The 576,716-nt window shown below is 47.8% G+C and overlaps 4 protein-coding genes, 2 long non-coding RNA genes and 1 pseudogene across 12 annotated transcripts; 2 read left to right on the top strand and 5 right to left on the bottom strand.

The window, feature by feature from the left end:
* Nucleotides 1-20,813: 20,813 nt before the first annotated feature.
* LOC306654236 lies at nt 20,814-38,338 on the bottom strand. Its single transcript, XR_013761914.1, has 3 exons — nt 38,056-38,338; nt 23,513-23,624; nt 20,814-21,394 (listed from the first exon to the last, which is right to left on the bottom strand). It is a non-coding gene; the product is annotated as an uncharacterized lncRNA (long non-coding RNA).
* A 16,096-nt stretch (nt 38,339-54,434) lies between these two features.
* On the bottom strand, nt 54,435-67,751 carry LOC306655586. Its single transcript, XR_013762298.1, has 4 exons — nt 67,481-67,751; nt 55,494-55,789; nt 55,291-55,419; nt 54,435-54,904 (listed from the first exon to the last, which is right to left on the bottom strand). It is a non-coding gene; the product is annotated as an uncharacterized lncRNA (long non-coding RNA).
* Nucleotides 67,752-194,631: 126,880 nt separating this feature from the next.
* FAM217B (family with sequence similarity 217 member B) lies at nt 194,632-201,041 on the bottom strand (the record flags this gene model as incomplete). The annotated part of the gene is made up of 4 exons (XM_079129732.1): nt 194,632-197,592; nt 198,987-199,072; nt 199,196-199,307; nt 200,806-201,041. Coding segments are annotated over 4 exons (1,554 nt in total), but the record flags the coding sequence as incomplete, so codon positions are not given.
* A 256-nt stretch (nt 201,042-201,297) lies between these two features.
* Nucleotides 201,298-204,752, top strand: PPP1R3D (protein phosphatase 1 regulatory subunit 3D). Its single transcript, XM_079128831.1, has one exon. The coding sequence runs from the start codon at nt 201,442-201,444 to the stop codon at nt 202,336-202,338; it is 897 nt and encodes a 298-aa protein (XP_078984957.1). The 5' UTR covers nt 201,298-201,441; the 3' UTR covers nt 202,339-204,752.
* Nucleotides 204,753-207,079: 2,327 nt separating this feature from the next.
* SYCP2 (synaptonemal complex protein 2) lies at nt 207,080-291,806 on the top strand. 4 transcript variants are annotated; one of them, XM_079129454.1, is made up of 43 exons: nt 207,080-207,284; nt 219,247-219,309; nt 220,457-220,600; nt 221,489-221,621; nt 222,507-222,607; nt 222,892-222,916; nt 227,601-227,686; nt 228,276-228,361; nt 228,616-228,650; nt 229,484-229,626; nt 229,709-229,761; nt 230,947-230,992; nt 231,581-231,676; nt 235,473-235,533; nt 242,237-242,385; nt 243,197-243,271; nt 243,721-243,867; nt 246,026-246,125; nt 246,894-247,051; nt 248,823-248,892; nt 249,368-249,425; nt 249,893-250,026; nt 250,353-250,783; nt 268,653-268,780; nt 269,744-269,780; nt 272,307-272,377; nt 272,476-272,533; nt 272,985-273,040; nt 273,453-273,510; nt 273,926-274,094; nt 276,206-276,243; nt 276,707-276,874; nt 278,060-278,258; nt 279,524-279,729; nt 284,198-284,288; nt 284,539-284,691; nt 285,204-285,331; nt 286,503-286,597; nt 286,709-286,808; nt 287,380-287,438; nt 287,580-287,658; nt 287,769-287,825; nt 288,950-291,806. In XM_079129454.1, the coding sequence occupies exons 2-43, from the start codon at nt 219,286-219,288 to the stop codon at nt 289,025-289,027; spliced, it is 4,383 nt and encodes a 1,460-aa protein (XP_078985580.1). In that variant the 5' UTR covers nt 207,080-207,284; nt 219,247-219,285; the 3' UTR covers nt 289,028-291,806. The 4 variants fall into 4 exon arrangements, 1 of the variants encoding a protein (XP_078985580.1); XR_013762214.1 differs by lacking the exons at nt 207,080-207,284; nt 219,247-219,309; nt 220,457-220,600; ... (25 more) ...; nt 287,769-287,825; nt 288,950-291,806 and having other exon boundaries at nt 221,937-222,607; nt 249,893-249,968; XR_013762215.1 differs by lacking the exons at nt 207,080-207,284; nt 219,247-219,309; nt 220,457-220,600; ... (26 more) ...; nt 287,769-287,825; nt 288,950-291,806 and having other exon boundaries at nt 221,937-222,607; nt 248,823-248,867.
* A 4,788-nt stretch (nt 291,807-296,594) lies between these two features.
* On the bottom strand, nt 296,595-499,325 carry PHACTR3 (phosphatase and actin regulator 3). 3 transcript variants are annotated; one of them, XM_079129648.1, is made up of 13 exons: nt 498,984-499,325; nt 379,238-379,399; nt 375,752-375,829; nt 370,142-370,324; nt 361,903-362,115; nt 357,166-357,340; nt 356,219-356,466; nt 328,011-328,164; nt 305,795-305,850; nt 302,390-302,451; nt 301,029-301,169; nt 299,444-299,520; nt 296,595-297,412 (listed from the first exon to the last, which is right to left on the bottom strand). In XM_079129648.1, the coding sequence occupies exons 1-13, from the start codon at nt 499,087-499,089 to the stop codon at nt 297,397-297,399; spliced, it is 1,671 nt and encodes a 556-aa protein (XP_078985774.1). In that variant the 5' UTR covers nt 499,090-499,325; the 3' UTR covers nt 296,595-297,396. The 3 variants fall into 3 exon arrangements, with proteins under 3 accessions (XP_078985774.1, XP_078985773.1, XP_078985775.1); XM_079129647.1 differs by lacking the exon at nt 498,984-499,325 and adding an exon at nt 480,351-480,823; XM_079129649.1 differs by lacking the exon at nt 498,984-499,325 and adding an exon at nt 428,125-428,236.
* Nucleotides 499,326-534,491: 35,166 nt separating this feature from the next.
* LOC306654426 (soluble lamin-associated protein of 75 kDa-like) lies at nt 534,492-540,011 on the bottom strand (annotated as a pseudogene). Its single transcript has one exon. The product of its transcript is annotated as a soluble lamin-associated protein of 75 kDa-like (transcript).
* Between the last annotated feature and the right edge of the window lie 36,705 nt (nt 540,012-576,716).

The following is a 576,716-nucleotide window of genomic DNA, read 5'->3' as shown; positions in this document are numbered from 1 at the left end:
GGACAGTAAAGCCTGGCACACAGTAGGTGCTCAATGAATGCATGTGAGATTGATTTGATTCCTGAAGCAGCTGGGGTTTCCCCACATGCTCCTTAATATCATGGCTGCAAGGACAGAGTTCCATTTGTCATCTGAGTCGAAACCGCATGTGGTTACTGGCCCAGCCCCCCAGAGCCCAGGCAGGTGGAAAGCTCTCAGCCCCTGCATCTCAGAATCCCCTCGCCCACTCACCGGGAGGGAAGCACAATGAGGTGGTACCACGGGCCCTCGAGGGCACAGTGTGGGCCGTTGCATCCTGGTGTGAGTGCCAAGGACACCTTGTCTCCTGCTGGACCCTGGGGACTGTGGGCTCCCCACTGCTCCATCCCTGTGCTTAGCACATGTGTACCTGACCCTGGTCAAGGAAAGCTGGTCAGCGCTGCTTGCCAAGTGGGTGAGGGACAGATGGCCAGCTTCCCCAGTCACTTGGCAGGTGCACTTCACCGGGTCCCTGTCCAAAGTGGGTGCAGCGGCTCCACCAATGACCCGGCACCCCATCTCTGCCTCTGTGAAGTGGGGACAATGAGGGTGGCTTCTCCACAGAGTGCTTGCACGTCCTCACTGGGCCCAGCCACAGACAGCGCTCAGCAAAGGGGTGAAACTGCAGGAGCTCTGCACACTCAGCCACCACCGTGGGGTGCTCCCCTGCACAGGACCACGCTGGAGCCGGGCGGGGCTCTAAGTTCCTCCGCCCGTGAACCTTCACCTGCTTGCCAGCCATGTCTTCTGGGCCCAGTCCCCTCCCGTTCTCCCCAGCACACACCTCAGTGGAGCTGTGGGGCCAGGACGAGGCGAGGCCCAGTTCTGTCATCCAAGACACCGAGTGCAGGTCTGTGGAGAAGAGAACCCACCACACAGCCAGCCCATAGGGGGTGCCGTGCCACCCTGTGCGTGCCGAGGTCAAGCTCATCTCAGACGCCACTGACAGTTGATTCCTTTTCCTCAATGAGTCCCGCTGGCACTGGGTTTTAATTTCTTTCCCCTTACACTTTCATGAAAGTCAAGCCAGGTAGAAGAATCCATTTATATAGTTAAATAAGAACTCCATTTAATTGTGCCAGCCTGTGCTGATTTTAGAGGCAGATATGAAGGATGTAGATTTCCAAAACTCAACATTCATTTTTGAATATTGATTATGTGCCAGGTCCTGGGAACGTGTAATTTCTGAAGCTCTCTCTGCTCTCAGGGACTCCCAGTAAACTTCAGGGAAGTCTGGAGGTTGGGGTTCAGTTGGTTACTTTGCCAAGGGATAGATATGCAGAGGGTTATGGCAGCAGCTGGGGACATGGTATTTGATGGGCCTCAAAGGCAGAGGGAGAGGGAGACTTTAAGGCTTAAAGAGTTGGCAAGGTGACCCAAGATGGAAGTAACATTTGTGAAACTCAGGCTCCCAAAAGACACAGTGCACCCAGTGACCATGAGTGGCCAGTGGGAGATACCACATACCCACGCTGGCACACCATGTCTGTGATCTGGGCAGGCATTACTAATCAATCACAACCCTCCGCCTCTGGGAACTCTGACCCTTGTCCAGACAATGGGAATCGGTGCCTTGTCTTGTCATGGTCTTCTGGCTCAAGTGAGGTGGGGTTCAGGGGCAGGGTGGTGCCATGAGAACAGAAGTGGGCTGCACCCCAGATGACATGGCCTCAGGGCCAGGCAAAGGCCTTCGCTGGTGGAGGAGCTGCCCTTCTCCAGGAACCCCTCTCCAGGCAACTGCCACCACAAGAGCCAGAACAGGACCTGAGAACAGAAGACCCACTTGGAGTTGGGACAGGGGACATCACTGCTGCTTTCTAGCTGGGCTGTTCAGCTTCCATCACTGCTCTGGAAAGTCTCTCTGGTGTCACTGGAGAGAACGGGTGAGGTGGGGGCATGGGGAGCAGAGTGGGGGGCTGGAGGGCGGGTGGGCAGAGTTCCTACTGCCAGAAGACCAGGTGAGAGCAGGATGCCGCAGGCGAGGAGCCCAGGAGACACAGGTCAGAGGGAACGGCTTGGGGAGGGTGCAGGTGGGGGCTAAGTGGCAGGAGAGCCAACAGAGAAAGGGGACGCAGGGAGGGAGGGTGCACCCCTGTCTCCTGGCCATGATCCCAGGATGTGGGCCAGGGCTCGGGCAGGGCCAGGCTGGGGCCGGGTCCAGACCCCCTGGCTCCTCCCTCAAGCATGTTGCTGGGGCTCATGGCATGCAGACGGCAGAGGTGCCCGGTGGGTGGAGCTCGGGCTCTGAAGCCAGGGCAGCTGGGTCCAGCCCCAGGCTGGCTGCGTCACCTCAGAGCTGTCCAGGGCCCCCGGGGTTGCGCACAGGACAGGAGAACGTGACCCGGCGTGGAGCGTGCACGCACCTTACCCCTCCAAGGTTCTTGCCTCACTTCAGGCATCCTCCACCTTCTTGCTATCTGAGCACCCCCTTTCCTCCCCACCTTACTGGATCACCCCTCCAAGCTGCAGCTGGCCAGCCTGAGAGTGAACACTGCCAGGTAGTGCAGTCAGTTTCAACCTCTTTGTTCCCAGAATGCCGCTCTGCTTGACCTCTGACCTCAAGGCTCTGCTCCTTGACCCTGCCAGAGTCCTCTGGCAGGACGGCCCCTCTGCCCAGCCCAGGCTCGTGGCCATCAGTCCTAGACAGACACATGAGGTCAAGCCTCCCTGGGTGGACGCAGGGTCTGAGTTGAGACCCTGCGTGCAGGTGCAGACGCCCGCTCAGCATCCCTCGGCCCCCACCAGGGCTCTGCACACAGCTCCCCCAGCCCTACCCTGAAATGCTGTCAAGTTCCCTGTGATTTCCACTGGAGACACTGGATATCCGCCATCACGATTTTACGATTCCCAGAGAGCTTGCTTTGCTTATGTGTGCGTTAATGCTACAGTAACAACACAGCAGCTCCATTCCAGCAGAATGAGCAACTCACACAAAGAAACCTGTTAACTTTAATAACGCCGATAAAGCAGCTCTGCCACTGCGCCCACAGTGCCGTCTCCGTCTGGAGCTGCGATCAGACTCCTGGTCGAGAAAGGCTCGCAATCGCCCATTTGGGGACATCTGGAAAAACGGAGGCCTGCTCGGGAGGGAGAGCACCCTCCAACCGGGTTTTATTCCTCCTTGAAGGGGATTCATCGAGGTCACCACATTCCTGAACCTTTGTGCCGGGAAGACCGTGCAGGTGGGTGCCTTCCACTTCTAAGAAGATGCATGAAGCAAAAGTCCCTAACTGCCAGGGACAGGGTCAGTGCCTGCTCTCATCCGGGCAGGATGAGCAGGGCACAGGGACACTGGGCATTGGCAACAGGGCCCAGCACTCTTCCCACTGGAGGAGGACGGCCCCTGGCACAAGTGGCCCATTGAGCATTCTGCTGCTGGTCTTTGTTCCACACTTGCCACTTACAGGTAATGTCACCTCTGAACTGTTCCTGCTCCTGTAGATGAAGTCCAGGAAGCCTGGTGGTCAGCAGTCACCACCTCCTTCCTGCCCCTCATTTCCACCCACTTGGGTGGAAAGTCTCTCCATCTCCTTACCAACCTGGGTCTATCTCCAGTCACACTGGGGACACCACCCTGGCCGGTCTTAAGGACGAGGCTGTCCTGCCCCAGGACTTGCCATTGCTTCCTGATAGATGGAGCCTCAGAAGAGAAGCCTCATGCCTAGAGGGCAGATGCCCCTGCTGCCCTCAGTTCCACAGGGCTGTCACATAGTCCCCGTTTGTTCCCTTTGGACAGAGAGGGCGTTTACTTGTTTATTTTGAAGGAGGAAGAGAATGAGAAAAAAAAAAAAAACACGAAGCTAAAACCTAAATTAGTTCTTCTCCCCTGAAATACACTGACTGGATGCACTGTTGGAAGTTCTCAAAGACTTATTTTCAAAGGGTGAAGTTCTAAAGATTTCAAAAAAGATGGTCAAATATAATCTTTTCTTTTTTCTTTCTGAAGAATAGTGGATCACAAAGTTATCTGAGTTTTACAGCCAGAAAGGTGAGGAAGCTTAGATTTGGGCCCTGGCTTGGCATAAACATAAAAAACACTGCAGCCCACTTATGTGAGCTGCTTAATTTCTTTTTGTCTCATAATTACGGCCCTTCCCTGGACCTGAGTGACAGGAGAGCGAGGCAACAGCGCCACCTGTAGGAGAAATGTGGCAGCCCAGGAAAGATGCCGGCAGCCCTGCCTTACCCAATCCCAGACAGGGCTGGGAGGACCCAATGCCAACACCCCCCAACACACCTCCTTAGAAGAGCTCAATGCAGAACTCAGCCATCCAAAGAATAAGTGGCTATGATTATTTTGTCAGAAGAGTTAGCAAGATCTATCAGGTTTCTAATTGACCATTCCCTTTTATCTAGCAATTATTCCAATTCTAGGCATTTAACCTGTATAAATATCACTCGTGTGCAGAGATAAAAGTCCAAGTGATGTTCACTGCAGTGTTCATTTAATGATGGAATATAAAAGCAATCTGAACACTTATTAATAGGGACTGGTTAAATAAATTAGGGCCCTCAGTGGCATCAAAGCCTGTGCAAACTTTAGTGAGAGGGAAGGCGCTCTGCACGTAAAGAAAGCAGCGTGGTTTCCATTGTGAAACTCAAGTTGCAAAAGCAGCTTTGCCAGCGTCATGCAGAACGTGTTGACTTTGCAAAGGCATGTCCTCATACAAAGTGTGATGCGTACACTGAAATTGTGTGTGTGTGTGTGTGTGTGTGCGCGCACCACCTCGGGAAGACTGCTTCAAACAGGGCAGCTCCCACCAAGGACTGCCATGGGAGGGGTAGTGAGGAATCCCCCTCCACTCTGCACGCTCTGTGTTACTTCAACTGTGTTACAAACTCGTTTTCGTTTTGCATTATGTCACGTGTGCTCTGGAGACGCAGTCAAGGAACCCTTGGAGCATCTCTGGAAGGCTAACCGTTGGAGTCTTCATATCTCAAATGTCTTCCTTGGGGCTGGCCCTTGACAGGGCCTGCATCGTCTCCCCCTTTCTAACGTGGGCAATCAGAAGTCTGACGCCGTCTGAATCCTGCTCCTCGGCAAGCAACTGTGTTTGCCTTTCTGGGAATTTGTGGGTATTCTGGGCACCCTTGGTCTTCTGGAATGCTGACACCTCGTGTCCCAGGGGTTCTCTCCTCCTTCCTGTTCCACAGGGATCCTTTCAGTATCACGGTCCACGTCTCCTGCTCTTCCTTCTCTACCTTTCTTCTCTCCTCCCAGAATTCTTTACGGAGATACCAATCCTGCACTCACCCTCCGTGCTGCGGACCTCCCTCTCACCTCTCACGCGTTTCTGCTGAGCTCTAGAGAGTTCCTGGAGCCCCAGCTCTGACCAGTCTGCTCTTCGGCCCATGCATTCCACTCAGTACTTCCAGAATCCCATTCCCCACCTCTCAGCTCTCTGGCAGTGTGTTCGCAGCCGGGTGCCTATGTCCCCTGCACCTGCTGTGTGCAGGGTTGCGGGCCACTCCTTATCCTTGCCAGCCAACCCCACTCTGCCAGCTTTCAGTTCCTCTGCTCCCTTAGGGGTTGGTGAGCTGCGGCTGATTTGCCCCCAGTGCTGAGACTGCCAAGCTCTCTCTGTGCTTCTAGCTTCTGGTCCCCTTCCTAGGCCACATACGGATGTCATGACCTGCAGTGGGGAGGGGCAGGTCTGCTGCCCACCAGAGCCCTTGTACCCCCAAAGCCTGCAGTTTGACCTCAGGCAAGTGCTATTCCCAGACAACACTCCTAATTTCCACCCTGAATCAATCCCCCTGGGAAAGCTCTGGGTGCCCTGCTTGGCTCTCCTGGTCTCTGTCTTCACCATTTCTTGCTCTACTGCCTGCTGTCAGCTCCAGCTCTGTTCCTCGGAAAGGCCGATTCCATTTGTTTTCTGTCTTCAAGTTGTCCTGGTTCTCTGCTGTAGCTCTAGCCTTTTTTGATTTGGGGGTTTTCCATTTTGTTTGGGATGGGATTTGAAAAGAAAAATGAATGATGTTACTATAGGTGTACATGTTCCCCAATTTACAAAGGCCAGAAAGTGTACAGAGTCATCACTAACCAATTTCAAAGCTGGGGCCAAGGGCACAAACAGCTCAGGCCACAGCCGAACTGAGCCTCGTGGCCTTGTTGGTTCTGGAGAGTTAAGTTAGTGTAAGTGAATACAGACTTTGAACGTCTGGTCTTGACAGCTGACATCAAAACTCTTCATTCATTCATCATTCAGCTCTTCATTCGTCAAAAGAAACATGTACTCAAAATGGACCAGTTAATACATGTTCTCTTTCTTATTCTATCTTCCTCTCTTTGGTCAGTACGTGTTACTGAGGAATACCTGGTTCCTTGTTTATAAAACCTGTGAAATCAGCAAAGCACCTAAAAGCCTCATGCTTCCTGCATTAAAGTCTCAGTGCTCCCTGTGTTAAGGTGCTCCCCGTGTTAAAGCTGAGTCCGGCTTGCGCCCCATCCTCTGAGCTCTGCATGGGGAATCTTTAGGCTTCTTACTTAATTCCCCTTCACATTCAATGCTCCTCGAATGGTGTAAGAGAAGCTCATGGAAAGAAAGCAAGAGCTTAATTTTACAGAATGCTTGTCCTGGGCCGCAGTCGGAAAGGTGCATCCTGACCCAGCCCCCCTCTGGAGCACCCCCATATAGAGCAGATGTCCAGGCCTGATGAGGGGGTAAAGTCGTCGGTGATGTTTGCTCTTTATCTGGCCATTCGTGCATAATCACACCAGGCGTGAGCAGTGATCCGATGGCAGTTGTAAATGTGAGGTCCACAGAGCCTTCCCTGCAGACCCTGCGGGAGTGTGGCTTCCCCAGGCCCCCACCCCTGTGCCCTTTGGCAGGACTGCAAGTCAGCGCTCTGCTTCACCCTCAGCCTCTCCTGCCCTCTCACCAGCAGGCAGCCCCAGCTTCACAACCTCACCTCATCCTTAGGCTGAACCTCCATGTCCTCAGGGGGCCATCAGGGACCTGTGGCCCAACAGTCTCTTCACAGTTGTCCCCCATCTTCCTGGCTCACTGGCTGCAGCCACACTGATCACCTGCTGCCCTTGGACACCAAAGAGACCTGCTCTGAGCAAGGCTAACGTGCCCTTCAGGAATGGCTTCCTGCCAGCTCCTGCACTTGCTCCTCCCTCCCTGGAGGGTCTGCTCACCGTGCCCTGCAGGAGCCGCCACCCTTCACCCCATTTCCTTCCCTCCTGGGTCCTTCTCACGGTGTGACCTCACCATTGCATTTGCTTTTCTTTACCTCCCACACCTGAGGACCAGCTGTGGTCTGTTCCCTACTCCCTACTCCTGCCTGGAGCCCTGTCTGGCAGCTGGGAAGACTCAGAGAATACTAACAACTGAACAAACACTTCGGGGTTTTTAATGAAAAAAGTAAATAGGGGCGTCCCCCTCATAGCTGTATAGGCAAATGCAATTTCCACATGATTTATTTGGCATGAAAATATGGCAAAAGCATTCTTACAAGAGTTAAACAAACAATCAAACAAAAAAACCCATTTGAAACAGCCATTCCACTCTGGGGCAAGTAACAGACGGAACTGAATCAGGGACTCGTATCTGTGCACCGATGTGCACATCAGCATTAGTCACACATTTCAGGGCACCCACACCTGCACAGGTGAGCAAAACACGATATATGCATGCACTAGAAGATTATTTAACTGAAAGGGAACAAAATTCAGATACGTGCTATGATGTGGATGATGGAGAAGACATGCTCAGTGAACCACGTGGGACACCAAAGACCAGCATGGTAGGAACCCTCCCAGACCAAGGACGTAGAACAGGTAAAGGCAGAGATGCTTGAAACCAGGAGCAGGGTCCCAGTGCACAGGTGTCACTTCTTAATGGATACAGAACTTCTTTGGGGATGATAAAAATATACCAAAGAAAATGGTACAGCAATTACTATATTTGCCCTGATTTTATGAAATTAGATTAATTCATCTTATATTTCTTATTATTGAATCAGCACTAGTAAGAGTCTTTTGGCATCTGTTTAACTTAACATTCTAACGGAATTCCTGATTTAACATTCTTTATTGGTTTTAGAAAAATGAGTTCTGATAATTATGTGCATAAGCCAGAGATGCTTGATTTATTATGCAAGGAAGAGAAACACGTCAGATGCTGGATCCTTATTTTCCCAATGTTATTTGTGAATATTACTCAAAGTTTTATCCATATATTACTTCTGTTCCCTCAAGATAAAAAAATTCACTTCTACAAATGTTTGTCAAAATTGGGAGCACTTTAACAAATAGCACTCAAATATAGCACCTCTAACGTGTCATTAAACATTCTCCTTTGAATATAATTTAGACCTTTTCAGTTACATCAGGAAACTCACTAATACATTTCCATAAATTACAATAAATAATGTCCTGCTCGACTATGGGGGTTCCACTCGCGTGTGAGTAGCTCGAGCTCAGTGCTCTCTACCTCCCTGGGTGTCCCCAGTTCTTCATTCCAGGGAAACTCACCAGACAGCAGCCAGTTCCATAGGGTGTTACAGAGTCCCCACTCTTCCAGTGTCACTGCGTGGAGAGGGGTGGAGGGAGAGCTGAGGCTCCATGGCCTGCAGAGTTCTCGTCACCGTCACCAAAGCCCTGCAGAGCTGTTACAGTGGCAAGCCCACCTGGGGCGCTCAGCAGAAAGTGTTCCAGTGGAGGCCCCAGCTCCTTGCAAAGCCTGTCGCCCATCCTTGGTGGGGGAGAAGGATTTAGAGGGGACGAGGGCCAACACTTGCTAAACTGTTGAGCATTTTTTCAAATTAATTATGGCAAAGGATATCAACTTTGCACCAATGTCAATGATATGAAATGACCGTTTAAAATAGAAACCTAAGATAATTTTAGGTTTGAAATGTTTAAGGAAAGAAAGAGCTGACCTGTATGTAGGACTAGCCGCCTCAGTCTGGAGCACTATAGGTGACTTGGGGCAGCACTAACCTAGCCAGTGTCCCCCGCGGGCCACAGGACCAGACTTTCTGGGGAAGAGCAGACAGGGTACTTCCCAGTGGCTGCTGGAGCCTAGTGGAACCCAGGAGGCCAGCTCTGTTGTCGGGAAGGGCAGAGCCCAGAACCCTGCTGGCTTATGCCCGAGAGGTGGGGCAGGAGTAGCCAGCAAATAGCGGGGTCCTGTCTTCCCTAGTCTAGTCCTCTGGGAAGGCTGGGACCACACCTAGCTGCCCATCTCCCAAGCTCTAGGCCTCAGCTACATCACTGGTCCTCACCATGCCTCAGTTTACATCCGCAGAATGGGTTTCGAGACATAGCTACCCCTCGTGCACGTTTGTGAGTATTAAATGAGGTAAGCCAGAGGAGACATTGAGCCCCGTGCTGCGGCCAGCGCTCCCGCTCCCTAGACGTTAGCCACTGGAGAAGAAACCGGCGCTCAGAACAGGAGCCCCCACCACCCCGGACCAGCCACGAGAGCAGTCAGATGAATCCCAACTGAAGGGCCCTCCAAAAAGGTGCAGCCAGTCCTCAAGGAAAGCCAGGCAGCTGTGCAGAGCCTAGCGAGACCAGGACTGACTGCTAACTGCAGGCGGTCACCTGGGGGTGTGGTGTCCTGGGTGGCATGCTGAATGGTAGCGGACACTAAGGAGGAACCAAGGAAACAGAATGGAGTTCTGACTTCAGTTAGCGGCACTGAATCGATACGGATTCATCAGTCATAACAAATACGTCACTGATGTGGGATGCCAATCATAGAGGGAGCTGAATAATGTCTGGGCAGGTTTCTGTAAACCTAAACTATTCCAAAATTGGAAGTTTATACCCACAAATGGGAGGGGTTAAGTCTCTCCCAGGGACACACCTGCTGTGAAGCAGGTCCACTTCACGGCAACCAGGAGCCCATATGGAGTCCCTTCTGGGCCACGCTAGGACCATGGAAAGCCAGGAGAGGAGCAGCCCAAGGATGTCACATGCCCTGCTGGCTGGGACACCGAACTGCATTCAGGTAGGGGGCAGTGATGGGGAAGGTATGGGCAGGGGGCAGCCACCACAGGTATGAGCAGAGCTGGGGGGACGGACCCTGCCTGTCCACAGATCATGGGAGGGAAGCATCTCGGGCGTCCAGGGCAAGCCCTGTCCTCTGGCAGCAGGTGCTGGCTTTGGAGAGACTCCAGGGCGAGTGAAGCTTGTCATCACGAGGTCGGTCGCCCCTGAACCACTGTGAGCATCCGCAGGCGGCGTCCATGAGCACTGCCCACCCCACTGGCCATGGGAAGCCACCCCAGCACAGGAGCCCTCCTCTGCCTATTGGACCCACAGCAAAGCAGGGAGGCAGGCTGGGTCGGGCTGGGGTTTCCAGGGTTGAAATGTGGCAGATCTTGAGGGAGCTTGACTCTGGGCACTGGTCTCTCCAAAGAGCTCAAGTGTCACAGCATTTGATTTTCAGACCAGAAAAGCAGAAGGCGGTCAGCCTTTCTTCCTGTTCCAGGAGTCTGCAGGCTAAACCGTGGACCGTGGCTCACCATCCAGCCGTCCTCTTGGCCCTTTCCCAGTCAATGTGTGTAACAAAGTTCTATCGCACAACCACCTCGGGAGGGCTCCCTCTGGAGGGACAGCAGGAGGAATGGCCCTGGGACCTGCCCCAGCCGCCTGCTGGTTTTCGCTTCTCAGCCTCCATGTGCGACGTCTCTTCAGACCGGGGTCAGTGTCCTTCTGGAGGTGCCCTGTTGTGCGTAGAGTGCGGTCCATTCCTACTCTCCAGTCACGTGTTCTGATGGTGCTGACCCGCTCACCACTCCCAGGAACAGGTCCCACATGCCAGCGGCAACCCTGGGAGTGAGTACTGAGGGATGGGTGACCCAGGTACCTGGAGCAGCCTGCAGGGCGGCGCCAGATGGCCACCCCTCCTGCCCGGCCGGGAGCTGCTGCCTCCCTCTGCGGTAGCTTGGAGAGTCTCTTAGACTACGAAGCCATCACAGTGAGTGGGAGACGGGACAGGGAGATGTCCACGTGTCATCTGGAGTCCTGCTTGCAGACGGTTAATTCCCCTTTTTCTTTTTTAATCCACTTTGAGCTAGATTTTGTTTCTTTTCAAACCGTAAGTCCTGATATGTGTGCCATCCATTGGACTGTCAGGCCTAAGCAGGACAGGCACAGTGACCTTGGCCATGCCAGGCTACACCATCTGCTTGAAGCCAAACGCTCTCATTGATCACGTGGTTCTCCGGGACCACCAGATGCACAGGGGACTTATTTTCTTTCTGCAAAGAGGAGTTCTCTCAACTTTTCCAGCCTTAAGAAAGTAGCAGCCTCAAGTAGAAAAATCTGTGCCAGAACAACTTCCACCGTGGTCACCAGCACCCAGTGCTCTCCCTGGGTGTGAACCCAACTGGTAACTGAAAAGCTACAATAAGAGCATCTCCAAAAACTGGATTCCCTGGAGCAAAGGGTACCTTGTCCATTATGCTTGAAAAACACTGGGTTTCACTGTGTCAAGGAAATTTCCACGAGATCCGAAAGTACTCATGCCTACAACACTCAGGGAGTCAAACATGTTTCTCTCTTCTGATCCATAAAAATTCTTCAAAATAGAGAATTATGCAGGGTTGTTTTCCCAGGAAACAATGTACTAACCATTCTTTTTGCATGAGGGCCATTTTTATACCTTACAGCTCTAAGTCCCGACAGCGGCAGCTCGAGTCTCCCACTGACACTGGCTGACCTGCCCAATGGGGAGGCGTGAGGCAGGCAGGGGTCACCCACCTCCTCCTCTTGGGGAACTTTTGTGCTAAGTTTGGGCATTTCGTGGTGAACAAAAGCATACTGTTTTGGTGATTTCAAAGGCTTGCCAACATTAAAAGCAGCTGCTCCTACGAAAACACCAGGCGGCTGTCTTTGGTGGCTCGTAGCGTGCACGCTGACAGGGCTCGGTGCTCGGGGCTCACCTCCACAGGCAGTGTCAGGGGACAGGCGCCTCTGGCTGGCAGCTCTGTACAAACACCCTTTCCTCAGGACCAAAGGAGCCATTTGGAAACTTCTCGTTTGAAGTCCTTCCTTTTGAACTATCTTTGAACATGTTTCATCTCCTTTTACCTTTCTTTTCGATGAACTGGTACCATCTCAAACTTTCAGAGACACCTTAATTTTTAGTTTAAATTCTTGGGGGAATTTCTAGGGCATCTTCTGCATAAAGGGACTTCGTCGGATGCAGCCAGTTGTTATGGATTTTGCTTGGTTTGAAAACAAATGGCGGCCTAGAAATGGGTGATTCTGGATTCTTTTGTTGTTTGCTTGAAAGACAACCAAGTCCAATCTGCGCAGGTCAGGAGGAAGGCTTGTACTGGTTCAGCAGCGTTTGTGGGAAGAGGAGGCTGAGGAGACTGAGGCCCTGCAGCAGATCGGTTGGTGGAGGCGCCAGGGCCGTTCTTCCCTTCCAGGCCACCTGAAGCACCTGCCTCTCCTGTCTCCCCGCATGGCAGCTGTGGCAGCCGCCGATCCTGTGCTGCTTTAGGGGAGTCCGCTGGGCCCATCCCCCGATTTCTCTCTCCCTCTTCTTTGCACTCTGCTCACCTTCACCCTGTCCTGGGCTGACTGCAAGTCCAGGAGCCCTGTGTTGCTCGGTGGAGGGGACGTGCTGGAAATCAGGCTGGGACATCTCAGTGAGCATTCTCTCTCCACAGAAGCTTTGTTAACAAATGACACAAAACAGAAAAGAATCGACCCAATTCACATCAGAGGCACTGAGCAGAAGGGCCAGCCTGGACCCTCCTACCTGGACCTGTTGCCTTGGGTCTTGCCCCTGCCCAGCCTGGCTCCCCACCTGCAGATCAAGTGCCTGATCCTGTAGAGCCCCTCTGCCGGACCGTGTGGAGTCCCAGGTCACCCTCATTGACCTAGCCACACTCCAGATCAATGACCCCTTCTGCCGCAAGCCCAGGCAACAAGAAGTCCTCCCAGACACCTCAGGCATCTCGCTGCCTCCTCCAAGAGGAGACAGTGTCTACTCGCGGGGAGCTCCTCACAGCTGACCTTCCCTGCTGAGAGGAAGAGGCTGTCCAGTGCGAATCCTGTCTGTTCCTGGGCACTGTGACCTGAGGCAAGGCCCTCAACTCTCTGGGCCCATGTTTCCTCATCTGTAAAACTCAGCTAATGCAATAGCTCTGTCTCGAAGGCTTGTTTTGGGGACTAGCAATTTAATCATCTAAAGCCCATAGGACACTCATTGGTCAGTAAGTGTTACCTGTTTCACTCCTTCCCCTGGTATTGTTATTTTTACTGTTAAAAAAATTAACATTTCAACAAATTAAGACCAAACTGCCTTGTATTAACAATTCAGGAGTCAGACAGCCTCCCTTCCAGAGATTTAGGGAGGAGTTCCCAAGAGCGGGGCGGAGGCCGGAAGCAGGGAGAGGCTGATGGCAGCAGGGGCAGAGACAGAGACACTGGCCGTTACCATTACTTTCCTGTGGGGCTAGGCATGGCCTGGGTGGGCCTCTGCTCGCTGGTGGCTGTCAGTCTCCTGGTCTCGGGGAAACGGGCCCATGGAATCGCAGGGCACCTCGCACGAGTGGCTCCATTCTCCCCAGTCTGGTCGGAGGGTCTGGGACAGGAGCGGATGGCCTCCCACACATTTATTTAACATCAGCATTAGTCCTGCTGGGCCTTCAGCCTCTCCGACGCCTGAGCCAGGCTGTGAGGCTGAAGACAGAAGGCCCATCTTTTCCCAGCTACAGGCTCACTCTGGCCCTGCCTCCAGGGCTAATGCTGGAAACCCAAATGACAACCTTTAAGTGACAATAACTCAGCCCTGTCAAGAACCCAGATTCTGAAAGCCGAAGCACTGAGTTCAAACCCTGCTCACTGCTGTGGGTTGGAATGTGCGACAGACAGGGGCTCCGACCTGGCAGAGGCCACGTATGCAGAGAGCTTCACGGGGAGCCTGGCAGCAAGTGAGTGCTCAACAAATGGCAGCCACATGTCCCGTAGTTACCGTGGTTACTTGAAAGCCTGTCCCTGTGCAACCAGGCCCTTCTGTCATACCGACATAAGAAGCCAAATTGCACTCAGAGAAGGTTTGGTTTGATTTTAGACTGAGGAGGAAGTCACACCCAGTGAACAGCCCTGGAGTCCTGCGTTCTCTCCAGACAGACCAATGTGGGGACTCGGATAATCACAAACAGCTCGAGGAGCGTGGCACAAGCTCAAGCGAGGCAGGAGGGACTTGGGGAATCAGGACCGAATGGTCATGGTCACCAGGTTTGGAGGCTTCGGCCTCTGTGACGGGCTTGCCACTCTGTCCAGAATGAGCCGGTGGCTGAAGCTCCAGGGAGGTTCTGAACGGAGCTCCCAGCTTCCCTGACATAGCGGGCCTTTGAGTGTCCCCACCGTGGACACGTCAGGAGGATCAGCCCAGCAAAGCCCGACTCCTGGGTGGGCTCAGCTCAGCAGCTTAGCTCTGTCTTCTGGAGAACAACTCCTAGCTGGTCTTCTCCTTAAGACAGAGGCGCAGAGGGGAGCGAGTGCCAGTCAACCTTCCAACACCTCTCACACCTGGACTCGGGGGGCGCCGGCTCAGCTCTCAGTCCTCAGGCAATGTGCAGGTGAGCCTCGTTAAGAAATCGCACCATGTGTCTCCATGGACAGATGGCATCAGCTCCCGTCACAGAGCACCCGCTGCGCTTGGTCTCTGTGCTGGGTGCTTCCCTAGGCTGCTTGCTCACGCCCAGGAGCAAGCCTGAGTAGAAGCCCACTCACCAATCCCAGGGACAGACTTCTGTTGCAGGCAAAGGGAAGATGGGCTTCAGGGGTATGTTGAGCCCAACAAGTTAATCCAAAAGTTCACGCAGTGCGTAAGTCCCCCTTACCACGGGAATACCTGTGAGGAGCACCAGCCCAGGGAGGACTGGGTACTGTGTGCAAAGCCTCATGGAAGAGTGGTGTCTGTGGAGGCACAGGACGGGAAGGAGCATGATCCAACCATCGCAAACTCAGGGACCTCAACAAGGCCTGTCTGCCAGGATTCCTTCTCACGTCTCTGTAAGAGCTTCCTTCCCCAGGTATCCAGCAGGACACTGCCAGAAGACGATGTCTTCTGAGAAGGGAGAAGGGAAGAGGTCAGGTCATGCTCTTCCTAGGTTTTATGGCTCAGTTTGAGGAGCTATAGTTTCTATTTTGGGGGGGAAAGAGGACAGGGAAAGATAATGTGCCCTCTGCTTCTGAGACCCTTCTGTCTTCCTCAGCTCAAAACCACTTAACCCCCAAGGAACCTGCCATGGGGCGTCATGTTCTGACCCCACACATACGCATGGTAAGCCTTAGTCGGGACTGCTGGAACAAAGCACCCTGACTGGCAGGCTGAAACCAGAAGCGGGCATCTCAGCTCCCTGGAGGCCCACTCTGAGCTCAAGGTGCCAGCCCTGCCATGCTCTAGGGAGGGATCTTCCGCTGCAGACGACCACTTGCGTGCAGGAAGGGAGAGGGAGCACCCTGGAGGCCCCGTCACAAGGGCACGGATCCCATTCGTGAGGCACCACCCTCGTGACCTCCTCGCCCCACTGCCTGACGAGCTCGGGACAGATCCTCCAAGCATAACAGGTGTGTTTAACTGCTGCCATGTGAACACCAGGTGAGCACGTCCACGTGGGCACCCTCATCTTTGTATGGTGCTATGGTTTTGGAAGACGCTGCCGTTGGGAAAGGTGAGTGCAGGGTGCCTGAGATTTCTGTGCTATTCTCACGGCACTGTGTGGTAGGGAGCATCAGTGCACAGTAGTACCTGCCAGCCACACAGCACGGTCTGGAGCCCACACCACTGCCTAGCACCTCTGTGACCCTGGCCTGATGCCAAGTTTCAGGACCCAGACTCTCAGGCTCACCGTGAAGGTAACAGGAATGCCAGTTCCAGAGGGCAGGCTTCCTGTCATTTTCTGATTTTCTTAAGCCATCCAGAATCAGTTTCTGTTGCTCACAAGAACAGCAAAGCATTTTTTTCACTGATATATGAGCTATTAACTTATGATATGAAGCCAAGTGACCAAGATGAGATTTTGTCATCTGGCTGATGATAAAAAGGACTAATCTGCAGCAAGACAAATATTTTACTGAAAACACAGAGAAACTGAAAACAGTACATATACAAAAACCCAAATTCTATGGAAATGTTTGGCTTATCACAAGTAGACAGAACCATCAAGCAAAAAGGGAGAGAGCAGGATACCAGGGCAAGGGGAGGCCTATTTAAGTGAGGCGGATGCACCATGCTGCTCTCCACCTGAGGCTGTGTGGGTCTGCAGGCAGCACGAGGAAGAGGCCGAGGCCCGAGCAGGGAGCCAGGCAGGAGGGAAGGAGGAGCAGAACAGGGGAGCACTGCAGCACCAGGGTGAAGGTGACGTCAAGGACATCAAGGCTACCAGAACATGCGAGACCTCAGAAAGAAGGCCGCAGAGACAAAGCCCGCCTTGTGCTCTGATTTTGCCCTTGAGATGTTTTCCAATCTGGGTGCAGGGAGTAGAGAAAGGCTGAGAGGACAGCCACGCACCATTGTAGACATCAGAGAAGCTGAACACGACCTTCAGCAGCCTCATGGTGCTAAGAAGGTAGATCCTAGGGCTGTGCCAGGGAAAAGCGTGGACAGGAGGAAAAGAACCTTCTCACACGGTAGATCCCCAGACTCCAGAGAGCAAGACAAATGCCCGTTGGCTTAAGGGTCTCCCCCTAATATAACTACCTGATACAAGTTAAAATAAAATAAAATTCCTGTTTTCAGGAACAGAGTATCACATGGAGATTCTATACCACCAGTCAATCAAAAAATCCAAAATTAGCATGCATACCATGAAGTAAGACACAGGGACAAAGCAGATGATGGGAGCAGACCCACAGATGATGCCTGTATTACAGTCATTAAAGTGTGCATTTAAAAATAGCTGTGACTAACATATGCAGAGAAACAAATAACCAAATGAAGACTTTCAGTAGAGAATTAGAATCTGTAAAATTGAAACTGGACAATCTAGGATTAAACAAATGCAATGACTGAAATTACATACTTGGGATGTGGGTCTACGGGAGATTAGACCAACCTGTGAAGAAGATTAGCAGACTGAGGGTAGAGCAGAAAATAACTAGCCTGATGCACAAGTGGAAAAAAGTTTTAGGATGCCTGATTATAAGATGGAGCAGACGTAACTAGATTCCCAAAAGTATAAAGTGAAGAATGGGAAAAGAAGTCCCATGTGAGGGGTTAATGGCCAAGAATATTGCAAAGTTGAGAAAAAATATTAAAAAAACTATGTATTCAAAAAATAGCATAAACTCTGAGAAGGTTAAATAAAAAGAAAACCATGTCTAGGGGCCTCTTTTTAATTCGTTATTTTTTCTAATTAGTTGTACATGTCAGTAGAATGCATTTATGCACTTTGATATATCATACCTAAATGGGATACAATTTCTCTTATTTTGATTGTACATGTTGTAGAATCACATCAGTCATGCGGTCATGTATGTGCATAAAGTCATAGTGTCTGTTTCATTCTATTGTCCTTCCTAGCCCCATATCCCCTCCCCTCCCATCATTCCCCTCTACCTAATTGAAAGTAACTCTATTCTTCCCTAGCCTGCCCCACCCTTATTGTGAAGTAGCATCTGCATATCAGAGAAAATATTCAACCTTTGGTTTTTTGGAATTGGCTTATTTTGCTTAGCATGATATTCTCTAACTCCATCCATTTACTAGCATTTACTGCCAAGAACCTAGAAGAAAGAAAAAATTTAAAAGCAAGTAAAAAAAAAAAATCTTATCACAAAAAAGTAACAAGATTAGCAAGAAGAATAATTAACAGGAAAGCTGCCCTAGGCTCTTAAGATATGGAGAAAGACTGCCAGGGTCCTAAGAGGAGTTGCCTTCAAAGAAGAATGATAGCTGACATCCCAGCAAAAAGGATGGAGGCCTAAGGAAAAGGAACAGCCCTTGAAGCAGCCAAGGAAACAGATATCCAACCGAGAACCCTGTGCTGGGTGAAAGTTTTAATGCAAAAGCAAGGACTAGATAAAGATATTTCCAGACAGACAAAACCCAGCAACCTAACTAAGAAAGGAAAGAGAACTTGTCAAAGGTGACAGGAGTGATCCGTCAAGAAACCAGAGCTTCAGGAAGACTCGAGGGAAAAGGTAAGTGGAGAGCAGATAAGTCTCCAGAACAACCGAGAGGACAGAAGAAGTGCTCATGGAATCTGAAATACATGTAGAATAACACACGGCAGTAAGACACAGGAGAAGACGGGTCCCTGGAGTCAGCGTGTCTGAGGAGTGGCAGAGTATGCCACACTAGACAGACGTGCTGCCATGACTCGGGCCACAGGCTGATATCTAGTTCCATTATTAAGTTAATAGAAGAACGCCGAGCAAGCTGAAAAGGAGAGAAGATTAAATAACCACGGACGCAAAATCTTTATCGCAATATTATCACACGTGTAGAGTGATACATAAAAAGGATTATAAAAAAGAATACACCATGGCCAAGCTGAATTTACTCTAGAAATTTAAATCATATTTAACATTTGCAAAAACTTGATGTTATTCATCCTGCCATGACCTCAGGTCCACCATCCAGAGTGAGGCCACACTTCACCAGGTTAAGGACAGTCTCCAACACCTGCCCTCAGCGCCAACTCCAGCTGCATGTTCTAGACCCCAGGGCCACCCTCACTTCTGACCAGCAAATTCAAGGGTTTCCACAACTCCCTTGGGTTCACGAATTTACTAAACTACTCATGGTAGAATTCAGGAAAGTACTATAGTTATAGTCACAGTTTTATCATAAGGAAAGGATGCGGGCTGGGGATATAGCTCAGTTGGTAGAGTGCTCACCTCACATGCACAAGGCCCTGGGTTCAATCCCCAGTACTACAAAAAAAAAAAAAAAAGAAAGAAAGAAAGAAAGATAAAAAGAAAAAGAAATAAGGAAAGGATGCAATTGGAAGCAACCACAGGAGGCCCTGGAGTGGGCCTGGGAGGGGCAATCCAGGGAGCTCTGGGTCATCTTCTCCCATGGAGTCCTGTAGGGTGTGACCCTCCACCCAGCTGCAGCAGCTGAAGATGCTCCAGAGACTGCCAACCAGGAAGCTCACCCAGGCCTTTGGGGTCCAGGGTTTTAACTGGGGCTGGTCACATGGCCCTGCCTGGCTGACCTCACTCTCCAGCCCCTCCTGGAGGGTCAGGCTGAGAACTTTATTCTCTGATTCCTCCATGGGTCAGAACTGGTATGGCTGGTCCCCAAGCCCTCACTGTAAGTCACACTGTTAGACTTCCAAAACCCCCAGCAAATGAGAACACTCCTACGGGGCAGAGGATCCAGGGCCCCTAGAGAGCAGCCCTGGCAGCCGTGGGGAAGGGCTGGGCCTATGATTGAGTAAAGTTGATTCTCTACTACACAACCCTATTAGCAAAATGAAAGAAAAGAATGATAGATCATCCTGATGTATGCTTGCTACAGTTCAACCATCCACGTTTTTAAAAAAGAAATCTTCACAAACTGGAAGAGAAAGAAATTTCCTTAATCTGATAGAGTACCAACAAAAACATCACATACGTCACAAGGAGTTGTGAAATGCTGAATGTTTTCTCCCAAGACTGAGGACAACAGACTCATGGTCATTACCCAAAATTGTAACTGAAGGTCCTAAACAAGGTAATAGCAAATGAATAAGTAATATAACAATCGAAAAGGAAAAAGTAAAACCTTAATAGCTATTACTGATATTTAGGAACTCCAGAAGCAGTCACAGAGTAATAGACTCCTGAAAGAATTCAACATCACTGCTACACATGTCACTCTACAGAAGGAATCTCGGCATACATGCCAGTGACAGGTAACTAGAAACCGAAATGGGAAGAATTGATGGTGTTTACAATACCAAGAGAAATATCAACTATCTAGGATAAATCTAGCAAAAGACATCCGTGACTTTTATAGAGAAAAATGCAAAAGAGCAAAGACTATTTTAAAGACCTAGGGAAATGGAAGGGCCTATCATGTCTGTGGATTAAAAGATTTGTTTTAAGAAAGATATCAATCTTCCCCAAATCGATGTATAGATTCTATGCAATCCCATCAAAATCCCAGCAGGGCTTTTATGGAAACTGATAAGATGGTTCAAAACTTTACATAGAAAAACAAGCAAAAGAGGGGGCATGGCAGCTTGGAAAGATGGCAGAGCCCGGCCCAGGGCTGGAGGCAGACTCGCCAGACCAGGAGGCTCCACCTCATGCCCGGCCCCCTACTGCTGGTGTCTGGGGTGGGAAGGCTTCTTAAAGGGGCCATTCTGTCTGATGCAAGTGGTTCACAGCGTCCCTGGTCCAGCCAGGAGAGGCCAGCAGCAGCTCCCCACACTCATAGCACACACACAAAAACACAGTGAGATGTCATAGCACACACACAAAAACACAGTCCACTCCACACAAAAACACAGTGAGATGTCCCCTGGTGGGGCAGAATTCACTTCTGTTTGAGGACCACTAGAAGAGACAAACAGGTTAGTAAATGGAGACCGAGACACAGACCACACCCACAGCTCCTTGATCAATGACAGTGCCCAGTAAAGCTGACTGTGAGCACCCCAAGTTCTAGTGTAGAAGATGTTCCCAGGGCCCCTGTGTCACCCAACAAACAGCCCAGGGTGCCAGCTCCCCAGCTGCTATGCACTGGCTGCCGAAGGTTCACGCCTTTTCCAGAGCTTTATGCTGTTGGTAGGAGTCACATGTAGAAATTCCCCACGGTGTCATGCTCTGTGCTTGGGAAGGACCCCTGGCCACCCTGCAGTGCCACAGACCCTCAGGAGCACCCACAGCACCAAGCTTCTGGGTCCCCACCAGATATGCACTGTGACCCCACTTCCTCAGCCTCCCCTCCTCCAGTACCTCCGTGCAGATCCCTCCTGAAAGCAGCCGTCCTACAAGTCACTTGCAGGACAAGACTCAGCTCAGCCTCTGCTTTTGGGGACATGACCTAGGATGCTTAGCAATTCCACCCCTTAGCAGAGTCCACTCCACACAAATGTTTATGTGTGTCCACCAGGGACACAGTAGGTGGTCAGCAGCACTGTGCCAAGTGCCCACCAGCAGCAGGACAGATGCATCAGGATTTCTTCTTCAGTGGAATTGCACCCATGTAATGAAAAGGAACACCACGCAACTGCAGCCAACAGGGGTGTGGCCTCCCATCAACAGAGGGAAAGACCACCCACAAAAGACGCACAGGGAACAATTCCGTTGTTGCAGAGTTCAAGAACCAGCATGAATCCTCACCACAGACCTTCTGTAGGGAACCGCTCTTAGGGAACCTCACGGAGGGGTGAGGTGGCAGCTCTGTGGTAAGACCCTTGCTGGGCATGCACAAGGCCTTGGGTTCCAGCCCCAGCACTGCAGAAAGAAAAAGGGAGAGAGGCCAGCACTTGGAGTTGGACCTGCCTGGCAACCTCCTGAGTATGGGCGGTTGAAGATCCACAGTCATGTGCACCCGTGTATGTACGTGATATTGAAATAAAAGTATGTTCTTACAAACAGCTCATCTTCTTATATATTTAGTAGTAAATCATACAAATGTACTTCCTGCAGCAAGTTCCTGAGAATTCTTTATTGGATTTCTTGCTAGTGCTTTATATCCCTCAGGTCTTTTTTGCTGAAAAGGGTAAATGGGTGTCAGGGATGTTTTCCCACCTAAGTTGGCTGCCAGCCAGTCTGGGCAGGACTACAGCCAGGTCATTCTCCAAGCCCCAGATTTCCTGGTCCACTCTCCCTGAGGCCCTTGCCTGTCCATCATTCACTCAATAATTATTGAGCAGCTCTTCTGAGCCAGCCAAGGTATAGGCCATGGGGGTGAGACCCAAAAGAAGGTAAGATGGCCCCTGTTGTTGTGCCCACAGCCCAGGACAGAGCTGCCCTGGGAGCTCCCACCGTGCCTTCACCCGGGCCGTGGAGCACTGTGGGAACAGCTCAGGCACAACGCTTGTGATAAGATTATCTTTTGAGATAGTAACTGGTGATAGGAGGGAAAGCGGAAGCTGCTGGAAGAGTGTTCTCCATTCTCCAAAGGAGCTGGTGGCCCCGTGGGTATGGACCCGAGCCCGGGAGACTGAGCCCAGAGTGCCCTGAATCCCTCAAAGCTCCATGCAGGGACCTCCAAACTGTGTGGGACTGCAGTTCCTCCACCTCCCGTCATTTCACCTCAGAGTCTGACTTTTGAAGCCTGAAGAAATGAAGCTTTTCTCATTTCCCCATGTTTGTGGATAAGTCCTCTTCCACCCAGAGCAATACCACTAGTCACAGCCAGAGAGCCGCAGAGGGCAGCCAGAAGCCAGCAAGGTCGAGGTAGAGGCAGAGTCCCAGAGACACTAGAGGGTATCTGGGCATAAATGTAGGACCACCATGTGACCCACAGACAACGGCTGTCACAGGTGCCCAGTCCTTTTGGCTTAGAAAGATCGACAGTGTCATAGGCCTGCCCTGACATTCCCATGCACTAAGCCCGCTCTGACACAGGCCATCACAGCGCTGGCCTGTACCCTTGGCCACACCCAGAGGCTTGTCCCCAGCTACAGGCTTCTCCGGGGCGGGACTCAGCCAGACCCTGCACCCCTGCAGACTCCTCCCAAGACAACCAGCGGAGCCATACCCTCTGAATGACCCCACGCTGCCGGCCCTGATGAGCTCATCACAGAAAACTCCGATTGCATTGTGACCAGGGCCTCCGAGGTGCAGCCCCACCAGACCACGGTTGTCCCCACAGCCCGGGAGCATCTCCTGCCCAGCTTGTGTGAAAGGACGTTCTTACCAGGGTGCAAGATGCCACCGAGTCCCGCCTCCCTCTTAGTGAGATAAAGTCAATAGATAAAACAAAAGCGTAGCCTGCCCAGGCTATTATTTAGGAAGATCTAAATAAATCTTCTGCCCTAACTCCCTTGTAGTTGAAAAGTTAAAATGTACGTTCATTAGAACGAGGTTCTCAGCCTGCGTCCCCCACTGTGGGCAGTCGGGTCGAGCCACGCTCCGGGTCCCGACTCTCATTATTCCGACCGCAGGCCCTGCGTGCCTCTCAGGGCAGGCAGCCCTCTGTGTTCATGCAATTCAAATCAGCATTCAGATGTCTGCATTCCAGTGACAACTGTCCCCTTCCTACCGTTATGTGCCACTGATCAAAGGCCGCAGCGTGGGGCTAAGAGGTGGGAAGACAGGCCTCAGAAGTGGCTTGGGTAAGGATTCGCCACAGCAGCAGACTTCAAACTGCAGCGAGATGTTTGCCAACAGGTACGGGTGAACTCAGCCCGGCTCCCAGCCCCAGGAAGGAAGGGTCATCACCACACAGAGACCTTCCCCGGGGAGCCACCGGCAGGAAAGGAGCTGCCTCAGCCTACTCTGGCCTGGGCTCCTGCCTCTGTGTTCCACCGTGTCTGCATGAGCCGGTGCTGCCGGGCGAGGCCGGTGCAGCAACACCTAAGAGCACAGCACAAACTGCTTCCAAAGACGGCGCGAAAATCTCACCAGCGGTGCAGGACTTGGTGTCGTGGATAACTGTGGTCTCGGAAAACCGTCTTCTGAGGAGGCTCCCAGGAGTGAAGAACGGTCAGGAGAAGGAGGCCCAGGCCAGCACACCCTTCAAAGGAAACATCAGATATTTGAACAAAAACCACTCTCAACAGAGTGGCCCTGGCGACCTTATTTATAACAGGTAATTAAACAACTGGAATGTCCCTCCAGGGGAGTGTGGCTAAGCAACGGTGCCACACTCAGCACAAAAGGGAAGCCAGCACAGTGACGGAGAACAGCAGGGACACAGGGACCTCGTGCTGAGTGAAAAGCCAGACCCAAGAGAACATGGGGGTCTGATGGGGTTACACGTAGTTCAGGGCAGAGGGACCCTGCGACGGGCATGGGCAGCACCATGGCCTCGGGGAACAGGGAATCATTCCCTACCCAACCCAGGTCCAGAAACTCGTGGGGTGGAAGAACCGGCACCCAGGAGAGGAGCGTGGGCAGGAGAGGCACCATTCAGGGCCACAGGAGGCAAGGTGGAGTCGCCCCAGACCAGCCTCAGCTCCAGGGTGGAGGGTCACAGACGTGGGGGAGGAGTAATGACGGGCCGGACAGGCCTGTGAGGAAGGGGCGTTCGTGCCCATCTGGGAGGAGCTGGAGGCCTCCGGGACCTGGGTGCCACCTCCCGTCTCTCCTTTCATGGTCTAGTCCTGGTCCTGGCAGCTGGTCGGGTCTGTGACCTTGAAGGGGAAGGCGAGGCTCTGCGAGTCTAGGTCAAGTTGACCTTGCGCCTACGTAGTTCCAAGAAGCGTCTCTCGAACATCCAGCAGGCCGGTATGCAGATCTGAGCAGAATTGACCCAACGGTTAGGGCAGCGAAGGGGACAGACTCCATGGGAGGACAGAGGCCAAGACGTCCGTCCTGCTCCAGCCACCGCAGGACGTCCGCAGGCCCAAGGCAGAGTCAGTGTCCTCAGCAAATCAGCCTTCAGGTCCCTGAGGAGTAACCGAGGCCACCACTGTCACCATGACCCACAGGCCAGAGGTGCCATCGGCAGCAAAGCCGGGCAACACCAGGAATGCACGGCCCAGCCCCGCGACCTCCAGAACTGGTACTTCCTAAGACTCCAGAGTGAGGCGGAGCTGGAAGGCTCACAGGCACACGGGCCGGCACTCGGGGCTGAGTGACTGCGTCCAGATGTCAGGGTCCAGGAGCCCAGGGCGGAGACCTGCGCACCGGTGCTCCAGGGAAAGGGCTTCGAGCTGCGTTTCCACTTACGTGGGGCCCCTGGAGTGGTCGTCAGGGACAGGAAGTAGAACAGAGCTGCTGGGCTGGGGAGGAGAGGAGGGAGTTGGAGGCCAGATGGAAAGCCCGAGGACGGACAGCGGGCACCGGGCGTGCCCAGGGTCACTACTGACTGCTGACACAATGCAGGGGGTGACTTCTACGCTGGTGTGTTCCCCCACAGTTAAAAAAGAAAGAAAGAAAGAAATTGGGAAAAAAAGTCAAAACTTGGTTTTTCCTTCTCTATTTTAAGGTCAGACCCCAGTTGTGATTCTAGTTAAAATATCAAATACATACGTGAATGACCTCGATCATTCACACTTCATTATTTTAAGATCAAGTTTTGATCGAGTTTGAGTTTTACTGTAGTTGTTTTGTTTACCATTTAATAAAAATCAGACACTCACTATAAGTACATTCCCTGATGAGGCCCTTGGCAAGGTGGTAAGTACCCTAGGGTCACAAGCTGGAGCAGAAGTTCAAAGCTTCACCAAGATTTAATTCAAAATTCTTTTTCTTAAGATGTATTTTAGCTTTTCCAAAAGGCCTGGATAGAGCCGTGGGGGGCTCGGCGGAGGACACTTGCCTAGCATGTACGAGGCCCTGGGTTCCAGCTCAGTACTGCAGAAGACATTTTTTAAAACCCTGTACAGTAGAGAACACCAGGCCAAATTCCAGCGCGGGTTCGACTGTTTGTGCAGAACTTAGGGTAAGCTCTTGCGCACCTTTTGTGTGCGAGTTCATCTTCCTGAACGTCTTCGATGAGTGCAGAGGGCTGTGGTTCAGCACCATGCGTTTGAAATGCCGAGGGCGCTTGCTCTCTGCTCACACCACGTTCCACGGCTAGCACGCTGCACACACATGTCTTCCTCTCCCGAGCACAGACTGGCAAGACGGGGAGGCCCGATGTGGAAGCGGGGCCCAGCATCATGTGACAACAGTGCTCTCAGGACTGGGTGCTGCTGGAATGGCCCTCTGGGCACATTATGCCTCATGATCTCATTATCTCAAGTCAGATCATCTTCATACCTCACACCAGCTCCTCAGAACACTCCTGCGAGGTAGAGGGTGTTACTGTCGCACTTTACACAGGGACAAACTGAGATGGGTGGGTGAGGCAGCTGGCCACATAGGGAGACGAGGACTGAACAGCAGAAGCGAAGTCCAGAGAGGTCTTCACCACACACTAAAGTACTTTGAATGATGCACAACCTTGAGGCCAAACCACAGCAGAGGCGCTTTAGCACTTGCAATTTTGAGGAGCTTCTTATCTGACCTTTAGGGAAATGTCACCCGATACACTGGCATGGCTGGCTCCTGCTGCCCAGCACACACAGGCCGTGGCACAGCTCGCTGTGTACTGCTGTACTGCAGCCACCTTGGCATCCTTGGTCACTTCCAGTAAGTGACCTGCTGCTTCTGTCTGCATGGGGTCCTGCAATCTGCACACCCATCCTGCCCACTGGTGAGTCACATGGAGAGTAATCCCTGCTGCCTCTTCATCTCTGATTGATGGGCGCACAGCAAGGCAGAAAGCAGTGGGACATCACCTTCAGCCTGTACCCCTGCGCCCTTGTGCAATGGCATGCTCTCCGTACTCGAAACCAAAACAAAACACAAGTAAACATGTGCCCATGGGTAGGACAGCACAGGGCCAGTGCAGCTGCCCTGCCAGCCAGCCTCACCCATCGCCCTTCAGCTCCCACAGTCCTGGCTTGCATTTGTGCTCATCCCTCTCCAGTCTCAGTCCCAGGACAAGTGCAGGCCGGGCCCCTGCTCCTGGGATGCAGTGTGTGACGAGCCATCCCGTCATCTCAGTCCCAGAACAGGATCCAGTTCCGCAGCTCCAAGTGACTCTCAGGACCTGGGCATGGCCTGCGTTCTTGGCTGTATGTGAGCCTGCCAAGGCATGCAAGCTGTAGCCGCCTTGCCACCGGAGGCAAGGGCAGGGCTGAGAACAGGCAGGTAGCACCGGCCGAACTGAGCAGGCCCTCGCACTAGCAAAAGAACGCAGCGTTTGCTGCTGGTCGCCGCCCAGAGGTCCTTCAGGATGCCACTCTGCACCCGGGACCTCTTCATGGCTTCCTGTTCTCCAGGCACTGAGGAGGACATGCTGGTGGGTGGGGCCCTGCCAGGTTAATTGGTGCCTGATAGGTGAGTAGTTCACCTGTCACCCCTGTGCCAGCCAGAGGGAAAGTGGCAGGGAAACGGAGAGTGGGAGCCAGTCCCAGGGAGGCCTGCATCCAAATCCTACCCAACCCTGCATCCTGGAAGCCAAGGAAGGCCCCTGCACACTTTTGCACACATGCTCACACACATTTGCACATATATGCACATGCAAAAGCACACACTTAGACAATTACATGCACAGTCACACATTCACATGCCCAGATGCACACTTGCACACATTCACCTGTGCACAAGCACACACCTGCATGCACATACATACATACAGGCACTCGGAAATGTACTCACAGGTATGCAAACTCACAAACTTGCACACTCATACACATACACAGACTGAAAGACATGCACCAAGCACATATACACATTCAGACACACTAACACAAATGCACACACTAATGCACACACATTCACTATTTCTCATACATTCACACATGCATACTTGTGTGCATATACAACCAACACACACAAACATATCCACACTCCCACACATGCACACACACTTAAACACACTTAGGCACACACACACAAATTCATTACACACACACTCACACAAAGCACTTTCAGTCATGCACATACATGCATACACTCAACACACACCCCCACAAATATCTCCAACCTCACACACTCCCACATGCACTCATGCACATGTACTCTCATGAACATCACACTTTCACACTCACAGGCACACATTCATAAGCACACATGTGCGCTTGCATATCCACACATAAAGACACACCTACACATGTATATGCACTCACACACATATAAACACACACATTCACAGGGACATGCATGGTGCACACAAGCTCGTGGACATTGAAACACATGTACACATTCATGAATTTACATGCAAACATACTCATGCATGTGTGCACACTCATGAACAATTACTCATGTGCATATGGGCACACATTCCTACACATGCACACACTCATACACAAACCAATGCCCACACAGATTCTCACACACATTCACACACACTATCACACACTCAAAGGCACTCACATGCACAAAAACACATTTGCATACACACAAAGACAAACACGAATGCAAACACATTCATACACATGGACACAAGTGCACAGTTTCACATATGCACACATCCAAATGGACACACATGTACAAACACTTTTATGCACAGGCATGCACATTTACAAATTTACAACCATATACACCGCTTACACTCCCACATGCACACACTATTCATAACACACAAATTCCCACTCATGAAAATGTTCACCTTCTCATTCACACGCACTCACACTCACACATTTACATGCACACTTACATATATTACTCACATGTGCATTGACAAATCACACACACACATACACACATTCACACTCACACATACATACACATGCACAAAATGCACATGTATATGCAAAAACATGCACACACTCATGCACATGCAAAAACATGCTCATGTTCACACATGAACACATGCACACACATGAACATACACACATCTCATGCAGACTCATGCACACACACAAATGCACATGCACAATTATACATATTACACACATCCTATATACTCACAATACTCATACTCATACACATGCACACTCAAGCCCATACATGCTCACAACCCCACACATGCAAACCCCCACCCTCACACATGCACATTCCCTCATGTTCATATGTTCACACATCACTTGCACACACACACACATGCACTTTCATATGCACATGCACTCATGCTCATGCAGTAACTTGCATACACACGTGCACACACTTCTACACCCTAACAGGTACATATTCTCAAGCATACACTCACACACACCCATACACACAAACACACCCACACTTACTCACAGACATGCACTCATGCACACACACATACTCACACATATACTCACACATACATAGGCACACACATATAGGTACATGGACACACATGCATGTGTACTTGCACACAGTAACACATTCATACACACACACCCCTGGACACATTCACATGCATGAACATACACACATACTCCCATGCATATGGACAAATATGCACTCACACATGCGCACACTCACATGCATATGCAAACCCTCACATGTGCACACACTCACCGCCACGCCACATGCACTCATACTCACGCACACACTCAACAAGGAGGCAAACAACCAGGCAGCAGGTGCCTCCTGGTGGAAGTCCACCTCCTATGAATTCCCCATGCCACGGCGTTCTGACCTGAGTCCCATGCACATCTCTGGGTTTCCAGCTACGCAGAGGAAAGACAAACCTAAAACTCCCCAGGGACTCAAGCACCAAAACCCAGAGTCACAAATCTACAGGACAAATAGATGTGTAAATTATGGGAGGTGAGGGCAACATGAAGAGTAAACGCTGACTAATTGCAATGTACGAACCGTATGTGGATTTCGATTTGAAAAAAAAAACGTAAAAGGAAAAATTATTTTAACAATTGAGAAAATTTAAATGTGGATTGGGTATTGAGTGAAATTAAGAAATCAATAGTTTTTTAAGGGCTGCTCACGGTACTGTGGTTCACTTAAAGACATGTGTCTTTATCTTATAGAGACACTTGTAAATGTTAAATTATTGGTGGGGCGCAGGAATACCAAAAACACTGCATTGCAAGGGTAATCCTGGCCCAGACAAGAGCTGCCCAACCCACTCCTCGCCTGCCATGTCTGACACTGGACACTCAGAACATAGCTGGTTCCAACAGGGAGGGCCAGGACTAAAACAGGTGCTCTGCTGGATGTCAAAAATTCAACCCCCAAAGGGCAAAATGGCTGTTAATCATTTAAATATTGATAACACATTGAAGGGACAGTGTTTGGATGTGCTGGGTTAATAAAGTATATCATCAAAATTTCATCTTTTTTTCATCCTAATGAGACTATTGGAAAGATTTAAATTCACATATAGTCTCCATTATCTATTTCATCGTGACACTCCAGGTAAATAATGAGGACAGCAAATACCCAGAGTGGTCCTGTCCCCATGAGCTCAACTGGGACCATCTGCACAAAGCAACGCCCTAAACCATCACAGAACAACGGGCGCAAGCCAGGACATGCGCTTCCAGCTGATAAGACGGCATGTCCCGCATGAGTCCGACAGACACAAGCTCGCTCCTGAGGCCTGTGCAGCTGTTAGGGGTGAGCTAAGGAGGCGCCTCCCGGCCTGAGCGTTATGATGAGCGGGTCATGGTGTTGGGGAACCAGTGCTGCGGGGAATGCAGCTGCTCTCAGTTTGGGGTTCCAGAAAAAATCTGCAAGAGGAGCAAGAAATATGGGGCGGGTCAGAGGAGCCAGGGAGGGCGGCCGAAGATTCAGGAAAACGGCAGGACCTACTCGAACCTGGTTTTCCCTCTCTTACTCCAGAGCAGGTCGCTCCGCCTCCCCACCGTTCTTGTCTCTGGTTTAAAGCAAGAGACAAACCTCATGAGTCGGTGAGGGTCGATCTCCGACAGGCTAAAGGAACTTACTTTTTAATAAGGCAAGGACGCTGTCCCCAGGAGGCCAAGGACTGAGCCCTCGGCCGGCACTCCCCACTTGGCCCCCAGAGGTGGGGGAATCAGTTCTCGGTGCAGGGACTTTTCTCTCTGTGTCCCTGAGGGCTGGTGCTGACCTAGTCTGTGTCCCTGAGGGCAGGACATCCCAGCCAACACCAGCTGTGTAGGAGTAAAAGAGTAACGAGGACGAAGCAGGGCCTGGGAGCCGTGCGCTGAGGATCCTCCGCGTGACTGCACCGTGAGCAGCTCCAGAGCGAAGGCCTGCTGTGGCCGCTGAAAGCCTCTGGGAAAGGCTGGGCTTCCCTCTGGGTTCCTAGCCATCTGCCCAGCCAGGCCTGGGCTGGACCCCAGAGAAGCCGGAGCTCACTGCAGAGCTGGCCGCCTGCAGGGGCCCTGCTCCCTCCTCTCTGCCCACCAGCTTACCTGCTGATCACCTGCTGAGAGCTAACCGCCAACTTCCTGGCCTTGTGGGGGCCAAGCGCTAAGCCCCCAGGGCTGTGTACCAGGCAGGTGTTTCTCGGATCTTCACCGTCTGTCAGGGAGGTGTTCTCTGTCACCCTCTCTCTCACTTGAGGAATGGAGGCCAGAAGTGAGGTACCCTCTTATGAAATGGGAGAGTGGGTCACAAAATAGCCACGTCCCCGGATTCCAGCCTGCTCAGAGCCCAGGGAGCCTCTGCCCAACGCAGGCCAGGCGCTCGTTACCCGAGAACTAACAAAGCCTTAACAAAGCCAGGTGCTGCTGTTGAGGGGAGCAGACTGGTGGAGAAGCAGCGAGCAGCACTTGGAGAGAACTTTATTTTTCGCTGGTAGGCCCAGAGGAAAACAGAAACTCCAAATTCTGAGCCCCATCCACAGCTTCTCACAATATTTATAGGTTATTTGACGTCATCTTAGGCCCATCCTATCATTGCGGCTTCTTCCTCTTTTTAAAAACATTCCTAATCTAGGGGCTGAGAGCCCCCGTGCAGGATCTCTAACACAGGGCTGCTCACAGAACAGACGAGCAGAAACGGGTCTGTTCCGTCTAAGAGGGAGGAGTCAGACTCCTAGGGCAGTCACCGACCATCCCGAAGGTGGGCCTCGGTTAAGGAGGCTTCCCGGGAAAGGCTGAGAGGGCAGCGGGACTGACCTCCCCCGGGCATCAGCCTCTTCCCATAACTGATTTATTTCATCTCACGACCAGGTCTGGTTTTGCCATTACACTCCCACCTGCCAGAAACATGCAAAGGCATGAAACCAAATAAAAAAATTATTTCAAGAAATTCAGCATCTGCAAAGAATCATTTCAAAAGACGAAGGATCAGACTCTCATTTAGTTGTTTTCTGAATTCAAAAAACTCTGTGGACTGGGGTTAGCCATATTAGGTTTTGTGTTTTATTTGCTTGTTTTCTCCTAGCTTGCAGGCAGGAGGACCTGTAATCTAAGTTGGTGATTCTTCCCTTCTTCTATTCCTGCTGGTTAGGGTTTTGATTCAGGGTCCACTGTTCTGCAAAGCCCTCTGTAAGCTCGGGGGCACGGTTAGCAGCCAAATAAAATCAGGCAGAAAGCAAGCTTTATTAGAATTTGGCCCTCAGGTGAAATTCCCAGCCCCCAGAGTCAGCATAGGGAGCCTGAGAAAATTGCACATGGCGCTGGTTGTCCAGGGTCTTTATAGGCCGGAATGGGCAGGGGTTCTGCTGAGTGACAGGTGGAGTTAAGGGAGTTAAGAGTCAGCAGGTGGAGTTAAGGGTCAGTGGAATTAAGGGTGAGTGGAGTTTTCTTGTCCGTTTGATTGATCACCTTTTGGCTTGCTGCCCTTCGTCTCAGTTGCTCCGCTCCTTCTCCTACAGTCACCCAAATTCCGACCTAACACCCTCCATCTGCATCTGTACACTGTAAACATGCAAATCCCCAGCAAATGGGAGAGACAACACCCAGGCAAACAGTGACTTCACATGAAGGTACCTGGCTGATTCCTACCTCTACGCGGGGCAGTTGCTGCAGAGCAGATGTGATACTGGGGCAGCACAATCTTAAGTGAATTTTACTTAGCCTATACATTATTTTGAATCAAATCAGTGTATTTTGTATTACTTTTGATTGTTTGCAGGGCTGAGGAGCAAATCCAAGGCCCTGCAAAACCTAGGCAAGCATTCTACCACAGAACTACATCCCAGACCTGAATCAGTGTTTTTAAAAGTGGAAAACTTTATATAAAATCCTGGATATCTTTTTTCTGTTGAAGAAATGGAAACTCCAATACTAAACACCAGGTACACCTGCTTAACTCGCAGCAAATGCTGTAAACTAGCAGCACTTGTTCTCTTTAAAGTGTGTTCAGCTGGGTATGGTGGTGCACACCTGTAATCCCAGAGGCTTAGAGGCTGAGGCAAGAGGATCCCAAGTTCAAAACCAGCCTCAGCAATTTAGCAAGGCCCTAAGCCACTTAGCAAGATCTTGTCTCTAAATAAAACAAAAAGGGTTGGGGATGTGGCTCAGTGTTAAGTGCCCCTGGTTCATTCCTGTTCCCCACAATCCCCACCACTTCCTAGTGTGTCCCTGTTATTGCGATGCTGGTGCCAGTTTTCATCAAACACCTCACCTAAACAAATGTTTTCCTATGGTTTGAGAGTATTTTGGTACCTACATTTTTATCCAAAGATAGAAAACAGAACTCGAGCAAGGAGGGCCTCTAATCATCTTCATACCAGAGCCTGCCCTCCTTAAGTGCAGAGACTACCTGATACCTGTGGATAGGACTCTGATTCACAGTGCAGACAAACTGGATTGCAAGCTAGACCAGCAGGAGCGCTCACAGTTCAAGTGTTTCCACGGAGCACAAAGCACCTGACTGAATGCCCTGCATGTCCCTCTTAAATCAGCTGCTAATAGCCAGAGAGCAAACTTCTGAAGCTCACTGCCTTGAAGCAACAAGTAGATACTTGGAGATTTGTCCTGGGGGTCAGAGCTGTGCTGAAGTCAGGTGGTCGCTCCCCTGCTGGTCTCACCTGGGCTCACATGCGGTGTGCAGCAGTGGTTGCCTGGTGGTCAGTGCCTAGCTCACATGTCTGGAGGCTGACCCAGGCTGAGGTGTGCAGGGAACTGGGCTCTGTGCATCCATCACCCAGACCCCACCCTGGCCATCTTGTGAGGGTGGACAAGTAGTCCCTGCTTCAGTCTGCTAAGATTGAATGGCTTAATAACAGACCAGGTGGCTTAAGAAATAGAAATGTGTTTTCTCACATTTCTGGATGCTGGCCGTCAAGGTCCAGCTGCCAGCAGCCTAGGTTCTGGTGTGGCCTCTCTTCTGGGCTTGAGATGGCACATGCCCTCCCGTGGCCCTTGGTACGTGTGCAGAGAACTGTCTCTGGTGATTCTGACTCATTCTATAAAGACACCATCCAGATTGGATTATGGGCCAGACTGGGTTAAGGGTGACCATAATCACCACCCCGAAGGCCCTGTCTCTAACCACGGTGACATTACGGGTTAGGTTTCAGCCAGCAAATTTGGTTGGCATGCTCCTCACAACCTGGCATTTATAAAGAAGGTTATTTATTTGTGTTTGCATGTATTTGGGTTTGTTTTGCCTTGTTTGTTTGTTTTGGTGCTGGGGTGAACTCAGGGCCTCACACATTTAATTTGGCCCAGGTCTCCTAACCCTTCAGATAAGCTCCTTCCCTGTGCCTGCTGTACAGGCTAGCTGTGTACACAGTTGGTGTCTATTCATGGTGAAGGCCAACAGTGAGCTTCAGCAGTGACGCTGTGTGTAGGAAGCAGGAGGCTGCAGGCCATGGAGCCTGAGCCAGCTTCCCAGGGCTGGACCCGCCTGGCAACTCTCACCCCGGCGGAACACGCGTTTCTTTACAACAGCAGGCCAAACTCCAGGTGAATGCCATAGAGACACACAGAGACGTGAAGACACCTCCATCTCTAATGAAGAGCAATGCCAAGGCAATCAGTTAACTCACAACAAGCAACACACACACAACTGAAGACAAAATTAACTTCCCCTCAGAGATTAACCCCGATGCTCCTGAGCACTGAGGAGCTTTGGGACAAAATCCTAAAACTGACTTCTATTTTGCTCCATTTGTACTGTCAGTAGGCCCAGGAGCAGACCGCCATTTAGTTCAGCACACAAGGTTCCTGACCTATCATTACTGAAGCCCTCTCCCTCACCTCCTGCCGTTCAACTGTTTCCGCCCTCCTCCCCGTCTTCTCCGAGTTAGTCTGATTAGTGACCTATACAAGCAGATCCTAACCTACAAGACGCCGAGAGTCGCTCACATATTTCTCTTGGTACCCAAGGCACAACAGATGGTCCTGCACATGTCTGTGCTCGCATACTGGACAGAAGTTGGATGAGAACTGAGACTGGCCACATTACAACATGCGCTGCTCGACCCGGTCTGCAGATTTCACCTGGATGCACTCATGTCCATGGCCGCCCCCATGGATGCTCAGGTCTCCATGAAGCTCTCCTGCAGTGTGAACTTGACAAAGCCAAAACAGGATAGAGGGACCTGCTCTGTTTCCCTAAGGTGGACACCTAGAGGGGGTCCATTCTGTCGTTCCTAGAATTTCAGAGAATAGTAGGACAGTCCTTTCCACTGGACTCCTAGCAAGTCAACCATTAGCCAGAGCGTGTGCATTTGATGAGTCCACCTTTGCCTCCTTGCAGAAAAGAAGGGCAAGATCCAGAGCTGGAGGTTGAGTCCCCATCTCACAGCTCCCTGGCACCCCTGAAGGACAGGCAGCACACTCCCGTCCTAGTCCGCCTTGCTGCTGTCCCCTGACCTGGAGTCATCGGGCCACGTGGAGTGATCTGCATGTCAGAAGTTATCTGAGTCTCCAAGGACCTCTGCTGCTATAGGTGGACATGGTCTGAGTGTGTCCCCAAGGGTTCATGTGTCAGAAGCTGGCCCCAGTGTGGCAATGCTGGGAGGCCAAGAGACCTTTAGGAGGCGCAGCCCAGTACAAGGCTATGGGGTCAGTGGGGTGCTGCCCTCAGAAGGTGTTCACGCAGTTCCCACAGGACCCTGGTTAGTTCTTACAAAAAGGTTAGTCCTTTGAAAGAGTAGCCTGGCCCCGCCCCACGCTCGGGCTTCCTGTCTCAGCACGTGATGTCCCTGGTGCACACACACTCAAGCCACTGCCATGCCGTCGCCCACAAGGTCCTCACCAGAGCTTAGTTGAAGCTGGGGTCATGTCCTGGAGGCCCCAGAGGTATCGGCCAGACACACCTCTCATCTCTATGAAATACCCAGCCCCTGGAGTTTCATCGTTGTGACAGAAAACACCCGTATACCTGCCCAGCATCCATTTCCCCTTTTCCAAATAGCAGAGTCTGGGTGCCGAAAGGAGGGTGCACGAACCTGTAGCCCAACTCCAGCGGTGGACCGGGGACACAGGCTTGGCCGATGGGCAGCATTTCTGACCAAGTAATGTGTTTAGGGTTGCCAATGGGGCTGAAGCCGGGCTGGGGAGAGCCTTTCTCCTCTTTCCAATGAGGTCTAGATGGGTAGAGCATGGTCAGAAGCTGCTGGTGACCTTCTTTATCCCCAGGGGGAAAGATCGTGCCCCGGGATGGAGCTGGCAAGGAAGAGGGGAGGAGGGTATGGACCCCGGGACACCACTGTGCACCTGGCCAACCTGCCTTGTGGCTACTCTCTGGCTTTTCCTTGACACAATACGATATGTTACTATTTTAAAGGAATGTGACCTCTTTATGTGAGCTGGATTTTGGTGACTGGTAATTAAAAGACTTTTAATGAAACTAACATTGGTAGGGCAGTACCTTTTTGGAGACGAGATGAATTAAACTTTTGTTAACAAGCTAATTAGAGCAGGATTACAGGTTGGGGTCTTTCAGTGCCATCATTTCCGACAGACCCAATCCTGTGAATGTCTTGCAGTTACAGAACCCGAGGGCACCTGCCTGTACCATGGTTCTGAAACCACCCCTTCTAAAACCAGCCCGATGCCGATCCTGTATTCCACATCGAGGGGCCGGCGGGGATTTGTGTCTGCATTAACCAAAGTGGTACTGAATCTTTCATCTAAAGTGCTCTGTTTCCTGCAATGACAGATGAAGTGCTAAGAACATTATAGTACAATTAGTGGTTGACCCGAGAAAAAAGAATTATTCTTTGCTGTCTTCATCAAATTGATTCCAATACTTAATACTATTTCCAGCGATTCTGAGACTCTTTGTCCCTGCTGCTTCTCTGCGGGGTTAAGGGTGATTGTTGGTTTCCTGCTCTAAACTTCGCCTTCCTACAGCAGAAGCACCTCTGTGTTTTCCTGGTGTATCAAGCTGTCTGTATCTAGCTAATGTACCGTCTTGTTGCTGGCATCTCCCAGGTTGGCTATGAGTGGCTTTGGATCAACTGCATTTAATTCAATGTAATTCAATTGTTCTGAAATGATGAAGTTGGAGGGAATAAAGAAAAGAGAAACACAGAATTAATCTCGGCTACCTTATATACCCAAGGGAATTACAAAATGAGAAAGCAGTGCGTGGAGTCTTGGCAAAGATCAATAAAGTAGCAGAAGAACATTCTGAGCATTGAGAATAATAAAGAAAATAAAAAGCAAAGGCTCATTTTGAGTCTTCAAAATGAAAGGTCCTCAAGGAACTCAAAAAAAGTCAGTGAACGTACGGCAGAGGCCTACATGGGTCACACATTCCAGTGAGCTCTTCGCTTCTGGAAAGAATTAGCACACCTCTCTAAGACGTGAGGATTTTTAAAAAGCAGCCACAGTGCCATCATCACACATCAAAATTGGCGATGATTTCCTAACATCACCAAGTCTCCAGAGAGTGTTAATACCGGGCTCGTTCACGGCCGATCCCGACATAGCCACACCCGCAGTCCCGACCAGGGCTCCTGACCATCCGCAGTGTGGGAGGCTCGGTCACCAGCCTGTGGCTGCTCTGGAAGGTGACAGAGCCCCTGCGAGGTGGGCCTGTGGTAGGAAAGTAGGTCATGGGGGCACCAGCGCCACCTCCGTTCTGCCTCCTGGTCTCCTCGAGGCCGACAGGCCTCCCCTGCCTGCCCTTCTGCTGTGATGCACAGCGCTGCCGCAGCCCCAAGCAGCAGGGCCCAGAGGCCGTGGACAGAAACCTCTGGAACTGTGGGCCCACTAAGCCTGTCCCCCTCCTGGACTGGCCGTCTTGGTGCTTCGCGCGGTGGTGGAGCTGTTCCAAAGTCGGCAGACCCCGGGTGTCACTTACTGTGCTTCTCCACCTGTTTCGGGTCCCGTGACTTAGCACGAGGACTGTGGTGCCAGGCACGTCTGTCCAGAGGCGTGCATCTGCGTGCTCCTCGTCCTGTGCCACCAGCAGTCTCCGAGGACAGCGTTACTGCCTAAGAGGGTGCACGCTGGCCACGCTGTAACCCCAGCGCCCGTGCCAGTACCCAGCTGGATCTCCTCCCCAGAGAAGCCCTCCGGCCCACAGCGGCTCCGCTCGGGTGCTGAGCGAAGGCCGGGAGGTCCCGCGTCCTCCCTTCCCTTGTTGGCCTTCGGGTGTGTCCCCACCCCCCTTCAAGGGCAGGCAGTGGCGAGATCCCTGGGCCGCCTCCTGCTCGACTGGGGAGGTTTCAGTCCACCTACTGTTGCTGCGTTGGTCCATGTTCGAGCCTCGGTACTAAGGTGGCTGGTGGGTGAGATCCAGGGTGGCCTGCTGCGGTCATTCCACTCTCCACGCACAGATGTCACGCAGCTCGTGGGCTCCGCACACTGTCCTTGCCAGTCTCCCTGATGCTCCACATCTGCCACCTCCTGCCAGTGGGTGTGTCCTCAGACCTGACTCAGGAGCCTCTTTGCTGCTCAGTTGGTGACATGATCCTGGATCTTCTAGGACGTTTCCTGCTCTGGACCTGGAGCCAGCCACCCTTCCCTGGACCCCTGGTTTGTTTTAATGGGACATGGTGTTTGGTAACCACACTACAGACACCAAGAGTTTCCATGGCGCTAGGTAAATCCTGGCTTCTGTGGCTGCTCAGTGCACAGAGGTGGAGAGGGAGCGCCTGCAGGGAGCCCACGCTGACATTTGCAATTCACACGTAGGGCCGGGGGTTTTTACTTGTCTCTTTTCTGTAGGCTGAATATGCTATTTATCGATGACTTTAACATGAGTCCTTACTTGATTTATCCTATAATTAAGTAGCTACCAAACAACAATACCAGTATTATTATTGACAATATAATTACTGAAAAGAAAATTTCTCTTTGTCTATCAGGTTCCACTGAGACGTGCAGCCTAATTACTGCTTTTCACATGTGGGTTAAACCAACAATTCTGTGCATGGATTGGTTTCATTTTGACTTTGGTTTTGAGGAAGGGTCAAAACAAAAGCAAAATCTCACTAAACTACAGATTAGAACTTCTTTAACAATTTAATCTATGTGCGCCCACAGAATTGACTAACAGAAAAACGGATTCCTAGTTGCTTCTATGGCTTGGTTGCGGCTATTCCCCAAAGATGTGGGTGCTGGAAACTCCATCTCAGTGTGGTGATGAGGCAGTGGGACCTTTAAGAGGCGGGGCGTGGTGGAGGTGATTAGGTCCTGGGGCTCCACCCTCAGAAGGCTGGAGTGGGTTGGCCCAGAGATAGCAGGGGCCCTGGAAGAGTCAACCGGCCCCTCCTCTTGCTTCCTGTTCCACCTGTGATCTCTCCCATGAGGTCTCACTAGACAAGCAAAGACCCTTGTCAGTGGCCAGCCAGATGGGGCTGTCTAATCTTGAACTTCTAGCCTCCAAAACCATGAGCTGAATAGACCCTTTTTATATAAAGTACCCCTCATCCCTCAAGTATCTTGTTACAGCAACACAAAATAGACTAAGTTACACAGGCTTCGTATCTACTTTATTTGCCCTAGTATGTATCATAAACCTCTTCCTCTGTCCTTGAAATATTTCTAAATCATCATTGTAGCACCTTCATTGTATTTTCTCATTCGAATAAATCACAACCCTTTCTGTTAATCCTCTGTTGTAGACCATATAAGTAGGTTTCAATTTCTTAAAATTTTAAACAACACTGTAATGAATATCCTTGGGACCAAATATGTTCACACATTTCCAAATTGCTGCTTTCAGGTAAATTCTCATGAATGTATTTGCTGAGCCAAAAATAAAATTAAAATAATCACCTTCAGACTTTTGTCTTGTGCAGCTAAATTGTTCTCCTGAAGTATTTGAGTTCCCACATCCCTAAACTCTCACACCAGGCATTAAAATTCACGTTAATTTGTCTAATTTGAAAAGTAAATATAGCATTTCGTGTTGATCATGTAGACATGTCTGTAAGTGGTCACTATAGGTCTTCGTTCATTCACTCTTGCACCAACAGGACTGTAACTCAGGGTTTGCCATTTGCCACAGGCTGCGGTACAACCTTGCACTGACAGGGACAATTCCTCCCCTCAGGGCTCAGGGTCTGGAGAACAGGGAAGACACTGAGTGAGGGAGGGAGGAAGGGGAAGTCAGAGCACCCTGAAGCTGTGTCCTAGGAAGGCCCGACTGGGTGGGGTGGGAGAGCGCGAGGCTCCCTGGGTGACCCATGGGGGAGGGGCTGGGAGGGAGAGGGAGGGGCACGTCCCAGGCGCTGAGGTGCGACTTGGCATGAAACAGCCCTTCCCTGAGAGAGACTGCAGAACTCCGGGCCCAGCCCCGCGTGCTGTCCTGTGCAGGGCGCGGTTCACGAGACCTTCCAGGTCCCCATCACCCTGCCACCTTGAGCCTGCTCATCATTCCAGAACATCCTCCTGGCCAGTCACGTGATGGCATGATGTACAGCCGCGTCACGTCCTGAGCAGATTACAAAGAAGAATATTCGTAATTATACAGCCTTGCTGTTACTTAAATATTTACCAACATTAAACACCAAAGGGCTGTGCAAATGATCCAGGGATTCATATTGTTCTGAGCTAATATTCTTTGTACAATATTATGCAAATCGCATGAACTTTATTTTGTTGTTGTTGCTGCGAGCAGCGTGTCCCAAGGCAGCCATTCACTAAGTTGAAGCAGATAAAGTTTTAATAATAAATAGTGATGATGAATAAGTCACAAAGTTTGTGCAAAGCTAATGTGCTCGCTCACCCGAGGGTGGCTTATTAGATAAACAAGCAACATTTTCCTCCCTGCTTTTGCTCAAGTGGCGTCGTTTTCCTGGAAATGTTTGTGCAATAAATTATTTCAGCCCATTAGGTGTTAACGAACAAATCATATTCACTTGCAATCTGTCGTGAATTGCTGAGAATTGAGATTTAAACACTGAAATTATACATTAATTTTACTTTACAACAACAAAGCTGGTTAAGAGAAATTAAACTTGGCTGAAATGGGAACAAAACTGTTTTGATGCTGAATATTTTAAGCCTGCAAAGGAGGCTGCAAATGGTCTCATTAATATTCAGAATGCTTGGGCGTTGGTGACAGGGAGAAAATGCAAAGAATCGCGCCCAGACTTGGGAACAGCCATGAGCGCTGGCGCGTCCGTGCAGCGGTGTGCTTGTCCACATGACGCCGGGCTTGGCTCCCCGTGGTCAGGGCACCACACACCCACGTGTGGGTCTGGAACAGGCCGACCTCCCTCTCGGCATCTGCAGGGTGGAGCTGATCCCGAGCAGTGAGGTGGCACCTGTCTGTGCTCCTAACACCCTGTTCCATTTAGAAGGGTGACCAGAGAGCACCTTGGAAAATCCACCGGACAGCACACAGCTGGGAACCACCTACGTGTGCTCAGAGGCAAAGGACAGGAGGAGAGTGCCGTCTGTCCATCTTCGCAGTTCAGCTATCTACAGCTATGAAATGGGAGGAGAAAGCCCATACGCTCCAAAATTGATTTCCAAAATACGAATTTTTTAATCTACCATGAATTTTATTGAAGGAAATCATATTTACAGAAATGCGTGCAAACCTTATGTGATGATGGATCTTCACGAAGTGGACAGAGTTGGGAGCCAGCAGCCACATCCTCTAGAACATTACGTGCCCACCAGGGCACTCCTGTCCTACCCTGTGACATCATTGCACAGCGCTGGAGCGCCCACTCCTGCTGGCCGGGACTTGCTGGGTCACCTCGACGTCCGTGAGGCCCGCCACATCACTCCCTGCAGCTTGCCCTCCTGGTTCCACGGATGGCTGGTACCCTGTTGCGTGAACACAGTCTACGCGCTCTCCTATTGGTGGATATTGGGGTCCTCTTCAGTTCTTAACGATCACAGACTGTGCTGCGCTAAACAGGCGACCATCTCTGAACAGAAGGAAATGGTTTTTAAAGCAATTAACTTGCAGAACGCTCACTGGTAGGAAAAGGGGCAGCAGCACCCGCCCACACACGCCATGTTCACCCGCCGTCTCTGCAGAGACCTTTTCTGAGGGATGTAAAACAGTGACCGCGCCTGCCCCTGGAGAGCGCTGAAGGGACAGAGGCAGGTCTACCTTTGTCTATCCTTGTTTGCATTTTGGTCCATTCTAACTTTTCCAAGGCTGTAGATGAAGTTTTCCATGGAAAGCTAGACAATCATCGGGGTGGAAATGCAGGGAACTGAAGTGGCTGGGTTCTGGCTGAGCCTGTGGCCATTATTGTGACACTGCAGCTTTGCTTCCTGGGACCACGTCCCACTTGCTTCCCGGGGTGAGCGAGAAGCCTCTGACCACCCGTGCGCCCCGTGCATCAGGACCCACTCAGGCTTCCCGGCTGACCGGGGACATGGGTGCCATTCAGCCAACTAGAATCCAGGGGGCGGTGGGCTGCCCGGCAAAGCCTGGACGTGCTGGGGACAGGAAGTGGGGAGCCAGAGGCTGTGAGGCCCAGCCTTTGGGGCAATGCCAGGATAAGCCTCAGGGGCTCCTGCCCCTCCTCAGCCCTGAGCACAGGCCAGGCCCTTGGTGACCCCAGGAAACGTCCACAGTTTCTGTGTGGGATGCTTCAGGCCAGGGCTCGCGGGCATCCTCTGTAAAGGGTCAGCCAGTAAATACTTCAGGGTTAAAGCCATTTGGCATCAGTCCAACTTCCCAACTGTCTCATTCTACCATAAAGGAGCCCGAGACAATACAAGAAGGAACCTCCCTGGCTGTGTTCCCATAAAACTTAATTTAGGACACCAAAATCCAAATTCCATAGGATGTTCACATGTAGAGTTATTTTTTATATTTCTTTTCCAGTCATTTAAATATGCAGTACATGTTCTTAGTTTGGGGGCTGTTCAGTGGCATGTAGGGGACTGGATTTGGAACATCCACTGCAGTTTGCCAGATTTTATTTTAAATAGCTATAAAAATAGGTTAAGACAGAGCCACTGGACAGGAATTTACCAATTTATTTATTTTTTATTATTATTTTTTGATTTATTGTACACAAATAGGGTAAAACTTTCATTTCTCTAGTTGTACACGAAGTAGAGTCACACCGTTTGTGTGATCATACATGTACACAGGGTAATGATGTTTGTCTCATTCTGTTATCTTTCCTTCCCCCACCCCTCCCCACCCCTCATTTCCCTCTACACAATCCATCCTTCCTCCATTCTTCCCTTACCCCCTCCCCCTCGTTATATATCATCATCCACTTATCAGAGAAATAGGGATTTACCAATTTAAAGTTAAAATTCTTTTAGTTGCAAAACAAAAAACAAACAAAACCAGTTCAATAAAGACAGAGAATTTGAGGGAATTTATAAACACATGGTCAAGAAACCAAAGGGGCCAGGAGTTAGACGTGGAGGCTTAGAGGTTTGGCTAGCATCAAGTCACGCTCTCTCCTCCCTTCCTCCTCCTCCTCCTCCTCCTCCTCGGCTTCGCCTTCCCTCCCCTCCCCTCCTCCCTGTCCTTAGAGCCACTCTCTCGGCCTCTTCTGGACTGCATGATCTTTAGTGCTTCTCATCCTATTCTTCAGTCTGGACAAAGACTCTGCACCGGTGGAAGAATCCTTTCTGAATTAATTAAAAGCTCTGCTCAGACACCACCAGCTCTGCAGGCCTCCTCTCTGGTCAGAGAAGTCCCACCCTGCTTCTCTCTTGTGCTTACTCAACAGCCATCTGCAGAGCATCTGGCCCCATGTCAGGTGCCAGGTGAGTGGACACAGTGGTACCATCGGGAACTTCAGTGGCTGATGGGAGACGACCAAGTAAATAGGATGTGACAGGAGCTGGCTTTCTGAATACCTTTCTGGAGAACTGCAGTCTTCTCATTTCCTTGTCCATCTCCCCTGTGACGGAGACCTACCATCCTAGGACTTCAGATGCCTTGCGTCATGGGTGAACTCAGTTCTTCATTCTAATGGGTACTGAGACTCTGCAGTGTGCTGTAGAGACATTAACCAGCGCACCAGAGACGGAGAAATGAAGCCAGAAACGCCGTCTCGCTCAGTCGAGTGCCTGGTCCAACGAGCAGTACCTGCTCACGTGCAGCACCTGGGAACACCCAACTCCTCTACCTGAGAATGGGAATTATTCTGAATTCAGCTGCCCACAGCCAACACCCAGCTCCACACTGTGCACTACCCTCCCAAACCTCAGGGCTGCCACCTTCCAAACCACAGGCAGGCATCAGGGAAGAGCCTGTCTCGTGAGGTTGTGACAAAGTTACATTGAGATAAGTCACATAAAATGCTTAGCAGATCTCCTGGGGAAAACCACTAAAGTTAAATAAACATTATTTAATACAAACCTAACCCAGACCCTGAAATATAGTGGATATTCAATAAATGCTCTTTGGATGGATTTAATTTGGATGGATTTAATTTGCCTGTTGGCGCCTCTTAGGAAAACGTCTGATTTTTTTTGTTTTAATTCCAGTACTGGAGGATGGAACCCAGGGTCTTATGCATGCAAGGCCAACACTCTACCACTGAGTCATCCCCGGCCAGGAAAAAAGTCTCATTCACACGGCTCCCTCAGCTACTCCCACCTAATGTCACACGCCTCTAATGCACACACTGCCTTCGGGGGTCCAGCTTCCCAGCTGACACCCCCACAGAGGCCCTGGCCTCTCTTCCCTAGACCCTCGCCTGCACTGGTTCCCCTGTGCTGTAGGGAGGGCAGTGCACTAAAACTGGCCTCGGAATACTCAGGTGGAGGGCAGGGCAGCAGACACAAGCTCCTAACATTGTGCAAAGTTTTAAGGCAGGGCGGACGCCAGAGCATGTCAACAGTCCTGCTCGGCAGGACCTGCCACACAGCTCCCCTCACAGACCCACCCCACTCCGGGTTACCCTGGCCTCACGTCCTCAGGCTCCCCGAGCCGCCTCTGCATCTGGTTGCAGCTCAGCCAGCTGACACAGAAGAGGGTACGGCGGCAGAGAACAGATCAGCACAACCACAAGTGCAGCAGGAACCTGCTGTCTTGTGATGTGAGAGGTCGATACCGTCTGAACAAAGAGAACCAGACACGCTTGGCACAGAACCTGGCTTTGTAAAGACCCGTGGAGGAGGCAGAAACAAAAGAGACCTAAAAAACCTAGATTCCACAAGGACAGGAGCCCCTTCCAAGCCCTGGCTGACGGCCACCGCAATGGAGCCAACGCAGCCCCGGCACCTGGGTCCTAACAAGGAGGTGGCCCCCACCCTCCAGGGAGGACAGTACCTACTCACTGTTTATCTTCTTTCACATACAGTGACTGGAACAGGAAACTGTTTTACCATTTTAATCCTGGAATAGGATTAGAAATTATGAGATGTACAAAGGAAGAAAATGAGCCCCATTTTCAAAAGAAGAGACAATTTCCAGAAGCAAATCCACAGATGACCTCATGGCTGAATTAGCAGCGGCTCTCACAGAGCCATGACAGAGCCATTAGAGGGCTCACCAGAAATGCACAACATGTGAACACGGGGAAATTCTCCCAGAAAACTGGAAACCTCAGCTGGCAACTGGAAATGCAACAACTGAATTGTACAACCTGGAAGTTAATGTTTTATTCAATATTTTATTCTTCACCAAAGGCAAGATAGCCTTTAAAGAAAACAGGAAGGACCGATGAACTTGAGGGGGGGACATCATGAATCATCCAACCTGAGGCGCCGGCATTGCTAAGCTGGAGGAAGACGTCTAAGGACCGTGAATGGACGCCTGGCTTGTATCATCAGTAGCTGGTGTCCCCAAAAGACGGAGGCTAGGACAGTGAGGAAGTTTTTTGCCCTCTCAGTGGAATCACTAGATGATGGTGAGAGACATCACCCTAGACAGCTGAGAACCTCAGCAAACCCCGAGCCAGAGAGACAAAGAAAATCACAATAGGAACAGCATAACCAGACTGCTGAAATCAAAGGCAGAAGGAAGCCTGACAAATATCCCCCGGGGAAAGCAGACACTGCACCCGCACAGCACCAGGAGGAGGCAGCCACCATAGCCAGGCTCCAGGGGCCTCGGAGGAAACAAAACCACAGTTGGAGCACATCTCAGAACTGGGGACTGGAAAGCCCTTTTCCGAGGGACAACAGCAGGAGAACTCACAGTGAGCAGACAGGTGCTATCACACACACAAAGGCTAAAAGGCACTTTTTTAGAATTATGGGGAAAGGCACCACACTATTGACTGTGCGAAGCACAAACAATAACGTGTTTCAGGGCCCATACCATACACAGCGGTAAGATATGTGACCACGAAAGAACAGTGTCGTGGGGAATAAGCAGAATCATACGATTGGGAGGTATTTACATTGTTCATGAAGAGGTAAAGGGGTCGGAGCCGTCCCTGATGATTCAAGGATAAATGCTGCACTACCTAAAGCAGCCACCAAAATGACTTTTATAAGATAAAGCTTGAAAAGAGGAGGTAAAATGGAATACCTCAAACACACTTACTTAACCCAAAAGAAGACAGTGAAGGGGGAAGCAAAGAATAAATGGGACAAATAAGAAAAAAATCGCAGAATGGTGTACTTAATCTAGCAGTACTGACACCGCACCGCAGATAGTAAGCCGCCCAGGCAGACGGCAGAGCGGAGGGCTTGCACCAAGATGCAGCTCCAGCCGCTCACCAGAAACGTGCCGCAGGTGGACCAGCAGGTTGGGAGTAGAAGGACGGAGGCAGATACGCCAAGAAAAGCAGCACAAAACAACACACGTGCCAGGAGAAGGTCCTCCAGGACAAGCAGCACGGGACAGACAGCAGGAACCCGCAGTCCCTGGGGCATATTCACAAAGCACGCGCAGTCCTAAACATTAGGCAAAGAAGAGAGCGACAAATCCAGCGAAATCAGGCAGACGAGAGGAAGACAAGTCTGGTTTGCAGTTGTTGACAACTTTCCCTCAGTAATTACTAGAACAACTAAAAAGTAAATCTAGAAGGATATGAGACATTTGCTCAACACCATCAGTCAACTTGAGGATTGAAATACACATTGAACAGTCACCAACGCAGAGTGGTGCTGGGCCATAAAAACACATCTCCATAAATTCACAGCGTCAGAATGAACCGGGTACGTCCTCAGACCGGAACGGCATAAACGAAGAAAATAATAAGACTGCTAGAAAACCCTAAAGTGGCTGAAAATTAAGCAAAATGCCTCTAAGTAATGCAAAAGTCAAAGAATAAATCACAGGGGAAAATGGAAAATAGATCAACTGAAGAATAATAAAAAGGAAAAGAGTACCAAAATTGTAAGACTCTGCTAACGTGGCATTTAGAGGTAATTTATATCTTTAAATATATGTATACATAGTATATTTTTAAAGGAAGGTTTAAAATTAAGGAACCAAAGTTTCAACTTAAATTAGCTAGAAAAAAGAGCAAATATAACCAAAGGAAGTAAAATAAAGAAGTGATTTTAAATGTGTGGTGATTAGAGAAACAGAAAACAGTAACGAGAGAAAACAAAAAGACAAAGCTTGGTTCTTTGAAAAGATTAATAAAATTTATAAACTAGCAAGACTGACAAGAAAAGCAGGAGATTTAAATCATTACGTGGAAGATCACAGAGGGGCTATCACTAGCCATCCTGAAGAACAGCCAGGAGTGGCACCGGCCACCGCTTGGGGACAGGGAGGAGCCCTCTGTTGATCCCAGAGGGAAAGAAAGACCCAGAGGGTGGTGGCCGCAGTCCTCAGGTGGAACCGCCTGTGCATGGTAAGAAAACCAAGCTGACGGCGAGCGCATCTTCAGAGGAGGCAGAGTGAGTCCTGGAGAAGGTGCCAGACGCTGTGGCTATGGGGCAGGGGAGTAGCTGCTGAAGCCGAAGGGATTTTCTGAGGAGCTCCAGACTTGGGAACCAAGAAGAACTGGATGGCCCTGAGCTAATTTCTGAGTTTATGATGAACTCTAAGATGAAGGAGGATGAAAATCACAAACACTGGAGAAGTCAGAAAGCAGTAAGAGGAAACCCAATTTCTCCAATTTCTCCAGTGGTGCTGACAACATCAAACCCCCAAAAGAGAGAGCAGAGCAGTGACATAGCCTGGGGCCTTGAGAGGACTGGAACCAGAACAGATCAAGGGGCGACAGAGCCTTGGGGCGATTTAATGTTCCTGAGAAGATGTGAAGACATGACGGAGCATGCCTGCAAAAGAGGCTGTGAATGTCCACAACTGTGGCGGCACGTTCTGCAGAGGCTGAGGTGGCACGCACATCTCGAGGACATGAAGCAAAGGGAAAACCACCAAGCGCCAAAGGAGCACGGTCTTTCGCTATTGCTCTCTGCACATAATACGTGACCTCCTTCTGCGCAGCTCTCCTGTCCTCAACACACGCATTAGGAATGTGCTTATCAGCCAAACACCTCAGACACTCAGGAGGCTACTGCAGAAGAACGGCAAGTTCAAAGGCAGCTCCAGCAACTTAGTGAGGCCCTAAGCGACTTAGTGAGACCCTAACCAACTTAGTGAGACCCTGTCTCAAAATAAAAAGATCTGGGGATGTGGCTCAGTGGTTAAACAGTCCTGGGTTCAATCCTCAGTATCAAAAAATTAGAATATCTAGATGCCCAATATCTATTAAAAATTGAACTCATAGTCAAAAGTCTTCCTACAAAGTTCAGTACAAGTCCTGCAGGCCTCACATGAATGATATCCAATATGTAAGGAGGAAATAACACCAAATCCATATTCTTAACAGATAAAACAGAATAAGAAACACTTCCCATTTGTTTTAGGAAGCCAGCATAACCCCAGCACAACTCATGACAAGCCAAACCAAACTACAGACCAATACTCTCCATGATATTAGCAAATCAAGTATGGCATTGTGCAAGGCAATCACAACTGACGTGCGCCCGTCCAGGAATGCTAGCGGCTTCAACATTTAAAAATGAACCTGAGTAACTCAGTACACTGACACAATTAAGGGGAATAATAATATGGCCTTCTCAATAAATGTAGAAAGAGCATCTGATAAAATTCAAGATCCATAAATATTTTTTTCAAACTTTCAGCCAAATGGGAATAATGGAGAAATTTCAGAATCTGACAGAGGGCATCTATGAAGGCCCGCATTCATGCCTCAGCCCGTGGAGGAGGATCCTCCTCACAAGAGGAACACAGGTCCACTGCTCCCACCGGTCCCATTCAAGGCGGTACTAGAAATGGTTAGGGGGGTTCAGGGCGACGGATGTGGGGAGAGCGTCAAGCGGCCTGCGCATGCGCAGAGAAACATGTGGCCTGCGCATGCCCGAAGGAGCAACCAATCAGGCGCTGACAAACGACCCCAGCCAATCCCAGGAGGACAGAGTCCTCAAGCTTCCCCTCCCCCATTCCCGGTTAGAAAAACTCTGCCCCATGGGCGCCACGTGCGACCCCTCGGCCCAGCACCCTGGTGAACCGAGAAGCTCCCCCAGAACCCTTCCGCCATAAAGTTTCATTTTGATTCACATCTGACACCTGTCTGTTCTCCGGTTACCATTGTCTGATAAGCTTATCCAGTCTGATCTTACAGAAATCTTGGCTATTGCAATAAGATGACATAAAGGAAAAAACCTGCAAAGTCAGGGAAATACTGTTTACCTGCCCCGCTAACATACAACATGATCATGTGCACTACAGAAATTCTGTGGAATCTACCCAAAAAAGCTAATAGACCCGAGAAGTGAATTTAGAAGGTTACAGCATATAAGATCAAAGCATAAAATGGAATTGCACTTCCATATGTAAGCAATGAAAATGGGAAAACAAAATTGAAAAGTAATAGATTTATAATTGCATCAAAGATATCAAATACCTAGAATGATCTAACAAAAGATCTGAAGGCCTCATCACTAAAAACTGTAACACCTTGTATTATAATTATATGAATTAATTTTAAAAACTAAATAACTGCTAAGGACTGGATAACTAATATTGATAAGATCTATGTTGATCCATAGATTAAGTATGATCCCAGTAAAAATCCTATCAAGCTTTTAAAATAAGTTTCTACATTTTCCCTTACTTTGGACTAGCTTTCCCCATATTAGAGAAAACACTCAACCTTTGATTTTGAGCCTGGCCAATTTCACTTAGCAAGACAGTCTCCAGTTTCATCCAAATGCCATAATTTCTTTCTCCTTTATAGCTGAGTAAAATGTGGAATCTAGTCAAAAACAAGGTGCGGGGGAGGGAGAGAGAGAGAAGGAGTGTTGGGGAAAGAGCATCAGAACAGAAGAAAAAAGACAACGAAGCCCAGGAAGGGGATTGCGGGCAGGAGGAGGGACGAATAGGGAAGATCAGGGAAAGGAATCTGACCTCTCTCTCCTATGTGCACAAACCACAAGGATGTCACCATCACTACTTCCACAGACACTAATTTTCAAAAGAAACTATAAATAAATAGCAGACAGATCAGTAGAGTAGACAGACGCTAATGGGGGAGGGGGAAGGGCAAGGGAGGGTTAGGGTTGAATTAGAGCAAATTATATTCCATACTTTTATAATTATGTCAAAATTAATCCTAATGTTATACATACCTAAAAAGAACCTATGAAAATAAAGTGCAATGAATTCCTATAATTTATATAGACATGCAAAGGACCTGTAATAGCTCAAACAATCTTTAAAAGTAATTTAAGAAAACAAATTGGAGGGCTTACAGCCACTGATACAAGACTTACATAAATTTATAGCAATCAAGAAGGGTGATTCCGGCATAGGAGTAGAAAGCACATTCATGGAAAAGAACAGAGGGTTCAGAACAAGACCCTACATTGATGATTTTTAGAAAGACATCAAGTCAATTCAATCAGGAAAGGAAAGTGTTTCGAGAAACAATGCTGAAACATTTGGACATCTGTCAGAGGCAGGGTTCTAAGGGCTGTCCAAATCCTACCTTGCTCCATAACAAAGTAATAAAAGTGATAATAAAAGTTATTACCCTAAAGATTCTAGGAAAAGATATCAAGATTTTTTAAGATAAAATAAAATGTGCAAAGAGCAAAAAATAATAATAAAAGTTAAATGGGTTTAAAAGTTCCTGTTTTAGAAGTCAATACCCAACAACAGAAAAGAAGAAAATATTCATATACATTTTTCTAACAAAAAATTTGTATCCAAAATGTTTAAATAACTATAATAAAAGGAGAAACACCCCAACTGAAATAGAGGTGAAAAGATGTAAACAGGCATTCACAAAAGGAAATAGAAAATGTCTATTCAGCACATGAAAATGTATCTGTGAGAAATAGAGTATCTGGAGATGCATTTTCAGAATATACTGTTTAGCCTTACATGTAAAATCACCAAGAATGCAAGAAAATCAGTCAAAGAGGACATAGAATAAAGAACCACAGCCCCTTGACAAAAGGAAGGTGAGGTACAGGAGCATTCTGACCAGCAAAGATAGGCTCCAAACATGCCAAGAGGCTCTCACGTCCAGAAAGGTCTTCCAGGCACCAGAGAACCAAGGGAGGTGGGGACAGCTAAAGGCACATTTCTTTACATAACACAATAGGACACAGTAAGACCTAAGTGACCTTTGGAAAGACTGTGTTCCCCATAGTACTCAGCCAAGGAGAAACCCAGGGAGGGACCTTGTGCACTAAGGAATAAAATGCTGACTGAAACTGCTCTGGGGGTGCCTGCTCCCCCAGACATCTCATCCTGCAAGACCATCATTAAAGCCTCAGTTTGGTTTCGTCTTTTCTTTTTTTCTTTGCCTTTTCTTTCTTTTTTATTTATTTTTTTAGCTGACCTCGTGTCTCCAAGCCGCTGGTTCTTAGGGTTTGGGCAGGTGAGCATGTTTCTCATAGCATCTAACACTGTTAATCACTGGGGAGACCAAACTAAAGCAAGACATGATTCCATACTCATGTCAACATGATTGATTGCACCCACATTGACAGGGACAGAGAGCATCCGGAATGTTCATGCCTGACTGCAGAGTACAGAAGAATACTGAGAACTTTGGGGCAGTTCTGTTTGGACTTAGTATACGACTACTCTCTAGCCCAGCAATTCTACCTGTCCAGTATTTATAGAAGAAAATTTAAACATATGGCCCCAAAAAGACTAGTACAACAATGTTCAGAGCAACCTTATTTATAACAGCTCATAAATAGAAACAACCCAATTATCCATCCACAGGTTAGCCAGTGACTGAACAAATGAAACTAACTTGCCACTTGGCAATAAAGGAGCATGAGCCACTGCTGATACACAACATGGCGAATCACAAACGCCTGCACACACCGAGTGTGAGGCCGTTCAAGTACGAAAATGCCTTTGAGGCTGAGAGGCCTGAGCGGAAAGAGGGCTGATGACGGGCAGGGCAAGAATGTTCCACATGGTGCTTTGGGTGTGCATCACAAGAGTGTGTGTACCTAACAAAATTCAGTGAACTAAATCTTAATACCTATGCATATCATTGCTTAGTAATCCTTATTATAAAAATCATTTTAAAAAATAATGCCCATTCTGTAGATACTGAACGAGTCAAATTGAAGAGAGGGGTGCGGAACTGATGGGAGATGAGCCTAGTCCAAGCTACTGCACACTGCAAGCCCGCTACGAAATCCCACTTTACCCCTTCTAACCCTTTGGGATGAGCACACCTCTCTAATGGAAGCAAAGAAAAAGAAGTCCTTGCTAGCAAAACCACCCTTCAAACTGAGACCTGCTTCTCCTAGTTCCTTCCTGCACCGGAGTCCATGAGCACAGGCCACCCAGTGGTCCATTTTGCCGCATTGCAACTACTTCTCTCTGTTCATCTCACGTGTGATCGCTAGAATGTGCCCATTCTGAAATCTCCTCCTCACATCTCTTTCTTTTTCAAGTGTCTTGCCTACAGTTGACAATCTATCATTCTCTTCCTGCTAATTGTACATCCCCTTTCCCCACCTCCATGTCTGAGCACAGGAGAGGAGCAGAGGCATCCAGGATTGTTCCAGCAGAGGCGATGGTCGACATGCCCAGGGAACTAAAATGGCAAGAGTGAGGTGCTGGTGGAGGGCGGGCTGAACCAGCCAGCCGGGCCCTTCTAATTACAGAAACTATACTTTCATGACCAGGTCTTGATAAATGTTAATACAGCCTACTAAATCAAACATATGGATTAACTCCACTTAATTTAATTAGCCAGATTTAATTTTACCCTGTATGCATTTTGTTGGACCAAAGGATAGAATTTCATGCATATCTATTCTGTGCAAGAAATCCTGAAAGGCTCTTTGATCGTTTGCTAATTTTCCTGCTATAACAATTAGCTGTTGCCTGGCTGCCTGGCTTTCAGGCACAACCTGGTGCTGATTTTAATTACTTAACCTCAGACCAAGGCAAAGTGAAATTCCCACTGAGCCCTAGTCCAGTTTCAGGGCGTTTAATGTAAACCTGCCGCTCGCAGAGTTGGCCTTCGCTCACTGAATAAAGCATCACAGGTCGTGAGGCATTTACGTGAGTTCCCGCCTCTTTTTTCAATTCTCCACTTGTGACCTTTCACAAGTACCCTTACTAATTGGTCCAGCAGCCGCGGCTCTCTCTCTGTCACAGTCGTCACGGTTAGCTGCTCCACGGGTACTCCTGGGGCAGCCGCGCCATTCGCCAGGCTGGGTTCAGCCACCATGGAATCAGTCCCCAGCACAGACGCCACCGGGGCTGGGCTCCACCTTCTCCAGACACCTCTGCGGCTGGCTTGTGCTTTCTGTCTCCACCATAGGTCCATTCTCTATCTCCACTTAAAGGGTCTCTGCTTTCATCTGCTCAGGCAATTTAGACTAATGTGGATGTGAGAAGCAGGAGCCAGACTTCCTTCCCCTTTTTCTTCTCCAGCCAGCCCTCATGGCGACGCTGAAGCTCTTGACTGGAGCTCAATACTAATCTGCCTTAATGGATGTCTCTAGTTGGCTTCACTTTTAAATTCAAGTTCTAGTTTAAAAAACAAAAAGGGAGTTCAGATAGCCTGATGCAAGGAAGCTGCACTGTCAATCAGCCCCATCGCCATGCCAGATAGGTTGACGCTTTGTCCCTCCATGTCTGTTACCCAGGAACCACCACCAGATTCACTTCTGGGGAAAATTTTGACTGGCAGGGAATGGGCTCTCCAGAGGGTTTTCAGAGATATACTGCTTTTGGAAAACTTGCAAAGTTGCCTGAAGAAAAAGAAATCAAACTCTCTTCATTTTTTAAGCCAAAAGAACAGGATGTGCAAGTTCTTGACAAGTGTTTGCCCCTACCTGGAAATCCAGATGCTTGCTATGGATGCTGTGAGGTCACTTTGGTGTCCAGGATCAGTGGTCAGAATCCTCACCCCTGCAGGCACCTAGGCTTTGTAAGACTGACTCTGGAAAGGCAGATTAGGGGACACAGGTGTGCTTGCAGTATTCACCAAGACGGTGGTATAGCTGTCTGTGGGTGTGTGTGCACCTACCGAATAACAAACACTCAGGGGTGATGTGATTGGGCACACTATCCTGTCAAGCCAGATAGCATTTCCCAACAATAGAGAAGAAAGTATTCACAGCACCTGGCCACAGACTGGAACCACAACGTCACGAGGTGTGCACACACACACCCAGTTTCTGATGGAGCAAGCCCAAGGACCCTGGCTCTGCTAAAGGCAGCTCATTCACGCTGCCCTGAGACCCCGAAGTGTGGGGTGGTCCAAGCTTCCCTGTGTCATTGGGTCTGGTCCCTCATTCTGTGAATACTCGAGTGCCCATGAAATAGCTAGAGCTGGGTGAAGACGTGGCTACAGCCACAGTTCCCATGCCATGTCAGCACGGAGTGACACCCGGGGCTGCCGGGGAGGCTCTGCTCCAGTCTGCTGCTCAGACCGCCAGTCCTGCAGGACCCTCTCCACTCTGCCCACTGTGGGTGTGGGTCCCGCCTCCCCGAGCCCAGCACATGTGCCCTGCCTCTCCGCGGCCCATCCTTACCTTTGACATTCCCGCTTCACGTGGTTGGTTCACCTGGCTGCATAGCTGCTCTTCTCTCTCACTCTTTGTATCTTTCCTGTTCTTTCCACCATTTGTCTGTGGTTCTTCTCCCCGGAAAGGAAACATCTCCGTGAGTGCCCAGGGCGTGCCTCCCTTTGCACAGGGTCTCCAGATGGTTCTAGAAGGATCATATGAGTAAAAGTGTCCTGGAAATCAGCCAGCAAATACAGCAAGTGTTACTATCAAAATCATCTCACTGGATTGACATCCTCGTGTTGTTTTCTGACTAAGTATTGCTCATCTATTTTTGCCCTGCAGTGCTGTCCAGGAGAAGGGAAGGGGCAGCAGGAGATGTAGGAGCCATTGTCTTGGCCATGCCCACCTTTTGGACAGTCACTGAGCACAAGTCCCTGACCAGGATGGTCACACTAAGAGGAAGACAGGGTGCTGTGACGGAGGACATGGTGGGGATGCCCCCAATCGGGGGCTTACTGGTCAGCTCAGGCTGCTGTAACAAAGCAGTATGGATGACGTGGATGAGTGTCTTCAACAGCACAAATTTACCTTCTCACAGTGCTGGAGGCTGGAGGTCCAAGATGTGGGTGCCAGCATGGCGGGTTCTGGTGAGGGCTCTCTGCCTGGCTCAGACGGTTCCTTCTCACGGATCCTCACGTGGTCTTTGCTCTGAGTGTGCTTAAGAGAGAGAGATCTCACCGAGGGCCACCAATCCTACCAGCTTTGGATCCCACCTTTTTGACCTCACTTACCTCTTGGCCTCCTAGAAAACTTGTCTCCCAACATGGTGTCACTGGGGGCTAGGGCTTCGGCAGATGAACTGGGGAAACGGTCCTCATTCCACAGCAGGTGGCCAAGAGAAGACTCTAGAAGCAGTTGACATTTACCTTGAGGTCTGAAGGATGAGAGGCCCATGGTTTTCAACCCCAGGGAAAGTCCGGCCAGGAAGAGGAGCAGTGGGTCAACAGCTGAGAGATGACTGCGCGACGGGCACTGAGCTTCTCTTCTGGACCAGCGTGATGTCCAAACACACAGGTCACTCAAATGGCTGAACAGAGGAGAAAATGCAGTAATATTTTAAATCATTCCTTCCTACCTAAGTACAACAATCAGACGCATTGAAGGTGAATCTGTGTGCTTTCCATGGCTGTGTGTGGACCAGGCCCGAGTCACCGGCTGGTGTAAACAAGACATTCCGGTGGGGGACGCAGGGCTGGGGCAAGTTCAAGACCGTCCCAAGGTGATGCGCTTCCTATGGCTTATCACAGGAAGCTTATTCGGTTTGTTTCATTAGACAAGACAACTAGTCAAAACAGCTTCTCCCTGGCTGGGGAGCCACAGAGTCCCGCAGGAATCTGCGAGTGTCCCCAGTGGCCAATTATGCTTCAGAAACTGCTGCCATCCCTTGGGAATTCCCTTAAGTTCCCACACCTAGTGTTGCCTTCTCTCTCCTCCTAGAGCCTCGGGTGTGACGTGACTCAGGGGAGAGGAGGGGACCTGTCCCAAGCCCTACCGAATAGTCTCCCTCCGCCGGGGAGCGGCAGGCTCAGGGAAGCCAGGGCCCCTGTGTTCCCAGGATCTGGCAGTGCCGCACACAGCACAGAGCCCCAGTGGTGCCGTGCGCAATCTCACAGGTAGACAGAGCCTCCGCCTTTAATTGTTTCTTTCCTCTCAACGGAAGGAAGCGTGAACACACGTTCACAGGTTGATACAGGCTTCCAGGCACTGTTTTTAACAACCTGCATATAATTTGTGGCTTGCAAACTTTAGCAAGGCCAGGGCTACTCACAAGGCTGTGGCGTGGATCCTGGGGTGTAGCTGCCAGGAGCGGAAGGTGCAGTGGGACTAAATCCTTATTACTATCTTGAAAATATCTCTTGACCCCAATGTACAAAGACGATTCTCAAATGTGTTTGTGTTGAAGTGCTTTAAGACAGCATGCTGTGTAAGTTCTTACTGTACATTTGTCAGAGGATGGAACCTAAGGGCTAGAAATAAGCCATTTACATGATCTGAAAATATCAGGGGTGGTTTGCTGACTGTGCTTCCTCCCCACTTCCTCTGATCTTTGCCCCTTCCCTCTACTCCACCCACCACCTCGTGCAAGGTTATGTGGAAATGCGTGCAACATTTTCTGGAAGACAACCATGAGTCTCTTGTTCAACTGGAAAACGCTAACAATGGAGCATATAAATCATCCTGTGAAAGACTTCGTAGGTGACACGCTCAGAGACAGTCTGAAAGTGAACATTTGCTCTTTCTTTACTTACAAGGAAGAGTTCAAGTCTCCCATTTTTACACACAAGGAGTTTGGAAGTCATCGTTCCAAGCCTCCCAGGAAGGAACGACTGGAAAATCTGAAAATCAGCATGACTTTTCTGGAATCTCTTGAACAGGGGGGCTTATTGGGCAACCTGGAGCCTGTGGGAGGTGCAGGCAGATCCCACCAGAGAGGAGTCACCTGTGCCAAGAGCCATGTCACCACCCTGAGCTAGGGACAGGCCAGTTTCCTAAAAGGCAGGAACAGCAGCACACCTGAGTCTCCTGTCTTAACACCAGAAGGAAAGTCCCCTCCCCGTAAGGAGACGACCCATCGGCTCTGGTCATTTCTGTGCTCTCCAGCTTTCTCTGCCTGTGAGGCAGCCTCCTCTGCTGGGCTCTCAAGAGGCCTCCTTCATAGACTGAGGCTTTGCTCCAGTCCCGAATCCCAAGCAAAAGCCAATTAATCTTTAAAGTCACAGTGATTTTGTCTTTTGACCATGGGGTGAACAACCACCTAAAATCTGGCTAAGTACAGAGGGGCCACAGAGCTTGATGACCCTGAAGCAGGAGCAGCTGGACAGCTAAGCTCCTAGGGCACTTGGGTGGTGCTGACAGGTAACTACATATGCACGATGAGGAGTCTGGGCTCTAGCTCGGGGACACCATGAGCTTGGACACTATCTCCAGGAACCCCCATGCACTCCAGGGGACTCCAAAAGATCCCCTCCAGGTTCATGAATCAGGCCTGGTCCCTTCTCCAGGGAAAGACCATTCTAGGCCTCATTCCTGCTGGAGAAGGGCATGCTCTCAAGGCCACGGCCTTCCTGCCTCACCCAAGCATGGGCACATGTTGAAGGCCATAGCCAGACCCAGTCCACTGAAAAACCAGGACCTCCCCTGAAGATCTGGACACTTGCTGCCCACTTTCTAATCCAACATGCCCAGTGGTCGCCACAGAGCACCCAGCAAGGGCCCCACAACTGGACTCTGAGGAGGACCTGGGAAGTTCAAAGTCAAGCAGAGAGGAAGGAGCAAGGGACTACTAGAGGAATTTGAAGCCTCTGGCTCCTGTAGCCACAGCAAATGCTGAGCACAGCCCCACTCTGAGCCTAATTGACAACCCTCACACTCAAGGCTACCTGGCACAGTTCCTGCTACTCTGAATCACCAGGCGGGGGATCTAGAGCAAGCCCGGCTCACATAGTGAGTGGCTGCAGGAGCTCAGAGGTAGCAGGAGCAGAGTGATGCAAAAGAATCCAGAGGAGAGGGCTGAAGACCCAGGAATGGCCACAACAGTCTGCTGAGTCAGGGCAGGCGGAGGGAGGAGCTGGTGAGCCCGACCACATGGCAGCATAGACTCCAGGAACCAAGAAGCAAGCAGAGAGGGAGGAAGGCCAGATAGAACTTCCAGGAGCTGTGGGACCCTCTGGGGATGTTTGACCTGTAAGCCACTGGCAGGACGAGGGAGAACAGAGAAGCGTTCAAATGGCTGAGAACTTTCTGAAATTAATGACGCTGAGCCCAAGACCCAGCCAGCAGATCAACACAGAAGCAAGCCCCAAAGCTTGGGACCTCAACCACAAAGAGAATCCTGGAAGGAGAGAGGCGGGAGAAGCCTTTCGCTACACAGGAGCTAAGATGAGAATCTCAGCAGGAGAGTGGAGAGAGACATTAAGGGTTGAAAGAAAAAAAAAAAAAAAAAAAAAAAAAACCTTTCTTTTTATATGCAGAAAAATTGTCCCTCAAATTAAAGCAGAAATTAAGACTTTCTCAGGCATGGCAGGGTGTCCCCAAGGTGGAAGAGCAGAACTCAGACCCACCCAGGGATGGGAAGGCCCCAAGAAGAATCGGTGAAGGCAGGACATGGCCTTTCGCTTTTCCTCCTTACAGTCTCTCAAGGCAACTGTCTAAACCCACAGCAGTACAACCGGGGCCACAGCACAGGCAGACGCAGGGCTGGGGAGCAGCCTCACGGGCACCCGAGGAGCCCAGACGTCCGTTGGGAGGCCTCGCAGTCCCTGAGGACAGCTCGTGAAAGCTGAAGTGATCCTGGATCCGTCGGCAGTCAGGAGGGGACCCCAGACGTGTGCTTTAAGGGGAGCACCTGGCACGGGGACATGTCCTGTGCAGGACGGCCATCGTCATTTCAGCCTGGAGCTGTGGCTTTCAGCCCAGACCAGCAGCATCACTGCCACCTAGAACGTGTCAGAAACGCAAGTCCCCACCTCACCCCAACCTGCCGAGCAGGACCCCCGAGGCAGCCAGCAGTCCGAGTTTCAGCCTGTCTTTTGGGCAGTTCAGTTCCTGCTGAAGTGTGAGCAGTGTGGTTTAGAGGACAGAGAAGTCCTGGGGCACCAGGCCTGAGGGGACCCCGGCTGGCCTCTCTCCTTCCCTCCATCAAGCCCTGATGGTACCAGGCAGTGGAGGCAGCCCTGTTCTGAACCTCCAGATCACTTACCCTCACCCTCAGATACAGCCCATATCGACACACAGTAGGTCTTGAAAGACTCAACACACATGCAGAGCACTGTCCAGGCACCCTCGAGGGTCACAGCTCTCCATGACTTTTACTTCGGGATGCTGTTTAGCCTGCACTGTGCCCCTTGCTGTGAGCCTGAGGAGGTGTCCGCAGCAGGCCCAGGACTGACTCCCACACAGGGCTCCGGGACCCTGCAGCCTGTTTCAAGTGGCGGGGATGGAACAGCAAAGTGATTCCCCTGAAGTGGGACTCAGGTGGGAGAAAACGAGAGCGAGCTCTTGACCCTTCTGAGTGCTGAGGGCTCATCTTGGACTGAATCGATTCCTAATCCAGTTCAGTGGTGTTTCGCACGGGGCTCTGTGGAGCCTCGGCCATACGCACAGGGCTGTGCTGGACTAGGCAGGAGACTGAAGGGTGAGGCCCTGGCGCACAGAGCTGGGAGTCCAGTGAGGGCCCACAAAGGTGCAGGCCACCTTGGGATGACCCAGGTGGGCACCCACACACCAGCACGGAGGCCACTCATGGCATCAGGGGTGTGCGGGGAGGAGGTCTGCTCCGTGGGGGAGCAGGGTGGCTTCCTGAAGGCTTGGGAGCAGAGCAGCTGCTGCTGGGGTCTCTTAGGGACGGCGGCACCTGCCCTCGCCAGGGGGATGCAATGTCCCACTGACTGACAACCCCGAGAAGAACAGCAGTTAAAACTCACTATGAGTCCCTCTTGCCTATTAAACTAGCATTAAAATGTATTTAGTGGGAATTCCTAGTGCTGGCAACAAGATTGGCGTTCTCATGTACTTCCAGAAGCATCTGGCAAACTAGCAAAAGGGAGTAATAAGCTCTGGGAAGGCAGAGCAGACACAAGTGAAGAGCAATTGCAGACGTGTCTCTGGGCCCAGCAGCCAGACGAGTGGAACTCTGTCCTCGTAGCACCATGAAGTCTGCGGCCGGGGGGGAGTGGGGGAGGCATTGACAGTGAAAGCCACACAGGCGTCAGAGAGCAGCTCCGTAAGTTGACACCACGGCTCAGTGGTTAGTGGCCTTTAACATGAAGAACATCACTCACCTACACTCTAAAGTCTTAAGATATGTTAAATGAAAAACCAGGACTCAGAATCTTCCCAAGCATGATTGCAAATAGTTACCAAGGCCAAGTCTTAGCAAGGGATCCTGGGAGGGATTACCAGGCAGCAGTAGCGCCAGCGCCATGTGTGATGCTGCGACTGTGTTCCTATGTATTTTTCCTGCTTCTCGAGGGTTCTAGAATTTTATTAAGTGTTGAGTGGTAAGAGCTAGGAGACAGAGAAGGACAAAAGGACATGATTCCCTTGGGTTGAAGGAGGACAAAAAAGTCACAGGGCTTTTTTCATTGTTACCATGTGACCTTGATTCTCCTTCTTTCTCCCCTTTTGCTGGAAATTGATCTCAGAGGAACATGAAGTCAGGATCTGCCTGACCAGAGGCTAGAAACCAGCACGGGTACCAGACGGTGCTCAGGGACAGCTGGAAGTAGAGTCCAGGGGCTGCAACCCTGGGGCCCACCGTGGGCGAGGAAACGGAGCCCTGAGGCCACCTGGGAAGAAAGCTGCACGGGAGGCCGGGTCCTGGTGAGCACCGGATGCCGGTGGGAAGAGTCTGCCTGCCTGGGGCTTTTGCAGCCGGTTCTGCACCAGCCTCACCTGCACTGGAAGGGCCTCCCCCGGTATCTCCATTTCCATTTCCAACAGAGAAACTCTATTTTCTGTACACATGGGTTTTGCATCCTCATACAAAGCTAAAAGATATTTGAAAACCTCTGCTTAATTTCGTAACTAGACATATTATTATTTCTCACTTATTTAATAACTACTTTAATAATTATTTTAACAACTACAATAATAAAAGATCATAGCTTTGAGTTAGATGAGGGTTTTTCTGCTATCACTATGTCATTTAATGCTAAGTATTCCTCACCAGCCACCCCATTAGCTTCTGAGCACCATGATAGCTGGGATGCTCAGCCTTGGTCCTGGTCCAGAACACCCAGCGCTTAGTAGGTTCAACACATGTATGTATTTATAATTTAATATACTGGTGCTAGGAATTGATCCCAGGGCCTCATGCATGCTAGGCAGGTGCTCTCGCCCTGAGCCACATCCCCAACCCAGAGAAGAATTCTTTTAAAGAGTGGATTTTGCCACTGTGGCCATATGCCCACATTTCCTGCTCAGGGGTTTATGAGAATGAACTTGTGGAAAACTGAATCAAAAAACTGAAGACTGGAGTCTCAGTGACAGCAATCCCATTCTTCATTTAGCTCCTTGTGTTTCCCAGCCCGACCCAGACTGGAGACCCCTGTTTGCTCTGCCCCACTGCGTCTGGACTCGGCCTGCTGCTGCTGCTCTGGGGGACAGGGCTCCCCCTCTGGAGGACAGCATCTTTCCTGCCACCTCAGAACCTCTCACCTGGAGGGCTGAACACTGACAGTCCGGGCCTAACCTTTGCCTGGGGCCCCAGAAAGGCCCTGCCCATGGCGGTGCCGCCCTCCCTGGTCTCCCATGCTGTGGTCTCCTGTCGCTGCCCGGGCATCAGGGACCTGCAGGTGTGTGGGCAGTCCAAGCTGGAAGGAGCACGATCGATCGAAGGCAGAGGAGCTCTTTGCCCGTGGAGAGAGCAGCTTTCAATTATTCAAGGGAGCACAGGAGGTGGCCTCATTCTCTGACACGCCACCTAATTGGTGGGTTCATAGGACGTGCACTGAGGATGGAGCCGCCCTAGTCTCACTGGCAATATCGCAGCATCCTAATCTGGTTAATGTGATTGTCTGTGTTTGATTTTTAGGACTGCTATAAACATGAAGATGGGGTTAGGTATGGGGCATGGAAACCTGGGGCACACGTGTCCACACACCAAGGGCACGATTGCCAGAAGAGTGCAGGGCAACGTGGTAATGAGAACAAAGTCGGGCATCTGGCACTTGCCTGTGAGTGTGTCCTGGCCTGGTGGCTCAGGTGACGGCTGCAGGGCTCCGGGGTCCTCAAGGACAGAACCACATAGCTCCCAGCAAGACTCACTGGAGGGGCTCCCTGGAGTTGGCCAACTTGCTGTGCAGCTGATCAAGGACGAGGGATGTCAGACAGCCCTGGACCTAGACACGTGGGTCTCAGACTGTCTGCTGTCCTCCCTTGGTTTTACTCCTGGGCGTTCCCGAAGCAGCAGGGAGTCCTTGCAGCACCAATGGCCAGCCTCAGCACAGCGGAGGTGTCTGCCCCAGGTCCCTCCCCAAGCACCCAGGGTCCTCAACACCCTCCAGTAAACAGCAGGCCTCAGCCGTGAGGCCTGCAGCCTCCTGCAGACTCGCACAGGACAGCATCACTGCCACTGTGCTTCTCGTCACTTCAAGAGCCTGTCCCACATGCCACCCCTGGACACAAACAGGTTTCCCAGGGAGATGCGCACTCGTGTGCTAGAGCAGAGGTGCCCCTAAAGTGGTTCAGTGGGACTCAGCAGCAACCCCAGAACCTCTGGCCCTCGGGCTGGGAAAGCAGAGCCGCCTACCGAATGCTCACCGACCAGGCCACACGCCAGGTGCCTGGTCACCAGGAGGCACAGCACTCCAGCCAGAGCAGACACGCAAATCACGTCTACATTCAAGGCTTTTCAAGGGGCTGAGTTTAGTCATGGCTCCCAGAGAAAGAGGAAAGGGAAAAGGGAGAGAGAAAGAGACCTTGACTGTCTCAACGGGGAGTCCGAGGAGCCTGCAACCTGCCCTCTGCCAGCCAGAGACCCAGGAGAGCTGCGGTGTGGTTTGGCCTGCATTCCGAGGTCTGAGACCCTGAGAGCCAACAGCACAAATGCCATTCTGACAAGATAAGATGATACCCCAGCTCAAGCAAGGGGCTGCTGGTAAATGGGAAGATTCCCCCTTTCTCTGCATCACGCTCTGCTCAGGCCCTCCTGGATTGGTTGGAGAAGTCCATCTGCTCAGCGAGTCCGGCAATTCAAATGCTGGCCTCATTGGAAAACCCCCTCGCAGACACCCCCAGAACCCATGTTTAATCTGGGCCCTGAAGACAGTAGGAGGACAGTAAAAACCTGTCCCCACAGAGGGGTCAACTAACAGAGCGCCCTGGGAGTTCAGCGTGAGGGCGGGACCTGACTCGCATCTGGCTCCAGGGCTAGCAGGAATGTGACTCGGATCCCACGTTTCTGGGTACAAGACTTGGGATGGGGCTGGAGCAATCTCATCGCTCAGCCATCTACAGTCCCCTGTTCTGGCCACAGCAGCAGCAGAGGTCAGGAGCCTCTTGTGCGTGAAGCCTGAAGCGAAGGCTCCTGAGGAAATCTGGAGCCAGGGCACCTTCACTCCAGGCGGGAGGTGAGGGTGGGGAGCAGGGAAGACGCGGGCCGGTGTTCCGCTGGGAGCCAGAGGGCTGCGGCTCAGCTGGGAAGTGGGAGGACTCATGCAGGGCCTGCTGTGGGGTGAAGGCGGCTTCCGCGGAGGCCGGGACTCGGGTGACCTCATTAGCACACTGGGGCTTCCCCGCGGATAAACTCCACCTAGCCCGAAAGAAGGCACTCTACTGCTGGCAGTTGTTCTTGCATATTAAATATTGAACAAGATTTCCTCTCGGGCAATCACTTGTGGCCATTATCTTTCTCTGTCCGGTGAAAACCTCTGGTTTTTGGTTAAGGTTGCAAAACTCCTTCAGCAAATGGGCCCTGGAGACTGTGGTTCAAGTTCCGTTAAGGGCATGAGCGCTCACCAGTGATCAAACTCCAAGTCGGATCCCCATGTCCCTACCGCGTCCTCTGCAGTCTTGAGCCCCCTGCCTGGATGACTCCATGAGACCAGGAGGAGAGAAAAGGCAAAGCCCAGAGCTGAGGTGTGGTGCCCACCATACATCTGGATGAACCCTGCAGCCTCCTCCCAGACAGGGCGCAGAGGCCCAGCCGCAGGCAGGAGGCCCGACCTGCCCTTCCTTCCTCCCACTTCCACTGCTCACCTGACCCAGGTAGAGCTGTTTCCTACCTGAACAAGGGGCCTCCTCTGAGCCCCTGTCTGGCGAACACCCACAAAGAGGCTCACGCCCACCCACCTTGCCCATCACTAGCTTGCCCTCAGTTGTCCTGAAGGGTTAGGGAGCTGGGAGCCACCAGTGACTGTGGGCTATGTCTCCACTTCCACCCTGGGGAACCCACTTTTAGGTTTTGTTTGGGGTTTTGCTATTTTTCACAGAGTTCCCATTCAAGGGAGATCTCTGAGGCGAGAACCTAAAACCTACTGAGGTCGTCCACATACTCCACACGCCACACTTCCGTCCCACCCAGCTTGCCGCCTGGGTCCAGCTGGCCACCCTCTGCCCCTCAACACAGCTTTGCCTTCTACTGCTGGGCCTCACGCTGCCCAGCTCACGTGACCAAGAGCACCTGGCAAAGGATGCAGCAGACTGGGTCACTTCCAGTATTGAGTCCCTCTGTGCCTGCCCAGCTGGCCCAGTTCCCATGTCCGTGGTGCGCCAGGTGGACAGCATGCACCCTGACGTGACCATTGTCCCCGTCTAAACACAAGAGAAACACCACATAAATCCAAACCCAGGGCATCTGCTCAGGGTTCTTTGAAACTGTGAAGGTCATTGGAAACAGAGAGTCTGGGACAATGACACACCCAGGGGAGCCTGAGGAGGCAGGACAATGAACACCACGGGCCCTGGCTGCCATCCTGAGGCAAAAAAAAAAAAAAACCAAAAACTAGATATTAGAGAAATAAGAATGGCCTGGGATTTGATTGACAGCATGCGCCTCTATTAATTTCTTAACTGGCAAGCACACCACAGAAATCTAAGACACGTTCAGTGGGGGAAGCTAGGCAAGAGGTCACTGTATCTGTGACTTTCTGTAATTCTAAAACTTCTCTAAAAATAAAAGTTTTCTGAAACCCTCCAAAGCTTCCTGTAATACCCAGACTAAATCTACCTCTGCCCGAGCTCTCAAAGTCCCACCCACACTACCCAGCCAACACCCTTCCCCGCCACGGCCATGCTGGCCTCTCCCACTGCCTGGCCAAGGAGCCTTTGGGTCTTTCAGTCACTCTTTGCTTCCTGCTATAACAGCCCCTCCAGGGACCTCCCATGCCTGGGGTTGACTCCTCCCGCCAGCTTGGTCTGAATATTTTCCCTCCAAAGAGCCCTTTCCGGCTGAGGCCCTTGGCCTGAAGATTCCAGGTGCTTCCCTCTGCTGGTCACCTCTCACTCTCCTGTCCACAGCTGCTGGTCAAGCACAAAGGCCCCCCTCCAGCAAGAGCAGACGGTCAAAGATCTTTCCCGAGTTAATGACTCGGAGGACGTTACTCGCTGGACAATGTTTTGGAGTTCCAGGCACCAAACCAGGAATGGGAGAGGGGTGAACGAGGTGGGAACGCTCCCACCCCCCAAGAGCTCCAGGCAATGCCTTCTTGGCCAAGCTCCACGTCCACCTCTGAGGACCGAAGCCCAGCCTGTCCTGGGGGGAGTCCCCCACCACCACCGGCTCCGTCTACGTGTTGGCGGAGCAGCTCATTCTGCACTCAGAAGTAGGCTACCTTCCCCAGTCACATTTAAAATAAATGTTGCTGTTTTTATTCAGATTTGTCCATGCAGTGAAAATTGGAAAATATAGAAGATAACAAAATAAAATTTTCCTGTAACAATAACTCAGGAGATTCTATTATTTTTATGCATATTAGTAATCATGGAAAATAATTACCAATACCACAAGGATGCCTCTTTTAAAATACACAGTTGCCTGAGTACTCCTACACACAAGTAAGCTAGTCAGGTCTGGGTCTTTTTGCTTTCTGATAATAGCTGTTCCTGTCCTCCGAGTACCCACACAGAGCCCGACGGCTCACAGTGAGCAGGTTCATCCTGCCTGCCGCCTGCCACCGGCCACACGGCCTCATTGGTATGGAAGCACCTCGCCTTAGCTCCTGCAGAACCAGGGCTCCCTTCCAGCAGACTTACTCTTCTCAGCTGTTCCATGCACCACAATCTGGCCATCTTTTATCTGTTTCAAATATTTTGCTTATTTCCATTTTTCACTGCCATCAACAATACAGTTAATAACCTCGCATGCACATCTTTGCACACCTGTCTGATATTCTCCTGGGAAGAATTCATTGAAGTTGGGATGCTAGACGAAGGGATTTTTTGGTCATTGTTTTCATTTATTTTCTTTGATTCATATTGTTCCGTTACATCTCAAGAACGCTATATAAATTTGTATTCCCTCTAGGCACCCTATTATTTTCACATATAACTTTTCATTAAAAAAAATCCAAGACAGAAATGTAACTAATCAGGTTATGCATAAAGGCAGGAGGATATGAAATTATTATAGTCATCAGTAGCCATCATATATACAAATTAAGGATGTACCTTTTCTTCTTTCATATGTATTTTTACTAATTGTATAAAAATTATTTAAGTTTAACAACAAATATAAAACTCAGGGAAGACCAAAGATCTTGTGTGGCCAGTGACACTGGAGGCCCCTGTCCAGCTGGACCTGACCAAGAGGGGCGAGAGGCTCCCTCACCGCTCATTCGCTCACCCACCAGGCCAGCGCCCACCCCCTGGCTCACTCTGCTGCCGAATCTCTTCCCAGCAGAGGAGGGGGGTCACCAAGGCCACTCTGGGTCACCCTTCCCACCCCACCAGCCTTTCTGAAAGGAATTCCTTTCTAAAAGAATTTTTTGCTCTTGTTGTTTTGGAATCATCCTGAATTCCTAGGAAACCAGGAGGAGCAAGGCGGAAAGGCCCCATGAGCATCATACGTATTTCCTCCAGCTGTAAAGTCCCTCAAAACCAGAGGCACCAACATGACCAGGGCAGTGACCTTGACACGTCCACCCGCTTGTGATGCCCGCCCCCCACACCCTGTTTCTCTGTGGTGGCCAAACCCATCTCTCACCCACCCTGACCTGCACACGAGGCAACACTGCAAAGTTATTTTTTATGTGAAGAATGCCACAAAAAAAGGAATCACACCCATGAAAATGTGTGACTGCGGCATTTGTTCTTCTGCTACTGATACCTGTGAGAGTCCCCCAATTCACATGCACTTGTTCGTTTCAGCCTCCAAGCGGTATCCACGGTAGGGCGTCACAGCCTGTGGAAAGCCCATCACCGAAGGACACACGGCTGTTCCCAGTTAGGGGTGATCGTGGCTAAAGCTGCTGTAAACATTCACACACGGGTTTTTGTTTGAACATGAGTCTTCATTTCTCCGGGATAAACACCCAGCAGCACAGTCACTGGATTGTCTGCCGTGTGCCTGTTGGCTTCAGGACAGACTGCCAGCAACTTTCCTGAGAGCCGGACCACCTGGCAGGGCGCTCAGCTCTGCACCTGGACAGCATTGTCCTTGTCCCCTCCCTGCGTTCCAGCCTTTCTGATAGGTGTGCACGGCAGCTTCGATCCACATTCCATTGTGTGCCGATTCACTCTCCTTATTTCCTCTTCAGCAAAAACTGTGCCTTTGCCTATTTTCTGACTAAACCATTTGGAGGTTCTACTGTTGAGTTTCGAGGGTTCTTTAAGTTTGTCTACTGGACTCGATGTCTGTCCCTCACTGTCCCTCAGGCCGTAGCTGGCTTTCACCCTCCTCCAGGGGCTTTGACAGAACAAAAGTGTTTTATTGGGGTGTAGTCCAGCGTGCCTGTTTTTTTTTTTGTTTGTTTTGTTTTGTTTTTACTTGTATGGATTGAGATTTTGGTTCAAAGTCTAAGAACTTTTAACCTAGCCCTAGATTCCAAAGATATCGTACTAATATTTTTCTAGAAGTTTCATAGATTTAGTTCTTGATCCATTTTGAGGTTTTTTTCCTCTTACATTATAATTTTATTTTTATTTATTTATTTCTATGTGGTGCTGAGGATGGAACCTAGTGCCTCCTGTGCTAGGCAAGCGCTCACCACTGAGCCACAGCCCCAGCCCCTTGAGGTTTTTTGAAAGCTTATTTAATTCACTATATTTTTTTCATGCAGAAAGCCACCTTGGGGCATGGGGCAGAGGGCTGTGGTTCTTGGGAACAACACCCTGAGTGGCCTTGGGAAAGCTGCCCAGTGTGGCCTGCAGCCCCCAGCTGAGGCCGTCAGTCATCGCCACCGCCATCCACAGCAGCTTGTTGGGCACAGGGGGCCAAGATGGTGCCAGAGCCTCTGGGGCCACAGCAGTGTGTCACCTGGCCAGGGGTGGTGTGAGGCCTCTTGATCCTGTCCACAGAGGCCACCAGAGAGCTCCGCCAGCACTGCAGCCTCCTGTGAGAGGACTGTGACTGCTTCAAGGGCCAGGGAGAAGGGCCAGGGAGAAGGGCCAGGGAGAAGCCTGTCTGACAGCCAGAGACTCCGGGCTCCCCCAGGACTCCACGTGGAAAAGGACCCAGATTCCAGGTGGCAGGGCCCTGGGTGCGAGGGCCGCCAGGCGTGTAGTCTGCGTGGGGCCAAGGGCCTGGGGGCTGCTAGACGGGATGGGGCCTGTGGTGGAGAAGACATATCCACACACCATGGCAGCAATGACAGCAGTGCCTGGCACGCCTGGTCCCTGCCTTGGGCTCTCACCCACTGGCTGGCCTACCATCCCGCTCTGCCACCCCCACTCTCCCCTGAGGGACACACCTAAGAATCTGGCTCAGACCCAAGTCCAGCCAAGGGCGATTTTTCTGGACAAAGGGGCTGCCGGGCACTAGAGATAGACCTGTGGGGGCAGGGGAACCAGGTGTCTTTTGGAGTGAAAGTGGGCACTTTCCGCGTCTGTGGAGGAAGCTTGATGGCGGAGCTACGTCACTGTTTGGAAATTAAATGTGGACAGGTGGCTGGTGTGGACGCAAGCAGCCCTGAGGCGGGGCTCGGCCACTGTTGCCTGTCAGCGTCCAGCTCCACTCTGACATCCCCTTGGAGAGTTTGTGAAAGGAGCAGACTTGGATATCTAACGAATAAATGATAAAGCCCTTAGTGGACGGCGAAAAAATAAAAAAGACATGAGTGTCACGAGAACGCTGCACCAGGGAGATAAGACGCCATCTGGACCAGAACTGGAAACAAGCCAAGGAGAAGGGTATAAACTCCCCTCTCAGACGGCTCCTCGGCTCAGCCCAGACCTCCTGACAAATCCACGTCAGCCAGGTTCGGAGCCCCACGGATCATCCACCCATCAAGACTGCCCAGACTCCGCTGCTCTGAGGCTTCACGACCAGCGGAGCCTGCCCGTCCTCGATTCCCAGACCATCGGCCGGAGGGAGTTCAGAGGCCTGCCGTCGTCTTCTCTGCGACTAAGATAACGTTGCATTCGGGGTCGTCGGAACCGACAAGGCAGAGAGGACTTTGGACTATTTGATTGAGGTGTGTTTATTTGCCATTTGATTTGATTGATGTGTGATATTAGAAAGATTAAGGTCTGTGTTATCCCGAGTGTATCAAACAAAGCCAACTTGTTTGGAACCGAATTCTAGTCACTCGCCTCTCTGCCGCTCGCGACAGTTTGCCAGACGTTCTCGGGGCTGCAGGCCCAGGAGCCGCGTTTTCCAGAATCCCTTGCTAGCAGGGGGCTGGTTCGGATTCCACCCACCAGCCATGCTCACAGGAGCAGGCAGAGGATGAGCGTCATCCACCACTCCTTCTCCAGTGTCAAGACCAGGCCCTTCTGGAAGTGTCCTGGCCCCACAGTCCACTGCCCGCCTCCTGCTTCAGACTGCAGCCCCCTGACTGGGCAGCAGCTGTGTTGCCCCTGTGGGGCAGCAGGTTCTGGCAGCTTCCTTCAGGTTCCTGAGGTCCAGCGACACCCCACCCGGGCTCCCCGTCTCCATCCGGCTGTCAACGCTGAGCCCCCGATTCCCTGCTGCCGCAGTGCTGGGCCTGGCTTCCATACTCCCTGCTGTGCAAGCTGAGCTGGTGGGGCCATCGCAGGCTCTGCTCTCCAGTCTGGCTCCCTCATGGGCACAGGCCTGCGTCTGGCCTGTCATCAGAACAGGTCCAGGTACTCTGATGCGTGCCTCGCTCGGCGCTCGCCGGTCCCGCCAGTTTCCTCACCCTCCCTGGTGGATGGAGCAGGCAGCACCACCGAGCACAGGGCTGGCCGACCACCTCCCGCACACTCCCCCGCCTCACACCTTTCCCAGCAACCTTCAACGTGGCACAAACAGAATCTGCCTGTTTGTGAAGCCAACAAACAGCCTCTCCTGAGCCAGGATGGCTTCCTCCTCCCGTTTACCCCCTCTCCTCCCCCTTTTTGCTGGAGGAGGCACGAGAAGCAGAAAATTCTTACACTGCTGCGACGCCGTTCGTGTTTTTAATTTGACAAGAAAACTTGTGCAATTGCATGGAACATTTATCTTATTTCTGCAAAATTTTGCTTTCCTCTATGAATAACAAACAGGCTCTGAAGAGAGCCCACCCCCACCCTGCCTCCGCTCCTCCAGCCCCTGTTGCAATTGCATACTGCTGGCCTCGGCCGTCTGCCTCTGCTGTGACCGTCTCTCACCCCTGACTGGCCCACTGGCCAGCATGCGGCAAGCACAGTTTAAGTTAGAACCCTGGCGTTGTTCTCTGGCTGGAGCCCTGTGTCAGGAACACAAACGAGTGGACAGACATGCTCAGAATGCAGGGCTCGTGGGGACCCTGTGCTTCAGGATGCAGGGCAAGGTCACATTTGGGGGTGGGGAAAGGGCATCCTGCAGAACAGGATGCGGGCAAGAATGCCACAGGCCTTGGCACCGCGCTCGCCTGCCGTCTCCTGCCCACGCCTCGCCAGGGACTAACTTGACTCTATTCTCCGCTCCCTCTGCCCATCTAAATGCATCTCTTCCTCAAGAGCTCACTCACATCCACCTCTCTAAGAAGCGATTTTGCAAATATTCCTGCTCACGCTGTCTGTCCCTGCCACACAGCATCTTGTGACGCACACCTTCATTGTAGTAAGTCGGGTCTCTAGCTGATCGCACAATGAGGACATCACATAGCAGCCGGACCCAGGCCTGCCTGAGGTTGGGCGCCATGCAACTGCACCCGTAAGTGATCTCTGCGGTCCCCACAGTCACGTGAATGTGATGTGACTGCTGTTCCCACCCGGCAGAGGAAGAAACCAAGGGTCCCGCTGACGAAGCACTCTGAAACCAGAGGGCTTTTTAAGGACCAGAAACAGGATTTGAAGTTGTTCATTCAGAGCTGACTCTCTGAAGTGAGCTGGAAAATGTGCTAACTGATGTCAGGTGCCGGGTACTCACAGATGAACCCCAATTCTATGCACTGAATTTTAGAAAATTCAAATAAGTGAAATTCAGTGTTCCAGTCAGTAAGTGGAGCAAAGCATTTACATTATCCTGGGTTCAATCCACATCTGTGTGAAATGTGCAGCTAATGAAAAGCAGCCAATTGGACTCATAAGAGGTTGAACAATGCCCAGATTTCGTTTCTACATTCCCCTATCTCCTGACTCTGGAAATTGCAATTTAGACCTTTACACACCATAAATATTAAACATGAGTTCTTAAGTTCCATGTGAAAGACTTCTCAAATTTTCACCATTATTCTTCCAAATAACCAATGAGCAAGAACATTAAGTGGAGGAAATTTTATCTGGGCCCATTGAGACCGTGACCCACTTTATGTGCCCAGGCAGCATCGTAAGGGGAAACGTTTTGCTACCCATTCTTCCTTATGGATGCTTATCTAAGACAGAAAAAGGAGATAAAACCCTTCCAATGGTAAAACAAGCATGCTATGAATTATGACTTCAACAAAATATAACTTATACTCTCTGTGGTTAAACAGAAATGAAAATAAAAGAGGCAGCTGCTCATGACTTCTGAAAACTCAGCATCAGACGAGCCAAAGGTGGTGATGGCGAGCAGACAGGGACAGGGAGCCGTTACCGCTACTCGGTTCTTACCCACTTGCTGCACAGTTCACCTGCAGCAAGCCTCCACCTTGGCCTGCCCCTCCCAGCTGGGAGCAGGAGATGCACTCCATGACCTGTGGCCAGCGGCCCTGCACTCAAGTCCAGCAAGGCCCTTCCTTCAAGAGAAAGTAGCCTCAAACTAGAAGACCCGGGCTGGCAGGAGACATGTCACAGCAAGCTTGGAGGACCTCCAGAAGGTGGGTGCCCATCTCAGAGGCAAAGGCAACTGTACTGCAGGGAGCACATTGTCTCTGAAGTTACCATAAGAGCATCGTTTAAGGACTATTGGTTAAAAAACAAGGCCAGGGAGATGGCAGGTACATGCCAGCTCTGCCATTACTAGTCGTGGGCCTGGGACAGCTTCCGCAGGTGAGTCCTGGTTAACGTGTGAGCAGACAGAAGCAGCAGCAGCTCAGCGTGAGCTGCAGAGCACCAGGACACGTCAGCGCTGGCACAGTTTCTCAGTGTCCGACTCAGCCAGCAAACAGTGCAGCGCGTCTCACCCTGGGGGACCTTTATGAGGAAGCCGGTGTTGAGCTAGCTTTCCTTTGCTAGAAGGCGGATTGCTTCCTACAGGGATCCCTACAGAGGGCCACACACACAGCTCGACTGGCTAGAGCCCATCCGTGTGGAGTGTCTCCTGGGTACCTGGCAGGGTGCTGTGCTCAGCATGGCAGCCCAGCAGGCAGACATGGCACTGGTCATGGAGCGAATCCCTGGGTCAAGTCCTCGCTTCATCTTGGAGTGACTCTGAGGTTGCCCTGAGGAAGCTACGTCAGGCCACAGGGCCCTCAGCCTCAGCCCTGAAGATGATGGCGGACCTTCTTCAGAAGGAGGCCACAGTGCCTGACGAGATGTCAAAAGTGGCCTTGAAAGAGCACAGTCCAGGAGGGCAGCACCACGCTGGGGCCTGCGTGTGCTCGACAACTGACCAGCCAGCACCAGGGGAGGAGACGCAAAAGTGACGGTCTCAACCAAGAAGGAATGAACCTGGAAGGAAGGCAGGACACAGTCCAGGGGCAAATGGGTGGCAGGACAGTGGACAAGTTGTCAAATCAATGGGACGCAGACAGCAAAGGCAAAGGGACATAGGGTGGAGCAGCTGGCCTGTCGACCACGTGCAACTGCCACGGCTCGGGCCCACAGCAGTCATGTGTGAATACACTCCCACATGCAAGGCAAGCACACACATCATGCACACATGCACACACTCTCACATGTCCACACACACTCACACATGCACTCCCACACACAGGTGTGCATGCACACAGACACACAATCCTGCACCACCCATGCACACACACTTGAATGGCCTGGCAAAGATGGACAGATGTACACAATCACATACACTCACTCGCAGCTGTGTAAGCATGCACAGACACATGCACACATACAAGTGTGCACACACAGCTGTACATGTGCAAACACAGCTCATGCTAGCACTCACAGATGTATGCTCACTCATACGAGCACACCCAGTCTCTCTCTCTCTCTCTCTCTCACACACACACACACACACACACACAAGAGCTCGGTCGCATCTTCTGAGACCAGCCTGCTTTCCCTGTGTCACAAAGTAGGTGATAGAAACCAGGAAATGGCTCCACTCCAAACATCAAATACGAGAAGCCAGTTGCCCCAGGTAAGTTCCAAGCCCCACCCTCTCCTGGGGCCTTCCTCCTTCTCATCCTGCCTCCTGGAATCTCCCTGGCCAGCCAGGTGCCCTCCTGGTTCCAAGGCTCACTCTCTGTGACTGTCCAGCCTGCAGATTGCCCTCCCCGGGAGCCCAGGCTGCAGCTGGCCTCGTGGTCTCCTTCCTTCTGAGTGACAAAGGAAGACATGGACTAGTGTTTGTCCTTGCTGATGACAGTTGGAGTCCCTGGTATGCTTGTCTGTGTCCCAGGTTCCTTTGACACTTGTTGGGTGAGTGAATAGAGTCCCAAAAGCCTCTGCCAGAAGCCCGCGGAGCCCTTTCCTGCCCGCTGCGGCCTGGGCGTGGAGCGCCCCTGGGGTCCCAGCGCCCTCCTGGCTGCTCATCTGTCAAGTAGGTCCACAGGTGAAAACCTCTTTTGGAAAGAAAGCCACCTCGCCCTTGGATGAGCTCCTGGCTCCCCGCTCCAAGCAGCATCTCTAGGGGTACCTGCTCCACCTGCGTGCAGATCGCAGCTATGAATTATCCATGCGCTCGAGACCCGCTTGACAGGGCACGTGGGAGCGCGCAGACAGGTTGCAGGTGCGGGACCAGGGGTGCTGATTACCTCTCACTGTCACTTAGCAGTGCTGTCACATTGCCTGGGGTGGAGGGGCCCTTTTCTGACTTCCTTAGGAAGAGAGGGGTGCAGGCGAACCAAAAAACCAGGATTCTGCAAAGCGCACATGGCAACGAGCCGAGGAAGGAGTCGCTTCATCTCAGGGGAAATGGCTTTTGCCAAAATCATCTTGGAACAAAGTACCGGTGAGGCCCCTGGCCCAGGTGGAAGGCAGGGAGGAGGGAGGTTGCGGGTGGGGGTTCCAGGAGGACCCACAGACTCCAAGGACCAGTCTTCTCAGCCAAGGAGCCTCGGTTTGCTGGGCTGCAAAGGAGGTGGCAAGACTGTGGTGAGGCCCAGATGACAGGAGCAAGCATGGACCTGGGGACACGCCTCACACCGAGGACCGGCCTCAAGGGTTTCTGCGAGACTGAGGGTGCTCTCTGCTGCACCCGCATCTCTGCTCTTGTCTTTTCAGTATGCAACAACTCTCAGGATGACCCAGGTCCCTGCCAGCCCTTGTGCCCTTTCTGTAATTGGCCAATGCTCTTCCCACCCCTGAGGTCCTTGCTCTTTAGCACGCCCCCTGCCTGGCTCGACCTCCAGTCTGGGCTCAGCTGCAGTCGCACTGGAAGCCCCTGAGCTCCTGCAGTCCTCTGTGCACAAAGCCAGACCCCAGGGTTGCTCCCAGGTAGGCATTTGCTTCAGGCTGGATTCGCACCCCAGCGCTCCTCCATGGTCACTGGGCAGAGGAGCTGGCCCACTGGACAACCTGAAGAAATGCCTCCAGCACTTTTTCCGAACTGCTCAAAGCATACTCTCAAAATCCAAACTCTCTCCAATTACAACGGCCAGGGTTAATCTCCAGTTCTCTTTGGGGGATGATTTGACCTTCATTACCATTCCAAATCTCTACTCACCTTCCTTCCTGTTCTGCAATTCAACAGGAAGAAAGGGATGGAAGATTCCAGGCTTTGCTTTCAAAAGTGGTGCTAGATTTTATCTTGCCTTCTGTGACAGGGAGGGGAAGGGAGTTTTTGTCTTTTTCTATTTTTTCCAAAGTACTATACTATGTCAGGATTTTAGCAGCAGGATACCAAGAACAGTGTTCTGGAAATGACATTCGAGCTCTAAGAAAATATTTTAGAGATGTTATAAAAGGAAAGAGGCAGGTTGAGACTCTCTCCCTCTCTCTCTCTCTCTCTCTCTCTCTCTCTCTCTCTCTCTCGGCATACAGGAAATTTATGGAATATTCTCTTCTCATAACAGCTCTCAAGGAAGAGAACCTGTTTCTGCCCATTAGCCTTGACATTGACATCCCGGGGGGTGGAAGGTTCACCTTCCTTCCTGCAGGCGCAGCTGCTGAGCCTCGCTAAGCCATCCTGGTGCGCAGCCTGGTGGCTGTAGTCAACCACACACCACAGAGAACAGACTACAAGTGGCCTCATCAACGATCAGCACATGAGGTACACATATGCTAATCAGCTCAACATAGACGTTCTGCAATGGATGCATATTTCAGAATATTTTGTGCATGATAAAATAGATATGACTTTCATTTTTCAATTAAATAAATACATTTAAAATTTTACAACAGAATAGCCCTGAGACATCCTCTGAGGCCATCAGGCCATCTCCATCTGGACCTGGAGAAGTCAAGTCCTATGGGGTTTAAGTCACATACTTACTTGGGGCCTCTGGTTCTCTACAGAGCTGTTGGTGAGTGATGTGATCTTTCAGGCTTGGACTTGGCCCTGGCCTCCTCCAAATCCCACACTGCAGGAATACAGGGTTACGTATCCGGGGAACTGCTCCCCGTGAGCTGAGTCGTGAAAAGCTTGCATGTGTGACACAGAGCCATCCTCCCCCAAGGACTCATCTACAACCAAAAGATGATCCCTTGCCCCAAAACCTCATTTTTCCACTCTGAGTGTATTGAAGATAAGCTATTTTCACAGGAGCACTGGAACAAAATGAAAAACAAATGTAACAAAACTACTGACATTTCCCAGGAGAGGCCTAGTTTGAGTCTTTCCATTCTAATGTGATTTTAAGGATCCTTATCAAAATTAGTGCACATACTCTCTTTAAATACACGTGCATTATATAGAGTCTCCTTAAGGAGGATGGGCCTCCTCTGTCTTGTTGCTGGTGGCTGATCTCATTTGCCATCCTGGCTCCTCTTCCTCCCTTCTGCATCCCCGTCCTGCTTGCAAGGAGCATCCTCCAGGAAATGTCACACACAAACACTTGCCAGGGCCCTGGACAATGTGTCTCCTTTGATTCGTTCCTTGTTTCCTTTACAAAGCACAGTGTGGCTTTGCAACTCACCTCCCGCCCATCAGAGATGCTGTTTACCTGAAGGCCTTCTATTGAATTTTGCAGGGATCAAAAGTAATTACTTTGCAAAGTTCATTTCCGACTTCCAGTGTCTTCTTTGCCACCAAATAAATATTTCATAAGCATGAAACTCAGAGGTTCTGTTTCCTTTGCTTTGCAAGCTTTTTTCTTTTAATTAGCCAATGTGCCTATATTATTTGTTTTTTTTTTTTTTTTCTCTAGATTTCTTCATATCATCTTGTGGAATAAGAAAAATAAATATGAGGCATTTTCCCGCAGAATATTAAAGATATCATTGCATTGAGAACAATTGGGGGCTGGGCATTTGCCTAGATCATACATACCGCCAATTTATTCACTTTTCATCTAAAACCCACACCTTGAGAGCCTGCCTGTGAAAGGCATTGGGAATCAATGTTTGTTCACGGTGTTTCTGGGAACCTGGGTTATTAGTTAACTCAGAAACTTGTGAGATCTAAGACCAAGTTTTTGGAGAGCATCATTAGAAAGACTCTCAAACTCCCTAAGATGGTAGCATATGCCACTTGCCTGCCTGCCTGATGACAGGGATATTTCAGTGGCAGCGGAAGCTTCTGCAGAATCCCGACTTCAGATAAACAGGCTGGGGCAGCTGATTTGGAACTGACAGCAGTTTTTATCTGGCTGGCAGAGGACGGTGCTTTGAGTAAGACAATCCGAGATGGGATTGGCCTGGCTGCAAGGGGCAGGAAGCTCAGGGTGGATGAGTCCTGCATAGTGCACTCAGCGGCCAGCTCCCCACCACCCCCCTTCCCTGCCTATGCCCGCTGTGCCCGGGATAATGTCCCTCAACTGAAGACCTCTGCCTCCCTGAGGACCACACTTGTGACTCCAGCGCTGCCCTTGGAGGGTTCTGCCTGGCTCCTTTCCTCCTGTGACACCTGGTTCTCCAGCGTTCCTGTCCACTCCATGGACCAGTCACCCCAGCAGACTTCCGGAAAATTCCTTTGTTGTTTAAAACAGACAGAGCTGTTTTCCATTGCTTGCTGCCAAAGAACCCCAAATGATGCAGGGCATGGCAAGGGCACTGGGTGAAGCCAAGAGCTCCACTTGCCAGCTGGCTGCCAACCATCGCTCAGTTCCCCAGCTTGTTTTAAAGGTCCATTTCCAGGCCTCCTCTGCAACAGCCACTGTGGAGAGCTCTGGACAGGACCCTCATGGTGTCCTGGCAGGTATGAATGACTGTGCCCCTCTTCCTTTAAGATGAGCAGCTGACAGTCAGTCATTTCCATCAGGGGACGGTGACCCGTGCTTCGATTTCAGATTTTAACCACTCTGCCAGGGGCTCTTCAGCACCCCAGAGGAAAGAGATCTGTCTTTCCCTCCAAAGAGTGCCTGTCGCTATTTTAATTAACTGCCCTTCCTCCTTTGAATTCTTAGCAGAGTCTTTGTTAGTTTGTTTTGTTTTGCTTTTTTCCTCCACAAAACTCTTACTTGGGACGTCGAATCTTAAGGCAGATGGGAGTGAGGGCAGGGGACAGAGCCCAGCCTCTCCCTACATCTGCAAGAGTCTCCACGCCCCTCAACACCAGCGCTCCCGCACAGTGCCAAGCCAGCGCTCTGGGCAGTTTGTCTTCTCCACTAATTCCAGTAGGACCGCTCTCCCCAACCACAACCTGCTCCCCATCAGGGCTCAGGGGAGCTGGGTATCCCACACCCTTGCGGTCACTCACGGTTTCTCTCCTGGGTTGGCTCAAACACCCCATTTCAAGCTCCTAGCTGACCCACGTTCCCTAACTAAAAGCTCTTCATCTCCCTCCTGTTTAGGAAACGGCAGACTCAGTATAAACGGGCCATCCTCTGGTGCCTCTTAAATCCTGGGAGGAAGAACGCCAGGGGAGGGTTTAGCACATCTCCTTAGGCGCTCGGAGCTCAGACTTCACAGGAGATTAATGCGTCTGCCAGGAGCTGAGATGAGAAGGGCTATAAATACAGGGGCCTCCTGCCCGGCGTGGAGGATCCTCGGCCAAAACCACAACACTTTACAGCCTGGTCCCCACACAAGGGGAAGCATGAAAATGACTGTGCTCAGAGGGGTATTTTATGCATGAACTGGCTTCATTCCTGGAACCCTTAAGCTTTTGGAGGGAGGAGTCTTGGGATACTCCGCACTCCGTGCATGTCACACCTGGAGGCTCTCTTGGAGCACCCGGTCATGCTGTTCGGGTCATAAATCCTGAGGAGCTCTGGAAGGTCACTTCCAAATGCACCAGACTCTTGCCGCACCCCAAAGCGCATGCTGCCTATGTGACAATGAGGCTTCCAGGTTGCATCTCCTCAAGAGAAACGACGCATCAGCTCCCAGGGCTCCTTGCCTCCTTTCCAAGAACCCGGCTGCACGCACTGCTCTCGTGCCTCCTAAACAGACCACGTGTCCCCACGGACAAGGCTGGGAGCTGGCCAGCCACGCCCTCCCAGCTCAGCCAGGCCCTTCACCAGAGCAGACCTCCACCCGCAGGCCTGGGCAACCCCGTGCAGAGGAGAAGGGACAACCACCCAGGCTCCTGCGCCCGGCAGCAAGCAGGCTTGCCTCACAAGGCTTCAGTTCCCTCCGGTGGCTCGGTCTGGGGACTGGGGACACCTTGAAGAGGATCATTCCCCACCGTGTACCTGGCCCCACCCCTCATGGCAGTAGCACTCATCCCAAGTGTGAAAACAAAGGTGTTCCTGGCCACTGCCAGCGTGGCCAGATGAGAACTCTGGGCTGCACGTTTATTTAGGAGCCCTGTGTGGCCGTGATGGGAGCGACTTCAGCTGGGCACGGAGGTCATCTTCCAGGGACCAAAGAGTCCACCAGAAGGCCGGCTCCCGCGGAGCTTCCTCCAGCTCGCGCCAGCAGCCCGCAGGCACCTCCACGCCTCCCCTCCTCGTATTGGGAAGTGCTGAATGTTTCTGAATTCCAGGAAGCAAACTGGAGGCGAAGATGACACCTCAGGGGCAGGCGCAGCGCGGGGCCTGCTCGCTCCATCTCTTTCCCCTCACCGAGCACACCGTCAGCTTCTGGCCAGAAATAAAAGCTTCATGTGGGGCCGTGTCATGGATTCTCATGGCCATAACGTTCGGAGCCTTTTACTGGGACATAAACTGTAAGCTAAAATGTCACCAGATTTTATTAGACAATCTAAACTTAATTGCAAATAAGTTGATGTACTCATAAAAGATGATGAAAGACTGCCATCTAAGCAGCCCTACGGGGACGGGCCAGGAGCACAGGAAGCAGCCAAGTGCCAATTTGTCCTCCACACCAAAAAGTATCACTAGGTTTCTGAAGTACAAAGAGGGAAGAGTTACGTCGGCAGGAAGCAACATTATTACTTAATAATAATAACACAGGAAGCCAAAGGTTAAGAGAGGTCGGGGAAAACCATGTTCCGAGACCATTTTCTCTGGAATAAAACCTTCATGAAGAGCACTAAGTCTTTTTTATGACCAGGGAGAGCATCGTTGGGAAATTAATGATGGGTCTGAATGATAAATCTGCCTTCCTATAGAAGAGTTGGTTTCCTGAAAACATGTTCTTATGCTTCCAAGGCTGTAAACGCCAATGAAAGGAGGATATGCCCCAAAGGGTCAGTGTGCCCCACCAGGCACCTGTCCCATTGCCTAATTTCATCCGAAGTATTTCAAGAAAAATACAGATCGACAAAATTCTATTTTTTGTGTAAGAATTGTCATTTACTTTTTAAAAAGGATATAGCACATTCAATACTGATCCTGTGGATTGGGTCAGAATCATATATTTTTGCCATATGATTTCAGAAGATTCACATAAAATAACACATGTGCATAAGAATCTTTGTGAATTTCAAAATGCTCATCAATATTGGGGCAGTTTTCTTCATTATTAACTGATTAATTTTTACAAAGCAGTTGTTTGAGCTTCCTAAAGCTTCCATAACAAATTACTACAAACTGGGTGGGCAGGAATTATCACCTTACAGCTCTGGAGGTTGGAAGTTCAAAATGAAGGTGTTGGCAGGACCATGTTCCCTAGAAAGGTCTAGGAAAGACCTCTCCTGCCTCTGCAGCTCCTGGTGGCTCTAGAGATCTGAAGCATATCTTGGTGTGCAGCTGCATGTACCCATCTCTGCCTGGGTGATCACAATGCCCTTTTTGTATCAGACTCAGTGTCCAAACTCCCCCTTCTTATAAGGACACTAGTCATTGGAGTGAGACCAACACTTATTTGGAGCAACCTCACCTTGACTAATTGTCTGCAAAGACTCTATTTCCAAATAAAGTCACATTCTGAGATTCCGGGTAGACATGAGTTTGAGGCACCACTCAACCCCTTGGCAGGTAAGGAGATGATAGTACACATTGCCACAAAGCACTGGTTTCAGGGAATCCCAGAGCTTTATGCCCTGAGAAAGATGCCACCAAGCACAAAGGCTTCTCACCCTTTTGAGAAAGATCAGCAGGTTGGAGAGAGGCATTTCCTCAACATAAAGGTGGCTTTCTCCTTTCTGTTTTTAGGACGGAGATTTGGAAATGCATGTACTCATCAATCACGTGGATCATTTTTTCTTAGGGCCACCTCAAAACAACTCCCAAACACAGCCATCCCTTCGGACCCACTATCAGAATGACCCATAACCTGTGCTTTGAGGTCAGGCAGACCTGAGCACAGCTAAACAACCTGAAGCCTCAGATCTTGGTAAATGCTTGATTATGCTATGTAAAGTTTTTATTGGCCAAGCCTCTGGCCAGTGCCTGTCTTCCTGCCTCACTTCTGCTGAGACTTCCTTCCTGTTACTGTGGTTCAGTCTGGACCACCCTCTACCACAGCCTCATTGTTTGGGTGAATAGCCATGTGTCCCTGCTGACCCTTCTCTTGGCCCACTCTCTCCTAGTGCCTGGCACCTCTCTCTTTCTCCCATCCTGCATCTGGGTTCTGCTTCTTGACTCCTGGAAAGCTCCTCTTCCCCTCTCCTGCATGGTGCTGGTGCTTCTGAGGGGACTGTCCCTAACTGCTTTCCATACCATTGCAGACTCTCCAGGCTGACCACACTCCCTGCCCCTGGTAACCATGATTCACATGCATGATGCCAAAATGTGGCCTTGGCTTCCAGGCACTACTCTGGAGGGCATACCCAGCCCTCTGTGCAGCCAGGACCCTTGCATGTGCTGCCTTTATAAACTGCCCCAGCACAATATGTCCCCTGCTTTTCTGCAAACTCCCAATCACTTCATCCCAACCTCAAAGATGACAGCGCTGTGAGGGTGGCATTGTTCTCATCCTAGCACAGTGCTCCCTGCACCCCAGGCAGGCTCAAACTGCTGCTGCTTATTGTCCATTTATTCATTCATTTACTTAGCCCAAAATAGTATTTAGAGAGCATCTACCAAGTGTCAGACACTGTGAATTCATAGTGGGCAAAATAAGTGCCTACTCCCTCCCTGGTTCCCCTGGGGTTGTATTTATAGAGGACAGACAATAAAGGATGAATACATGTCATCTGATGACAGGTACTGTGAAGCAAGCAAGCCAAGCTGAGGGCATGAGTGTGGCAGGGGTCCTATTTAGACACGGTGGTGGGAGGTGAGCTGGCATCTAGCATTGGTGGGGGGCGGGGCAGTGCCTGGTTATCTCTGGCTGGGGAATTCCAGGTGGAGGAAGTGCAGATGGAGTTGGGCCAGCCAGGGGGAAGGCAGGAACAGCATATGGAGTCAACCAGGTCAGCCAGGGAAAGATAGGCCAAAGCCTGCAGGGCCACCATCCTGGGGTCCAGTTATTGAAGACCAGGCATGAAATCCACTTGTTAGCATGAAGCTTTGGCATCTCTAATAGGCAGGTTTCATGGGTAGGAGCAAGAGGAAGGTTGGGGGCATCCAGGGCAAACCTGCAGCCCTCAGGGTCTCTAAAACCAGAGCAATTCCAGTTGTGAAGCCATCCAAGACTCACCCGACTCCTCAGAGTTAGCCCAGCATGTTCGACCTGAGAGGGTCTGTGGCCCAGGGCACATGCTGTACATCCACAGATAGAAAGTTCAAGAAGCAGAGCAGAAAAGGGCAAAGCTCCTTTCCACCTGGGCTTTTTTTGTGCAATAAATCACTACTTCAAAAGGTATGTTTTCAGACAGGCAAAGAATTTTGTCCTATGAGCATCAGTGACATAAATTAGTGGCTCTTTCAGGTTTATTTACTTAGCAAGTAAATTGGGTTAGATCATCGCTAAATTTTGCCATTTGGCACATATGATATTTATGTACTTAATAGCTTCATTAAGGAGGTCCTAGGAGTACATTACTGAGCAAGCCTATAGATCATCAGGCAATAAATTTAGAGAACTCTCCTTAGCATTCATCTAATTTGGCCATAGTTTTAATTAAGTGTTTCAGTTAATGATTCCCATTTATGTTTAATAAAATTTATTGTGTAAAAATAAGTTATCAAATCCCAATTTATGTGAGTTCTTCAAACTGACGTAGCTGCCCGGAGCAGAGCACAGCATGTGTTAATGCATGGCAATTTGCATTTAGAGGCTTCCCTGGGTTCTGAAAATCCTTGGTCAGAGGCATTTGAGAAGGAGTCCTGCCCTGTGTGATTACCTTAAAAATCATTTGCACTAGAAAGGGAGAAAAGATGTGGTCACTTTCCTCTTGATTGCTTTATAGAATGAAATAGTCTAGGCAGCTGCAAATTGGGGCTATTTTCAGAACTGGTTACAAACATTCAGATATGCCCTGAACGTCACCATTTAGTCAGGGTTCTGTAGAGGAACAGAACCAAAATAGTTTATATATCTGTAATTATAAAAGGGGACATATCAGAAGCAGGATAGTCCCCCAAAGGCTGTCTGCAGGCTGGAGAGCCAGAGGAACTCCTAACTGCTCCACCCAAAAGCTAGAACCTCAGAACAAGAAGGACCAGTAACACAGAACCAGCCTGAGACTGAAGTTATGGGACTCCCTGGAGAGTCTCTGTCCAAGGCCACAATGGAAGAGTAAAGGGACTCGATCCTGAGGTCACAGGTGACAGAGCAGAGATGGCACCCACTCAAGAGGAATCCAGCTTGCATCCGCTGCAGCTTCCTCCCTCTCCGGCCTCTTGTTCCATCCGCCCCAGCCTATCAGTGCCACCCACGTTCAGGAGGGTCTCCCCTCAGTTTGCAGCCCACATGCCATCACCTCTGGAAACACCCTCACACAGCCCTGAGTCTCAATCCTAGGAGTTTCCTAGGTGTCTTGCATTCTGATCAGTTTGACAATTGAGATTAACCATCACAAGTCCACCCCACGTCAACTTGACACCCAGCCATATCACGTAATCTCCAAATAAGCACTGTAGCAAGGTCATAATTCTACCTAGCAGGATATAACTATTCCATGCACAACCAAAAATGCATTAATTCCTTCTGCAGAATAGGAGACAAATTTTAAGTGGTGCTTACTCTTCTACCATCCTAAAACTTAAATATTGTTATGTAGATTTAACACTTACATACTGATATCATCCATTGATATTATGTACATAATAAGGAATAACAGGAGAGAAAACAAAGGTATATACATGCATATTTTTGTCAGCTTTTGTGTCACTGTGTCCAAAAGATCCAATGAGAACAACTTAAAGGAAGAAAAGTTTATTTTGGCTCACAGTTTCAGAGGTTTAGCTCATGGTCAGGCAGATCCATAGCTCTAGACCCACGGGAAGGAAGAACATCATGGTAGAATGATGTGGCAGAGGAAAGCAGTTACTGACATGGTCATAGGAAGGAGAGAGAGAGAGAGAAAGAGAGACAGGGAGCGTGCTCTACTCACCTGGGACAAAATATAAATCCTAAAGGTACTCCCAGTGACCTACATCCTCCAGGCACACCCTACCTGCCTGGAGTTATCACCTGATTAATCCATCTGGGGATTAATCCACTGATTAGGTTGCAGCTCTTGTAACCTAATCATTTCACCTCTGAAAATTCTTGCATTGTCTCAAACATGAACTTTTGTGGGACACCACGTAGCTAAACCTTAACAGTGCAAAAATATGTTAACAAAATGGAAAAAAAAAATACTCATGCTGGTTATAATCCTCATTTCTGTGATGGGTTACATGGTCAGAGCTGGTATCGTAACTACTTCCTTCCACTACCTTATTCTACCTCTGCCTTCAGCAAGCTCCTCAGTGGATCTTGATTCTTCACCCAGAGGGGTGACCCACACTGTTAGTCAGTTTTTTGTATCTGTGAATAAGATACATAATAAGACAATTTGGGAGGAAACAATTCATTTGGGTTCATGGTTTCAGAGACTCAGTTCATGATTGGCTGACTCCAAGATAGAAACTTCATGGCACGGCAAAGAAAATTTGTTCCACCTCATGGCAGTCAGAAAGCAGAGAGAGAGAGAGAGAGAGAGAGAGAAGCCAGGAACAAAATATAATCCCCAAGGGCACATCCCACCAGCGACCTACCTCCTCTAGACGGCCCTGCCTGCCTACACTTACTGCCCAGCAATCCATTCAAATTATTAATCCATGAAATGAATTAATCTGCTGAGCAGGTCACAGCTTCTCATAAATAGCTTAATCAAGTTCACCTCTGATCATCCCTGCATTGTCGTATGGGCTTTTTGGGGACATCTCATTTCAAAACCATAGCCTGCATTCCTGAAGGGTGGGACATTTATCGTTCTGCTAGGATTGGATGGGAGTATTTCCCACTGATCTTAATAATAGGATACGGTAATACTAAGAGATACCCCTAGGGATCTCCCGCACTCCAGGCAGTCTCTGTCTTGTCTTCATTGTGGATCTTGTCCACTTTTGTCTTGGTAATCTGCATCAACCACCCCCACCTTCACCATACCTCTCTTCTTAGCCTGCTGACTCAAAAGCACAAAGAGCCCAAAGCAGCCAGGGGGAAGTCTTAACGTCTAGTGCAATGGAATCATTGTTGTGCTGCCTGGTAGAAGTATTCCCCTCTCTGGAAATAAAACTTCAAGGCACCATAGCATTCTGGTGGTATCATGGATATTACTGGCAGCTTTAAGACATATTTATAGTGAGAATTGGAAGGAAAAGTTGAAGAAAAAGATGTTAAAAACTTGAAGTTTGATCAGAAAAGCAAGTGTAAAATTGAGGCCGATAAAAGTGTAGTTGCTACAGAGATTAGCACCATTAAAGAAAAATCAAGTGGTTTGCATCCATGGTTTGGAGACCATCTCCAGAATCAGCAAGTCCCCACCCAAGGTGGGATCCAGAGTGAAAAAGTGAAAACTCATTTGAAAGACTGCTTTGAAAAGAGAGCCTATGAGCTCCCTGCTCCCGCAGGGCTGCCCAGGAAGCTGTCTCCCAGAATTGGCTTCACTATGCTCAGCCATGCAGGCACTGAGACACCACTAAAGCCATCATCCAAGGAGGCCTGGCTACTGCTCCACCTGGCAGCTAACTTTGACATTGTCTGATTTTGCAGGCATAAAATAATGCTGAAGTTTCCATTTTCAAATGAAAACCCTAGTGGGCAGGCAGTGTGTCCCAGGACCTGAATCCCTGCAAACATTGCCTAAAAGGGCAATACGTGTAGTTATGAAGGTGAAGCCAAAACTGCAATGGAGACCCAAAAAGTTAGGGATGCCAAGAATGTGGAATGTCTGTCATGGAAAGCTACAGGCAAAGAGCAGAGCCAGCATAAGCAAAAGGCTGTGTAGTGTGCAACTAGCCCATAGGGGCAGGGCTCACAAGTGGTCACAGCATGCCCTGGATTCCAGACACCGAGCTGCAGGATTTAACATTTATCCTGCTGGGTTCTGGTCTTTCTTTGGTTGAATCCTTCCTAGGCCCTCCTGCCTCCTTTATGGAACAGGAATGTTTACCCTGTGCCTATTCTACCATTGTATGTTGAAAGTGTGTAACTTGATCTTTGATTTTTACAGGGACTCACAACTTAAAGGAGACTCTGGACGTGGACTTTTGAGTAATCCTGAAACTTTGGAGACTTTGGGGACTCTTAAGGATGGACTAAATATATCTTGCATTATGAGATGACCACAAGCCTTTAGGAATCAGGGATGGAATGTCCTGGTTCAGACCTGGGTTGTCCTAAAAGCTCATGCGTTGAGGGCTTGGTCTTCAATGCAGCAGTGTTCAGAAGTGATTGGATCATGAAGGCTCTGACCTCACCAGTAGATTAATCTGTTGACAGCTGAATGGACCACTGTAGGAGGTGGAAACTATGTGGTGAGGTGTGATTGGAATAAATAGGTCACTCGGGGTGTGCCCTTGGGGACTACGTCTTGCCTCTGCCCCCCACCCAACACACACCTTTCCACCTTCCATGAGCTGAGCAGCTTTCTCCTGTCATGTATGCCTGCCATGATGTTCTGCCTCAGGTCCAAAGCAATGGAGCTGAGACCTCTGAAACCATGAACCAAAATAAGTCAGTCTTTCCTTCTTGAAGTTCTTCTTGTTATGCATCTTGGTCACAGTAATGAGAAGCTGACCAACACAGTCACTGAACCTGCCTCGGATTGTCTGGTACGGTCTTCTCCCTCTGCAATCATACAATCCCTCCATCTCTTAGTGGCACCTGCTTTTCAAGTCCATGGGTCCATTAAAGGCAATCTGTCATTGCTCTCTAAGTGGGCAGACCCCATGGACCTATGGTGCCTGTCTACATAACCACACTCATGATTGCACTTTTCAGCTCTCAGGCATCCTAGGGTATTCACAGATCATAGGTCCAACTCAGCCCCACACCCTCACCCTGCCATCCCATCCCTGAGATTGCTGACCATAGTCACGGTCATACCCCTTCCCAGGTGCCCACACCCAGTGACCAATCGATATGGAGGTGCAAACACCCAGCCTGTGGACCCTGTGGCCCAACTCAGGACTCAAGAGCGATGCCTTTTCCAGAGACACCCAAACTTTGTGGAGGATAAGATCCAAGACAGCTCCTCAGGGCCCAGGCTCTTTTTGCCCAATCTCTGGACTTCCAGGTCCCCAGAGGTGTGGCCCCGAGAGCAGCCCCAGTGAACCATCTCAGAGTCCAGGTCGTGGCCACTCAGCAGCCTCCAACACTTCCAAGAACCCATACTAGAGATTTATCATTCAAGGACAAGCCCAAGGAAGTTGACAGCAACATATTTTTCTGTGGGATTATAAAAACCAAAAGTCTGCCTAGAGGCCTATCAAGGCCACATCAAAGGTGGACCATTTCTATCACACACCCTCCTGCACTTACGAAGACTGGGGCAAGTCTGCACCTAATTCCATGAATAGCCAAACCAGGACAAGGAAATAAGTCAAGAGAGCTACATTGTGATGACGTTCATGTCAAACATCACAATTGTGTACGTTTCCTGTGGGTGTCCACCTGTCTATCTGAATGTATCTATATCTAAACACCAATTCTAAAAGGAGATGCAGACAGTGGTGCCTCTGTGAGGGTCAAGGCCAGGAGCAGGCCAGAAAATGGCAGGTGGAAGAGACTCCAGCCAAGGGCTCCAGATCCACCCAAAGACTTCCACCTCCTTCCTAGAGGAGGGTGAGTTTGTGTATTGATGACTGATTTACATATCCATCACTTTTGGAACATGGGCCATATGATGCGATCTCCTCTGAAATGTGTGACGGACAGGAAGAAGCACATCAGACATACGTAAATGCTGTTTAAATGTCTGCTCCGCTTCTCGGTTAGTTAGGAGGGAAACGATTGGCTTACTTGACTCCAAGAACATGCCTGATCCACAACACCAAGCTACTACCAACTTACAGAATTTCCCAAGACCCTCTACCTTGGACCCTTCTGACTGGAAATGTTAATGCTGTTGGGTGCTATGAGGTGAATCGAGCTTGGACATCAGCGCAGTCTTCTCATTCCTGTGACTGGATTTTCTGGTCCAATGGTCACCTTCTTCTGCCAGTACACCTGAGGCAACTGTTGGTCACAGACATCAACATGTCCATAAACTTGATGCAAGGTGGAGATGACCCTTCATACCATAGTGAGGCAGACATCAGAAATCAGAGAGCTGCAGAGCTGGAGACCACCCAGGCCAGCCCGGGCATTTCACACACAGGGATGGACCTGGGAGGCCGAGGGACCACAGTGCCCAAGGAGCAATCTGAATGAGTCAGTTAGCAACCGACCCCGGTAGTCGGACGTGAAGATTTGCTGGCCCGGCCTCTCCTCCTCTTCCTCCTAAAACAGCCCCCGCTTCCATCCAGAGACTGGGACGTTTGTGAGCGGATGCAAAAGGAAAATGGGTTTCGGCAGACATTCAGAATCTGCACCCTGATGAAGGCAGAGCCTCACAGGGACTCCTGATTGCCTTGCCTTGGCCACACTGATTGGTTCAGGGGTGAGCATGTGAGCCACAGATGTCCCATCTCAGTGATTCTGGAAAGGTCTGTTCTACCCCTGTGGACCTTCAACCCACACAGTCCCAATTGCTGCCGGGCAGCCCTCCTGTGACAAGAGGAGAGAAACTGCCTGAAAGTCAGGCAAACCACAGCAGATGGTCTCTCTGAAGCCAGAGAGATGATTCTGGTGACATCTCCTAAGTCCTTAGAAAAAAATTCTCCCAGACTGTGGGTCCCCAAACATTTTTGTTAGTTAAACTGGTTGGAGTTAGATTTTTTCTATCCAAAAGCATGCTCCTGCGGAAATTCTCCCAGATCATTAAAAGAGTGCATTTTTGCATGGCCTGTACACCTGGAAGATTCTGCCATGTTGATTCATCTTAAACTGCTCATGTCATCTGCCACATGACTTCCTTTAGGAAGGAATCAATCCTATAGGAAACCCTAGCGTAATTATGCAGGGACTTTTACCCAAGGGTCGTCGCAGCATAGTTCATAACAGTCAAAATTGGAAACACTATGTGTCTATCAATGGAAGACTTACAAATGAATGACGGTCTTTCACTGCAGAGAACACCAGAGAACGTCTACAAAGAATGCGGTCGATGTGCACTTTCTCAGGAAGTGGTCCACGATTTGTTTGCTAAGTGAAAAAAGCAGTTGCACAAAAATGTTCTAGTGTGGCTTCATTTTTTTTTTTTTTTTTTTTTTTTTTTTTTGTAAAATAAGTCAACAACAAGAGACTAGCACATATCTATAGAGGAAAACGTTGCTGGGAGATCTGCAGGATTAAATGGAAAAGCTTTCACTTTTGCAGAATACATGAAAATTCAAACACTGCAGAAATTTAATAGGGATGTATCGCTTTTACACTGAAAAGAAGGCACTTTAGATTCCAAAGTGCGTAATTTGTCTGGAGGTATTTGAGCATAAGTAACTCCGTGACACTAACTCTACATAAAACACTCCGACGCCCCCGTCAGCTGTCCCCACCAGTGGCTCTACCGCGGGGGGGCTGCTTCCAGATGTGGAGAACGCGGCTGGTCCTCCCGCCATGCCACTGTCCGTGGGCCAGAGGGGCCCTGCTGGGCTGCTGCGTCACTCTTGTCCATTCTCGTCACAGGCTCATCGCGACACGTTTTGAACATCCCTTTCCATGTTGATGGGCAGAGGCTCCTGCCTACTGAGCCTCAAGCCGTCGCTTCTCACTGAGAAAGTATTTACCGAGCAGCTACAAATTCCAGACACGGGCACGGGCGGCGGTGCTGGCACCACAGGTTGGTGGGGATCCTGCCCTCCGGGAGCCCGTGAGGCAGACAGAACCCAGGAGAGGAGCAGAGGGGTGGGCTTCTCGTGTACAAGTCCCTGCGGACCAGAGAGGCTTCTGGAAGGTGCAGTTGAGGTGGGAGGGAGTCGCCGAGGATACACATGTGCCTGGAAGAGGGTTTGGGGTAGCGAAAGGAAACAGGGTCGGGAAGCATCGTGAGGGAGGAGCCCCAGCAGAGGGCTACGAGCTGGGTTAACACTGTCATCCTCCTGGAATCTGGGCCAGTCCTGATCCACGCCCATTGCGCACCGTCTCACACACTCCTGTGGACACGCACTCACACATGGGCACCCCGCTCTCCCTATCCTGTGCCACCTGGACCTCTTTCTCATGCTATAACTTACAGGCCACTTCCCCACAAGGCCCCCGACCCTTGCCTGGTGGTGGCTGCCTTCCTCCACTCTCCAGATGCACTCCTTTTCCTGGCCAGGTTCTTAGCCTCTGACCCCTATTTCCCCACAAGAACAGAATAGAAATGTCACTGGCTGGTCCATGGGATTCCGTGGCACTGAGGAATTGGTGCCTGGCCCCCTATCAGCTCCCGTAGGGTTAACAGGTCTGAGTTTCTCCTTCAGTACCTCGCATTCGCCATTACAGATGTCCTCGAGTTATAGCGGGGTCACATCTCAATAAACCATTGCAACCTGAACTATCATGAGCAAAAAAACTGCATTTAAACACATCTAACCTAGAGGACATCCTAGCATAGTCCTCCAAAACCATGCTCACCTAATGCAAAACCTCTCTTTTAATGAACTGTTGAATATCTCCTGTGATTTGTTGAGCACTACTGAAGGTAAAAGTCAGAGTAGCTGTCTGGACACAGCTTGGCACCACCATAAAGCCCCAAGTGGAGCCAAGGAAAGTCGAACCATCCTCTAGCTGTCTCTCAGGGACTCTGCCCTGACCAATATGTCAGCCACCAGCCACAGGCACCTTTGACCTCTTGAATGTGACTCATTTGAAGAAAAGTGTGCTTTACCTATACAGTGCACATGGGGTTGCCAAAATTTAAAAATAGAAAAAGCATATAAAATAACTCATTATTGTTTTCATATTGATCACATTTTGAAATATTAATATTTTGGATATGTGGGGTTATACAAAATACGTTAGTAAAACTAATCTTTCCTGTTACATTTTTTTTTTTAATAGCTACTGGAAAACGTTAGGATACACATGTAACTGACTTTTGGACAGGGAGGGTTAGACCAGAGACTATGAAGAACCAGAGAACACACTCTCTCGTTGCAACTACTCAGCTCTGCCACTGCAGCAAAGTGAATACTGTGGCTGGGGGTCAATAAAACTTTATTCACACTATCAGATGGTGGACCAAATTTGTCTGACGCTGGGAATCACTAGACAGAGGGCCCTTTGTGGGCATCGAGCTCTCAGCCTGGCTCCCAGTTGCTCTCTGCACCTAACACAGGACTGGCTTAGAGAAAGTGCTCTAGAGGTATTTTGTGAATGAGTGAAACCTGGCTGCCCAGGGGCAAGAGAACTGTGATCCACAGGGCCAGCAAGCATTTTCCCCTACCCTGCCCATACTCAGCCCTCACTCCAGCTTCCAGCTGACAGAGGAGGTGGGGTGAGTTGTGGTAGGGGTCTACTGTGGGGTGGATCCTGTCTCCACGAGCTCCCCAGGGAAATCCTTCCTCTTCTCAGCAGGCCCTTAATACCCAAGTGGCAGTATAGGATCATCATCCCATCGCCCAGAAATCCAGAGGGACCTCTGGCTCTTCCCACCTGGCCACCGGCCCCACTCACACAGCATGTCCTACAGTCATGGCCTTGGCCGAGGCCAGGTCTGCAGCCCAGTAATCCTTCTAGTCTCCAGTCTGAGCATCCTTCTCTGGACACCCAGCCTCCCTACCTCCATCAGTCAACAGCTTTAAGAGGGCAGGGCAAGATAGCTCTGAGTAAGGACAGGAGCCACCTCTGAATCCTCCACCAGGAGAGCCCAAGACCACAGTCACAGTGGATGGCCTGGGCACTACTGGTCAGGGTGGGCTGGCCCTTCACAGGCCAAATCCCAATGTGCAAAGAAGGAGAAGACAGTGGACCCTCTTCTCAGGGAGGCAGGGCAAGGCGGGACTCAGCCCAGCCAAGCTGCAGAGCAGAGTCTGCACCTGTCTCTCCTGTCCTCCCAGGCCGAGCTGTGACTGTACCTCTAGGGCTGCCATCCCTCCTAAAGGGAAGGACAGCAGCAGCATAGCAGAAGGCGGAACGTGGGCCTTACAGAGGACCCTCATCTCCCTCTTGGGACCAGTGGCAAAATTCAGAGGCAGTAGAGTGAGAGGTGGTGAACTGGAGGGGAGGGACTCCAAGGATCAGGCAGGGCTTCAGTCCTCAGAGGTAGGCCCTGGTCACCATGGCAACAAGTGACCAACCCAAAGGGGTTGGACAGATCCTGGAAAGATGATGTGTGTGTGCCACGCGTGTGTCTGTACACACCCAGAGAACTCACGTGTCTTGGGTCCTCAGGTGTGCTTCCCCCCCACCAGCGTCTTCACCATCTCATGCCCCTCCACAGCCCTCCCGGACCCTGCCCAAGCTCTCGGGTAGCCTCTTCCTTTGCTCTCCGCAGTGTGGCTGGAGCTGCCACTTGCCAGACTACACATGGCTCCCTGTTGGGCTCCATTCACACAGAACAGGGCCACACACTGCCAGCCCATCCCAGAAACAGCGTAGGACAATTATTTGGCTGAAAAGTCCCTGTGCAGGGGCGCAGGGCATCTGCACTGTCCAGGTTCCATTCCGTTCCCCGGACAGGATTGTATCTAACTCTGAATCCCTCTGCTCCCATCCCAGCCACCAGTGTTCCACAAACTGCTCATTCCTGGAGTTTACTTTCCAACGAGCTTCATTTGGATTACAAGACACAACAGGGCCCTTTGATCTCGACGAGGCACGTACCACTTCATTCCACGGTTTGTGAAACAATTTTAGACTAATTATTTCTGACAACCTGCAAACGTTTGTAAACTTCTTCATGAAGGCAAGACACAGGGTGCCTCCCCTGACAAACAGAAGGGGCTTCCTTTGTGCATGTGGCATGGCTTTCCCAAGAGAATTCCAAACCCTTGATCTTTCAAGGCTGATTTCCACAAAGATTCGGAATTAATCCAATTGTCCCCCAGCCTCTTTGGGTTGTTGGCCCTGCTCCCTGGGGATCACCTCTCACCATGGGGCCTGCCAGTCACCGTCAGGGCTGGCTTCCTCCTCGAGGGGCCACAGGCTGTTCCAATGTGTCTGCCCCCAAACTGTACAACCAGTGATTAGCAAGCCATTAAAAAAACCCTGCGTTCTTCATCAATTCAGCATTAAGGAAAATCACCCCAAGTCACGGCTACTTACAACGTGTCTGAGCAGTGCCAGGCTTAAAGGCCCAGCCCCCAGAAGCCACAGAGTCAGAGCCACAGAATGCCAGTGGGGTCCCGGGCTCACGTCACAGAAGAAAGGCTCAGGGTTCCTCTGAGGCCCACTCACGTTTTAATACCCTTTTGATTATTTACCATCGTTAATTCAAGTACATGCACAGAGGCAGGTCGGAAGGCGAAAGTGAGCCGGCCCCTAATCCCAGCTAAGCCCCGGTCAACCGACCATATCCTTTCTTTATTAAAAAAGAAAGAATGAACAAGGCACTTCGACTCTAGTTGAAAACAAAGCGCTGACATGAGAAGAGAAGGTTCCCTCCCTGAGACCAGCCAGGAGAGGGTCACTCTGCTTCCCACACAGGCTCGCAGGTGCGAATGAGCCTCAGAGTTTCAACACAGATCCATTCTGCAATTTCTGGATGAAGACTTGCTTTTCACCTTTCTGACCATAACAGCAAACGCTGAACACTCACCATTAGGAACTGGTCCTGAAAGCTGTCGCCCTGGCAGGCACCGTGCTAAGCTAGTTCCTCTCCAGAAAAGAAACAGACACACCTGTTTTAACATGCAACCAGCCGAGGTGGAGACAATGGCCTGTTCCTGTGGAGCGTCCCAGAGTGGACTGATTTAGAAGGCAAAGTGGCCCACCCCACTGGCTCCTGCAGCCACTTACGGGATTCTCATGGAATCCAAGAGAACAAAACAGCCAGGCTCCCGCCGGACAACAGGACATAGAAGTCCCCTGGGAGCTTGGTCAGCTCCGCCTGGGTTCCTGGGGCCCTTCCTGCCAGGCCAGCACCCAAATCCCCACTTCCACACACCAGGCAATCTGGGGCTCACGAGGGCACCTGGGTGTCTCTCAGTCAGCCTGTTCCCACGTCCCAGCTTGGTCACATCCCTGCACATCCCAGGGCATGGCACCTGCATGGTCTCTGACAATACCTCCTCTGAAAAGCAGTAATTAACACAAAAATGTTAAGGGGGCAGGGCTACACCCCCCCCCCCCCAGGGAGAGCAATCTGACAATGCCCAACAAATTTGCAAGTTAATATGGTCTTCGACCCAGCAATGCACTCTACAGATATACTCAGATGTGTGTGGACAGATGTGAGGACAGGCCAGTCCCCATTGCTCTGTTTAGAAGATCAGAGATCAGAAGCAGCTTAAGTGTTCATCCGTAGGGAAGGGTTGAGTGAACCACAGCTCATTCATAAAATGGCAGGAAAAAAGAACAAGAAAACCTACAAATAGGGAAAGATCACCAGACAAAAGATATGGTGCATGACCTACAATATGTATGATGATCCTACAATATGTATAGTCGGAAAAATGAGAGATTATACTCAATTTATGTGTGATCTATCAAAATGCACTGAATGGTGGTGTTAACGCAGCACCGTCTCCTGTAGAAACTGCCACCCGAGCCCAGCCTCTCTCTCCCTGTTGGAAAGGAGGGCGAGAAAGCTGCCCCAGTCACCAGCACCTCTGGAGGTCCCTCACGTCATCGTCAGAGGCCGAGGGAGAGCGTAGCGTGACTGCCAGGTTGTGCAGCACTGAACTGCTTAGGAACTGAAGCTGCTGACCCAGACCACTCACTCCTCCTCTCTCCGCAGAGGTCAAGCTGCCCAGGGAGCTGCGGCACTGGTGTGGGCCTTGTGGCTGCACCTCACTCATGAACACTGTAGCAGTTGGACACGGCTCTTGAGCCAGGTAACAAGCAGCACAGAACGCACAGCAATCTATTAAGTGCATCACGGCCCACTCTTCCCGCTGCCCCTCTCCAAGGTGAACTGCAGACGTGCCAACAACTTGGCTGTGATGGCGTCTCAGTGGTGACAGGTAAATAATTTTTGTCTTATTTTTTAGCTGAAGTCAACAGTGCATGTAATCAGATACATCAATCTGATTTCCACAGACAGCTGCCTCTTGGCTGCCAGGGCCACAAGTCCTGGGGCCCAGGAGGAACAGAGGCCTGGGACTGGCAGGAAGCTGAGCCCCAGGGCTCTCTGGGGAGGAGATCAGGCCTTAGCCCTGGGGATTTCAGAGCGACCTGCAGAAAGGCCTGCACGGAGAGCTATGTGTTAACACCCTGCTGAGTGACCCCCGACAGGTGGCAGCATGGACGTCTGATTAGTGGCTCTCCCTGGCTCTGTGTCGTTTGCCTCAGTGGCTCCTGACAAGAGCCTGGTGGCGCTCAGGAGCTGCACACCTACAAACAGAAGAGTCAGCTGAGGTCGAACAGCCGGGCTGCCGGGCCAGGGCACTTGAGTGAGAGCAGCGGTCCAGGGGTGAATTCTCCCTGGATGTCTGATCTGTTAACTGATCCAGCAGCCTCAGAAAGCGAGACAGACCCAGGCACTTTGATTCTTCATGACCCACGAGGGTTCTGGCTTTGTCCTGTTTGCATCTTTAACCTGCAGGCTGGTCTCTGTGTGGGACAAGTTCCAGGCCCCACATGAATACAGCAGAGCACCTGGAGAGACGGGCATTTGCTTCCCAGCTGCCTACCCTAACCTGGTGTCACTCTGACAGGACTGTTCCACCCCGAACATCACTGTGGCCAGAGGCTCATTCAAGCTCCGGCTGGCACCATGCAGGCTGTGACTGCAGGCCTGCTCCCGCCATGCCATCTGGGAGGCGGTGAACCAGCGAGGGCGCAGCCCTGGAGCTGAGAACTGCACCGCTACGTTTAGATTACACTGTACCCGTCACCTCTATTAGCAGCAGCTCACACAAAGGCAGGCTTCACGCCAGCGTTGTATTGAGGCCTTTGCATGGTCTCTCTTACCACCCCGTCCCACGGACCAGAGCAGTGCCTAGTCCTGACCCTGCAGCCTGCATGCATCTGTGCTGGTCTTCGGGTCCAGGCCAGCTTCTTGCCAGTGTCTCTGACCTGAGCTATGATTACAGCAATCCAGGGCCCAGGAGGCCTTTCGCATAGATGAATGGGCACGCGGGGACAAACTGAGCTGCTCAGACAAAAAACTCAACTAAGTAGGTTTCAGAAATAAAATGAGAGGAAGAGGGACTTATGGCCTCATGCAAATGAAAACCAGTATCAGCCTCCCTGGGTGGCTTGGATCTCAGGACCCTTCTGTTCAGAGGGAACCCAGGTCCTGCTCCTTGCCAGCTTCACAGACCCAGCAAGCAGGGAGTGACCCAAAAGTTAACTTTTTCCTGATGGGACTGCATGGATGACCAGGTCAACCCTGACCTGACCACCAAGACCAGGAGTGTGGGACATGTGGCCTTGTGCACACCGTGCATAGGCTCCCAGATGGCAGTTCATCTGGGAGATGGCAGTTCATCTTCCAGGAAGAGGGCAATGGGTTTGAGGAGGAAGGAAATAACAGATAATAACAGATAGCCACACGGAAGCTGGTGTCTGCCTGGGGACAGTGGCCTGTCTTCAACAGCACTGTGACTCCACCTTCCCTGTCCACCCCACCTGCCCTGGCCAGCTTCCATCCTCCCCTCCCATCTCAGCAGACAGTCTGGAGCCTGCAGGAGGGTCAGATCTCAGAAACTGTAGAAAAGTGGCCGTTTTCCCTCCTGACTGCACAGCACTCTTGCTGGCCCTCACCCACAGACCATCCCCACCCACCCACCCTGCTCATTCTCATGCCTGGGAACTCCCACATGAATCAGGGCACACCCAAATGCCACCGCACCATACTACTTATTCAAATGATCTCACTTTTCAAATGTATATTTAAAAGTGCAACATGCCATAAATAGAAAGCAATAGTGAACAGGAGGAACGCAGTAAAATCAATGAGTGTAATTAAATCCTGCCCGGATACTGTGGCCTGTGGAGGGCCCTGTCTCTGGTCTCCAGCACCACAGAGAGAGAGAAGCACCCTGGACCTTCAGCCCTCCTCCTGGAAGGGACAGGAATGCACCGCAGAGAGTCCTTTCTCGTCCAGGAGAAAAGCTACGTGCTGCACTCTGAATCAAACCAATCAATAGCTGTCTCACACTTTATGTAACACACAAATCTTGGAGCCCTTAACACACACTTTAATGAATCCCTCCCCTCAAATCCAGGCAGGTCGGCAGAGCAGCCCAGTGAACTAAAGCAAAAGGTGGCAGGTCCCCTCTTGGGAGTTGGGGCTAGTACACCATCACAATCCAGCACAATGTGGATGAGCACGGGAGGCACGGAGGACGGGCTGCCCCTCTGTCAGAAGGAAGGGAGAGCAAGAGCCTGAGGCACAGGTTTCCAAGGAAAGGGAGAAAAGCTGCTGCACATCCATGCAATGGGGTCACGGCAGCCATCCCAAAGAGCAGCGCAGGGTCACTTCCACAGACACAAGCGCTACTGGCAGAGTGAGAGGGCAAAGCAGCCCGCTGGCCATCGGCGTCATGCCGAGTGATGCTGTGCCCAGTTTCAGATGCATTCACGAGCTTTATGTACAGTCACGTCCACCATACACTCGGTCAGCGGTGGAAGATTTATATTTCACTGGTCACATAAAATTATAATGGAACTGAAAAATTCCTATCACCTGTTGACATTGTAGCCATGGGAACAGTGTCCGTGCCTGTGGCCATGCTGAGGTTGACGCACCTCCATGCTGCAGGTCCTACCAAAGTCCAGCAGGTACAGTAGTGCCCAGTACACAGTGCTTCCTGAGATGAATGCCACGGGTCTACACATTCACCATGCTATACTTCGACTCTCATTCCAGAGCGCTCCTGCTTATGAAAAGCTTATAAAGAAGCGTCTGCTATGCGTGTTCGGCAGGCAGAAGCCCCTGCAGCTCCTGCTTGCTGGGTATCTAGACTGCATTTTTTTTCCTCTTGGGCTTGATTTAATTCCTGTGCTGCTTGGTTCCACATAGTCCTAAAAGCATTGAGCTATTGTAATGTACACACACACACAGGTACGAGCATGCCACCTGTGTGCAGGGACCTTGGCCATGGAGTCTGTGATATGTGTACCTTGATGATGTTGGCTGAGGACACCTTTGCACATCTCACAGAACACAGCCCTGCTGTTAGGTGACACACATCTGTCTGTGTCAGATGGCACAGAGATTTATTGGCACTTACCACATGCCTTAGTATATTTCACCCTCAAAACTTCCTTGAGGAATGACTGTCACTGGCCCCACTTGACATCAGTATGAACTGGGACGTGAAGTTAGGGAGGTTGGCAGAATTACAGCCACCTGGCCCAGAGGGAGGGTGGCTGGGAGAGAGGGCTCTCCTTTCCCTGTACTCTGTATGCTTCTGTCACTTGATATTCACCTTCCATTGAGCACATGTGGGTTTGTGCCAAGAACCACATCAGGTTCCACTTCCAGGTATGGAGAAGAAAGTGCGTCCACCCTGTCTATCCTCCTGAGTACATGAAGAAAACCTGGACAACATTGCATGGAGCAGCTACTCCAGGACTCTAAAGTCTCCGTACACGGCAGCCAGCAAATACAGAAGACCCCAAGTTGAAATGCCCCTGAGCTGCAGGTGGGTTCAGCATCTCTTCCCCCAGAATCTCCCAAACTGGGATCAACACAGCCTGAGTCCTGCAAGTGGACATCAGGACTCAGACCCAGACCCTGGGGAGGCTGAGGAGTGGGGAGGGACTCCTGAAGCTCAGGCACTGCAGAAATCCTCTTCTTACCAAGCAGTAGCCAGTGGCAGCAATAGGGCTGCGGGCCACACTTCCGAAGCAGGGCACACTTCCCATCCAGATGGTGGAGGAGGCTGGTGTGAGTCCCTGTTGCTCTTTGTCCTCTCTTCCTCCTGCCACTTGGACACAGGGTGGGCACAGTCACAGAAGCCCAGGTCAGAGTGGACCAACATCCAGGGAGAAGATTGAAAACAAGATCTCTGTGGAGAGAAGAGAACCCGCAGCCCCCAGAGCAGGGGCATGCGAGTAGCCGGGCAGCAGCGAGTCCTGGCTTTACCCAGAAGCTGCCCAGGGGAGGACCAGGTGGTCATGCTGGCACCGGGGCTTTTGAGAACTGACCAATGTACCACTGGCTGTGGAGTGTCACCTTCGGGACTATTGTGAGTAGCACACGGAGATGCGAATGGAGGGTTTGAACTGGGTGGGAAGTCGCAGCTTCAGCCTCCCCAGATCGGTTCCTGCTTCCACTCAACATTCTCCATAAGCTGTAAACAAGACACGAGGTCCACAGCGTGTCCAGGACACCGTCCGAAAGACTCAGCACGCAAAACATCGCCTGTGAACAGGGCGTGGACGGACGCCAATGTCAAAATAGCACAGATGTCAGGACCTTACGGCAAGGGCTATAAAGCAGTTCCTTCAAAAATGCTCTAAAAAATCACAATCATGCTTAAAACAACTGGGAAAGGAAAATGTTTTAGAAATAGAACACGTATAGAAAGCATGTAGAACACATATAGGAATTTTAGAGCTGAAAAATAAGATAACAAGAAAAAAATCACTACGTGGGCTCAAAATCCAAATAGAGATGGCACCAGAAAAAGTCAGTGAACTTGAACATAGATAAACAGAAATCGTCTAATCTGGACAACAAAGAATAGAAACAAGTTTTTCAAATGACCAGTGCCTCTGACGTTGTGGGACAGCAGCAAGTTCTGACACTCATGTCACTGAAGTCCCAGCAAGAAGAGAGACAGCTCAGGGCTATAGAATCAAGCAATGAAACAATGACTGAAAACGTCCAAATCTGATAAAATATCTAACCTACACATTTAAGAAGCTTAGCAAATTCTAAATGGGAAAACTCCCCTTAAAAAAATATCCATGCCCAGACACATTGAAATCAAGTTAATGAACACAAAAATTGTTAGAAGAATCTTGAACAGACGAGAAAAAATAATCTATCTTATTTCACCAGCTGGGGAACAATGTTCTGCATGACAGCAGATCTCTCATCAGAAGCCGTGGAGGCCAGAGGGAAGGGGCTTGGGACTTTGAAGAGGCTGAAAGAATGGTCACCCCAGAATCCCATAGCCAGAGTCGAGGAGTGAAGGGAAAATAAAGGTTTCTCCGGTGAAGGGAAGCTACCAGAATGCACATGCGTTGCCTTCAGATCTACACTTCAGGAAATGCACGAGGAAGTCCCCAAACAGGAAATGTGAAGGATCTCGAATGAAGGGAAAGCAGTTCCCCGAGCAAGTGCAGTAGACTCCGCTCTTCCTGAGATTTTAAAAATGCTTCATGTTGGAAAGTAACAACCACTCCTTCCACGGGGTCTTGGAGTATGGAGGTGCAGCGAGACGGGGAACGTGAAGGGGAGGGAGACGAGCCTGTGACATTTTCTGAATTCTAAACACATCACTTGCTTGACGATGGCTCAGAAAAATTATTTATGAACACAATCTGTGGCAAGAACCCTGTGTGTTGCCCCAGGCCCCATGCTGGGCCCAGGGGGGCTTTGATGGACAGAACTGGCTGGTCTGTGGTGGCTCTGTGAGTTATCTGTGAGTGGACACCCAGCCCTAGCTGGGAACACAGCAAAGCACCTCCTGGAGCTTGGGGAAGAGTTTTGCTTCCCCTAACAGCAAAATGGGAGAGCCCTGAAGGTCATGGACAATGCACAAGGCTTATTCTTTCAATATTCTTTCAATCGTTTACTTGTTTCTTTTGCAAATTGCATTTTATTTTGCAGATTATTGGTTAGAAAGCTTCCCCATCTCACACAGAGATGGATCCATGAGCAGAATACACAGATACAACAGAGACACAGAGAGGCAGAAAATCACATCTGGGCACCATTTAGTACCCTTATAAGCCAGTGTCACTGGTGAGCCGGGTCTGATCCGCTGGAGCTGGGGGACCAAAGGGTTCCACTCACAGCCAGTGCCTCCCCCTCCCCCTTGGGATTTCTCCTCGCTGAGCTGGCAGCAGCAATAAATGATCTGATTTGCGATCTGTCCCTTTGCTCTTGGGACTATAAACACAACCATGGTATATGATACAAAGAGCTGGGCTGTTCGCAGCCTCCCAAGCAAGCCGCTACCCAAAGCTGTAATTTCACTTTATCTCTCTCCCATTAAAAGGCAATTGAAAGTGAACCTAGGAGAATGAAAGCTGCCTCAACTTCAGGAAGCTTTGAGCAGTGCTTGCCAAAGGCAGGGCGGCTGGCGGACCAAAGGCACCCGGGGCTCCAGGAATGAACCAAAGGCAATGACTTGCAGAACAGCAACTTCTTAATAAAAGTAACAACGGTAGCAATCATTGTAATAACGGCCACTGCTGTTTATAGAGCATTTGTGAGTACCGGGCTGTGTTAAGGCCACAGGCACATGGCTTTGTGGCTCTCATGAGACTGATTTGCACTAAAAGATCCTTAGTGAGGTCCAGAGAGGTGTCAGCTCAACAGCCAGGAAGGCAGGAGTTGGTTCTATCAGGTTTCAAAGCCTGGCTCAAAACCGCCCTGGGCCCACACTCCAGAGTGGCCAGAGCTCCACCTTTGGATTCACATTTCAAACCCTAGCAAGCATTTGGCAGCCAGTCAGCAGCAGGACCAACAGTCACCCCCAGCCTGTGTCCTTTCTGCCATGTCATGCTGGCCCAGGCTCCAGGGTCTCCTGCTCAAGTCCTGTCAAGGCAGCACCCAAGCAGTCTTCCCCAGGGTGACCCCCAAACAGGTGATGCCCACACTGGGATAGCAGAGGCCAAGGAGCAGCCTGCTGCGGACACACGAGGTTTGGGGCATTTGAACTTTGGATTGGGCAGGGAGCATTGGTATCTGATTGAGCCGTGGCAAATTTCAGCAGAATTGTCTGTATATGCAGACTCTGATAAACTCATGCTGTCATCAGAAGCAGAGAAAATATTTTTTAAAGCCAGTGAAAATGTCCCCAAATAGCTGGACAATTGAGAGCAGAGACTCTTTGCCGGGGTTTACACACCAAGGCCCCAGCTTGCCTCTCTGGAACCTCACGTCGTTATTCCTGAGTGAGACTCAATTTTCTAAACTGTGAATTGAGGATAAGGATAGTATTGATGCACCTTGACTGTCATGAGGATAAATAAAAATTGTACACAAAATGTTGCAAATAATAAGTGGAAATTACTAATTATCTGGTAAATAGTAGGGACACACAGCATGTTCTACTAATGTGAGCCCAGCCTCTCACCGAGAGGGGCATTTCCTTTTTATTTTAGGCTTGGTTTTTGTTCAAACTGTGCTGCTGGTCAAGTCTGATTACTCTTTTTGCAACTTTTGCTCTTTCTGCAAATCCCAGGCTCTGGCACACACACCCTGATGGTCACATCCCTAAGGAAAGCAACCCTGATGAATCTGCTCATAGCAAGACGTGTACAGGTAAGACGGTTAGGTCCTGAACCATTTCAGCCTAAGGTAGGGCCTGAGCAGAGCCAAGAGGGAAACCAGTGAGCACCCTCCCGTCTGAGCTGTTGGAACCTCAGCGGCCTTCCACACTATAAGCCAGGGACACTGTACTGGATGAAAAGTCCTCTCTCCTCCTACAGGGGCAGGCGTTAAGGTCCTGCAGATGGGAGTGCATCAGTGACCCAAGGTCACTCAACACATTAGTGAAGCGGTGGACACAGGATAAACGTCCCCTGACGCCATCTCAGGCCCTCCTACCTCCTCCTGTCACTCAGGCCATGCCCACTTGGCACCAGGGAGAGAGCTGTCAAGACTCTGGCAAGTGACAAAGCACAACTCAAACTGACTTCCATTTGAAAGGGGAAGTCATGGGCTTGCAGTTCAGCAAATCTAGGGGGAGACAGTCCTGAGGACTGGCTGGTTCAGGTGGTGGTGCTGGGGGCCACTCAGCAGCAGCTCCTTGTCCTCCTGTCACAACACCTAGGTGGACAAGAAGGAATCAGCTTCCTGTGATTCAAGAAGACTCAGAATCCACTCTCACTCTCTTGATTGACTTTGTAAAGTCATGTGCCCAACCCTGATCCAACCCAATTGCTAAGAAGAGGGTGTGGCTCTTGGACGGACAGGCCCGGGTCACACTCACCACATGGACAGTCAACCAGTCGGGGTCTCTGGCCTCTGGACTGCTCAGCTGGAGGCAGGGGGCGTGGCCAAACAGCGACCTGGCCATGCCCTTGGCTTCTCTGCTGTTCTCCCGCCTCTTGTGTAATACAGACACGAGGGCAAAAGAACTGGAGGGGGCACTTCCCGAACTCGGGGAGTCAGGGCCGAGCACCATGTCAGGGTGCGCTGGCTGGAGTCGGGAACAAGAGGGAGGCAGCCGTCCTGTGGGAGCTGGGGCCATGGAGGAAACGGCCGTGCTAGGGAGGCCCCTCAAGCTCAAGCAAAGGTGAGAAAGGGCCCCAGGCTTCTGCCCTTCTTCCTTTTCCTCCCACCGCCTCTCCTCGTCCTATCCCAGTGGCCACACCAGCTGCAAAGTAGGCTGGGAGGTGTAGTTCCTGTACCCAGTGTGAGCGGGGAAGGAGGAAGACAGGACGGAGAGCCAGCCAGCCAGCCTTGGAGAGTGTCCAGTCTCCAGAGTAAGCCGGCCCCACCCAGTGACCAGAGACCAGAAGTGCTGAGTGTGGCGGCTGCACATCACAGAGACTGGCCGACAGTGTGTCCCAGAGCACGTGCAAAGCTTGTGCCCAAGATGCGGTCAAAGGGAGCAGAGCTTTGGACCCTCTCAACCACCAGCACCAGCGACACTGGCAGTACTTCTCTAGAATACAGAGCTTTCCGGGAAAGGCATTTCTCAAGCACCTCTTGGACAGGCTTCACGAGGCTTCACGGCATCCCCAAAGCACACAAGCTTGCCCCATCTCTGGTGACCCTGTGCTTGTCCCCTTTAGGATTCCACGCCTCCTGATCTTCTTGCTGGGATAATTGAAGGAATGTCATCAAAGAAGTTTTCAAGTGCAGTAACACGTCTCGTGAGTGGGGAGGCCCTCCCCACTCTGCCCCAGCGTGGGGAGGCCCGCAGTGCAAAGGAACCCACCTGCCAGGCGTCCTGGGGGCCTCCTGCTAGCCACAGTCATGCAGGAGCCCTCAAGCCCCCCGGCAAAGCAGGCATGACAAGGCGGTGAGAAGATATGCTGGCCATGCGAGGACGGTGCGATGCTCTCCTCGTTAGAAAATGAGGTGGAGTCCTGGGTCCACCATGGCCACGTCGGCATCTCAGGAGAGTAACCGAGAATCAGCAGCACAATTCTCATCTAGGACAGAATTGCCCCTCAGGCAGCCGGCCTTCCCTGTTTGCCCTGCTAATTCCCATGTACCCTCCTCCCCAGGGCCTCACCCACTGCCCTTCAGCGCCTTGCAAGCCCCCTACCTCCCATCCTCAGGGTCAGCATAAGAGGCTCCTCCTCAGAGAGACCTCCCTGGCCTGCAGGTGGGCCGAAGGCAGGTGCTGACTGTGCTGCTCAGCAAGCTGCCACCCTCAGTCTCATGGACAGGTGGCACCTCCAAGGTTGGAACTGTTTCTTTCACTTCTCCTGAAGAACTAAGCAAGGAGCACTGAGGACTGAGGCTTGTGCGTGACGGTGCCCACAATCCCACAGGGTCCAGGAGGAGTCAGTGCCCCCGTCCACCTGCCAGCCCAGCTTGGGCTGCCAGAGCAGGATGGGGTGGTAGTCCCCCAGCCTCCCTGAGCTGCCTCTCACCACAGGGCTCCCAGCCTTGCGCCCAGGTTTAGCCAGGCATGTTTAGGCAGCCAGATTGGACCTCTGCCAGCGGCCTTCACATGGCCACAACTGGTCACCATGACAGGCTGCCTTTCTGGGAAGCTGCCATGAGGGTGGGGAGACAGACAAACAGAAGCAAGGTGGGGGCTTTGGAAGATGAGCGATTAAAGGGAGGCAGCTGCTCCATCAGAAGCCTCTAGAAGGGCCCCAGCCAGGCCAGCCCTCTGGCTCTGGAGGGCACAGCAAGAGGGGCGAGTGTCTCCCTCCCAAGGAGACCGTATGTTTCCTGACAGATAAAAGGCCAGGATCCTGTGGGTTTATAAAGAACCACCACAGAACAAGAAGAATGTGCCTAATGCCACTGAGCTGTGCCCTGGAAATGGGCTAAGGTGACAAACTCAATGCTACGTATATCTCACCACAATCTAAAAACACCTGGAGGCCAAAAATGTGAACATCTATCCAATCTTAATTGAGGTGGGCAAAAGTGTGCAAAAATATTACAGGTGATTTTTATTTTCATTACACAAAATGTGCTTTCTAAATTTTCCATAAAATGTGCCTTTTTTAGTATTAGAAAAGTTATAAACAGCACTGGCTTTGTAGACAGGTTTCAGAATTCTTTATAACTTCATTAACAGCGGAATTCTGCACAGTAACCATAAACCTGTATCACAAAACGAGACTCTGAGATGTAGATCGTGGCTGCTAAGAGCCCGCATGCTGGTGGGGGCCGCCTGCAGCCGCCAGCCGACTCCCGTCCCCCCTCGTGCCACAGAGATGCCAGGCGCCTGCTCCGTGCTCTCCAAGGCCCAGGCTACCCGTGGCCTGGCCCTCACGGGGCTTCCTTCCTGGGACAGAGCTGGGCGTCAGTGTCCTGTGGACAAGTGGGGCCACCGGCCACGAGTGCACAGGGGAAGGTGCAGGGCATGACATCAGGAATGGTGCCAGGCACGTCCTCGGGTGAGTCAAACTGGGAGCTGTGGAAGTGAGGGCAGCCCTGACCACTGGGTGAGACGCTCCGAGCAGGGGCGCACGTGTGCCCAGGACCTGAGGCAGGACCCAGAGCAGGCTGAGGGGCTGCAGGAAGAGCTGCTGGAGGCGGGTGAGAGGCGGGGCTGAGGCTGACCAGGCAGGAAGCCTGCGGAGCTTCAGGGCAGGGGAGTGTGGCTTTTAAAGCATGGTCCCACCTGGTGCAGGACGAATGGAATGGTGGGCAGCACCGGGCAGCACCAGGTGGGGCTCAGCCTCAGCACATGATTCCTGACTGGCCCCAAAACCCATAGCTGGTGGGCAGTGAACTGGTTTCCAGCTCTCTGCTGCCCCCCTGATGCCCCACTTCTTCCCAGGGCCCAGTCACTCTGGCACCCGTGTATCTACCTAGGACAGATGGAGAGAAGCCCCCCAGGACATCCCAGGATCTGTGGCGGCAGTCTGCTCTTCCTGGGCCCTGAGCCCTGCAGGCCCAAGCACACTCAAGTGGGAGAACAGGGATCCCAGCCTCGGCCACGCAGCCACCCCCGCTGTGTTTCCCTGCTCTAAGTCTTGCTCAGTCCCAGGAGCCAGGGTGCAGGTTGAGGGTTGCCACCAGGAAATGGCCTAGGAGAACAGAGCTGGCAGTCCACAGAGGGGACCTGGGCCCTGTGGCTGGTTCAAGTCTCAACTCCACCCAGAGAACTTGGACATTACAGGAGACAGCGTTGACCATGGCTCTTCCTCTATACAGGAACACCTGCTGCATGGGGACTATGCCAGATGGTTAGCACAGGCTCCCGTGGGTGTCCAGCACAGGTGCTGCCTTAGAACTGGAGCCGATGTCACAAGAGGGCAGCTGCTCCACCAGAGACCTTCAAGGCCAGGTGCGCCCTGGTCTGTTTATCCTCATCCCAGAAGCTCCTGGAATCAATCAAGGAGTGTTACCAGGGCACCTGCTGGGACCTAGTAGAAGCTGGACCCTCAGTTACGGAAGCACCATGGACAGCAGTCGGCCATGGCTGCTCAGGACGAATCCCTTCTTAAGGCTCAGAACAAGCTGATTTTTCTTTGGTCAGAGGGTATTGTGAAATGCATTATTACTACCCCAGGGTCCAATGGCATATCTAAGTTGCATGTTCTAATTAAATTTTCTGCTCTGCCCACTGCTATCAATTGCTATTAATTATCAAACACAGCTCCCCTGTGAAGACAGTCCCATCTGGTCCCCTTCCTTCCCTGCCTCAGCACCCCGCCCACCACACACACTGTTCTCTGTCTTCTTGCTTGGACGGCAGTAACCTCCACTGTCCCTGGAGAGGGGTGGCCATGGAGGAAAAGCACCAGGCAGAGGCTTTTCTTTGGACAGATGTAGGACCGCCCGGGAGGAAGGGAGGGTGTAAAGGAGCGGCGTCTTAATAGCTCAGCAGACACAGTCGAGGGCGGGACGACCCTGCAGAAGCCAGTGTGCTGTCCTGCGAACAGGACGGCCTCTTGCAGCCCCACCTGCCACTCTGCCTTCAGCCTGCTCTGCTCTGGAAAGGCTGTGACTGCTGGTCAGGTGAGCTAAAGGCTGTTGGCAAGATCCCAAGACACAAACATCCAGGTGCAGCATGTCCCCAAGCCCTGAGGCCAGACTTTAAAAGTGGAGCCTAGCCAGGTGCCGTGGTTAGGGTCAGGAAGCTGAGGCAGCAGGGAAGGGACAGACCAGCATCTGGACGACAGGATGGTGGAGAGCTTCGGGCACTATCTTCCACAACTCCTTCCACCAGCCCACCTTGTGTGCTCAGCAGCCAGAGATGCTCGTGAGGCCCAGACAGGGCTTCTGAGGCCAGGAAGGAAGATGCACCGTGACTTCTGTTTGTTTACATAACATTTAATCTGCAAATAATGTCCTCGCCTGCCCACTTGGTGAGAACCTGTGTCCCTGAGGTCCTTCTCCAAGCAGGCACACGTAGGCAGTGGGTACCAGTGACAGAACAGACAGGGTTCACAGGGGCAGCAGGCACCCAGGGGCCATTGCGGGGCCATACAGGGTCCATGAGGGAGAGCACCAGAGCACAGAGAGCATGAGCAGGTGTGTCATCAGTGGTCTGCAGTCAAGGCTGGGACATTGGTGCAGTGACAGAATGCAGCCTGGGGTGCTTGCACTGAAGCCTGGCTCTTCTGCCTATTTTGAGACTTGGCCAAGCTCATTCACCACTTGGTGCCTCGGTTTCCCCATCTGTAAACCATGGACAATAGGTTCCCTGTGTCATAGGGACATCGAGAGGCTCCTGTGGGTTAATACAGGTAAAGCACTCAGGTAGGTACATAGTGTAAGGACTCTGGAAATGCTGCCTTTGCTGTTACCTAGGGAAGGTATCTTCATGTTATCTTCATGTTATCGTGAAGAACTGAGGGTTGAGACCTGGCAGGTTGGAGGTGGCCAGACGGGGGAGCTGCTGTCCTGGGCAGGGGGGCAACGCGCGTGGAAGTTGGGCGTGGGGAGGTGTGGCCTGCTGGAGGAGTGGAAGGAAGATGGCAGAGACGTGGCTGGGAGGAGGAGCAGGGGACACGGGGTTGAAGAGGCTGGGTAGGATCAGGCCACAGAGGGCCTCGGGTCACGTGAGGACCTGGAACTTGGTCTGCAGAGCCTCGGAGGCTCTTAGGGCAGGGCTTACCAGATCTGTGCAGGAAGTGAGGTGGGGAGAACAGCCAGGAGACTGGTGTCCTGGGTGCAGGAAATGCTGCTGTGGCCCTTGAGGTGATAGATGGGAGGCGGGCAGATTCAAGAGACAGGAGGCAGAGGAGAGGCCAGGAGTGATGCGAGATGCCCTACTACCTGAGAGCGGGGCAGAGGTGGCACCATTCCTTGGGCTTTGCTTAAGAAAACACCCTTCCAGGGGACACTGTCTGTGCTGTTCTCATCATGACACCCAGAGGGAGGAAGTTAGGGGGTGGTCAGGCACGGGCTTTGATCTGGGAGCTGCAGCACGAGGCACCCTGTGGACCCACACAGAGCATCTCCTCTGTCCTGTGCATCTGGAACTGGCGGCCCTGCATGGGCACCTGCTGAGCACCAAGCCCTGCAAAGGGCTCTAGACTTTGGAGGCAGGTAAACATTGCCCCGGCCCCAAGGAGTCATGATCTCGCTGACCCTGCAACCACCCACCATCTGTCTTTATGGTGCAGAATATCTCACCAAAACCCCTGGTTCAAGTCCCATGAGTCTGCCTGCAGAGAGCAGGAGACCTCATTCACTCCCTTGCTGCGACCCACAGATCCCATTCAAGTAGCCGCAGCCTGGAGCGCTGTCTCCCTCCCTCCCTACAGGAGTAAAAGAGGTTGATCATTAAAAAGTAGGAGTGCTCCCCTCCGCACACTGGCTCCCAGACTTCATTTCACCATAGTGAATGACATCAATAGTGTCAGACAGGACAATCGAGTTTGCATAATGCGACAGTTTCCAAGGGTCAAACGCCCCTCCCAGCATGAGTACAGGGGACACAGACCACAGATTACAGGGAAAATCCCTTCGACTGTAGAGTACAGAGTCCCTCATCCAAGTCCCGCAGTGGTGTTCAGGACTTACCTTGGTCTGACAAGCTGGCTTCTGATCCCAGCTTAACCTCTTATTGGCAGGGCAGGGGGAGGGGACCGAGGACAGCTCAGTTTCTCCTGTTTCAAAGTGAAGATAACCCCAGGGTATCCTAGTTGCCAGGTGTCCTGTACCCACCCTTCTCTAAGGGCAGCAGGTAAGGCACACCCGAAGGACACAGACTTGTAAAAGTTCATGCCGAAGTTTTTCAGAGGGCTTGGGAGAAACTTCAATGAAGCACTCTGAACTTACCAGGCACTGCCCAGCTGGAGAAACAGCTGTTCCTAGGAGATGTTCAAAGATGCCTTTGCTGTGGCCTGGCACCTATCCACGCCCCACGTGGTTCAGTCTACCCTGGAACAGAAGCACCTTCCAACTGTGGGAAATCACTGGAAATAAGCAGCTCTCTTCTTGCTTCTCTCCACAACGTGGACAGGAATCCCATTACTAACCCACAGCATCATCTCTCCAAATTCTTTGTTCTCCGCAGTTACCCTGCCTCTGATGTCTCTCCAGAGCCCCACAGGAGCCTCCTGGTTCTCAAGGAAGGCCGGTCCTCTGCTCCTCCCCACACTCCCGACCCGGAGGGGTTTGCCCAGCCCACGCATCTCCATGTTCCTCCTGGGTCGACGGCCTCCAGACTCTCCACAGCTAAGGGGAACTTGGACCTTGTCCAAGACTTCCAGAACCCCTTCCTCCTCCCTCCCGTGGGTCTTGGCTCCTCCACTCTGCCCCTGAGTCTTGGCGAGGAATAACGTGGGCCAGTGGGAATAAGGCCACCCCTTGCTGGAGGACCCAGTGAGAAGGAGTCGGGAAGGCTCAGCCGTCACACTGCATGGCTCACAGGCCCTGCTGCTTCCATTTCCACTGAGATTTGCATTGACAAAGAGGTGTCCTTTCCACCCCAGGGCGCTGCCCGCCAGCCCACAGCCCATCCTCTTCCGCCCACGCCGTTCCTATCTTTCATTTCAATTTTTCCCAGAGGAGGAAAATTGGACTCAGGTCAGTGAAGGGATGGAGCAAAAGCCACACAGCTAGTATAGGACAGAACTGACCCTGGGCAGTCTGACCTCTGACCCCAAGTTCACAAATGCCAGTTCCCTGGCCCACAGCTAGCCAGGGGTCGGGCGTGGCACCATAGCAAGCTGATGCTACACAATTACCGGTGTTATGGGTGAACAGAAGGAGACCGTTACCTGCCCAAGGTCTCACGACCAAAACCCAGCAACTCTGGCCCTGGTCTGATTGACTGTGAGTGCCCTGTGAGTAGCCATGGGACATCTGCCCTGTCCAGGCTACTCCCACCATGTAGGATCAAAAGTACTAACAATGGCCTCACTTCTCTCTTCTCTGCTTCAGGCATGAAGCCCACTCTTGAAATATTAATCAAGACCACAAAGTGTGTCCACGGGCTTCTCCGTTCCTTCTTTACCTGCATGTCCAGAGGACAGTGGCCTCCCACCTCTCTGGGCAGCACCCTGGGAACCTGCATCACCCAGAACCCCTCAGTCACCACCACAGGTGTCTGTCAGAGGAAGCTGTGGGCACCCATGATACCAGGTGAAGTTCAAGGCCAGGAGCATTCCCAGAAGTCTTGGTTTTAATTTATCCTAATGGTCTCAGGTGTGTTTTCTAGTTCTTTGGGGACTTATTGTTCACTGGGGAAGAAAACCTAGCAAGGTTGATTTCCCCCAACTGCACGGTTCAGCACAATTTAATGAGCTTGGCCTTTGGGGCAGACAGACCTGGGTTCCCATCCTTGCTCTTTCCTCTGCACCTGCAAGGACGCTGGCAGCTGCTTCGCCATTGAGACTGAGCGCAGTCCCTCTGCAGAGTGGAGACAAGCAGGAAGCCAAGTGGGGACCGAAGTGAGCCTGGGGCTCCTCGTCACAGGAGGCAGTGCACCCCACACTGCAGGGAGGGACGGGGAGCTGAGTAGCTCTCAGTCGCATGGTGTCCTTTATGTGCCACCACCCATGGGCTCAGAGCTCCCGTCCGGAACTCAGCACAAAGCCCAGACGCGGGCATCTCAGGGCTGCGCGCGCCCCTTCGCCCCTCCCTGCTCTCCAGTCCCCATTGTGCTAAAATTGCTCTGAAGTGTTAAGAAAGTCTTTTTCATTTCTTTCCAATCAAAAGGGGAGAAATCTAACATCTTAAGGCTGGGTGCTTCCTTGGAAGGTCACCTGGTGCACGCCCTTGACTATAGACAGGGCCTCTTTTAACTGAGCCAGAAAAATAGGAGCTTTTTCTACACATTTGTTTGAGAAGGACATTCCTTTCTCTTTTGTGGTTTAGGAGGAAGCTAATTTTATCACATCAGAGGAGATATTAAAAGGTCTGAGCAATCCGCAGTCAAATGTGCCAATTATGCCTTTGTGCCGCTTGCAGGTGACTGTATAATGAGGGCTGCTTCCAGAGGCGCCATCTGAGCCCAGTCCTCACACTCCTCTGGGGTCAGCCTTTCTTGTTCTTGATTTTGTATATTGGGTGTGGATATCTCCTGAGCATACAGGGACCACAAGGCATGCCCAGAAAATTGGGACAGATTAGTTAAATCCATCTAAACCTGATAATTCTGGAAAAGAGTCAGACTGTTTTAGCTTCCCGATCCAAAGCTCCTCACCTGTGCAGCCTCCTGAACAGGTGACTGCCAGCGACTGCAGCCAGCAGGCCAGGCTTTCAAATGGTTATCTTATTATCTGAATACCTCAAGAAAGGTAAACCAAAGAAGGGAGGGTGATGATGTGGAAGCTTCTAGCCAATAGAAGAGACAGTTGTCTGCTGAGGCCCTTCCTGCTTTAAAGGGAGCCAGGGCCTCCGTCCTCCCAGGAGAGGGAGGAGACGTCGTGGGACAGGGATGATAGAGGAGGAGTGTCTGCCACTGGAGCCTCCTGCCCCCGCAATCCACTCTCAGAAAGGAGTGCGCAGTAGGGGCAGCTCAGAGGCACAGGCGGCTCTGCTGCTAAGATGCCCACCGCTGAGGCAGAACCTGGGCAGGGCCCACAGGGCTCGTGCCCCAGGCTGTGGCTGAGCAGAGTCAAAGGCCCCACCTCCACCCAAGTCCTTCTGGCAGCCCTCCTGAGCCCCCCAGCCTTCAGCCACACTGACAGGCAGACCCTCCTCTGACCCGCTTTCCCTGAAGGAGTCCCTCCCAGGGAAGGTTTTGACCCCAGGTAGCATCCCAGAGTGGCCTTGTCTAGAGACATTTTTGCTTGGGAGAGGGCAATGCTGGCATCCAAAGGGAAGAGGCCAGGATGCTGCTCAACACCCACAGTGAGAAGGAAGCCCTGTTATGGCCAGGAACTGAAGGTCCCCCAGAGGCCACCTGGTGAAGGCGTGGTCCTCAGCTCATGGTCCCGTTGGAAGGTGGCAGAAACTGGGAGGTGAGACCTAGTTGGAAGAAGCAGGCCTTAAAGGATATATTTTGTCCCATGCTCCCCTCCTTGTCGCTCCTTCCCAGCCACCATGAGGTGACGGCTCTGTTCCTCCACATGCTCGCACCATGATGCTCTGCCTCGCCACAGACCCAGAGACAATGCAGTCGAGTAACCATGGACTGAAACCTCTGACACCCTGAGCCAAAGTAAACCTTCCTCCTTATAAGTTGATTATCTCAGGTATTTTGTCACAGTGACAGAAAACTGCCTTACACAGTGTTAGAAGTACTGAGATGCCACAGAAATCAAGCACAAGCTTGAAAGTGGGTGGGCAAGGCATTTACTCCTGCTGGAAGGGCATGCTACCAGACCTGGCTAGCAAGCTTGCCTGGGCTGGCAGTTAGGGCTTTATCCCTAACATACCACTGCCCTTCACTCCGACTGGAGGAGTTTGGGTTATGATCTATGCTTTTAACTAATTTTAAACTGGGGACAGGAAGGGAAGGGAAGGGCTATAAATAAAATGGCTACAATTAGATCCAATTAAGGCTAAATACTATATTTTGAAAATGGACCACCAAGCGTTCCATTTCTCACAACGGCCTCCACAGATAACAGTGTTGTCCAGCAGGTCTTCAGGGCCAAGGAACCACCTCAGCGCCTTGGGGATGTTCCTGCCCCAAGGGCTGACAAGGCCCAGTTCTGAAGCCTTGTCTAAGGAGTGACGGTACCCCAGCCACTGCAAGCCACCCGATGTCAGAGGGCAGTGATGGGCAGGCAGCTGGGACACCTCGGCCAGCTGGGAAGGACATCAGAAAGCCAAGCCCTGCTCTACCATGCAGGACCCAGGACCCCACTTGCAGCAAAGACGAGGCCACGTGTAGGCAAGCGGTGGCTGTGCTCGGACACAGCATCCCCTGGACCCAGGGCTGAGGTGACTGCCTCATCGGCTCCAGCATCCATTCACCCGAGATGTTGTGGAATCACCGCTTGCTGGGGAGCAGGGCCCAGCGGGGTGACGGCGCAGCCCAGGAGGGCTCCCAGAAGGAGCACCGATTCAAGCCAGTCCCACCCCCCGAAGGCGCAGGCAGACCTGTCAGCCCTGGTTCCTGCCCAGGGCCGGGAAGGGGATGGTAGCAGCTGGAACAAGGTTTCTCCAGGCTCAGCTGCCAGCTGTCCCTCCCTGCAGCAGGGCCTGCTCTGCTCCAAACACCATCTCAAGGCCCAAGAGTCACACAGCATTGCGTCAGGGAAGGAGAAGGGCCTCTGAGCACCCACTTCCTTATCGCTCGTCACTCCAAGACCCGAATTCCACCCAGCCAGCCGCTCACACAGGCACATGAGAGAGGCAGCCGAGAACACCGTGCCTGTGTGGGGCTGTGACCAAGGGTCTAGAATCTGCGCATTTACCTTAAAAGTTCACAAGCTTTGCTAGGCCGCTCTGTAAGCAATCCCCTCGCCCTGGTGGTTATAAAGCTGTGATCACCAGCCCTGTGAGGACGCCGGCGCTCCCATGCACCTTGCCAGCTTCGCGTGCAGTGACTAAGCCTCCAACTCTCCACCCTGCGGCACTGGGCTGCACCCCCAGCTGGACAGGTGCTGCCGTAGGGTTAAACCACGTAGCAGCAGGGAACACACAACATGGAACATGCTCCGTCAAGAGAAGCAAAGTCGCACCTCTCGGTTCCTGACTGACAGTAACTTTAGATCATGTGGAAGGAAAGGAGAGGGAGGGGGGTATGAAAAATGGTGAAATGAGACAGACATCATCACCTGATGTACACGTATGATTACACCAGCGGTGTGAATCGACATCGTGCACAATCACAGAAACGAAATGATGTACCCCATTTGTATACAATGAGTCAAAATGCAGTCTGTAAAAAATTCAAAATAAATAAATAAATTTTACAAAAGAGTAACATTATTTGACCACTTACACACAATGAATATCTTACATGCCTTTAAAGTATCTGCCACTCCTAAGACTAGAGTATTATTAGCATGCCCATTTTATAGCTGAGGAAACTGAGGCTCAGGGAAGCTAACTGGCTTAGCTGGGGTCACACTGAGAAGCCACCAACTGAACCCAGATGACCTCAGGTCCGGAACCCACTGCAGTGTAAGATCTCAGGGCTCAGGAACTCCTTGCTCACTCCTCCCTTCAACAAGTAGCCAGAGACTGCCATCCATGTGCCACGGGGGGCTAGGTGCTGGAAATTGGAGATGAACAGACGCCATCTGCTCTTGCAGGGCATGGACTCTGTGGGGCTGAAGAGACCATCCACTATAAACGTCACAGGAACACTGTTTTAGGCAAAAACAAATGTGAGAGAGCAAAAGGCCCATCAGTAATATCTCTAGATGGCCGTGCCAACACGCGTGTGGTTTGCTTCTTACCCCTGCACTCCTGCTGGACTGGGGCCCCTACAGGGCGTAGACTGGCATCACCTACATACAGCGCATAGCGGGCACTGTGTGAGAGGTGGCATGTAAAGGCCAAACCCGTCTTCTGACTTCAGGTAAAGGTTCTCAATTCCACACATTAATAGATTAACAGAACCAGGATTGGAAGGAAGACTGTCCTGCACCAGGCATGTCCAGCGGCACCCCTGGTGTCTGCTCACTGGTCACTGGAAACACAGCCTCCCTCCCCCACGCCCAGGTGCCACAACCAGAGTGTCCTTAGACATTGCAAACATCCCAGGGATGCAAAAGCACTCTGTCAAGAACCACTTACTGAAGGAGTCCTGGAATAGACTGTGCCCTCCCCTGAGCCCAGGACAGGCCGGCCCACCTGTGTTGGCATGGAAACCTCCAGACACCATAGAGGCAGGGTCCAGAGGAAAAGATACAGATGAAGGCACAGCACCTCAGCCCTTGGGCAGCCGAGAGGAGGTGTGAGGGCCTGAGTGGGCCACAGGTGCCTGGGCGAGGAGGAGCCAGGCCTGTGGCTGGGATTCAGGCAGGGCGGCGTGGCTGCAGGCTGACGTGCCCTGGGATCAGCACTGCAGCCTGAAGCAGCAGCCGGTGACACTGGCAGGGCTCCAACCCCCATAGCATGCTGCTCCCACCGGGCAGGGGACAGCTGGGTTCAACCCAAGGCCTGGGTCCACATCAAGATGGGGTTCAGAGGCGGTCAGGAGGGGATAAGACCTGAGCCCAGGTGTCCTCCATGGTGACGGAGCCATCCAGCATGTATAGAACACCTGCTGTGTGCCAGGCAAGTGCTGCCCATGTCAGAGCACCCAGAGAGCAGGCGCTGGTACCCAGCCCCACCTCCAGGTCTTAGAGGACAGGCAGAGCTGGTGGGAACACAGGAGGCTGTGGAAGACCCCCCGGAGTCCCTAACTGAGAAACAGACAATGTTGCTAAAGGCTGCAGAGGAGGAGACCAGGCCACAGGGAGGCGGGGTCAAGGTAACACAAACCCACGCTGCCCTAGACCTAGACGGCATCACGCCTTCCTGAACTTGAAGAAGTGCTCTCAGCCTGATGAGCAAACTCCAGGACCTTTGAGCCCCACCCTCTCCCCCTCCCTCCGCAGCAGAAATCTTGATTCTCAAAGGCCATGAATGTCCTTCCCCTTTGCGTGCTGATGGTCTGTGTGCTTACGTTATGGGGACTCTGGCTCATAACGACATGCAGAGGATGGCTTCCTGTTATTTTACCTTGTGTCAGGATGAAGGGTTCCTGTTCACTTGCTTCTCAGCCCACCATAATAAGTTCCTGAGAATCTTCCAGGTGGATATGGTCAAGGCTAATTCAATCATTCCAACAGCCACTGAGTAGTCCATTGCATAAGTCACCTGGTCCCACCGCCCACTGGGAGCACTTAGGCCACCCCTAAGTTGCTGACCAACATGAGCAACACCTCCTGGCTCATTCCTGAGAGAGCTCCTCTGGGGTCCAGCTCTGGAAGTGGGGCCATGGAATTGTAGAGTAGAGATGTTTGAACCTAAGTAGATGCTATCACATGACTTAAAGTGACTGAAGCCATTCATAGTCCCACCCAAGGGTGGGCATGACTCCCTGCCTGCCAGAGCCTCGTTTTCAGGAAGCTTCACGGAACTGATTGCCCCGATACACTAAACAATTCTAATACGTTGAGAAAGAAAAAATGCCACTGTTGGTAGGGGACAGTATAACCTGGGTGACAAGCTCAACAGAGATCTCTACCAAAAGCTAATTAGATAAGGCACTTGCAAAAGCTTGAATAAGATGCCAGCAAATTCCCTGGACTGAAAGCTCGTGGCTTAAAAATACCTCCTCAATATTAATAGGACAAGACAGGGAGAGAGACATATAATCAGTTCTTTTTTAATGACCATAAAGACATCAAATAAAATTTAACATCCATTTCTGGTCCTTGGAAATGGTGACTATCTCCTTTTAGGATTTTTGAAAATACATATTTCAATCCCAAAATTACCATCATAATTAATTGTCAAAACACAGGGAGCATTCCATTACAAACACAATTTAAGAGTGTTCTTTATCACAACTGCAAAATGTTATTCTGAAAGTGCTGAGCACAGCGGTTAGGAATATAAAAGCAGTCACAAATACAGGAGAGAGAAAACAGTTGTAATTTGTTGATCATATGACTGCACTCCTGAAAACCCCAAATAACAGAAAAATATTAAAACAATAAATACAGAGATGTGATCAGTTACAAATAACACACAAGAAACAATGGCTTTCTCATACATAAGTTATAACAAGTTAAAAAATACGTAATTTGGTAAACATTTGATAGAAAGCCCTAAAACCCCTAGAAATAAATTTAACAGTAGTGTGCAGGACACATACGAAGCCTGAGATAAGTCTGAAATGAAGATACTGTTAAAGGTCTCAGCAGGGCTGGGCAAGTAGCTCAGGGGTAGAGCACTTGCTGAGCATGCACCAAGTCTCTGGGTTTGATCCCAGCACTGCAAGAAAAAATTTCAATAAAAGAAAATGCATGCCTTTTTATTGGATAAAGATGACTCAATTCAACGAAAATATAATTTTTCCTTACCTAGTCTATAAATTTCTATGATCCTAAATTGGGATAAATTCTAACTTGAAAAAAAAAGATTCTAAAATTTATCTGGAAGAATAAACATCTTATCAAAGCTAGGGAAACTCTTCAAAAGAATATATCGAGGAACTTGTCTTGCCAGATATTAAAAATGTATTAGTCAGTGACAATGCTATAAAGCAGTGTAGTTTGGCAAAGAAATCAAAAGAGTTCAGAGAAAAGAGACTGAGTTATAGGAACTGTCCCCAGGGTACAGGATTTTTCATGTGTGATCTAGTGGTCATTTCTACCAACTGAGAACATGGAAATGGAACAACTGAACAGCCATTTACAAAGTATTAAACTGTATGCAAGTCCATTCCCCACTGCAAAGTGAATTTCTGAAAGAAGAGTGTTTATATGAAAAGGAAAAAAATTCTAGAAGAAATTATAAGAGGACATTTACATAATCATGAGATAGTGTTGTTTTACTGTTCTGAACGTATGAGCACCCAAAAACACACAATAAGACATACAAATTTAAAAACATAAAATTTATGACTTTCAAATGGTTTAAACACCATTAATAAAGTCAAATGATAACAACCCATAATTCTATCTCTATATCTCCAATATACAAAGAGCTCTTTACAAATCAATAATTCAATAGAAAATTGGCGAAGGATCTAAACAGGCATTTCGCAAAAGGAAAAACACAAAAGTCTAATGAGCATGTCCAAGCCCATTATCAAGCAAATAAATAAAAATGAAATACATTTTCACCTATCAGATGGGCTAAGAAATAAAGCATAGTTGCCACCAGGCTAGCAAGCACTCACGGAAGCATGTGTTTCCTTGCGTCCCTTCCAGAAGGCAGTCTGCATTACTGTGCGAAAGTGTGAAGTGCCCAGACATTTGCACCCACAATCCTATTTCCGGTTTATCCTGCAGGCCTGTTTCAGAAGTGAGAAAATTGCACACACGTGAAAACCCCATTTCCACCACTCCGTTTCCACCAATGGATGAATGGTTAAGAAAAGTGGGGGTTGGGCTCACACAAACGCTGTGCAGCCATTGAACATGACAACAGAACGTGTTTATTAGCCAGTAACAGTGCCTTTGTCATTTTGGTTGGTGAAAAGGTGAGTGCAGCACACCATGTGGTACAAAGTATGCAGAGTCCCACGGGCACGTCTTTATCTGCGTGTGTTAAAGGTTTCCGTTGGCCTATCCTGAAACAGCAGAGCCCCACACGCTGCCTGGCTCCCGGGGTCTCTCTTGTCTCGGGGCCTCTCCTGCCCTTCCTGGTCATAGCCGGCTTCTGAAAGCATGTCTGTCTTCTCACTGACACGTGTGCCACCACCCTTATGAGAAGTGAGTTCTGCAGCAGCCAGGCTGGCCTGGTCCACCCCTGAACTTCCAGAGTCCTCCATCGACCGGGCCCAGAGTGTGTGCTTGCTGCACGTCTCAGATGACTGTGCAGTCTGGGGAGGCCAACCTTTCCTGAGCACACTCTGGGCAGATGCAAACCTATGCTGTGGCACGAGATGCTACATGCAAAGGCAGTTTGGGAAACATGGGATGGGATCAAACACAGGTGCTGTTTGCTGCAGAACCTCTCAGAGCCTTTAGTATGCAGACACACACGTGACTCTCCAAGTTTCCTGTTCTCTCGGCTCCAGAAGACCCTTCATCCTGGAGCATGGCTGGTGTGCTGGTCTCATGGAACTGTGTGGGATGGAGCATGGACAGAGCCATACTGGGGATGAGATGTGGAAAGCCCTAGTGTGTTACTACTTGTTTGTCCTTTGAAAAGCTTACAGTGAGCACTACGCTGGGTCATTTTCATGATAAAAGAATAAGCATTAAAAATGCTCTTGTTGTCTGAATCTCAAAATCAACTTGACATCCCAAGATCACTAGTTCACTTGAGTTGTTGTGGAAGAAGAAAGACCAGCTTGAACCAAAGAGGAACATGTGACATGGTAGATCCAGCGCTCCTGTGTCCCTTGCCCCTCTCCATCTTCTTGCTGAGGGCTTCGGGGGTTCCTTCCCCTCTCTGAATCAGTCTGTTGAAAGACTTACCACACTGAGTTGTGATAAGATGTAATAGGCCCCCTGGAGATACGAGCTGCTTCGGGGTCCACACAGGTGGACCTGCATTTAGCTGTAACACCTAATCACGTCGGAGTGCAGCACTCCACTCTGTCCAGGTCATCACCTCCATACCTTGCCCCTCCAGGTCCTGCAAATGCTCAGAAGTCCCAGTGGACCCGTGTTTAACCGTGAGCACACTCGGCCCCACCTCCTGTGTATGGTTGAACCGTGTCCTCTGCCCACCCAGAAGGGCTGCAGTGACACGGAGTAGCCATCAGAACCACAGCCCAGGACAACTTTTGTGGGGACACACTGAGCAGTGAGTTGCTACAGCCGGGCACTCTGTTTACAGAGTGGTCGTGACATAATGTCTAGATTCTTTCAACAACATCGGGGAGAAGCAAAGATGAGGTTTGGCCGCCTGGTGTGTTTTAAGGGATGTAGCTTTTATTCTGCATGATTAGGAAATAATTAGCGATATAAAGTTGATGCCTTCACTCAGAGTTGATTACGTTACTCTCGCCCAGCAAGAGATGAGGAAAATGGTGGACCTCACTCACGAAGTCCCAGGGTCCACCTCAAATTTTCATGTTCAATGGAAACACAAGAACTTTCTGTCCTTCCATTGAATGAGCAACATTTGAGCTGACTACTACATGATACCCCAGATTCCTTGGGAAATGTGAAATGGAAATGATCAAACACTAGAAAAGGTACCCAGTGACCTGAATATTTAATGACCTGCACTAAGATACAGTGATGGTCCTCCAGGCAACACATCTGGGCAGGATGAAGGTAGCAGAGTCTGAACTTGTAGAAACCCTGGGCTCGAAGGGCTCAAGCTGTGACTGGATTAATCCCTGATTGGATCTCAACTCCAATTTTCCAAAACCTGTGTTCTCCTCCTCTACAGAGTGGGGAGGGGATAGCACTGGTTCCTTGTGCCCTTCTTCTGGAGGTCCACCAGACAGTGCCCAGAGAGGGCTTCCACCAAGTTGGGCATAGTGTCACCCTGTCTTGTCACTTTATGTTAGAGGATGGCACACAGCATTTCTGTCTAACAGACAACAGTTTCAAAGGCTGTTTGGAACTGGAGGGACAGTTCCAAAGGCTCAGCAAGCATGGTCACTTCACTGGGGAGAAAAGCAGGATTGGGGAGGGACCCCCGTGCCATCTGGGGAAGGCCGGCTCACGTGTCGGCTCTGGGTGGGAGTGCTGGGCACGTCCTGATTTGCCCTAGCATTACTCACTGGATATGGGTGCACATTGTTCTCTATGTGTGAATGGTCCAGGTTTTAAAGGAGTGTGAGTGTATAAAAAGGCAAAGCAAAAGCAGAGCTGAGGTGAGCTAGCCAAGGCCACAGAAAACTGGACATGATATTGGACTTGTGGCCGGTGCTGGTCAGCTTTTTGCCACTGCAACAAAAATACCTGACAACAACTTGGAGCAGGAAAGATTTATTTTGGCTCATGGTTTCAGAGGTCTCAGTTCATGGTCAATCAACTCCATTGCTCTGGGCCTGTGGCAAGGCAGAACGTCATGGCAGAAGGACGTGAAGGAGGGAAGCTGCTCAATTCATGGCAACCAGGAAGCAAAGTGAGAAGGAGAGAGAGAGAGAGAAAGGGGCCAGGAGCAGATATAGTTCCCAGGGCCACACTCCCACTGGCCTTCTTCCTCTAGCCTTATGCCCACCTGCCTGTTGTACCAGTCAGTAGTCCATTCAGCTATTAATGGATTGATCCAGCAAATGGACTAATCTGCTGTTGAGTCAGAGCCCTCATGATCCAGTCATCACCTAGAAGCCCCACTTCTGACCCTTGCTGCCCTGGAGACCATACTTTCAACATGTGAACTTTTTGGGGGGACAGTCCCAGATACAAATCATAACAGAGCCCATTTCTCCCTGCACCCCCATCATGCCCGTGGCTCCTGCTTCTGGTAGCAGCCACAGTCAAAGTCCCCTCTGTGTTTGGGATGCTGTGTCCCCACACAGGTCACAAGTGTACACCGTGCACACATGCCCACACACACACATGCATGCAGGCATACACGAGCGTGTAGTGGGAGGAAATGGAGGTTTGTCCTGAGTCCCTGCTGTGCCCATGCAGATAGGGTCTGGTGGGAGCGCAGTCTATTCCCCGGGGCTACTCTACCTGCTCCAGCTCCTCTCACCCTGGACCCTTCTCTCCCCATCCCTCCCCTTGGTGACCATCAGTATCCCCCGCTCCTCACCCCTCCACTACTCCTCAGCCAGCCGGGCCATGCGACTAGCTGGGCAAGAGGCCACGTGTACTCATAGACTGGTCGGAGCCCCTTGCTCCCTGGTCCCTCGAATCATGTTCTGGGCACATATGAAGATGCTCCAGTGAAATCCACTATTCCACATAGTGACTATGCACTAATGAAAAGAAAGAAAATTAAACGAACCCGGTAGGTCACATACTGCAAGGTGTGGGGTGCAGCTATAAGGCGCAGGATGTCAGCTGGTGTGGGGAGCAGAGGGAGGCTCGGGATTGAGAATTACCACTTTCTGAGAGAGTTGAGCCCCTGAGGTCGGAGGAAGATCTGCTGCTACAACCCATATTACTCCAACCAAAATAAGCACCTACTGTGCATCAGATGCTGGTCCATGAAACATTCATCAGCCTGATGGGACAGAAAAAGTAAGCAACTACATACTGCAGAGCATGCTTGTTCTACACAGTGCCTCTGCGGGATGATGTCTCAGACAAGAATGGGGACGACAGGCCCCTCTGAAGAGGCCACACCTAACCCCAAAACTGTGGCACCAGGTCTGGCTTAGCTGTCCCAGGCCATGTTTCCATAGCAACTCCAGGCCCACTCTCATTTCCTTAGGCTTCAATCAGGCAACCAAAGGGGAGAGGAAAGAATTTTGGTTTCCCCAGAGAGAGGACCATGACCGCAAGGCATTAGATGGCTCCTACTCCAGACTGCTCTTTCCCAGCCCTGCGCCAAGAGCCAGTGTCGCAAAGTGGCTGAGAGCCGGGACTCAGCTCCTCTGAAGCCCAGCCCTGGTCCCTCCACAGCAGAAGGCTTGGGGCTGCCCTGAGGAGTCTTCCTGCCCCCGACTCACAGCAGGCCCCTTCCTCCGGGCCTCCGCTAATCCCTCCAGCTTTGCTCGGGCCTGAGACACTGCCGCTTCCACAGGCCCATGGCTTTCCAAGTGATGGATTACACCAGAAAACCCACAGAAGGAAGGGCGTTCTCTGTAAGACTGAAGGACTCTGAGGATGCTTCCCACCCCACACCCAAGCCAGCCACCTTTAAATTAATTTCCAACTGAAAGCAATCATTCAGACCTGACCAGGAGATGGCTGGTCAGGCCGTGTACCCAGGTGCCTGGGTCAGCAAATCCCAAAGCATCTACTCAGCACTTGCAGATTCTCCCACCAAAGCCCAGCTCTCCCTTCCCAGCCCCTGGGGCCAGAGACAAGGGTGGCTGTCCCAGTGCTGGCTGGTGGCAGGCCCGCTCCTGGCTCTGCCCGTGGACACCTCGTTAAGTAAATTAAATAAACCAATTTGGATTCATGTGTGGTCTGCAGGTTTTCCTCATTGGCCTGACCTCCCTGTGTAGCTCCAAAATAAGATTTCTATTACAGAAGATGACTTAAGAGTTTAAAATTTTTATCCTGCCCTGGGTGCCATGGCTTTAATTAACAGCATCAGCAAGTAGCTCCCCTGGCAGATGGAAGCCACCCAGGCCTATGGGGGCCTAATGAGGAGGCAGCGAGGGGATTCTGCTGCCTTGATCCCGCCAGCTCTGAAGTCACATCTCAAAAGAGAACCACAGAATGAGTTTCAAGCCCAGCGTCTGTTGGCAGAACACAGGGGAACAGAAGCTGCCAGGCTCTAGAGCAGTCCACCCACATGGCAAGATGGACAGGCAGTTCTGCAGCGCCCACTGCACAGAATGGGCAGCAGAGAAGTGCAGCGGCAACAGGTGCCCAGACAGGCCTGGCGGCAGGTTGGCGTGGAAGATCCATCCGGCCTCCCAGGCAGCACTTGAGTGCCATCCTTGAGAAGAGCCATCAGCTATGGCTCTAATTAATTACAAGCTCTGCCCACCCGGGACCTGGCACCACACAAGAGCCAGAGCGCTGCTCTGCGGAGCCCAGTGGTGTGGCCAGCTGCGACACAGCTGCAGAGGGGTCTCCCACAGCTACCCTGAGGTGAAGGCTGCTGCCTGGCCACTAACCAGGGAGCCCAGAGAAAGGATCCTACCAGGGGTTCACTGAGCAGCGTTCTTTACCCCTGTATTACTGCTCTTGTTAATGGCAAGAGGTGGTAGGGATTGGTCTCGTTAACCTCTGCTCCTTCCCTGCTCTGCCCAATTGCATGACAATGTCCCCTCCACCAGCAGCTTAGGACCAGTAGGACACAGATACTCCTCAATGCTTAAGATTTCTCCATTCCTGGATATGCGCCCAATGGGATTCAGGTCAGGAGTGTCCCCTGCCCCTTGCCAGCCAAGGGCAACCACAGGTGCCCATGAAGAGAGACAGGCAGAGAGGACAGGGGTGCTGCAAACGCCCCTGGTGAGTGGGTTAGGAGGAGAGCCACCGTGGCCCTGGCGCCATCTTCTCCTGCGTGCCGGGTGGTTTCTGCTGGCACCTGCAGGCAGATCCCACAGAGTGGTGCTTTAATTCACATGGATGGGGTGAAGTCTGACAAGGCACCAAGACACTCAGATCATGGAAGTGTGGGTGGCGAAGCCATCGTCCCTCTGTCCCATCACTCAAAAGTTGATTGACGGCAGCTGTGTGTGACAGGGACCAGTACCTGCCCAGCAGCACCTCCCGGCTTTCTCTTCCCTCCACACCAAGGAAAATGCTGGCTTTGCCCTTTCCATGCCCACCTGATACCAAGACGTGGAGCAGGAAACCAGACTAGGTCCTGAGGACGCGTTCAGCCAGAGCCTCCGAGGACGAGAAGAAAAGTGGAAAAGATGCGAGGTGACAAAGAGGAGAGGTTGTGGGACGAGTCTCAAGGTGTGCAGGGAAGGTGACTGGACTTTCCTGAAGGTCGTTCAGGAACTCCAGACAGCGTCGAGTGACTCTGAGGCTGGCGCTCGCCTCCTTCGTGGGACACTGACGTAAGAGGCCAGGGCCTCAGGTGTGCTGCAAAGTTCATTTACGTTGGCACAGACGTACTTTTGGGGCAGCAGCATTCACTTTTTAAAGGTCCCACGTGTGCCGCCAGAAAGCCTAGTGTTCCACAAAGCGCCACAAACAAGGCAGCCGAGCAGCAGGGCAGGTGGGTCCCCATGTCCCTCACCCACCACGCCCACACCCGTGCTCCCAGCCGTCCACCTTTGCAGTCACTTGCTTCTTGGAGGGGCTCCAGGGTCTCGAACAGGACGGGTCTCAGGTGCATCTTCTCCCCATGGCTAAGGAGTACGGCCAGAGTGGGGCGTCACACGGAACCCCCTGTGCTGGTTCTGCCCCAGCTCACCTCTCAGCCCCCAGGGATCTCCGCTCCTTCCCTGCCACACAGGATTGCTGTGAAGACATCAGGAGACACCTGTGGCCAGCTGCAGGGCCTCCTGCACACAGGAGGAGACGGAACTCTCACCTGGAACAGCCCTCGAGCAGGCGGGACAGGAGAGGAGCAGCGGCCAGCCCCTCACTTCTAGCCCGTGGCCGTGCCCGTCCCTCAGCCCGCCCCTGAGAACAGCCTCCAGCCTGTGCGGTGGCCCTGCTGTCTCACCCTCACCCGCTGCCTTCCTGTCCTTCTTGGCCCCACTCACCCACAGCACTTCTGGGGCACTGCCCTTGTTAGCCATTGTGCCCAGATCCTGGTCTCAGTGCCCACTTTGGGACACCCGTGTGGAGAAAGCAGAACACACCTGGTAACACCAAGCCCTCGGCTAGGTGGGGTTAACATGGAAGATGCATGTGTGTGTGCGTGCATGCCTCAGGTGCATGCGTGTGCCTACCTGCGTGGAGAGCTATAGGTGTGAGTCTGTGTTGCTTCTTCCTACTGTACACCAAGATCCACAGATTGCTTTGCAGATGCAGAAAGTCATTTCTCACAGTTCTGAAGGTGGAGTCCATGGTCAAGTCATGGCAGCCTCGGTGTGTGGCGCCTGTCACTGTGTCCTCCTGCCTCACATGGCCGGAGGCAGGGGAGCAAGGGCCTGCAGGTCTCCTCCAACCTTCCCACAAAGGGCCAGTGCATCCATGATCATAACTCATCACCTCCCCAGGCCCACCCGAGGACACTGCATGGGGGCCAAGTTGCCATGCATGGATTCTGGAAGGACACATGCAGACCGTAGCAGTGGCATGTGAGTGCTTATATGTGTGTTATGTCTGCTGACAGGTGTCTGTACCCACACACAGGCCTGTGCCACTTCTGGGTGTCTCTGTAACATGCATGTCAAGTATGTGTGTGTGTGGTGTGCATATACGTGTCCATGTGTGTTGTATAGAGGTACGTGCACCTGTGTGATATGTTTATTCAGGTAAAAGTTTGCACAAATGTGTTTATCTTTGTGTACACATGCATGTGTGTGTTGTGTACACAGTTACATGTGTATACATGCATGTATTTGCATAAGTACACATACATCTACATGAGCATGTGTCTGTTGTGCATATCTATATTTATAGATGTATGTGTGTGTATGTAGATGTGTGTACCTCAGTGTATGTATATGCATATAACTGTGTATATAGCTATTATGCACATATGTGAGTGTGGGAATATGTGTGTATACATACATGTTTATATGTGTGTGCAGGCATGCACATATGTATGAATGCCTATATTCATATGCTTGCTGATCTTCATGTGCATGCATGTGTGAATGTGTATATCTGAATGTGTATGTGTACATATGTTGGTTGGTTTTCCTGTGAGTGTATATTTACATGTGTGTGTCCACAACGGGGCTGAGTTCCACCCAAGCTGGAAACAATCTCGATCACTGTCTGCTGCCTTGCCTCTGGGTCCCCTTCTGCCCTCCACTGGGCCGCCCCGCCTCTCCCTGCATGCAGCTCCCCTTCTGCACAGCTGCCTACTTCCAACCCGGGCCACTTCCCTCCCCACTTCTGCTCACTTCAGGAGGATGGCAATGCCGTTAGGAGAGGCGTCAGATCAGAGTCCTCCAACAGCCGCTCTGAGGCAGGAACAAGGGCCTCTGGAAGGAGACGAAATCCCCGCTCACTTAACAGCCTAATAAGGATTTGAACCTGAGTCTGCGAGGAATTGTCAGTTTAACTGTTCTCTCGGATGTGAGGAACATTCTTGGCTTTCAAGCATGCCCCGGGAGGAGCCGTGACAAGCAGGGCCAGCGGGTGGAGCTTCTGCTCAGGCTCTGTCTGCCCCAGCCTCCCCACGAGGGCCCCCAGCCAGGTGTGCATGGGAGCCGCACTTGCAGGGGAAGCGATGTGGGGAGATCCTGCCCTGAGGACGTTTCCAGCTGCTCTGGGCAACCGGATCCACCTGGGAGGGGACAGCGGAAGTAGAAGGTCTGCAGGGTTCAGAAGCCAAGTCCTCAGCAGGAACGGCTTATCTGGCCATCACAGAGATTTTACTTTCTTCCTGAGAGAAATCCCTATCCCTGACCCTGCCGACAGGTGACCAGGTCCCAGGCGTCTGCACCCCCGCAGCCCCTCTTGGGCATCCTTCAGCCATATAAGCCTTCTGTCTAGGTTCCAAGCATGAGCAGCTCTCCCTCCTCCCACCGTGCGCCTGACTATCCCTCTGCCCAGCCCTGGCACCCAGGCCTTGCCTTGCCTGACCACTCCATGCAGTGGTCAGAGCTGCCGGGTGAGTGGCTTTCTTGCCCATGGCACTGCTCCACTGGATCTTGCTTACATCTACCCGCTGTTCTCTTTCCCGCCAGAACATGGGCTCCCAGGCGATGACCTGGACCCTGAGTGTGCTGCTCATGCTGTGTCCCCGGGCCTGGGAGAGGACCAGGCACAGATGCTCACTGACCGCTCGATGAGTGAGCACACAGCCAGCTGTGCCCGCCAGTTGCCTTGTGGGCTCATTGTCAAGAACCCCCTATTTAACGACAGGGACGTGCTGGTCACATTTCCTCCCCGCGCCTTGGCACGCCAGTCAGAAAGTTTCTCTGCAGTCAGGCACCCAGAGAGGGACCACCAGCTCTCCCCTAAGGCCTTGGCAAACATGGGCATCCATACCCACAAGAGCAAACATGGGCTGGGGCCCTGGTGCCAACCACGCCACCTCTGAGCTCATTGAGAATCCTTTTTGGACAGAAGGACTTTCTTCCACAGAGATCTCCAGAGAACAGGCGGAAGCCGAGGATCTCAAAGGCAGCTGCCAGGCTGGGCTGGGCTGGGCTGGGCAAGGCCCAGGCCTCGTTCCTGGCTTGCTGCTGCCATCTGCTGGCCACTGGTTAAAACACACCAAAGGAGGGCTATTACCTCCTGTCAGGAGGTGCTTGTCCCTTGCAAGAGAAACTTCAAGAACACGACTTCTCTGTGACAGGATCTGCCTGGCCAACCCGGCCCTGAACTCAGGCAGCAGGAGCATGCCCTGGACCCGGGGTGGGGGTCATCCATCACCCAGCCCGCGTCTCAAGGTTCTCCCCACACTATGACTATATTAGCTCAGATACCACTCAACATCAGACGTGAGTCGGGAACTGCCCTCTCTACTCACAGATGGGAACATTCATGCAGAGGAGTTCAGTAAGCCGTCCAGAGTCACAGCTACAGAGCTGTGCCGGCGATACTTGAACCCAAGCCATAGGGCACACATGACCTATGCAGATGGCCCAGGCGGCCCCTCCCTCCTCTCCTGAGGCCCCACTGGGCAGGGGATGTGGGAAGAGCAGGGTGGAGGAGGAGGACCTGCAGCTAATGGCTCAGAAGTCTGGAGAAGCCACTCGCCCTTCGGAGCCTCCATCTTCCAGCCTGGGATGTGGAGCATCAGAATGCCTGGCCTCGAGTTTTCACCCAGGGTTCCCTGAAGATAGGGAGGGGGAGCCATGGTTAGCGCACCCGCCTTCGGGCAGACAGACCCAAGGCAGCATAGACAGCCCACCCCTGCTGAGCGCCGCCTCCAGGCCTCGGCCTGCTGCTCAAGCATGCCATGAGGACAACATACAGACAGGGCCAGAGCCTCAGCCCCGTGTGGCTCAGAGCAAGTGCTTACTGCAAGTCCTCTGTTGCTGGAGTCACATCAGGGCTCCAAGAAGCCCTGCTGGAAAGAAACTCGCTTCCTTCCTCAGCGCTTCCCAGCTGGCTGCCACAGAGCTGCCCGCGCCCTGTGGTCCTCTCATCCCACAGGACCCACTGCCCTCTCCAGTCAGGCTCCCTGCAGACAGAAGCCTCAGGCCTGGGGCCTCCAGCATGGGCTCCAGGCCCACCGGCCAGAGCGGAGGGACACCTCCCAGCTCCCGGCCCCCTTTCACATTTGGATGCTGCAGGGCTCACTTGTCAGCACTAAGCCCAGAGGCAATTAGGAGTCTGAGGCCGAGAAGGCTGTTTTCAATAATTCCATCATTATTCTCAATTTTCAGCACCACCACACACAAAAACCCCATTTCCAATTTCTTTAAGGTGGTGAGTGGCTTTTACGCTGGGCTGCGTTTGCCACCAGCCACGCTGCTCTGCAGCAGGCGTCAGCCCTGGCCTGGGCCCAGGGACACCTTGCTTGACTGCTCCTCCAGACAGAGACCCCCTCAAGCCTGGACGTCACAGGACAGGCACGTGGTCACCACAACTCGTGGTCCTGCTGGGTGTGGTTCCGCAATGATTTCCCAAGACTCGGGGTGCAGCAACCCAGCCCCGCTGACGGTCAGGCAGGACGTGAACCGGAAGCCACGGTTTCCTGGGTCGACTTGGTGCAGGCAGTGAAGAAAGCCTGCAAGCAGCCCCTCTGGCAGCAAGAGGAGGCGAGGAGAGGGAGGCGAGTGGTGTGGAGGTGGCGCCCGCTGGCAGGGAGCCCAGCGGAGGGGGCCAAGGCCAGGGGCAGGAGGAGCCATCCACACTCAGGGCAGGAAGGCCCCTGAAAGGGGGCAAAGGCGGCTGTAGGGACTGGAGGCCCTGGCCCTTGGTGGCAATGACAAGAACAGTAATACCAGGCAGGATCTATGTCGCAGTTACTGCCCGCCCTCCCTCATTCCACACCTGACAGACTCACGCCCCTATGAGTCAGCACTTGACAGACTCACGCCCCACCAGGACACAGAGAGGCCAAGTAACTTGCCCAAAGTCACGCAGTAAAGAAATAACACTGAGGATACCGTCGGGAACAAGGCACACAGGCAGTGTCCAGGCAAGTCTGCTGTGAACACAGACACTGAGCAGCAAGTCCTGGCTGCCCCTGGCCAGTGCCTTGGAACAGAAGGGCGCTGCTCAGAAGGGGAGCGGGAGCCCTCGTGCCGCCCAGCGGGAGGCTGTCTGCGGGGCTGAGCACAGGCACCATCATGCCCAGGAGGAGCCGGACAAGCCCCCTCACAGGATGCTGACGCTGGCACGGGCAGCACCTGCCTCGGAAGATGCTGGAAGCCACACAGGGACCCAAACACACACAGGCCATTTGGAGCAGCCCTGCGGCTGCCGTGTGCACACGCGCCTGCGTGTCTGTGTCTCATGCCTGATAACTTATTGAGTGGAAGGGTCTCTAAACTCCCTTCCAGGACCAAGATCTCGGAACTTGGTTCCTGTAGTACAGTGACTAGCACGTGAAGACTCCTCAGGGAACGCTCTTCCAGGAGTACTGGGGAGACGAAGAGAGGGTCAGACGTTTGGGCGGCAAACCGAACACCCAGGAGACGGTGCACCACCACCCGGAGCCCAGAGAGAAATCGGGGGGCAGACGAGAGAAGCAGGGGAGTCTCAGACTCCCTGGCGCACGTGTTGATGGGCAGCTGGGGACTCTGAAGAGAGAGCGGACCGCTCCCGCAGGCTGAGGCAAAGCTGGAGACTAAGCACCTTTCCTGATGCCTCAGCACACAGCTGTGGAGGCTGCAGAACAGCGTGGAGAGTGAGGAGAGATGGCAGCACTGAGCAGCAAGCACCAAGAACCTTTCACCATGTCTCCTCCCATCGCCTCTGTGCTCACACGGATACTGCTTTACACAAAACTAGGAACTCGTAAAACAAGTTCTCACACTCCTTCCAGATTTTATTGGTAGTAGTTATCATAATAATCCAAGATCCTAACCCTTCATGACAGCATAGTATTCCATTTCCTAGAGGTGCCATAAGGAATCCCAGCAGCTTCCAGGGTCTAGTGTAAATAACCTGGGTTGGTGCTCATTGCAGGGGTGGAGCAGACATTTTGCAGGGACAGCATGTGCCCACATCAGCACCACAGGATGCTGATGTCGAGACACCATGCTTTCAACTGTGTCACGGGCACTGTGGCTCCCTGGTCGCCTGGTTCTGGCAGGCCTGCCTCCCTTTCTGCACACCAGTTGGGTACTTGCCGGAGTGGTTTCTCATTCTCCAGCTTCCCTGAGTGGAGGTCTTCCTTCTGCCCTAGCTCCCCAGGGCTGCCCCGTCCCCGCAGGAGCGGCTATGTGGTTCTTCACCCACTCCGCCTCCCGGTCCCAGGCTCCAGGAGCAAGGTCTCTGTCTTCTCCATGGAAGTTCTCACTTGAATGAGGGAATGAACGAATGAAGTGAATGAATGAATGAACGAGTGAACGAAAGCGTGTGCAATCTAGCGAGGAAGAGAGAGCTGAACTGGCTTCCTGTGCCAGCCCTGGGGGCGCCTGCCCCGCAGCCTCCATCCCAGGCCCCCTTACGTGTCACTCATCCTGTTCCTCAGAAGCAGCCTGTGCTCCACATTTGCCTGCATGTGGGATCATGGCACTTACTCCATTAAGAAGAGGAGTGGAAGGAGGCAGTGCCTGTTTGGCATGCAGACGAGAGCGGAGCAAGACATGTGCCAGGCATCCTGGCCTTGCGTTCCATCCTGAAGAAAGAACGAGTAGCCCTGAGCCCACCTCCCCTCTCTGTGATCTTATCCCTCATGCACAGGTGATATTTGAGTTGATCCCTCAGGTCAGGTACATCAAGCGGTAGTGAGTTTACAGGCCACGACCCCGTGGCTACCAGACGCCCATGTGTGTGTAAATGCAGCAACATGCTTAGAGCCAACCTTGCTGAGTGCTGCAAGCTGGAGAGAGGAACTGTCACTGTCCTGGTACAAGATGCAGAAGCTGAGACGCAGAGAGGTAATGCAGCTTCTCAAGTTTGCACAGCCAGAAGTGTTTGCAGAGCCTGGCGTTGCGTTGCCACCAACCCTCCTGGTTGTCTCCTGGGCCTGTGGTGGAGAGAAGACTCGGACCTGGCCCACCATTCCCTCTTGAGACAGGACTTCTCGCTACTTATATAGGGTGGCAGAAGGCCCACCTGGCATCAAGCTGGCATGTAGCAGCAACTTCTGCAGCACTGGGGCTAACTTTAGCCTCCCTGTATGTTGACAACAACTGAGATCCTGTTGGAGTCCAAACAAAGAGGCCATCCTGCCCCAGGGTGGGCACAGGACTGGGCCAGCCATGGGCCCCTTTACTTAGGGTTTCCAAGTGGGAGAAAAAGCTGGAGCCTCTTCATTCAGCCTCTGAGCCTCCCCAACACAGGAGCAGCTGGACTCGAGTTCTGCCCGATGTGCCTCTCCGACCTCCACTCGCAATCTGTCCCCTCGGCCAAGCCCTTCCAGGACCTCAGCTGGGCAGAGGTGGCTGCTGCTTGCCACACGAGGCCCTGCCGTGCAGATGCTCCACGCTGGGTGTGAACAGGGAAAGCAATGAGGGTGAGAGCCAACGCGCATGTGTCTGGACCCCCGCCTTGGCCTCTGCCAGATGAGCCTGGGGGAGCCTGGGAGGCTCGCGTGCCTGGGTCCTCGTGGAACCCCCAGTGCTGAGGCGTGGGCACGACACAGTGACGGATGGGAAGGGGGCACCTGGCACCTGGCACAAAGCAGGAAAGTTCTCCCCAGCTGTCCTGCCCCCGCAGGCCAAGCTGCTTGAGGCTCTGTCTCCTCGGCTCTGAGATGGACACGACAGTGCCAGCTGGAGAGGCTGGACACGGAGCGACTGAGGTCACTGAGCACCCTGATGCGTGCGGCACACCCCTCCAGAGCACGGCAGTGACTTCAGGTGTGCCCAGAGGAACAGTGAGAAACTTCCTTCTTTCTTCTAACCGCTGATCTCTGCCTCTGGTGACGAGAAGTCCCGGGTCAGGGGTATGTCCCCAACACTTGCCTTGTAGTAACAAGGAGGCGTGGAGTCCTCACAGGCTGTCAACCAGCATGGAGTGATCCTCGTCAGTCGTCGGAGCTTCCCCCATCCTAGAGTGTAGTGCTGGTGTTCCATTTAGAAGAGAGTTGGAGGCTTTCTTTTTAAACACATTTATTTTAAGGAAAAATTGAATTATTGAAGTGATAATATTGGCATTGCACAAACAGGGCAGATATCTTGAAGGTGGTGCGTGCAGGGTGGGCTGGGGCACTGGAGGTGATGGATGCGATGCCTCCGGGCCAAGGCAGGTGTGCCGTCGATCAGAGCTGCCGTCTGACTGTCACTAGCCCCAGTGAGCAGGCTGGGGTGAGCAGAGGGGCGGGCCTGCAGAACCACCTTCACGAGCGGAAGCTGTGCCGAAGCGACAGGTGATCACTCAGGGCCCCGAGCCGCGGGCCTAGGGATGAATCACCAGCTTCCCAAAGCTCCCCACACCCCGTGGAGGGGCACCATCAAACCTCAACATGGGCCTGCCCTCTAGCCACTCAAAAGACCCCTCGCAGCTCACACAGAAGCTCCTTGGGTGTGAGAGTTCAGGAAACAAGTGGGCTAGTTCATCCTGTTTCCGAAGGACACATCAGGCCCTGCCAATAGCCACCAAGAGAAGGCACCCCCGAAAGAAGGCGGCCCATTGCTCTGGACACCCCAGGAGACAAATGACGTCCTTTGCCTGTGACTGCTCAGTTGGCTTCTGGGGTGCCAGACCCAGATGTGGCCAGCAGGCCAAGTTCATTTCTGTCCTGCCTCCAGGTGGCATCTCTCATCTAAGAGGCTCAGCTCTGTCCAGGGAAGCAAAGCACCCTTGACCACATCAGCCACCAGAAGAAACTAGAGATGACATCAAAGCACACCTGGACACCTGGATGGGAGGAAAGACGGCCTGGATCTCGCGACATCTTGTTTGCATGGAAATGAATGAGGCAGAAGCTGGTGATAGGACTTGTGGGACTGGGGATCGTGGCCCCTCTACTCTAAAATGTCAATGTCACTGCCCGTCATTCTCCTGACAGCTGAGTGCCTACGGTTCTGGAAAGGAGCTACTCATCATTACTTTTAAGTATCCAGGATTCAAATCTCAGTCATCTGAGGGCCACACTGAAGTGACAAATGGATGGAAAGACAAGGACACAATTGGGATCCAGGATGGCTGCTGGAAGAGACGGGGATAACAGGAGACAGAGAAGCACGCAGGGAAGGTGAAAGAAGGAAGTGGAGGGGAGACTGTCAAGAAGAGGAAAATAGCGTATTGGGACTTTTTCTTTGGAAGTGACAAATATCTGAAGAAACTGAATTTAACAGAAATAGAGGGCACTGAGGTATGCAACTGAGAAATTCAAAAACACATGTGGACTTCAGGCAAAGCTCAAGGTAGGTGTCTAAACAGCATTACCAGCACCTGACTCCCTCCATCCCTCCTGGCTGCTGTCCCCTGCATCCCATGCAGGCCAAGGGGCCAGGCGGCCAACAACTCCAGGTTCCTCTCCTCACAGCCCCGGACCCCATGCAGGAGAGAACCTGTGTCTACACCAACTCCTCAAAAGATATGGGCTCTCTCAGGCCACGCGCTCACCCATGGGCCAATCGCCAGTCCTGGAACAACGGGCACTCTGCTTGGTCAGCTTGGGCCAGTCCTCTGAGACTGGAGAGAAGAGGAGGGAGTTCCCAAAATGGATGGTGTTAGGCAGGGAGGAAAGACAGGGAAGAGGAGGAAACTAAAATTTCCTGGACACCTACTCTCTGTCAAGCGTGATAAATGCTTTGGAAACTTTTTTCCAATTTAATCCTCATCATAACCCTGCCAGATGTATTTTTATCCCCATTTTGCTGATAAGAAAATTGAAGCACTGTCAAACTCTGCCATCTTCGGTTTTGCAGACATATTGGGCGGGACAGGTGTGGATGGATTCATGGAGCCTCCACCCCAGCACACTCACCAGGAGTGGCCTGTCAGGAGCCCACACAGGCTGCTGGCCAGAGAGACCACCACTCCACCTGGGCTGGTGAGCCAGCCACATCCCCAACTTGAATGCAGCACATGGGACCTTTGTTCCCAAGTAATGATGGGTCTCCTCTTTCACACCCATGCAGAAATACTCTGTGAGTCCCGACCCTAGGCCAGACACCAAAACAGGGCTGGGGACACTCCAGAATAATAGAGTCCCAGCACACAGGGAAAGGCAGCCATGCACTCCAGAAATCAGAAACACATCTTTGTAAAAATATGCAGAAAGGCCTAGAATGTGAGGAACTTTCCAGAAACTTAGCTAATCCAGGAGCCAAAACTTCTGGATAGAAATCCCTACCTCTTTAAGGATAAATTGGAGGGGTGGTCCTTTGATATACGCAGCTTTATCCTTCCAGAGTAGCATGTGTCTTTACTGCAGTGCACCCTCCTCCTGGCTACTGAGCAGTGTCTGCTATGCAGGATGGAGCCCTCCTTGACAGTTGGACGTCATCGTACTCAACAAGGGGCATGTCAGGAGCAAGCTGCCTCACGGTGGACCTGGCTGCCCAGCAGCAGGTTCTGGGAGTGCTGGTGGAGATGCTGTGTTGGTACTGTGTGGATGAGTTCCTCCAGGAGCATGAAGAGGGGGATTCTGCAGCGACTCTCAACAGCAGCAATTCTGCCCCCAGGGGACATTGGCAATATCTGGAGACACATGTGGTTGTCACAACTGGGGATTCAGGGGTTGCTACTGGCCCCCAGTTGGTAGAGATCCAAGATACTGCTGACCACTCAAAACCCACACAGTGGCCCCTAAAACAAAGACTTATCCAGCAACAAATGCCTACACTGGATTGTGTGAGAAAGCCGAGCAGATAGAGCAGGTTCCAAGCCTCAGAGTCCTCAGACACCACTGAGTGTGGTGTGGAACAGGACTTGTTTAAATGAATTTAAGCTATTTGTTGCCATTATCACCAGCATAACTGCCATCATCAACATTATTTTCATTATTTTAAAAAATCTGCTTGCAGTGACTCTTCCAACCTTGGATCCTGCTTCCCAAAGCCTGCATCCTGCCTGTCCCGTTCTAGCACTCTGACCCGCCAGCACAAGTGCTGGGTCACACCTGCTTCCTAGGATGTCCTGACTCTCTCCCTGACTCCTAAGATGATCTTCAGTGTGTCGCCCTGACCTCAGAGCTCAGGATGTTCACCTGTAATGGACACTCCAGCTGCCCTGCTGTCCAGGGTGACGAGGACCCAGTTGAATGTACATCAGACTTTCTGCTGGGAATTGCTTTGAATTGCAAGGTGAAAACCCAGTTTGTCCATTCAGGAAACTAGATACTCATATTCTTCCATGGCCATTAGTCTCAGTGCTGGGCACACCACAGTGGTGACCCTGGCCACCTTTAGCTACATCCCTTCTCTACAATCCTCCAGCCCTGGGACCCACCTGCCTGCAGCATCCAGGCAAAATAACCACAGCCCCCACCCCACACACTCCCCTGGGGCACTTGGTTGGTCCTTTTCAGGAGTCCTAAGTGGAGGAGGAGGGCTAATAACTTTCCAGTGGTCCCAGGCCTGTCCCAGGCTTTCTCCATGAAGTCTAGGTCTTGTCCCTGTTTGTCTGTCATCCATACACAACTCCACCTTGATCCATGCAGGAATGTGACCTGTCCTCTTTCCCCAGTGCACCACCTGGTAGGGTTCACACTAGGTCAGGGGGCATAGGGTTGCATGGTGGCCCAGAGCAGGAGGGAGGGAAGAATAAGTGAAGGTGACAGCAGAGTGGAGGCAATTGGCCACCCGATGACAGCCCCTCAGGGACCGTTGTACCAGAACCTGCACACCACGGGGTTCTGCCCTCCGAGCTCCCTCCTTCTCTGTGCCCTGTGCCTGTCTTGGGGCCTGCCCAACAGAACTGTGGCCCCTAGGGCCCTCACCCAGAGGACTGGCAAGTGGACACTGCTAGTGGGGACACCTCATCATTCCGCACCTGAGCATGGCAGACCGGCACCCACCTGGAGGTGCAGAGCGTGGTGGCTTTCTTTGCCAAGACGTCCCAACCCAGGCAGCACCCCGCCCTCGGCCTCTTGTGTTTTCTTGGCAGAATGGTCATTTCCTAAGTGTTCTTTTCACGTCCTGATTCAGGCTGCACGGGCTGTGTCTGGTTTCTAAAGCAGGAAATTCTCTGGTCCCAGTCCTCTAATTCTGAGCTGGGTCCCCAGGGCTGTCCACTTCCACCAAGCAGGCAGCTCAGTGACCCAACCATCCTATTTTCTGGGAGGCTGCCTGAGAAGTTGCTAATCCGTCTGGTGTTGGTCACAAATCCGTCATCTACTGGAGCTTCCTTCTTGGCAGATATTCAAACTGTGCTGAGTTTTAAAACCACTTTCTCTCTGGTGTCTAATATCTTGTGGGTTTGGTACAGCCCTTTTGAAACCAAGGAGACAATTTGTTTTCTTTCCCTTTTGCTGTCCAAATGTGATTCGGAAGTCTGCTCCCAAAGCAGAGCTAAAACTGACGTGTGCCTCATGCCCTGATCCAGGGCCATCAGGCTGGGTGTTATGGATCCTCGTCTTAAGCAGCACGTTACAGCCACAGACAAAAGCGGGTCATCACTGCAGGAGGAGGAAGCTCACAGACAGTTGTTCTTGGGTTGGACAGTCAGTATGTCCCTGCTCTTGACACAGAGCATGCCGATTTCCCCAGAGTGGACATCATGCTGCCACCCCAGCAGAATCCAGCTTCTGGGGTGCCGTCAGCATTCACTCAGCAGAACTAAGTCAGACAGACGCTTGCTTCCTGCAGGCTCTGCTGCTGTGTGGATAAGCAGTTCATGGAGGACTTATACCCATTTGGTCACAGAACAAGATGGCTTTGCTTATTTTCTAAATGTGCTACTCAGGGTGGTACCTTAAACCCCTTCACCAATGGGTCAGGTTTCTGAGTTTTCAGTTACTTGCAGAAACTCCAGTTTACTTTGGTTCAGAAGACTCAGTTCCGCTGCTTCTCAGATTTCACTTTCTTCTGTCAATCAAAGCTCAGCCCCTTTCCAGGACTGCTGGTGGGTGCCAGGGCCTCCGCTCTCCAAGCTACCTTACCTGGAGCCACTTGCTCTGCCCTCTGGGAAAGACCAGAAGAAACCCATGTGCCTGGGGCAGGGTCTCAGCCCCCTCAATGGGGATGGAACTGGGGCTTCCCCCTCTTTCAGCACATCGCAACCATGGAGCAAGGAGGGCTTCTTAAAACCTCGATTACTGGACCCCACTCCCAGAATTCCTGGTCCAATGGGTCCAGGGTGGGGCCTAACGACCAGCATTTCTAACGACTTCCCAGTGTGGCTGGCTGCCTATGGGTCCAGGGGCCATAGACAAGAAGTGACATCAGCAGTTCTAAGCCAGCTGGGTCACGCTTCGACTTTTGAATACATTTGAATACATAATCACCAGGGCATTCTTAATGGTGAAGATTCTGGATCACAGTCAAGAGAAATAGAATGAGAGTCACATGTATAAATAATAAATTATCTGATAGCTACATTTTTAAAAAGTAAACAGTTTAATCAGTTTTTTAAATAGACTTTATTCAAATACATGCAAACTTTTATCATTTGAACCTGCCATCAATATACGGATGGTTGGTGAGTTCTCCCCTTCCTCTGTCTCTGCCAGGCCTTCAAAAGCAGGTGTGTCTTGCTCTAGCTGAAGGTCTCACTGCAGGTCCCTCAAGCCATCTGGTCAGGTGTATGAATGGCTTTGTGTGAAGGTCACCAGCTCCTTTCTCAGGCCACCTGTGTTGTTGAATTTGTAGGTAACATGAGACAAATGCAGGTTCTTGTTCTTGTTCTGTTGACATTGATCTCCATGATGAAGCAGCGACAAGACAGACTGGAAGCATCACCAGTCTGGAAGCAACGCCTTCAGCACAACTCACCTGACTTGGGTCAGCACAGCCTTGCCAGTGACCCCAGGTGACCCAGCTGCTGGGAGGGAGACACTTGGCCGTTCTGGACAGGAGCAAGTTTCAGATGACGCTCTGATGACATTGTGCTCCACCACCAGCACCACGCGAGGCCTCCTCCACCCTCCCTTCAAATCCCAGCACCGGAGCCACCAGGCTGGGAGGCTCTGGATCATGTCCTTGCTGTTTACCTCTCTTCACCAGCACCTGGAGCCACCCAATGCACATTGTGTAGACGCTCAGTGGAAATAAGCTGAATAAACGAATCAATGAGCGATTCTCACAAGAGTTCACCTTAGCTGGCCTCTTGTGGTCCTGATGATCTTCCAGGGTTCCTGATAGGCCTCCCTCTGTCTGATAAGCTCTGGAGATGCTCATCACCTTTATCCTCAACACAGTTGGGGATGAGCACAGAGTGTCTCAAACGTCAGCAGTATTTGAGTCACCTGTAAAGCATGTCAAAATGCAGGGTCTCAGGTTCCCAGCCCATCACCCTGAAGGACTTTCCGGAGGCAGGACCCTGGCCTTTGCACTTTTCCAGGGTCCGGGGAGACTCTGGCACAGGGTAGTATGGGTCCAGCTCCTGCTACAGCCCTCCTCAGCCCTCGTCAGAAGGGTACTTGATCATTCCGTGTGGAGTTTGATACTCATTGGAGGAGGTTTTACCCCCCAAGGACTTGCAGCACAGGGAGAGGGCTTGTCTGCGGTGTTCGTCACAAGGTCCACATGATGGGGCTTGTGAGGCACCGTGGCGATTAGAGGAGAGGCCTGGCCAGGTCCCAGCTGGCACCTGCAGGCTGACGGGGAGGGACATGCCAGAGTCATGAGTGTGGGAGACAGGCTGGGGCAGGTCTGGATCTGCCCTCCAAACCAGGGCAAGGGGAAGCCTTCAATCCGCACCTCCGGTTAGCCTCTTGTGCAACAACGGGTGTGAATTGCCCACATACCGAGAGAGAGAGAGAGAGAGAGAGAGAGAGAGAGAGAGAGAGAGAGAGAGAGAGAGAGAGGTGAGGAACCCTGGGAAGCAGATAGTATCTGGTTTTCAGAATCCAAATGAATGTCACTCATCCGAAGACAGTTTGCAATAAAATAGTCTTTACAGTTATTGAGAGTTTGCCCTGACCCTGCCAACCCCCATGCTTGAATTAGAATCTTTCCATCTGGAATTATTAGTTAAGGGCAGTTTATCAAAGAAAAGATGGATGGTGTAAGCAGATTTTGCTGTTGGTATTCAGAAAAATGCATTATCCCCTGCCATTCAGCAAAAGTTCCTCAATCACGGTTGATTGAAGGTTACCAACCTTGAATTATTAGTTAATGGCATCTCTGCAAAAGCATGATTTATTGAGCAAGTAAACTTTGAAAATGAACATAGATCCAAAATTGCTGGCTATTTCATCCAAAGCTGAAATGTGCATTATTTTGACTGTCGTCTTACAGCAGAAATAAAATCCAAAGCAGAGGTTAGTACTTGCCTTGATCTCCGATCTCCCTGGACAGTCAAGATGTTAGGAAGACAGGCGCCTGAGACATGGAATGTCCTGGGTCCCAGTTGAGGACATCCACGGCCAGCTCCCTGAGGCCACCTTCAGATGGGAAGCATACCCCAGGGCCCACACCTCCTGCCATCGCCTCTGTCCGTTCACTTGGGAGCCAATGACATTGGCTCCAAGGGAGAGGAATGAGTTCATTTTGTCACCTGTCTCATGGGAAACACATCCTCCCCTCTTCCCCCAACAGGGTCCTGGTTCAGCCTCAAACCTCTGAAGGGCAAGGTCAGGACAAGCAGGAACGCTGCACCTTCCTCAGCCCTGGGGGCCCTGGGGGCCCAGGTTCCTCCTGCGGTCAGTCCCACTGCCTGGGACACTACCTCTCCAGGCCCCGTGCACACCCATCCTCAGCACAGGCATCCCCTGTGGGCCTCTCCAGACACGTCCAACAACTGGGGACACGCTTTCCTGCCACAACAGCCTCTTCTGCAGCACTGGACATGGTCAGGGTCAACTGTGTGCTATCAGCTCATTTCCCTCCCCCTCTCAGGAGCCTCCTGGGTTTTGTCCCCTTGGTGTCCCTGGTGCCCAGCTGGGGTTGTAGTGAGTCACTAAGAACCACTGGAGGTCAGAACCACCTGTGACGGCAAGAGGGAGGCAGGCAGAGAGCATCTATCAAGTTCACTGCCCTGAGAGGGGGCCGCCTGGGTGTGCAGCCAGGGCCGCCAGTCTGTTCTGCCCAACACGCTTGCAGTGTAGACAGGAGTCTTCTCCAGCTCCTCCCTCCCGGTCCCCATATCAATGTCCTCTTGAAGCCACAAAGGGAAAGCCTGGCACGTTTGTCTGCATGATTCTTTCTAAATATCCTCATGTTTAAAAGTATGAAAAAGATATCAGAAAACAAACAGCAAACTGGAAGGAATGTTTGAAACACTTACAAATAGCAGAGCTACTGTCCTCACACACAAAGAGCTCTCATGAATACAAAGGGGACTCACCAGCCCACCCGAGAAATGGACCAAGACCAAAGACAGGCACCTCACAGGGAAGTAAATGGCTCATAAACATATCTTCTTGTGCTCCAACTCCACTTAAAATGAAAGACACGGTATTTAACACTACAATTTCAAATTACTTTACTAAGACTGATAGAGATTAAGAGTTGGCATACCTTTTTGCTGGAGGGCAATTTGTCAGAGGGCATTCACAGTCTGAATGTGCCTTCTCGCTCCTCTGGGAATTTGAGTGCTGGGTTGTATTCTACCAGGTTGTCCGTGCATGTGTACCAAAAATGTAAGTAAGAATGCTTCTAACGGGAACCTTCATCGTAGCGACAGCTGGAAACCACCTGAATGCTCTCAGAAAGGCTCAGGTCAGCTACCAGGTAACCAAACAGAGGAAAAGAATGGAGCCACAGGTCCTGCAGGTCCAGGCTCCAGGGTCCAGTCTCTGGGGTCTGAGTTCCAGGGCCCAGTCTCTGGAGTCCAGTCTCTGGGGTCTGAGTTCCAGGGCCCAGTCTCTGGGGTCAGTCTCTAGAGTTCAGTCTCTAGGGTTCAGTCTCTGAGGCTAAGTCTCTGGGTTACCTCTGGGAAGGAGGGCAAAGAGTTAGCATCTGGGAAAGAAAGTACACATAGTTTCGGGCCTGCTCTTGGTTGCTGGCACACTTCCCCACCACGGTGTCACTGAGTCTTCACCACGGGGACTTCACCACGGGGTCCCCACCACAAGGTCTTTGCCTCCGTGCTTGAGCCCCACCAACTTTCCATCCATCTTCCAGCCCCATCACACTGACTCTTGGCAGCCATGGCTCAGGACTAGTGCTTAGAAACCTAGTTCACATTAAGTGTGATGTTCCCACAAGGAGGTTCCATGTCAAGGACAACGGCAGCATTTCAGACACCAGTGTCAGGCCAGAGAGACTCCTGTCCTGCCTGAGCCTGGTCCTCAGGCAGAGATACAGAAAGCAGGGCATTACCCAGATCCAGGAGCTCAGGGATTTCAGATGAAGGGGCCTGGAAACCCTACAGAGGCACAGCTGACCCCAGTGTCGCCAAGCTGTCTTACCTGCCTAATGTCCAGCTGCAAGCTGACCCAAAGCAGAATCACCACTAAGGTGGTGAAACCAAGAGAGGGTCTCAGCATCATGTCCAGCAGGCCAGGCTCTGCCAGGCAGAGTTGCTTAAGATGGCATTTCATTTGATCCCAAAGAAGTCCTGGCAGAAACTCCAGTCTGGAAGCATCCAGCACTGGCTGACCTTTCCAGCCGGGCAGGCCACTGCCTGGTGCCCACGGTACTACCCGCTGTCCCCAGGCTGCCTCCAGGGAGCAGTAATCTAAGTGTAATCTCTAGGCCCTTGGCCAAGGTATTTTTAGCATTTCTTGGTGGGGCCACAGCTTGGAGGCTGTGAGCAGAGACGTCAAGGCCAGGGCCAGGAACATTCCTGATAGCTAGGTCCCAGCTCTGGAGTTGGCCTGTTTCCATGACTAATTTAGAAGTTTTTTGGCTACTTTTATGACCCTTTGCCTGGTGACCCTTCCCCCAGCACAGTGCTCCTCCTCAGCAGCCCTAGGTCAGAGCCAGGCCCTGGTACTTGTGTCCTGCTCTCTTCCCAGCTAGTGGCAGCAGGGAGGCCGCAGGCCTGCTTGGATCAGCGGCTCTGTAGACACTTGGGCCTCGTGCTCATCTGGAAGAGCAGAGTTGCTGAGCCTGAGCAGAGGCCTGGGCCTGGGCCTCCTGAAGCAGCTCCCCGGGCCTTCTGCTTCGCTGCCTTAAACCCCTCCTTGGCCTGCCGCTGCTGTTTACGAGTCTCCTTGCAACTGTCATACCCCCCGCCCCGAGTGGCACCTTAAGAATACTGTATATGCTAGTTATTTTTAGCTGTCACTTATTTTTTAAAAAATATAATATGTGATCGTTTTTTAATGGAGCCAGTTCCAGACCCCGACTCCCAAGTGAACAAGACATCTAAGTTGTGTGTCTCCTGTGTACTTGGTGCACTCAGATCAAACTCTGCGGGACACCAGGGTTGGGTTGGGGCCCATTCCCAGTTCCACACCTAGATCAGAATCATGAGTTTAACTTCCGACTGACAGCACAATAGTAGAAACCATATCTTTTGGTGATGGAGAGGCCGTACGCATTCCACACCCTCCTTGCCCTCTCCGTCCTCCAGCCTCCTGTGCAAATAGACTGTGGCCATGTGACTTCCCCACCTTTGCCTGTGCAACAGGGAATGTCGAGGCCCAAATTGTGCACTTACTAGAATTTACCTGCAGGAGAAATAAACCTTTGTTAGGTTACGGGGCTCTGTGGACCTACCCTTTATGGCTGCTAGCATCAATTTCCCGGACTAATATGCAGATTAATTTCAGGTTGATTTCTCACTCTATCTTCTCTCCTCCACCGCAAAGCTCAGGCCTTCAGGCATCAGTTTAATAATGATTGAATGCTGCAATTATTTTTCTTATGCTTCCCAGCCCATTTGGCTTTTGAGGCCCAGCTCAGTGTTGTTCTGGATTGAAGCTGACTCAGAAAGAAGCTTCAAAGACATCTCGTGGGTGCCGCCAAAACTGACAAAGGCTGACAGCTGTCTGTTGGGCTCTCAATTTACACACGACAGATGAAGGTGATGTGCTTCCAGAGCAGGAGGGCAAAACTTTAAAATACAAAGCCAGAAAGTAAGAAAACAGAGGCAACAGTTATCACCCTGCTGTGCCCAGAGGGCCCTAGACCCAGGGCAGAACGAGGGACCCTGTCCTGGCTGCCCTTTCTGCTCTCTCAGCCAGTCTCTAAGAACCTTCCACGTCTCATACAGCTCTCAGCAAAATGCAATGAGGAGCATCAACTGTTGCGGAAATTGCAAACAGAATTTATGAATATTACACTCCTTTCATCTGAAGAACCTGAGGACGTTTTTACAAATAATTCATTCAATGTATTTCATTCTCCAGTGTTACATTTGAAATGCCTGAATTCATAATTGAATCTTTTTAAAGAAGAGAAATCTACTATATGTGAACATGTAGAGACTCAAACCTTCTGCCTGATCATGAAGGACTTCCCTGAGAGGCGTTTGGCCCAAGCCTGGCGGCTCGGCTGCCTGGCCTGCACAACCCTCAGCTTCAGCATGCGCCGTAAACACCTCTGCGGCCTCTGCCCAGGAACAACGGGCAGAGCAGGTGGAGGTGCCGGAGAAGAGGGTTCTCTGGAAGAACTGGGCTCAGGTTGAAACTCTATTCAAGGAATTTTCTCTCAGGGCTGATTTCTAAAAACCTGAATCAGGCACAAAAGTGAACTTATTTGTGCAAGCGATCATCTCGGGGCGTTGTGGTCGGAGCAGCGTCAGCAGGACTCACTTCCCCGTCTGGCTCAGCTCGACTCCGTGGTGCCCACACCAGCTCCCTGCACCAGCTCACACCGCCCCTCTCCACCCAGACCCCACACAAAACCTTGAAGAGAACTCCTGGCCTGAGCCCCGGGGGCCCAGTCTGGGCAGCATGCACATCTCTGAAGTAACCATGGCGGCTGCAGGGATGAACTGTGCTAATCAGACAACTCAGGACCAGCTCCGGAACCCATAGGGGCTGAAGACAAAGAGATGGAGAAGAGCTCACATCAACTTCCAGGTGTTTTCCCAGAGGAAGGTGTGGAGATGGCGGGAAAACAAGATCTCAAAGGCCAACGGACAGAACTTCCTGTGCTGTTTCCAGGATCACCCAATGTCCCTGAGTCCTGGGGCACTGAGGGCTCGGACAGGAAGCCTATTAATCAGAGAGAACCTCGACTTTACCAATAGTGTTGAGGCCCACATGAGAGAGTCACTCAGCAAGGGCTGGCAGGGCTGGCTTCACGGACTGTGCACACTTCCAAACTGATCAAGGTGGGTGACTTAAACATGAGCAGGTTTGGTGTATAATACGCCTCAGTAGAGCTGGGGCAGATCAAAGAAAGGCAATCTCAAAAAGTCACTCCCTGTGCAATCCTATTTGTTTAAGTCCCATGCAGGTCAACTGGAGGCCACCAGGGGCTAGGAGAGGAGCCAGTGCCAGAAAGGGGTGGCCTGGGGCTCCTTGGGGTGCAGGCTCTGCCCGGGTCTGGTTCAGCACCTGTCTGGGCGGGAGAGGACACAAGCTCCTCAGTGTGAACAGCTCAGGGCACAGCGCACACCAGCGCATGAGGGTGACCAGGGAATATGAAGAAGACAGGTGGGCGGGCAACAGCAACGCCTGGGTGGCGCAGCGTCTGGGAGCTGCAGGGCAAGTGAATCAGGAAAGGGCAGAGCGCCTCCCCGCTCTCCGTACCCACTTGGGGGACAGCAGAATGTTGACCTGAGTCAGATTCCGTTCTCCAGTCTCGCTCACCACATAAACAGTGTGAGGGCCATGCGTGGCCAGGCGCAGCTGCGGTGGGGTGCTCGTGTTGGCCAGCCCTGTCCATATCTTGCTAGGGGCACAGGTTACACCAGTAAATGCATTTATCAAAAATCCCAGGATGGTAAAGTGAAGACTTCTGTGTTTCGTTTGTAAATTTTACCTTTAAAACCATCCAACTCAGTGTGACCTGTACAGAAGTGTTCGAGAGTGAAATATACTGATGTCTGCAACTGACTGAAGAACCTCACAGTGTAAGACTGCAGAACAGAACAGGGAAGGAGGGGGGCGGGAGGTGTACCCCGTGTGTTAAGGCAGTAGCACCAGCAGGACGCGCCAGGCCTCCGTGGGGGTCACATGTGCCTTCATTACATAATTCTTTAACTTTTTATTGTTTGAAAATTTTTGGATAAAACTATAAAGGAGAAAAGCAGTGGCTGAGCAAACGTGACCTGTGGCCCTGCACTTGCCCAGTTCCCTTGTCACGCAGGCCGCACCCTCGCTCCCACCTGGACCTCCTCTGGCCAAGGGAGCAGAACCAGGATCTGATGGCCAAGTTTGCCCTGCTGCTGTGTCCCGGGCCACACCCCATCCCGAGGACTGAGTCACCACTGACCCATACACACATACTCACGGGCACACACTTGGCAACCCAGGCCTCCCCCAGCCTGCCTGTGGAAACCTTGTCCCGTGTCCCCAGTCCCCACGTCACTCGTGGGAGCAGTGAGCAGTAAGCAGAGCCCGTGCCACTCCAGGCACCATGCTGGCAACCTCCAGGCACAGGACACACAGGCATGCTGCACTCGGGTCCCTCGCTCTGACCCTGGAAGCCCCAAGTCAAGGTGTCTCTGAGCTGTGCCCCTCTCCAGAGGCTCTGGGAAGATCCCCTGCACACCCTCAGTCAGGCTGTGGCTGAATTCAGTTATTCCTGCTTTCGAGACTTGGATTCTGGTTTCCTTGATAGCTGTCAACTGGAGGTCACTCTCAGATTCAGACCCTTGCACCCCCGTGGGCTGGGCGAAGCCCCTTCTCCCCTCACCTCTGCTTCCTCCCCCACAGCGCTCTTTGACTCCAGCCAGGGAGCTCCTCAGCTCTTCAGAGCTCCTGGGGCTGTTTTGCAGTTGAGCAGCAGCAGGATTCTGCAGACCAGGCTCAGGCTCAGGACTTCTCAGAGCCTCGGGAACGTGGCCTACCTGGCAGGCTGCTCCGCTAAGAGCATGTGCAACGCCGAAGACCCTGGCCTTGCCCTCACAGCCTCTGTGCTCTGCCCACATGCCTCTCTCTAGCCTAACAGCACCCACCTCGAGCCATCAGAAGCCACAGGTGTCACTGGGAAGGCACATCCTGAAGGTAACTTTAGAGACAAGGTTTCAAAAGGCAGGACTGGGCACTGGCCTTGCCTCCTGCTAGGTACACTGGTTTGCAGGAGACACTTCCAGGACTACCATGGTTTGTGAGACGCAGTAGTCACAGTTTTCAACCCTTTCAGGCTCCAAATTACCAAGCTGTCAGTCAACCTAGACGGCAGAGCGCAAGCTGGGCGAGTCTCCACCAGCTCAGCTGTGTACCTGTCCTTCCTGGCCATCCACGGGCCAGCAGCAGCCAAAGCCCGCCCTCCACCCTGGCACGGTTCTCAAGGCAGTGAGGGGCAGAGGCCAATGCCCTACCACGCTACAAATTCTCCCACCACGTCCTGCTGCTATCCTTGCTCAGTCCTGGGCTGCTTTTCAAAACACAACGGGGGACCTTTTTATCAAATGCTTTGTTTCTGTGCAGCGGAGGGTTGCCAGCTCTCTTATTCAGGATATTTGAGTCCCGCCACCTGGACACATCCATTAAGCCAATGCCACATACTCAGATTCTGCTACCTGAAGCTCACTTCTCTTGGTTCTGTATTTTGTATCAATTAAGATTAGATTTAGCCATAGTGACAAGAAAAATCGAAATAGCAATGGCTTAAACAGGATGCCTTAAATCTCCTCTGCTTGGAGTCTCTTGGAAGGTGGTGCAGGGATGAGATAGGCCTCAGGGTTTCAAGGATCACTACCTCTTCCATCCTGTTGCCATCTGAGCTAATGTGTGGCTTCAATGGCAATCTCCAGAATGGTTGCCCCAGTTCCAGCCATCACAGGCTCACTCCCTGCAGTAGAAGAGGGGAGCAGATAGGCTCCTCTCCAGCCTTCACAGACTCTTCCTGGAGGCTGCCGTCCATTGGCTAGAATGTGCTCACACAGCTGCATCTCCCTGCAGTGGGGGATGGGAAGTATCATCCCTGCACTAGATGGCACAGGCAGGGACAATTCAGGGTTTCTCTTGAGGAAGAAGAGGGAACTTGGGCAATCAGCAGTCCCCACAGCTTCCCCCACATCAATCTCAACCCTAGGGCCCTTGTCTGGGGAGCAGTCAAGGCCCTTGTGTGATAGCTCCACATTCCTGATCCTCCTCCTCCTTCTTGGCAGATTTGTTTGCCCTCTGACATACACATTGCAGAGGAGGCAGCAACTGACAAGGTCACACTGTCACACACAATTTCTCTGATGAGGGACACTGTCCCAGAACCTGCCTCTCCCGGGGCTATCTTGGTCCCCCAAAAGTGGGGTGAGTAGGCATAGAGGTTGGCTGCCTGGCCCTGTGCAGAACACGCAAGGAGCCTCCCGGATCAGCCCCTGTGCAGAACACGCAAGGAGCCTCCCGGATCAGCACAATTCACACCTGAGCTGGCTTCTCGTTCACAGATTGCAAAGTGAGCACAGCAAGCACCTCAGAGGGAGGCAGCACCAGCCACCAGGGTGTCACTGCACATGGAAAACCAAACCATGAAATGCAAGACCAAGACTTCACTTCTGAGGCTGCAGCTAGCTTTGGACTGCTAAGTAATTGGGAAGCTAACGTTCCTAATAAAAGCAAATTTTCCCTGAAAATAGTTACGATTTCTGTGTTATTGCTTTCTCCACTACCATTAGCAAGAGTTGGTTTGATTCACCAGGATATGCGAATTCCACTGGAGGCGCACACTGTCACCAAACCCTCCCCTGGCTGACACTGCTAACATGTCGATGGATTTGAGAAGAAACTTGTGGGGACAGCCAGCCAGAACATCCAGAAATGTCTCCTGCAGATGTCAGCTGGGGAAGGTGAGGATATATAATTTTGGTCACACCTAAGTGGGGAAGGCTCTGGTATCTGCCAGGGTTGCTTTGCAAAGTTGCTAAGAAGGCTGTCTTCTCCACTCGATGCTAGAAGCCCAAGGCCTGAGGCCTAGGAAAATGATCAAAATCTGAAAAAATAAATAAATTTTAAAAAGCTACTGGCTTCAAAATACAACAACCCAGCAAAATCAAAATTAATAAGTGCCTAATTAAATATCAACAAAATGTAACATTTCAGTCTCTTTGTTAGTTGTTGGATTTGGCATTTATGAATATTGCATGAGTATTTTATTACTTTTGAAAACAACTTGCTGAAAACCTTCTTATACCGTGAGAATCCACAAATCTGTACAACCACTGCCAGGGCTCCACAGCCAGCAGGAAATTAAACGAGCTGCCCACAGCCAAAAGCAACTTATTTGAAAGCTTTCAAACTCAGCGTGGTAGTATAGTTGTTTTTCACCCAGGGTGTGGATACCACTCAACATGTTCACTACAGTGTGGAGTTTCCAGGAAGATGGCCTCAGGGAAGACCCAAGCACACTTCACTATAAAGGGCCAGGAAGTAAACTCTGTATATTGGGCCTCGGGGGCCAAATAGTCTCGGCTACAACTGCTAAACTCTGCAGCTTGAGCCCAAGGCAGCCGTAGAGGAAACTTAAGCAAATGAATGTGGCTGTGTGCCAATAAAACTTTATTTACAAGAACAGATGGTGGGCTAGACTTGTCCAGGCGCTAGTTTCTGACCGTTGGCTTAGATCCTGGAAGGTCGAATAACCACTTACTAACCATTGCCAACAATTAAGGCTCAAAAGTATATTTTTCTAAAAAACTGCTGTTATCCCAAATTACCCAGAAAATATCCTAGACTCTCCTCTGAGCCGCCCCCAATGGCACAACTGTTGGAGACACTCCTGCATCAGGCTCAGCTGCACTGATGCCTTGGAGATGGCTTCCCTTCCTTTTCAATCATCCAGTGCACCAGAGAGCGAAGACAGCGCTGTGCACACTGTTAGGATCTCTTCCAAGTAAACATTTGCACAGCTTCCTCACAAAGAAGGGGAAAGTTTTACTCTGATCTAATAGAATATGGTTAATAGCGTATGTACTCTTACCGTCTAATACAGTACTTCACTCATTCAGCAGCAAATATGTTTCTCTTAATTTTTCCTAAGGCATGGGATAGGAACTTCAGAAAAGATGCCCAATAGGTATACGAACTTTTTTAGAGGTTGGCTACTGACTTTTAGATATCCAAAATAATAGAGTGTCCTAGTAGCATTTTAAACTTTGCTTAGTCAGTCTCTTATCTATCACTCAGAAAAGAAAGCTTAAAAGGAGGGTGTCCTCCTATATAAATGTTTAAAAATGTTTAAAGGAAGCCCTCCCCTCCCCCCAGCTAGCACCAACAGTAAGTGGACAGGTAAGAACCAACAGCAGACTCTGCTTTTGCTTGCATTTTATCAGAACCTCCTCATTCAAAGCTTCCTACATTCTTTCGTTCACATGAAACATGCAAGGTAAACTGTATCAGCACTTCAGTTTTTCAAAGCATGTACTGCTCATAAAGTTTTATGCATAATTATTTCTTTCAAGATAACATTTTATCTAGTTAATCAAAGTGAAAAGGGAATGATGTTTATCTTCTCAAAATCACTAAAAATACTGATTACAAATGTTCTGGGAAACATTTCCCAATTTACACTTTTTCCCCCACTTAAGTTGGAGCAGGATCATAATTATAGAAATGTAAATAATCTTTTAAAACCCTATTTTCATCTCTCCCCAGTGTTACCTGCTGCTGCCAAACAGCTCTGGAATCCTTGTGCGGTATTTCCATTTACCCTCGGAGCTGGGTTGTCAGTGGAAGCAAAGGATAATACAACTAAAGTCAAGTTTCTTTAGAAAATATGACTAATCAAACTTATATAAAGCATAACGCACTGTTCTGCTCTGGTTCAAGATGGCTGGTCTGAGAACACGGAGGCATTTAATCCAGATCCATAGTTCACCCTCATCCTGGTCCTAGGCGGTGACGGAAAAGGAGGAGCAGGGGAGGAAGCCAGAGAGGTCTCTGCTCCATGAATCTGCAGTTCTCCCAATCACCCCTCCTGATAGGAAGGAGCACCTGGCCCGGAGTCATTGCTACAAATAGAGAAGCTGAGACCCCAGCGTCCAGCAGTCCAGGGACAGCTGCAGCCCTGAGGCGAGAGCTGGGAGGCTGAGGCTTCCTGCCACTCAGGTGGCCCTCCTGGCTGCAGATGATGGCCAGTGGCCAGTGTCCCCCTCCAGCGCATCCACACCACAGAGCTTCTGGGGAAAGCCACAAAGGGAGGAGGTGAGAGCCCCCAGCCAGTGGAGTCAGTTTCCCTGGGGCCAAGCAGAGGACACGTCCTGCAATGTCTACAGCAGTCAGACCAGGTCCAGGCCAGCAGGGCTTTCTAGCCAGCTGGGGGAAAGACACCACCTTGGCTGATTGCTGGGAGGGAATGTGACAGTGATGGCCTGGACAGCTGAGGGGCCCCAAGGACTCTGTGTGAGTCCCCTTCTGAGGGCACCACTCAGCTCCTGAGTGCTCAGCACGCCCTGGCAGACAGCTGTCTCAAGCTTCATCTGGCCCACAGAAGGAGCCCTTCCCAGGCCCTCCATTGAGCAGAACAGCTCCCTAGCCCTGTGTCCACTGGTGCAGGGGGTTTGGAGCCCCAGGGAAGGTGGAAAGGCTGTCCCCTTCAGTCTGTCCCTGCAAGGCTCTCTAGCACAGGATACGGTGGCAGGAAGGGGAAAAAGCTCCTGCCAGTTAACAAGCAGGCATACAAGGCTGGCCTAGGAGTTGGGAGTCCCGTCACGTCCCTTCTGTGAAGCCAAATAGATAATTAATGGCAGACCTGGTGAGTGCGGAGCCCAACAGAACCTGCAGTGGGGTTTGTGCCTTGTGGATTCCACTTCAAAGCCCCCGAGGCTGGCGGCAGAGCAGCAGGTCTCCGCACCCTGAGTCAGCAGTTTGGAGCCCCATAAGATCAATAATTCATCATAAACCACCAACTAAGTTGGAAGGCTCAGGAGGGAAGGAGCTGGGCCTTCCCTTTTTTTCTCCTCTTCTCACACCACCAAACTCAGAGCTCCAGCTTGCTCTGAATAACTCTGCCCGCCTCCTGGCAGAGGGCGGAGGTGCTCCTCTCTGAGGCCCGTCCCTGTGGTCTACTTGGCACGGGCCACTCATATATGTGTGTGAAGATGCGAAAGCCAGCGGTCATGATCGCCACATGCAACATGTGTGCGGTGACGTGATCCGTCTGTAGAGCTGTTGCCGCCTTCCCTTGAAGGTGGGAAGCGGGCTCGGTGGGTGGAGAGGCTCCCCTGACCTTGCCCATGGTCAGGAGGGCGGGTTTGGAGTTACCCCCAGTGCCCCAGCCCTGGCTCTGCCCCTCATAGCTCCAGCTCCGGAGCAACTACTCGGATCCTTGGTTCTGGGATCCATCTCCCCCTCGGGCTGATGTGAAGAGCAGTCCTCCCCTTTGTTCATTCTTCAGTGACCACATCGCACCAGGAAGGACACAGGCCTGCCCTCCGGGAGTTAGTCTGCTCAGAAAGAGGCACAGAGGATTCACAGCTCTTCACATCCTCCCTCCAGGAATCGGGCCTGGCTTAGGTGTGTGGGCTTCTCCCAGAGGATCCTGGCTCAGGTGGTTTGTTTTACGTCCCGGTAACCACCAGGCATCTTTCCCTCTGCAGGACTCAGAGGCAGAAGCTGGGGAGGCCCATCCTACAGCAGCCTCGAGGCACACAGCTGTAGCTCTCACCGGGAGCCTGTGACAGGAACCTGAGAAGCTGATCTGGGGAACCCTGGCAATGGCTGCACAGCCTGACGTGCTCCGGACTCCCTCCCTGGGGACATGGTGCCTGCAGTCCTGCCTCTCCTCCGCTGTCAGCAGAAGAGGGGATCCCTGGTACATCAGCAGGTTTTACAAAACAGAGTTCCAGGACCTCAAGTCAGAGGCGCAGTGAGCCCCAGGCCCACTAAAGCAGGGTCTGCATGGCTTATGCACTTTAAGGAGCTCCCAGCTGCCCAGACCCTGGAGTTTGACAGCTTGTGTTTGAACCTGAATCTACCATTGTCATGGCTATGACCTGGGACACATCACCAAATCCCTCATTCCTGGGGTCCTTGTGAGCTCTGGGAGCTTGTATCTTCCAAGTGCTCAGAAGAGTCTGGAATGAAGTATTATGTGTATTTGCAGGTAGTCTGGCCACAGACCATCTCCACTGAGGCATCGCCTCTGTGCTTACTGAGCCACAGTCTGGGTTCCAGCTTCTCTAGACACAGGCAGCTTCTTGGAGCATCCCTGCCCAAGTGGAGCATGCAGGGCTCGGTGGCACAAGCAGGTCGACACACCCCTCCCCTTCAATGTAATCCAGTCGTGGTTTCCCAACTCCCAAGGCACTTCCTGACCCGACCCTGGGATACGTGGCAGCTGTGTGGAGGAGCCTCCAGGACACATCTAACATCACAGCCTTGCCCAGAAGCCCCCTCGGCAGGACCAAGCCACATCGTTCAAATTTCACAGAAAAAGACCAATCTTTCTCTTTAAGTTGGGTTCTGCAGAGCATCCCTGAAAGGAGGGTTCCCATAAAAGTGGCTGCCAAGGACAGAAATACGTCCCCCCTAAATTCAGCTATCAAAGCCCAACACCATGGTGATGGCGTTTGGTGATGGGGTGACTGGGTTTGGATGAGGGCAGGAGGTGCCCTCATGCTGGGGCCCTAATAAGACAACATGGAACTTGATCTCTCCCTCCTCATCACACAAGCACACAGCAGGAAGGTGGCCATCGGCGGGGCAGGAAGAGAACACTCACCAGACCAACCATGCTAGCACGCTGATCTCGGACCTCCAGTCTCAGAGCGTGAGGCAGCAAACATCTGCAGGTTTGGCCATGGCATCCTCAGCCAGCTAATACAGGGACTTAGGAGGAGCGGGGCAGGGGAGCGGAACAGACGCTGGGTGCCCAGGACCAGGGGCCATCTGCCTGACGCCATGCCTCCACCATCCTTCCTCCCTACAGTACCAGGGGCAGGTAGGCACTGTGGGACCCTCGGAAGCCTGTGAGGAAGGAGAATTCTAACAGCCGAGGACCTCCGTCGTGCCCCCAGAGTCAGTGTCCCTAACAACACCAAGGACCCTTTGACCCTTCTGCAGGATCAAAGGTGCTGGCAGAGATGGTGGAGGAGGGGCCAACTCTACACAGCCGCTTCTCTAAGGAGCAGACTCAGGTCAAGGGCGACGTGTGCACACTCCTCCTTTGTGCAGTGGGAGGCAGGAGCCCCTGCAAGTTCCATCACTGGTCCTTCAATGCCTGCTGAGTCACACTCCCAGGATGGAGGAAGTTAGAGCACACCCAGCCACGTTAAGGGCTTTTCTACAAATTCAACTTAGAAAAGTTTGATTCCTCGGAGATCCTCATCTGTGCTTGTGCTCCCGCCACGGCCATGTTCTTCCCTGCTCTTTTAACTCCGCTCCCTCCTAACCTGGCTCATGTCAACCCCAGGTGATGCTCTGGGGTGGGCACACGACTGGTCACTCATGTTTAAGGATCTGGCGGCTGGGCACTATCCCAGGAACCAGGACACAGAGGCAAGGAGTAGACTTGGGGTCTACTGTGCCATGTTCTCTTCCACTCTTCCCTTCCAGTTCCCAATGCTCAGGGCTTTCCACGGCTACGAGACATGGCACCAAGGCAAGGCGTGAGCCTTGGCAGGATCAGCACGCTGCATGTGCTTGTTTTTCACTCCTCTTAGCTCAAAGACCGTAGCACAACCCTTTGGTTAAGAAGGACGAGGTTTGTTCTTTCCATACAAATCACCAGAGGAGGCAAACACATAACTAGAAACTCCTGCAGCCACGGTGCCTTGAGCTGATTCTGAGGGCGGAATCACCGCAGAAGTCCAAGGACAAGTTCTAGAGAACATGGAGCATGAGAATCATAGACTCTGTCTTGGGTCCACACACACCCAGATGGCTCCTTTGTTCCATGGCTACCCAGGATGCAGGGCTGGCTACAAAACATATGAACTCTAGTGCAAAAGGAAACATGGAGCCCTTGTTAAAAAATTAGGATGTCAAGATGGTGAGAATGGAGAGCAGAGAATGGAGCCAAGTGTGGGCCCTCCTGAGCATAGGGCCCCATGCCACACAGGTTCTGTGCAGGGAAGTTGGCCCTGCCAGGACTGCAGGGGTACAGCTGTCCACACAAGAACCCCTCATTGGTGGATTTGTGGCACCATCTTTGTGCAAAGAACAGTAAGCTCCCTTGAGCTTACTGGTCTGGCTTGAGCAAAGATGAAATTATGGAGATCACAAATTCTGATTTAGAAGCTCTTCTACCACGGCTCTTGAATATCTTTCAGCTGTATGTCAGAAAAGTAAGCTTTTGTCAAAATACTAGCTAGTTAAACTGTCACTGGGCAAATGCCCTCTCAAACCCAGAGAATAATGCTTGCTAATCAGGGCTCGTTCCCACCCAGACAGCCACCCAGGCAGCCACGCACACCCCAGGACTTCCATGCTGCTGTGAAGCCAGACAGGCAAACCCTGTTTCAGACACAGAGGACGCCGTGGAACTGCAAACCCCCAGACTCAGTGCCACCCCATTGTTACATATGGCCCCGGTAGAATTCCTGCCTGCCAGTGTGCTCTCAGTCTGGCCACTTCTGACCTCCACTGGAACAGGCCCATGTGGATCAAGAGAGTGACTCCCCATCTCCATGATAGATGCGGCCCCTCCACAGAGTCATGACTAGGCCTCCTTAACTAAAGTCCCCTTTCTCTTAAAAGGACTAAGAATTCCCTCAGGTGCCTCTGTGCTGGGAGAAGCCCATGTGAGAGTTATTCCTTCCAGCTTCTCCTTATTCTCTAGACAAAGAATCAGCTTTCCCTTACTGCATAATCAGCTCTTGGTTTTGTTATGGGTCCACAATTTTGACCAGTTTGGGTCAAAAATTGGTAGCATAACTAGTGAGGTTCAAATGAGACCAGCACTCGAGTCTCACATTGACGGTGCTATGCCGAGCCCATTTCTGGCATTGATTGGATGGATTAGTGACACAAGATGTTATCCCAGGGAGTTGGGCAGGGTCCACAGGAGCTCTCCCTGCTCTTTCTAACTTCTTGTGAGTCTAAAATTATTTGCAAAGCAAAGCAGTAGTTCTAGAGTGTGCATGTAGATTAAATAAAGACAGAGGGAAGCCCAGTTCCATGTGGCAAGAGGTATGGGTTCACAGGGCTGGAAATGGTCAGAGCCAAAGCCATGTGCTCTTAACCTTACAGGTGATTCTGGCCCTTTCAGATGGATACAAGAAAACATCTATTTGTAGGTATTCCAAAAAAATGTCATATTTGATCAAGACTATCAAACATCAACTCTTATACAACAGCCCCATCAAGTATAATAGATGGAAAGATGGTGGAATATATACCAAGCCTGTAGAGAAAGTCTCAATTCTCAAATTTTCATTGAGTGTCTGTTCCTTCTACAGTATCACAGAATCTTCTGGAAGGGAACCTCTTATCAGTCTCTAGCTCAGCGGAGTCGAAGGAGCAGATGGCACCTGGCCGACACCCTTGCTGTCACTGATTCCCCCCTTGAGAAACCAGCTGGCCTGGGGGCCTGCACTCCTCTGCCTGCTCACACCCAGGGGAGGGAGGGAGGAGCAGTGAGACAGGAAAGGCTAACGCGCAAAGGGGCCGTGTGGGCTATCGGGGCAGACAGACAGGGAACCCAGGGACACACCATAGGCCTCGCTCTCTCACCTGTAACACAGGATCGTGAGACGGCTCTTCCCTCCCCGTGGGGTTCTGCTGAAATCCAGCAGGACTGTGCATGCACAGTGCATACCCCAGGAGTGCCCAGCAGTCGGAGCTACTAGCATCTCCTCAGGACAGTGCCTCTGACCTCTAGAACTTTACAGACCAGTTAAGGAGGAAGGAGAGGGAAGGCCAGCCCCTGCCCACAGGACATCTAGGTACATGTGGGGGAAGAGGAGAGAATTGAGTGAGCAGATGCACACTGGGCCTGGCCCCAGCCCCTAAACTAAGGCAGCCTGGGTCGATTTTCTGTTCCACAAGAGGGGACAGCTACCACTCAGACAAAGGAAGAGCTAGACAGTTGGAAACCGTGGTTGGTGGGTGTTTAATAAGTGTAACTGGTCTTTTAAGAAACCTCACATGCATATCCAGAATAATGTTTGACCATCTATCCAGACCCTCTGTGACCCAGTCAGATAAAAAACAAAACATCACAAATGACCACTATAGAGTATCCATATAGGGAACACGTTCCATCTCCACCTCCATCTCCTCTTATTTTACCTTGCCAGGGAAAAGCCCCCCATCGTCTGCAGAGTGGGGTCCAGTTTCCCTCCCTTTCGGCTTCCTGTTTATAAATCTATTTGCTTTTTAATTGTACAGAAAATGGTTTTAAACAACACTGAGTTGCCTGGTGAGAGATATTCCCTTTTTAACGTGCCTTCCATATCTGAGGTCCGGGAGAAGTGTTCCTCTGAGCTAGTGGGGCTTCACCACCCTGCCCCCTTCCACAGGAGGCCTGGGCCTTTGGCAGGCAGCCTTATCTACCCACAACTACTGTGTTCTCTTTCTCGTAAGACTCTTTTCACGCTTGCCAGCTCTTTACACCAGCAAAACTGGTTTTTCACTTACAATCAAAATATTAATTTTCCTGTTTAAAATAAGGTGCTTAATGTGGGTGCAAGTCCATTAGACAAAGCACAAGTGGCAAGTGCACACAGCAAGTCATGAGGCACAGCAGGACCGGGACTGGGTCATCAGGCACAAGAAGGGCCCCTCACGGCCAGGTGAAGTGTGTGAGGCTGAGGGAACCAGGAGGCTGCAGGTGGGGGTGATTTGCAGAGGACCCCACTGGGTGGCAGTAGGAGGAGCTTCCAGGGTATCCCTGACACGACACGTCTTCTCTTTTTAAACCCAAGAAGTAAATCAGCAGCAGGACCCACACCTTAACACCCAGCCTGGTGCTGCCCACAGCGCGGCTGACTGACAGAGCTGACATCTGAGCCTCCACAGCGGACCATGTTCATGAAACACGGGAAAAATCATGAGAGGGGCTGAACTTACAGATGGCAGCAATAAAATCAGAAAGCTAGGAATGGCATTGCCCCAAACATGTTCTACCGATGCCATCCCACAGAAGAGTGTAGGCTGTGACAAACAAAAAGAGTGTAGGCTCATCCCACAAACCCGGCGGCTCCTCTGGGAGGAAGTTATTTGTCTGTCTTTTGTAATTGCTGGTTGGAGGGTGAGTCACCCTCAGCCCAGAGTTTCATGGAAAGTGACAGAAGACTCTTTCTTGCTTCGGAACCCCCAGATCTCAAGGCTCATGGCTATGGCTGCGGTCCCCACTGCTGCACAGGACTGTCTTATTACTCTTGCCTCTTTCAACAAATATGGTAGCTAAGGATGCTCGTGTGGATGGGTCCCCAGTGTCCCCACATCTGGGGAAGGCACCTGTACAATCCCTCAGGTCGGCTCTGTCAGGAGTGGTCCCTACAGCTCAGCACCCAAGGGGACAGCATGGGTGGAAGCCACGATGGCACCCTGGATGGCGTCGTCCCCAGAGCTCAGAACGCCCCCGGTGAGGGAAGCGTGTTGGCTGGCATGCCCACTGTGTACACCTCCAGACAGCTGCAAGGACATGATGAGCAATTCACACTAACGATGCCACCACCCATGGCCGGGCTGGCCTACAGTGCCCTCTCCTATGCTGAGGACCTTGCGTGTGTAATTTGATTAAATTGTCCAATAAACTCAAGAAAGAAGCGAGGGAACAAACGTTATTCGCCTCACTTGATATTGAAATCCAGGATCAGCCAGATCATGTCATTGATGAGTCGCAGATTTGGACCTAAACCCAGGTTTGTTGCATCCCAGTTTTGAAGGCCCTAAAGAATGGAGATTGGCCAAGCCGTGGGTGGGAAACCAGGGGAGGATGCTCTGCCCCAGAGGAGAACGAAGCCCCTTGTCCTGGGGGAGGCTCTCTTGTCCCCTGACATAGCTGGCCCTCAGCCAGCGCCATCTTCTTACCATGCCTCCCACCATACCTGGGCTCACTCCACAGTACCAAGGCCCCTTTCTACTTCTCTGCTTCAGTAGCTGCTTCCTTTTCCCCCAGAGACAACCACAAAGCCACCAACAAGAGAGGACCCAGGATGTCCACAGCATTTGCACCTTGGCTGCAATGTGAGCCAGTGCTTGGGGCAGCCTGAGCTCTGACCCAGGAAGGAGGCTAAGGCACAGTTGTCTTCCACGTGAGCCTTGGAGCCAGTGGCACTGTTTGAGGCGAGGTCTTCTGTGATTCAAAGATGAGTCCACCAGGATTGTTCCCTCTCGATGCCACCCAGACACTCAGCAGCTAGTGGCTGCCCTCATATCTGGAGTGCCAAGAACCCTCTCAGGACTCAGCCTCCTAGAGAGTGGGACCACACCTCCTGCTTCCCCAGCCCCACCCCAGAAGGGGTCACAGAGGCCTGTTTGGGCACACAGTCACGGACCCCCGCAGCATGGCTGAGGCTGCCCCTTGAGTCCTGGGAGTCTTGGTCAGCCACCCACTTCTGCCCCCAGCAAACACCTCTTAGAATATCTATCTTTTTGAGCTCAACAAAGTTCATTAGAATGTGTTCCCCCTAAAACATCTCACTGGATTCAGGAAAAGTAAGAGGTGAAGGCCGCAGTGGCACCCCCTTTGGCTTTCCCTCTGCTTCTGTTAGGTCAGCCACTCGCAGTTCCATGTGACAACAGACAGGAGAACTCACGCTGCCTTCACCTCACCGCCTGTCTGATCCAGCCCAGGCCACTGCAGGGACAGCCGAGTCAAGGCAGACCCATTCCAGAAACAGCAGTCGCTGGCCAGAGGCTCTGTACGGGTCAGGCTGTGTCAGGTGCTTTTGTAGACACTGTCCTCTTTGATCCATGACCTACCTGGGAGGTGGACTTCCTCACCCCAGTGCAGAGATGACAAGGGTGGAATCCAGCGGCTCCTCAGTTGGGTGAGGTGACAGGTGTGGAGCCAGACCCATCCTGCAGGACCCAGGGCTCCCTTTTGGCCTCTCTGTAGAGGAGGGAGAGTGACTAGGTTCAACTCCTACATCCCCGCCATGGCCAAGAGGCCAGTTCAGATTCATTTACCAGCAAGCGTGGTGCTTTCTACTCAGAGGACCGCTACCAGCCACATTTGGGTCCCCCTAAGGCGCTTCCCATCCCAGCACTTTGGACACTGGCCAGACTCTTCTTTGCAGTTTTCTGTGCCTTGTGTGGTGGGATGTCCAGCAGCAGCCCCACTGGACACACTGGACCTATAGCACCTGTGACAATCAAAACTGGTACCCCTGAGGGGTCAAAGTTGCCCACATTTGAGAACCACTGAAGAAAACATCAACCCCTGTGCAGGAGACAACTTTTGCAGGATTTTCCCCTCTATTTTCTATTCAAACACAAGGAAGAGTGAAGGCATGAGAGGGGACACCAATGTGAAAACATGCTGTATGTCCACATGGTATTGACATGGCTGCCACAGAACAGCGCATGTCCACGGCCTGGGCCAAAGTGGCTTTGCTCCTGCTGTACAGGGATAACCTGGTCCCACGGTTATAGCAGAGGACCACCTTGGACGCCGTGCTCTGCGGGTTCCATCGCTGGACTGCAGCCTGCTGAGTAGAAGCTGCTTTTGCCAGCCAACCAGCAGTGTGTGACCTTTGACCTGAGTGGACTCAGAGGTCATCTCAAAGGCATCCCTGCAATCCCATCACCACTTCCCACCCCTACAGACTCCACCTGGCCTACAGCCTGGGGAGAGAAGCCAGGTTCCCAGGATGTCCCCAGATAGAGCCACAAACAGAGAACAGGTCCCCCACCAGGAGCCCAGGTCCTGCCTGCTATTGCTCCAGGCCTGGGAGACACTGGACAGGGACAGGTCCTCACAGGAGGGTCTGCTTCTGGGAAGCCTCTGGCTTTCTCCATAGAGAGTGGCTCCATGCTGTGGCCAGGCAGGTGACGTCCTGACGTCAGCTCTATCCGGGGGCCTACAGAGGGAAGGGGGCTCTGCAGGTGCTGCCATCTTGAATCCTTTGTCAATGAGGTGGAATGTGGAATCACTAAACAAGCTACACTGTCAGTCATGCCAAGTGTCAAGGGGGTGACTATAGAGGGGAGCAGGAGGGTCCCTGTGGGGATGGAAACACCCTGCTCCTGGCTGCATGCCCTCAGGTATCCTGGCTGAGTACTGGAGCTTTGCAAGGTGTTCCACTGGGCGACTCTGGGCTGAGGGTACAAGGGATCCACTATATTGTTTCCTAACACTGTGTGAATCTACGATTACCTAAAAATAGTCTTTCCTAATTAAAAATAAATGCCAATCATGAAGCCATTTACAGCAGATTCATGGGACCCTGTAACACCGACCTGCTTCCTTCTCCTCTGAATCCTGAGGAGTGTTCGTTTAATTCTTCACACCAGCCTTCCTCCAGTTAATTACTTGAGTGGGCCAGGACTGGAGCCTCGGTTTAGTTCACAGACCTTTTTTTAAATACAATGCTTGAAGATATTTGAAAACTGTTTCTTATTCAACTTTATGTTTTGATGAATTTAAAAATTCAGCCTTGGGAGATGGTTGAGAAATGTGCTAAAACATGTTCATAAAACCACCTATTCAGGTTTATGACAAGTGTGTCCCATACAGTCACATTTGCCTGAGCTTATTTGCCATTCCAAGTACGGGAAGCTGTGCTAAATATTTATCACACATCGTTGGCTGTGACAAAGAGCTGCAGTGTTATCTTACGAAAAGATGAAAAATATGGGTTTGATTGTCGCTTCCTCGCTGGTTAACTGTCTCCCCTGAATGAATATTGTTCCCCTTTCAGTGATATTGGTCCCAGGTTTGCCATATTGAAAATTATTATCAGAAATAATCACTGGCCTGGATGCAAAGTGATAACAAGACTTATTTCATAATTTTCTCAGTTGGACTGAAAAACTCTCCCTCAGGAAGAAAGAACGCGCATCACCCCCCCACCCCAGTTTTGGGTAAACATACCCTTATCAATGGCATGGACAAGGACGGTATAAAGCATCATTTTTGTGAGCTACTCTTGGCTAACTTGCTTCCTGGTGGTCAACACTCCAGAGTTTTCATCCAGTGACCCTGCTGGCTGGATCAAGAACCAGTTTAAATCTTGTAGAAAGAAACACACACACACAATTTCTAAAACTAAAATGCTGCATCAAAAGACAAATTGGAATATGTCCTAGGAACACAATTTCTATCACACGTCTGTTGGGAATTCCAAAAGCAATGAATCCACAAGTACGATCATGAATTCACTGCGGGCTGGCATGTGGGCATGTAAGGGTGCAGTGGGCGGGGCCCACGTTCACTGCAGCGCCAAGCTGCCCCTCCCTGGGCTGAGCCTTCCTGGAACAGAACCAGGCCTCCATTGCTGTGGGTGTCCATGTCTCCAGCCTCCCCTGGGACAGAGCCACAGGACTCTTCTGCCCTGGAGAGTTCACTTATAGACACTTTCCGCTTTTAGAATTTCGGATTGGAGGTCTGGGGTGAGGACTGAAAATTGTATTTCTGGTAAGTTCCCAGGTGATGCCGATACTGCTGGTCCAGCCGCTTCCTTTGGGAGCCACTGTTGCAGAGCCATATCTTTCCACAGCTGCTTTCCTGTCCCCCGAGGGTGACCAGCTCACCGGAGGAGCTCAGCAGATGTTTGCGTGCACAGAGCCCTGAGGATTCCCACATGGGTGACACAGTCCTCAAAGGGCCTCTCATACCCCACACCTGTGTGAACCTGGTGCGGTTGTGAAAAGGAAAAGCTAGTCTCCAGGATTTCTGAGAGTCTCCGGTCAACAGATGGCATCCAGTGGAACCATGGCAGGTGGTGCCCAGCACACATGCCTGTTGAGGGACCCGCAGCAGGAACTTCCTGTACTGTACACAGGAGGAACTGGACAAGGGCAGATTCTCCTGGTGCTTTCTCTTTCTCCGCCAGGAAAATGTTTTCCAAAAGGTCAACAAGTATCCCTCTGATATTCAACGGGTCACAGTGTTTAAGGGATTGAATCTGCTCCGTGCACTACCTCACCTCTTAGGGAAAGTTCCAGGAGTTCCTGTGGCTTTGCGATATTTAAGAACCAGGCACAGGAACTCAGTTGAGCTGCAGGTAATCCAAGCCCAAAGCAGCCCTCTTGGTAAGTTTGGGCATGAAAGGCAATGACAGCTACTGCAGATGGAGCAGAACAAGACCAAACGAAACCTCTTCAGCCTCTCCTCCACCTTCTCACCAAAGACACGCACCTGGCTCCTTGGAAAGTTATTGTTGAGGGGAAAGTGAGTGGTCTGTGTGTTCAACACAACTTCCCATCGACTGAGATCTTCTGAAGAGCCAGCCACACTCAGGAAACAGGAAAGCAGCTGTGGGAAGATACCATAGTGGTTCCCAAAAGGAGGCAGCTGGACCAGCAACATCAGCATCACCTGGGAACTTGCAAGAAATGCAAACTGCAGTCCACACCTCAGGCCTCTGAATCTGAAATACCAGGAGTGGGGCCCGGCAATCTGCTTTCAACCAGCCCTCCAGAAGCTCTGACACACACTGCTTGACACCCACTGCTGGAGAACTGTGTCCCCTCGGCCTGGACCCGCTTGGGTGCTCCGGTCAGTGACTCTCCATTAGCTGCTCATCAGGAGGAGGTCATGCACTGAGGCCAAAGGGAGAGGCCAAGCGTTGATAAATCCTGACAGACATGGTTTCCCTGTGTTCCTCCAGCGCATGGTCATTTTTCCAGTAATTCATTTTCATTATGAATTATGTATAAAGGCATAGCTTCAAAATGAATTTGAATTTTTTTTTTTTAAATCTGCCCTTCCCAACAGGTTCTTGAGAAATGATATTCTAAGAAGCAATCTCAAGATCCAGTGTGAGCAGGCACCAAGCAGGTGATAGAAGTGAGAGAACTGGGTGACAGGGCCAGGGGCCACCAGCGGAAGCTGACCTTGAGAAGGGGCAGGAGGCACACGTTCACTTTGCCCAGAGGGCTGTGGCCCCATGGAATACAAGCCAGGTGCTAAACCTTCCCACTTTTTCCAAGAGCATCCAGAACATTCAACATTTTGCACATAACCTGTTGATTTTTAAAGGCTGGCCATTTTTCTTTTAAAAATAAACCACTAAGGAACCCAAGGATCCACCAATAGAAGGATGGATCAACAAAAGTATGTTCAATACCCACAATGTATGTAAATCAGTCTCGTAAAGGAAAGAGACCCTGCACATGCTGAACACAGATGAACTGTGAAGACACCAAGCCAAGTGGAGAAAGCCAGTGAGAGGCGGTAGAGGTGCGGTAGAATTCACTAGCAGGCGGTCCCTAGAGTCGTTGATTCACAGAGAAGGAAAGAAGGGTGGCGTCCAGGAGTCTGGGGAAGGGAGACATGGGGAGAGAGTTTTTAATGGGAGCAGAGTTTCACCTTGGGAAGCTGGATGAAGCTCTGGAGGTAGAGGCTGGTAACAGTTGCGCAGTCATGACCGTGTGAACATGCTTAATGCTATTGCTGTGCACATTTGACAGGGTTACAATGGCGTCTCTTAGGTACATCTTACCAAAATCAACAACGAACTACTGCTGTTGTCCAGGAGCGAGAGGGATACGAGTTTACAACCTCTGGTAAAGAGAGACATAGAAATTTGGGACTAACATATTTTCATAAGAAAACAACCACGGCACTGGGAAGGGGAATGAGCAGGTGGACTCTCAGGGGAGGCCCTGGAAGCTGTGGAATCTGCCAATGGGCACTGCCAGGTGGCTTCTCGAGTTCTCATGCAGAGGCCAAGTCAACCCCAGGAAGACATCGAAGGAGCCAGTGTGCCCGAGGACTCCTCGTGGGTGTGTGGTAGCTCACTGGCCTGGCCACCCTGCCTGTTCCCCAAGCTCTGGGAATGAAGGCAGGTCACTTGCCCGCACCACCTGCATCCTGACACTGGGGCCGGCCGCCGCCCTCCTCCCTGTGCAGCACGGCCTCCTGGCAGAAGGGCTGCTCTTGGCTGTCCACAGCAAGGGCCAGGCTGTGAGCTGCAGCACCAGAGGATTTCATTAGCACCTGCTGCTCGTCTGGCTGAGGAAGCGAGCATCAGGTCGTCATCACCATCAGGGACCGAGAACTTGTGGCTTTTGCACTTCATTTATTATTTACATTGTCTTTGATAATGATCAAAAGACAGTCTTCAGCTCATTTTCAAATCACTTATGGAGTTCTTTCTTTTTCTCCACTCCCCTCCTCTCCTGGTTGAAAAGAGCCGCCATCCATCATGGGGTAATGAAAAATGCAACAAAAACCATAACCTAATGAAACATTAATGTGACGGCCATGCTGCAAAAAATCAAGGGGACTTAGGGAAATGTAGATATTAATGATCATAGTTACTCAGGGTACAAAGTGGCCAGTGACTTAAAAGGACTGAAAGGCTAGGCATAGTTGGAAATTCAATGGCAGGCATCAGGTGCTGAGGGTGACTGAGTACCTTGTGGTCTGTGGCCCATCAGCATCACCTGGGAGCTCATTCAATGGATAGGTGATGTCTTAGGTCCACTCAGACCTACTGACTCAGATGGGCCTTTCCCCTTAGGGACACAGCACTGAGGCCCTGGACACTGGAGACTCACTGAAGACATGAAGACTAGAGGCACTGGAGGCAGACTGCACCAGTGAGAACCCCAATCTGCCCCTCTCAAGCTTTGTGACTGTGCATAGGATGTGACCTCTCTGGGCTTTGCTTATACTTGTACTGGAAGAGGCAATCATCACTCCACGTCATGGAGGCAAAGAAACAATTGAAAAAAAAAGGAAGGAGGAGGAGACCAAGAACGTGCAGGTCCTCGGCACTCCTGGACATTTCTCTTGCTGATGAACTTGATCTTAAGGCATTTGAAACAACCAGTTCAGGAGAAGGAGCATCAACAAAGAGCAATTGGTGCCTCCTACCCCTGACTTGTCTGTAACTAATTTCCAAAGTCCTCTGCAACTCAGCTCAGGGCATTATTTTGCTAAGAATTTCATAGTAATGCGCATGCTAGGTATGCACTTTAAAAGTCCTAGCTGTTCTGGAAAGGACACTTGTTGTTGAGATCAAAGCGAACTTCTGCTAGTACATGTGGATTTTTGTGATAGTGTTGTATTCAGTACTTCTGGCGACAATATCTGGAGACTGTGCGCAGTAGGAGACTTTTCCTGCCTCTCTCTTGAGAACACAGCTTTTTACCAAGCCAAGGAAAGATTTGTAACAAGGTTCAGCTATAATATTATTTTACAGTTGTTGCTGTTTTTTTTTTTTTTTTTTTTTTTTGCATATTTTCTGGTGAACTAGTTTCATTAGAAAACACTTCACTTTGGTTTATATCATTTTAATTTTTTCAAATGATCCCTTAAAAATAATTGTATCATTGATGCACCAATAGCTACTATGTACCCAATTTACTTAAGTGGAGGCAAAAAATTTGGTGAGGGGAGCTTAGACAATGAATAAAACAATTACTTAATTAACTACATGGAACACTAAGAAAAAGATGAAAGAACAAAGGGCTAGCGGTCCCCAGGGAGAGGGTGGAAGGCTATGTGGCTGTCAAGAAAGGCCTGGCTGAGAGAGATCTGGAGAAAGAAAACATGCTGGATGTTTACATTTAAAAAACACTAAAGGGAAGTAAAATTTAAAAGTGGACACAGATCCCTAGCGTCCCCCACTTGGCCTGTTAGCAACCTGGCGTGCCTGAGTGGTGTGATATTTCCAGGCTAGTCTTACGGAGGTTCTCAAGGCCCAGGAATCCTACGGCTTGGGGAACGTTCTTAGCAGAGTTTGTGGCAACAAGGTATCAAAGATGTAAGTTTATGTGGCACTTATTAAGTGATTCTCCATCACTGGCTTGTTTCTCGATTCCAGCTCAAGTTACTTGGGAGAATTGCATGAGTCTCCGAGCCTGAGACTTGGGGACCCAGGCAGCAGAGCCTTATGTTGCCCTGGGTGAATCAGGGCATGTGACCGCAGCCTTCCAGCACATGGACGTCACTGTGGCCCAGGATAATCCCTGGCTCTGCTCAGCAGCGTGAGCCGAGGAGCAGGCTGTGGGGAGGGGAGAAAAGCGAAGCCCTTCAAACTCAGGAAAGGAGACATTATAAAAGAAGTTTTCAGTCCTGGCAATTCCAACAGCAAAGCCACCAGAGAAGCCAACGCAGACCCTGAGTCTGGGGCTTAATGTCAAGCAACTTATTTCAATTTTTCTAAAATAAAAAATAAAACCCTACCCAATCTGAGCATCCTGAGAGTTATTTCTCCACTAATCTGATCAATCTGGAAGCCACTTCATTTCAGTAATGGTGTTTGAAGAACAAGGAAATGAAATTGGAGTGTTTGTCTGATCCGAATCAACTGTTAACATCTGAAAGAGAAGTGGACCTAGAAAGACGTTTTGATCTTTGCTATTAGTTAAGGGTAGCCTACAAATCCACATGAGAGTAGACTCCCTGCTAGATGGCCTCGGGGAACACTCCAGAGTGAATAAAATACTAACTAAAAACCTGGCTAGACAAAAAGATGAATATTTAAATAGCCATAAAGTTAAAAGAGCTTTCTAATCATGGTCGAAAATGCAGACTTAAAGGACAAAACTGACAGTTTAGATTACGTTTTTAAATGCATAGCAAAAAAAACTATAGACAAGATTAAAAAGGAAATGATAAATCAGAAAAACATTTTGAAATATACATAGCTGGCACATGTTCTGAACACAGAATGAGGAATTCATATCAAGAAGAAAAAGGAGAAACACTGATAGAAAAATGGAAAAGGAAAGGAACGAGCAAAGGATCGAAAAATAGTGTTCACAAGGTGCCCTGATGCTCCAGCACCCCGGAGGGACAGTACACGGAGCCCTCCTGCCTGTCACCAGAAAAGGACTAAATCGGGGCCCTCACATCCTGTGTGTCATCTGACCCAGAACTTATACAAAGTGAATTTACACGAAGTGAATAATGCTTGACTGGGACCCAGATTTAGCTCAAATATGTTCGTTGAAACATATTTTATAAAAATAACAAAACGTGGCAACAAAACGTAGATGTTCAACAATAGATTGATCGAATATCTTAAAGCACATCTATCAATTGGCACTGCATAAGATTCTATAGGAGAATACTGTTTGGTTAGAAAGAGTAAAATGTCTTTTTAAAAAATGAAATTCAAAAATATACACACACACAAAAAATATACACATATGAAAACACACACCCAACGTTTTGCTTTGGATCTGGAGTGTCCGCCAACGGCTCATGTGCTGAATACTTGGTCCCCCAGGCAGCAAAGCCAAGAGGTAGAGCTTTAGGAAGGATCGGAACAGGAGGGCCAATTCACATTGGATTAATCCACTGGTGGATATTAATCCATTAATCCATGGATTAATCTATTGATAGCTGAACAGGCTAATTTTAGGTGGTGGAAACTGTAGGCTATGGGGCACGGATGAGGATTCAGGTCCCTGGGGGCATGCCCTTGGGGACTATGTCTTATCCCTGTCTTTCTCTCTCTCTCTCTCTCTCTCTCTCTCTCTCTCTCTCTCTCTCTCTCTCTCTCTCTCTCTCTCTCTCTCTCTCTCTCTCTCTCTCTCTCTCTCTCTCTCTCTCTCTCTCTCTCTCTCTCTCCTTCCTGGCTACTAAGAACTACTGAGCAGCTTTCCTCCATCATGATGTTCTGCCTCACCTCAGGCCCAAAGCAGTGGAGCAGGTAACCATAGATGGAATTCTCTGAATCTGTAAGCAAAAATAAATATTTCTTCCGCTAAGTTGTTCTTATTAGTATTTGGGTCACAGAAACAAAAAGCAGACTAACACTGTATCTGAAAATATTTAAGTGTTAATATGTACATAGAAATATTTTGTACTATCATAAACATAAAAATGTAAGTGTATATGAATATGCATTTGTAGTTTTATATAAAAATCACAAATACACATATAAAACACAATATATATGTATATACTCATATATACCCATATGTAAAATGGAAAGAAAAGCACTGACAGAAGGCAAACTAAAACATTATGCTACTCATCTCTAATGGATAGCATTAAAGATGCTTCCTGGTTTCACCTTCTCATTGATCGGAATTTTCCAAAATTTTTGAAGACTATTTTGCAAAATAAATCATGCTTTTCTGTTATTAAAACAGGTCCACCTTCTAGTAAGAGTAGTTTGGCTTTAAATTGTCACAGAATCTGTTTCTCAGAAACTTTGGATGCCATGTTTTGCTCTTCTTCAGACGAGGACTCACAAAGACATTCAGGACCTCGCTGAACTCCCGCTGCACGTGGCTTTGCTTTGGATCCACAGCTCTTCCAACTTCCACAATGTCCATATCATTCCATTGCCAGTGGGAAATGAGGCTTAGACCCAGGGCCTGCGACCCTTGAGATGTAAACAGTGAAAAGTCTCCCAGGACCTCAGAATCAAGTTCCCCACCAAAATCAAAGCAGGAAACCCTCCCAAGCCTCAGAAGAAGCCCTGTCCTGCAGCTGGCCACACACACCTGCAGTGTGGTTCCTTCTCACTGATGTTAAACTCCGTCTCAGGAGACTGGAGTGCATTATCATTCACATCACTGATCCTGATGTTGAAAATGAAGGATTCATCACAATTTTCCCCGTTGAGCAATCCACAACATCAAAATAAACCCAGGAAGCAAAAAACTGTATAAATGTTGCAGACCCATGTACTTGATGATACTAATCAGAAGCTGTTAACATAATTACAAGTCTTCCACACTCTCCTGCAGCGGACTAAAAGCTCCTGAGGATATAAATCCCCTGGATCTCATGGACTGTAACCCCAGGGACTGAGCATCAAACTGGCACAGACACTGTGCTAAATAAACATGTGTAGGACAAATCTGTGCACTGACTTGAAGAAAAATTTCTTTAGTTCTTATTAGGTTGAAATCACAGTTTCTCCACCTGGGTAAACACAGGCAAGTTGCTTATAAGCTTCAGTTCCTAGAGCGGTCTGCACGGTCATGAGAAATGAAGATGCCACTCAACACTTCTGGGAAGTGTCAATGATGGACACTAAAAGTTTCAGGAAAGAGGACACTGAGAGGAGCTAGCACCACCATCCACATGAGAAGGGTCCATACATGGTCACTGACTTCCTGCTGGAGTAAATAAGAGCACTCCTCAATCCTGCCCGTGAGGAGCCTGCCTTCCCAAGCTCTCAATCAGAAATGAAAACTTTAATCTTAGGAAATCTTAAATAAAGCAAGTCGAATCCAAACAAACAGAAAGAAGGACATAAAAAAGGTAAGAACAGATGTCAATGAGATGGAAACAGCCAAACAATGAAGTCATCAACATAGCAACTGGTTCCTTCAAGTGGTCATTGAAGTGGACACCCTCTAGGAAAGGTGTCCCCATGGGGGCAGATGGGGAGGGAGCTGGCAGGCAAACGGGGAGAGAGGGAAGGGAGAGGAAGAGCAAGGATGGGCAGAAATCATCAGGAACGAAGCAGGCACCTCACCATAGGTCATACACACACTAGAGATTTAGTAAGAAACAGCATGAGCAAGGGTATATCAATCTATTTACCAACTTCCGTGAAATGAACCAAATTACCAAAACTTTCTCAAAAATAAATAAAGAACCTGCAGAATCCTCCATCTATGAAGGAAATGAAATTTGCAGTTCAAAATCTTCCAAGAATCGAAACTTCCAGGCTCAGATGGTTTCAGTGGCAAATTGTAGCAAAATCTGGAGGAAGAAGTAATACCAGCTCAACACAGTCCCTCCCAGAAAACATCAAGGGAAAGAAAACTTCCCAACTTATTTATGAGACTATTGTTATCCAAATAATAGGCTAGACAGTTTTGGAAGAAGAAAATTACAGAATGCTCATAACTCTTGGCTCAAAAACCCTCAACAAAAATATTAGCCAACAGTATGTAGCAATATGTAAAAAAGGCAGTACACCATGACAGAATGGGGTTTATCCTGAAAATGTCAGGCTGACTCAATATTTGAAACTAAGTACTAGTAATGTCACAAGATATAGAGTTGGCACAAAGAAGTCAATTATAGTCTATAAACCAGGCATGGATAATTGGAAGTCCGAATTTAAAAAAAAAGTATCATTTATAAATCTAAAATATGTATAGGATCTATTTGCTGAAAACTACAAAAAAATAATGAAAAATATCAAAGAAACCGAGTTTAATTAAAAGATAAACTGTGTTTTTGAGACTTGATATTGCCAAGGTGAAAATCCTTCCCAAATTGACCTATAAATTTGATGCAAATCCAAACAGAAGACCAGCAAAGCTTTCTTAGAAATATCAACAAGCGGGCTGGGGAGATAGCTCAGTCGTAGAGTGCTTGCCTTGCATGCACAGGGCCCTGGGTTCAATCCCCAGCGCCGCAAAAAAAAAAAAAAAAAAAAAAAAAAAAAAAAAAAAATCAACAAGCTTACCCCAAAATTTGTAGGGAAAAGCAAGGCAATTTAAATAGCTGAAACAATTTTGGAGAAGAAAAAGAGGATTCATACTATGTATATAGATGTAATGACTATTTCATAAACCTCAGTCTCATTTAAAATATTGTAAGAAGTCTTTATAAATCTTATACCTAAAAAGCATCAAGAACTCTCATTCATTGCTGGCAGGAATACAAAATGGAACAGCCACTTTGGAAGTCTGCATTTTCTTACCAAACTAAACATCATCCCAGACAATCCAGCAACCACCTTCTCAGGAGTTGAAAATGGGTGTGTACATGGAACCCGGACTTGAGCTGTGTTCACGGCTGTCAGAATGTGAGCAATCTAGCTGCGCTTTGGAGGTGCATGGGTGCACCACGGGCTGAGGACATTCGGTGGAGTGCTGCAGGTGACCAAGAGACCTGAGGGCCCTCTATGCATGCTGTCAAGAGGAAGAAGCTGGCAGAAAAGGGCGCACGCTGGGACTCCACCTCAATGACACTGGAAATGCAAAGTGGTGAAACTTGTGAAGATGGGTGGTTGCCAAGGCGAGGAAAGGGAGATGAGCAGAGGGCGTTAGCCTGGCCCATATGCTGTATGATGCTGTGACAGGTGACATGGTACTCACGTCCAAACCCATGGAATGCACCACACCCAGAGTGAACCTAAGATCGACTTGGGTTCCACTGATAATAACGGAGAGCATGGGCTCATCAGTAACAACAAACATGCCACGCCCTGCAAGATGTTAGTACTAGCGGGAACGCAGGGTGGCCATGGGGACTCCGCACTCTTCTATTTTCTGTAAATCTGAAACTGTTGCAAAAAATGTCCATTAATAAGTTATACCTTTACTTATAAGTTGAAGAGGGCGGAGAACGTGTGTGTGTCATTTCTTTGTTTATAAGGCCTCCTCTGACCTGGTGCTGCAGCTCTCCTTCCTCAGGATCAGTAGTGACCCTGTTGAAGGCTGAAGGCTGTGGGGAAAGAGCCTGCAGTGCGCAGCAGCAGTGTGGGGTCGTGGCAAAGGGAATGGGACACACAGGAGCCACCACCGGAGGGGCCATCAGGCAGATGACGCTCTTCGTGGACGTCAGATTCTCTAGGTCCTCTGGTTGCAGGTGCAGAATCCAGCCTGTGGACCTGGGGAGACTTGGTTTACTACAGGAAAAGTGTGTCTGCAGAACAGGGCCCTTAGGTAGAGGGACTCCTCCCATCCTGACAGAACCCCGGCAGGGGGCTCTTGGTCCTCCCTCTGCACCAGAGAGGCAGAGCGGCACTCGGGCTTCGCCCATGTGCCAGCCCAGGCAGGCAGAGCCTGCTCCATGATCCTGCTTCCACTTCTCCCAGGGGCTTCCCAGAGCCCCAAGCAAGCAGCCGCCACGGCGCCAGGCCCGAGTCTACCCCAGGCTGCTCTCCTCCTGCCGGCGAGGCTGAAGGCTACTGCAGGGCTCCTGTTACCGAGCTAGTTGGCTTCAGGGAGTCTCACATACATTTTTAAATTTTTGTGCAAGCAAATTGGCTCTCTCCCACACCACTGCTCCCTGCTCCTCCATAATTCATGGCTGTGCTGGCAGCTCTTTGCTTCTTAATCACCCTGACTTCTGGCTCCAAAACTGGGCCAACTAAAATCCTCCCACTTAAAACAAGAACCACATGTTTGTTTTATGTTTATTATTTCATTTTCCATTTATTATCCTAAACGCTACATCTGAGTACCTTTAGTTCTGTAAGATGCCTGAAAAGCAGGAGTGCTGTTTGTTCTTTGGCAAGACACTAGAAATGTCTGGGAGATTCTAGTCACAATGGAGGCAGGAAATATGGATATCCTCCACACTTGGAAAGGGTTCTTGGTCTTTGGTGAGAGCCTTAAGATTTATACCATTGGATAAACAAACCTCGGGACACCGACATGATGGATCGCCATATGGCCATTTGAAATTGCGAGCCTTACACACAGACAAGCACGTGGAACCAGCTCCTATGGCAAATGCACAATGCAACCCCTGAACGTACAAGGTCGAAGTAGGTAAAGGTGACCGTGTGGCAGTAAACACCATAAATAATTACTTGGAAGAAAAGGATGGATTTGAAACTGTGAAATTGAGCACATTTAAGAAATCGGTGAGATTCACGTACACACATGCCACCAGGCATTTCCTCTTTCCCACTGTCAATCCTACAGCAATTCTCAGTGGTGTTACCATTTTCCTACAGGTTTATGGAACGGATAAGAAGTTAGGCCCCCGCCCCCACCACCAGATCCAAGTGTTTGAATGCCTCGGCTAGTTCCAAAGAACCTCTCGAGCTCGCAGATGTCTTTTTGCAGCTACTTTGGGCTGACTTGAGTTTGCATGTCCTGTCTGCATGGTCTGCCAAAACCAGTGATAAGCATTCTCCCAGAGAAACAGATGGCTAAGCCAGGATGCTCTGTTCCTGCAGTGCTCATGTGACACTTTGCTCGTGGCACTTTTCAGGGCTGGTAATCCTCGTCAGAGTGTTCTTGGGGAAACAGAGCACCCATGCGGCCTAGGCAGGAGGGCCCAGTCAGGGCCTTGAAATCTCAACTTGACAGACCCCAGGGCAGAGAAATGCATTCTGAAACAGTGCCTGGGACCTGTTGGTGATGCACCCAGCTTGCCCGTCCAAACCCATCTTAGAAAATGCCGCAAGGCAGCTCAATTCACCACAACCAACCGAGGCACCCTTTAATAGATGAATGAATAAAAAAGAAAAGTGGTATATATACACAATGGAGTATTAATCAACCATAAAGAAGAATGGAATTATGGATGGAACTGGAGGCTATCATGCTAAGTGAAATAAGCCAATCCTGAAAACCAAAGGCTGAATGTTCCCTTTGGTATGAGGATGCTGACTCACAATAGTCAGGGGAAGTGGAGGCTCCCTGGACTGAATGGGGGGGGGGGGGGGAGTTGGGGGAGGAAGGGGGACGAGAAAGGGAAACAGTAGAATGAACTGGACATAATCCTATGCTCATATATGAATGCATGACCAGTGTAACTCCACATCATGTACAACCACAGACTGGGACAGTATACTCCATGTATGCATGATATGTCAAAATACACTCTATTTTCATGTATATCTAAAAAGAAAAAAAAAATTTAAGTGGGGAGTGGGGAGAAAATGCTGCTAGGGACTGGGCTTCAGTACTACTGACTTCTAAGCACCAAGTCCCATGCTAGACCTCTTGAATGCTGCCTGCAACGCAGCATTAAAAATGCTAAAGCAAACAAGCAGGACAAGTCGGTCATAGCCAGCACTAAACATCTGTCCCCTGCTCACAGCTCAGGCCTGTGGTCCCACACTCCCTCCTCCCTGTGTGGAAGCCTGCGGACCCTCCGGGGCTCCCCTGTTACCTGGGAGCTTCTTGGAAGCACAGAACCCCGGGCCCCACCCCAGTCTACCGATATGGAATCTGCATTGTTCCCAAGATGTCTGGGTAATCAATCTTTGGTCACGAAACCCTGAGAAGCACTGTCCTGGGCCCCTTGTGGCTACTATACAGTCCCTCTTTTGTAACAACACTGCAAGTTCTGCAGAGAGGGGAGGCAAGAGTAGATGTGGACAGAGAAGAAGATACTTTGTGGACAGAGAAGGTACTTTGTATTTCAGTTTCACCACAAATTCTGCCTGTTGAAAAATGGCAGATCCAGAGCCTATCAGTGTGTTAAAGGCATATATTTTATTGCATATACAAATACAGGGGAAGCTATAAACTACTTTTTCGATATTTAGCGACATTCTCCCACCCTGAGACAGTGGGTGCACCGCCATGCAGGCCTTAGAACAAGCTCAGCTCCCGCAGCTCCATTCCACAGGAGCCAGGACAGGGCAGAACAGAACCCACCACCTGAGAACCTAAGTGGGCAGTGGGGGCGGGACGTACCATCAGGTGGCTTCGGCACCTTTCTTTAGAAATTTCTTCCTGGAACTTGAGCTGACTGGGAGATCGTGGTGTCAGACGCTTTGTGAGGAACACCTGAACTCACCACAAGACCCTGTCTACAGGAGCAGGAGTCTCACTCGTCTGGAAAGGGGCCTATTCATGGCTTGACTCCATATTTCAAATGTCAATTATTCATCAGAAACTAGTTGCTCTATTTCATAGCATTCTGTGCCTCTCTTCCCCTGGGCATTCCGACACCCTGGCCATTAGAATCAAGGTCTGTAGCAGCTCATGTAGCTCACAGAAATCACTGCAGAGCCAAGTCCAGCTCTCTGAGGGAAGACTCCTCATTAACCTGTGTCCCTTGCAAACTTCCAAGCTTGTCACAGTGGACAAAGAACCAACCTCCCAGAACCTGACACATAGTCAGCTTAAATAATGTTTGCCAATTCAACAGTCCTGCAAGAGCTTTCCATAACAAATCCAAGCCGAGAATATATCACATTTTAGATACTATGAAAATGGTGTCATTTCTCAATCAGTGGGGCAGTGAACCTAGATTTTTCTACACCCATGATCTTCTATGGCAAACAAAACCGTCTCTGGATATTCATTCACACCAGATCCACTGATCAAATATATTAATGACATGTTAGTAGACATATTGTTGAACAACTGGAAGGAGAAAGTGATGGAAAGAAAATGAGAATAAGCCACTGTGATCCTCAAACATCAAGGCTTAGAATCAAAGGCATTTTTAAGGAATCATGACCAGCAATTGCACATCTGAGGATTCACACTCAAGAACTAAACAGCTGTGCGAAGATGCAGGAACAAAGACACTGGCTGCAGTTGGGTCTGCAGTAGCGAGATGCTGAAATAGCATAAATATCCATTAATATGGAACAAATCACAATGATACTCCATCCACTAGCACAGGAACCTCTGTGGCCCACAACGATGCGTGTACGCTGCCAGGAAAGACAGCAGCAGGTCACATCATCAGACAGCAAGGCAATTGCAGAACAAGACACATAGCGAGAGCTCAGTTCCTTAGCACAAATCCACATTCCTGGATCCATAGAGAAATATCTGGAAGAAACAGATTTGTTAATTTGATTTGTTAATACCAATTATCCCTTGAAGGAAAAAGAAGCTCATGTTTAGAAAGAGCCAGAAGGAGCAAGCTCACCACATGCCTTACTTGCTCCCCCACTTCCCACCCTCACCCCCTGCCTCAGAGCTGTAAACATTTCCCTGTTGCTACTGTCATGGAACCTCTGTGCAGATGGCTCACACTGAGGTCACCTGACATGGCAAGGTGCAGTGGGACCACAAACCCAGTCTGTCCTCCTGTATCTTTTACCACTGAGCCTGGAAGCTTCCTGTGACTTCTATGTTTGCATACAGTAGGCATACACTACTTTCCATAGGTATTTCAAAAATACAACATACTTTCGTAACATGTCACAGCTATCAGAGAACCTAATCAGTACTTAATTCAAAGGTCTGTTGGTACCGTGAAGGTAGTAGAAATGAACACCGCCGGCCAGGTGTAAGAATTCTGGCTTCCCAACATCCTCAACCTCAGCGTGAGGGAAGCAATAGGGAGTGGTGCAGACTGTGGCACTCTGGGTGATACAAACCCCATCTAAGTGTCTTCATGTGGGGATGTGGGCTTCATGTGGCCAGACCTTGTAATTCTGAGAAAGTCTGTAGAAGCGCAGAATTTTTAATATAATCTCCCTATTTTTAAACAGTGAAAAAAATTTAAAAGACTGCATGGGGCTAATAAAACCACTCTGCAGACTGGAATTAATCGGCCTGCCCTGTGGGTGAGCCTCATCACACTCATTCGGAGAAGTGACCCGCCGTCAGTTTCTCGCTCAGGGAGAGAAGGCCTGGGTTCTGAGCACAGGGGGCCTGAGTTTCTCTGCCCCACTTCACTACCTGGCCCACCAGCCTAGAGCCTCCAAGACAATCCTCCCACCTGAAGGGGTGTGCTCATCAGAGAAGGGGGCTCTCTTAAAGAGGAGATCTGACCTCCCCAAAGTAGGAAATGGCCCCAGGTCTTCCTGCTCCAGTTCCTGGTGGGTAACGGCCCGTCTTCTCTCAGATGGCACTAGAAGCTGGTGATGTCCTCCCTGAGAAGAACAATGACAATGAGGACAGTGGCCAGTTAGCTGACTGAGCTTATGGCACCCTGGCTTCAGTGCAGGCCTGGGCCAACCCCAGGTGCATCTCTCATCCCCATAGCAACCACTGGACTTGCAAGTAGCAGGCATCTGTCCTTTAACTGTAGTCACTTCTATTCCAAGCTGGAGGTGCTGGCCACCCAGCAGTGGTGTAAAGTTCCCGGATACCCTCAGGGGCTCCTCTGACGCAACACTAAAGGTCCTACCTGTAATGGGGCTGCTCACCGTCTATAGTGCGCACGTACCACTCTTTCTGTTCATCTCAGTTTTCCGGAAGCCACGGCAGAGAAGGTCGGCATCGAGCTGGCCTGTGCCTGGTGCCTCTCTCTGTGAACCTCCCCTTTGACAGAGAGAGTCAGAGACTGAGAGACTTCAATGCAGATCCTGGGCTGAGATTTCTCTTAGGCCTGACACTACAGAAGTACTGAACACCATGGTTTAGTTATCATTATCTATATTTTTAACAGCTACTATCTACTTATTGTAAGTGAAGTTGGTTTCTAGCCACATTAATTTTTATCCACAAAAAGAAAGTTTTGTTTTTTTTTTAAATGACTTAATTACAAAGGAAATTGATCAAAAGAACATCACCAAGTGAACAGTCCTGCAGTGGCGGGAGGATGTGGCAAGACTCACAGCGGTGGCAGGTACGTGACTGTGTTTTCATGTCATGAGAAGAAAGTGGCGTGCAGACGCCTGCGGGCCAGACGGTGTGCTGCATTCCTGAGGCTCGCAGTTTGCTCATATTCTAATTAGACATAAAAGCCTCTGCTATGCCTGTCTCACAGTACCCGGAGACTCTAAGAGGCCACATCTACTTACTATTTTATTTTCTGCAAACCAAACATTGACAGGGCACTAAAGAACTCAAAACTGCAATCCAGTCTCTAAATAAAGTATAGATTCCAGCTTTATTTATTAAGCAACAGACTTCCAAGCCCTACCTTTGACAGGGAAGATGACCTTTTTCATGTTGGAAGCTGTTAATGAGGTTGACCTTAAAAATACAAAGTGACATTAATTAGTGGGGAATATACTTATCAGAGTCCCATAGAAACTGCCTGAAGCCACATTTAGAATTAGAAACAAACAAATAAAAACTTCTGCATTTAGTTTTGATAACAATGATTTCTTATTTGCTGTATCCAAATTCATAATTATCACTTCTTTAAGTACAAGAAAAGTTATCAAAAGATATCTACTGTGTTATGACCAATGATAGGGACATTTAAAACCCTAGGAAACTACTATTCTGTTAATTAACAAACTAAGAAGTCAACCTGGCCATTCAGGACGAGCACAAATGTATTGATATGTAAATGTAAAACAACACCGAATGTCAGTTGCAATGGGACTTAACTGGGCTAGGCATTATTTGTAATGATCAATAAAATAATAGAACTTGGCACTTCACATTTACAAAATGATTTACATTGAGAGTTACATACTTAAAATCCATATCCCAACACCTTCCTCCCTTCCCGACAAAAAAACACATCTAGTAAGACTGAGGAAATCGCCGACGGGAAATCCTGCCAAGTCTGCCAAAACCAGCAGACAGAAGAGCATGTGAGAGAGACGGGGGAGACAGACAGGGCACCCAGGATAAATAGGGCGAGACAAATGGATGGGAAGTAAACAGCTGGTGAATGATTACAAAGGGTACTTTTGGAATTCTGTATATTTTCCTTGAAATTTACATGTTTTCATATTAAAATTTAAAGTTACTACTTAGGTTGAATAACTAAAATTAACTATTAAATTTAGCACTAAGATTCTGACAAAAGAAAAAGAAAAAGCTGTTTTTATAAAATGAAAAATTTTCAATAAACTTTTTATAATTTACAGCTCCTGATTTTTTTGATAACCTAATGCTTTAAGCAGAAAGAAACAGAACAGCACGGGGACACTTGTCACCCAGTGCTGCCGAACCTTAGAATTTTACCACGAGTGCTTCGCTGTCAATCAACTTCTACAGATGAAATGTAGGCTGCATGTGCACGGCCCTCACCCACCCCGGGAAGCCGCATCCTAGATCGCATGGAGCATTCCAACACACAGGCTCAAACCTTGTATATGTGTGTGTGTGTTGCTGTGTTTGAACCCCTTCCACAGAGTGGAGCTATGTGCTCGAGACTTCTCTCCAATTCAGAGAGGCAGGTCCTTTAAGAGGAAGTGAGGTCAGCAGGGCTCTGCCTCACTATGGGATTATGATCAACACAGGGAGTGGGTTCCTCACTGAGTCAAAAGTGAGTTTGGCCCCTCTTGACCCAAACGCTGTCTTGACCTTCCTCCTTCCACCTCAGATGACACAGAGGAAAGGCCCTTGCTAGCTGCCAGGTCCTTTCCCAGGCCCCGGAACTATGAGAAATAAATCTGTTTTCTATTATAAGATCCCCAGTCTCAGGTATTCTGTCACAGCAGCACAGAATGGACAGATTCTGTGGCATTCACACATAATAGCAGGTAGTTTTTTATGGCTTGGGATTTTAAATAGTGGTTTGCAATAAGCATTACTCCATAACTTATATTTTTACTGAAGTCTTTTTTTTTTTTTTTTTTGGTTTTAAGTTTTGGGTGTGTGCGTTGACACCTCTAGCTACAGTACATTCATTTTCCACACTGATTTTGCTATGCGAATAGGGAACAATGTGTTTATTTACCCAGTCCCTTAGTGATGACCATTTAGGTTGGCTCCGGTGTTCCATTAGTACCCCAAACACAAAGCTATGGTAATGAACACCACGTGCATATTGACAGATTCTGTGGAGCACTGTTTTTCAAAGTGTGGTGGACTTGGGGATCCGCACACCCCATTAGAGTCTACAGGCCAAAGTGCTTTCACAGTAGCACCCAGGCATTATTTGCCGCTCTTCCCGCATCACATTTATGTGGATGGAGCAGAGCGATGGCACGTCTGGTTGCTCAGGCCAGCACGAGCAAAGGCAGTGGCACCAAATCATGGCCACCACTAGCAGGAAAAGCAGAATAGAAGAAAGGAAACGAGATGCACGTAACGGGTGCATTGACTTACCCCTCGGAAGTCCAACAACTGATACGCGCTGGAAATCATCCATCTGACTGACCCGCAGCCCCGTCCACAGCTGAGCGCTCGGAGACGAGCTAGGAAGCACGCAGAGCTCGGCCGCTGCGCACCCGAGCAGAAGGTTTATCTCAAAGAAAACGCGGGTGTGATTGTCTGAGGTGCCAGATGAACCCACCACTTTACTTGAAAGAACTGACGGACCGAGACGGTTCATGTGCGGAAATCCGATGTGCAGTACCTCCATAATGAACCGTGAGCCTGCCGCTGCCGGAAAAACGGTGGGCAGCTCGAAGCCCAGGGATGAAATTAAAGCTTTCAACAAAAATCACGATTTTACAAAACTTGTGTCTGCCATTAAGAGTGACAGTTTCCCAAGAATTTGATTTTTGGAGGGTATCAGTGGAGATATTGATGGATTTTTTTTTGGTAGATGAAACATGTCAAAATTTGGACTATCCGCCTGTATTTAATTCTATGTCACTGTGATGAAATGCCTGAAGTAAGCTACTTATAAGGAAAACAAGGCTTATTTGGCTCACAGTTTTGGAGGTTCAAGGCCGTGGTGCTGGCGGGGGGCTCATGCCTGGTGAGGACCTTTTCTCAGCTGTGTCACATCATGGCAGGTGGCAATGCAGGACGTGTGTGAGAGGAAACCTTTACATGGCCACATAGGAAGAGGGGGAGAGCTGGCTAGGGCCAGATTGAGGCTTTCCCAACACCTGAGGGCCCAGGTAAACTCTCTCCATCCCTTCCCAGGACCTCCCACCGGACCCGCCTCTTAAAGGTGCCACAGCTCCATCACCACATTGAGCACTAAGCTCCTAACACACTTCGGGAGACAAACCACATCCAAATAGAAGCACTGCACAACCCAGTGAGCTAATGGCTTCCTAATGATCGACCAGCATGTTCCAAAATCACGCTCAGTTGAGGGTCTCCCAAAGCACGAGAGAAAAGATTCTGATCAGTAAGGAAAGTTCCTTAAAATGGGTTCAGATTCTACACTGCGGGTAACGGCGAAGACACTGCCAAGTGTCAGGCTTTGGTGTCTCATCAAGGAAGAACAGCCACAATTATTTGCTCAAGGCTTATTTAAATATTTCCCCCTTTCCAAATGCATATCTGTGTGAGGCCAGAAGTTGCCAATGGACTTCGACCCACAGTACTCACACTGGACAGATGCAGACGACAGCCTAGCCGGCCCCTCGGGCCAGACAGAAGATTTGCAAAGGTAGAAAGCGGCACAACTCTTCTTGCTCCATGGCATAATCCTGTTTCTAAAACAGGCGTAGAGAAGTCCACTTAGGAGGACCCAAGTGAGGTTCCGTGGCTCCTCTGGGCCTCAGTTTCTGCTTCTGTAAGTGGGGAGCTGTTGCAAATATCCTTCCAGCATTCAGGCTCAGCCGGTTCATTTTAGTACGACAGCCCAGAAATGGCCCAGCCCAGCGTCAGATCAGAGTCAACTGGGTGTTTGAAAAGGGGATTTGAAGTGGCGACTGTCGGCACCTGGCCTCAGAGATGCCTGCAATCTCGCTTCTCCTGAGGGTGCATGCCTCAGAAACTGACGTGAGATATCTGGTCTGAGCCAAGCAGGGGGACTGGAAGTCATTACATTTGCTGAAATGGTTTTGTAAGTGCTCTTGTATGTTTCCCATCCCTGCCAATTTAGGCAGTCTGTCCAAAGAGGATGTCACTCAAAAGGATTTGCATAATGCTTTCTACAATGCGAGGGGGGGCCTTTATAGAGGCAATTCCTGCAGTTGCAGCAGCCACTGCTGTTTGATCAGAGAGGGGCAGGCAGGCAGCTAATGCCCAGGCCGCCGACACAGCCCTTCAGAGGAGGGCCTGGTATTAGGGCTGCCACCGTGTTATCCAGCTGGCCTGCCCAGGCAGCAGTGGCTCCTTGGGGGAGGAAATTACCTGAGTAAATGAAACCTTTGTGTCTCCAGAGAACCAAAAAGTCCATATAGAAATCATTCTCCCTAGAAATGCCCCCAAATATTTAATTTTGAATGTAAACATTCAAAGAAAATTTTGACTTTCTAGAAATTGACATTTGCATTTCCTGCAAGAGATTCCAATAGAGGTCATTTCATTCTCCACCCTGTACCTAGCTGGGGGTGTCTAGACGGGGTGGTTCAGGAGAACCCCAGAGGACTGGAGTGACCACTCCGCATGGCAGCCACCAGCCACATGGGGCTCACTGAGTGCCTGGAACATGGCTAGTGCTAGTATGGAACTGAATTTTTAATTTCATTTACTTTTAATTAATTTAAAGTTAAATTGCCACGTCATTAGTGGCTACCACTTTATCTATCACAATGAAGACCGTGTGTACGTGTGGTGCAACGTGTGCATTTATGGATTCAGATGACCTAGGTTTGAGTCCTCTTCTCTCCCTTACTAGCTGTGTGTCATCAGGTAGATAACTTAACCTCTCTGAATCTGAATTTCCTCCTCCATGTACATCCAGGCATAAATGTATGTACGTAGGTACACTTAATCCTCACAATAGTTTCAATCACAATGGTCCTGTTATTATCCCTTTTCAGCATATAATACTTACATTAAGTGCTCAAGACAATTTCAGCAAGCTAGAAGAAAGGATTTTAAATGTCTTCACCATAAAGAAATGATGAATGTTTGAGGTCAAGACACTCTTGTGATTATTACAGTGTGTACATGAACACAAACACCACACAGTCCCCTGTGAATACACGCACTTTTGCTACTTTTCCTGTACCAGTCTCTATGCAACATTAATTTCATTAATGTTAATTTCATTGCTTCCATTTGCATCTCTCACAGGCACCTCAAATCTAACCTGTCCACGATGATCCCATAGCTCACCTTCTCCCACACCTGCCCCTTCCTCAGGGCCCCTAACTCGAAAGCCTGTCTGCTCGTTCCAGAAGTCATCCCTGATGTTCCTGGCTCTCCCCGCGTCCATGTCCCATCCACTTCCCTTCCTGAGTCCTCTCTGCTGCTAGCTCTTCTCTGCATCCACCTCTACTGTGCGAGTTACCACCAGCCTCCCCTCCTGTCCCTCCTCATCCTGCTGGGGGCTGAACTGTGATCCAAAAACGTAGGTAGGCCCTCAGTCCCAGGCCCTGGAATGTGACCTTATTTGTAAAGAGGATATTGCAGGCCTCACCAAGTTCAGATGAGGTCACTCTGGATTGGGGTGACCCTAACCCAGTGACCAGCATGTCCATGGGAAGATAACAGAGGCGACACAAGTCAGGAGGCCATGCCCTGACAGGCTGGGCCAGGAATGCACCCATTCTCTAAGGAGGTGGGTCCTGCTGCACCCCGATTCCAGACTTCTGGCATCTAAGAGCTGTGAGTCAGTCTCTCCTACTTCAAGACCCCTGGCTTGCAGGACCTTTTCGGAATCACTGGGACACTGACACTCTCCCACCTCACCTGTACAAGACACCTGTGCCATCACTTTGCAGCATGAAGCCCTATGGGGCCCCTGCTCTTAGGACAGAGTCCAGCCTGCTCTGTTCCCTGCTGGCCACCACCAGATTCACCTCTGACCACCCTCTGTCCACCTTCTACAGCTCTCCAATTTGAATGATCCTGAATGATTTAATAGGTCAGAGAATAAATGCGAGCGATTTTCTAAAAGATAACACAATTTAGAATGTCCCAGATTAAAACCATAGCAACAAAAACAACAGAATTTCTTCATCGTCCAGTTTCATTCTCTTCAAACCTCCCTCCTCTCTGGGCTTTGAGCCCTGCCCAGCCCAAGCTGAGGATTTGTGGGGTCTGGGCCCTGGAAAGGGTGGATAGGGGTGGAGCCTGCAGATCAGCCTCCTGACATTTGGGTGCATGCCAGGCGACCCAGCCGGGGAGTGGGGTCAGGAGAAGCTACTGCAGACTCACAGCTCTCCTGCAGGACAGGTGCCAGTTTTCAAATGTGGAGATCAGAGGAGGGGAAGTAGGTGTCTGTCGTGGATATCAAAGATGATGGAGATAAATCAGTTAGGACAGAAAGGTATAAAAAAAAAATAGGTTACCTACGGCCAATATGGCAAATAATAGAGCACCTACTGGGTGCATAGCACTTTGCCTAAAGGTCCAGCATTCTGATTGCCAACAACTTCTGATACCTATGAAACACGTCCTCTCATCTGTCATGATCCTCTGGGGTCTGTATAAAGCAGCTTCTGCCAGACACTGAAGTACAGTCACAGTACAATCCCAGCTGTCCACCAACCAACACTCAATTGAGGTGAGTCACCTTGCTCAGGCACGTGCCAACACATCAGGAGAAGAGTATGCAGCTCTACTTCCTGGGGACCGGCTGAGGGCAGGAGCAGGAGGGCGAGCAGGAGGAGAGGATTTGAGCTCAATGTATTCAAATCCGTGCTGACACAGGCTGATAAGACAGCGTTCTGTGAAGCATTAGAGATAAACTTAATGCACTGTCTGATTAAAACACTCCCAACTCCTCTTTGGCAAAATGCGGCCAAGAACACTCTCCAAACTCCAAGCCACTGGCCTGGAGAAATAGAGTTCCATGAGAGGGTAGGTAACCAAGGCAGGACTCCCCTCTGTTCTGAGCACCGCTGTATCCAGGACCCCTCTGAGTGTCTGGCCTGGGCAGGTGTCCAGTGTGTAGCTGTAGCCTGGGCACAGCATGAAACCAGCCCCCACTGCCACTGTGATTAGAAAATCAGAAAGACCCAGGCACACACTGGTGAGCCATTGCCATGCCGTGCCCTTGGGACATGCCCACCAGGTCAGACAAGTATGCTGATTAGCTCTGCTTCCAGGCAAAGACACAGAGATTTAAAAGGGGGGATTAAAAATCCTGACAGGTGATTCAATTGCATCTGAACTTCTGGAGGCTGCACCGGGGCATCGAGGTGTGCCAAAGCTTCCCAGGTGAGTCAGATGTGCAGCCAAGGTGAGGGCCAGTGTCCCAATCCTTACGTGGATGAACCTGGGCTTGTTCACTAAGCAACCCAATCCAGAGTCCACGGTCTTTACCACCGATCACAGTGCTAACTCTCCACTCGGCCGACATTAACAGGGAGAAGTGATTTTCTCTTCCTACTGTAGGAAGCAAAGTAAGCATGAGCAAAATGAGCACCGTCCACTGCTGGGGCAGACAGAAGAAGCACATTTTTCTCATCTTGCTTCCCCTGTTTTGATTCCCGTTCAAGCAGCGGCCACTGGTGGTGGTAGAGGGTAGATTTAGCCGCTCAGCACCCTTGGTTTGCTCACATTGTCTTTTGTATAAACACAGATTTTTTCAATCTTACAAGAAGTGTGGACAGTGTTGTTAAGAAACTTGTGCAAATTGATGTCATCTTCATTAAATACCAGCTTTAAGACAAGCCGCTGAGTGACCTTCACTCCTCCCCCAGACAGGTTGGGATCCTGCCCTACCACCACATAAATTCTGGAATGCCCCTCAACACACATGCTCCTCACCCCAAAGGTGTCCAGCCCGCGGCTCCAGTGCACACCTGCCTTCTCTCCAGACTCAGCCACATCACACTTGCTTCCAACCGCTTCCTTTAGCCAGAAAGGAGCAAAGCCAGCTTGTGTGCTTTCAGATTCTTCACCTGAGTTCTGGGCACCTGTCCCAGCCCACCTGCAGCAGCAGCAGTGAGATCACAGGGGCTCTTGCCTGTGTGGGGAGGCCCAAATTGTGCCCAGAGCACACAAGCTGTTATGGGTTGGAGGTGAGGTGTCCCCCGAAAGCTCACATGCGAGACAACACAGGAAGGTTCGGAGGAGAAATGATTGGGTCGTTAAGAGTCTTAGCCCAAAATGAATTAAGACCTGATGGGGTTAATTGAAGTGGTAGGGTGTGGCTGGAGGAGGTGGGAATTGGGGTGTGGCCATTGTGTATATATTGTATCTGGAGGGTGGAGGCTCTTTCTCTCTGCCTCCTGATCACCATGTTGTCAGCTGCTTCCTCTGCCACACCCTTTTGCCATGATGTTCAGCCTCACCTTAAGCCCCAAGGAATGGAGCCTGCCTTCCATGGACTGAGACCTCTGAAACCATGAGCCCTCCAATAAACCTTTCTTCCTCTATAATCGTGCTGGTCAGATCATTTAGTCACAGCAGAGAAAAGGCTGACTAAAACACAGGCGGTGGCCAGTCCTCCAGGACTGTGGCTTAGCTCGGCTGGGCACCTCCTCCTCAGCCAGGGACATCTCCTCCAGTGGCGCTCTGGACGCCTGGGCCCAGACATTGTCACTTCAGCTTGTCCCTCCTCCTCCTCAGCCCTTTTTCCTTTGCCAGAGTGACCAGCTGGTGTGTGAGCCCTAACCTGGTCTGGGGCCCCCAGAGTTCCTGGGGAGCGGGTGTTGAGAAACACCAGAAGTGCCACTCCGGGGTCTAAGAGCTCAGCCAGAGGAAGCTGAAGGCCAGAGCCACTGGGAAGGTGCGACTGTCCAATCCTTCACTTCCTGGCTGGTTCTGAGTCTCCATATAGATGCCTAGTAATCTGTCTCTAGCAGACCATTTACTATAATCATCAAACACTGGAAACTAACTCCAGGAAATTAGTTAAAGAGGGTGGGGGTGAGTGGGGAAGAAAGAAATGAAAACATTTTTACTTTTCAAAGGACTTTTTAAAAAAAATTTTCCTTCCAAACATGTCTGAGCTTTGGGGTTTAGATTATTTTAACCAAAACCTCTCTTGAGCTTAGATTAGTCTGCCTTTTTGAGCTGGGAATTAATTGATCTTGGAATTAAAGTAGGAGGGAGGAGAGATGGGAAAGAGCCACCCTCTCAATAGGGAATATGTGGCAACCAGGAGGCTTTGTGTTGTGTTTTGGTTTGTGGGGGTTTTTATACCAGGGATGGAACCCAGTAGCCACATCCCCAGCCCTTGTTTTATTTTGAGACAGGTTCTCTCCAAGTTGCTGAGGTACTCACTGAGTTGCTGAGGCTGTCCTTGAACTCGTGATCCTGCCTCAGCCTCCCTGCCACTGGGATTACACACATGCGCCACCGTGCCTGACAACTCTGCAAAAAGGGCCAAATTTGAGTTCTATTCTACCAACACTCAAGGTTGGATGGGCAAGTTTTGATTCAAATCTGAGACACATGGACACTGACCACCTTCACACCTCACTTGTCATCACATCTTGTTTAAGAAGGGACCTGATTTCAGATGGAATAGAGGTGGATTCCTTGGCTGTACACTGAGCTCTGTGATCGGCTGAGTGCTGCAATTGAATAGCTTATTACTTTAGCCCAGATTGACGGCTTATTATTGAAAAGTCATAAATGTGATATGAAGGCCTCTCGACATTTCCTGTGCGTAAAGAGAAGCAGGAGGATAATGATGGAGTGAACAGCTTTGTGCTTGTTTCCAGAGCAGACAGTTCTGCCATGGCAGCCAGGTGAGAACTTAAGTGAGTCCCTAATTCAGAATTCATGAGTCAGGTGAGCAAGGTCTCTGAATGCTTCCTGGGAGAAGAGTAGGTGGAGCGGCCTATGGCAGAATAATGCTGGGGATTAAGGTGTGGGGCACGAGAGGCAACCCCTCAGGGCACATGGTCTGTCTGAGGAGCGACAGGGGTCACTAGGGAGGGGTTTTGCTTTTACATGTGTTGCAATTTGAAAGCAATTGGCATTTTAACATGTTAATAGCAACTAAAATTTCGACCTTAAGTATTTTTAAAAATACACCAATTGCCCTTTAGGCAACTCTTTCCCCTTGGGCTGGGGGTTCTCCAACTTGGCTGGCGACCTCAGGCTGACCTGCAGTGTGTCTTAGGTGAGTGCACTAGGAGGTGTCTGTGCCAAGCACCTGGGATTTCGGGAACACTAGGCCAGTGCACCTGTGTCCTCGGGAGCACAGTACACCTCACAGCCACATGGTGGCAGCTTCCTGCAAGCTGGCAGAGGAGTGTGTGTGGAGATGACAAGGCCCCAGCCACAGAGTCCCCTAGCCCCACGGTCCTCCCCTGGGTGCTCCAGGTGTCTCCCGCTCCCGTGCTCGGCATTCTCTTATCAGCAAATGCATCAGTATGCTGCCAAGACCCGGCGAACTTTGCCCGGAGTTTCCATGTCAGCAACGGCTCTGCAATTGTCAGGCTCACTGACAACGACCTTTTCAGGGTCCTTGCTCAAGAGGGCTTGAACGTGGGCATCCGCCGTGTTTTCAGGAAAAATGGTGTCGCAGGAAGGTTCCTACTAGGACTTTAGCTGAGAATAAAGAAGCATTGGATCCACTGCTTTCTAAAAGAGCCACCAATAACTGGGACCAGACTGTCAGGTCTCCAAATGCAAGGCAGTGGTGATCCTGCCATACCCGCCTGCATCGCACCCCAGCCTCCCCTCTCCACACTCCCTCCTGCTGATGTTAGGCATGGGGGAAGGGGTGGTGCTGTCCTCTGCAGCCTCATTCACAGAAAGAGCTGGCTGCCTGGCCCCTGGAGGCGGGGGGGGGGGGGGGGGGGGGGGTGGGCTTCTTTCCTCAGGAGGCCAGATGGGAGCAGCAGGAAAATCACAGGTGAAGAATACGGGCAGCAGCACCCGGCCCAGCACCAACTTCTACTGAGGCAGTGTCCTGGCTGGTCAGTTCCCAGGGCCAGCTGGGAGGAAAGGAACAGAAGTGGCCTGTGGGATGGAGAGGACAGGGAGGCACCTGACATCATGGCCATTTGGCGTGTTTTGGATGAATCAAGTAAACACTGAAGAGCTGCTCCCAAGTCTTGCTTCCTGACTCCCCTGTGTTCCTGCCAGTTGGGGTGGTGGAGGACATGGTCCCATACAGAGCAGCTGGCATTTGGGTGCCTTCTGCACGTGGGCAAGCGGCACCACCAGCTGGGGATGGCAGAGGAGCACAGCCCCGAGCCTGGACACCCCATTCTGTCCAGCCATGCAGGCCCAGAGTGCAGCAGAGGTTGGGAGCAGAGGACCCCAGGGGGAACCTTAGCCCTGCCCTGCTCCCTTGGCACTGGTGGGAGGTGAAGCCTCCCTGGACAGGGGCGCAGATTTGGTTTCCATCAAGGTTGACCTTGACATTTTAAACTAAGAAGCTGGAAGGAAAATTCCCTAGAGGGAACTGAGGGATTGAGAGCAAGGCAGATCCCGAGTGGAAACGGTCCTGTTCAGATCTCACGAGTTAAGACTTCTCCATTATCTACCCAGGGTACGTTTATTTTACAGTCCGTAATTCTGAATTCAAGGTGCTGTTACTTCATAGTCACAGAAAAGATTAACTCTTCGGAACAGTCTGGAGAAGAGTCTCTTCTTTCAACTGGAAGAGCTCTGCTTCCAGAAGTGGCAAAGTGGCCCTGCAAGTCCCAGCTGTCACATGCATACGACAGCTGCCGGCATGCGTACTGCAGCTACCTGGGTGGGGGTGCTGCAGAGTGATGGAGGGCAGGCAGACTGCCTGGAGGAGGCTACAGCAGGACGGATGGGTGCACAGAGCCTCTGGGTGTTCACTGTGCCCCTTTTAACTTGTCTGTATGTTTGAAAATTTTTACATCACAGCCAGGCCTGCCAGGTACAGCAAGTCCAAGTCTTTCTCACGTCTCGTGGGAACCTTCCATAGGGATGACACTGGTAATGAAGCTACCCAGCTCTCCTCAGTCACTTACCGACATAAGTTTTATGCCTCTTTAGGGAAGAAGGCCAAGCACAGGGAGAGACAGGGAGAGGTTCAAGAGGGAGTGTAGCTGATCTCCTCATAGCAAGTATCTGCTGATGTGAAGATGCATTTCTTTTAAAAATCAGAACATGTTCAATTAAGCTTGGCATGCTATAAATCAATGCTATAAATAAAAAGCATTCTATTCCAGTATTTAGAAAATTGGAAACACCCCCCAAAAGCCCAGCCTTCATCTTCTTTCCCTTGCTGTGTCAAGGCAGGCATCTCTGGAGGAGAGCGGAGAATAGCCTGGGGACAGGCAGGCAGGCCTTCTACACCGGGCTAAAATGGTGGAGCCCACGAAAGGGACAGAGGCAGAGTGATGTCTTGGGTCTGGAGTTTGAGAGAGAAAGAGAGTGGGTGTGAGCAACAGGCGGCAGGTGTCCTGAGCACGCTCAACTCCAGAGCAAGCACTTGCAGGGCTGGTTAACAAGGTCAGAGTTTCTCACACTGGTGCTCAATGGTTCAGCTAAACAGCTACCAAGTGCCTGGAGGCTCAAAAATCAGCGAGGATCAACCAACGATTTCCTCGATTTCCTCGCAGCCCCAGTGTGTGAGGCAGTGGGCGGGTGGGGTGCCACCTTAAAGCACTGGAGAGCAAGCAGGCAGTTCAACCTTGCAGAGGTCTGTGACTCCCTCTTCAACATGCCTAGGGGCTCCTTAAAATGCAGAGGGGCTTAGGGCTGGGGACATGCCTCAGTGGCAGAGCACTTGCCTAGCATGCAAGGGCCTAGGATCAATCCTCAACCCTGGGGTGGGGGACACTGAAAATCCAGATGGACTGGGTTCTGGGAGGGCTCACAGATATGAAACTGTGCCTTAGCTCAGTGCAACTTAATGTGCATCATGAGTTGTCTCCCAAGGGGTGGAAAGAGGTGGTAACTTTCCCTACTTATCCTAAGGGGCAGAGCCAACATTCCTGGAAAAGACAGGTTAACAAGAGAAAAGTATAACTAATTTGTTCAATCGATGTTCTGGAGATTTCAGAAATGAAGACCCCAAGGCCCAGGGAGGGAAACCTGACTATTTTGGTGCTGAGGCACCATGCAGCACAGCCAGCCCGTGGACTAGGATGGACAGCAGGAACTACCTGAGGGGACGCAGGGCACCCAGCAGGCTCTGTCCCTTCCTGTTCCTTCCCTCCTCCCGGGTGTGGGGCAAGGACCCACTCTGAATGAGGATCTTATGACCACATGCCAGCTCTTGCACAGAAAGGTAGGGGAACATTCCCAGGTTTTATGATTGGGTTGGGGGAGGGGGGAAGCAGGGGAAAGACAGGCAGGAAAGGGTCAGAGAGCTCTCGCTTCTGAGCCCCTTTCCTCCAGCTCCGGGAGTTCAGCACACCGAGACGCCACACCACTAACAAATCTTCCAAGCTAGAACAATTGTAATTATATTCATCACAATCCCATGTTTAAATTCCTTATGTATTTTACAGCGTTATTACAGTTAATTCCTTAAATATTAAATTGCTGAGCACAGGGATAAATCAGGTTTTATGAAACGGGGCTCTCTATGAATATTTTTATGAATTAGTGATTCTTGTTACTTCACTGAGCATTATTTTACCCTAGATATGGTGTCTTTTCTGATCTGGGAATGCCCAGTGAATGCGAGAGTCCTGCACAGCGCTTAACTCCAGACGGTAAGCCAGTTGTTGTTTCTGATGGCAAAGTAGAGCTAAACAAAGCACCTGCTCTGAGCCTGCACTCCTTCCTTCTCTTTCCCATTTCTTTCTGTTTCCAGTACAAACCTCCTTAGTTGACCAGAAGGCGCTAACAGGCCAACTCCGTGGTGATCCAAAAAGGTTTAGTCTCCACCTCGTGGATGACGGTAAAATAGCAACAGCCCAAACCTCGGTGTGTACTGAGGAATGACTTAAAGCTTCCGGCACTACCGCCTCCACTGCAGACTCAGAAGAAAGCACCTCATCACCAGGAGTGAGGTTAGAAAGGAGCAGAGGACCTCCGGGAGGTCTGCAGCAGGCGCCGCCAGGCCACCAGGCGAGCACCTGGAAAGACCCGGGTCACTCGCCGACACGTGGGTTAAGGTGGGACCTCGTCCCCGTATGTGCCAGTTTGATCTCACGCTCACGGGATCTGCGCCCTTCTTGCCCACACTCCTCGATGTCCTGGGTTCTCAGGGTACCAAGGTCTCGCCACTTACCGCAGAGCTTCTCTGAGGGACCCAGCAGGGGTAACCTGTGCTCCCACCAGGACATGGATCGGCTTGAGCAGAAGTGCAGCCAGAGCACTTCTTAGAAATAACCAAAGAGAAAATAAAGGTAAACTTAGAAACAACAGTATAAAGAGCTATACAAAACCACGCCAAAAAATCCAGCTATTTTTCTGCTGTTTAATTGATCTCAAGGAAGGAAGAAAATGAGTTCACAAAAACGTTCAGGAATTTGGTTCTATACAAAATGAAACATACCATCGTTAAAATAGCCAATAAACATGCTGAAGATTTTCCAGGTCATTTAAAACAGTGTCCTGAACATGTACATAAATAAATAATAAATACTGCCTCTGTAATCTTCAAATGCAGTACCACCAAGAGCTTCATATGTTTATGTAACCACTTGAGTAAATGAGCAAAAAAGTGAGGAAACAGCATCATATATGTCGAGCAGCAATTCTGGTCTCTGGAATGTAATCTAGATGACTGAAGAACTGCCACCCACCTTCTCCTCTTAGCAGCTGTTCAGACCAATGGGCACATCTCCCCCACATTCTATCACAGGCCACCAATTCGACCCCCTTCAAGTTATTTACAAACCTTTAGCCCTTTTACGTGTTTAAAGACTTGGAAAATAGTCCGACTTTAAACAATCACAGCAAATACTGATGGGTTTTTATAGTCCATTTTTATACTTCTCTACAAATTTGTCCACAGAGGGGAAGCCTGAAATAGTTTTTCATATACTCTTTTGGATTGTTTTGACCTCGGATCATTTTAATAGGTCTAAATGCAAGGTCAGAAATGAGAGGCACTTCTTGAAAATGCAAGGACTCCTGTCACCAGACGCGGGATTTGATGAACCGCACGAGTTCACAGCTCAGCTTTCCAACACTATCTGCACTGAAGTACCCCGATTCTCTTCTGCAGCTGTCAGTGCACTGAGATGTGCTGGCTATACGTATCACAGCATCAAATTAAGATTGTGCTTATGCAAATCCTGTAGCAGACCTAACTTTAAAAAAAAGCTTAATACTCTTCATTAGGAGCTCTGATCCCATCCAATAATACTGGTTAAAATAACCAACCTGAGGCAAAAAAAGTAAACAAGGAAAGTCAGTTTTTCAGGCTTTCAAAACTGTCTGAATACATGACGATTCCCTAGAGGAAGCAACTGACTCTAGTTAACACAGCTGGGAGGGGAGGCACTGCCTCAGATCAGTGAACATGGTCCTCAGCTCAGACACGTGGGAGGTGAGAACACCCAGGAGAACGCACCTCAGGCAAGGCAGGGCTCAGCACGAACCCTCAGCGCGTATAGGAAATGTGCATGTGCACGATATTATATTACATATATTAACTGGTCCTGAAACTTTATAAAGGGCTGCATAAAAATCTTGCAGAGAGGTGCCAACCACACATAATGGGCTAATCTGTGCTCCCGAGGAACAGGGCAGGCCAGGGCACATGGGATGCCACTCAGGAACCACAGAAAGGAGGATTAAGAGCAGTGCTGCTTTTCAAATGCAGTGCATCTACTGAGGGCTATGGAAGCAAAGCCTACTACATGGACATTTCTGTTGGCATAAACAGGCATGAGACCTTAGCACAGGGCATGCTTTTTCCAGTGGGGTGGTGCATGAGGTGAAGAATCTGCAAAAACCTGCACCTAAAGTCCTACTGTAAAATCTCTCATCTGTGGTTTACTATGATTAAGATCAGTTTTAAAAAGAAACATTATTTAGCCTCTGCACACTCTTTTAACTATAAATGTCCTTGTGCTGTCTGCAGTAAGAGTTTATATGCCATTATGTGTTCAAATACAACATGCAAATTTTTCATTTGCCCCAAAGGTGAAAAAATAAAAACAGATATAAAAACAAAACAAAAAACCCCACAAAACACAGCAATTGTTTGAAGGGATAAAATCAACCAGTCATTAGAACACACACACACTACCAAGAAGCTGTCAGCCAAAGGTCTTGAAGATACAACAGTCAACAGAAAGTTCACAGCACAAGAACAAGATGTCACTTAACTGCAGGAAGGAAGACACTTGTAGAAGAGCCAGGAGACCAAGTCCAGATGTGGACAGTAAAAACATATCCAGCAACTTCATCCACACTCCCCTCCCCGCCCCCACACGCAGACGAGATTATAAAACCCTGCTCATGCAAGCTGAAACAGATCCTTATTTTTGACTAAGGACAACAGGATCTAGGTCCCATGAATTTTCAGCCTGTTGCAGGCCCTTCCTCCCGGCTTCTAAGAGGGGCTGTTTCTGTGGACTCCTTAAGGGAAATCTTCCACACCAGAAACTCTTGGGTGCCACGCAGTATGTTTGTGCCCCACCAAACAATAAAAATCATGCTTTGACCTGCTGGCATTCCAACTGGAAAATCTGCAAATTATTTTTATTCTGTTTAGAGAATTCAGAAATGGATTTCACCACTGCTTCTAAATTCAATGTTCCCTTTAAAAAAAAAAAAAGTCCCATGTCATAAGTATTGAAGTTCCAGATGCCGTTATCTGTAGTGAGTGAGCAATTTAGTGACAAATGACCGCTCAAAATAGAAACTTGTGTACTCCCTGGCCCAGGAGGAACAAGGCTTCTCCGGGAATAAAATGAATACAAATTCTCCTTGAAGAGCTTACACAAATGCAGGAGAGGCAGTGGATCCAGAGCACCTTGTTTCAAGTGCTAGGATTTCACGTCATTTAAAACAGTCTGCCTGTTTGACACACTTACATGCAAGAGGAAATGGGGAGCTAACCGGTCCGTACTACCCAGGCTGTCTACCACTCTAGAAGCTTCCTTGACTCTTCCGGAGAACTGCCATGTTCCTGAATATGGCACATACTTTGGTTAATTTTTACCTAAAGGGTTCTCAAATGTCTAAGACTGTCAAGCAAAGAAAAGCTTATGTCATAGCAAGACACAGATTGCTGAAAATAACACTACTGGTGTGGGGTGGGTGGACTCAAGAGCCTATCAACCACTCAAATGTCAGTCATAAAATGCCTTCAAATTCACAGTATTGTAATTTTGGAAGAGCTCCAATATTTAGGTCTACATGTCTTGGCAGACTATCATTTCAGACACTATTTCAATTTATGTGTGTTTTGTTTTACTCCATTTGCCTTGAGTTTCTTCTCACTGGGTACAGTGGCATGACCACAGTTATTTGCATTTCCCTTTTTCTTAAGATGTGCATGTGCTTGTGCTCTGGAGCTCTTATAGGAGTCTGCCGAGTCCAGAATCACGGCTGGCTGCCTGGGAATCCGGACGTTACCGCTGGTTTCTATCTTGGGGCTGCTGCCACTGTAAGACAAATCCCAGCGCTGCAGCTTGCTACCCTTACTTGATTTCTTTTTCTTTTCTTCAGTCCTCGTCTCAGGGGTTTGCTTCCGAGAACATACACTAGTGCTACTCGGTACATCAGGGGACCTGGGGGAAGTCTCAAACGCATAATAGGAGGGATGAACTTCTCCATGGGGCCAACCTTTCTTTTGTGAAGGGCCTGACTTTGCAGCCCCTTCCATGTAAGGTGGTGGCCTGGACAGGGCAGAAGCAATTAGCTTACTTCTCCCTGGGCTCTTCAGTGCCCCTGAGGCCCCAGGGGCAGTGGGAGGCCTTGCCTTGGCTGCCTTCCCCTTTTCACACTGCACGGTCTGGATCTGTAGCCACTCCAGTTGAATGAGCCTGTCAATGTACTTGCCGAGAAGTCCCCCAGCCCGGGGCACCTCCATGGTTCTGCACTCTGCATTCAGAAGCAGGGCCATATCCCGCAGGTCCCAGGAGCTGAAAGGGGGCGGAAGGAAGTCAGGATAGCGGTACTCAGGCTTGGTGCGACCCTGCCCCGGGGGAAGGTCAAAGTCAATGGGGTCAATTTCTTCAGCTCGAAGCTTGAGATCTGGAGGGGACAGGGGAGAAGGAGGAATGGGGATTCTTTCCGAATCTGACAGGTCACTCCCACTGTCCTCCTCCACGTCTTCCTTAATAATTCTCATGGACTGAAAGTGAAGAAACAGCGTATTCTCCGAGGCCTCGGGGTGCCTAGAGCCTAGGGCCATGGCCTGGGGCTGGCCTCCGGGGGAGACCCCCAAGAGGCTGCTTCTCCTCTGGGAGGAAGCGTGGGCTCCGTGGGATTTACTCTGTCGCTTTCCTGAAGAATTCCTTGAATGTTGGGCTTTGCTCCAAGATGGGCCAGCATTCGTATTGCTGTGAAAAATAAAACTTCAAGTCTTACCACATAGAGCCAAAAAAGGGCTAACTGAGCTAGGGTTAGAGAAACCAAAGGAATCCTCTAGTTGTACTTTCCAGCTATTACTAGGCCTTAGAAAACCTAAAGCCCCCGGATCCTTGCAGAAGCAGTAGCTTTACAGAAAATTCTCTGCATAGTGCTCAACCGGAAATGCTAGGGACTACATGTGTCCAAGTCAGTATGGATCCTGCTTGACACCAAATGCCAGCATTTAAGAAAAACATTCACAATTTTCAAAGTGCTTGTTTCATAATTTTAGACCAACTGTGTGTACTTTAAACAACATCAGCCTGGAAAACTTTGTCATAGAACTTTACGTCTATTCTGTTAATGGCCAATAGAGTTTAAAGACTTTCAGAAATAAAACCCACAGCTTTCTTTTGTAGATATATTTTAGGTTCAATGTAAATATAATGTAAAATGCACATTTTACACTGTTCAATCGCTGACTGGTGGTGATTCTGAGTCAACTAAACTCTGAATAAGGAAAAAAAAAAAAAAGCATATAAAACCTATTCTTTAAACTAAAAGCTCATTCATCTGTTGCCATGTAGGAAACACACTCAGGAAAAAATGTATTTAAAAGGATAGAAATAAAATCATACAGTGCCATGATAATTCAATATGAATAAAAAATAGAATTAGTGTTGTCTTGTGAATGGCAGGCAAAGACAAAGAATATTGTGTATATTACTAGTGCAGCAGTGGATTCTTCCTGGGGTAATATACTCTGAGGCAGACTCTCACATCATAGCTGAAAATACCAGCATTTCAATTTATTCACCAAAAACAGAGCATTTCACCAAGGTAAGTACTTTTCTGTAGCAGAAAACAGAGATGGGTGGTAAGCATGCTTTCTGGAAAATTCAAGAGGTTCATTTGCCAGGGATTTCAACCACACTCAGCAACTATATGAGAATGTGTCACCCGTAATTAACAAGTATGGAGTATGTTACATCACTGCCAACAGCAAGACGTGCTCAACAAATGTGAACGACTGGAGAAACCAATGAAGGAGTGGCCGTCATGCAGAATCCACAGCTAACACAGGGAAAATCTTTGTTTATACTAGCTGTCAGAATGCACCAGAGATGACAGCTGTTAACGGTGCTCTTCAATATAGAGGAAACCCATGGAGAAAAGGGACGGTGGCATTTGCTGACACTGGCAGAACATGACCTCCGCAAGCCAAAAACAAGTAACTCTTTAGCTGCTTGGTCTACTCTCTTGAGCTGCACGAAAAGTATGAATGTGTATTTCTTATTCAGAACTATGTTTTTCCAATGACACATATTCAATCTGAGGCAACACGCCTTTTGCAAGATAAAGCAATTATATGGAAACTATTTACCTGCTTTTCTGATCATATTCATTCACCCTATTCCTTTTCTTGAGAAATTCACATGGTCGACCATCATCTAGGGCTTGATGAACTGTCTAAAAAAGCAGACATTCAGTAATAAATACTGTGAACACAGATGTGCACACATACATGAAAACACAACAAGGGGGAAAACAGGAAAAATCTAAGTAAGATTTTCACTTAAAAGTTTACATCACCTTGTCTGTGCTGCTCAAAATATTCTTGCTCAATCTGTTGGAAGATGATGACAGCTGGGGAGGTGACTTCTTTATTCCTCTTATGTTTGGAAAGAATTCACCACCAATGGAACTAGAAGCAACAGCATACTGACAGTCGGTATTGATTGCAAAGGGTCCTATTACTAGTATTGGGCCATTTTTTCACTTGTTTATTTTTTAATATTTGCACAGCATTGAAACATTGAGGCTGTGACCATATAGTGGTTATACACTCTGAACTGTGACAGATGAGAGAGAGGGGTACACTCTCATATGTTTACAGTTTAGTTTTCTTTCCCCACCCCCACAGTGGACATTAGAAACAAGACCACACTATTATCAATGCCATGATTGGATTCTTTTTCTGCTTCTCTCCCTGCAATGACATGTGCACACACAAACGAAATCTTCTTGGAAATAATGTGTTGCTGAGGAAATCTGTGATGATAATTAAGGTCAAGTCTTACTCCAAAGCTCCCCCATCTACTCATTCACTCGTTCAACAAATAATTTCAGGAGTGCCTAGAAATGGCCCACAAACCCCTCTTCCCATAGCGCCTAAACTCTAGTGAAGCAACTCTCTTTTGCTTTCCCTACCCATCAATTCACTAAAAGATCATCCATTTATTAATACATGTTACATATGATATGATGTCATCCCTTCTGAAACTTTGGTCACTCAAACTAGACTGTGATTATTTCTCTTATTTTGAGAGACCTGTGCAGGTGTGCTCATTGGAACCTGAACACATCTTTCCCATAATAACCCGCCTCTGTGGAATGGAAAACCGCGGGGGGGGGGGGGGGGGTGTTTTGACAGTTGTTGGGAACATTTCAGAAACTTCCTGTACTTTTTAAAATTATTTTTCATTTTTAAAAATATTCCCGTACTTCTTTATCATAACCGTGTGGGCCTTTTTAGTTGGTTCACATAGGATGGTGACAGAAATCACATAGGGGTTCTCGCAGTTAACTGACCATACTATAATCAGGACGCTCGACTCTGAGGCATAGAAAATGTTCTTTGCTTGGACCAAAATGCTCTCTAGAAAGTGCACGTGCATCTTGTCCCTTTCACCCCCCTAGACTAGATTCACACCAAGGGCTGCCTAGTTTGCTGCCAGAAGTTCCTGGGAGAAAGGAACACCCGCAGGGTCCTAAGCATGCAGAAAACAAATTCCCATCTCCCCGGTGGTTCCGGGAAACGAAGCCAAAAGTCAGAGATTCAGGCTTCAAGAATGCTCCCCAGGCATGGGAGCAGCTGCACAATTCATCACACGGCATTAACTCCTGTCCTGGGTCTTCCTCTGGCGGTGCGCCGGACAGGCAGAAGCAGCCCCCATCCCCGCCCCAGGGAACCGGCTGGCCATTGGGCGGGCAAAGGATTGTGGGGACGTGTGGGCATGACGCTTCTCTACGCAGCGAGGCTCCCCGGGTCTGGCCGAGGGTACAGGCTGCAAGGCACACGTCCAAAGAGCTGGCTGGGGAGACACTAAATCAGTCCCGGACCGGCTCCCGGCCAGACTGGGTTCTGCCCTCCCTGGCCCCACCCCCACGAACCGCGAAATCCGAGGACCCGCCGCATGCACCTTCCTGGTCCGGGGTCTGAGCAGGCACCGCTGTGATCGATCGGCGCGCAGCCCAGGCAACGCAGACAGAAATCGATCAGACCCGCGCCGCGGCCGCCGAGGGCACGCGACGAGGCCGCAGCCCGCTGGCTCCGGCGCCGCGCGGGGACCGACTGCGGCGCGCTGCGGCAGGGCGCGGGCGGCGCTGCGGCCCGGGGCTCGGGAGGCGCTGCTGGCCCGGCCCGCCCGCGGCGGCGTCACGAGGGGCGGGGCGGAGGCGCGCCGGGAAGTTGCGCCCGCGGAGTTGCAGCCTCGTAAGTAACCGCAGGCCGGTGGGAGGGGCGGCTCGCCGCGCGCCCTCCTGAGCTCCCCGAGTCGGAGGAGCTGCGCCCTCGCTCTCGGAGTGGCCCCAAGGGCTCCGCTCGAGGGACGCTCGGCGCCCTGGAAACTAGCTTTTTCCCCCTCTTTGCGACAAGCGGAGACCCTAAAGCGAGGACTCGAGGGGAGGGCGTGGCGGGCCCAGGGTCCCCTGCTGGTCGTAGACCCGGCGGGCCCTCGGTGGCTTCGGTCCACTGCTGGAGACACCGAGGAAGCCGGCAAGGGGTGGTAAGGTTGCCCCTCGATTCTGACTCTCACCGCCCGACCGACGGCTGCGCCATGTCCAGAGGCCCAGGATCCACGGTCCTGCCGCCGTCCCCGGGGTTCCGGAAGCCGGCTCCCCGGAGCCTCAGCTGCCTCTCCGACCTGGACGGAGGCGCGGCCCGAGAGCCGCGGCCCTGTAGGCCCCCGGGGAGCCCAGGCCGGGCACCAGTGGCGCCCGCGCCATCGGGCTGCGACCCCCAGCTGCGGCCCATCATCCTGAGGCGAGCGCGGTCGCTGCCTAGCTCCCCAGAGCGCCGACCCAAGGCCGCTGGCGCGCCGGGCGCTGCGTGTAGGCCGGGCTGCAGCCGGCAGCTCCGCGTGCGCTTCGCAGACGCACTGGGCCTGGAGCTGGCTCAGGTCAAGGTGTTTAACGCGGGAGATGACCCGTCGGTGCCGCTGCACGTGCTGTCACGCCTAGCCATCAACTCAGATCTGTGCTGCAGCAGCCAGGACCTGGAGTTCACCCTGCGGTGCCTGGTGCCGGATTTCCCACCGCCTGTCGAGGCCGCGGACTTCGGCGAGCGTCTGCAGCGCCAGCTCGTGTGCCTGGAAAGGGTCACCTGCTCGGACCTGGGCATCAGCGGTACGGTGCGCGTGCGCAACGTGGCCTTCGAGAAGCAGGTGGCAGTGCGCTACACCTTCTCCAGCTGGCGCACTGCGCATGAAGCGGTGGCGCGGTGGCGTGGGCCTGCGGGCTCAGAAGGCACCGAGGACGTCTTCGCCTTCGGTTTTCCGGTGCCACCCTTCCTGCTAGAGCTCGGATCACGTGTGCACTTCGCCCTTCGCTACCGAGTGGCTGGTGCCGAGTACTGGGACAACAACAATAGCCATGACTACAGCCTCACGTGTCGCAACCACTCTCTGCACATGCCTCGTGGGGAGTGCGAAGAGAGTTGGATCCACTTCATCTGAGCTGCAGTCCGAGTGCCTGGAGCTCCGAGGTGCTGACCTGTAGGTCTTTCCTGACAGGGTGCTCACTTCTGGGTGGGTTCACCTACCCTGTCACTCCCCCAAGTTCTGAACTCGTTTTCTTTGCAAGATCCCCTGACAGTGGCCCTTCCTGTCTTCTACATGAAATTTCTGTGTCACCTTGTCTAATAAGTAGCCTCACGTAGCCAGAAAGCCAAGTTGGTTGTGGAGTGTATTGGGGGGCAGGTGCATGGGAATGTTTGCCTCTCTGGAGAGGACCCAGGCCCTGTTTTGGAGAAAGACCCACCTCCTGCTACGAAGGCCTTTTGCATGTGTCCCGAATGTATCTCTGTAAACTAGCTGTTATTTATTATTGTAATGTTGGAACCTTAGGCCCATAGCGGATACCTTCTCAGGAATATTCTGAGTATAAGCTTAAAGTCCTGTTGTGTGTTTTTGACCATTGTAAACAAAATGTGCAGTGTGACCTGCATTATGGTCCCTCAAGGCATTCCTGCCCTGGGACAAGAAAAACCTGAGACCTCATTTGCTTGCCAATGCCTGTAGCCTTCTAGCAGTGGAAACTATTAATAGGCACAGAGACCTCTGCCTCGCCAGCCATCCCGCAGCCTTTCTGGGGCTCCGGCTGTCTCCCCTACATCAGCAGCTGAGAAGAGAACACTTAGGATGTTTCAGCTGGCAACAGCCCTTTCTCTGCAGTCACTCCTCATGTCCCGATTTCTCTTGTACTTGTTTGGTCACTGTGTCTCTGCACATTATTGGGCCATCCTGTTTGGGTGTGAAACTACCTAAACATTTTAAGAAATCTTGCCTTAAGTTATTTCAATTTTCAGGTGACTATAGAATTTCAAGCAGTGTGCCCTTTGTAATTAACCTTTCAGACAATTAAGGTGACTTTTTAATTTCCTCTTAAGGATCAGAAAATTCCAGGATTTGTTTTTTGTAAGTCCAAGTGGACTTAGCAAGTGGAACTAGGTGTTTTCAGCATTAGCTAAAGCCCTGGAGGAAAAATAATTCACAATTTTTTTTTATTCTAAATTGTTTTAAATTGTACTTATAGGTCAGGTTTTTTCAGCTATCTGCAACTTTATTCTTTGTGCCTTCAGATAGGAGAAATTTTTACATTTTCTGGGCTTGTTTCCCAGTTTTTAAATGTTAAATGCTTAAAAACACACACACACACCACTAACCAGGCAGTTAAGACCACTGCTCCAGTGTTACTTAATATTCCCATTAAGAGGCTGATGAGTTCTTTCGGTGCTGAGTGGTGGTCTCTCTGACAGCAGGTGCTAGAACTGATGCGTGAAAAACCAGCTGAGATGTCAGGACCTCCAAGATGGGACATTTGTTTATGATACAGCTGAAGCCAATGTGGTTGATTTTTATGATGGCTGTCACCAGGAGTTAAGTTTTCCAATGCCTGTTAACATTTGTATAATCAGTACTGAAAAGATGCATTTTGCCTTTTAACCAGTTTGCTTTTGATAACTGCAACCTCTGTTTTTAAAGTTCCAAGAATATAAATGACTTTATTTAACTTTCGATCCAAGAACACCAAATCTTGATTTAAAATATTGTGATTAAATTGCACAGCCTTTGCCTGTTAGGGCTGTGAACTACATTGGCATGCAAGAGAGAGAGAGAGAAACCTGGTTGCAGTCCTGCTGCTTAACAAACTGTCCAATTAGGTCAGCAAGTGTTTGAGGGCCTTGGCTGCTCTGCCTGTGACCCCAGCCCAGAGTGCAAGACAGTTGTCCCTACTATTCAGGTACAGGTTAGAGCTGCCAAATGTGTTGTTTAAAGGCATGAAGAGCATCTTTCATCTATGTGAAAGTCACTTGCCAGGAAGGTTCTGGTTGTAGAATAAAGACTAATGGCATATCATCAAAATTAAAAGAACCTCAAGGTGCCTTTTTAAAAAGCAATGTTTTGAAACTTAAAAGCTTAAATAGACTTACCTGGTGGACAGAGAAGTTTTAAGACAGCTCATGAGTTTTCAGACCTAAGACAAAGCTCTATTGCTTAGATGTTAAAAGCTTGTAGTGGATTGTGCAATTGCTGGGTTGTCTCCCCAAGCATATTTTATTGTAATTCATTGAAAATGATTTTACTGAAGCATAAGCATTAAAGTATATGTGCAAAAGTGTCTGTGTGCTCTATTTAAGTGTATTTGTTCTCCTTGTCTACAGAAAACAAAGCTTTAGAAACTTCATTGTTTAAATCATTTCACACATAAGTTTTATCCTTCTTAAGGCACTGATAAATGTAGGGCCTTAGTTTAAAAAAAGAATTGTGTGCTGCACCTCACCTTCAGGAGCAGAGTTGTGTATGTTTTTGAGAAACTGAAAAATCTTATATGCCAGATTAACATTACTTACGAAGAAAGCTCTAGGGAACATGGGGTGTACTAATTATTCTACTTCACTCCTGTGCATGGAATAGTTTGTGACCCTCTGTCAAATACAAAGCCTTGCACACGAGGGAAGGAAACATTGTGTCCTTTCTTAGCTGCTTGGGCAATGTGCTAGGTGCTTTATTTTATTTCAGTTAATTCTGCAAAATATGCTACCTGGTTGATAATATATATATATATATATCCATTCTCTTAGCTGATGTGACCGAAGCTCAAAGAGGTTTAAGTAATCTGCCTAACATCCCGCAGCTGGTAGGTAGCCCACTTCAACCTTCAAACCCACATCAAACTTCACGTTCTTTCTGCCATTGTGATATGGCATCCAGAATGTTTCCAATAAGTGCTTGTTAAATTTTGTTAAAATGGGGGAGGTAGCTCAGTAGTTGGTCATTTTCCTAGCATATACAGGCCCTGGGTTCAACCTTCTGTACTGCAGAAAAAGAAATATATTGAAAATTTATGATGTGGATAGGAGGTGTCACCTAAAAGCTCCTGTGTTAATGCCAGAGGTGAAACAATTGGATCATGAGAAATGTAACCTCATTAGTGGATTAATCCATTTGCTGGATTAATGACTCAAAAGAAGTGGTAACTGTAGGCAGGTGGGGATGGCTGGAAGAGGTGGGTCACTGAGGGCTGCCCTTGGGATTGCAGCTCCTCCCCTGTTTCCTCCCCCTGTGCTTCCTGGCCCACAGGTGGGCAGCTGCCCCTTCCCAGGCCTTGCCTTCCTGCCATGGTGTTCTGCCTCACTCAGGCCCACAGTGATGGAGGTTGCCAACCATCAAGTGAACCCTTGAAAAGGTGAGCCCAAAATAAACTTTTCTAAGTTGGGCTTGGGTACTTTGATCACAGCAAGGAAAAGCTTAACACAGAAGCCAATTTTTGATGATGATTTGATTGTTTTCCTTCAAACACCATAATCTAAAACCTCTAAATAACAGTAATATTTTTCTTCCACATTGTACTTTATTGATATTTACTAAAAGGGGAAGATGCAAAATCACTACTTTTTATTTTTAGTGTATTTGTAAAATTCCTGTGCATTCACAACTCTCATGAAGGATGTTAAATCTATTAGAGGAAAATTAGATGTGAAGATTATTATGGAAATCTGTCAGATCAGGAGGTTGAAGCACTGAGCTTATGTTATATATTATATATTATTAATGCTAAATTGTGTAAAGAATTCAAAAGCATTAAGAACTTTGCATATATAAAAATCCACAAATCCCTCTAGATTGCCTATGTATTTTGTAAACAAGTTACAGATGAAGATCTCAATTAAGTTCGACAAGGCATTTATAAGGGTTTCAGGAAGTTTATAATTCCACCTAAATAAAATACTTAGAAAGCTTGGTGGGCATAGTGGTTTATGCCTGTAATCCCAGCCATTGGGGAGGCTGAGGCAGGAGGATCACAACTTCGAGGCCCTAAGCAGCTTGAACCCTTTCTCAAAATCCAAGAACAAAACAAAACAAAACAAAAAACAAAACTGAAAGGGCTTTTGCATGTAGCTCAGTGCTAAAGCATGCCCCTGGGTTCAATCCCCAATATTAAAAACAGGACGCTAAAAAATATTTCAAATTCTTTTATAGTTTATATTTTCCTATGTAACTCCATCTGCTTGGGTCCTCAGTTTTTATTTCCTTGTGTTTACTTTTCCAAGTGCTTTTCACTGTATATTTAAGTCATAATTTTACGAAGAGGGGGAGGATATTTGTGTGTGTGCGGGAAGAGTTGCTGGCTACGGACATCCTGCGGGCTGAGCGGGTGCACTCTGAGCTACACCTCCAGCCCCATAAGCCGACATTTAAAAACAAGTGTTGCCTTTTAGATGGAATAGCAATAAGCTACTAAAATACAATGCTAAGTTTTGGCCTGGCGCACTGCATTTTGGCCGGGCCACGGCATTTACACTTGGAAGGTCGCCCAGCAGGGACGCTGGCTAACGGAGCTGTGGCTGCAGCACTGGCTGCAGCACTGATGGTAGAAGGGAAAGCTGGGAGCGTGCACGCAGGTCCCGGGGGCGGGAGGGGTTGGAAGCGGGGAGTCCATACCCATGCCTGGCCACGCAGCAGCCAGCCCTACTGGGCGCCGGCCGGGCGCTCCCAGGGAGGCTAGAGCGGTCAAGAGCCCCACAGACGCGAGGGCGCGCCGGGAGGCGCCCGCGGTCCGCACCGCGCAGGGCTTGGGCTGCGGCTGCGCTGCGCCCCCTGCCGGTCCCTCGCGGCCGGCGCGCCCGCGGGGCGGGGCGGACGGAGCCTCGCGGCTGCGCTCCTGAAGGCCGGGCTGGGCGACCCCAGCGTCGAGGGTGGAGGGGCGGGGCGCGGCCGGCCGGCGCCGATTGGCTACGCCGCCGACCAGCCAAGGCTCCAATTGGACGGCGATTCCCGCCTTCCGTCAACCGCCTGAGGAGCTGCGGCGGTTTTAGAGAGGAGACTACGCGACGCCCATCAGAAGCGGTGGCGGCAGCAGGGCAGGACGCGGAGTCCTGCTCGGCCGGCAGAGTGAGCAGGTGCTGGGGTGCGTCTCCCTGACGCCGGGGCAGGCGGGCGGGCGGGCAGGCTCATGGGTTGAGGCCAGCCACTGTGGTAACGGCCGCGGGTGGGCGTCTAGGCGAGGCGGGGCCGGGCAGCGGGGCCACAGGGCGGTCGGCGCCGCGAGTCCACCTCCAGGGCGGGCACGCGTGTGTCCTGCAGTAGCCGCGGTTGAGACTGCGGTCGCGGTGGGGAAGGTGTGCGCCCCGGGCGTCGCCGCCGCCCTCTGGCGGTGGCCCCACTGTGGGGCCGCGTGCCTTCTGCGCATGCGCCGCTGTGGGCTCCCGGCCTGCAGGTGCAGCCTTGTGCACACGGCCCTCTTTTTGGAAGACCCCACTGTGCCGCGTTTATCCGGGCTGTTCCTGGTGCCAGTCCTTCTCGTTGTTTCTCAGGGTAGAAAAACAAGTGCATTGATTTTGTTTCCTTCTAGGGTTAGCATTCCCTGTTTCTTGCAGATGTTCCACTTGTTTGATAGACTAGCTGGGAAAACTCTTGTGCCTGGATTGCAGCCTTTACTCATTGATTCTTGCAGGGGCATGTGAAACTGGATTATTTATTCGGTTTTTCTTAAAAATATCTGCCAATATAGACACAAGTTATTTTCCCTTTTTCTACAATTGACTGCTTTGTGAAAAATTAGCTGGAAACTAAGACCACCTTATTCATGTGCCTCTTGGCCATAATTCTTAAGTGCTGCCAGAAAGATCTATGTAAATATAAATAGCCCATTCATTTCACTATGTCATAAACAATGCTTTTTTACTTATTTTGTGTTGTTGACAGTAATGCTCTCCATTAAAACAATATGTAAATGTATTCAGAACATAAATTTGAGTTGTTTTAAAGGTTGACCTTAAATGGAAATAACACTGAAATTGTATATTTTTGAATAATTGGATCTTCCTTTTTTTTGTAACAATAAACTTACCGTTCTAGTTGTTGGCTAGCTAACTGCTGTCAACAAAAATGCACTAGGAAAGAGTTTAAAATTAAAAGGGAGGCTTAAAAAAAAGAGTTTGTAAACCAGGAAGAGGCAACCATGGATATGAGTATGTCCTCCAAAGGGAAAAAGAGAGAGGCTGGTTTATATAGGGGAACCACCCAAGTTCCCACTTGTGCTTATACAAATGAGGGATGCCAGCATGCTCAATCCTGGTGAGCATTCCTAGGATTTCTATTCTGATTGGTTGACGTTTATATATGAGTGTAGGTCATAGTTCGTTGGTCAGGTTCCAGATGCAAATGAAACTTTGGAGTTGGGGAGGTTTTTATCTGGGCAGTTGGATTGGGATCAGACCCTGGGCTTCAAAGTTTAGCTTGTAATGCTTCCAGAAAGAGAGTAGAATCAGCAAATGGCTATAAGGTTTATACTGAATTTTAGGTCCAGTTAGCCACTTGGGACCTTTGGAGATTCAGCTTTTCTTAAAGTTCACACTACCATTGTAAAAAGTCCATATTATGTTAATGAAGTTTGCTTCTAGGTCTGCAAATCTGGCATTAAATATGAATTGTATAGCACTACAAAATGTTCCTTAGTTACCATGTGCAACTGTTATTTGCTGATATTTCTGGAGCCACAAATTAGAATGCAAGTGAGAGAAATAAGAAAATGGACATTTGGCACCATTAGCAAATAATTCATTATGCAAGAATCAACTATATTCTTACTCTGCCCGAGGAAGGATTTGACAATGTCTTTTTCCTTACCTAAGCTCTTGAGTTGCTCAAATGCTACCTTTGTTCTGAAGCAGAGACTAAAATGTCGTCATCATTACAACCTGCAGCCTTTCTTGTATCAGCTGTGGGTTCCCACTCCCTCCTGTACTCCTATCATTTATGGTTACTATAGAAGTAACATCTTTTCATTTTTTGATTAGTTGAGTTTCTCTTTTTCTGAGTGTCTTGTTCTTATTTAATCTTTTCTACTTTCCTATTGGATTATTGCTCTTTCTTCTTGGTTTGTCAATTCTTTGTAATTATTTTGATGTTAATCCTTAAACTATCATTCCATTGCAACTTTTTTCATGATATGCTGCCTCTCTTATAAAAATTTGTACAAAACGTTCAAATCTATGCTTTGTGATTTTGATATCTTCAATTCTTCCCTATTGCAAAGTAATCAAACTATTCTCTTGAGTTTTATCTCAGTAGTTTTTAAACATTTAGGTTTTACATTTTAATAGTTAATTCATCTAGAGTTTATTTTTGTGAATAGAGGAGGTACAGTTCTATTTTTTCCACACGGTGAGTCAGTTTTCTCAATACCATGTTGTATCTAATTTCCTTTTTTTCTTTGTCATGTGCAAAACTGGCTTGCTTATATGTGATCTTCCAATATGTAATTATGTATGCATTTGAATCCTCTTTTGTTTTATTATTAATTTTTCTGTTTCACATACATAATACTTCACTGTTTATAGGGACTATGACTTTGTAATGTGTTTTACTCAAATAAGGTGATTCTCATATTTTTCTGAGTCATTAGAACAGCATTATTTCTCCATTTAAATATTTTAAGAACCAAGTTGTGAAAATACCCTTTTATTGTTTTTGTTGGAATTACTTTGAAATTTGAAATTCAGATATTCATTTTAGGGAAGAATTAATAGATCTATAATATTAAGTTCTCACACTAATGAATAGAAATAATTCCATGTATTTATATCCTTTATTGAGGTCCTTAATATATTAACATCTTACATATCTTGCTTCTTGTTAACGTGTTCATTTTAGTTTTATATTGTCTTGCTATTGCTGATATTTGGATATTTATGCTGAGCCTTATTGAAATTCTCAAATAGCAGCATTCTTTTTTTTTTTTCTGAGGGTTTCAATGAAGGGGAAAAAAATTTTAACTTTAAAAGTGGCAGAAACTTAACTTCCATTAGACCTTTTTGGCTAGTTTGGAAATTTTGAGTTTAGGTTGTAGGCATAATGCATTTGCTAATACTAAGCTCCTGAATTAAGAAATTTACTAACTGAAACGCAGCAGTTTAGTTGAGATAGATCTTCCCTGCCCTGTATTCCCCACCTTACACCCCAGAAGATAAAGGAGGCTCACTCTAGAGAAAAGGGAGGACAAAGCAAGGTGCTGAGTTTCTCACAAGTTCAAAATTTCCTGAAAGAACAAAACTGAATTCAATATGTAACTGAAGAGTTCCCATGTAAATGAAGTGTGGGCCAAGTGGAGTCTGGTTTGTTATCCTTCCCAAATTTACCAACCAAATAAATAATCACAGCCCCTCAGAGGTGGTATGAGAATGAGGCCAATCTTTTCTCACAGGAACTAGGTTTAGGGGAAAGGTGTTCCCCTCTAACATTCCCCAACTTTTTGTTTACTTAACTATTTCAGAGATTTGTCTAGACAGTTTTGTTCCCTTCTTGATAAGGCCATTTCCCCCTTTTGGGAATCATGTTTGAACTGTTGGCCCTGATGCAGTTATTTCAGGGGGAAGGATGTATTTTCATTATTGAGTATTTAGTATTGTCAAAGATTGATTCAAAGGACTCTCAGTAGTATGGGGTTGAGGGAAGAGAGCAGCCAGAAATGATGATCTTAGACTCTCCAGAAGACCAACTTATCTCCGTCAGTTATCAAGAATCTGACTTATTTAACTGAATTGGAGAAATTTGGCATCACATTTAAGGAAAGCTTCTATGCATATGTTACTCTCTGGTGGCAATACCATCATGTGTGTAGTGGAGAAGGGCTTACCCTAGTTATCAGATTTTATATAAGGTGTTTTTCTAATCTAGTATATTCAAAATCTCAACTTTTATTTATGCTTTGAATCCCATATTTCTGGCACTGTAGTATGAAATTAAGTGTGGGCCTTAGTGACTATTACGGATTGAATTGTTTCCCCCCAGTAAAATATAAGTAAAATAAAAGTCCTAATTTCCAATATTTAATTTCCTTATTTGGAAATAGGGTCTTTGCATTTAACTAAGTTAAGATAAAGTCATTAGAGTGGGCCGTAATCCAGTATGACTGGTGTCCTTAGAAAAAGGGGAAATTTGGACACAAAAAGGCATAGAAGAGGAAAAAGGGAGGGCACTGTGACAAAAGGAGTCAGAGGGTGGCGCTTTGCTGCTACAGCTAAGACAAGTTGGCTACCAGAAGCCGGAAGAGGTATGGAGGTCCTTCCCTGAGTACCATCACAGGGAATATGGTCCTATGCCCACCTTGACTTTTTTTTTTCAGACGTCTAGTCTCCATTACTGAGATAATAAATTCCTGGTGTTCTAAGTCATTCAGTTATTTGTGTTTTGTTAAGATAGCTCTTGGAAATTAATATAGTAACATAGGGTCTACAGATACCTGTGAGCAAACATTTTCTTTGCTGTATTGCAGAAGCTAATAGCTGCTACCTCTTGTGGAATTTCTGAGGTTTATACAACCTCCCTCCTAGGGAAGGTTCCTCCCTCAACTCACACTTATCTTCTCTGGAGACTCCCCCAGCAGATTCCTGAATGGAAGCTGCTTTTGTTGCTTCTGAAGTTTAATCCTTTGATACTGGAAGTATAGAGAAGATGATTTCAAATCAACATAAATTCAGTTATTTATTCCACAGTTCTGTGAGGTTTTTGACAAACTAGTAATGTTTTAAAATAGGCAATATTGTTGTGTTTACTTTAAATTGAAATGAACACAGTTATAGTTTTTCCTTTAAAAAAAAAAAAAGAAACAGCATTTGGTGTGTTCCCCATGTGCGTGTGGGAGAAGAGAATACCAATATTCTCTTTGAAAAAGAAACATTACATGTATTTACAATATTTAGGAATCAGAGATGTCAATTAAAACCTTATTACCAGGGTACTGTATTAACAAGTACATAGCTGGTCAGCATCATAGACATATTTTGTAGGTTGAAACTCAGGGGCTATGGCATTAAATACGTTCTGGTGACCAAATAAGTCCCTTTTGTTCAGTTAACATTTTTAAGTATATATTTGCACTAGCTGATAATCAAATGATATAGTAACAGTTTTGAATATTAACACAGGTGAATAATAGACAACAGAAAAAGGTTAGTACTCTTATTTGAATTTGACCCTCATCAGATCAGAATCTTTGAACTAGTTTTAACTGCTTTTCTCATATTTTCCCTTTAATCTGTTGTCTTGACATTGTTATAATGTCTATCTTTGCTTTTGTAGTTTTACTTTTTCTGTCTCAAGGTCTCTTACTAGTAGATTACACATTCTTCTAGATTTTCTTCTATTTTTATTTTTGAATTTAATGCATTTGAATTTCTCTGTAATACGGTATATATATTTTGTTTGGGATTCTTGTTTTCAAGCACAATTATTGAATGTTGAGTCACTCATGGAATTTTGAGAGCCAGAAAACTAGGCCAGGTTAGTAGTCAAGATAAAAACAAGAAACAGCCTTGGTCCATAGACTGTGCTTTCTAATATGCAACCAGTAACCATATGTGTATATTTAGATTTTAAAATATAACTAGTCTAAATAGAGATGTGCTATCAAGGTCAAATATACATTGTAATTCAAGTCATAGTTCAAAAAAGCAAATGTAAAATATATAAATCTATAATTATAACTGAAAAGGTCAATATTCCTAAATTATTGATAGAACAAGTAAAACTGGTGAAACTGTAGAAGCTTTGAATGGTTCAGTCATTTGACTTGACTTAATTAACCATTTTAGAACATTCTACCCAATAGCAGAATATTCATTATTTTCAAGTATACATGTAACATTTACCAAAATAATCCATGTTCAGGATCATGAAATAACTCTGAAAAGAATTAAAATGATGCAAGTCATGCAGAGTGTTCTGCGACTATGAATGAATGTAGAGGTCAATATCCCAAAAATTATAGAAAATCCCTAAATATTTGGAAACTGTCATGCTTCTAAATAATTCATGGATCAAAGAAATAAATCAAGAGGGAAATCTATTAGTCATTTGAACAAAATGAAAGTGAGAAGCACAATCTATCAAATTTGTTGAATACCACTAAAGCAGTACTTAAGAGAAAATTTTTGCACTAAATGCCTATTATAGTAAAGGTCTAAAAATTGTTCAAAATTGCTTGTTTAGAAGGTGAATAAAGTAAAGTTATCAGAGAAAGAAGAAAAATACTAAATATCTGGAATAAGAGGCAACATCTACATCTGATTATGAAGAAATTAAAAGGATAATAGGGAAATGTTACATATAAGAATAGAAACTGCAGAAATAGACCCACACATATGTGGACATTGACTTTGGGTAGAGTTGAAAATACAGTTTAGTGGAGAAAGGATGATACCAAAATAGCTGGATATCAATTTAGTAAGGGAAAAAAAGCATAACTTAAGTTTATTTATTCATACCTTACATTATATATACAAATAAACAGAGCATAGGCCTGAATGGAACACCTAAAACAGTAAGGGAAACAGACGGATAAAACCTTCATGACCTTGGGTTAGGCATGGGTTAATTAGCTGTGCATGGAAAGCATAAGCCAGAAAGAACAAATTGATAAATTGAACTGCATCATTATTAAAAGCTTTTACTCTTAACAAGACATTATTAAGTGAATACAAAGACCATGTATTGGAAGAAAATTTTGCAAATCATATATTTGAAAAAGGATTTATGTCTAGGATGTATGAGGAACTCTTAAAATGCAGTAAGAGCACAAAAATTCCAATTAAAATAAGAGGGGGATAGAAGTCCATAAAAGAAGATATCTGGATACAAATAAACATGTCAAAAGCTCCTCAAAGTAGTTTATCATCAGGGAAATACAAATTGAGAAAACATTACATAACCATTTAGGATGGCAAAATATTTAAAAGATTGACAATACCCTGTGTATCTTTTGCATTTTAATAATAAAATAACATGTATATGTAAGCCAATTAGAGTTTCTTGTCCATTTTTACTAAATTATCTTTTTAAAGCTGACATGAGAATTCTTCGTCTAAAGAGAAAAGACCTTTGTTGGCTGTAAAAATGCAGCCACAGTGACTTCTGTGGCTTGCTTTGTCAGTTTCTTAATAATGTATTTTGAACAAGAAATTTTAATTGTAAGCTTACCCAACATAGTTTTCTCCTGAAATTTTAGTGCTTTTTATAATAATAAATCCTTGCTTGTTGTGAAGTAATGAAGTTTTTCTAATATACTATTTTCTAATAGCTTATTTTACCTTCCACGTTTTAATTTTCTATCCACTTAGGCATGTTTGTATATGGTATAAAGTAGCTGCTAAACATTAGTGAGCTGATTGTATTGCTTATGAACATTCAGTTGAAATGGTACAATTAATTGGATACACTGTTCTTACTCCTTTGTCTCATCATAAATCAAAAGTCATTATATGTATGCCTGGTTTATTCATTGTGTTCCATCTGTCTTGGCTAATGCCACATTGACTTTTGGTAAATCCTATATTAATATAGTTTTTACTAGCTTTTAGTTAGTTTATAATGTTATATACATTTTTATTTATACTTTCGTATTTTTATCTAAGATGTGTGTATCTTAGAAGCAATTTTTTGGGCTGGGGATAAAGCTCAGTTGGTAGAGTGCTCGCCTCACAAGCACTAAGGCCCTGAGTTCAATCCCCAGCACCACAAAAAAAAAGCAGTTTTTTATTTTTTTAAAGTGTAAACCTATCTGACAATCTCATTTTAAACTGGAGTTATAGAGTAGACAAAACTTCCTCTCTCTTAGATCCCCAACCCCGACCCCAGATAAGCCTGAGAATTAAATTGACCTAAGACAGATTAATGAGAGAAAACCACTTATTTATTTTATGCAAGTTGTACATGGCACAGGAGCCCTCATAAGAAAATGAAAACCCAAAGAAGCAGTTAGAGTCAAACAGAATAGTAAGTCATAGAATATGACAAGGAAGAAGAAGCTTGGACTAATGTACTTAATTGGGTAAAGAAGTGATTAGGTGTTAGTTTAACAAGATTTGTTTGTACAGATTTTTCTTGGCTTCACCTTCCCATACTTGAAGGAAAGAATGTTACTTTCTTTTTGATATGAAGGGCATGTTTAATATGGGAATTTCATCTTCTGCTTTTAAAAAACAGAATGGAGGCTAACAGAATGGAGGGAACTAGACAGACTTTTTTTTTTTAAGTGACTTTAATTCAAAATAGTATGGGAGAACAGCATATTTTAGGATGACATATTCTTAACCCATTTACTTGTATATATTAATGTAATTACTGATACTAACTTCAAGTGTACTACCTTACTTTGTGCTTCCTTTTGTCCCAGCTGTTCTGGGTTGGAACCTTACTCTTATTCCTTCCCTTCATCCTGTTCTTTTGTATTTATTAAAATAAAAACATTACCCTCCCCTGCCCTACTTTAATACTGTTATATTTTTTCACTGTTCATTTAGTAGTTAACCTTAAAAATGATATTCTTTCATCAGCATGTGTTAAGTATTAATGTGGAATGCTTTAAGATAATTTCTACCACAGCAGCCACATATGATGTTTATACATATTTAACCCTGAAAATTATTTTTATGCTTAATATATATTTAGGAATTTTTTACTCTTTAGTCTTCTATATGGCCATTTTCCTTCTGAAATGTTAGCATCTTATTTAGAGAGCCCGCTGGTAACATTGTATAAGTTGTTTTCTTATTTTTCTCTTAAATGTATTTTTTATCATTTTTATGTGTATTTTTTGCTGGCTATAGAATTCTAATTTGCAGAGTTGTGTTTTTTGTTGTTTAGTTGTTTTTTTTTGTTGTTGTTGTTTTGTTTTTTAACCTTCTAATTGTTTTAATATTTTTGCCTTTGACTTTTAGTAGCTTTCTATGGTGTGTCTGGGTGTAGTTTTTCTTTTATCTACCAGGGTTCATAGAGTTTTTTGAATCTGTAGTTTGATGTGTTCTGTTGGTCCAGAAAACTGCTACCTTTCAATGGGGCTTGTGCCTTATTCTATATCTCTTCTTTTGGGCATACGGTTATATATAATGACTTTATAATGTATCTTTTATATTCTTGCCCCACTTCCCAGTCTTATATTTTGTATCTCTTTGCACTTCATTCTGAATATTTCTTATAAGATAGTTTTTATTTCACTAATTTTCACTTCATGAGTGACTAATTTGCTATCAAACAAACCCATCTATTCTTAATTTCATTATAGACTTTCTATTTTTAGAATAATTTGTTCTTTTTACAAATTTTTGTGACCTTATTTCTTTCTCCAGTTTCCAGTCCTCTGCTAAAAGTCTCAATCTTGCTTTATAATCTTTACATAGTTATTTTAAAGTGTTTGTCTAATAATATCTGGTGGTTCTGTGAGTCTTTTTTTCTTTTCAATAGTTCAGCTGTTTCTCACTTTTTAATAAATTCATCAAAAAGTCTATATTGCTTTTCCTATAGTTTTTCATATGAAGACATTTGCTTATTCACTAAAATATTTTTGTAATTTCTATCTTTTTATATTCTATGGACTATTGAAATACACATATTTTAGTTTTCAAATATATAACTTCGAAGCTACCTTGGATCTGATTTCTAATTTATTTCATTATGATCAGAGAGCCAAGTATTGTGTTGATTGTTTTGTATGCTTTTGTCTTTTTGTTTGCTCTGGTAACTTAGGATATTTCTCATTTATTCTTATTCATAAATGTCATCATAGTTTATCTAGATGTTCTTTTTGTTTATCATCTTGGGACTCAGTAGACATTTTCAGTTTGTGAATATTTATTTTTTGAAAGTTCTTGGCTATTACTCAGTTGTCACTCCCTTGCTGCTTTTCTGTATTTGTTAATTTCTAGAACTCCTGCTGCATAGCATTGGAATATCTGCATCTCTCTTTGACTTTTCAACTTTTTCTTATATATATTTTATCATTTCTTTGTAATACTTTGTATTATTTCTTCAACTTGATCTGTGTCTATCAAGGAAAAGAGCTACTCCTAAGCTTTCAGGTCTCTGTAATAGTGGCAGTGGGAGCTAGTGTTCTCTATCGCCCATTACTTCTCCTGTGATTCTTCATTAATCCAGTACTTCTAGTTATTTCTTACCTCCAGATTTGAGTTCTTTCTGTATTTTTCATATTTTCTATCTATGAAGCAAGTTTGTGTATGCGTATATATAGATAAAATCATGAATCCAACATTATTTTTCACACAAATGGCTTTTCCCTGTATACGTCATTTGGCAACATTTTTAAGTCATTTAAAATTGTTTTATGGAAGATATCCTTCTGGTTGATTTTATTTAACTGTTCACACAATGATTATCATATATCATAATTCATTCATTCCTCACTTTCCCTACCATTTTGGTCTTCTATCTAAATGATTTTGAAATTTTGCCACTCATAACAGTGCCTCTAAAATATCACTATAACCAGTTTCTTATGCAAATGAAGCAAATGTTTCCCTAGGAATCAGAGTTTCCCTCTTTAGTTAATCTTAAATTCCATTTAAAAGTGTAAGAGATTTTTGTTTATTTTTATAACCATGCCTTTTCCATGTCTTATGTGTCTTTTATAGCACTAAATTTCTCTACTGGTGTGTCCACAAGAAAGTAAACTGTGACTAATTACTCTTGTTTTATGGATACATAGTTCTATAGTCCTCGTGGTTTAACTAATTGCCTCTCTGTGTTGGGTTTCCTGATGTTCTGACAAAGCTCTTTACAATACAGGTTATATTAAAATTATTCTAGTCATGATTTCTAAAAAACAGTGCTATTATTTCTTTTCCTTTCTGTGCTAACCTCCAGATGGTATTTGGAGATGTTAGATACTTTTGTTGAGATGGTTAAGTGGTGCTTCACAAAACTCTGCTATTTCCTGTTTCTATTCCCTTTTGAAGGGAAAATATGCTTAGGTTATTTTCTAGATAAATGTTTATTGTATAGAGCATGCTGAGATGGTCTTCCTACGTACACAGACACCAATATATCAGATTTAAAAATTTTTCCATAATTATTAAAATAGTGTGGTAAAAAGAGCATAATCAAGGAAAGTTGTTATACATTAATAACACTCTCAGACACACCATTGACACATATTAACCTTAAGTTTTTTTTTACTGTAAAAGACAAAATACTTCCACACATTCTACAAAATGAAATGTCATATCGGGTTTTGACTACAGCAATAATCTGTTTTCTTCTCCATTGCCAACATTGTTAATCCCATGGGTGCTCACGGGAGGAAAAATAAATAACCTTTGTCTTTCCCCTTGTCAGAAACCCACTAAACAGGATTGTTTGAAGTAGCATCATCTATTTTTGGTCCTGTTTTCAGGACCATTGAATCTCACTTTAGAACCTGGGGGTTGCTTCCCTTAAACGTATTAATTTGTGGTAGTCATTTGTATGTGCATCCCATGTCTTAAGGGATCCATATTACTTTGGGAAAGTGATACCGTCTCCTTGGTTTGTGCATTTAGCCACAAACTGTGGTTCTCTTTTTTCTGAACATTCTTTTTCACATATAAAATGTATTTAAGTTACCTTTTCTTCACTCTTCCTTGTATATTTGTATGTTCTAATCAGTCTTGTTCTTTGATAATGTATTTTTATTATTCTTCCCTTCCTGAATAATTTATTACTAGCCTAAATTTCATTGAGATATTAATACAAGAGCATTTTTCTTCTCAACCCCAAGAAAGAACAATATAGTAGGAATCACTGGCAAGGGAGATCTAAGTTTCTTTTATTAACTATCTTCGTGACCTTTTGGCAGGATTTTTTGACATTAAATAATCTGTTTTTAAAAAGGGCTTGAGTAAATGATCTTTAAACTTTCCTCTAGAAATATCTTTGACTAGATATGTAATTTGATAAATATGAGAAATATTTACTGAGGAACTTAAACTATATTTATTGCCTTTGGTTTAAGTAGCAATGTTCATATTTGCATGTTAAGATTATTAAACTATAAACACATGAAACAGACACAGAAAATGTTTTCTTTTATAGGTGTTTGCCTTGTCCTGCTGTTTTTAAACAAAGTAAAAAATGCCAATACGACCAGATCTTCAGGTATGTAGTCCTGGAGACCAGAAGGAAGTCTTTTAATTCCTAAAATCATTTTTCATGCAATTACAGGCATTCAGTGCTATAATCTCAATATCTCTCTCTCTCTCTCCCTCCCCCCACACCTCTCCCCCTCTTCGTTTCCCTCTCCCTCTCCTTTTCCCTCTCCCTCTCCTTCTCCCTTTCCGAGCAATAGGAATTGAACAACCTTGGGGCACTCAGTCCCTCGCTGTTTTTTTCCCATTTTGAGACAGGGCCTCATCAAGTCTTGAACTTGAAATCCTCCTGCCTCAGCCTCCCAGGCCACTGGGATTATGGGCATGCAAGCCATTGTACCCAGCTTCAGTACTATAATCTTTAGCCAATAACTAAGCTTCCATGTTTTTATGAAATGGTTAAGAGTAGATCAATTTACATAAACATGTCCTTTCTTTCATTTTATGTTTTCAAAAGTTATATTAAGAATACGAAGTATTAAAAATAATGATTCTTATACCTTTTACTTATGTACTGATTTAAGTCATAGTAGTATGCCTGGATATTTTCATATCAACTTTTTAAACTTGTAGGGTAAAGAGTAAGTTTTAATATGTTTATTTAAATTGTATATGATTCAACATCAAGTCTGCTTAGTGGTCAGAATGAAGTGTGAAAACTCCTTATTACTGAAATTGTACTAAATAGCAGGGAAGGCAGGTTTTGCATAGAGTACTGTTTAAATTATATTGATTGGAATAGTTTTTAAAAGGAGTTTTGCCCCTTTTTACAAGGTTTTCTTTATTATTTAAATCCCACTAAGAACTTGGTAGTCAGATGCTGGGTTTTTATCCATTATATTAAAGTATAATTAAAAAGTTGATTTTACTTTTTTCATCAAGTTTTCATTGTGTCCAACATAATGAAGACTTTAACAATAAAAGATATTAATTTGTGCATATTAGTGAAATATTTTTTCTATCTAGATTTTTGTTATCAAATACACTTAATCTTTTAATTACTTCAGATTTAATAGTGGATAGGTTTTTAAAAAATTGAATTATTGTGAACTTGTTTGAAAGTTTTTGTGTGAAAACAATTCTCAAATTACTAGAATGCATAAGGGCATATTTTTGGTTTTGATTTAATATATGTGCCATTAACTGTATTTCTCTAGCAGTTGGAAAAGTGCATCGATGATGCTTTAAGAAAAAATGATTTCAAACCTTTGAAAACACTTTTACAAATTGATATATGTGAAGATGTGAAGATTAAATGCAGTAAACAGTTTTTCCACAAGTTGGATGACCTTATGTGCAGGGTAAATATCCTTTTTGCTGAATGGTTGTTAAAATTATTAGATTTTTATTTTCTAGGAAGTACTTTATTAGGAAAAAAATGAATGAAGAGTCTTGGGAAAGATTGCTTACAATTATATAAATAAATATTTATTTTATCATTTGCACATTTATTTTTCATTTGAGGAGTTTTAACACAATGAACTCTTACCATTATTAAATATTATATAATCTTGGGGGAGAAAACCCATTTACCTATTTTTAGTTTAAATAACTTGATTGTTTTTTATAAACTGATGAGCATGTTTTATCTTTTTTTAGTAGTCAATTGACTTTTATTATTTATATGCAGTGCTGAGAATTGAACCCAGTGCCTCACACCTGCTAGGCAAATGCTCTACCACTGAGCTACAACCCCAGCCCTGATCAGTGTGTTTTTAATGTGACATAGTGCTTGGTGCTTTCAGAAATAAAGCAAAACAAAAACATATTTATCTAAAACTTCAAATTGAATTTAGTATATCTAAGATATTTTCATACTGGACAAAACAATCTCCCCACTTACCTGAGATTTGTTATAAATCCTACAAATGGAATAGAATTTCTCAAATTCATTAAATAAACAGAACTTTTTAGAATGTGAGGTAACAGATTCATTATATCACAGTCTAAAAATTTCTTGAGTTTATGTAGATCTTAATTTTTGCCCTCAATTCATCATTCACTGGCTGGGTGGTTATGGCCAAATTGCTTTTTTGAGCAACACTTTAATCCTTTCCAATATAGATAATGATAATGATTATCGTTCAGCATTTGTGAGGATTATAAATGTAAGTATAAGGCTCCTGGCACAATTCCTAGTCTATACTCTTTTGTCTTTATAAAAGTTTTAATGTATACTTTTCATTTAGGAACTTGATAAAAAGAATATCCAAACTACCTCTACCATTTTGGTTTCTATTGGAAGATGTGGCAAAAATATCAGCATATTGGGACAAGCTGGGCTTCAAACAATGATAAAACAAGGATTAGTTCAAAAGATAAGTATAGATTATATAAAATATGCTTGTGAGGGAAATAAAGAAGATGTACTTTTTATTAAAATAAGAATGATTCAAACTGTTGAAAAATAAATTTGGGAGCTTTCTGTTAATTTTGAGAATAAAATAAATATTTTCACAGGGTAAGAGAAAGTATTTATTTGCAAACTGTATGTCTCAGAAAGAATTAATATTCAAAAAATGTATTTTTAAATATATATTAAATATATATATATATATATATTTGTAGCATATATATATGCTACAAAAGTAAAGATCCCAAGGAAACTGTAGGAAAATTCCTTGATAATCATGTGAATTTAAGGTCTGTGGTCTCCCTGCAGCCTTTATTTTCTATTTAACTCTTCTTAATCACTAACTTCATTATTGTTTTTATATTGTTGTCTCCTCTGCCAATATTTAGGCTATTGATTTTTTTGTCTTTATATCCATTGCCATATAACCAGCACCTAGGACAGTTCCTAGAATGTAGTATGTACTCAAGTATCTGAATTAACTAAGGTAAAATAGTGAACTTTTCATATAGTAATGATACCAAAATAATCCAAGTTGCAATGGTAACTTATTTTCATCTATTCTAACAAATGTAACTGCATGAGGAATTTGAAGGGGAAAATAAAGATTTTCTACCTGGCCTTAGATTAGCTTCATCCATTCCTATCTTATAGTGAGTTAACCAAAAAACAAAAATAAGGAAGATGTTTAAAAGCATAAACTTATTTCGATATGATACTGAAATTTTTATTTTTAATGTCTCTTTTTGCCTAGGCTTACTATTTATAAAAATATAAATACATTTTCAAACTTATTAAAATGGAATTCAAAGGAACTAATATGTACAATTCCTTTTTTTTTTTTTTTTACATGGTTGCTTGGTTTGAAAAATCCAGAGAGATTATTCTAAGTCGAGGAAATTCAAAAGATGAAGCTGTTATAAATATGATCGAAGACTTATTTGATCTTTTGATGGTAAAAATCACGCTGATTAACTGACGTTCTAAAGCATGTGCTTACTTAGAAAACCATTTATTTTCTCTTTTCAAGAGTCACTAACAGATTGGTTAGTGATTTGGTTAAATTAGTCTGTTTAGATTGCATAAAGCATTTATACTGGCTAATCTGATTCAGTGGTCCAGTAATAAAATTTAATTATGCTAGGAATTAAAACATAAATTGTAATTTTAATACCATTTGTAATGATTTATAATAGAAGATAGAAAATTATACATTAAATATCATTCACTTTTTTTTAGGTCATACATGACATCAATGATGAAGGTAAAATAAATATTTCTGCTGTAACAATGATTTACTGTTAGAGTTTTAGTATAATTTTGCAATTCCTGTAATATGTCCTAATATTATAAGCTCATTATCTATAAGGGATCAAAAAACATTTTTTAGCAGAACCAGATAATAAAATTTTGGATGTTGTATGCAAAGAGTAAAAAATGAGAATATTATATAGGTACTTATATAGTAACAAAGAAAAGTTTCTGCATATGTTTTATTGGTATAACTGAGAATATAATAATTGAGTATTTCTTTGTAATATAGGTCTCTCCTAAGAAGGAGGATAGCATTCTTACTTTGAGGGGGTAACATTTCACTTGGTGTTTTAAAGTTAGTGTTCCCTATTTTCAAAATTGATTACATATATTCATTTACTAATGTTTATCTTCATGAAACTTATGAATGTCAAATTAGAAAATATCTTTTCAAGCAGATAATGGCAAACACATAAGTTCATGAGCATGATTTCAGTTGAACATGTTCATCATTTGCAAGCCATTAATAGAATTGTTAGGTTATTTTTTTTAAATATTTGCCTTTTAAAATGTCATTGCATTATAGATAATCACTTTCAATTGAAGGCTATTGGGAAGCACCTGAATTGCACCCATTAGAAAGGACTTTGAGATATGGAAATTTCCTTTGAATTCTTATCAAGGTCCAAAAACACTGATGGACCATAGGTACAGCTTGGAAAATATGTATGCCCTGTCAGTTTGTGTGGGAATGGAGACGTTGCTTCTTGTTGTAACTTTTAACAGTTTGGGAAATGTATAAGGCAGCTTGGCATTACTTGCTGACAACCTTAGCTATCATCAAAATGACTTTACTGCAGTGTAGAATCATCATAAGCACTATTTTATCTCATAATTTGGAACTCGATTCATTAAGCAGCATTTTCAATTCTACAACCAAAGCTAATTATCAGAGATGTTTAGTATTCAGTAATAGTTGAAGACAGTTCTTGTTCAGAAAAAGTTCAGTCTTGATCTTGAGTATCAGGAGTCACAATAAAACTTTGCCATTCTTAAGTCATTGGGTGGGCAGGCAAGTAGGATACTCAGTTACTATTTCTAACAAAAATTCAAATTACTGACAATGACTAAGTTCATGAGAGTGAATGAAGTTTACCTTTGACACTATTAGTTCGATAAAACATGACATCCAAATATTCTCCACAGAGCACCTGCTTATATGTAAATATAGCCATACAAAAAAAGGCAGTGGGTTGAACTTAGTTGGTTTGACATAATTTGCCAACCCTGATCTAATGGAACAAAATTTTCAATAATAAACTGAGAATGCAGAACATGTCCTTTCACTTGTGGCTAACAAGTGTCTTGTGATAAGCAGTCAGATCAAAGTTATTTTATCTCTATTGGTTGAGTAAGACTTTCCCAGGATACCAGTTGAGTCTGGTGAATTATTTATAAATAAAGCTATTTGCTACTTTCTTTTTTTAAATTTATTTTTATTGTAAACAAATGGGATACATGTTATTTGTTTGTACATGGAGTAAAGGCATACCATTTGTGTAATCATACATTTACATAGGGTAATGGTGTTTGATTCATTCTGTTATTTTTTCCTCCCCCCCACCCCTCCCACCCCTCTTTTCCCTCTATACAGTCCCTCCTTCCTCCATTCTTGCCCCCCTCCTACCCCCAATTATGTGTCATCATCCACTTATCAGTGAGATCATTCGTCCTTTGGTTTTTTGAGATTGGCTTATCTCACTTAGCATGATATTCTCCAATTTCATCCATTTGCCTGCAAATGCCATAATTTTATTATTCTTTATAGCTGAGTAATATTCCATTGTATATATATACCACAGTTTCTTTATCCATTCATCAATTGAAGGACATCTAGGTTGGTTCCACAATCTGGCTATTGTGAATTGAGCAGCTATGAACATTGATGTGGCTGTATCTCTGTAGTATGCTGATTTTAAGTCCTTTGGGTATAGGCCAAGGAATGGGATAGCTGGGTCAAATGGTGGGTCCATTCCAAGTTTTCTAAGGAATCTCCACACTGCTTTCCAGAGTGGCTGCACTAATTTGCAGCCCCACCAGCAATGTATGAGTGTACCTTTTTCCCCACATCCTCGCCAACACCTATTGTTGCTTGTGTTCTTGATAATCGCCATTCTAATTGGGGTGAGATGGAATCTTAGGGTAGTTTTGATTTGCATTTCTCTTATTACTAGAGATGTTGAACATTTTTTCATATGTTTGTTGATTGCTTGTAGATCTTCTTCTGTGAAGTATCTGTTCATATTCTTAGCCCATTTGTTGATTGGGCTATTTGTATTCTTTGTGTAGAGTTTTTTTAGTTCTTTATATATTCTGGAAATTAGTGCTCTATCTGAAGTATGAGTGGCAAAGATTTTCTCCCACTCTGTATATTCTCTTTTCACATTGCTGGTAGTTTCCTTTGCTGAGAGAAAGCTTTTTAGTTTGAATCTATCCCAGTTGTTGATTCTTGCTTTTATTTCGTGGGCTGTGGGAGTGTACTGTTAAGGAAGTCTGATCCTAAGCCGACATGTTGAAGATTTGGACCTACTTTTTCTTCTATAAAATACAGGGTCTCTGGTCTGATTCTGAGGTTCATGATCCATTTTGAGTTGAGTTTTGTGCAGGGTGAGAGATAGGGGTTTGGTTTCATTCTGTTGTGTGTTGATTTCCAGTTTTCCCAGCACCATTTGTTGAAGAGGCTATCTTTTCTCCATTGCATATTTTTGGCACCTTTGTCTAGTATGAGAAAATTGTATTTATTTGGGTTTGTGTCCTTGTCCTCTATTCTGTACCATTGATCTACCTGTCTATTTTGGTGCCAATACCATGCCGTTTTTGTTACTGTTGCTTTGTAGTATAGTTGAAGTTCTGGTATTGCGATACCCCCTGTTTCATTCTTCCTGCTAAGGATTGCTTTAGCTATTCTGGGTTTCTTTTTTTTCCAGATGAATTTCATGATTGCTTGCTCTATTTCTGTAAGGTACATCATTGGGATTTTAATTGGAATTGCATTGAATCTGTATAGCACTTTTGGTAGTATGGCCATTTTGACAATATTAATTCTGCCTATCCGAGAACATGGGAGATCTTTCCATCTTCTAAGGTCTTCCTCAATTTCTTTCTTCAATGTTTTGTAGTTTTCATTGTAGAGATCTTTTACCTCTTTGGTTAGATTGATTCCCAAGTATTTATTTTTTTTGAGACTATTGCAAATGGAGTTGTTTTCCTCATTTCCCTTTCAGATGTTTCATCACTTGTGTATAAAAATGCTTTAGATTTATGCATGTTGACTTTATAGCCTGCTATTTTGCTGAATTCATTGATGAGGTCTAGAAATTTTCTGGAGGAGTTTTTTGGATCCTCTAAATATAGAATCATGTCATCAACAAATAGTGACAGCTTAAGTTCCTCTTTTCCTATTTGTATCCCTTTAATTTCTTTAGTCTAATTGCTCTGGCTAGAGTTTCAAGGACAGTGTTGAATAGAAGTGGTGAAAGAGGACATCCGTCTTGTTCCCATTTTTAAAGGGAATGCTTTCAGTTTTTCTACATTAAGAATGATGTTGGCCATGGGCTTAGCATAAATATCCTTTACAATGTTCAGGTATGTTCCTACTATCCCTATTTTTTCTAGTGTTTTGAGCATGAAGGGGTGTTGTATGTTGTTGAATGCTTTTTCTGTGTCAATTGAAATAACCATATGATTCTTTTATCCTTAAGTCTATTGACATGATGGATTACATTTATTGATTTATGGATGTTAAACCATCCTTGCATTCCAGGGATGAACCCCACTTGATTGTAGTGCACGATTTTCTTAATATGTTTTTGTATACGGTTTGCCAGTATTTTGTTAAGGATCTTTGCATCTTTATTCATCAAGGATATTGGTCTAAAATTTTCTTTCCTTGATGTGTCTTTTCCTGGTTTGGGTATGAGGGTGATATTAGCTTATTTTTCTACTTTCAATGCAAAAGAGTTTTAAATTAATTGTGTTTGATTTTAACACTGCCTTTCCATTGATTTGATTTTCTTACAGTTAACATGACAACCTAATCTAAATTCTTATATTTTTAGGGGAGGGAAAAACCCTAAAGCACCAGCAGTTATACACTTTATTTTTGAAAATAAATCACCATATCTTTTTATCTCAGTATATTTTCTCTCTAATTACTTTGGGAACGTTGTCTATTTTCTGTTGTAGTTTTTCCATCATTTAGAGTTATTTTTAAAATTTACATTTTGAAAAATGGTGTAGTAAATTTCTCTGAACATGTATGTAATATTGCTAAAGCTTCACCTTTGAAAATGGATTAACTTGAAAATACCTCAAATTATTTAGAGCTTGGTCTGGGCAGAATACATTGATGGTCTTATGAGAATAAGAAATCTTTGAAGTAGGACTGAAAATTAATGAGACCAGTTTTTATTAAACCTCAAAATTGAAGTTTCTACTTTTGAATTATATTTACTTCATCTACAAAGTAAAACATGCCGACATGAGAAGCTGGATCTTGGCTTGTTTCATGCTTCCTGATGCCCTTCTTCAGAATTGCACTAATACATCCTTCCCACTAATTCATGTAAGAAAAAAATGCCTTTTTAAAAGAAATTTAAATTAACATTTGTCAACAACTTAACACTTTTTTTCAGGTAAACAGCAAGTAGTAGAAAGTTTTGTTCCTCGAATTTGTGCCCTGGTTATTGACTTAAGAGTGAATATTTGTATTCAGCAAGAGGTAAAGTCATTTAATTGTCTTTTAATCCTAAGAATTTCAAAGTAAAGAAAATCTTACATTAATTCATCAAATTAAAAATTTATTTTATTTTTGAGCTGAATTAACTTTTTGGAATGTATTTATATTGACTTAATCCATTGCCTTGTATATTTCCTAAATATAAAACATTTATAACCATATGAATTTATGTATACAGATAGCCATGCTAAAATAAATTATGCCATCAAGATGTTAGTATATAAATGCCAAAAATAATCTACAGTTATTTCTGTTTTTACATACTATATCAAAAGAGCAAAATCAATAAGGTTATATTTTTTGGTTTCCATAGACCTTATAATAGAATAATTGCCATTTTGCAAAGGGTGTAAATGCTTTAAGTACAGGAGTCATGTTATACTCTACTTTTAATATCTATGGTTTGTCCTTTTGTATTTCACTTTTTATATATTCTTTCTTTTACCCTGTTCCATTCCCTGCATAAAGTATAGTGATTTAGATAAAAGACTTCTGAGTTTATGTGCCTATTTATATAAATACTTAATGTTTTACTGAATATAAAGTTAATTTATTTTTTTTTCTTTTCTAGACTTTAAAAAAAATGAATGCTATGCTTGACAAAATGCCTCAAGATGCAAGGAAAATACTTTCTAACCAAGAAATGTTAACTCTCATGTAATAATTTGTACTGTACTACTTTTATTAGTTATTCAAGTCAAGAATTTAAAGAAATTATAAGGCAGTAAGGCAACCATGAACTTGCATTAAATAATTGAAACTTGCACATTTTGTAGATTTTTAATATATGTATATATTTTCTGCCAAAGACAGAGTAGCCAGTTATAAATTTTACTGAATCCCCCCAAATATGTAGGCTTTCTATTTAATTAATACTAGTTCAGTATATAACCTGTTATTTTAATTCACAGGACTAGTATGGGTGAAAGGATTTTAGATGCTGGAGGTAAGTATATCTTTTCAAGATTTGGAATAATTTCAAATTTATAAATAGTATTTAATATATCTAATAAAATAAGCATACTGTGATAAGATATGAAGCAATCATAAACTATATACAATTGTGCATTTTAAATTACTTTAGTATAAACAAATTTTGAAAGTGTCTTTGGGACACAAGTAATTTGACATTAGATTAGTTAGATAAATGTAATTTGTGCCTAATGGTTATTTATGAATAATAGTTATTTTCCAATAGTTTTGAATTACTTGTGCTAAACAATTCCTCAAATGGTATTTTGTGAAATTAGAAGATCTCATATTCCTGGAATAAATAACCTTTTTAAACAGTATGTTTGCTAAAAGAATCTAAATTTTATTTCCCAAGTTTCCTATGAGCAAATCTTGATAAAGTGATTTAGTGATTTACACAGAGAGTAAAGAAAGGTTTAAAGTGTACTGTGCTGATCATAAACACTGTGTTAAGCAAAAGGAAAACAAGATTCTGTGATTTGTATACTACTGTATGAATTATTCTACAGTTTACAACTCTAATTAAAATAGTGAAACAGCAGAATATGAATATTTAGGTGTTTCTTCTAATACTTTTTTAAATTTCACTTTTTCCTTTCATTAGTGATCTTGTTTGTTTTAATTTGGACTGTTTAATCACTGTCATGATAGAATGTCTAGACGTATGAGGAGAACAGCGAAGAAGAATGAGCTACACTAGCATGTCCTTATTTCTCTTTTTCATTTTATACTTTTGAAAATGTTTGTAGTTTTGTAAATTAATTTCTGTAATTTCAAATCATACATTAATTTACAATTTTTTCCTAGATTATGACTTACAGGTGGGTATTGTGGAAGCTTTGTGTCGAATGACCACAGAAAAACAAAGACAAGAACTGGCATGTCAGTGGTTTTCAATGGATTTTATTGCTAATGCATTTAAAGGGATTAAAGACTCCGAATTTGAAACAGTAAGTGGAATAAACATAATAGAAATATGCAGATATTTTTGTTTGATTATGATTTTTTAAAAGTTTTTCTCTTTAAAATTAGGATTGCAGGATATTTCTCAACCTTGTAAATGGCATGCTTGGAGATAAAAGAAGGTAAACTCAATTCAACCATTTACTGATAAATAGAGCTCAAGAGGGAGCAACTAGTGTTAAATCTTTATTAGTAGAACTTCATTTGTTAGGATGGAGTATGTAGTGAACTTGGATATTTAATTTAAAACAATATTTTACATCATTTAGTCAATTACTACACCAGTAATCTGAAATAATCTTCTTCTGGTTTTGTTTTGCTTTATACTTTGTGAAGAAAAAGTGCATTCTGATTTAATTCATATTATTAATTTTGAACCTCCAAATTTTGTAGTCTTTCAGAGTTGTATAGACATTATATTTAGTGTTTGAGGAATAATAACAATCTAGATATATGTTTCTTAAAACTGTCTTCTTCACGTACATACTAGTGTGAAAGTATGTAGCAAACACATCATCTCATTACTTTATAATAGACATAAGAAGGATTTTTTAGGTTGTTTAAACTCAGGCAGAGTATGAAAGAATGCATTAATACAAATTTGTATGCTTTTTTAATAATGATAGAACAACAGTATATCTAATGCCCGATTTCTGGATCGATGTCCTGGATGAATTAGTTTGTATTTACTTTACTTACTAAGGAAATGAAAAATTGAGTGAGGGTTAAATGCAAGGAGTCATATTACCTGGATCTGAATTGTAAGTTCACACCTTACTATTTCATATATGTGTATATGTGTGTGTGTATATACACACACACACATACATACATACATACATATACACACAATTTATATATATATATATCACACACCCATATACACACAAATTATTTAACCTTACTGCTTCAGTTTCCTTAGCTATAAGAATGCTAATAATACCTACTTCATGTTTATTGTGAAGATTAAATGAGATATTGTTTAAGTGTTTAAAATAGTATCTGACCATGAAAGAGCACCACAAGAAGTTAGCTATTTTTACTATCAGAATTACTCACTTGTCTTTTACTATGAGAACTTTATTGTACTCGCAGTGTATTCAAAATTAGGGATTTCTGCTCATATCTGATAGTACACAAAATATTTGATATAGTTACTTTGTCAAAATGGTAGGTTGAGTAGTATTCTCAAAGTAATATGCTTTTCTCTACCCAATTCACCAGTTTTATAAGGTAATAAAGTCTATAACTGGAGAAGATTAAGTTGTGAAGGCTTATTAATTTTTTAAAATTATTTTGTATTTCAGGGTCTTTACATTTCCTTGTTTGTCAGCATTTCTTGATAAATATGAGGTAAGTTTGAAATTTCAAACATTGTATTGGATTAATTGATTGGAAAGTGAAGTAATTTATGGGATTCGATAAAAGAAATTAATAGTTATAATTAGATCACAAATACGACTGGTTTAGTATTGTGTCTATGACACTAGGAATAATTCTGTGAGACAGCATATGTGTAGCTGTGACTCTCCACATTTTCTCCTGTTTCCTTAATCAAGCCCATTATTGTTTATCATTCACAAATATATTCAGTCTAATATTTTCAACCTCTATTAGTGCTTGGAATATTTGTGTCTTCTTGACACATGTTAATTTCTGTATAAAATGTTGAAATAGCTTTCCTTTGATTCTCTATAAATTTAAGTGTTATACTTGTCTATTTTTTCTTTTTTTTCTTATTTTCCCTTCAAACTATACTTTTTTTTTCCTTCAGAAAGAATTCAGGGAATACCTTTCCTTTTTATGGAATATAATGTTGCTGGACTCTAGAACCTAAAAGCCAATTAAGATGATAATACAACCATGAATATAACCTGATCATAATTTTATGTTGTCATTTTATAAATATAGTATGTACTAGTCCTATGTTCATTTTATTAGCTACAAATACCATCAGATGAAAAACTTGAGGAATTTTGGATTGATTTTAATCTTGGGAGCCAGACTCTATCATTCTACATTGCTGGAGATAATGATGTAAGCTTTATTTCTCCCATGTTATTCTGTGTTTGTATGTATGTATAAAAATTTTTAAATGTTCTTTAAGAATCTACTTTAAAAATTTCTAGTTTTCTGGCTATTCATTTCATATATTTCAGTGTTAGCCCTTGTAATTTTAACATAGTAACCTACCAAGCTAGTTAGAAATGAAAATTTTTTCTGATGTTTTATTTTAACAGGAAAATTAATGCTAAATTTTAATACTAATTTTAACATATACCTTTTAGAAGTAAATTATGTTAATTCAGAATTGAATATTCACACAAAGTCAATTAACTCTAGAAGAGACAGCTGTGGGGCCTGGGAATATAACTTAGTGGCAGTGTGTGCGCTTAATTCCTGTAAGGCCCTGGGTTCAATCCCCAGCACCACATTATTTAAAAACAAAAACAGGAAAAAAAAGGCAGCTATTCGAATACAGAGGCATTATGTTAAAATTAATATTAATAAATGGGGATAAATAGTCTTATTCATTCATAAAATCTTCTCTTTGAAATAATGAGTAATTGATATGGTAGCATTTGAAAGTGAATTTGCCTTCTAAACATGTGGAGTGTTTTCTACTGATCTTTACCTGAAGAAAATCCTTGAACCATTGTTTCTTAACAGATTCTACCTCATATTCGGTACACTGGCATACTTCTGTTTGGAATTGTATGGTCAGGTTACCAAATTCTGAGTGAGACTTGATTGACATTTATTAACCTATTAGTGGTGGGTGATAAGGCTTTTAGTCTTTTTATTTGGTTTCTTTATAGAATTCTGCTTTTTGTTCCAGGTAAATTATAAGTGAACATTAGTCACATTCTTTTTAGAATTTCCACATTCTTTTACTTTTTTTGAATTCTAAAATTCATTTTTTTTGAATTTTAGAATTCCAGTGATTAGCTCAACTTCTAAGAGACAGTGACAGTTTTCATGAGTGTATTTTTCCTTTAGGATTTATAGGGGTATTTAACTGAATTTTCCTTTAGAAATCGAAATTTCATTTTGAGAGAAGAGTATTTTATTAATGTAATTCCTGCCTTCATTCAGCTTAGTCTAATGGGATTTAGACCAAAAACAAGCACTCATACTATAGTATAATATATGATAGGGAAAGTATAATGCATTTTTAAATTATGTTTTTGACACTGATCAAGATGTTTGGAGATTCTTCCCCAAAATATATTTTGAATCCTCTTGCTTCTGAATTCTTATAATAGTAGTATGTTAATATTTAAAATCATTTTGTTTATTTGTGGTTTGTTTTCTACTTTTCCTTCATAGAACGTAATATTCTTGAGATCAGGGACTTGTTTTTTTTTTTTTTGTTCATAGCCGTTCAAGGGCTCATGTTGGTTGCCAGAACAAATAAATGAATAGTGAAAGAACTGTATGATATGTAGTTTGGCTAGTGCATAGAATGCATAGAGGGTTAGGAAAAATAAGTTAGTGTGGAGCCAATGAATGATTTCAAGTAAGAGGTAACATTAATTCATTAAATATTTATTAAGAACTTAACTATGTATTAGATATGCACTAAGCACTCATGTAAAAGATTCCACTATGGGGAGAAGGGGTTAAAATATAGTGGGGAGAATGTATTTAAAAGGACCGAGATCAGAGGTAGTTTGGGGGCTTTTGCAGTAGTCTGGGTGAAGAGTCATGATGTCATGGTTTTGGGAAGAGACAGTGAGAATGGATGGATGGTAGAAAAACTGAAGGGAAGGTAGAATTGAGCAAATGTAGTGAGTTGTTTTATAATAAAAAGGATTGATAAACTTGGGTAACTAGATGGATGGAGATACTGTCACAGGAGGTTAAGTTTTATAGGGCAAGGATGAGGAGTTCAGTTTTGAATGTGTTGATTTGGAGACACTGTAGACTATTCATTTGCATAGATCTGGTAGGCAGTAGAATATGATTGGTCCCAAGCTCATGTGCAAGCAATGAGCCATAAGTAGAGTTATAGAAACTCTCTTTGTATAGATGACAAATAAAGACAAAGATTTAATGAGTCTGCATGGAAGAACTGTGAAAAACATGTATTTTTTCAAGATAGAAAAATCATCTCAAAGAAAACAAATTAGAAGGGTGTAGTGTTATGAAAGACTAGGGAAAGGAATTTTTGTAAGAGAAAGTGATCAATACCATGAAATACTCCTGGAAGGTTAAGTAAAATAAAAACTAGTGATTTATTAAAGAGCAATTTCACTTAAATGATGAGAGTTTAGGCATTCCTGGAAGATTGGAATCTTTGTTGAGAAGCCATGACATCAAATTAAGCGAAAGAGAGCATAATAGTAGGTAGAGTAACATGAATTTAAAGGAAGAATTTTTAAAATTTTTATTTTGTAGAAACTTTATCTTAAGGATTGGAGCTTTTTAAAAGTGATGCTGCAGGGCAGATATGGGGGCGGGAGATGGAGGAAGAAATTGAGGTCAAGAGAAAAGTGCATAAAACAGATTCAGAGGTGATGATGAAATAAGTTGCCACAAAATACTGATAACTGTTAAAGCTGGGTAAAAGCATATTTTGGGCTTGTTATACTATGATTTCTACTTTTAAAAAATCTGGTTTAAATTCCCATAACATATTTCTGAAAAAACTGAAGCAGTGAACAAGGTATCTTAGTATATAAGGAGGAAGAGTTGCTCTGCAATTGGTAGATGATAATAATCACTAGGTATAGAACATAAGGGCTCCATTGTTCCCAGGAATGGAGATTCCACCAGGGCCCACTGAAACCTTTCTGTCTCAAATCTCCATCTTCAGGGACTCAGTTCTTATGAGAGGGGAGGTACTGAGGGAGGAAAGGCAGGAGACATACATATGTAGATTAGCTAAGATGTGCTAGTCAGAAACAAGTTACAGCCTGTTTCCCTGGTGTCTTCCTTGGTTAGCATGAAGCCCCTCAGCCTCCATTCTCAGTAGGAGGAAATCCCAGACACAGAAAAACAACTCTCAGGAAGTTGCTTTTGATTTTAAAGGGGCTCTGTGTTTCATCATGTGTCCCAAAACAGCAAGGTTTTTTTTTTATAGAACTTTGGAGAGAGATGTGAATATCAATACGTTCCCCCTGTCTCTGGCGTTTTGAGGTATGGCAAAATTAGTTCCCTAATTGAAGAAGACTAGAAAGATAGTGATGCCATTCAGGGATGACCAGTTTCAACTAAGGCAAAGAAGCGAAGAGAATTAGTGAAGAGATTGAGGAATTTCTGTATGTCTTCATTTATAAGCATTTTTCTTTAAAGAGCAAATAATTAGAATTATTTTCCTCACAAGAGTCACAACTGGAATTCACAACAGTTCCTTCACAACTGAAAGGTTTTGGGTCCCATTTTTTTTTTTTTTTTAGGGGCTAGTGTATAATTTGTACTGCAACTTTGCAAATTCAGTATCATTTTATTCATACAGATTTTTTTAGTGAAAATACTTGGAAGGGCACACATTATTTAGGCTTTTTCATGCACATTTTGCTTTCAAATCCAAGAATAACCAATTAAAGAGTGTTATGATTTAAGACTTGAGATATAGGCACTAGTAGTGTGAACTGAGGAATGACTATGTCTTCACAAAATATTTCAAAGGAAGAATAAAAGGATTTGGAAAAGTTTTTAAAAAGAATATCCTCAAATAGTAACAGTCATTCTTTTTGGGCATTAAGAATAAGAATTTATAAAATTAATACTATTATATCATTTATAAAATTTAAAAAATTATATTTAAAGATATTTTAAATCAGGAATAAACTATAATTTATTGTCAAAACTTGCTTTTACATTTAAGGATCATCAGTGGGAAGCAGTCACTGTGCCTGAAGAAAAAGTGCAAATGTACAGCATTGAAGGTACATTGAAGCCTTGTCATTTATAGTTCTCTTGTTGATTCTTATCTTCGGGAGTAGTAGAGGCTAGAAAGCCCATAATCAAATGACCGCATCTGGTCAGCTTTTGGTGAGGGTTTTATGGAAGAAAATGGAAGGAGTCACATGACAAGAGAAGAAACAAGAAAGCCAACGAAGCAAAACTTGCTTGTATAACAACCTGCGCTGACAGTAATACTGTCCTGTGAGAGAGAGAAAACTCATGCACAGTTAAGAAGGCATTAATCCATTCATGAGCACTCTGTCTTCATGAGCCAACCACTTCCCACTGGGCTTCACCTCCCAATATGGCCACATTGAGGAGTTAAGTTTCAACATGAGTTTTGGTTAAATGAAACATATTTAAACTGTGACCCATTGTGACCGTTTTTCATGTATTCCTTTTCTTTTAGCTTGTTTTATGATAGGTTTCATAGAATCTGCTGAGATAATTCATTTTTCCCTATTTTGTCTATTTCCATTTTTTCTTTAGCATACAATAGTTATTTTAAAGACCATGTTAGATCTATTAACTTTAATAATACATGATTCTATTACCTGAATCATCTTCAGATCATCTTATAAAGTCCGTTGCTTCCTCTCTTGATCAGTCATACATTGTTGTCTCTCGGTATGTAGAGTGACTTTTTGCAGGAGGACATGGTATATGAAAGAACTGTAGAGGCTCCAGATGCTTCTTCCACCAGAGAGAGTCTCTTCATTGTTCTTAAGTGGAGAGTAAAGAACTAATCAGTGATGTATGATCATCAATGCTAGTCCATATTTGGTTCATTTTAGTAGGTTTTCTCTCTACCTTGGTTGCCTTTATCCTTTTGGTGTGATTATGAACCCGATAGGTTTCTGTCTTTTGAATCTGAGAGACTGTAAGAGATACAGTTCTATCTTTTAGAGGTTTCTACCCAGCTCTCCAACCTTAGTCCATTCAGTACAAAATCTAGGAAATGTTTTGAGAGGGAAACTTACGCCATGTTTTAGGCTGGCCCCTCTTTGAAGCAGCACTTTGCTTCTAAGCCATGGGACTACTATAGAATTAATTCTACCTTTTAAAAAAAATGATACATAATAACTTTATGTATTTGAGGTATACAGTATGATATTTATACACAGGTATGTACTACAAGTCCTAGCCAGAGCAATTAAAGAGAACTCTGCCACTTCAAGCAGCTTCTATCCATCTCTTATTGCTATGTAGGGAAAATCAGATTTCCCATGGCCCAGCTATTCTACTCCTTGATATTAATCCAAAAGAACTAAAATCAGCATGCTGTATTGATACATGCACATCAGTGTTTATAGCAGCACAATTTACAGTAGCCCAGTCATGGAATCATACCAGGTGCCTGTGAATAGATGAATGGATAAAGATACACACACACACACACACACACACACACACACACACACACACACAATGGAATTTTACTGAGCCATTACAAAAAAGAATGAAATTATGGCTTCCGCTGGTAAATGGAAGGAACTGGGGATCATCATGCTAATTGAAATGTTAGACTCAGAGTCAAAGATCAGATGTTTCTCACATTTTTGTGGAAGCCAGAGAGAAGTGAGTAATTAAAAATAAGGGTGGGGCATCCCATTGAAAATAGAAGGGAAAACAGTGGAGTAGAAGGAAGGAAATCAAGGGGGAAAGAATAAGGAGAATGGGAGAGGGGAGGAACTATAATAAGAAATTGACCAAATTTTGCTATTAGTACATCTATGAATATATCACAGTGAATTCCACTTTTATGTATATCTATAAGATGCTAGTTGACAAAAACAATAAATAAATAAATAGAAGGAAGACCAGTAAGAGTAGAGTAGAAGAAGCAGGGAGAGAGAAGGGAGGGAAGATAGAAGTACCAGAGATTGAAATGGAATAAATCACATTACATGTTTGTATGAGTACATTGAAATGAGCCTCGTTTTATAACAAATTAATAAAACATTAAAAATAATAAAAATTTTTTAAAAAATCATGCTTGAAGGTATCAGGGTATGTCGATGTAACAAGCAAGACCTGCCACCTTTTTTTTTTCCAGTAGGAACATTTGACAACTCTGATTGTAGGCTTAGAAAGAAAAACTACTCGAACCAAAATATACCAGCAAATATTTAGCTAATCAGTTGGGCCTGGAATAAGGAATAGAAAACTCAGAGACTTTATCACTGTAGTATGCTGTAAGTATAGTATAGTATGGTACAGTATGCTTATTTCAGTTCTTTTGGGTAAATACCAAGGAGGGGGATAGCTGGGTCATATGAGGTTCCAAAGTCTTTTGAGAAATTTCCATACTGCTTTGCAAAATGGTTGTACTAATTTGAAGTCCCACCAACAATGCATGAATGTATCTTTTCTCTCACATTCTCATTAGCATATATTATTTGTATTCTTTTAATGATAGTTATTCTAACTGGAATGAGATAAAATCTCAGCATTGTTTTAATTTTCATTTCCTTGATTGCTAGGGGTGTTGAACTTTTTTTCTTTGTTTGCTGGTCATTTATATTTCTTTTGAAAAGTGTCTGTTAATCCTATATATACAAGACCCAAAAAACTCCCACCAGAGGACTTCTAGAGTTGATAAAGAAATCCAGCAAAGTAACAGGATACAGATTAAAATAGGAAAGTCAATAGCTTTCCTATGCTCAAATAATGAATCTGCTTAGAAAGAAATCAGAAAAACTGTTCCATTCATAACCCCTGCCCCAGACACACACACAAAATAGCTGGTAATAAATCTAACCAAGGAGGTGAAAAACCTCTAAGAAGATGGAAAGATCTCCCATGTTGATGGAAAGGCAGAATTAATATTGCCCAAATGAACATATTACCAAAAGCACTATACAGATTCAATGCATTCCCCATCAGAATACCAATGACATTCTTTATAGAACTTGAAAAAACAGTTCTAAAATTCATTTGGAAGAATAAAAGATCCAGAATACCCAATGCAATACTAAGCAAAAACAGTGATACGTGGAGGCATCACAATACCTGATCTTAAATTCTATTCTAGAGCTATAGTGATAAGAACAGCATTGTATTGTTATCAAAGCATACAGGAAGGGTGTCGGGGTTGTGGCTCAGTGGTAGGAGTGTTCACCTGGCACACATGAGGGCCTAGGTTTGATCTTCTGCATCACATAAAAATAAAAGGTATTGTGTCTAACTAAAAAAAAAAAAAAGTGGAAGACCAATGGAATAGAATAGAAGACACACACAAACCCACGGAGATATGGTCATATACTTCACAAAGGTGCCAAAAACATGTTGGAGAAAAGTATCCAGATTTGCCATCAGCATATATCCTATCTGTAGTAGAGGAATGAAACTAGATCCCTATCCCTTACCCTGCACAAAGGTCAACTCAAGTGGATCAAACACCTTGGAATTAGGAAACTTTGCAATTGTTATAAGAAAACCTAGACTCAGTACTTCACCTTATTGCTATAATCACTGACTTCCTCAACAAGACCCCTAAAACTCAAGAAATAAAACCAAGAATCAGTAAGCAGAATGGTATCAAATTTAAAAACTTCTGTACAGCAGGGGAAACTTTTAAGAGAGAGCCTACAGAATGGGAGAGAAATCTTTGCCAGCTACTCTTCTGACAGGCTATTAATATCCAGAATGTATTAAAAAATGAAAAAGCTTAACACTAATAATAATAACAACCCAATAAATGAATAGGCAAAAGAACTAAACATTTGAGTTTTAATTTTTTCCTGTTATTTTCTAGGAGGATATTGGCCTGCCACAATTTACCACATCTTAATCAAATGGAAGTCTCTAACTTTCAGCTTCAGATTCTCCCACAGCTACTTGGCAGTCCTCCATGTCTATAGTGACCCTCTTCTCTCTGACTCTCACCAGCAGCTATTTAAATCTTTATAATCATCCTTAAGATGGGTTTCCCTTTTCATTTCATCTCTCTCACTATGATGGTGATAACCCAGAAAAACATGAAATTTTCAGGTAAGAATGTCTAGAGATTTTAATATCTGAGACCCTTCACCTCCAAACATCTTGTATCCATATCCTTCTAAAAAATCTCCTCTATAGCCAGGTGCAGTGGCACACCCTATAATCCCAGCAACTTGGGAAGCTGAGACAGAAGGATCACAAGTTTGAGGCTAGTCTCAGCAATTTAGTGAGCGCCTGTCCCAAAATAAAAAAGGCTGGGGACGTAACTAGTTGTAGAGCATCCCTGGGTTCAGTCCCTCACCCAGTCCCAAAAAATAAAAAGAAAAAAGAAAAAAATAGCTTCTGTAAATGGAAAAGGTATATCTACTCTTTTGGAAAACTAATTTTTCTGAGTTCTCCATTCACATTTTTCAGTTATTTGCTCCATTAGTTTGTATCTCTTATATCTTCTTCCTTTCTCTTAATAGCTCATCTTTCTTTTCTCAGCATAAAAAGGGGTCACATATCTACACCTTAAAACAAAAAGCCATGTCATTTTCTAGCTGTTTTTCCACTCGTAGCCAATTTTGAAAGAATAGTTTTTCTTTTTCCTTCTCTTCTTCCCATTAACTTCTGTTTTTAATATATTCTGTTGTATTAAGAACTCCACTGAAACTTTTCCACTGTCAAGATAATAATTAGCTCATAATTAAAAATAAATACAGGTACTTCAGTCCTTATACTTACTCACATTTGACAATGTTGGTCACAGCTTATTTTTAAATATTTTTTTTCTTATTTCTCAGCCAAACTCTAGATGCAGATATAAAACTTTTATACTTGGATATTTTCACAAATATCTAAAACCCATGTATGAAACTAAGCTCATTATCATACTCTAAAGAGCTCCTTCTTCATTTCCTGTCTTAATAAATGGTATGATAATCATTTAGTTTAGCCAGATATGGAAATCATTCTTGACTGTTTCCTCTCCTATACGTAACCCACTTTCCATGATCATTCATTTTTACCTCTTAACATCTTTCGAATGTCTTTGCATTCCCTTTGTCCCATGTTTGATTAATGTGAAGTGGTGATTTGTGAGAATACTTTTATATAAAAATTAGGTATAAATGGTTTAAAAGATTTTTCCAAATGACTTTTCAGGATAAAAGTATATTAACATACATATTAATGTAACTATAGTATACGGGAAACCATCCATTTATCTTAATATGTTAATAAAGTTCTGATATTTTGATATCTATAAATATTTAATTTTTATAGTAAGCAATGTAACAGGAAGTCTTTTAGAATCTCAGTAATATTGCTAACAAATTAAAAACAAAGCAAGCCATGAACATATTCCAAGCAGTTGAAGCAAGTACCAGAAAGTTCGTTTAAGTAATCAATAAAATAAGTATCAATAAATTTCTGAATAGGTAGTCACAATATATGTGCATAAATCTTTGTACAGACAGCGGTAAAGCATTCAGGAAAATCACAAGTTTGAAGTAATCTCATATTTATGTGCTTGCAAGCAATGAAAGCAAATATTACATTTAAGTTCACAGCAGACCTCAGAAAAAATGCATTTTCAGATGGATAAAACAATCAACAATAATATTCTATAAAGATTATAAATGTTTTAATCTTCATCATCAAAATGTGAAACATTATCATCTTAAAAGCCACCTAAATTTTCATCTCTGAAGCCTGAAAACTTGTTACTATTGCCCATGACTGTTTTTCAACTATTTTAACTCCTTGAATTAGAAACTGTCACCACTATCTTCAATCTATTAGTAATTTGTACCACTAAAGGGCATTACTGTGGAAGTTTCACAAACATATCTGTGCAAAAGCACTTAAAACATTTTCTCTTTCAGCAAAGATCGTAAGAATCAGAAAATTTCATAACCCATAGGGTTATTTTGTCCCTTAAGACATGAAGTGGCCTACAGAGCTTTTTCAAATGCAGAAATTCCATATTTTGTTTTGGTCCTTCTACCTTTTACATGTTTTCTTCCTGCCCAAAAGTATATTCTGGGTGCAGGTGTGGAGATTTCTCAGCCAACAATAGTAGCCCCACCATAGGTAGGAGAGGAGCAATGGTGGTCCTGGGCCTGGGGCTTAGTCCATAATATAGGCAACTTAATCAGTTGCCAGGTGATTTGTAGGTAACTTTTCTAGGGAGTGGAGTGAAGTATTGATTATATACTGGCACTTAATATTTTTCTGGATTTAAAAATTCATCAAGGATAAGAACTATATTCACTTCACATTTTCTTGATACTTAATTTTTATCAAATAATTATTTGTCACATATAAGTATATGTTTATGACAACTATATGTAATAGAAATGTTTAAATAGATGCTTATGCCTAGAAATTTAGTGATTGTATGAAATTATTTTCTTTGCTAACCTTTTTTAAAGTTAAGGAAACAGCTTTCTTAAATGTATTTTAGGAATATTTTGTTAAGAATCTGTTAAGAGTCCAGTCTTGTTGAATTCTCTGTTTCATTAGTTATGACATTAGCAAATAATTCATAGATCCAGAACACTGTGACTCTTACAGGTAAATTGACTTGACTTATTTACATAGTAGATAATGCCAGAATTGATTAAACACTGTTAGTCCTATAAGTTTGAAGTTTAATTCAATTAATCTAAATTAATATATTGTTTTTCTTATTTTTAGTATACTTAGAGTGATATAGAAATTAATATAAATTAATCAATGTGATTTGTTTGTATACAGTGATAGAATCAAAGAAGCTACTGACGGTAATTCTGAAAAATATAGTAAAAATTGGTAAAAGAGAAGGAAAGGAATTGCTTTTGTATTTTGATGTATCATTAGAAATCACTAATGTGACTCAAAAAATTTTTGGTGCTGATAAATATAGGGTAAGTTTTTTAACTCCTTAAATAAATATTTATTATGTTTGTAATTCTAGAAACCTAGTTCGTGGCTAAAAGTTTCATTACTTTTCTTTCCCCATTCTATATTTCTTAAAATGACATGTAGTTCTTTAAATTTGTACTATGGAATAGCCATCATCTTATTAGCCATATCCTTTGAGATATTTATTAGAAAATATCTCAGGTGACAGAATTAGCAACAGCTTAGAACATTATTGAATTCCTGGCCCATGTTTAAAAAGTAAAATGAGACAAAGCACTGTTTTCAAGATAGTAAGCATTGTAAGAATTATACAAATGATACCTTAGAAGAAATAAGTAATTTGTTTAGGAAAATGAGTTGTATATGGAAATTGAAGAAAGAGAATGTTCGTAAGAGGTTTGAAGATAAAGCATTATTATGAAGTTGGGACTTGAATGGCCTTCAAAGTTAAAGAGAAAGATTTGGATAAGATGCTTTCCAGGACTGTGGAAAACATTTTAAGCCAAATATTATTTAATGATAATTTGAGGTGAAAATTCATCTGATGTTTGGGGAGATATTATGTTAAAAATTTTATATAGTACAGAAGATTTATGCTGAAAGATAATTAAGATATATTGGTGAGGAAGCTTTGTAGAGGGACCAAAATGGTAAGCCAAGGAGACTCTGGTTAGTAGGAAGTAATTGAAGCATTATGAGGAATGGTACTTATGTATATGAGGAAGGGATATTTTGGTAGTCATGGAAGAAAATAGGTAGGAAATAATTGCATTAAATTGAAAGAAAATGACATTACTTTGAATTGAATTTTAGGAATTTGCCAGAAAACAAGGTATTTCAGTTGCCAAAACATCTGTGCATATACTTTTTGATGCAAGTGGATCACAGGTATATCTCTGACTTACTTGATTTTTATCAATGGGCAAAGTTTAAGAGTAAATAACAACTGTAATAAAGTTGATATTGGGTGAATATCTAAAAAAAAAAAGCAAATATTAATGGTACTCTAATAAAATGTGTATGATTTTTATAAAGTCACTAATGATACATTTTAATACAGAGACTAGAGAGTTATTGATAAACACCAGGTTTGGTAACTTTACAGATTAGAAGTAAATGTTCTTTCACTAAAGACAAAACTTGTTTGCAAGTGGATATTTTTAGTTGAGTCACTTTGTAAAAATTGGTATATGGATAGAAGAGAATAGAAGAGGAAAAGAGTTGACATTTGTAAATGTGAGGTGAATGGGAGCTTCATTAAAACATGAAGTAGGTTTTCAGAACTTTCTATGACTTGCATTTTTAAGAATAGTTTTTTCCTGACATTCTTCACCAAGATTCTAGTGCCAGAAAGTCAATTCTCACCAGTGGAAGAAGAACTCAGTAGTTTAAAAGAAAAATCTAATCCTCAAAAGGAATTTGTTGAGCCTCCAAAATACATCAAAAACAGTAACCAAGGAAATGGAAAAAATAGTCAGCTTGAGGTAAATATGGTGTCAAAATAGTTTATAATACTGCGTAAGTCAAATCATTGTCATATATAAGTGACAATCATTTCTAGCTAGCTAGCATTTATATATTAATGGCCTTGATAAATAACTATTCAGTTCCCTCCTGTGTTTTGCAAATGCAAACCAAAGAAGATAGTATTTTGGCAAATTATGTATACGTGTAGGGTTAGAAGTTAGAACAGGTTTACTATGGAATCGGCATTCTAATTATTTTCCTACTTCTGGTACATCAGAGATACTTTCTCTCTCATCTACTTTTTTATAGATTTTCTCTAAAAGCTTAATAACCAGTGTTCTGAACATTTTACTCCTTCCCTGCAGAGCTTCTTTTGTATACATAATTTAAAAGCTTAAATTATGTATCAGACTTGTCCTCAAAGTTCTATTCAGTGCATCTTCATTCTTTTTTCTAAGGTTTCCTCTTGTATGTCTCTTCAAGTTGTTCTCTAAAGTCTAATCTCAATTATTTTTTGCCTAAAATCTGCTTCCATACCTCAAAAATACTACTGTTAATTTTTCTGGTGATATCCTTGATGCTGGCATCTTCTCCCCCAATATATAGAACCAAGATGGTGATAATTGTCCTTTTCATAGTGTCTCTCATATCCTTTCTTCTTTGTTCCTTCTACTGTTACTCATCTCAGTACATCTAGGTTAAAGAAACCTAATGGAACTTGATTTAAGCTATACCTGGTATACCAGTGATTTTGCTTAAATATCAGTGTTCTGACAGTATTCTTTTGCTCAAAAAGCTTCATCATCTGTGTTTATCCCACTGACTCAATAGATTTTGATTTAGTTCTGTAGGCCTGCAATCACATTGTTTGTTCCCCCTCCCCCCTTTTTTTAACCTTTTCTCATCTAAAGCAAACCTACATTTACAATTCTCAATTTTTCTTTCTTCTTGGAACTTTCTCTATTTCAGATTTTATTAATCTTTTATCTTTAGGAACTATGACTTTCCACAGGCTTTTGCATACATTTTGGAATGTTTTTCACTCAGTATTTTCTCCTTTAGTCTTGTGTCCTCAATTAAATGAAAAATGACATCTTTTATTTCCTCTAGACAGTTAGATCATAAAAGCTAGCTTTGGCATCTTGATTTCGGAATCATGTTGGGTGCTTTTTAAAAAATGCATATTCTTTGATCTCACTTTAAACTTTTGTAAACTCTGGGAAAAGTCTTAAGCATGTGAAACTTGGAAAAATGCCACAATGATGTTAAACTTCTGCTGTGACTTCAGTAAGGATTAACTATTTGAGGCATTCATGTGAATAAGTAACTTTTCAGTTCCCATTCAGTATGTCACAAGAACCATAATTTCTTTAAGAAGAATCTATTGGTTCTAAAGCTTCTTTTCTAGTTAAAATTCCCTTTCCTCCTGTATTTTCCACCCTTACCCCACATCCCTGTTCCATGGTTTATTCTCCACTCTGATTTAGGGGATTGTTCCTTTAAATAGCTGTTCTATTCCTCTATATGGTATGTTACCATCTATTCCTTTATGTGGTACCCTCAGAAACTCCGAACCCCTATAATCCCCACTTCTGCTTATCTACTTCTGTTACTCTTATAAATAAATCATTCACTCTGGATTGATATAGAAAAATACAAATCCTTATTGGAGCCTCTCCTTATGTGCCACCAGATCTCTAAATTCCTGTAGTGACTTTGCTCCAAAGGCATTTTGGTTTGCACAGATAATTAATTCCATTTGCAAAAAAGTGTATAAAAGTTTTAAAGAATGCTTCATATTGTGAAAGCATTTTAAAATAATTTTACCTGAGCATGTGTACAAACATCATCATGGTATAGGATAGGAAATTGCAAGTTAATGGTTAGCTAGATAAATAATATCAATAAAATATTTTTAGTTTGTACATGAAAGCACTATATTGTATAAATTTAGATATTCTATAAATATTATTTTAAACAATATTTCTGATTTGTTTTGATTATTTAATACAAAATGTGGATAAAACCTTTCAAGTCAGCGGGAAACACAGAAATCTCTGAATATTGTGTTGTTTTTAAAAAGTATTTATCTTATGCATATTGTAAGTAAAATTGTAGTGTTTTTAATTTCAAGAGAAAGTGTATGTTTACTGTGGTTGTTTCTCATGGTTTAAGATAACTACTCCTAGCAAAAGAAAAATGTCTGAAGCATCGATGATTGTTCCTGGTGCAGATAGATACACTGTGAGAAGTCCAGTACTTTTAATCAACACATGTAAGTTTTATAGTCTGAAAAGATTTTTAACAAGTATTATATTTTAAAGGAGAAGATGTTTAATTCAGGGAAATTTTAACATAGTCTTCCTGAAGGTACATAAAATTTATAAAATTATGACTCACAAATTGAGATATAAACATTTTTCAAAATATTAATATTCAGCATTAATATTTTATCATAATTTAAGCAGGAGGCAGCATAACATAATGGTTAAAACATTGATAATGGTTAAACAGACTGCTTGACTATTCCTGTCTCCCAGTTTGTATTTTGTACAGATTATTGTCTAGCTAAATTTAGAACCAGTGTCTTTTCTGTGATACAGCCCAAGGTGTTTATCTCCTCAAGATTAGAGGATGAAATGAAAGTCATCATTCAACAGGGAATCTTTGTTAAACATATAGCTGGTACCTGGCATACTGAGTTAAACGTTTAGAAAAAATTGATACTTTGTGCTAGTGGCTTTAAACAAAGTCTTTGTCTTCCTGACAATTTAATATTGACCTTCCATTCCCCAAATCTACTGGCAGTTGCCTAATGTATGACAGGTTCCTCAAACTTAATAATAGGTCCAAAATTAAGTTTCTCTTACATGGCTCCCTGACATTTTTTCTCAACTTCTAATCTTGATGAGTGGCATCCATGTCTACTTATTCCTGTAAACTAGAAACTTGGAAACTGTCCTAGAACTTTATCTTACTCACTTGAAAAGTACTGCAATAGAAAAGAAAAAAAAACTCTTGCCATCCTTTGTCCTCCTTTTAGCAACACCACAAAGAAGAAGAATTAAACCACCACTGCAAATGATAAGTTCTGCAGAAAAAGCTGCTCTTTCTAAAACATCAGAAAATGGAGTGGATAATGCTGTATCACTTAAACCTAGACCAGCTGAAGGAATAAATAGAAGAGATAATACAGACAAAGTAATTACACTTGGGGAGTATTTTTAAAATTGTTATCAGATTATCATAGAAATATGTATTGAGTTAACCTCTCTTATAAGCAATGTCTCTTTGTTTCTACATTTGTAGTTTTTCTAGATATCATTTATTATCCTTGAAAGTAGATTCCTTCTGGAATATTACTCATTTACTATGCTTGTAGTAAAACTTATGAACATCTCTTCACTATAATTGCAGTTTATACACTGTTAGGAGAAAAGGACTTTCTATCATTCTTTAAGAGTTTGTGATACAAGTTAACATCTGTTACAGGGAAGGCTTTAGAGGGTACAGAAATGTGAGATCCAAATGGATTCTTTTCTTTTGTATTTCATAAGTCTCTCATGGAATTAGACAAGTTAATAAGATAATCACAATATAGTGTAAGCATCTTTAGATGTACATAGAGGTTTCAGTAAGAACCATTGAAGAGGCAGGTACTTAACCGTATAGCTAGAGGAAAGGATGAAAATCAGCAGAGACCTTTTAAGGATATGTGGGAGGGTGAATTGATTTTTAAAATATCAATAAAGGTTAGTCACATGAATATTAAAGAGAAGGGCATTCATTCCAGGTTATTGAAGGGACAGGATAGGGAATGAATAAGACAAAAATGGTTTCTTGGAGAAACAAACAAAAGTTTATAGATGAAGAACACTTAATGGTCTTTTATTTTCCCCTGGAATATAACATGGTAAATTTCTCCTGGGATCTGTTGATGCAGGGGTCAGGAACATGTAAAGATTTAAAATCACTACTAAGAGTTAAAGGAGAAACCTGAGAATAAGTACAAGTGTTAGGCAAAGTTGAAATTTAAATCTGAGTTTGATCATGTCATTAGTTCATAAAAATGTGTGCAATATTCTCAAAGCATAGTAGTCTTCCTTCTCATATTTAAAGAAAGAGTACATAGGTGGATTTTTTTAAAAAAAATTTAAATGGGTGTTTGTGGAAAATAAGAATTGAAGAGAGAAAATAGTAAAACTAATGGTTCAAATTATTGAGCTAAGTATTTATTAATAAAGGCACTATTTTTCAGTTGTTTGGCATGGTCCTAAGTATTGTAAATGATAGGCATGGTAGCTAGAATTTTGCTTACATATTGTCAGGAGAACCCTTTTGACATTGTGACAACCAAAAACATACATGCATATTTCTACAGCTGTTTCCAAGTGTAGAAAACCTTGGCTAAATTAAGTAGAAAAGATTGCTAAGGCAAGGTAAAATATCTTGGGATAGAGAGTATATTTTCTGAAAGTGATAGCATATTTTAATTGTATCTGCATTAAGTGTGAATCTGTGGCTATGAAAAGAGGAAAGCTTAATGCAGATAACAACTTACCTGGGTGGTGGCCAAAAATTTAAAAATAATTTAATACTTGATAATTTCCAGCTCCTCTAAATACTTTAGTGAAAAGAGAAAAGAGGTGTAGACTTATGACATCAGCAACAACAGGAGATGTGCCATGGAGGTTCTATAAATTGTCAGTAACAGATGAGAATTATTATTCTAGTTATGAATGGGATTAGAAAACTTACATGATCTTTTGCCTCCTTGTCTGCAATGAAAGGTAGTTTCTTCCATTTTAGAATAGGCAATATTCTAGAATGGGCATAGCATTTATAAAATATACATACTGTCCAACTTCCTTAGCAAGACAGATTTACTTTTTCAAATCTTAATACCCAACTTTTAAAAGTTTTCATATAATGCCTTAATTCAAGTTTACATTAATGTTTCCTGTGTTTGTAGCATATCAAAACTGCTAAAGTTGTAGAAAAGACAGAAAAGAAGGACATTGAATTTCCAAACCAAAATTTCAGTAAGTACTTTTTAGTGTAATTTTAGATGCTTTTGTAGTGGTGCATGCCTGTAATCCCAGCAATGTGGGAGGCTGAAATAGGAAGATTGCAAGTTCAAAGCCACCCTCAGCAACTTAGTGAGGCCCTAGCTAACTTAATGAGACCCTGTCTCAAAATAAAAAATAAAATAGGTTGAGGATGTTATTTATTGGTTAAGTATCCCTGGGTTCAGTTCCTGGTACCTAAATAAATAAATAACAGAGAAAGAGGGTACTTCTCTGTATACTTCTCTTTAGCCCCACTGACTTTCATTGAGTTGAAAAAGAATAAAAAATTATGATGAATGTGCTTTGGTGTGTTTGAGGTTGCAAAGAAATAGAAGACAATTTCTGTTTCCAGTAAATTGGGGTCTGAAATTATGGAATTTTATACTAACCCCTATCTGATTCTTCCCAACTATTTGAAAAATGAAAATATCATTTTTGTTTTATTTAGATGAACTCCAGGACACTGTTCCTGAATCACAGGCAGTGAGAAAAATAGATAAACCTGTGTAAGTATGAGAAAATCCATCAAATAATTAAGTGTATATTGTTATTTTTAGATGAAGGTAACAGATTTGAAAAAGGCCTTTATATTATTAAAATGTAATATTAGTTATAGCATAAATCTTGCACAGTTATTATAATAGCACAGTGGGAAATGGCCTATACTTTATTTCCATATTAACCAGCATAACTTTTTAAGTTGAGAGATTTTTTTAAATGTATGAATGTGAAAAAAAATATAACATGGTTTAAATACATAGTAGAACATGAAAAGTTTGAGATATATTTAGGTAGATATTAAAATAGTAGAAGTAATGGTACTTTTTCTAAATTTTAAATTTTGTCATGTCTTATGAAAATATTTTCATGTTTAAACAGGTTGTTTTCAATAAACATGGACTAAATAAAAGTCAAAGTCTAAAGAGTCATATGCTAATTTTTATATTAAGCAAATGAATTTATTTTCTTCTAGACTGCCTGGTGTTTTAGACAACATCTGTGAAAATAAAATGAACTCAAAATGGGCATGTTGGACACCTGTAACAACCATTAAACTATGTGATAACCAAAGAGTCAGTACTTTTTCAGGAGACACATTTAATCAAGGTGAAACATAGCTTTATGTGCATGAAGTGGTAACTTCCTTGGATGTCTAACACGTATTTTGGGTTTTAACAAATTTTAGATATTGCCAGGTGGAATGGCACACTCCTGTAATCCCAGCTATTCAGTAGGCCGAGGCAGGAAGATTACAAGTGTGAGGCCAGCCTTGGCAATTTGCTGAGACCTTGTCTCAAAATTCAAAGTGAAAAAGGGGCTGGGATGTATCTCAATGGTAGAGCACTCCTGGGCTCAATTCCCATTACTGGAAAAAATAAAAGTATTATAAATTTATGCATTTTATAAGAATTAATTTTTCATCCTTCCATTAGATATCAGTATCAACAAGACTCATACTAAACAAAAATCATCTTCTATATCTGATGATGATTCTGAAGAAACAGGAAAGGCAAGATATAAGAAAGAAATAGTGAAACCTAACAAAATAGATAAAGCGGAAGAATTGTACAAAAGAAACAATCAACAACAAAATCATCCACAGTATTCAGAGCAGAAAAATACTGAAAATACCAAGCAGAGTGATTGGCACATTGAATCTGAAACTACTTTTAAATCAGTTCTTCTAAATAAGACAATTGAAGAATCTCTGATCTATAGGAAGAAATACATATTGTCAAAAGATGTGAATGCTGCTATTTGTGATAAAAGCCCTTCTCCTGGAAAAAATTTGAAGAGTCAGAGAAAATCAGGGAAAGAAGTAACTTCTGAACTTAATTCCTGGGAATTGAAAGAAAAACAAATGGTGAGCTGTCAGTGAGTTTTGATGTCTTATATGAATAAGGTGCCTACTTAATTACACAAGAAAGCGCAAGTTTGGTAGCTGCATGATGTGTGTAATGCCTTGGTCTTTAATTGAAGGCATAGACCCTGAAAGGAGGGGTCCCCTTATCCTTCTTACTTATCTCTCCCTAATCTCAGCCCTGATAGAACAGGCATGTGAAAGTGGAGAATAAGTGAACCCTGAAGTTTCTATCTCTTTGAGTTCCTTCCATTCTGACCTTTTGAATACACATACCAAGCAATTCTTTCATTTTTATAAACTGTTATTTTTTATTTTCCTCTGTGACTAACCTACCAGAGATTAAGGACTGTGTTTATTCAGCATTTGTTTTCTTGCATGTCCTAGCACAGCATAGTAGCATCTCAAATTCTTCTTGGATGAATACGTTAAACCTTTACAAGTGTTTGCAGGAAAGGATGTGAATAGCTTAGAAGAGACTATCTTCTGTAACTGTTGCTCATCCTTACTGGAGCCCCAACTTTATTTTTCAGACTTAATCATCTCACTATCACATCTCCAAGACATTTTAAGCTACTGTGCATCACACTTGCACAGAAGAAAATTTTACATTTTGTAAAAGGTATCATAAATTTTTTCAATTGCTATCAAGATACAGATTATGGAAAATTTTTATTTAAAATACATTTTACTGCCAATAATGGTTTTTGCCATTCCTATGATGATCAAGTTTTTTTAGTCTTTGATTTTCATTTATCCTCTGAAAATACTGTTAATACTTGAGTTGCCAAATTTCTGGAGTCAATGTTAAATGTTTATACATTCTGATCTAGACATTACTTAATTTGTTGACAGCTTCCTTTAAAATTTTTTTAACCTATAATCTACTTTTCATGCTTAATTTGTCTGCTTTCTTCCATTTTTTTTTTTTTTGATTCCTAGTATGCTGTTCTTTTCTCTTTAGACTCTTAGCCGCTATTTAGTTGCCTCAGTCTTAGAGGAAGTGAGGTTCCAACTGTCCAAGCACAGTTATATCGTTCAATTTTAATTTGAAACTTTTTTTTTTGGTGGGGGAAGGGTGTTAGAAACATTTCACAAAATTTTTCTGATCTAGTCATTTCTTTTTTCTGGAAGTGCAGAAACTGAATCTTCTCTTCTAAGACATGGTATGATATTTTAAAAACCTACTTGCAGTTTTCAAAAGTTCTCTTCATTTCTTCATACTCCCTGTATCACTACACAATATTTCCTGCCATTCATGGATCACTTTAAAGTAGTCATCTGTCTGGCCTTGCCTTCCTACTTAGTATCTCACACAGAGTATGCCTCTGTAGTTCAGATTTCCCAAGCTGGCTCTAATGATACTGAAAATTCTGAAATCACACTATTTTAGAGGAGGCTCATTTTTACTTTATTTTTATCAAGCAAGTAAACCATGTCTTCATGCTGATTATCACAAAGTACAGTAAATGACAATTTATTACTTATTTATAAAAGCATGTGGACTTCAAAATGGTTAAAAAGATTTTATGTCCATATTGCTACAATTAAAAAACTCCATATACCTTTTATGTAGGAAAATATAAATATAAAATCAGGAGACCTCATATCTTTAAGAGTATTGTTAGGGTTTTTTAAAATAAATTATCTAAATTATCTAAAATTTTATAAATCTAAAAATACACTAATACTTCTTTTCAGTCTTCATTTTTTTTAAAGTTAGTAGACTTTTTTAGAAAAGTTTCTCATTTACAAAAAAAAAAAAATGAGTGGAAAGTAATGAGACTTCTTATATTTTCCCTCATCCATTTCCTCTATTATTAACATCTTGCATTTAAGTGGTGTATTTGTTAGAGTTGATGAATCATTATTTAAACATGATTATTAACTAAAGTCCATAGTTGAATTACAGTTCAATCCCTGTTGTATATTCTGTGTGCTTTGACAAATATATGATAACATGTATACACTGCTACAGTACCATACAAAATGGTTTCATTGCCTTAAAATTCCCATACTCCACCTGTTTATTCCTCTTGCCAAAATCGTGGAAACTATTTTTTACTCCTTCCATAGTTTTTTTTTTCTTTCCAGAATGTCATATGCTTGAATTTTATAGTATGTAGTCTTTTCAGAGGTTTCTTTCACTTATCAGGTGCATTGAAGGTTTCTCAATGTCTTTTTGTGACTTTTTTGCTTGTTTCTTTTTAGTGCTGCATTATATTTCTATTGTGTAGATTAACAAGATTTGTTTTCACCTATTGAAGTTTGCTTGATCGCTTTCACATTTTGTCAGTCATGAATAAAACTGCAGTGAACATCTATGTGCAGGTTTCTATGTGGACATCCATTTTTCCATTTGGAAAAAATACCAAGGAGCATGATTGCCAAATCATATGATAAGAGATATGTTCAGTTTTGTAAAAAAACAAAAACAGACAAAAACACCAACAACAAAAACTGCTGTCCTCCCAAGTATCTGGTACTCTTGCATTCCTGGCAACAAGGATTGAGAGTTTGTATGTAGTGGTCTTTTTATTTGCAAATTTCTAATGACTGGATGTTGAGATATTTTCATATTTTTACCATCTGACCTGTATGTTTTCTTTGGTGAGCTGTCCAGATCTTTTGGCATTAAAAAATTGCTTGACTTGATATTGTTGAGTTTTAACTAAGAGTTCTGCCTGTATTTTGGATTCCAGACCTTTATCGGATACATGTTTTGCAATTATTTTCTCCCAGTCTGTGTCATTCTTTAAACAGTGTCATTTTTTTTTAAGGAGCAGAAATTTTTAATTTAAATGAAGTCCTACTTATGTTTTTTCATGGTTTTTGCTTTTGGTATTGTATTTAAAAGGCACTACCAAACTCAAGGTCCCCTAGATTTTCTCATATGTCATCTTCTTGAAGTCTTCTTGTTTTGTAGTTTAAATTTAAGCCTGTGATTCATTTTAAGTTAATTTTTGTGAAAGATATAAGGTCTTTGTCTAGATGTTTTTTGCCAAGTGGATATTTAGTTGTTCCAGTACCATGTGTTGGAAAGAGAATCCTTTCTACATTGAATTGCCTTTATTCCTTTGTCAAAGATCAGTTGACTGTACTTGTGGGGGTCTATTTCTGGACTCTTAATTCTGTTTAACTGATACTTTGTCTATGCTGCCATTACCACACTGTGTTGATTACTGTAACATTTTAATATGTCTTGAAGTCATGCAATTGCATCCTCTGACTTTTTGTTCTTCCTTATTCTGTTGGTTTTTCTGGAATTTTGCTTTTCTGTATAAACTTAAGAATCAATTTGGCAATAACCACAAAATAGCTTGCTGGGATTTTAATTGGGATTGCATTAAGTTTGTGGATCAACTTAGGAAGAACTGACACCTTGACAATATTGAGCTTCCTATACATCTATGTGGAATATCTCTCTGTTCATTTAGACCTCCTTTGATTTCTTTCATCAGAATTGTGCAGTCACATGTTTGTTAGAATAATACCTAAAGCATTTAATTTTGGTGGTGCTAATATAAATTTAATTTTTAATTTCATTGCTGTTTATTAAAAAGTTAGAGGAGATTCAAGATGGTAGATGAGAGGAAGGCTGCATTCCTAGTTGCTTCGTGGCTCAGGATTCAAACAATGGGAGTACTATTTTTCAGTGAGGGTGTAAGGCCCCCCAAAAGGAAACCCCAACTCTGTCCCGTGGATGGACGGCAACCCCAATCAACCGCAGGAGGCGTCACTTGATGCAAACCGCAAGAGGTGTTTATTTCAGCGCGCTGGGACCCGACTCGAGGAGTCGAGTCCCTAGCAGAAAATCTTGTAGGTTTATAAAGGCAGAAACCACACATCGGGAGGGGTCGCACATGAAAGGGGGAAAAGGGAAAAAAAGGAAAAAATGGGGGAACAAAGCTGCCAGGAAATTTCAAAGGGGGTCTGGGTTTGCTGACAACATGTTTCACAATGTTTTACAACAGGGTGTAGATTCTGGTCAATAGTTTCTGGTAATCCTACTGTTTGAGCACTGTCTAGCTATCTGGCTCAATTTACTCTTTTATTCTCTGTTTGGGGCTGTTTCCTGGAACAGCTTTAAGGGCTTTGTTCCCATTACTGGGAGGGAATCCTTAGGGAGTTGAGATAAAACAGACAGCTTAAAAAATGTCCATTCTTTCAAGGGTGGGTGAAAGGGATTTCACAAAAATTCAACATTGGACAATCAGAGTATCTTAGAGATTCAGAAATTTGGGTGCATTAAACAAAGAAGAAAGAATACATTGGAGCCAGGCCGTTTGTGGCAGGGGCAGAAACATGAGTCTACCTCAGAGAACACAGAGAAACAAAATAGACAGAATTGGAATGGAAAAGGTTGTAGATCAGAAAAGCAGACTGAACTTAGCTGATCCAGATGCTGTATTGTGAACTGGTGTTTCAAAAGTACTCTTTGTTTCTCAGCTGGCTGGGGAGAGCTGAAATAGGAGTCATCCTGAGGCAGCCATGCTGTAGCTGCTGTTGTGGAGCCTCAAGGTCATGGCCAACATTGCCATACTGCCCAGGCAAACACATGCCATGTGGCTTAGGGTGTACCTAGCAGAATGTGAGTGAAACAGGCACAGAAAAGATTGTACCCAAGGGGATTCAAGTTTAAAAAAGCAAAGGGGAGCCCAGCTTGCTTTTCCTATGAGTCTGGCAGCTCAGATGACCAGATGAAGAGGGTTAGGAATTTGAACAGGCAGGTGTGAATACTCTCTGGGCTAAGCCTGGAAAGGCTGTTTGTGGGCAGCAGAGAGGGTGGAGGCCTGATTCCCCTGCCTCATGAGTAGAATTCTTGGGAGGTTCCTGAGATCCAGATTCCCAGCACAGAGCAACTGCCTGGCCCTGTATTGTGTTGAGCTAATCTCTCAAGAGCAGACACCACCCTGCAAAGCCCCTAAGGCCTGATTAGACCTAAACTCCAACCCCTGGAACTCTCTTCATAGCACTCTGCAGTAGCCCTTGGGAGTGCATTTATCTGGTCTGTGTGGACAACTCCAACTGACAGCACTTACAGCTCCATCCTATCTTATTCTGCGAGAAGGGAAGCTGAGAGCTATTTTAACCAGCTTCAGTCTTAGGCCATTCCAAAGGGTAACTCAGTGAGCAAAACCAAAAGAGGAAGAAGTTAAGGTTGCTTATGTGCTTTTTCTAGTTCTCTCTCTTGTTGACTGTTTTGACCACATTGGTAGAGACAGTTCCTTCATTTTTCATTAAGAATAATTTTTTCTGTGTGTGTATGTTTATGTGTTTTTGCTCTGCTGATTGGTGTGTATATTCATATTTTTGTCTCATTTTTAGCATTTTTATTAGAGTGTAATAATTATTCCAAATTATGTCCCTTTCCCTTCTTTCCTCCCTCTATCTAGTTCTTCTCCTACTGTACTTATGCCATGTATCTTTATGATATTCAGTCTCCTTTCTTGCCACCTTCTTCACCTTATTTTGCTCTAGTTCTACATAATGAGAGAAAACTTTTGGCTTTTGATTTTCTAAATCTGGCTTGTTTCACTTAGCATGATTTTCTCCATTTGCATCCATTTACCAGAAAATGCCATTATTTCACTCTTGATGGCTTAGTGAAACTCCATTGTGTATATGTACCACATTTTCTTGATCCATTTATTTGCTGATGGGCATCTGGGTTGATGCCATAATTTGACTGTTGTGAACAGTTGTTTTTTCTTATCTTGTGTTTTGAGGGTTAAGGGCTTTGAATTGTTTTTTTAGGTTTGGTTTTGTCTTTGTTGGTTTGTCTCCTTTTTCTTTTGCTAATAGCAAAATTTAACTGTTCTTTCCTTTTCTCTTTTCTTTGCATGTTTTTCTTTTCCCTCACAACATTACCTACTATATCTTCTCTGTATTATGTGTTCCCTTTTAAACATTGTAAACTCACTTCTACCTTATTTTCCTTTCTCTTAATGAACTGTATTCCCACCATCTTTTAGAACTAACTGGTTTATATAACTCCTGCACCCACCATCCATGCTCTTTGAATTACAGCTGTGGATGACCTAGTTGACACCTGCTATTTGTTTTAATGCCAGCTCTAGTTCATGGTTACTTATTGTTTTTCTGTTGGCATGTGCTGATTCCCCCATTCCTGTTTATTGTGCTGATTAATATTATAGATGTCATAGTATGAACTGGGTACTTATTTTAGTGCTATGTATTATTTGCATTGGTTGTTGCTATTGTTTGTTTCCCCCTATTCTGTGAGGTGGTGGTGACCTATAAGGACACTAGAAGTTTACAAGGTGGAGACTCTGGTGTTGAACTAAACTCAAAGGGTTGCACACCTTCCTCCACACCCATATTAACAATATTCAAACTTCATCTCTGTTAATATAAAGAATAGAAGAGACAAAAATTCAAACTAATGACCAGTCAGTCCCCAAGTAGAAAGGGATGAGAGTGAGCCCTTAGGTTCTACTCACAGACATCCACTACTACAGTAAAAACAGAACTAACAAAAAGGCTGTGGATACCACACCTATGAGGGGGTTCCCAGTCTAGATCATTCTAGGAAACTTTGGCAAGAAAAGGTTATACCTTAAAAAGGCCCACATGTAAGAGTGGAAGAGAAATCCATCCAAAAAGATGCCTAAAACCAACATAGGAGTATAAGAAAAATGAAAAATCAAGTTAACATAATACCTGCTAAGTTCACCAGCATCTGACCTCAAAGATATTGAAGTGAATGAAGTACCAGATAAATAATTAAAAAGCATAATTATAAAAATGATCAGTGAATTCCAAGAGAACACAGAAAAACAACTGAATAAATAAAGTAAGCCAGTACAGGATATGAATGAGAAATTGAATGAGAAGATAGAGATATTGAAAAAGACCCAAATGTGCAGTTGAATATCTAATAGAGTAGACCATGCTGAAGAGAGAATCTGAGAGTTGGAAGATAAAGTAGCCAACCTTGAACATTCTGGCAATATTAAATAAATAACTATAACCAGAATATACAAGATCTCTGGGACAACATTAGGAGACCAAATTTAAGAATCATTGGAATTGAGGGAGGTTGTGAGATGCAGGCTAATGGAAAGGATAACCTCTTCAGGTAAATAATTACAGAAATATTTTTCAAAAACCCTCTCTCAAATTAAAATGTCTAATAGAACAAGGATAGAATTTTAAAAGCCTCAAGAGAAAAATATCAGGTCACATATAGAGGCAAGGCAAACAGAATTATTTAGAATTTCAGAGTACAGACTCTAAAAACCAGGAAGACTTGGAATGGTGGTGTTCCAAGTCCTGAAAAAAAAAAAAAAACTGTCAACCAAGATTGCTATATCTAGCAGAGCTATCCTTAAAAATCAAAGGAAAAATAAAAATCTTCCAAGATAAGATTGGAATACTGGTATACTGAGCCAGCATACTGAATTTATTTAAAGAAATACTCCACACAGAAAAAATAAAAACAAACCCCAGAGCTCACCAGTGAACAAATCTCATTTGAAGAACAGCTAAGCAAATGAGAAACAGGACCAAATAAAACATTATAAATAAATCACAATGGCAGGAATTAATAAACTTCTCTCTGTACAACTTTGAATATAACTGGTCTCAACTCTTCAGTTAAAAGATATAAGCTGGCAGAAAGGATTAAAAAGTAAGATCCAACTGTATGTTGTTTCGAAGGGCCTCTCCTTATAGGCAGAGATAGTCATCACAGGCTGAAAGTGAAAGGGATGGAAATTAATATACTGCATGAATGGAGCCCAGAAGCAAACAGGAGTAGCCACAGTCATATCTGACAAGGCAGACTTCAAACTAAAATCAATCAGAAAAGACAAAGAAGGTCACTTCATATTGGTAAAGGAACTGATCATAAATACTTATGCCTCAAACATGGGTGCAACTAATTATATAAAAAAGAAACTACTTTAATTAAAGCCTCAGACCCCAGTACAATAATACTGGGTGATTACATCATATACTATTAGATAGGTCATCCAGATATAAACTCAGTAAAGACTCTTTTGACTTCAAAAATGTCATAAATCAAATGCACTTAACAGACATGTATAGAATATTTCATCCAACAGCTGAATACACTGTCTTGCAGCAGTTCATGGAACTTTCTTCAAAATAGATCATATTTTAGGTCACAAAGCAACTTATCAAATACAAAAAAATTGATATAATTTCATGCAGCTTACCAGATCATAATAGAATGAAATTAGAGATCAACATCAGAAAATGATCAGAGACTAAATAACATATGGATATAAACATATAAACATATGGATTTGAACAATATACTTTTGAATGATGAATGGGTGATAGAAGAAATCAGGTGAGAAATTAAAACATTCCTAGACTTAAATGAGAACAATGATACAACTTTCCAGTACCCCTGAGACACTATGAAGGCAATTCTAAGAGGAAAGTATAGCTATGAGTGTCTACATAAGAAAATCAGAAAGTTCCCTAATAAACAGCCTAATGATCTATCTCAAGGCCCTTGAAAAATAAGAACAAACCAATTCCAAAACCAGTAGAAGAAAAGAAATAATTAAGATCATAGCCAAAATCAATGAAATTGAGAATAAAAAATACAAAGGATCAAAGAAATGATCTTTGAAGAGATATATAAGATTGATAAACCTTTAGTCAAACTAACCAAAAGAAAAAGAAGATCCAAATTTATAATAAAGTTAGAGATGAAAAAGGAGAATCATCACAGACATCACAGAAATCCAGTGGATCATTAGGGACTTTTTTGAAAACTTTTACTTCAAGTAATTGGAAGACCTAGAAGAAATGGTACATTTCTAGACACATGTGACCTGCAGAAATTGAATCAGGAGGACATAGAAAACCTAAACAGAGCAATAGTAGTAATGAGATAGAAATAGTAATTTTAAAAATGTAAAACTAACAGAAGCCTCCGACCAGTCGGATTCGTAGCTGAATTCTGTCACACCTTTAAAGAACTTATGCTAGTGCTCCTCAAACTTCCATGAAATACAAAGCGATGGAACACTCCCAAATTCTTTCTATGATAGCCAGTATCACTTATATCAAAGCCAGATAAGGACATATCAAGGAAAGAAAACTACAGACTAATATCCCTGATGAACTTAGATGTAAAAAAAAATCCTTGATAAAATATAAATGCAAATCATATTCAACAACATTGTACATCATAACCAACTTGGCTTTATCCCAAAGAGGCAAGATGATTTAATGCATACAAATCAATAAGTGTAATTCCTCACATAAATATAATGAAACTCAAAACTACTTACTCTTCTCTACAGATGAAGAGAGGGCCTTTGATAAAATTCAGCACCATTCATGATAAAAATACTGAAGAAACTAGGAATAGAAAGACCTTCCCCAACATCATAAAGGCTGTATATTAAAAATTCAAAGTCAATCTCATAGCAAATGAGGCAAAACAAATCATTTCCTTTAAAATCTGCAACAAGAGAAGGATGTCCACTCTCACCACTTGTATTTAAAATAGTGCTAGAAATTCTAGCCAGAGCAATTAGATACAAGGAATAAAAATAGAAGTCAATTTATCAGTTTGCAAATGATATGATCCTATATTCAGAAGATCCAAAAAACTCTATTAGAGCAAATAAATTCATCAAAGTGTCATATGACAGGATCAACATACAAAAATTAATAGCTTTCCTATATACAAAAATGAATCTACTGAGAAAAAAATCAGTAAAGGAATTCCATTCACAGTTGCCTTTTAAAAAAATACTAGGAATAAATCTAAGGAGGTGAAATACCTCTACAATGAAAACTATACTCATTGAAGAAAGAAATTGAAGAAAGCAAAAGAAAACGGAAAGACCTCCCTTGTTCATGGAGAGGCAGAATTAATATTGTGCAAATGGCCATACTTCCAAAAGCAATATACAGATTAAATGCAATCCCCCTCAAAATACCAATAATATCCTTCTTAGAACTAGGAAGTAATAGTCCTGAAATTCATTTGGAAGAATACAAGACCCAGAATATCCAAAGAAATTCTAAGCCACAAAAGCAGTGGTGGGGCCATCACAATACCTGACTTCAAATTATATACCCCACAACACTATAGTAGAAAGAACCACATGGTACAAGCATAAAGACAGACACAGGGACCAGTGGTGCAGAATAGATGACACACAAACTCACACATCTACAGTCATCTGCTCCTTGCAAAGGTGCCAAAACCATACATTGGAGAAGATAGCCTTTTAACAAATGGTCCTTGGAAAATTGGTTATCCATGTGTAGAAAAATGAGACTAGATTCTTATCTCTTACTCTGCACAGAAATCAACTCAAAATGGATCAAAGACCAAGAAATTAGACCAGAAACTATGCAGCTCCTAGAAGAAAACTTACGGTAGACATTCCAGCTTACAGGCACAGTGAAATTCTAAATAGGACCCCTAAAGCTCAGGGAATTAATGCCAGGAATTAATAAATTGGCATCAAATTGAAAAGCTTCTGCACAGCAAAGGAAACAATTTTGAATGTGAAGAGAGGACCTAGAGAATGGGAACCAATCTTTGTGAGCCACTTTTCTTACAGAGGATTAATATCCAGGATATATAAAGCACTCGAAACAAACAACAACAAACAAAAAAACCCCAAATAACCCAATTAATAAATGGCAAATGAATTAAACACTTCTCAAAAGAAGAAATACAAATGGCCAACAAATATATGAAAAAATGTTCACCTCTGAGCCAGGGGCGCGGGCAGGCGCGGGAAAGGAGCCCGGCTAGGACTGTTGCTGAAAAGGTCGGTAACTGCTAACATAAACCTCGGTGGCTCAGAGGTGAGTCTAAGTCTAAAACACAGGGGCCTTGCTTGTGAAATTATGTGCTGTCGCCATGTTTTCTGTGGAGAACTGGGTGTTGGAGCACATTCCCAGGCCTGTGTGCGGGACGGGGTCATTTCTCTTTGAAGTGGTTGCACATTTAACCTGCTATGCAGATACATGTCAGTGGTGTTTTCAACTCAATCTCCGTCATTTAAATTATTGGCGAAATAATTGATTACTAAACATTGTAAAACCAATAGATTGGTTATACAATAAAGTATCAATTCATTGGTAGGTAGTCTGAATCGATTATTTCAAGTGCACCTTATTAACACAAATATCAGTAGATCCAGTGTAAAATGTTATAGTACTAAATGTCAAGCCTGTGAATTTTGTTGCATATCTTAAGTAAGTTTATGATAATGTCTCAAGCTGTCAACAAAATATATGTACTTTTGTGAACTATGAATTTTCTAATTAAATTTTACATGATACCTTCAAATTTGACGATGAAATAAAATCCTTCCATGATAAACAAAAGCTAAAAGAATTTACAAAAGGAAAGCCAGCATTACAGAACATTCTCAGCAAAATATTCCATGAGGAAGAGATGAAAAACAAAGAAGCAAATCAGCAAAGGGAGGAATTATCCTAAAAGAATTGTCAAATAAAGGAGGAAACAAGTTGTGTCAAAAAAACAAATAAATAAATAAAATTTAAAAAATGAACCAAATGACCGGGAAACCAAATCATATCTCTATAATAACCCTGAATGTTAATGGCCTGAATTCATCAATCAAAAGACATAGACTGGCAGATTGGATTAAAAAGAAAGATCTAACAATATGTTGCCTGCAAGAGACTCACCTCATAGAAAAAGATACCCATAGACTAAAGGTGAAAGGATGGGGAAAAACATACCATGCGCATGGACTCAGCAAAAAAGCTGCAGTATCCATCCTCATTTCCGATAATGTGGACTTCAAGCCAAAGTTAGTCAGAAGGGATAAAGAAGGTCATTTCATACTGCTTAAGGGAAGCATAAATCAGCAAGATATAACAATCATAAACATCTATGCCCCAAACCGTGGCTCATCCATGTATGTCAAACAAATCCTTCTCAATTTCAGAAACCAAATAGACCATAACACAATAATACTAGGTGATTTTAACACGCCTCTCTCACCACTGGACAGATCTTCCAGACAAAAATTGAACAAAGAAACCATAGATCTCAATAACACAATCAATAATTTAGACTTAACGGACATTTATAGAATATACCATCCAACCAAGAGCGAAAACACTTTCTTCTCAGCAGCACATGGATCCTTCTCTAAAATAGACCATATATTATGCCACAAAGCTAATGTTAGCAAATACAAGAAGATAGAGACACTACCATGTATTCTATCAGATCATAATGGATTGAAGTTAGAAATAAATGAAAGAGTAAAACACAGAAACTATTCCAACATCTGGAGATTAAACAATATGCTATTATATGATGAATGGATAACAGAAGATATTAGGAAGGAAATTAAAAAATTCTTAGAGGTAAATGAGAACAAAGAAACATCATATCAAAATCTCTGGGACACTATGAAAGCAGTACTTAGAGGGAAATTTATTTCATGGAGCACATTTAATAAAAGAAGTAAAACTCAACAAATAAACGACCTAACACTACAGCTCAAAGCCCTAGAAAAAGAAGAACAGAACAGCACCAAAAGTAGTAGAAGACAGGAAATAGTTAAACTCAGAGCTGAAATCAATGAAATTGAAACAAAAGAAACAATACAAAAAATTGACAAAATAAATAGTTGGTTCTTCGAAAAAATAAACAAAATTGATAAACCTTTAGCCACACTAACAAAGAGAAGACGAGAGAAAACCCAAATCACTAAAATTCGGAATGAACAAGGAAATATCACAACAGACAGGATTGAAATACAAAACATAATTAGAAGCTATTTTGAAAATCTATACTCCAACAAAATAGAAAATTTCAAAGACATCAACAGGTTTCTAGACATATGAATTGCCTAAACTGAACGAGGAGGACATAAACAATTTAAATAGACCAATTTCAAGTACTGAAATAGAAGAAATCATCAAACGCCTACCAACAAAGAAAAGTCCGGGACCAGATGGGTTCTCAGCCGAGTTCTACAAAACCTTTGAGAAGTATTGGAATGAGCTCTTCTTTAAAGTATTCCATAAAATAGAAGAGGAGGGAACCCTCCCAAACTCATTCTATGAAGCCAATATCACACTGATACCTAAACCAGACAGAGACTCATCAAGGAAAGAAAATTTCAGACCAATATCCTTAATGAACATCGACGCAAAAATTCTCAACAAAATTTTAGCAAATCGCATACAAAAACATATTAAAAAGATAGTGCACCATGATCAAGTGGGTTTCATCCCAGGGATGCAAGGTTGGTTCAACATCAGGAAATCAATAAACGTAATTCACCATATTAATAGACTTAAAGTCAAGAATCACATGATTATTTCAATAGATGCAGAAAAAGCATTTGATAAAATACAGCACCCCTTCATGCTCAAAACACTAGAAAAAATAGGGATAGTGGGAACATTCCTTAACATTGTAAAGGCCATGTACGCTGAGCCCATGGCCAATATCATTCTAAATGGTGAAAAACTGAAAGCATTCCCCCTAAAAACTGGAACAAGGCAGGGATGCCCTCTTTCACCACTTCTATTCAATATTGTCCTTGAAACTCTAGCCAGAGCAATTAGACAGACCAAAGAAATTAAAGGGATACGAAAAGGAAAAGAAGAACTCAAACTATCCCTATTTGCTGATGATATGATTATATACTTAGAGGAACCAGGAAATTCCACCAGAAAACTTTTAGAACTCATAAGTGAATTCAGTAAAGTAGTGGGATATAAGATCAATGCATATAGATCTAATGCATTTTTATACATAAGTGATGAATCTTTGGAAAGAATAATTAGGAAAACTACCCCATTCACAATAGCCTCAAAAAAAATAAAATACTTGGGAATCAATCTCACAAAAGAGGTGAAAGACCTCTACAATGAGAACTACAGAACACTAAAGAAAGAAATTAAAGAAAACCTTAGAAGATGGAAAGATCTCCCATGTTCTTGGATAGGCAGAATTAATATTGTCAAAATGGCCATACTACCAAAAGTGCTATACAGATTCAATGCAATTCCAATTAAAATCCCAATGACGTACCTTACAGAAATAGAGCAAGCAATTATGAAATTCATCTGGAAGAATAAGAAACCCAGAATAGCTAAAGCAATCCTGAAGAGTGAAACAGGGGGTATTGCAATACCAGATCTTCAACTCTACTACAAAGCAATAGTAACAAAAACGGCATGGTATTGGTACCAAAATAGAAAGGTAGATCAATGGTACAGAATAGAGGACACGGACACAAACCCAAATAAATACAATTTTCTCATACTAGACAAAGGTGCCAAAAATATGCAATGGAGAAAAGATAGCCTCTTCAACAAATGGTGCTGGGAGAATTGGAAAGCCATATGCAACGGAATGAAACTAAACCCATATCTCTCACCATGCACGAAACTAAACTCAAAATGGATTAAGGACCTCGGAATCAGATCAGAGACCCTGCAGATTATAGAAGAAAAAGTAGGTCCAAATCTTCACCTTGTTGGTCTACAATCAGACTTCCTTAACAGGACTCCCATAGCACAAGAAATAAAAGCTAGAATCAACCACTGGGATAGATTCAAACTAAAAAGCTTTCTCTCAGCAAAGGAAACTATCAGCAATGCGAAGAAAGAGCCTACAGAGTGGGAGAATATCTTTGCCAATCATACTTCAGATAGAGCACTAATCTCCAGAATCTATAAAGAACTCAAAAAACTCTACTCCAAGAATTCAAATAATCCAGTGGACAAATGGGCTAAGGAAATGAATAGACACTTCACAGAAGAAGATCTACAAGCAATCAACAAACATATGGAAAAATGTTCAACATCTCTAGTAATAAGAGAAATGCAAATCAAAACCACCCTAAGATTCCATCTCACCCCAATTAGAATGGCGATTATCAAGAGTACGAGCAACAACAGGTGTTGGCGAGGATGTGGGGAGAAAGGTACACTCATACATTGCTGGTGGGGCTGCAAATTAGTGCAGCCACTCTGGAAAGCAGTGTGGAGATTCCTTAGAAAACTCGGAATGGACCCTCCATTTGACCCAGCTATCCCACTCCTTGGCCTATACCCAAAGGACTTAAAATCAGCATACTACAGAGATACAGCCACATCAATGTTCATAGCTGCTCAATTCACAATAGCCAGACTGTGGAACCAACCTAGATGCCCTTCAATTGATGAGTGGATAAAGAAACTGTGGTATATATATACAATGGAATATTACTCAGCCATAAAGAATGATAAAATTATGGCATTTGCAGGCAAATGGATGAAATTGGAGAATATCATGCTAAGTGAGATAAGTCAATCTCAAAAAGCCAAAGGACGAATGATATCGCTAATAAGTGGAGGATGACACATAATGGGGGGGAGGGAAGGGTTAGTGTTAGGGTTAGAGTTAGGGTTAGGGAGGGGGGCAAGTATGGAGGAAGGAAGTACTGTATAGAGGGTAAAGAGGGGTGGGAGGGGTGGGGGGAAGGGAAAAAATAACAGAATGAATCAAACAACATTACTCTATGTAAATTTGTGATTACACAAATGGTATGCCTTTACGCCATGTACAAACAGAGAAACAACATGTATCCCATTTGTTTACAATAAAAAAAATTTTAAAAAAAGTTCAACATAATTAGCATTTAGGGAATTACAAATCAAAACCATATTGAGATTTCATCTCACAGCAGTCAGAATGGCATTTATCACAAATGGTATGAATCTACATCGTGCACAACCATAGAAACGAAAAGATGTACCCCATTTGTGTACAGTGAATGAAAATAATAATAAAAATGATTTTTAAAAAGTCTGTAAAAATAAAAAAATAATTAAAAAGAATAGAAACAATGCTAGAGAGGATATGGAGAAAAAGGAACACTTTTACACTGTAAAAGTGTACAATTGTAAATTGGTACAACCACTCTAAAAATTGATATGGAGGGTTCCTCAAAAGATTAGGCATGAAAGTACCATATGACCCAGATATAGCACTCCTCAGTATTTGTCCTAAAGAATTAAAGTCATCGTACTACAGTGATACATGCATCCCTATGTTTATAGCAGCACAAATCACAATCGTCAAAACTATGGAACCAGCCAAGTTATCTATCAGCAAATTAATGGATAAAGAAAATATGGTATACATACACAATAGAGTTTTATTCAGCTGTAAAGAAGAATGAAATTGTTGTTTGCAGGAAAATGGGTGGAACTTAAGAACATTATATTAAGTGAAATAAGCCAAACTCAGAAGTCAGGGGTAATCTGTTTTCTCTCATGTGGGAGATAGGAAAAAAAGGAAAAGAGAGGTGGTAGGGAACCTCATGAGAATCTAAGGGAAGCAGTGGACTAGAAGAAGGGACCAGGGTGTGGAAGGAGAGGAGAGAGTGGGGAAGTGCCCACAGAGATATTGGCCAAAGTATATTCTTATGTTTTGTGCTTGTGCTAACATGTAACAACAAATCCCACCATTATACACAATTATAATGCACCAATAAAAAGTGTGGGGAAAAAAGTTAACTGGCTTTTGTATACTAACTTTGTATCTTGCAAACTTGTAGTGTTTTATTAGTTGTAGTTTTTTGTTGTTAATACTTAATTTTTCTACATAGACAATGAGATCATCCATGAACAAAGACAGCTTTATTTCTTCCTTTGCAATCTGTATACCTTTTATTTCTGTATTGCATTATGCAGAATTCCTAGTGTAATGTTGAAAAGAAATGATGAGAGGGAACTATCCTTGCCTGTTCTGATCTTAGCAGGAAAGGAACTCAATCTCTCACCATTTAGTGCAGTGCTAATTTTAATTTTTTAAATAGATGTTCTTTAAGTTAAGGAAGTTTTCCTTTATTTGCAGTTTACTGCAAATTTGTATTATGAGTAGAAGTTGGGGTTTGTCAAATGCTTTCGGGCCTCAGGTGGTAAGATTTTTCACCTTTAGCCTCTTTATATGATAGATTACACTGATTGATTTTCAGATGTTCAGTTAACCTGGCATACCAGAATACCACTTGGTTGTTGTGCATAACTTTTTTTAGTACATTATTAGACTTGATTTGCAAATAATTTGTTGAGAATTGTTGCATCTGTGTTTATGAAAGATACTGGTCTGTAGTTTTCTCTTTTTAATGTCTGGGGTTTTGGCATTAGTGTCATACTTTCCTTGTGGAATGAGTTAGGATATATTCCATTTCTCTCTTGTGGAAGATTGTGAAGAATTGGTAAATTTCTTCCTTAAATATTTGATAGAATTTACCAGTTAACCCATCTAGGCCAGGTGCTTTTTGTTTTAGGAGATTAATTATAGATTCACTTTCTTCAATACATGCAGCATTTTCAAACAATCCATTTATCCTTGCATGAGTTTTGGTAAAATGTATTTTCAAGAAATTGGTCCATTTTATCTAGTTATAAAATTTGTAGACATGGAATTCATGATATTCTTTTTATCACTGTAATTTTCCAGGTGATCAAAAATGATGGCCCCTCTTCCTTTATCAATATTAGTAATTTTTCTCTCCCTCCCTTAACTTGGCTAGAGATTTATCAATTTTATTGAAGATCAATATTTACAAAGAACTAGCTTTATTTTCCCCTTTCCCAATGTTTTGTTGTTGTTGTTGTTATTATTATTATACTCTTTAGAGCATTCTGCAAAATTCTTTATGTTAAAAGACTTGTCCTGGGTGGTTCTAATGCTTTAGGGAGCCCAAACTTATTAAATAATTTGGACCTCTTTTATTTTTCTTTGTAGGTATAAATAGAACCAGATTTTTCTTAAATTTTTATATTTAGCCTTTATTCTCCTTTGAAAGTTAATTGGGAGAATTTTAAAGTAACTTATAAATTGTTTCAGAGAGAAAAGTCAAAAGGAAAAGAATTTACTAATGCAGCAGAAACCTTAATAAGCCAAATTAATAAGAGATACAAACCAAAAGATGACATGAAGTCTACAAGAAAATTAAAGGAGTCTTTGATTGACGGGTATGTTCATAAATTTCAGACATAAATGTTTTTCTGATAGATAACTGAATTTTAAAAAAATGTTAGTTTCAAATTTGCATTCAAATCATGTAACTATCCAATAGAAAACATATAGTAGCTATTATAAGCAGTAGTTGTTTAGATTACACAGAAAGGGAATTAAATTTGAAATATGTCATTCTAGTGATTGGTTACATTTTATAAAGTATCAAATAATGCCATATCAATATATATACCATTTTAGAAGTAAATCTTTAGGATGCAAGTATCTTTGGATTGTATTTATGGACTCTAGTACTGAGTAAAACTAAATTCATTTAAGCAGGTTGCTTAATGAAATACTAAGTTTAAATGAGCTGAAATGAGTTATTTTAACATGGTAAATAATGTATTCCTTGTTTGCCATCTTTCTGAATGTTAATTGGTTATTATTTTGGTACTAGAGATTGAACCCAGGGATGCCTTACCATTAAGCTATATCCCAGTTCTATTTATTTTTATTTTGAGACAGGGTCTGGCTAAGTTGCTTTAGGCCTTGCTAAATTGCTGAGTCTGGCCTTGAACTTTTGACCCTCTTGCCTTGGCCTGCCGATTGCTGGGATCACAGGCTTGTGCCACTACATGCAGCTGTCAGGTTGTTAATTCAAATTTAAATTAATTCTGGCCCTGTTAATTTAATTCAAATTAATTAATTCTGACATCTATAAATGACCTTCAGAACAAAACCATTTATTTTAAATTGTTTGGTACTTCCTGTTTCACTGATTCAACTTATAATTAACTATTTTAGTTGCTATTTACTCTTAGTAAAGCTTCAAAAATATAGCTGTTGCATTTTGATTATTTATAGCATATTGAATATAGATTTGGTGACAAATGTTTTGCCTTATATAAAATAGGTTTTTATGAAAAATAATCTGATATTTAATTGCTCTTTAAATATTGTCAAAATCTTTTTTATAGTGGTTTTTTAAATAAACCTGACCTACAACTTAGTAAGGTAGGTATCCTTAATTTAACTTCACCAAACCTGTAGTCAAACTTGATACTAAACTTAGTAAGAAGGAATTGGATGCTTCTTTTATATAAGCCCAAGATTTTACTTTTTATATATAGTTCAATATGTCCATATCACTGGTTTTTGTTGTTTGGGTGTTTTTTTTTTTTTTTTTTTTTTTTTGCTAACTTATCCCATCTGTCTTGACAATTGTAGATCATTCTTAAGTTCTGATTTGGTAAAAATATTCTCTATTAATCCAGACAAAAATATCAGTTTTCTTGAATTTATTATTTAAAATTACTTTCTGTGTCCACTTACCAGGTTCTAAAGTTCACCCTCTGTAAGGGATTCCTCTTGAATCTTCTCTTCTTTCTAACAACTCCTATTGTCTTTCGGTTCTTATTTGATTCCTGGGCTGTTACAGTAGTCTTTCTATAATTCTGTTTGCTTATAGTATGTTTCTTTGCCAATCCATTCATTACAACCAGTACAGGCTCATTTTCTTTCTGAATGACACAGCTTCAGTCATGTTATTTTCTGGTTTAGAAACCTGCTTGCTAAATTATGTGGAGACCAGAATGATACACTGCTCCCTTTAATAGATTATCTTATTTCTTAATATCTGTTTCCTGGACAACTCTTATTTAGCTGAAACAGGATAACTTGAGGTTCCCTGATGTGTCTTCCCTATGTACTTATTCTCTTTAATCTTCTTTGAAAAGAACTCAGAGTTGAGTAGGCTCTCTCACCACCTTTTCTGATTAGCAAGATCTTATTACCTTTAGGGAGTCTTGCTTTGGAGTCTGTCTTCTTTGTGAAAAGTTTCCAAGGTTCCCTGACCGCCCCCCCCAAGAAAAAATTCAATTGGAAAGAAATAATTTTTGTACTTTAAAAAAAAATTTTATTCATTGTTACAGGCTTCTCCTTCCCCACCCCGTCTCCTGTCTTGCCAGGCTATAACTGTTTGAGTCATCCTTGTATCTTCTTTTAACACCTTTATTCACCTTTGTACCTCTATAATACATACATGTATTCACATTTGCAGATCCCGTTTTATATGCTTTGTAACACCTAGCAATAATAGTACACTGATGCATAAAAAGTAAATGAACATACATACCTAAACATTGGTAAGTCAGATAAGTGATCAGAGGAATGATATATTGAGAGATAAGGTTTTGGGGATAATGCAAATCATTCTATATGAAATAGCCAAAATTTCAAATTGAAAATAAATCACAAATTACAATGAATGTTTTAGGTTTTAATATTTATAACTTACTGGATATTAAATTAGTTTTATGATGATTTTGATTATTTAGCCATATTATTTAATCATAGTTTAATGTCTTTAATAAAACAGTACAACTATTAATTTATTAAATTCAGTAATTTGTGATCTGACTAAATTTATTTTGAGGTATAACCTATGTGAATAATCTTATGCATATTTTCCACAAGTAATACTAGTTTAGTAATTTCCATTTTGTCTCTCTCACATTAAATTTTACATAAGCTTTAACTTCTTTCAAAGTTTTCTATTTAAGAATTTAAAGCAAATGAGAATCCAGTAAAATTGAAACATGTTTGCTTTGAGTTTCTAGAATCACTCAAATGTAGCTTACAGTACTAGTCAGAACGTCATTTAAGTACTGTAATGTCAGTAAATTTTAAGGAATGAAGATTTGTTACTAGATTTATAATATTATGTTTTTAATTAGTACATTCATTCAAATCATTTTTTTAGTGTGGATGTTTGATATTTTCCTTGTATAAATTTGAGGTACATGAAATGATGACATTACATAGTAAAATGATTACTATGACCAAGAAAATGAATAAATCCATTATTTCACATAATTTACTCATTGTGGGGGAGCCAAAAAACACCTAACAATATAACATTATTAACTGTAGTCCTGTATTAGATCTCTAGAATTTATTCATCCCTACATACTATCCTTTGACCAACTTCTCATTTCCTTCTCCTTGCCCCACTCATAACCACATTTTACTCTCTATTTTTATATACTCAACCTTTTCTTTAGATTTCACATGTGAAATCATGCAGTTTTCCCTCTGTGTCTGTCTTATTTCACTTGGCATAATACTCTCCAGGTTTATACATGTTGTGGCAAATGGTAGTATCTCCTTGTTTCTAAAGCTGAATAACGTCCCTCGTGTGTGTGTGTGTGTGTGTGTGTGTGTGTGTTTATCAGTTTCCTTATCCATTCCTCTGTCAGTAGTAGACACTTTAGGTTGTTTCTCTATCTTGGATATTAAGAATAATGCCACCATGAACATGGGAGTGAAGGTATCTTTATAGGTGGTGATTTCATTTCTTTGGGGTATATGTTTATTCAACTCACATTAAGGAAAATGTTACAAATGCCAGATTTATAGTAGTGAAAGCACAACTGGAAACATGAAATATATGAAAATTTAATTGCACATGTAATTTCTTTGCTATATATGGTAAACAGTAATCTAAGTTTAAATGGTTTTATGTAAACCTCTTGTATTTAGGAAAAAGTTCAGAAAAAAAGTTATAGAAAACTGAAGACTACTTTCGTTAATGTTACTTCCAAATGCCCATTGTAAGTATTTTTCATAAATCTTTTCATTTTCTGCACATTTGAAGAAACTAAACGTATTTATTATATAATGGAACTAATATTTGTCTTTAATTTCACAGGAATGATGTTTATAATTTTAATTTGAATGGAGCTGATGATCCTATTATAAAACTTGGAGTAAGCTAGAAATTAATGATTTTGTACTTATTCAGTAGTTATTTTACATTTATTATACAGTTAAGAGTGTATTTTTTATGTGCATCTTCTTATGGATATAGTTTAAAAATTTTTTAAATATATGAAAATTTATTTGGATAACCAGCCTAGGTATATCTAGGGGTTTTGTTCTAAATGCTTTGTAATAAGGTAGAGAGAAATGAGTGGGAGAAGTAAAAGGACTTATTCTATCAAGAAAATCAGTTTTCTTGTTGGGACAGGTTTAAACCAAATGCTTGCATTTGTTTTGCTTTTAGTATATTTTATTACATTTATTGTACCTTTTGATTTTATTGTCAATTTTTATGATTCCTTGAAATGATAGAAGCTAGAATTTATGCTTATTTCCTTAATTTTTGTTTACCTTGACACTAAGACTACTCTTTATTTTTAATGTTTATTCACCATATAGATCCAAGAATTTCAAGCTACAGCTACAGAAGCCTGTGTGGATAATTCATTAAAATTGTAGGTGTTTTTATTATAACTACATAACTCAGATTAAAACTTAATTTTGTCTTTTTCCCCTCTTAAGTAACTTGCCTCAGTCTGTTTCTCTGAGATTTTTTAACATATGAGAGGAGTAAAATAAAAATGCTAGTCATGATTATTTCCATCATGATTCTGTTACTTCAGCATTTACTTTTTCAGTTAATTTGCAAATTATCTGTACTTAGAGTTGTAATTGTATATTTCTTTAATCCACACACATTATTTTATAATTAACTAAGGCAGAGAGGATAAGTGACCTGGCCAGAATTATATAGCTGATTAGTGAAAGAGTTCAGGTTGGAAACTCAGATCTAATTGTCCAGTGCATGCTGGCTTAAGAAAACAAGTACGACTGGTATTTTTACATTAATTCTTATTTTTGCTTAAGGGTAGGTTTAAGGAATCATGATGAACTTGAACCTTCTCTCAAAACAAAAGATGAAAGAGTAAGTTATAATATCATCATGTGTTCTAGTAAAAACAGCATTTCTTTTAATAAATTTTAATGCCAAAGATTATCATCAAAGAAATGGGAAACAAAAATATTTTCGTTTTTTTATTCCTTTATGAAATTAACCATATTAATATGACAATGTCTGCTGTTTCCTTTAACAGGGTTAGTTTATATCACTGAAAGTAAATTATTTTGATTTTTTAATTAACACCAACACAAAAATATAAACTCACTATCCGATCTGTATTTCTGAATGACTTTCTTGAATAGATCCTTAGTGCTGATCCTTAAATTGGTATGTTAAAAAAATGAGAAGATTTCCTGGATTTTTTGCAGGGAGAAGGGTTGGCTTAAATTCCTTTAATAAGATATTTATTCATCTCTTTCAAATATCTTCTTAAAAATAGAGTATGACAAATCATAAAAAGAAAAATCTCTTCAGTGATACTGAAACAGAATACAGATGTGATGACAGCAGGACAGATATTAGCTGGCTAAGAGAACCAAAATCAAAACCACAGCTAATAGACTATAGCAGAAATAAAAATGTGAAGAAATGTGAGAACAGGAAACCAAGTAAGTAATTACTAAAGAAATAATGCAAATTTATCATTTCAATTATATTGTTTTATTGTTTGATAAGAATACTTTTATATGTAGACCATTTACAACAACATATGCCTACAAATAAGACAAAATACTATGTTAGTTATGTTTTTGTTTTGTACACTATGAGTATATTTAAATTACTTTTTAAATAGGACTGTAGGGACACAAAATATGATTTACCATGATCCTTGGTTCATGACATACTTTCTCACTTTTCTACTCGAGGCTCACTTAACTGTAATTTAGCTAATTAATTATTGTGAATAGTATACAAAATACTCATGAACTCAGCACCCTTAAACAAAACCAGAGTTTAAGCTATGACACTAACATTTATCTATTTATGGTTATTTGCTTTCATTGTGTATATTTACTTCTCAACATCCTGTATCCCAGCTGTACCTAATGTACATGTGTTTAAGGAATTCATTTAGGTACAATAAAATATATATCAGAAGGAATACAATTTTCAAGTCTTACAAAAAATATTTTCCTGGATTATGGTTTCTGTCTTTGTTAAAATTAATCTATTAAAGTAGTTGAACACAAGTTTGAGGTATAGGTTTTGGCTAAAGATAATTACCATTTTTTTAACTGAAGATCAATGTCAGTGTTTGCTGAAAGACAAAGACTATTTCATTTTTAAAAGAAGACAACTATTTTTCAGTTAAATTTATAGTTATTTTAAGGGAATCAGCTTTTATTGAATTTCAGGATAAAAATAACCAGTGTCTGGTGGTGAGTGGCATGGCTTAAAGAGAATTAAAACTAGACAAAAGTGAATTTGGGTGTATGTTTAGAAATGAGACTGAATCTCAAACATGAGTTTTCAACCAAATGCATCAGGAAGAAAAGGAACAGAATTATAATAGGTAAAAGGGACAGAAATATGAAATAGCATAGTATATTCAGAGAATGCAGAATAGGGGTAGTTGGAACATGGATTATTATATTTGTAAGACAATAATGAAAGGTAAAGCTAGATCTAGTCATGGAGTCTGGACTTTGAAGCTATGTGTTATAAACCAAGGAGAAACACAATAGGGCTCACATGCCCTCAGGGAACTTACAGTTTAGTGGGAAGATGTCCAAATTGATACATTTTTTAAAAAGCAGAAGATCAGAAATCTCAATATTTTAGAAGTTAAATTCTATGATTAGTAAATACTTACAAAATTGAACTTCTATGTGAATTACTTTGTATAAGTGATTAAGTAACAAGTTAATATGTATAAGCTGATTAATTGCCAGGAGTAGAAGACCTTTCTTCCAAATAAGCTTTACTCCTTTGACTTGGATGATCTCATTTCTTAGGCTTCAGTGGTGGATATGTAAAAAGATGGTATTATCCTTGAAAGGAAAAAAAGGGAAGTGGAACTAAAACTACTATCAGTAACATGGGTAAATCTTAGGAACATAATGATGTATGAAAAACAAAGCAAATCATGGAATATTGCATAGGACATGATATTATTCTATGAATCTTATTATATTTAGAAGGAGGAAGATTGGCAATTCATACCATACCAAACACTATACAGTAAGAGTTATCAATTCTTGAAATTTAAATTTTTGAATGAGTTTAAAGATGGATTTTTTTTCCCCATCTGCGATGTGGTACCACGGGATACTAACTAGAATTCAGGGGAATGGCTACATGTGGTAGCACATGCCTGTAATCTCAATGTCTCAGGAGGCTGGGAGAGAAGGATCACAAATTCAAGGCCAGCCTCAGCAATTTGATGAGACCCTGTCTCAAATAAATACAACCAGGGATGTAACTCAGTTGAAAAGGGACCCCCTGGGATCAATCCCCAGTATCATGGGGTGGGACGGGAAGCCTGGAGGAAGGGAATGGACCCCAAGCAGTCTGTCAACCAATGGCAAACTTCTTCCAACAGAAGAGTGAAGATTAATTGTAAGGGAGGGGGCCTGTGTTCTGGAGGGAGATTCATTAAGTACTAACAAATTTTTTTTTAAATATGCTCTTGTTTTTTAATTTTTTTTTAATTTAACATGCAGCAATGGCTCTAAGAAACTTATCTATTTGAAAAATTTCCCCTTATTTTGAATTGCAGAACCATCCTTGGATAAGGGTCAACCAAGATCTAAAATGGTAAAGTAAGAAGTTTGTGTTTAAACATTCTCTTTATTTTTTTCTTATCATATAAAAATAATTCATTTGCCATCTCATAATTTTCTTAACTATCAATTACTTGTTTTCCACAATTGTTCCTGCCTTTGCACACTTCTCTTGACTTGTGTTTTTTGGCATCAGGTTGGCCTTATTTTTAGTTTATTTCATTCTGTGTGTTTACTGGTACATTTGACCTCTCTTTTACTTTAGATAATTTATATCAGGTCTTTTACAGATTTAATGGTAAGGGGAAAAAGTGATAAAGAAGATATTTGAAATGGGAAAATAAAACATTATAATCATTCAAAATCCATTAATCAAGAATCATTTTATTCTTACCAAATGTTTTATGTCTGTCTAGTGCCAATTTTATAGCAAGAAGCTTGGATTTTTTAAATCTTAAATATTGATCTAATAATATTCAGGAATTTTTCTCCTAAAGGCATACAATAAAAACACCAAAAAGGTGGATGAGACAGTTCCAGATGGAAGAACTAGACTTCCACGAAGAGCAGCAAAAACTAAAAAAAATTATAAAGATCTCTCAAATTCAGAATCGGAGAGTGAACAAGAATTGTCACATTCTTTTAAAGAGAGCTTTCTAATAAAGGTAAATAGATACAGTTCAGTTTAATAATTTCTGAAAGCCTCTTAAAATATTAAATGTATATTTTGTAAAAATGTGAAATTTTATCTTGTCACTTCTTTATTAAGATTTGACCTTCTTCATGAGAAAACTCTTTATTATAATTCTAAAAATTGGTCCCTAGGCAATATAGTACTAAATTTTATAAGTTGGCATTAGTGTTTAAAATCATGTCTGTCTCCAGTGAAATTATAACTTTAAGATGCTGTTTTTTAAATAGAAAAGTACTTGATCTTTCCAAAATCATGCTTCAAATATAGTACAACCTATTGGGAAACTGTAGATATTTCTCTTGAATGAAAGCAAAAATACTGGTGACAGGTTCTTCCTTTATACTGCCCCACCTATGACTCGTAATGTTACAGACATATTCCCAGCCACCTGTGTTTGAAAGCTTTTTTAACAAAAAGGTAAAAGAGAATATGTCAGCTGCAGTTTTAAGCACTTTACAGATTTATCACACAAGGAAATGACCGAGAGAGAGAATTTGAACCCAGGGAATCTGGTAGTTTTCTGACTACTACACTGTGCTGATCTTAAGTACCTCTCACTTGGGAGACTTCATCTCTAACCTCCACATTGTATATCACATACAGTCAAATGAATCCAAGTCACTTTTCATCCTATTACTCTTCAAAGAATTAACCCTGAAAGATTTCCCTCTCAACAGACATTCTAAGCATCAAAATACCTTTCCATGCTTTCTTCGACTTTTTCCCAGTATATACCCAGAACTGTTTAACAGCCAGGTGTACCCCAAGACCTGAGCTTTCTACTGTCTTCACTCTATCAGTTGTCTTCATTTCCCAGTAGGTCCTCCCCTCCCCACCTCCTTTCACCATGTCTCAGTACTTCAGATACTTCAAAATCTAGGAATTCTTTCTGGTTTCCCTAAATTGGATATAATCTTTGAACTCTTGCAGCATTTTAGTTATATCTCTTGTTTATTGTACCTAAGCATTACATTTTCCTGCACATTTGTCTTATGCCACCTAGTATGTTAGAAAGTTTTTCACTAATGCCTAGGCCCTTGTGATGCCTGTATATAGTAATGTAAGACATTTAATAAGTATTTCAAGGATTTGTTTTATGTATCCAAGTGTAAGTATTTGTATTCAAGTATAACTTCAAGATTATCAATAAATTTAGGAGGAAAACATCCATTCCAGAACCAAAACAATGAAACTGCCAAAGAAACAACAGAAAGTCATCTCTGCTGATACCCAAAAAGAACTATCAAAAGAATTGAAATACTCATCTCTACTAAAAGATACTATAAAAGATAATAGCCTTGATTTATCTCCTTCATCTTTATCTGAGACTTCATCATCTGTAGAAGTAATGAGATGTCAGTATCATTTTCTTGCATTGTAGTTGAATAATTAACTCCAATTATGTGAAAATATAATTTGTACATTAATTTTGAGGGATTAAGAATATAGATACATAAGATTATAGGGAGTTAAAATTTATACAAGGTAATTCTAGTAACTTGATTTTTGCTAACTTGGGAATGTTGTCACTATTAAATTTTTCATGTTAGGAAGTTAAAAGATCAAATGCTTCAATGTGGAAAACATTTAATACATGTTTGCAAGTTATAGTAAAAACTAAGAGCTTACTTTTAATGTGCTTTTAGCTGAAAATATATTTAAAAACACAGGATTATAGGGATTTCTATTTTTTCCTTTTTATAATTTATTGACAAAGGTCCAAAGAATATCATGATCATTCTGTGGACTAACAGTCAATTATCTTCATAATAGGTGTTTTGCTTTTTAAAAATAAATTGTAAAGAAAATTCATATTCTTCGGAGCTCTGGCATATGTGTGTCTTTTTAGAAAAGAAACGAAGTTCTCACTTTTTGTATCACTTTAAATTCCTTGTAAGGATCTTTTAAAACATTTCTAAATGTTATTCATTTCACATAAAATTTGACATGTAGATGAGTTAATGTACTTATGCTTTCCCTAAGTAGCTAGTGATTGTGTTCTTTTACTTTACTAATGCTTAGAACCACTGTCACTTTAGATAAGCACATACTGAAAAGACAGATGTACATGCCCTGATTTCACCTGAAAACTGAGAATTCTTTTAAGACTTATTTCACCAGTGAATTTCCTCATTTTATAAGAGATTCAGATCAGATGATTTTCCTAACCTTTCTAATCATAAAATTCTATGACTTTAATATGTAACAAACACTATTTCCTATGGTGATAAAATAACCAAGGTAATATTTAGATCAGCTCATAATGTAGATATTTTGTTAGAAATTTGTTTTGAACATTATGAAATTCAACTGTTTTTCAGAGTCTTACAAAATATTTTAAACATCATATGGTCTTAATTTATGGAATGTTGATCTTTCATTTTTCAGTGGTGCTTGGAATCTTTCAGTTTTAGGGATGGAACCCAGGGTCTTAGGCATGTAAGGCAAGCACTCTGCCACTGAGGGACAACCTGTGAAAGCTTATCTTTTTAAAATATAGCTAAAATTTTAGGGTTTGATAAATGATCATATTCTTAGAATTTAATCATGCTGTTTCTAAAGCAGACATCATTGATAACACCTGCCATCTATTTTGTTTGTATTTTGTGAGGCAATACAGGTATAGAGAATATAACGGAAAAGGATTTTACTCAGGATTATGACTATAGAACAAAATCTCTGTCACCTTACCTAAAATCTTCATCACCTGAATCCTTAAACAGTAACAAAGAAGTTGGAGGTCCAGTAAACTCATCCAAAAACAATGAAACAAACTTGCTATGTGCAAGTGAAAGTTGCTCACCAATTCCAAGACCTCTGTTTTTGGTAAGGGTCAGGGAGGGAGGGGGAGATGGAATAGGATGTATCTGTCTAAAGATGGTAAATCATTTGTCTATGATCTTAATCAAATATATATAACTTTTGTATTTAAGATTTTGAATTTGGTCTGGGGCCTGGGGTAAGAGGACATAATGACAAATAAGTTACAGTTCCCAGTGAATCTGACAGACTCATGTATAGCTGCTGCACAGGATGGTGTGACAGAACAGTGTGCAGATGAGGGTTCTGTGCTAGGAATGGTCCCTTCTGCTTATTCATCTGAACATCAGAACTGCATACATTTTTTAGTTTTGAATAGGCTTATTTCTGCATCACAGGTACTTCCTTTACATTTCACCATAATTCAAAGTCCATAACCTTTTAAGAAACTTCAGTTATTAAAATTGCAAGTTGACAAGTAAATTGATAAGAACGTAGTTCAAAACTGTATAACTTAAAGTGTTTGCTTTAAATTTTTATAAGGAAGTTTAAAACTGATAGGTAAATAATGAATGTAAAAGTTAAAAATGATGTGAATTTTTTCTTTCACATATCAAGTTATATATACTGTTTCTTAATATAAGTATGCTTAAATGTCTAAAAATCTATAATAAAGATAGAATGCAATTAAGGGTCAAAATGAGGTAGGTAACTGAAATGTTTAATGTTTATGAGGAGCACTTTTCTTATTTTGAGATGTACTTTTTAAAGAATTTTGGGTACTTTGGTACCAGTTTACAAACCTTTTTTTGCTTGTGTTTTATATATGGCTTAAGTTAGGTAATTTTGAAGTAGTGAAATAAAAACAATTGGTCGCAAAGATATTCATGTTGTTCATTATTACTGTATATAGGTGAGAGTTTTCAGTCAGACAGAGTTGGGTTTAAATTCTGACTTCACTATTTGCTAACCATGTAGCATAAATTAACTAATCTCTTTGCATTTCATCTTTTTCACCTGTAAAATGGGGCAGTTAAAATTTTAGGCTGAACTATGCGAACATAGTACCTGATATGTAATAAATGCTCAAATATTTTCTTGATACATACTGATCTTTGCATACAAAGTGGAATTAATGACTCAGTGGTAGAGTGCTTACATGCACGAGGCCGTGCTTTCAATCACTAGCACTGCTGGGAAAAAAAAGAAAAAGGAAAACTGTTAATGACTGTTCAGCACATCTGTAGCAGAGATCTAAAACTGCTGCTGCAACTAACCTTCTGTCCTTCAAGCACTTTTTAAGTGAATGTGCTTTTTATTCCTAAAAGGTTTTAAGGTCCTTTTATCAGTAGTCTTCACAGAGAATATTTTTCAAATGAAATCTTATAGGAAACTCCTAATATGTCAGACAGATGAGAGTGGAACTATATACTCTTCAAAGCAGAAGAAGGACTTCTAAACCCTAGCCTCCATAGCTTTCCTCCCCACATAATCCCCAACATACCTTTTCAAGACTGAGTTTCTACAGACAATTTAAAAAGTACTTTCCCACAAGTTTATCATCCTATGGTCATTTATCAGTATTGCTCTGTCATTCTTAGTTTCCTGGCATCCTTTAATTCCTTCAGTATCCCAACTTGAAAATGCCTAAACCAAGGTAATTCCCACCCTTGATGCCCCTCTGCGCTAGATGAAATTTTAATTTGTTATATATTTATCTGTGAACACTCATACATGAGACATTCTCTACTCCATTTACTGTTGACTCTTCTTAAGGTATTAGAAATTTTCTTTAGAAAGTAGCTGTCCCAGGGCAGGGGGTATAATCCAGTGGTAGAGCATTTGCCTAGCATGCACAAGGCCCTGGATCCCCAGCACTGCAAAAATTAAAAAAAAAAAAAAAACAAAAACAATAGCTGTACCAGTTAACACACTCAGCAGTGTGTTAGTGCTTACATGCATGAGGCCCTGTGTGATAGTGCCCCTTCTCCACTAGATCTTTTCAGATGACTATTTTTGCCCATCTGATAAGTGTGAAAGTTGTTGCTTTCTTAACTGTATCAATGAATATTCATATGTGTTTTGGCAATCTTGTAAATTACTTGTTTGTTTTCTAACTTTGTAATTGCATTGTTCATTTGTCTTATAAATTTATAGTTCAAAATCTATTCTGATATTTTGTATTGGTTATATGTAGACAGTTTTTTCCTAATATGCAGCTTGTCTTTTGATTTAGTTAAATCCAAAACTTTCAAATGGCAAATGGTGCAGTGTCATAAAATTTACCATTTGGTTGTTCAAGAAATCCTTCCCTACCAGGCGTGGTGGTGCTTGCCTATAATTCCAGGGACTTGGGAGGCTGAGACTGGAGGATTGCAAGTTCAAGGCCAGCCCTAGCAATTTAGCAAGGCCCTAAGCAACTTAGTGAGGCTCAAAATAAAAAGGGTCAGGGATGCAGCTCAATGGTAATGTGCTTCTGGGTTCAATCCCTAGTACCCTCCCCTACCCCGCAAAAAAGAATTTCTTCCCTAAGCTGTTGTCTCATATAAGCATTTTCCTTTCTTGCAGGAATGGTACTTTTGATTTTAACATTTAGGGGTTTTGTCTTTCTGGGCTTTTTTCTTCTTACATATGGATAATAAATTCACGCAACATCATGAGCAGAATACCTTGTGACCACAGCTGATCTAATAGGCACTATTCTGTTTTACTGACCTGTTTACCTGTCTTTATGCTAACACCACACCATTTTAATCAGTGTAGTTTTACACTTCCAGAGTGTTTCTCACACACACCCCATTCTTTTACTTCAGCATTCTCTTGGCCCTTTACTTATCTGTATGAACCTTAGAATTAGTTTGTCTAAGAGAACTGCTATTTCTCAGTATTGATACTGATCTTTCTCATCCACACATCATTTTTCTCTCCATATTTGACCCTGTTTCCTACAAAGCTGTACCAAAGGTTTCACAAAGGAAATTAGGCTTCTTGTTAAAATTAATTCTTATCTTATGGATTTTCTTTTTGTTGTGTCTAAAAAAAAAAAAACACTTTTAAAAAATTTACATTTTCTGCTGTTTTAATTTTGTATAGGAACATCAAGTTTTATATCTAGAACAGTCTTACTAAATGTTATGATTTTCTGCACAGATTCTTTTAGCTGTGCTATATAGACAATTATAGACACTATTACTCATAATAATTTTTGCAATTTCTGTTCTAATCCTTCTACTTAATGTTGTCTTGTTAAGGTTGACTTTGACCTCTGTAGCATACTTCTGTGTCCCAGGCTTCTATACTAGGAGGCATCTTTTTCTGTATTTTTTGGTAGATACTCGTCATCAAGTTAATGTTCTATTTGCCTAAGGGTGTTTTTTAAATTATAAATAGGTTGAATTTTAGCAGTGGATTATTAATTCCTTCAAAATTTAAGTAACATTGATTTAATTTTTCCTATTATGTTTAAAAATTTTTTGGCTTTAAACAGTTGTCTAAATTCATTTGGATTTCTGTATGTCTTCATTCATAGCCTAGGCATACTTAAAATCAGAATAATGCAGTAGTGGATAAGAAAAATATAAATTCTGTGATATTTATATAACAAGAAACACATAATTGTAACAGTTTTTCAGATGTAAGCAGTTATAATTCAGAAAAATAGCTTGTGGAAATTGAATCTCCAGTTATCAATGAAAATCATATAAAAAGCAAAAGAGAGGTAATATGATACTATAATTTTCAGTTTTTCCTTTGAGATGATTCTTATAAGAATCAAATTATTGATTTTAATGGGAATTTTATTATTTAAATACTTTTCAATTTCTATTACCTGAAAATCTGATGTTTAAAGTATACAGAAAGACTTAATTATAGGCAAATGTATTTTGACATAAAAGTTTAAAGTTTTAAAATGAGGATAGCGAGGTCTTAAATAGTGAAGACTTAGCTGCTGAACCCCTAATTTACATATTTATAATTAGGAATGATTTCACAATTATATAACAATTTGGTTGCTTGAGCTTCTTGGCACAATACAAGTATATCAGTCCACTATTAAAAATGTTTTAATCTATAAAATACAGACACAAGACTGAATTTTATAGCTTGGAGACAGGGTGGGATTTGAGATAGACCTAAGGCATATACAGATGAAGCTGAGCAATAACAATAACCCAAATAAAGATTACTAAAGTTTTTAAAAAAGTATATTCCAATAGTTAAAACAAGGTTATATGTGAAAGATGCAGTTTGGAAGAGTTTAAACCTTAAATTTTTTGTGGCTCCCTATTTACTGACTTGAAGTAATGAAAAACCTAACGAGGTAAAATTGAATAGCAGTAATAGCAAAAAATCAAGCTCAAAAATATTACTGTAGGATTGATAATTAGAATCAAGATTCATTAATGGTAGTGTTAAAAGAATTGACAGCATTTGAAATTACTGATTAGGATTTGAGAAATATGGTCAAAGGTGAATCCAAGAGTACTTACAGTGTTTTTTTTTTTTTCCCCCTAACTTCTAATATGTATTTTAGGGAAGTCATTCACCATCTCCATTATCCATGTCTAGTGAAAAAAGAAAGAAAATACTGTTTGACATGCCTTGTGACACTACCCATGTATCAGGTTTGTAGTCAGAGTCTTTAAAAAAAAATAACAGTTGTTGAAATATTAATGTGAAGTTTGATTGAAAGGAACTATATATTCGAAGTCATGCCATTATTCAATTTAGCTAATGTCAAAAATATAAACTAGGTAGAATTTAGTGGGCAGTTGCTTAAAACATAATTAATTGAAAGGCTTTTTGAAAGCAAGAAATTTGGGGGTATTTTAATCAAAACTGTAGCACTATTCATTATTTTTAACTATTCCTAAGGTTCCACTCAGCATCTTAGTTGTAAACGAATATACATAGAAGATAATCTCGGTAATGTCAATGAAGTGGAAATGGAAGAGGAAGAACAGAGAATCCATTTGATTCCCAAAAAACGGTGTAGAACTGATGATGCAGATCACCATACCTGCAGAGGTAGGCAGATCAAAATCCAGTGACAGCATACAACGATTTGGAAGGTGACTTCTTAGATTTTGGATGACATCATCTACCAAATTCCTTTGTAAAGACAACTTTGGATAAACCCAAGTTGGATTGTGTTTTGTTACAAATTTCACCTTATAAGAATAATGTAGGAAGGGTCATAGATACTCAAGAGACTCTCCCTCATCCTTCTGTCACTCATTACTCCTTTTAAATTTTAGTAGAGTATGAATTAGTATTAGTGTGTCTCTAAAACTCACGTTAATGGTAATTTGGAAGTAGTTGAAAGCAGTTTAAAAAATATCCCAAAATGCTTCATTTTAAAGTTGCCATTTCTAGCTTAATAGCCATACCAAGAGGCTTTTTTAATAAATAAGAATTTTGTTTTTAAATTAAGAAAGCATAATGAGGTCTGCCTTTGATTTGTATAACCTTAGGTTATACATTGACTATGAATATAATAATGTATATTTAACTTTTAGGTGATTGTTTTTGTTTTTTAGTGTCTGAAAGCCTGTCTCCATTATCAACAAATGACTTTTCATTTCCTGAGGAGAACTGGGACAGTGAGTTTTCAGGTGTAGGGTTGATTTGTGAGAAGATCAATTCAGAATTTAAGAGGAAGATTCATGTGAGTTACCATTCTTTATAGTTTATACTCAATAATATGACAACATACCCCATATTTTATTAGACTGTTGGCTTGTTTGATCTTTGGGTAGCAAAACACCCATTCATGACTCCAACTTCCTACATATGTGAATAACCGGAATAATTATCGGGTTAAAAAAAAAACCCTGCTTTCATGAATGGAGTTTTTCTCACTTCTAAAATCTGTCTATTGCCTGTATTGTTTATTTTTGTACCAGTTCTCTCTTTTTGGTCTTATTTTCCTTTTTAGTTTCACATTTTGTTTCCTCTATGATTTTATTTTCCTGGAAAGTTTCCCTTTCATGCCTCATCTTTAAACATTTTTTATCTCAGAGGTGACCATTAATGAGGATAGTGTGATATACTATGTTACACTGCCTGCTTTTATCTACCAGCTCTGTGCTTACTTGTCCTAGGGGTTTATTTGTTTGTTTGTTTTTGAGGCTCTAAAAACTTCAAAATGATGGGACAGACATTATTACCCTATATACATGTATGACTACACAACTGATGTGACCCTGCACCATGTCCAGCCATTTGAGCTCCATTTGTGTACAATGTGACGAAATGCATTCAGTCATGTATAACTAATTAGAACAAATTAAAAGAATAAAACCTTCAAAACGAAATGATATATGCAAAAATTCTCTCCAAAACAATATTTAATTATTCAGAATGTTTTTCTACTAATACTTTTCTCTCATATGCCTATATTGGAAATAGTTCTTTTATATTCTTCTCTGAATAAAAGATTTTTCAGCACTATCAGGGTTGTTATCAGTCCTATCTCTTGCCTGCCTTTTTCTTCTGCTCAGGGGCAAAATTGGAAATTATTTTTAATTCTATGCGTCTATTTTTAAAATTTATTTTCACCTTTTTTTTTGGTACTGGGGCCTGAACCCAGAGGTGCTCTACCACAGCTACATCCTTAGGCTTTTTATTTTTCATTTTGAGACAAGGTCTCACCTTTGTACTGATGACTGAGCTTGTTTATAAAATCTTCAGTTTAAATAATTGAGTTTTTAACTTTTTAGCTTTTCCAATGTTTTCTTGGTCATTTACATTTCATGGAAAGGTTTTCCTCTTCCTATGGTCTTGGTTCCATTGTTGTTTTGTGAAGATATTTTAAGTTAAAAATGAGTATTTTTCAGATCCGACATAAAATGATGGATTATTTTACTAAGCAGTCTTGGAAAACGGCTCGACAACATCTGAAAACAATGAACCATCAAATTCGGGAGTATAGGTTTGTAACAAAAATATATTCTGAAAACTTTTGAATGTTGTATATCATTTATTGAAAATACATATTCAGGATGTTATAGTTTTTGAAGTTAATACTCTGTTTCTTTAATAGGATTAAAAAACTTGATAAATTCCAATTTATCATCATAGAAGAGTTGGAGAATTTTGAAAAAGATTCACAGTCTTTAAAAGATTTGGAGAAGGAATTTGCGGTTTGTACTTTTAAGAGCTTAAAGCTAACTTTAAGGTCTGGGAATGTACACTAAAGAACATGTCAAAAAACACACAACTAACTTTAAAATCTTGACTTTAAAAAGCTATTAGGGGGCAGGGGATATGGTTCAGTGGTGGAGTGCTTGCCTGGCATGTATGAGGCACTGGATTTGATTCTTAGCACCACATAAAAATGAATAAATAAGGTATTATGTCCATTTACAACTAAAAAAATTTTAAAAAGCTATAGTTAGATTGTTCTCTCAAAGCAGGAAATAAATGTTATTCTAATGCAATTTTTCTTTAGATCATAATTTAGTTTTATATGTTTAATCGGCTTTATATAAACATTGCAAACAAGTTTATGATAAATCTGATAATACAGGAGAAATCTTGAGAAATGTTACCTTCAATTTTTTTCAACTCTGAAAGTTAATATCTAGAATATTCTTATCATTTAGCCAAATTTGTTTATTTAAATTTGGAATAATAGAAATATACAAATTTCAGCTTTCAGGCTTTAGTTTTCAATCATATTGAAGTACAACTAATTTTTATGCTAAAATTTAGGATTTTTGGGAAAAGATATTTCAGAAGTTCAGTGCATATCAGAGAAGTGAACAACAGAGGTTAGTATGCTGTTCTTAATGACTTCTAGAATCTGTAAATGAGGTTTTAAAATTAAGTTTTACATTTGAAAAAATTGCATATACATACATAGCAATTTAATTTGAATTCCTAATATAAAGGTAACTCATTTTATTTGTTAGGCTTCATCTTTTGAAAACATCATTGGATAAAAATGTCTTCTATAATACTGATTATGAAGAAACTATTTTTACATCTGAGGTATAAACTTATATTTTTATGTATGATCTTTCTTGGTTTCAGTTAGTCTGACTTTTTGCTGTAAAAACTTTGATAAGTCTCATGGGGGAAGCATGTTTACTTATTTACAGATGTGTCTGATGAAAGAGAACATGAAAATGCTGCAAGACAGACTTCTGAAGGAAATGGTAAGTCTGCTGAGCTTGTAACAGTTTGTTTTTTCACAGGTTTTTCTTTTATTCTTTTTGACCTGGGAGAAGACAGTTCAAGCCCAGTGACTTTTAGTTTTTAAAATAACAGGAACATAGTTACAGTAGAGAATGGGGGTAATATAAATAATGAGTCTGTCCAGAGAGAGGGAAAAAAAGGAATATTAATTTGTAAATTGAAAAATTAGCTGGAGGAATTACTTCTTTGCACTTCCCCGCTACCCACCCCCTTCTCCATACTAGAGATTGAACCCAGGGGCACTCTACCACTGAGCTACATCTCTAGGCCTTTTATTTTTTCATTTTAAGACAGGGTCATGCTAAGTTGCCAGGCTGGTCTTGAACTTGAGATCTTCCTGTCTCAGCCTCCGGAGTTGCTGGGATTACAGGTGTCACCACCATGTTTGTCTTTGCACTGTTTCTGAACACTGCACTACAGCAGGACAAAGCTATTTAGAAAGGCTGTGTAATTTAGTGAAAGACTTATTGTCCACTTGTTCAGCAGGATTTCATGTACTTATATTTGAGGATAAAAATTGTTGACTTTCCATTTCCAAGGCTTGTAGAACAGCAAGTGTACCTGACAGGGTGTAAAGGCACTGGTTTGAGTGAATGTTTGGGTATCTTTCAAATGCCAAAGTACACTTTAGCATTGTTTGTAGTCTACGAGGTACATTAATATACTTTTGAAGTTTTAATAGAATCTCAGTATGCTGAAATAGTAGAGGTCCAGCATGTTGTAGCTAAGCCAGTGTAGCTTGAAGCAAACCAAAACTACCTGACTAGGTTGATCCTTCTTGAAATTTTCTTCTACATTATTTTTATTTTACACTCATTTTAAAAAATTTAAATGTCATTGATATGGGGAGTTATAATATTCTCGGGTCTTCTCTCAATTTTATCATCTTATATATTATGGATAATCACAGAAATATATGGACATCTTGACATAGATTCTGGTGGATTAGGTCAAATGAACACTGATACATAATATCTTTATGAAAAGGGTTGTTTTATAATGAATCCCTGAAAACATATTAGTTTTTTTTTTTTTTCTGTTTTATATGATAATGTAAAATCCATGATTTCTTTCTTGGTCATAGCAAGAAGAGGAACTTCTTAATGTACGCAGAGGACTGATGTCATTATTCATGGCTCATGAAAGAAATATTAATATATAAATAAGTTGTTACCACATGTTTTATCTAATTATTTGTTGTATGTAACTAAGGAAACAATAGAGTAGCCCTACAAAGAAAAAAACTACATGTCACCTAGTCAAGTGTTCCTTTGGAGGAACCCCCAAATTCAAATGCCTCCTTATGGATGAGAAAGAACCACAATAGCTGGACTCCAAGCCCTAAAGACTTTTGTCTACACAATACTACTTTTTCTGTTTTAGAGAGGAGAGGTTTTGTGAAACCAGACAGTAAAAGGAATTGGCTTATTTTTGTAGTAATATTTATAGTAGTTAAAATTACTTTAATAAATTTTATTGTGTAAAATGCATTGTAAAATTAATACCATTTGAACTAAAGTATATTATTAAAATTTAATAGTTCAGAATATGCAAATAATAAAAATTTAGCTACACTTAAAAGAGGATGAAGTCCCAATTGAAAATGCTCACTGTAGTTGGTCATTATAGTTCACTGTTAAGAGAGATTTTTCAGTTTTGGCTTCAATGTATTAGAAGGCACTAAGTGGCCTAAGATTGTTACTGTATTATCTAAATATTTTAATTCAGCCTAGAAATCAACTTATAAGCAAACTATTTGGCAAATAGTCTTTAATCTCCTGATATTGTAATATCTTGCTAGATTATTTTATCAAGCTAAGTATACATTGATATGCTTTAATATATTACAGTTGAAATAAATGCTTATTTCACTTGCATAAATATAAGATTATCATTATTTTCCCATTTTATGAGCATTGGATCAAACAAAATATTCTTCTCTAATCAGATATCTGAAGTATAATAAAATAAACAGCCTTACTGTCCCTTGCTTATTTAAGGTAACAGAGTATTCGAATACCAGTATGTGAATATGGTGGTAAAAATGGCCTCTTAGTCAAGATAAGCCAAAAACAAACACAAAACCCCCTTCATCTTAGCTCACTCAAATCCAGCATCAACTAAGATTTATTGATAGGGTAGTAGAGTTCCTATTTCAAGAGAAAAAGTGACATCTCTGCTATAATATTAAATACTACTCAAATTGCTATTCCATTTTCCTATAAGACTTCAGAACTAATCCCATCATGCATGACTTACTTATTTAGCTCACACTCAGTCAAATCTAAAAGACTCCTGAAATCATGTTACACTTATTCCCACACTGCACTGTGTGATCCATCACAAGTTCATACTTCCTCCCTACCCTTCAGTACCTCTCTGCTATTACTGTCATTACCAACAGAATATGACTCTCACTTTCTATCATTCTTGTCACCCCAAACTCTGTATCTTTCCAGGTTATTTCCTAGAATGGTCCCAGGCCATCTACTCTACCACTTTTTCTCTCTTCCTGTTACCTTCCTTGTTTGTCCTTCCTTCCTTACCCATTCTAGACTCCAAAATAATACTCTCTTGACCAAGACTTTCTCCTCTTGTAAACCTTACCTGATAATTCACAACTCTTATTCTATTAGTTGAACAATACTGGAAAATAATCATGCCATCAAGCTTTAAATTTATGGTCACATACTTCAAATGTATGCAGCGTTGCTCAGCAGTCATTACTTCCTGTTTTATTAGCTTTACTATTCCAGAGTATTTTATTTATCAATACCTGTTTCCTTAACCCAGCAAGTCCCAGGTTTTCAATTGTGCAAATAGTTCAATGAAATTGACCCAGGTGCATTAAAATGTTGGAAATCATAATCTAGTTTATATTTAATATGATATATTACACAATACTATAAGTTTTTATAGGTGTTCCACATCTGGGACAATGAGACAAAATGGGTTCATTCTTTACCTTTCAGCTGATGGTCCAACCTCATAATTTCTTCTTTTTACCCTAAAATTGAACATGTTACTCACATCAATAACAAAATTAGAAAATTTGATTTCTTCTTTGTTCTAATAGCAGATTTGCCACTTTAAGGACAGTCAACTCACTGGATCTCTGAATCATGTTATCAGTGATTTTTCTCTCCTGGTTTGTATAGCCCGGGTTTATTAAATAAGTAAATAAGGCCTCCCTTGGTCAAGTTCTCCTCTAACTACTGCCCTTTTCATGTCATTCTTGACTTACCTTCACTGAACACATATCAAAATAACCTTCTCTATTAGTGTCTCAAATCACTTCCAGTTTGTTCCTTACCTTACCTTAATCTAGGTTTCTACCCACTCTTTTATTGAAACCACTTTTATCAAAACCACCTTTGTTGTTGCCAGACCCAATCTCTATCTGAGCCTCTCTGTGGTATTTCACATTTAAAACCCTCAGCTGGCAAGCTCTTCCAGACCTTCTTGTCTCTTTCCTGGCTTCTCTTTGCTCTTCATGTGGGCCTCATGTCTAGTCTGTCTCTTTTCCTCTTTCTGTACTTTCTCTTTAGGTAATTCCGTCCAGGCCCATGCAACAGCCATCTCTTGTGTTGATGTTTCACAGGTGTATGGAAGTCCTCACCTTCACATTAAACATCAGATTACCTGTCATAGCTCATGGGCAGTTCTAATAACATCTCACCTCTCAAAACAATTGTCTTTTGCTCCTCTTTTACCTTTTACTCCTCTCCCTTTTGTTCACTATGCTTCTTGCATCTTCCTTGAACAGTCTTATTCCTCTTACTCTTTTGTTCATGTGATTTCAACTTTTCTGGGAATTCTTTCTGTCCTTCAGGTCTCCACTTAAATGGCAATTCTTTAGAAAGAACTTCTGTCACCATACAATTAAAATTAATATTACTGTATCATATGGCAGTTTGGGGTATCCAAAGTCTTTTTTTTTTTTTTTTTTTTCTTCCCCAAACCCACTCCAGGAATTTCTGTGGGAGCCAAGAACATTAACTGCTTTTGTTCATCACAGTTTCCAGAACCTCAAAAAGTAGACTTACAACAATGTAGGTGAAACAACAAATGATATAGCCCTCCCAGATAGGGGTTTAGTGTCTCTCCTGAAGCTTTCAAGTCCTGTGTGGTGGGTGTCATGATTTTCATTGCAATCAATGAGACATGACATGCACTACACTGAGTTTACTCTAAGACACAGAGCTAAGAACAAGCACTTTCCTCATAATTTTAAATAAGGAGATAAGTATTTTTCAAGTCATATAGATTTATATGAATTTCCACTTTGCTAAACCCTTGAAAGAATTGTGCAAACATAAATCACCTACATGGACTGCAATGCTAACATGTTGATGTCTTTGTAATGGTTAGTTTTCATTTTTTTAGACTCATGGAAATCATCTGAAATAACATCGGGAGGAAAATAAGTCAACATTTTTTCAGGAATACAGATATAATGAGTGAGATCAATATATTATACTACCTTGAACTTTAGATAATATACTTTCAGCTTATACTGTGATAGCAATAATTTTAAGTAAGAAGGATTTTAGGAGTGGGATGTCGGACTAATGAAACATTTGCTGTTGATAAGGTTTTATGATTTACCTAATTTGATATGCATTTTATATAAGTCAGATAACTATTTTCAGTATGAGTTTATAATGAGTGTTGAAATTAGAACAAATAAAAAAATTTACAAAAGAAATTTGGAATAGATTTGATGTTTAAGACTTTTTAAGGCTTATATAACTTTTAGATATTAGAGTTGTCCTGGGTAATGCATTTCTAAAATTTTCTATTATACATTTATTTTAATTAATTTTTTTTTTTTTTTTTTTTTAGTTTAGAGAAGGAGTTGACAAACTTGTCTTAAAAGGTCAGTGTGTGGTTTAGGCTTTGTGGGCTAAAAGGCAAATTAAAAAGACATTTTAAATATAATCATTTAAAAATATAAAAACCATTCTTTGCTTGTAGCCCATTTAAAAATTTCTTAAAGAGCTGTCCAGATTTGGTGTGTGGGCTATAGTTTGTATGCCCCAAGTTTGGAGGGAAAATTTTAAAGATAAGATCTCTCTATTCTTTATTATAATTTCCCCCATTTTATCTTATTGTTTAACAGAAATAGTGATTTAAATCAATTTATCTTTAGCAGAGGCAAGATGGTGTACTAACCAATGCAACCAAAACATTAAAAATAAATGATCATCATAGCTAATGACTTGTATATCTTACCTGGATTACAATCTAACACCATGTTAGTGTAGGTTTACCACATGTCCTCAACCAAATAGGGTAGTAACTGTCCCGAAGTACACATGGAAAGGGCATGAAAGAGAAAAAAATATTACATTAGTATAGCTAGGTAGAAATCTTAAATTCTACAGTGATACAACAGTGCTCTAAATACCAACAAATCCTGATGCCATAAACACCCAACACCAATTTAAAAGGCCAGCATATCCTTTGAACGCATAGCAGACTGTATGCTTTTCATATAGCTTTTAATTCCACATCAAATTTTCAGTGTAAAGTGACAAACTCTACCAACTCTGAGCTCGGTGCTTAGTGTGGAGCTCCAGTTGCTGGAGGTAGTTCTTCAGCCATTCTGTCTTCATTACTTGTTAACATTTACCTGGTCCCATTCATTGTACATGGATGCGTGCTTATTTATAAGTGTTTAACATAGCTAATCAAAAGTTGAAGTAAGCATAGAAAAGACTATGAATAAAAAACCAAAGTAGAATCTTGAGCAAAATAACATACCAAGAAATTAATATCAGCAAACAAATCTAATATGGAATGTAAAAATTAGAGCAAGATGGCAAGTGGTTCCTGAGATCGTGCTTTGTACCATACCAGGCATGCCCACCAAGAGGCAGGCTAGGTGAAAGGTGGGGAACAAACTGTTGGTATAGACCAGTACAATAAGGTGTTCAGTGTGTGCATATTTGAAGATGGCTAAACTTCATTTAAAAAGTATAATACACATAGACTATATTAGCATGTTGGCAACTTTAAAAATCAAATTATTAGCATGCACACTATATCCAGATTTCTCTCCCATTGCTTATCAAGAAAATGTTTTTTAGGATTTCTGTTTACATTTTTAAGGCAATTTACAGTTGTATTTGGAATCTTCATAAAGGTTCTTTTTACTTCATACAAAACTCTGCTGTTTCCATAGAGCTATGGACCTGATAGCTGGTAGCTTTTTTATTGTTTATTCTCACAGTTCTGTATATACATGAACTAATGATATATTCCTAATATTATCATTACCAATAGATATACAGAGAAATATGATCGGGTATGATTCGTAGGAATTAGCTTTTTGAAAACTTTCACATATAGTTTGATTTTCATATGTTCAATTGTGCTGAACATCTTCTGAGAGGTTTTCATATGAAAACTTAGATAAGGTCTCTGGAAGAGAACTTGGGTAAACGAGTACTAGAAACGTGGGTCTAGTAATTTTAACAGTTCATTTTGGATTTTATATCTCCAGACTTGAATTTGCTGTTAAGGAACTTTGACTACCACCAATGTATAATAGAATTAAATTAGACCGGTAGTTACCATATACTTCCACAAGATGGACCACTTAGTATAGGGTCTTTTTTGTTTTTGTTATTTCTGTATTTTTTCCCATTTCAGTTATTCAGAACTTATTCAGATGCTAAAATTTCAAAGTCTCTTTACATTTTTAAACTTGCTTTTTACAAAGTCATATGATGTACTATTCCCCCAACACTTTAGCTTACAGCTTTGAGGATATTTCTGGAAGTTATTTAATGTCCTCTTACAAAATTACTAATAGTTGGTAAAAATCTTTTAAACTCCTTAAAAACACAACTCTTTTCATTATTTAAATATTATCACTTTAAAATTTTGTAAAAAAGCAAGAAATTTGAAAGTCAATGCATTAAAAACCTCATTGTTGAATACTGCTAGTAATAATTGATAATTTGTATACTGCTGTTATTGAAAAAGGCAGAGTTTTATACTTGAGTATTTAAGCTCAAGTATAAGCTCTTCAATTTATACAACACATGCAAATTTATATGCATATGCATGTATATCTCCATTACATGATTTGCGAATTGCTTTTTAATTTTGTTTCTCCAAGTAACTTGAAAGATATTTGAGATGTGATATCACATACTTATGCAGTACAGGATTAAGTATAATTAGCAGGTTCAGCATAAATATACTTGATTCACATTTATCTCTTAACCCTTATAATACCTGATAAAAGCATAAATACAGAAGTGCAATAGTTTGACCAAAACCCAATGATAGAAGTTAGATACTGTTACCAAAAACTTGGATTAAAATTAAAATGTCTGCTAGTTTTAGGATATCTTAGAACCTTTGAGTCTTAACCCAAATCCTCCTTTGGGTATCCTGAAACCTACCTTAATCTTTAATTTTGTTATGGGCAAAAAATCTAAACATTGATCCAGTAATGATCCTTTAAGCTTCGAGGGCCCTGGGTAGTCTCTAGAACAGTAGCACCTTTCTGCCTTTGTTTTATAGTATGTGGCTATTTCTGTGAAATAGAAATGAAAGTTTTAGTTTATTACAACATTTGGGCTCTGATATTTTAAATTGAGCACAATATAAAATAGAGGGAGCTGCACAGCTTGAAATAGAAAAAAAATTGTGGTTAACTAGCCACAATGAGTTATGAATAAAATAAGGCATATGCACATCTTAAATGCTTATAAAATTAACTGACTTCAGCTGGGCATGGCGGCACATGCCTGTAATTCCAGCATCTCGGGATTCTGAGACAGGAGGATCACAGGTTCAAAGCCGACCTAAGCAACTTAGTGAGTATTGGCATTGGGGAATCTAGTTCAGTGGTTAAGCACCCCTGGGCTCAATCCTCCTCCCCAGTATATCTGATTTCTAACTAGAAAGGATTCAGATATTTCCTTTCACATACAAAGAAATTGAGGCCCAGAAAAGTCAAGTGATTGACATGTCATAGAGCAAGTTAGAGGTAGAGCTGGGATTTTTCTACCATAACAAGAATCTCTTATAAACTAATTGAACTAATAGTGTATTTGCTAGTCTCTAGGACTGATCACAAGTCTTTTCAGAGTGCTGCCCTAGGTGTTGAGCACTTCACACAGCAGTCTTAAGTAAAAAAGGGAGGATCATGGGAAGCAGTGAGGCAGCATACATGATAAACATTTATAGAGTACACTCAGTTGCTCTAAGCACTCACTGGCCCCATACCCTGTGGCTCACATTTACTGAACACCTAGAATGTGCTTCATTCAACTACTATCTCATTCAGACATTACTGCAGTGTTGTGAGAAAAGGGTGATCATCTAAGAGAAGATAAGCAACCTGCTGAATAGCACAGTTTAGATTTGAGACTGGGTTCTGCAAGCACCTTGTCACGTTCCAAGACACTGTGCCTCCTGCTTCACCAACATATGAGGGAGGGAGGAGAGGTTCATCTCTGCCAGAACACTTATTAAAAATCAAAACGTTTTTTTCAGGGAGTGTTAGCTCGTTTCCCACTTTGTACCAAAATTGATTTTTGCCTTTGGGCTGGGGTAAATTTCCTCCTTATAGCCTTGGCTTCATTTAAACCTTTATCTCTTATAACAGGGTCGTCTTTAATAATATTTTCAAATATGAACTTAAAAATACTCTACGATGGCATAATTTTCATTTTGGTAAAATTTTACAACAAGTTATTGCTTATTTCTGGATTCAGTATACTGTTCAGTACTTCTTGATATGTAAATTAACTTGAAAAAGTTAATTGGGTTTTCCAGTACACAAACCACATGTACTAAGATTTTATGAAAAACACACAAAATGATGCTCTTTTTTGCTCACTTGCTCATATTTTGATGGTTCAAAGGTACTAAAAGTTACTTGTTTACAGATGTCTAAGATACCACTCATCCCAAACCCAAAAAAATGTAAAGCCTGTGTTAATTTCCTGCAATAAGTAGTCATTTAATTAAAGAACAAAATTAACAGGAATCAAAATGTTGGAGCTGTATTTTTTTGTTAGACATATAAAAAAAAAGAAAAAGTATAATACAGTAAATCATTTTATATAACATGAACTTAAAGAGTTTTCAAATTAATTATGATCAGAATAAAAATGTCTTTTCAACAAAATACTGAATGACACTGCATCACATGTCCCTCACGTCCGAGGCCTGGGAGTGAGGCCTGCACATGCACTTCACCCGTCCTCCATACACTGCAGAACTGTAAAACGAGATAGAAAGGCAAACAGCAGTTCTCTTCTGGCAGAGTTACTTCGGGCCTTAACTGACCCCAACAGTTCACACTCCTCAGACACCAAAGAAGGAAGTGTGTCCTCTGGTTCTCCTCTTGTAGGTAAGTGTGGCTAAGATTGCACCTGTGTGATTCTGCTCTCCTCACAAACACAGCAGGTAGTCTTGAGCTGATTTTCAGGAAAAGTTCCCTGATGAATGTTCAAAATGTTGGTATCAAAAATTAAACACAAATTCTTCTCAGAAGAAAATCTCTTATGGCCTATGGAATCTAGAAATTAGAAAAACAAAATTATTAGAAACCTCCACACAGAAATTTGCTACTATTCAAAGCTTCTCTGAAGTTCACTATGCAAAATAAAATGGAGCCGCTCTGGCTGGTAGGACAGAGGGCTTCCGACTCTTATGCCCTGTTGCACCTCAGAATGTATTGTATGCTGAATTCTTAGGACCACCTACAACTTGGTATTAAAGTTACTAGTTAAATACTCAAAATACACAGAAAGGCGAGGGTTTTGCTGACCAGCAAAAGTAAAGAGGTGATGAATTATTGAAAATTAAAGTCATGAATGTTTTTAAAGTTGATAATGTAAGGTTTAATTCATAGTAATGTTTAATTCACTCAAGAAAAATCTTATGACCTCCTTAAAAATTTTTTTTTTGGGGGGTGTTGGGGATCGAACCCAGGGCCTTGTGCTTACAACTGAGCTATCTCCCCAGCCCCAAAATATTTTTTAAAATTGATATGAAGTGCTAAAATGTGGCATAAAGAATCTTGAATTATTCTGATGTTCAGGTTTGGGGTTCATTCTTTAAAAAGATTGAACTCAGGGGTACTTTACCAGTGAACTTCATCAATTTCATCTCCAGAGCTTTTTTTTTTTAAGTCTTGCTAAATTGCTTCGTGCCTGAGTTACTGAGGCTGACCTCAGAACATGCAACTTCCTATCTCAGCTTCCCAAGCTTCTAGGACTACAGGCATGCCCCACATCCAGCTGAGTCTTTAAAATTTTGTCATCTAAGAAGGCTATCAAGAACTTGAGAGAAGATAAATACCTATAGTAAATATTTTGATAATGTATACTGGGAAAATTAATTGAGATTATATACATAAGCTATGTAGTACATTATATCCTATTTTTTAAATAAATGAACATTGAAAATAATCGAATGTTTTACTGAATTTTAATTCCTAAATGTTCATAAGACCCATTTAGAATAATCAAAACTAAGATCATCTATTCCTCCCCAGAAATACGTTCATTATGAGAGGAAGTCTTAACAAATTTAAAAACTATTTGCATAATTTTCTCCAGGACTAGCTACTTCCTTTTCCTGCTTGATGTATTCATCCTAAAAAACATTGAGTAGAAATGGAATCCTCTGTACCTCTGGTTTCTGTTACGTAGCCACACAGAGCATAGGGGCAGCTGCCCTTCAGTACTTAGAGTAGCTACTTTGTGACAAACAAAATGAGCCATTCTAGTTCAAGGCAGTATGTAAGCTCAGGATTTCCTTCTGCTTGGAGCTCGAGTATCTTAGAGAAAGGAACTGCTGCATTTAAAGATTGTTCCATCAGCGTTGCCCCATTAGGTTAAGGCATGTGAGAATTCAAGGTGATTACTACTGGCCATGGCCAAGGGGAAGAAGGGAAAGCAGAGCTCTAGGAGTAGTCGTTTTCCCAACCTCGTCATCGCCAAGAAACCCAGTGTCATCCTTTCTGTGTAGTGGTGTGGACAGAGAACATGTGCACTTAGATGGGAACAGTCATGGACTCCCAGCTGAAGAAGGGGAGCCTCCTTGATCACACACAGTCACATTCAGTCACCCGAAATGATACCTAGCACATAGTAGGTATGCAGATATTTGCTGAGGAAATGAATGTTCTTTTAGCTTTGGGGAACATTAGCAGTGTTAAATGTGAGTATAAATTTAAGATACAAAAAGGTAAGTGTTCCGAAAGGTGGAGAATAATTTCACAGCAATCTAAGTATAAATTGGTGAATTCTACATATTAGAAAAATTGAATTATAGGAAAATTACTTTCATTGCTTTGAGACTAAATTCTTAAATTTACATTACCTAAAGTAATGTAATGACCTATTTAATTCTGTTCTATATATCACTTTTTACCAAACCCTATTTAAAATCATTGGAGAAGATACAGCATTTTAATTGAGGTGCATTCGGTTTGTTCAATACAGTTCTCTAAAAATGCTAAATCTGTTTACCTTTGTGGCTTTTGTGTGTTTTTTTAAAAATGTCATGTTTTTAAATATCATAAAACAAATACAGATCTCACCTTGTCAAATGCTTGCTTGATGCATGTACCTCCATTTCATTACTTTTGTATTCATTTAATTCTTTACGAATTGCTGCCTGGAATTAAAGATAGGATATTGCATTTCAGAACATTGAAACATTAACAGAGGAAATCAGTTATGTTTATGGATTCACATTATTATTAATACTTGCTATTTGGTAATACATAGAAAAACTTTTTTCATTTAACATTTAGGCTGTCTTTATTCATTTTTATAGTCCTACCAAGTTAGTAAGGAGTAGGCAGATAGTCTTCCCATATTAACAGATGAACATGCCCAGCTTAGGGCATGTAGTAGGGACAGCAAAACAATGAGCAAAGTTCAGCATCTGGTGAACATGGACTTTTGCATGATATTCCAGATAATCCAGAAAGAAGTTTTTCTAACATTAGAATGTGTGTTTTGTGACATTTGAAAAGTAACACTGTAATTGTCCTGACCTGTGGAGTGTGCCTCTTGCCTGCCCCCCTCCTCAAGCTTCCCAGGCCCATTTTTTTCATCTTATATGTTTCTCAGATAAACCCTCCAGAGGCCAACTAAGACAAAAGCATCAAACATAGCCTCTGGGACAAGGAAAGCCTTTTGAATTAAGAATTTTGGGGTCATATTTTTCCCCAAACTTGAACACATTAGCTTCCCAAGATACTTATCACTATGATCCTCTGAGCAAATTAACCCTAAATAACCAAGAGTCAGTCCAGCTTCAGCATGACAGCATTTCACTAAGTTGATAAAACACCTGTGAACATAAGTGCACACTTTTTTATGAATGAAGAATAATTACCAATTTGTTGGGTAAAGGTATAATCTTTCTTGTTCTAAAACCTGTAATCATTCTGAAAGTTTCTAGAGGCAAGCAGGTATAATAGAAAGCTGATACACATTCCTGGACTTAATCCTGCCAGTCAGTAGCATTTGACCATGGACAAGAACTCACCTACACTGCTCAGTAAATGTCCACTCCCTCCCGCCCCGCAGAGCTTCTGTGACCAGCTGCCTCCTTGCTCTCTGTCTCTCTCACCATTAAGTTCAAACTCTTCAGGAGGTTCCCAGAGACATCTCAAGCTGCACGAGTACAAGAAGGAATCTAGAACCTTCTCTATCTACTTCCTGAAAGCCTTTCCAATGGATTCCATTCCTCTTTGTCACCACTACAACTCATTTTGTTAGAACTCATCTGACTTACACACCAGCTGTGCATACTTGTGATTCATCCCCAGACCAAGGCTTCTTGACTTACACATTCTTGACATTGGGAGTGTTAGATGGATTATGGAATGTTTAGCAGCATCCCTGACCTCTATTCAGTAGATGCCACTAGCATCCAGATTGTGACAACCAGAATTGTCTCCCAACACTGCCACATTTCCTCAAGACACAACCGTCCCCAAGTTGAGAACCATGGCTCAAGCCTGACCTGGAGCTATCTTTGTGAAGCCAACATCTAGTCAAGGCAAAGCTTTAATTTAAATAGGTTATGGCTACCATTATATAAGAATAAGCTCCCTGCACGGCAGGTTTTGTTATGAGATACCACACCCCAACCAGTGGGCAATTCTGTACCTTATCTGCTGCTGACAGTCTAGTCCAGGGCTTGTCTGCTCTCCTGTCATAGTCCTGCGCTTTAGCTACTTCCACATAATCGCTGAAACGGATCAGAATTTTTCTGTCTCTTAATTCATCAACAGTGGGTCTCTGATTAAGCTAAAATAAAAGATCATGATAGTTAGGTATCACATGCCAAACTAGTTTTCCTGAAGTACTCTAAATAGCATATTTCTATAAAAAACAAAACTCTGAAATATAATTCAAATACAATCTAGTGTACAGGGCTTCAATTGTGTGTTCTTAAGTCACATCCCCCTTCTTCCAACACATTTTATGAGGATTCACACCCCTGATAGTATGTAGCACAGAATCAAGGAATGGTTGATAAACTGACAGAGTAAATTTTAGAGCATCAGCACCATGTATGATTCCTGACAATGTTATGCTGACTCCTCGTAGTATACATCGAGCTCAGGAAGTATATTCTGTCCATTTTGAGCACAAAAGTTCATTATGATGATGAAGCACAGTGAAGTGGCAGAACTGCCAGTTTAGAAGTGGTCTGCCTTTCCAAAGATGATACACACAAGCCCCTGACACCAGTTGAGTCTGCAGTCGGAGCTTCTGCACTGTCTGAGGCAAATGAAAAGGGAAAGTCTGGGAGGTGAGACGCCCACACCCACGGGTGCTCCCATTAGATGTCATGTAAGTTCAGAAAGTGCCCAGTCAGCTCCTGGCCTGCCTGGAGGAGGTGGTGACATCTGGATCATGCTGCCTTTCCAGCCTGCCACTGTGCTAGGGAAGGACTCATCCAGAGTCCTCACCCAGACCCTGGTGAGCGTAAGGCCGAGGGCCAGGGCAGGTGGCCAAACAAAAGTTGAACAAAAGTGGTGGAAGCAAGCTTTATTGGAATTTGGCTCCTGGACAAAATTCCCAGCCCTCTGGTGTACAGGTCAAGGTGGAGAGCTGGAGAAAATCGCACAGGGCCCCAGCTGCCCAGGGTCTGTATAGGCTGGAATAGGCGGGCAGGGGTGGGGGGTCCTGCTGAGTGACAGGTGGACCTAAGGGTTGGTGGTTTATCTGTCCGCGTTCGATTGGTCACTTGGTGCGTGGCCCACTGCCTTAGTTGTTCTGCTCCCTCCCAGGTAGCTGCTTAAAGCCAGCCTAACAGTGAGGGGCTGAAGAGCTGCCCTTTGTGTTGTCTTGGTGAGCTGATAGTTGCGGATGAACACCCCGAGTGAGCTGGTGCTCTGCCTGGGACACTCAGTCACAGGGTGGTGTCCTGTGTTACCATCCCCATTGCTGCAGAAGCAGCTTTTCTCTACTCCACCTTTGTTGTTGTTAATTCAGGAAATAAAATACTTCAATCATAATACCTTTCTTGTTAATCTTTGCTTGATTTCTCTTCTCTCTTCCTGCTCTGTCTGATCATTCCTTTCTGTGAAAGTTAGAAAAGAGAAGACAGGTGGAGATTTTGTTTTTGGTAGAGAGGTTCACTCAAGATGCCTCAGCCCTGGTCCTGAAGGGAGATGGCAAGGACGCCTTGTGGCTGACACTTTCCACGTCATGGTCTCCCACTTGGTCTTTCCCATGGGCCAATCACCGCTTAGGAATCACAGCCTAATTGTTACACAGAACCTTCCCAGCCTTCTTCCCTCTGTCCCTTCTCGACATCAGAAACAGCCACAGATCCTGTGCTAGGTTCTTATTTCTGGGAAGCAGTTCTGTCTCTATCCTACCCAGATCTCCGTGTGTGTGTGTGCGTGTGTCTAGGAACACAGATGGCACACCAGCAGCTGCTGCCGTCAGTCAAGGTCCGCATGCCTTGACTGTAAACAGCACTCACTGCTTGCTCTCTGCTTTTGCCGCTTTGTAGGTGGCATATCTCTTAGCACTTCAGCGTAAGATACGGCACACCTTCCTTCAGCTTCTGGGCAGCATATGCTCACCTGGAATATGAGCAGGGTGTATTTCAAATATGAACACAAACGAGCCCACTTGCCTTTGCTGAAGCATGCAAACAGTTCTGTGGGACAGTGCCTCACTGAAACGGGCTTTACTTGTGAGTTGTGACTATTAACACCAAGCTGTGCTCACACCCACTCTTGGAAGCTAAATATAGACCAGAGTGCTGAGATATAGTGTAGGATGTATGCTGTGCCCTGGGACACAAGATAATGGTGCCCTATTTCTGGTGCTGTTTGTTGCTAAATAAAGCCTTGGATCCTCGGAAGGGTTCCATTCCCAAGAAGGAGATTCCCAACCACAGCACTCAGAAACACTGCCAGGCTGGAGAAGGAACTCCTGCTGCCTGCACCTAACATGAGCTCACATCATCTTCCTTTAAAGGATGCATTTGGGGGATTGGTGTATGAGTGTCTCATATGCCAGAAATTGTACTTCTCAGTAATTTTTTTAAGAGTCATCTTGAATTAGAGCATTTTAGTAAAAGGAAATAACACCCTATGATGTGCTTGGTTCTTTAGCCAAGTGATAAACCAGGAAAAAAAATATAAGCTATGAGTAGAAAGTAGATGACAACAGTTAGAAAAAAAAAATGTGCAAGCATCAGATACAAGACCATCAATGATGGATTTAAGTGAATGAAAGTAATTTATCAAATTTCTTAAAAACAGGCCACAAATTCCAAGAACAGCCTCCATGTGTGCGGGGCGGTGGGCAGTAGAACCCGAGCAAAATCAAACCTTTGCTGTTTTGTTACCTAGGCCCTGTGAGCATGGCAGGGTCTTTGGGAACTGATCTTTGGAAGACCCATCAAAGTGTTCTCTGCTTCAGTCAGACGCCTTCTCCAGGAAGTCCTTCCTGCCCGCCTAAGCCCCCAGGCCTCCCCCGAGTGACCCTAGCATCAGGTCTATGAGCTTCTTGGCAGAGCTCCTGGAAGGCCTTGTACAAAGTGGGTCCGCAGGCAGGACCTCCACACCCATTCTTGTGGGAAGCAGCTCCCCAACCTGGAGAGTCCTATCTCCCAAGTATGCTCAGGAACATGCAGCTGTTCCTCACAGTGGTGAAGAACACACATAATGGGGCAAGCAGCACCTGGGTTTGGACACTAGTTCTGTCCTCCTGCAACAGTCACTTGCTAGAGTGTCACACCTCCTTTCAGACCCCAGGACAGTAGTGCCAACCTCACGTTAGCAGTAAAGACTGAACAAGGGAACATACCGAGTGCAAGGCTGGTGCACCAGGGCCTACTAGAGAACCACTGCAGTTGTACACAAAGGGGCCTTGGGTCTCATGCTCAGACCCACGAATATACAGAGTTCTGGGTGTCCCTCAGCTATGATTAATCAGTCATGAGCTCCCAACTCAAAACGAATGCAAAGTTATGGTACCTTAAGGTTTGATCGTCAACAGAAATGTCACGTGCTGTGACTGACTGACTGACGTCCATGAGTCAAGGGCTTGTGAGTGTGTTGCTCTATACTGGGTCATATATGGCTACGCCGTTCCCATTCCCACAGAACAAGCACAAAACCACCCACTACAACCTGGTGGCAAGCTTCGCAGGTCCTCCCTCTCAAGACACTTGAGAAGGCTTCTGAGCTAGGGCCGGGAGTTCCCTGGTGAACATGCGGGGCCACAGCAGGATTGCATGGCCCCAGCAGAGGAGGCCCACTTCCCTTTGTGCACAGAGCGGGTGTGCTCAGGTCCACCTGTCCACTCACGAGTGCTCTTTCCACCCGCACGCAGTTCTATTTTTAACACTTCAACATTTATTTGCAAAACATAGCACAATTAGAAGCTCTTGCCAGTGAGAGGACCTGGCTGCCCACTACAGGAGAGAGGCCGCTGTGGACAAGAGGAAGGGCTCTGGTGGGTGGCGGGCTGTGGGAGCGTGGCACTTCCCGGCTCTGACTGGCTTTGTTCAAGTCCAGACTACAGTGCAATGGCATCTATGGCTTCCACACATTTGTAGGGAAATGGCTCGGGTTCTTTGAATCCTGAATATCTGGTAACAACTTCTCTTCTGCCTACTTGACTGTGCCCGTTGTCAATGCGATCCTCAGACATCGCCCACAGTAGGCACCATTTCTTCAGTGTAAAAAATAAACTGAATAATTCTTAATCATTAATCTTCAGGGTTCGATATTTTGGAGGACATAAAGTAAAGTTGCTTTGGGCAGCTAATGAAGGCCAAGAAAGGGGAGGGATCCCCAGAATGCAGTGGCCCGGCCAGTCTTGGAACCACTAGAACTTTGTCAAGAGATGTTCACAAACAAAATCCAAACTCAGGGAACTGTTGTGGCTTTCATCACAGAACAAAAAATCCTTACCAATCATGCTGCACGACTGGCCCTTGGGAGACATTTCTTATGGAAAATGTTTAAAAAACTGAAGTTTGTTGACCAGGTGAAAACACACCCAGAAACACTTAAGGGGTCTTACCCCCCAAACGCCAGCGACCTCAATGACATGGGTGGGGAGGAGTACTGGCACCTGTGTTCAGCACAAGACTTGGTCACCTGCTCTCCTGGGGAAGCTCCAGGCCAGAGAGTCCCGGAATCCCAAAGCTACCCTCTAGAGAGTCCCCTGGCTCCCTGCTCCTCGAGTGGCCTGCTGAGAACCAAGGGGCGTGTCCTTCTCTAGGAAGACTTGGGACCTGGGCTGTGGTGATCTTGGCGATCAGGACCCTGTCCAGAACCGCCAGGCTGGTGCGCCCGCCACGCCCATCGGCCGTGCCTGGGGCTTCAGACCCTGACTTCTGACACCCAGGAGCCGCCGCCAGCTCCCGGGGAAGCCCCCGGAGCCCCGCGACTCACGTTTCAGGATGTTCCTTCTCTCCAGCTCCTCCACGGCGGGTCGCTGGCTCAGCCGTCTGCGGAAAAACACTAGAATCACATTCTGCACCATGGTGGCCGCCTGCAAACTCCGACGGGCGGGCGAGGGTGGCTGGCGCGCCCCCGAGATCGCCTCTCAGGACCCGGGAGGAGAGCGTGAACCTTGGTGGCTCTTGGTGACAAAATCAAGTCAGACTCCCCGGCGGGAGGGAGGCGGCCCCTCGGGAGCCAGTGCCCCAGGTCCTCGCCGCAACTCCGGGGCCGGGGCTTCCTTCCCAGATCCGCCGCCCGGCCCTGGAGCGGCGCAGAGGGCCATTCAGAAAAGTCCCTCTCCGGCTCATGGGCTCGGGGACGCGCGGGCGGCACCACCGGGCTCCGGGCTCCCGGCTCCCGCGGCGCCCGGGGCCCCGCACCTCCCAGCCCGCCCCGCCATCCGCGCGCACGGCCGCAGCGCGGCTGCCGGGCGGGGGCACGGGGCGTGTCCCGGCTTCCAGGGCGTCCGCCTGTCAGGGACGACCTCCGGAGCCAGCCCCGGCACAGGCTCCCGCGGAGCCCGGTCCTGCCTGCCTTGTCAAATGGCCTCTCACGGGGCACTGAGGAGGCAGCAAAGGAAGAGAGAAACCAGAGCCGCATAAACAAAGGTCTCCTCGGGAGTGGGAGGCACAATTACCCAAAATTAATGTTGGGCTCCAATTATTTTTGTAACTAAGATAATGTTGTCCTTGGGTCAGAGCCAGAAAGTCCCACTTCCGATGCCTCAGCCACCGCGGGGAGGCAACAGGGCCAAGGCTTGGAATACCCACAATGTGGGGCCTTAACATTTTGCCCCAGTGAAGATGGTGCCTCCAAAAATATGTCTCTGACTTACCACCCCTGTCCCAGCACAAAGTCCATCCATCCCCTACTCCGCCACACGGCCCCAGGGCTTCCTGTCTTCCAGCTGTGTGGGTGGTTGTTCCTGCATCTTGTCTGATTTTCCCCAAGACCTGAACTGCCCCAGACAACTGGCTGGAGCCCAGGGAAGAGGGTCTTCCCATCTGTCCCCAGCCATGCAGGCAGAGCCTAGCTCACTGAACACAGCCCCCAGCTGCCTGGCCCAAAGCCCCAGACGCCCTTTCCTGAGCAGTCAGCAAATGACTGGACTATCTGCTTCGCACCAGGCACTGTTCCAAGTCCCCAGGACACAGCCTGAGCAGGGCCAGCTTCCTGCCCTTGGGACGCTGCCAGTCTAGGGGAAAGCAGACAAACCACCACCACTTCAGAGAGGCCGTGCTGTGGAGGAGAGAAGACTGGACGTCAGCCGTGAGGGCTCAGCGGGCCTGGGGAGCCACATTTCCACTGAGACCTGCCTGAGGAACCAGTTGAGAAAAGGCCACTCCCTGTAGACACAGTCTCCTCACTGAGCTTAAAGAGCGGGAGGGACTAAGAGAAAATGTCTGAGTTGTGCATAATCCACACTGGGGTGGGGGCGCAGCGTGGAAGACTCTTGGAGATGGAATGAGAGGAGAAAGAGGATCAGGAAGTCAGTAGTCTGGGTGATCTCGAACATAGTGGGGAGCCAGTGAAAGTTCCTGAGCAGGGCAATGACATGGTCAGCTATGCAGTGTCTGGGGCTCGGGCAGACAAGGGTCCCTCCTGAAGTGTTCAAGAAACAGGTCATCTCCCAAGGACAGTTAGGTGATATGGCAGAGCAGTGGGAGATATCCTTGGCAGCAGGAGGACAAAGTTTGAGACTCAAGTTTGAGATGGGTCATTTCATAGCTGTGTGTCCCTGGGCAGGTTACATAAGTTCTGTGAGCCCCGTCTTCTCACCCACAATGAGGACAAAATAATAGATCTTCATGGAGTTATGAGAATCAGATGAGACAGTGCACAATGGTGTTTTATAACAACACTTGCTTGGAATTTGGTAATTTCTCTAGAAATTATTTCAAAGATGTCTATAGATAAAGAGCACAAGGTCTTTATAGAATTCTTCCTAGATGTCATGCCTTCAATTCACACCTTTTCTCTGATGTTCATGAGTTTGTTCTAGAAAGCATGCCTAGCAGGGCTTTTCTCTCTGGCTGGCCTGACTGCTCCTCCCTGTGTGCAGCAGCTGCTCTGGCACCCGGAACTTTCCATCCACCTGGGAGTTGAGACACTGTGGAGACCATAGGAGATTGCAGGGGCCTGGGGCTGGAAACCCACCACACTGGTCAGCCCCACCTCTTTACCTGCGCCCACCCACCTGCCTGCCGCACCAGACCGAACAGCCACTGGGCCAAGGCCTGGAGTTGGCCAAGTCTGTGTCCCAGCACCAGCCCTGACTGCAGTGGCCCTGGGCAAGCCACAGACCTTTGAATGACAAGCGTGGGGAGGGTGTGGGAGTCTTCCTTTCCAGGGGTCCTATGCAAGGGAAATGAGGTGATGGACAAGGAAAATTTCTCCTGGGGCGGGATCCCTGGTGACTGCAGAGTGATGGGCCCCAGGCTTTTGCTGTGACCACTGGTATCATTATTAGGTTATCAAGAAGTGCCTGAATTGGATGGAGGCATTTAAAAAATACCAGCATATCTTTCCCAATTCCAGATACAAATATCTGCAAACAAAAATGTCAATTCAGCATCACTAGAAGACTGAGTTTAGGCCTCAGAGCTCGGGTCCTGGGCTGGCTGGATCCACCACATGGCTGAGCCTCTGCAGAATAGGAACAGCAAGAGTCTGCCACCGGCCAGGTCTGAATGACAGGGACCTGACACTTGCTGATCCGTCTGCGGGGCCCCAACCTGGCTGTTGGAGGGCTAGAGGCTCCTTGGTAACTGCAGGGGTTCCCGGGGCTACAACCAGAACCAAAGCTGGTTCCCAAAGCAGAGAGGGCTGAGGCTACAGGGGACTGGGGACACCAGCTGGCAGGGACAGGGTCAGAGGCCAGACCAACCAGGACAGATGGAAGGGCTGAGGTCTGGGCAGCAGCTTCCCAGCAGAAGACGAGGTCCGGGCAGGGACACACGGACCCCTGGCTGACCCTCAGAGGCCCCTGGGGCCAGGGTGGATGTGGACATTCTGTGGGCAGAGCCAGGGTCCAGGAGAAGGAAGGTCAGGCTGAATGAGAACCTCCTCCTCTGAGGTGCTGGAGCGGTGAGAAGGCGAGAAGCGACCCGTGGACGGCAGGTGAGCAGCAGCAGCACCGCGGATGGGAGCCTCCGGTCCCTTCCCCTGTACCGCCCTGCACGCTCAGGAGGGTCACGCGGGTCCTGGGCTTGGGGAGCAAGGAGCGCCCAGAGGCGCGGGGAGAAACAGCGGGGAGCGGAGGAGGCCGAGGGCCTGGAGCAGGACCCGCGGGCTCCCCGGGGAAGCCGCGGTCTGTTTCTGACTCTCCACGCGGAGCCGAGGCCAAGAAAGGAAAGGCGGGGCCAGAGCCGCTCCGCCCACGTGCACCTGGAGAAGGCGGCACGCACGGCTGCGGGGCTGGGCCGCCGGGAAGGGGACCCAAGCCGCAGTTAGAGGGCAGGCACCCATGGGTGTGCTGCGGTGTGGCTGTCACCGCGGGGCCCCAGGAGCGGTGGGGACAGGATGCGAGCCCCATGGGGGCGTGCTGGGTCCATCTGCGCACTTGCCCCATGTTGTGGTCACCTACAGACCTGACCTGAGTGGTTAACCAAAGCAGAGAGGCAGTGGGAGGAAGGAGGGGGAGGGGGAAGCGAGGGGGAGGGGGAAGCGAGGGGGAGGGGGAAGCGAGGGGGAGGGGGAGGGGAGGGGGAGGAGCAGCCCAGGCTGCAGTCGGCTGGCCTGGAGTGGGTTCTGCAGGGAAACAGCACCGCTGTGCCTCCTTCCTCAGTCTGCAGGAGGGGTACGGTTTGCATTCCCTCTGCATGGGCCCTGAGGGCCACCACACTGGCCCAGCCTTTGCACTGAAGTCCCAGCTTTGCCACTGGTCAGTAGGTTACTCTAGGCCACCGCCCTCCTCACAAACCGACAGGGTGCTGCGGGGTTCCAAGACATCAAACACAGCTGGAGCTGGCACAGGAACAGGTGGCATCCTTAGTTCATCGTTACTGTCCTTCAGCCAGCAGTGCAGAGGCTGGCCTCTTCACTTCAGTAACCAGCCGGAGCCCCCAACCTGCTAGCAGCCTCTTCAGTCCTGTGTCCCCAAGAAGGGCTCCTCCCTGGGACTCACACCCTGCTCCCTCAGACACTCACTCCCCATCAGATGCACATGTGGGAGAAGCGGCCCACAGAGTCCACCTGAATGGTCCTCCTGTGCGCTCCTCCTGTGCTTCTAGCTGGACAGAGCTCCCTCTCACTCCCTACCAGTGACTGGCCCCTGCAGAGGGTCTGCTGAGCTCTGCCTCCTCCCTCTGAGCAGTTCCCCTGAGGGGACCCTGGAGGCCAGTCCCCAACACAGGGGAAGGGGAGCAGCAGGTTGCAAAGGGCCAGAGGAAACACATACAGGCTCGTGGGTGGAGGGATGTCCTTGTCCCCTTCTTTTTACAAGTGTCATTATTAATGCATATGTTAAACAAAAAGGTCATGCAATAAATAGGCTGCTTTTGCCCCAGGCGCATCTGCCTTGTCTGCTGGCCACAGTTCCTGAAACCCTCACGCCTCAGGTTTCCAATTCTGTAAGTATTTCAATGAAATTGACACAGCTGCTTTGAAAGAGGTCGGAAATCATGATCTAGAGCTCATATATATTACTACTACTATAGAATATTTACTATAATTGTTATATAATTACTATATATAACATTAATATACAAATATATATTATTCATATTATATTAAATGTTCTATACTACATTTAAGTGTTGATAGGTGTTATAGTAAAACATTATATTACTATTATAACAATATTATGTACTATTTTTAAGTTTTATAGGTATTCTATTAACATTAATACATTATTCTATATCACTATGATTGTAATGCGGTATATTTAATGCATTTAATCCTTTATGTGCTATATTTAAGTTTTTATATGAACACTACTAATACATTAAAATTATGTTACTGTTAGGTATTTATATTATATGCTATATTTAAGATTTTATAGGTAGTCTATTAACATTGACACATTATAAGTTTGCTACTATTACATAATGAGAGGCTGTAGTTTTTACATGTGTCCCACATTTGGGAGGCTGGGACGAATTGTGTGCCCTCAGACAGGACAGATCAAGGTCAAGCTGCCCACCACAGGGTCCAGATGTCCGAACATGCCCCAGGTCCTGGCCTGTGAGTGCAGCGCTGGGTCCAGGCTGCCATCCAGTATAGCCTGGGGCGTTGCGGCCCCTCAAGATGTCAGTCCAGGTTTCCACCAGCCTGGCCCTGGGCTGCCTCCACTCTCTTTGCAGAAAGGCCTCAGTAAGGTCCGGCCATCCCTCAGCCTAATTTTGCAGCATGGGGATGAGGAACCCCACTTGCTCCAGGGAGGTGGCTGTGAACATTTAGTGTCCAGTTCGTGCCCCTCTGGGTGGTCAGTTGGACACTGTTGTTCAGGGCTCTGACTTTTCCTCCCCAGACAACCCCAGGGAGACGGCTGCCACACAGGGCCTCTCCTCCAATCAGCTAGATCAGGGCACCTACAAGGGCTCAGCAAGACACGGAGACCAGGACCCAAGAGTTGTGCAAAGGAGGAGGGGCCGTGATGGGGCCAGATGAGCGGGTGGCAGGTGGAGCCGCGCTGCTGGGTGAGGTGGAGCTTGCGCTGCTGCGGAGCTCACGGGAGGAGGAGGCTGGCCCACCACCGATGGGCACCTCCCCCAGTCACACTGATCACAAGGCTTCCCCACAGCCTGGGAACCCTGATTCTGTGACTCGTCACTGACCACCACTTGCCTGCCAAGTGGGAAACTGAGTCAGGGGAATGCTGAACTCCAGCCCTCCCTCCCCACAGGCACACCTCACCGTGCTGCCTTCGCTGACTCCGCGGGGGGCTTCAGGAGGGGACCACTAGTGTGCACCATCTAGAGGAGGGAAACCAAGGCCACAGAGAAAGCGGGTACCCTGGGGTCACAGTGCACAGATGCTGAGAGCGGAGCTCAGATCTTTCGTCCCCAAGACCAGGTGCCAGCCTACCAAGAAGCCCGGCTTCTCGGCACCTCTGGTGCTGGTCCCACTGACAAGCCAAGTTGCCTTGCGAGAAAAACAAGAATCTCCAAACCAAGGCTGCAGGACAGCCCAGTGCCGGATCGCAGCCGTGGAAGGACTCTGTGAGATTGCTGCTGGGAAACGGGCCACAGGTAGAAGAAAGAGACGAGACCCCTGCCTTGCCATGTGCCAAAGTCAAAATGGACTCAATAACTAAATGTAAAACCCCAAACTATAAACACCACTAGAAGAAAACATGGAGGAAGCTCGCTGTGACACTGATCTGGACAAAGATTTTTTGGACAAGAATGGGAAAACAGGCAGCAGAAGACTGAGGTCCCGTCGGGCTACGAAGCTCACATGGCAAACGCCATCAGTGCAAAGACAACCTGGAAGGGGCAAATATTTGCATACTCCTCGTCCAGAAAAAGGATTACTATCCCCGCACATAAGGAACTCAAAAGCCGGACAGCGAGAAGCCTAAGCAATCCAATTAAAAACTGACAGATCGTCTGAATAGGCATTCACAAAACATGACAATGCCCAGTGCCAGCGGGATGTGGAGAAAGGGGCCCCTCGCCCGGCTGTGGGGAAGCGCGTAAGCACGGCTGGTGTGGAAAGGGGCGTGGAGGTGCCTCCGACAAACAGCAGAACCACCACAGACCGGGGCGGGGGGGGGGTGCCACTCTGGGTAAGCCCAACGTGAGGGAAGTCAGCGCAGTGCGGGGGCACCTGCAGCCCATGTGGACTGTGGCACAACTGTCACCTGGCAAGATGGGACCAGCTGGGGCGGCCGGCGGTGAGCAGACAGAGAACGTGGCCCACATGTGGGAACATCCTTCAGCCAGAACAAAGAACTCCTGTCACTTGTGGCAACAAGAAGGGATCTGGAGGTTGCCACGCTCTGTGCAAAAGCCAGACTCAGAAAGACAAGCACCATGTGGTCTCACTCACATGGAAGCAGAATGTCTGAGACACCCGAGCTCAGAGAGCCAGCGTGGAACCGCGGTCACCGGCGAGGCGAGGCTGCTTACTGGCCTGGAAGTCTCAGCCAGACAGGAGGAACACAGGGGTGTGTCTGCAACAGACGGGTCAGTGTATGTACTGCCATGCTGTCTTCGCGGAGACAAACCCAAGTCTCCTGAGTCGACTGATATATAGAACAACTCACTGAACCCATGACATTGTACAGTTACCGTCTGTCAATAAAACAAGAGTCCTAGGAATTTGCAAAAGGAAAAAATCGGGGATTGTGGGCAAAGAGGACTTGGTATTCCCTGTTTGTGTTTCATATTGCCTGTATCATTGATAGCAAGCACACTTTGCCTATGTAGGTAAGGATGAAAAGAGTAGAGTTACTTCAGACTAGGGAGAGGGCGTGGTGGGAGGGGACTGCGTGACGGGAGGGACGGCGCAGCGGGTAGGAGGGATAGTGAGTGAGACGGACATTATGACCTCAAGTGCATATGACTGCATGACCCATGTGATCCTGCAACATGTGCAATCAGAAAAAAGAGATTCCATTCCATTTATGTGTGATTTATCAACATGCATGAATGCATTCTACTGTCATGGACAACTAATTTAAAAAATCAAAAAAACAAAAAAACCCAGAGTCTTCCTGGACAGGAAGAGGAGCCAGGAGCACTCCTGCCGTGATGCCAGGCTGCGCGTCCCGTGCACGCCCAGACCTCCACCGGAGCTCCTCCTCCCGCAGAGCACAGCTGAGTCTGGCTGCCAGCCTCAGTCTGTGGCTCTGCCACTCCACTGAGCCCGGAGGAGCCCTCGACTTCTCCGGACTCCACCTTCCCTCCTTACCCTGGGGTGTCTGGGGGACCTGGGGAGCCCAGGTGGAGCCTGGTGCCTGGAAGTCCTGGCGTAGCTACTCTGCATCACAGCACGGTCCCTGCCACATCCATGCTCCCGCCTGTTCCTCCTACCAGCCTGGCCCAGGCATGCCCTCTGCCCACGATGACTTCCCCGGGTCAGCGTGTTCACATTTCTAATTTGTCAACACCTCGCCTCCCAGAGCCTCTGCCACCTTCTGCATCTCTGGGATGGCCTGCCCACACGCCCTGGGAATGGCCTGTTGCTCCTGAGCCTGGGACTAGGCAGTCACAGAGGCCAAGATTGCGTGTTGGCACAGGCCACTCCAGAACCTCAGTCCTGGCCCTGCCACGTGTGAGCTGCAGGGTGTAGGGAACCTACTCCTGGGCTTCGATTCTCTCCAAGGAGCGGGCTGCATGGTATCCATGTCTCAGGATGCTATGAGAATTTTAAGGAAACAACTGGAAGCCCCCACCCAGCAGTAGCAGGCCCTTGGTGAGATTATGGACTGTCCTGGGCACATGACACTCAGGTGCCTGCTGCCCCCCACAAGAAGGCCACAGCAGCAGGTCACAGGCAACTTCAAGAGGCAGCAGGGACAGAGCTCTCTGGGTGGCAGTTCCAGCTCCGGGCTGCCTGCCCCAGGGACTGTGGATTCTCCCCATGGAGTGCTCCCAGAGGGCCCACGGAGGTGAACTCAGGTCGCAGTCAGCTACGTGTCGAGAGGGGAACAAGGAGCCACCCTCCCACACAAGGCAGATGCCTTCTAGAGACGGTGCAGCTGGGGAATGGGGCCCGCACCCACAGGATGCCATGGCTATTTGGGGAGGCTCCTTCCTGGGAGCACGGAGCCTGCCCCGCAGCCAGCCTCAAGTCACAGGACACCAGGGTAGCCCAGCACTGCAGTCCCTACCAACAGGCCACAGGTCTCGCCATGCCCACCCTTACGGCTGATCCTGACCATCCCTGGTGCTGATGTGAGAGGAAGCAGATGCCAAGTGTGTGGACCAGGCAGCTCAGAACCTGCAGAGCAGGTCAGGAGGAGTCCTCTCCAGAGGCCACCCATGAGATGAGGCCCAGATGACAAGAGGAACAGGCCCGCCCAAGAAGACCAGGCCCAGAAGCCAGGCAGAAGGCTGGCCGGCTTCAGGCACCAAAGGAATGGAGATTGTCCACACAGGCATGGGCAGCGTCCCTGTCCTCATGATCCCCCTTCAAGTATGTCTTAGCCCTCTCCCAGGGCTCGCCTGGGAGGCTGCCTGCCAGCCTCACACCTGGCAGTCCTAGCTTCCTGGACCCCGGGGTGTGGCTGCAGCACCTCCCTCCACACCCCAGCCTCTTCCGCTCACCACTCTCCAGCCCTGCTCAGAGGCTGTCTCTGGCTAGCATCCAGGCTCCTGAGCAACATTTGGGTTCTACTTGCTTTTACACCCCAGGCATCCACAGCCCCCTGGGTTCCACCTGTGTCCCTGGGTCTAGGCCACCAGTGTCTCACCTGGGGAGCTGTGACAGCCTCTGAGTGTCCATGGCCTCCACTCTGCCCTTTCTTGTCCAGCCGACACAGCAGGCTGACCTTCCTAAAACCCCAGAGTGAGCTGGAACTCTGGTTCCCGCTGTCCTCAGGATGTTGGCCAAGATCCCCCGGAGGCCTGTGAGCTGACATCCAGCCTCCATCTTCTCCTCCTCTCCGTGTCCATGGTGTGGACAGCACCCAGTGCTGGCCCCACACCAGACCCTCAGCAGAGGTGCCGCCCCAGCTCAGGGTCACCCTCCTCATGGCACAGGTTCTGCCGCAAACCCCGATTCCAGCCCACCCCACACGTAATTTTTAAAGTATCAACGTGTGCTCTGTGACACAGTGGAAGACAGGAAGTCAGTCCCACAGCATGCAGATGTGACCATGTCAAGTGACAGGCGGACACTCCACAGCTCATACCTACACATCACCACACCATGCCAGCTGCACACAAGTCCCAGAGGCACCGTCCCAGGGCCAGCTCTTCCTGAATTGAGGACAAATGTGGAGATAGTCTGGACAAAGCAGGCATGCTCCTGTGTCCCCACGCTGCCCTCCAGGAGCACACCCTCTGGGGTGACACTCCCTCGTCACCCAGTGTGCTCATCCAGAGGCCCACGGCTTGTGGCTCTGGGACTGACTGACTGGCCACGGGTCTGTGTGAGTGTCTGAGGGACATCTGGAGGTACTGGAGTGGATGCATCCCTGCTTAGGAAGTGCCCCTTGGCTGCAGGACACCTGGCCTCCTGGGACAATCCCAAAATCCAAGAGAAGTCCCAGTCCTTGTGACAGTTTGCAAAGCCACCCCTGTATCCATGAGGTCTTGGACAGTGGCTGGCACCAGGTCCCCACCCTCCCGTCCTTCACTGGCTGGGCATGGGTGGTCCCTTCTGCACCTGCAGGCAGCAGTGGCGATGCCCCTCTGGAGGTTAGGCGAGGAATGGGGGACGTGTGCCGGCGCACCGAGGGCTACATTGTCCATTACAGCCGCTCTTTCCCTTTTGCCAGCCAGGCGCGGCCACCCACTCTGGGCAGAGCGGAGTGACTACAGGCTGTCCTGCCCACGCACAGCTGAACTACCGGCACCAGGAGCACCTGGGGCCAGGAGGTCTTGCCAGATGTCCCCAGGACCCAGGTTGAGGTGACAAGAATGTTTCCACTCACCCCTCAGTGCCAACTGGCCATCACCTGCTCCCAAACCTCTCTCAATGGTTCCCAGGACCCCAGAGAGGCACCCAACCATCTCACCCTGAGCACACCCCCTTCCACTCTGCTTCCAGGTGCCAAAGATGGTGGAATGGATTATGTCTTCAGAGGTAGCAGGTCCTGAAGGGACACTCGGGCCAGCCTCCTCTGGGCCTGTCAGAGGGGCAGAGGCAGCACCTGGAGCTGGAGCGCACGGCAGGGGTGGGGGACTCTGGAGAAAGACAGGACACTGACCTGCGTGTGGAGGGACACTCTCTCCTTCCCACAGCCAAGTAACAAATTGCCCTGTGACACCTGGCCTGCCAAATGCTGGTTTAAAAGGACGCGGTTCGTGGAAGATAGAGAACAGGTGTGTGAGAACGAGCAGGCGCAAGGTGCAAGAGAGGAGAGACCCGAGCGTGAGGGCGAGACCACGTGGGCCACAGCAGGAACCCTGAGTGGCACAGGAGCCAGGGTGAGGGCCAGGGTCTGAGAGCCCCTCCCCACCGTGTTCTCTCTGTCCAGCTGCCAGGCTGTCAGCTCAGAAAACAGTCTGAGTTGGATCTTTGAAACAAATTCATTTCCCACGTTTCTGGCATCTGGAAGTCCAAGACCAAGGTGTCCAGCAAGGGCCTGTTCCTCATGGAGGTCACCTTCTCCCTGTGTCCTCACATGCGGGAGTGGCCAGGGTCCCCCCAGGGCCTCTCTCCTGGGGGCCCTAATTCCACAAAGTGAGTCACCCCCCCTCTGAGGCCCCACTTGCCATACCAGCACAGTGGGGTCAGGCATCCCATGGATTTGGGGGCACAGACAACCAGGTATTCACCAGGAGCTGCAGTGATGGTCACCGTGGCTGTGATTCAGGACCAGGGTCAATGACTTTAAGGAAAGGAGCTTGTCTCGGACACCCTGGCCGGGCCTCACCCAGGCACGCGAAGGCCTTAAAGTCAGAGGCAGCTCCTTGACAGACATTCCACCTGCAGACACCGCCGTGGTGGCGTCCCAGAGGCCAACCTGTGCTCAGGTCCCACCAGACCCCACCTGGTCTCTCTTCCACCAGCTGAGCAGAACGCCTATCAGCAACTGGTAGCTTTTGTCCCCCAATTTTTTTGTACCAGCTATGCTTGTAACTGTACTTAGGTAATTTAATAAGGGCCTGTGAACATTGATTAAAGGATTTAATGGGGATGTAGAAACGTCATTTCTATGAAAGCCAGGTGGAATGCTTTGGAGTCTGAAGTCACGTTGCTAAGAAACAGCCCTGGACTGAGCGTGCAGCCGCGTGCAGTGGGGACTCTGCACTCAGTGCTTCCCCCAGGTGTCCCTGTCCTCAGTGCTGTCCCAAGAGGTGACACCAGGAGCTGTGCAAGGTGCACAGAGCTTGTTTGGAGCACGACGGAGCCCTGATCAGTGGGCCCCACGCCGGCAACGTGGTGTGGCTCAGCACGAAACAGGACACATCTTGTGAGGGCTTCTGAGCAGCTTTTGGGTGGACCAGCCAGGTCTGAGAAGGGCAGGGAGGGCTCCGCCCGCCTCCCTCAGGGCCCGGGATGCAGAATAAAGGGTCTGCTGCGGGTGACAGGCTCGGGCCCTGCAGGGGCCAACAGATAGGAGTGTACATGCTGATCAGTGTTGTGGACGTCACTGCCTGTGCACAGCATCATCTGAGCAGGGACTGGGCACAGCGAGTCCCCTGCTCAAAGTTTTAAAATTAGAACATGCCTGATGCTTCCCACTGCTGCTCCCTGGCTGAGCTCCTTCACACAGAAGTGGCCTCAGTACTGGCTGGGTGCTGTCTCTGGCTCCTCCTCTGCTCTCAGGCCTCGGACATGTCCTGCCTGGGGGCTTTGTGCTGGCCTCCCATGGCCAGTCCCACTGCACCCCTCAATCCTGCCAGCGGCCCGGGAGCCCACTTCCCTGGCTTCTTCCACTGGGCCACCTCTCCTGGTTCCCACCTTCCCTCCTCTGCAGTCAGAGCCATGCTGAGCCCTGGAGGACATAAGGCCACAGCAGAGAGAAAGGAAAATGCCGCTTAAAACTGTCCTTGATTTTCAGGAAGACGGACACCACGCTACGTAGGCGGGCGGCCCTCCCCGGCCCACAGGACCTGCAAGGACTTGGGGGACCAGGTTGCTTTAGAAACCACTGCCACTTAATGGATGGGTCCTTTCCCACCCACTTTCCAGCTGTCCACACTCCAAAACCAGCAGTGTCCCTGAGGACCCGAGGGGTCTCCTTATCCAAAATGCGCTTCTGAACATGTTGGTTTTACATCAAGCGGCAAAGGAGTCACTGCTTACGTAGATCTGAAGAACCGCTCCTGAAGGAACACCTTGACCTGGGCGAGCTGCACTCTTCCTGAACTGTCTGCTGTCCCCGGATATGTGGTCATCCCCCTGCCCAGCTGTCCATCCACCCGCCTAGCCACCCATCTGTCCACCCAACCACTGCCCACGCCCAGCCGTGCATCTCTGAGCACCCCACGCCCCACCACCATGCATTCACCCATCTTCCCAGTCACATGACCATCTCTACCCACCACCCTTTTGTCCAGTGGCCATTAGCTGAGAATGGACATGGAAGAAGGAAGGTCACCCTTGAAGGAGGGTCTCCCGCCGACACGGAGAGTCCTACAACCAGGTCTGGTTTGAGCACTGAGGTAAACCATGAGGAGCTGATCAACCTCACGATCACGTCCTCGCTCGGCTGCCACCATTGTGAGCCTCTGGCCAGTGGGCACAGCGGAGATGGTGAGGCCCGTCACATAAGAAGTCAAAGCCAGAGCCTACACCATGTCTGCCCAGAGAAGGGGCCACTCCCGGCTTCCTAGGCGACGTCAGCCACTCGATACGCAAGCTCCCGTGAGTCTTGAACTCTGCCTGCAAGTTGGGGGCCACCATGAACCACCACCCCGCAGAGCTCGGTCTCACCATTCGCTACCATGGCTGCACCTCTGCTACCCGCCCCGCGGGCGCTTCTGCTCAAGAGGCATCTTGGTTATGACGACGCTCACCCTTCTCCTCCGTCACTTTGTCTGAGAATCCCTCAGACACCGTCCCCCTGGCCACCTCTGCGCCTGACCAAAGATGCGTCTGCACACAGGGGAAGCCAAGGCCACCCTGAGGGCCCCTGTGCGCTGCGGCTTGTGTCGGAGGAGCTGAGCTTCCTCTCTGAAGGCTGTGCCGTCCCTGGAGCCTTCTGCAGCTGCGGGCGCTGACGCTGGCTAGGAGCAGGGGACCTCCGCCCGGCCCACTCCCTGCACTCCGAGGGATGTGGTGGTCCCATCGCCTCCTGTCTTATCCACGCAGAAGCCCTTGGCTCCTGACGCCAAACCTGAAACCAAACTATTCAGGAAGTCCTCTGCCAAGAGCCCTGCAGGCTCTCAGAACAAAGAAAATTGGATGTTGAGTCCCGTTGTCTCCCTTGAATTGTGTGAAGGAAGCTCAGTGCCACCAGTTTGCGGGAGCCAGACAGGCCTCTCACCCTGGTCCCATGGAAGCCTGTTCTGATCCCTGCTGGTCAATGAAGACAGCCACCCCTCACTCTCCATTGTAAGAGCGACACGAAACCAGAGGGGAGACAGCAAAGTGTGGATGCACCAATGATAAAAGGAAACACAGGCCAAATGGGACACCAGCGTGGCGCCCTGACCTCTGACCCCGCCCTCCAGGACTGTGGTGGACCAGCCCCAACCACAGGAAGCTTCCGCCAGTTCTCCAGGCTCCTTCACCAAGCTCCCTGCACCAAGCAGAGAACAGCTTCCAACCAGCAAAGGCCTGGGGGTCCCAGAGACGGCCCCCCTCACCTTCCTGTGCCCCTCCCCCACACAGGGCACCACCCCCAGGTTGGTGTCCCCTCAGCCCCCACTGGGCTCCTGCTCTGCCTCCTCTGCAGCCCAGGCCCCCTGCAGCGAGAGGGCCCGGGCCCTCTGGGAGTCAACAGCAGCTCATGGGCACCTACTCAAGGCTGCCAGGCCCATCAGCAATGGGACAGGCTGGACCCCAGTGTGCCCACAGCTGAGAGGGTGGGTGAGGCTGCATCCGCAGGGGCTGGCCCTGGCCCGCTGCAGCAGGTCAGGAGCACACGGTGACAGTGTGGAAGCTCTCGCTGCTGGCCCTGCAGCCCCTCTGGCCTCTGTGCATTGCCCTCTGCCTCAGCCTGACCCTGAACCTTCAGAGCAGCAACAGAAACAGGGTGGCCTCTGGGCTCTGGAGGCTGCTCTCTGCCTGGTGGGCCCACACCATTCATGAACCAGAAGCAGGCTCCTCTCTCTGATACCCACTCACCTACCTCCTGCAGCATCAGCCTCCCTCCTGGGCCTCCACTTCTGCAGTTGTAGCAATTCTATTGCAGGCAACGGTGTACTTACGCATCTGTGAGCAAGTCTGCCCATCTCTGCACCCCACGCCTACCACCTGCACATCCCACGAACTCCGATTTCTGTATCTGGAGGTGTGCTCCCCAGGAGATGACCACTAGGAGCAGGCAGGCCACAGCTCCCGCATCTCAAGCTTCTCTGGAGTCTGACTTAAAGCACCTCCTCCAGTCACAGTCCCGTGCATTCGCCGTGGGCAGAAGGTACAATCAGAGCAGTTTCAGGGTGGCAGTGAAGCTGCTGCAGGACCTCGAGATGGCCTCGTCTCCAATGCAGAGCTCCGGGGCTGCCGGGGCCATGGGCGAGGACTCAGCGGGGCAGGAAGGCATGATGTCAGCCTCCTCTTAAAACACCTTCCACGAGGGCCTTAGCCAGCGTCATTCACTTTCCAAACTTGGATGCAAGATCATGGCCGAAGCCACTGCGTGGAGCAGCACCCCATGACCAAGCCCTGGTGCTGGGTGCTCTTCAGCTCCTTGTCCTTGTTTATATACTAACGTGATGGGTGAGGCCATACCACGCCATCCCATGGTTTGGGCTCGTAGTGACCAGTGGGTGGTTTCCGCAGGACGCTGCTCCCTCCTTCTGGACCCGGACCGGGTCCCTGTGCTGCAGCCTCCACCGGCCCATGTGCTGGGCCCACTGCACACTTGCTCCTCACTTGTACTGAATCCACCGCATTCTTCTTTCTTCTTTTTAACACTTCTGGAAATGTAGTCACATAAGTAATCTGTAAAAATTCAAACCCTGTCATGTGAAAATCATCGCTGCTGCCTTAGGTGGACGTGAAGATCCTGAGGCAGTCAGTCTATCAGCATGGGGGGGACGGCAGATCCGGGCTTCTGCCTGCCCCAGGCACCCGGCCCCTGCCCAAAGCGGACATGCGCATAGCTGTAGGGAAACTTCCTGACGTGGTGCGAGGTGACAGAATCTCATGTATGCTGGGAAGACCTCCATTTAAAAAATAGCACTTTCCCTTAAAGGTTTATAGTTAAAATCTAGTAACGTATTGGATACTAGGTCCAGAAACATACTCCTTCCTAAAGGTGAAATGAAGAGTGGGGAAACTGAGGCAAGGCCATAAGACACAAGGTCGGTTGGACACACCCTCCTGGTGGCTCAGTACATTTGCCACAGGTAGCAGCACACTTCACTCTGAGCCTCCAGGTGGCCAGAGCAAAAAGGGAAACCATCAGTTACATACTCTGCTTTCTCCTGTGCTATCTACCAACAGGTCAGCTAGAAAGCAAAGCATGGATTAACTTTGATACTAAAGTTTCAAAGAACAGTCTTCCAAGGGGCCTGAGGAAGAAGTCACAGTATAGCCTAAGGTGGCAGTGTCACTAGGGGGAAAGAAGCCCTGTTAAAACAGATTGCCGCCCAGCAGATCCGCAGTAGGCCTGGGAATCTGCCTTTGACAGAGCTCCCCCATGATGCGGAGGCACAGCGGGGAGGGACCTGGGGTGGATTCATGGCCAGTTGTCTGCACAGCTGTTTCCCTGCTGTGTGATCATGGGCAGGTGACCGACTGCGCTGAGTTCTCCTCATCCAAACCGTGGGACCACTGGCAGCACCGGCCCCGGGTGCTCTCACGAGCCTTCAAGGTAACAGGACAGGCAGGGACGCCAAGTAGGACTCGGGTGTGTGGAGACCGGGACCGGATGTGAACAATGCCCCCGCCCACCCCTGGCCTTCCCGCCTGCTTTGGTGGTGCCACAGGCCCGGATCGCAGTCCCCCAGGAGAGCTGGGCTCACCCCTCTCTGTGGGTCCCGGGGGCGAGGGTGGGTGGGAGGACCCATGGCGTCGGCATCGCAGAGCCCCAGCACTTTGAACGGACTGATTTTTTTTTGGGTAATTAAAAGAAATGATTTCTTCCCCATGCTGAGCCCAGGAAAGCGGGATTTCTATATTTCTGAAGCTCTGTGTCCACAGATCCGAGAAACGGCACCACACCTGGGTCTTCCCTGCAATGTCCACAGAGAAAACGTCTCCACCCCGATGCTCTGGGGCCAGCCTTCCACAGGAAGCTGGCTGGTTGCCGTCCCACTAAGAGCATCAGGCATCCCCCTGGAACTTCAGGTTTCAACAGGAGCGTTGTGGGGGGTGGCAACGGCGGGGTGGGGATGGAGGCCATGAGATGGAGGCCGCAGGTGAGGACGGAGGCCGGGGGAGGGGATGGAGGCCGGGGGAGGGGATGGAGACTGGGGGGCAGGAATGGAGACCGTGGTCGGGGATGGCCGCCGTGGGCCAGGGGATGGAGGCCAGGGCTCCCCAGCACACACATTCCTTCCCCGGGACCTGTGTGTCCCTGCAGGCCTGAGCGTAGCGGCCGTTTCAGATGCAGCAGAACAAAATGTCCTGAGGGAGGCTGGGGGAGGAGTTGACGGCGCTGTTACCACGCTAACCCCGAAGGATGCCAGGGAGCCGCAGGCAGCTTCACGCAGCTCCAGAGCACAGGCCTCCCGCGGGGCGTTGACGAAGGCCTGCCCAGCCCTCCGGAGCCGCGGGCAGCCCCAGGTCTCCAGGCACGATCACAGCAACCACAGAACGGCCCTCAGCAGCCAGCACGGCAGGGCCCTCGGCCACCAGCTGCCGGCATCCCTGTCCTCTCTCCATTCAGCAGCCTCTCCTCCTCGAGAGGCCTGCTGGCCTCGTGCCCTGTGCGGATGGCAACCCGCCCAGGAGTGTGCCGGCCTCAGCCGTGACCGTGGTGCTCCGACCCCAGCTCCTCCTCTGGGACGTGCTCATGTGGCTTGTCACAGGGACTCACCTGGAACCTCTGCAGGGCCACCACCTTCCCCACTTCACACCCAGGAGGGAGGTCCCGGGCTGGTGGCACTGGCCACGGGCACACAGCGGAGCGGGCGAGGATGGCATCAAGCCCCTGCCCTCGCTTCTCCAAGCACTAGCTGGGTGGGCTTCTCCTGGGCATGTCCACCCAGGACCTGTTCCTCCGACCCCACACTGGGTAGCATGGTCTTCCTCCCAACACAGAGTGGCGTCCCCTGCACCTGAGACCCGGCGAGTGGCTGGTGGCCTGAACACCCCAGTCAAAGCCAGTCCAACAGAAGACCCTTCAAAACACTGGCTGAGATGACCGAAGCTGAGCAGCACCCTCCCGCCCAGGGCCTGGCCCCACTGTGCCTGCCCCTTCGAGCCTGTGGCCTCTGGCTGAGGCTTGTAAGGTGGAGATGATGGAAGTCCTGAGCTCGGGTCCCTTGAGGGCGGCTTAACAGGCAGGAGTGGCTGACAGCTTGTGGCCGCCTCCCCATTGCTGGTTTCCCATGGAAGCAGGTGGCACCAGGTGTGTGGTTTTGGGACATGCCTGCTGTGTGGGGCCCGGCTGCGGGTCCCCAGCACTCTGCCCCTTCACTGACATATCCCGAAGGCGAGCGGAGCGGCCATGCAGAAAAGGGCTTGGTTGAGACCCTCGTCCCCACAAAGGTGACCCAGCTTTGCTGTGGTCCCCAGACTAAGCACACAGGGTATGTTGTGGGGTGGGAGTGGCAGCAGTGGCCACTTCATCCAGGGGAACCCTGAGCAGTGGGGCTTAATACTAAGGGTCTGGAAATGAAAAATTAAAACCAACAAAATGCCAAGTGTTCGTTGGGGAGCGGTGGATGGCATGTTGCCATGACAACCAGAGGCTGATATATTCAGCAGGAGATGGTGGAAGAATCTCTGAAGGGCAGCAAAAGACAAAGGGACCCAATTAGCCCATCCCCACAGGGACACCAGCAACTACTGGGCGGCCACCTCAGACCTCTGGGGGTCATTTCTCAACTGCTGTTTCCTGTGTCTACTTGGGATGCTTTTCAATTTTTAAACATGGAGACAAATATCCAGGGGGCTACTACACTCTAGTCCAAGGTTTAAAATTGGTCAGTGGTCCAAAGAGTAACGGGACGATCTCGTGCCAGGGTCTATGTTTTCGGTACTTGTCAGATAAGAGGCTGGAACTGTTTGGATCTACAGTGTCCCCCAAGGCTCACGGGTTGAAGGCTTGGTCCCCAGTGCAGCCAGGATCAGCAGTGGGGTCTTGGGAAACGGTTGGACTGTGAGGTTTCTGACTCGTCGGAGGATCAAACCATTGGAGGGGTCAATACTTCCATAGCTGGATGGACTATTGGGAGCTCACATATATGGAGGATTAGGTCCCTGGCAACCTTCCGTTGAGGGTTTGTTCTCCCCAGTCCCTCCCTCCCTCTGCTCTGCAGCTGCCATGAGCTGGGCAGCTTCCGCCACGTGCTCGGCCGTGAGATGTTCCTGCTGGAAAGCCAGCTGGTCAGCGTCCGGATCTCAGGAACACCAGCCAACATACACTTCCCACCTCTAAAGTATTCTTGTCAGGCCTTGGTCACGGCTATGCAAAGGGCCTTGCAGGTGACCCTGGGCAGTCCGGCCTCGCCGGCGGCCCTTGTGCATTGTGGCTAGGGTGGCCACCCCAGCTTCTCCAGGCTTCTCTGCACCAGCACCGCCATGCGACTACGGTAGCATTTTTCACCTCACGTGCTATCATCATTTATGCGTCTTTTTCACTGAAGTCAAGTCCCTTAGTATTTCAGTGGAAAAGCATCTTCCAGTGGCACGGTTGGAAGGCCAGGCAAGCAGTGGGAGGGGTAAAGACCTGAGGCCGGGAGGGCCTTTCCCCCAGGCCAAGTGACAGGAGCGCCGATGTGCCAGGCGTCAGCCCGCATGGCCCCACAGACCGCCGCCAGACGTCGTAGATGGCGTTCTTGACGCCTGGCCATGCCCACCCTTCCACATCCTCTGGCTGCAGTGATGCCATGGCTGAATCCCGGAGGTGCGACAAGCCATAGCCACAAGGCTGAAAGAATCCGCTACCTGGTCCTTCACAGGAAAGTCCATCCGCTCCTGAAACACAGGATCTGACAACCTTAAAAACCAAGCCATCTGCACATCCAGGAAAAGCACTCAGTAACGGAAATGGTTTCTGACTGACAGCTCAGCTTGCCATGTCTCAGCTCAAGGTGCTCGGCGAGGCCACCACTCAGCAGAAACTGTACGTCAGGTTCTGCTGTCTAGTGAGCTGTGCTCACACCGGGCGGCAGGGCGGCCCTGGTCAGCTGCGGCCAGCAGGGGAACAGCTCCTGTCCAGCGCCGTGTGCCAAGCTGCCTGCTCTGCAGGCCAGAGGTGCTGATGTATTTCCATCTCACCCTGTTGTATCTGGATGTGACCCCAGCATAGGTCGAGGGACCTCTGCAAGCCACACATGGGGAGGAGGACCGTACGCCTGAGCAACTGGGCCAGATGAGCAGCGCAGCCCCGCTGACCGTGAGCTGCTGAATTGACTCAAGAACTTCAGGCCACGATCAGGAGTAGGAGAAGCAGCAGGCTGAAAACGCCCACGCTCACTAGGGTCCAGACCAGGCTCAAGGCCAAGGCCAGGCTCACAGGACCACTACCGTGGGGCAGAAAGGAGCCCGGCTGCTGCTGGCCTCCCATGACCCTGGGGTGGGAAACTGCGCAGCGACTTCCAATGGCAGTGTAGCAAAGCTGGGGACGGGCACGGCAGGCCGAGGTGATTTCCCCTCTAGGCGGAGCCCGGGAGCCTCCAGGCACTGACATGTCATGGTGGGCTGGACCGCCTCACTCCATGGGCACCTTGACCGCGTCTGGGCTCCAGAGCGCCACCACCATGTGGCTTAGGGGCAGAAGAGAGGTTGGAGGCAGCCCCAGTTCTCCATGGCCGCAGCAGCAGCAGCACCGGGTGCGCCAGGCACCGCGAGACATCAGGCTCTCTCCTCAGGATGTGCTGCACCTTCACGGTGGCTCAGAGTGCCAGCTCCCCCCGCATGGTGGGCCTGGTGCGCTCGCGAAGGTTCCCTGCATGTTAGCGCGGACCAGGGTCTCTGGGCTTCCAGAGCCCACCTGCTCAGCCCCCGCAGCTGCAGCAAGCCTGGACCACACGGAGCAGCCCCCTTTGCAGGAGCCAGGCAGCTGGCGTCGCCCTGCTGTGTGGCTGAGGACACCGGGCCAAAGAAGCACCGGGCTCCACGAGCAGACCTGGAGCACCGTCGGCGCAGCTCCGACGCCCCGACTCCCTGCTGTGGGGTCAGCTCAAGGGCTCAAGGGGGACGGGTGGGCTGGGGGAGTCCAGGCCCGTTTGCCCAAGTCCAGCTCTGTGGGCGCAGGCTGGCATTGGTGGGGAAGAGGGAGGGAGAGGAGGGCGCCGCACACTGGGCTGCAACAGGCTCCCTGGGTGCCTCCTTGGCCCAGAGACATGAGGCAGCTGGGGCTGCCATTGGGCCCAGTTTTCCTCTGAGCTGGGTGGTGCCCACTTGGCCTCTCTGGGCTGACCTCAGGCAGCATCCAGCTGGGACTAGGACATGGAGCGAGCTCTGGGTGGCCTGGCCCCAGTGGCTCTGTACAGGGAAGGCAACCTCGAGGCAGCCGGCTCTTGAATGCCCTCAGGTTCCACAGTCCCACCCTACCTGCTGGACACCTTGGCCTCCAGAACATTCAACCACCAGGACGCAGCAGCCTTCCTGCCCTTCCCCTTAACAGTCATCTCCCGGGGCTGGGGGGCACCAGAGGTGCTCATTCGTGGCTCTGGGCCACAGACTGACCCTGTGTACACACGCTCCTCCAAAATGTATGTGTGCGTGTGTGCGTGTGCGTGCGCGTGCGTGTGTGTGCGTGTGCGCGTGTGCGTGTGCGTGCGTGTGCGTGCGTGTGCGTGTGTGTGCGCGCGCGTGTGCATGTGTGCGTGTGTGTGCATGCGTGCGTGCGTGTGTGCGTGTGTGTGCGTGTGCGTGTGTGTGCGTGTGTGTGCGTGTGCGTGTGAGAGAGCATGTGAGTTCAACTTTTCTTGGAAAACTTAGATGCTCTGGCAACATCAGATTCACATTCTCATAGGAAACAGTGGGAAGTGAAAGGGAACTGTCCCCCATCCTGAGTCCACACAGGGCATGTCCTGGCCAGTCCTTCCTGAGTGTGACGCTCACTTCATGCATCTCCTTCCGCTCCTACTGACCAGCTGTCCACCACAGGAGTGCCTTCCCCTGCAGAGGCTTTTGGAAACTGGAATGATTGTATGGCCGTGGGGAAGCAGCAGAGGCCAGGAGGGCTGCTCAGCCTCCTGGGAGGTGTGAGGACCTGCGGCAGACCCAGCCCAGTGCCAAGGGGAGGCGGGATTTCAGAGGGGTGCGGACCTGGAGGCTGACGCAGCATCTATGCTGTCCGCACACGGCCACTTACTTGGAGAGTTTCATCTCAATCTGCTGCCGAATTTCCTGCCTTTCCTCATCAGTCCTCCTGGGGAAAATGTTCCTGTCTTCCAGCTCCTGCTTGCTTGGCCGGTTCCTCAGCTTCACGGCCAGCAGCTCCTTCTTGCATTTCCTGGGCAGCGTTCCTAAGAGACCCATGGGGGACAGGGAGACAAGGGGAACAAAGAGGTCAGTCTTAGAGGAGTGCTCGTGGAACAGGCCTGCAGGAGGACGGGGTCCGGAGCAGAGGGAGGGGCTGAGCTGGGAGGACCCCGTGTGCCTGCCCACGCAGCCTTCCAGGGTCATGGGGGGGGGCAGCAGAGGGGCCTGATGCCACCGTGCCAGGTCACCAGCCCTCACCAGCCACACGCTCCACAGCTGGGGAGCTCACACCGGGCTTGCAGGGACAGCCCTGGTTGATACCAGCATACCCACTTTTCCTTTAGAAAATGTCTGAGTTCGGGCTATAAGTCACATAGTGACTCTCCAGGCAGCCATGTCCCGTCCCTGGTGAGCCACTGGCCTCCTGCCTGCCTGCCTACCGCCCCTGGCCACACGGCCTCTCACTCCTAGCAGGCCCCGCTCCAGGGCTCTGTACGTCTCCCACCCTCTACTACCCCAGCTCCCCCCGGCCATCCAGGGTTGTCCTCCTCCAGAGCAGTGTGCTGTGGCTGGCACCTCCAGTCCCCCTCGCACAGCCTGCCTTCTCCTTCCTCGACTGACGCCTTCCTTGCTGGCTAGTTCAGCCTCTGTCTCTTCCACTGGACTTTGAATTCAGTGACAGTCCACTTTCCCAGCACCTGGAAGGGCATGGGGAGCTGGACCACCATGCAGTGCCACAGAGGGGACAAGTGTCTGGCTGGCAGGGTCTGCCAGGCTGAGCTGGCTCTTGGGGTTACACACGTCCTGAACCAGCAAAGGAAGCGGGAGCGTGAGGAGGGTCTTTGTTGACAGAGGGTTAAGCCTGCAGCGTCAGGAAGGGCACAGCTGTGGTCCTGTGCCAGGAAAGGCTGGGGTCCACTTCTGAGCTCTGGGCGACAGAGCCCCACCTGCCCTGGCTGTGCACACGCTGACCCTGTGAGGTGACTCAAGCTGATGCCTGAGGCCTGCTGCAGTTCTGCAGTGGTGGCTCCACAGTTCCCCAGGGCCAAGACCTGAATCCCGGGACTGAGCCACTGTCCAGCGTGACCACATCACCGAGGGAGGCAAACGGCATTGGTTAAGAAAAAGGCTCCACAAAGGAAGTCAACTCCCATCTGGGCGATGGGTCAAAGCCAGACAGGGGTCCTCAACTCTGAGGGGTGAGACCCTGGGAAAAAGTAGGTGTGAAAGGCGGAGCTGAGCCCAGGCCTGTGTCCGGAGTTGGCATGCTTGTCGTTCACCTTCGAGAGAAAGAGAAACAGGATGACTGAACATCGTTGAACCAGCCCAAAGGCGGTTCCATGGTTCATAAATGGCCGCAGTCCTTGCTCAAAGTCACGAGGAGTCTGGAGGAGTCAGGATGTGTTCCAGCTGGGCCTTACTGCATGCGATGGAGGCAACTGGAAGCTGCGATGACAATCGTGGGTTTAGTGAGGCTCCAAGGTCTTGGGACGAGTCCCTCACAGGTGCTGAGGGTCCAGTACATGGCGAGAGGGGACTGTTGCTTTCCAGGAACCACAGCGTGCCGAGCCGTAGCCTATACTGAATGTGGTATCACCATTTTAGCTTCTGATAGAGCAAGTCTGAAAGGCTATTGCAAATGTCCCAGGATTGTTGTCACAAACTCTCCTCTGTATTTGTTCCTAACGAGGACAAGAGCCTTTGCTGGGGACGCCTAGAGGTGAGTGAGGACGCACCCCCAGGAGCCCTCTGTGCCACGGCCAGGATTCCCACCCATTGGCTGTGGGACTATGACAGGGCACACAGTAGGGCTACAGAAAGACCTTCTGCACTATCCTCACCAACCTGAAGTCCACCAGGTGATCACCAAGAAGTTACTAGGTTCTGCTACTTAAAAGTCAAAAACAGAGATTTCCAGAAAAATAGTTCACAATAAGGACTTTTTGTGACTTTGACCCTTCTACCCAACCTACCGGAAGGAGCATGCACTTACAGGGCATGGTGTCTTACCAGGAGCATGAAGGAGCAGCTGAGAAATGGCCAGACCCTTTCCCTGGTGCTCCCTAATGCACCCTTTCTTCTCCCTGTCCCAAGACCCAGAAACCCCACTCCCAGGAGCTGGCTTCCCAAAACAAATAGGACAAGTGCACAGAAAGCACATACAAGGATGTTTGGCACAGCCTTCTTCATGAAAGGAAGAGTTAAACACAGCCTAAACGTCCATAAGAGGCACCTGCTAAGTCATGGTACATCTGCTCCACCCGAATGTGGTGCTCCCCTGGAGATGGTGGTGTGAGTGTTACTGAGGGCAAGGAAAGCCCAAGGTAGCCCACGGAAAGCAACTTGCGAAGAATGAGGTGCCTTCTACCTGACGGTGTGTACGTGTGTGTGTCCAGTTCTGCAGACATATGCTATTTTATTACAGATTGGCTGAGGAGAGCCAGGGATTAGTCGTTTGACTTCTAGATTTTGATTTTCTATAACTTAATTTTGTGAGTAAACAGTTTCCTTATGTAATTTCTTAAAAAGAAAGAATGTTAGTGATGTCAGCAAAATGAGGGAATTCTCCACATGAAAGCAACCACTACCACTTTTACACAAAAATTGTCAGGATCGACATTTTTAAATCTTTGGAAATTGATTGAAGGGTCACAGCTAATAGATATGGAAAAAAGAAAAAATCCCCAAGATAATGTGGCCTGGGAAAAGGAGTGAACAAGAAGGCCATATACCCTGACAGCCTTGCTCTCCCAGACAGAGGTTTCCAGGTGGCCTGCAGGTGGGGACGGGTGCTTTATCACCCTAAAGTCACCGTCTCTAGGGGGCGATAGTCTCCTTCAAAGTAAATCCTCTCCAGACACACCCACAGACCCCAACCCAGAAAAAGTTCAAATTCCTGAGTGTCCAAGGAACTGATATGTTCACAGACCACCCCTCAAAATTACTTCTACAAACCCTTTCTTTGTTCAGTGGCTCTTTTTCCACCAGGAAAGCGGGTCCACTGGCCATTTCATCCCTGCACCCCTGTTCTGGTGTGAAACTCTGTTCCTGAATAAACTGCTGAGATGATTCATGAGGTTTGCGTCTGTCCAGGTCTTTCTGTGTTAACGGTTGGTTCCCTGACCAGCAATCCAGAGCAAGGTAGCATTCCCTACTTCCCCACAACCCACTGCCTTCGCCCGCAGTCAGTGAAATAGCTGATGGGGACTGGAGAGTGACCCTGACCTGTGGGCATCTCTAAGGTCCTCTGAAAGCTGGGAGGGCCTCCAGCCCCCGCTCACAGGAGCTACTGCTGAATCTCCAAACCGTGCTCCCCACCCCGTTGAACATGGGCCTCTCGCACTCTTTGCGTCCACTTTATGCGGGAGACATTTGGTGCGAGAGATGGAGGGCCCAAGACAACCGAGTCCAGCTGGCCAGGGCAGCTCTCTGGTGTCGTACGAAGGTCTTGGGTCTGAAATCTAACTCCTGCAGCCCTCAGGGGTACCGGGTGTCAACCGCCGTGTGGGAGAAGCTTGGTGCGTGAGGCAGGAGGAAGCTCAAACGCAGCTGCAGGCGTCGGGCTGGGCGACTCCCTCGTGTTGCACGAAGGCTTTGAGTCTGAGACCTGACTCAACAGCCCTCAGGGTACCGGACATCAACCACCTACGGAGCTGCTGTGGCTTTGTCACCTGAATGTAAAGGGACTTACATCACATCCTTGTTGGCGTTAGAGGAGGACTTCTTCCACTCCCTCCCCGGTCTCCCCTTCCCTTGTGTACCCAGCAAACCTCACGAATCAGGGACCGACTTGCTGTTTTGCTTCTACATCCGCCACCGGCTTTCTCATCTCTTCGGAGAGGTAAGACCCCATTCATTAACTAGGACCCTGTCCCCCACTCATTTCCTCTCTGCTGGACGGACAGCAATGCCCCCTTAGGCTAATCGGGACCCTGTCCCTGACCACTGGGATTGAGGGAAAGATGTTTCCCCAGTACCTCGTGGTACTGACTGGCACATTGGTGACATATAGACTGCAGAGAATGCTTTGCTCTTCCTGGTCACCTTCTTGTCCAACCTCTCCAAAGAGGGGAACTACCCAATCCATTCCCAGAGACACCCTCTCGGGCTGTCTCTCCACCAATTTTAAAGCCCTTTATTCCCATAGTGATCTTGAAATTAAATGCCTCATTAGGCTCAGTACTCAAATCTGGCCACAGTACAAATTGGACCACCAGCATACATGGTCCAAATATGGAACTCTTGATAAAGAGATTCTACAAGCTTTAGAAAAATACTTAACCCGAAATGGCAAGTACCTGGAACTCCCATACCTCCAGACCTTTATTCTCCATGCAAACCCCTCCCTACTTCAACCTTGTACTACTTTGCAGTTACTAGCTGCAAATTTACACTCCCCTTCCTCATTCACAGCCCTGGGGTAGCCCTCCCTACCGATCCCAGGGCCCCATGGCCTCCCCTGAGGCCTCCCCCTCCCCCTCCCCAAGCCCTGTAACTCCCCCATAAGGTCCTCTCCGAGCCCTACAGCTCCCCCATCAGACTCCCCTTCACAAACTCCACACTCTGCCTTCCCTTTGCCATCCCCTCTCCACACACGGTCAAAAACGCTCCCAGCAAGGCATATGTTCCCTCTCAGGGAAGTGACAGGCACTGAAGGGGACTTCTCCATGACAGATATGTCCCAAACAGAAGACAAATCAGACTTACTTTCTGAAAACCCTGCCACATATAGGAATGCATCTCCCTGTCTGCCTCTCACTGAGGCAGACGTGCATTACAAGTTAACTTCCACCCTAACCAACGATGAATGTGCTGCATGTGGCAGGCTGCCAGGGACCATGCAGGTCTGAACAAGGCCAAAGCCCTGACTGGACATACCAACCCCAAGACACTGGGGTCATCAGGTTATAGCACATGGTCACTCGCCTCCGTGAGGGAGTGTCAAAAAGTTCTCACACCCAAGTAAACTGGGAAAAGACAGAGGAAACTGCCCAGGAACCTAATGAACACCCTGTCCTACTTTTTGGCCCGACTTACTGAGGCAGTCACTGAGTGTACAGATGTGGACGTCAACAGGCCTGGTGGCATTTACATCTTAACTTCATCAGCAGGTTTGCACCTGACACCGGCAAGAAACTCGGACACTTAGAAAAGGCCACCAAAGCTTTCCAGAGCGATTTCTAATTACTGCTTTCATGGCCTTTAGCAATAGGGAGATAAGACCAAGCAGGAGAAAGAAAAGCATCAGCTCCTAGCCTCAGCCATCCAGAGACCCACAAAAGCCACTGCTGCTCATGGTCCTCCCAGACCCTCGGATACATCTTCTGATACAATGTGGGCAGATTGGACATTGGGTAAGAGTTTGTCAGAATCCAAGGCCCCTCACCAAGCCCTGTCCCAATTGTGGACAATAGGAACACTGGAAGGTGGACTGTCCCCAGGGAAGGACACCTTCCTGAGTACAGCCACCTGATCCCAACTCCCTCGCGTGGAATTATTGGGACGAGGGGGCCCAAACTCCATTGCCCCTACCACCTCATGCTACAGGGATGGGGAACGGACAAGAAGCAGGCAAATAGTCTCCTTTTGAATAGGTTTTTAAGGACACAACTAACAGGTAAATATCCTCCCTTAACCCTGACCAACCCAACAGCCAGTGGCACGTCTCAGAAGGAGCACAATAACATTTCCCAATTTTCTGCATCCTAACCTGACCTGATTGCCAACCAGAGAAAAGAGGGTTAAAAACCCTAGGCAGCTATGCTGCAGCCTGCTTGGAACGTGAAGGGCAAAAGCCAGCGGCCCAGTGGCTGGGCCAGCTGAGACTAAAGGAAAAAAAGTGTCCACTTTAACTTCTCCTGGGTCTCAACACAGGAAAATGGTTTCAAGGCTTTCTTGATAGCTCTCTCTTTCTCTCTCTCTCATACTACTTTACTGAAATAATTAACGGCTGTGTCATTTTTTCCATATTTTTGAGCTCATGATTTTGATCCTACACACCTAGGTTTATGTTTTTCTGATCACTCTTGTTTTTATTCAACTATAATTTTTTAAACATCTATGACATTGCAAAGGAGATCGGAACATTACTCAGCTTTAAAAAAGACTGAAATTCTGCCATTTGCTGGTAAATGGATGGAGTTAGAGAATATCATGCTAAGTGGAGTAAGTCAAACCCGAAAAACCAAAGGCTGCATGTTTTCTCTGGTATGCAGAAGCTAATTCACAATAGGGGGCGTGGGATAGAGAAGAACAGAGTTGCTTTATATTAGGTAGAGGGGAGTGAAGGGAGGGGAGGGGTAGGGGGAAGGAATGATAGTGGAGTGAAACAGACATTATTAGCTCCTATACAGTAAGACTGCATGACCCATGTGATCCTGCAGTATGTATAATCAGAAGAGTGAGAGATCATATTCCATTAGTGTATAATCTATCAAAACATATAAAGGCATTCTACTATCATGTACAATTAATTAGATGAAATAAAAAAAAGTTTTAAACAGCTACAAGGCCTTTGCTTTTGTGTTATGTGAATATCATGTTGTCTGCCTATGTGTGTGTGTGTGTGTCCATATATCAGGTACATGTCAAAATTGGCATATAGATAATGAGTACCTGTGAATTAAAATTCAAAAATATGGATCCAAATACCTTTAATTCATGTGATTTAAGAGGTTCAACTTAAACTGGGTAAACAAAGGTAAAGATGTCTTTAAGAAATCACTAACTATTTCTCTAGGTGGTCAAACTAATATGATGTTTATTTTAAAAATGTCTAATATCCATTGTTTCTTGGGCTTTTCTTCAACAAGGGAGAGATGGCAAACACCGTTCAACACGCTTGTCTGATACCTTGTTTTTTACAGGAAAAATATGCAAATTAGATTTGACATGTATGGGATTAATCATGACTATGTTTGCTAGAGATGTCTGCTTAATTTACAAAGTTAAGATGCTAACAGTTATTATAACATCAAGTACTTCTTGGATTCCATGGGATAATATACTTGAACATTGTTTGTGTTTTCATAAATTGGAAAACTGATGTATGTAATTCTATGTGCAAATGGTCCAAAAGTTTCAACTGTGTTTCAATTAGTGTACCATAAATAACAAAGAACTTCTTATTAAAAATGGAGTAATTTATCTAAATTCAAAAATTTCATAAGGGTTGTTTCAGAGTGTAAGCAAAATAAAGGTCAACAGATAGGAAAGGGAAATTAGAAGGTTTTAGGTATGAAAGAAGAAAAACATTTCTGGGTAAAAGTGTCTGTGTGATAAAATAAACAACATGAGGGTCTATGTAAGTAAAGGACAGCTTTCAACCAGTTTATGAGTAACTAAGTTGGTTACATGTATGTGAAGCAATCAGTTAAACCTTTTCAAGGTTTTTCCTTAGGGTCAAATACTAATATACTGATATAAAACCAAGGTTTAATCTATATGTTGAACTGACAAGAATTTCTTAAAACATTAATTTACTCTTAACAAATGTCTGTTAAGTTTTATTCTTTAGATCAATTAGTCTTAAACCCATTAGGGTTTTATACAGCTCTGGTTAAACAGCAACTGTTTTGAGTATTACGCTATATTACAGAGTCTAGATTTTCCTTTAAAAGTTAAACATAAAAATATAAAAGTTAATATAAAAACATAAATGTAATTGTGGTACTAATACTCTTCTTTGTATATTGAATGTGTTCATATCTTCCAGGTATACAAGTCTTTAAAGCAGGAAATTTAAAAGAACATTTTTACCAAGTCACTGTTCTTCAAACTAAAGTTGTCTGAAATGGTGATTTTAAACTTATAAGAATAACAAATTTAATTGGGGATGTATTCATATCATTTAATGTTCTGTAACTGAATCTAAATGTAATGTTACTTTCTACACTGGGACAAAAATGTAAGTGTATTTCTAAAAGATTATATTAGAGCCTAATCTGTTTAAAGGTCAATATCGTGAACATGAAAGCATTCTGCCACTTTTCCACATGAAAGGAAAGTTATTACTCAGCTTTAAAAAAGGATGAAATTCTGGCATTTGCTGGTAAATGGATGGAGTTAAAGAATGTTATGCTAAGTGAAATAAGCCAACCCAAAAAACCAAAGGCTGAACGTTTTCTCTGATAAGTGGAAGCTAATTCACAATAGGGTGGGGGATAGGGAAGAATAGAGTTAGTTTATATTAAGTAGAGGGGAGTGAACAGAGGAGGAAGGGGTGTGGGGTAGGAAGGATAGTAGAGTGAAACAGACATTATCATCTCATGTACAGTATGATGACCAATGTGATCCTGCAATATGTATAACCAGAAAAATGAGAGATTACACTCCATTTATGTATGATCTATCAAAATGTATAAGTGTATTCTACTGTCATATACAACTAATCAGAGCAAATAAAATACAAAAAATTTTTAAAAAGCTTTCTCAGTCTTTCTTTATTCATGTTTTAAATATAATGTAAGATTATGTCAACTAATGTTCATATAGATTCAGGACACAATATAAACAAACTTTGTAAAATGACATTTAAGAAAGAGACAAAGATCAGCTTCAGAACTAGAACACTCTACCTGAAATATGAGAAGCCCTGCCTTACCTAAGATAAGGCTCTTCCTCCTACCTTTCTGCATATAAGAAGGTCTCCAAAATGGGCCAGACTTCAGCTCATATTAAATTATGTTCAGAAGACTGATGTTTGTTGTAAAGATTAAGGTGATTTCAAACAGGGATATAAAGTATAACACTGCCAAATTCAAGACGGCTATTACATAAACTGAACATGCTTTTACTCTTGTTAATTTCATTTTGTATTTTCCTTGTAAACTCTATAACTCTATAACTGTTGCTTATTAATGTTTTACAGAGGTGCTACTTCAAGAACACACAACCTACCTAGGCTAATTTGAGATAAGAAGACATCACCTAAAAGACAGATAGGATATGAGACTGACTTCTAGTACAAATATGGGCCCAACTAAATATAAGGGGTAAACGACTGTGAGGTTATGGATATTGAACTTAAAGCCCAGTACTCTCACTTTAAGACCCGTGAGACTAGCTTGCAAGATGTTTAACACCAGGTTTAAAAATCGAGGTTAAAATAAGCGTCTGGAAAACTGGTATTTGACTCTTGCCCTCTGAGTCCATCTGAAACCAGGGAGCTAGAGAACTTCTCCAAGGAGTTTTGCAACTTTGGGTCACATGACCTCCTGATCAGGGAGATTAATGAGACCACTGGAGAACAGAAAGCCAATCAGTGCATCTGCTGCAAAGAGGAGGGTCACTGGAGAAGGGAGACATCCCTGATGCTTCCAAGGAAAGCCACCTCATCAAGGAGACTTTTACCCATCCTAGCAAGCAGATGGCTCTAAGAGTTAAGAAGCTGCTCTTAAGTTCCCCAAGAATAACCCCCATGGGAACTCAGCTGACTCTTAACAAAAGATAGGAACACGGTCAGTTTGACCAGCTTGGTCTTGAACACCTAGCAAAAACAGTTATAACCAAAATGCAGCCATACTTGGCCATTTTGAAGAAAAACAATATTTTTTTAAATAAAACTTAAGATGTACACTTGTGTCAGTCCACAGCCCTGATGCCCCCAAACTTCTGAGGTTTGTTCTTTGTGAGGCTCATATTTATCCCTGCCTACCAAAATCAAACTAACCTCTGGACCTTAGTTTTCCTTCCAATAACTGCACACACTGGACTAGGAGAGCCCCCGATTATTCCCTTACTAATAAGGCTAGAAGCATCCATTGGAATTAAAGAATTTTATCTCACAACATATATGTTAAATCCTTATGTTTTATTGTCTGAAACTATTCAAGTACAATATAATGTCCCACAAAACATATATTAAACATGAGAACTGTACTTTACAAAATGTGTCAATCAGATTATTTTGGCAGAGTCCAGGACAAATTGTTATAAAGGCCAAGAATCACCTGGTTCCCTATAAAACTGCTAAACATTTTATCTGGTGGTTAATAGCTGGCATTGTTCTCTTGGCTGGGAAAACTGCCTCGGAATTTTACTGAAACCTGGCAAACTCAAATACATATGGGTCAGGAAACTAACTGAGGTCCAGCAACTGAGAGATTCTGTCACATGGCTAGGAGTAAGTACAAGATGTACAGCGGACTCAGGTTCCAAGGCCATTATAATGTTACTCGCTTTTGCGTTACTCGGGTTCTGTACAATGACACTGAGGTTCAATGGCAGAGTGTACACAAACATTTAATGGGACTTGGTCCTTTTCAACATGCTTCTTTGGATGTATTAATACTACGCTCTCAGGTCCTGGCCATGGTTAATGCCCATCCACCGACTTTCAATAATGAAGAAATTTGGAGCAGTTTAGCTGAAAGGAAATCTCCCCTTAACCCTTGAAGGTACTTTTCTACACATGTAGCTGGGCTGCTAGCCTTGACTATACTGTTAATTGTATCTCTGACCTTATGTTATGTAATTTGTCGAGCAGGATGGACACACAAAACCACCAGGAAAATATGGTTCCAAGATTAATCATGCTTGCTATGCTCCAAAGGAACTGAGCCCGTGAACTCATGGGAAAAACACCCCAAATCTGATTGGGCCTTAATTTAAAATAACAGCCCTCAATTATGTTATATGCCAAAATCATTTTCTTAACACTCACAAATTAGTCTTCCACACTAGAGTTATACCCTTAGTATTAATAAGCTAATTAGTCTTCGTTCTATACGCTACAATTGTTTCTCCTAACCTAACAAACCAGTTAATCTTCACATATGACTATAATGTTTTCCTTCTCCCTGTTTTTAGTTTTACAGTTTTTAATAAAGTGGTCAGCTGTCAGGAAACACCCAGAGCATCCCTCCTCCCGCGGCTCACCATGGAACCCCTGGAGCAGCGTAAAGAGAGTAGACATCACTGGGATGACCTAGGACTTCCCTCACGCGTCCCCCTCTGCATGCCCCATTGCACTTCCAGAACTCTGAAAGGAAGCCCCTTCCCCACATCACCCGCTCCCAGCTGGAAGAAGTCAGAGACTTTGGAGGGCTGGGAAAAGGAGTGAACAAGAAGTCCTCACCCTGAAGGCCTTCCTCTCCCAGACAGAGGTTTCCAGGTGCCCCGCAGGTGGGGAAGAGGAGTGTAACATCCCGAAAGCAAGTCTCTAGGAGGCCTCAACCTCCTTCAAAGTAAATCCCCTCCGGACACGCCCTCAGACCCCAGGCAATAAAAGTTCAAATTCCTGAGTGCCCAAGGAAACCGGTATGTCCACCCACCACCCCACAAAATCACGTCGACAAACCCCGTCCCCTTCTTTGTTCAGTGGCTCATTTTCCACCAGGAAAGTGGGTCCGCCTGCGCCATTTCATCCCTGTACCCCCCGTTCTGGTGTGAAACTCTGTTGTTGCACAAACTGCGGAGATGATCTGTGAGGTCTGCGTCAGGCCTGGTCTTTTCGTGCCAACAACAGCAATGTTGGGAGTTTCTTCAAGGGACCCCGCTGCATCCTGGGAAAGCGCACTGCTGGCCCCTTCACCCCAGGAACCGGAGGGCCGTGAGGCAAGGAAGCAGCGGAGGTCAGGCCCCACCAGCCTTCCACACTCCACAGACACTCCATACCGCCGTGAGCAGGACACAGACAGTGCCAGCCCTGGGCACACCAGCTTCCATTATCCACCCCAGGGAGGCCAAGACATCGCAGAGAACCACAGACCCCGGCTGCCTGAGGTCACCCCATCATGGACACTGTCCACGGTTCTTTCTCTCAAATGCTCTTCTCTCCTCTCCCAGGGCACAGCAGGGCCTGGTGTCCTCCCTCAATGGCAGGCCTCCATTTCCTTTGCTGGCTCCCCACTGATTTCCCAGCTCTAATTACCGGTGTGCCCCGACTCAAGCCTCAGGCCTTTCCTCCTCTGCCTGCTCCATTTTTGTCACGACTTCCTCTGCCCCCGGAAGCTAAGAGCCAGGGGCTCAGGGCTGGAGAGTTCCACATCCAGACACGACTCCTCCTGAGCCTTGGCCTGCATGTTCAGCTTTCAACCTGGACCTACACCTGGGTCTCTGTCAGACACCTTAACCTCAGCAAATCCCAAACTGAACATCTCGACCTCAGCCATCCCTCCCAAGCAGAGTACTTAGGACAGCCAGGATGGACCCCGACCTGCCTCAGCGTCCACTCCAAACCTGGGCATGCATGGTCTGCTCCACCAGCAAGGCACCGTCTATAATGCATGCAACCCACTCCTGGCACAGAAGAGCGACACACAGTGGGAGGAAGAGGCTGCCTCACAGGTGTGGCCAGGTGAGGCCAGGGGCTGGCAAAAGAGCACCTGCGACCTTCTCCAGCACATCTGTTCCTATCTGTGATCCTCAGGGCACCTCCTTGTGTGTCCACGCAGCTGTCCCCAGCACAGCACTGTCATTCTATGAGCCAGAAACACTCTCTGTCCAAGGAGAGAGAGAGGTCCTGTGGGCTCGTTAGCAGTGAGGCCTTCACCTGCTCACTTCTCCACAAACTTAGAAAATCAAATTACCCAGAGCCAGAGAGGACAAATGGCCCAGAGCAAGGGGTGTCCCAGGCTGCAAAGTGAAAGCCACAGCAGAAACTTCTGGGTGTAATCAAGATGCAGCAGCATGGACCGAATCCTCGTCCTCACATGGACAGAACAAGAGAAGTCAGAATACACAAAATGCTGGTCTTCAAGATGCCAACGCAGGACAATGACGCTGGAGAGATGGGCACCAAGTGAGGACAGGCCCTGCGGGCTGCCTTGGGGGGTTGCCCATCCATGGCCCAGTTAGGGGCATCCAGGAGAGCCTGGAAACTGCCCAAGCTCAGTGAGGCTGAGAGACCAGCATGACCAAGGCAGCAGGAAGGTGTGGGCAGAGGGCTGGAAAGGAGAGACGCACTGCACAGCATCCAGAGTCTCTCACCCGAGAGCAGGGCAGACGTGGCAGGGCCAGCGGTGCTCTCACAGGGCAGGTGCGGATGGGCACGCAGCAGCCAGACCGAAAGCTTCATGATTCTCGAGACGGTGGGCAGAGCCCGTGGAGGGCCCTGCCTCAGCAGTGTGGGCATGACCAGCCCTGGCTGAGCTCTGCTCTCTCCAAGAATCTTAAAAGCCAGACCTGCTTCCAAGTAACTCAACCGCTTCCCAGAATAAAACTCGAGAATATTTATAGGACTAGGAAAGCATCCAACAGCCAAGACACGCAATCCACAGAGTCAAGTCAAGAATCCGCACACCTGCGAAGCAGCAGGGAGAATCCGTGAACCTCAAGCATGACAAAGACAGCAGTGTCAAGCCATTGGGTCCAGACCAGCTGTGCTGAGAAAGTCCTAGTGGTGTCCAGGGAAAGACCCGCACCTCTGTGTAGTGACAGGGCAGTGTGGCAGATGTCACCTCAGACAATGCCAGGGAGGGACACGGCAATGTGCTCCAAGTGCTGGGAGGAGGGAACCCACAGCTCCCCACTCAGCAAAATGTCCTTCAAAATGAAGGCCAGATAAACATCTTCTTAGACAGACAAAGCTGTAAGAATTAATAAACAATAGACAAACTCCCAAACGGGAAATATGTAGCAAGTTCCTGACAATAGTTGTGAAATACTTGTGCATTGAAAACTATGAAGCACTTGCTGAGGAATTTTTTAAATGACGGATAAGTGAAAGGACATCCCAGGTTCATGGGGCAGAAGATGGAATGTCATTAAGATGACAGTTCTCCCTAGACTCATCTATGAATTCAACACAATCCCAGTCAAATTCCAACAGGGGTGTGTGTGTGTGTGTGTGTGTGTGTGTGTGTGTGTGTATACAAACTGATTCTAAAATTCATATGGAAGCACAAAGGACCTAAATTGGTCAAAACCACTTTTTAAAAAGGTAAAATTGGAGGATTAAACACTACTTGGTTTCAAAACGTAGTGTAAAGCTACAATAATCAAGGCAGTGATGTCGCCATAAACAATAGATCAACAGAGCGGAATAGGAAGATCAGGAACTGAGTCACACATGTACCAGCAACTAATTTTTGACAAAAGTGCAAAACATTTCAATGAAGAAAGTGTTTTTTTTTTTTTTCCAATAAATGGTCTTAGGCAATTGCGTATTCACTTGTGAATGGAAGCTTTGATTCCTAACTCAGATCACACACAATAATGAACTTAAATGAATCACAGATGCAAACATAAAACAAGACATGAAGCTTCGGGTGAGGAGAAAACCTTCATGACCTTGGGTTTGGCGAAGACTGCCAAGATGTACAACCCAGAGCCTGAGCCATGGTGGAATGAATGGATAGATTGGACTTATCAAGGTAACAACTCTGCTCTTCCAAAGGCGGAAGTATTAAAAAGCCACCCACACTCTGGGATAAATGTTTGCCAAGCATGGATCTGATAAAGGACTTGTATCTGGAATTTTTAAAAGAAACTCTCAAAACATAAGAAAACAAATAACCTCATTTTGAAAAGTGGACAAAATATTTGAATAGACATTTCACCAAGGAAGATACAGGGGAAATTAAGCATATGAAAAGATGTTCATCGTCATTAATCACTGTGTAAAGGTAAGTACAAATAAGACCATGCACAGGGCCGGTGGAGAGAGAGGCCTGGGGAGCAGACTCCAACTCAGCTCCAAGGGGCCAGGGCAGGGCCACCTGGAAACGGGTTTTCAGTTTCTTAAGAAGTCAAACACCTGCTGTGTGACCCGGCCTTTCCACTCCCAGGCGTTTGCCCAAAAGCAGTGCAGAGGCCTCTGTCCTCCAGGACGCACTGTAGCTTCTCTGTGATCGCTGGGAACCGCCCAGGAGCCTGTTCACGGTGGCCTGTCCAGAGGCCGACTCTGCAACAGAACGCACTGTCGGCTCACGCTGCAACACAGACACGCCTTAAAACACGTGACAGGCGAAGAGCCCACAGGAGCACGTACGTACCTAAGTTCTAGGAAATACAAGCAAGTCCATGCTGCAGAAAGCTTTTACCTGTTGCCCGGGGACAGAAGCAGATGGCACGCAGAAGCTGGAGGGGAAGCTGAAAGGACATTTGAGGGAACAGCCGTCTTAACCGTGGTGACGGCGCCCCCCAAGTGCTGCAGACCTCGCCGTGGGACTTCGTGTGTGCAGTGTTCTAGACACACCAGTGACACCTGGAGAAAGCTGCGTAAGAAGCAGCCCCACCGAAGAGTAGCAAAAGCATCTGTTTCTGAAAAAAGCCATCATCTCACGTGTCCCTGTTCAAAGGCTCCCTACCCAGTGAGAACAGAGGCTGGGCCTCCGGCTGGGCTGGGACACGTCTACCCCACTCTTCAGCCCCACTTCCCTTCCTCACTCGCTCTCCTTTCTGCTCCTGGAGTGTGTCCTGGCCTGCCCTGCTTGAAACCTGTGATTCCCTTCATTCTGCACAGCTGCCTCCCGTGTCACCTCCTGAGGGTCACACATCTGATGGGCCTGTGTGGCTGCCGGTCATTGCCCATCAGACAAGAGATGTGCACCACAACACATACCCCAATCTGCATGCACTCTGCTGGCTGGCCAGCTGGCCAGCCTGGGGTCAGCACCATCCCCGAAACTGGACTCCAGGACAGAAAAGAACCTCATTATCTTGATCTCACCCTACTCCCAGGCCCCCAATAGGGCCAGGCATACAGCAGGTGCTCAGATGTGGAGAGGGTGGACCTGCGACCTGTCCATGCTTCTGAGCACCCTCATCTTCTCCTGGCTGGGCTAGACAGCCCTGCTCTAGGAAGACCACATCTGCTTCCTTAAGTAAGTACCGGTGAGTTGTACAGCAAGACCTTAATAAACACCGGTTCAATGTGCCGAGAGATCTCCACAGCACCTGTCACTGCCACAGGCCCTCCATGAGCACCCGCCAGCTGCCCAGCAGTGCCAAGCACCATGTCAAGCATATTGCCACCCTGTTTTACTCCTCAGGATGGCTCTGGCAGGTCCTCAAGGGTCCTGCCCCGAGGGAAGCTTCCTGCTCAGCCAGCTGCTCCTCCTACAGACAGAGCAACAGGAGGCCAGCAGCTGCCTGGACACCCTCCCCAGCAGGGCCTTGTGATCTTGGTGTAGTTGACATGCCAGGTTCTCAAAGTAATTCTCCAGGAGATCACTGCTTCCGTCCTGCAGGGCCCAGGGCTCCAGAAGTGGATCTGGAGGCCACAGGTGCCAGGACCCACGTGAGCTCACCCTGAGTGGCTGTTCAGGGCCCAGCCAAGGCCCCCAGATGCCAGGTGGGCTCCATTCTGTGGGCAGGAGCAGGGCAAAGGGGCAGGGGTCTCGGGGGGGAAAGCGCTGGCCAACACTGAACTAACTTAGAAGGTGGATCGTAATGGTGGAAGGATATTCCAGTTTCTAGATCCGACAGCGCTGACAACTCAGAAACTGCAGAATGTCTTATTCCCATGAGAAAATAGAAATGGCCAGTGCTGCCTGGCCAAACCCGTCCCACCAGAGGCAGGAGATGCAGGGAACTTGAGGAGACAAAGCAGCTTGTGGTTCTGACCTGGGGTATCACATTAGCAGGAGGCACTGGGATGGGCGCACCGAGGGACACTCAGGTCGCTGACCACTGTCCTCTGCAGATGTGGTGCAGCTCATGCGCGTGAGCATGGAGGAGGCACGAGGAAACATAATGGAAGACTCTAAGCAGGACAGGCTCGAGCTCACCAGGATCAGTACCAGCTCTGCCCCATCCTTCTCTGGATTTCCTCTCAGCCAGGGGCCCAGCACCCCCTCTCCCCGGCATCAGTCCAGAGACGGCACCGACTCCCTGCCCCTCGCCAGCTCCTGCCTATTCCTCTTCTCTGCCTCCGTCTCTCCCAGTGGAACCGAAGTGCCTCTCCAAACAGCCTCCGCGGAGGTTAAGGGCTTCCACCTGCGTATCCTGCAGGCCCGACAGAGCTGACCTGAGGACTGTATGCGCGGCACTGTCCTGGGACAGCTGAGCCGTCGAGAGGTGCTCATGAGTTTCTCTAGGTGACCAAAGAAGACACAGGACAAATGTACCTAAACAAGCCAAAAGCCATAGTGAGAGCCCACGAGGAACATGCTCAGAGGGGAAGGCCAGAAACCGCCCTCTAGGCTCAGGAATAAGCCAAGCATGTCCACTCTCCTCGAAAGGCACTGGACGTTCTAGCCAGGGCAATTAGAGAAAGCAAGCATCCAGACAGGAAAGGAAGAAAGCCGAAGGACTGTCCCCGCGAACAGGGCCCAGGAGCCAACCCGGCAGCCTGAGGATACGGTCCACCAGCAAACCTCAGTGGTGTTTCTTTATCTTAGCAACGAACTATCTGAAAGAGAAACTAAGAAACCAACTCCACTCACACTGCATAAAGAACACCGAGGAGCACATTTACCCAGAAAATGAAATATCTATCTACTGAGAACTACAACCGGGTTGGAAGAAGCAGTTGATGATTCAATCAATGGCCTCGGGGTTCATGGGTGGAAGAATCAATATCCCTGCAAAGCCCATCCGACCCCAAGTGGTCCTCAGAGTCAGTGTCGTCACTATCAAGATCTCAATGTCATTTCTCACCGAAATAGAAAAACGCAATCCTAAAGGGAAGCACAAAAACCCCCAGGAGCCAAAGTGATCTTGAGTGAAATGAACCACGCTGGACGGGTTCCAGTACCTGACTTCAGACCCCATCTACACAGCGTGGCCATCAAGACTGAAGGGCACTGCATAGAGAGACACGCCAGCCCGTGGGGCCCGGCAGAGGGCCTAGAAACAAGCCCAGCCGTCGAGGTCAGCTGACAAGGACACGCGAAGGAGAAAGGACGGCCTCTGCAATCAGCAGTATGCTGGGTATGCACCTGCTGGAGGAGGAGAGCGCCTCTCGTCTCCCACCATCCCCGAAAGTCACGAGAAACGGACTGAGACTCCGGCACAAGCCCGACATCCTGAAACTCCTGGAAGAAAACCAGAAATGCCCCACGACATTGGTCTATGTGACCCCAAAAGTAAAGGCAGAGAAGCAAAAGCCAACAAATGAAATCACACCGTCAAGAACTTCCACGCAGCAAGGGAGCAGAGCGCGGCGACCGCCAGAGGTGGGAGGGGGGTGCAGAGCCGTCTGACGGGAGGCCGGCCTCCAAACACCAGAACCCAGAGGGCGCCAAGAAATAGAGAGCCCGGCAGAAAAGGGGAGCCAACTCACACAGACACAGCCCAGAGAAGAAGCGCCGACAGCCTGGGGCTCGTAAGCTGGCCACGGGGAGCTGCAGGTCGAGTCACAGAAGTGCCGCCTCACACCTGCTGGGCTGCTGCTCCCCCAGAGATGGGGCTGGACATGGAGGGGAACCCTGGGTGCTACCGAAGGGCCTGCAGGGCTACGGGCCCGTCGTGGAAAGCAGAGCAGGCTTCTCAGAGAGCCAAGGGCACTACTACCCTGTGGTCCAGCAAGCACGTTTCTGGGTAAACGAACAGAGAAAGGGACACATGTGCCCAAGCTGCTGCACCCCCGTGTCCCTCACAGCATCACGCTCGGCACTCACGTCCATCATGGGACGGTGTGGGGAACACAATGGTGCTCACCCCCCTTGAAAAGGACAGACATTGTCGTCTGTGAGTCGCGGGATGAACCGGGAGGACATCAACCAAGTGAGTCAAGCTAGGCGCAGACAAAGGGGCCTCGAGCCTCACAGGACGTCTCACGTGGGGAATCCAGAAAAGCTGAACCCACAGGAGGAGGTGGAGGAGAGGGATAAGGGGAAGGACAGGCGGGGAGGAGGGCCGCTGACCAGGGTAGAGTCGTTGCTCGGGAGGAACGGCCGTCCGGTGTACTGCACACGCGGCTACGATAAACCACGCTGTGCTGGGCATTTCACATTTGCTAAGAGTTGATTTTGAAAGTTTTCACCTCAAAAAATAAGTCTTTGGATTTGTTAATTAGAATGGTTGGCCATTCCCCGTGGTGCACATGTGGGGCATCGCACTGCAGCCCCTGAACATATGATCAGCATGATGGTCACTTGTCAATTAAAACAGACGATGGAGACTTGGATTCTCACCTGTGGCCCAGGATCACCCGCCGTTAGTCCATTCTCTGCAAAAAGCAGCAGAGCAGTGACACGGGCACACCCACCCAGACGCAGGCACACGAGTGTGCACGTGAACACACACCTCCACGCACCGAGCACATTAGAGACTTGACTCCGTGTGGGGCTGGCAAGTCCACAGCTGTAGACCCCAGGCCTGTAGATCTGGGAATCCTCAGAGTTGTTAAGAGCTTTAACTGACTGGAAGAGGCCCACCCACATAACGGAGTGGGTGAAGTGGTGGCTGATGACATCCACGCCTACAGAATATCCCCACGGCCTCCCCAGAGTAGCATCTGATTTAAAAGCGGGTAGGACTGTGCAGTCAACTGCAGCCTTGGGATTGACCTTTTACCTTACTTAGGCTGCAGAACACTAAGGCGAGGTCTCCGGCCACCAATGTAACCTCTCTGAGGTGGGACACGCAGCAGTGCTTTTACAAGTGTGCAGTGGCCTGAGAACAGTTGCTTTAAGAGGTAGAAGTCACCGAGTGCTCTCCATCTGCTGCTCAGCCCTCAATCCTGAGATCGCCTTTTGGGGTCCTGCCTTCCCCACGTTGTGGGCCGCCTGCAGGCTGTGTTCACAGCACCTCGCTCAGTACCTGGCTCCTAGGACACCCTCGCCAAGTGGGCAAGGGGAGGCTGCCCAGGCACCTGGCTGGAAGTAGAGGCTGTGGAGTGAGCAGCAGGTGCACCAGCCCGGCAGTCTGCTCCAGTGCCGCTGGGTAATCGGCAGGGACACCAGAGCCCACAAGTCCCAGCCCCAAGCTGCCCCCACAGGGTCCCCAAGTCCAGTTCTTCGGGCACCCTACAGCCCCGTAAGCACATCAGCAGCTCCTGGCTAATGTCCAGGGGACATGCTGTGGTTCTGGATAGCTATAAGCCCAGGGCCCCACCTGCCCAAGAGAGCCAGTGACAGTCTCGGGCCCTGTGAATCTACCATGGCAACAGTGCATGGTGGGTCCTCAGCACCCTGCGGGTGGCTTCACCTGCGGAGGGAATCACTGCAGAGGTGTTCCATGTGCCCTCTCCACACCTAGACAGGGACCCGAGGGACACGTGGCACCTTCACGCTCCACGCATCCATGGAGGCCTGGAGCTTGCTAAGAGGGTCCCTTCCTTGACCTCCGGCAACATCAGGGGCCACCGAGCGCCCCCTCTCTGCACGTGGCCCTCTGTGTTATCGAACGCCTGCCTCGCACACCTCTGGGCTCCCATTTCTTAGGGCTTCACCTCCAGACATGGCCCTCACCCTCTGTCCTGTGACACAGCTCAGGTGGAAGCACCTGGCAGGTGTGGTGCCGCAGGGGGCGCCTCCTGGGGGGGCAGATTCCTGGGCTCAGCTGGGCGCCCCTTCGGGAAGGGCCCCGTCAGATCCTGGGTATTTACCACTTAACGTTGTTTGGCCAGACCCCATTTGCCGAGAGGGATCGTTTCTTGCCATGAACAACGACGAACAGGCGGGACTTGCATTCTTCACCTCTCAGCTAGCCCTGGAATGCGCGAGGGGCTGGGAAACCTTCCGCCCGGTCAGGGACCGTGGCTGGATCCCCTCCTGCTCCCGACGTGGCCCCGGGCTCCTGCCGCCTCTCTGTGGCTGCCCACTCCTGACGCCCCATCACCCACCGCCTGCTCTTGACAGAGCTGGACAAGCACCAAGAGAATGGGATCCTTAAAAGTCACTGCGACTTTCTTAGGTCTGGGTGACATAAATGGCCCAGAGTGACCTGGGAGGAGGGTACTTCACTGTTTCCTGGCGTCCACATCCTTGCCCCATCTTGTGCAACGTGCGCCCGGGGGTGCCATTCACGCCAACCTGCGCGTGGCTCAGTGGGGGAGGGGCCAGCCCACATCAACAGAGGGGCCAAGGGTGGCCTCTCACCGACTTTCACGCTTTACGTTGAAACGAGGTGACCAACAGGTGTGTTGCCCTTCTCTGCTCCCAGCCTTCTTCAGACTTGATTCTGATAAACAAGAGTACAAGTGACAGGCCCGTCCTGGCTGGTCTCCCCGGCCCCCTGACCGCCTCTCGGAAGGTCCCCAGTTTCCCTCACAAGCCATAGGAGGGTTTGGGAACCCTTCCAAAGTCATTCTGTGCAGCTCGTATCACCCTGTTACCCAAACCAGACAAAGAGGCATCAAGGACAGGAAACCTCAGCCCAATGCCCCACGAACACGCAGCCGTTTCCCAGCTGAGGGCAGATGCCCGGGCATGGATACGGCTTCTCAGCCTCAGACATGGGCAGCCCCATGACCAGTGACCGTCAGGCCAGGCGTTACCCTCAGCCGGCGTCCGCAGCCCTGCCACAGGGGCGCCAGGCCCCCAGGTGTGTCCTGGGAGCTGCTGCAAGAGACACACGCGCTTTTAAAATAGCAGCAGCTCCAGGCAGACCGTGCCAGCAAGGTGCCAAGGGGCTGGATCGTCCCAACCCTCGCCCGCGGGCCGCATCTCTGCCTGCATGGTTTGGAACCCACATGCCAGTGCCAGCCCGAGAGTCAACTTCCTCAGGTCCTCTGGTCGGTACGACCCTAGCACGTGTCCGGGATGTCACAGCTTGGAGGCCAGCAGAGGGGACCACATCAGCACCAGGAGCAGTACCGGCACCACACTGCACAGGGCCAGGCCACAGTGACACCGGGCTGTGGTTCCTCTGCTCACGGGCCATCTGACCAGCACTCGCTTCTTCCCCAGCAAGCAGGACTATGGACCAGGGAGATCAGACCAGACTCGCACCCGGGGCTCGTGGAGGGTGACACAAGCAGAACTGGGAGCAGAGCGTCACTGGAAGAGGACACCGGGGTCGTGGATGTTCTAAGTGAAAGTCCCTTGCAGTCCCCGACTCCACCTGCCTCTCCCTGGAGCCCGGTGTACAGGCAGCCTGGATTCTCAGCCGTGATGCTGGGGGCGCCGCTGGTTCAAGGTTGCGTGGCTCCAGTGAGGCGGCAGCAAATGACATCGAGGATGGATCACAGTGAGCACCTTGTGCCTCACAGCCAGGCCCTTGACTAGCCTTGTCTCTTGAATCCCTGTGACAGCTGGATAAGGGGGACACAGCTGTCACCTGCAGGTTATCGACAGTCAGGACCTGGACTCCCAGGGCGACCTGCACAGTGTCAGGTAAGCAGAGCCATTGACGCAGGAGCCTGAGAGTCACTCTGCCTGGCCTGGGACAGGTGGCTCAAGGCAGGTGCCCCCTAGAGGCCTCACGGCTTTTCTTCCCTGACCAACGCAGAGGACTTCACCCACCTGTCCTACCATCTGGGGCACCAAGAGATGAGCTCTCCTTTTCTCTGATCCTTGCCTCGCAGGCAAGCAAACCAGGTCCTCTTCAAGCATGTCCATCACATGGGTGGAGCCCAGATGTGCCTGTTTGGCTGCAGGACATCGATGTTCTTATTAAGTTACAAACTGCTGAAGGAATGAGGTCATCCACATCAGCGACCGAGCGTCCAGAAGCAGCAGCCGACTCCACTCCACTGCTGGAGCTGAGATGAGGTATGGACTCGGCGCTGCACAAGCTCCTAGTGAGGTGGAGAGGACTAGGCCAGATGTCACCCAGGAGCAAGCACTCACCCCCAAGCATGGCGAGGCAGGACCATGTCCATAGGATCACCTCCAACCCTATACTAGCTCTGCTTTACCTTACAACTGAGGCACAGAGAGGGTAAGAAACTTGCCCAAAGTCACAGAGCTAGAAAGGAACATGTCAAGACAGGTGGGATCCCATCCACCTCAAATTATTCCATGAAATGGAAAAGGAGGGAATCTAGTATCACCCTGACTCCCAAATCAGAGAAGACACATCAAGGACAGAAAAGTTCAGACCAATGTCCCTGATGAACATAGATGCAAGAATTCTTAATAAAATACGCAAATCACATGCAAAAACATATTAAAAAGGTAGTGCCCCACGATCAAGTGGGATGTAAGGTTGGTTTAACATACAGAAATCAATAAACAGAAGTCATCACACCAATAGACGTAAAGTCTAGAATCATGTGATTATCTCAATGGATGCAGAAAAAGCATTTGACAAAATACAGCACCCATTCATGTTTAAAACACTGGAAAAACTAGGGATAGTAGGGACATACCTCAACACTGTAAAAAACTATATTTATAAAACCCAAGACCAACATCATTCTAAACAGAAAAACTGAAAGCCTTCCCTCTAAGGATTGGACAGGACAGGGCTGCCCTCTTTCACCACTTCTATTCAACATAGTTCTTGTAACTCCAGCCAGAGCAATTAGAAGAAATTAAAGGGATAGAAATAAGGAAAAAGGAATTCAAACAATCCCTATTTTCCCACAACACAATTGTGTATGTAGAAGACCCAAAAAAATTCCACAAGAAAACTTTTAGGACTCATAAATTAATTCAGCAAAGTAGCAGGATATAAAATTAACACCCATAAATAAATTGCGTTCCTATACATCAGTGACGAATCAACTGAAAGGGAAAATAGGAAAACTACCCATTCATGATAGCCTCAAAAAAAAAAAAAAAAAAAAAAAAAAAAAACAAAAAAAAATTGGAAATCAATCTAACAACAGAGGTGAAAGACCCCTACAATGAACACTAAAGAAAGAAGTTGAAGAAGACCTTAGAAGATGGAAAGATCTCCCATGTCCTTGGATAGGCAGAATTAATATCAAAAAGGCCATACTCCCAAAAGCACCGTACAGATTTAATGCAATTCCTGCTAAAATTCTAATGACATTCTTTATGGAAATAGAAAATGCAGTCATGAAATTCACTTGGAAAAATAAGAGGCCTAGAATAGCCAAAGCAATCCTTAATAAGAAAAGTGAAGCAGGAGGTGTCAGAATACCAGACTATAGTAACAAAACCAGCATGGTATTGGCACCAAACCAGATGTGAAGACCAATGGAACAGAATAGAAGATATGGAGACAAACCCTCATAAATACATTATCTCATACTAGACAAAGGCTCCATAAACATATATTGAAGAAAAGATAGTCTCTTCAACAAATGGTGCCAGGAAAACTGGAAATCCATGTGTAACAAAATGAAATTTAACCCCTATCTTTCACCCTGCACAAAACTCAAGGACCTAGGCCCTAGAACAGAGACCCTGTGCCTACTAGAAAAAAACGTTCAGGACCAACTCTCTACCATGTTGACTTAGGGTCTGACTTCCTTAACAAGACTGCTAAAGCACAAGAAGTAAAATCAAGAATCAATAAATAGGATGAATTCAAACTAAAAAGCTTTTTCATAGCAAAGGAAACAATCAAGAACATGAAGAGAGAGTCTTCATAATGGGAGAAAATTTTTGCCATCACACCTCAATAAAGTATTAGTCTCTAGGATATATAAAGAACTCAAAAACCTAACACCAAAAAACCCAAATAACCTACTCAATAATGGGCAAAGGAACTGAACAGGGACTTCAGAAGAAGAAATATAATCATCAACAAATATATGAAAAAAATGTTCAACAGCTCTAGCAATTAGAGAAATGCAAATCAAAACTACACCGAGAGTCTATCTCACTCCAGTCAGAATGGCAATGATCAAGAACACAAGCAACAATAAATGTTAACCAGGATGTGGGAAAAGGTGCACTGTATATTGCTGGTGGGACTATAAATTGGTATAACCACTCTGGAAAACAGTATGGAGATTCCTCAGAAAACTTGGAATGGAACCATTTGACCCAGTTATCTAAGTCCTCAGTTTATACCTAAAGGACTTAAAATCAGCATATTACAGTGACCCAGCCATATTAATGTTTATATCAATTCAATGTACAATAGCTAAGCTATAGAACCAGCCTTCAACAGATGAATGGATAAAGAAAATGTAATAATATAGAATATTACTCAGTCACAAAAAAGAATGGCATTATGACTTTTGCAGTAAATGGATGGATCTGGGGACTATCATGCTAAGTGAAATAAGTAAACTCCAAAAAGCCAAAGGCCAAGTGTTCTCTCTGATATGTGGGGGCTGATTCACAATAGGTGGGGGGGAGGCGGGGGTGTGGGGCAGTGGGAGGGAAGAATAGAAGTTCATTGGATTAGGCAAAGGGGAATGGAAGGAAGGGGGGATGGGAATAGGAAAGATAGAATAAATCTGATGTCATTTTCCTATGTTCAGATATGAATATACAACCGGAGTAACTTTACATCATGTACAACCACAAGAACGGGATCCTAATTAGAGTAAGGTACACTCCATGTATGTATAATATGTCAAAATATGCTCTGCTGCTCTACGGTCATGTACAGCTAAAGAGAATTTTTTAAAAATCCATGTGGGATGATTGGCGCCCACAGAAATGTACACAGTGAGTCAGCGAGGAATGCCACCTGCCTGCAGATGATCCTCAGCTGAGAAATTCTCAGGCTACGAGCAAATGTTGTGCCCCCGTCCACACGCTGAAGCCCGAGTCTTCAAGGTCGGCGTTTGAGGTGGGCTTTGGGAGGGGTCCGAGGGCGGGGCCTTGGTGCCCGGTCGGGCCCACATGAGCAAGGACGCGGAGGGCTGTCCTGTCCCCATGCGAGGCTGCCACAGGAGGCGCCGTCCAGGACGCAGGCCAGGCCCTCACCTAAGCTGGAATCAAAATGGTTCCATGAGAAATTCACCCTTGGTGACCCGATGCTCCAAGGCTCCGCTGACCTCACACACCTGCTGTGACTGCCTGCGTGCAGGCGCCCATGTGGATGTGCTCGCGTGTGCATGCACGGTGAGCCCCGCCTCCAGCTGCCGTGCACACCCAGCCTGCGAAGAGCCTTCCTGTGCTGACCACGGACCACGGATGCCCAGCCTGGAAGCCGATCGTCAGACCTGCATAGGCAGACACCCCGGGTGGCCCAGGCAGCGATGTTCGTTCTCCCGCCTTCACGCAGCCAGCCTGCCCCGAATGGGCCTCGGCATTTCCAGAAGTTAGATTCTAAAATAGAGGCAGAGCCGTGCCAATAGCAGAGAATTCAGGGTCACAAAATGCTTGAAATAAAAGACTCCTCCATGTTCACGTGGGACAAGACGAAGCCCCCAGGCTCCACCATGTGTGTGGCTGTGTGGACGGCAGGGGGTGGTGGACACACATGGCGGCTGTCCCGACAGAATCCATCAGCCTGCTGCGGACACCACTCTGCTTCCTCACCAGGTGTTGGCTGAGACAGTGCCAGCAGGGTCAGACTCGAGATATGGCGGAGAGAATCCAGTAACAGATCTGGACCTGGTGCTCGGGGGCACAGCAGAACCCACGTGGGCTGCCCCTCGGTGGGGAAATCCCACAAAGAACACGTGTCAACCAGTCCTGGAGTCTCCTCCCCAGCATTTGGTGTTGGTGATGGAAACTTGGGGAGTCAGGGACACACCGGGGAACGTGGTAACAGCTTCCTGCGCCTGCTTTCGGGCCCAGGAAGCCCAGGCTACACCAACGCGGGAAACTCACCCCCACCAGTATTTCAACCTCACTGTCCCTGGGGTTCCCGGTGCCGAGGTTCCCGGTGACGAAAGGCGCAGGTGCCTGATCTTTGATTCCGAGTACCCTCTGGACAGGAGTCAGGACCTCATGTCGGCAGCTTGGCAATGCCCATCAGAGGAAACCCGGAGGACTTTCCTGGAGAAGGCCTCCTTCTACCCTGGCCCGAGGGAGGACAGCAAACACGGCTGGAGGCTTTCTCTGTGCCCAGCTGTGAGCCAAGGGTGATGGGCTAACCCCACCAGGCCTCAGAAGAGCCTGGCATGGAGGTGGACTGCTGGGGACAGAAGCCTGGGTCCAAACCCCAGCCCAGCACCAACTGGCCAGGGGGCCTCAGCCTAGCCACATGGCCTCTCTGGGCCTCAGTTTCCCCATGGGAAAATGTCACCTACCTGGGGGAACACGGAGATTCCCATAGCAACCCCTGACCACGCCTGATACGTGCGAAACACCCGGGAAGACGGGGCCACTGCCATCAGCAGGGTCCAAGAACCATGTCGCAGAGTGGGTGAGGGACTCAACAAGGTCACACCCAAGTGCAGGGCCCAGGCTACACCAGTGGTGTCCAGCTAGGGTGATTCCCTGCCTCAGGACCACTTCTGACAGGTAGAGACCAGGGAGGCTGCTAAACATCCTGATGCCCAGCATGGCCTCCATGGTAGAGCCTCCTAGGCCTGAATAGCACTAGGGCTGCAGCTGAGGCCCCGTTACCCCTGCTGGACTCGGTGTGACCCACATAGCCCCGTCCTGCGGGAGGCGGTGGGTGTTTAAGGGCACACCTCTGGCAGGCTGGGCGGCACCACAGGGTCCGTCTCTGCAGTGCCGTCCACGGCCACTTGGCCAAGTGCTGACTGAGTTTCTGCCACAAAGACCCTGACTCAACCATCAGCGCTGGCCCCCCAACGGGATCCCTGTGCCCCCTGTGTCCTGCAGCCCCACCTCAGTGTTCCTTAGACCAGGTGGAGAGGCCGGGAGGGAGGCTAGGTGATAGGAGGGACACTGTGCAGTCCTGGTGGCACCTGCCATCCCATCCCGTCAGCTCCGTCAGAACCAGCATCGCCATCAGTCATCACCCATTCCATGGACCCCTGGGGAAGAGGGCCTGGCCTCCTCTCCAGGACAGGGAGGCCCTGCTCTTTCCACCCACGACTTCTGCACGGCCATGGGGTGGAGCCACCCGTCCAGCACAGTCCCGGCTTCCACGCCTTGCCTTGCTCTTCTCATCCGGAGCATCCTCCGTACAGTGCACGCAGGGCACCACAGCTTTGGCACACCGCTGGGGTGGCGCCCTCAAAGCCACCTGCTGTGCACGCTAACGTACGTCCACTCCTCAGAGAAGGCGAACCTGGGACGACACCAAGCCTCCTGCACAGCAGGCTCCGGGGGCCCTCGGCCCTCCCGAGTCTGGCTGCAGGCCTGGCGGCACGTCCTAGAAGAGGCGCATCCTCGGGAGTCCGCCCTCTGCCTCTCCACGTGTGGACCCCAGCTGCCCCCTGCCGTGCTGGCCGAGAAGCACCAGCTGGGACGTGGCCGCGCGCCCCGCCCCTGGTGGCTCTGCTCGGCCCCGGCATCACCTCGCCCTCCTCACCAGAGATGACGGAGTCGTTCAGCACCTCTTCGTCCTGGTACAGAAGCAGGTCGTCCGCGAGCTCGGGACTCGCCATCAGGTTCTCCTTGTTCTCCTCCGACTCCTTCGCTGTTGCCCGCTTGCTCTCCAAGACCCCGTCGAAGCTCCAAGTCTCTTCCCGCTCCTTGCCCCGCTCCATGCTGGACGTTCTCGACAGACGGACATCCACCCGCTTCTTTGGAGACACTTTGCTTTCCCGTCCTTGAAAACTAGGACAGAAAGTCACAACAGTCCTACACCAGCCCTCGCCGGAAACCTGGCAAGAGCGACTTGGGGTGCTCATTGCCAAGGCGACCCCGAGAACATGCAGCTTCTGTCCTGGGCACCTGGGCACCTGGGCAGGGAGCGGTGAACAGCCTTGGCCCCGGGCAGGGGCTGTTCCGGAGAGCACAGAGCATGCGGTGACAAGGCCACCAATGTGGGGCTAGAACCGCGGGCCTCGCGGGCCTGGGAAGGGCACTCTGCTCCTCTGATGTTCTGCAGAGCAAGCGTCCTGTGGCCCACACTGCCTCCAGCAACCCCCTTCCCCTTCTACCCGGGGGCCACGTGGATGGAGAGCAAGAGGTGGCTGTGGGCACGGGCCTCCGACCCACCCAGTGGGACACTCCAGACCTTGAGTTCTGCACCAACAGCAGCCCTGCCCTGTCGGCCACTCCTCCTGTGACACCCTGCATCCCCAGGTCCCCTCATGTGCAGCCCTGGCCTGTCCCCTCCATGGGAGCCAAGGTCAACCATGAGGTCTGCGACACCTGGGGCAAACCAGGCACAGTGTCCTTGTCAGAGATCGTCCAGAATGTCAAGATGGCGGCAGCGGTGCCGGGACCCTGGGCCACCCCAGGCAGCAGGCCCACACGGGAGCCTGGCGGGAGTGCTGGTAGCATGCTGTCCCGAGCAGAGCAGGGCCTTACCTGTCCTGACGGTGCTTCGTGGCCAGAGCCCTGTGCAGCTCTTCCATGACGCGGCTGGGGGGCAGCGGCCGGTGGACGGTGGTGAGGTGCGGGGACCCCGTGGGCGTCGAAAGCTGTCCTCGGAGGGGCGGGTCTGTGCTCTTCACACTGGGGCCTTGAAAGAGCACAGCCTGGCCTGGACGTGGGAGGAACCGAGGAGAACATCACACTCCATGCTGGACCAGAGCACCTCTGTCCATGTCCCTCCATCCACAGGGCCCGCCTGCAGGGGCTGAGCGGTGCAGGGTGGGCCACCGCCCTTCCTGCCTGCTCTCTGCTCAGACGAGCCTCCTCCTCCTTCCCTGCTGGGACCCGCATGCCGCAGCCACACTTCATCTGGAACGCGGAGCCTTCCCAGGCTCTGTGGCCACCTCCAGCCTGCGTGACTCCAAGCCGACGGGAGCCAACTCCAAGCCTCCACCCTGTCCTGCCTCCGCAGAGGAGCCTTCTGGAAGGCCACTCCATCTGTGATAGACTGACAGATCTGACTCCATGAGAATGTTATAGGCTAGACTCTGAGGGAAATGACTAAACAGACTCCATGTTGCTCTGAGACTCCATGTTATGTAGGAAATAAGCTTCTCCCACGGAAACCCCGCCTCTGTGCCCATCATCAGTTACTTGGTGTGACATGTTTAATAATATACTATGGCAACTCCTATGTAGTAAAGAATTGCTCTCTTTTGATTCCTATTGCTCCTAAACAATGTACCATGTGAACAGGGATTGTGTGGACGTTAGCAACCATTCTTTAGTTTGTACCTAGGTAAGGGTCATTTTGACCCACTTCCCCCTCTGTCAATGATCTCATGATGTTAATGTGTAATTTCGAATCATAGCAACAGACACTTATGATTGATGTGATTTTTGGTATAAGAACCCCTACAATCCTATGGTCGGGGCTGTTCTCCCAATAGCCATTTTTTGGGGCATTGTGTGAGACAGTCAGCCGGCCGGCTTAATAAAGACTCTCAAATTTGGACTTCTCAGTGGTGATTGGTCTGTTCTTAAGTTGCCCCATAACACATCGGGCCCCTCCCATCTTCCTTAGGGTGAGCTCAAGCTCACGCCCAGGCCCAAGGCCCCCTGCACCAGCCTGCTCTGCCTCCTGGCTTCACCTCCTCCTGTCCCACCTCATGCAGCACAAGAAGCTCTTTCCAGCCTGTCTCCACTCTGAGTCCTGCACAGGCTCTCCCTCTGCCTGTGATGCTTTCCCTTCCCCTGCTGTGCTCCCCTCCTTTGGTGAGGCCTTGTGTGAATCCCTCCTGTCTGGAACCCAACACTCACCCTGGGGACCTGAGGCTGTCCCAACACCCTCTCCTCCCACTTGGGGAGGTAACCCTGTGGGGTCTGCCTTCTCACCAAGGGATCCCTGGGGCAGGCCATGTCCACCTCCTTCACTGTGGTGCCCCAGGTCCACCTCTTAAAATCTGTGCAAAAACCACATATTCACATAAAGTGAATTTGAAGATCCTCAAAGTAGAGGAACTCGATCACAGTGAACGAAGACGGCCTGCCCGCAACAAATACCTCCCACCCGAGGGCTGCGAGCAAGCCCCCGGGAGGTGCTCGGAGCGGCAGAGCCTTGGAATTCTTTGAGGATTCAGCCTGTGGTCTCAGTCTTCCTCTCACCAGCAGTGAGAGCCGGGGCGGAGCCCCACAGCTCTGTCTGCTTGTCCACAATGTAGGCCACCAGCTCCTTGGCACAACCGACACTGGCAGCCCTGTCCCCCTCCCTCCCAGGCTTCTACTCACTCTACCTGCAAACACCCCAGCAGGCTGATGCAAATGAGTCAACTACTCTTTTTCAATCCCAACAGGAAGAAATAGAGACCTAAGTCACGCCCAGTCCTGAACACAGTGACACATGGCCCCGTGCAATCTTGGAGTGTGAACAGCATCCATAAGAGCACGTCTCAAGAGCGGAAGTATCTTGGAGGCTCTTGGCTCGTCAGCTTTCTTTGTGAGCAGAGCTAGGCTTTGGGCATGCAGCCCAGCCCTGCCCTGGGCAGTGGAGCCAGGAGGGGCAAGGCAGAGAGGTGGCCAGGAAAGAGTCCAGGGAAAGAGACAGCAGGAGCCATGTGGCAGAGGGGACCTATGAACAGAGCAGAGGAACCAGGAGGTGAGGTGCCAAGGTGTGACCAGACTGGACAGGGGCTCCAGCAGCTGGTTCCCATGCACCTCAGCACTCCTGCAGACCATCCCTGCCCATTAGTGACCACACCCTGAGCACCTGCAGGGGATCCTCAGTGTCACCCATCTCTAGCCAGTGTTGCCACTGCCCCACCGGATCCCATGAGAAGAATTCATTTAGACATGTCTTATAAGTAGGGAAACAGAGGCAGTGTGGCCTGGCTGGGACTGTCTAGGGCCACAGTCCAGGACTGACCACAGTGGACCACAAGTGTGACCAACAAGCTCTCCCTCCGCTGCTTCAGGAATCATGGTGCCCACCCTGGGGGTATGGTGCCCAGTGGGCCACTTCTGGCTCCCATTTCCCAGAGGAGGAAACTGAGGTTCAGAGCAGCTCAGGAGCACGCTGTCAGGAGGCACACAGCTCCCACAACAATTGTCAGGGGTGGAGGGAGACCTGCAAGGGAGCGCCTGTCACCCAGAGACGGAGCAGGGAGAGTCCCTAGCGAGGCGCTGGCGTGCCTGTCCAGGACCCACACAGTGGAGACATAGGAGGCAGGGGCCTGTGGACATGGATGAAAGGGACAGGCAGGACAGCAGCAAGCAGAGGAGCACCTGCTCACATCGATGGGGCCCCCACGGCTCAGGAGTGCCAAAGACTTTCCAGAAAAGACCAGAAATCTGTCCCGCGAACAAGAAAGCAGGACTAGCCAGCCACCAGAGCTGCTGGGGTGCCTTGATCTTGGACTTCTGTTTCCAGAACGCTGAGAAATGATCCCTCTTGTTTATAGCCACCAGTTACTCTGCAGCAGCTGGAGTGGACCGAGACACCTGTGGCCCTGTCCCAGGTGAGAGCACGCCTAGGCGGAGACCTGGGTGAGCACCTGTGCCCCATGCCAGGGAGCCAGCTTGCCAGGGGCTACTCCCTCAGCTGCCACGCAGCCTTCACGCACTGCGGCGAGCATTCCCAAAGGCAAGGGGAGCGCCTCAGAGATTCGGGCTCAGCCTTGGCTGGAAAGGGCTCCCCAAAGATGGCAGGAAGGTGCCCTCCTCTAACTCGGGTGTCCATGCCACCCAGACTGCCCAGATTTCTTGACCTTTCCAGAGATGCAGATAGCAGCTCACTCATCCTCCACACACACATCCCATTGGTCACCTGCATTTGCTGAGCACCTGCTGTATGCCAGCTCAATGGCTGCATTCAGACCTGACAGTGAACACAGAGTGGGGTTCCAGGGGCTGGGAAGGTGGCTGGACCTGCAGAGAGGCTTATTATGGTCCCAGAGATGCTGCAACAAATGGCCACCAACTTTGCTTCTGCAAAGGAAGGCCTTCCACAGCTCTCCAAACTCCAGGTGTGGGCAGGGTGGGCTCCTGAGGACGTGTGGGAGACACCCCAGGCCTCTCTCCCAGCTCTGGGCTGCCGTTGCTCCTGCCTCTGCTTCCATCTTCAGGTGTCCTTCTCTGCATGTCCTTCCCTGCCTCTACAGGGACACCTGCCCTGGACTCAGGCCCACCGTAGCCTAATGATACTATTGATGAGGCCACGAGGTTCCAGCTTGGCCCAAGTCCTAAGGGACGCCACCCTGTCACTATTCAAGGCAAAACAACCTGGCACGTGCTGTGGGGTGAGGAAAGGGGTTGGGTAGATCCCCAAGAAGGGCAGCTTGAGCCGAGTGTACAGGCCACAGAGGACACATGGGGAGCTGGGAGGGACCGGCCAGCAGGAGGGTGGCCCGCCCCCACTCAGCCTCCCCCACCCAGTGACATACCCTTTGTGGGTGACAACAGTGCACTTGGTCACAACCACTCAATCAACAGCACGCCTGGTCCCAGACCCAGAGCCCCCGCACGTGCATACCCACCTCCTCTGGTTCTGGGGTCTCTGGGTTGAGACACTCAGGTGAACTTAATACTTACTCTGATCAGAGTAAGAGGGAACTGGCCCAGGGAGAGGCAGCCCCCACTGAGAGCACCTGGGGGCGTGTGCGTCCCACCCTACAGGGTGCTGAGGCCACCTTCTGAGCTCAAGCCCCCACTCCTGGTCCAGCAGCTAAGGCCCCAGGTTAATGTATGATGGAGGAGGGGGCCAGGTGACCCATGCAGGTAGCTCTGTGTGGTGACCACTGGCCTTGGGCTGAGTACTGGGTTAGAGTTTCCATCAGCTGTGGGACTTGGGACAAGTTACTGGAGTTTCCTGAACTTGGTTTCCTAAACTGCAAGCTGGGCACATACACCACCCTGCAGAGGCTGGCCTGCAGGTCTAGTGAGGCGCCTGGTCCAAGCTCCACCTGGTGAGTGGTCTCACCAGTGCTGGCCTAGCGTCCCCTTGAGCGTGAACTCCTGAAAGCAACCACCTCCCGGCAAGCTGTTCTTGGGCTGTTCTTCCCCGAGACCCGCAGTTCCCTTGAGCCCCAGCCACGAAGGGACAGAATCAGCCCAGCGTGGGGCCCCAGCATGACGGCCGAAGGTGCAGACAGCAGGTGGGAGGGATGCAGGGAAGGATGGGTGGATGGACAGATGGATGGGAGGGAGGGAGATGGCCGAGGATGCGTGTGGACCCACCTGTGATGTTTTTTGTGGTTTTGGAGTTCGCCTTGGGTGGTGGGGTGGGCAGCAGTGGGGGGCTGGGGAGCTGGCCCATGGGCCTCTCCAGGGGTCTGGGTGGACTTTCCAGGGAGTCAGACCCCGCTGAGGCCTGAGAGAGCTCGTCGGTGGTGGGCAGGAGGCTGCTGGGGTCTGCTTCCTCCCCGCTGCAGGCAGATGGCACCTTGGTTGCTTCAAAGGCAAAAAGAGGGCTCATAACTTGTTCCTGGGACCACAGTGCTGAGCAAGCAAAGCAAGGGAGTCTGGTGAGATGGGAGTGTAACAGGGAGTGCAAGGCAGGGTGCCTTCACACATGCACTGACTTCCCCGAGCTCAGCCACCAAGAGGAGGGAGAGAGGGAGGTCATCCTGAGTGTGGGTGGCCCTGCCCCTTTCCCACGCAAAAGACGAGGTCCCCTTACCTGCACGGTGGCTGCTGTGACAGGTCCTGGGGTCAGACACACCCAGGCTCAAGTTGCCTCTGCACTTGCTGTGACCTGAGTTACTAAACCTCTCTGTGCCTCCATTAACTCATGTGTGACCCTGTACTCATGACAAGAGCCACTCACGGGCAGGTTACTTTGAGGTTTCACAGGAAGTGACGGATGTGTGCCTGGTATGTTGAGACCTTCACGCTAGCAGCTCTGGCTTCTATGTCTGGTTTCCAGCAACTCTGCCCCTGACATGTCAGCCAGGGTGGGAATGCTGGCGGCAGGACTGGGTTTTGAGGAAGGGCAGCTGGCCCAGAGCCCTCGTCCCTTCTCCAGCTGCATGTCGGGGATCTTATGACTCCTTGAGCACTCCAGGTCACCCCCTCTGCCTTCTCATTTCTCTCTTGGCCCAGCCCATGTCCCACTGTCCACCATTTCTTTTTCTTTCTTTCTTTTTTTTTTTTTTTTTTTTGGTACTAGAGATTGAACCAAGGGGCGCCCAATAACTGGATCTCATTTCCAATCCTTTTTATTTTTTACTTTGAGACAGGGTCTCACTAAGTTGTTTAGGGCCTCACTTAGTTGCTGAGGCTGGCCTCACACTTGCAATCCTCCTGCCTCAGCCTCCAAAGCCACTGGGATTACAGGCACATGCCACCATGCCCAGCACTGTCCACCATTTCAACCGCAAGCCACCAATGCAAGTCACCAATGTCCCAAGTCCCTTGCCCAGCTTCCTTTGCACTGAGTCCTGGGGAAATCCTGCCTCTGGTGAAGCCACCGCCCACCTGCCCCCTCCCATACCAGATGCTGCAGGAGGACAGTGACATGGGGGACTATTGAACTTCTGGGCCCAGTCTGGCCTCCCTCCCTCAGGCAACCGATCCCAGTGTCCCTGACCTTTCCTGCCTCTAGCCCTCATTTCCTCAACTGTAGCACAGCTTCACCTGCAGCTTTATGGGGTAAACTGAGGCCTCAGGTGAGGGCTCCTCTCGATCCCCAATCCAGATGCGAGCCTGCTGTCCCTCACACGGGACGACAGGTGGCCCCTTGGGCCCAGGCACACCCTCATTCCCTGCCTCAGCACGTCCCGAGGTACCAAGCCCCACGGAAGGCACGTGATGAACGTCTTTGGGCCTTGCTGAACCTCCTGAGGAAGAGGCCAACACTGTCACCGCGCATCTGGCAGCCTGGTGGGGTGGTCCTCGGGCCATCGTGTCTGCCAGCCTGGGATCTCCCTGTCTCTGAATGCTGCTAGGTCTTGCGCTCAGCCTGCGCTGTCCATGGTGCTGAAGTCGCAGTGAGGCTGAACAGGGCACCTGCCCTTTCCTGCCCTGAGAGTGTCCAGGGAGGCCATAGATACACAGCACAGGCCTACACCCCTCACTGCTACATCTTTTGTGCCTCCACCATCTTACGCTGGAGAGTTTGCTCTCAGGCTGGGCCCTTTCCTGTGATAAGTTCACGGAATGTGGGCTTTGCTTCTGAGGGCTGGCCCTCCCGACTCCAGGTGAGCCTCTCAGAACAGATGCAGGGGCCCAGCTGCCAGGAAGGAGGCTGGACCGAGCTTGGCCATCATAGCAGGCTTGTACCTTGGTCCTGCATGGGTGTCCAAATGAAAACACTCGGAGTTTATTTTCTTGCGATTACCAAACTGTCCTCAAAGCTTCTTTTTTAAGACTTCTGGACTTCAGGACTCCTGGACTCAAGAGCGTCATTGTGTCCAGTGAACTGTAACCTCTTTTAAATTTTTAATTATTTTGTTTTATTTGTTCTAATTAGTTGTTCATGGCAGTAGATGCATTTATATATTTTGATAGATCATACATAAATGGAGTATTTATGTATTTACCATTTTTCTGATTACACATAATGCAGTATCACATCAGTAACCTGCAACTTTTAAAGTTCACAATTCTGATGAGTCATTTTACTTTATAATCTTTTCCCTGATAACACAGGCCTTTTGTGTGTTCTAGGTAAAAACAGTTGTGCGGTTTCCCTGTTAAGCCCCAGGTGAGTACATGGCATGCCCATTTTCTCTGACGCCAGTCCTGGGGTTTTGCTGGGGATCCTGCCTCACGCAAACCAGCACAGGGCAGCAGACATGCTGACCCTCAGGACACAGGCTCAGCGTCCAGGCCCTCAGCATCCAAGCTCAGGGTCAGGACCAGCAGGCACGGGGTGCGCTTGAGCTCGCAGCTGCATGGCCTGGTCTCCCCCGAGATCCCACAGTCCCGTTTCTAGAACCCACACTGTTGTGGGCACTTTGCTGATGGAGGCTGTGGAGAGCCCCACACTTGGAACCTGCTTTGACGGTTGGACCTTTGCATACCTTCTTGCTTTGATTCCATCTGGGTGAACAGGTCACACTGGGCACCCAGTATGATTCTGGTCATGAGGGACAGAGACACAGGAATGGCTTTCCTGGCCTCACCCAGGCCAGTCTCCAGCACGCCTCCCTTTCTGTGTGTGCTTGACCCCTTCCAGATGAGGGTCTTGCTCTCTGCCTCTGTGTACCTCAGTTTCCTATCTGTACCTGCAAGGGGCACCCATCCCTGTCCTCAGGAGTGGAAGCTGCACAGGGTCATGGAGGGGCACCTGGAGCCATGTGGCACCTACCCAGTGTGAGCAGCCAAGGGCCAGGCTGCCAAGTGAGCAATTCTGTTTTTTTTTTTTGGAGCAGGGGAGGGTACCAGGGATTGAACTCAGGGTCACTCAACCACTGAGCCACACCCAAGCCCTATTTTGTATTTTATTTATAGACAGAATCTCACTGAATATCTTAGTGCTTTGCTTTTGCTGAGGCTGGCTTTGGACTCGCGAGCCTCCTGCCTCAGCCTCCCAAGCCTCCGGGATTACAGGCAGGCGCCACCGTGCCCAGCATGAGCGCATCATTTTAGCAGATGGATGGGCCTCCTTGTTTCAGGAAGGTGTGTTCAGCCTCAGCAGCAACCCTGGCCTCACACCATCAGATGCCAGTAGTGTCTCCAGGTGAGACAACCCAGTGTCTACAGACACTGCCACACAGTGTGCGTGGGGACAGTGTGCCTGAGGCTGGCACCATTAATCTAGGTAAGCACTACACACATTTTTAGGGGACATGCTTTGTGATGGAGGGAGGCCCAGGTGAGAGTCACAGTTGTGACATTGTCATGGCCCCAGCCTGGGTTCTGCAGAATGGAGGCCTGGACAGGCCCATCCAGTCCTCTGGGTCCTAGTGTCTTCCCAGGACCTTGGAATCAGCATTTCAACTGGGACACAAGTCTGTGTGGGGGCATAGCCAGGGAAAGGGCCAACTGGGCAACGGAGCACCTGGGCTTGGGGCCTCACTCCTAGGTCAGCGACTGGTCCTCCTGCATCTGTGTCAGTGCTGTGAGTAGGTCTTCACTAGAGAGCATGGATTTGGCCGATTCCACGTGCCCATGCAGCAGTGAGAGACTGTCCCCCCCCGGCCTCTGTTATCACTGTCTCCATTTCTTCAGGTCACAACAATCTACCATTTGAAAACCAGTCCAGACCCTCCTGACCTCATGTACCCCCAGCTTTGGCTACATTCTCTGCTCCTTTGAAAACTGAACTTATCAAACAGGTCTTCAGACTACATCTCTAACCCTGCCACCTACTCCCCCTTCCTCCCCCTGGTGAGGACTGACCCTCGCTGAGCCACAGCTTCCCTGCCCACTTGTTGCCTGGTCTCCATGCTGGTCACACATGTTCAGGCCCTGGTGAGTTCTGCCCTGTACCTAGCTGCCTGGGAGTCCAGCCTTGGTCCTCCTCCCCCTCCTCCCTCTCATGAGTCAATCCCATGCCTGGACATCTGGCTTCAGAATTCCCCCCATCCCTGGTGACCCTTAACTGCTCCCCTGAGCTCTGGACTCATAGCCACCCAGACATCTCCATCTGGAGGTCAAATAGGCATGACAAGACACACCCCCTCCCAGCTCTTGATTTCCCAGAACAAGCCCTCCCCGGGTGGCCACCCTCCCTCACTTGTCCAGCAGTAATTCAACTTGTGAATGTGATTGAACACCAGTGGGGTCCAGGAGCTGCAGCCATAGCCTGAAGCAAGACAGAACACCTCACCAGGCTTAGTGCCACCTGGCCCACCATGCAGCAGGACTGGGTGCCCACCAGGCCTTGTCTTCTCCTTTCTACACCTTTCACACCCAACGTGTGGTCAAGTTCTACAAACTCTACATCCAAAATATCTCAAAAACATCCACTTGATCCACTGAGAGTTGCCAGGACCTCTGTCTGGACCCCAGCCATGGTCCCCTGATGGCCCTAAGCTCCACCCTTCCTAAGCCCATCCCCTCTAGAGGGCCAGAGGGTAAATGTTTTCCGCGTGGATTATATGGTCTTTGCTGCAATTATAGTGTGTTGGTATGTAAAACTCTGGAAGGCATGGCCAATACAAATAGCTAAATCCCTCCTGACTTCTCACCAACATGGCCATGGGGTCACTTCTTACCCTCAGCACTGCCCAACAGAACTGTCTCCTCCTTGTGCAAAGGGTAGCCATTCACTGCAAGTGGTCACTGAACAATGGATGGGCTGATGTTCCTGGGGTGCTGGAACTTTTATTTTATTCTAATTTGCTCAGGTAACCAGTGGCTACTGCACTAGAGAGTAAATCTGGATCCTCTGGGAGTAAGTCCAGGATCCAGTGCACCCTTCCAGGCAGAGAGCGGGTGGGAGGCAGGTGCTGGACAGAGAGAGGGGGGCACCCTCTTGGCCTCCCTGCTGTGCCAGTCCCTTAGCAGCACCTGAAGGTCACACAGTCAGGGGCAGCATGCAGGATCGGGCCTGCAGCTTGCAGTTGAAAAGCTCCTGTTCAAGGCTGTAGAAAAGGCTCACATTCCAGAGCATTTCAGAAGCAGAGCAAAGTTTTATCTTCTACTTGGCTCTAGTTTGGGTGTGAATGCTGTGGTTAAGAGCAAACCACAGAGACAGGCATGGGGGTATATGCCTGTAATCCAGAGACAAAGGAGTATGAGGCAGGAGGATTGCAAGTTCAGGGTCAGTTTTAGCAACTTAGCAAGGCTCTAAGCAATTTAGCAAGACCTCATGTAATTAAAAAAAAAAAAAAAAAAAAAAAAAGAAAAAGAAACTCAAACCCCAGTTGTCTGTGCTGTGGCCTTGGGAGAATGACTTACCTCCCTGGGCCCGTTTTATGTACAATATATCAGACGGTCACAAGATAATTCAGTGCATGCAGAACATGCTCACCAGTGCCACTTCTTTTTATTAGTGTACTTGTGGGAACGCCAGGTGGGCCCTGCCCAGCCACACAGTACTGAATAGGATACTGTTCCCCGAATGTTAAAACGCCAGCTCCTCCCAAGAGTCACAGGGAGTGATTGGCCACTGGTGCTGCAGCATCTGAACCAGACCCAGAGAAATCATCTCCCAAACACAGAAGCCCAGCCACCCTGAATCACAATGACTGCCAGCCTCTTTGACGGCTGTCTCTTCCCAAGGTCTCTGCAGTGTCTGGACGCACTGTCCTGCACACACCGTGGTTGGGGCACATGCAAACAGCAGCCCAGGTTCAGGTGTTGCTACCCGGCTGAAGGGAAGCACCTGCCAGCCAGGGGTGGCCTTCCCACTTTCCAAGACCCCTCGCCCCAACCCAGGGAAGTTCATGGAAGGTTTGATTTTTATGAGAAGGAAGCTCACTTTCCTTGGCTTTCAAAAACCAGCCAATTGTCTGGAATAGCAGAGAGCACACTGGAGAGAGGCCAGGGCTCCAAGCGCAGACTGGCCCACAGGGCATCGCATGAATTGGCCCAAGGTCAGGGATAGAAGCTGGGCACTGCAATGACTCATTTGCTTGGGATCTGTTTCCTCTGCCATTGGGTGACATCTGTCTTTTACGAAATTAGTTTCAATGCAGAGGGCCTGGGTCCAGGTGTGGGCAGCTCCCTTGGGTGCTGAGACGTAGGATGTGAGAATGGGAGAGGACAGTACTGGACTAACGGTTGTCCTCCCAAGATCTGAAACAGGAGGCTTCAGAGACCTCAGGTCCTAACTTGCCAGCAGTGACTACCTCATTACCTCCATAGGCCCATCCCAAAGGTAAAAGTTAAGGCCAGGTCCCTAACCTTCCCAGAAGAGGACGCTAAGCAAGCCCACACAGAGAAGATCCCATCTGCAGGGGGGCCTTGCTCCACTCAGGCACTGTGGCCGGGTAAACAGGCCCTGTGGGGCCTCGACTTTGATGGTCCAAAAGAAATTTCACATGTGGATTGTGATTTTTTTTAAACATTCAAAAACATGTCAAGCCAACGTTTAAAACAGTGTTTACTACCTGTGCGTTGTCGACCTGTTCCCTCACTGAAGTGTCTCTGCAGGGCTGAGCTTCTAAATGCAGACCCAGAGCTGCTTGCCATGGACAACCCTCCTGGTACAGAACCAGGGCCTGCAGGGTGGGGCAAGATCACCGGCCGCCCCAGCTCAGTAGCAAGATGCAGGTGGCCCCACATCCAAGGACACACAGCCAGTAGGGGCACTGCCTCCCAGGGTGTGTCCATAGGCCACCAGAGACCACGTGTCCAAAAGCTAGTGACCATAAGGACAAGGGCAGTAATGATGGTTCAACACAAGACAGGCAAAACTTTTTGAGTGCCAGTGAGCACCAGGGCTGAGCGGGGTGTTTTCTGGGGATAGCCTGGTCAATTTGAGCAGCCCTGCGAGGTTCGTGTGACATTCTTACTTTATAGTTCATGAAACAAGCTCAGAGAGGTTACAGGACTTGCCTGTAGTCACACAGTATCCCACATCAGCCGCGGCCTGTGGTCAGAGACGGCGCCCTCACTGTCCCATCTGTCTTTGGGGGACTCACTCAGCCTGCCTGCCTCCTTTTCATCCTGGGACATGCTGGTCTCCTGGGGCTGTTTCCAGGATGAACAAGGGGACCTGGCCACAGACAAAGGGCAGCTGCCCACAGAGCACACACCCTGAACACAACTGTCCACGTAGCCATGATCACCGGGGGCGTGAGGACCCAACTGCGTCCCTAAGGAGTGAGCAGCCATCGGGAAGCGGAAGCTGGAGGTGGGGGCGTGGAGCCCCGTACTTCCTGCTTCAGAAGGTGGGTTCTGCTCTAAGTGAACTCACATAAGGAAACCCTCCTGCGAGCCTGGCGGAGACCCCTTGTGCTAAGCAATGAACGTAGACACTACTGAAATGTCTTCCCAGTCTGTCCCTGTGCCACCCCTGTGAAGTCACTCACGTCCCCAGGGGCTCAGGACCCACAAGGAGAAGCAGAGTGCACAGCAATGAACCTGCACCCCTCCCCCGTGCACGATGGGCGTCCCCCTGCCCACCCCCACCGCAGCACTCTGCAGGGAGAGCCACTGGCCAGCCTCGGGACTCTGGCTGCCTCAGGAAGCTGCCCGGGCACTGGGAGAGCTTTGCCCAGCCTCGTAGAAGGCCACGGATCTTCTACCCTGCTGTCCTGGGGTCAGCTGAAACGCCCCATCCCAGACACTCCCCCTTCAGAGTCTTCCCAAAAGTCCCACTGAGACCACAAAGACACATACTAGAAAGGTCACCCGTGAATGTGTTTAGCAACTCACAGCTGCGCCAGGCTTGGGAGGAGACAGGAACACAGTCCTTCTAAAGTTTACACCAGCTGTGTGGTGTGTGTGGCGGGACCAGGAGCAGCCGTCTGAGAACAGTGCTCCACGCCGGCTACGCCTGAGCCTGGTGGGGACCCCGGTCGCCACCCAGGCTAATGATCGTCCTAGGAGCAGCTCAGCCCGCAGGGTCTCTAGCCAGTACCTGCATTGTCCAAATGGGCGTCCGAAGGCAGTGGCTCATCTGGGGAAGCCTGGTCGGCCCCAGTGGCCAGGGGACTTCCTGGCTGAACGTCATTTGCAGTCAGCGTCTCCTGCTTGGGAGTGGACGGTTCGCTCTGTGTGGACTGGGGACCTCCGTCGGGGCTGCTCATTTTGCTTTCAGCATCTGCAAGGAAACTGAGCCGTCAGCCAGGCCACGCCTCTCTCCGATGTCCTTTTATTCCTGTGGAAGGACTTCCTGGGACTGTGCCATCCAGGCCCTGTGCCCGCCCTCCCTGGGGAGCTCCTCCCGTCATCTGTACTCCCAGACCAGCCCAGGCACCCCATGCACATCAGCCCCTGGTTTCCGTGTGCCCTCTATGACTCCAACCCCTGTGGGACACTGGATGAACCCCACCTACGTCCACCCTCTTGCACTGGGTCTTTGTGGTGCCCTATTCTGGTCCTGCCTGCTGCCTGCTGGCTTGCTTGGCTGGGGGTGCCAACTGGCTTTTTCTGAAAGTGCCTGCGGGGCTCTTACTTGCTCCCTCTTGCCCCTCGGCCCTCGCCCCAAGGACGGGCACCAGGAGGAGACCTGGGGCCACCCCAGACAGTGGAACAAACCCAGACTGCTGGGTGCCGCGGGCGGCAGGGTTACCACGTGCCACTAGCATGGTGACAGAATAGTTCCTTTCCTCACCGGCCATCAGGCTTGAGTCACCTATGGGGCGGACTCTTGCGATTACCTACTTTGTGCTTGGCAGGGGGAGGTTGGTTAGCAAGGTGCCACCCTTGCCTCCACACAGACTCTCAGCAGAGACTGCAGGGATGGCCACAGTGGTATCCGAGCCCAGGAAAGGGGCAGACCAAGGGTTCAGGGGCACAGAGGAGGGAATTTCTGGGCCAGGCAGCAGCCTTCCCAGGAGGGGTGACAAGAGGCCCCTAGGAGGCTTGAGGGAGGGCCTGGCCCTGGACTGACCTCCCTGATCCCCCAGAGCAGGCAGGCAGCAGGCCCTGCCCTACCTGAGCCGCCCCACGCCCTGTGTGGCCTGGGCAGCGGCCTGCACTTACAGGCACCCATGCCAGCTCCTAGAACAGGCCCATCACTGCTCTCAGGCCCATCTCCACCACCGTCACCCCCACAAAATAAGGTGGGCAGGACACGGACCTGGAAGGGCTGCTGTCTCCAGCATCATGAAGCCCCCACGTCCTTGCAGGTCTAGAGTCTCCCACTTGCTCAGCCACGTTGCTGGGTCCCTCTGGGTTGCACTCGGAGCGCCAGCCCAGAATCATACTCAATGAGAAGTTCATTCCCAAAATAGCCCTGGTGCCAGGCCGTTGCTAGGAGACGCTGGTTGGGGCTGTGGGGCGGGTGGCTCAGCCCTGCTCCTCTCACTCACGGCCGCAGGCTCCCTCTGGCCAGGCAGATCCACAGTGAGCAGCCGCCACAGACATGCACACGAGCGTGCACACCCAGGCAGGGAAGCACGTGTGTGCACCCATGCGTGTGCCTCTGTGTACAACATGACAAAGGGACCAGACTCCAACTGTTACTGTCCAGTCCCCAGGAGCCCGTGACTCCCAGGTCACTGCACACAGCACCCAGGTACACATCTCATGACAGGGTGTGACATTCCTTAAATTTTTTAAGAAACTGCAGAGTCAGTGCACACAGGAAGACAGAGGGAAGTCGTTCAGGGATAGGAGACTCTCCACACAGGTGACTGTGCAGGCTCCTGTCCTTTTGGGTTGGGCTGGGGACCTCCACACCAGAGAGTCTGCTCTGTCCTTGGTCACAGACGTTTTGGAGGAGGAGACAGGGTGGGGAAGGTCACCTTCCCCTTCCCAAGTGCGACTGACCCATGTCATTCATCTGCCTCACCATGCCGCAGACAGGCGTTCCAGGGTCCCAGCAGATGAGCAGACTGCAGGAAGGAGTGGCCCTGGGGGGTTCCTAGGACACACCCAGTGACAGCGTCAGAGAGCCTCTGCTGAGGACAGTGAAAGTCGTGTGGACGCAGCCCCCCACCCCGGGCCCAGTGCGCTCTGTCCTGCCAGCCCTGCCCGGGGCCCAGCTCGTACTGCCAGCTGCCCAGCTGCTGCTTGGGCAACCCCAGGGTGGTGGGCATGCATGCCTGTGTTCACCTGTCCTGTGTGCAAGCCACAGGACACTCTGGGGTTTGTCTGGCCAATGAAGCTCACATTTGAGTTCTTGGGGCCACCAAGGATGCTGGGCAGTACTCTCCCTGGGCCTCCCTGTCTGCAGGCCTGGCCACAAGGCAGGCAGGCTGAGTGTGGCAGCCGGCCACAGGGGGGCGCCCAAGGCCACATGTTGGTCTCTCCTTGCTGGGAGAAGGTGGTGGCTGAGGACTGGTTCATTAACCCAAACCCAGGAAAACCCAAGACACGGACTGCTCTCACCCTGGGGACAGGAGGCAGAGCCTCGGCCCTCACACCCCTCCCCTTCCCGGAGGTAGCAGAATGCTCCCCTGAACTGGGAGACACCCCAGGCTGCCAGCTGCCATCAATGTGGAAGGGCATCTTGGTGCCCCCAGCACCTGGACAAACTAAATAGGGACCTTGCCCTGTTTCCAGGGATTTCCTCAGAGGCCTCCAACATCTGAGTGTGTTCTGTACCTAGCTTATTGTGGCGGCAGGTCTACCAGAAGAATACGCCACAGAGAACTTAAGCCACCCCACCAGGGGCAGTCCTTGGGCTTCTGTCCATCCCGATGTGCCCAGGAGACACTCTGGCCTTGCTCACAGATAAGGGCAAGCTCACTGTGGCCCCCTTCGCCTGGGCCAGCACAGGCTCCCACAGCTGGGGTCCCCTGGGCAAGTCTGTCACCCAAGCCGGGTGGGGGGCAGGGAAGAGAAAGGCTTCTCATGCCCAGGCCTCTCTCCTACCCTCCAAGCCCACCCACTCAGGACTCCCCTTCACTGAGCCCTGGGCCTTGCTCCCTCGGGTTGGACACCCCCCACTTCCTGACCTCTTGCCTCTCAACCCTCCGGCGGGAAGCTGGAGTCAGCTGGGAGCTTCTGCAGGACTGGCCCACACAGGTCTGAGAAGGTCTCATTGAATGATGCCCAATAACAGGGGCCATCATGGCTGCCAGGTGATTCTCACGTGCAGCAGACTCTCGGAGCCAACCTGTGTCCCTCCTGCCCGCTGGACAAAGGCACAGCCCAGGCCTCTGACCAGGGGGCCCCGACTCCTGTTCTTAGGGTGCTCTGTGCCCTCCTGTGCCTTCCTCTTCTTGGTTCGGACTTTGTTTGAATCGTGGAATTCCCCAGTCTTGTGCCCCACAGGAGCGTGTGCCCTGGGAGAACACTACCTGCCCACCTGTATCCTCGGCAGCCAACATGGCAGACACCCACTGAGGCTCTGCACCCTTGATGGATCGTGCATGCTCACTCTCGGGGACAGAGATGGCCCTGGTGGCCACTCCTGCTCCTGCTGCACCATCGCTCAGCGAGAGGGAAAGAGCAGGCGGGGGTTGGAAAGGGCGCCCTGGCGCCCCGAGGCAGCCTCCGCCTATTCCCTGTGGCCCCAGGCTAAGAATGGATTCTATAGCTTCAAATGGTTGGGAAATAAGAAAAAACAGTTCGTGACTCATAAAAATTATTTGAAATTCAAATTTCTGCATCTATAAATAAAGGTTTATTGGCACACAGCCATGCCCACACACGTAGGTACCGTCCATGGCTATTTTTGCCCTGTGACAGCAGAGACGGGTGGTTGAGACTGACTGTAGGGTCCCTGCAAACCCAGGCAGGAGCTCGGCCCCCAAAGCACATATTAAAGGTATTAAGAGATTCAAAACAATCTGACTGTGGTGTGTTGATGGGGACTTTGGTAAGGGCATCAGGGTGAGGCCCTTGATTGGATTCTGGGGCCCTCCCAAGAGGGAGAGAGACCGGACAGACACAGAGGCTCTCTGCCTCCCTTGCCATGGAGCTCTGTGTGCCATCTGAGAACTCTGCTGGCAAGAAGGCCATCTCCAGAGCTGAGCCAACACTAGCACCTTGCCCTCTGACCTCCACGACGTGAGCTGGTAAACCTCCTTACACATTAGCCCGCCTGGGCATTTCAGCACGGTAACGTAAGGCAGACTGACGCAGCCCCACGGCCTAGAAGACTCAACACCTGACCCTTCCCACAAAGGTGGGCCCACCCTTGACCCGCAGACACTGCCACTGGCCTCTGTCCCCACTTCATCCAACACAATCATCTGACAAAAATTCAGAGTTTAAAAAATCAACTGCACTCCTCCTAAAAACTCTCCTCTTAACTCATTCAAAAATTAATTTTTGACAAGCATTGAATCTACATTTTTACATCTTCCTCATTCATCAAAACTAACATTTTTTTTGACTAGATGATGAACAGACTCATCGTTTCTCTTTCCCCTTTCCCTCCCCAAGATCCAGATAAAGCCTTTGGCAACATAATCTAAATGCCATAGTTTGGCACTTGGGTTCCATCCAAACTCAGAGTCCTGACTTGAATTTCAGAAATGAAACTCCACCAAATCCAAGTCCGAATAGAGCATGAAAGGTCCAAGTGCCAGGGACTCACGGTCAGGCTTTCCTTGCAGATGGGGGGTCCTGGTGGTGTCGAGGGATCTGGAGGACGCCACCCCCGACATGCACAATCGACCCCTCCACTATGAACCTCGGGAGGCAAAGGGTGGCAGAAGCCTGGGCCGCAGCCGGGTTTGTGAGCTACAGGCTGGTTGTACACAATCTGGATGGACTCCATGAGCTTCTCTCCTAATTTCTGGAGAAATTACTTGGACCAAATTGCAAAGGCGCTAGTCCTATTTTAAAGCAGGAAGGGGGAGGTAGGAATCAACACATTCATACAAACTTGAGGGAACTTGCTCTGGGGGGCTTCAGTGAGGGGGCAAGAGCTAGGTCCAGTGCTAAAGAGATTTCCAAGTAGTAGAGGGGTTGTGAAAACCCCTAACCAAGATTTCTCAGACTAGAAGGCACAAAGGGTGTCCGGATCTGAGCCGGGTGCCCGACACCAGTTGAAATCCCTCATGAAAAGGAAACTTGGAAACTAAAGGATTCTGTTCAATTAATGTGCTGGCAATAATGATCAGCCTTGTGTAAACAGAGGGCCACGTGCACACCACCGAGATGGAACCTGCTGGACAGACTGGGGGACCACAGCCCTCACCTGCACCCCAAAGATGAGGCAGTGCACACTGGGCACAACCATGTGTGCCAAACGCTTGCTACATGGAAGCGGTGGCAGAAGTAGGGACAACTTGCCCAAACTGGGGCTGGGAAAACGTAGAACAATCCAAACCCACGCTACCATTTTGGAGGAGCCAAGAGGAGCCTGGACCCCCCTCCTCACCCTGCTGCCAGACATCCCCAGGAAAGGGTGTGCGTCCCAGTGGCTGGGAGGTGCCCTTCTGCTCCCTGAGGGCCACTGCTGCCCTTGGTCCCGACTCTGGGGCATTTCTCCAACCTCGGAGGCTGCAAACCCCACATCTGGCCACAGGACGCCTCTGACGTTCATTCTGTCCTGAGGGGCTTCCCAGGTGGCTGCCTGGCTGGGTGCCCGGCACAGCGACCCCCACCCAGTGCCCCCCCTACTCACCCTGCTCCATCATCTCCAGAAGCCCCTGCTTGATGAGCTCCTCGCGGCCCTGCCTGCTGGACATCTTCTTCTCCAGGGCTGCACGGACACAAATGTCCATGTGAGTCACGGACGGGGACCTCACAGGGCCATCCAGGTCACAGCAATGCCCACCTCAGGTTTCACAGACAGTGGGATGGCAGGTGCCTGGCATGCAGGGCCTGGTTCGCCGGCAGGAGAGGAAGCTGTTCCACATGCCCAAGCAACCTGCGGAGCGGTGTGCCTGACGGCCAGAGCAGCAGCCTCTCCTGTGACTCACCTGTGTCACCTGCACACACTACACCCTCCTCTGAACCAACCCCACCCCCGTCAACCCCCAGCTTACCAGCTGGGGAACGAGGCCCCCGCTGCCCCCAGTGCCCCGGGGACCTGTCTGTAGTGAGGCTGGCTCATGTTAGCCTCTGCTAAGGACCCCTGCTAAGACCCCACCCTTAGTGTCACCTTAGCCTCTGCTGAGGACCCCTGCTAAGACCCCACCCTTAATGTCTGTCTGCACACTCTTCCGAGCATCTCTCCTTGGGGTGGGGGTGATTCTCTAGCAGACCCAGGTCAGCAGACTCCAAAGAATTCCCCAGAGGGGCAGGGCGGGAGGGAGGGGGTCAGTCTCAGGTCCCTCCCCTGACCCCGACTCACCAAATTGCACCCGTTCCTCCGTCAGGATGGCCGGGTACCCAGCCCAGGGCAGAACCCATTCCCGCAGCTCAAGGGCTGTCCCAACGGCTCCGGGCAGTCTCCACCCACTCCCGGATCCCCCTTTCCCTTTCCATTTGCCTACAGGTGAACCCCCGTTTCCAAACACAGTTACGTAATCACTGGGCTGCTCGCTCTGGAAGATCAAGGTGCCTGCTCTCGAGCAGATGGCGAAGCCCGCAGGCTCCCCTCGCGCAGCGTGCTGGGCCGCCAGGTGTTCAGGACAAGCAGGGCGGCCGCTTCACCCAGCTCATTGACAAGCGGAGGCGGCAGAGGCAACCAGGTGAGGACAATGGATTGGTTAATTTCTACCTGGGCAGGGTTAGGTGCTGGAGGCCCCCAGGGGGCAAGGCCAAGTCAGCCACCTTCAAGGACCTGAGGTCTGGGTGCAGCGAGGACACCAGGAATCCCACACAGTGCCAACCCAGGAGGAGCGCCTACCGCGCCCAGGCAGCAGCAGTCAGACCACACACTGGGCAGGATGGACAACACCTGTCTACAGGTGGGAGCGTGCTGGGGGAGGGGTCCTGGGGGTCCTCTGGGGAAAGCAGCGTATCTGGGGCTGCCAGGGTATAGGTCGAGCAGGGAACCAAACGCAGCAGGGAGAGGCGTTTTCCAGAAGGGAACATAGATTCTGTGTCTCAGCAGGTCCAGATGCTGGATGTGTGGCCAACGCCGGCACCCTGAACTCTGAGCTTGGGGGTGTAATGGAGATGGTGTGACACACACCCCCGACAGAGGGGCTCTGAGCCCAGCAGCGACTCGGCTGCTCCCTGTGGCCAGGTGTGGACATAGGACTTCGCCTCCACTGTCTCTGGGTCCTTCCAAAGACCCAAAGAGGCAGCTGGGTGGGGGGAGGTCTGTCCCCCAGGGGGTGGGGACATCAGTCCTTCAAAGTGGGGGAGCAGGCTGGAGGCACCCACCGGGGCAGACGGCTCGGATGCCACCTCTTGTTCTGCAACCGGTGTTGGCAGGAGCCCCTGAGCCCCGCCTGGCCCTGCCCCCGTCTTCACTGCATCTCCTCCCGACCACGTCACCTGCGACGTCAGGGATTCGACCCACTGAATCAAATACCCCATATACATTGAGGGGATGCTGCAGGTATTACCCTTGAGACCCTTCATGTCCTCCCAGGGTCCCTGGAGTACCCTGACACCTCAACACAGCACTGGGGGGAGCCACAGGGCCCGGGGTCCTCACGGTTGAAGGCAATGAGCCCAGGAGGTCAGGCCTCCCAAGGCTGGGCCTCTGCACTGTGCGCACGGCAGGTCTGCATCTCCCGTGTCCTGTGCACCCAGCACACAGGAGGGGCTGGGGAGTCGTCAATGATGACACCTGTTTCTTTTCATTCTTGGCAGAGAGAAATCGTTGGTCGACCTCTTCATTAAAAAGTAATTGAGCCAGGTGCGGTGGCACATGCCTGTCATCCCAGCGACTCGGGAGGGGGGGGCAGGAGGACGGCAAGTTCAAAGCCAGCCTCGGCAAAAGTGAGGTGCTAAGCAGCTCAGTGAGACCCTGTCTCTAAATAAAATGCAAAACAGGGCTGGGATGTGGCTCAGTGGTCAAGTGCTCTGAGTTCAAGCTCCAGACCAAAAAGAAATAAATAGAGGAATTAAAAAGTAATTTCACAGACTGAAAACGAGGGTGAGGGTCTCCGCAGCCACAGTGCCCACCCCAGGGCATGCTGACTTTGTCCCCACCACCTCCAAGTCCTGGAGTCTGTGCCGGGGAGCAAAGTGGAGCCCAGAGTGGCAGAGGCAATGGCCAGGGGTGGCCCTCACCAGGCTCCCTGAGGCCCAGGACCAGCTCCCCAGAGCAGTAACCTTGCACATGGCCCCCGGCCAGCTCGTGGCAAGCAGCCCAGACAGTGGCCTCTGGGGACTGCAGTGCTGGGCTCCTTCAGGTGTCCAGCCAGAGCCTCTCCTGCCCAGAGCACGTCCTGGCCCTGAGGGACTGCCTTCCCCAGGCCCCGCCTGTTTCCTCACCCCTTGGCGGGCAGGATCACACAACAGGGCTGCCCCTGCAGGGGGGGCACAGTGCTCTGTTGACACCTGGTCTCTTGGGTCTTGTCATCACCTTGGGGCCACCTGCCTGTGGTGGGTTCCGTGGAGGAAGGGGCAATGGGACAACCCGGCGCAACCCAACTTCCCACAGAGCTGGGACTGGCAAGGTGTGTGGCAAGGATGCAGCCTGAGTGAGTGTGGGAACCTTCTGGATCCTTTGGTGGGAGGCACTGGGACAGGTGTACCTAGTCAGAGCAGAGGCACTGGAGTAGATTGGCTTTGTCTTCCCACAAGAAGAGCAACCTGAAGGTGTTGAGGCCCCTCAATGTGGCCTCCACCTCAGAATCACCTAGGGAGCTCCTAGAAACAGTTAGGTCTAACCCAGGTCTGTCACACCCAGGCCTCTGCCTACTTCATCCAGGTGAGATTATGGGCGTGGGAGGGCGAGGACCATGGTGGAATCTGGTGGGCTGTGCGCTTGCTGCTGGGCTCCAGCGTGATGGCCCAGTCCAGCCTCGCCCTGCACTGAGTCAGAGCCCCTTAGCAAGGCCCCAGTGACTGTGTGTACCTTGGGTCTGGGCATGTGTCTCTTTGTGGTGACCCCAGCAAGGTGGCTGCTTAAGGGAGGTGCCCAGAGGGAGGCTGAGCAGCTTCTGGTCCTCAGAGGCCCTCCTGAGAGGGAGCCGGGGAGACAGTTCCATGCAGCCCTGGGGGGCTGCCCCAGCCAGAGCTCGGGGGCCCTCCCGGGCCTTACCTGAAGTTGTCTGCTTCAGTTTTTCATTTTTCTTTTTCCTCCATTTCCAAGGCTTGAAGATCCTGCCCAGGGTGGCCAGTTTGCTGTTCCTCCGCACGGGGGGAGTTCGAATCCCTGAGACCAGATACTCAGAACGCACGGGGGGAGTTTGGTCCATCTCATCTGGAAGATCAAACCAAGGGAGGGTCTCAAGCGGCCCCCATGCTACCTGGCTGCTGGGGACCCAGCAACTCCCTCACCGCGAGGGGCTACCAGTGAGTCCCAAAGCCTAGAGCACAGGAGGGTCATCAAAGCAGTGGACACTCTGGGGCTCCTGATAGGTGCACACACAGGGCAGTGCCAGCTCACACGTGGGCACACTCCATTCCCCTTCTGTGGGGACACTCCCTCTGAGCTCCCCACAGCCATGGGCTGCCCTCTCCCAATTCTGCCTTCCACCATGGTGATTAAAGACTGCCTGACTCTACCATGAGACATCCCCTGCCCCAGGGCCTTTGCTCATGCTGTGCTTGCCATCCATGCTGCTCTTTCTCCCAGCTTTTCTCTGTTCCATAAACTAGCTCCTCCAGGAAGCCTTTTACCAGAGCCAGACCTTTGTCTTCCACTCCTGAGGCCATCTGTGCAGGCAAAGGAGCTACAGGTCCCACTGGGCACGCCTTCTGCCAGACTGTCAGCTCCCCAAGGACAGAATGCAGGCCTAGCACAGCTGCAGACCCCGGACAGGGCCTGCCCATCGGATGCCTCAGCAAACAGCTGCAGAAGGAGCCAGTCCATGAATGGACAGAAGGAAGTGGTGGCCTTTCCATCCCCTCCTTGCTGGAGAAACTAGGCCACGTTGGTAGATTCTGTGGGACATATACAGATGGATGTCCCAGAGAGCTGCTGGCAGGGTGGCTCCTTAGGCAAGAGACTGGCGGCAGTCCCCACGTCCTTCCCTAGCAATGGGCCAAGGAGTGGTCCTTCACCTGGGGTCCACTGCTGGGTCAGAACGGCCAGCGTGTGCGAGGGGCTGTGTGCAGCACGTGCTGGCACGTGCACACGGGGGGCACTGGGAAGGGAGACGGCGCCTCAGCACGGCGGCTGCGGGAAGTCGAGTTAGAAACGGAAGTTCAGCTAGTGGAGTGGCGGAGTTGGAGGAAAACTCAGGGCATGACCAGCGTGGCCTCCAGCTGCTCAGTGTGGACGCCATCCCATCGACCGACGCAGTCTGGAACAGTCCAGGCCACCACTGTGGCAAATCCTCCTGAGACAGGGAAGGGACGTTCCCTCCAATAGTGACAAGGGCCCGAGTCCCACCCAGGCTCCCGATCAAGCTCCCAGTGTCCTTTGGGTGGAAGTCCCAGGCCTGCGCGTGAGCCCAACCTTGTCCAGGGTCGCCCCGCACACACACTCCTGCCTGAGTCCCTGCAGCCTTCCACACCCAGGTGAAGTCACCTGATGGCCACCTGTGAGAAGGGCTGGGACCTCTGACCTCTGACCTCTGCAGGTCCCAGAGTTCCCCAAGCAGAGGGGCTGGGGAGCAGGGAAGGACAGTGCCTGACAGGTTTGGCAGCAGAAGGGAGAACGGGTTTCAGACCCTTCCACCTCCTCCCTCCGGCCGAGGCCTCCTGCTCCACCTGCTGCCCCTCCCAGCCTGTCACGGCCCATCCTGATTCCAGGCTGTGCGGAGTTCGGCTTGGGAAAAGCCAGTGAGCAAAAAGCATCTGAAGGCCCCTGGGGCAGTGGCCTCTGTGCCCAGTGACAGCAGACCCGGCCGGCAGACTCTGGAGCTCCCGCAGCTTGTGACTTCCAGAGGACTGCCGCTCGAGGGCCCAGGCCTGTGGGCAGGCCACTCCGCCCGCCTGAGTCAGTTTCTACAACTGTAAACTAAAAAGCACCCTGCGGGTAGGATGCAGGAAGCTCCAGGGTGTCCTGGTGTGGCCACCGAGGCAGGAAGCACAGGTCCACCCAGGAATCCAAGGTCTGCTGACATGTGTCATGGGGTATGTAAGAGGGTGTGTTGCTGGGCTAAGTGGTCACTGGGATATGTGTACGGGGCGTTCACAGGACAGCTTAGAGCCGGCACACCAGCATCACGGGCTCACTCCCGGGCATCTCCTTCTCCACCCTCACTCCGGACCTGAGCCACAGGAGACGGTCAATGTCTGCTTCACGGACAAGCAAACCGGGGTTCAGAGCTGTGAGCTGATGCTGCTGGTGGCTGTGATCTCCAGAAAGCTTCCTGTCCCTAAGCTGCTCCTGCCACCTAGACCAGGTCATGAATGGGGGGACACTGAGACAGGAGGGTCACTGCAGGGCCAGCCAGGCCAGCGGGCACGTGGCCCTTCCTCTAGCCCCTTGGCAGCACACTCACTGCCAGACGCTGTGTCCACTGGTGGCCCAGGAAGCTCTGCAGAAACTCTTTCCTCCCAGCGGCAGTCAGGCTGCCTGCTGGGGCCTCCTCCCTCGGACCAACCACTGAAGGAGAGCCGGAGCCACGTATCCACCACTTCCTCAAGGGGATCCCAGTTCCCAGCACCTGGCTCCCAGTGTGGGCCTGGGAAATGTGGGGGAACCAGGGCAGCCAGAGGGCGCAGGACATCCAGGGTCCCTCCTGCTGTGTTCTCCCCCGGCCATGCGGCGCGGGCAGGATACGGACGGGGCCTCCTCTTTCCAGAGGCAATTTATTCCGTGTTTTCCCCTCTCCTTCCTCCACCCACAATGCCAGATGGGAACGGAACTGCCAGTCCACGTGGACCCCAGAGAGATGTCTGCCCTGGGAATGTTCCCAGCACAACAGGACAGGAAGGGCCAGATCTCCCTCAGCCTCCGGACGCTGTCAAGACGAGGCTGCGATGGGCACCAGAGACCAGGAAGCAGCGTCTTGCTTTATTTATGCCTGGCCTCGCCGCACAGGGCTGGGTGGGGGCAGTTGCCGGGAAAACGCATGATGCAGCAAGAGGAGCCGCCTTAGCGGGAGGGTGGCATCCAAGGGCTATGAGAGCCCCACAGAAACACCTCGAGGCTCCGGAGGAGGGCAACACGTGGCCCGAGCTCCTAGCGGCAGAGGCAGAAAGCAGCATCATGCAGACCAAACTGCAGATCAGAGCCAGGACGCAGCCCGGGGACACCTGGAGCCCCTCCCCAGTCCTCTGGCCTCTGATCTTCTGCACCTAGAAGCAGAACCACGGTGGTAGCTCCCTCCTGCTCAGCCCCTTCCCAGGGCAGAAGGCCAAGAGACTGGGGTCTGACCAGCTCCCTGCAGCTCTCAGCTCCTCTCCCAGCTCTGCCACCCTCGTCACCACACTGACTGCCACGGCCCTGCTGAGAGCACGGCTGCCCTCTGTACTTCTTGTCAGTGGCCGGGGGCTGGAGCCCCTCCTGCCCCTGCCCCATGCCTCCCCCTCAGGTGTCCCTGTTCAGCTGTGGGGAGGGGCATCCTCTGCTCCTTGGGGTGCAAGTGACCTGCTTCAAGGATGGAAGGTGGGCAGGAGGGCCAGCACCTCCTCCTCACAGGGTCACAGGGTCCATCACTGGCAGCTTCCTGCCACCCCTTCCCCTGGTGGCCAGAGCAGCGGTGGGTCCCCACCCTCATCTTCACAGCACACAGCAGGGCGCCGTGGTCCTGAGCAGCCCACGCCCCTCCCCACAGGGATTCCTGCATTCCCACACCAGCTCTGCCACTCACCACGTGCCAGGTGTCAAGCCGGGCACTGGTGTACCCAGGGCGCAGGAGACACAGGAGGTTGCCCCTGGGCTCAGCTGCCGGCAGGGGACGCATCAGGTCACCACCTTGCTCAGGAGCCGCCCTGCTCATCCCAGAGCGCTGGCTCCCGTGCCCACCTCGGCCCTCCTCCTGGCTCCCGCCATCTCCCACCACCTGCCTCATGGCCCTGCACACGCTCATTCCTTTGCTGGCATCATTGTCTCTGCCCACCTACAGCTCCCTGAGGGTGGGGCTCTGCTGGGAGGTCACAGCAGTGTCCCCAGGGCCCAGAATAGCCCCCACACATGGCAGGTGGGGAGCCCTGGATCCTGAGGGATCACCAGAGACATGAGGCAGCATGCAGCTGGGGGGCAGGGAGGGGGCAGGGAGGGGGCAGCCCTCACAAAGGGCTGTGCCAGGCAGATGGTGAGCTGGGGGAGGAGGAGCAGCGGTGAGGACGGCGGACACCCTGGGGAGGCTGCGGCCCGCAGGGCTTGAGCTGGACTCAGGATGCAGCACAAGTCCCGGGTGGGTCTTCAGCTCACAAGCTCCCATGGGTCACCACACACAGGTGGTCTCACCTGAGAAGCTCCTTGGGGCCCTGGCCATCAGGGAGCAAAGGACTCCCCCAGGGAGACAGGTACCCAGCAGTGTGCAGGACTGCCCACCCCAGGACAAAGCCGCCCTCCCCTCTGCCCTCCCCGGGCAGCTTAAGCCCAGGGCCAGGCCAGGTGAGGACAGTAAGGACAGCAAGGCCCTTCCCAGGGGCAGGAGCGTCCCCACGGATGCTGTGCCCTTCAGTGAAGGAGGGCAGAGGTGGCTGTGCTGGAGAGTGAGCAGGGGGCTGGCATGTGTGTGCATGGGAAGGTTCACATGGTAGGTGGGCACCTTGGACCTGGCACGCGAGCCCACGGAGAGAAGGGACGGTGGGAAGGCCTGGCCTCCCACAAGTCCTCTCAGCCCTCTCCCTGGCGCGCCTGAGGAGTTGCCCTCCCACGTGGGGAGACTCTGGGAGGTGCCAACACATTAGCAGGTCCCCATTAGCAGGTCCCTCCAGCCTCCAAGTGACAGCGGTGCTAAGTGCCAGGGGCACCTCTGCACCTCTGAGGCATTAGCTGTTAATTACGGAGACGCGTCTCCTACACCTGCCGCGGCTGAGGCAGCACCGCCCACTGCCTGGAGTTGGAGGCCTCCTGCGGCTCCTGGAGGACAGCTGGGGCAGTGGCCCGCCCTGCTGGCATGGCCCCGGGACGGCTCTAGCCCCTCCCAGGCCCTGGAAGGCCAGGGCCGTCCATCACAGAGCCCAGACCTGCAAGTCAGGTGCTGTTCTGGGACCGGCAGGCTGCTCTCCACGCCTGGCACAGGGACGTTGGTGGACACGCATCTCCTTCCATCCCAGCTCTTGTCACTTCGGCCATCATGCGAGGCCTGGGTTTTACAGATTCTTCGCCTTTCCTGGGGAACACTATGCTCCATGAGAACGGGAGCTGTGACCATCTTGTCCCTGCGTTGGTGGCATCTCTGTGGCTGGCACTCAAGCTTGCTCAGATACACACCTGCTCCACCTGGGAACCTGGTGGGCAGGGCTGCAGCCACAGCAGCCTGGCTGGTGCCCTCCAGCTGACCTCATGGCCACACCCTGGTGGCCTCGGCATTTCTGCTTCCTCATCTTGTACCACTAACCTTTCCCTGCCTTTCACTTCACTGCATCAGGACAATGTCCCCCTGCAGGAGCGAGCAAGTGGCTGCCCCTTAGGAGGACAGGGACCATCTGTACCGAGGACGCTGGAGCGAGCAGTGTCTCCTCGTTGGCTTCATTCGTCATTCACAAACTCACTCGCCAAGAATCAGCTGAGAGCAGTACTGAGTTCGAGACAGAGCAGCACCCTGAGCACGTTGCCTCCCTCTGCGGGAAGCTCACGCACCCCAGGAGGAAGGAAAAAGTCGAACGAGGAGACGGCAGCAGAATGTGGACCGTGAGCCAATCTGTCAGAGGTGAACAGGAAGTGGGGTGTGGACCCAAGACGGGGGCCTCTCTTTCTTCACTGAGTACTTCCCTGTCCCCCAAACCCATTCTCCAATACTCAGAACATCACCTTTGAATAAGGCCTGGTGCCGGGTCTGAGGAACAGAGGTGCTGGGCACTCTCCCTGCCCTGGGGTCCTGCTGGCCACAGAGCAAACCAAGGTGCATGGGACCAGGAAGAACCAGGACAGGAACCAGCTGCAGAGGATACACTCCTACCTGCGGTGGGGAAGGAGGCTGGTGGCGTCTGGGTTGGCAAGAGTTCAATAAAAGGTGCAAATTCACAGACGCATGGTGGTGTTGAGGGGTTCAGTCCCTGAGATCCAAAAGCCCAGTAGCATTTCACATATAGAACTGGGATCCAGCGAGCGGTGCCAGCTTCCCTGGGGTGGCTAATGACCACAGAGACACAAATACACTACACAAAACTGTCACCTGCTATCATCCCCACCGCCTAAAAACATCCAAAGAACACAACCTTAAAGTCCAACAGGATTTCTCGCGGATTAAACACCAATAACCACCCCCACCCAGCCGTCCTCTCTGCTCTGCTGACCTGGGGATCCCAAGGCTGGAGTTCGTGGTTTTTGGAAGGCAGAGGAGTTTGGACAGCCCTGCCAGGAGAAGCCGTGTGGCTATGGCGAGGTCTTGAGGGCACTGGGCGTCACCAAGGACGTGGCCAAGCCTGGGGACAAGTGCACAGAAGCTCGGCCTGGGTGGCAGATGGGCCGGGACTGAAGGCAGGAGTCAAGGGCCAGTCAACCCGTCAGCAGCACCGGCAACGCCCGAGTGCCCACGGCACTCACGGCAGGCTCTGTGGTGGGCGCCTGGGGAATCAGTGCCGTCCACCCCAGCCTGACCCGGCAGCCGCCTGGGGAAAAGCAGGCGCAGCTCCGTGAAGCAATTCCTCCATCACCAGCCCAAGTGACAGGTGGGGTGGAAAATGACAGAGGCCAGGCTGCTGCTCCAAGAGCCCTAAGAGGGGAGGCTGAGGAGGACAGGCTGAGGAGTCCAGCAGGTAAGCCAGGGACAGCAGGATCAAGGGGCCTCGAGGGCCCCAAGATTGGTGCCTGCAGCTGGGCAGCAGGGATTGAGGCTGGACAGCGTCCACAAGACGTTCCGGGCATTTTCAGAGACTCATCCTTGAACTTCCAGACCAAATTTGGAAAATGGATTTCAAGGCTCCCTGATGTAGAGGCATTCTTGGTTTGCTCTCCTCTCTGGAAAGTTCTTGAGTGACAATTGAAGAGTGCGGATTTGTGGTGTGATGGTCAATAAAAACAGATCAAGGGCCCCACTGGGACCCCTTCCACAGCAGAAGGAGGCCCCTCACCAGCCACTCACAATCACGCTGCTCAGGGTGGAGGGAGGACTGGCCACTTCGGTGGGCAGAAGGTGGGGGGCTGTGGGGAACGGGCCAGAATGTCCCTCAGTGCCCAGCGCTGCTCCCAGCAGCTCTGCCAGCCTATCCATGAGAAACGACGCCCTGTGGCCCACGTTGGTGGAGACACTGCTGCCTTTCCAGCGAGGGGAGCGGGGACCAAGTGTCCTCCCCTTCAGCACGTAGCACCGAAGCCGGCAGGTGGACTGAAGGAGAGAGTGGGTGGGTGAGAGGTCGTCCTGGGACACAAAACTGGGGGCAGAGTCAACAGCAGGCCAGCCGCCGCTGAGGGCCTGGGGCCTCTTCTGTGCTCCTTGATACGGGGAATCTGCAAGTGCTAAGTGACCTCCAGTCCCCTCTGCCCACCTGAGCTCAGAGGTCACCTCTTCCCCCGCTGGCCAGTGGAGGTGTCAAGTGCAGAGAAGAACACAAGAGCATGGCTGAGCTCCAGAGCGAACCCTGGCCCCTGGGGGTCGGGTTGAAGACACGCTCAGTAGAACGCACACGGTCAGATGCCCAAGGGGGCGCTGCCAGATGCTGTTGCTTGTTCCTTCCAGCTAAGCACCTCCAGGAAGTCAGGGACTGCTTTCAGGGCAGTCGTGCATTTGGGAAGAGAGGCTCAGAGCAGGTGAGCCAAGTGCCAGTGGGTCAGGTGGCTGGTAAATGGCAGGGCGGAGGTCAGAGTGCAGGCTGTATCTGGGAGTGAGGCCAGCGTCCCCCACGGTGTTTCACGGCAGTGCAGCAGAGGCGCGCTCTGTGACACGTGTTGATAGGAAAATGAGCTTTATGCTACAGCCTCCTTAGAAAGCTCTACTCCATGCTAGCATAGCAAAGGCTCTGAGAAGTCCTGCAGGGAGTGATCTAGCCAGCTGTGTGGCCAGCTTCTCCTGAATGGATAGCTCAGGCAGCCCTGATCCAGTCCCAACATCAACCCGAGAGGCCGTCAAGGGGCGCTGGAGCAGTGCACCCTGGGTTAGCAGTCTGTGCCTTCCTGCCAAGCGCTGTGCACTGTTATCTATTTTTGGAAAATGAAATCCTTTCCCCCTGATATTTGTGTCTCCAAGTTAATAGGCTTCTCTAAGATCTTGGCAGACACTGGGCCTTAAGATTTCCCAAGTCACGGAGCTTCTAGTTGTCCAAGGCTCCTGCGATGGGAGATGAAGATGTGATCAGCCACATCGCTGTGGCTCCGACACCCGCAGAAAAGTCAAGGCATCACGGAAGCAGCTTGCCTTGCTCATGTGTATGGAGGAGAAAAGAGCACAGCTAACGAGAAAGCCCATCTGTTTAGTACCAACCCATAATCCTGCAGTGGTGGCCGGCGCTTGCCAGCCAGATGGCCAGTTCTCCAGTGAACACCAGCTCAGCTCTACAGCAGGTGGACGGGGAAGCGGGAGTTGAGACAGGCAGGTGGTGGTCGGGAGGGCGGAGGACATGGTGCTCCTTGCTCGGGCTCCTGCCCTGGAGGTGGCAAACCCCTGGAGCCTTCTGCAAGCCTTCCCGGGGCTAAGAGCGGCTCTTCAGCCCTCCTCGAGACTCGCGCTTCGCGGAGAGGAGTAAAGGAGCGTTTCAGCAGGAGGACACAAAGTGGAAGCCTCCACAGGCTTCGCATGGTGCAAGCTTAGACAAACAAGATCATGGGCCCGAGTCCACCCTCCAGGCTGACCTCCCAACACAGAGGCGAGAGGGAGGCTGCCTGTGAGGCCAGCAAGGCGTGAGCACTGCACACAGGCCTTGACTTAGCTTTTTGAACACCTGTTTCCAAGTCATTCAGATACACGCGCAGGAGGGGACTGTGGGGACACATGGGGCCTGCACAGAACCTCTTGTGGGACCACTAAGCCCCCCCCACGTTGGATGCACCCCTTTCTACCCCCACCAGGAACAAAGTACCCACATCAACAACTCAGGTGAACTTGAAGACGAGATGCTGAAAGAAAGAAGCCCGTTACCAAAGAGGATGCCTCGTGTGGGTCTGTTCATGGTCATGTCCATGACAGGTCCATCCATACGGACAGAAAGCACACGGGTGGAGGAGAGGAGGACCAGGTCTCCCTTGGGTGTGGGACGCTCTGGATAAACACAGGCAGTGGCTGCAGAGCTACCCAAGCGTACTGAGTGCCTGGAACTGCGCACCTCCGCGTGGTTGATGCTGAGGATTTACCTTCAGCAAAGCAAAATAATAGGAATGCCTGCGGATTAATGAAGTCAAACGACCCAACGGAAAAGACACACAGAACACGACCACTTTACAGAAGCGCCCAAACGGTGGGCAAGCATGTAAACGATATCACACCTGATTCATATTCACAGAAATGTAAATGAGATCCTCCATGACTGGCACAAGGGAACTGCACCCTCTAAAATGGTCAAGACAGCAAATGGGGTGGTCTGACACCTCATCTAAAACCGCAGACTGTTTCCTCTCCTGGGGGATCTCCCTGCCAAGTCAAGAAGCCAGGGCCACGCTGGCCACGCTGACCAAAGGAGCCAGGTCCCACGGGGAGGAGGGGTGAAGGGCTCCCCAGCTCCCACCTGCCTGTGGCCTGTGGCCTGGAGCCCAGCAGGCCAGCAGCACAGGAGGAGGACGCAGTCACTCCAGTGGCAGCAACTCTTTCTGCACAGGGCAGCTTCCTGCGGACGAATGCCAGCTCTCTCTGGGCCCAGCACTTTCTGTTCACATGCATCAGCCCAGCACTGGGCAGAGTCAGGAGCCAGGGCCAGAAGGCCTATGGGTAACACCATAAAATCGTGACTGCCGTATGCAGACTCCTAAGAGCAAACAGCAGACAGGGGCATGCAACGTGCAGACCTCACATCACTGTCAACTAGACACTCGCCAAGGGCCACAGGCAGCAAGCACCTGGCTGTGGGCCTTGGGTGCCAGGCTCTGGCCACTACCGCAGGGTGGAACCACTTGAGTTGACAATCTCTTTTGGGCCAGAGTATGTGCTAAATCATGCAAATCCTAACTTGAGCGGATGCCCTGCCCCTGAAGGCCTTCCAGGAGGATCCATGCAGGACACTGGATGCACAGTGGACACCACTGGGGCTCTGCCTGGCCACTCCAGTCTTCTCGCAGAGACTGTAGTTCCTTGCTGGCGTTAGGGTGATGCTGCCTCTCAGGGAGGACACTCACCTGTGCTCACACCTGGACACAGGCCCACCTTGGGCACACATTCTCCTGGGCTCACAGCCAGCTGAGCTATCAGCGAATAACCGGAATGCACGGCCATCACAGGAGCCAGGTAAGCAGTGAGGGAGGGAGGGGCTGCTGAGAGCAGGCCCTGGGACTGGCCACACCCCAGGAGAGGTGACACAGCCCAGCAGGAAGGGTGAGACAGGACGCGAGGCCCAGTGCTCCACGCTCAAAAAAGCAGTGCGCTACCCCACCTGGAAAAGGCTGCTTGGAACCCGCCACCATCCCTTCCTCCTCAGCTCTCCAGGGCCCATCTGGCTTGCCTGCACTTCTATCAGACGCTGGGAGACAAACACATCCAGCAAGGCCAAGGGCCCGACCCGGAGCAGCCCAGCACAGGTACAGGGCCAGTTCTGGACATCCATTCCAGGCTTCCAGCCCCCTGAGAAGCAGAGTCCACAGGGCGGGTGGCCCCAGGGACCCAGACCACAGTATTTCAGAGCACACAGCCTGGGGCAGCCTTCTACAAACTTGAAAACGGAAGAGGTTGTGGGCCTGGGATGTCCTCTCTGCCCACTCAGGTGCTTCTTTAAAGGAAGCTGTCTCCATAAACCCAGGAGGGCTTGATCACTGTTCCCAGCCCAACCTGTACAGCCCTCCAGGGATTAAACACCTGGTCCACATCAGTCCCAGGGGACCCTCGGGTCCTGACCTGAGGGATGGCTTCCTTCCTCATCCTGAAGGTGGATGGAGTTAAGGCTCACACTCTCCTCTCGGCGGGTCAGAGTGTGCACAACAAGAACAGGCAGGAGGACCCAGTCCCTGTCACCTCCCTGGAAGGACTGCCCCTTGCAGTGGGGACACACAGCGGGTTCCATTCAGCTGCTCAGGATGAAGTTCCTGTGTCAAAGACAGGCTGGTGGACCATGGGTGAGGGCCAGGAGTGAGCCCCGGGGGCCTCGCACATTGCTGGTGGGACAAAGACTGGGGTGGCCACAGTAGGGAGGTGCTGGCACCTCCTGGAACAGACCCTGAAGAGAGCTGTCCACACAAGAACTTGTGCGTGAATATGGAGCAGTACTCTCCATAATAGCCAAGTGTGCGGACAGCCCAAACGCCCACCAACTGGTGAGACAGCTCGCCCATCCCACAGCTTGTTGGTGGCCATGAAAGGGCCACGTGGAGACACAGACACACACCACAAGGGGCGGGCAAGTGTCCAGGCATAAGAGCACACATTGTATGATCTGCTTATATGGAATTTCCAGAATAGGCTATGGAGACAGAAGGCCAGTGGGTAGTTACAGGAGGGTCGCGGGCAGTGGGTTCTCCGTGGGTAGTTTCCTTTGGAGCATGGAAAGGTCCTAATGTTGGACTGTGGCGAAGGTTGCACAGACCTGGAGTGCAGTGAAGCCCACAGGTCTGAGCTCTCTCTGAGGCTGAAAGGCATGCTAGGTGAGTTATAGCTCCGTAAGGTGGAGACAGGAAAGCAAGAGACCGAGATGACAGGGCCTGCCTGTTTCTGTCCCAGGTCCATCACTGAGCTGAGAGCCATGGGCCTCTCTCCCAGCCTCTCTGCAGGGGCGTCTCTCTCTGAGGGCACATGGAACCCAGGACTCAGGGCTGCTCCCATAAGCGTGGTCCTTGCTGCCCCAACCAGAGGCTCCATACCAAGTCAGCATGAGCAATCGCCATGGTCTCCCAGAGCCAGCTGCTTCCTCCCATGCGGCCACCAATCATGTCAGCCTGCCATCGACAGCATGGACGACAGCAAGGCCGACCTCTTGCCCAGCCATGCCACGTTCATTTCCACTGCTCCATAGTCCACTGACCACACAGATACCGAGTGATGGTCAAAACTACAACTCAGGCCCCAGCAGCCCAGTGTGAACCTTCAGTGGCTCTGCCCACACAGGGTCAAATCCAAGCTCCTCGGGAAGCCAGCTGCTCACTCGGACCCCACCTCGTTCCCTCTCCAGTCGCACTGATGGTCCTGTGCACACCTCATATGTGCCCAGTTGTGGTCACCTCAGGGCCTTTGCACCAGCCTTCTGCTCTGCCTCAGACACTTGCCCCAACAGTGGTGCGTTGCCGGCTCCTCACCCTCAGACGTCTACTGAGCAAAGGCGCCATCGCTCCGATGGCTTTCCTTCACTTTCCTCGACTCCACCTGCCATGTCGCCTGGTTTTGCTTGAAGCTCACATCCTCTCCGATTTCACCTTGTGAATTTGTGTTTTCTTCTCAGTAGAATAGCAGGTCCTGGAGAGCAGGGACCTGCTCCATCTGTCCACCACTGCATATGGGGCTCCAGGCACTCTGTCCAACATAAGCCACCACCTGTTCAAATTCCACACCCTCGCGAGGGGCAGCCCACAGGCCAAGCGTGTCCCCATGCACTGGTCCTTGCCAGCTCAGCCTCACCACTGGTCATTCTTGCTCCAACTAAGTGGCTTCTTGCATCCTCAGGGTCTTGCCCTTGGCTTGAAGAACGCTGGCCACACTTTCCCAGCTGGAACCCATCTCCCCAGCCCTCGGCCCAGGCAACTCCCTCTCTGGGCCTCGCTTCACCTTGGCAGGTGCTTGGGCTGGGCCCCGTGCGCCCACAGCCCCCATACAGAGCCCACTTGCTGCCGCATGGCTGAGGTGGGGCAGCGGCACCCTGTCCAACTGGAAGGGAAGGGCAGGAGGGCTGCCAGCACAGGCGCGCAGGAAGCCAGCGTCAAGAAGCAGCTCCTGAGAAGAGAGTAGCCCTCGGGTGCCTCCTGCATGGCGGGCAGCTGGGAGAATTAGGTGAGCAGACGGGGTGGCATCTGGGACCCAGGGGCTCACTAGGGTCTGCTGTCAACTACCGGCACACAGTAGGACCTCAGTGACTGTCTATCGAATGACAACCCTGGGCAACGCCACACCCCTTCCAAGGGTGTCACAGAAAGTGGACACAGAATCCCCACAGAATCAGTGTTTTCTCCCAAAAGTAAAAGGTCAACGATGAATGAAGAAAGCAGCAGTCACTTCAGCGAGGCCCAGGGCCGGGGCAGTGGCCACTGAGCAGGACGCCTAGATCCTGTCCAAAGGCCCAGAAGGACACGCACGGCGGACCACATCTGGAGCCACCGTGTCCCTGGATCAAAGGAGATGTCGGAACCGGTGCAGTTTCTCCCACTGAAAGGGGACGTCGGCAGGGGGCCTTCACCTCCAGGGGGCGCAGCCCAAGCACACTGACCAGGGAGCACCAGGCCAGGCCCACTTCCTGGGGTGTCGCTGCCTATCCAGGGTGGGCCCCCAACAGGGACTAAACCATTGGCCTATTCCTGCACACATGGGGAACCGGAGCTGAGATGCCACTGCGTGGACTCTGCCAGCTTCCTGCACTTGTCACATGAGCGCAGGGACTCGTGTGGTTGTGACGTTGTAGATGACGTGCTGTGTGCAGCTCTAGAGGCCAGCAGGCCCCTCTGCAGGAGGTGGACTCCTTTGTACGTCCACTCAAAGAAACAGTGGCCGTTGGGACCAGATGTGCTGTGAGAGATGCTGCTGTCTCCTTTGAGCACCTTCCAAGGGTGGCCTGGTCAAGAGGCCGCGTCCCTGAGGAAGCCACATCCACAGAGATGCTCGTCCTCAGCACCCTGCAGCCTCCCGAGAGCCAGAGGGCAGCAGTAGGAAAACCAAGAAGCACAGCACCAGGCCTGCTGCCCGCATGTCCACAGCCTCATTCGAAGGAAACTGAGCACCGGGCATCGGGACAACTGGGGAGGTACCAGTCTCCAGAGCCAGAGGCCTGGACCTCAGGTGGGCCCCCTTCTTTCCACACTGGACCTCAGGCAGGTCCAGGCCTCTCCCAACATCTCTTGGGTCTTAACCTGTGAAATGAGACAGCACTGACCTTAGCACAGGTCACACCTGTGGCAAAACCGGAACAGGGACCTGACAGGTGGGGCGGCAAGCCTGCTTATTCCTCCCAGCCCTGAGAGTCCCTAGGACGAGGCCCAGCTGGAGGCCGCGGGTGTGGTTTGCCCTTTCTCCAGGTGAAGGTGGGCTAAAGGGCTGGTGCTGCATCCTGCAGGCTAAAAGCACAAGACCCGTTTGAATCCCTCAGAATTTGGCAAGCTTGGCACCACCTAGGAAAATAAACACGGGGTAGGAAAGTCCCTCGAAATGAGCCCAAGCACGCAGCACGGGGCCTCAGTGTGAACTGAATGTGGGCCAACGTGAGCCCAGGGGTCTCAGCGAGGCCAGCACCTGTCTGTCTGTGCTACTGCACTCCCGCGAGGCGCTGGGCAGGGCTCAGAATAGCTCCACGTAACTCCTTGCAACTGCGTGCACGTTGGCAATCACCTCAACCCAAATTTCAATTAAGGAAGCTAACCAGAGCTCCTTATGCTCTCGATACCACAAATCCCGCCAAAAAGGATTCACCGAGGACGCACTCAAGGGCCCTTTTAATCTTTCATGGAACAAAATAATCATGTCTACAGACGTTTGTGATAGAAACAAAATAGGAGCAGGGACAGAGTTACTACCTGAAGCCACTTCCCTGCGCGTCTCCACTGGATCTGTCTTCCTTCACGGCCATGGCAAACTTCCCTGTCTCTCCACTCCTTTGCCCATTCAGTCCTGCAGGGCACCGATGTATGCGCGGGGACTCACAGGGAGCCAGGCAGATTCAGCCTTAGCCTGCACGTGGGGCTTCACTATCAATGGCCTCCTGGGACCCTTCAGAAGGAAGAGAGGGGCTGGCACTCACTGAGCACCTGCTCCGCGCCTGGGCAAGGGCTTCTCTGAAGAGCAGAGCAGGCGCGGCTCTGGTGTCCTGAGCTCAAGGCGAGCCGAAGACGAGTGACATTGAAGCAGACACGGTCACAGGAGAGACATGCCCACCACGACGGGGAGTGCGGAGAGCAGAGCGCAGGGCCTCGTCCCCGGGCCTGCAGGCGTACCGAGGGCGGTGGCCAGAAGGACTCTATGAAGAGCAGAAGGAAGCGCAGAGAGCAGGAGGGGACCTCTTTCCAGAGGGCCCTGAAGCAAAGCTGGGATACCACGTGGTGTAGAGTGGGGTGCCTGGTGAAGCTGGAGAAGGGGCAGGGTCAGCAGGCCTGAGGTCCCAGGGCACATGGGACGAAGCTGTGATGAGGACCCCCACACAGGTTTGCAGCTCAAGCTGAAAACAGCCCTCTGGCTCCCAGAGATGCACCTGTGTTTGACTCCCTCGGAAACCAGGGAGGCTCGGGCACTTAGGATGCTTCTGCTGAATGAATACGTCAATGAAGCTTTCCACTGAGAGAGAACATGGGCGGCAGCTCTGCCTCCACCTTTAAAATGTCTTCTCAGTGTGCAACCTCCTGAGAAGAAGGCTGCCCCCTCTAAACAGTCAAGCACATCATGAGGAATGAAGTCGCTCCCTGTGAATTTCTCCACACTGTGCTGGGAGAAACGACCCACCTTGCAAAAGTCTCAGAGAGAATCAAAAACACGAAGGAAGTTGTTTCTTGAGGACACACAACCTTAATGCCAAAACCAGAAGAGGGAGTCTCTGGAAATGAAAATAACAGATCAATCTGTCATGACCATCGATACAGCAGCATAATCGAAAGGTTAGCAGATCAGAGATAGAGACATGCAGGGAGACCAAACAGTGCGAATAAGTTGGACTTATTCCAGAAACACAAGATTAATTCAACATTTAAAAATCATCAGCAGAAATTCCCACATTAACAGAATAAAGGATAAAAGTCACATGATCATTTCAACAAATATAGAAAATAGAATTTGATTAGCATTTATTAAAACTGCATATATTACTGATTTCAAATGTGACAAATTAGGAATAGAACTCTCTTAATCTCATAAAGAATGGATACAATAATTTTGTTTCTTACTTATGATAAAATACTGAAAGCTTTCCCTCTGAGGTCAGAAATGAGACAAAAATGTCTCTGTCTAAAAGTATATCAGAGTTTAAACAGTATGAAAAGGAACGTAAAGTTTAAGAATTGAAGAGGAAGAAAGGAAACTATTCCCCCACACACAAGGAAATGTTTTAGAAAATCCAAAAGAATTCTAAAATCAAAATAATTTAGCAAGTTTGTTATATAGAAGAATACAAATAAATTATATTTCTATATATTGGAGCCAATGAAAGAATCTAAACAATGAAAGAATCTAAATTTCATCATAAAAAGCATATAATACCCCAAGAATAAATTTGATGAAAGATGTTTATAGAACCTTTATGCAGAAAGAATTATTGAGAGAAAAGAAAAATAGCCAAAATATAAGGATGGGTACACCATGTTCATAGTTCAAAAGACTGCATTTTTTAAAGATTTAATTTATTCCCAAACTGATCCCCAGGGTCAACACCATTCCAATCAAAATCACAATGGTGTGTGTGTGTGTGTGTGTGTGTGTGTGTGTGTGTGTGTGTGAATTAATTCAAAATTGAATACAGAAATGCCTAGGACCAAGAATAGCTAAGATGATCTTGAAGAAAAAAAAATAAACTGGTAGGATTTGCACTATCAGATACACTGAACTTATACATCTATGGTAGGTATGACAATGTGCTATTGATGCAAGGATAGACAGAAAAATGAAGTTCATAAACAGACCCCCCCAGGTACAGTGACTGACTTATGAGAAAGTGAGACAGTGAGAAAAGGAAATCTCTCCAACAAACAGTGTGGAAGCAGTGGGAAAGCCATGTGATCCCCACGGAGAAGACACAATTTGATCCTTTCCTCACATCACACATAGGAAGGGGTAGAAGAGCCACGTATCCATGTGGGGAAGACTGAGTTTGATCCCTCCCTCACACCATATACAGGAAGCAGTGGGAGAGCCATTTGATCCCCATGGGGAAGACTGAGTCTGATCCCTCCCTCACACCATACATAGGAAGCAGTGAGAGAGCCATGTGATCCCCATGGGGAAGACTGAGTTTGATCCCTCCCTCACACCATACACAAAATCAATTCTGATCCTTAATTGCAAAGCAAAACCAATAAAACTCCTAGAAGAAAATGTAGGAGAAAGTCTTCATGATCTGAGGGTGAGCATACACTCCTTAAGTAAGATACAAAATGAAATGTATTGATAACATGACCTACATTAAATATTTATTTTCACCAAAAAACACCTTCAAGAGAATGTAAAGGGAAGTCACATTGAGGAACTCCAACCAAACACTCATAACCAGAATACATACTTTTTAATACCTAAAATTTAATTTTTACAATTAAAAATAATGAATAGGCATTTTATAAGGAGTACATACAAATAGAAAAGGAAAAGGTATTCAACCTCATTCACTTTCAAGGGAGTGGAAATTTGCCCACAATGCAGTATTTCTACACATGAATCATGATGGGTAAAATTTTTAAGACCGCTGACACAGAGAGTAGGGAGGGTGAGAACCACCTGAATGCCTTTGCTGCTCTCAGAGTTGACACCGGGTGAGGATTTTGGAAAACTGATTGACAATATCTACTAGCACTGAACATATGCAAGCTCTATGACCCAAAAAAGGAAAAGAACGTAAGACAAAACCAAACATGCTCAAGTAGAAGGGTCTTCGTGGCCTCATTCATAAGAGCCAAGTACTGGAAACGACCCAAGTGTCATTCGCCGTGGAAGGGAAGAATGCGCAGCGTAATGACACAGGAGAACCTTACACAAGAAGGAGCGAACTATTTCTGCCCCCAACACCAGCCACCAATCCCAGAGCTATAATGCTGAACAAAAGAGGCCAGATAGAAAATACTACATACGGTCCAACTCCAACTGTGAAGAACTCAAGGCCCAGCAAAACTGAACTGTGACGTTGTGGGTCTGGATCTGATCCTCTCTCGGGGGTCAGTGCCTGGGGTGAGGTGCACAAGGGCTCTTGGTCTTGCTCTCTTTCCTGAAGTGATGAGAGACTGCTGGCATGTTCGCTGAGTTAACTTGTGCCTTCGAAGTTCTGCCTTCTTACACCTTATGTATCAGTAAAATGCTTGTACATTTTTTTAGGTTAAAAGAATCTTCTTAAAAGAATCTTGTTAGGTTAAAAGAATACCTATCTGCATGAGATAATGCCTTGTAGAAAAAGCAAAAATACCCCAGAAATCTCCAGGAGTCTATCAGATGTTAAAAGATTAATAGAAAAAACAAATTCCCAGGTTTGCAATTGCTCTGGGCCTCTGCCTCCAGGAACACACACAGTCGCCAAGACGCCACATGTTCCAAGAGTGCTCAGCGAGCCTGGAAGGAGGTTCCCCACATCCACCCTGACCTGCAGTCAGAACCCAGACCTCGCCTGACCCCAGGAAAGGGCCCCTAGCTTCTCCTCCAAGACCCCTCTCAAGCTGCTCAACATCATTTTACATCTCAAAGGCATATTTGGGGTTGAAAATAGAAATCAGAAATAATGTTCTGATTTGAAATAGAAGGGCGGGAGGGTGCTGCCCAGACGGGTGTGGGAATTAGTCCCAGGCAGCAGGAGGGAGTCCGAGGGCTGGGGTGCCACAGCCCAGGGGCAACAATAGATAACCACAGAATCCCGTATGCTTGGAAAGGCTGAGAGAAAGAATTTGAAGGTTTCCATGGTAAATAAATAATAAATGTTTGAGGAAATACATATGCTTAACCTGAATTAAACATCACACAATGTATACATGAACCAAAGCATCACATGATACCTCACAAGTATGTATAATCCTTAGGCTTTTTAATTAAAAGAATTAATGTATTTTTAAGAGCAAATCTAATTGGGCTGCTGGGACCGAGTTTCCATTCAGGTACTGGATGTCTGGTGATTACAAATTGCACTGAAAGTTAAATCATCTTGGGTTGAAGCTGAAACACTAAGTCCTATTAAATATGGCTTGTGTTTGTGCCCAGAATTTAATCAGATACACTTTATCATCGCATCCATGAACACGGTCAATCAGAAACTGCGCTGGAAGGAACTGTACGCATCTCAGGACAAGTCCTGCTCAGTGGGTTCTCTGTGGCTGACAATGAGGCTCTGTGGTCAGGGGCAAGGCTGACGCGGACGGCCTTGAGAGTCCGAGTCCTTGTCCTCAAGGGGCTCAGTCAGCAGTGGAGCAAAGACCCTCACACAGCTCACAGATCCCCTGAGCAGGCGGGGAGTCCTCGCAGAGAGGGGCCACCAGCACAGAGAAAGGCATGGGAGACACCAGAGACAGGGAAATGCCTCTCAAAGTCATAGTCAACAAAACTCCAGGGCCACAGGGCAGCGTCCTGTTTTTGATGGACGTGAGCTAAGGCACTGATACCAGTAGGAAGGAGTGTCCTAAACCAGAGGCAAGCACACACTTCCCACACAGTCAGAATCCGACATCTGGGAAAAGGTCAGGTAGAAAGCCTTTCCACCAACACTGAAGTGAACTTGGGCTTAATTTGAAAAGTGTGACTGTAGAAAACCTAGGAAAATGACAAAACCGATTCAGAGGTAAGATGAACCTTTTAAGCTCAAAGGCCACAATCAAGAATAAAAGAATGGATGGTCCGAATTTCATAGGAATTTTAAAGCTCTTGATTTAAAATCCATGTAAAATGAAGTCGGATGATGAACTCTGGAATATATTCACAATAAAGAACAGAGTCAAGTCCTTAATATATAAAGTCCTTTCTAAAATCAACAAGAAAAACAAAATCCTTCCTCTATCCCCTTGAGAAGTGGACAAAAGTTTTCAGCAGAAAAATTATACTAAACAGTAAACTGAAACAATAATCCAGTTCTGTAAGTAATCCAAGGGAAGCAAATTAAACAACGTGTAACTGGTAGTTGATTTAAAAAAATCATCTCATCAAGTTTGGAGAGATTTGGAAAGATGAGCACACAGCACAGAGGGAGGGTGAACTAACACCCCTTCCTGAGAAAGTTTGGCGATGGGAGTCCGGAGTTTCAAAAGAACATGCACCCCTAAAAATTCTCATTCTTCCAAATAAATAATCAGGGAGGTAGATTAAGTTTTTATAAGAAAGTGGTGTAAGCAGTCCAACAGGAAGCAGAATGTCCACACAACGGTAAAAGGAAGGTGGGATAGGATTTTAAGCATCCAATAAAAACCACACACTTGAAGAATCTTTATGATACTACCACATTCTCAAGACGCTGTTAGACTTAAAACCAGCATATGCCATTATATGCATAACGAGGTGTCAGCATTGTTGAATATTTTCTGTGCATACAGGCATTGAAAAGTATGAAAGGAACATGCGCAGACGCTTGCCGCAGTGACCCGGGCGTTGGCACCCGGCCACAGTCACGTGACACTAGTAGGCGTGTACCACACTGCAACTCAGGAGACAAGGACTCGCATTTACCCCAAAGCCTCCCTGAGGCTATGGCGTTTGAACCGGGCCTGAGGGGTAGGCAGGCTCTGAGCAGAGCAGTGACACAGGGCAGTGAGGACAGGGAGCAGGAGGAAGCCATGGCGAGGCCAGGAGGGACTCGTGCCTCTGAGCGGGATGAAAAGACACAGGTGGAAATCAGGAAGGGGCTGATGGGGCCCACTGTTGGCTGGCAGCGGGGAAGGCTTCGTAGGCAGAGGGCACACACCTCCAGGAGCCCCACAGGATGGGGGATGAATAAAGGAGGCCAGCTGGAGACCATGGGACCGAGCAGATGTGAGTCTGCCTGAGGGGCACAACCTCTGCAGCTGAGTGTCCACCTGCTCCTGCAGAGCACTCTGTGAGTCCCACCTGTACCCCTCCCTGTCTCCCAGAGAACAAATCAAGTCACAAAACTCAGCCCGTAGTGATCCAAGGAGAACCATTAACACCCATGTCCCACTTAAACCCCACGTACACCCCAGGAGGTCCACAAACACCCCAGGAGGTCCATGTATACCCCAGGAAGTACACTGACACCCCAGGAGGTCCACGTAGACCCCAGGAAGTATACTTAGACTCCAGGAGGTCCACAAACACCCACGAGTTCCACTTGCACCCCAAGATTTCCACAACATCCCAGGAGGCTCACATACACCCCAGGAGATCAGCTTACGCCTCCAGGGTTCACTTACACCACAGGTCCACTTAGGAGATGGGATGGGTGGATGGGACCTTACCTGTCATATCCCTCTTGTTCACAATGCCCAAATAAATCAGCCATCTGTGCTTGTTATGAGAAACTTATTGATTTGAGATTTATAGGGTAACCTGGGAGGATTAAAGAAATAGTTCCAAAGCCAATTTGCAAAAGTAGAAAAAACAAAAAAAGATGACAAGCCAAGAAGATCCGCGCATCAATCCAAACCTGCCACTTACAATACCTTCACCGAGAGTGGTTTCTTCTGCAAACGCAGAAAATCACAGCTCAAGGAGCTTTTCAAAAAGACCAAGTGATAGCCACATGTGATAGACCCCATAAAGGCCCGCGTCCCACGTGCTTGTGAGTCTCCATAAGATGCCCTTCAGAGGTGCCAAGGGAGGGCTTCATACAACCCAGGAAGGCACTGAGACCCTGGCTCGGCGGATCAGGATGACCCAAGTCAACCTCAAGACACTGGGGTCCCTCCACACCAGTTCCCCCACCCAAACTCTCACTGGTTCCTATGTGCATCCCAGACAAAAAGGAGCTTGCATGAAGAATCCAAGCTCCTTCAAACACACCAGGGGCCACTCCAGCTCCCAGCTAAACATTACCTCCCAGACCTAAAAGAATCCTGTGGAGCTGAGACTTACGTGCGTGACTTGCTCTGACCAACAGAATGTGTGGAAGTGACCATTGCCACTTCTGAGCAGGCACTTTAGAAGTCAGGCACAGTTCTCCACGTCTCCATGTCCTGCCTCAGCAACCGTGGAGGCTCATGCTGAGGTGGACGCTGGTCAAGCTGCGTCCCTGAGGGTCACAGGAAGTAGAGTCCCTTTACCCTCCGGTCATCCGCACGTAGAATTGGAGAAATGTGGGCAGCAGCACGGTTGCGGGCTCCTCCCAGGCTGGCCTGTTGCAGCAGCAGGAGCCCAACTTAGCCCCGTGAATGCCCCGCGCCTGCCTGGTCTACTGGTCAGATGGAGCCCACTCTCCTGCCCGCCCACACCCCAGACCCAGCAGCAGCTGCGTGACACGAGCCAGGCCTGACCAATCACAGCAGAGCATCTCCGCTCACTGGCCAGAGAGACCGGGTCAGGGATGGACACGTGACTGGGCTGGGCCCAGTGAGAATCAGCTCTAGGACCTTTGATGGAACTCTTAGGAAACACATTTGCTTTCCCAAGTAAGGATTGCTAGACCGAGAATATGAGCCTCGGGCTCTGAATAACCATCCACCATCTTGTGAGGGACACCTGCTGGGAGAGGAAGTGAAACCAGAAGGACAGACCAGGCAGGAGAGAGAAGACTCCCGCGGCTGCGTCCACACCACGGCCGTCGCCTGCTGACGCCCGACTCCTCGGGTCTGTGAACCAGCTGGTGCCTTTTTCATTTACACCGCTCGAGTCAGACTTTCCTTACTCTTGCACTTGTTCCAAAAGATTCCTCACTTAGACAGACTTCGCTTCCTCATTAGGAAGAAAAGGCTAAGATGTCTCAAGACAGGCTTTAGAATGCGATCCTCAGGTGATCTGAGGACTTGAGTTGGGGCGATTAGGTCCCAGGAGACAAAGCGGCTCACTCCCGCCCAGCTCCAAACAGGAAGAGCCTGGGAAGCCAGGCTGGGGCGGTGGCCCTCTGTCTTCTAGCTGGTTCTCAGACACAAGGTCTTTTGGGGTTTGTATTCTAAGCACAAGCCCACAGCTGGAACAAGCAGACCTCACACTTCTTCCCCAGTGACTCGCTCTTGAGAAAAGGGCTCAATTCTCTTTCCAGGCACACGTGGAACGTCCATTAACCCTAGTGGGATCCAGGAAGGAGCCGAGCAGCATGGGCTCCTGGGAGCTGGGAGAGCTGGGCTCTGCTCTGGGTGGGTGCTGGAGAGCTCCCTGCAGACCTGGCCAGCTGGGTGGGGCAGGGTGGCATTTGCTCATATTCCCACCTTCACAAAAGCCCCCCAGAGAGCCTGGCTGCATCCAGAGAGGCGCATGCCAGGTGTGCTGTAGCCCTGGAACCTCTTGTGGCCATTTCCCAACTTTCTCCTCAGTACCAGGGGTTAAACCAGGGCTGCTCTGCCACAGAGCTGCATTCCCAGACCTTTCTAAAGTTATGAGGCAGGGTCTTGCTAAGTTGCTGAGGCTGGCTGGCCTTGAACTTGTGGTCCTCCTGCCTCAGGCTCCTGAGTAGCTAGAATCACAGGTGAGGTCACCACACTTGGTGTCACTCCCAGTGTGCTAATGCAGCACCTGAGGTCCCTGCAGTCCTGCCAGGTGACTGTTAACCAGGGACAGTCCTTAGGGAGTCTGCAACTCCCTAAGCAACTCCCCCACCCTCTGCAACGTCCAAATGCTGCAGACAGTGCCTCTAGCTATCTGAAGGCTGGGCAAACCCCAAAACCCATTCCAGTAGACCTGCTCCAGTAGACCTGGCCTGGCCCCCGCAGGACCTGGCCCCCACAGGTGCCCTCGGTTCTCTGCAGTATTGTCATTCTCCTGACACTTGCTGGGTAGAGGCTTCGCAGGCTGAACGTATTGCCTACCAGGTCCCGACAGTGGGCAAGATAGTAGGCCTGCCTCAGGGGCTCACTGTCCTGGTGGGAGAAAGAAACATGCCTCACCATGGGAGCAAGAGCCGAGGAGAGGGACCAGGCCCAGAGGAGGCGACTCTGGATGCACAGTGGCAAGCAAGAGGGGGACAGGCGAAGGAGGCTTGCCCCAGCAGAGGGGGCACGCAAGGTCCTGACCAGGTCAGCTCAGGAGCAGCAGCGACAGGCTGCTGTGCCCCAGGGGGCAGGACTAGGCAGGGCAAACTCTGCACACCTGCATGCCACTCAGACCAGAGCTGAGCTGCTGAACTCCCCTGCTGTAGGTCCCCCGTAAGGCCCTTCCTTGCTGAGTTCTGTTCAAGGACCAAGTGTGGAGCGCTGGGCTGTGCAGGACACAGGCCATCTGCTGACGGAAGCTGCCACCGTCACTGCTGTCACGCTGCTATTAACATTCGGTGTTTAATTGTGCCTGTGAGTGCTGCCACACCATTTCCTGTGGACACTGATATCCCAGAAGAGGGAAAACTGGACCTTTGTTATGAAGGGAGAGTCACTTAAGGTCTCCTTTCCGTGGCTTGTCCCCCTGAGGGGCACCGAGAACATGGCCAGCAAGCCTGGGCCCACCCTCCTCCTCCTCTGCCCACCCCTCTAGCCATCTTGACTAGTGGACAGAGAGGGGAGCTAAGATGTATTGTTGGAAAAACTCCCCAATAATTCTGGCCCTAGGGAGAAGCTTAGAAGCTAAAGCAAAACTTGACATAAAAATTAACTGTACATTTTCTATAAAGCTTCTTTCAAAGCAGGCACAACTGGTTTCCTACACATTTATCAGAAAGGCGCACTCAGAAAACCTGACCGGGAGCTTTGAGAGGACTGCGGCAGACTGAGGACCGCTCGGCTCCAGCAACGGCTGGGAAATCCGAGATTGGTGAGAGAGGATGCCAGGTAAGTGGTGGAAACCAAGTACCTGTTCTTTATGGCCTGGCCCAGGGCCACCAGGCCCTCCCCACCACGAGGAGGGCTCTTCTGAAGACTTTTCGGTTGTGGGCAGCAGGTTCATGCGGACCTGCCCCACGTACCTCTACACCTTGGTGCCAGTGCACGGAGGGAAGAACAGGTCTGCGGGCCAGAGGCCCAGCCCAAGCCCTGGCTTCATGGTGTTAGGGCTGCCCCGAGGCTGCCGGGCCAGGCTGCACCGCGGAGTTTCAGATCTCACCAATGGAAGGAGTCTAGTCTTATTCACTGAAATGGGGTTTTCTGCCAGGCACAAAGATCACGTGTGTGAAATGAAGCTTCAGCTGCAAAGGGGTGAAATAGTAACTCATTCAATAAGCCCCTGTTCCTCAAATATCTGAGTGTCCGTCACTTGTCAAACACCAGGAGCCCAGCAGTCCTGCCTGCAAGGGGCCTTTGGTCTGAGAGCAGAGATGGACACAGGTAAGATAGGAGAGGAGCCTGGAAGGACATCAGGTGTCTGTGCAGTGACCATGGGCCGAGAGGGCATCTGAGGGCCAGGAGGGCTCCCAGGAGCCTGCTAATCAATCAGCCTGCACTCGGAGGACTGGACAGGACCAGCTAGAGCACCATCTTAAGGACAGAGGGCACTTAGGTGGCAGGCTAACTAATAAGAACAATGCAAGACAAATACAATAGATTTAGGATGAAAACAAAATCTTAAATAATAAGATGAATACAAGGAGTGTTTAAGGTGACTTGTTACAAATGAATGGACCCAAATCAGTACTTCTCCCTCATAAGCTGACAAAGACCCACGGAATTTAATAGGAAATAGAAATCTCACTTAGTATACACAAAATACTACACACAGACTGAGGAAGTTGCTGACTCTTCACAGAAAAACTATCCGATTTAAACCTAGAATTACATTGATTTTTTAAAAAGCAGTGTCAAAAACAGACATAGCAAGTTTTTGAATGGGATGGCTCAGTTTGGTAAAGATGATGTTTCTCCAGAACAGCTTCCTACAGTTTATGTAGTTTATATGTATATTATAATCCCACTGAACACACAGTACAGAACGGCCCCCAAAATGGAGAAAAAGGTAATGAAGGAGGCCTTTGGCTGGAAGCCAAAATACACCATAGAAACTGTGGTCAGGAAAACAACCAGGACGAGGGCAAAGGAGACCCAGATGAAGAAAAGGAAACAGAATCAGGAGCAGAGCGCACACACTGCAAGAAGCTGGTACACGGTGACACTCAAACCTCCAAACGTAGCCAGAAATGGCGCCTCCTAGTTCAGTGTGGAGGCCCTGATGTCACCGGCATGGTCAGGACTTCACACTTCACACTAGCATGGGTCTCGCCTGAACTAAATGTTAAATACAAAGAAAAGTAACCTGTTTAAAAAAAAAAAAAAAAAAAAAAAAAAGCCAGCAGGAAAGAACAGGTAGCTAGTTAACTCGTCTTAGCAATAGGGACAATCTTGAGTCTGAAAGCATTAATGTAGCCTCAAAGGGGGGAATAAAAATGCTGGTAGATTCCACCTAACAATTTCCAAAAGTTCCAAATGTGAAAACATAAGAAATCACGATGCTACTGAAAACCTGGTGTTTAGTCAGCTTTTCTACTGCTGTGACCAAAAGACCTGGCAAGCGGTCAGAGGAGAAAAAGTTTATTTGGGGGCTCATGGTTTCAGAGGTGTTAGTCCATAGATGGCTGACTTTATTCTTTGGGGCCCAGGTGAGTCAGAACATCACGGCAAAGGATGTGGCAGAGGAAGGCAGCGCAGAACATGGCGCCAGGAAGTAGAGAGAGACAGACTTCCCTCACCACAGACAAAATATGAACCCAAAGGCACACCCCCAGGGACCCACCTTCTCCAGCCACGGCCTACCTGTCCACAGTCACCACCCAGTTAATCCCCATCAGTGGATTAACACACAGGATTAAGGCACTGGTTAGGTTAAGGCTCACATAACCCAGTCATTTCCCCTCTAAGCCTTCTTGCGTTGTCTCACCTTGCATTTAGCTTTTGGAGGGCATTTCACATCCAAGCTATGAGAAGACACAATACACACGGCAGGAACCCGTCAGTACATAAGAGCTATACAAAGCCACTTTTAATGGGGAGCTAAAAAGAAGAGCCACTTAATGACTGATAACAAGAGTGGACCTCAGCACCTCTTCTCTGGAGGGTCATTTAGCAAATACACCTAAAAACTTCAAAAATGCTCAGGCCCTTAACCCGAGAATTCCACTACTAAGAGTGCATTCTATAGGAATGAACAAAGTTAGCTTTGAAGATTCTAGTAGGAAGCAGCTTTCCAACACAACTTTTGGTACGATGAACTAACATTCCACTATTAAAGGAGTCATGTTTTCAAAGAAAATTGAAATTGCTGTTGTAAAATGAAGAGGAAGATTCAAAGTGAAATACAGAAGACTATCCAAAATTTTCTCTGAAATATGTGACATGTACATACTTTCCTTCATTTAGCAGACGGGCATCCAGCATTTTCTCAGGGTCAGACACTCTAAGGGACATGAACAAGACAGGCAAGGCCCCTGTGAGTCTGCTGTGTCCAGTCTGAGATTACCCGTGTGCACACACCTTGGGAGCCAGGAAGCACCCCAAATGCTAACATGTGTTGAGCAAAGGGGTTGGGATGACTTTCTCTCTCACACTCATCTGAAAACATTTCCACCACACTCAGGTCTGAGTTTCACAACTGCAGTGGAGACTTGGGTTAAGAAACTGGTCACTTCCCTCAAGGGGACACCTTCCCCAGAAATGTCTGAGAACCCTCGACCTTGGGACTGGCTGCGCACCATCTTTCCTGGAAACAGCTCCCTCTGTTGAGAGCCAGGATGGGCGCAGGAGAATGCGAGACAATGACACACCTATTCCAGCTGAGACTTCTAAACGACCTTTCCCCAGACAGACCTAAAATAAACCCGTGACTCAGGAGCAAGTGATCCCAGTGACTCAACGTCCTCGTGAAACACCGCCACACCGTCCCCTACTGCAGTACTGCACCACACCAAGAAAGGCCACCTGGGCCCAGAGAACCAAGAGGGTGGAGACTGTCAGTCAACTTCAGGACTCGCTCTGAACTGACACCTTCAAGGGGGCTACTTGACCTGGTGTGGACAGCGGCAGCTCCATGTGAACTCCTTTCAGGGCTGGGACTTGGGGGAGAAGGACCACAGAGACAAAACCTCCGAACCCGATTCTGGGTCGTGCACGGTTGAGAGGCTGCGGCACTGGCAGCTCCATCCTGGCACAGGATGGCTGCGGGGACTCACCTCAAGAAGAAGGTGTGGAGGGACACGCTGGGGCCCACCTGAAGCCACAGCCAAGGTGCAGACCATGGCCAGGCAGGCAAGGCCACTGCACCACAGCCAGGCAGGCAAGGTCACAGCACCACGGCCAGGCAGGCCACTGCAGAGAGTGAAAAGTGCAACAAAGAAAATTGAAAGAAGAGTTTGGAGGGCCAGCTGCTGGGCAGTGCAGATGCCTTTTGGTAAGCCACACCATTTCAGCCAAGCCTTGGACAGTGAGACGTGGTCAGAGCTTCCTGAGGTGCTGATGTGGAGCCTGAGGGGGCGTGAGAGAACAGGAAAGGTCAGAGAGGTGTACGGGGAGCGGGTCTGGAGTAAGGATGAGGTCAGGGGAAGGGGCGGGCAGGTCCAGGTCATTGGGGTCACGGGCCCATTCTAATGCCTTCCTAAAGACAAGGAAAGTCATGATGAAACCTAACCATTTTGAAAATACAAAAAGACTGCATGCCACAAATTGGAAGAAACCAAGATGCTTTCCTGTGGGCACATGAATAAGCAAACTGGTTCATCCAGATCATGGGATATTAATCAGCCATGAAGATAAATGAGCTCCTAGCCACAAAAAGATATGGAGGAACCTTAAAGTCCTATCACCAAATGAAAGAACAATCTGAAAGTCTCCTGATTGAAACTACATGGGTCTTGGAAACATCCTGGAAAAAGCAGTCCTATATGACAAAGGAATGATCAGAGGTTGCCAGGGGCCTGGAGGAAGGAACAGACAGGTGAGCATGGGGGAGCTGGGGTCACGCACCTGCTCGCAGGACGTTATTTCACGGTGGAGAGCTGACACCGCACTCTCAGGGACCCGAATGGACCACACTAACCGTGACCCCTAATGTGCACCATGGACTTCGGTCAGTCACACCTCGGTATTGACTCTGTGCTTGTAACAGATGTGCCGGCCACACAAGAGGCTCACGACGGAGAAGCTGGTGAGGTGGGGCAGGAGGGCACCTGGGGACTCTCTTACATTCTGCACAATTTTCTAAAATATAAAATCTATTTAAAAAAGAATTGCTGGTGTAATGTTTGTGTAGCGCATTTATTCCTATAGCCTGGTCTTTCCCATCTACTGAAGCCTGTCTAGTCACTAACTCCTCAGGGAAAAGGGTGTTCCCAGGGCCTGGCAGACAGGTGGCCCCAGGTGGGTGGCACTGGCAAAGGGATGGTCAGGCAGAAGCACTGCGCTGCTTTGTTAGAAGTCTGGTTCCCTGCTCCTGCCACCTCGTCGTCTCTCTCAACCTCTGTTTTCTCATCTGTGACACAGAAATCAAACATTGACTGCCTCCCAGCTTCGCAGGGATGCTGAGGAGAGAGGTGATCCCTGCCAGCGCTTAGCTGGCTGCCAGCTCAGGAGGAGCCCATAGCAACTGCGAGCAGAAAGAAAATACCATGATCATTTATTGTCCAAATTTTTATTGTGAGGTCAGAAGCTATTTCACTTCTGACTTGGAAATGTCTGTTAAGAAAATAGGGAAATACAAAAGCAGAGGCTGAGAGCAAGGCCCTGTGGCCGTCCCCAGCTCAGCCACTCCCGAGCATGACCCGGCTTCATTTCTCCCACCACTAAGTTATTCTGAATCAAATGCAAGACCTCATACCCTCCCAACTGTAAGCATGGCTTGAACTTAAACCCAAAATGACTGTTTTCAAGTCGTACTCCTGTGAACACATCTTTCAGAATCTTCAATGACCTAGGTGCGTGGTGGGCTGGAAACAGCACCCCTATTAAATATTGGTGTGTTGATAAAATAATGACAGAAGTCAATTTTTATACTGACCCCAAACTTAAAATGCATGTATCCTTTGGCCCAGTGATGCCATCATCAGAACATGTGTCACAAATGAGCTGGGACCTGAAATCAAAGGCACACACTCCGGGAGAGGATTCACGGCAGTGCTGATTCCATGGGCAGATGTTTGGAAAGAACCTCAGGACCCACCAATAGGAGGAGAACAGCTCGCTATGTGTCTCCACAGGATATCAGGCAGCACCTAAGACTAGCATGTGTCAACATGGAATGATCTAGAAGAAATATTGGAAAGCAAGGGGGGATTGAAAACACTGCATTAGATGACTATTGCAAGTATAAAACACACAGACACACACTCACACAATCATGAATGACACCTCTCCAAGGAACACAAAGAGGAAACAGCAGTGCTTACTTTAGGGAAAAACTAGTCAAGCAGAGAATCGGCTTAAAATGCACACTTCTCGTTGTCCATAAAGGGGATGATAGTAGTCACATCCATTAGGCCAACATGAGCCTTCCCATGATGCTTAATGTTTTAGCCATATGCATGTATTGGAGTATTTTAAGAATAAATGTAAAGAGGGGAGGGAAAGAAAGAGTCATTGGGCCAAATATAACATCTATCCTCAAGAAGGAATGATGGAGAGGAGTCACAGCGTGTGGGGATCTGGAGACCACAAAGCTAGGAGACTTCTTTAAATAGCATCAGAGATATAGCTGTTTTTTTTAGACCTAAAAAAAAACAAGGACAAATGATAGATTGGTTTATTCATCAGGCATCAATGACTTCTGACTTTGATCAATTTCTGGGGCCATGTTGTTTCCTGGAGCTCCTGGCCCTGAATCTAGGGGATGCCATATTGGTCCAGCCCAAGATGTAAAATAGGATAAAAAAGCATTCATGTCCTCTCCAAACCAGATTCTCAACCTTTGGGCATTGGGAGTAGCTAAGAATAGTAGCTAAGGGTAGTAGCCAAGGAGCTGGGCCATCTGTCCTTTTCTGGCATGGTTCAAAGTGTCCCCTGTTGTCAGAATACTTTGGCCCTTTTACTTAAAACTCCAGTAATTCTGTGGTGATTTTGTAGCTTAGACGGGACCCTTGGTCTGATTTTGGCCTTAGGATTTGGGGATTGGTAAAACACCGGAACACCACAGCACCTGAGAAAGCTGCTTGTGGATGTACTTGCCAGGCACACTCTTGATCTGCATCAGCATCCTCTGAGATGGCCCAGCAGATGGCAATCTCAATTCTCATGTAACTGAGGGATGACATCATCAAAGATAAATACAATGACATCATCAAAGAGGAACACAATGAACTGAGGATTGAGGGCCCAATAAAAAACTAGCACCATGGACAGTTCTGTAGGTAGCATACACAGGGTGCAGCTAGTGTCTGCTGAAAACATGGCCCCAGGGTAAAGAAAGTTGTCCAACCAGCCCTTGAGTTTAAGATAGGGGTCATTGGCAGGCCAGCTTCCCCTCCCTTCTAAACAAATCTCTTTTTAAAACTGTCTAACTTCTCTGAATAATAAGTAAATTAAAAGTATGGGGAATAATATAGCAAATGCACAGAGTGGAAGTCGTCAGATCTTTCATCTGGTGCAAGCTCCTACGTGAAAGAGGCCTTGCTGGTCAGGTGACATCCCCTTCGGCTCCCCTTGGACGCTCTCGGAAGCTGGTGCCACCTGGGCTCGGGGCGCGCGCTCCTAGTCTGGTATTCAGAGCTCCACCTGCTCTTGCTCCCTGTGCCCCTCCCTCCCACTTGGTCCCTTTCTCAGGCCACATGGACATGCTATCATTTTGCTGGGGCCTTAGCTTTGCAAACATGATTCCACAGTGTACATTTTATCCTTTTTTTTTTCCTCAAAGAAATACCGACCATTGCTTTTAACCACTGCCAAATTGCATGATAAGAGCACTTCACACTGTTTTGGGGGCATAAAGCCCCCTGCGGGTGGCCACTCAGCGTTCTTTAAGTTTTCCATGATTATGCACAATGCTAAAATTGTAGAGAACGCCGGGCACCTGTGTCCTCCCCACTCCACTTGCCTGGAAATGGACACAGAGCTGGAGCATCCGCACTTCCAGCCTTGCTGGATTCCGAAAGCCCCTGCGGGAGGCTGTTCAATTCTCACCTGAACGGCACAGATGCTGTTTCCCCATATTTCTTGACCACACTTGATACTGTCAAATTTGAGAATTTTTTCAGTTAATATCTCAGGTAAAAAATGTCCTGCTCTTTCCTTTTGGTCCCCTAGATCCTACTCCCCTTTGCTCCTTTGCAGCTAAGGCACAGCCCAGAACGTCATGCATGATGGTCCCAGGGCATAACTAGCAGCAAGAGCAGACACCAGAGGCTGAGCAAGGTTGGTGACTTGCCCGTGGCCCCGTGGTTAAGAAGGGGCAGAGCAGGTCTCAAGTGAAGTCCCCTGCTTCCAAAGTCCCTTGGGCCATCCTTATGATTGTCAGAGCTTCTTCCAGCAATGACAGAAATAAGTAGGTATGAGCCATCATGGAGAACAAGTATCCCTTCCCATTTCCAGAAAGTTGTTATATGGGTCAAGGACTCAGCAGAAGGTAGCCAGAAGACCCCAGTGGGGGCCACACTGGCCTACAATTCTGTTGACAGGCTCTGGGGAGGGCTGCTGGGTCCTGACGGAACCTGGGGGAACCGACTTCCATTTGCTGAACCTTAGTTTTGCCACCAATCGGTTGGGCAGTGCTGGCCACATTGAACCTTAGTGAGAATTAAGGGGGAGTCACCTCGGGATTCGCTCTCACTCAGCACTCCCACTTCCCTCTGCCCAAGCACCTGGGGAGAACCCCACTGGACTCTTTCGACTCTGGGGCTCTTCTTTGGATCATCACCAATGGATTCGTTCTCCATCCACCCATGAGCCTGAGGCTCCCCAGTGGAGACCTTAAACTGTCCAAAGTCCCAAGAACATTTCAGGTCGCAAGAATGAGGCTAGGGAGGAAGTTTGTTGATCTCCCAAAACAGACTCAACCTCCAGGGCTCTAATGTTGGCCAGGCACTCCTCAAGGGCCCTTGGCTTGGCTCTTCCAGGGGCAGGAGGCCAGGCGGGGAGAGGGCTGGGTGGGGGCTGCTCCTTAGTATTCTCCAGGTCACTCCTCAGCTTCTCAGCGGTTGGCTCACATACAATTGCCTGGTGCCTGGATGCACAAATCCTGTCTAGGTGTGAGGAGCATCCCAACCAGGCCAGCGAGCACAGAGGACAAGCCCCAGGAGGACTGCCACACAGTCAGCCACTCGGGAGGGACGTGGGTCATTCCCCAGGACAGATCACTGCACAGAGAGGGGCCGCCCACGGGTCTCCCTCTCCATCACTCCTTGCAGGCTCAGCAGAGCCTGGAAAGACCCAGCTGCCTTGTCTGTGCTGATCAGGGCTGTGCTTCGCCTCAGAGGCAGCGTCCCTGGTCCAGTTCTGTCATTTATAATCAGCTGCCATGGTTCTGAATGCTTGGGGACCCTCAAGTGCCCTTGCTTTGACCTCCTTGCTTAATCTGTGCTAGTCCCAGAGCCCAGGGAGCATCTCCCCACCTACAGCCCAGTGTGAGCTCCCTCTTCTCGCAGATTAGCATGTGGAGATGAAGCTTACAGAATGGGACCACTTAACCCTTCCCGAATCACAGCAAAATAAACAACCCCTCCAATGGCGACGCCCTGGTTCTCCTGGTTTCTAGGTAGATAAAGAACATCAAAGGTGAAAACCGGGCTGGCTGGGGCCTCGGTGGCAGAGCACTAACCTAGCGTGTGTGAGGCCCTGGGTTCGAGTCTCAGCTCCACATAAAAATAAAAATAAAGGTATTGTGTCCACCTACAACAAAAACAAAATATTTTTTTTTTAAAAAGTGAAAACTGCCTAACCCACCCAAGCTCAGTCAATAAGAAAATGTTCACAAAATAGTGAAGCTGGTCGGAGATCAGGATTGGGTCTCTGATGCCCCTGCTCCTCCCCAGGGGCACAGAGACGAGCATAGAATGCAAGCGTTGTTTAAGAGAGGGACAGAGATAACAGACTTCTCCTGAGAGAAGGGCCCACAGCTGGGTGCCCGCAGGAGCAGGTGCATCTTTCTCTTTTATGGACCCCAGAACCCCCACCTTGTCTTTCTTCTCCTGCCGAAGGGCGGGAAGGAGCGGCCCAGGGGTGACGCCAGCAACGCTTTGTGCTGGGAAGTGCGATCCCCATCCACCCGCGGGGGAGCTATTGGCACCCTGCCTTTTCTTTGGTGACCAGCCCTCATCCTCTCCACCCCACCATTCATCACCTACACTGATGGCCTGAGCTTCACCCCCTGGCTCAGTGTGTTGCGGAATGTGACATTCCTGCCCCTCAGGCCAGTCAGGGCTGCAGGCAGATCTTTTGGCAAATAAAGTGTGCAGGAAGTCAGTACAGGGGGCTCATTTTACTTAGAGCAATTCTCTTAACCCCATGTTCCCACCATCCTCCTCCATTTGTCCCCTTGGAAATGTGTGGGGCCTAAAGACTCGGGACAGCGTAAAAGGTTCAATTCCAGCTTTGTCTACAGAATCCGCGGCAAGCACCGTCACGAACTTGACTGGGATGTGGATGGCATTTGTGTCTGGTGATGGGGTGATTCATGGTGATGTTTTTATTTTCACATGTCTGCAGCCTCGAGGGGAGTGTGAGCAAGATGAGTATCAGGTGCACAGAGCATCCAAGCCTGGAGTTCCTGGAAGTCTGGCCAATGGCCCCGCAGGACCACTCCTGGCAGAGACCCCGCGGCACGTCCCACCTAGAAGCCCCACGCGGCTGCTCCCCTGCTCCCCAGCTCTGCTGCCTTGGACCCCTGTGGCCTACAGTCCAGCCTTCCAGGATGGAAGTGTCTCCACCTTCAGCAACTACAATAACAGCCAGAGCAGCCACCGGCAATAAGCTTGGCTCTAAACCTCTGTGTGTCAGTTCACGACAAGCCAGGCAGGTCCTCCAGCTACTCGGCAGCAGGGCTGAGGTCAGCAGGGACTGGGAGCCCCCGTGCCAAGGCTCTAGTGCTGGAGATGAAGCACGGTTTAAATTCCCTCTTTACCTTCTTTTTTTCTCAATTTTGCCCTCAGCCTCTTCCTTGCCTCCCTCCCTCTCTTGGCGTTTTCCTTTTTACCTGTCCAGCTTCCTAAAGTCCTTCCTTCATTCCTCCCTCCTCCCTCCATCTCCTCCCTCCTCCCTCTCTCCCTCCATTCCTTCCCTTCTTCCTTCCTCCATCCAATACTTATGGTAGCTACTAAGTGCTAAGAACACAAGTGAGCCTGAGATTCCTGTCTCCACAGAGCTCACAGTTCAGGAAGGAAAACAAACAAGCTCACTTGCATGTGTGTGTGACAGGCATGTGCCAGGGCAGACACAAGGGAAGCCAGAAGCATCTCCCCTTCAGTGCTCTGTGGTGCCCGAGGAGCCTCCACCCCAAAGTACTGCAAGGACAGTCCTCTCAGGGCTGATCTGACCTCAACATGGTGGGGGACGGAGAGGGGGATCCATGGCTCTGCAAAGGCCAACTTGGAGACACTTCCTGTGCAGTAGCAGCCTCTCAGGACTAAGACACAGGGCCACAGCCTCTGTGTGGTCACTGTGGCAGGCTACAACAGTGACCACATTACTCTCCAGCCCCTGGCTAATCCCTCTGAAGAGGTCCCTGCTCTTTCCAGAAGGAGGAATTCTTCTCCCCCTTCCTTTGAATCTGGGCTGGCCTGGGACTCATGTCACCAACAGCATGCAGCAGAAGTGATGGTGATCTAGAGCCCAGGACTAATGTGGCTTAGCACATCTCCCTCTGCCTTGAATTCTGCCTCCACTGTGGGAACAAACCCAGGAAGAAGAACATAGAAAACAGGTTTGGTTCATCCTGGTTTTCCTATCCAAGGCCCCAGACATGCAAGACAGACACAGTCCAGCCAGCACTATACCAAACCTGCAGTGAAGTCGGCACAAAGAACCTGACCACAATCCGAAAAACCACCCGGCTGAGCCCAGCCTCACTCTCCACATGGAATCACAAGCTAATAAATGGACATTGTCTTCAGACTCTGAGCTCTGGGACAGTCAGCTCTCAGAAGGGGCTGCCTGACACATCAAGTGCCTCCCCAAACCTCAGGAGCAGAGAAGCTGCAGACAGGAGGAGGTTAAAAGATTATCAGAACAAAGAGAAGGAAGGGAGATGGGAACGGGTCATGTACTAGAGTCAGGGGCACAGGTATACAAGTCACTTGGAGATGGAGGGGCGGTACCACACCTGGCATGGAGCTGAGCATATCTCTCATGTGATCCTCACAAAACCCACAGGGCCCAGACCTACTCCAGGGAAGAAGCAACTGTGGCATAAAGAGGCCAAGTCATCCACCCAAGGACATGCAGGTGGTAATGACAGGGACATGCCCTCCGACCCTTGAACCAAGTCAAACCCAGAGCCTACAGCCATTCACAATGCACAACCATGATCTGAGAAAACCAAGGCTCAGAAATAGTCGGCAAGTTATTAAGGACTGCAACTTCTTTTTACTCTGCCAGGCAATGTTCTAAAAGTTTTACATTTTCTCACGAAGTCCCTGTTCCATTTAACAGGTGAATATGCAGATCAATGAGCTGCCAAAAGTCATAAAGGATGGGGCTGAGATCTTAACCACGGCTGTGTGATTCCAACTGTCACTCTGGAAGGACCGCATGCAGGGGAGGTGCAGCCCAGCAGCATGCAACAGGCTTTGGGATCTCCCAGTGGCCCTGCCTTGCCCTCCAGGGCTCGGTTTCCTCATCTGTAATGGGGATTAAAAAAGAAATAATAACAATACCTGCCTCACAGGGCTGTTTGCAGACTTCATTTTCCATCCATGGAGAGGGCAGAGAACAGTGTGGGGCAGTCATCTGAAACTGTCGACTGCTGACATCATCCCTTGTCCTCTGCCTTCCTCCTCCTCCAAAGTCACAGAGACCCACAGGGACTCCCACCCCAACCACAAAGCCTCTGGCAAGGGATGGTCCAAATCATCACTGGGCGATTGGCCAGTTGCTATTAATAAGTTGATGCTAAGTCAGAGCGAGTACCAAGGAGCTGCCTCCAGAGCTGGGCCTGTGACCGTCACTGATTCTATCCATTGCCATTTCATCCGGGTACTCCTCAGGCTGGGCTTGCAAGGCTTGTTCTCGGGCTGGCTGTTGCTCTTCTGGTGTCCTTGCTGAGGGCTGTGCCCTGGGTATGTGCAGAGTTTCCCCGTGGAGCCCACTATGGCATTGGCTACACTGTAGCCTGACTCAGAATGAAAGCGGAAATGCGGGTTGCACCTCTCACCTCCTGGCCGGCCCCTAGAAACGGCATGGCTGAGGTGGACGTTTTGACTCAGGGTCACAGTGAAATCAAAGGCTTGCCTGGAAGATGCAGCGTTTGAGGGGGAGCCCTGGGTGGGAGAGAGGACTTAGGGGCAGACAGGGACAGAGGCCTCCCTGGCTTATCATCCCCCCACCTCACAGCCCCACTTGACAAAATCATTGTACTCGCTAGAGAATGACAATTAGATAAAGTTCTCAAAGCATCCTTCTAGCATTAAAATGCAGTCATTCCCACAAGACTAAAACCTCACCAAGCCATCAGATTTAAAAACCTACAGTAAATAAGCTACAGTAAATATGGAAAACAGGAGGAAGCAGGAAAAGACCAGAAGGGGAACGAGGGCCAGGGAGCAGACTTTTCTGTTATTAAAACATGCAATACAATGGTGATCGCTGAAACAACATGGCTCTGTTCCAGGAACAGATTTCAATGAGACGAAATGAAGTTCTAAAATAGACCCAAAGTCACATGGGAACTTAATAGATTTATGCAGGAGGCAATGAAAACCAGAGATGTCACATTATTCAATAAACGGAGCTGGGACAATTGGTGGCAACCTGGAATAACAGTAGGTTGGACCTGACCCTCACATCTTGTATGAAAATGATTCCACGTTGAACAAAACTTTAAATATAAAAAGTGAGAGTGTAGAAAGAGTGAAAGAAGACATTTTAGAAATACTCTGGATGTGGGGAAGCCCTTTCTAGCTACCATAGGAAGCCCAGATGCCACCAAAGAAGAAAAAGCTTGGAAAGTCCCACTGCATTGGATGAAGCGGCCTGTGGGAAGAGCCCGGAGCAAGGGTAACGCCAGTGTCCGACCTGGGAAACACATGGCCCCCACTCAGAGAGCTGGCCCCCGTGTGTGAGCCTGCAGAAAAAGGAGGCCCCAGGAGGGGCAAGGTCTTCCCAGGACACGCTGGAGCGGTGCAGAAGCTGTGCAGGCCCCTGGCCATGCACTCAGCAGGACTGTCCCAGTCCCAGCCAGCCCCTGTGCGCTCTGAACAAAGACCCCTGACGCTCCCGGTGCACCCTCGCTTCACAGGCTGTTCCCTAGCTGACCTTGCTCCCCTCACTCCTTCTAGAACCATCCAGCTCCTGCCAGAACCCAGCTCTGACTCGGAGCTGCAGCGAGCTCCGTGACCTCGCTGCTTGTGGCGGCAGGGTGCCTTTGCTGGAGGCACAAAGCAAGGGCTTAGCTAGATGTCCATGAGTGGCATTAGCACTGGACATCCTGCCAGGACACAGGAGGCAGGGGCTCTCAGGATGTGGGCTAGAGGAGGCTTGCTGTCCTACGGACCCCAAAACTGAAACCACATTGCCACACGATGTCCCCTCATCCCCTGTGGGGGAAGAGGCTTACCAGGGGAAGACAGAGGAAGGCATTGCCTGCTTCGGCCTGGGGCTCTGAGCCCCTTCCCTACAGGGCACATGGTCTCCCCGGAGGACCCGGGGCCTCGAGCCATTTCACACACTACCCTGGACGGCAGTGTGCCCAAGGCAGGCCAAAGAACTGCAGAGAAAAGGCGGCTTTGGGTCCCAGAGCTGGCACCCCATGGTGAGAGCCCAGGTGGGGGAAGGAGAAGCCCAGAGACAATGAGCTCTGACCTGGATCCCAGGACCTGGCCAGATGGGAAGGGCAGCTTCCTGAAGGAGCAACCTATGCCTAGGCTGGGAGCGGGAGGGGGCGCAGGATGCAGCTTGGCAGAGACCTGTTGGTACAGGGTGTGGGGTGGAGTCAAAGGTCAGAGTTCCCAGGTAGAAGGCCGTGCTAAGGTCCTGAGGTTGAAGAGGTCATGTTGAAGAGGGCCCCAGTGGCAGGTATGGTGGGCAGAGCAGGCAGGCCTACTGGCTTGATGGTAGTTGGGTGTTTTTTTTGTTTGAGGGGGGTTAGTTTTTTGTTCTATGGATTTTTTTAAATAAAGCCCTGGCCAAGCACTGAGGAATTTTAAGCCAGCTGGAAGCATGGGGGGTGGGGAGCTACCACCCTAATGAGATTTGAGGTTTAAAAAGATCATTCCAATTACTCAGCAGAAACCCAATTAGGAGGGTCTAACAGAGGAAGCAGGGGTGGTCACGATGCAGCTGCCTGCTTCCAGAGGGCAGGAGGCCTGGTCCTGGGGGCGGCTGGAGGTGACGAGAAGCAGATGGACCGGAGACGTACTGGGGGCAGGGACTCCAGGCGAAGGGTCTGCAGGGGTGCAGGGAGAAGTGGCAGAGATGTTCGGCCCCCAGGCTTCCGGCGTCAGCAACCAGGTAGCAGGTGGTGGGTCTGCAAGAGCACAAGGGATTGCAGCCCTGGGGCCCTGTCTGGGCCTCAGTTTCCTCTTCTGTCACATGAGAAGCTGCACCATTGCAGGGTCCCAACCATTTTCTCAGCTGAGCCTGGACCCCAGACTGAACCACACAGCACCCAACCCAGGTGCAAATCAGACGGGAGGGGCCGGGATGCGCCGTCGGCTCAGGTGGCTCTGCTTGCCCCTCAACTCCAGCAGGTCCCTGGGACAAGAGTGAAGAACGCCCACTCAGCAACTGCCCGGCGCCTCCTGCTTCACTGTCTGCAGGACTTGCCCATCTGCATCATCCCCTCTCCAGGCCTCGACGAGCCTTTCAGTCCTGCCCTCTGTCCTTTTCAGCCTTCTGGTCATTCCAGAAACTACCAACAGGAACTGAGGAACTGACACCCTGAGGCGGCCCCACCAGGGCTCATGCTGGCCGCCGCTGCCTTTGCCCTCCATCCTTGCCAACCCAGCTGACAACAACTCTGGCCCACAGCAAGCCTGCATACGACAGAGAAGTTGGCTCTTAAGTTGTGCATTTAAAAATACCCGAGAGCTGCTGTGTATATAGAGAGCATGCAGCCACCTCAGCCCACACAGGAGGCAAACGTGTGCCTCGAGAAGCCCGTGTTGTATCTAAATAGAAGCCTGAGCTATGGGCACCACCAAGGAACAGCCACTGGAGTTCAGAGCAAGTACAGAGTCACCCAGGCCAGCCCAGGAAGCAAACTGGCTTCCCACCACATGCGTGTGCCTCTTGGGCTTGATCAGGCTAAAAAATAAAACGCTTCCAGTAATGGAGACGCCCCAATTTCACTGTTGTGTGAAGGTGTGCCATGTCACTAATTTATTCAGCATTTCCCACTACCTACCAGATTCCAAAGAATGAGGTAAGGGAGCTCACCTACACTACCATTCCTGTAACACTTACGGCAAACGAAACCAAAGAAGAGATCAAGGAAAGACCCAAGAATAGCAGGAAAGCTACAGGATTCCATGGCTTAAAAGTACACACAACACAAACTACAGGATTCCGTGCTCGAATAGGGGTTCGAATTAAAATTGGATACCAGGTTTCTTAGCAACCCCAGTGAAGAGAAGCACAGTCAATTACAACATTCTCAGAACCCAACAGGTACAGCGAACCAGGCTTTTCAGGGACTAGGAGCATCTTCCTATGGTTTCTTACATGGCAGATGCTTGGGGTACAAGTGACTCCAGATCTCCTGCTACCCATTCCCGCCCCAGGCCCCGCCCCTCTAGAGTCCTCTGCAAGTCTGTCAGGAGCCCTTCCTGCACCACCTTCATGACTTTGTCGCGTATATACACTTGGCTGCTGAAGATTTATATTTTAAAGCTACGTGCTTTTGGCACCTAAATAAATTTATTTATTCACGAAACTTTGCATCTTGACTCTAATAGGAAAATCAGAATCGATGTCCAGAAATGTGAAGCAGCCACAAAATAAATACAACAGATACAAGCCAACCTAATTGCTACATTGTAGCAAGATGGTATACCCTTCCAGGGTGCCAAACAGGGAAATCAGCCAGTGTCCGTGTCAAAGACACACCAGTCACCAACTACAACGTCCTCCTGAAAGAACATGCAAAGAAACAGAGTTCTGACCTTGTGATTCCAAGAGGTTCAAAGCCCCATCAGTTACATCTAATAGTGCTGCCCAATGGCATCTGCCTGCCAATACCTATCTGGGAGCTGCTTGTTGCTAGAGGCAACGAGGTAAGCATCTGTGCCAGGTACCAGCCAACACCTGTTCTTCCTTTAGGGGGGAAGAGATACAATGTTTCCCTCCACATTAATGAAGCTATCAATTCCCAACAGATCAGAAATCTTAAAACAGGTCCTAGGCCACGGGAGTGTGAGAAGCGCCGCTCCAAACTCAAGCCTGCTGGGAGTCACAGTAGGTCTCGTTCATGAGATACTGCAAATGAAAGAAATCGTCCATTTCTGGAAGAACATTTCCTGTGTCCTAGCTTTCCTCTTATTAACTGAGTAGTATTTTCTTTAATTCTACTCTATTCCATATTTTGAAATCATCATAAGATAACCACATCATCCTCATCCACATTACCATCATCAATACTACCACCAGCACAACTACCATCTCTATGATCCTCGCCACATCACTATCACCACCACCAACACTACCACCACCACCACCACCATCACCACCATCCGCCACCACCACCACCATCACCACCACCAACACTATCACCACCACCATCACCATCACCATCACCACCATCAACACTATCACCACCACCACCATCACCACCATCACCGCTACCCACCACCATCATCACCACCATCACCACCACCACCATCACCATCAACACCATCACCATCACCACCACCACCATCACCACCACCACCACCACCACCATCACCACCACCATCACCACCATCACCACCACCATCATCACCTCACCATTACCACCACCACCACCATCACCACCATCACCATCACCATCATCAACACTATCACCACCACCACCATCACCACCATCACCATCACCACCATCACCATCACCACCATCAACACTATCACCACCACCACCACCACCATCACAGCAGCTCATATTTGCATAGCAATTACCAGGTGCTGGGTACTTGCACCATTTCAGGACTTTAAGTGTAACCAACTCATCTAATCCTCCGTACAGCCCTTGGGAAAGGTTTACTCAGACTTTAGGTAAGGAGACGGAGGTGTTGAGACTTAGAATAAAGTTGGCCACAGTCACCTGGCTAATAAATAGCAGGACAAGTCCACCCCGGGCCGTCAGATTCGTGCTCCTCGCCATCTCCCACCCCTTCCTGTCTTATTTGAGATGAAACACAGAGCTGTGTCCCATGCACCAGGCACCTTGCAGGGGTCTACCAAGTGGCAGATGACACCCCTGCCCTTGAAGTTGGCACCCGATGATTCAGAAGAGAAGCACTCACGTGGGAAAGAGGTCTGGGTACAGTCCACACCCCACACCACCTGAGCCACGCAGCCTGCCACGTGCCCGTTGGGTCTGTGCTCACCCTCCCTGCTCTGGCCAGCCCCTGCTTACTGAGGTCCTTCTGCCAGCCTGGGTGACACAGTGCATGACAATGGGCAAGCTGTCTGCCCTGGTACCAGGCCAGTGCCGGCTGGGGAGACCACACACAGGACATGAGCGTGGGGTGCCAGGGAGGGCTCCTCTCAGAGGTGACATGTAACCTGAGGCCTGAAGTGTGATGGCTGAGCAGAAGAAACCAGGGACAGGCCTCCTGGGAGAGGCAGCAGCAGGAGCTCTTCAAGATTGACCAATCTCTAGGGCAGCCCTGTGAGGTAGGGACTGTCATCATTGACATTTTATAGAGGAAAGTGAGGGACAAAGTCATGCAGCTCATGTGTGTGGAGCCAGCTCAATCCCAGGCCACCTGGCTCCAGTCCATGCTCTGACCACTGGGATACATGGCCACTGCTTCCCAGGGATGGAGGGTCAGACCAGGGAGGAAGGAAAATGTCAGAGGCCGTGATTGGGAGTTTAGGATGTATGCCAAGTTAAAGGGGAACCGGGACAGGGCAAGGTCTCAGGCACACAGAGCCTCTCCTGGTCACTGGCAGAAAGCAGAAGGCCAGGGCAGGAGCAAGGAGCTTCCTGGGAGGCTGGCACAGGTGCCCAGGACCCATGTGACACTGGCTTGGAGCAGGATACCAGCAGAGGAGCCTAAGGTCACCATGCACTGGGAGACAGGGAGGGAGTCGAGACGTCATAAGGCAGTTGCTCAGTGGCACAGGCAGCCTTGAGGGCCAGGGGAGAGTAGAGATGGTGTTCCTGGCCCAGGGACCACAGGAGCACAGTGGTGGGAGCAGGGCCAGGTTGTACTGGGTGGCCTGGGCTGAGTGGCAGCCTGCAAAGTAGTTCTCTGCCCTCCTGTCTCTTCATGCAGCTCCTTCAGAGCAACCCCCAAATGCCTGCCCAGGTCAGCGGATCCTGCTCCCAAGAGTCTGTGGGCCCAGGGGAGGGGCCAGGGCTCCAGGATCCTGCAAGAGAGCTTCAAGAGGCTAACCTGCAGGTGACAGTAGGGAGGACCTCAGATGCAAAAACCCTTCGAGGTTGGGAGAGGCCCCGCTGCTCATTGTTTCCCATGACAGGGAACTCCCTCCCAGGAGCCAGGGAGTGGACAGCAGGAAGCACAGCAAGCCCTTCTCCAGTATGAGATGCCCGGCCACCTGGCTTGGCCCAGACCACCTGCAGACACACGTTTTGGTAAGTGCTCTGCAGAACCAAAGCCAGCCTGGCTGGACGCGCTGCCAAATGTGCTAAAGAAACACCCACCACGTGATGCAGCCCCTGCCTGCTTCACCCACAACAGCACAGGCTGAGCTGGCTCATCAGGCATTGGAGGGGTACCTACGACCTGAAGAGATGCACCCCAAGAACGCTCCTTCAGGAAGCAGTTTGCTCAATTCAAAAATCTAAAACTCCAGCAAGAATTCCCAGAGGATGTACCTACTCACAGGGAATCAAAGCCTGTCTGCCTGTATTTATCCCAGCTGGTCCCAGTGCAAACTCAAATCACAGGGGAGAATTTCCACTTTCACATCTGTTCTAAGAATAAACAGCCACTGCCTCTCTATATGTTCTTATGAATTCCAGTTGCCAATGTCCTCCAGGAGATATAGGGTCCTGAAGTGAACCTGACAACTAGCAGAGGGTCAAGCTGGACCACAAGCTCCCTTATTCTACACACTCTCCATTGATCAACAGCTCCACACAGCATCTCCCCAAGGGCCAGTTACAGAAAAGAGGATCAGAAGGCGAGGTGGGGAGATGCGGACCCAGAAAAATGCAAGTCAGTTTCTCTTCAATTCCCCATTATTTTCAAAGAACACCAAGGTCTTTGTCTAGTGTTGCTATCGCTGTGATCCCTGATACCTGCTGTGCCTCTGTTAGCCTAAGTACAGTGGCCTCTGGCTTAGAGCCCTTGGAAGGAGACTGTGTCTGATTTGAACTAAATATTGTTTTGTATTTACTGTTTTACTTTATGGCTACCTTTAATCAAAAGTGAACAATATTGGATTTCTACTTAAAGTTGCAACATAATATTTCCTTTTAAAATAAGTCTATTCTGGTTTTTAAAAAATGACTTAGATTAAAAGAAAATGTTGGGCGAATTGGACTCCAGGTGGTGGACATGTGAGAAAGTTCGGGGCACGCACACAAGCTCGTGTCTGGCCTGTGCACAGCGTGGCCTTCCGAGGGGAATGCCTGGGGACGGACCTCTGTCCAGCTCCAGACCCAGGCAGCACTGGCGGCCCCTGGACCTCCGCCTCCTCTCCCTGCCCTCAGCCCATGGTGCTGCCTCCGGCTTTCAGATGTGCCAGGTCCACTGCCCTCACCCAGGCCATTGCATCGTCCACCTGGGATGCAGCAGTGACGTCTGGACTGCTCACTCCTGCTCTCACCCTGGGCCTGGGTCCCTTAACCATGGACGGATCATGGCTCTTGGATTCCAGATCCTCCAGTGGCTCACCATCGCACCTGGAGCAAAAGTCAAATCCTGTCTGTGGCTCTCAGCTCGCGACCTCCCTGACCTCTCCTCCCCCTCCCAGTGACCTCATGCAACTCCAGCCACCCTGGGCTCCTCGCTGCCCCTGGAAGCCCCAGGCAGCCTCCCGCTCCAGCCATTGCACAGAGGTCCCCTTAGTCCCGAGGGCTCTTCACCCAGATCCCCTGGGCTCAGTTCCTTGCCGCCCTCCAGTCTTCTCTCAAATGTCACCTCCTCATCGACGCCCACCCTGGCGCTCTTTTTAGTGCTCGATCGTCTCCCGCCCACTACCTGAGAGCTCTCCTGGCCCTGCCCTGCTTTCCCATTCATTCTCACAGAGCTTCTCACCAACGTGCAGGACAGAGTCACATCGGCTCTGCTCTCTCCCCAGCAGGACGCACACCCCTGCGGTGCCTCGGCCATGAGCTGAGTGGGGACCTGCAGCTTGTCAGCGCCTGGCTTCCTGGCCTCACGCTCGAGCTCTCTGTGTTGGTGCCTGAGGGGCTCCTGGGCACCCCAGCCACAGTGCTAAGGTTCCCATCCACCTGCACCCTTGGCCCTGTGGATCCACCTCCAGGTTGGGATGGAGCCCGGCTGCATTCCTGGAGAGATCCCAGGCCGGTCACCACTACATCATCAAAATGCTTCACACAATTTTTGAACACAGGAAAATTTTTAAATGGTGTTATGACCCACGCCAGGCACATCAGCTAGACGCCACCGTCATCGCCCTGCCGTGGTGCGGGTGAAGGTGGAGGTGCCGGAGCGAAGGGGTGAGTGACCATGCCCCACGAAATCCACTACCCAGCCAGCCACGGCCCACAGACCCCGGGAAAATAGCAACTCAACGTGACCCAGGGTTCTCTGAGCGGCCAGGACCCAGCCGCACCCCGACAGAACCTTCTGAATGGGAGCTCTGTGGGCGGCCAGGAGGCGGCAAGGGACAGAGAGCAGGGAGACAGAGGAGGAGGAAAGAAGCGGACGGAGGAAGGGAGAGGAGAACGAAGCAGGGTGGGGCGTGGGGAGGAAGGAAGCGAGGGCTCCCTGAAGCCGCACGCGCGTGTGCGTGTGAGCACTCCCAGAGCAGAGTGGCGCCCTGTGCGGGTGGTCCTGATTCACCTCGCACAGAGACAAGGAACTGTGTCCTAAGCCTTTTATAGTGATGGGGTGGAACCCGGGGCCTTTGCACACGCTCCACCACCAAGCCACCCCCAGTTCGAGGCCGGTGACCGTGTTTAACCTGTTCACACGGCTTTCCCACGGGTCGAGCAGCTCGGTGCTCACAGGCCCCGGGCTCTTCACGCACCCGTTCCGCACTGTCAGGCATGTCGAGGCCGTGAGTTTACATGTGACCTTTGACCCCTAGGCAGGTGGGCCTCATCCCCTGGAAATAGCTCTCCCATGTGACACCGTCAGGAGTTGTACTTGGCCCCTGGGATCTCGCTTTATTTGAACTTTAAGCTCTTTTCCAGTCAAGGTCGTCTTCAGCCACGTGCCCAGGACGGTGGCAGCCAGCCCTCCCCAGCCCACCACCTCCTGAGGCCTCGTCGGCCCTGTACCTCTGGAACTGATCCACATCTGCAGCATGGGCAGTGGCCCTGGACGCCTCGCGCTCTGGGGGCCTCTGCAGATGCGAACCCTGCCCTGCCCAGGCCCAGAAGACCCACAGTGAGCTAACTCAGACGCAGGTCCTGGGGACCAAGGACGCTGCTGCTGGTCCTCCGGTCAGTTTGAATAGTCCCCACCCAAGAGGGCTCGTGGCCAGGGACATGAACAGTGGAAATAAAATGAAAGGCTGGGCTTTATTTTGTATCATTTAAAGATAATTGACACCACATCTTAACTTGCTCCCTGAACAATACCAATGTAATATGCTCAGGCCAGGATATTTCTGTCCACAGAACAGAGATTACAGAGCACAGTGACCTCTGCCCATAGATGAGATTCAGCTGGGACACGTCAAATCAGTCAAGATGCATGCAGGGATGGGCTAAAAATAGCACTGCGCTCCTGATCAGCGCCCTCAGAACCGGAGGAGAACTGCCCGTGGCCACTCCCAGGGTTCTGGGGCCCAGACGGAGGAACAGGCTTCCGTCCGCACGCAAGGCTAGGCGCCTCCATGCCACGGCTCTGTGGGCCCAGCGTGTGAACCCACGGGCCACAGGAGCGAGCAGGTTGCGCCTGAGAATAATATTTCAGACTTTAAAAATAGAATGTTCTGAGCGTACACGACATGAACGCTACCCCACAAGCAACCCCGTTGCATTATGTAATAAGAACGTCCTTAAACCCCAAAAGTAACAGGCGGATGGTGTACATACTGACTCAAGGCCTGAGTCCTTGACAGTCAAAGAGTTAATATCAAAAAGATGCACAGATTATAGGTATAATCAAAAAAGGAGAGATTACACTCCATTTATGTACAATCTATCAAAATGCACATATGCATTCTTGTCATGTACAACTAATTAGAACAAATAAAATAATTTCAAAATAAAGGATGTAAGATTCCAAACTGAAAAAAAAAAAAAAAAGATACACAGAAAGAGAAACATATTCTGTGGATACAGAGAACTGCAAACTGCCAGCCACCGTGGGTGTGGCTCAGGCAGGGAAGAAAACAGACGATCAAGAAGGTGCCTTTCCCCAGGGACTCTCACCACGGTCACTAGCCGAGACATGAAGATAAGCAGCCCAGACGGCAGAAAACCTCCCCGGGAACGTTCGCCTCCTCCGAGAGATGGGCCCGTGACCACCACCGACTCCCCCAATCCTCTCCTCAGTCAAACAATACAGCTTTGATTATTTCTCAATCAACCTCAAACACGTGCTTTTCTTTTGATGTTATTCTTGGGTTTTGTATTTGCAAAATCACTATGCATTTGCATAATTCCATGATCTATCCTGGAAGAATAACACACCAGGCGCCCTCCACAGAGGACTGTTAAATTACCTGCTTTCCTGTCCCCTGCAAGGAAAGAGGCATTTCAGGGGAGGAGGTGCAGCACGCAGCCCCCACCTGGCTCCCCAGGTCTTTAGGTTCCAGAATCACCATTTACCGCTGAGTCCAAAATCCCTCGCCTTTGGGAACCAGGAACTCAACAGGGCTCAGACGAAGTTTCTCCAGCTCCACTGTGGCCCCACCTCCAAGAGCCTACCTCACTTCCAAACCACTTTGCAGAAACAAGACCCACAAATGATACTAAATGCAAAGTCAAACAAAAGCGAAGTATGCCTACACACACCCCACACACCCCCACAGCCAGGACACTGTGGTAGAAATTCCTACAGAACCACCCACGGCCCCTGGGAGTGGGATATTTACTCCCAGCACTGAACGCACGTCTAACCTCCTCTGTGGCAATTTTTCCATGCTGATTTTCCCAAAACCTGGCTTAAGACCAGGGCACCACGCAGTCCAGATGCACATCGGTGACAATCTCTTATTTCTTGGAAATTGTCTCACACTCCAGAGATGATGAAAAGGCTCCAAGTGGAATTTTTACTTTTTGCCCAGAAGTAACAGGTTAAGGTGACACTCACAGGTAACAGGACTTCAGGCTCTTTCTAGGTTCTGGAGCAGAAGCTCAGGGCTGGCCCTGGTCTGACCCACCAGATACACGTAAAGGACCCGCCACAGGAAGAGGGGCAGCACCTCTCCCTCACCCCTACTCCAAACACAGCCAGGTGTTTTAAGACCAAAAAAAAAAAGTCATTTTCTGGGGCCTGGTGCTGTTAGGACTTGCAAAGCCTTCATCTTCCAGAGGCCTCGCCTAAACAGACGCCCACCCTGGGTCCCGCCAGAGATTGCTCAGTAATTCGACTTGCCTTATGGCCCAGGGATGAGTCTGGATGAAGGTCTCCATCTTCCCCAGAAATTCTGCTTCTCCACAGGCCACTGGCCGCTTCCCCAGCTGCCCCGGGAGGCAGAGGCTGCAGCTCCCTCGCTCTTTCAGGAGAGCAAAATCCCTGAGCAAAACCTCCAGCCAGGCACAGCACCACAGCTGTCAGGAAGCTCCTGTCTGCCTCCTGGGTCTGAAGGCCATTATTATCTGTAAACATTCTTAAATATAGACAGTGCAGGGTGGGGCAGGGCCGGGTGAGGAGGGCAGCCCAGGGCCTGAGAGTCTGCTCAGCGGGCCAAGCGCTGGGCCTCCCCAAACCTCCCCTCTGCTCAGAATTAGGACTCTGGGCCCAGAGTTCATCACCCGGCACTGTCAGGACTCTGCCCAGGCTGGAGGCTGGCTGGACTGTGGCAGAAATCTCCAAAAACAAAGCTCTAAATCCCATATACAAACTGGCACCTCCAGCAACGTCTCCTGCTTCAGGCAAGTTCTGTGAGTTAAAGGCAGGGACCTTTCTTGGTGGTCCTGTCCCTTCTTGCCCCTGCGGCACCATCACTTCCTCCAGCGTAGGGGACTTTGCCTTCAGAGTCCTCAGGAAGCTCCTGTCTCAGATCAGGGAGGCTGCCCAGAGCCCAGTCTGTGGACCACTGTGGCACCCAACCCCAGTCAAAGGTGCAGAAGCCTTCTTCCCGGCCCAGGGGAGGCCTGTACCTATTCCAGGCACCTCTCTGGCTGGCTCAGGTATAAGAGGGGCCCAAGTGAGGCTCCTCAATGCCAGCCTCTAACCTCTGTGGGCAGTGTTGTTCTTCGAGGTGGGGGCTGGGCTGTGCATCTGGGTGTTTAGTAATGTCCCTGACCTCTACCCACAGATGCCCCAGGCAGCCCATCCCAGTTATGATGACTGAAGAGTTCTGTACTGCCCAGGTCCCCTGGGGACAGAAGAGCCTTGCATTAAGAGGCCCTCCTGGGAGGAAGGCCTCTGAGGGTCCGAATCCTGCACCCGTCAAGTGAAGACCAGGTGTGGGGTGTCACCTCTCAGCTTTGGTGCTCTGGACTGCACAGGCCAAGAAGTCCCAGAGAGCTTAGCCAGGGGCCCAGAGCCACACTGATGGCTTTGATGTTGGGCTGGGTGCCTTTTGTCACCAGAGGAGCCCAGAGGAGCCCAGACCCTTCCCAAGCAGAGATGAACTTGAGTGATGGGGGCTCCGATTCTGCTTCACCTGCACTGCAGCTGGGGCACCCCTCTCTGCCTGCACGTGCCCCTTCCCAGGACTGGCGCCAATGAGCTAAGAGGTATGCGAAGTGCTTATCATAGGTCAAGGCTGAAAACCATGACCATGACCTGAGGGAGGGGAGGAGGGGGAGGGGCAGGGAGGAGGGGGAGGGGAGCAAGCCCAAGAGCCGGACTCCCAGCAGAGCTGGGCCCCGTCAGAACCATCCCAGGTAAGCACATCGATGCCAAGCATTTTCAGGGTTATTACCCATTTAAGGTCTCTCTGGAAACCTCTAATTCCAGCAGCCGCTGAGTGTCCAACAGGCTGCTTCTGCCTTTCAGAGGAAGGCCTTGCTCTCGCTAATGACACCTTTGAGACACCTGCCTCGGGGGGAGCAGCCCAGGGCCGCTCTGTCCACGGTGGAGGCGGCTGGGGTGGGGGTGGAGGGTCTCCTGGGCATCCCAGGCGGCAGGGCTGCTCATCAGGCCCCGTGCCCAGGCCTTGCTGCGCCACCTGGTCTTGCTCTCGGGATGCCCTTGGGGCAGGTATTTCTATAGCCCACAGTTCAGAAGAACTACACCAGGTGGGTTGTGGCCAGGAGGGGACAGACACAGCCTGGTCTTGTCCCATTTCATTCACTGACCATCAGCATGCTGGTGCCCTTGCTGGGCGGCTCTGACATCATTCCCCAAGGGTGGGTTTCCACGCTGATCCACAAGTGCCACCAAAGGGTCGCCTGAGGGAAGGAGCACATGCACGTGAGAGCTGGTGACAAGTCCACATCTTGAGCCCACGCAGTGAGGGGCCAAAGCCCTCTCAGCCTACTTGGGGTGGGGGGCTATAGCTTCCCTCCATACAGTCCTCTCCAGCACCCCACTCTGCCCTGCTTCTGTCCACAGGAGGGTCAGCTCTCCCTCCCTGCTTCTGTCTGTATCTCTGCCTCTCTTGGTCTCTATCTCTCTGCCTCTCTTGGTCTTTCTCTGTCTCTGCTTTCACCTCTCTCACTGTCTCTGCTGCTCTGTCTCTGTCTCTTCTTCTGCAATCTAGCCCAACAGACCTATCACAAAATGGTGGTTTCAGGCCCTGAACGCACCTGACACCCCGGCTCTGGGTCCTTCAGCGTCCCTAGACGCTCCAACTCTGGATTCCTGTGGGGTAGGCCAGGGGCCTGGCTCCTCAGGTGGGAGGAGGGGCTGGGGTGCCTGACCCAAGCACACGCCTGGCTCTGCACAGGCTCCATGCTGGTCTCTGCCTCTGGGTATTTCTGTGGATTCAGGGCGATCGATAGAGAAATCTCCCAGGCTCCTCAGCCACAGGAAGCCAAAGTGAGAGAGGGTCAGTGTGGCTGCAGGACCCGCACCTAGGGGTATCCAGTGGGGGCTGGAAGCGGAGCCAACCCACCTGGCCCCTGTGCAAGGCTGAGCCCGGGTCCCTCCAGACTCTTTGTTCTACCCAGCACCTCAGTCACCGCCCCCCCAGCTATTCTTAGGTGTCTGGTTCCCAAGAACCTCCAAGTGCCCGTCAACAGCACCCAGTGTCCAGGTCCTCTTGACCGGCTTCTCACCTGGGCTGTAACCTGCGCTTCCATTCATCACCCCTGGGGCCCCCTGCAGCCTCCTCTCCACCATGCCCAGGTGGCCCAAGACTATGAGAGGCCCAACTAGGGCCTGTCATGGATCCTCCACGTCCTCAATACCAGCCCACCTCCAGGCACCTGAGCCACATCAGTGGCACACCAGGGTTTGCTGTCACCCAGGCCTGCCTTCCCCATGAGGACGGAGCCCAGCTTCGCCTGTTCCCAGCCCCCCGTGCACCTATCTCCCGAGACTTGCAGCCCTCAGCTGCTTGCCCGCCCACTTGCAGCTCTCTGCCAGCACCCCTCTCCCAGGTGTTACCCTACCCAGTTCAACCTGGACCCCGGGGGCAGGGTTTCAAGCTAGCACGAGATGCAATCACCCCTGACGTTCACCGCCACCTCCTGCCCACCTCCTTGTTCTCAGTTCCACTCCCGAGCAAAGAGCTGAAACCCTGCTGGAAGCAACTGGTGGGGCCTGCGAGGCTCCAGTCGGCCTTGGCCAGGCTCCCAGAGCCTTCGGCTTCTTCACGCTTCCCCAGCTGGCCCTTTACTTGTTTGCCCAGTTCTTGTGGGGTGCAGGGAGATGGACAGCTCCGTGTGGCCCCGGCATCATGATCACCCAGCCCTTCCCGGGCGAGTCTGCGCTGCCAGGAGACCCAGAGCATTTGACTTCTGGAACTCCTCTCAGAATCCATCCTGAAGAAAGCTGATCTACCCCAACTCGAGAGAACGCCGCACACGGGGGATGTACTGCAGTATTAGCAACCACACTGAACATTTTAAAGCTCTGAGAAGGTCCACACAAGGCAGAACAGAACAGAAGACCACACTCGGTGGGTTTTCATTGAAAGATGGCTCATGTCACACCTGCCATTTTGGAAACGGAACTTCATTTAGACCGTACTCCAAGTACGTATACCATCCTGGCCAGGAGGAGGCAGGGTGACTCACGTGGGAAGGTGCAGAGGCAGCTTGTCCTATGTCCAGACTGTGATGGACAGTGGAAGGACGCTGGCTTTCTGCTGCATCAGACAGAAGGTTCCACTAAGAAGGTGGCGTTTTGGGAGTTGACCTGTGAAAGGGGCACCTGCTAGGTGGACAGAAGATGCTCCTGGTGAGTGGCGAGGTGAGACTTGGGCCTCAGTCTTGGGCCTTTGCCTTCCTGGATTGGCAAGGAGCCCTTGGTCTTGTCGAGGTGGAGAAGCGTATTGAAGTGTGGTGTGTAATTTCTGCCAGCAACAGGAGCCAGCTCCCCAGGACCAGGGGAGGAGTGTTGGAGCTGGGAACGGAGGCTGATGGAGAGCGGCAGGGCTGAGACACAGGGGAGCATCGGGCTGCATCGTAAGGGCTTGAAAGCAGGCCAGGGAAGGGCAGGAGCTTCCAGAGGGCTGGGGACCAGGTCACCAGGGGCTGAACAGCAGGTGGAACAGCAACCAGGCAGCAGGCTGCTGCTCGAGGTTAATTTTTGGGGGAAACCACTCTGCTGCAAGGATCCAGGGCTGGCCATGGAGGTGGGTTACAGAGGCAGGTTAGGAAGAGAACAAAGTATTTCTGCTCTCTCAGATTTCATACCACCTCCAGGCTCCGTTGGGGATTAGTGGCTTCCTTGCCTCTGTTCTTTCGAGGAGCTTATTTCTTTTCTTAGCCATTTACTAATTATTTACCACCATTTCCCATCTACCACCATTTCCCAGTCTACTAAGTACATATACCCTTAATAAATAAGAACTCAAAACTAAGTGAGATGCTCTACTGACGGTTGAGGAAGGAAGAAATCAGAAGAAAATAAGCACTTTAGTTATTTACACTAAAGAATAATGTGGAAATTTCACCATCGTACAATCCTGGAATCCTCCTGTGGGTGTGCTGGTAGAATCTAAGGCATGCGCCTTGTACATCATGTCTGTTACAGTAAACAAATGGCGACACTTTCAAGCACGTGCGACTCCCCAGCGCCCTGCCAGCGTTTCCCTCTCCATTGCACTAGAAAGGACCTGGAGCTCAGAGAGGCCCAGAGGCCACCTCAAGGCCACACAGTTGGAAGGACAGCACTGGGATGAGTGCCCACGCCAGCCGGGCACCAGCACCAGGTGCTTCCCACACATGGGCTGTCAGGGCTCCTGGCGTGGTGCGGGGACGGGCTAGGCGAAGCACGCATCCACATGCCAGCTCTGCACAATGGCGTTCCCTAAGGAGAGGTGCACAGGAGAGCTAACCTGAGGGCCTCGCCTGGCACAGGCACGTCAGGCACTCATGCCAATGCGTTTCTGCTCCACAGGCTGGTGTCACTCTGTCCCCCAGACCCAATGGCTCAAGCTGGGAATCTGGAGCCACCCCTAGCCAGTCCTTCCTCCCTCTCCGCAGTGGGTTGAACACTGGCCCCCTCCCAGGAGTCCCGTCTACCCAAACCCCTGAGTGGGCCCTTATTTTAAAAGAGGGTCTTTGCCCATGTCACTCGTTAAGTTCCAATGAGGTCACCCTGCATATGGTGGGCCCTAAATCCAAGGACTGTGTCCTCACAGGACAGGATGGATGCACAGAGACCTGCGGCGGGGAGGCCATCTGAAGACAGAGGCAGAGATTGGAGAGATGCAGCCGCAAGGCAAGGACAGCCAGGAGCACTAGGGGCAGGAGGGCAGGAAGCTCCTCCCGGAAACCTCCCTTTGAGAATTCAGGCCTCGGGGCTGAGGGAATGAGTGTGTGCTGTGTGAGCCACTCCACGGGTGGCCGTTGTCACACACTGCACCCCACCCTTACCCTGTTCTCTCCCCAGGTCCCGGGTTTCACCTCTCACATGACTGAGCATTCCAGTCCCTTCCGCCCACTTCCCAGTCCCAGCCAGGGTGTCCCCTGCTCCTCCTGCCAGAGTGACTTGGGTGGCAACCCACCTGCCCTCCAGCCCATCTCTCCGGAGGACCAAGCTCACCGCTGTTGCGCTCGCTCTGCTGGAAGCGCCCTCCTGGTCCTCCCCCCGCCTCACTTCTCACCTGGGAAGGTCTCTCCCCCAAGGGTCTCAAGGCAAAGCCTGCTTCCTCCTGGAAACCGCCTCTGCACCCCACCCCAAGCAAGGTCAAGTCTCCCACTAAGTGCCCACCAAATCCCAAGCATCTCGCGCAGGGTCTGTCCCTCCCTGCAGACTGCAGCCCCTGAGGGTGGCTGTCTCTGTTCCCCACAATCCCGGGCCGTGCACAGTGCCTGACTCGTGGCAGATGCTCCATAGTCTGGTGAGAGAGAACGCAGGAATGAACAGATGGTCCCTGAGTGGGCAAGGTCCAGGCCTCTAAATGTCCCCCGGCAGCACAAAGCACAGCAAGCCTCCAGAGTCCCTTTCATGGGGTCAGGAGAAACTGCACTGCCACTGGTGATCACCAGTCATGGGGTGGATGGGAGACACTCGGAGGAACTTCACCTCTCACACCATCTACTGCCCGACCTGCCGGAGCCAGTCGTGCACACAGATTAGCCTTCCATCTGATTAGACTTCCTGGAAGCTCCCACTGAGAGGCACGTCTGTTGCTTCCTGGCCAAGCTGATGTCTGAGGAGCCAAGACCACAGGCACGCAGGGGACAACATGCATCCACCTCCCAGGCAGCCAATGAAACCCACGATGGCCAGTTTTCAAGCATGTTTCAGGAGGTTTGGCCATAAACCTTTGCTGGTGCACCTTGCAGGGTCAGAGAACCAACTCTGCAAATGGGGTTCTGGCCACTGCCCAGGGAGCTTTATGAGAGAAATGGCCACTCAGCCTTTCTGTCACCACGGGGCATGGTCTTGGAATGGCACCCCTCCTAGCAGGAGAGCAACCGGCCAGCAGGAGAGGAGCACCTCCTCTGACTCAGGCATCCGAATTCAGACCAATGTCCTGGTACCCAGGTGTCACTTCAGCTGGTCATGCCCAGACCCAAGCCCAATGTCTCTTTACTTGAGGGTCCTTGGAGGAGGGTCCGAGTGGGACCATCTACTGTCCACTTTAATATTCTGAAACTGATATTAAGAAAATGAGGCTTCTGCTTGAAGAGACACCATCTCACAGACATTCAACCTGCCACGTTCTCCTGTGCATCAGCGTTTGAAGAAGCACAAGACAGAGCAAGAGCATGTGGAGTGTTTTTAGGGCTGAAGCCATGACCTTCTGGTCTCTCCTCTTGATAGTTTTCCCAGGCAAAGGCAATGATTACTATAGTTTCCGTGTGTGTGTGTGTGTGTGTGTGTGTGTGTGTGTGTGCGTGTTTTTAAATGGGCAAAATTGGGAAGTCCCCATAAACCAGATCACTCCAGGTTCTCTACAACAGCCTCTGCATGTCACAAAACACAAACAAGTAAATAATGACAAGCCCGAGGAAAGGAAAATTGGTATCCAGACTTGTTAAAGTACATTTTCTAAGGGTCCACCAATGTGTGTGGGTGGGGAGTTACAAGATATGAAAAAACATAGGAAAGGATCACCAATATATAAGAAGAAGAAGAAAAAAAAAGTAGACAATAGAAACTGCTTATGAAAGGGCTCACTTGTCAGCCTTTGCACAAAGACTTCAAAGCAACTATCATAAATGTGATCAAAATATTCCAATAGGTCCACTTGTAGAGAAAAAGGGGAAGGTATGATAGCAATATATCATCAACTAGGGAATTTCAATAAAAAGAGATTATTTAAAATAAATGGAAAATCTGGAGAGGAAAATTATAGTAATTAAAATAGAAAATTCACTAAAAGATTGATTAGTAGCTTTGAACTGGCAGAAGAATCAGTAACTTGAAAATCATTAGAAATTATTCAATCAGAAAAACAGAGAAACATGAAGAAAAATAGAGTTAGAGAATTGTCAGTCACTACTAAATGGATGAATGTATGTAAAGAGTAAAGGACTAGAATGATAAAAGAGTGGAAAAGGAGCAGGAAATGTACTCCAAGAAATAATGGCTGAAACTTCCCACCCACCCACCCCAAGTCGATTTTTTAAAACTCTAGATCACAAAACCAAGTAGTTCAACAAATTCTAAATAAGTATGAAGATAATCATACCCAGACACACCACGATCAGAATGCTGAAAGACAATAACAAAGAGAAATTCTCAAGATAGCAAGAGAAAAATGACTAGGTCCATAAAAGGAAGGATCAATAAGATTAACAGATGACTTCTCATACAAACGATGGAAGTTCAGAGGCAGTGGTAGGACCCATTCAAAGTGCTGAACGAAAGACTATCAACTAAGAATCTTAGCAACAGTTCAACAGTGAATGTGAATTAAAGACATCTCCAGATAAACAAAGCAGAAGACATAAAAGACTTGACTTGTAAGAAAGCTGGGAAGTTTTTTCAGGTGGAAAGTAAGAATCACCAAGAGAAAATTCAATTACAAACACAAAACTAAGAAGACCCTGGAAAGAGAATTAAAAAACTGCAAAACACAGCCTTAGTGTGCATTTCTTCTACTTTCTACTGTTAATTGAATTTTAAAAACATAAGTCTATAAATGACACACACGCACACACACACACGACTAATACACATACAAATTAAAATATTTGACAAAAAAAAACAGCACAAAGAAACTATGTGTAAGCAAAGTTATGCTGGAGTAAGGAAATGACACCAGATGTTGAGAATTTATAAGAAAAAATGAAGAGGACAGGAAACAATAGATAACAGAGTTAATGTAGCAAACTACAAATGCATACGTGCTCTCCTTTGTTCTCTTAGCTTTCTTGAAAGACATAAATTCATATAAAGTAATAATTGTAATAATATGTTGTAATATTCATAACATTTATAGATAAATATAATAAGGAGAGCATCAAAAGGGAGATGTAACAGTGCTGCACTGGAATGCTAGATCTTACAGGAATTCATAGTGGAACTGAAGTATTCTGATAAACTGAGGGGTATATGGTCACCCCTAGAGCATCCACAAAGACAATGACTGAAGAAATTCTTTAAGTAAAAACAATATTACACTAAAAACTACTCAATGCAAAAGAAAGCAAAGAAGAAGATGAAACCAGAATTCAATAATAGAAAGAAATTCAGGAAATTCACTAACAACACAGTCCAGAGTAACCAACAAGTCAAAGATCAAAGACTAAGGGAAATTTAAAAATATTTTGAGATGAATGAAAATGAAACAACAAACCAAAACTTTTAAGAGAGAAAGTTAAAGAAATATGTAAAGGGAAGTTTATAACTGTAGATAACAATAGTGAAAAAGAAGGAAATTTTCAAAACAAAAACTCAATACTACCTCAAAACAGTAGAAAAAGAAAATCAAGCTAGACCTAGTGCAATCAGCAGGAAGGTATTAAAAAAAAGAGCAGGAATTAATGGAAAACAACAGTGAAAAAAAATGTTTTAAAAAACAAAGATTTTTTTCTTTGAAAGATCAACAAAATCTACAAACCTTCAGTTAAACTGATTAAGACAAAGGAGAGTGAGAGAGGAGACTCAGATTGATAAAATCAGGAAGGTAAGAGGGGCTGAGACCACTAAACATATAGCAGCATAAGTAATTCTAATTATAATAATTATAATTATTAAAATATAATTATATGTGAACAACTGCATGTCTATAAATTAGTAACCTAGAAATGGACAAGAATACATGAGAATCCTCATGGAAACTGTATTTACATCAGCCCCAAGCTGGAAACAACACAAGTGTCTGCCAACAAGAGAACAGACAAAGGATGGGACAGCCATACAGGGAGCAGTACTTGACAATACGGAGGAACAAATCAGGTCAGTTACGTGTACGGAAAAACTCACACAAGCTTGGATGGATTTCCACCAGACACAGTGGCATGTGCCTTTAATCCCAGCTACTCCAGAGGCTGAGCAGGAGGAATCCAAATTTGAGTCCAGTCTGGGCAACTTACCGAGACCCGGCCTCGAAATGTAATTTTAAAAAGGGGTGGGGATACAACTCAGTGGCATAAAGCCCTGGGTTCAATCCCCGACAGCACATTCAAAAGATGACTGAATTTCTAAACTGCTATATTCAGTGAAGGATCCACACACACACATCAATGCATGCTGTCTGTGTGGCAATCTCCCATGACAGAGCTAAGGCGCAGCGGGCCTGAGGAAGCCCGGGAATGCCTGACGAGATGCTCCCAAATCCTCCTCAAGAAGGCGGTTGGCCTGGTCACATGCTCCTCTGGGCCCTGCACAATGGTAGTGAAGCGTAAACGTTTAATCTCTTTCAGATTTGATTTATTAAGGCAAGAACCCTTTACAGGGGAGGGTGTGTAATCCCAGTTGCATGTTAGGGGACATGTGATGTCTGGGTGTCCTATTTCTAGAGAGGGCAAATGATCAGTTGATTCAGGCTACATTGGCCCCACTGATCCATCACAAAACTCCCCATCCATGTTTACCTCTAGATGTTAACACTCACCATAATGATTGCCCAAGCCTGTCATTTCACTAGTGTTGTCAAAGGTTTTCTAATCTTTTCCTTCCGTGGTTATTAATTAAAATTTTTCTATGAATAAAGTTTTCAGTAATCAACCATATATACAAATACATATGTGCATACACACATATATGAATATACATGCATATATTCATGTGTGTCTCTCATAAAGATGATGATGATGATAGACAGGCATATAGGTAGGTAGGCAAGTATGTAGGTAGGTAGATATGTAGGCAGGTAGGAATGTAGGTAGGTAGGTAAGAATGTAGATAGGTTGATAGGTATGTAGGCAAGTAAGTAGACAGGTAGGTAAGGAGGCAGTTAGGTAGGTAATATGTAGGTATGTAGGAATTTAGGTAGGTAGGTAGATAGGAATGTAGCTAGGTAGGCAGGAAGGTAGGGAGATAGGTATGTAGGCAGGTAGGAATGTAGGTCTGTAGGTAGGTATGCAGTAGGCAGTTAGGTGTATACATGTTCTATTTCTCTGGAAAACTCTGCCTAGTATGTGGCACCCCTGGGGACCACCCCGAGGTGTAGAGAGCACCTCCGTCTGCGACATCAACACACCACTGTCTCACACACCCCCTCTCTACCACGCAACCCACTGTCCATGAACTTGTGGGTTGTTTCTGACATTTCACTGCAATGAATGAAGGCAAAGTGAACAGTCTCTGCATATGTGTGTTCTGGTCTGCCAAGTTATTTTGAGATGGATTTCTAAAGAAGTAGGATTCCTAGTTCAAAGGCTAACTGCATATTTAATTTTACTAAACACAAACTTCCTTCCACTAGGTTCATACAGTTAGTTCGCAATGACAATATGACATACTCTTTTAATTCCAGGAATTTCTATTCGATGTTTCATCTTAATTAACATGAGGCAGTATTTCATATTTTACCACACACTTCAGTGGTGTGATCCTTTGTCGTTTCTGTTATGCACGTTTCCAGCACTTCAGAGAATGCAGTCCACAGGGGTTGATTCTTCTGAACAACTTCAGCACACACATGCAAGCAAAATAAAAACTCATGCACCAATGACCAGAATTTCCAAAGATTAGTATCTTGACACGGTTGCTTAAGATGGGTTTTCTTTTTATTAGAAGAAACAAAATAATAAAAATAAACAAGTTCCTAGTTATTAAAAACTACGAGGCATTGTAGACAGAGTTTAAGCCCCTACAGTACCCTGGGAGTCTCATCACATACCCCTTGTCCCCACTGCAGTGACGACCATAGTGACCCACCTGTGGACTCTTGCTAACCATTTCCTGTCCTCTATGGACGCCCTGTCCCTTTGCATTTCATTTTTGCCTTTCAAAGAATGCTACGGTGAACATCCCTGGACGACTCTGCTACCCGTGCCTGTGATTTTCCTTGAGGGCAGAGGCCTGAGCTCAGGGCCCTGCCAGGTTGTGGTCTTCCAGTCATGCATCATGCCACGCTGCCCCCATGGTCACGCCCACTACACCAGCACATGTCTGTCCCCACCCCGTGGCAACACCTGCCATCGTCCTCTGTTGACACCTTCCCGTGTGATGCGTGGACATGGGATCTTGCTATTTTGATTTTATTGAATGAGGTAATGATTTAAAGCCACAGTTTCTTACTTGAATGGGAAAGTCTACTTTCACTTGGCTTTTTAAAATTTAGTCCTCCTACCTCAGGAACAGTCAGCGTAACCCAAAAGACAAAGGGTTGCTTTTTACTTTTCTTCTCCTTCCTACTTTCTAAGAACCCAGAATCTTTACAGCTTCCCTCCTCACGGAAGCCCTAAGTATGTGCTCAAGGTCCGGGATTGGAGGAGAGCACAGGTGTGATCCTACAGCCCTGTTGGAAATTTCTTGTTCTTTTTCTCTTTTAAAATGGATAGTTCTCCTTTTCTAAATGTGTCTTTGTTTTCCATGTTTCATGGCTGTAATCAGATTGCTAAGAATGCTATTTTGGAAATATGACTATAAACCATGCATACACTGTTATTGTAATGATTATTCTGTACCCAGAGTCTAGTATTTCGTTCTTTATAGTTGGATTCTTTACTTATTTTCAAGAAGGAAATCCTTCCCAAGTTCCTTTATATCTATTTCCAGAACTATAAAAATAAAATATGTATGTATCTATAAATTATTCATCTACATTTTGATTGATGTGCCAAATTTACCTATTGACCTTCAGGGAAAAAAAATCAAACAGGAAGCTGGGTGTGGTGGTGCCTACCTTTAATCCCAGTGACTTCGGAGGCTGAGGCAGGAGATCTCAAGTTCAAACCCAGCCTTAGCAACTTAGGGAGGCCCTAAACAACTTGGCAAGACCCTGTCTCTACTAAAATATAAAAAAGGGTTGGGGATGTGGCTCTGTGGTTAAGTGCCCCTGGGTTCAATCCCAGGTACAAAAAAAAAAAAAAAAAAAAAAAAAAAAATTAAATAAAACAGGAAAATATATGAGCACATTACATGATTTATGTTTCTTATTTTTAACATTGAGAAGATAAACATCAATCAGGTGCCTGGGAACTACGTTATCACATAAGGAATTTGTAGTACACTCCTGATTTATCAATGCTACTATTAGACTGCACTGACTATTACTGAATTATGAACTGGAAAAATCCTTCAAAATAATCCAGTGAGCCTGGCATCTGAGTTCTGAGCTGGAGCAAGCTCCTCTAACTGTGAGCCTAATGGGACAATGCTTTAATAGGCTAAGGGCAGAAACGTTCTTCAAAGACAGGTAAAAATGAACATAAACCCAATGAAGTCCCAAATATATTACCATTATATGACCACAAAATCCACAATGTTTAAGTCCTTATTTACAACATGAAGTATATATCTCACATATATATATATATATATATATATATATATATATATATATTATTTACAGAAAGAAAACCCAGGGCTTCCCCAGAGAACTGACCTTCTGCTGACCACTTCCTTAGGCAACCGCGGGGGTCTGCTGGAGACCCTACTGACACCTGCTCCAGAGGCTTTCGGGAAGCCTGGTCCTGCAGCCTGGCTGGGCTCTCGGACGCCAGCCGGCCTGCACAGGCGCTCTGCCACTGTGACCACAGTGACCACCATCACAACAGTTCCGTGGATGGGTTATTTGCCACTTATTTTTCAATATGCTTACCATAAAATCTCACTCTAGTCTTTGTAAAATACAGATGTGATGGGAAGTCAGAGACGGGAAATCCAGAAATTAAGACAACGATTACTCGGCACATAAGCTCCGGGGGTTGGCTGTCTTCTCCATCGTGCTCGCGAGCAGCAACGCCCAGCTGGATGGAGCGAAGGACGCCCGAGGCCCCGGCCCACACCCAGGTCTGCGCAGGCGCACACAGGTGCTTCCCCAGCGCAGGAGCGTGAGGTCCTAGCAAGTCTGGGGTGGCTGGGCGGCTGCCCAGCCCTCCCGGCCCCCCGCACGCCAAGCAGTGTCGCCGCAGGCAGGCTTGACCTGGCTCCCTCCTCCCACGTTGAATCATCAACCCCATCCATCATTTCACTAATCCAATGTGTCCTGTTTAATTAGTGCCAAAAGGATGTGACAGCATGGACCCTGGGGGGCAGAGGAAGGACAGACCCCATGCCCAGCCAAGGTCAGCACCTGTTAAGAGAAGGTAAGGCGGTTGGACTCTGGGCTCCAGAAGGTCAAGTCCTCCAACTCCTTCCCCACACCTCCACCATGGGCTCTGGGCTGACCGGGTTGAGCCTTCTCCTGCTGGTGAGGGAACTGCTCCTGATTTTGAAGACTTGGAAGACTCTGAGACAGACTTCATACACCAAACTGTCAGCTAAACTTTTTGTGATCACAGCACAGGACTTCCGCTGGGGGACCCGCCTCTTGCCCACAGAGGTCATGAGATTGGAAGAAGCTGTCCACCTCTAGGCCAATTAGACACATCTCCTGGAGTTTGGAAGGGAAGAGAAACAGGGAAGGGACACTCCCCCTTTTTCCTGAGTTGGCTGGCTGGAGCCTGGAGCCCAGGAGGCACCAGGAGAAAGGAAAGGCTGGCCTCAGGGCAGACAACACAGAGCCAGGCCAGGAGATGGAGAGGGACAAGCACTAGATCTCACTAGATCCTCTGTGTCCAGTGGGCCCATGTCACATGCCCCTGGAAGGGTCAGACATGTCAGTCCACAGTGGCCTTTGAAGGAGAAGCCAATCTGGCAGGTCCCTTCACGACAGCCAAGACCATGTGAACCTGCAAGAATCTGGTGAGATGGTGCACTTCTGCAGAGAAGGCACCTGGCCACATCGCCACACATGGACAGCTGGACGCTCCAGTGCCAAATCTTCAGGCAGCAGAACCTCCAGGAAAGGGTCAAAGCTGAGAGGAAGTGTAGAGAAGCAGCAGCCTGAGTCCCAACACACAGGTGAGGACATGAAGGGACACAGACACAGCAGCGATGGGACAGGGGCTCTCCTCCTTGCCCCTCTAAGGAAACCAAGCGAGGAAGCCGGATGCTGGGGGATGACTCTATGGAGCACGTGGGATGTGACAGACACCACTCCCTTCTCTCGGGAAACACAGAGCTTGTTCTTCAGAGGACACAGCAAATCCGTGAGGGAGGGGAAAGGAGAGGGATGAAAGGAAAAAGTGCAAGAATGAAGCGGCCACCCCACAGGGACGTCACCCCGGCCGCTCCCTGCAGCTCAGTGCCCAGGCCCAACCTCAGCTCCTGTGGCCTCCTGCCAGTCCCTGGGGTGCCCTGCGACTCCACGCCACTCCAGGAGCCATGCTGCCCAGGCTCCAGTGCTCAGCCTGAAGACAGAAGCTCCCCAGGAGCCCGCCTGGCCCCGACTCCCTCATAAGGCCCTTCTGTCCGTCCCACCAGGAACGTCCTCCAAACTCACGCTCTGTTGCTGCAGAACACATCTGCACGCATGAGCACACGTGCATACTTTCTCTAGAATGTTATTCCTGTGCTCTCCTCTTCCCACAACCAGCTGACATCTGCTCGTCCATCAGCCTCCAGCCCCAGGCCCCTCTGGGGTATTCTCCCCCACCTCCAGGCCTAGGCCATTGGCACTGGGGACTCGCATCCCCTGAAGGACTGCCCCACGCCCCTGGCTGCTAGGGTTCAGCATCCACAGGCGGACTGAGGGGCCAGCAGGACTGGTGGACAGCTACACCTCACCCTGCAGGAGCTCATGGACCAAGCAGAGCCTGTGGCAGAGAGCTTTCCTTTGAAGGGGAAAACCGGTTCAAAGTACAGCAATAATTACCTTTAGGGGAGAAAGAATTTCTACGTGTTGCCAAAGAGATGGTTCTTGTTGCTGCTTTAAAAGCACCATAGGCCGAGAAAACGCAGCTTTCTTGTGGACTTCACTTCCTTTTAATGTATCGTAACAAACAGGACTGGTCTGGCTTTGTAAAACACCCCTTGTTCGAAATCTAACCCCTGACCCAGGGCGCAAAAGGGGCAGAGTGAGCCTCCAGCCCCAGAAGGGCATCCACTCAGCCCCAGGGCTCCCTAACAAGCAGCAACCGTGGGAAGGTAAGAGCTGCCAGCCTCAAGGTAGACATGGACCATGCCGCCGCTCTGTGAGACATCCTGGTTTTGGCAGGAGACCAGATGACATGACGGGTCTCCTCAGACTCTCAGAGTACAGTGTTAAGACCCAGGAACCACCATGGGAAGGGAAAGAGGTCCAGTCACACCACTCCACACACCCCATAGACACGTGGTACCCAGACCATGGGCCTCCGGGATGGCCTAAAGGGACATTGGGATCACAGTGGACTAGGGCCTGGACTCTACAGCCTCCTTCAAAACATGGCAGTGGAGGAGAGGAGAAATGCCCTCGTTCATTAATTTGAGGAATATTAACTAAGCTTCCCCACGTGCCAGGCACTGTGCAGGGCCCTGGGAGCGAGGCAGTGAAGCAGGACGCTGACGAGGTCCTGGAGCATAGTGACCGCCTCACTGGAATGTGCAGGCGGCGTAGACAGGCACTCACATGCACACACTGGCCTAAGTGGCTCTCATACGAGTTCACGTGTAACCGTGCACAGGTGATGGGCATCCAGGGGGGCGACAGGTTGCTCGGAAGAGAGGCAGGCTGCGGACAGGCCGCACTGGGGAGGGGCAGCACTCTGGCCTCGGGGAGCGGGGGTGTCCTGGAGGAAAGGCTGCTGCTGGCAGAGGAGAGGGCGAGTAGAGGCCTCTCCTAGCTTCCCTTCACCCTTCGTCCTGAGTCGCAGGGAACTCGTATGCCGGGAACCTGCCCTTGAGGCACGGGAATCAGTTTTAAGAGCCACTGACACCTCTGCCAGGAAAGCAGCAGAGACCTGGAGGCAGCGACAGCCAGGTGAGACAGGGCACGGGAGGGAGTGGCCGCTGGGGCAAGGAGTGCCCAGAGGAGGGTGGGGGACCAGGACAGGGCCTGGTGGTGCAAGGCTGTCTGCAGCCTGATGCCTCAGCACCACAGGGCCAGCCATGTGCCTGCGTGCACTTGACATATACTTGCCACATGTCCCCAAATGTCAGGCCCTGGACTAGACCCGGGAGCCCCTGTGGGAAGCCAAACGGACTCAGTCCCTTCCCGCGCTGGAGATCAGGTTTCAGGGTGAGTGGAAATTCAGTTAGGGCAGGGCAGGGATGGGAAAGAGGGAAGAGGGTGGAAAGAGAACAGCGAATGTCATGGTCACTGCTCATTTCCTTTTTATCACAGCAGACAGTTAACACTGTCTTGCACCGTAGGATGCAACACACCCAGGCACATGCACACATGCACGCACACGTGCGCAAGACACACACATGCACACAGACACATACACACAGCCCCACCACTCCTACTCAATACTGTCTTGCTGACAATGGTGACAAGTTGCCTGGTGCCACTTCCCTGTGGCAGCTCACCTAGGGAAGAGGCGTGTCCTGGGCTCACCACACTCAGCCACACAGAGCAGGCACCTAAGGGACTCTGACTTCGTCACCTAAGGGACTCTGACTTCGTCAAGGAGCCTCTCCACTCCCCTGGACGACAAGCTCCCACTGACTGCTTCCATGACCTTCAGCAGTTGTTCAGTGAATATTTGCAGGTTGGGGCTGAGGGTGTAGCTCAGGGGTCAAGCGCTTGCCTAACCTGGACGAAGCCCTGGGCTCAATCTCCAGTTCCATAAAACAAAAAAATAAAATAAAATAAAATTTTAGAATTTTATTCTAAAAGAAAGGCTGATGCTGGAGAAGGAGACAGGGACAGAGCCCAGGGGGCCGACCCACTCCCATCCTTGGGAACAGCTAGCCATGTTCTCACAAACTCACAAACCAGCACTCAGTGGACTGGGTACCTGCCTGCGTGCCACCTTCACAGAATCCCGACTGACCTGGAAGAGGTACACAGGAGGTTCGGGCCCACCCCCTTTCACTGGGGTGGATCTCAGGGGGTTGCTCCACCTCATCTGCCTGCTGCCCCAACACTCCAGGATGAGCCCCCTCGCTCCCTGCAGCTTCTCCTGCTCCACCGGGCACATGCCAGAGTTCCCTGCACTGCCAAGAGGGATTAACGCTCCCACTGTGGTTTTATTTAGATGCATTTTAACATGCAGTGTGTGCCTTCTAATTTTAGAGTCTAATTATCCTGTGAAGATGGAGGCAAATGTCTGTTCTCCTCTTGGAGCAAGGGCACGGTTTCATGTAAAATCACTCAAAAAACAGGCAGAACTTAGCAAAAGGCAAAACTGAGGTGATCACATTAAATCAAGATGCTAAAATAGTAATAAAAATAGAGCTTGCTGACTTCTCCCAGTGCAAGCCGGCAAAGGCAAACGTAAAGCAAGAATAAAACGGAAATCAGGTATACAGTGGCATTCACTGGGTGTGCACTCTCCTACTCGCTCACCGTCCCCAATTGCCCAGCCTCCAGGGAAGCACCAAGCCCCTAAGGCGTACTTGGTTCAACCCGAGAGCGCCTTTTCTACGGAATGAGCCCAGGGTCGGCAGGGGAGCAGCCGCTCCCATAGACAAACAGCACTGATGGGCCCAAAGCTTCCCTCCTGGCCCCTTCAGACCCTGCCAGGGCGATTCTAAGGATTTAGCCTAAAGAGGTAATCAGAGAGGCACACAATGTGTGTGTGGCGTGAAGTCAGAGCTATTTATTACAGCAACCCAAACACACAAAGCCTCAGGCCAGACTGATTTCTAGAGAAATTGGTTTTAAGTGTCCTGAGCAGTGTGGAGAAATGATCAGTATATATTAGTTTAATATATAAATGATGCCAATACAGCAAAGAATTTTATGTAGAAAAGGGCTGGCAGGAGATCTGAAAACAGAGTTCTCTCTGAGTGGGGGAAGGAGTTTGTAAATGCTTTTTATTTCTTCTCAGTATTTTTCTGTTTTCTGAGTTTTCAATAACAAATCATTTTGTTTCTAATCAGAATAAACAATCTAAAAGAAACGAAAATGAAGAGTCATCAGATGGATAAGCAAGTAACTACCTATCTGAAAACCCCACGCCTCACAAGTCCCCGAGAGGGAGGATGACCTGGGCGGGTGTTCCTCTGTACCAAGCCCTCGTTGCTCTTCAGCCCTGACCACTTCTGTCCAAGCTCTGGGGCTCTAGAGAGAGGCCACCTGCCCCTCCAGACATACCCAATCACACTGCTGCCAATCACAGGAGAGCGAATCACCCAGAGACCAGGATGTTGCAACAGGAAAGATGTCCACCCCCTCCCTTGGAGCCAGGATAGCCTCTGGCCATTGCTGGGAGTCTGTGACAAGGGCTGGATCTCCATGAGACAACCTGGGGCTCCAGTTCTTAATTGACTTTAAGTGGACTAACAGAAGCAGCTAATAAACTGGGACCAGGGCATCAATGCTACATAATTTATTTGTATATAAAGACATGTTGAAGTCACCAGGTCACAATTAATCTCCACCTCGAGGCTCTGAGATGCCTTCAACGAGGTCATTTTACACTGTATATACAGATCTGAGTGCACACAATATCACAGATGTGCACGGGGGGGTAATTCTATGTCAACTAGAGTGGGCTCAGGGCACCCAGACGTTTGGCCAAACATTATTTTGGGTGTCTGTGAGGGTATTTCTGGGTGACACAAACATCTGAATCTATAGATGAGTAAAGTAGATAGCCCTCCCTGGTATGGGTAGCCCTGCCCAACCCAGTGAGGGATAAAGAGAATAAGAAGGTGTAATAAGAGAATCGCCTCTGCCTGACTGTCCTCCAGCCAGGACAGCACGCTTCAGAATTGGACTGAAATTTACAGCACCAGCTTTGCTGACTCTCGGGCTCAGGCTGGAACTAGAATTGCAACCCCAGCAGCCAGGCCTTGAGCTTGCCGAGTGCTGGGACTTCTCAACCTCCAAAGCCACAAGAGCCAATTTCTTCAATAAACTGAGAGAGAGAAAGAAATACCTCCACTTGCTATTGGTTGGTTTTTCTGGAGAATCTAGAGTAGTAGACATGCCTGCACACATTAGGTCACTATTCATCTGCACCTTCTCTACGTCGCAATATCAACATTCCTAATTCCATTTCTATATAGATACCTAGGATAAAGAGAGGAGCCTGTAACAGTAACACCAAGCACGTGGTGGTCGTGAGTCCGCAGCCTGCTGGTTCATTTATTACTTAGAAGCCAAGCGCTGGCCTTTCAAAGACATGGTTGAGATCCTTCTGGCTTGACAAGTGCATCTGTCAGTGCTCGCCTTACAGGTCATTGCACATGCACCCAGGGTCGCCGTCCAAAGCTGCACTCCTTCCTCTGAGACTTGAGGGGGTTGCTGCCCAGCAAGGTCTCTCCAGCTCTGGCCGCCTCTGCCCTCTCTCCTGTGGGTTTGATGTGTGCAGCTCTACCCACATTTACTGTTTCCCGCGGTCACATCACTTGTCATTTCTGTCCTCTTCTCTGCCTTGGACAGCGCTGTCTGCAGAACCACACTGGCACACTTCAGACTTTAGAAGTGTGAACTGAAAGTGGGCATTTTTGATGAGGCACAGAGTTTCACACCAAAGTCTAGACTTTTGAATTCTCTTGAAAATCAGGAAGTTGGCAACTTTGGGCTCCTATGTCCCTCTGAGCACAGCTGGATGGGCCACAGACTCACCCTCTTCAGGAAGGGCAGGAGCACTTGAGGCTGCTACCAGGCCCACCCTTTCCTGCAGCCCAGCCCGAGACGGGACCATCCGGGCACCTGCCTCTCCACCCTGCTGAGCCCCCAGCCCGCAGCCCAACAGGCTCTGCAGGGTCATCTTTCCTCACCATCTCGCCTCCAGCTCTTCCACACACACGGCCCGGACATATGGCAAGTTCCATAAGTGGCAGGACAGCGAGGACAGTGGTGGAATCTGTATGTGGCACATACTGAGTCCAGGGGAGGTGCTCAGCATGCATCCTGCACTGCATCCTACCCACCTTCAAGCTCAAGAATCCTCCCAGGACTGCTCGAGGGTGAGGGGCCTGAGCTGGGGGTCTGGATGGGGACCTGCCTGCACTGTCACCACCCCTGCCACACTCTGCAGTCCTGCGCATGCCCCATAGCTCCCCGCCTCCAGCACAGAGCCAAGGGTCACTGTACACAGGGACCTCTCACAAAGCCAGGGCCGGAACCAGGAAGGGAGCATCACAGCTGGGTTCACAAGTCTATTTTTTTACTTTTGCATTTTCATGGAGTATGGAGAGGGAAAAAAACAGATTTATAGAAATTAAATTCTAGCACAGTACATCGCTTCCAAGAGTCTAAGGAAAAAGAAACAAAGAGAGTGTGATGGAAACTGAGATAATGGAAATTAACACCTGCTAGACACCAGCTGAGTGCTTGCTGGCTACTCTCCACACAAACACATCCCCTTCCTCCTCAACAGTACCTCAAGACTGGAATCATGATGGCGATCTGAGACACAGAGAGGGGAAATAACTTACCCCAAGCCACACAGTCAATAAGTGGTGGAGCTGAGATATGCACTAATGCCCAAACTCTCCCTCCCTGCCTCCCAAGACCCCTCAAGTCATCCCCGTGAATAGTCCCATTCCATCTGCCATCCCAGAAGGGGCCCAGAATAGGAAAGTGGGAAGAACCAAAGGTTTAGGTTGAGAAGTTCAAGGTGGCCAGAGTCCAGTGGTGTGCTGGTTCTCCTCCTGGGATCTTTCCTGGCCAGGAATCTTCTCTGGCTAACCACGGCACTGATGTGAGGACCTCTGGGACAGAAAGCACAGTCAGAAAGCCAAAGCTCCTCCTCCAAGGGTTCCTCTCCCCAGAAGCTGATGCCAACCAAGTTGGGGACCTGTGGGCAACACCTCCATGCCAAACCGTGTTTCCTGTCCAACCACCTATCCTTCACTGCCTGTCCAGCCAGCGCTTATACTTCTACCCAGTCATAATCCATCCATCATCCACCCATCCTCGACACACCCATCACCTATCAATCATCCATCCACCCGCCCCCTCCATCCACCTCTCCACCCCTACACCTGCCTATCCAGCTATCATTCATGCATCCATCCAACCATCATCCATCTGCCATCCACCTACTCACCCATAAATCTATCTGTCCATCATTCATCCGTCTATTTGCCCATCTATCCATCACTTATTAAGACCCCACTGTGTGTGAAGTACTGATAGAGAACAAGATGGACACCATCCCTGTCCTCACAAGGCTATGGCCTGTAACATATAATATATCTCTGAATACTACATTTGTATATAGCAATTAAATGACAATTTTGATGAGTACTAAGAAAAGCACCTTTAACATGCTAAAGAGCTCTTGCCAGAGAACTTCATCTGGTCGGGAGGGAGCCAGTGCCAAAGAATCCAGGTAGCATTTAACATAGCACTGAGGCTAGACCTTCAGGTCCTAGACAAGGTGACCTGATTCACACCCTGGCTCTGCAATTTTCACGCGGGGCCACCACAGGTAGGCAGCCCCTACTTCCCAGAGACTCAGTTTGCTTATGTTCAAAATAGGGATAAAAACCAAAAGCTGAATGTTTTCTCTGATATGGGGAAGCTAATTCACAATAAGGAGGGGATAGAAAAGAATAGTTACTTTGTATTAGGTAGAGGGGACAGAAGGGAGGGGGGGTACGGGGAAGGAATGATAGTGGAGTGAAATAGACATTATGACCTCATGTACCATATGACTGCATGACCCATGTGATCCTGCAGTATGTATAACCAGAAAAATGAGAGATGTCAGGTACAACTAATTAGAACAAATAAAATTTTAAAAATTTAAAAAAAAAAAAAAAAAAACTAGACTCATTTAGAGACATCCAGAGATTTCAGGGAGAAAATACATGTGAAGAGCCCATGCTGGAGATGAGAGAGAGCAATCTACCAGGAAGATGGTAGCCCCATCTAGAACCATCTAGCAACTCTTCACAGGGAAGGAAAATGTACAGTGTTACAGCTCCTCACTGCTGTGACAAACACCTGAGGAAACACACTGTAAAGAGAAAAGATTTATTTTGGCTCATGGTTTCAGCCCACAATCACGAGCTCCATTGCTTTGGGCCTGAGCTGAGGCAGAACATCATGGCGGAAGGGGTGGCAGAGGAAAGCTGGTCAACTCATGGCAGTCAGGAAATGGTAAGCTGTGGAAGAAACAAGATATTTCCTTCCAGGGAATTGCACCCCACAGTGGCCTACTTCCCCCAACTAGCCCCCGCCTCCCACCATCGCTTTCAATACTGCCATCAAATTGTTAATCCACCAGTGGACTCATCCACTGATGAGGTCAGAGCCCTTGCAATTCCATCACTTCCCCAAAGCCCACCTCTGGCCATTGCTGCACACAGGACCAAGCATTCACAGACGAGCCTCTGAGGAATATTCCAGATCCCAGCATAATCCACACAAACCAACCCAATACAAACAAGCAGGGAGGTTGCTGGGGGACTGGCTCCCCTCCACTGTCCACTGGCGATTCCCGTTTTGGTTCTTGGACTCAGCATGCTTGTTGGTCTTTAAGGATCATTTCACATCTGCTCAAGTTGGGCCCAGAGGCTGGGATGAGGACAGGGCCAGCCAGGAATCAATGATGGAGCCACCATCTTTAAGCAGTGAGCTCAATTCCTAGGAGAGAGACGTTCACTATGGACAGTTTCCCTGGAGAGGTTCAACCATGGCACTTTCACCAACCGTGAACTCGGAACACCCAGGAGTTAGGGCATCACAGAGCCCGGCCAACTGTGTGACCCAGGGAGGCAGATGGCACAGCCAGCCTGAAGGCCTCTAAGGATGTGCTCACAGAGCCCACTTGTCCACTCTGTGATGTCTTCAATATGCAGCAGAAAGGCCAGTTGGGGCCCCGGGGAGAAGCTGTCCACCAGAAATGTCACCCTGGTGGAGCCATTCAGGCCCTGCAGGAGAGCAGCACAGTCAAGAGGCTCTTGCCCAGCGGCCCTGAGTCCTCCTGACAGGGGACAAGCTGCCCTCCTCTTGCCCCACACACGAAATGAAGCCCCAGGCTGCAGAGGCGTGACAAGCTGGGGGAAGGTGGTGGCCCCCAGGAGCCCGGGAGCAGCTTCCTTTAGAAGTGTGGCGACAGCCCTGCCCAGGCCATCGCACGGCGCTGCAGCCCCCTCAGGTGGAGGTCTGTTGGGGAGGTAACGGACCAAACCCATCCAGAGCTCCCAGCAGTGCCCACAGGTGGCCAGGCTTCGTTGGTGATGACACCAACGAAGTGGCTACCGTGTCCTGGGCACCTGCTGTTTCTCATCTCCAGGTTGACAGCTGCTCAGAGCACAGGTAACAGCCACCACTTACCAAGCATCAACCAGGGCAAGGAGCTGTGCCAGGGCCCTGGCACACCCTCCTTTACCTTTAAAGCAGCCCTGCCAGGTACACGCCTTGCTCTCCACTAGAAAGCTGAGGGTCTGAGAGCTCAGACCCGAGTCCCGAGCCACACAGCCAGGTTGCAGGGCCTGATTCTGAGCAGTCTGCCTGCCCCCCCCCCCCCCCCCCGGTCCCCATTCTCACCACCTTGCCTGCCACTGGGAGCTGCGCACACCCGTTCAAACCCAGAGAGTCCCCACCCCACCAAGGAGGTAGGGAGTTCTCGGTTCCTCCTCTGGCCCATCACGCAGTTGATGAGCTAAAGCCTACAAGGCACAAAGTAGACCCTCATTAAACACAATCTGCTACTAAGTTCTGCTATCTGCAATCTGAACCAAGTCCCTACTAAACTAGCTGAAGATTTAAGCCACAGGGCCTAACACAAACTAAAAGAAGCAAGAGAAATAACCTGTGATATTTCAATGACTACTGGGGACACATTTTATTCAAAAGTGATGTAAACACAGAGAGAGACAATTTCTCACCATCAGATTGGCAAAAGTAAACAGCTGAGCAAGATCCATCAGTGCCTCCCATGTGAGGAGCAGTGGCTTCTCACACCTTTTTCAGGAACACAGATGATCAAAGTCCCCATTCTGGACAAACAAATAACACAGTGAAGCTTCACAGCAGGGTGCTCATCACCAAGCTGCAGGGAACAGGCCCAGCCGTGAGCAGCCCAGGGGCTCTGCAGGCTGAGGACCCCATAGCCACACTCAGGACTCTGACACTCCTGTGCCTCCCGCCCCGGGGGAGAGTGAACCACGCCCGTGAGCACCCCTCTTCTGCAGTATGCTGCTGTGTGAGAGCAACCCGAACACCTGTATGTTTCGGGATTGGGTATCTTAACTTTTGACTTCATGTTTTTCTGTGTTTAGCAAATATTTCACATACAAAAGCACAAGTTTAATTTCTATACTTAAATCTCTGCCCTCTTACCCTCTCCTGCTTCTCTGGTCTCTGGTCTCATTGTAGATACCTATGGAGGAGTGCTGTCCAACAGAACATTCTGGAATGGACTGGAAAGCCAACTGGGAGCCTTCCTTCCTCCTCATTTCAGCCAAGGCCAGCGCTCCCCTTGCCACTCTCCAGCAGGATTCCAGGATGGTGCCCACACTGTCTGTTGCGTGCTTTGAGCTGGGGTAATAGCCCCACTGGCCACAGGGGGCTATTTAGATATAAACTAGTTCTGCTAAGTAAAGTTCAGACTTGCTGCAGCTGTGGCACAGCCCACACTTTAAGAGTTTGACAGCTATTCATGCGCCCTGGCTGCAGTGCCAGGCAGCAGGGCACAGAGGTAGAACACTTTCAGTGCCACGGCTGTTCTCCTCTCAGCCGGTGCTTCCCTCAATAAGACGTAAGCAAGGAGGCCAGAGACCAGAAGAGCAAGGGCATCCCAAGTGCAGGGAGAGGTTTTTTCCTATAAAGGACCAGAGAGGAAATAGGTTAGACCTGGGGTCAGACATCTCAGCTCCGCACAGCAGTGCGAAAGCAGCCAGAGGCAAACTGGTGGGCGAGGTGGAAGGTGGACCCAGGGCCAGAGCCTGCGAGACTTCCTCCAGTGGTGTCAGTATTGACGTCACTGTTACCAGCCAACACTCTGCTCCCTGGCTCTGTGCACATCAAGGGCTTGACCCTCCATTCATCATCTAATCTACAGCGGGACCCAGCCAGGTTACTACTGTTATCATCCCCATTTTACAAAGCAGGAAACTGAGTCAGAGAATACGGGATCCACGCCCAGGTCCACCTGACTTCAGAGGTTGCCCAGGTGACCACAGCACATGTGCCACCGAGAATGAAGTGAAATGTCACCATGGGAGCTCACGGAGTGCCGAGACACAGCCCTGGACGGCCACTCTTCCACCAGCTTCAGAAACGGAATCCTTCGTGTGGAGTCCACAGGCCACAGAGTGCAGCCTGAAGCTCCAAACTGAAGCTGTGGCATAAGGAGAATATTAGTGTTTAAACCTAGCGAGGAAATAATGTGAAAATTAGACATCTCCCAATAACTTTATCCAGTTGAGTGGTTTGAAGGGGAGAAAATACTTTGTGGAAAATTTAAAATGATGATGAAGTTAGGAAGTTATTAGTTAAACTGCTACACGACTTTGGTTTTGTAAGAACCTCCCATTTCGATGTTCTAAATAATTAATGGTGCTATCCATTAACCTCCGCACTATTACACCACTCAAGAAACCAGAGTCTAAAGCTGTGGGAAGTAATAAATTGTGGGCATGTGTGTCTCATTATTAAAACTAAATATGTCATTAGCAGTTCCTGACAATACCCTTTCCAGTGACTTAAGGAACAAACCCAGGCAATACAAAGTATACAAGCACATCAGCCTCTGTTTTGCAAACCCTCCTTGCCTGAACCAAGCCGTGGCCCCCAGTGCCCAGGATGTCACCAGGGCTCGGATGGTACTTCCCCCCGCAGCAGCCACCAATAGGCATCTCCTCTCCTCTTCCTCCAACTCCCACCCTCCTCCAGCACCTTGGAAAGCCTTGGAGAACTTTCAGCCATGCAGATACCCCAAAGACTAGTGGGGAGGTGGGACATCTGGGCTTGCCCTGGGACTGAGTACGTGCTTCAAGAGGCAGAGAGACAGCAATTTGTGGGAAAGGAGGTGGCCACTGAATTCCAGCCTGGTGATCTTGGCAAAGCTACTTCCTTTCTCTGAGCACCTGCAATCGTCAGAAAGCATCAGAACCCCAATTCAAAGCAGCTTATGCACGGAAGGGAATAGGTCCAACCAGAGAAGCCCAAGGGCACACCAGCTCCACAACTGGATCCAGGGTCCCCAACAGCATCATGGCAAATCCACCCTTGATATTTCCCCTGGGCCCACCCGTGTGGGCATTCCAGCTGCAGTGACCTCGCTGCACAGGGAGAACGCTTCTTTGTAAAAGCTCCCACTGAAGCCCTGGCCTGAGTCGCTGTGAAGCCTACGTGTGCTCGTCCAAGCACCAATCACCATGGTGGAGGGAGACGGTGGAGGATGCCGGGCAGCTCCGCAGACGTGCTTCCCCTCAGCAGACTGTGGTGGCCTTTGAGGAGAAGCCGTGGACGCCCAGGATCTCCTCCAGCTCTGGCGCTCCACCCCAACACATCCCAGGATGTGATTGTCAGGAAACTGGCTGGACTAGTGGTAAACTGAGCCAGGCCGCCATAGCACATGGTGGTCGGTGGGGGACACACCCAGGGAGGGCATCAGGTGAGGGGCCCGGATGATGCAGCACCTGCTCCCCTCAGGACTGGATGAGGCAGCGGGGAGGGAAGTGCAGGCCGAGGGCAGCCCCGGCTCCCACCCTCCTGGGAAAGAGTGGAGCTGCCAGAGACAGGCGCAGCAAGCATGGGCTCCTGGGGACGCGGTCACAGCTCTGAGGACCATGGAAACCCTGCTTTGACAGCTATGGGCCTGAGGCAGGGCAGCCTGTGGTGACGCTTCCCATGTCCCTCGAAGGACAAGGGTGATACAGTAAGGTGTCCCAAAGGGACAGATTTGAGATTCCATTATTTTTAGGATCCTGGCGACAGGCGGAGGCTTTTCTTCCTGTGGTCCTCTTGTTTCTCAACACCCCCTATATTTGACCAAAACTTAAAAGAGGGCAACTGCGCCCTTCCCTTCTCTCATGGGACCCCCAGATGAAACCCCTCCTCCTCCACAGCCATCCCACAGAGTGGGTGACAGCAGCCTCCACTGCTGCTGGCTCAGGCCCCTGAGGAGCAGCCGCCCTGCGGAGAGCTGAGTGCGTCTCGGGCCCCACCTGACCGGCTGGAGCTCGCGTTGGCAAGCCCTGCAGCTGATGCTGACCCAGAAGTCTGAGCAGCGCGGAACCGCCTCTGTCCAAGGACCGCCTCTCTATCGTGCCATCAGCAAAGGGTCCCTGAGCCTGGGCATCTGCCTTCTTCCAGCCTGGAGGGTCCCCTCCGCCAGCATGGGGGCCGCACTGCACTGCCAGCCCTCCTTAACCCACGCCTGGAGCTCCGTTGGACGATGACAGCCAGCAGTCAGGATGCCGCACTAGTGCCCACTGCCCAAAGCATGGACTTCATCCCCAGGATCCCCTCCCCTCGATCCTCAGGGACTCAGCCCAGCCCCTGCACAGACCTGTTGCAAATTCCTTCGCCCCGCTGTCTCCTCTGCGCGAAGCCCTCCTCCTGGGCTCCCCCGTCCCTGTCACACTTCTGGGCTGCCCTCCCCTCCCTGGGCTGCAAGCCCCCTGGGGGCCGCCTAGCCCCTCTGGGCACCACCCTAGCCTGGTCCTCCCCGGGGCTTCTCCAGATGGCTGCTGGCCTGCCCCACATGGGCTCACAGGGTCCGCCGGCCGGCCGCCCTTCTGGAGCCTTGCATCCTCCTAGAGCGGCTAGTGTGTGATGCGCACCTACCTCACGTTTTCTTAAGTAAGATTTTCAGGAAAGTTTGACACCTATTTTCATAGAAATGTAATATTTTCCTAATAGAAATTTAAACGAACATTTTCCTAACTTATGCACACTCTTCAGACTAGCTCATTCAGACTACCTCAAATCCCCTCGGAACCGCCAAGAAATCAGCGTCCAGTCTCTCAAGGGGTCCACTAGCACGTGGGCGCCATGAGCATGCTGGTCCTGGGCTCTAAACCGCTGCCCAGGTTTCTGCCACTCACAAGAACCCCAGCTCTACAGCACAGTTGGGGACACGTCCAGCACTGTCCCCAGGAACAGTGCTTTCCTAGGATCTCCATCCATCCCAGGGAAGACAGATCCACAGCAGATGTCTTGGCAGGTCCCTGTTGCCCACTGGAAGGGTCTGAGGACAACCATGGGCGTGAGACATTTTTCCTCTTGTATGTTTTGGAGAGTTCAACAGAATCGCAAGGATGAGTCTCTGACCAGAGAGGCCACCATGCTCACTCCCTCCATCTTTGATTCAGAGCAGAAGACCTGTTTGGGACAGGTGCGTGGCCCACATCCACAGGACCTCTTCCAGCAAGGACCTTGGGGGTGGGACAAGCACTGGGGAAGGGCAAGGAATCCCAGTGAGCAGAGCTGACTGTGGCCTCTGGATTCAGGACGTGGTGTGTTAACATGGACAGGGGAATCCAGGTCCCAGACATGTCACCCATTTCTTGAAGGATCCTGTAAAACTTACTTCTATTGGCCTCAGAGAGGTGACACTTGTTTCCTGGTATGACGGTGACAGATAGCAGTGACAACCACCTGACCTGACTGTTCCACAGGCTCAGAGCCAGGCAGGGCTCTACTGTCTGTAACTGACAGGCGGGTGAGAATGGGGTGCTCGCTGCCTCACTTTACAGAGGAGGAAGCTGAGCCCAGACAGCTTGGCCAGCTTGCTCAAGGCCACCCAGCTGGTAGGTGGAAAGGTCGGGTTTAGACCCAGGCAGCTGTCCCTGGGTCTAGCCACCACATTCCACCCTCTGCGACAGTGCGAGCCACAGGGCCACAGCAGGCCAGTTTATTCAGCTCCAGAGCCAAGTCCCAGGCCTCCTGCATGGGTCACAGCACGCCTGTGGAGAAGCACTGTCAGCGTGAGCAGCCGAGGAAACCTAAGGCTACCTGGGAAACGCTAGGGAGGACAACTGTCCTGAGACCGGAGTCCCACCTGGAGTCTCAGGCTGAGGGACTTTGTGAAGAGGGAGCAGCTGATGGCATAGATGGTGGCCAACAGTCACCTGGGAGCAAAGTCTGGGCACTGCCCTCTGCAGCTTGGTTGATGGACAGCTGGTTGTTGCCTGCTCTGCCCCCCTGGCTCCATATCTAGTGGTACCCATTTCCTGTGGGGTCCACCATGCTCACCCCAGCTCTCTGGGCATGGCCTGGATGGATGTGACCTATCTCAGGAACCAGTGGCAGGCATGCAACCCAACAGCCAGTCAGAAGCTTCCACCTCACCTGTACTCCAATGGTCAGGGCTGGACCCATGACCCTGGCAAGGAGAGTCAGCCTCAATCCTGTGCAGTTTCTGTGCCTTTGGGGGACTTTCTGCATCGTGAAGACATAGGAAGCTATAAACTAGAAATTCCAGGAGCCATCACAGGGAGACCGTGTGCCAGAGAAGGAATCCAATGTGGAGGAGTGAGAGAGGGTCCCAGTGACGGCCCGAGTGCTTGGAGTCCAGTGTGACCAGACCCAGGGAGCTCATCCCCAGGCTCATTTGCCACCGGCACTAATAAACCCCCTCTGGGGCAAGCCGCTTTGGACTTGGCTGTCCAGGAGTGAAACCTGACCCTCCTAACTTTGGAGGGACGTGGTGGGAGCCAGATCCCAGGAGGCACATGTGGTGGCAGAGACAGAGGTCACTCCCTGGGCACTGGGGCCCAGGGAGAAGAGGGAGAAAGGAAGCCTGAGATGCACAGGGTTGTGTGGGGTGTGGAGGATGGGGTCTGTCCTGGAAGGAGACTGGCTGCCCTTACCCTTGGAGGGACAAGAGGGCGAGTCACTGTTAGGGGTTAAATCATGTCCCCCTCAAATTCACATGTTGAGGAGCTGATCCCCAGGACCCCAGGTGTGACCCTATTTGGAGACAGATATTTACCAAGATGACCCTGTTCAAATGAGATCATTAAGTGGCCCTCCTCTAACAGGACTCAACACGGAGATGGACGGTGCAGGGACCCAGGGAGGTGGCTGTCTGCTAGGCAAGCCCAGGACAGAGACCTAGAGCAGCCGTGCCCTCTCGGCCCTCGCCTCACCCTGACCCCAGCCCTGCCGCCTCTCCACCTCAGACTTCTGAGCTCCAGAACCAAGAGGCGCATTCTCCATTGTTCACACTTCTCCCGCCCAAGAGGCGCTTCACTACTACGGACCCAGCAGGGAGGGAGAAGTCGTAAAGAAGCACTTCCACAGGTGGCCCAGGCCTTTCTCACAAAGCAGGACAGGGGACCTGAGCCGCATGGGCACCAGAGAAGCAAAGGCCTGGGGCCCAGAGTAGGCAGCCACCCAGGGAGCAGGAAGACGTGCCAGGCTGCCACCACGCACCAACAGAAGCTGCATGTCCCGGGCACAGGCTCCAGAAGCAAGAGAACTGGATCTTTTTTATTAAAATGCAAAGTTTCACCCGATTATAGTGAGTCTACACACACCACACAATTCGACATAATAATACACCCAAACGACCCGCCTGGGGAACCTGGAGGGCTCGCTGGGGCTTCGGCCGCCTTCGCCGGTGCTGGAAGGCCCACCTCCCGGCGCCGGGGAAGTCCTGAAGGAAGCTGGGGGTCGCTGCACTATGATTGCAGCTGAAAGTCATTTCAAAATAACAGAAAATGTGGAAAAGGTGTTAAAAGCCAAGTCTGGTGCTGCCAGTCATCACCTCTCTGCTCCTCTTGGTCTCCTCACCAGTCCCCTGAGAATCCCGCCTCCTTGGGGTCCATCTGAATATGAGTTGTGGGAAATCTTCCAGAACGCATTCCCCCACAGGCAGGTCTTGGAGCCTACTGGGAGCAGGAGAAAATGAACCGATCCTCTCACCCACTTTGTGTCTTTGTGTTTCTGCTACTTTTGTCAAGCAGAACCCCCGCCAGAGAACAGGGCGAGTCTTTCTCCAGGAGCCCTGAGGCAGCCCCTGCACGTGGCGCTCAGAGCCGCAACCCCAGGCAAAGGCTCCATTCACAGGCGGGCCTGCAGAAGCTCACCCGTGGGGTGGGTGCAGGACTTAGTTCCTAGTCATTGTTAGCCATCCCAGTGTCCCCTGGCCCGCTTCAATGGTCAGTTGTCCGCGAGGAGCACAAAGCTGCCTTTGCCCGGAGAGCCAAGAGCAGGGAAGGAGGAAAACCGCAGCTGAGATGGTGTCTGCCCTCTGTGACTGGCCCCGTTCTTCCCCAGCTCCCTGCGGGCTGACTGCCAGGGGCAAGCACAGCTGGAGCTCTTGAGCCTCTCTCCTGCCAGGGGGGGAGTGTAAATAAATCTTGGGAAGAGGAAATGGGAGGGAAGCACAGTCCCCAGAGGACAGTGTTATCAAGTGGTCACATGAGTTTGAAACTTCTAAGCTGGAGCCTCGAGAGGCAGGGACTTCCCAGTCATTTGAGGCATTCTAGCCGGGACTGGATGGCTGGGTATGCTGACTGCGGAGGACTGGAGGAGCAAGCTGTCAAGGATGGGGGTGAAAGGATGGATGGATGAGAGATGGACAGATGGATAATAGCTAGATGGCTTGATGGATATAGACACAGCAAGTGAGTGACAGATGCATTTGAATGCATCCTGCAGAAGTCCGTGTGTTGGAAACTTGGTCCCCAACATGGCAGTGCAGAGAGGTGAGACATTTCAGCAGTGAGTAGGTCGTGAGGGCTCAGGATTGATCTAGTGACAAATTATACAGGGAGTGGTTTTGTAATAAGAAGTGAGCTCTCTCCAGGACACATGTTGTCTCCCCACATGATGCCCTCTGCGAAATTGTAAGGCAGCAAGGAGGCCCTGGCCAGATGCTGAGCAGATGTGGCACCATGCTCTTGGACTTGGAGGCCTCTAGCACTGTAAGCCAAATGATTTCTATTCTTTATAAATTCCAAGCCTCAGGTATTTTGCTATAGCAACAGAAAGCAGATAACATAGCAGACAGTCTTTTTAAGAGGGCACAGCTGAGTCATAGAGGTCGATGAGGATCTGTCCTCATCCACATTTTCTAGCCCCAAACAGCTGAATACCATCCACCCACCACTTCCTGACACCATATGACATTTGCATTTGGTACCTGATAGGGCAGATACCCAATCAGAACCTGCCCAGCCCTGAAGACAGAGCTGCTTTGCCAGACTCCCAGCCCACTCATCTAGATGGCTCCCTCTGCCACCCAGGATGGCTTCACTCTCCCAGGTGCTTAGGCCAAAACCCCTGGAGGCATCCTTGATGTGTCTCTGGCAGTGCCCATCTGACCTCACAAGTCCAGAGACCAGACCTTCAAGGTAGACCCAGGGGAGGCCACTTGTCACCACACCCAGCCCTTCTCCCGAAAGCCAAGATGGAGGTAGACTTTGGTGCAGATGGTTTATCAGGAAGGTGATCTCAGCAAGCAGGAGTAAGGAGCAGGGAGAGCGGAGCAGGATGGAGGAGATCACCACATGGGGTCATTGCTGTGGGCGGTCAGGGCTTCACCCGTGAGAGCTCTGAGGAGAGCCACCGGGAGGACGGGAGGCTGGGATGTCTACCCACCACAGTGGAGGATTGTCCCTGACTCTTCCAATGTTCTGGCTGCGCTTCTGCTGCCTGGGAAAGGTCCTGGGGGACCCAGCTGCCACTTGCAGGGAGCTTCGAGCCATGGAGGTGACGTCCACCAGTGTGCAAACTTCCTGAAGGTGTAACCACCAGCGCCTGCACAATGCCTGCTGCCACCACCCTGGCTGGGTTGGGACCAGAGCCAAAGGCCAAGGTAGAGGTGGTTCAGGCCCACAGGCTTAAGGCACAGCCCCGGGATGCTGGCTAGTGAACAGCTTGCTCCACACCACTGGCGTCTGGTTAAATGACTTTCTCCTCTTACCTTGCTCAATACCATCTGATCACACGGCAACCAGACCAACCCTTCAAGGGATCAGCTCAAAAGCCCCAGTCTCTGCCCAGCCCTGTCTCCCCTCCAGGACCCCAACCTGCCTCTTGGCCTCTATGGCCTGACACTCACGCCCACGGCACAGGAAGCCTCTCTCCACTGGCCTTCGTTGCCCCTACTCAAGCACGTGCCCACCTCAGAGCCTTACCCCTGCTGCTCCCTCTGCCTGGCATGCTGTTCTGCAAGGCGTTCCTGGGACCAGTTCCCTCACTCTGCCTGGGTTCCCTGCAGAGGCCCTAACCAAGGGGCCCTCTCCACCCTTCCATTGCAGGTAGATGTCTGCCTACCACTCCTGCCAAAAGGCGTGCGGCTACTCAGAGTGGAGTCCCACGTTAGTCCTGTGTGATCCACTCTGCTACTCAGTCAAGACTGGGACTTCGTGGTCCCCATTGCCACATGTCATACACACCCCAAACAGTGACATGCACATAGTATGTGTCCAACAAGATTTTCCTAATAGCTAGCAATCAGAAATTCCAGAAAATTCAGATTTCTCCATTTTTAAATCCCCACAGGGAATTACAAAGACTACACCTAGCTCAGAACTTCCGGGTCAGAGGCTCTCTCCAATCCTACCCTTGGAATCCCTCCCCAGCACGATGAGCTTCCACGGCTGGAAACTACCCTGTTCATCACTGTGCACGGGGGGTACGGTCACAGGTGGAGTCACTCTACCCTCCAGATCCCACACAGACCAGGTCCAGCCAGAGCGGACAGGGCCCTCATCTGAGTCCAGCGCCGCAGCAGCTCTGGCAAGAGACTGTGTTGTAGTGAGCTGAGAAGCAGCCCTGGCAGAGGCATGCTCCCGGAGAGAGCCTGCAGCCATGGATGGGGCACATCTGTCTTATTCAGGGACGAGGGGCCAGCGGCTCAGGTGGGCAGTGAGGTGGGCAGGTGTCTAACAAGAGCTAAAGGCAGCTGGGGAGGTGGCAGCAATGTTCCTCCTGCAGCCACCAAACCCTACAGATGATTGCTCTTAATTTTAACATCAGCTTTGGGCACGGGCCATGAATAGAATTCTAAATATAGTCCAGAGAAGAATTAAGTGGGATCTTCCAGTTTCTTCAAGAGACTCACAGAGGGCATATCCAGGGAATGAGGATGTGACATGGGCCATGTGGGTGACTATTTCCAAGCACCTCCCACTGGGTGAGCCTTTGCAACACCCTTCCCAACCGCTCCCTGACCCACGGGAGCCTCTCACAGAGGCCCACGAGGGTGCAAACCAGGACCCCTGCCTCGGTTCAACTTGGGTCTCCACAACTGGACAGGGGTCAGGTGCCGTGCAGACCCCAGAGGTAGGCCGATCTCACAAAGACCAACAGGAAGCCGGAACTCACAACCCCAGGAACAGATGGGGCTTCAAAAGAAGTTCTGAACTGAAGGACGTTCTACAAAATACCCAGATGGGATGGAGTCCTGGGAGAGAAAACAGCACGAAGGGAAACCGAGGACCCCTGACTAAGGTATGGGCTTTGTAACAGGAAGACGTCGTGGCTGCTAGGAGGGACACGTGCAGCACCCAGCACCATGGTACAAGATGTCCACAAGAGGGGAATGGAGTGCAAGACAGAAGGGAACTCTCTGCTAGGCCACAGTTTTTCTGTGAAATTATTATTATGGCTTAGATGTGAGGTGTCCCCCCAAAAGCTCATGTTAAACAATGCAGGAATGTCCAGAGGTAAATGATAAAGTATGAGAGCTGTGGTCTCATCAGTGGGCTGAGCCACTCGGTGGATTACCAATGTGAATTGATTGCTGGGTGGTAACTAGGCAGGTGGGGTGTGGCTGGAGGAGGTTGGTCACAGGGGAGAGCCCTTGGGGATTATATATCTTGTCCCTGGCTCCTTGAGTTTTCCCTCTCCGCCCCCGCCCTCCTTCCTGGCCACCAGGAATGGAACAGCTATTATCCATCACACCCTTCTGCCATGATGTTCAGCCTCACCTTGGGTTTAGACACGTGGAGTTGGCTGACCATAGACTGAACTTCTGAAACCATAAGCCCCCCAAAACCTTTTCTTCCTCTAAGTTGTTAATGTCAGGTATTTTGTTCACAGCAACAAAAAGCTAACTTAATACATCTATCCAAAATTTAAAACGTACTTTATTATTTTACTTTACTTTTTCATTTTCAAGTAAATTTTGTATAGGGCTGAGTGAGGCGTTTCTGGGTCAACCCCAGCATCCGGGACTAGAGTTCCAGGGACAGAACCCAGAGGGCAGGACCTGGAGCCCCAAGGCACTTATAGGGCCAGAGGTGGCTGCACAGCAATGTCTGTCCTGGATCCAGGGAGAAAGAAGCAGGCTGGAGACCGAGCCACCTCCAGAGCGGTGGTCATCTGAGGTGGTCCTCAGACCAGCAGCACAGAGGACTGACGCTCCAGCTGGTGTGGCAAGTAGGAAACTCCAGGAAGGGCCCTGCAGTTGCTGGATGCCCTCCAGGCGACACTCCCCCATGCTCCAGCCACTGCCCCTCGTCCCAGGTGGAGGGGACCAAGGAACCCTCCTGCTAGTCCTGGGCCCCACTTCGGGGCAGGCTCTGACACAGCCCACCGTGTGGCCTGTGGGGCCAGCTGGGACAACAGTTCCTGCAGCTTGGGAGCCAGCTGCACACCTGCACCGTCTCCCAGAACACCTGGAACCCGGCCCGGGACAAGCAGGGTCCAACCGGCACACCCATGCCACGCACGTCCCCTCGCCCCGGACCCAGCGCAGGTACGCCAATCCCAGCCAGCAGCTCCAGGGGGCCTCAGGGACGAGCGCCTCGTCTTCCCCTGAGCCTGTCCGTCCTCTGCTCCCCCAGCTACTGTACACGTCTGCACATCCCATGCAGCCAAGCCCCGAAGGCCAGCAGCCTCCGTCTGCCCTCCACTCCTCCACCACCACTGGTCATCTCCTCTGCCGCCACTGGTCATCTCCTCTCTCCTGAGCAACTACAACAGCCCCAGGTCCCCTTCACCCAACCCATGCCTCTCCAGAGCAATGGCAAGGTGCCCTTGCCTAGTCCAGAAGGACTGGCCACCGCCATCCCAGACTTCAGCAGCTCCCCACTGCCCACAGGACCAGACCAAATCCCGGGATGAGGCCCACTACCTTGCGAGGCCCACTGCCCCACCTGGCTCCCAGCCCTACCGCCAGCCGCCAGGTCCATGTTCAAACACAGAGCCCCGCCCACCACAGGGCCATCCCGCAGGCTGCCCCCTCTGCCTGGACAGCCACTCCCCTCATCTGGCTCACGCCCTCTCATCTCAGAGGTCACATCTGCAGCCCCCAGAAGCAGCGTGAAGAGGAGAGGAAGCAGAGGCAGGCGAGAACACGCTTCCCTCTGTGTTCAAAACCAAGAGGAGGGATGCGCGCACGGAACTTTTCTGAAGGCACACAGAAGAAACTCCTCAGTGGCTGACCCCAGGATAGGGGGCGGGGAATGCGGGACAGCCTGCTTCCCACCACAAAGACAGTGCTGACTGGACGCTGCCCCTGCCGTGGGCACTCGAGAGATCAGCGCAACATCTCTTGAAGTGCCCAGGGCTTCCCTCTCTGCCAACTCAGGGGATACACGTCTGTAGGTAAGTACTGTCATTTAAAATGACTGCAAAGGTCACAGGCCTCATCCAGGCCCCACAACCACCTTAGGGGCAGAAAGGATCAACATCCGCAGCTCACAGAGGGGAAACTGAGGTACCACGGAGGAGGCGACTTGCCGAGGTCAGCTGGGAGCACTCGGCAGGGCTGGGCTCCCGCCTGCCAGAGCCAGCTCCTCGGTACCAGGCAGGGGACTCCAAGGAGGCCCAGCTCGCTGCAGAGGGGACACGCCACCGCCTGACCCAGGCCCCTTCCCACCTGGGCCCTTTAGAAAAGATGAGAGTGATGGTAGTGCCCATCCACACGCACACACACGCGCCCACATGTGCACACGCACGACGGCTCATTCTCTTTGTGACTTCTCACAAAAAAATAAGCCAAAAAGACTCTGCTGACAGTTAGGGGCTTTAGGCTGACAGGAGCTGGACTGAGGAGGGCTGCCCAGGCTCAGGCACCACCTTCCCTGCCGGGCCCCTTGTGTGGGGGACACAGGGAGGAGAAAGAAGGGGTGAAGGAGGGATGAGGGAGGAGGACAAACACAGAGCAGGGACAGGAGGAGGGTGACAAACGGCTCCACCCGGGGACTCGGCAGGAGGGCACTGCTTGCCTCCTCCAGAGGACAAACTCACCAGCTGGGCACACGGCTTATGTTGGAGGTGGCTCACCATGGCCCCCGGACGTCAGTGGGAGGGCAGGGGCCTGTGCTCAGCGTCACCTGTCCCTACCCTCACCTACCATGGCTCCAGCAGACCAGGCCACTGAGGAAGGGAAGGCCAGACCTTTTCAGCTGGTTCCTGGAATGTCCCCGAGAGGAACGTGAGGGTTCTGATGTCAATAAGGGCAGGAGAGGCCTCATCAAGCTGGGAGAAGGGGCACAGGATAGCGAAGGACGACAACCCCCAGGTCAAACACGCACGTAGGCACCCACACGTGAAGACACAGGAAGTCGGGGAACGGTCCTTGCAGTGGGACTCCAGTGAATGCAGAAGGCGGTGGAAGCAGCGACCCGCAATTCACCCCGCGGCACTAACTGTGGCCAGAACCTTCAGCACATGCAGAGGGTGAGATGCAACGAGAGACGGAATGTTTGCACAGTCTCCAAGTATCTTCCCCAAGAAGCTAATTACAGAGGAAAACTTGTTAGATTTCAGCAGAGACACCTGTTACGGTTTGGATGTGAGGTTTTCCCCGAAAGTTCGTGTGTGAGACAGTGCAAGAAGGTTCAGGGAGAAACGATCGGGTTGGAAGAGGCTCAACCCAATCGGTGATTTGGTCCCCTGACGGGGGACCAAACTTGTCCTCTTCTAGGATTGTTCTCGTCAGATCTGTTAGTCACAGATGTGAAAAAGCTGACTAAAACAGCATCTCACCAACTGATCAAAGTCAACGTCCCCAGCATTGGCCTAGTGACATCATGGGTCACATTCCTGTCCCCAGTGCAACCTGAATGCCATCAGGACTCAGCAGGCCCAGCTCGTTCAGGGACAGTCTAGGAAAACCTAACAAGTTTCAAACACAGCAGCTAGGAAAGACAGACCAAGGAACCGTTCCACGGGGGACTCTGAGGAGACGGCGCGTGCTGCATGGGATTCTGGACTGGTCTGGGCCAGGGAAGGACTGTTAGTCTGTGGCACAGGCATGGCCTTGGTCCCTGTTTCCTGGCAGACAACTGCTACAGTCCTTGCAGTCCCTGATGTTATAGTAGGTTTCACGTGCTAAAGAGCTAACTGGAGCTGGCAGCCCTCGGTGGCTTTAGGAAAAGCCATCACTGCAGAGACCAAGGCAGGATCAGAGGGTCCAGACTTTCAGCTCCGTCCCCAAAGGGTCCATTGACCACCAGTGGCCACTGGCTGAGTCACTCGGGCCTGTGCAAGGTAAGGACAGGGTTGGCACGTGGAGGTTCCTAGAGGGCGGTGCGTCCCCTCCCACCTGCCTGGCCCAGGTTTCCCTTCCTCTGTGCCCTCTGTGCCACCCTTTATGATAAGCTGGCAAGTGCCTCCCTGAGTCCTGTGAGCTGTGCTGGCACATCAGCGGAACTCGGGAGGCCTGCCTGGTGAAGGCAGCAGCGCCACGTGTCAGGTGGGGAGATGACGACCGCACAGCGCGCGTCAGAGAATGGCGAGTGGACGGGCGCAGGGCAGGGCTCCAGCCACGTGGCCCGGACAAGAGCCTCCGCCTCTCCGAGACTCGGCTTCCGGCTGCAAGGGAACAGTGCCACTCCCTTCCCGTGTCCCTTCCCGTCACTGCATGACACAGAGCCACCAGCTTCGCAGGTGAAAGCAACACTGAATTTTCGCCTAGCTCTGAGGGTCGGAGGCCAGGTCCTCTGCTAGGGACACTGGTTGAAATCAAGGTGGCAGCTGGCTGCATTCTCAGCTGAAGCGCTAAGGAAGAATCTTCCTCCAGACTCGCGTGGGTTGCCAGTGACACCCAGCTGCTTAGAGCTGCGGGACTGAGGTTCCTGCTTCCCTGTCAGTGGTCAGCAGGGGCAGGCTCAGCTCCCTGTGGTCACGTGCATTCCATGCCACCATTCAGCACAGCATCCACACTGGGCTCCAATTTCAACCTCCAGGAGAACTTGGTCCCTTTTAAGGGCTCATCTGATGAGGCCTGGCCCACCAAAGATAATCACACCAAGGGCAACTGCAGTCACAGGGTGACACATCATTGTCACTGGTCTCTGCATACGCAGAGGGGATTCTGCAGGACTTGGTGAGAGTCCCCAGTCAGTGCTCAGCAATGGTCAGCTCTCACCTTTCTGCCTCCTGGTCCAAGGTGAGCAGGGAATCCAGGTCCAGCTCCCAGCAGCCTGTCCCAGGGCACCAGCAACCACTCCCAAGGTCAGGAGCCACCAAGTCTCCCCCCAAACAGGGCCATGCTCTCCTGTCCCTTGTGAGAGACAGTCACCTCACGTGGCCTTCAAGGGCTGGCACTGCCCGCGTGCGTGAGTCAGGCAGAGGCCCCAGCTTCACCCCGACGCCATGCACTGCTCAGGGGGCGTGCCCTCCTGTTCCAGACCACTGCCTTCCCTCCTGGCCATCCTTCCAAGCTGGGACGGCGCTTCCTCTCCTGGAGGAACCCAGGCAGCTCAGCTGGAGCAGCCCCTGAGCGAATGGGCTCTGGGAACTCGAAGCCACACGCTCTGCCCCACGCCCTCCTCGGTCACCTCCCAGGCAGCTCTGCTGCTGCCCTGAACCACCTTTCTCCCGGGTGGCCCCTGGGGGCAGGCTTGGGGAAGTGCCCATCAGGCCCTCGCGATGCCTGTCATGCACAGGTGCACACCCCGCCCTGCTCGGTGCTTCCGAGCTTCCCTCTGGGCCAGCAAGTCCCCACCCCGTGTGGGAGGCCCGGCTCTTCTCCACCCTCTGTGCCACACTCCTGCTCCCTCTGCCCTCCAGGCCCCAGGTGCTAGGTTGGGGACACCCCAGCTCCACCTGCACTGTCCTTTGCCCTTGCCCTCCTCCAGCCGGCACCTTTCCGCCCTCTTGGACTGGTTCCTTCTCTGGCTGTAACTCAAGTGACCCCTCCTGGGTGCCCACCCAGATCCTGGTGCTCATGGACGCAGTGCATGCCCTCAGTGCCAGCCCTCCCAGCTCGGAGGTGCCCACCTGGACTCTCCCCTTGGTGGGCATGAGCAACGGCTTGTGCACTGCATGTGCCCCGTGCCCAGCAGCAGGCCTGGCATTGTTGTGGGACGCTCAATTTGCCAGAAGGGAGGGAGAAAGAAGCGGAATGGCATTTGCTGTGAGCACAGGGCAGGTCACCCATGCCCTACCTGCCTCTTTCTAGCGGGGCTCTGGATCCTTTGGTTTCCAAAGGCTCTGGAAGCCTTTGCTTTCCCCTCCAGGTAGGCCTGGCACCTGGATATCGCCCCTGCAAATGTTAGCGGAGGCCCTGGGTGCTCGGGGAGTGCCCAACCCCAGGGCCAGAAAAGACAATGGAAAGGAAAAAAGGAGACTAACAACCAGAATCGAGATCCACTGAGATCCTTCCCTCAGAGAGAGGCTGCTGTGTGTGGAATAACCAGAATAAACTGCTATGGGTTAATTCTAAAACCGCAGAGCCCGATCGTCCACCATCCACAGGCCATGTCCGCCATGCCTGAGGGTGCTGAGTCGTGCTCTGAGCCAGGGCCCCGTGCCCCAAGAGTCCCCCGCAGGGCGAGACCTCTCAGCCTGAAGCCGTCCTCAATCTTGGCTTGCTGTGGGGTTTTCTTTTCTCCCTCCTTTGCTTTTCCTGCAGCCACAGGGGAACAGGCACAAAAAGGAGCCGCTGGGTGCCACTGCCACTTAGCCCAGATGCAGGGGATCCGCGAGGCACCTGCTGCGAGGCAGGCTGGGTCCTGGGCTGAGGGCAGAGCCGGGAACGACGCAGACCCTCAAAGAGAAAGGACAGAAGCACATTCCCCGGGAAGTGGAGAAGTCAGAGCGGAAAACAATCTTGTGAAAGTGTGGACCCCGTCTGGAAGAGCGATCTGAAAGAAAAGCAAGTCCCAGAAGAGAGGGAGAGGGTGCCGCCACCACCGTGCCACCCGCCAGGGGCCTGGGCAAATGGAAGCCGGGAGGGGGCTTCACATTCCCTGTTAGTAAACACCACTGAACAACAGGTAAGTGAGAGCGTGTAAATCTTGTATTCTTCCACAATGAAGCAGAGTCAGCTGCTCGTGACGGTCACAGGGAAAGAAAGAACCGGCGCGGGGCAGGAGGCCCCATTAGCCCAGCTGGCACATGCGTGCTCCTTCCAAGCCCAAAGTCAACCTCGCGGAGTGCAGGACCCCAGGTCAGGTCAGCCGGCCACAGCCTGGAGCCCCAGAGCATCTACGGATCAGCTTTCCACCCCGCCTGCTACCTAAGCCCAGCCTCTCAGCCCCGCTCCCCATCGAAAACCAGGACACAGTGCCTAGACAGAGGAGCCCCAGTGCACCCAGTGACCCACAGCCCAGCTCCCAGGCTTGCAGGGCAAAGGCGACAAGTCCCACAGGTGCTCCATTTCACCCAGGAACGGTGACCCTCAGGCCAGGAGGGAAACTTCCCTCAGCACCTGAGGCCCAGCCGGAGATCCCGGCACCCGGGAGCCTCAGAAGTGCACTGCAACAGAGCTTCTGCTGCCACCTGTCCACAGACCAAGAGGCGGCCAAGGAGCGCTCACAGTGACAGAGCTCCCGGGCAGGCGCTGCCATCCCATCCAGTCACGGGGCCTCCTCGGTAGGCACCACTACCTGCAGCTCTTACTGCACAAGTGGGAAAACCAAGGCTCAGAGATGTTAGGGTCACTCTAAAGTCACACAGCAAATGTGGTGGGCTGGCCCACAAACAGGCAGTCTGACATCAGGGTTCACGTCCCCACCCACATCCCTCAAGTCCTGGTCAAGGCACCACCATGGTAGAGGTGGCAGGGGATTTGAGATGAACCCGGACGCAGGGGAGGTGAGCCCATCGGCCGTGTGAGCTGTCACCAGCCCCAGCCCTGCACCCCTCCTGCACCCACATGTGGCTCCTGCTCCTCCCACCAGAGGGGTCAGGTGCATTCCGATCCCTTGACCAGAAGTTGCCCGTGACAGTTCTAAAGACCCTCGGAAGCTCAGGTCCAGGCTAGACCCTGAAGGGCCCCACCACTTCCACCATTTCCACGGGGCCAGACCACAGGCGCAGAAGGGAGAGACAGAAGCAGAGTCGCTGGCTGAGGTCAGCATGGCGGCCAGACCCCAGCACACAGACACCCACCAAGTGCACCCCCAGGGCTCGGTGCTTCTGCAGAGGCCTGGGATGCCCCCCAGAGAGCCGACCGGGCGGCAAGCAGGCACGCTGGAGGGAACTGGCTTGCACTACCTCGTCGAAGCTCCCCAGATGCCCCACTGCTGTGCACATCCCCGCCACACGCTCCAAGCACACAGCAAAGCTCACGCATCAGCCGCAGATGCACAGCAACCCGGAGCCACGAGACCCAGGTGATCGCCTCCGACCGCTTCTGCCCATCCCACGGGAACCTGCACCGCCTTCGTGGCTTTGCCTTATGGTCTTCCTAGCGCGACCTTCATGATCTTGTCCCATATTTCATTTTTACCATGTGACTTTGTTGATATTTTAAGCCCATTTTCACCTGATTGAAATACTATCCAGTTGTGCCTGGGTATCCATGGAGATAAATTCTAGGACACACCCCCCACCTCAGGGTACTAAAATCCAGGGACGCTCAAGTCCAGTGCCTATACCCTGCTTTAACCCGCCTCTAGGTCACTCATGATACCTCACAAAACGGAATCCACTCATCGTAACTCCACTAGTCCTTGGCAGACTGTGCTGCTCAGGGAATATGGAAAAGTGAGATTCTGCACTTGGTCACTATAGATGCAGCTTTCCTCTTTGATCCATGCTGCAGAGGGTCAGCTCTTCTCTGTGGGGACCTTGTATCCCTGGCCATGCAGAGAGTACAACAGGAAAATAAAGGTCATGGAGAAGGGCCGGGCAGACAGCGGAGCAGGCGCGAGGCAGTCCTGAAGCCAGAGCAGCTCAGGGGGTTGCCAGATGACCCTGCCGGGGAATGTGCCACTGTCGGCGACACGGGGCTGCATGACCCAAGGAACACACCTGTCCCAGAATCAACACAGCCTGAGACAGCATCTTCCTCCAAAGGGAAGCAGAAAGACAGTTCTTGGCATCTGTTCCCAATTTTATTTAAACCCCAGAACTATTGATTACAACAAGGCAAAAAAATACCTGCACATGGATACAAATTTTCAAGAAATACTGAACCAAAAATGTCAGGGGCTACAGAGTAGCTCAGTGGTAGAGCCCTTGCCTAGCAGGCAGGAGGCCCTGGGTTCCATCCCCAGCACTGCAAATTAACAATGACAACGACACAGCCCATCAGTAAGAGCACTGAGACAGACGGCTACTTTCAAAAGCGTCCTATTGGACATTGCACGACACTGTATAATAAAGACATCCATCGGGTTGCAGGGCCACGGCTCCCACCCCTCCGCCGTTCTTGGAGATTCAGTCCGCAGCTGCCTGCTGATGGACGTCAAGTTTACCCAGGCCATGCCTGCTCGATCAAGGACTCGCTTCAACAAACAGGAACATGAGCCCCAGACTAAAAGACGGGACCCTGACGACTCTGCAGGCGGCCCTTCTCTGCCATCACCTTGCTGGCTTTCAGTGAGCAGATCTTGTCCTGGTGCCACTGTGGTCGAATGAACGGGGAGCGTCTCTGTGTCTCTGGACCCACGTGACTACAGATACGTGCACATCTGTCTGGAGATCACTCACCAGGAGGGGATGAGACCCTTCCTACTCCACAGGTGGCGCAGCGGGACATCAGACTCACCAGGACTCTTCCAGCCACCACTTACAGACGGCCATGCCTGGCTTAACAGAGGGGACGCTGTGCCCCAGAGATGCATTTGGCAAGGAGTGCACGGACACGAGCCAAGGTGGCTAGGACGTCACCAGGTGACACTCGACGGGACCACTGTCACATAAGCCGTCTATCAGTGCCTGAGATCCCAGGCAAAGCACTGAGTATGAGACTGCAGGGTTCACTGAACCTCTCCACCCGCACTCCTGCCCCGCCAATTTCCAGGGTTTAGCAGAAGATGACACCAAAGGTGGCGTGGGGCTCCCATGAAGGGCAGCTACCAACACAGCATGTCCACTGCAGCCAGTCACTCACCAGACTGACAGCTCTGAGTGACACCAACCTCACCCGTCTTGTTCCTGGACAAAAAGCAGCCCGTGGAACCCAGATGGCATGGTGCTCCGGCTCGCTTGCTCACATGTCCAGTCTACCCTTCACTTCTTAGCAGTGGCGTGAAACAAGAGAACGGCCTCGTCTCCCGTGAGACGCTCTCTGGATGCAGTTTCCAAGCACAGCTGCAGCCTCAGGCCACCCCCGGCGAGGCCAGCTTTGGTTACCTGGTGCTTTTTGATTTTTAGACTGACATGACATGGCAGAGCTGAAGCTGACCACCCCATAGCCAGCCTCAGTCTCCCCTTTCTCTGAACCCACTTTTGTTAGAAGCAATGTGCTATCTGCAACCACAGCCCAGAAGAGAAAAGTCCACGTCCCAGCCTCCCTTGCAGCTAGGAGTAGCTGCTTGGGCTCCTCTGGCCAAGCAGGTGCAGTGACTGAAATTAGGTAGGACTCCAGGAAGCCATGTCAGGACTGGCAGGTGGACACTCCTGGCTTTCACTGGTCCATCCTGCCTAGGAAATGCTCTCCTGCTGGACGTGAAGGGTCATATTGCAGCCAGAACTTGGCCAGAACATAACAGAGCCTCTGAGCCTAGGCAGGGCAGCCATTGCACTATCTGTACCTCTCGGGAAGGGAACCTGTGTCTTGCTGAGGCCAGGGTCCTGCATGTTTTCTATTACATGAAGGAAAATCTCACTAACAGACTGGCCAACACTTTAAAAAAACCACTTCTCCCATAAAAATCTGAATTCCCAGCATAGCTCCTAAAAAGAATGACCTGGCCCTCCAGGGTCCACAGCCCTACGTGGCAGGTGCCAGTTCTGTCGAGAAGGGCCCCTCCTGAACCCCCATTTGAGAGTCCTGGCACTGCACACACTATAGTTCGGGACCATGGAAACAGTTTTCCAGTACATGGAATAGAAGCTGCTTCTTAAATTCAACAAGTCTCCAACTCTGATAGACCCAATCACATGCCAACTCTGCCTTCGGGGCCACTTCCTCCCTGTGTCCACCAGGCTCTGGGTGACAGGACCTGGTGAGGGCCCAGAACACCCCACTCCGTACCCACTCCCACGGCCTCAGCAGTCTGGCTGCTTCACAGGACCAGGGTTCGATGCCTGCCCTCCCTGGGTCAATGAAGGCTGGCGCCCTGCCCCGAGAGTCACTGATACACCTGCAAGAAAACAAATGTACAAAGCAAGGTGACCTGAAAATGCGTATCCAAACCCCAGCGGGTGTTGTCCCACAGCTATCAGGTCACAGGGCAGTGTGGGGAGGGGCTCTAGGAGGGCCCAGGCCATGGGCCAAGAGGCAGGAAAGGAGCGGGCAGCACCCACGGTGTGGGCCCTGGGCCAGACGGGGAGAGACGAGGAACGGCCCCAGCAAACGGGAGAGCAGGCCAGGCGAGGTGGGTGGCTGGCAGCGTAGGCTCTGGGACAGCACTCCACACAGCAGGTGGCCCTTCCTTGCCATCAGGCTCCCAGCCCTCCTCAGCACCACTGCCCAAGATGGACCCTATGCCTGGTGGTCTTCTAGACTCTGGGGGCACATAGTCCTTGAGGTCCACACAGAGCCAGCAGAGGTGGGCGGGATGGACCGGAGGTTGCCTCCCAAGGCCTCTCCTCTCGATGATCACTGAGTGCCCAGCTCCTCCCTATCAAGGAGACAGAATCATCTCCAGGAGATCAGAGGGTTTCTGAAGAGTACCTGTCTCCCAAGAACTACGTCTCAGGATGTGCTGTTATAGACACGGCTTGACAACCCTCATGTGCCACCACCGTTCCGAGATGGAAACTGAGGCTCAGAGAGGGGAGGCGAGCGGCTTCAGTTTACACAGCTTCCTGTGAAGAGCCAGGACTTGGGCCCGTGGTATACCTTTGTTCTCATGCCCAAAGAGACCCATCTAGCAAGGGCCAAGCATGTCACATCTCAGACTCTCTGGTAAAGCTGACTGAGATGAAAAAATTAGTACTAGGTAGATAAGACACTGCCTCTGCTTAGGGATCCCCCTTCAGAGGATGAGACAATCAGACCAAGGGCGGCCGAGGGTCCCCTCCAACATGACAGCTCTAAGTGTCTACATCCGGGACACTCCAGAGTACTTATCCAATCAGCAAATACTCACTGGGCAGCACCCAGGTCTGAGTCACGTAGATATGCTACAGGGACCAGCACAGGCGACACAGCAGAGAGGAAAACAGACCCTGTGCTCAGGGAGATTTCAGGTCAGAGAACCAACAGAGCTGTCTTCAAGGATGGAATGTTCTACATCGGCACCATCCCACATGGCAGCCACATCCACGGCCACACGTGGCTACTGAAGACTTGAGATGTGGCTACTGCAACTGAGGACACGGAATTTCAATTCTAACTTATTGCATCCTACTTAGAGTCAAATTACCACAGGGAGCTAGTGTCTACAGTATCAGGCCACAAGCAGGACCGTCAAAGAAACGTGGGATTGAAGGGTGGCGAGTGAGGGCCACACAGGCTGCACGGTCAGGAGGAACGTGGCATGCAGTGTGCGGTTCCCTGGCTCTGCCATCGTGGAGTCTGTCTACAGCACTGAACAATGACACCCAGTCCCTACGACGCCGAGTATTGCTATTGGCTTCCGGGTGGCACTGGGAGAGGCAGGGACGGGAACAGAAATTTCAAAAGCATCCAATCATTTTCCATAATGAACATGCAATGCTTTTATAATCAGGAAAACACTGCGAGCTTTTAAACTCTATATTTTTAAAGCATCCGGTTTTCATTTTTAATAACCCTGAAGAAGCTGACAAGGTAATTACTGTGCAGTTCTGCTGCTAATGAAGCCATGTGGATATGCTAGGAGAAGCTGGAGGGAAGTCCCAGAATCGGAACTCTGGAGTAAGAGAGCATTCGAGGGACGCACACAGAAGGCACAGTCCCCCACCTCAGGCAGGACACCCTGAGAGAGCTGGAGGCAAAGTGGAGACTAGACCAGATTTGCATGTTGGAAACTTCCTGTTTGTCGGGGGAAATGGGTGAGAGGAAGTGAAGACCCTGGACTTAGCCTTGAGCTTGTCTGGGAGAGGAGGCTTAGTGGAGCCCGGGGGCCCTGGAAGGAGTGGGTGTGTGCCAGAAAGTCAGCGACACCTAGACACAGGCTCTCAGAATGCTGCTCCCATGATACCCGCCTGCTGGCGAGGAGGAAGCCTTGGCCTGTCCAGGGGTTCCGTGAGCAGGAAGTAGGCTCTGGAGGGGAGAGAAAGTTCTGGCAGGTGCCTCCTGCTCCAGGCCATGCTGCAGAGGTAATCCGGTCCTGCAGAAGGATCTGTGGGTGCAGGTTCTTCCACCATCCTGGCAGCAAGTGTCCAGCCACCTGGCCAGTCACAGGCAGGTCAGTTAAGCTCAAGGTGCTGGCAAGATGCCCATCGGTTCTGTAAATGTTCATGGATAGTCGCCTGACTGAGGCCCTCTGAACTCAGGGACAGCACTGCCCATGACAGTCAAGGTCCCTATCCTGGGCTCCAGGTCTAGGGGAAGAGAGGAGAACCCTGGGGAGGAAAGCACTAGGAGCAAGCCAGAAGGCGGCGGTCAGCAGTTCTCCAGAGAGATTTTGCCCGGGAAGACACTTGGCCACGTCTGAAGACGCTTCTGATTATCACAAGTAGGAACTGGGTGCTACTGTCATCCAGTTGGGTGATGCTGGAATGCCACTCAACAGCCTAAGGCATGGCCCCACAACAGAATGACCTGGCCACAGACGGAAGGGCACTGGGGCTGAGAACCCCTGGACTAGATCAGAGGGCCACACCTCACTGCACCGACCCTTGGCAGGATATGGATGGAGGTCCGTCACGAGATCCATGGGAAAGTGTTGCAAGAGACTCTTGGCCCAGTCCATGGTGCTGGCATCTGGAGACCCAGGACAGAGACACACAGAGGAGGGCGCAGAGGCTCCGAGTGGAAGGATGGAGAAAAGAAGAATGCTGCCGAAAGCCCAGAGGCATGGCCTGGGCGGAGGACGGCGGGGCAGGGAGCTAGGGAGGGGCACGAGGGCAGGAAGGCCCGGCAAGAAGAGGGCCACCATCACCGTCCCCGCCAGGACCAATGCCAGGGCCAACAGGTAGAGGCCCATTCCCATGGCCCAGGGCAGCTGGAGAAGAGGAAGAAAGCTCCTGGTGACCATGAACTCCTTGGAAGGAGGAAAGCTCTTGGGAGCCACCCCACTGTCATGAATGTGAACTTGGGAGGATGACCTAACCCTGCTTGCGGGCACAGAGGACCATCTACAGAGAGGAGCAGTTGAAGGAGGCAGAGAGGACAGTACTGGGGCAGTGAGGGGCAACAGCAAAGGCTCAGTCCTCGGAGTGACGTCTCCGCCTGTCCTGCAGCCCACACCACTGACTGCCAACGAGAGACTGAATGCAGAAGGCACAACACTGTGCTCATGCTCACTAGTGTTCAAGGAAACTCAGATGAAGACCAGGTACCCTGTGTCACACTGTGTGCTGGGGAAGAAGAGATTCCTGGCCTCAGGAGTTGGCAGGGGTCTGGAGAAAGGGCACTGTGGCAGATCCTGGAAGGAATGTGAGCTGGTATATATTCTAGGAGGCTAAAATATCACTAAGATAAAGAATGTGAGTCACCTGTGGCCCAGACCTGTGGCCCACAAGCTGGCACACACCTGGAGGAAACTCTCAGGTGAGCACAGGCCACTTATACTCAGGTAATCCGCTGGTGGGCATAGTGGCTAAACACTGGAAATACCCAATCGCTGAACTACAAAAATATATTCTTGAAATAAGATTGACCGTGAAAAGAGAGGAGATGGATGTAGTGGTGTCCAGTGGAAGTGCACAATGACGACGCCACACCCAGTGCCACCTACCATCCTGCACACGAGCGCATGTGTAAGCACGGGGCGGGGGAGGTCAGAGGAGCGACTCAGAATCCACAGCAGGGTGACCATGAAGTAGAGAAAGAGGTACGAATCTAGAGCACAGGGCATTGCCTACCTTCCCAAGCACGTTTCGAGCTTTGGCTAAGGGAATGGGGGGGGCACTATAGCTGGCAGGGGCGGTGGAGTGGGGGGCGAATGCCAGTTTGAGCTCTTTCATAAATATACAGACTTTAGCAAGAGGAAACTCTTCCACATTACTTTGTATCGGGTTGCGCCCCAGCTGGAGCAGCTGGGTTAGTGTTCAGAGGCCAGAGTTAGAGCAGCAGATGGACCAACAGAAGAGACCCTAAAATGAGGCCGGTCAGAGGAAGGGTTGGGACTTTTCAACCTGAGGTCGTTGGAATAACTGATCAGAGCAGAAGACGCTCTCTACCAGCCCTGGGTCACATGCAGTATGAGACAATCACATCAGGACTGTCAGATAGCAGACATTTTCAAGCCATTTAAAAGAGAATTTTAAAAGATCTGCCCAAGAAAAGCATATGCCCAGTGTCCTAAACACCAAGTGCCCCACCAACAGGACCCAAGCAGTGCCCCCAGCCTGCCCTTAGAGCTCTGAGCTCCCAGGTCCCTTCCAACTTGAAAATTCTTTCAACCAGAATTCCTCTGCTGAATACAATCCATGCAAACTTAATTGCCTGGTGCTTGTTAATAAGATTCTACCACTTAGTAAATAATAGACATTTTAGACTTTTCACCTCTGACTTCGGCTCACTGGGTCCCCTTTTGCCCATTCCAACCAAAGAAAACTCCAGCGCACGTCCTCTCCTGGCACAACCTAATCACGGCATCCAGCCCTCCTCCTCTCCGCCTCACGGACTGGCAACAGCCACCTGCCAAACCCTCCGTTCCCACCCACGGAGGCCTCAACTCACAGACAGCCAAAAAGCTAAGTCCTCCATGATTTCCGTTCCAAGTTTGCTTCCTTCTACTGCCAGGGAAACAAAAGGAGTGGGGAAGGATTTTCTCGTGAGAAGCCATTCAACTTCCATAATTGGAACAATCGTGGATGTGCATCTCCAACGCAAAGAAAACCGAGGCATCATGGAGCAATGAAGGCTTAGCCCCCAATCACTAATAAAAAGATTAATTAAAGGTTTAAGGGTCTGCTTATGGCAGCCTTTTTGGAAACTCCAAGGAAATTAACTGGCCCTCCGAGATGTAGAAAAGCCGGGGGTTTCCTCAGGCTGGCACCTTAGTGTGACCGAATGACAGGGTGTCAACAGTCCTAACAAAGGAATCTTACAAGACTTGCATGGGTTTATTGTTTAAAATTTCCAATAGGGCCCTGGTACCCACAGAGCTGCCTTAAATGGGTCTCTCTGTGCAGTTCCTACAGCTCTGATGTGTTCCGGGGAAGTGCAGGAATCCCTCCCCACAAAGCCAGCCCTCACTGGCCTGGGGATCAGCGTTACTTGGATGCCCACCATTCAACACCACCAAGTCCTCATTTGGGGCCACTGCATTTAGAAAGAATAAGGCTTCACAGGAAGGTAAAGGCAAGTTGTTACCAAACAATCTATGAAGGGATCACTCTCCTCCAAGACAGAAAATTGAGTCCCTGCAGCCTGACACCAACATACCAGCTTTGATTCTTTTTTTGAAGGATACATTTCAGAAGCTCAGACTTCTCTGGAGAAGTGAAAATTGCCTTCTGGTGGAGGAAGGTTTTAATGATCACTTTGCTTCCTGCGTCTCCATGGTGACGGGAGCTCACAGCCCACCCCCCTCCTGCTTCATTAGGCCTTTCTTTCTCCCTGGAAAGTAATCAATCAAGCCATATAGACGCCTTTGTGACCGGTTTATCACCTAAAGAATCGACTCTGCCGAGGGGTGGAGGAGTCAGCAAGTCCTTAGAGTAATGAACACGGGCTCTGTCCGGGCGCATGCCCTTCAGCTTCCTGCTGGCAGCTCTGCCCAGCACACCTGTCCAGGGAGCCGGGCGCGCCCAGGTGCGCCAGGCCCCACCGGAGTCAGGTGCCCAGCGGAAGCCCTGGGCGCAGAGACCTCAGAAGCGGAGCTCTGCCCTGCCCGGCGGGGTCCCCAAGCGGGGGCCACAGGAGCTGGGCGGGGGAGGGAGGGCAGAGCTCAGAGCCAGCACTGGGCGGAGGCGGCCACGGGTCTCTCTTCCCCAGGCGTTGGGCACCTGAGGAAGGGAAGCCCCCCTCTGAGGGGATCGCAAAGCCCAGCAGCCGGAGAGGAGGGCACACTGCGGAGCGCCCGGCTCTAGCCCGGAAAGCGGCTGCTTTCCGGACAAAGGGCTCCGCAGCGACCCAGCCCTGCATCACTGGGGATGGAACGCGGGCCGAGCGCCGGGTTCCTGCCGCGGCTCGCCAAATGCTGGCAGGGACGCCGAGCCGCGCGAGGACGCGGTCCGGCGCCACCTGCCCGATGCCTTCCCGACCCCGCCCGGCCGCCCCCGCCCGACCCGTTACCTGGGTTCTCCCCGGCGTCCGTAGAGGAGGTGGCCGAGGAGTCGGTGAGGACGCTGGGGTCACTCTGCGAGCGGCCCCGCGACACGAGGCAGCCGCTTCCGTCCTCAGACGCAGCCATGGGCCCGGCGGCGCGGGGGCAAGTTGGAGGGAGCCGCACGGAATCAGAGCATCCGAGGCGGCCAAGGTCACAGGCGAGGGGCTGGAGGGGGCGTCTTTTTAAAAAGGAAAAGAAAAAGGGACTGGGAAGGGAAGGAGCAGGAGGAGGACGCCAGGGCTGGCTTCAGGGCGGGGAGACAATAGCCCCGCCGGCTGCAGCCCGGCGCATCCCGGCGTGCGCGGCCTCGCTTGCTTTGTTATTTATTCGTGTTTATTCCCATTCTTCAGTCTATATTCCAGGGGAAAAAAAGTTGAACCAGGAAATAAAAACTTTTTCTTGTCAGTGTTTATTGCGTGCTTGGGGCAGGGGGTGATGTCCAGGAATGTCTGGGGGTGCTCCCTCCCCCACCCACCCCCCACCCCCCCGAAAAAAGGGAAAAGGGAGAATCTTTGCTCGTGCAATTGCTTTAATCTGAAAGCTGTTCTTGGAGCATCTGTTGGAAAACATTAGGATTCTCCCATCATGCCGCGCGAGGAGCATGACGTCACAGGAGCTGGGAGTGAGAATGAGCGTGATGATGGGGAGGGGTCTCAAATATTTGAACTGTGCGCTGCCAGGGGGAAGTGGAAGATGGATCGCGGGTAAGAGCGGCCCACCCTCATGCCAGCCTGCTCTGGAAACGAGAAAGCAAGCGTCCCTTCCCGGTCCGTCTTCCTCCCCCACCGCAGGAAGGGAGGAGACCCTGAGGGCGGTGCCTGGCTTGGAGGCCGATCTCCCGGCAGTGCAGCTGCTGCTCTGGCTTTTCCTCTCTCCGGGATGTGGAGACCAGTGGGTCCCACTGCACTCCTCCACCACGGGAGAGCAGTTCAAGACTTGAGTCCCCACCCCCCAGCCTGGCCGGCAGGGCCCCCTCCCTCTCCCCTCTGCCTTCCCTTGGCCCCCAGCCCCTAGAAAAGATGCAGCAGGAGGGGTACAAGTGCCTTCCAGTGAGCTTCCCTAGCACCTTTAATGAAGCTGAGGGGACCCAGCAAGGGAGGTGGTACCCTAAGGCTGCCACTCACAGAGGTGCCTACCAAGGTGCTAACGGGCCCTTCTCACAGTTCTAGATCATGTTGTAGGACGAGCACAGGTAACTCCTGGTCCCTAGTGACAATGACAACAACCAAGGGCAATGGAGAGAAGGAAAGCCAGATCGAGGAGTGGAGGGGGCAGTCACAGCACCAGGTCACCTGGCCTGGTCCAGGAGGTGCCCAGAGGAGAGGGCATTCCAGTAACCATCAGGAGACGCTGGGAGAGAGGCCTCCATTCCAGCCCTGCACACAACGCCACGGGCAGGCAATGGAACTGAGGCTCAGGGGAGCTTGCCAGGGTCCTTACCTGCCACCTGCAGAGCAGGGACTGGAACCTTGTGAGGCTGCTCTTATGAGGGTCTGGGGGTGCAGGGGGAACACACTGGCATGCTGAACAACACCCAATTAAGTGCCAAGGGAGGAAGGGAGAGATGGGGAAGTAGTGAACGCTCACTCGACAGCCGGCCTGGGGCTCTAGGGACAGCCATGTTCGCAGCGTCAGTGCCTCCAGAGAAGGAGCCATTCACTCCTTCATTCACTCCAATTATTCAGCCTAGTGTGTGCCAGGCACCACACCAGGCTTAGGGCTCCACGTGAGCAAACACAGAAATGTCCCCACTCCGCAAGCCTTCCAGGAAGGAGGGAGGGAAGGCTAGAATGGTCACCCAGTAGATGCCAGGGATACACTGCCCTGCGAGTGGAAATTGACAACATGAAACAAAGGAAGTGCAAACCGGCAGGACTGGACACTTTCCGTCCACATACTAACGAGCTGGCCCATGGCGACGAGCGTGTTCCGCCCTGGGCTGTGTCTTACACCAGGCTGTGATTCCCTCCTCACAACTGCTAGGATGTGAGAGCTGCCCCGTCTCCACTTCAGAGCTGAGAAGCTAGTCAGACCACATGCCAGAACACGGGGGGCTTGGACCAGCCCGAGTTTCTGACCGAGGGTCTCCTGGAGCAAGTCCTCTGAGCCCTGACCACAGGCAGGTGTCAGGTCCCCACTGCCACACTACCAGCTCTCAGTCAGAGTGCGTGATGCGTGGGCCAGCTCAGGCCCTTCCCCAGAATCTGACCAGCTGACCCAGGTCTGGCAATGTGGAGACGGCCAGGGGAAGGCAGGCAGCCCTGGGGTGTGGGCGGCAGGAGGCAAGCAAGTTCAGGTGGTTCCCAGCCTGCCACTCGCCCACCTCCCGTGCCTCACCACCTGCCCTGCTGCCCACTCCAGATGTGCTCTAGAGCAGCTCTCTGCACACAGATGCATCTGAACAGAAGCCATTGCTGCTATGGATAGGAACCCAGCTGGTCTGAGGCTGTTGAGCGGTGACTCCAGAGCTAACTCGGCACCCACCAGGTACACTGCACCCTGGAATGGCACCTGCTGTGTGGAAAAGGTGCACAGGTGAGTGCAGAGATCAGACAGGCAGCCACCAGAGGGAGGGGCCCTCCTTCCTGTTACCAGAAGGACGAAGAACAGAAGGAACTTCCTATGGAAGTCAGTGTCACTTGGTGCCTTGTCTGTGTCACAAAGATGATTTCCAGTCCCTCCGAGGGTCTGTACCCCAGAGGTGTTAACCCACTACACCCACCTGCATATGGCTGAGGGGTCAAGGCACACAAAAGGACTGGGTTTAGCATCTGAGTCCCAGAGCCCAGGTGCATGGGAGGCAGAAGACTAGAGGCATGACCACTTATTATTGCTTTAAAAATAGGTTTTAGCAAAATATCGTGGTTCGTTAAAACTGGGAAGGGATGGAGCTGTTCATTATATTATTCTTCAAGATGTTCTGTAATTATAGTAGTTCTGAATTTTTTTAAATACTTAGCAAACCCCCTCGCACTATGCTGGACAGAAGACAGTCAAGGCTTTGAGTGAACTGGTGGCCCCCAGCCCAGCGTCTCCAGACGGAGACTGACTGGGCCCCCAGTGTGGAAGCCACCTGTCCTGAGGAGTCTCCAGCTGAGGAGGCATCTTTGTGAAAGTCGGACTGTCCCCTCCACAAGATCCCTGGGGAGGGCAGAAGGCTCTGGAAGTCACTCAGGAGCCCTAGAGAAGCCAAAAAGGCTCCACTGATGGACGAGTAAATACCGTGTGCTCCACTTATCTAAGGAGAAGTCACCCATCAGCACCTGCTGGAACGCAGACGGACCTTGGAAACAGCATCAGTGAAAGGAGCCAGGCGCCATCAGCCACATGCCCTGTGGTTCCATTTCATGAAAAGTCCACAGAACCAGAAAGCAGATTGGCAGATGCCTAGGATGGGGGGCGGGGGCGCCGGCAATGGTACAGGTCTTTTTTGGAGGTGGGTGCTAGAAATGTTTCAAGGGTTCTAAAATTAGATTATGGTAATGGCTTCACAGCTCTGAAAATACACTAAAACCATTGAATTTCATACTTTGAATGGATGAGCTTTATGGTACGTAAATTCTTCCAGTCATGCTGCCTCTTTTTTTTTTTTTTTTTTTTCTTCCTTTTTTTCCAACTGCGTAGAGGGACCCAGGCTCAGCTCTGGACCGGGGGATGCCCAGAAGCCAACACTCACCTGCTGGGCAAGATCACCCCCGAAATCTGCCTGACCTGCTAGGCTCCAGATCAGATAGACGCTCACTGAGTGGTCACCCTGCAGGTCTTTGATCAGAAAACCCAGAGCCTCTTCCTAACCCAGGGCAGCCCTGGTGACTCTGACACTGTCGCCAAAGAGCCGGGACATCCATCCTATGTGTCCCATGGGCCTCTCCAGAAACAAAGTGCTTAAGGAAAGGGACTGTCCCCCGCCCTGGGGCAGCCAGGAAGGTGTCACAGTGACACCTCCACACACATGCAGCTAAGTTCATTCTCACACAAGTACAGATGAACAGACACGGCCACCCATCCATCAAACATTTCCTGAGCATCTACTTTATGCCAAAACTGTGACTTGGCAGAAATAGCACAATGAACAGAGTATAACGGGACCTGGTTTTGTGGAGTGCAAGGTCTAGCAGAGAGGACAGAATTAACTAATTAGCTCAATCAATCAACCAATTACAGAGGGCAGGAGACTTCATCTGGGGACGAGAGGGCCTGGTCTGACTCAGCCATGCTCTGGAAATGAACAGCAAGCAGAAGCACACAGACAAGCAGGAGAGGGGGCTGTGCCAGGCAGCATGGGCAGCGAGAGCTCTGGAGTCCCTGTAAAGAGACCACCTGAGGAGCTTCCACTGGGGAGAGGAGTAGGACCTGGGCCCCAGCGTCCCAAGGTCTCCTCACCAGTGAGTCTTGTTTTGTCCCAAGAATGGCAGAAAGCCAGTGGGGGCAGAGGTGGGTCTGCAAAGGATTTCCTGGCAGCTGTTAGGGGAGAGACCAGCAGAGATGGGGAGGCAGAGAGGTGATTAGGAGGCTGGCCACCTTGCAGGCAGGAGGTGATGGTAGCCAGCTGGGGGAGGCAGAGGCAGTGAGCAGGCTGGCGCCAGGGTCCCTGCAGGCCGTGATGGCCGTGCTGGGGGGAAAGGGAGGAGTCACAGATCACTCCCAGGTTTCGGGGGAGGCTGATGTTTTCATGATCAACCAGTTAGGGGGGCAGGTGTCCAAGTAACCATCAAAATGATCCCATTTCCTGGGTGGGCAGGAGGGGAGGGGGCCAAAGAGAGAAGGTGCATTTGGAGTGAAAGGGGTCCACGGCCTCAGAGCAACACCCAGCACACCCATCGAGCTGGTTTGTTCTGCCAGACTGGATGGCAGAGGGGGCACAGCCCCAGGGCAGGGCAGACCGGCTCCCACTGCCCATGGGCTGGGTGAGCCCTCTCTGAGCTCTGTCTCCCGTCTGTGAAGCACAGTCCCTCTGCTGGACTGCTCCGTGAGGCCATTTGGGGTCAAGCGGCCAGCGCTGAACACACTGGGCAGTGGCTGTCGGAAGGAGCACACCTGTGGAGTGCCGTGAGCCGTGAGCACTCCAGCCTCAGGCCTGTCCAGCATGCAGGCAGCGGGTGGTGGGCTGTCCTCAGCCTCTGGCAGGACCGCCTTTGTAAGCACCGGATGGTTACTCCTGTTCTACTGCCCTTATGCTTGCACCTACGGGCTCTCCTCTCCTAGGACCCTGGTGCCTTCGAAGCCCCTGACAACTGCTGGTCCAAGGACCTGGTGCTGCAGTGTCAGCTCTGCAGGGACCTCTGTGCAATCTGTGCACTCAGGAACATGCCGGGCACTGGTCAGCGCCTAGGAAGCAGCTGTTGGCTGGATAAGTGGGTGCATGCCTATGATGTGCCCAGTGGCACGCCCCTGCTCCACGAGAGAGCCCGCTGGCCTTGTGAGGACTGAGTGGTCACCCCACCCCTCTGCTGGCCTTGTGAGGACTGAGAGGTCACCCCACCCCTCTGCAGCACACATGACAGTTTGGTTTCAACCCCAGGGCCCAGGGCTTCTCCTTCACCATTAACATGAAAACAACGAAAGCAGCAAACCTCAAACACTTCGGAAGAACTGCTCGAGCAGCGGTCTCTGGCGAAACTCTTGGGAACCAACCAAAGGGGGACAAAAGGGCTAAACACCAGCGTGGGAATTCAAGGACCAAAAGAAAGAAGACAAAACCACGGCCTCAGAGGGCAGGGTCAGCACGAGGGCCGTTGCACCCTCTGCTGGTCACCTGAGGAACTGCACCCAAAGCAGCCAAGTCAGGAGCGGTCCTTAGAGGGCTTGGAGCTTTAGCCTTGAACTTGACTTCCTTCGACTCTGGACTCCATCTTTGATGGGGGTCTCTACATAGGGCTCAGCCCATTGGACTACTCAGGGAGGTGGTCAATGCAATGACAACTACGACTTCAAAAAAGTCCTGCTTTGGTAAAACAACTTCCGGCATTTCAGCATTGATGGTCTCCCCAGGGAAAGGCAGCGGAAGGCAGAGTGCAGGCATAGTGGGCATCCCCTGACTTCCTAGGAATATGTCCAGCCCTCCTTAGAGTCCAGTTCATTCTCAGGCTGCACAAAGTCCTTCTGAGGCAAAGGTTAATAACCTGGATGCAAGATGGGGGTCTGGTATCTTTCAACAGGGTGGCCTTAGACCAGCCATGTTGCCCCTCTAAAACTGGTATGCAGCAGGGAGGGTCCCACATTGTGGGCCTGGCCCTCTGCCCAGTGCACAACCCTGTGATTAGCACAGGTGCTCGGCAATAGTCACCTGCCTTCTGGTAGTTCCTGTGTGCCCCCCACACTCCACACAGGGAGCCACGAGGACAGATGGATACAGAGCAGAGAAGCAGGGGAGGAGCGGGGACCCTAAGGAAAGCGGGGAAGCAGCCCAGCGGGCTCCTGTCAGCTGTGCCACAGCCGAGCGCCCGTTCTGTGTGCAGCTGCCACCAAGCCTTGCACATTCCAATCACCGTCCTTCCCTCCCAGACTCTGCCTTGCAAGGGTGCCATGATGGAAGGAGAGGGGCCAGCTGCAGGCCTGCTGGACACGGGGAGTGAAGAGCACCCCTCATGCCGCAGGCAGGCGCATGTGTCCTCTGCAGCTCTGACTGCCCATTGCTTCCTGTCGAATGTCTCTGGGCCTGGGGCAGCGGCCGTCCTCTGACCCAGCGGTGGAAAGCAGGGGATGAAGGAGCCCTGCGCACATCGCTCACTCCCTGCTCAGCTCTCGCTGGGAGCCAGCATCCCCAGAACATGGTGATCACTGATGTGGCTGGAGCTACCCCAGACCTCAGAGGCAGACTCTGATGCTCCCCCTGGATCCAAAGCAAGAAGACCCTCCGGAGCTCAGACCTGCCCTGCATTCACACGCCCTGCCACGGTGCCCCTCTGCCAGGTGCGGCTCCAGCTCACGACACAGCCACCAACAGACACCAGACACTGCCTTGACCTGCCTGCCACCCAGCCCGTGGGGGGAAGAAGTGGAGTGCGTCCGGCACCACGCGGAGTCACAGGGAGTGGGTGGAGGACTGGCCAGGCCGTGGCACAGGCCCCCACAGCACCAACCTTCGCTGAGCACCTGCTGTGTGACAGGCCTTGGAGATTGGGCAGAGACAGGCAGGAACCTGCCGAGCAGACACACGTGGGGTGCAAAAGTCCAAGGCGTCACACAGCAGCGTAGCCCCTCCACACCAGTCACCATCAGGCACACCGCCACTTCCTTGAGGTTCTCAGCTGAAGAATGTGAGCGGGCACTGTAGTGAAGGGACCGTGGTACGTGCTCACAGGGGATCCCGCACACAGCGGGAGCGGCCAGAGCGACCCTGGACAGGCGCCGTGGTGCTCAGGGGAGACGGTCCTGTCTGAGTCCTTCCCTGGCAGGTCAGACACCACTGTGCAGTGCTGCAATGTGCCCCTGAGGACAGCGATCGCCCTGGCTCCTGGGGCAAGACACTGAGGTCCCAGACTGTTCTCCTCTGTCTTGGCTCCCTCATTTGCACCCAAACGTCCCCAGCAAGTTCCACAGGCGGCGGCAGGTTGGGACCAGGCACTCAGGGACACACGGAGGCCAAGGCAGAGCCACGCTGGGAAGATGAACACGGAGGCTTCTCGGGACTTGGGGATGTGTGACGGTCCCTGACGGAAGGTGCTGGAGAGCAGACGGCCCTCTCAGGAGGAAGCTGATGGGCCTTTCAGGGAGGATGGGCAGGTTTGAGTGGGAAGGCCACAGGGGATCCTGCCCTGGTGCAGCTGCACAGGCGTGCCGTGCGGTAAAAACACGGAGATACAAGCTCACCGCGTGTGTGCTCCAACAGGTGACTCTAAAAGAGAATGATCACATTTAAATGATGGCCTTTGTCACCCACACTTCCCCTTCCTCCAGTGAGACGTGTACATGTCAATGTTTCCTGGATTTATATCCTTAGGAGGCTGCGCCTGAGTGCTGGCTACCACGGCATGGATTCCTGTCACCACCCTCCCCCCAGCAAGGGCAGGCTCCGTGTTCTCCAGAGTCAGTTCACACAGCCTCGCGTGGAGCTATAAATCACAGAAAATCCATAGCACTAGGTGTATAGGTGATGCTTTAAAAATGCATCATAAGTTCTGTAGTCATAAAGATGATAATTCCAGGAATCAATCTGTGCCCGCCACCAATGGGGTCCTCGAGTGCTCACAGAGCCTGATCCCAGCCACTTGCCCCTCACCGAAACTCCCCAGCACCCGAACGCGGGGACTGCCGGGGCCCTGCATTTGGAGAGCAATTGTTCCGCAATTAAATTTCGGCACCTTTGCCAGTGAGGGGGCTTCCACAGCCTGCAGGGAGGGCGGCCTCACTCTAGTTAGCAGCGGTGGCCAGCTCGGTGATGTGACCTGGGGTGCAGCAGCCTCTGCCCTGGGGTCCCCACCAAAGCTCTGGGTCGCCAACCTCAGTTCCTTCCAGTTGCTAGGGGTACCTGTGAGCCCATGATACTGCAGGACCAGGGGAGCCTGCAGATTTGGGGAAAGAGCCCTGGGGGTGCTGTCAGCAGGAGGGAGCATGGGTGTGGGGGAAGGGTGGGGTGGGCTGTGCCCCCATCAGATCCCAAGATGCACGACCAACAGCACAGCTCCTCCAGTGGGAGAAGCAGGGGCCTGAAGAGCGCCGTGCGCTGGGCATGAGGCCTGTGCTGCTTCAGGTTGATTCTCCCGTTGGCGACCCCCGTGTCCGCCAGGGAGTGCCACGGCATGGTGCTGCACGCCCCATGGGGCTTCAGAGGGCTCCCCAAACCAGCGTGAGCCAAGCCCAGGGGTGAGTGCACAGGCAGTGAGAGCAGCCCAGGAGGGCAGTGCTGGGCAGGAGTGGGGGGTGCCCCCAGAGCTCCAAGAGCTTTGTGCCCCTCACGTGGGGTCGAGGGTTTCATGCACAGGGAACAGGAAACCAAGTGGGGTCTCTAGCCAGGAAAGCAGAGCAGGTTTCCCTTCTTCTCCCAAGGTCACCAGGGCTGGAGGGCAGCAAAGAGGTGGCCAGAGGGTGGGGGAGGGCAGAGAGGGGAGCCAGGGCAATTTGGCCAGGGTGGTGACAGTGCCCAGAATAGAGATGGATTTAACAATACTTGGTCAACTCTTCTTGCCAAGGCGCCCTGCAGCTGAGTCTGTAATAAGGGGGGTCCCCTCAGCTGCCATGTCCCCATCCTGCCACCTGGCTCAGGTACTCCTACCTTAGAGGTTGCTTGTTTTGGCATAAGGATCCTGGGAGCAGGACTCCTCCATTTACCCACAGTGTGGAGGGCGGGCAGAATTCGAAAGCCCCGGCCAGGATTCCCGTGCCTGGTTTCCTATCAGCACTAATCTAGGCACAGCTATGAGGGCCTCTGCAGATAGATTCAGGCTCATAATCAGCTGAATTTAAGACAGGGAGATTATCCGGGATGATCCCATGGGCTCAGTGTAATCACAGGAGGCCCAAGAACGCACAGGGGAAGGAGGGGAGGGGACGAGGGTTGGGGCAGAGGGAGGGAAGAGGTGTGAAGGGTGAGGACTCGGCCGCTGGCACTGCCAGTCCTGAGGGGGACCCAGAATGCGCAGCCTCTGGAACTGAGAGCCGCCCAGCCACCACAGCAAGAGGCGAACCTCAGTCCTGAGACCTGAAAAAGTGGAGGCAAGTCCAGTGAGAGGCAGAGCTTGTGGACACCTGGATCTCAGCCCGAGACCCAGAAGAAACCTGCCGAGTCCACCTGGTCTTCCGCCCACGCAGAGGGTGAGGCCAGTGGCTCCTGACTACCAGGTGGCAGCTCACTGTGGCAGCAACAGAAAGTCACGTGCACATCTCCCTGCTGAAGCCTCCTGCCAGTCTGGCCCCCTCTTCCAGGTAAGGGAAAGCGAGGCTCGAGGGGGCGATATGTGCAAGGTCACACGGGGACTTGGGGACAAGGGTGGGGGCAGGGTACACCGACCCAACCCCAAGCATCCTTCTCCCACTTTTGTGCAGCCCTGTACCCCTACATCCCAAGAGACAGCACTCCTGTCTGCCGTTGGCCCCAGAACTGATGGAGGTCGGTGGAGAGAACCACAGGCAGCCCACAAGGCAAGACAGAGGGATACACAGTGCCTCCTGCGGGCACTGCCCCCACCTGCATGTCTCCAAGACAGGCCTTCAGAGGGACGGGCAGAATCAGGGCCTCTTTCAAGACCCCTGAATCAGGCTCTAGGACCCAGCATTAGCCAGCTGTCAAGCACTTTCCAGAACAAAAGGGCAGAGAGTACAGACATGACTTAGGAGCAGTGTAGCAAAGCGGCTAAGACTCCAAAGCCTGCCCGAGCAAACTGCCAGATTCGGATCCGGCTTCCCAGCTGTGACCTTGGGCAAGTCACTCAACCCCTATAGTCCTCAATTTTCAGCATCTGTCCAACAAGGTCACGCCATCATGAAGTCCATCTCCCAGAGATGTGCAGGTGAACGAGAAAGGCCAGGGACAGGACTGAGCCCTCACGTGGCACTGGCTGATGTGGCTATCACTGTCCTGTGACCATAATACTCTGAGTTGGAAATCACTGTCATCTAGAAATAAGAGGGGTCTCTCCTCTAATTTTGTATTACCCCAGTGTTTAGCCAAGCAATTATTGAAACTAATTTATCATGATTTCATGTGGATTATAAAAAAATAGACAGCAAAGCCATTAAGATAAAAATAGAAATGTGAATACGCAGCAAGCCTCAAATGCCCTCATTATCTGACTCATAGGAATTAGGGTCCTTAAAAAAAGAGACTTGCATGCGCCCATTCTCTTTCCTCTCATTTTCTCTCTTACCCTGCAGGGAGACACTTTGTTTGCTTAATAAACTCCCTTATGTGATTAAAAAAGAGAGAGAGAGACTTAGTCACAGAGACAGGTAATGTCCAGTTAACCCCACTCCTTTGGACTTGCTGCAGAGACATACACTCCTGAACTCACAGCAGAAATCTTGACTGCTGAGGACAGCCTACTTGTAGTCGTGGTTCTCCCGGAACCTCTGTCCAACTGTGCCGTGCGTTACGCAGGCAGTGGGCTGGTGCTGGTGGAGGCCAGGCAGCCTGGTGCCCATGGAGAGCAGCCAGCAGCAGGGAAACTTGCACTGAGGCTGGAGGACAGTGCTGGCCACCACATAGGCTGATGGTGGGAAGGGTCTGGTGGACAGGACATCTCTTGTTCTGCCTGTGGAAATGGTGTATAAGTCACTCAATATGGAGAATCAGAAACACGAGAGATCACACTCTATTTATGTGATCTATCACAATGTATAAATGCATTCTACTGTCGTGTACAACTAATTAGAACAAATAAAATACAATAATTTTTTTTTAAATGTCAAAAGTCTAAGGCAGCTTCAGGAAGACCTAGGAACCTCTCCAAACAGAGGACCCAGCTCCCACCGGAGACTCCTACAAGCCACACCTCCTGCAGTTTGAGAGAGAAGGTGCTGCCCAATACAGAAACTCCTTTGCTAACGGCCTCTTTTAGGAACAAGCCTATGTCAGGCCAGACCCTACCTGAAGGAAGAGGCCCTGGGAGCTGCAGGATGGGTTTCTCCACAGGAGAGGGAAGAAGGGATTCTGTACCCAGTCCCTCAGCGCCCCCATAATCTGGCCTCTCGTGTTCTTTGGTTAGGCCACAGAATTTTCAGAGCACCTACTATGTGACAGGTACAGAACTGTATGCCATGCACTTGAAAGTGAGCTAGCTGCAGCTGTGCCGGGTCTGTTCCATGGAGAGGATGGGTCATGACCACTGTGTTGTGGGCCCTGTGTCCCCCCGGCTCAGGAACTCACTGAAGTTCACGACTCAGATGCCAGTACTCCCAGCTGTGACACAGCCCCAGGATGTAAAGCACTTCACAAAGGCAAGTGTGTGGGTGCAGCCAGAGGCATGCCCGCCACCAGGGCTCTCTATCGAGTCAGTTGAGCCAGGCTTGATTCCTCCTGCAACCAGCCTTGAACACAGCGGCAAGTGCAAGCCATTGTCTCTCTGGATGCTTCTTAGAGGCCCAGCGCCCAGGATTCATAGGGTTGTGAGGTGGACACCCTCTTCCTGGCCACCAAAGGTCAGACTCCAGAAGGCAGCCCATGTGTGCCTGAAGCCCCCTTGTCTGCAGGTCAGGAGACTGGGACCTGCTGGCTTAGCCCCTCTGCACAGCTGCACAGGTGTGCGGGCTTTGGGCAGCTGCATGAGGGCTGGTCTAGGGAGCCAGGAAGGAAAGGGCTCCTTCAGAGTGAGTGGCAGATGGCATCTTCCTCAAGTGTTCTCACGATGTGACTGTCCTTCCCACTGTCAGGTCAGTGTCGGGTCCCCCTAATCAGGCCTGGTAGACTACACAGCAGAGGTGACGGATGGTAACTTCCAAGGCGGGTCAGGAATGAGGACAGAGCTTGGGCACGTTCCGCTGGGACACTAGTGCTAAGAACACAAGCTGCTCCTGCAGACCCTGCGGGGCATCCAGGGCCCCACCCTCATGCCCAGTGAGCTACCCCTGAACTGTCCCCCAAGTACAGAAACTGAGGTCCTGGTCCCCAGAAACTTAGAATGTGACCTTGTTTGAGACAGGACCTTTATAGAGGCAACTGAGTTAAAATGAGCCCTGTGGGTGCATTCTCCTCCAATCTGACCAGTGTCCTCAAGGAAGAAGAGATCTGGACACACAGAAAACCTTGGTGCGAAGGAGCAGAGGCAAGGCAGGCCTGGAGGGGGCCACCTGCAAGCCCATGAGAGAGGCCCCAGCAGGCCGCAGGCACCTGACCCCGGAATGTGAGCGAATCTGCACCTGCGCATAAGCCACCCCCCAGCACCGCAGTGGTCACAGACATGCCAGCATCATCCTGAGCCCTGCTGGGGCTACAGGTGTGAGCTACACAGGCAACTTCTTTTGCTAGAGGACCCTGAGCTGCCAGCTTCCTGCGGGGCAACATGTTACTGCCAAGCTCAGCCGCAGGGCCCTCTCCTGGAGGTGACACTAAGGCTGAGGCCTGAAGGACACAGGGGAGTGCCCAGGCTGGCTACTCACTGAGCTTTGGGGGATCAACAAAGGAGGTGCCTGCCAGCAGCCAGCTCCAGCTAGTTTGGTGGCAGTGAAACATGGCAGGGCCAGCTCCACGGCTGATGAGAATGGAAGTTCAGTCTCACTCATGCTGCAGTCGTTGCAGACCCAGCTGAGCAGGGCTCCTCTCTGAGCGTGGCAGACCCAGGGCAGAGCCACTCCACATCCCTGGATCCTCTGTGGGAGGGGGGCATGGCCCCAGGCACGTGGGGGCAGCTCCGATGTGCAGGCACGTGTGCTCCTCCCACACAGAGGCATTTCTGAACAAGAATGTAACCTCCCAATGGACCAAAACAAAAACTCAAGAAAATCAGAAAAGACAGATGCAACCTTGATTTCCACGCGCATCTAAGCTCACAGCTGTTTTGTGGTTCTGTTTTTATGGTTCTGGCAAACCCTTGGCAGGAAGGGTACTGGCATCGGTAGCTGGGTTTAGAGTCCCTGAGTGTCTTGATCTGCCCCTGAGCTGAACACACAAAGGTCCAGTTTGGGCACAGCACAGGAAGGGCTGTGAAGCCAGAAATCCCTAAGCAATTGGTCCCTCAGACCCACAGGAGCTGTGCAGGGCGGGGCCTGAGAGGAAGGTGCAGCCCCGCCCCCTGCCCAGAGCCGGGTCCTGCTCCAGCCTGACCCACTCCTTGAGCCGCTGACCTCCACCATGAGCTCTTCTGCTTGGCGCCCATTCACCTGCAGCTCCCAGATACAGAATATTAGCGCCAACACGGGGCCAGGCTCCAGGTGGCAGGGTGTGGGTGGCAAATTAAGAACAAATGGCCGTGCCTGGGTTGTTCGGGAAACCCACTGAGAATCACGACATATCTTCGAAAAACCGAACCAGTAAGGGTGGATAGGAAGAGATGGTGGGCAGGGGAGGGGCGCACACACGAGGCCCCTGCTGGGCCAGGGCAGAGGCACGCAGCACCCAGGGAAGCAGGAGCTTCAGAAAAGATGCTGCAAACAAAGTTAAAGGACGAGCTGTAGAGAACAAAATACCAGATTAGACGCGCAACCAGTAAGAGGCTCCTACAAGCCAATTAGAAAAAGACTAAGGATCTCCTAGGAAAACGGTTTTCAGGCAACTCCCAGAAAGCTGATCCAAACGGCCAATTAACATAAGAAGAACCCTCCCAGGGAAGCAAGGGAATGCAAATTCAACCAAGGAAATCCCACCTTGTTCCCTGGGACTGGCCAAGTTTCAGATCTGAAGGACCAGTGTTGGGGAGACAGCGGGGGGAGGGCAGGGTGCTGTTGAGATACAGCAACACCACGATAAATGCAGATCATCCCAGGACCCCCAGCAAGCTCGCCCCTCCACACTCGGCTCCCACCAAAGCTCTGCGCTCCCCTAGGACGCTCCCACACTGCCAGTGAGCGGCTGGGACAAGGACCTCTGGCCATCCCAGCAGAAGCCAGAGAGCCTCTAAAGCAATTAGACAGAATCTATTAACCCAGATGAATCTCCAAGACCCGCTGCTGGGTGAAACGCCAGGATTCAGAACAAGACGTGCCGTGTGGTGCCATCTCTTCCCGAAAACTTATAGGAGGCGACATGGCATATTCTCCACGGGGACCTGCATGCCCAGGGTGGGAAAGTCTGGTGGAAAGGACGGACCTGACCTGACCTCTATTTGCAGCTGCCTCCGGAAGCAGGAAGGGGCAAGGCAGGGCCTGCAGGTCCCAGCCTCACTTGCTCACTGGAGAATGGATTGTGATGTGTGTGTGTGTGTGTGTGTGTGTGTGTGTGTGTGTGTGTGTGTGTGTTTCCCCCCAAGTTCTATATTCTATCACCTGTGTTGGAGAAAACATTCCACAATCAGTCAATGAGTATTCAGGGTGCTATAGAACAGGCCTATTCTAAAGACAAAAGAGACTCTTTTTCTTTACAGCCGGAGTTGTCAGCTTAGTCACCAGCAGCCAGTAGTCCCTAAGGCAGTGGGTAGCGGACACACACACATTAGGGGAGAGGGGAAGGGACATGGACCTCAGGACCCCTGGGAAGGAAAGGCCCTGTTGTCCTGGGTGAGCTCAGGAACAGGAGGACCCTGAGTTGGATACACCCTCAAGGGCCCTCCACTGCTGCCTGGAGGGACATCACCTCTGCCTCCAAACACAGCGTCACAGGAGGGAGACAGCAGTAGCAGGCTGAGTCAATGGCAGGGTCTACAGGCCACCCATGTGGTACCCAGGCGGTGGCCCCATGTAACGGAGGGGCAGCTGGAAGCCTGCTGGATTTGGGGCTTGTGTCCACCTCAGGGTTCTGCTGTATGCCCCAGTTCCCTGCTGGGAGTCTTACACCTCGCTATGGGGGGACACAGGCTCCATCCTTGACCTGGGGAGGCCTGTGAGTTGAGCTCAGCCACCCAGCATGTCCCCCTCCCCGGCCTTGGTGATGAGTTCAAGGACCAGAGCTAGGGACAGGCAAGGACATGCTGGTGGGAGCAACAGAGGCCAGGCTCTGGAGTTTCCCCCAAACTGAAGGACTTCTGCAGGTCCTAGTCCATTTCAGCCACTTGCTTCCAGAAAGGTCCAGTGGCTGTTGTTACATTTTCTAAAGAACCGGCAGCTCCGGGCGGGCGAGGTGGGTCTTGAGTGACTGCCTGGGAGCCTTGGCCAGCCTCCCTCCAGCAGCAGGGGAACAGGCATCAAATTTCAAACAGCCTTTCCAGCCCCTAAAGCCACTTTCAATGCCATGGGCTGGGGCATGTCATGATAGCATCGATCATGTCTTCCCTTCAAAAAATTGTTTAAAAACTCATTTGGTGCAGAAATAGCCTGGGAGGAGTCAGCACTTCCTAATCAGACTCCACAGTCTGGAGGGACCAGTGGCTAATTCGTTCCTCAATCAAAGCAGCACTAGCCACGCGAGCAGCACTTTTTCCCTTTAAGGTTGGAGCTGATTCACCCAAAGCAAGCTCCAGGAATCAGCCACACAAAAGAAGTCAGCCTGAGCCCCAGAGGCAGCTGTACAGTCCTTCTGGTTCCAGAAGGAAAGAGGGCAAGAGACCTTGTCAACACCCAGCCACCAGAGTGCCCAGAGTGGTGGGCACACAGCCTGGCTCTCCCCTGGGCCCCTGGCCTTTTGCTCCAGAGTAACACTTGGTATCTGAACTTGGGTCCCTCTGACTCCATATTGGGATGTGACAGCAAAGCCCCAACACGCCCTCCATCCCAGTGCCCCAGATGGGAGTCTCCAGACCAAGCAGCATCCCCAGCTCCAGACGCAGCTGTGCACTGGCCCACCCGCTAGTGCCATCACCACAGAGTGCCTGTCCTCCCTCCCACCTCCCCGCCTTCACCCCACCAGTGGCACTATTACCAGTGCTTGGATGCAGAGCCACACGGTTCCCTGGACTTGGGGCAGCACCAGGTCTGACCAGCCCTGCCATGAAGTGTCCCAGGGCTTCCCACTTTTCCCTGCTCTGAAGCCACCCTTCTGTCCTCTGAGCAGCAGAGCCTTCCCCCAAGAGCCTGCTGCCACATCCAAGACCCAGTGAGCTTCCCCTCAGACTAAGGTCTGCCAGTGGCCCCGAAGCGCACAGGTAGAACCCCAGGGGATCGCCACCCAGCCTGCGGCCCAGGACTCAGGGCCCCAGACAGCTCCCTCACCTTGCCCAGAACTCCAGCCTCAAGATTCTCCTCTGCTTTTCAATCCCACGGCTAACTCCCACCTCAGGACCTCGGCCACAGCTGGCTTCGCCAGCTGGGGGTGCTCCCTCCTCCTCGGTCAGGCCTGAAGCCGCTGGCCCTCCTTCAGTGGCTCCCTGTCCAGCCTTCTCCCCAACATTGTCCGGTGCTGAAATCACATTTGGTATGGTTCCCTCCCATGTCTAAGCTCCTTCTCCCCCGCTGGGCACACGCCCCTGCAGGCAGGGGGCTGCTCCCGGTCTCACTTCCCAGCACCCACGCCTGCAGCATTTCCAGTGGCTGCTATCACTTGCTGGCCCACTGACTAAATATTCTGCTTTCTCCCAGGCAAAAGTGGGTCACAGTGGCTGGGCCCTGCCTCCCTTAAAGCCTAGGCAGAGGCCACAGAACCATTTTTAAAATGCCCAGTGTTGAAAGGTGCACTTGGAACAGGTGGGGCATCATGTGAGTGTGGCTGGTAGATCTCATGCTGCCCAACTGAAGACGCACCCGAAAGCAACCCAGACGTACCCACTGTGCACCCAGCCCCCAGGTGTCGCCAATGGCAGGGTGCTTTAGTAGGAGGAAGCCACCCCCTGCGCACTCACTGTGTGCAGGCACTAGAGGAGGCAGCATCCGCCTCATCAGAGGGAGAGCAACCTAGAGGGGCCACATGTCCCTGGCTCCACCTGGTGCCCGGCCACCAAGAGGGTGGGGACGATGCTCACAGGTGCTTGACGTTCCAGAGGGTGCAATCCCTCAGAAAGGCCACCAGCCGTCCTCTGCTGGGGCTCTGGGCCCCTCTGCTCACAGCACAGAAGTACCCAAAGCCGGAGCCTGGAGGTCCCCTCCTGGCACCACAGGGAACCCAGCCTTCAGGATGCCTGCTGACCCTGCTGACCAGTATCCCTCCCTCTCAGCCCTGTGGCCCACCTACCTCAGGGCTTCCCAGCCTCAGCACTAACCCTGCCCTGAGAGAGACTCTCTTTGGGGGGCAGGGAGGAGCGGGGGCCATCCTGGGCACTGTGGGTGTAGGCAGTATCCCTGCCTTCTACCCACTAGATGCCAGGGGACGCCACCCTGCCAGGAGTGACCACCACAGAGCAGGAGGCAGATTCACCCTCTGTTGAAAGCCACTGATGAGAACCCCTGAGGAGTCTTAAAACAGTCACCTTACTGGCCTGGCCCCAAACTACCAGGGGCACTGGTTGAACAGATTCCAGGATATTCTATCTTGCAAGTGGAGCCCAGGGGAAGCCTAGCAGGGGCTAAGCAGGAAGCTCTGGCCTGACCATCCTCACCACTCTGTGCAGTCCCCTGCACGCCTGGGGCCCCAGTGTCAATGACCACCTGGTACAAGGCATAGAACGCTCTCCTTGTCCGCTGGAGACCAGCCCCTCCCCACCCTGGAGCCCCTTCCCCCTCCATGTGCTGGTCTCCTTTTCCCAGTTTCCTAGGGCCTGCTGAAGATCCCATCTGGACTGGCTCCAGGGCCAGCTGCCTGCCCTGCAGGGGGTCAGGGGCTGGCACCACTGAAGGAGGCTCCCACAGGTGGCCAGCGCTGTGCGCCACCGCCACCCGGTGAACCCAAGTACTGTCCCCACTTCACAGACGAAGAAACTGAGGCACAACGAGGGCAAGTGGGGTGTACACAGGGTTATGTGACGAGCAGAGGGGGACCCGAACCCGGGACTGCCCGACCCCAAGGCCAGCACTCCTGACCACTGTGCGCACTGCCCTTCTCCCTGAGGGGACATATTCGCGCGACTTCGCTGCAGGGGAAAGCCGGAGATAGGAGGCGCCCACCTCGGTGGCTGGCGCCGCAGCGGGGATGCTGGCCACCGCAATGACCAAGGGCAGGGGCGCGGCTCCGGAGGCGTCACCCGAGCCCTCTCCCGTGGCGCGCTTACCTTGCGCCGGGCCTGGGGCGGCGGCAGCGTCCCGAGCCCGAAAGGCACGCAGCAGCGAGCGCAGCGGCGCCGGCCAGCGGGCGCGCCCCCCGCCTCGGCCGCGCATCCCGCGAAGGGCCGCCCCGCGCGGCTCGGGGCTGCGATCCCCGGACCAGCCGAGCGCAGCGCGGAACTGGGGGCCGCGGGGAGGTGCCGGCGGGGCGGGACCCGGGCCGGGGGCGGTGCCGCCGCGCGAGGCCGGCCCCTCAGCCGGGCGGGGACGCCGAGGGGCCCCGCCGCGACCTTGACCTTCCCGGGCCCGGCCCAGAGCTGCAGTCTGCCCCAGCGGCAGTGGGTCCTCGGTGCTGGCCGCACCCGGGGCCTTCCTGGGATGCCCTAGAATCGCTGAAGGGACAGCCAGGTCGTCAGGACGTGTCCGCCGGGCTAACTGCGTCCTAGCGAGGCTGCCGGGTTAGAGCTCTCCTGCTCCGGGGTCCCTGGGCGCGTCGCTTGACCCCTGTGAGCCTCAGGGTTCTCGTGTGTAAAATGGACTTAGGCAGAGTGACATGAGAGACGAGGACCCGAGAACTGGCCAGCCGGTGCTGGGGACTGCAGCCGATCTGAGGGGCTGGGGCGGTTATTGCTCTTGCCAAGGATGCCTGCGTATTTACGTTTGTTACAGGATAAAGCACAGCAGAGCCTACCGAGTGTTAGGTCGGGACACTTACGACCGCTACCGCAGATCTAGGGTAGACTGTGCCCAGGTCCACTCCAGTGCCTGCTGGTGTCACGATTCACAGCCCCCTGGTTGACTCTGCAGAGGTCTCAGCAGCCTCTGCTGACTTCAGGGCTTGCAGATCCCTGGCGGGAGATGGGTCCTGGTCCCCATCAGCACAGTGCTGCAGCCAGGTACCATCAACCTGAGCCACTCAGTGTAACCAGCACAAGTCCCCAGAGCCCAAAGCAATGGCCTGCCCTCCCTGTCACCAAGAGCTCTCAACATGTGCAATTCTGTCCCCCGAGGGCCTAGAGGTCCTCAGCTCAATCCCCCAGCAACACAGCGAGCAGGTGCAATCAGTTTAGGGATGTGGAAAGTCCGGTGACATAAAGGGAAGGGGCTGTGCAGGGCACCCTGCTGGGGAGTGCCTTGCTGGACTCCCTCCCTGTACCCTTGGCATCTCTGAACTTCTAAAAGCTGACGCTAGGTGGCGCTGCGTCAGGCTTATGTTCATTGAATCTTCATGGCACTTGAGGAGGGCGCTCTTTGCCCACTGTACAGATGGGCAAGTTCAAGCTCAGTGAGAGCAGAGGCTTTGGTCATGGTCATTGCCCCACCCCTTATTCCCATTTCTTCCTCCAAGCTCACACGGGGAAACGCTATTACTATCCCCGACTTCTTAAAGGCAAAAACCGTGGCTCAGAGAAGTGAAGTTGCTTACCCTAGGAAGTTAGGAGGGGACAGATCAAGATTTCAATCCTAGTTGCTGTCACAGTGCTTTTACAAGTGTTTGCTCTCTGCCCAGTGCCTGGGCATGCTCTGGCAAACTCCTACTCATCCCACAAAACCCTGCTTAAGCATTGCTTCATCTCTGCTCTGTCCTCAGTCTCTCTGCTTCCTGCAGTGCTCTGTCAGAAATTCTTTGAGCATCCTTAAGCCCCACAGGGACCAGCAGGGATAACTTCTCAAGGTTTCCCTGGAGGCATGGGTAGGAACTGGAGTGCTTCTCTGCGAGGCCAAGACCCCATTGGTGGGAATGCCCACATCTGTATCTCTGTCAGCGTGCATGGTATCACGGCTCTCTTGATGGGGTTGCCAAAGGCACCTGCACTCAGTAGGAGCGCTGGGTCTCCCACGTTCAATAGGAGTGTGCTGTGACTGACGATGTCTGCAAGCAAGGGTGGGCAGAGTTGGGGCACGTCCCGTAGCCCAGCCCCCTGCTGTCTGGGAGAGGGGGTGCTGCTTTGCAGGAGAGGGAGCACCTCAGGCCTTGGCAGAGATCCAGGACAAGGACTTCTGGGGCAGACTATCTGCTCAGCTTCAGGAATCACCAGCTCCACAGACTTGCACTCATGGTCGGTGCTCAGTAATAAAATAAGCACAAATAAGCATCAAAGAGGCACAGCAAGGAAAAGGAGTTTCACTTGTAGGTGAGAAAAATGCTTGGGAAATAGCTGGGGAGGCTTCAGAGTTTGAGGCCAACCTGGGCAAGTTGGTGAGACCCCATTTCAAAAAAGTAAAGTGCAGAACAGTCATTGTTTAAAAAAAAAAAAAAAAAAAAACTTTGGAATTAGATAGAGATGAGGGTTGCACACACTGTTGTTAATGTAGTAAAAACTACAGATTGTTTGCTTTACAGTGATTAATTTGGGGCTTGGGGTGTTGCTCAGCCATCGAGGCTTTGCCTAGCACAAAACCCTGATTTCCATCCCCAGCACTGCAAAAGTAAAATGGCTAATTTTATATTACACAAATTTCACTTCAATAAATTCTGTTTTAAAAGAAAATCAATTTCCCTGTTAAGAAAAGACATCACAGACCAGGTGTGGTGGCACACACCTGTCATCCCAGCAACTAGGAAGGCTGAGGCTGGAGGACTGCAAGTTCAAGGCCAGCAACTTAGCAGATACTGACTCAAAATAAAAAATAAAAAGAGCTAGGGATGTAGCTCAGTGGAAAAGCGCCCTAGGCTCAATCCACATGAGGGAGGGAGGGAGGGAGGAAAAGAGAGAGAGAGAGAGAGGTGGGGGGCATCACAGGTTCCGGACAGTGCCTGGGTGAGGAACTGAGAGGGGTACTCAATACCTGCACGTGTGTTAGAGTGCACGCACCAGAGAGCCTGCCAGCTCTCCTGGGCACTGACACTCTGGTTTTCTTCCAGAAGCCAGTGCAGGGGTCTCCGTGTCCATACCCAAGACAGAAGAAAATCAGCTGGCGCCCTGCAGAGGTCTGGGCCGAAGCGACTCCTTTAGGTCCTGTTTTACTGTGAAAATCCAGGAGACGTGTGCGTTCTCCCCACTCACAAAAGCCTTCCTCCACATCCCTCGGCGGCGCGGAGGAGCAGACCCACCTCCGGCAGTCCTTGGGGTGCACTCTGGGGGCTGCTGGGGGCTCCCGGAGGGTGCCACGCTAGAGCTGGGACCACGGAGATGACCACTAGCGCTTCCGAATCTGCCGCTGGGTAGTGTCCCCGGCGCCCTCCAGTGGCGGCGAGAAAGAGCGCAGTCAGCCCGTCCGACTCTGCCCCTCTGAGGACTGAAGGGCTCGCTTGGGTGACCTATGTTGGGAGAGAGGAGAAGAGGACTCCGGGTGGTGAGGAGCAGGCCGGGGATCCCCTTAGGTTCCCCAAACTCGCCCGATTTTGTATTCTAGTCAATTCGTGTCCAAACTTCTTCTTATTTCTTTCCGGATATAAACAACGTTTTGGAGGGGGGGGGTACCGGGATTGAACCCAGGGGTACTTAACCACTGAGACACATCCCCAACCTGTCTAGCTAAGTTGCTTAGGGTCTCAGTAAGACCCCAAGGCTGGCTTTGAATTGCCATCCTCCTGCCTCAGCCTCCCAAGCCACTGGGGTCATAGGTGCGTGCCACCCAGCCTGGCTCCCTCCAAATCTTTACAGTCACCACCTGCACACAAAGTCTACCCGAGGACTTCCAGAGCCACTTCTGAGTACTCGTGCCCACACCCCAGCAGGGGCCCAGGGCCTGCTCCCAGCAGGAACTTTTTTGCCTCTTCCTGTCCCTGTCCCCACCCCTTGACCTGTCACCTCAGTGCACTTCCCACTCCCCTGTAGTATTTCAGGAATGGAGTCAGCTGTTTTAAATATCCTTGGGGTAGCACGCAAGAGTTAAAAACAAGTGCTCAGAATGTAAAATGGTGTGGCCGCTTAGAAAACACCCTCACAATGCCTCAGAAAGCTGAACAGAGTCACCCTCTGACCCAGCAACGCCACGCCTTAGTCCACACCCCAAAGAACTGGAAACATGCATTCCCAGGAAAATGTGTACGGGTTGCTCAGAGTCGCATTTATCCTAATGGACACGAGTTGGAAGCACTCCAGTGTCCATCAGCTGGTGAGTGACCAGTGAATTGCAGCCTATGCATACAATGGAATATCAACCGTCATGAAAAAGGGACAAGCAGCTACGACAGGGAAGAACCTGGGAGAGAAGGTGCTACCCCAGGGAAGCCAGTCTGCAGAGCTCCTGATTCCCGTGATGTGAAACATCTAGAAGAAGCCAATGCATGAGAACAGGACGCAGCAGTGAGTGCCAGGCGGGGGAGGGGAGGAAGGGGTGGCTCCCTCTTGGGTACAGGGTGTCTCCATGGGGTGATGAAAATGTCCTGGAAGCAGATCCTGGCGAGGGCTACGTGACTTGTGAGTGCCCGAGAAACCACTGAACAGTGCTTTAAAGTAATGCTCTGCGAGTGGGTAAGTCATCTCAGTTTCTAAAACCATGCAGCCACCTGCTTGAGGGTCTGCCACGTGGCAGATGTTGGATGCTATCTGGTGACCCTCCTGGTAGGTGGGGAAATGAATCAGCCTCCAAAGCTGGAAACACACAGAGTTCATGGGGTAGGTGCTGCACACTATCCACAGCCCAGCTCTGGGTATCTCTGCTGTGGGTCCTTGTCCCTGAAACCTGACAGAGAACTGTCACACAAGACCACAGCCATGAAGTAGGTCCTGGTGCAGACAGGTTTGTGCCCAGGCCAGCTCCCACTGCTGAGCAGGGCTTGGAACAGTGTGGAGAAAGGCGATTGATTCCTGGGGCCTGACAGGGCCCAGGGCTGGCCAGTGGCTGTGGCCACCACTGTTCACTAGCTCCCTTTGCTCCTCATCCTGAGAAGGGCCACACAGTAATAGGTCAGGCTTTATGGCCACAAGGCCTCTGGCCCTGCAGGGAAGACCCCACACATGATGTGCAATGAACAGGCCTGGCGTGTCAGAGGGAAAGTCTAAAACATATGGACTGGGTCCGCGCACTGCACCGTACTGACTCTCAACCTCGACTCTGCCAGCCTGGCCAGCGTCGTGAGACGGAATGTCCCAAGCAAAGTCTGTCTGACAAGTGCCTGCTCACAGCCCCGCCTGCATGGGCCCTGGACACAGCGTCTAAGAGAAGATGGATGCCTGGTGACAGCAAGGGCTGTAGCGTGCTGGCTCCTAGGGAGAGGATGGCAGGACTGGGGACGGTGGCCTCTCTACACGCCTTCGCTTTTTCAGTGGAACGTGGGACGTCAGGCCTGGATCAGCCGCAGGAAGGCTCCAGCAGTGTTTCTGCAGGGACCAGGAGGGGCAGCCTTCCTGAGACAGGAAGGAGGCGAGGTGAGATCTTGAGGCCTGGGAGGCAGGGAGCATCAGCTAAGGTTCAGGCTGCACCTTTTAGCGAACTCTGTCCGCTTCATGTAAATACGAAACCAGCAGGTCAGCTTGCACACCTTACCTGTGAGTTCCCCTTGCTGTGTTCCCTGCAAGGCATGATGGTCAAGCACGGCCAGGTGACTGCTGTGACCTGATGTGGACAGAGGGTAGCCCTGGGCAGCCTCAGCTCTCCTTCCCTACTCTGCTGCTCAAGCTTGGGGGTGTGTGCACCCAGGGCTGCTTTGGAGCAGGACAGTCTGCCCTGTGACTTATGCCCTGCTCACCTGGGTCAGTCCCGGGTGCAGCTATCAATGGCACTCCATCTACTCTCCAAGGCGTCCTGGTCTGATACCTTTTCCTGTGAGAAACAGAAAGTCCCACCCGTCGTTCATTTTCAGAACACAATATAGTTTAGCTTTAAATGTAAAATGACTTAGAATCTAAGAAAGGCAGCTAGAGGGGAAATAGAGCAGAATAAAAAGTTATATTCCATTTATGTATGAGCTTTCAAAACATAAATGCATTCTACTGTCAGGTACAACCAATTAGAACAAATAAAATTTTTAAAAAAATTTTAAAAAGTTACAAGTGGTTAATTCCAGAGTGTAAAAATTCACAGCCCCCTGATGGACAGGAGGTGGGAAGGAAGGGGCCTACCTGACCGACAGATGAACTGTGCCCAAAGGCACTCCATCCAATGGACCTTCCCCACCACCAGAGAACAAAGGGAGTGGGGAACTAAAGGTTATGTTGTGTGTGTGTGTGTGTGTGTGTGTGTGTGTGTGTGTGTATATCCCAACAGGAGACCCCAAAACCTAAGTGACCTTTGGAAGACTGTGCACCGCCCCCTAGTGCTCAGCCAGTGAGAAACCAGGAGAGGGACCTTGTGTTCCAGGGGATAGGGATTGGGTACAGGTTGTACCCAATCTGTGTGACCCTGACCACCAGGCACCCAATCTTGCAAGACCGTCATACAAGTAAAGCCTCCCTTTGTGCTGGTCCTTGTATCTCTCAGTCTGGTCCTTAGATGTGGACAGGTGAGTGTGTTTCTCACAACTCGGGGGCTCGTCTGGGATCTCTGTGCCAGCCTGGAATGGAACCGTGTTGGAGAGGGGGGACTCTTCCCACCCCACTTTGGGTGGCCTGCTCTGCTCCCATGTCCCATTCCCTGCAGAGGCCACAGAAAGACCTGGGACTGTTTTGGAGGACAGTGAAAGTGACACTGGGGGGAACAAGGCAGGCCCCACAGAAATCAGGCAGCTTCAGCAGCTCAGGGGGAACGCTGGCCTGGAGTCCTGCTGGGCGGGGCGGACGGTTTCGGAGGAAGAGTGTGTGTGACTGAAGCTTGCCCTGGACGGGAAGCACGGGTGCAGCCTTGAGCTGTGTCCATTCTCCCGAGAGGGAAAAGGCTGGCAGAGCAAGAGGTCAGAGTGTGCAGGGACCCTCCAATAACGGGGGTCAAACACAGGGAGCGGGGGGGTTGGGCACCCAGGGGAAACTCGGTTACAGGAACCTACCGGAAAAGGAGAATAAAAAGTCCTAGGCCCAGGGACAGGGAAGGACCATGTAAATATCCCATCTGTGCTGGCCTTCTTTTATTTTAAAGCGGCCTAGGCAGGGACAATAAACAGTGGTGAGGGCGGGAGTACAGTGGGCGCTGAGCCCTCAACTTCTGCACCCACCTTGGCTCTGCTCCCAAAGTCCCCAACGGCACAGGCCCTTTCCATGTCTGGGTCGTACTGTAAACATCTCTGACAGGCTCCGTTTTAGTTTCTAAAGGGTCGATTTACATTGATAAGAGTGAAGATGTCTTTGAAATTACTAAGCTACCTGTTTTTCTACAGGCCAGTCAGTCAAGAAAACATTAGTTTCTATTAAGTGTTTAAAGTGCAATGTCCATTGCTTTGAAAGAGTTTTCATTGGCAGGAATAAATGACTTAAGATGTTAACTCTACTTGTCCGATGCCTTGGTTTTCATGAGCAATCTAAGTTAAATATGGGTAAATTAGATTTAACATAAATGGGATAAAAATTTATGAATGTTAGAGGAGACGTCTGACAAATTTACAAAGTTAAAACCCTAAAGCATCAACTGCTAAGTTTAAATTTAAGAAGTGCTCTTGACTTCCTAAGTTCGATGAGGTAACATATATTTGGGGGTATTGAATGCATTCTCATAAGTTGATAAATTAAAAAACCATTTTCAGGTTGCTTTGCTTCTGAGCCTAAAGTAAAAGCAAGGTTATTAAGAGTTAAAATTCTAACAGGTGTAATTCTATGTGCAAGGAAAACAAAAAGTCCTATCTGTGTTTTTTTTTAAGTACTGTAAAAAGAGTTATCTATTCCATTTTATTAAAAAGGAGGAATTTGTCTAAATTAAGAAATTTCATAAGGATTGTTTCAGAATATAAATTTTAAAAGTGGTCTGAACAAAGGAAAGACATGCAAATAAGCTATAGATATAGAAACATATTAGTAAAGAAAATTGGAAGAATAAAGAAATGTTTCTGGATGAGAAAGTGTTTTACAGGACAAAGTAATATTTTTGTGCTAAAGTCCAAGATAAAGAGAGGAACCAAGGATGTAGACAAGTTATGTTTAAGTAAGTTGCAGAAGGTTTGTGAAAGGTATATCTCAAAAAAGTTTTTGTATATGATTAAGTTGGCTACAATTGGTACAGGCAGGAAAAATTATTTAAGGAATTGTCTAAGGTCAAATTCCAATGCAGTGATGTGAAACCAAGTCAAAAACATTGATCTGTTCTTATCTATCAAGATAATTTCTTGTGTCTGTTAGGTTTATTATTAAGGGAAACTAAGCTTTAAGATTAGGGTTTGCACCTGGTTTAAAGTCTTTTAAATAATTACTTTGTAACTGGTGAAATAAGCAACAGTTCTTTTAGGTTATTACAATACAGTTCATATCCTAAATATATTTGACTAGAGATATGTGTACATCTGGAGTTAAATATGTTTGTCTGAGCCTAAGTGTTAGTAAAAGTTCTGTAAAAGGAAAGTTGATGTAGGTTTAGAGGCAAGTAGCCTGTAAGTCTCTCTCTTATGCATTGTATCTGACACAGAAGGATCACACTGTCATTCGAAGACCTGGCTTGTACCTGTTTACTTTGATTAAATGTGTTTCTCATCATTAACACTGTTTCCTAAATGCAAAAGAGATTTAAGGGTAGCTTAGGAGAGCACTTGACCAGTTGATATTTCTCCAAACTAAAACTGTCTTTAGCAATAGTCTCCTTCAGATTTATATCATTTGATGTTCTGTAACTGGATAAAGGTAACCTGTTATCAATGAATTGTCTATAGAATTTTGTGCTACTTTTTGCACTGGGATGGAAATTTAAATGTATTTTTGAAAGATAATAATAAGAGCCTTATTTGTTTAAAGGTTGACAATGTGGAACATGGGAATGTTTACCCCCTTTTCCACAAAAAGGAAGTTAAAAGTTCTCTTAGCTTTTGTTTGATTGTGTTTCAGATGCAATGTTGTATTATTGTAACTGACATTCATGTGGACTCAGGAAACAATACATGAGAACTTTGTAAAATTATACTTAAGAAAGAGGCAAAGATCAAATTCAGAAATAGAACACTTGACCTAAGATTAGTCCAGAACCCACCTCACCTGAGATAAGGCAATGCTCTCACCATACTTCATGTTAGGATGGTTCCAAAGTAGGCTAGACTTAATTAAATTAATTTACAGTGATGCTCAAAAGATAAATTTTTTAAAATTTATTTTTATTGTAAACAAATGGGATACATGTTGTTTCTGTTTGTACATGAAGTAAAGGCATACCATTTGTGTAATCATACATCTACATAGGGTAATGGTGTTTAATTCATTCTGTTATTTTTTCCTTCCTCCCCACCCCTCCCACCCCTCTTTTCCCTCTATACAGTCCCTCCTTCCGCCATTCTTGCCCCCTCCACCCCCCATTATGTGTCATCATCCACTTATCAGCGAGATCATTCGTCCTTTGGTTTTTTGAGATTGGCTTATCTCACTTAGCATGATATTCTCTAATTTCATCCATTTGCCTGCAAATGCTATAATTTTATTATTCTTTATGGCTGAGTAATATTCCATTGTGTGTGTGTATATATATGTCACAGTTTCTTTATCCATTCATCAACTGAAGGACATCTAGGTTGGTTCCACAATCTGGCTATTGTGAATTGAGCAGCTATGAACATTGATGTGGCTGTATCTCTGTAGTATGCTGATTTTAAGTCCTTTAGGTATAGGCCAAGGAGTGGGATAGCTGGGTCAAATGGTGGGTCCATTCCAAGCTTTCTGAGGAATCTCCACACTGCTTTCCAGAGTGGCTGCACTAATTTACAGCCCCACCAGCAATGATGAGTGTACCTTTTTCCCCACATCCTCTCCAACACCTATTGTTGCTTGTATTCTTGATAATCGCCATTCTAATTGGGGTGAGATGGAATCTTAGTGTAGTTTTGATTTGCATTTCTCTTATTACTAGAGATGTTGAACATTTTTTCATATGTTTGTTGATTGCTTGTACATCTTCTTCTGTGAAGTGTCTACTCATATCCTTAGCCCATTTGTTGATTGGATTATTTGTATTCTTGGTGTAGAGTTTTTTGAGTTCTTTATATATTCTGGAATTAGTGCTTTAAAAAGATAAATTTTTGTTGTAGAGATTACTGCAATCTCAAAAATAAACAGGGATATAATAAAGTTATAAGTAATTGGATAAATTGTAAAATGTATTTAAAGATTGTAAAAGAATTTTAAAAGACTGTATAATTTGTTAAGGATTTCATATCTGATTGAGATGATAAATTTATGGGCCTTTGTAGAGACAAAATAGATACACATTAGTGCTTTGGCTTCTTGGTTCAAAGCTATTATGCAAACTAAATATGTTTTAGGTCTTGTTAATTTCATTTTCTGTTTTTCTTATATAACTTTGTAACTGTTGCCTGTTAATGTTTTGCAGAAGTACTGCTTCTAATAGAAGAACTTGAGTTAATTTGAGATAATAAGCCAGCCATCAGTTATAGGATAGACAGAATATAAAGCTGACTTTGAGTAATAATGACTCCAATTAAGTGGAAGGGTAACTATAAAATCATAGACAATGAAGTTAAAACCCAGTATTCCTTCTTCAAGATCGGTAAAGCTGGCCTGCTGGATATTTAAAAACAAAACTTGGAGACCAAAGTCAAGGAAGTAAAAGGGACAAGGAAAAAGTGGACAACATTTTGGCCCTGGCCCTTTAAGGTCAGCCAGGACCCAGGGAATAACAGGACCCCGCCAAGCACCCTGCCACTATGGTGAGTCACCTGACCTTCCAATCAGAGAAATCCAGAGGGCCTAGCGAACAGGAAGTCAACCAGTTAACATTCTGCAAAGAGGAGGATGGTTGGAGAGGGAACTGTCCCTGGTACTTCCAAGGGACGTCACATGTGGTCAGCAAGACTGAACCATCCTGGCAGATGGCCTGACGGTAAAGGAAAAGCAAAGGGAGCCAAAAGTCTTCTCATATGTTCCCAAGAGTGATCCTGACAAGTCTCAGGTGACTCTTGACTATAGATCAGGGAAAAAAGGTCACTTTTGACCAACTTGATCTTAAACACTGGCAGGAGAGTGCAACCCAAACACAGCCGCACGTGGACATTTAGAAGGAAAGACAATGGTTCTTTTAATGTAACTAGAGATGTATGTTGTGTCAGCCCCGCAAAAGTAAGTAAAACTGGGAGGTTATAAAGGAAGGGTTTCTTATACAGGAGTGCCTGATAAACATCACAAAAGCTCTGTCAGAGTCAATCTAAGACCTACAAATCTTCCTAATCTCCTACAAGGCATACTTTAATCTGTGTTTCTGGATTTCATTGCTGGTATAGTTAGCCAACCCTGATATTGATTATAAGCTGCTATATGGACTTCCTTAATTGGCCATGTCCTCCACTTTATCATCCCTCAGATAAAAGGGACCCCTTGCTCAGACTCCCCTCCCGAGTGTGCAATTCATCACCTCCGGCCTGGTGACTTGGTTTTAATCAAGACCTGGAAATAAGGCAAGCTTCAGCTGAGTTGGAAAGGACCTTGCCAAGGGCTCTCGACTGGGGCGGCTACCCAAGCAGCTCAGAAGGGGGAACTCATTACCATGGGCAATTTCCACCTGGAAAAGTTAATAAGACCAGGATGATGGCCGTACCAAGGGTACAGAACCAACGCGAACATGAGATTATTAGAAACACCAGGCGCAGCCAGGAGTCAGCACACGGTGGGAGGAACTCAGCAGGACCCTGCTTCTGCAGAGGGTGTGTTTTCATGCCTCATGCAGAGCCACCCCTTGCTCTGACCAGAGGAGCTCAGGGCCACAGTCTAAGTGACTGGCTAATTTAAAACTGGGGAGGGCAAAGGGAAGGGCTGTAGCTAAAATGGGGGATCTTACATCCCAATTAAGGCTAAATACTGTATTTTAAAAACAGACCGTCAGACTTTCTATTTCTCAGAAGACCAAAAGGTATTTAAGAAGGTGGGGTTGGGGGGAGAGACTTGTGAGAAATAGAAAGTCCCATGGTCCATTTTCAGAACACAGTATTTAGCCTTAAATGGAAGATGCCGGGGATGTAGGAAAGGCGGCTGGAGGGGAAATAGAGCAGAATGAAAAGTTCCAAGCAGTTAACAACAGAGTATAAAGATTCACAGCCCTTGACAGACAGGGGAGAAGGAAGCCCTGCCCCCCACCCCCACCCCCATCAGCAGAGATAAACTGTAGGCGCCAAAAGGCACTGTCCAAGGGGACCTTCCCACCACTAGAAAACCAAGGGAGGTGGGACAAGGTATTTCTTTACCTAACCCAATAGGAGACACTAAGATTAGGTGTTGAGGAAGACTGTCACCCAGAGCACTCAGCCAATGAGGAAGCAGGGGACCATTCAGCCCCTTGCACTCTGGGGGATAAAACACTGACTGTGCCCAGTCTCATTCTCGGGCGTGGACAGGTGAGCGTGGTCTCACATCTCCCACATGAAGGAAAGCTGTGATTTTCTGGAGCCTCCCTGCTGGAGGCTGCACAGGTGGCAAGTGCTGAGCGGGAGGCAGGACCGCGGGAACCGTGTTCCCTGGCGCATTGCCATGCACCCAGAATAATTCGCCCTACCTCTCTGGCTACAATTTGTGGACTGTCACACAGCTTCAAGTCAGAGAGGCGCAGAGGCCCCAGAGAGTCAGTTAGTCCCAGCCGGTGGCTAGAAACCTCGTGTTCCCTGGAAATGACCCCGGCACCTTCCACACCTCCACTCAGATCTGTAACAGGCGCACACTGGCTTCCTTTCCTGCTTACCCATGCAAATGTGCCCTTTTACTTCTGGGCAGGCTGCTGTGGCCTTCTGGGCTGCTGTGCTCTGGCCACCTCTACCAGGATGAAGGCTTCCTGTGTCCTTGGGGCAGGAGTGAGGTTAGGGCCAGCCTCCTGCTGCCCATCCTCCCTCCTGTGTGCCAGCCTGCCTGGGTCCTCCTCTTCCCCTCCCCTTCCTCTTCAAGGTCACTTTTTCAAAAAAATTTGTGGCAAAATACATGTAACATAAAATGTAGCACCTCAGCCATCTCGGCATGTTCAGTTCTTACAAACTCAGACTCTACCTGGTAAAGGGATTCCCTGTTTCCAGCCCTGGCACCCCTGCTCTACTTCCTGTCTCATGAACTTGACCATCTGGGAGCCTCCTGTCAGATCACACGTGTCCTTCTGTGGCTGGTTCATTCACTTTGCTTCGTGTCCTCAGGGTGGCACATGTCAGAATGTCCTTCCTTTTAATGGCTGTGTCATATTCCACTATATTCGTCTTTCCATGAGGACTTGGGTTGCTTCTGCATGTGGCTACTCTGAACCGTGCTGCTTTGAGCACCTGGGGGTGCTTGCTTTGCCTTCTGGTGGGTCTGCACCTACAGGAGGGCAGGCTGGATCTGGTGGCAACTCTGTTGCAATTGTTTTGCTGAACTGCCACACCATTTCCTGGCACAGCAACTTTGCATCTTCCTACCAACAGCTTCAATTTCTCCTCTCCTCCCAGTGTTTAATTGGTTTGCTTTATTTATTTATGATAGCCATCCTATTGGATGTGGGGCAACTTTTAAATTTCTCTTTTGAAAAAAATTTTTATTGTGGCAAAATATATATGACATGAAACTGGGCATTTTCACTTTCTTAAGAATAAAATTCATAGGCATTAATCACACCACAATGTGGTGCACGTCCCCATATCCATGTCCAAACCACTCCATTTCCCAAGTGGAAGTGCGGCAGTCTCTGAGCTAGTGGCCTCACCAGCCTGCCATGCCCCAGTCACCTCAGATGCCTTCTCTGTGCCCCAAACCTCAGGGCGGCTGCTGGAGACACTGGCTCCCCCACACCATCCCTTGGTCTCTGTCTCACAGGGCTGAGTAACAGCTGTGTGGCCTCCACCCTGGACCTAGCGTAGGCTCCTGAAGCTAATGGTGCTTCACTCCCCTCCTGGAACTGCATTCTGAAGCTCGAGCCAGAGGTGGCAGTGTCCTGGGGAGCCACATCCCAACTGTCATCTGGGAGTCACTTCTGGAAGCCTCTCCAGGAGTCCCCTCCAGCCCTTCCATCTGGGCTGTAATGAATCCTGCTCTGTGTGGAACAGGGGACAGTGCAGCCTGGCAGGCAGGCTTGCCTCCACAGCTGGTCATGTCTGGGTGGCACAGGGGTGGGTCACACCTGTCCAGAGGCAGCATCAGCACGGTGACCCTGCCATGGCAGATCACTGGTGTCTGGAAGGCTGCGGGCAAGTGACTTGGTCCCTACCCTGCTGCAGTCTTAAGAGCATAGTTCTGCAGGCAGATGCCTGGTCCAGACAAGCTGTGTGTCCGCAGTCCAGCCCCTGCATCTATCTGGGCCTCAGCTTCTGCAGGTGTAGTACCAGCATACGTCAAGGAGATGCCACGTTTGGCCGTGTGCCTGCCCTGGCACGGGTTCTCACCCCAGGGACGGGAGGACGCTTCTTCCAGGTGGCTTTCCAACACTGGTTGTCCATCAAGGCCCTGGCAGGAGCTCAGGGTCCTCTGTCCCGCTCATCCCTCTGAGCCACCTTCAGCAGACTGTATCCTCCTGCCGGCACCAGCTCTGGGTGGACAGGCCTACGGGGTCCCCGCCTCCATCCAGTGATGCAGCCTGGGCTCCCGCCGCCCACTCCACCTTTGTCTCTCCAGTCAAGCAGGACAGCCTCCCGCTCCTCAGTCTCTGGGGGCACAGGAGGCCACTTCTACTAGCGGTTCCCTACCTGATGTAGCTCAGGGGAAATGGCGCCCCCTGGCGATTGCCTGATTGGCCAGCACTTGGGAAGCTCCTGGTCCTGAGCTGGGCAGGAGGTAGAAGCTCTCACCAGGTGGTGACCAGGCAGCCCACTGTGCAGGCAGGTCTCAGAGGGCCCACTAAGGAGACCTGCATCAGGGATGTCTGCACAGTTTGAAGGACATAGGAGTCAGAGTGGCTGGAAGGGGGGTGGGAATAAAAAGACATGGAGGCATAAAAAGACAATGGCATTTTCAGAAGCAGGAGCAGCAACAAAGGAATCGCATCTGAGTTCTTTGGAGTCCCAGGATTTAGGTGGTGAAGTGTCAGCCACGAGTCCTGCCAGTCTCCCCCTAGTGGCCCTTCTTAGTATTGCAGCCAAGACTCAAATTCTAGGAAACTGACAGATGCCAGGTTAGAGCTGAGGGGTGACATGAAACTACTCTTATTAATTGCTTTGTTTTTCACATGTTATTTTAATTCTACATATTAACCCAAAGCATAACCAGGTTTCTGCTAATTAAATGACTGCGTTGCTTTCTTTGCTCTCCCTGAGGCCCTGAGTTCACAGGTTCTGAGGGCTGAGCCCTGGAAAGGATTGGGTCTCGTGGATCTCCAGGTAAAGCCCTTCAGACACAAGAAATCATTTTTCAGTCTAAGTATGTTCTGGGAAATATCTGGGACATGGTTATGCTAAAAGCACTTGTTGATCTGAACTTCAAATGTAACTGGGTGTTCTGTATTTTTATTTGCTGCACCTGAAAGCCCCGTCTTGGGGTGAGTCCTGCCCCTGGCTCTGGCTGGGCCCACACCACCCTGCCTGGCTCCTCTCCCTGGGCCTCGTGCTCCCCTCTCACCTGAGCATTCTGACAGTGCTGTGCTTCAGATGGCCCTGAGGGCAGCTGCGTTCCCCTTTGTGAAACGGATGGATGCACATGGATCCACAAGGCAGGGAGAGCGCCCGGCTCTCGCCAGCCCAGGACTCCCCGAGGTCTAGGGGTCAGAGAGCTAAGGTCAGGAGAGGGAGAGAGCACAGGAAGTACAGTGGATACCGATCTCAGGGCATAGCTATTCTGAATCCACACTGCTTTTCCTCCTGCTGGGAAATCCAAGGCGGATCTCAGGACTTCGGCTGCATCTGTCAGCAACGTTTGCAGGGCCCAGGCTTCAAGGAGGGCCTGCTGCCTGCTCCACCTCATCTGGTCTCCGTACTCTGGTGGGAGGTCCCTCCATACTCTGGGCTTCTCTGCTGCTCTCCTCCATGCCAGTCTTTGAAGAAACAGTGGCAGGGCCACTGCTTCTCTATGTTGGAATCTCAGCTCTGTGCCGAAGGGCACATAGCCATGTCCTCTGTTCAGGGCAGGCCTCCCGGACCCTGCCAAGCAGCAGAGCACAGGCCTCTCTCTCCCTGCCCCTGCCCACCCCAGGGACTCCTCCCTTCCTTCAGTAGGGCTGTCCTGCCCCTAGTACATGCTGGGCAAGAGTCCAGTCAAAGGTCATATATCCAGTCTGCAGGTTTCAGCGGGAGACGCAGCTCACACAGAGCCGGGGCAGGACTCTGTCCTGCTGTGGTTCATGACCCTCCTGAGGTCTCTAAGGCCGAGCTCACATCAGAACCTCAGGCTCCCTACAGTCCCCTCTGAACTAAGGTCCAGGCTGGCCACTGGGTCCTGCCCCTCGCCTCCTCTCACTGGCCTGGGAGCACCAGCCTAGGCCCACACCTCTGAGGTCTGCCCGCCTCCTCCCCGCAGCTGACAAGGGCAAGCACCTGAAGATGAGTTGGCGACACTTGGGGAGTTGACAGAACGCGTGTTCTGAGGCATAAGGCGGCAGGCAGTGAGCGTGCAGAAGAAATGACGTCCATTCACAGAAAAGACTCATGGTGACACCCAGGAACTTAACTAATGATGGTGGACAGAAAGTAGGACACTTCCCTTTTTGCTCTATTTTGATGTTTGTGGGAACCTTTTCAAGGAGAGAGAAGAAACAGAACACATTGAATGTGTGCCCAAAGCCTTTGGCCTCCTTCGCTAAGCTAGTTAAGCATTTCCAACCCTCGAATTTCTTTAAGCCAAGAGTGTTTTAGCTAGTATCACCCGTGGAGAGAGCAGAGTTCACTGAGTCACTGACCCGCTGTAAAAGTAGGACTTCTTTTCACCTATGCTTAAAGGTGCATGCCCCAGGCCTCAGGTGCTGCCCGTTCCTGTTCACCCTGCCTGCCACAGACGTCTGCACCCCAGGCCTCAGGATCTGTGCAGGTCGCCTTATGTGCAAAGGGGAGTCAAGTCTGCTGATTGGCCAACCTCAACTTGGGGAGTATGCTGGGTCACCTGGGGGTGATAGGGGCAGAATTGTCGATGAGGAAGGGGCAGAATGAGGCCTAAGATGGAGGTGCAGCCCCCTGGAGACAGTGGCCTCTGGGAGCTGCAAAAGGCCCAGAACAGGTTCTGCTCTGCCAGTGCTTTGACTTCAGCCTCCTGGGACCCACACACAGAGCCTTACCCTGCAGAACAAACTTGTGTTGTTTAAGCCACTGACTCTGGGTCATTTGTAATCACAGGAAACAGACACGCGTACAAGATGGAGGAACTGCAGACCCTTCCGGATCACGGCATCCTGGGTAGCGTAGGTTCTCTCCTTTTCTCTCAGCCTCCCCAGAACTCTACAGCTAGAAATTCCAGTGGTTTCCAAAGCTGTGTAGACTTGCTCCTGGACGATCTAAGTGGCCTTTCCTAGATCGTCTTCCTCCCCCTCATCCCTGGATGTCCAGTGATGGGCAGCAGCAGACAGGACCCCGACTCAGCTGTGCCCTGGTCCAGAGGAGGCAGCAGGGGTGCTGCTCTTTCCAGCACTGGCTTTGCGGTGGTGCCTCACCAGCCGTTCCTGGCTCTTCGGCTGTGGCAGGTTAAGCCCCATCCGTGGGGACAGTGTTGTCTTGTTGCTGAGTACTCCCACTTATCACATATAGTTTGGAGTCCTAGTTCCTAAATGCAAGCATGTGACTGTGGTCCCTCCACCATCTTCTGAAAGGACTAGTGGGAGGGCTCACATTTTGCTGCCTGGAAGAGATTGGCATTACCTGGATGTGCATGAGCAGTCTCTATTTTTCCACACTTTACATGTCACGTTGGTGGACCCCAGCCCTTTTACGTAGTAGTTCATCATTTTTCATCCAAGGCAAAATCAGTTTATAGCTACTGAGTTGCCTGATCCCAACCCACCTATTTTTTATGGCGAAGCACATTCCCTTTTCCCATCTGTTTATCAACACCCCATCACCAGCAGCAGCAGCAGCAGCAAGGGTAAGTTTGTAATGATTCCCTGGGGAAGCTTGCATGAGTTTTTTATTTAACATGTTTTGAAACCATGTTCTTGGGTGCATAAGCATTTAATTGTTATACCTTCTTGATAGGTTGATGCTTTAAGACTTGGGAAATGACCCTCTTTATCTGAACCAATGCTCCACAACTTAAACTCTGCTCTGTCTGACAAGTACTGTCAGTAGAGAAAGACTAAATTTCTTTTATTGTTTGTTCTATTTAGTTATACACAACAGCAGAATGCAAGACAAACTAAGTTTCTTTTGGCTAGTATTTGATCTTTTTATAACAATTCACCTAGAACTTTCCTATTGTGTCCTCAGAACAGACAGAACTTTGTTTTGTTTCCTTGAACCCAGTCCAGCAATCTTTGTCTTTTATTGGACATTCTATTTATGTTAATGATGATTTATGGCTAAGCTTAGGTTTATTTTTATCATCTCACTGTTGGTTTTCCTTTTGCCCTACTTTTATTATCTTCATTTTTCCTTTTAAAAAATGAATCAAGTAGTTTACAAATGCCATTTCCCCCCTTTTGTAGCTTGGGGGTTATAAATGATGTCACTACTGTTTAAAGGTAAAATAGAACAGTGCCCATCACCCCCTCCCCAATGAATCCCCCATTAATCTGAAATTATGGGCAGACACAGACACAACTGAATTCTACCTAGGATAAGCACAAGGGATCCATAGTCACACACTCCAGTCAAAATGTCAGAGGAAAAGACAAAAGAACTGTTAAAGTCATAGGAGAAAATAGTCTCATGTCTTCAAGGAAGCTGGGAGAAGTGGGGTCAAGCACACACCACCTGTTCTGGAGCCCATGTTGACGAGCACCTCGGTATTCCTGTGGATTAGAGCTACTGTCTGGTGTAGCCATCTGATGTGACTTCCCTCCCAGCCTCCTCCTCTGGGTGGTTGTCAGCACAGACACACATTTATGCATCACTCATTGCTTATAAGGACCCCAATAAGATTAATAGTGACTTCTTATCAGAAAAATGTCAGTGGCAAAGGTGGTGGAGTGACATCTGCAGGGCTGAAGCAAAGCCCTGGTAATGACTGCAAAGCCGATCTTTCAAAAACAAATAAAAGTGAGTGTGTTCCCAGACAAGCAGAACCAAGTGAATTGGTTTCTAGCAGATTGCCATTAAAAAAAAAATACGAAAAGAAGTTCTCCTGACTAAAAGCCAGTGCTACCAGGCATTAAATCCAATTCACATTAAAACAAGAGTGCTGATTAAGATGACTACACAGGTAATTATAGCAGATACTATAATTGCATATTTCTTCTCCCTTTTTTCTCTTGACTTAGAAAGCAATTACATAAAACAACATGCATAGAATTGTATTTTGTGTTTGTGAGATGAAAATGTTATCTACATGCTGATAACCACCCAAAGGAGGAGGGCCACCCTGGGATGACCACGCCAGGAAGTAACAGGAAGAAGCAAAGGCAAATATGGACACCTGCTGAATACACTTGTCTCTGCCTTCTCCCAGCCTCTTTAGAGAGTTGAAATCATAAAAGCAAATGACTACAGCAACACCCTGTTGAGCCCTTAGAACACACAGACATAATAACAAGATAGCACAAAGCGGGGGCACAGGATTGGAGCTGTAGGAGTAAATTTTCTATGTCCTGCTGGAAGTGAGTTAATATTGCTAGGGAATAGGCAGAGGAGAATGGTGGGAACAGAGGTTAAGGGAGCAATTTTGTAAGATGGGCCACTGCTTCAGCTGTGATCCAATTAAGTACTGTAAGTAGCATAAAGAATTTCATCTTATTAAAAGGAATGATGGGAAAAATATTAGAATTTCATAAGGTTGTTTCAGGATACAAATTTAATATAAAGAAGAGTCAGCAACTAGGACAGAAATATAAGAAAGTTACAGGTGTGGAAATATATTTTACTATGGAAAATTAGATGGGAAACAAATGTTTCTGGGTGAGAAAGTATTTTGTATGGTAAAGTAAACAAGTTATAGAGTGTCTAAGTAAGGATTGTGCACAAGGTTTGTGGAGGGTAAAACTCAAAGTTTGTGTGTGATTAAGTTAGCTATGATTACCATTCATTTAAAGTTATTTAAGGTTTTTTTTTCTAAGTCAAGTTTTAATGTTCTGATATAAACCAGAATCTAACTTTTCATGTGTTGAAACCCTAGGGTTTCTTAAAACATTGATGTGCTCTTATCTATCAAGATAATTTCTTGTGTCTCTTAGGTTTTATTATTTAGGGTAACTAGTCTTGAAAGAATTAAGGTTTGTACAATTCTTCTTAAAAAAAAAAACTGTTATTTTAGGTTATTACCCTACACTATGGATTCTAAATTTTTATTTACAAGTTAAACTTGGTTTCTATAAGGACATCAGTGTAATTGTGATGCTAACTATTACTGGTATTTTTGTATATCAGATGCAGTCATGTCCTCCAAGTATATAAATCTTCTAAAATCTAAAGCTTAGGAGAGAACTTTACCAAGCTGGTGTTCTTCAAACTAACGTTGTCTGTAATGGTATGAAAAATAACAAACTTAGTTGGGGATTTACTTATGTTATTTAATGTTTTATAGTTGGATACAAATTACCTGTCATCAATAAGTGGTATGCATGGAATTTCATGTTATTCTTTACACTGGGATGGGAATTTAAATGTATTTTTGAAAAGTAGTAAGGACAGCCTGGTTTGTTTAAAGGTTAATGATGTGGAACATACTGCTTTGCCATTTTTTCCATGAGCAGAAAGTTAGGAGCCCTCTTAGATTTTGTTTGATTCATGTTTCAGATGTAAAGCTGTATTGTATTAATTGATACTTATATAAACTCAGGAAACTATATATGAGAACTTTGTAAAATGATATTTAAGAAAGAGGTAAAGATCAGCTTCAAAAATAAACCAACTTACCTGAGGTTTGTCAAAGACCCTACCTCACCTGAGTTAACTTGAGACAATAAAATATCACCTACAGGACAGACAGGATATGAGACTGACTTCCAGTACTAATACTGACCCCAATTTAATGGAAGGATAACTGTAAAATTGTAGACATTAAAATCAAAGTCCGTACTCCTTCAAAACTGGTGAAATGATAGAGGTTTAAAATGAAAACATGGAGACCAAAGTCAAGAAAGAAAAAGGGCCAAGGATAAAGCAGACAATATTTTGACCCTTGCCCTCTAAGATCACCCAAGACCCAATAAACAACACAACCCTCTTCGCAACTCTGGTGAGTCACCTGACCTCCCAATCAGGGAGATCAATAGGACCCTAGAGAACAGGAAACCAACCTGTGCACATTCTACAAAGAGGAGGATCACTGGAGAGGGAACTGTCCCTGATGGTTCCAAGGGAAACCACATGTGGTCAGCAAGACCCTGACCCATCCTGTCAGATGGCATAACTGGCAGAGGAAAAGCTAGAGGAGCTAAAGGCTTCTCACAAGTTCCTAAGGTGGCCCCCGGAGGAGTCTCAACTGACTCTTAACAGTAGATAAGAACAAGCTCAATTTCAACCAACTTGGTGTTAAACACCTGGCAGGAGAATATGACCAAAGCACAGTCATACATTGACATTCAAAAGGAAAGACAATGGTTCTTTGGTTCTTTTAAAGTAACTTAAGACATACATTTGTGTCAGTCCCACCAAAAGTAAGTAAAGCTGGAGGCCATAAAGGAAGAGTTGTTAGACAGCAATGCCTGATAATTATTATAAAAGACTTTCAGGACCAGAATCACAAGTTTTTTTCTGAGTCAGAGAGAGAAATACAAATCTTAACTTCCTACAAAGGTGGGCTTTATCTGAGCTTCTGTGTTTTGCTGGTGTGATTATCTAGCCCCACTATTTATCCCTCATATTGGTCTAAAAGATGTAATTTGTCACATCAGAGGCCTAACATTACCATGAAAGGCCTAAGTGTCACAGCTACAGAGATCTATTAAACACAGAGGTAATGCTAGTAAAAGCTATATTTAAAACTCAGCATTAGATATTTTAATTCAGGTCAAGGGGACACCTGTGGCATAATAAGAACTAAATGTTGTGTATATGTTTCTAACAATGCTGTCAATGTTTCTAAAGCCTTAACTGGCCTCCACTCACAAATCAGTGGCATATAGATCCCACCTAAATCTTTAATGAGTTACCATCTTCTTGGTTTTAGAGACCAGCAAATAATACTGATTTCTTTTGTGCTAATTGTTTGCAAAATTGCTTTGTTGTCTCATTTCTTGTTGTCTTAGCATGATCCCTGCCCTATGTACACCTTGTCCAGTCACCTACCAACTGCCAACATGGACCTCTGAACTGCCCTGAAGCTAAATACTCTTAACTGTCCATGTCTCACCTAGTGGAGAACAAGGACTTTGGATTACTTTTCCCCAACTTTGCCCTCTGTGAGCGGGAAGCCACCAGAATTAGTCAACATCCAATACCCTAAAAGAATTTAGGAGCCCAAATTCTTTGAGTGGGGAATGAGGAGCAGACAGCTGAGAATGGTGGGACCATGAGGTTAAGGAAGTGATTCTATAAAACGGGTCACTGTGTTGACCCCCACATGCTTTCTTTTCCAAGAAGCAATTACCTCCAGGCCTGTCTGACTTAAATGGACAAAATATGTCACGTTCCTCAGCAAACTACCTGTTATCCGCAGTGCCGGGGTCTTAAGCCCCCTTGCTCTTCTCGACCAGTGACAAGGGAAGGGAGCACTCCCCAAAAAGGCCAGACTGGGAAAGGTAGGACCGACTGACCACCCGCACACAGCCCTCTGGACGGAGGACAATCAGGTGCATCAGGGAGACCAGTCACAGCAGGAACTCATTTATTGAGGAAGTCACACAGCTTTTATGTAGGGTGGAGGCTAGGTGGGAACCAATCAGCTTAAAGGTCAGCAAGGCACAGGAGTTTCACACAGGCGAGAGTCCCATAGGGCTATATGGCCAACACGAGCTGATCACGTTGGCGGAACTGTCGTTAACCAATCCCTGACGGTGGTCCGATTTATCCTCATCAACTATTGAAACCGCCTTTGAGGCCTTGACCTTGCTCCCTTGCCAGGGAGTGAGGAGTCAGCCTGAGTTAGTTAACGTGTCGTTAGTCCCAACACCACAGGAGGAATGCAGGCCCCAAATAATGTCTATAAGAGGAACCCAATTTAACCTGAAGGGTGTAACTCTTTTCACAGACCAGATCCCAAAACTCAGGGAGATAAGGATAATTCCTCCTTTGTTAAAAATCCAGAGATGCTGGTCTCACCTTCCATTCACCAGGACACTCTCCGCATCTACCACCAGCCTTCAGATTGGTATACAAGCCTTTAAAGCAGAAAATTTATCAAGCTGCTATTCTCCAAATTAAACTTGTCTGTAAGGAGGTACGGCATCAAGAACACAAAACCTACGTAACTTGTGATAATAAGCCATCGCCTACAGAACAGATAGCATATAATGGTAACTTCCAGTACTAATAGAGACTCCAGTTAAATAAAATGAAGCACCCACCCCCAGATGCCTTTACGACCTGCTTTTCCCCAGCCAGACTTCTACTGTGGACCCCTGGATTGACCCAATTTTTAAAAGGGAAATCCAAACTGCTTGCCCCACGCTGCCCCTTCCAGCTTGAAGCAGCAGAGCAGTTGTTGCCCCCTTTCCCTCCAGCCCGGCTCAGAAGATGGTTTATGAACTGTGGAAAACCATCCACGTGTAGCAGAATTAGGCTTGGCTGAGCCATGGGATGCAGGAACTGGCAGCCACAAGAGACTGGTTCAGATAGCCAGAGAATCCTGAGCCATAATATGAGAAGTTCAACCAGTCTGCTGGAGAGAAAGAGGCCCAGCTGAGCCCAGCCTGAGAACTGCTCCCACCAATGCCGGGCTTGTGAGAAAAGCCATCCTGTATACTCCAGAGGGCCCCAGGTGTCAACTCAGTATCACAAGTGACACCCCCACACACTGGTTGGTGCTCCATGGAGCAGAAGAATCACCCTGCTGTGCCTTGTCCAAATTTCTGACTTACAGAATCATGGAATACACTAATGGCTGTAAGCTACAAAGTCTTGAGTTCTGGGGAGATAACTAATTGGAACAGAGAGCCAGTGCCCTTATGTGAAAGTGTGCTTTAGTCAGCGACAAGGGACCAGAGGTGGATGCTGACTTTTCTTCAGCTGCATCTAGATGGAGCCTATATACACAAAAACCCCCTCTAAGGGCCTGCTTGTGCCTCACTAGGTGAGCCTCCCAGATGAGAGCTGGTCACTCCCAATTAGGGACCTCCATTGTCCTCTTGGTGGATAGTAAATCTTATGCTTGTGACCAGCAAGTAAATATCTAGAAGGGAAAGTGCTGAAGTCATGGATACGTTCATTTCTAAGCTTATAAATACATACTGTTGAGTTGTATTCCAGAAAATTGCTACCATTTTCTACTTCCTTCCATGAAAGTGGTGTCTCTTTGCCCTCTCAGGAATACTGGCTGCTTCAAGTGTGGTAGTACCAGTGACCTTAGGAGTAATGCTGTGTATTTGCATGACCTCAGTTCACTCATCTTTGTATCCACCATGCCTGACATAGTGTCTGGAACAAACTAGAATAACAACATTTTTTTGAATCACAATAAATATTTTTGAATGAAAAAAAAAATTCAATGGGTCTAAGTGACCTAGAGTTGTCATAGCAGAGGGGACTTAAAAATCCAATGCCATTCTGTTATCAGTCAAAAGTCAAGAGGTGGACCTAGATGGGACTCTGGAAACTTCCCTAGAATACCCTATAAAACTGGGGTGCCCCTCTCTTCTCTGGGAGGACCCATTCTCTCCCTTGAGAGTGTCCCCTTTCCCTTTTCCTATTCCTTCAATAAACTCATGCCTGTTGCTTGGAGCGACATGTCTGAAATCTTTCTGACTTGATCACAGAATTGTTTTGAAGCAGAGTCTTTGTGTACCTCAGGTTCCCAGAAGAACTCAGCCCAGTACAATACAACCTGAAGATTATTTTGAGAACTTAAGATGAGCATTATAAGCCCTAGAGCAACTGCCTTTCCTTTGAGGTCCTGGCAGCTGAAGGCAGGCCACCTTAAGCAGCTCTCCAGCTGGGGTTATCCAGGGCATTTTGACATTTTTTCTTTGCTTTTGTGTTGTTCCCAGAGTATTACTGACACAGTCACCCCATCAGAGCCAGAAACACAAATATCCAGATCCTTCATTCTTAACCCCCTGCTGTCCACTTCTTGAATAAGAATTGGAAGCAGTATGCCAAGCCAGGACAGTGGAAGAGTTCTCAGAAATGACTTGTCCTTTATTCTGTGACTTCAGTAGATTCAAAAGCTCAATGTTTCTCAAATGTTACCTGTAAAAACTATAAAAATAGAAGTCCACAGGGTTTCATGAAAATTTCTTAAAATTTCTGCTTTCATTTCTGAAATAATCTTTCAAAATCTGCTGTAGCAGCTGTCGCCCAGACATCCATTACCAGGGTGCCTGCAGGATTGATTGCACATGGCTGCCTCCATCTTGGATACTGGCCTGCAGGATGGCTGCCACCACCATCTTGGGGAGCAGTCACCTCTGTCGGGACACCTACCAAGGCCTTGAGTCTGGTGTTGGAGTGCCTGTGGGTTTGGCTGCACCTGAGGTCTTCCAACTGGCATGCTAGTGGGTGCCATCTTGCTACTTCTTTACAGGGTTGCTCCTCTGAGTGAGTGCATCCCTGGTGGTCTCTCTGCAAGTTGGAATGGCACTGAGATATTGGAACTGCAACGTGGCTGAGCCTGGGGTATCTGAAGCCCAGATCTGTCAGATAGTGAGTGGGTCTGTGGGGCCAGTCTTGGCCTGGCAATCACATAGAATGTCAAAGACTGGGGGCATTTTGCCTGGGGGAAGCACAGGTTGGAGAGGAAAGAGACAGTCAGGCTATCCCCAGCTGCTCAAGTCCTGAAGTGCACTGGGATGAACCAGGCTTGCTGCATTGGTTCTGAAGATTAGAAGAGGGTATGAGGGCATCTTTTTATCAGCTTACCCAGTCAGGCAGCCTGGCTCCCACCCAACAGGAGCAACCATCAAACTCCAGACAACCCCACCCATCAGTAGAGAAGGGAAGCTGAGAACTTTTAAATGCCAATGGAAACATTTTTTTCAATTTTCCATCAAGAGTTTTTTCCCTCTCTAACATCTCTAACATAGTTGAAAAAAGAAGTATTCGTTATGCATCAGTTTATGAGGACTAGGATATGTGAATAGTATTTTACAGTTTTGTTGTGTATTCTTATATTTTCAGTTTTTTTCTTTTTAACTTTTTTTTAACTTTGCCTATATTTTTCCTCTCACTTTCTGTTTCCCTGGATTCTATTTCTCTCCTTCAGCCAATGTCTATCAATTCCTCTTTCACTTTTCCTATAATTTTTTACTTCTGTCTTCTTTCCTCCTACCTCATAAACATCACATCCTACACTGCTTCTTTTATTTCTTTATCTACCATTTAAAATTGTAAACCCATTTAGCAAATTTACTGTTTATATTGTAGACAATAGTTGAACACATGATTTTTGTTTATTGTGACAAAACTGTAGACGTCTTCACAGGAGCTACTAGGTTTACAGGGGGTGCTGTTAATATTGGTCTCCCCCTTAAAGAAAACCTTCTGGAAACCCTCAGGGACACTATAAGTCTACAGAGTAGAAACTGTAGTGCCTCCGATCCATACTTTAAGGGGGGAAAACACCCAAACGACATGAAGAAAAACGAGGAAACAAAGCCCCCACACAAACCAAGATGCCCCAATAATAGAATCTGTTGATAACACAGTAGAAGAAATGTTAGAGAAGGAGTTTAGAATGTACAGAGTTAAACTTATCTGCAAAGTAAAGGATGGTATAAATAGTGAAATCAGAGAGAAAAATACAGGAATGAAGAATCAGTTCAATAAATAGGCAGATATTCTGAAAAAAAAAAAAAGCAGAAATCCTAAAAATGAAGGAATCAATAAACCAAATTAAAAATTCAATGGAGAACATCACCAATAGACTAGATCACTTGGAAGACAGAACCTCAGGCAATGAAGTTAAAATATATTCTCTTGAAAATAAAGTTGATCATTCAGAGAAGATGGTAAGAAACCATGAACAGAACTTCCAAGAATAATGGAATAACATGAAAAGGCCAAATTTAAGATTTATCAGAATAGATGATGGAGCAGAGATATAAACCAAAGGAATGCACAATCTTTTCAATGATATAATATCAGAAAATTCCACAAAACTAAAGAAGGAAATGAAAAATCTACTACAAGAAGATTACAGGACCCAAAATGTACAAAATTATAGCAGACACACACACCAACATTTATTATTAGAGTGATCAACATACAGAATAAGGGCAGAATCTTGAAGAGAAAAAATGAGATTTTGTATAGGGGGAAACCAAGCTGATTTCTTGGCCAAGACCTTCAAGCTAGGAAGTCATAGAATAATATATTTCAGCCTCTGAAAGAAAGTGGATGCTAACCAAGAATCCTATATCCTGCAAAATTAAGCTACAGATTTGAAGATGAAATAAAAACCTTCCAGGATAAACAAAAATTTAAAATTCACAACTAGAAAGCCTGCACTACAGAACATTCTCAACAAAATATTCCATGAGGATGAAATGAAAAAAAAAAAAAAAGTGAAAACCAGCAAAGGGAGGAGCTACACTAGAATACTCAATCAGAGGAGAAATTACTCAAGTTAAAAATAAGAAATAAACCAAAATGAACAGGAATACAAATCATAACTCAATAATAACCCTGAATGTAAATGACCTAAACTCATCAATCAAAAGACGTAGACTTGCACATTGGATTAAAAAACAAGAACCAACAATAAGCTGTCTCCAAGAAACTCATCTTTTATGCATAGTCATCAATAGATTGAAGGTGAAAGGATGGGAAATAACATATCACTCATATGGATTGTACAAACAAGCCGGGGTTTCAGTCCTTATATCAGAGAAAGTGGACTTCAAGCCAAAGTTAATCAGAAGGGACAAAAAAGATATTTCATTCTACTGAAGGGAATTATACAGGAGCAAGATATAACAATTGTAAATATTTATGCCCCAAACAATGGAGCATCTACATATATTAAACAAACCCTTCTCAATTTCAAGAATCAATTAGACCACAACACAATAATACTAGGTGACTTAAATACAACTCTCTCACAACTGCATAGAGCCTCCAAACAAAAACTAAAATAGGAACTATAGAACTAATAAATACAATGAAAAATTAAGGCTTAGTAGACATACATAGAATCAATATATGAGTGAAAAATTTTTCTTCTCAGCAGCACAAGGATTCATCTCTGAAATAGACCATATCTTAAAACACAAAGCAACTCTCAGTAAATGCAAAACTTTGGAGATATACCCTGCATTCTATCAGATCATAATGGAATAAAATTAGAAATCAATGATAAAATATAAAATAGAAGATACTATAAGACCTGGAGACTAAATAATACACTATTGAATGATGAGTGGATACAGAAGAAATCAAGGATGAGATGAAAAAATACTTAGAAGTAAGTGAGAATACCAATACAACACATGAAAATCTCTGGAACACTAAAAAGGCAGTTCTTAGAGGAAATTTCAGTGTATTGAGCTCATTCATTTAAAGAATAAAAAGTCAACAAATGAATGACAGAACATTACATCTCAAAGTGCTAGAAAAAGAACAAATCAACACCGAAAACAGATTGGATATAATAAAAAAAAAAGTTGAAATCAGTGAAATCAAAACAAAAGAAACAATTAAAAAATGATAAAACAAGAAGTTGGTTCTTTGAAAAAAAATAAATAAAATTGATAAACCCCTAGCTATACTAATGAAGAGAAAGGATAAACTCAAATTACTAAAATGCATGATGAAAAAGGAAATATTGTGACAGACATTACTGCAATACAGAAGATAATTAGAAAAAACTTCGAAAATTTATACTCCAATAAAATAGAAAGTCTTAAAGACATTGACAAATTTCTAGAAACATATAAGCTACCCAAATTGAATCAGGAGGACATACATAATTTAAACAGATCAATTTCAAACAATAAAATAGACAACACCATCAAAAACTCTACCAATAAATAAAAGACCAGGACCAGATGGATTCTCAACTAGGTTCTAGAAGACCTTCAAAGAAGAATTAACACCAATCCTCCTTAAATTATTCCATGGCATAGAAAAGGAGAGAATGTTCCAAACTCATTGTAAGAGGTTAATCTCACCCTGATATCAAAACCAAACAAAGAGACATCAAGGAAAGAAAATGTCAGACGAATATCTTGATGAATGCAGATGCAAAAACTCTTAATAGAATTCTGCTAAATTGCATACAAATGTATATTTACAAAATTGTACACCAGGATCAAGGGAGCTTCATCCTAGGGATGAAATCAACAAATACACACAGAAATCAACAAATGTGAACATTGCATCAATAGACTTACAAACAAGAATCATATGATCATCTCAAAAGATGCAGAAAAAGCATTTGATAAAATGCAGCACATATTCATGTTCAAAACAATAGAAAAACTAGGGATAGTAGGAATATACATCAACATTGTAAAAACTGTATATGCTAAATTCAAGGCTGACATCATTCTAAATGGAAAAAAATTGAAAGTATTTTCTCTAAAAACTGGAAAAAGACAAAGACGCCCTCTTTCACTACTTCTATCAACATGATCCTGGAAACTCTAACCAGAGTAATTGGACAGGAAAAAAAATTAAAGAGATACATGAATAGGAAAAGAAGAACTCAAATGATCAATACTTGTTGATGACATGACTCTATATTTAGAAGACACAAAAAATTCCACCAAAACTTCTATAAATAATAAATGAATTCAGCAAAGTAGCAGGATATAAAACTAACACCCATAAATCAAACACATTCCTATCCATCAGTGGTGAATCTATTGAAAGAGAAACTAGAAAAACTACCTCAGTCACAATAACCACAAAAAATAAAATAATACTTTGTAATCAATCTAATAAATTAGGTGAAAGACCCCCACAATAAAAACTACAGAACACTAAAGAAAGAAATTGAAGAAGACCTTAGAAGATGGAAAAACCTCCCATGCTTCTGGATAGGCAGAATGAATATTGTCAAAATGGCCATACTACCAAAAGCTTTATACAGATTTAATGCAATCGCTATTAAAATCTGAATCACGTTCTTCATAGAAATAGAAAAAGCAATCATAAAATTCATTTGGAAAAATAAGAGACCCAGAACAGCCAAAGTAATCCTTAGCAGGAGTGAACCAGGAGGCATCACAACAACAGAACTTAAACTATACTACAGAACCATAGCAACAAAAAATGGCAATGTTTTGGCACCATAACATATGCATAGATCAATGGTACAGAAGAGGGAACACAGAGACAAACCCACATAAATAGTTACCTCATACTAGACAAAGAAAGATGCCAGAAACATTCACTGGAGAAACGATAGCCTAGCCAACAAATGGTGCTGGGAAAATTAGAAAGCCACATGTAACAAAATGAAATTAAATCCCTAACACTCCGCACAAAACTCAAAGTGCATAAAAGATATAGGCACTAGAGCAGAGACCCTACATCTTACAGAAGAAAGCATAGGCTCAAATCTTCACCATGTTGCCCTAGAATCTGACTTCCTTAACAAGATTCCTAAAGTACAAGAAGTAACATCAAGAATCAATAAATGGAAGGGGTTTGAATGAAAAAGCTTCTTCTCAGCAAAGGAAACAATCAATAACATGAACAGAGAGGGTGAAAATTTTTACCACATGCACCTCAGATAGAGCATTAATCTTCAGGATATATAAAGAACTCAAAAACTTAACACCAAAAAACCAAATAACCTAATCAATAAATGGGCTAAGGAACTGAACAGACACTTCGCAGAAGAAGAGATACAATTGATCAACAAATATATGAAAAAATGTTCAACATCTCTAGCAATTAGAGAAATACAAATCAAAACTACTCTAAGATTTCATCTCACTCCAATCAGAATGGCAATTTTCAAGAATATAAGCAACAACAAATGTTGACAAGGATGTGAGGGAAAAATTACACTCATGCATTGCTGGTTGGACTCTAAATTGGTGCAACAATTATGGAAAGCAGTATGGAGATTCCTGAGAAAACTTGGAATGGAACCACCATTTAAGCCAGCTGTCCTACTTCTCAGTATATACCCACAGGACTTAAAATCAGCATACTACAGTGACACAGTCACGTCAATATTTATAGCAGCTCAATTCACAGTAGCTAAAATATGGGACCAACCTAGATGCCCTTCAACAGATGAATGGATAAAGAAAATATGGTATATATACACAATGGATATTACTCAGCCTTAAAGCAGACTGAAATTATGGCAAATGCTGGTATATGGGTGGAGTTAGAGAATATCGTGCTAACTGAAATAAACCAATCCCCAAAAAAACCAAAGGCCAAATGTTTTCTCTGATATGTGGATGCTAATTCACAATAAGAGGGTGTAGGGAAGAATAGAGTTACTTTGGATTAGGTAGAGGGCAGGGCGACTGAGGGTAGGAAGGATAGTAGAATGAATCAGACATTATTACCCTACATACATTTATGACTACAGGATTGGTATGATTCTATATCATGTACAACCAGAAAAATGAAAAAGTATACTACATTTATGTATGTATCAAAGTGCATTCTACTGTCATATATAACTACTTAGAACCTATATACAATTCAAAAAAAGAGAGGCAAAATAATTTTTATTTTACTTTATATAAAAAGAAAATATTTTCTAAAATAACAACAATTATTAAAAGGACACTAAAATTATATTTTAAAATTTAATAAAATCTCCCAAGTTATAAACACAAAGCCCTTTCCATTCCATGTTAATTGGCAGAAGGTATTCACAAGGGACTTTGAATTTTTCTACCACAATGTCCCAGCTTGGTGCCATGTATACTCCTAGGGGATGAAGGACCCAATGAGAGTACAGATGAGATAAGTTTTCATTTTCAGGAACCCCAACATTTTTCGAGCATGACAAAGTTTTGTGAATTTTCCTAAGGTGGGTGTGCACTCCCCGAGTCACTGAACCCAGGCTTACCTAGGACTTTCAAACTTGACACCAAACTCCTATGGAGAGAGAGCTCAGCCTTACTGGATTCCAGAAGGAATCTGGGAGTGGGAGCTGGTCACAGAGTATGTACCATTATAATCAAATATTAATGATGCTGGCAATAAGGTTATTCCTTTTAAAGTTTTAAATTTTGCCATTCAATCTCTCAGTCCTTTTTTTCAGTTTTCATATATTATAGTTTTTAAAATATATTCTTTTTAAGTATACATGACAGTAGAGTGTATTTTAATATGATACATAAATGGAATATGACTTTCCATTCTTCTGGTTGTACAATGTGTGGAGTCACACTGGTCATGTATTCATAAATGAACATAGAAAAGTGATGCCTGATCCATTCTACCATCTCTCCTATTCCCATCCTCCCTTCCTTACCTTCTTTCCCCCTTGTCTACTCTATTGAACTTCTATTCTTCCTGCCTCTATTGTGCCTTAACATCCACGTATCAGAGAGAACGTTCGGTCTTTTGTTTTTTGGAGATTGGCTTATTTCACTTAGCATGATATTCTCTAACTCCACCCATATACCAGCAAATGCCATAATTTCAGTCTGCTTTAAGGCTGAGTAATATCCATTGTGTATATATACCATATTTTCTTTATCCATTCATCTGTTGAAGGGCATCTAGGTTGGTCCCATATTTTAGCTACTGTGAATTGAGCTGCTATAAATATTGACGTGACTGTGTCACTGTAGTATGCTGATTTTAAGTCCTGTGGGTACTGAGAAGTAGGACAGCTGCCTTAAATGGTGGTTCCATTCCAAGTTTTCTCAGGAATCTCCGTACTGCTTTCCATTATTGTTGCACCAATTTAGAGTCCAACCAGCAATGCATGAGTGTAATTTTTACCTCACATCCTTGCCAACATTTGTTGTTGCTTATATTCTTGAAAATTGCCATTCTGATTGGAGTGAGATGAAATCTTAGAGTAGTTTTGACTTGGATTTCTCTAATTGCTAGAGATGTTGAACATTTTTTCATATATTTGTTGATCAATTGTATCTCTTCTTCTGCGAAGTGTCTGTTCAGTTCCTTAGCCCATTTATTGATTTAGTTATTTGTTTGTTTGTTTGGTTGTTTTTTTTTTGTTGTTAAGTTTTTTGGGTTATTTATATATTCTGGAGATCAATGCTCTGAGATGCAGGTGGCAAAGATTTTCTCCCATGCTGCAGGCTCTCTTCTCATGTTCTTGATTGTTTCCTTTGTTGTGAAGAAGCTTTTTTAGTTTGAATCCACTTCATTTATTGATTCTAATATTACTTCTGGCACATTAGGAGTCTAACAAGACTTAAGAAAGGAAGTCAGAGCCTAGGCCCAGATGGTGAAGATTTGGGTCTATATATTTTTCTAGTGGGCATAGTGTTTCTGGTCTAATTCCTAGGTCCTTGATCAACTTTGAGTTGTGTTTTGTGCAGGGTGGGAGATAGAGGTTCAATTTCATTGTTACATGTGGATTTCCAGTTTTCCCAGCACATTTACTGAAGAAGCTATCTTTGATCCAGTGTATGTTTAGGATGCCTGAGTCCAGAATGAGATAACTGTATTTATGTAAGTGTGTCTCTGTGTCTTGCATTTTGTACCATTGGTCTTCATGTGTACTTTGGTGCCAATGCCATTCTGCTTTCGTTGCTATGACTCTGTAGTATAGTTTAAGGTCTGGTATTATGATGCTGCATGCTTCACTTTTCTTGCTAAGGATTGCTTTGGCTATTCTGGTCTCTTATTTTTCCAATGATTTTCATGACTGTTTTCTATTTCTATGAAGAAAGTCATTGACATTTTAATATGAATTGCATTAAATCTGTATAGAGCTTTTGTTACTGTGACCATTTTGACAATACTCATTCTGCCTATCCAAGAACATAGGAGGTTTTTCCACCTCTTAATGTCTTCTTCAATTTATTTATTTAGTGTTCTGTAGTTTTCATTGTAGGCGTCTTTTGCCTATTTTGTTGGATTGGTTCCCAAATATTATTTTGGAGGTTACTGTGAATTGGATAGTTTTCCTAATTTTTCTTTCAATTGATACATCACTGATGTATAGGAATGCAATTGATTTATGGGTGTTAAGTTTATATCCTGTGACTTTGCTGAATTCATTTATGAGTTCTAGAAGTCTTCTGGTAGAGTTTTTGGGTCTTCTAAATATAGAATCATGTCATTTGCAAAAAGGGATAGTTTGAGATCTTCTTTTCCTATTCATCTTCCTCCCTCCCTCCCTCCCTCCCTCCCTCCCTCCCTCCCTCCCTCCCTCCCTCCTTCCTTCCTTCCTTCCTTCCTTCCTTCCTTCCTTCCTTCCTTCCTTCCTTCCTTCCTTCCTTCCTTCTTCCTAATTGTTCTGGCTAGAGTTTCCAGACTATGTTGACAGAAAAGAGGGCGTCTTTGTCTTGTTCCAGTTTTGAAAGGGAACACTTTCAATTTTTCTCCATTTAGAATGATGTTGGACTTGGGTTTAGCATATATGGATTTTACATTATTGTTGTATGTTCCTACTATCCTTAGTTTTTCAACGGTTTAAACTTGAATTGCTATATTATGTTAAATGCTTTTTCTGTTTCTGTTGAGATGATCATGATGCTTGTCTTTAAGTCTATTCATGTGATGAATTATGTTTACTGATTTCCATATGTTCAACCAACTTTTCATCCCTGGGATTTACCTCACTTGATCTTGGTGCACTATCTTTTAAATATTTTTTTTTGTATGTGCTTTGCCAGTATTTTATTATGAATTTTTGCATATGTGTTCATCAGGGATATTGGTTTGAAGTTTTCTTTCCTTGAGGTATCTTTGTTCCGTTTTGATATCAAGGTGATCCTAGCTTCATAGAATGAATTTGGAAAGTTTCCATCTTTTTCTATTTCATGGAATAATTTGAGGAGGATTGGTGTTAATTCTTCTTTGAAAAGCTGGTAGAACTCAGCTGAGATTTTGTGTGCTCCTTGTCTGCTTTTTGTTTGTAGGGTTTTGATGTCATCTTCAATTTCATTGCAGATGAAACAGATCATTGAAATTGATCTGTTTAAATTGTGTATGTCCTTTTGATGCAATCTAGTTAGTTCATATGTCTCTAGAAATCTGTTGATGTCATCAAGATTTTCTATTATACATTTTCAAAATAGTTTCTAATTATCTTCTGTATTTCAGTAGTGTTCATATTACCTTTTTTCATCATGAAATTTAGTAATTCAAGTTTTTTCTCTTTCTTTTCATTACCTTAACTAAGGTTTTATTAATTCTATTTTTTCGAAGAATCAAGTTTTTGTTTTATTGATTTTTTTGAATTATTTTGTCTCAATTTCATTGATTGCAGCTGTAATTTAAATTATTTCTGATCTTCTACTGCTTTTTTTCATTTTAAATTCTGTTTTTTTAAGTTGCAAAGTATAATATGATTATTTCTTTAACAAAATAATTGAATATCTAAACAAATTAATTATCTAAACATATCTTCATGAATGTAAGTGGAGGAAAAGTGAAAGAATTTCAAAACCAACCAGAAAACAATCACAAAATATATATTTAATAACTACTTTCAAGCTAAAAAAAATACCAAGAAAACAAACAAGTATTCTGTAAGTCTTGCTACTCTGAATAATGTGACATTTTCCCTAAGTTCTATAAACAATTGAAGTTCTAGAACATACAGAAAAAGGAAATGATGATCCAGTACAATGGAATCTTTGAAAGAAGCTGAACTTTTCTTAAGATTTTAACAAATGATCTTGCCACTAACAAAAATGGGTAATGTGTGAATTACTCAATTTCTAGAAGGTGAAAGAACTGACTTCAGGTAATCACTAGATAATACAGAAATGACGTTTGCTTAATTTTTAGACCCAAAATTAAAAGAAGCAAATTATCTTGTAAAAAGGAGTTTTTGATAATGAGTATGAAAACAAGCATAACATTTGTAATAAATCACCATAAAATACTAGATCACACCTGAAACATCATATTGCTACTAGAGACATACAAGGCAGAAATCTGTTTCTAAAATATTGTTACACAGATAAGTAATGTTAGTATAAATTCCTTATTTACATTAAAATCTGTTGCAGTGTGCTGGTGTGACCAAATCTAAGAAGATAATCCCAAAGGATAAAGTGGAACATAAGAGCAGATATTTAGATATTAGGTGAAGCTCAATTTGATTCAATCATAAACCTTCAAGTTACTTTTATAAAGTCACTAATACCATTTTAAATACTGTTACAATAATCTCTAAAAGTAAACCATTAATGACTACATGTCTTTACCACCTCTGCACTGTATGGAAACACCATGAATGTAGACACATTTTAAGTAGAAGATTGACATTCTAAGTCATGCTGTTTGATTTTATAAAAAATCATAATAGAACCTCTCACTTTTAAAAGTTGTAGAGAAGCTCTGTTAATTTTTAAATATACTAATTTCTGTGAGGTCTAGCAATTGAATAATTTAAACTTGAAAGTAGAACTAAAATTCTGCTAATAACCATCTGCTTTATATTACACAAGGAAATATATACGTATATACACAAAGTCAATTCCCTTCTCAGCAGACAACATCTAAACAGAAATAGTTCACAAAGGACTATGTAGAATGTGACTGAACACTCAACAACTAGGCTAGCTGGTTAAAATCACAGTCCACTGTAATTCTGAAAGTTTCTCTAATGTGTTTCAAAAACTACAAGTATCTGATTTAAGTTTATTTAGAGTCCCTATTCAGAATAAATTTTGTTATAAATTTCATATACTCAACATAAATTACTAAACATGAAAGTTAGGTTTTTCCATGTGATCTAACTTTTTGCTCTATGATCTATAAACCCCAAAATAATATTTTTTAACTATCATAAATAGTATATAACAAATTTTCTTGTGTGCCAAAGTTTTTAAATTGTTTAAAATTCCTTTACTGTTTTAACCAAACACATTTAACAAATATAAGTTTACACTGTTAGTCCCCAGTGATCATACATGAATAACTTTTGTAACCTCAAGACACTTCACACACCAAGAACTGTGAGTGCAATCTTCTTTTAAAAACTACACCTATTTAAAAAGAGTAAGGAGACCAATGAGCAAAAAAAAAAAAATTAGTAAATGAGTAAAATATCTAAAAGTTTAAATCTATTTTAAGAAATGAAAGGTGGAAACATTATGAATTTTCTGAATCTTAACAGGATCTAAATTACTTCCCTAGTTGTGATATTAACAAGTTTCTTGAACTATAAAATAGCATGAACATTTGATCGGTTCACTAGCATTAGTCACACTTATTTGTTCACTTAATTATCATTTGTTGAGAAAAAAAATTACCAAAGTACTTTCATTTACACTTAGAATGAAATCATCTAACATCCTCTGACCAATAATTAAAGCGAATGGAGAATGTGCATGTTCAAGATCCTATGTGAACAGGAAGAGCTTACTATTTTGCCTGCCTAATATTTTAACTGATTGGATCTTTCTAAAATATCAATATCTCAAAAATAAAATTTAATGACATCATCAGACCAACTGACTGAAGACTGAATAAACTTGCAACATAAATCCATAGCACCTCAAATAATGACAAAGTCATAACATGTTTCACACAGGGATCAAGAACAAGCTGTTTCAAGAACAAATCAAAATAGTCTCAAAACATTCTCAACATTAAGTGCAAATTCAAGTACATGTAATACTTTCAAAGAGTAGGATCTGTTTTGAGATTCTCTTTGAATAAAACAAATTGCCATATAAAAACTAAGATTTTAGGAATTTTTTTCCTTCCAAATAAATGATTTTGCTATGGCACCACAAAGTACATACAGAGGCTAGCTTGCAACCAGTACTCAGAACAAATCTAGAGTGAGCAAGACCAAAGGGATGACCAAACCCTTCCATTTGATTTAAGCTCTTGTACCTACAGCTCCCATGGCAGCTTTTCTCCTGCCATCTAGGCCTGAGATTGTGGGCACAGTTTCAACCTACACAAAAATGGATACCAAGGGCAAAAGCTGATAGGCAGGCAGATCTTTTGATTGAAGAATCACTCCATGAGAGAGGGCCAGATGAAAGCTGATAGGAAAAAAGGGCTACTGAATTAAGGACAAGGTTTAGGAAAGAATCTCACACTTCTGAACTATAGATATTAATTGGGAAGAAACAAAAGTATAGTTTCTGTGTTTATCTGTGATCAAGACTAGATAATCTAAATTAAACTGTATCTCTCAATTCCATTAGTTGAGATGTTTTCCTGATTAAAGATGAAAGTATACTCAAGCTTGTAATCAACTACAAAAATTACAATTACTTCAAATGGAATTTTAAATAATTTCCCCACATGGTAGTTAAGTTCCTAGCAGTTCTGTTACTATCAGACAATAGTCAAAAGTAGATTTTGTATGTACCTTTCTTTGAAGTCAAAGGAAGAAACTGTATCCCAACTAAGATTAAAAGGGCAAAACCAAATTATCTTGCCAAGCCTGTGAAAATAAGTTTCTATTTTTGTGCTGCAATTTACTTGAGGTTTTACTTACTCTAATTTACTAACATTTTTGTTTAAGCATGCCAACATTTAAAAAATGGAGATTAGTTTTGATATCTAAGATAAAACTTCTAGAACCTTCACCAAGTTTTACTATTAAAACCTTTAGCATAAAAGATTTCTGTGATCCTTACAAGTAATGGAAAGCCTACTACTTTTGCTTTTTTAATTTGTATTTTTTTTGAAATATTAATGGTCAAGTATCCCACCTGTTAAAGAAAAATATAATATGATCTGGTTTCCCAAAATTGAAACATGGTTAATAAAAATAAAAAATTCTATTTACACAAAATAGTCTGAAAAATTAAAAAGAATGGTGAACTATAGGTCCTAAAGGGAGAGAAAAACTGCATCATAAATTCCAGTTCAGATTGAAATTTTGGAAATTTTTGTCCTGTGCCCCATGCCATTTATTAATCACTATGTTTTAAAAACTACAATTATGTTCCAAAGGATTTAGAAGCATTTCTTCTTCATTCAGGTCAGGTTGGCTTTCTTCTTAGCAGGTCCTTTATGCCCTTTGGCCTTTCTTCTTAAATTCCGCCTGTCTATTGCAGGTACTTCCACTTCTATGTCCTCTGAGCTGCTATCCACAGCTTTTTCTGTTGATTGTGGAAATTGATCCAGTTGCTCAGAAGACTGCTCCTCTGACTGATTCTTCTATCCTGCATTCTGTGAAAATGGCACATCTTCAAGTTCAACCTCTATCAAAGAACTCTGAGAAACAGCAGTAGATGTTTCCTGGGACTCAGGCACCCCCGCCTCACCCTAGTCCTCAAGTGAGAAAGTTGTGTTAGGTGATAAATCATCAGACACCGGTTCTTCAGAAAATTCAGCTGTCACCGAGTTTGGAAAACCACTGTCAGATCGGTCTTCATTTGAGATACGGTCAACTTTGTCTGAACTCCCAAAATGTGCTTTCTTTCTTGAAACTGGAGACAGTTTCTCTTCAGTGTGCCCTTTGTCATCAGATGGGCCTTGATCTGTCAACATTTCTGTATCAGTTACATGTGGGGGCTTATCTGGTGCAACAACCTCAGGAGGTTTTCAGGATTCTACAGTGGAACGAGATTTATAGTGTCTTCACTAGAATTAAAAGACTGCACTTTTAATTCTTCTTCTAAACCTTCACTAATGGAGTCCTCCTCTTCTGTTTTAAGCAAAGTCTTAAGAGTATCATCCATTACCTCACCATTCATAGGCTCTAATTCAGAGGCTTTTTCATCTTGCTTTTCCAGGTGTGGCTGGGTTTCAGGTACAGGCCAGATATCTTTATCACGACTTTCATCCTCAAATTCAATCACTCTCTGCTCAGGTTCTTCTTCCAGGAATTCTTCTGAGCTCTCTGATATGCACGTAGTAGACTTTAATTTTTTTACTGAAGCTGTCAGTGAGGTCTGGGCAGTTTTCTCCTCTTCTCCTTGAGAACCACAAAATTCAGAATCCTGAAACCGCTTTCCAGTCTTTGGCCGCTTTAGATGACTGCTTTGAGTATGAGTAGAAACAGGTGTTTTTTCATGACCTTCAGATGTGCTTGCAAAAGTCTCCTGCAGAGAATCAGTAGTTAGCTGCATCTCACTGGATGGATTGTCCTCAGTTCCCACTTCATACTCTGGAACAGCTGCAAGGCCATATTCTCCAGACACAGGTCTTTGGGCTTCATTCTGAGAAATTGCTGTAATTTTAAGTGTTTCTCTCTGTAATGCTCCGGTGACTGGTATTTGCTGGTACCAGTGTCCAACACCCTCTTCTTCCCAAAGGAGTTCATGGTCTCCTGGATACTTTTCAGAGTATTGTTTGCAAGCTGTATACATAAGAGAAGACAGTGGATACCGCAAACCACGTGTATCTTCTGTGAAGCAATCAACAAAGTCCTCCAGCATATGAAGCCCAAAATCTTTGCCTCTGAATTTCTTTCTTACGAACGTTGTATCAAGAACTGGCAGTTGGTAACTTTGGGTAAGAAATGAGGCACATATGCTTCCTGCTTAAGCCCCTCTCTAGAAGGGACAGATGTTCTCACAATATCATCAATAGCCCACCACTGATCAGCAAGGTAAAGTGCCACAGCTGTGAGTGAATCCTCAGGTGCAAAAAGCGCAAGAACTTTCTGGGTCTGATCTCCACCATAGAGAGGTACAAAGCCTACATTTGACAGGCTAGTAGGAACCTTAATATTGAGAAAAAAAAAAAAAATACTCTGTATTTTCAGGGTCCCCACACCTTAAATCTGACATGTAATCTTCAGCAGCATTTTCCAGTTCCTCATGACTGCAATTATTCAGCAAGTCCACAGGGAACGCCATCTTCTTCACTCTGAGAGCTGATTTTGAGTATGATCAAAGTGGAGTAATTGAACAGACTGCTACAACTATCCAAATCTGGGAAGGGTCTCAACTGTTCGGACGCGGCCCGCGAGCCGCGGGAGCCGGGCAAGGAGGCGGAGCCGCGCGAATGAATGGAGCCGCGGGCTGCGCGCTGGCGACCCCCGGCCGGTCCCTGGCCGTGCTGCCAGGGCGGGTACGGCCGCTGCCCCTCTCCCGCCACACCGGGTTCCTGGTCTTGGGTCGGCGCAGCCCACCGGCCGCAGCCCACCGTGCCCTCCGCGGCGTGCAGCGCCTCCAGCCCTCGCCCGTCTACTGCTTTTGGTGTTGACTTCTTCGTCTTTTTCTAGGGCTTTCAGATGTAATGTGAGGTTATTTGGTGACTTTCTATTCTTTTAATGAATGTGATCAATGAAATGAACTTTACTCTTACAAGTTCCTGCCTGTGTCCCAGAGATTTTGATATGTTTTATGGCTATTCTCATTTGCTTCTAAGTGTTTTTAATTTTTTCCCTGATTTCTTCTGGTATCCATTGGTCATTTAATAGCATATTATTTAAGCTCCAGGTGTTACAGGAACATCTATTTTATATTTTATTGTTGATTTCTAATGTCATTCCATTATGTTCTGATAGAATATAAAGTATTATCTGTATTTTTTTTGGGGGGGGGTGTTTGGTAAGAATTACTTTGTGGCTTAAGGTATGGTCCATTTTAAGGAAAAATCCATGTGCTGTTGAGAGGAAATTGTATTCATTGATTGATGAAATATTCTTTATATGCCTAAATTAAATATTCTATATCTCTAAATTGCTAATTGTATTTTTCATTTCTACATTTATTTCTTAATTTAATTTTTTGGAGGATTTATCCAGTGTTGAGAGAGGTGTGTTAAAGTCACCCAGAATCACTGTGTTGTGGTCTATTTGATTCCTGAAAATGAGAAGGGTTTGTTTGATTTACATAGATGCTCAATTGTTTGGGGCATAAATATTTATGATTGGTATGTCTTGATGTAGAATTCTCTTAAGCAGTCTGAAATGTCCTTCCTTGTCCCTTCTGATTAACTTTGGCTTGAAGTCCACTTTATCTGATATAAGGATGGAAACCCCTGCTTATTTAAAAGATACATGCAAATGATATGTTTTCCCCATCCTTTCACCTTCAGTCTATGGACATCTTTGCCTATGAGGTGAGTCTCTTGGAGACAGCTTATTGTTGTTTCTTGCCAGTCGACATCTTTTGATTGATGAGTTTAGGCCATTTACATTCAGGGTTATTATTGAGATATGATTTGTATTCCCATTCATTTTGATTTATTTCTTGGTTTTTAATTTGCATTAGTTTCTCCTTTGATTGACTATTCCTTTGTATAGTTCTTCCCTTTACTGGCTTTCTTTATTTATTTTTTTTTTTTTTTCATTTCATCTTCATGGAATATTTTGTTGAGAATGTTCTGTAGTGCAGACTTTCTAGTTGTGAATTGCTTTAACTTTTATCGTGGAAGGTTTTTATGTCATCTTCAGATGACAAGCTATATAAGCTTCAGATTGCCAGATATAGTATTCTTGGTTAGCATTCATTATCTTTCAGAGCTTGGTATATATTAGTCCAAGACCTTTTAGCTTTCTAGGGACTGGGATGAGAAATTGGCTAAGATTTGAATTGGTTTCCCTCTCAATATGACCTGTAATTTTTCTCTGGCAGCTTTTAAAATTCTATTCTTATTCTGTATGTTAGATATTTTCATAATAACATGCTTTGGTGTGTTTATGCTGTAATTTTGTATATTTGGGGTCCTGCATGCCTCCTGTATTTGATTTTCAATTTCATTCTTTATGTATGGGAATTTTTCTGATATTTTGTTGAAAAGATTGTGAATTCCTTTGGTTTGTATCTTTGAGTTTTCATCTATTCTGATAAAAAATATGGTCTTTGCATATTTTCCCATGTTTCTTGGAAGTTCTGTTCATGGTCTCTTAACATCTTTTCTCCATGATCAACTTTATTTTCAAAATTATATATTTTGTGTTCATTTTCTAAAATAGTTTTCCAAGTTATTTATTCAATTGATGATGCTTTTCATTGAATTTTTAATATGGCTTATTAATTCCTACACTTTGAGGATTTCTGCTTGATTTTTTTTTCAGAATCTTTCTTTATTGAAGTGATCTTTCACTTCATGTGTTTTCTCTCTGATTTCATTTTTCCATCATCCTTTACCTCACATATCAGTTTACCCTTGTACATTCTCACTCCATCTCTGACATTTCTTCCACCATGGTGTTGATGGGTTCTGTTATTGAAGAATCTCGGTTTGTTCGGGGCAACTTTTTCCCTTGATTTTTCATGTTGTTTGTGTGTCTCCCCATCTAACTGTATAGATATGAGGCAGTCAAGCCTCTACTGTGGACTTATAGTGTATCTGAAGGTTTCCAGTACCTCATCATTTAGGGGGAGAAAAATAATAACAACAACCAATGCAAAAACTATACAGCATTAAACCAAATAGTTCCTGCTATGACATCTAAAATGTTAATTGTCACAATAAACAGAAATTATATGATCAGTTATTGCCTATTGTAAAAACAGTAGTTTTGCAAAAGGGTATATTATTTCAAATAGTGTAAAGGAGAGAACAGAAGTGATATAGGGTGTGATGATTATGAGGGAGGAGGAGAGAAGGTAGAAATAAAAAATTAAAGGAAGAATGAAAGAGATAACAACAGAGATTGGCAGTTATCAGAAGAAAGAAAGAGAATCAAGGGAAAAAGATAAGTGTGAGAGAGAAAATATATATAAAGTAAAAATACAAAAGTTAAAAGTATAAATAAAAGAATACAATACAAAACTGAAATTTATCAATCAAACATCCTATTCCTCAAAATACTAATCTATGAAAAACAACTGGCTTCAAAAATGCTAGGAATAAGAAAAAACAAATATTGAATATGTATAATGGTTCCCAAACCATTAAGGTCACAATTTATCAGCGAAAAGAAAAATAAAGATCTCAATGAAATGTTAAACGATTGTTTTTGTTGGAGTTCAAAAGATTCAGCTTCCCTTTTCATAAGGGACTGGAGTGTGATGCTTGCTCCACCCTCAGTTGGGGTTCCTAGAGTGATAAAGGTAATCCTGTAAGCGATACTCCTGGAAGCAGGGTTTAGGCTTAGGTAGGCCCCAGGTCAATGATGAATGCCAATTGGTCTGGAGATTTTAAATCTCCGGGGCCGCCCAACAATGGCTGGTTCATGATGGAAGACTGCACCCCAGGGATCTCCCCTGGGCTCCACTCCTATAGTGGAGGAGCCAATCTTTTTTGGTTTTGTTTTGTTCTAATTAGTTATACATGACTTTGGCGTGCCATTCATGGCCAGCAAATAAAACCAGGTTTGGTTGATCTATGAAACCCAGAAATCTGACTCTCAGGAATTGGCAACTATGAGAAATTGTTCCAGATTGCCTGGAGTATGTGGTTTCCGGGCAGATTGGTTCACCACCTGTGCCAATGACCCACTAAAGCAAAATGTCTTGCTTACCTCCACCCCATCCTGTTTCTCACAGAAGTCGCTGTTCCCAGTTCCCTTTTGATCTGTACCGCTATAAATAGAGAGAGCATGGCCTCCTCCATTTTGTTAGAGTCAAACCATTTAGCATGGCTCAACCCGTCATGCTCCCTGATCCAAAGATAATTGTTTCCTGTTGTTTTTTCTTTTAAATAAATTTCTTAGTGATTAATTTACAGCCAGCCCATCCCTCTGATAGGAACCCTTTCCCTCGCCTGCATGGGACATGTGAGGAATCCAGAAGAGGTAGATTACAGGTGGGTGTTGGCCCTCTCTCATGGAAAGCTCTCATGTGTGAATAGCTTAATGAGAGGAAGACAGAGGAGTATTGTATAGTGTGACATTAAGCATGGGGAATTCTCTCTACAGAGAGAGAGTAAAAAGAGAAATCTATTCAGCTATACTCAATAACAGTAGTCAAAATGGAAATGCAGTAAAGAGAATGCAAGTTGTACAATTCTTAAAAGTGGTAACAGACTTGGTCACTTTAAATCATACAGACTCAATTGGGGAGTCTGCCAGCCTTGTCTGCCTGCAGTTCACAGTTCCTATCTCCCGGAGCGGGAGCACTACAGAGGTTGGCTGTGCAAATTAACTTGAAAGTAAAGCCTAGTTTAACTGAGATAAGTGCAGACTTAAAAGGCTGGGAGAAAAGACCCAATCAAGAATTCAGGGAAACTCTCTAACTTAAGAAGAGGAAATTAACTGGCAAGTTTCATAGTATAAATATGTGTGTTTCCACCACAGCTTCTGGTGCTGCGGCATGGTTTCTGATCCTGGGGAGAGGAGATGGGAGGCAGCAGACAGGACACTCCTGTGCTGCCAGGAAAGCTCACAGAATGCCTCCTGCGCCTAGAGAGCATGGCTGGTTCCTGCCCAGGCCACCAAGATGAGAGGGGATGGGAGGCCCCACGGTGCGGGCTGCGGGAATTTAAAACACACGGTGGAACCACATGGTCTTCCTGGGCTGCTTTCCACCCCTCCCCACTGCCCTGCTGCACTTGAAAGCTTGTTCTTCTTAATCCTACAACTCAAGGAGAAAGGAAATTGGCATCTTAGCTACAGTCCTCTCCTTCCCTGGTTAACAACTCGCTGAAAAATATTAAGAAAATAAAATAAATATTTCTACAGGCTGAATTCGAACCACCCACCATCTGAATTCAGGACGATGGCACCTTGTCGGCTCTGTTAACAGGCTGCAGTTTGCAGTTTCCACCAGCGCTTGCTTTCTTTCTCTCAAAGAGACTGTCTTAGGTTAAAGTTAAACAGGAAAAATTCTACAGTTATTATAAGACGTCCTAATTGTGCTTTTTAATGGATTAATTTTCTGCTTTTTAGGGATGATTGCAAGGGTAAATAACAATCGTTAGGACAAAAGACAGAACCCGAAACATTTTTTGAGTTTTCTTTTTATTGTCGGACTTTAAACCTGCCTTGTGATTAGATTATATAAAATTCTATTAGTTATATCTTAAATTCCTAAACAGATTAAATCAAAGCTTTGATAAGTATTTGTTCATTAATGTGGAGCTCCACTTACAAATAGTTATGAAATTTTTCCTTTTGTTTATTTGACTAATTTATAAATATGTGCACACAATGGTTATATTTACATGATATCAAAATTTACTTACAGTTCAATGACCATGCTCACAATTTAAAATTAAAATAAAAAATGGATCCAAATGACTTTAATTCTCATGAACTAGCAAGGTTTTATTCAGTTGGGTAAACACATAAAAATAAAGGTTTTTTGTAATTATTAATTCACATTTTCCAACTGGTCAAATAATTAATAAAATTGCTAATGCCTATTATATTCAAAATCTATACCCATCTGCTTCTATCAATTTTCAACAGGATAAAGGTAATTAATACAGATATTTACATTTGTTTGATGTCTTGACTTTTACAATTAAGAATAAGTAAGTTAAATTAAAATAAATGGGATTAATTATCTAAATCTTTATTATAGGAGATATGTGTTGATTTATATGGATGAAATGCAAAACGATCATTGGGTGCTAAAATATTATCTAATAAACATAAAAATATCAGATATTCTTAACTAAAATATACTTAATATTAGATATGTTTGTAATTTGGTAGATATAAAGAAGGTCTAAAATTCTTAAGGATAAAAAAGGGAAATAACTAGAACACTAATTTACTCTCATTTCTTATGTCTGTTGAGTTTTATTAATTAGAAAAGCTAATTTTAAAGAAATTAAGATTTAGACAATTTTGATTACACAAAAACTGATTTAAAAATACCACCTTATATTCCAGATTTCAAATTTCTCTTTAAAAACTAAATTTAGTTAATATAAAAACATCAATGACTATGTTTTAATTATCTATGATGATTATTACTAACTTGTTATGCTAATTGTATCTTTGTTTCCCAATTAAAAAGTCTTTAAAGTATAAGACTTTAAAAGGACATTTTACTAAACTTATGCCCTACAAACTAAATCTTTACAATAATGGTCTTGTATAAACTTATATAAAAATAACAAATTAATTAAAATTTGAATGTCATTTAATATTTTAGAATTAAATAAATATGTTATAAAATTTATGTTACTCTCTACACTGAGAAGTAAACTTAACTATATTTCTGAAAGACAATTAAGAGACACTAGCTTATTTAAAGATTAGCAATATGAGATATAAAAATATTTTGACACCTTCTCCCAAGAGGGGATAAAAGCTGTCTTAACTTATCTGTTTTATGTTTCAGATATAATATTAAATTATGTTACTGAATTTATATTAATTCACAAAATTACATATAGAAATTTTATGAAATAATATTCAAATAATAAACTAAAATTAATTTCAAAATTAAAATACCTTACCTAAATTTTGTCAAGAGACCCACTTACGAAAAAGTAAGTACACATAAGAATTTCTTAAAGTTCTACTATCCATGAATAACTACTATTAACATTTAGTAAATAAGCTTCTAAACTGTTTTTGGTACATATGCTGAGAAATATACATATTTTATACATATAGAATCATATTGTTATTTTTAAAACTTGTAAAATTATTTTAAATTACACATAATTAATATTCTTTTCCAAAATTATTTTTAATGCCAGATTTTTTATCATGCAGTTTATTTATCCAAAACCCTATGTTGGGCATTAAAATTATTTTTGCTACTTTAAAAACAAAGTTATTAGGAATATTTATACAGCTATATCTTTATGCATAAAAATTATTTTAGCATAAATCCCTTAAAACATCATTGCTAGGTCAATGACATGAAATTCTAAGACTTTTGAATAACTTATTGGATTGCCATCCTGAAAGATACCACCAGTTCTAATACAACAAGTTAAGTTAATTTAAGATAATAAGGCCATTACCTAGAAGACAAACAAGTTGTAAAACTGACTTTCAATATCTATACTGACTCCATATTATAACTTTGTTGCTCAGCACAAGACTAGAGACAAAATCAAATCATATATTTGGTAAAAACTAGGTCTTCTTTTACTGTAATGCCCTCTTCAGCTCAACAACATTGACTTTAACAATAGTTAACTTTTATCAATTTTTTTGTCAAATAAAAATATTAAGTCACTTCTTATGGTTTGAATATAAGTACAGTGCTAGGCCATTGTCTACAATTTAAGGCTAATGATAGTCCAGCTTATATCAACTTTTTTCTACAACTTTAGAAAACAAAAAAGGGGAAAGCAGAACCCTATATACGCCCACTAAATCTCACAAAATGATTCCAAAAGTATTTTTAATTGTGATATTAAAAGTCGCATGGCTGCTAAGTGACACATGAAGCAATAGAATGCTCTAGATTTTATTATCCTATAGGGTAGAAGCTGCATTTGCACTTTTCCAAAGAAACCAACCCATTATCATGGAGACAACTGGAGGACCCGCCACTTCAGGCTGAAGGGATGGCTCTACAATAGGAGATCTTAGGTCTCCAACCACAGTGTTTGAGTGCTAGCTCTATTGAGCTGTCAGGTAAGTGGAATTCATGGGGAAACTGATTCGGCCTATTTCCCAGATCCACCTTTAGAACACCCAGCATGTGGACTGCAGAATCCATCCCGGTACCTACTAATGATACTCATATATGGGAGATTTTTTTTCTTTTAATTTATTTTTATTGTAAACAAATGGGATACATGTTGTTTCTATTGTCATGGAGTAACAGCATACCATTTGCATGATCATACATTTACATAGGGTAATGATGTCTGATACATTCTGTTATTTTTTCCTTCCCCCCCACCCCTCCCACCCCTCTTTTCCCTCTATACAGTCCCTCCTTCCTCCATTCTTGCCCCCCTCCCACCCCTCATTATGTGTCATCATCCATTTATCAGTGAGCTCATTTGCCTTTTGGATTTTTGAGATTGGCTTATCTCACTTAGCATGATATTCTCCAATTTCATCCATTTGCCTGCAAATGCCATAATTTTATTATTCTTTATAGGTGAGTAATATTCCATTGTATATATACCACAGTTTCTTTATCCATTCATCAATTGAAGGACATCTAGGTTGGTTCCACAGTCTGGCTATTGTGAATTGAGCAGCTATGAACATTGATGTGGCTGTATCTCTGTAGTATGCTGATTTTAAGTCCTTTGGGTATAGGCCGAGGAATGGGATAGCTTGGTCAAATGGTGGGTCCATTCCAAGTTTTCTAAGGAATGTCCACACTGCTTTCCAGAGTGGCTGCACTAATTTGCAGCCCCACCAGCGATGTATGAATGTACCTTTTTCCCCATGTCCTCTCCAACACCTATTGTTGCTTGTATTCTTGATAATCGCCATTCTAATTGGGGCAAGATGGAATCTTAGTGGAGTTTAGATTTGCATTTCTCTTATTACTAAAGATGGTGAACATTTTTTCATATGTTTGTTGATTACTTGTAGATCTTCTTCTGTGAAGCATCTATTCATATCTTTAGCCCATTTATTGATTGGGTTATTTGTATTCTTGGTGTAGTTTTTTGAGTTCTTTATATATTCTGGAAATTAGTCCTCTATCTGAAGTATGAGTGGCAAAGATATTCTCCCACTCTGTAGGTTCTCTCTTCACATTGCTGGTAGTTTCCTTTGCTGAGAGAAAGCTATTTAGTTTGAATCTATCCCAGTTATTGATTCTTGTTTTATTTCTTGTGCTATGGGAGTCCTGTTAAGGAAGTCTGATCCTAAGCCAACAAGTTGAAGATTTGGACCTACTTTTTCTTCTGTAAGATGCAGGGTCTCTGGTCTGATTTCCAGGTCCTTGATCCATTGTGAGTTGATTTTTGTGCAGGGTGAGAGATAGGGGTTTAGTTTCATTCTGTTGCATATGGATTTCCAGTTTTGCCAGCACCATTTGTTGAAGAAGCTATCTGTTCTCCATTGCATATTTTTGAGACCTGTGTCTAGTATGAGAAAATTGTATTTATTTGGGTTTGTGTCCATGTCCTCTATTCTGTACCATTGATCTACCTGTCTATTTTGGTGCCAATACCATGCTGTTTTTGTTACTATTGCTTTGTAGTATAGTTGAAGTTCTGATATTGCGATACCCCGTTTCATTCTTCCTGCTAAGGATTGCTTTAGCTATTCTGGGTTTCTTATTCTTCCAGATGAATTTCATGATTGCTTGCTCTATTTCTGTAAGGTATGTCATTGGGATTTTAATTAGAATTGCATTGAATCTGTATAGCACTTTTGGTAGTATGGCCATTTTGACAATATTAATTCTGCCTATCCAAGAACATGGGAGATCTTTCCATCTTCTAAGGTCTTCCTCAATTTCTTTCTTCAATGTTTTGTAGTTTTCATTGTAGAGATCTTTTACCTCTTTGGTTAGATTGATGCCCAAGTATTTTATATTTTTGAGGCTATTACAAATGGAATTATTTTCCTCATTTCCCTTTCAGCTGTTTCGTCACTTGCATATAAAAATGCTTTAGATTTATGCGTGTTGATTTTATAGCCTGCTATTTTGCTGAATTCATTGATGAGGTCTAGAAGTTTTCTGGAGGAGGTTTTTGGATCCCATAAATATAGAATCATGTCATCCGCAAATAGTGACAGCTTAAGTTCCTCTTTTCCTATTCGTATCCCTTTAATTTCTTTAGTCTGCCTAATTGCTCTGGCTAGAGTTTCGAGGACAATGTTGAATAGAAGTGGTGAAAGAGGACATCCCTGTCTTGTTCCTGTTTTTAAAGGAAATGGTTTCAGTTTTTCTCTATTAAGAATGATGTTGGCCATGGCTTAGCATAAATTGCCTTTACAATGTTCAGGTATGTTCCCTCTATCCATATTTTTTCCAGTGTTTTGAGCATGAAGGGGTGTTGTATTTTGTCTAATGCTTTTTCTGTGCCAATTGAAATAACCATATGATTCTTATCCTTAAGTCTATTGACATGATGGATTACATTTATTGATTTACGGATGTTAAACCATCCTTGCATTCCAGGGATCAACCCCACTTGATCATGGTGCACGATTTTCTTAATATGCTTTTGGATATGGCTTGCCAATATTTTGTTAAGGATCTTTGCATCTATATTCATCAAGGATATTGGTCTAAAATTTTCTTTCCTTGATGTGTCATTTCCTGGTTTGGGTATGAGGGTGATATTAGCTTCATAGAATGGGTTTGGTAGGGTACCCTCCTTTTCTATTTCCTGGAATAATTTGAGAAGAATTGGAATGACTTCTTCTTTGAAGGTCTTGTAGAACTCAGCTCAGAATCAGTCTGGTCCTGGGCTTTTCTTGGATGGTAGGTTTTTAATGGCTTCTTCTATTTCATTGCTTGATATTGATCTGTTTAGATTGTGTATGTCCTCGTGGTTCAGTTTGGGAGGAGCATATGTCTCTAGAAATTTGTCAATGTCTTCGGTAGATTCTATTTTGTTGGAATACAGATTTTCAAAGTAGCTTCTAATTATGTTCTGTATCTCAGTGGTGTCTGTCGTGATATTTCCTTTTTCATCATGAATTTTAGTAATTTGAGTTTTCTCTCTCCTTCTCTTTGTTAGTGTGGGTAAGGGTTTGTCTATTTTGTTTACTTTCTCAAAGAACCAACTTTTTGTTTTGTCAATTTTTTGAATTGTTTCTTTTGTTTCAATTTCATTGATTTCAGCTCTGATTTTAATTATTTCCTGTCTTCTACTACTTTTGCTGTTATTCTGTTCTTCTTTTTCTAGGGCTTTGAGCTGTAATGATAGGTCATTTAGTTGTTGGCTTTTCATTCTTTTCTGGAACGCGCTCCATGCAATGAATTTTCCTCTTAGTACCACTTTCATAGTGTCCCAGAGATTTTGATATGCTGTATCATCATTCTCATTGACCCCTAAGAATTTTTTTTATCTCCTCCTTGATGTTTTCTGTTATCCATGTTTCATTCAATAGCATATTATTTAGTCTCCAGGTGTTGGAGTAATTTCTGTTTTTTACTTTGTCATTGATTTCTACTCTCAGTCCATTATGATCTGATAGAACACAAGACAGTATCTCTATTTTTTTGCATTTCCTAAGGGCTGCTTTGTGGCATAACATATGGTCTATTTTCGAGCATGTTCCATGTGCTGCTGAGAAGAAAGTGAATCTGCTTGTTGATGGATGGAATATTCTATATATGTCTATTAAGTCTAGGTTATTGATTGTGTTATTGAGTTCTATGGTTTCTTTGTTCGATTTTTGTTTGGAAGATCTATCTAGTGGTGACAGCAGTGTGTTAAAGTCATCCAGAATTATTGTGTTGTGGTGTGTGTGATTCCTGAAATTGAGAAGGATTTGTTTGATGTACAGGGATGCACCACTGTTTGGAGCATGAATATTTACTATTGTTATGTCTTCCTGATTTATGGTTCCCTTAAGCAGTATGAAATGTCCTTCTTTATCCCTTCTGAGTAACTTTGGCTTGAAGTCCACTTTATCTGATATAAGGATGGAAACCCCCACTTTTTTACTGAGTCCATGTGTGTAGTAGGTTTTTTTCCCATCCTTTCACCTTTAGTCTGTGGATCTTTTTCTATGAGATGAGTCTCTTGCAGGCAGCATATTGTTGGGTCTTTCTTTTTAATCCATTCTGCCAGTCTATGTCTTTTGATTGATGAGTTTAGGCCATTGACATCCAGGGTTATTTTTGAGATATGATTTGTATTCCCAGTCATTTGGCTTATTTTTGGTGTTTAAGTTGGCTTGGTTTCTCTTCTGAGTGGTTTTTCTCTAAGGTCGTTCCTCCCTTTGCTGACCTACATTGTTGTTTTTAATTTCCTCCTCATGGAATATTTTGTTGAGAACCTTCTGTAGTGCAGGCTTTCTATTTGTAAACTCTTTTAACTGTTGTTTATCATGGAAGGATTTTATTTCATCTTCAAATCTGAAGGTTAGTTTTGCTGGGTATAGGATTCTTGGTTGGCAACCATGTTCTTTCAGAGCTTGAAATATGTTGGTCCAGGCCCTTCTAGCTTTTAGAGTCTGGGTTGAGAAGTCGGCTGCTGTCTGTATTTGTCTTCCCCTATATGTAATCTGATGCTTTTCTCTCGCAGCCTTCAAAATTCTATCTTTATTTTGAATGTTAGGCATTTTCATTATAATGTGCCTTGGTGTGGATCTGTTGTGATTTTGTGCATTTAGTGTTCTATAAGCCTCTTGTATTTGATTTTCCATTACATTCTTCAGGCTTGGGAAATTTTCTGACATTATTTCATTGAATAGGTTGTTCATTCCTTTTGTTTGTATCTCTGAGCCTTCCTCCATCCCAATAATTCTTAAATTTGGTCTTTTCATGATGTCCCATAGTTCTTGGAGATTCTGTTCATGATTTCTTACCATCTTCTCTATTTGGGCAACTTTATTTTTTATAAAGATTAAATATTTTTTATAAAGATTAAATATTTTGTCTTCATTGTCTGAGGTTCTGTGTTCCAAGTGGTCTAGTCTGTTGGTGATGCTTTCCACTGAGCTTTTTATTTGGTTTATTGTTTCCTTCATTTCAAGGATTTCCATTTGGTTTTTTTTGAGAATCTCCATCTCTTTGTTGAAATGATCTTTTGCTTCCTGCAGTTGCTCTTTCAGCTTATTGGTATTATCATTCATTGCCTGCATTTGCTCTCTTATCTCATCCTTTGCTTCATGAATTATCTTAATCATGTATAATCTGAAGTCCTTTTCTGACATTTCTTCTACCATACTGTCATTGGATTCTATTAATATAGAATCTAGATTTGTTTGGATCATTTTCTTCCCTTGTTTTTTCATGTTGTTCATGTATCTTCCCCTGTAGCAGTGCAGATCTGGGGTATTGCAGATTTCCCCCTATAGGCTTATGTGGCCCTATATGTTTCCAAAGCCCAGATCAATATTAGCAGTGCCCAATTCAGACACTATGCAATCCTAGACCAAATAGCCCCTATGAGGACAATAACAAAATTGTCATAATAAACAGAATGAGTTCAAATATTAACTTCAGTAAAACAAACAGATTTGCAATAAGGTCTGCATTTTCTAGTGGAGGACAAAGAGGATGCAGAGGGATGTAGAATGTGGCTGCTAATGGGATAAGAAAAGATTATATAGAAGTTCTAGAGAAAAAAAGTGAAAGGGTGAGAGTGTAATCAAAAGAAATTGGATGTTAGCATGCAAAAAAAGGGAAAAAGAGACTCTGAGGGAACAGGTAAACAAAAGGAAAAGGGACCAAGAAAAGTAAAGAAATAAAAACTTAATTTTTTTTCTATAATGAGAAAAAAGAAAATCTACAGTATAACAGTCATATAGTAATGAAACCTCCCAGTGTTCAGTAGCCTGATGCACGAGAGGTACCTGACAATGAGCTTCAAGCCTCTAGCAGGCGTCTCAGGATGGGATTTGCCCCACCTAAAGATCGGAGCTATGGCTTCCAGGATTATCCAAGATGGCCGCTCTGGCTTTGAAATGTATTGGCAAATGGGGAGCTGCAGCTCAGGGTGTGGATGTGGTCAGCTGGAGGTCCTGGAGTTGGGGTGCGGTTGGTCAGGCAGGGGTCCTGGAGTTTGGGTGTGTTTGGTGTGGTTGTGGGATCCTGGAGGCCGGGTGCAATCATTCGGTCTGGGGTCCTGATGATAGGGCGCAGTCAGTTGGTCTGGGGGTCCTGATGGCAGGGAGCAGTCAGTGGATGTGAGGGCCCCAGAGGCATGGAGTGATCGATCGGGCTGGGGGCTCCTGGAGACGGGGCTCAGTCAGTCTGGCCAGGGGTCCTATGGGGCCTAGCTGTTGTCTCAAAATGGCGGCAGCCACGTGTAATCAAACCTGCAGGTACTGTGACAGTGAACTTCCAGGCGACAGCAGGCAGCTGGTGCTCCACTGGTGGTCGGCAATTAGTTTGCTGATTATTGTCGGAATATCGGGAGGTGAACCTCGTGCGTTTGGTGATGGATAGGTGTAAGGCAGGAGATGGACCGGCCAGAGGCAGGCAAATGGTGGATGATAGACGCCTGACAGTGAGCAATCTGCACTTAAAAAAGGCATTGATATGCTGGCAGACTGCAGGTCATCACAGCAGACAAATGGGCTAAACACCAGGGAATTGATAAGCAGCAAAAACTGCCTCACCAAGAAACAGATATCCTCTGCTTGAAACCGGAGTTATGGAGCAACAAGGAAGGCAGCCTCCCTCTAGCCCACCATCTTGGATCCCCCCCCCATATGGTAGATTTTACAGATAAACATATTACATCGATTCATGCTCCTGGATTTACTTATATTGGCTACAGTGGGAAGTTACCTATATGCTGGTCCCATGATAAACAGGTGGTTAGTAAAAGGTAACTTTTGAAGAAAAGACAGCACAAGGAGTGTCAGGGTCTTAAGCCCCCTTGCTCTTCTTGACCAGCGACAAGGGAATGGGACACTCCCCAACAAGGTCAGACAGGGATAGGTAGGGCCGACTGACCGCCTGCTCCCAGCCCTCCCGGCAGAGGACAATCAGACGCATCAGGGAGACCCGTCACAGCAGGAACTCATTTACTGAGGAAATCACACAGCTTTTATGTAGGGTGGGGGCTAGGCGGGAACCAATCAGCTTAAAGGTCAGCAAGGCAGGGGGTTCACGCAGGTGAGAGTCCCATTGGACTATATGGCAAGCACAGATCACATTTTCGGAACTATTGTTAACCAATCCCTGAGGTGGTCCAATTCATCGTCATTAACTATTGAAACCGCCTTTGAGGCCTTGACCTTGCTCACTCGCCAGGGAGTAAGGAGTCAGCCTGAGTTAGTTAACGTGTCATTAGTCCCAACAAAGGTGTACCTAGGCCAGCCAATCATACTGGCCCTTGGAACATAGGATTGTATATTCAAACCATTATTAAGATGAGACTTTCCCATAACAAGCCAGTCCTTTACATGGAATATCCACCAACATCTTACTGCATTAATTGTTCTTTAATAGAATTCAGCACCTTCCCTAAATGGACAGAATGTGCAAATGCCTTGCCAGTGCAATTTCACATCTCTAAAAGTGGTGGATATGTTTTGGACTGATCTTTAGAAGTTGATGAAAGACAGTTACATCAGGAAGTCGCTTCCTCCAGGAGGTCCACAGCCAGGAAGGCTTTTCACGGCAGCACGGCCACTAAACGTGTTTTGTTTTCACTTCTTGAAAAGAATTGCAGGCAGCCATGTTTAATCTGAATTTTTAATACAATGGAAGATCTGAGAAACTAGGCAAATAGTTGAGTTATTTAAAAGTATTTTCGGAAAGCAAAATAGGATTAGATATACAATCATTCTGATTTTTAAAGTCCATGTGATTTAGACTACTCCCTATAGTTTAGGTATTACTTTGTACTACTAGTAACCATGTAAAGAAGACCAAATTAGAGCCCAGCAAACTGATTGATGTTATACTAGAAATATGAGTAATTCACTTTTGCATTCTGACAGTTACTTCTTATTTGGTGATAATTTGGGTCTTATCTATGTTAATGTATCCTTTCAGACTTCTATCTGTTCCCACATTCACTATATCTAGGGGTATAGTTAATTCTGTCAAGATGCTGTGGCCCCTGGAAGTATTGATAAAATGATTGAGATCAAATTAAATGCTTTAACAGTTACTGTTACAAATATCAGTAATGAACTTTCTTCTCTCCAATTTAAACAAAGGCTTAAAGGCCATGATGACTGTAAGCATGTCTGTGTCACTACAGCCAAATGTCATACTTCCCAATGGGACTGGGAGATAATTAAGAATCATCTAATGGACACTTGACATAGCAATAATAATAGCCTGAATCTTATTACATCATCATATCCAGAATATTCAGAAAAACAAGATTGATCTCATACACACTGCATCTCTAGCTGATCAAATACTTCATGAATTGAATGGTTTCAATCCTTAAAATATGTTGAAACACTCTACATGATATATTATTGGAATGATATGTTTGCTACGAATTCTTTTTGTATCATAATAGGTTGCCATACCCTCAGAGCCAAGATCCAGGACCTCGAAGTAGCTGCCCATCATTTTCATTCAAGAGAAATAGGAAGGAGATGCAGGGTGCCATCCATAGGCAGCAAATGAAACCAGGCTTGGTTGTTCTATGAGACACGGAAAGCTGGCTCTCAGGAATTGGCAACTATGAGAAATTGTTCCAGATTACCTGGAGTGTGTGGTTTCCATGCAGATTGGTTCACTGCCAGAATTTGCAGGCCCTATATGTGCCAATGACCCGCTAAAACAAAATGGCTTGCTGAACTCCACCCCATCCTGTTTCTCGCAGAAGAAGCTCCTCCCAGTCCCCCTTTGATCTGTACCACTGTAAATAAAGAGACCTGGCTCCTGCATTTTGTTAGAGCCAGACTATTTAGCATTGCTCAACCCATCATGCCCCCTGATCCAAAGATGATTGTCTCCTGTTGTTGTTGCTGTTAAACAAATTTCTTAGCCATTAATTTACAGCCAACCCACCCCTCCAACAGGAACTCTTTCCCTTGCCCACGTGGGACGTGGGATGAGACATGACAGTGGAATGCACTTTGATACATCATATATAATGGAGTATAATTTCTCATTCTTCTGGTTGTACATAATATAGAATACCACCTGCCATAGTTATATATGTACATGGGGTAATATTGTCTAATTCATTCTCCTGTTCTTCCTGCTTCCATACTCTCTCCCCTCCCGTCACTCCCCTCTACCTAAAGTAACTCTATTCTTCCCTAATGCCTCCCCCATTGTGAATTAGCATCCACATATCAGAGAAAACATTCAGCTTTTAGTTTTTTGGGATTGGCTTATTTCACTTAGCATGATAATCTCCAGCTCCATCCATTTACTAGTGAATGCCATAATTTCATTCTTTTTAAAGCTGAGTAATATTTCATCATATATAAATATATACCACTTTTTTTTATCCACTCATGTGTTAAAGGGCACCAGGTTGGTTCCATAGTTCGACTTTTGTGATTTGAGCACCTGGATCACTTAATATGCTGATTTTAAGTTCTTTGGCTATAAACCAAGAAGTGGGGTAGATGGATCAAACAGTGGTTCCATTCCAAGTTTTCTGAGGAATTGGGGACCCAATTCTTGGTTCACTCTGTCACCTTGCTGAGAAGGTGCCTCTCTGCTTTCTTGATTTCATGCCATCAAGTAGCCAGAAAAATGACCTCTATTCTGCCATCTTGAAACTAACTACTTCATAGAAGTCTTGCACAAGATGAGAAATGGAGAGAGGAGTCTTCTGACAGTTCCTCCCAAGACTGTCTGCCTTCTGAAGTTGGTGTGGCACTCCTTGCCAGACCAGAAGTTCCCTTCCTCTCCCCTTTCCGTGCCTTAGGGTTTGCTGCTTCATCTAGCACAGCCTTAAGAGGGAGGCAGCAGGATTCTCCCCATTTTTAGATTTTTGTGGGAGAGAGGCCTGCTGCCAAAGGTCAGGGCATGGTGCTGGGTAAGTGAGAAAGCCAAGGTCACTCAGTCATTGGTAGAGCATTGCCTCAACCTGGCCCTTCCTCTGTGGGTTCAGCAGAATCAATCTCTATGCTCTCATTTTAGTTTAAAACCAATCAATTGCACCCCTATAATCTGAGCAAAGGTATGATTTGGATTTTTTCTTGTTGTTAAAAACTTTATTTTTTAAGCAGTTTCAGTTTTGCAGCAAAATGGAGCAGAAGGTACAGAGATATCCCACCTGGCCTGCTCCACGCTGCAGACCTGCATCATCCGTACTCACTCCAGAGTGGCACGTTTGTAGGACTGGTGCACTTTCATCACCCCAAGTTCTTCACTGGCATTAGGATTCACTCTTGTGATGCACTTTCTGTGGGTTTAGGCCAATTTCTAACAGCATCTATGCACCATGATGCTCTCATATATAGAGAGGCCTCACATTTCCCGAACCCTCTGTTCTCTGCTCTGTCCCCTGGGCCATGGACCTGCACTGCCTCCACAGTGCCGTGTCTCCCACAGTGCCGTGTGGTTGGAGGTTCACAGAGTTGGCATCTTTCATGTAGGAACATGCACCTAAGTTTCCTCCAGGTCTTTCCTAGAATGATGACTCTTTGGCATGTGTGTACTTTGTCCTGAGTAACATCCCACCATCTGGACATACCAGTTTTTTTTTTTTTATATATTTGCCTCCTGGCAGACAACTTGACTGCTCCCAAGTTTTGTAAATTATGAATAAGTCCTCATAAATATCTGTGTTCAAATTTTTCTGTGACCCTAAGACTTCAGCTACCTGGAGACTTCAGCTCAGGGGTCCCAGGCAGGAAGAGGCTGAGTCCCAGGCAGGAAGAGGCTGAGCTTTGTGAGAAACTGCTGGATGTCATCCCAGGGGGTGGCACCATCTTGCATTTGACAATCAGTGAATGGGTGGTCCTGCCGCTCAGTCTGCTCCCTGAAGTCGACGCTGTCAGTGGCCTGACATGATGGTTCTGTCAGGTGTGCAGTGCTGGGTCGCTGTTTTATCTGAATTTCTCAAAGGGTGTATGCTGGGCTCTGGGCTTTCAGACACTTAGGTGCCATCTGTGTATCTTTTTTGGTGAGGTATCCTTCAAAGACTGTGCCTCGTTTTCAAATCAGATCGTTTTCTTATTGTCAAATCATAAGCATTCTTTGTATATTTTGGATAATAGTTCTTTCTCAGATATGTGTTTTGCAAATATTTTCTCCCAGTCTACGGCTTGTCATTTTATTATCATGATAGTGTCCTTCATGGAACAAGGACATGTTAATAAAGTCCCAAATTTAATTTAATAAAGTCCCAAATGCCATCATGTATTGGGAGGATAATGTCTTTGGTGCTTTATCTAAAAGGTCTTTGTCGAACACAAGGTCATCTAGCCTTTTGCCCATACTATCTTCTGGACCTTCCATAGTCTTTTCATTTTACATTTAGGTCTGTCATCTATTTGGAATTGACTTTTGTGGAAGCTATAAGGTATCTCTATATTCCATTTGCTGGAGTTCCAGCACTACTTGCCAAAAAGACTCTTCTCCATCTGACTGCTTTGCCCCTGCGTCACACGTCAGTTGCTCTATTTACACTGGTTTATTTCTGAGTTCTCTATTCTGTTCTTTTGATCTATGTGTCTACTCCCTCTCTAACCCATTCTGGATGATTATTGAAGCTTTGCCATAAGTCTAGAAGGTGGGTAGTGTCAATCCTTGACTTTGTTCCTAAATATTGTGTTGGGTGTTTCTAGTCCCCTGCCTCTCCATAAAAACTTTCAAACCAGTTTGTTGATGTGTACAAGACAATCAGCTGGGATTTGGACTGACATGCATTCAGTCTATTGTTCAAATTAGGGATAACTGACATCCCAACACTACTCAGTCCTTCTACCCATAGAGAGGAAATCTCTCTCCCATTTGTTTAGTTTCTGTTTGAATTCTTTCATCAGAGTGTGTAGTTTGCCTCATACAGACCCTCTACATATTTTCTCAGATATAATAGGATTGTTTTTAACTTCAGGTTCTACTTGTTCATTTCTGGTATATAAAAAAAAGTGATCAACTTCTGTATATTAACCTGTAACCTTACTTGTGATGGCTTATGAGTTCCAGAATCTTTTTTGCAGTTTCTCTCAAATATTCTACATACACTGTCATGGCTTTGGAGAACAAAGATAGCTTTGTTTCTTTCTCCCCTCAGAGTACCTTCTATTTCCTTTCCTTGTCATATGGCATTAGCTAGAATTTCCAGTACTATGTTGAAAAGGAGTGATGAGAGGGAACATATTTGCCTTGTTTCTGATCTTAAGGGGTAAGATTAGTTTCTTGCCATTAACTAGGATGTTAGGTCTAAGTCTCTGCAGATATTCTGTATCAAGTCAAGGAAGTTCCCATTGACTCATAAAGTACTAACAGGTAGTCTTTCTCATCAGGAATGGGTGTTTTCCTTTGTCAAATGATTTTTCTGAATCCATTGCTATAATTGTGCAGATTTTTCTTCTTTACTCTGGGAATATGAAGGGTCACATTAGTTGAGGTTTATATGTTGAAACAGTCTTGCTTACCTAGGATAAATCCCACTTGGTTGGGGTGTATAATTCCTCTGTTTCTTATTTTTAAAAAGCTTATCTCTATGAAGTTCTCCATTAGTATTGCTTTTGGTTCATCCCATAAAATTTTTAAAGTTCTGATTTTGTCTAATTTGCATTTGTTATAAATGAAACTCAACATCTTTCATGTGATTAAGGACCATTTGCCTTTCTTTTTCTATGAATTCTGTTAATATTTTTACGTGGATTTTACAATTTGGATTTTGCCTGATTTTTCTCAAATTTTAGATATTTTCTATGCATAACAGATACAAAATTTACTTGATTTGGATATGAGGTGCTCCCCAAAAGCTTGTGGGTGAGACAATGCAAGGAAGTTTAGAGGTTAAGTGATGGCTTTACGAGAGCCTCAATCTAATCATTGTGTTCGTCCTCTTCAATGGATTAACCAGGTGGTTACTGTGGATTGACTAGAGCAGGTGGGTCACTTGGGACCTGCCTTGGGTATGTACGTTGGGCTTGGTGACTCTGCTTCCTGACTTGTGTCCTGAACTGCTTTTCTCTCCCACAGCTTCCCACTGTGAATTCTGTCTCACCTCAGACCCAGAGCTATGGAGTTCACCACCTGGAACTGCAACCTCTAGACTCTAAGCCCCAAATAAACTTTCTCTTTTAAAATTGTTTTTCCTCAGGTCTTTTGGTCACAGAGTGAAAAAGTTGACTAAAACAGTATTTTTTTTCAGATTCATTCATGTTGGATATAAGATTTTGGTCACGTTTACTGCTGATTGCTTTTGGATAGGGCAAAATGGTTGTTTGCTAACTGATGGAAATACAAGTTGCTTCAAATCTGGGGTTATTATGATGCTAAATATGAGTAAGTCATATAAATTTTTGTGAGTGTTCACTTCTCTTGGGCAACTAAGGGTAGAATTACACAGTTGACTCATGTTGGTTGGACTGTATAAGGACCTGCCATGCAGTTTGCAAAGAGAATGCATCAGACTGGCAATGGAGGAATTATTTAAAAGAATATAAATATAAATATTTCAATATTGTAAGCTTTGATTTCCAATAGAGTTTATCTATTGGTATATCAAACCATTCATCCATCTATAGAGCCAAAGATTCTTCAACCCTCAATGTTTTATAAACCAAAGATTTTTCAACCCTCAATGTTTTAACTATGAAGAATCTCAAAACAAAAACTGTGAAGATTGCTGTTTTGGATGATTTTGAGGGGAAGGTGTCTGTTTTCTAGTGGCCACAAGGGGTACTACTTACTTCCTTGTTTAACACGAGCAAAGTTAATTCTGTAGGACACAAAGGCTGAGAGACCCCAGAACACAGGTCAAAACAGCTATTGGAGATTATGAACTTCAGGACCATGGACCTTCCCACAGTGATTAGCACAGATGTAGCAGGAGTTTAGTCACCAGCCAGTAACTGTTCTCGTGGATATTGTGACTATTTTATGTTTTGTATACACAAAGCCCAAAACACCATGTCCTTCTCTTCCAAAATCCAGCCCCTATGCTCCTGTTGCATCTAAAAATACAAATTCTGGAGAGACTGAGTCACACAATTCTATATTGATGAGGCAAAAGCACAGTAATTGCTCTGTAGAAACACACCTCATTCACATGGAAGCAGGTCACCAGTTGAATAGGGGGCACTGCCCAAGAATCAGCCCAGGATTGGGGTCACTAGGGGCCACACCCCAGCCCCGCCCCTGACAGGCTGCACCTGGATGCAGTGCTGCTGGGAAGCCGGTGCTCTGGGACCTCCCTGCTCACCTGTGGGCTCTGCATGTGGACAGAGAGAGCCCCCTTAACCCTGGGCTGCCAACAGAAGGGAGTGGGTGAAGCAGGGAGACCTTGGCACGGCCAGGAAGTGGAGCCAACTGGTCACCACAGGCAGCTCCCTGAGGGGCTGCTCTTCCTCCTTTCCTCTCAGAGAGAGCTGTGGGGCTCAGACACACCCAGCCCCTCAGGGGATAAAGTGAATAAAGTGGATAAAGAGAAGGTCTGGGCATGAAAGGGACCCAGGCGAGGCAGGAGCATGCAAAATCCACTGGTCCTGTGTCGGCCTCGGTGTGGACACACACGCAGGCTCCCAGCTCATGGGTCAGTCCCAGGGTCACTCACCCAACACCAGGGCCACTGGGGGACCCAGGGTGAAATGAAGGCGGGGAGCAAACCAGAAAATTTGCTCACCTGAAACATGTAAAAATGTGAGCTGCCAATTTCATTTTTACACCAGCCTCTCTATGCAAGCAATAAACTTGGAATCAAATCTGCTGTAAAGTTTCCAAGACTTGAGATTTGTCAAGTTTTGCTGGAAGGCTCCCCTGCGCCCTCTGCTGGGCACCAGGAGCATTTCTTCTACCTAGTGCTGATCCAGCTCGGTCGCAGTCCCAGAAGCCGCCACTAGAGGGTACCCGGCTCGCCTCCAGGACAAGGCTTCTGCAAGAGAAGCTCACAGGCAGAGACCCACATCTGCTTGCTGGGAGTGTCCCAGTCTCCCAAAGGGAAGTCTGGGAAAGAAGCTGTGCGCCCTCCAGAGCTCCATGCAGGTGCTTGACATTCACTCTCTTGTGAAGTCCGTCCCCACATTGCCCCCTTCAGTTAAGGAACCTAAGACTAAACCTCAGACCTGGCATGCAGCCCCCTGTGAATTATTCAGGGAGTCCTTCCTCCAGAAAGGACTTCACAAAGAGTTCCCCAAACGACAGCCACATCCTCACACCCGATGACATGACCAGACACCCTGATGTCACTTAAAGCCAGGTGGTTCAACAGCTTCTGGGTGATCTCACACACGCTTCCTGGCAGAGGGTCTGTTGAAACCCACGTGCACACAGGCACGCCTGCTGCGGGCTGGCTGTCTCCACAGGGCCCTCTGGCTCTCGGAGGGTGCCCAGTCCTCGAGGCTTGCTTGCTTCTCTGTTAGTGTTTCTCCTTGTTTAACGTTTGGCAAACCATATTTGTTGAAGCAGCTGGATCCTGCAGGTTGCAGGGACCCCAGGTGTGGCTCAACTTCCCCTGCACCTGTGCTCCTGGGACCTGCTGTGGACTCCTGCTGTCCCCCACAGAGGCAGGAGCACAGGCCCGTCACTCTCTGGCCCGCTTCATCTTGGTGGAGTCTGGGCCTTCAACATGAGGTCCCGGGTCCCCTCCCCCTGTGGTGTGAGCAGCCAGTCAGGAGCATGGGCGAGACGCCCCTCTCCCCATTCCACTGGGAAAGGACAGCATTCCCATTGTGTCTGTCCCTGGGGACCTGTTAGCTGGGATTTGCCTGTTGGGGGAACAGTAAGGCCTCTTCCTCGTGGGCCGCGTCCCGCCCTGCAGTGCGGGCTGCATAGGAACGGCAGGATGGGAGCTTCACTCATCCACATCACTCTCCATGACACAGAGGTGGCCCCCAGCACTTTGGGATCTGCTGGATTGATGATGTGACTGTGGGAGGACTGAGCCCAGCACCCTGCCTGTGCCAGGCCAGCAGCTAACCCTGAGCTCTGCACAGACCCTGGTCTGAGGCCTGTCAAGGCCCCACTGTGATCTCTTGCAAACGGAAGGACCCTGGGGAGCCCCATGTGCATCAGTGAAGCCCGACATTGTTCTCGGGTGGTCCGTGGTGGCCGGGCAGGGAGGCGCCCGCATGGCTCCTGGCCCTGAGCGCACCAGGCTTCAGTAACCCCTGCGACCCTGCTCAGCTCTCCTTGGTGGCAGGCGGGCCTGTGGGGGAAGGACATGTGAGCCAGCAGGGTGTGCCCACCTGGCCGGCCTGGGTCACCAACTGCCCTGGGCCCTTGGCTGGCTCTCTCCTGCCCATCCCCTGCACACGCGCATCTCCACATCACCATATCTGTGTGCGTGATCCTGAGTGAGCCTCCTGGGACGAGATGGGCGACAACACAGGAGGGAAGAAGGACACAGAAGGAAGAGCTCTCTGGCGGGGGACACACTGGGCACCAGCCAGGCCCTGGGCTGGGAAGGCTGCAGGTCCCTTCTCGCCCCCAGAGGGACAGAGTGACATGGCTTGCTGCCCTGTGCTCTGCAGAGGAGGCTTTGAGCCCCAGCCAGTGTATGGATGGCCACCCTGCTCCAGGGTCAGGGGCACTAAGCACAGAGTGGAAGTGACTGGTGGCCTCCAGGCGGACTCTGCGCCCTCCCTCCCGGGCCCCTCCTGCTCCACTGCCAGGAGAGGGGTCCAAACCCATGAGCAAGAGGGCCTGCCCTGACTGCAGGGAGGAACTGACCACGGAGCAAGGTCAGTTCCGTGTAGGACCCCACCCCAGTGCAGACCTCCCGGCATTTCCTCCACACCTCCAAGACAGCTCGCACCACACTCAGCAGAGAGGAATTTAACAACTTCCCCACTAGGATCAGGAACAAGGTGAGGCTGTCCCCTGTCCCGACCCCTCATCAACATGCTGCTTGGCATAGATTAGGCAATGGCCTAGGAAAGGGGAGCTCTGCTGACTGGTAAGGGAGAGACGAAGCTGTCCCGGATGCCATGATTGTCCTGCAGGAAACCCCAAGGACGCAACTGAAAAATGAGACGCTCTGAAGGGATTGTGCCAAGGCTGCTGGGACGGGGTGGACAGACAGACAGCAGACGGCAGCCACTTTCCGGCTCACCAGCAATGCATGGGTGGAGTCTGAGATTAATACTGAAAGCAACTTACGTCAGCACCCTGAAATGAAATACACAGGCGCACATCTGCAGGAACCCCGCATCAGAGACTTCCCCGGCTTAAAAACAAGTCGTGGGAAGGACAGTGAATTGTCCCACCGCGTGGGTAGTGAACACTCCTGCTCCAGAGCACAAGAGCCAGATGTTCAGAACAATTGGTTACCAATCTTGATCTGAAATACCATACCCACCTGTTTCTACCTCTCTTGAGTCACTTGGCATTTCTAGAACAATTTAAAATCTGTTCCAGATTCAGTAAAAGGCAGCATTATTAGAAGCTCAATTTTTGAAAGTCACATTTCTCTAGGAATGTAACTGTCAGATCTTCTTAGCCCTCTGCACCACGCGCTGCTGCCTCTCCTCTCGTGCCAGCGAGTCTGAGCTCCCAGTTCCCCCGTCTCCCCTGATGCACTGACAGGTTCTCTGTCAGCATGTGTGAACGGGTGACTGTTCGCTGGGAAATTAAGAAAGAAATGTCACAATATTTTACCAGTGCATTTCAGTTGGTGTGAATGTGTTAGATGAAAAATATATATATAATTAACACTTTTCTAAATGGAGCATTTTAGGAAATCCCACCATCTCTGGGATTTGATGCGCTCTGGCTCATCAGCTGACAGTGCCACATGCTATGTCACTTGCCATAGGAGGGGAAGGGACCAGCCCTCAACATGGGGGCCAAGTAAAGTTTTAGGCCACAGATGGAACTTCTCATTTAGGGGGGACATTACAGTAAAGCAGAGGACTTTCCTTTCTGCTGCTGCATGACAGGAGGGGCCGCGGTGAGTGGAGAATAATCTGTCAACACAGGAAAAGCTCTAAAAGGGCGGCTGCCTCCCAATCAAGATCTAGGCTGTATCCAGGAGTACATCCAGAAGCACCTGCAGAAGCTGAGCTGTTGTGCCCCGAGGCAGGCCTGGTCACTGCAGAGCAGGGCAGGGAACAACCTCAGGCCTCCTGCATTTACTTGTCCAGAGCCCGAGGAATTTTAGAACTGAGGGGGTCCTAGAGAGGGCTGGGTCATTGGCAGGAAGAGTGGAAACGTGGGTTCCTGTGGGCCCTTTGGTGACTACAGACCTACTCAGGAATGAGACCTGCAGCCACTGAGAGGTGGAGCAGAAAGTCAACGTGGCAGCTTGTCATAGTGGGACAAGCAGCAAGAACAGGAAGCCCCAGACCTCTCTCCCCTCCCCAGATGCACAGACATACCACCACGCACATTCCCAGAAACAGTCTTTGTGGGGTCTCCAGGAAGAAGGTAAGAAACTACAGCACCCCAACAAAGGCATAGCCTAGAAGAGCCACCACACGCAGTGGTTAATAAAGCCCAAGACTGCGTGGCTCAGTCAACTGGGAAAGGGGCCCGACTCGTGGCTTCTTGCTAGGGAGGGAAAGAGAAAAGAAAGGTGCATCTAGTGATTCGACTTTTGGCAGGGACGCTGATGGGACGCTTTGGCTCAGAGCACAGGGTGCTGGTGGAATCCAGAATACTTGGAATACCTGGGTCTGCAGCCCTAGAGAAGGCTCCTTGCAGCACCCAGGAAGCTGCAGCCCTGCAGACAGACTGTAGAGGGAGCTCCTGAGAAGACACAGAGATGCCCCTCTGACCCGGGGTAGCTGGGCTGCTGAGATCGTCTCCTGTAATCAGTTCTAAAGACTTGCAGAAGCGCCTGTGTTCTCACATACTCCAATCCAGCCACACCCAGTAAGTCACATAAAAAAACAGGGCCAGCAGGACCCAAGAAAAGGATAAGATCAAACTCCAGAAAGTGACCATGGAGAAATGGAGATCAGTGAATTAACGGGCAATGAATCCAAAATAAATCCAGAGTCAAATGACCCCAAAGAATACAAACAGCTCAATGAAATGGGAAATGGTGTAACCAAGAAAATGGCTACAGCAAGTCAATTTCCAGCAATAATTGCTTTAAATGCAAACAGATAAAACCTCCCCAAACAAAGGACAAAAAGCAGCTGACTGAACTGGAGATAAGGCCTGAGATCCAACCAGTACTTTCTACAAGGGACGTACTTTAGATGTAAGGACAAAGTAAGCTGAAAACAAAAGGCTGACGAAGACGTCCCATGCAAACGGCGACCAGGGAGACCAGGGGGTGGCCATTCTTAAGCCAGACACAACAGACCGTAAGTGAGAAACTCATACAGACAGAAGAGGCTTTGCACAGGGTGCCAGGAGGGCAGCAGTGGGGAAGCCACAGGCATCTACAGCAGAGCTGGCCATGTGACACGTGAGGCCCAGGCTGACAGGTGACACGTGACACCCAGGCTGACAGACGCGAAGGGACAAATCAACAGTAACTCACAGCAGCGTGATGGCCCATGGCCCTGAAGGGTGGGACAACCTGAGAGAGCAGTAGGGAAACAGAGGGCCTGAACAACCCTGCAGGCCACAGGGACAGGCGGCACGCGCAGGGCGCTCCTGACAGCGTGATTCACTGTCTCCCAACACATGAGCCTCCCTCTATCAGAGGCCATATGCTGGCCACCAAGTGGGGCTTCCCACTAAGAGGAGACGGAGGTGGTACAGAACTCTCTTCCAGTGACAGTGGCATGAGACTGAGATCAAGAGCACAAGCAAGGCCACTGCAGGCTGCTGCCAGCTGGGGGTCTTCTCTGCAGGGCGGGGCCCAGCTCCCCCTGAGGCCCTACCGCAGGTGCCCGGAAGTGCATTCTCCATGTGCTGGTGCAGCTCACACCACTGCGGATGCCTGGATTTCTCTTCCCTGGGTGCCGCTATCTCGGGCACCACTGCCACTGCCCAGAGGTTTTCTCTTGGGGCACAGCTGCCCCTGAGGCCACTGCCACAGGTGCCCAGAGGTCTTTTCTCCAGGCACAGCTGCTGCTGACCCCCTGCCTGTGGCCACCGACTCTGGCTACTACCCCTTCCACCACTGCCCAGTGGCCCACTGCCAGGGAGACCCCAGGTTTGGTGGCACGCGGACACATCCATTTTGAGGTGCTGACCAGAGCCTGGGGTTTGTTTGGGGTGCCAGTGGGTTTGCTGCCACCGCCATCTTGGGCACAGCCGACCCTGTTTGGGGACATGGCCAGGACCTGGAGGTTCACTGTCAGGGGGCCTGTGGGCTTGGCTGCCCCTGGGGTCTTCTTCCTGGGAGTGCGGTTGCCGCCACCTGGTTGCCGTCTCTCAGGGTTGCTCATCCCTGGTGGGCTCTCTCCAAGTTCCAGTGGCACTGAGATCTTGGAACTGCGACGTGGCTGACCCTGGACATCTGAGGCCCAGACTGGTGAGAGAGTGACCTCAGCAGACAGTGCAGGGCCTGTCTGGGCCAGGCGGTCTGCGGGAAGTCAGAGGCAGGGCAGAGAGTCGGACGCTGGCAGGGACAGTCATTCAATTTTCCACTGAGATTTATTTTATTTTTATTTTTTTCTTCTCTAGCATCTCTCTCCTCCATATTTGGAGCAGGGTGTTTTTTGTGTACCAGTTTGTTGAGGATGGTGCTATACACATGGTGTTTTGCACTTCTGCTGTATACTCTTGTGTTTTTTTATATTTTTCCTTTTCATGTATATTCTTCCTCTCACTAGTTGTCTTCCTGGATTCCCGTTCTACCTTTTCTCTACCTAAAAGTCACTCTCTGATGGTTCCTCTTCCACCCTTCCTGTGAAGTTTTGCTTCTGGCTTTTCTTTTTGTCCCTCATGAACACCATGTTCTGCACTGTATTTGTTCTTTCTTTGTCCACTATTTGAGATGTAAATCTGTTTGGCAAATGTTCTGTTTTTATTGTGGACAGTGATTGAACTCATCATTGCTGTTTATAGTGAGAGCGCAGTGGACACCTTGCTGGGAGCTATTAGATTTGAGGATATATATTGTTTGTACCAGGTGCTGTTGATATGGGTCTCCCTCTTAAAGGTGGGACACTGGAAATCTTCAGGGACAATATAGGTCTACAGGGTAGAATCTGTATTGCCTCAGATCCACACAACTAGATGGGAAAACACACAAGCAACAAGAAAAAATGAGGGAACAAAATGCCACAAAGAAGTCCCAATAAGAGAAGCCACTGACAACACAATTGAAAAAATGTCCAAGCAGGTGTTTAGAATGTACATAATCTGATCTACAAAGTAAAGGACGGTATAAAAAGTGAAATTAGACACAATGCAGGAAGTGAAAGATCACTTCAATAAAGAGTTAGAGATTGTGAAAAATAAAAAAAAAAAAACAAGCAGAAATTCTTGAAATGAAGGAATCAAATAAAATCATAAATTCAATGGAAGTATCACCAACAGACTAGACCAACTGGCAGACTCAACCTCAGACAATGAAGACAAAATATTTAGTTTTGAAAATAAAGTTGGCCATACAGAGACGATAGTAAGAATCCATGAACAGAACTTCCAAGAATTATGGGATAATATGAAAAGACAAAATTTAAGATTTATCAGGAAGGACCAGAGATACAAACCAAGGGAATGCACAATCTTTTCAATGACATAATATCAGAAAATTTCCCAAATCTAAAGAATGAAAAGGAAAATCAAATACAGGAGGTTTACAGGACCACAAATGTACAAAATTACAGCAGACCCACGCCAAGACACATTATAATGAAAATGTCTAAAATACAAAACAAAGATAAAATCTTAAAGGCCATGAGGGAGAAAAAGCAAATTATGTATAAGGGAAAATCAGCTTGGAACTCAACTGATTTCTCAACCCAGAGTCTGAAAGCTAGGAGGTCATGGAACAACACATTTCAAGCTGTGAATGCAAATGGATGCCAACCAAGAATTTTCCAAGCATTTTATATCCAGCAAAATTAAGCTTCAGATTTGAAAATGAAATAAAAACCTTCCATGATAAACAAATTTAAAAGACTTCACAATTAGAAATCCTGCACTATAGAACATTCTCAACAAAATAATACATGAGGATGACGTTAAAAAAAAAAAGTAAAAAATCAGCAAAGGGAGGAACTATACTAAAGGAATAATCAAATAGAAACTAAATCGAATTAAAGGCAGAAATAAACCAAAATGATGGGAATACAAGTCATATGTTAGTAATAACCTTGAATATTAACGGCCTGAACTCATCAATCAAAAGACACAGACTTACAGATTGGATTAAAAAACAAGACCTAATAATATGCTGTCTACAAGAGACTCACCTCCTAGGCAAAGACATCACAGACTGAAGGTGAAAGGTTGGGAAAAAATATATCACTCATATGTATGTGTAAACAAGGCGGGGTCTCCACCTTCATATCAGATAAAGTGGACTTCAAGCCAAAATTAATCAGAAGGGACAAAGAAGGACATTTTATCCTACTGAAGTGAATTATACAGCAGCTAGAAATAATGATTGTAAATACTTAGGCACCAAACAATGGAGCATAAACATACATCAAATAAACCTTTCTCAATTTCAAGAATCAAATAGACCATTACACAACAATATTGGGAGACTTTAACACACTTCTCTCACTACTGGACACATCTTCTAAACAAAAACTAAATCAAGAAACTATGGAACTAAATAATACAATCAATAATTTAGACTTAACACACATATATAGAATATTTCATCCATCAACGAGTGAATACACTTTTTTCTTAGTAGCACATGAATTCTTCTCCAGAATAGACCATATCTTATGTCAAAAAGCAACTCTTAGTAAATATGAAACATTGGAGATAATACCTTGCATTCTATCAGATCATAATGGACTAAAATTAGAAATCAATGACAAAATAAAAAATAGAAGCTACTCTAACACATGGAGACTAAATAATACACTATTGAATAATGAATGGATAGTAAAAGAGATCAAGGATTAAATGAAAAAATACTTAGAGGTAAATGAGAATACCGCTATAACATACCAAAATCTTTGGGACCCTATGAAAACAGTACTAAGAAGAAAAAGTTCATTGAATTGAGCTCTTTTATTAAAAATAAAAAGTCAACGAACAACCTAACATTACATCTCAAAATCCTAAAAAAAGAACAACAAATCAATACCAAAAGCGGTAGAAGGTAGGAAATAACTAAAATCAGAGCTGAAATCAATGAAATGAAACAAAAGAAACAATTGAAAAAATTGATCAAACAAAAAGTTGGTTCCTTAACAAAAATCAATAAAATTGATAAACCCCTAGCCATATTAATGAAGAGAAAAACAAAATTACTAAAATACATGATGAAAAAGGAAGTATCACAATGGACACAACTAAAATACAGAAGATAATCAGAAATTATTTCGAAAATTTATACTCCAATAAAATAGAAAATATTGAAGACATTGACAAATTTCTAGAGACATATGACCTATGTAAACTGAATCAGGAGGTCATACACAATTTAAACAGAACAATCTCAAGTTATAAAATACAAAATGACATTAAAAGCCTATCAATTAAGAAAAGCCCAGGGTCAGAGGGATTCTCAGCTGAGTTCTACAAGACTTTCATAGAAGAATTAACACCAATCCTCCTCAAACAATTCCATGACATAGAAAAGGAGGGAACCCTTCCAAACTCATTCTATGAGGCTATTATCACCCTCATACCAAAACCAGACAAAGACACATGAAGGAAAGAAAACTTCAGACCAGTATCCCCGATGAACACAGATATAAAAATTCTCAATAAAATTCTGGCAAATCACATACAAACACATAGTAAAAAGATAGTGCACCATGATCAGGTGGTGTTCATCCCAGGGATGCAGGGTTGGTTTGACATACCAGAAATCAATAAATGTAATTCACTATATCAATGAACTTAAAAACAAGAATCATATGATCATCTGAATAGATGCAGAAAAAGCATCTGACAAAAATATGCACCCCCCTCATATTCAAAACACTAGGAAATCTAGGGATAGTAGGAACATACCTCAACATCATAAAAGCTATATATGCTAAGCCCAAGGCCAACATCATTCTAAATGGAGAAAAATTGAAAGCATCCCCTCTAAAAACTGGAACAAGACAAGGATGACCTCTTTCACCATTTTCATTCAACATTGTCCTTGAAACTCTAGCCAGAGCAATTAGACAGAAGAAAGAAATCAAAGGTATACAAATAGGTAAAGAAGAACTCAAACTATCACTATTTGCCGGTGATATGAGTCTATATTTGGAAGATCCAAAAAATTCCACCAAAAATCTTCTAGAACTAATGAATGAATTCAGCAAAGTAGCAGGATATAAAATCAATGCCCATAAATCAAATGCACTCCTATATATCAGTAATGAATCCACTGAAAGAAAAATAAAGAACATTACCCCATTCACCCATTCACAATCACCTAAAAAAAAAAAACCCTCAAACCAATCTAACAAAAGAGGTGACAGACCTCTACAATGAAAACTACAGAACACTAAATAAAGAAATTGAAGAAGACCTTAGAAGAAGAAAAGACTTCCCGAGCTACTGAATAAGCAGAATTAATATTGTCAAAATGTCCATTCTACCAATAGCATTATACAAATTTAATGCAATTCCTATTAAAATCCCAATGACATTTTAATAGAAGTAGAAAAAGCAATCATGAAAATCACCCAAAATAGCCAAAGAAATCCTTAGCAGGAAAAGTGAAGCAGGAGGCATCACAATACCAGACCTCAAACTATACTACTGAGCTATAGTAATAAAAACAGCATGGCTTTGGCACCAAAACAGACATGTAGACCAATGGTACAGAATAGAAGACACAGAGACAAACCCACACAAATATAGGTATCTCATACTAGACAAAGGTGCCAAAAACATTCACTGGAGAAAAGATAGTTTATTCAATAAATAGTGATGGGAGAAAATGGAAAGCCACATTTAATGAAATGAAATTAAACCCTTTTCTCTCACCCTGCACAAAACTCAACTCATTGTGGATCAAGAACTTAGGCACTAAAACAGAGACTCTGTGTCTACTGGAAGAAAAAGTAGATCCAAATGCCACCATGTTAGCCTAGGACCTGACTTCCTTAACAAAACCCCTAAAGTGCAAGAAGTTAAATCAAGCATCAATAAATGGGATGAACTCAAACTAAAAAGCTTCTTTTCTGCAAAAGAATAATGTGAAGAGAGGGGCCTACAGAGAAAATCTTTACCACATGCACCTCAGATAAAGCATTAATCTCTAGGATATATAAAGAACTCAAAAAACTTAACACCAAAAAAAAAAAACAAAAAAAACACAACCCAATCAATAAATGAGCTAAACGGGCTAAATGGGCTAAGGAACTAAGCAGATACGTCACAGAAGATATGCAATTGATCAACAAATGTATGAAAAACTGTTCAACATCTCCAGCAATTAGATAAATGCAAATCAAAACTACTCTTTGATTTCATCTCACTCCAATCAGAATGGCAGTCATCAAGAATACAAGCAACAATAAATGTTGGGGAGGATGTGGGGGAAAAGGTACACTCATACATTGCTGGTGGGAATACAAATTGGTGCAACCACTCTGGAAAGCAGTATGGAGATTCCTCAGAAAATTTGGAATGGAACCACCACTTGACCCAGTTATCCCACTCCTCGGTTTATACCCAAAGGACTTTAAATCAACATACTATAGTGATGCAGCCATATCAATGTTTATAACAGCTCAATTCACAATAACTAAACTATGGAAACAACCTAGATGCCCTTCAACAGATGAATGGATAATGAAAATATGGTAAATATACAAAATGTAATATTACTCAGGTTTAAAGAAGAATGAAATTCTGGCATTTGCTGGTAAATGGATGGAGTTAGAGAATATCATGTTAAGTGGAATAAGGCAAAACCCCAAAACCAAAGGCCGAATGTTTTCTCTGATATGTAGTTGGTAATTCACAGCAAGCAGGTGGATAAGGAAGAATAGAGTTACTTTATATTAGGTAGAGGGGAGTGAAGGGAGGGTGAGGGGTACGGGGGTAGGAATGAGAGTAGAATGAAACAGACATTATTACCTCTTGTACATGTATGACTGCGTGACCTACGTGATCCTATGATGTGTATAATCCAAAGAACGAGAGATTATACTCTAATTATACATGATCTATCAAAAAGTATAAATGCATTAGAATAAAATTTAAAAATTAAAAATTAAAAAAGTGATAAATCTTTGAAGAAGTAAATGTGTTTACCCTGATTTGATCATTTCACAATGTATACATGTGTCAAAATATAACATTGTATCACATAAATATGGATAATTTTGTTTGTAATAAACCATCAAAGAATTTCTGTAACAAAAATAGCATAAGAAAAACTACAATTCAGAGATGGAGTCACATGTGGAGAGTAATGTCACACAGAACAGAACCGGAGGTCAGTGTCCTCTCTCAAGGTTGCTAATGCAGACCACTCTCTTCCTGTCCGCATAGTGTGACAGTCGGCTTTCCATCACTATGACTGAAATAACCGACAGGAGCAACTTAGAGGAGGAAGAGTGTACTATGGCTCATGGTTTCAGAGGTTCAATCCATGGTTGGCTGGTTTCATTGCTTTGGGTCTCAGGTGAGACGAACATCAAGGCTGAAGGGCACAGTGGAGGGAAGCTGCTCAGCACATGGCAGGGTCAGAAAGCAGAGAGAGGGGACGGGGAAAGGGCTTCAGGGAAGATGCCCCCTTCTAGGGCATGGCCACAGTGACCTGCCTTCTCCAGGACACCCTACTGCACATGGTTTACCACCCAGTCAGTCCATTCAAACTCGGACAGACTGATTGGGTTCCAGTTCCCATAATATAATCATTTTAGCTATGAACATCCTTGCATTAACACAGGAGATACATTCTGCCTCTGGTCCCCAAAATATTAGTCCATCTCACAATGCAAACTGCATTTCATCATCTCCAAGAGCCTCATTGTCATGACAATTCCAGCATTTCCCAAAAAAGGTCCAAGTCCAAAGTAGAGCTATGGAAAATGAAAAATTCCCAAGATATGAGGCCTGAGGAAAGGGAGTGGAAAAGAAGGTCATGTGCTGACAGCCTGCCTCTCCCAGGACAAAGGCTCCCCAGATGCCAATGCAGACGGGGGAAGGCGTTTCAATCGCCCCTAAAGGTGATGGTCCCTGGAGGGCATTAATCCCCTTCAAAGCAGACCCTCAAATCAGAAGGTCTGATTCCTAAGCCCTCAACTGACAGATTCACTGATTGATGGAAGAGATCCCAAATTATCAGGAAACTAATCATGCTCACTAGACCACCCCTCAAAATAACCTATACAAACGCAGTCCCTTTCTTTGTTCAGTGACTCATTTTCTACCAGGAGAGTGGGTCCATCAGAACCACGACTCCACTCCTGAATAAAGGCTTTCGGCTGATTTGTGAAGTTTGCTAACACAAAGTCTCCTCTGAGACTAAAAGGCAAGTTCACAGCAGTGAGATCCTGTAAAAATCAAAAGCAAGTTACATATATCCAATATCCAGTCACACAGAATAAACATTCCCATTTACAAAGGGAATAGAGGCCAAAGCAGGACCTAAACCCAGCCAGGCAAACATTTTGTGTAGCTCCACCTCTGGAGTCTGGGGTACGTTGGTGGGAAGAGGGCATTTCCAGTGCTTGAGTAGCCCTATGCCTTTGGTTCTTGCCAGTTGCCAGGTACATGGGGTCTCAGCCTGGCTCTCTGTACAGCCAGCAGTTTGCTCAGGAGACAGTCCACATTACTGGCACCTCTTAATGCGTGAGGTCCCCACTTCAGCTTTGGCTTCATCTTCTCAGCTTCATGCATCACTCTCAGGGGCAGAATGCAAGGACCCTGACCCCACTTTGCCTGGCTTCCCAGGCCTTCCTCTGAAATACCAGTGGAAGAATCCACGAACCCCCAGCTCCACCAGCTTCTTGCATTCCTGCAGAACTCTCTCCACATGGATAATGCCAAGGTTCAGCACCACCTTGCATAGTACCTGGGCCCCTCAGATCACAACTGCAGCAGCCTATGAGTGCCTGGGGGACTGAGCATAATGAAACAATTTCCTAGGTCCCCTATGGAGTGGTGGCCCCCATCATCTCTTTTCAAAGGAACTTCCATCTTATAACCTTTAGCCTGCATCTCATCTCCTGTTCTCTTGCAAGTTCCTGAGATGCCCTGAAGTCATCTTTCCTATTGTCTCTGTGCAAAGTACCTAGCATCTCTTCAGTTTCCATAATCTCTAAAACACCAAGACTTTCTTGGCCTCAGTTATACGTGCACATTTCTGGTCAAAATGCACGTTTTTCAAGATCTTCAGCCCTATGTATGGGTCTTGATTCTCACAGTAAACCTGACTAAGATCTTTCAGCAAAATCCAAGCCACTGACTAACTGCTGTGCTGCCTTGAAATTTCCTCGACTAGATTGGTTAGTCCATCACCTTTGAAGTCAGCCTTGCACAAAGTATCAGGATATGGGGAAAATGTGGACAAGTTCTTAGCCAGAATATAACATAAATGACATGTGGCTGAATTGTGAATAAGAGTCTCAATTCCCCTCTGAAATGTCCCAAGCACTGGCCACAGTTCTGTCAACTTTCTGGTCTTCTGAGCACAAGCAAGAATCACCCATTAAGCTCAGCTTACATTTTAGGACTTATCTCTCTTAAACTTTGATGACTTATCTGTCACCATACTTTTCCAAACTTCTCCCAGTGACTGGCTCCAGATGCTTCTGAACCATGTGGTCAGATATTGTTATTACAAGGACCCCACCCTTACTATCAATTTCAGGGATAATCAACTTTTGCATCACTGTGGCCAAAAATCGTGACAAGAACAATTTAGAGGATGAAAAGTTTATTTTGGCGCATGGTCTCAGGTTCACTCTGTGCTTGCGTGGTTCCATTGATTTGTGCTCAAAGTGAGACAGGATATTTTGGCTAGAGGGCATGGTGGGTAAAGAAGCAGAGAAGGAAGGGGGAAGAGACCGTAAGGAAGATACTCATTCCAGGGTATGGTCACAGTGATGATGTGCCCCAGCCAAAACCCACTTCCACAGGTCGATACCCAGACTGTTCACTCAACACGA

The sequence above is a fragment of the Sciurus vulgaris genome (assembly GCF_902686455.1).
Source record: "Sciurus vulgaris genome assembly, chromosome: 2".
NCBI lineage: Eukaryota > Metazoa > Chordata > Mammalia > Rodentia > Sciuridae > Sciurus > Sciurus vulgaris.
This window is presented reverse-complemented; position numbering and strand designations above follow the sequence as displayed.

Excerpts from the sequence above, each read along its gene's own strand:
- PPP1R3D (XM_079128831.1), top strand. The coding sequence starts at position 201,442 with ATGTCCAGAGGCCCAGGATCCACGGTCCTGCCGCCGTCCCCGGGGTTC.
- PHACTR3 (XM_079129647.1), bottom strand. The coding sequence starts at position 480,468 with ATGGCTGCGTCTGAGGACGGAAGCGGCTGCCTCGTGTCGCGGGGCCGC. Across the intron at positions 379,400-480,350 it reads GGACGCCGGGGAGAACCCAG|ATGAGATGGACCAAACTCCC; the intron begins GTAACGGGTCGG and ends TTGATCTTCCAG. Across the intron at positions 357,341-361,902 it reads AACCACAAAAAACATCACAG|GCCAGGCTGTGCTCTTTCAA; the intron begins GTGGGTCCACAC and ends TCCCACGTCCAG.
- SYCP2 (XM_079129454.1), top strand. The coding sequence starts at position 219,286 with ATGCCAATACGACCAGATCTTCAG. Across the intron at positions 243,868-246,025 it reads GAAAAAATAGTCAGCTTGAG|ATAACTACTCCTAGCAAAAG; the intron begins GTAAATATGGTG and ends TCATGGTTTAAG. Across the intron at positions 247,052-248,822 it reads GAAGAGATAATACAGACAAA|CATATCAAAACTGCTAAAGT; the intron begins GTAATTACACTT and ends CTGTGTTTGTAG.